This window comes from Panulirus ornatus, chromosome 28 (assembly GCF_036320965.1).
Source record: "Panulirus ornatus isolate Po-2019 chromosome 28, ASM3632096v1, whole genome shotgun sequence".
In the NCBI taxonomy this organism is placed as follows: Eukaryota; Metazoa; Arthropoda; class Malacostraca; order Decapoda; family Palinuridae; genus Panulirus; species Panulirus ornatus.
Window position 1 is genome coordinate 22,182,335 of NC_092251.1, and position 478,004 is coordinate 22,660,338.

The 478,004-nt window shown below is 43.2% G+C and overlaps 3 protein-coding genes across 12 annotated transcripts in view; 2 read left to right on the forward strand and 1 right to left on the reverse strand.

Annotated features, from left to right (window-relative positions):
* Positions 1–203,551, forward strand: part of LOC139757898 (uncharacterized) — a 294,010-nt gene extending 90,459 nt beyond the window's left edge. The window contains exons 1-5 of one of the 4 annotated variants that reach the window (XM_071678832.1): positions 122,265–122,811; positions 144,880–144,930; positions 182,826–184,111; positions 187,463–187,593; positions 197,996–203,551. In XM_071678832.1, the coding sequence (XP_071534933.1) occupies positions 182,827–184,111; positions 187,463–187,593; positions 197,996–199,132 (2,553 nt within the window). In that variant the 5' untranslated portion in view covers positions 122,265–122,811; positions 144,880–144,930; position 182,826 and the 3' untranslated portion in view covers positions 199,133–203,551. Of the gene's footprint in view, positions 1–122,262; positions 122,812–144,879; positions 144,931–182,825; positions 184,112–187,462; positions 187,594–197,995 lie in introns of those variants that run through there. The other 3 variants (XM_071678831.1, XM_071678834.1, XM_071678833.1) reach the window with 3 other exon arrangements.
* Positions 203,552–209,315: 5,764 nt separating this feature from the next.
* On the forward strand, positions 209,316–460,584 carry LOC139757901 (electron transfer flavoprotein beta subunit lysine methyltransferase-like). 7 transcript variants are annotated; one of them, XM_071678839.1, is made up of 8 exons: positions 209,316–209,472; positions 210,929–211,027; positions 262,305–262,385; positions 373,105–373,264; positions 390,256–390,431; positions 396,663–396,793; positions 416,063–416,240; positions 460,245–460,584. In XM_071678839.1, exons 4-8 carry the CDS (start codon positions 373,109–373,111, stop codon positions 460,399–460,401), a joined length of 798 nt encoding a protein of 265 aa, XP_071534940.1. In that variant the 5' UTR covers positions 209,316–209,472; positions 210,929–211,027; positions 262,305–262,385; positions 373,105–373,108; the 3' UTR covers positions 460,402–460,584. The 7 variants fall into 7 exon arrangements, with proteins under 7 accessions (XP_071534940.1, XP_071534939.1, XP_071534942.1 ...); XM_071678838.1 differs by lacking the exon at positions 209,316–209,472 and adding an exon at positions 210,213–210,373; XM_071678841.1 differs by lacking the exons at positions 209,316–209,472; positions 210,929–211,027; positions 262,305–262,385 and adding an exon at positions 366,937–367,062.
* Positions 273,172–359,268, reverse strand: LOC139757900 (uncharacterized). Its single transcript, XM_071678835.1, has 6 exons — positions 359,009–359,268; positions 353,469–353,685; positions 347,399–347,572; positions 318,829–319,016; positions 300,255–300,426; positions 273,172–287,055 (listed from the first exon to the last, which is right to left on the reverse strand). The coding sequence occupies exons 1-6, from the start codon at positions 359,251–359,253 to the stop codon at positions 286,966–286,968; spliced, it is 1,086 nt and encodes a 361-aa protein (XP_071534936.1). The 5' UTR covers positions 359,254–359,268; the 3' UTR covers positions 273,172–286,965.
* Positions 460,585–478,004: the final 17,420 nt, after the last annotated feature.

A 478,004-nucleotide genomic window follows, 5' to 3' on the forward strand; every position in this document is an offset into this window, starting at 1 on the left:
AGAGAGAGAGAGAGAGAGAGAGAGAGAGAGAGAGAGAGAGAGAGAGAGAGAGAGAGAGAGAGAGAGAGATAAAAGGAGAAGAAAAATAAACGTCCGAGTTTAAGATCATATCTTTGTTGTCATCTCAGGAAAGACTTGATGTCGCAAAGACTTCCCAGACTTAGTGTTGTATGAGTAACCGAAGTATCGGAGGGACTCAGTCTCGACACAAGAATGACCACATAGTAATTATCTGACGTGGTGGTTTACCCCAGTAATCTGCGGTCGAGTGAATGGTGACGCAAGGCAGTCAGCCAGTTCCCAGTACCAGACACGGAGTAATAGCTGTAGGAAAGGTAAAAAAGAACCAACAACGCGACGGAGAGTGAACTGTGTTTTAATAAAAGGTCTGGGTAGGAAAGTTCATCGCTGGAAGGCTTTAGACTTGCGCACTGAGTGTAAAGCGGGACGAAATGTGAGGAGTACTTTGTACAAGGACGGATCAGACCTTTTTTCTTTAGAAAAAAAAACTACTCTGTAAAAGAAAGATCTTTGGCATCCAAAGAGTTTGCCGTGAGTTAGAAATAGACTTAGTTATTTGTGTAGTGTGGGATTTATACGATAGATCAGATTTGATTATGTTATCAGCTATGGGTTACACAGAGAGTGGTTTTAAAGATTTTTAGGCTGAGAAATAAGAGAAAATATAGATGTTGAAGACGTTAGACTTAATTAGTTTACATTTGCCGGTTTGGATCCGAATCTGGACTGCTCTTGTGTTCCATATGGCCTGTTCCAGTGTTCCGTTGGCTGTTCTTGTGTTTTTCGATATGTTCCAGTGTTTCTTTCTGCTCCTGAGTGTCTCCTGTCGTGCCCCTAAGTGTCTCAAGTCTCCACTGCCACGGGTCTCCTCTGAGTGTTTTTCGGTCTCCACCCGAGCCTCTGTCCTTCATGTCTACAGCCTACACCTTACTGCCTCCCCCCCCCCCCCCCACTTCTCCTGTAGTAAGTGCTTCCTGAAGAAGGCTGTGTTGGCCCACGCGCTTATCTCCTGGTTTTGCCGATGAGAGTCCTTGTGGGCCCATAAGTGTCTCCTGTGTCCTTGAATGCCTCTTGCTTCCTCTCAAAACATCCCTCGGCTTGACCCTGAGAGATGTCTCGCCCTTCCTTAAATATCTGCTGGTTCGTCTCAGAGAATCTCCTGATGTGCCTCTTTAGTACCATTCTTTGTCCCTAAACTCTTACCTGCCCTGAGGCATTGGTGCTGCGTGCCTTGTGTTCTCACAGGTGATAATGAAGATAATACTGAGTCAGCTGCCTAGACAATACACGTGAAGGAAAATATTTGGTTAACAAAAATCAACGCCATGGTTTGGCCAGTTGAGGTGGTGGATCATAAATGGAATTTTGGGTTTGTTTGTTTGTGTGATCAGCTGAGAGTAACGTTGTATAACTATCAGTGATCGTTAGTTGTAGTTATATGGGTAGTATTTAGGGTAACACACCAGTGAGTAGAGTTACGTTACCTCAGTCATGTAGTCGAATCTGCATGAGTCAAGGTGTCAGAGGCAACACATGTATGGTTGTAGTTGTATGTAGGATAAGCTTAGTGGATAGTTAATGATTTAAGGTTGTCTGAGGAAAATGACTTGTTAAGTTAGATTAAAAGTTAGAATTGAGGGAGTGACAAGGACAGGATACCCAAGTCATGTCCACGGTCAGGTTGTATAGTTAGGTTATAGGGTCAAGGGTGTGTACGTAACTTTCAGATTTTATACGAATATGTAACATTCTGAAAGGGGCTGGATACGAAGTAGTTTCTCAGATCAAAGGAATGAATCAGAGGATAGAATGTTCGTATATGTGTTTCAGATTAAGACAAATCCGTTCTGTGTGACACGTTGCAGTAGGGGTGACATGCCCAGGCGGTAACACATGGGTCGACTCGCTTGCTCTGTTACGTTACAAATGTCACACAGTAGTTGAGTGCTGGGTTGTGACTCACATGTCCTGGTGACACGTTCCAGTCTGTGTACAGTCAACGACATGATCAAGCAAACAAATTTAGCTTTCCTGGAAAACCATTCATCTAGAATGTTAAGACTTGGCTGGAGCGAGATGATCCAGTCATACCTCTAACTGACGTATGTGAGTAACGAGGCTGTTAACACCAGCTTAACTTGTTAACCCAAATGACAAAAGTCTATTTACATGTATTAGGGAAGGGATGGGGCCAAGTTACGTGTATTAGGGAAGGGATGGGGCCAAGTTACGTGTATTAGGGAAGGGATGGGGCCAAGTTACGTGTATTAAGGAAGGGATGGGGCCAAGTTACGTGTATTAGGGAAGGGATGGGGCCAAGTTACGTGTATTAGGGAAGGGATGGGGCCAAGTTACGTGTATTAGGGAAGGGATGGAGCCAAGGTACCTGTATTAGGGAAGGGATGGGGCCAAGTTACGTGTATTAGGGAAGGGATGGGGCTAAGTTACGTGTATTAGGGAAGGGATGGGGCCAAGTTACCTGTATTAGGGAAGGGATGGGGCCAAGTTACCTGTATTAGGGAAGGGATGGTGCCAAGTTAAGGTGCTTCTTAGGTAATCTTGTTGACGTCTAGAGGAACTTTACTGAAGAGAACATTGTACTTAGTGTACATGTTAACTACGTAAGAGTTGAAGTTGTGTTGTACATGTTGTACTTGGCTGGATGAGTGTTAGAGTTGTGTTGTATATGGTGAAGTTGTGTTGGTGAGTGGTGGGGTTGTGTTGTATATAGTGAAGTTGTGTAGGTGAGTGGTGGGGTTGTGTTGTATATGTTACTTTAATCATTTACTGTAGACAGGTTGTACATGGAGATGAATAGATGTAGTGGCAGGTGTGGTGGGAAAGGCGACAACACATGGGCAACTACAACACCGAGGTGACCACAACATCCAGGTGGCCACAACACTTGAGTGGTCAGAACGGTCACATCACCTAGGAGATCACAACCCCTAGGAGGTCAGAGCATCTAGGTCACATCCCTAGGAGGTCAGAACACCTAGGAGGTCACATCACCTAGGTCACATCCCCTAGGAGGTCAGAACACCTAGGAGGTCAGAACACCTAGGAGGTCACAACACTGAGGTGACCACATAATCATCTCCCCCTCTGTCTCCCAGCACGCACCCCGGGTGTGACCATGTTTACCTCTCCCCCCCCCCCCGTGTGACCCCTCCTCTGACCCCACTTCCCCCAGCTCCTTGTCAGCGTGACTGGTGTGTTGTCGTTCGTATCGCTGTCCTCCTTGGGCGCTACTGGGAACTGGCAATTAGAAATCCCAGGTATTTATAGAATACCCACCAGGTCTGCCGTGGTGTATCTGAGGGACGCCCCGTATTAAGCAGGCAGCTGCGTCTGCCTCAGAGAAACTGTGAGTTCTGATCACCTACCGAACACTCTACTGCTTTCAACAGTTGGTTGTCTTTTGGGCTGATTCGTCCTTGTACAGAACACTGCTCTCACATGCAGGGAGGTTCTATATCTACATATTGTGTTGAGCGAGTCGACCCTAAAGCACTCCGACATATCAACTCCCAGTCTGACCTCAATTTCTGACCTACTCTCCTCACACCGGATTGATGCTTCTCTTCTCACTTTGATAGATATTGCTATGGTTTGTGTTGTCAACAGCTAACTGCTTGTGTGCTCCTGTCATTAGCTAGACCACGCAGGACTGGGCTTGGAAGCTGCTGCGTCACATGATTATTGTGTGGCCACTCGCAGCTCAAGGATGGGCCGTTGTGATGGTCTGTTTCTTTCCCTACGCCTCTGAACTTAAGAGCTTTATTTCTTCACGGCTTCGCTAACAGAGACGACCTTTCCATTTTTAAGTGGTATGTTTTTCGCCTCTTCTAACAATCATTTGTTTATCCTTTTCTCATTTCTTTTCTATCATGTCATCCCTTTTTCACATTCAAGGTTCGTCCTAAAAAAAAAAAAAAAGACTTCTATCCAGAACTCGAGTCAACGATAAGAGAGGAAAGGTTGTTTTTCGCTGACGTGGCCAGTCTGTATTGGTCGTGCAGAGCCAATTGCAAGTTGCAGTGCAATGCGAAGATTGTGGATTTTTGTGCTGCGTTGTTGGTAAGTTGATGTATGATATAGAGGCGTCTTAGATGTTGATGAGGTGTTCAGGGGGTTGTGGAGTGGGCGGAGGTGTTGTTTGTGATGTTGAGGGTGTTGTGGAGTGGGCGGAGGTGTTGTTTGTGGTGTTCAGGGTGTTGTGGAGTGGGCGGAGGTGTTGTTTGTGGTGTTCAGGGTGTTGTGGAGTGGGCAGAGGTGTTGTTTGTGGTGTTCAGGGAGTTGTGGAGTGGGCGGAGGTGTTGTTTATGGTGTTCAGGGGGTTGTGGAGTGGGCGGAGGTGTTGTATGTGGTGTTCAGGGTGTTGTGGAGTGAGCGGGTGTGTAGGAGTGTTTTGAAGGTGTCTGGGGTCAGCTGAAGGTTGAGTGACGACAGATGAGGCAAGTGTGATGGGAGGCAGGTGGCTTGTATCGTGTGCAGGTGAGGGAGTATCCCTGAGGGTATGGGTAGTTCTAAGTGAAGTAATGGCGAGTCCGGAGATGAGAGGGACTTAGCTGGGACCAAGTGGGATTAACGCCAGCCCTCATCCCCGCCCCATGTTACCTGGGTGTCACCAGCGTACATCTGGAGTGTCACCTGGTTGTCAGGTTATCGCTTATGACCAAGATATTCATCTTCGGGCCTGGTCTAGGGAGTGGAGCGCACAGGTCATTCCCAGGACCAGCGGTAATAGACTTAGGTACGTCCAGCAGACGACCGCAAGAATAATGTTTCCAGGAATCCATGCAGACCTCCCGCGCCTCTGGATCCATACTGTAGCTACACGTGCGGGTCGACACATCACATTGCTGCTCCAGCGGTAGATATATCATTGACGCTTCTATCTTCTCCCTTGACCTCTGTGACCCGTCATGTCCACAAGACCTTTTTAAATCTGAAGGACCCCGGACGTCAGCCTAGTCTGACTGGATATATGTGGCAAACAGAGAGACAGATCTGTGGACGCTTCCCCGACTCCATCCATCACACACAAGTTGTGAAGACATACACGTCTCTCATATCAACAGCTGACACATCATCAGTCATATCAACAGCTGACATATCATCTGTCGTATTAGCAGTGACACATCATCAGTCATATCAGCTGCTGACATCATGTCATATCAGTAGCTGACATATCATCAGTCATATCAGCTGCTGACATATCATGTCATATCAGTAGCTGACATATCATCAGTCATATCAGCTGCTGACATATCATGTCATATCAGTAGCTGACATATCATCAGTCATATCAGTGGCTGACATATCATCAGTCATATCAGCAGCTGACATATCATCAGTCATATCAGTAGCTGACATATCGCCAGTCATATCAGCAGTGACACATCATCAGTCATATCAGTAGCTGACATATCGGTTGTTGATCATGTCATCAGTGGTTGGCGGTCACATCAGGTGGGGGTAACATGAGTCATCATGTTCTCAGCTGTGTTGTGTCACGCGTCAACACTGTCATAACTTGTTGCCAGAGGAGCTGTTATATACAGTCATACCAGCAGTTGTGGGTCACGCCAGCTGTTGTAGGTTATACCAGCAGTTGTAGGTTATACCAACAGTTGTAGGTTATACTCGCAGTTGTAGGTTATACTCGCAGTTGTAGGTTATTCCAATAACTGTAAGTCAAATAAAAAATGCAGGGCTTATGACCAGAAGCAAATGAAATGATTCCTTGTTCTGTGTTCTGGCTGATGAACATTTCTGTTCATTTGTGTTCTGTATGGTATTTTGTACCTTCCTTCACGGAACATCTACAAATGTTCAACGGCTTTATGAACTTAAGGACAAGCCTAGATGGGAAATACATGTTGTCTAATCCTCTTGCAACACGTTTAACAAAGGCTTATTAGTACATAACAGAGCATGATACTCCCCTGTTGTTCAGCAGACAACAGTGTACTGCATATAAAACAGTCTGTTATTCTCTGTTGCAAAGTTTAGTATTCTGAGTCAAGTCTTTGCGCGGAGTTACGTGTAGTGTTGCCATACGATGATCACTTCCCCAAGGTTCGCTTTCTATACTGTTGTGTGGTAAGGTCACTCTACGTTATCATTGTTCATAAAAAAATGATTCACATTTTAACCCAAATTTAGTAGTGTTGTTAGCGAACTCAGCCTCAGTTACTGAGATCACGTTTATCAGATGAGGATACAAGGAGTTTCTGAGGAAGGAATGTAATTTGTGGTGATCTAGCTATGTTCACTCAGTGTACTGTCATTAAATGTGACAGATATCCATACAAGATAAGCCTTCCAAGTGCCGATAACCAGGCGTTATACGTGGGTGGATGTATATAGCACAGCTCGTGACATTATAACAAGGCTTACGCCCCTCTTGTCTGCCCACCCGCCATGAACAAGTGTTCGAACTAGTGGTCGCGCTATTATGCTTATCAGTATTAAACTAATTGGGAGACATCCCGACCACTCTTGATGCGGTGTTATTATATAGTATGAATACAGTAACTATAATAGATAAAGAAAACCAGTTTTGGATGAAGGTTTATGAGGTTATCGAACAAATCAATTTTGTTTCAGTCTCATTATGAATATCGACTCAGGCTTCGGGATGCAGAGGTGCCGGCTAGGCTGACCCGCAGTTAGCCAGTGAGGAAGGCAGCCAAGGAGACATGGATCGAAGATGTACTTTTGACTCGAATCTCATCATTTCTGCTTTGAGGTTCAGCGACGCCAAGTTACAGAAGCAGTGAATGATACCTATCCATTACGTACAACTGAAAAATAGCGGGAATATAGTCGTTATTTGGTTGTAGCCTCGCCCCTCAGGTCCTCTGAGAGAATTTCTCTCTAAATGGATTGCTTGGTTCGTGTGTGTTAGATTTACCTCTTCTTTTTCGAGTCAGTGTTCTCGGGATCTTGGCCTACTGTTGGCTCAGTTTTGCGAACAGTATAAAGGAGAATTATATATATATATATATATATATATATATATATATATATATATATATATATATATATATATATATATATAAATCTGTAGTGATGACCCCAGTTGTGGGAGATACACCCACTGTGGTCCGACGCCCTCCCTGTTCATCCACACACTGGCGCGTGGGGGGTCAATCAGGCCCACTGAATGACCTCTACTCACACACCGTCTGCTCTCACACACACCTACTCTCGCACACACCTACTCTCACACACCCCTACTCTCGCACACACCTACTCTCGCACACACCTACTCTCACACACACCTACTCTACTCTCACACACCCCTACTCTCACACACACCTACTCTCACACACACCTAGACGGTGCACATAATTCATGTCCGACGCTTCAGTAAGAGTGCGCGAGGTAGGTAGATGTGTTCCGTGATGACGAGGTGAGGATATATAAGACAACTAATATGGTCGCTTGTCCGGCAGACGTGCACCACGACGACACCTGTCGCGCCCACCTGAATCAACTCAGAATTTCATCTCTCTCAACCGCTTTTCTGGTCTTTGCTCACAAACTTTACACTTTGCGTATATATGTGAGTTTGTGAGTACAGCAGCAGCAGCAGCAGGAGGAGGAGGACGGGCTGAGTGGCGACAGCTGTTCCAGTCTCCTGAGGTCTGGTTTTTGCTCACAGTTAAGGTTCCGCACTCGATTATCCACCGAATATTTTGCTTTTCCAGTTCCTGCTGCTCAGGCGAGGTTACGCACTACATCCCAACTGTGAGAAATTGCGTAACAATGAACTAGATTAACTCAACTCATTGTAATGTGATGTTGTTGATCCTGCACGGGTTGTATAGTTTGATGTACTGTGGACACAACACCATTGGCATCGATACAGTGAAACTCCACATCTTCATGACAGACCTGTTTAAGTGTAGACGCGTCGACGGCTGCACTTTCCAACATCAACTCGACTCCAAGATTCATCAGAATACAACTAAATGCAAACAGCTACAGACCGTTGGGTCCTAACGAGGCTGTTCATAATAGTGGAAAAAAAGTTTAGTAGCAGGAAAATGTGCATATTTTTCATGAGGAAGATCTCTGTGTACGTTTATCTTGTAGGTTAATAGGTGCTAATAATGTCAGTCGTGGATCTGAAGCAAAATATTGATCAAGTTTATAGTTAAACGTATGTATGTGTGTATGGTACTGCTGTTAACTACTCTACTGGTAAATCATTCCGTAGTTAAGATTCTTGTTCAGGAAAATGTACGTCGCCTCATTCGAGGTAAAACGGTTGCTCGTATGTTTCCAAGCATTACTGCGAGTGATATCAGACGAATATGTCTTTAAGTAGGTCGTTAGTTCGAGATTATCGAAGCCTTTAATGATTACGGTAACTGTATTAAATCACATCTTAACCTCTTTCCTGAGTTAGATAGATTCAACTATTATGGTGCCTGCTAATATTAGATCACATTTTAACCTTCACTTTTCTAAGCTAGATTTATTTAATTCGCTCAGTGGCCTCTCGTAGGATTAGTTCCTCATTCCGGGAATGATCTTGGTAGCTCGCCTCTGTACTCATGCATTGTATATCTCTCCTTATGTAGGATGATCAAGACTGAACACAGTTCAAGATGGAGACGCACTAGCGAGTTGAAAAGAGAGGACAATTCCCCGAGACATGTTCGAAAATCATACCAATGGATCCAAGAGTTTTGTTCGCTCTTATTATTGCAGTCGTGCACTGTTTACTTAACTTTCGGTCACCGGAGACGGTTAAACCAACATTTTTTTCCTCGTCGACCAATTTTAGCTCAGCAGAAGCCATGTTGTGGCTTCGCTTTTCATTTTTATTCCCGATATGTAAAACGTTGCATTTATCAGTATTAAAATTCATTTGGCATTTAGCAGCCCAGTCTATCAGTTTGAAGCTGCAGACAGTTTCTGTTGTAGATTTATTTCCCGACTTAGTATCATCCGCGAATTTAGAGTTCTTGCAGTGACGCCCATTATCTGTATCATTGATATATGGGAGAATTACAACCGGTCGCACCAAGACTGATCCCTGTAGCACGCCACTTGTTACGTCTAACCATTTTGAGGCTTGACCATTTCTCACTCCTCTTAGTTTCCGGCCAGTCAGCCAATTTTCCAAACATCGAAGTAAAACTCCATCTTTAACATTATGACAACTTTTGTTAGTAACCTTTCAGGTAGAACTTTATCCAAATGTTTTTTGAAAGTCTAAATAGTTGACATCAACTGCTTTGCTTTCGTTGATTAACTTAAAAATGAAATCAAGCAAATTTGTCAAACGAGTGATTTCGTCGAAAACATAAGAATCGTTTATTAAGTGGTGGTCCTCTAAATGGTTTAGTCTTATCCTGACCTGAATGATGGTTTACATTAGTTAACAACTACAAACGTAAAGGTAATTGGACGATAATTCCCGGGTAATAATTCACTACCCTTTTTTTCGAATACGGTGTTACATCGGGAAGTTTCTCTTCCTGTGGAATATTTCCTTTAGCAAGTAACGTATTGAAAAGATCAGCTAATGTTTGATTATCTCATTTCCTCCTATCTCAGTGTCCTCGAATAAAACTTAAATGGGCTGACTGTTTTATTTATCCCACACCACCTCGTGCTCATGCCATATCTTTATCCGTTTTGTCAATATGTTGCAAACATTTTCCCTCATAGTGATTAGACTGAATTTGGAACATGAGTCGTCAATTAATATTTAATGTGAAAAAGAAAATGTTTTAGAATCTTTGCCGTGGCTTCGTTATCTTGAATCAAGTCACCATTTTCTATAATCAGTGGTTTAATTGATTACGTAATGACATCCTTATTACTAGCATACGCAATAGACTTTTTGGGGTTTCTTTTGTTACTTTCAGCAATATACGCTTCATACTGACCGTTGTTTTGACGTACACGTTTCATAGTCTTCCTACGCAAATTTACGTAATTTACTCCATCATTTTGGTTATCTGTGTCGTTGAGTTTCTTATGTGATGCTTTCTTAGATAACAAACACTTCTTCATACCGTTACTTCACCACTTCGGCTTCATTTTGGAACTTATACGCAGTGACGCATATTTTTCCTCTGCTATGTAGAAAGTATTACTGAAGCGCATTTGTGATATTTCACATCCTCAGGAATACAGAGATAATGAACCAATATATTTAAGAACATCAATACAGAGTGAAAGTTGCTGTAAAAAACGCGTCTGAAAATTCTAGTGGTTGTGTTTACCAGGTCCCTTGTAAGGATTGCAATATAGTTCACATTGGACAAAGTGCAAAAGAAATTGATTTGAGACTAAAGCAACATCGGTATTCAATTGTATACACAAGTACCATAGGATCTGGTATTAGTAAACACGGTTTAGTAGCATCTCAACATCAGTTTAGGTATGTACAAATTAGATCCTTTCATAATCAAAAGAATTGTCAACATCTACAAGTTTGTGAGCTAATTTACCACCTGACCTTCACCTTGGGTAACCTGACATAGCTTGGGTCACCCTACCCATTGATGACCCCGACCTCTGTCAGTGGTCATCACATTTCTTACCTGACCTTCCCGCCTGACCTTGACCTGACGTGGTCATGCGCCTTACAGTTCAGATATAAGTTTTCTAACTTCATTTGTTAGTTATCTTTGTATTCCTGAAGATGTGAATTATCATGAAAGTGCGTATATTATACTTGAAACCTTGGTTCATTCCCTGTGAAACCGTTGTTGCTGTGGTAGGATTGTGGCAAACATGATCAGCAGTTGACCCAACACAGTGACTAAACTTATGCAGGATCAGATATGCAACTATGTTATCCACCTCTTCATATTCACCAGGGGAAAAAAATTGACTTGCCAGACATCGCAAACATATCATTTCAAACAGTAAATCTCGATTATGCTATAAGCAGCAGCAGCAGGACGCTTAATGCCCCAGCTATGAAAACATGCGTTACAGAGATCCATCAGATAACAGGGACCTCCTGCTTGAACCTAACTACCCACAGTCATTAGAGATATCTTGCATCTCGTATATATCAAACCTGACTTTATGAAATATATCCTCCAGTGTGAGTGTGGCTCATTCATAAACACTCTTGTGTCTGTATGGAAGTGATTAGCGTTATTTCCAGCCCACGAATATAAGTAATAATGCCTTGAGGTTTTTCAACATTAGATCTTAAGTAGATAACAATTACCTACAATTGTATTACTGTAATTTGTTCAAAATATTCGAGTAGCATGAACAATGATACTCTTTATTCTTTGTATGTTCACTTTTAAGGAAAATTCAGATTTTAAGATTAGTTGTAAGTTGTTGATAAAAGTCATACATACGAGTGTAGATAATTTTGTACATCTCCCAGTTGTATAAGAAGGAATACACTGGTCATTATGGCCAGTCATACTTAACGTTGAGAAACGATGTTATCCGCCATCATAATTTTCATTTTGATAACAACAATACACTGGAACGTATGTGTTCCTCACCACACTTCTCGTGTAGGATGTAGGAGGAGTGCAAGACACACGCATGATGCACTCACATACTCCCTGTACACCCACCCTGGCCAGGGGCGTCACCCGAGCGAGTCAGGGGCGTCGACATGATGCGGGCACACATCAGAGTCCCAGAGTCAGTGTATAAACTGCCGCAGACGTGTCCCGACTCCCGATCATCATGTTGGTTTGGTCACACGAGCAGGGAATTATAGATTTAATGTTACACTGACAACAACACTGAGTGCTTACAGGTGATCCAGAGTGACTCTGAGTGGTATAAACCCTGGAGTACGATAACTTCAACATGTGGGTAACATGCTCTTAGGACTAAGTACGAGAACTTTGCCGCATGAGTATAATGACTTTGCTACTAAAGTACGAAGTGTACCACGAGTACTTTGTCTCTACCGTATAGGTACGACAGCTTTACTAAACCAGGACAGTCTCTCTACTACCAGAGTACGATGATTTTAATACGCGAATTCAATATTGCTACTCGCGAAGCACGATAACCTTATCTAATCAGTACCATGTCTTTACTCAGAGTACGATAACGTAACAACTGGAGTACCGTATCTGTACTACCTAGAGTACGTTAATGTAACAGCAGGAGTACCATGTCTGTACTACCCAGAGTACTATAACTTTACCTCTTAAGTACTATGTTTGTACTGCTTAGAGCACGATAGCGTTACAACATGAGTACGATGGCTCTATTACCAAAGTACAACTGAACCGCATGATAATGATTGTCACGCGAGTACGTAAACTAAAGGACATTAGAATTGTGACTTTATCCACTTGAGTACATCTTTGTGTGTAACATCATTACCGTATATGTACACAAATAAGTCATTACAGGGGAGTAGTATTTGAATTGATTTGACCAAGTCTTGCTTACAGCCATTTCGAATGCCGGGTCGTTTGTTTAGGTCTGTAATAACACCATGGTGAAGGATAAGATAAACACGGTGTAGCTCATTAAAGTTAGGACGTGTTAGGACGTCACCCATACCTGGATGAGAGAGGCAGGCAGCAGGCGCTGCTGGAGGCATGATGGAGCCTAACCCGTGAGAAAGTGTGTCAAGCAGAAGGAATGGCAGTGTTAGTACAGGCCTCGATCGGTAACGTTAAATCTCGTTGGCATTCAAGCCGTTAAGTATTTGATTTGAATCTAAGTGTATAGGGACAGGTGACACCTCTAGCTGAAAGTGGGACGAAGGAGAATTGAGTGATATATGGAAGACTGGCCAAGGTGGGCGATATGCTGCCCCGCCCCGCCCCGCGCCGCCCCGTCCCCCAGCACGCGTCCCCGTTATCTCCAGTATTCCCCTCGAGGAAATACTTCACATGATTGTGTTAGGGAGAAAAAACACGTCGAAAATAAGCGAAGTTATGAAATGATGCCATACTGTCTCGAATCTCTCCAACACGTCTAGCCAAAGGTTAAACATGTAAAACATAGGGAACGTTGCTGTTCAGGTGGTTCGACTTGTTCTTTGGCTTACTTGAAATGAACATCCTTCTTCCTTAGATATAATGTTTGTTGGAGCTAAGAATACTCATAATATATGACATATTAACGAGTAATCTTATTATCATTCAAAGTAAAATTGATCGTCATTATGTGTTATTTCTTCTAAAATCAAGGTCAATGGCTAGGGCTCCGGACACGGGTCTCATATCTTACCTCACATTTTGTAGGTGTTTAACTTCGCTGCCAGACGCTTCACTCACTCCACTGTGTTTCGTCAATTTCTCGAAATCCTTGGCGTAAATTGTTGCGCCCCATATATATATATATATATATATATATATATATATATATATATATATATATATATATATATATATATATATATATACGCACACATATACCACTGTTACTTACATAAGTATTATTTTTTTTGGGGGTAAGTTTCATGTTGAGACGTTAATTTAGCTTTAAATATCGGGAAAACAGTTTTGAGAAAGGATAATATTGTGTGTGTGTGTGTGTGTGTGTGAGAGAGAGAGAGAGAGAGAGAGAGAGAGAGAGAGAGAGAGAGAGAGAGAGAGAGAGAGAGAGAGAGAGAAATTTTCCCCTGCCTGACATTGTCCAGACGTCATCATTTTGAGGAATGTTGCTGATGACGTCATATCAGGGGGGCTGGGGAGGTGGGTTGTCGGACACACTCACCTTATGCCCTCCCTGGGGGCGAGAAGGATATCATGTCCTTACGGTAAATGCGTTTTTTGTTAAACTAGTTGGACGGACGACCATATCTCTAGGGGAAGAGAGTGCGTCACGCACCCGTGCTGCCTTCGTCCACGGATATTGGGGGCTGAAGTGCGTGAGGAAATAATCGGATATCCGGTGAGGCTGTGTGTGTGTGTGTGTGTGTGTGTGTGTGTGCGTTGTGGGAAATATTTCCGTCGTTATTTCTGCAGTTGTGGTCAGACGGTCGACCACTGTTCATGTTGTGAGGTGGACAGTGACCATTACTGAGTAATGTATTGTGACATCATCTTACTTACGGATTTTTCTTATAATAATTTGCCTACAAAGTATTTCCGTTGTCATACTTTGCCTACAAAGTATTTCCGTTGTCATACTTTGCCTACAAAGTATTTTCCATATACTTGGCTTACAAATTATTTTTGATATGCTGTGCCTTCATAGTTTCTCTCACATAGTTTGGTGATACTCTCTAAAAATACAGTGTTTAGCTTGACCTCAGCTGTGGTGTACAGACTGTTTAGCTTGACCTCAGCTGTGGTGTAATGTGAGGTCATACTGCCTGTAGGATGTCACGCAAAACGATCACATGGTCGGTATGTTAGTGTACACCAATGCTAATTGCGGCTTTAATGGGGGAAACACAAGTCCTTTCAGGTACCCCTCATGTACAACCCCCCCTCCCCCCGCCTGGTACCCCCCTCCCTACCTGGTACCCCACTCCTCCATGCCTGACCCCCCCTCCACCATATCCGCCAGTGAGGGTGGCTTTCTCCCGCCTTACTGTGCTGGCAACCTCTGCCCGGGTGCTGCCTGGTATGGTTGTGGTACCTGGTACCATACGTGTGGGATGGTTGTAATAGGGTTGTAGGTATGATTCATGGTGCTGGTTCTCCCGGGTCAGGATTGGTTTATGTCTGGTGGAGGAGGGAGAGCCGGGGATGCGGGTACACAACTGTGCTGTTGTGTCATGTACACAGAGGCTGTGTGGCACAGAGCGAGGTGCCGCGGAAGGTGTTGTCTTGTGGTAGTGTGGTGGCAAGACGGGCGTTACGTGGTGGTCTGCTACTGTGGTGTACAGACCACACGGGGGGGAGGGGGGAGGGGGTGGCCTGTGAGCCATTGTTATGGTAGAGACGTGAAGGCGATAGTTAGCCAGTTCGGGTGTGTCTGAACCCCAGCACGACTTGGCTGATCAGCTAAACTAAGCGAGGATGAAGACGAGAGAGGGAGTAGCCTCGATAGATGAAGTATAGAAGGTATATAGAGATGACTTAAAGTTATAATAGATACTGGAAGAAGTTGTAGTTGCTTGATAGACAGGTCATCATGAAAGCAGGCACCTCCCAAGTCTCGCCTGACACACACACACTTTAACATCAATTATAATTTCAATTGTGATTGTTCTGCATTTAGATTATATACATTTTTACTCCAGTTAAATTAATATATATATATATATATATATATATATATATATTTTTTTTTTTTTTTTTTTCATACTATTCGCTATTTCCCGCGATAGCGAGGTAGCGTTAAGAACAGAGGACTGGGCCTTTGAGGGAATATCCTCACCTGGACCTCTTCTCTGTTCCTTCTTTTGGAGAAAAAAAAAACAAAAAAAAACGAGAGGGGAGGATTTCCAGCCCCCCGCTCCCCTCCCTTTTAGTCGCCTTCTACGACACGCAGGGAATACGTGGGAAGTATTCTTTCTCCCCTATCCCCAGGGAATATATATATATATATATATATATATATATATATATATATATATATATATATATACATATATATATATATATATATATATATATATATATATATATATATATATATATATATATATTTTTCTTCTTTCAAACTATTCGCCATTTCCCGCATTAGCGAGGTAGCGTTAAGAACAGAGGACTGGGCCTTTGAGGGAATACCCTCACCTGGCCCAATTCTCTGTTCCTTCTTTTGGAAAAAAAAAAAAAAAAAAAAAAAAAACGAGAGGGGAGGATTTCCAGCCCCCCGCTCCCTCCCCTTTTAGTCGCCTTCTACGACACGCAGGGAATATATATATATATATATATATATATATATATATATATATATATATATATATATATTTTTTTTTTTTTTTTCATACTATTCGCTATTTCCCGCGATAGCGAGGTAGCGTTAAGAACAGAGGACTGGGCCTTTGAGGGAATATCCTCACCTGGCCCTCTTCTCTGTTCCTTCTTTTGGAAAATTAAAAAAAAAAAAAAAAAAACGAGAGGGGAGGATTTCCAGCCCCCCGCTCCCTTCCCTTTTAGTCGCCTTCTACGACACGCAGGGAATACGTGGGAAGTATTCTTTCTCCCCTATCCCCAGGGAATATATATATATATATATATATATATATATATATATATATATATATATATATATAGTGTCCAAAAGAATTTTGATAGTACAGGAAAGAGTCTGATAATTGTGAACTGATTCCCACAGACATTTTGTTGGGTCAACAACAAACGTTTCCTCCGTACAGACACACACACACACACACACACACAAGCAACAGGTAACGTCTGGTAATGACCCAGACGACGCATCACTGTGGCATCAGAGGGTTTACAAGACAGGTAGGTAGTCTGCCTCATGGAAAGTTGGTCCTCTGTTCCACATACAATTTTCTCAGTCAGGTAGCGTCTCCTCAGCTCCAGGTAGAGTCGTAAGGAGGTGTCTGTTGCACCAGGAGGTTTCTGCTGCACCAGAAGGTTTCTGTTGTACCAGGAGGTTTCTGTTGCACCAGGAGGTTTCTGTTGTGCCAGGAGGTTTCTGTTATATCAGGAGGTTTCTGTTGCACCAGGAGGTTTCTGTTGTACCAGGAGGTTTCTGTTGTACCAGGAGGTTTCTGTTGTGCCAGGAGGTTTCTGTTATATCAGGAGGTTCTGTTGCACCAGGAGGTTTCTGTTGCACCAGGAGGTTTCTGTTGTACCAGGAGGTTTCTGCTGCACCAGAAGGTTTCTGTTGTACCAGGAGGTTTCTGTTGCACCAGGAGGTTTCTGTTGTGCCAGGAGGTTTCTGTTATATCAGGAGGTTTCTGTTGCACCAGGAGGTTTCTGTTGTACCAGGAGGTTTCTGTTGCACCAGGAGGTTTCTGTTGTGCCAGGAGGTTTCTGTTATATCAGGAGGTTCTGTTGCACCAGGAGGTTTCTGTTGCACCAGGAGGTTTCTGTTGCACCAGGAGGTTTCTGTTGTGCCAGGAGGTTTCTGTTATATCAGGAGGTTTCTGTTGCACCAGGAGGTTTCTGTTGCACCGGGAGGTTTCTGTTGTACCAGGAGGTTTCTGGAGAGAGAGCATTGTGTGTTATGTGTGCGGTTGTGTATGCAAATATGTGTGTAGACATGTGTTAAATGTGCAAGTTGATGGTTTATGCAAATATCTCAGATCCCAGTCGTAGAGAGTTCCTACTGTTTACTACATGGGTTGTGCATCCCACGTAGCAATGTTATTCACATGTTAACCCCGAGCCCCTGTAGGTGATTGCACAAGTGATGGTTGTTAACAAGAAATTCTTTTCGCAGGTGAGCGACAGACCTGTACCCACCAGCGAGACCAGCGCCCCTTCACCTGGGTAATGTAAACAACAGATGATATTTTCTCAGACATTCATGTTGTATGTTGTTATTGATTCCGGAGGTGAGTGTGTGGTAGGCAGGTGATCACGAATTAATCTCGAACGCAAAGCACCTCAAAGACAGTTTGTGGATAAAACTTATAGTAAACAAGTCTACAGCCGTATATATATATATATATATATATATATATATATATATATATATATATATATATATATATATATATATAAATATATATATATATATATATATATATATATATATATATATATATATATATATATATATATATATATATATATATATTCTGTCATGACCTGGTTTACCTGGGCTATGTACCTACAACATGACATTTACCTTGTACTTAGTGGTACCTAGTATTTCCTTCCACTGCCGTGTGCACCTGGTACCTGGTGTGTTCACACACCTGACTCAGGCTACCTGATACCTGGAGTGTCCTCTCAGACGTGGTGTACAAGGTACCTGGCATGTAGTACCTGGTTTTTGAAAAGTCTTTTTGTCATAGAGTTCCTCAGTATCGGGTCATAAGGTATTACCGTAATGATGGTGACCTTCTGTGACACTTTACATGACCCACCCCATACAGATGACCTAACCTCAGTCCAACAGCTTAGCCTGGGGTCAGAGCTTGTGACCTGTGGCTGCACCAACCAACGACGTGTCCTCACAAACCACCATCATGACCCAACTTCCCTGCCTCCTGTATACCCAGTCATCACCTGTTGGGCTGAGGTTAGCGGGTCTGTAGACACCAGTCTCATTCCTCAGGTAATTACTATCAAGTGACCTGTCGATGATTAAGGTGGTCGTCGGTAATTAAGGTGGTCGTCGGTAATTAAGGTGGTCGTAGGTAATTAAGGTGGTCGTCGGTAATTAAGGTGGTCGTCGGTAATTAAGGTGGTCGTCGGTAATTAAGGTGGTCGTCGGTAATTAAGGTGGTCGTCGGTAATTAAGGTGGTCGTCGGTAATTAAGGTGGTCGTCGGTAATTAAGGTGGTCGTCGGTAATTAAGGTGGTCGTCGGTAATTAAGGTGGTCGTCGGTAATTAAGGTGGTTGTCGGTAATTAAGGTGGTCGTCGGTAATTAAGGTGGTCGTCGGTAATTAAGGTGGTCGTCGGTAATTAAGGTGGTCGTCGGTAATTAAGGTGGTCGTCGGTAATTAAGGTGGTCGTCGGTAATTAAGGTGGTCGTCGGTAATTAAGGTGGTCGTAGGTAATTAAGGTGGTCGTCGGTAATTAAGGTGGTCGTCGGTAATTAAGGTGGTCGTCGATAATTAAGGTGGTCGTCGGTAATTAAGGTGGTCGTAGGTAATTAAGGTGGTCGTCGGTAATTAAGGTGGTCGTCGGTAATTAAGGTGGTCGTCGGTAATTAAGGTGGTCGTCGGTAATTAAGGTGGTCGTAGGTAATTAAGGTGGTCGTCGGTAATTAAGGTGGTCGTAGGTAATTAAGGTGGTCGTCGGTAATTAAGGTGGTCGTAGGTAATTAAGGTGGTCGTCGGTAATTAAGGTGGTCGTAGGTAATTAAGGTGGTCGTCGGTAATTAAGGTGGTCGTAGGTAATTAAGGTGGTCGTCGGTAATTAAGGTGGTCGTAGGTAATTAAGGTGGTCGTCGGTAATTAAGGTGGTCGTAGGTAATTAAGGTGGTCGTCGGTAATTAAGGTGGTCGTAGGTAATTAAGGTGGTCGTCGGTAATTAAGGTGGTCGTAGGTAATTAAGGTGGTCGTCGGTAATTAAGGTGGTCGTAGGTAATTAAGGTGGTCGTCGGTAATTAAGGTGGTCGTAGGTAATTAAGGTGGTCGTAGGTAATTAAGGTGGTCGTCGGTAATTAAGGTGGTCGTAGGTAATTAAGGTGGTCGTCGGTAATTAAGGTGGTCGTCGGTAATTAAGGTGGTCGTAGGTAATTAAGGTGGTCGTCGGTAATTAAGGTGGTCGTCGGTAATTAAGTTCATTCTGCAGCTTGGGAATGGTGGGGTAGACACCCCCCCCCCCCGGCACCCATCCCAGCAGGGTTAAAGACTGACAGAATAATCACCACAAAGTAATCAATACAGAGTAATCAGAAGAGCAATCAGAATAGTAATCAATACAGAGTAATCAGAAGTAATCAATAGAGTAATCAATACAGAGTAATCGGTATCGAGTAATCAGAAGAGTAATCAGTACAGAGTAATCAGAAGAGTAACCAATACAGAGTAATCAATACAGAGTAATCAGTACAGAGTAATCAGTAATCAGTACAGAGTAATCAATACAGAGTAATCGGTATAGAGTAATCACAACTGGGAGACCTGTACAGGGATGTGACACACTACCGTCCAGCAAACAGGTCTTTCTGTCCCTCTGATGACGACCTGGTTTGACCACGCCCTTCGCTGCTGGACGAGACAGGCCAATTTAGGGGGTTCGTCACACACTCTTGACCTCCTTTGTCCTCAGCTCCAGACACAGACGCACACACCCAGGTCGCCTTCCAGTGTGTTAGCACGTGACAAGCCCTTGTGACTGTCATCTGTCACGCCTCTGAATCATTTCCCTCCGTCAGGCATCGTCAGCATGTTGGAGACGCTTCGAAATTTCATCGTTATAGACTTTGTTGATCGTGATTTTGGCTGTGTAAAAGACGGTGAGTTGATCATGCACTTAACCCATCCCGTGGGTAGTGGCGCAACATGGACAGACTGTACAGAAGGTGCGAGTTCAGTACACGTCATTCGTGTGTGTGTGTGTGTGTGTGTGTGTGTGTGTGGTGGGAATTATCTCTGGACTCACCGAGTTTCCAGCAGTCCAGGACATGGTGTGGCTGTGTGTACATCTGGTGGTGGTGATGTTTACATCTTGTGTGTTCAGTATCAGCGTGAGGAACAGTCATATGGGCATTTATAGCCTAGTGTGAGGCATCTGTAGCCTAGTGTGAGGCATCTGTAGCCTAGTGTGAGCATCTGTAACCTAGCCAGAGGCATCTGTAACCTAGCCTGAGGCATCTGTAGCCTAGTGTGAGGCATCTGTAGCCTAGTGTGAGGCATCTGTAGCCTAGTGTGAGGCATCTGTAGCCTAGTGTGAGGCATCTGTAGCCTAGTGTGAGGCATCTGTAGCCTAGCGTGAGCATCTGTAACCTAGCCAGAGGCATCTGTAACCTAGCCTGAGGCATCTGTAGCCTAGTGTGAGGCATCTGTAGCCTAGTGTGAGGCATCTGAAGCCTAGCGTGAGCATCTGTAACCTAGCCTGAGGCATCTGTAACCTAGCCTGAGGCATCTGTAACCTAGCCTGAGGCATCTGTAACCTAGCCTGAGCATCTGTAACCTAGCCTGAGGCATCTGTAACCTAGCCTGAGGCATCTGTAGCCTAGCCTGAGCATCTGTAACCTAGCCTGAGGCATCTGTAGCCTAGCACATCTGTACTTTAGTCATTATTAGACCACAGTACCGCCCAGGATGCACTGGTCTCCCTCTATGGAATCATATATATGACATTATTCTTGTTTGAAGTTATGACGGTATAGCGATCAACAAAGATGCTTGACGTACCATCAAATAATCTCCCTGAGTGACCTTAACGAACTATCAAATACTCTCTCTCTGAGTGACCTTAACGAACCATCAAGTACCCTCCCTGAGTGACCCTAACGAACCATCATGTCTTGATTGTGCAGAATACATATCACTGGCCAATGACGCCAGTTAAATGATCGAAATTGAAGAAGAGGAATAGTAGACGTAGCCATAACAGAACGACCTCACACACACTCATGTTCAGTGGATATCTGAGTCACTCAGGCTTGGTCCGGGGTCCTCAGGTGGCAGGTGTGTTGTTTCTGGTCTGAGATGATGTATAGTGGCAGACTCACTACCGTCATGGCAGACATGACCTATGGACAGCTTGCAGTAGAGAGGAAAGAAAGTATCCCTTATGTAGTTTAAGTCTTGTAAGAATCCTTCCAAGTCTTAGACACAATTATATATCATGTAATTGTAAGAAGAGATACGTGTATTCATACACTCCAGACGGGAAGACTAGGTTCCTTCCATTCCCTGTCAGGGGGCAAACAATTTGCGGGTTTTTAACCTCCACAAGACAAAGAGAGAAGAGTCAGGAGCCGCATATGTAAAGCAGGAGGTTTGTGTCAGCCTTGTGATGTCTCCACCTTTGTCCTGAGGAGGATGACCCTGTGTGTGTGTGGGTGACGTCATGACTTCCTGTATTCCTGTCATGAACCTTTGCCAGGCCCCAGCCTGTCATGAATCCTTGCCAGGTCTCAGCCTGTCATGAACCCTTGCCAGGTCTCAGCCTGTCATGAACCCTTGCCAGGTCTCAGCCTGTCATGAATCCTTGCCAGGTCTCAGCCTGTCATGAACCCTTGCCAGGTCTCAGCCTGTCATGAACCCTTGCCAGGTCTCAGCCTGTCATGAACCCTTGCCAGGTCCCAGCCTGTCATGAACCCTTGCCAGGTCTCAGCCTGTCATGAACCCTTGCCAGGTCTCAGCCTGTCATGAACCCTTGCCAGGTCTCAGCCTGTCATGAATCCTTGCCAGGTCTCAGCCTGTCATGAACCCTTGCCAGGTCCCAGCCTGTCATGGACCCTTGCCAGGTCTCAGCCTGTCATGAACCCTTGCCAGGTCTCAGCCTGTCATGAACCCTTGCCAGGTCTCAGCCTGTCATGAACCCTTGCCAGGTCTCAGCCTGTCATGAACCCTTGCCAGGTCTCAGCCTGTCATGAACCCTTGCCAGGTCTCAGCCTGTCATGAACCTTCATCTTAAGACAAACCTTCTGATCTTTGTCCCCAAGTCATCCTTCGACAGGAGAGCAGCTACAGACGGACTCTCCTAGGGGCAGCAGCAGCAGCTTCCTCTGTCGTACAGTTGACGTGAGGTGTGAGTGGGTTGACGTGAGGTGTGAGTGGGTTGACGTGAGGTGTGAGTGGGTTGACGTGAGGTGTGAGGGATTTGACGTGAGGTGTGAGTGGGTTGACGTGAGGTGTGAGTGGGTTGACGTGAGGTGTGAGTGGGTTGACGTCAAGTAGAGGGTTTGGTTCTGTGCAGTGATGTCGGGCGGAGTCCACTGAACTGAGGAAGTGCAGTACAGGAGAGTCAGAGTTCATGTAACCCTGTGTGTAAGAAGGTGACCGAATACAAAATGCTTCAGTCTTCCTGTAATATATCAGCAGCGGGACGTCCTCATCTCCTGCTGTTGGTCAGCCTGGTCATCGTTGGCGTCGGGTGGGACCCCGTACGTCACACTTCTGACTGGGCAGGTCGTCGAGTGGGCAGGTCGTTGACTGAGCAGGTCGTCGACTGGATAGAGCGCTGATTGGGCAGGTCGTGAACTGGACAGTTCATGATACTGATTACAGGCTATGTACACCTTACCCTGCAGGACAGAAGGGGCGTGACGGGACGGCAACCCCAGGTCGTGTCAGAGGTCAGTCTGCAGGCCATGAGGGAGGTGGTGAGGGAGGTGTTGCGCACACGACCCTGCTGGGGAGGCGAGTGGCCAGCCGTGAAAGCAAAATCTATGGAACTCCAGCTGTTGGCCAGGATCGTGTTGATGGTGTTCAGCAGGTCATCAGAACCTTATGTTCCTGATTACGTGAGTCTTGGTGGAAAGACAAGTGAGTGTAGAGGTGTCCAGGTGAGCGTAGGGGCATCCAGGTGAGTGTAGGAGGCGTCCAGGGGAGTGTAGGGGGCGTCCAGGTGAGTGTAGGGGCGTCCAGGTGAGTGTAGGGGCGTCCAGGTGAGTGTAGGGGCGTCCAGGAGAGTGTAGGGGGCGTCCAGGTGAGTGTAGGGGCGTCCAGGGGAGTGAAGGGGGCGTCTAGGTGAGTGTAGGGGCGTCCAGGTGAGTGTAGGGGCGTCCAGGGGAGTGTAGGGGGCGTCCAGGTGAGTGTAGGGGCGTCCAGGGGAGTGAAGGGGACGTCTAGGTGAGTGTAAGGGCGTCCAGGTGAGTGTAGGGGCGTCCAGGGGAGTGAAGGGGGCGTCTAGGTGAGTGTAGGGGCATCCAGATGAGTGTAGGGGGCGTCCAGGTGAGTGTAGGGGCGTCCAGGGGAGTGAAGGGGGCGTCTAGGTGAGTGTAGGGGCGTCCAGGTGAGTGTAGGGGGCGTCCAGGTGAGTGTAGGGCGTGGTCAGCTAAGGTAGGGTTGGATGGTAGGTGGTATACACATCCCAAGTCGTCTCCTGGCATACAGACTGAGTGGTTTGTCTTGCTGCTGTCCCTTACATCTCAGTGTGTGTCGTGTGACCGACGCACGTACACCCAGGCTATAGTGACGTACGTACACCCAGGCTATAGTGACGTACGTACACCCAGGCTATAGTGACGTACGTACACCCAGGCTATAGTGACGTACGTACACCCAGGCTATAGTGACGTACTTACACCCAGGCTATAGTGACGTACGTACACCCAGGCTATAGTGACGTACGTACACCCAGGCTATAGTGACGTACTTACACCCAGGCTATAGTGACGTACGTACACCCAGGCTATAGTGATTATAATGACTCGAGTCCGTACAGAAGTGTTTTGACCTGAGTTGATGGGTTGTGAACACTAGAAGCAGAGTTACTGTAGGTCGGGGAAAGTCGTCACTTAATAACAACAAGCCTCATACTGGTGAACCTGTTCTGTATAGTGACTAAACAGGTTTGGTTAAGCATGTCACCAGACACGTTAATATATACCTCCACACCTGAAGTCAAGAAGTGAACAATTAAAAGTTTAATTAACACCATCTGAGATAATCGACACCATCTGAGATAATTAACACCATCTGAGATAATTAACACCATCTGAGATAATCGACACCATCTGAGATAATTAACACCATCTGAGATAATCGACACCATCTGAGATAATCGACACCATCTGAGATAATTAACACCATCTGAGATAATCGACACCATCTGAGATAATCGACACCATCTGAGATAATTAACACCATCTGAGATAATGTTGGAGTCCATCCTGAACCCATGACGTCACACACGGAGTCCATCTTGGTTCCGTGACGTCAGGGCACCTCCCACTGTGGGTTCGTATTGAACTTGTGACGCCTCTCTAAGCAAATCCAGAATCCCTGACGCAAGAACACCTCATAGTGAGCTAGTCCAGAACCTGTGACGCTAATATACGTCACTCTAAGATCAGTCCAGAACCTGTGACGTGAGGAGACCCCGCCTGTTATCAACTGGTTCTTCAGAATGTCAAGGATGGCGTCGAGATGCGCTGGAAGGAGGCGGGAACAGCTTGTCAGAGCGTTGTCCAACAGCGATCATGTGCTGCCAACCTGCGGCCCTGTTGTATCCTGTTGTGTGGCTCGCGTTCACACAGCCACTGCGGGGTCAGAACCACCCGTGAATATTCACGGAACGGCAGCGAATATCCCCGTGTGTTGTGAATAATGAGGACGACCATCTCTCCTGGCGATCATTTCGCCTGGTGATGATTTCACTTGGTGATCATTTCTCTCGGCGACTGTTTCTCATAGTGACCGTCGTTCCTGACGACCATTTCTCCTAGCGCCCCTCTCTCCTGGCGACCATCTTTCCTGTTTACTCGTACATGGAATGAGTTCATTTGTTTTTCCGGAAACAGTGGTCATCCTCCATTTGAAATCGTCCTCAGAGAAGCGTCCTACGTAATACAAGTGAACGATAGCATTTGAGTCGACATAGCACCAGATTTCATGTGAGTCACTCCAAGTTTTTGTGTTGTGCTCAGGAATGTAGTCATGGCTTGAGCGATTTCATCACAACGAGAGAGCGTCAAGCATCGTCAGGAGAAGCCAGGGCATCGTCACCTTTACGGCCAGATGACATAAACACCTTCAGCGGAGGAGCAAAACTGGCTAATTAGATATGTATCTCTTGATCCTGACCAAGATAGGAGACATTATTACATGGCAGCGAGCCGTGGTCGTACGCCTGGCAGGCAGGCAGAAAAGGGCTCCTCCTCGCCCGCTGCCACAACCGCTACAAGAACATCAGCGTACTTCCCTCTTGCCTCCTCCCCCGCTGCCTGCAAATTAATGACGTGGAAACAATGGTGGGTGTCAGTGTGGTGGGTCGAGATCAACATGTGTTGGTGAGCTGCCGCCGGAATGTGTGTGGTCCGGCCTGCTCTGGCTGGGGCACCAGCCTCGCCTCTGCTCCAAGCCTCACACCCAAGGCAACGTGTTTAAACGCCCCACCGCTGGGGAGGGGCGGTGCTGGGGGGAGGGGACGTCTCTCTTACCTAGCAACTCTGCTACAAGTAAATCCTCATTACCAACATACGTTTATGAGTATGGATGGCGACTCTGTTGTCCCTCACTGCTGCACTTGTGGGTCAGATGTGTGAGGGTAAACACTACAGGAGTTCCCTCTCTCATCACACGGCTGTTGGGCAGTTCTTACACCTTCCGGCCACCACACTTGCTCGAGATGTCTTCCTTTCCTCTGTTCAGTCTGCGAGGCAAGGGTTCGATGGCCACCTGAATGTGGGATAAGTTTAGATTTTCTTTCGTCTCAGGTGAAGGTTTACAGTTGACCGCGGCGAGGATGGTCTGTTCCATCTGCGACAGCGGCAGTGCATCACGGGAGGCGGTGGTCGACGTGGGATCAGCCCAGCTCGATCAGGGCACACACACACACACACACACACACACACACACACACACACACACACACGTTCCTTCCTATGGTAGGGAGCGTCATGGCTCTCCTTGTGGTCACTCACCCTCCACCACCACACAGCAGGCCAGCAGCACCACACAGGTGCCTCCCTGACCCACCACGTCCCGACGGCTTCGCTGGGCACGTTAAGATCCAGGTAACGTCTTCACAAGTAAATGGCGAGACTGACCACAACTGAACAAGAAACATCTTCCTTCTCAGGAGCTGAAGTGCCAGGACATGTTCTGAAGTGGCTGAAGATCTGTAAGCCAGCGAGAATATGTGCCGACTGAACAACCTCAAAGTTGACGTCGCAGGTTAGCAAGGAATATATATATATATATATATATATATATATATATATATATATATATATATATATATATATATATATATATATATATACGACGCCATTTGGTAAACATGTTTACCAAATGGCGTCGTAGCTTCGTCTCTTCGATGTATATCAACTGACTGTTATATTTCTCTCTTGTGTCTCCCATGATGATGTGATTATTACACGAAAGTGCACTTGGGAACTTTTCGTGTTTCATTTTCCCCGTGGACTCATAGGAATATATATATATATATATATATATATATATATATATATATATATATATATATATATATATATATATAGCCCAAGCCAGGTATCCATTTAATCGACTTACCCTTAAGGGAGGATGAACAGGTAGGTAGACTGTGGACCGAGTGCCATAACCAGGATTGGGACCAATGCGTTCGACCGTGGGCGGCCAGTGAATGCGTGACGGTCAGCGACGCTGGGGCTGAGCTTCACTGGACGTGTCATGCGCTGTAGAGTCTGTCATAATCTTGACATCTGGTGTTGGGACACTATATACACCAACAAACACATGACACTGCTTGACATGAGAGGGGAGAGAGTTCCAAAGCTGCGAGGTGTAGGGAAAGATACAGTTATCAAAACGGCCCACCTTTGAGTTGCTGATTGCCACACAATAATCATGAGATGCAGCAGTCATCTGAGCTGGTGACTGGCCGTCATCACAGGTGTATCTTTGATGGGTAAATCGCCACAGGTGTTATCAAAGAGGAATGGCCAGTCAGCAGTGTTGTCTCGTATCACCAAGATAACCTCACTCACAAGGAATGTCGACTTGGGTCGCCCTCCAGGGACCTTCTATAAGGTCGTCCTCCAGCTCCCCCCTCCCCCTCACTAGATGTCGTCCTCCAGGCCTCAGCCATACTCCCATCTCAGCAGGTAATCACCGGGTCCTCGCTTGCTCTCTGCCCGCCTGCCACAACCAGTAATTACTGCGGTAATTACTGTACGTCGTTCCGCTCGCTCACTCACCGTAAGACCTCCACATGAATGACCGGTTACCACACTTAGTGACCCCAGCTTGTTACCCGAACTACCAGTGCTCACTCACTTAAGACTGCACTCCCAGTGCCTCACTTAAGACTGCACTACCAATTCCTCACTTACTTAAGACTGTACTACCATTGTGTCGGTTACTTAAGATTGCACTACCAATGCGTCAGTTACTTGAGACTGCACCGCCAACGCGTCAGTTAAAGACCACTACAAATGCGTCAGTTACTTGAGACTGCACTAACAGTGCGTCAGTTACTTAAGACTGCACTACCAATGTCTTACTTACTTTAGGCTGCACAGAAGTAGTCAGCGATAATTTTGGCAAGTCTGGTGGCATTTTCTCGAGAACCATTGGTCCAGGTTCAGCCATGGGTCCTTGATGTGCTGCCATACGTGTCCTTGATGTTTGTGCAGGTGTGCTGCCGTACGTGTCCTTGATGTTTGTGCTGGTGCGCATTAATTCGACGGCCTTGATTGGGACGTTTACCTGCTTGTGGCGTCCCAACAAAAGATATTTTGAGTCATTATTGTGTTCTTTTCCCAGTTGCTTGTAGGATCCCAGGGTTGTGACCTGCCTCCACCTCCCAGTGTTTACCTGGAGCAAATGTTCGTCCTGGAAACTGTGAAGGTTACTCCTGCTGAGCGGTTTTTTCCCCCAGTGTTTCCACCTCGTCTCTCCCTCCGTTGTCCACATCTCACTTGGAAAAATAACTATGTAGCGGTGACCTCTGTGTCATGACCTTCCTTGGATACCCATGGTGACCTCTGTGTCATGACCTTCCTTGGATAGTGGTGGAATGACGTGACCTCAGAGATGATGACCTAGGTATGTCTCGCAGTGTCAGGGTATGTCTGTGGTGGTGGTGGTGTTGGTCACCCAAGTGTCTCCACCACCGCAGTCCTCCTGATGTGAGGGACGCGGTGGTGTGTGTGTGCTTCATCATGTTTACCTTCAAGACGGAGGGAGGTTTTCTGTAGGGATACTTGCCTCCTGGAGTGAAGGATTCTCTTCTGAAGTCGACGAATTCCTTCGGGTGCGTGGAGTCCTTCAGTGGTGTCAACCTTCTCGTCCACAGGAAGACATCTTTCAAGGATTCGCATGTGTACAGGTTTTGAGCGGATGTTTACCGACGTGCCTAACAAACCCCCAGCCCACGGGTGGGTCCTAACCTGCCTACGGTGAGGCCAGTGTGTGTCTTAAGCTGTCAGTAGACCCAGGCCCTCAGTCGTTCCCAACACGAAAACCTTGACGATTGGTGTAGCGCCACCCACTGTGAACCATGATGCATTCTCGTGGTACAGAGGTAACTCCCCAACCTAGAATCAACATTTAGCTATGACTCCAAGTCATCTCTCGCACCTTCTTTAAGTAGGGATGCCCTGAACCAAGCTGTTCTCTCCTTAATTTAGTGAAGTTCTGTGATATTGATCATGATTCCTGAGGTCTATGACGACCCCCTCGTGCTGGAGAGATGCGTCAGGACTGTGTCGATGACCTTGCTGGAGCTGTGTGTTTCCTCCCAGGTTTCCCCACCAGACGTGACCTGACCAGAGGCGCAGTCCTCGCCATGCTTAGCGTAACAGACAACACGTACTGAACCTCCAAGACATTACCGGCTGTACAGGAATGACCTGGCCTTTGTGAACTGTAAAGGACATGACGACAGTAGACCCAAGACACTAGGTATGGAACAAGACACTGTGGAATGGAACAAGACACTATGGTATGGAACAAGACACTGTGGAATGGAACAAGACACTATGGTATGGAACAAGACACTATGGTATGGAACAAGAAACTGTGGTATGGAACAAGACACTATGGTATGGAACAAGACACTATGGTATGGAACAAGACACTATGGTATGGAACAAGAAACTGTGGTATGGAACAAGACACTATGGTATAGAACAAGACACTATGGTATGGAACAAGAAACTGTGGTATGGAACAAGACACTAGGTATGGAACAAGAAACTGTGGTATGGAACAAGAAACTATGGTATGGAACAAGACACTATGGTATGAAACAAGACACTATGGTATGGAACAAGACACTGTGGTATGGAACAAGACACTGTGGTATGGAACAAGACACTGTGGTATGGAACAAGACACTAGGTATGGAACAAGACACTGTGGTATGGAACAAGACACTAGGTATAGAACAAGACACTATGGTATGGAACAAGACACTATGGTATGGAACAAGACACTAGGTATGGAACAAGACACTGTGGTATGGAACAAGACACCATGGTATGGAACAAGACACCTTGGTATGGAACAAGACACCATGGTATGGAACAAGACACTATGGTATGAAACAAGACACTATGGTATGGAACAAGACACTATGGTATGGAACAAGACACTATGGTATGGAACAAGGTACTGTGGTATGCAACAAGACACTATGGTATGGAACAAGACACTATGGTATGGAACAAGACACTAGGTATGGAACAAGACACTAGGTATAGAGCAAGACCCTATGGTATGGAACAAGACACTGTGGTATGGAACAAGACACTAGGTATGGAACAAGACACTGTGGTATGGAACAAGACACTATGGTATGGAACAAGACACCATGGTATGGAACAAGACACTATGGTATGGAACAAGACACCATGGTATGGAACAAGACACTATGGTATGGAACAAGACACCATGGTATGGAACAAGACACTATGGTATGGAACAAGACACCATGGTATGGAACAAGACACTATGGTATGGAACAAGACACTATGGTATGGAACAAGACACTATGGTATGGAACAAGGTACTGTGGTATGCAACAAGACACTATGGTATGGAACAAGACACTATGGTATGGAACAAGACACTAGGTATGGAACAAGACACTAGGTATAGAGCAAGACCCTATGGTATGGAACAAGACACTGTGGTATGGAACAAGACACTAGGTATGGAACAAGACACTGTGGTATGGAACAAGACACTATGGTATGGAACAAGACACCATGGTATGGAACAAGACACTATGGTATGGAACAAGACACCATGGTATGGAACAAGACACTATGGTATGGAACAAGACACCATGGTATGGAACAAGACACTATGGTATGGAACAAGACACCATGGTATGGAACAAGACACTATGGTATGGAACAAGACACTATGGTATGAAACAAGACACTATGGTATGGAACAAGACACTATGGTATGGAACAAGACACTATGGTATGGAACAAGGCACTGTGGTATGCAACAAGACACTATGGTATGGAACAAGACACTATGGTATGGAACAAGACACTAGGTATGGAACAAGACACTAGGTATAGAGCAAGACCCTATGGTATGGAACAAGACACTATGGTATGGAACAAGACACTATGGTATGGAACAAGACACTGTGGTGTGGAACAAGACACTATGGTATGGAACAAGACACTAGGTATGGAACAAGACACTATGGTATGGAACAAGACACTAGGTATGGAACAAGACACTGTGGTATGGAACAAGACAGTAGGTATGGAACAAGACACTATGGTATGGAACAAGACACTATGGTATGGAACAAGACACTAGGTATGGGACAAGACACTGTGGTATGGAACAAGACACTAGGTACGGAACAAGACACTAGGTATGGAACAAGACACTATGGTATGGAAGAAGACACTATGGTATGGAAGAAGACACTATGGTATGGAAGAAGACACTCTGGTATGGAAGAAGACACTCTGGTATGGAACAAGACACTGTGGTATGGAACAAGACACTATGGTATGGAACAAGACACTATGGTAGGAACAAGACACTGTGGTATGGAACAAGACACTATGGTATGGAACAAGACACTGTGGTATGGAACAAGACACTATGGTATGGAACAAGACACTATGGTATGGAACAAGACACTGTGGTATGTAACAAGACACTATGGTACGGAACAAGACACTATGATATGGAACAAGACACTATGGTATGGAACAAGACACTATGGTATGAAACAAGACACTATAGTATGGAACAAGACACTATGGTATGGAACAAGACACTATGGCATGAAACAAGACACTATGGTATGGAACAAGACACTATGGTATGGAACAAGACACTATGGTATGGAACAAGACACTATGGCATGGAACAAGACACTAGGTATGGAACAAGACACTAGGTATAGAACAAGACACTATGGTATGGAACAAGACACTATGGTATGGAACAAGACACTATGGCATGGAACAAGACACTATGGTATGGAACAAGACACTAGGTATGGAACAAGACACTAGGTATAGAACAAGACACTATGGTATGGAACAAGACACTAGGTATGGAACAAGACACTAGGTATGGAACAAGACATTATGATATGGAACAAGACACTAGGTATGGAACAAGACACTAGGTATGGAACAAGACACTAGGTATGGAACAAGACACTATGGTACGGAACAAGACACTATGGTATGGAACAAGACACTATGGTATGTAACAAGACACTATGGTGTGGAACAAGACACTATGGTGTGGAACAAGACACTATGGTGTGGAACAAGGCTCTTTGGTGTGGAACAAGACACTGTGGTGTGGAACAAGACACTATGGTATGGAACAAGACTCTGTGGTGTGGAACAAGACACTATGGTATGGAACAAGACACTGTGGTGTGGAACAAGACACTTTGGTATGGAACAAGACACTATGGTATGGAACAAGACTCTGTGGTGTGGAACAAGACACTGTGGTATGGAACAAGACACTATGGTATGGAACAAGACACTATGTTATGGAACAAGACACTATGGTGTGGAACAAGACACTATGGTATGGAACAAGACACTATGGTATGGAACAAGACTCTGTGGTGTGGAACAAGACACTATGGTATGGAACAAGACTCTGTGGTGTGGAACAAGACACTATGGTATGGAAAACTCCGGAACTAAGTTGGCTAATCATATTTCAATCTTGAGTTATATCAGAGAAGTTAAAGAAAACTTTGAGCATTCTAAAGTCATACACCTGCTGGTCACACACACACACACACACACACGTATGAGCATTGTATTGTTCAAAGTCATGATATTACTAGTACCATTCCACAAGATGTGAGACATTGTGATATCTGAGATCACTTGTATGTTACTGCTGATCTGAAGGATAATTCACTTAATACATCAAAAGTTCTGCATTATACATCTGTCTATTGAAACTGCTATTATTTCAGTGTATCCTGTATGATACGCTCCTTGTGTGTGATATACATTGACCTTCTCGTATCATCACAAATGCCATTATATTCTATATCGTATAAAGCTTCTATAGGAATATACTTTGATGTTTGGTATATGTATGTCTGAGTTGGGCTGTACTGTGGCCCTCCGTCGTGCTGTATACTGACGTGTCTCACGACTGTGGCACAGGGAGGGCAGGCAGTGCTGGCTGCTGTTATGATCCAGTCCAGGGGTGGTAGATTAGAGAAAAATGTTAGAGTAAACACCTGAGCATCGACTTTACAAACTGAACTGCTCGCCATACTGATCGCTCCTGAGTAGGTAGAGATTACTGCCCCACACACAGTGTAGTTATCAGTTATTCTTTACCATAACTGTGCCAGCAACGCCGTTCCTCACTTTTTCCGAAGGGAGGGGAATCCCTTTATATCCCCAAGTCCACTTGGGTCCACCTGACACCCACTACTGACGACGATGTGTTGTGACCACCCCATACACTGCTCCTCCCCCTCCCCCCCTGCTACCACACTACCACGGGTAAACTTTGCCAATATATTCTCGACCAGTGAAGCCTTGTAGATAATTGATTGTGATGGTGTGAGGCAAGCGGTGGAGGACCTGCACTGGTCGCCACTCGGCCCGTAGCGGCCCCCACACACCTACCTGAGACTCACCTTTAAATCATTGAATTGTAAATATATTTGACCAACCCTGGACCAGACCAGAGCGACCAGACCTCCGTCGCCAGGACCCGCTCACGCTGGACGCTCACCCAGGTAAAGGACCTGACCAAACATGGCGGCTGACAACAACAGCATGATAGTGTCTGCACTCCACACACACTCCCACCTGTTGCACTCCACACACACACACTCCCACCTGTTGCACTCCACACACACACACTCCCACCTGTTGCACTCCACACACACACACACTCCCACCTGTTGCACTCCACACACACACTCCCACCTGTTGCACTCCACACACACTCCCACCTGTTGCACTCCACACACACACTCCCACCTGTTGCACTCCACACACACACTCCCACCTGTTGCACTCCACACACACACTCCCACCTGTTGCACTCCACACACACACACTCCCACCTGTTGCACTCCACACACACACTCCCACCTGTTGCACTCCACACACACACACTCCCACCTGTTGCACTCCACACACACTCCCACCTGTTGCACTCCACACACACTCCCACCTGTTGCACTCCACACACACACTCCCACCTGTTGCACTCCACACACACACTCCCACCTGTTGCACTCCACACACACACTCCCACCTGTTGCACTCCACACACACACACTCCCACCTGTTGCACTCCACACACACTCCCACCTGTTGCACTCCACACACACTCCCACCTGTTGCACTCCACACACACACTCCCACCTGTTGCACTCCACACACACTCCCACCTGTTGCACTCCACACACACACTCCCACCTGTTGCACTCCACACACACACTCCCACCTGTTGCACTCCACACACACTCCCACCTGTTGCACTCCACACACACACTCCCACCTGTTGCACTCCACACACACTCCCACCTGTTGCACTCCACACACACACTCCCACCTGTTGCACTCCACACACACTCCCACCTGTTGCACTCCACACACACACTCCCACCTGTTGCACTCCACACACACTCCCACCTGTTGCACTCCACACACACACTCCCACCTGTTGCACTCCACACACACTCCCACCTGTTGCACTCCACACACACACTCCCACCTGTTGCACTCCACACACACACTCCCACCTGTTGCACTCCACACACACTTCCACCTGTTGCACTCCACACACACACTCCCACCTGTTGCACTCCACACACACACACTCCCACCTGTTGCACTCCACACACACTCCCACCTGTTGCACTCCACACACACACTCCCACCTGTTGCACTCCACACACACTCCCACCTGTTGCACTCCACACACATACTCCCACCTGTTGCACTCCACACACACTCCCACCTGTTGCACTCCACACACACACTCCCACCTGTTGCACTCCACACACACACTCCCACCTGTTGCACTCCACACACACACTCCCACCTGTTGCACTCCACACACATACTCCCACCTGTTGCACTCCACACACACTCCCACCTGTTGCACTCCACACACACTCCCACCTGTTGCACTCCACACACACACTCCCACCTGTTGCACTCCACACACACACTCCCACCTGTTGCACTCCACACACACACTCCCACCTGTTGCATTCCACACACACACTCCCACCTGTTGCACTCTACACACACACTCCCACCTGTTGCACTCCACACACACACTCCCACCTGTTGCTCCACACACACTCCCACCTGTTGCACTCCACACACACACTCCCACCTGTTGCACTCCACACACACTCCCACCTGTTGCACTCCACACACACTCCCACCTGTTGCACTCCACACACACACTCCCACCTGTTGCACTCCACACACACTCCCACCTGTTGCACTCCACACACACTCCCACCTGTTGCACTCCTCACACACACTCCCACCTGTTGCACTCCACACACACTCCCACCTGTTGCACTCCACACACACTCCCACCTGTTGCACTCCACACACACTCCCACCTGTTGCACTCCACACACACTCCCACCTGTTGCACTCCACACACACACTCCCACCTGTTGCACTCCACACACACACTCCCACCTGTTGCACTCCACACACACTCCCACCTGTTGCACTCCACACACACTCCCACCTGTTGCACTCCACACACACTCCCACCTGTTGCACTCCACACACACACCCACCTGTTGCACTCCACACACACACTCCCACCTGTTGCACTCCACACACACTTCAACCTGTTGCACTCCATAGACAGACATAGACCCCGGCGTGGAGTGGGTTTGAGTGTAGGGTTGGCAAGTGTAGTGTAGTGTAGTGTAGTGTAAGGTAGTGTAGTGTAGTGTAGGGTAGTGCAGTGTAGTGTAGTGTAGGGTTGGCAAGTGTAGGGTAGTGCAGTGTAGTGTAGTGTAGGGTTGGCAAGTGTAGGCTAATGCAGTGTAGTGTAATGTAGGGTTGGGAAGTGTAGTGTAGTGTAGTGTAGGGAAGTGTAGTGTAGTGTAGTGTAATATAGGGTCGTGTAGTGTAGTGTGGTGTGGTGTAGTGTAGTGTAGGGTTGGCAAGCGTAGTGTAGTGTAGTGTAGGGTTGGCAAGTGTAGTGTAGGGTAGTGTAGTGTAGTGTAGGGTTGGCAAGTGTAGTGTAGTGTAGTGTAATATAGGGAAGTGTAGTGTAGTGTGGTGTAGTGTAGTGTAGTGTAGGGTTGGCAAGTGTAGTGTAGTGTAGTGTAGGGCAGAGTGGCCGGGCACAGGTGGCCAGCCAGCCTCACTACCACGATTTAATCATCAGGTTATCAGGGTCGAGGAAGACCGCAGGAATGTACAGGCTGAACTTACATCAGGCGAGGATGATGTGTAGGGGGTGTAGGCTGGGTAGTGTATGGGTGAGGCAGGGATAGTGTGTACTGTGTACTGTGCGGGAGGAGTTCTACACTCGTGGGGGCCCCATCTCTTGACTATTCTTTATCATAAATTATCTTAAACTACAGTATGCTGTCCACATTTATCATATCTTTATTCACTTTCTTTAGTTCACCCATCACTCGTACTAAGAATGTATCTATTTATTTCTTTATTTAAGTATTTTTAGCTGAGACGCCACGGGCAGTTGAGGCCCTAATCAAGGCCATTTCTTTCATGTTATTTATATATATATATATATATATATATATATATATATATATATATATATATATATATATATATATATATATATATATATTATCCATGGGGATAGGGGAGAAAGAATACTTCCCACGTGTTCGCTGCGTGTCGTAGAAGGCGACTAAAAGGGGAGGGAGCGGGGGCTGGAAATCCTCCCCTCTCATTTTTTTTTTCTAATTTTCCAATAGAAGGAACAGAGAAGGGGGCCAGGTGAGGATATTCCCTCAGAGGCCCAGTCCTCTGTTCTTGACGCTACCTCGCTAACGCGGGAAATGGCGAACAGTTTGAAAGAAGAAAGAAAAAAAAAAAAAAGGATGTGGAAAGGGAGCTGTGGTTTCGGTGCATTATTACATGACAGCTAGAGACTGAGCGTGAACGAATGTGGCCTTTGTTGTCTTTTCCTAGCGCTACCTCGCGCACATGCGGGGGGAGAGGGTTGTTATTTCATGTGTGGCGAGGTGTACACATGCTTGATGAATACACTACCAGAGGCTGTATACATGCTTGATGAATACACTACCAGAGGCCGTATACATGCTTGATGAATACACTACCAGAGGCTGTATACATGCTTGATGAATACATAACCAGAGGCTGTATACATGCTTGATGAATACATAACCAGAGGCTGTATACATGCTTGATGAATACACTACCAGAGGCTGTATACATGCTTGATGAATACACTACCAGAGGCTGTATACATGCTTGATGAATACATAACCAGAGGCTGTATACATGCTTGATGAATACACTACCAGAGGCTGTATACATGCTTGATGAATACATAACCAGAGGCCGTATACATGCTTGATGAATACATAACCAGAGGCCGTATACAAGCTTGATGAATACACTACCAGAGGCTGTATACATGCTTGATGAATACATAACCAGAGGCTGTATACATGCTTGATGAATACACTACCAGAGGCTGTATACATGCTTGATGAATACATAACCAGAGGCTGTATACATGCTTGATGAATACACTACCAGAGGCCGTATACATGCTTGATGAATACATAACCAGAGGCTGTATACATGCTTGATGAATACATAACCAGAGGCTGTATACATGCTTGATGAATACACTACCAGAGGCTGTATACATGCTTGATGAATACATAACCAGAGGCTGTATACATGCTTGATGAATACACTACCAGAGGCCGTATACATGCTTGATGAATACATAACCAGAGGCTGTATACATGCTTGATGAATACATAACCAGAGGCTGTATACATGCTTGATGAATACACTACCAGAGGCTGTATACATGCTTGATGAATACACTACCAGAGGCTGTATACATGCTTGATGAATACATAACCAGAGGCCGTATACATGCTTGATGAATACATAACCAGAGGCTGTATACATGCTTGATGAATACACTACCAGAGGCTGTATACATGCTTGATGAATACACTACCAGAGGCTGTATACATGCTTGATGAATACATAACCAGAGGCTGTATACATGCTTGATGAATACATAACCAGAGGCTGTATACATGCTTGATGAATACACTACCAGAGGCTGTATACATGCTTGATGAATACACTACCAGAGGCTGTATACATGCTTGATGAATACATAACCAGAGACCGTATACATGCTTGATGAATACATAACCAGAGGCTGTATACATGCTTGATGAATACACTACCAGAGGCTGTATACATGCTTGATGAATACACTACCAGAGGCTGTATACATGCTTGATGAATACACTACCAGAGGCCGTATACATGCTTGATGAATACACTACCAGAGGCTGTATACATGCTTGATGAATACACTACCAGAGGCCGTATACATGCTTGATGAATACACTACCAGAGGCTGTATACATGCTTGATGAATACATAACCAGAGGCGTATACATGCTTGATGAATACATAACCAGAGGCTGTATACATGCTTGATGAATACACTACCAGAGGCTGTATACATGCTTGATGAATACACTACCAGAGGCCGTATACATGCTTGATGAATACACTACCAGAGGCTGTATACATGCTTGATGAATACACTACCAGAGGCCTGTATACATGCTTGATGAATACACTACCAGAGGCTGTATACATGCTTGATGAATACATAACCAGAGGCTGTATACATGCTTGATGAATACATAACCAGAGGCTGTATACATGCTTGATGAATACACTACCAGAGGCTGTATACATGCTTGATGAATACACTACCAGAGGCTGTATACATGCTTGATGAATACATAACCAGAGGCCGTATACATGCTTGATGAATACACTACCAGAGGCTGTATACATGCTTGATGAATACATACCAGAGGCTGTATACATGCTTGATGAATACACTACCAGAGGCCGTATACATGCTTGATGAATACATAACCAGAGGCTGTATACATGCTTGATGAATACATAACCAGAGGCTGTGTACATGCTTGATGAATACACTACCAGAGGCTGTATACATGCTTGATGAATACACTACCAGAGGCTGTATACATGCTTGATGAATACATAACCAGAGGCCGTATACATGCTTGATGAATACATAACCAGAGGCTGTATACATGCTTGATGAATACACTACCAGAGGCTGTATACATGCTTGATGAATACACTACCAGAGGCTGTATACATGCTTGATGAATACATAACCAGAGGCTGTATACATGCTTGATGAATACATAACCAGAGGCTGTATACATGCTTGATGAATACACTACCTGAGGCTGTATACATGCTTGATGAATACACTACCAGAGGCTGTATACATGCTTGATGAATACATAACCAGAGGCCGTATACATGCTTGATGAATACATAACCAGAGGCTGTATACATGCTTGATGAATACACTACCAGAGGCTGTATACATGCTTGATGAATACACTACCAGAGGCTGTATACATGCTTGATGAATACACTACCAGAGGCCGTATACATGCTTGATGAATACACTACCAGAGGCTGTATACATGCTTGATGAATACACTACCAGCGGCTATATACATGCTTGATGAACACACTACCAGAGGCAGTATACATGCTTGATGAATACACTACCAGCGGCTATATACATGCTTGATGAATACACTACCAGAGGCTGTATACATGCTTGATGAATACACTACCAGCGGCTATATACATGCTTGATGAACACACTACCAGAGGCTGTATACATGCTTGATGAACACACTACCAGAGGCTGTATACATGCTTGATCAATAGACAACCAGAGGCTGTATACATGCTTGATGAACACACTACCAGAGGCTGTATACATGCTTGATGAATACATAACCAGAGGCTGTATACATGCTTGATGAACACACTACCAGAGGCTGTATACATGCTTGATGAATACATAACCAGAGGCTGTATACATGATGTAGCTCTGAAACAAAAGAAGGAGACTTGATAGATACAGTGAAGCACACGTGGACAACTGGTGTTGAATACCATCATTACCAGGTGACTGAGCCAGCAGGAACTGACGCTGGCTGGGCAACTTCCACGTCAGGAGTTCAGCGGCGTGTTCAGATCGACGGAAGAAGGAACCATCAAGGAGTACACTTGGACGACAGAAGATTTAGTTATCAGAAGAGGCTGAGGAGCTGACTAGCCCCCTCAACACTTGAGAGTGGTCAGGAATGTAAGGTGATGGGAACGTCAGGTTGGTGATAATGTACACAAGTGATGGTGGGTCACAGTAGGTAATGCTACAAAGTTGGACTTCAACGACTGACTCTGGAAAACCAAACCTGATGTTGTCGGAGCAATGGAGACAAAAGTTGATAAAGACGTGAGATTTGTCTTAATCTGTCTAGAAAAGATACATAACAGCAAGATGGCGATGAATACACAAAGGAGGTGGGGTAATGTCAGCTTAATAAGCTGCAACCTTAGGAAATTTCAGAAGATGATCCACTGAAACAAAACGTAATGAGAGAGATTCCATAGTGGTGTTCATGATTCCATAGTGATGTTCATGATTCCATAGTGATGTTCATGATTCCATAGTGATGTTCATGATTCCATAGTGATGTTCATGATTCCATAGTGATGTTCATGATTCCATAGTGGTGTTCATGATTCCATAGTGGTGTTCATGATTCCATAGTGGTGTTCATGATTCCATAGTGATGTTCATGATTCCATAGTGATGTTCATGATTCCATAGTGATGTTCATGATTCCATAGTGATGTTCATGATTCCATAGTGGTGTTCATGATTCCATAGTGGTGTTCATGATTCCATAGTGATGTTCATGATTCCATAGTGATGTTCATGGTTCCATAGTGATGTTCATGATTCCATAGTGGTGTTCATGATTCCATAGTGGTGTTCATGATTCCATAGTGGTGTTCATGATTCCATAGTGATGTTCATGATTCCATAGTGATGTTCATGATTCCATAGTGGTGTTCATGATTCCATAGTGGTGTTCATGGTTCCATAGTGATGTTCATGATTCCATAGTGATGTTCATGATTCCATAGTGATGTTCATGATTCCATAGTGATGTTCATGATTCCATAGTGGTGTTCATGATTCCATAGTGGTGTTCATGGTTCCATAGTGATGTTCATGATTCCATAGTGATGTTCATGATTCCATAGTGATGTTCATGATTCCATAGTGATGTTCATGATTCCATAGTGATGTTCATGATTCCATAGTGGTGTTCATGATTCCATAGTGGTGTTCATGATTCCATAGTGATGTTCATGATTCCATAGTGATGTTCATGATTCCATAGTGATGTTCATGATTCCATAGTGGTGTTCATGATTCCATAGTGGTGTTCATGATTCCATAGTGGTGTTCATGATTCCATAGTGGTGTTCATGATTCCATAGTGATGTTCATGATTCCATAGTGGTATTCATGATTCCATAGTGGTGTTCATGATTCCATAGTGGTGTTCATGATTCCATAGTGGTGTTCATGATTCCATAGTGATGTTCATGATTCCATAGTGATGTTCATGATTCCATAGTGGTGTTCATGATTCCATAGTGGTGTTCATGATTCCATAGTGGTGTTCATGATTCCATAGTGATGTTCATGATTCCATAGTGGTGTTCATGATTCCATAGTGGTGTTCATGATTCCATAGTGGTGTTCATGATTCCATAGTGGTGTTCATGATTCCATAGTGGTGTTCATGGTTCCATAGTGGTGTTCATGATTCCATAGTGATGTTCATGATTCCATAGTGGTGTTCATGGTTCCATAGTGGTGTTCATGATTCCATAGTGGTGTTCATGACTCCATAGTGGTGTTCATGATTCCATAGTGGTGTTCATGATTCCATAGTGGTGTTCATGATTCCATAGTGATGTTCATGGTTCCATAGTGGTGTTCATGATTCCATAGTGGTGTTCATGATTCCATAGTGGTGTTCATGATTCCATAGTGGTGTTCATGATTCCATAGTGGTGTTCATGATTCCATAGTGGTGTTCATGATTCCATAGTGGTGTTCATGATTCCATAGTGGTGTTCATGATTCCATAGTGGTGTTCATGATTCCATAGTGGTGTTCATGATTCCATAGTGGTGTTCATGATTCCATAGTGGTGTTCATGATTCCATAGTGGTGTTCATGATTCCATAGTGGTGTTCATGATTCCATAGTGGTGTTCATGATTCCATAGTGGTGTTCATGATTCCATAGTGATGTTCATGATTCCATAGTGGTGTTCATGATTCCATAGTGGTGTTCATGATTCCATAGTGATGTTCATGATTCCATAGTGGTGTTCATGATTCCATAGTGGTGTTCATGATTCCATAGTGGTGTTCATGATTCCATAGTGGTGTTCATGATTCCATAGTGGTGTTCATGATTCCATAGTGGTGTTCATGATTCCATAGTGGTGTTCATGATTCCATAGTGGTGTTCATGATTCCATAGTGGTGTTCATGATTCCATAGTGGTGTTCATGATTCCATAGTGGTGTTCATGATTCCATAGTGGTGTTCATGATTCCATAGTGGTGTTCATGATTCCATAGTGGTGTTCATGATTCCATAGTGGTGTTCATGATTCCATAGTGGTGTTCATGATTCCATAGTGGTGTTCATGATTCCATAGTGGTGTTCATGATTCCATAGTGGTGTTCATGATTCCATAGTGGTGTTCATGGTTCCATAGTGGTGTTCATGATTCCATAGTGGTGTTCATGATTCCATAGTGGTGTTCATGATTCCATAGTGGTGTTCATGATTCCATAGTGGTGTTCATGATTCCATAGTGGTGTTCATGACTCCATAGTGGTGTTCATGGTTCCATAGTGGTGTTCATGATTCCATAGTGGTGTTCATGATTCCATAGTGGTGTTCATGATCCATAGTGTGTTCATGGTTCCATAGTGGTGTTCATGATTCCATAGTGGTGTTCATGACTCCATAGTGGTGTTCATGACTCCATAGTGGTGTTCATGATTCCATAGTGGTGTTCATGGTTCCATAGTGGTGTTCATGGTTCCATAGTGGTGTTCATGGTTCCATAGTGATGTTCATGATTCCATAGTGGTGTTCATGATTCCATAGTGGTGTTCATGATTCCATAGTGGTGTTCATGACTCCATAGTGGTGTTCATGATTCCATAGTGGTGTTCATGATTCCATAGTGGTGTTCATGATTCCATAGTGGTGTTCATGATTCCATAGTGGTGTTCATGATTCCATAGTGGTGTTCATGATTCCATAGTGGTGTTCATGATTCCATAGTGGTGTTCATGATTCCATAGTGGTGTTCATGATTCCATAGTGGTGTTCATGATTCCATAGTGGTGTTCATGATTCCATAGTGTGTTCATGATTCCATAGTGGTGTTCATGATTCCATAGTGGTGTTCATGATTCCATAGTGGTGTTCATGATTCCATAGTGGTGTTCATGATTCCATAGTGGTGTTCATGATTCCATAGTGGTGTTCATGATTCCATAGTGGTGTTCATGATTCCATAGTGGTGTTCATGATTCCATAGTGGTGTTCATGATTCCATAGTGGTGTTCATGATTCCATAGTGGTGTTCATGATTCCATAGTGGTGTTCATGATTCCATAGTGGTGTTCATGATTCCATAGTGGTGTTCATGATTCCATAGTGGTGTTCATGATTCCATAGTGGTGTTCATGATTCCATAGTGGTGTTCATGATTCCATAGTGGTGTTCATGATTCCATAGTGGTGTTCATGATTCCATAGTGGTGTCATGATTCCATAGTGGTGTTCATGATTCCATAGTGGTGTTCATGATTCCATAGTGGTGTTCATGATTCCATAGTGGTGTTCATGATTCCATAGTGGTGTTCATGATTCCATAGTGGTGTTCATGATTCCATAGTGGTGTTCATGATTCCATAGTGGTGTTCATGATTCCATAGTGGTGTTCATGATTCCATAGTGGTGTTCATGATTCCATAGTGGTGTTCATGATTCCATAGTGGTGTTCATGATTCCATAGTGGTGTTCATGATTCCATAGTGGTGTTCATGATTCCATAGTGGTGTTCATGATTCCATAGTGGTGTTCATGATTCATAGTGATGTTCATGATTCCATAGTGGTGTTCATGATTCCATAGTGGTGTTCATGATTCCATAGTGGTGTTCATGATTCCATAGTGGTGTTCATGATTCCATAGTGGTGTTCATGATTCCATAGTGGTGTTCATGATTCCATAGTGGTGTTCATGATTCCATAGTGGTGTTCATGATTCCATAGTGGTGTTCATGATTCCATAGTGATGTTCATGATTCCATAGTGGTGTTCATGATTCCATAGTGGTGTTCATGACTCCATAGTGGTGTTCATGATTCCATAGTGGTGTTCATGATTCCATAGTGGTGTTCATGACTCACAATCCTATAAGGAATTCAAATGACTGGGAAGCAATATTCAAAGATAATAATAATAAATTTATGATCAGGATGATATCATGAAGTAGTGACCAAAACAGTTATTGTAACATGTCCATGATGTAGAGTGGGAGAATTGTGATTGGTATAGCGACATTGTCATGTTATTGATCACATTACTGTGGGAGGAGCTGATACTTTATCATCACTGGAATTTATCTTCACACACTTGTATGGAAAGTGAAGATATCATATCCACTATCAGGAAGATGAGATTTCGTCAAGATTTTGAGGAAACAAGTCATTGAGCAGATATAACGTGGGATCTAGATATTACTAAACAATTTCTGCAATAATAGAAATTAGTGAATGGAATGCAGTACAGGTTACTGATGTGGGAAGTTCTGTGAAGTAGAATGTGAAGAAGTTAGAAACATGAGCAAGTTTACCATCCAATACAAGACGAAAATTAAGAAAGAAATGTTTTGATAAAAGATGTTTAGAAGTGAGTGAAGCTGTACATGTCCAGTAAGGAAGATGTGAGTGGTAAATCAGCCAGCCAGGTTTTTAATAATGTAAGAGAGGAAGGATTGAGAATAGCTGGGTGGAACTTGAGAATTACTGAACATTTTCAAGAATATTGCGCACATGGCGAGAGATAACCCAGAGATTAATTACACATTTATTAGGAAGAATTCGTCAGACAGGTAACATGGAATCATGCTGTGACCTCAGTGGGAAGATTTGTATCGGATGATGTCAAGATGTGATGAGATGAATGACAAGTTCAAAAGTGTTTCCTCAGTGGGAGACTCGATAGCTCTGACACCAGTGGGATGAGGTGAGGATGGGGGGAGGGGGGGGTCTTGAAAAGCATTGGAATATCGACAAAAAAACATGAATAGACGCCTAAAGACATTTTCAATATCTCCGTGTGTGCTGAAGAAGTGTGCACGTACGTGTGAGAAGTGTGCACGTACGTGTGAGAAGTGTGCACGTACGTGTGAGAAGTGTGCACGTACGTGTGAGAAGTGTGCACGTACGTGTGAGAAGTGTGCACGTACGTGTGAGAAGTGTGCACGTACGTGTGAGAAGTGTGCAAGTACGTGTGAGAAGTGTGCACGTACGTGTGAGAAGTGTGCACGTACGTGTGAGAAGTGTGCACGTACGTGTGAGAAGTGTGCACGTATGTGTGAGAAGTGTGCACGTACGTGTGAGAAGTGTGCACGTACGTGTGAGAAGTGTGAACGTATGTGTGAGAAGTGTGCACGTACGTGTGAGAAGTGTGCACGTATGTGTGAGAAGTGTGCACGTATGTGTGAGAAGTGTGCACGTACGTGTGAGAAGTGTGCACGTACGTGTGAGAAGTGTGCACGTATGTGTGAGAAGTGTGCACGTACGTGTGAGAAGTGTGCACGTACGTGTGAGAAGTGTGCACGTATGTGTGAGAAGTGTGCACGTATGTGTGAGAAGTCAAATGAAATGTTGAACTTGTCGCTGGAGAAAGGTGTAACGTCAGGAGAGTGGAAAGCGGGAAAAATCGTACCAGTTTTATTTTAAGAAAGGAGACCGGGAAGCTGCACTCAGCTACATGCCAGCCTGTGTAAAATGCTGGAAAGATAATCATAAAGTAAATGGAAGATTATTTGTACACGAGGAACTGCCTTAGAGAGAGACAACATGGATTTGGGAAAATAAGATCAAACGATACAAACCTCTCAGAATGACAGCATTATGTATCGACTATCAGAAAACATTTGACACTGCGCCAATGAAGAGGTTGATAAATACGCTAGGTCTTCAGGCAGGATTAAGAGAAAGTCTCCTTGAGTAGACAGAAAATTACCTCAGTGGAAAGGAACGTCAGAGAAACCTCCTGGAAGTGTGCTTCGATCACCAGAGACGAGCTGTTGTTCATTCCTGGGGAGGCTGCACCACACTGGGGTGCTGAAGGGTTCATTCCTGGGGACATTGCACCACACTGGGGTGCTGAAGGGTTCGTTCCTGGGGAGGCTGCACCACACTGGGGTGCTGAAGGGTTCGTTCCTGGGGAAGCTGCACCACACTGGGGTGCTGAAGGGTTCGTTCCTGGGGAGGCTGCACATTGCTCTTCTTGAACTGTGAAAATAACTTCCCGGGGAATCTGGCTCACACCTGAATATAATTGTGGATGATGCCAAGGTCTTGAGAAATGTAAAGAGTGAAAAGGATTATATCGCCTTACAAGGGGACCTAGACAAACTCCAAATGCGGTCTGATACATGGTTGATGGTACATGGTTGATGAAATTGAACTTAAGTGACACAAACTTTGAATTCGGTATTGTACATAAAGGCCTGTCTACACGAGCGGGCCTGATCGGCGGGCTTGCCCGTTAACGGGCATATTTAACGGGCAAACGATCAAATTGCCCGAAAGCCCGCCGAGCGAAATCACTGAGCTGGTGCCCGGTAGCTGGAGTTTCTACCCTGCCAGACGCAAGATAATATCGTGAACCCACAGCGGGCCTTCATCCCACGGCATAGTAGCACAGTGAACATTTAACGATGGCAGCCCAGGATAACTCATGTGTCTTTCCACCATATCCTTTTCTTCTTTTTCTTCTTGAGACACAAAGCTATTATCATAGAGCACAAAATCTTTTTCTTGACAATGCTAGGCACCATGGTTCTCGTACCGCACTCCACCCGCTACTGGCAACATCGTCGGGCAGGCCCGGCTGTTCATCACTTCGGTCGTGTGGACAACATTAACGGGCAAACCCGCCGATCAGGCCCGCTCGTGTAGACTGGCCTTAACACGTCAACAGAACAGCAGAACTCGACGTCAGAAAAACAATAAAGTAGATTAGTTGTATTTTGGAAAATATTAGAATCGTTCTTCAAGTACATGTATAAAGAAATATTCAGCAAATTGTTAACATGATGTATTATACCAAAAGTATGAAATATTTTCAAGTTCGGTCACCTCGCCTAAAGAAGCAATAAGAACTAGTAAAGAAGGTTCAGAGGAGGTCATCAAAGATGATAAAAACGAGAGATGGCTTTAAGTAAGAGGTTAGAGGCTGTAAATTTCTCCACCATGGAAGAGAGTAGAATAAGGGGTAACTTGATCACAACATCTAAGTTACTAAACCAGTTTTATAATGTCAGTTTCACAAAAATGTTCGAAAGCTGCGGGGTGTAACAGAACCACAGGTCATCATGGGAGGTGAAGCAAGAAACTGGTGAGAAATGAAGTCATTATTATATTTTAGAGTTATGGTTGATGGTATGAACTAGGTCATCAAACTGTGAACGTGAGCACAATACACAAGCTTATTGTACGATGGAAGAGAAAGTGTGTGAGATGCGGCCCCAGAATGTAGAAGTCCCTCCTGGTACAGTACAGTGAGGTAATTATACATGACACCCACACAGATGACACTCACTCACAGATGACACCACACCCACCCAGGTGACACCCACACCCACACAGATGACACCCACACCCACACAGGTGACACCCACACCCACACAGGTGACAGCCACACAGTAATCATAATTCAGAGTAACTTGGATAAGATAAAACGCATCTTGCATCAGGAGTTGTGTTCCTGGTGTGTGGTGGTCACCTGTACCTGAGGTGTTGTGACCTTCTACCTGTGTCATGACCTGATCCCCTCCTGCCCTCTACTGCTGATGGTGGTGTCAGGGGTCACACAGGTGATGATGGTGTCAGGGGTCACACAGGTGATGATTGTGTCAGGGGTCACACAGGTGATGATGGTGTCAGGGGTCACACAGGTGATGGTGGTGTCAGGGGTCACACAGGTGATGATAGTGTCAGGGGTCACACAGGTGATGATGGTGTCAGGGGTCACACAGGTGATGATGGTGTCAGAGGTCACACAGGTGATGGTGGTGTCAGGGGTCACACAGGTGATGATGGTGTCAGGGGTCACACAGGTGATGGTGGTGTCAGGGGTCACACAGGTGAGGGTGGTGTAAGGGGTCACACAGGTGAGGGTGGTGTCAGGGGTCACACAGGTGATGGTGGTGTCAGGGGTCACACAGGTGATGGTGGTGTCAGGGGTCACACAGGTGAGGGTGGTGTCAGGGGTCACACAGGTGATGGTGGTGTCAGGGGTCACACAGGTGATGGTGGTGTCAGGGGTCACACAGGTGAGGATGGTGTCAGGGGTCACACAGGTGATGATGGTGTCAGGGGTCACACAGGTGATGGTGGTGTCAGGGGTCACACAGGTGAGGGTGGTGTCAGGGGTCACACAGGTGAGGGTGGTGTCAGGGGTCACACAGGTGATGATGGTGTCAGGGGTCACACAGGTGATGATGGTGTCAGGGGTCACACAGATGATGATGGTGTCAGGGGTCACACAGGTGATGATGGTGTCAGAGGTCACACAGGTGAGGGTGGTGTCAGAGGTCACACATTTTCCCGCGGTCGCCGTGTGACCCAGTTCCTGGCTGGTGGGTCTGACCTGCACGGGAGACGGAGCGGGAGGCCAGGGATTCCATGATGGAGCCGCGTCAGTATATATCAAACAGGTTCTCTCTGGCCGGACCTTAATTAACCATCTTAACACTACATACCTCGGCCTGGCACTGGGCGGCGCACACAGACACTCGACCACACAGCGAGGCTCCAGTCCCCTCCATCATAAACTATGTTGCTTTATCAGCGAGACGGATTTGAACGGTGGGCCTGACCACGGGTACGGGAGGATGAGCATTTCAGATGCTCTGAAATGCTCAGAAACCTGAAGGCTTCAGGTGTCGGACGATGAAGAAGACGCCACCATCTGGATCTGTCCAGGTGTTGATCGTTTGAGTGGGAAGAGGTTTACTGTGCTGGGTCAGGGGTCACCTGTGACCTCCTCCCTGTGCTCATGACCCACTTTGGTCACCCGTCGCATCCACAACACCCCAGTGCACCCACAACTCCCCAGTGCACCCACAACTCCCCAGTGCACCCACAACTCCCCAGTGCACCCACAACTCCCCAGTGCTTCATATCTCCTGGGTCATCCCACTGTGGGTTCCCGGGTCATCGTCCGTGGGTTAACAGGTTCTTGACCTGTAATGTCACTGTTGCTCTGGCTCTTGACCTGTAGTTTGACAGGTCTCCTGTCCCTTAACCTGTCGTCTAACAGGCCATCTAGCTACGCCTATTATTTTGACAGGTCTCTTGCCCCTTGGCCCGTTGCTCGACAGGTCCCCCAGGTATTGACGCATCACCCGTCAAGCCCCCAACACGGACCAGGCTCCTCGCGGTAACTGTGTTGCTGTTCGCTCGTCTTACTGGTTCCTGGACCTTCCAGCAGTGGAGCCGACATCCTCGTGTGGAAGTCTTACACTGTGTAACCTTTAGCGAGGCTTGGGAGGAATTTGTTCACTTCGCTATATAGCAAGAGACGTAGATGGTCCGCTATATAGCGAGACGTAGATGGTCCGCTATATAGCAAGACGTAGATGGTCCGCTATATAGCAAGACGTAGATGGTCCACTATATAGCAAGACGTAGATGGTCCGCTATATAGCAAGACGTAGATGGTCCGCTATATAGCAAGACGTAGATGGTCCACTATATAGCAAGACGTAGATGGTCCGCTATATAGCAAGACGTAGATGGTCCGCTATACAGCAAGACGTAGATGGTCCGCTATATAGCAAGACGTAGATGGTCCGCTATATAGCAAGACGTAGATGGTCCACTATATAGCAAGACGTAGATGGTCCACTATATAGCAAGACGTAGATGGTCCGCTATATAGCAAGACGTAGATGGTCCGCTATATAGGAAGATGGTAGATGGTCCGCTATATAGCAAGACGTAGATGGTCCGCTATATAGCAAGACGTAGATGGTCCGCTATATAGCAAGACGTAGATGGTCCGCTATATAGCAAGACGTAGATGGTCCGCTATATAGGAAGACGTAGATGGTCCGCTATATAGCAAGACGTAGATGGTCCGCTATATAGCAAGACGTAGATGGTCCGCTATATAGCAAGACGTAGATGGTCACGATGAATTTGTTAAAGTTTCCAGTAGGGACTTTTGAACTGATTATTTACAAACATTTATGTCAGTTTGTCTATTTTACAATCAATTATTATAAAGATCATACATCACACTGTAGAGAGATTATAGTGTACATTTTTGTCGTATTGTTGGCAAAATAAGTGAAATCGATACTGGATTGTGTTCGATCTGAGCAGTTTATAGAAGGAACGAAGAAGAAAGTTACTGATGACCATATTGATGTGATGTGGGAGGGAAGCTGGTTATGGTGTCTCCTGTCTCAGGTGTTCAGTGAGCGTCTCAGGTGTTCAGTGAGCGTCTCAAGTGTTCAGTGAGCATCTCAGGTGTTCAGTGAGCGTCCCAGGTGTTCAGTGTGCGTCTCAGGTGTTCAGTGAGCGTCTCAGGTGTTCAGTGAGCGTCTCAGGTGTTCAGTGAGCATCTCAGGTGTTCAGTGAGCGTCCCAGGTGTTCAGTGTGCGTCTCAGGTGTTCAGTGAGCATCTCAGGTGTTCAGTGAGCGTCTCAGGTGTTCAGTGAGCGTCTCAGGTATGATGAAGTTTGTAAAGACTTTATCATGTACCCAGGTTCGCCAGCCCCTGAACCTCACTGCTGTAACTTGCGGTAATCATGTAATGTGTTGAAATCTGTTCTTTCCCTACACCCTGAATATTGCCACTCCTGATGTCTCTGTATTGTATACAGTGGGCCTTCAGCCCACCCCTGTAACTGTCTGATATACTTCCTCATTGCCCATTTTATGGCCGCTGTTCAAGCCTGTAACATGTGTCTTGGGTGCTGATGACGCTCACACCAGGTCAGTAACATGCCTCTTCGTCATCTGTGATCTGTATTTGCTCAAGTTCTGCGACTGCTTGTGGATGCCTTGCTCACGCCTCCGCTTGTGGGTTGGTCGAGTGAAGAAGTTGAATTAGCAGTTTAGTGGCCCACACGAACAGACGAACACCCCTGATCAAGCCACCCCAGTACAATACCCCTACACAAGACACCCCAGTACAACACCCCTGACTCAAGCCACCCCAGTACAGCACCCCTACTCAAGACACCCCAGTACAGCACCCCTATACAAGACACCCCAGTACAACACCCCTACACAAGACATCCCAGGACAACACCTCTACACAAGACACCCCAGTACAACACCCCTACACAAGACACCCCAGGACAACACCCTCTACACAAGACACCCCAGTACAACACCCCTATACAAGACACCCCAGGACAACACCTCTACACAAGACACCCCAGTACAACACCCCTACCTAAGACAAACCCATACCAGAGGTAGACAGACGAACACCCTTGCACTAGGACTTTCTACGCCAGCCAACACTCGTGTTCAGAGACGAGATGTCAGTACACAGGGTTCCTGATTGACTCATTTGTCAGCCATTTGATTTCATCGTCTCATACACCAGGTCACGTGCTATGACAGTCTGTACAGTGCCGGCGTTCGACAAACCTATGTACAGTTTTACTAAACATAGCTGAGCACGGGGCAAGTTACAGAGGTGAGCTGAAGGCCCTGTGTATTTCAGTACATAGATATATTGACAAATTTCTATTTGGGTCATTACCCTTCTATATGGCCAGTAAGAACGATATGTGAGTTAGGACATAGAGGTAGGTCAAGGACCCATGCATACAGTATATTGATACACGTATATTACTTGTTGGGTTGAGTAACATGTGCATCAGGTTACAGGGGTGAGTTAGAGCACTTGCATTTCATTACACAGTTACAGACGGGTTGATATAACCCATTTATATGGTCGATTGTGATGTCCTAGTTACAGCTTGGTCTAAGCGTCTTAACTTCAGCACCGTTTGCACTGGTCGCGTAGAATCGAATACTGTGTGAGTGAGCAACGTCTTTATGTAAGCTTTCTAGTTGAAGGTGGATGTTTGGGTCAACCCAGGGAGTGAGAGCGGTACTCTCTGTGAGGAATGAACGGGACGGAGAACAAATTGCAGGAATGGATGAGAGAAAACAGGATGGGAGAAGATGGGACGGCTGAGTGAGAAGACATTATATAAAGCTTCGGGGATGAGAAAGGAACAGTATTAGTGAATACAGACATTACGACACATTCCCTACCTTCAGAGCAATACGTGGACGAATTCAGCAACCCAAGACTGAATGGGGAAAAATAACGATAGAGTATATACACTTCACTTGAGATGTATGTTGAGACAAACACACCTGACTAATAAAAGAATTCAGAAGCGATTCATTGAACACTGATCTCAAACCTGTGAAAGGAATCAGATGGTCTTCATGGAGACAAAGTGGCGAACATGCTTAAGCACATGTGTACAACTCCCCTCCTGAGGGATTCGAACGGGAAAGAAACACTAACTTGACAAGTAATGAAAGGTTGAAGTGACGCTCAAAGGGTTCAGATGCATCGGAAATACTAGTATTAATGTGTGTGTGTGTGTGTGTGTGTGTGTGTGTGTGTGTGTGTGTGTGTGTAATCATAATCTTGAACCACTTAGGGTATTGGCCCATTACAAACAGCCAACACATGCAATAAAGACAGTTAAGAGACGAGCAAACTGCAACGAAAACAGTTTGAGTCAATGTTTGTTGAGGTTATAAACTCCGTTGAGATCGATGACCCTAATGCCTTCTACGTGTGTAGTGTAACCCCGCGACCCACACACCGTCTACACAACATCAGGCTTCCAGTGGGTTACTGGCAGCACGTCTGGCCAGCCTGTCTCGTTCTCACTGAGGAACCTGATTTGCCACATGCACAGGCCTCACCGGAGAGCAAGCTTGCACTCAGAATTCTTTCCAGAGTCAGTCTGAAAAAGGAAAATGTTCTCTCATCTAAGCAAAGCAGACACCCCTAATCATAAATGAAACGAGGACGTAAAGGTATTTAGGGAAATAGTGTTTAGACGTGTAAGAGAAGTAAGTAATGTGATGAAAGTGTGATATGGGCTTGTGAGAAAGGGTAGTGTATGGTGGGATGACGAAGTTAAGTTATTGATGAAAGGGGAGGTTTATGGATGTTACCTTCAAGGAAGGAGTGCGACTGATTGGGGATGTATAAGAGGAAGCAGCAAAGTTACAGAGAAAGGTATTAGCATACAAAGAGCTTTAGACCTGGGAAGGACAATGTGATTTCAAATGTGATAGAGGATGTGTGAATTAGGTGTTTGATTTGGAGAATTGTATGAGAAGTACTTAAGGAAAGAAAAGTGATCTATATGTGGCATTTATGGATCTAGCGAAAGTATATGATAGTGTTGATAGAAATGCCTAGTGCAAGGTGTTACAAATGGTGTGTGCGGGGGAAACTACCAGACGCAGTGAAGAGTATCTATCACAAGAGTAAGGCGTGTATGCGAGTAGACAAAGAGGACGTGAATGTTTCCAGATGAAGATGGACCTGCGACAATGTTATGTGATGTTACCATGGCTCTTGGGTCTGTTTATGGACGGGTAGTAAGGGTCTTGAAGTGGGGGGCGGGTCTGCATTGTGTTGGGAGTGGGGGGCTGGGAGGTAAATCGGTTGCTATTTGATGATGACTCAGCTTTGGTAGGAGATTCGAGTGAGCAGCTCCAGAAGCTGGTTATTGCGTGTGGGAGAGTGTGTGAACGGAGAAACTTTGAAGTGAGGAAAAGTCAGATTATCGAGTTTAACAGTAAGAGAGAGAGAGAGAGAGAGAGAGAGAGAGAGAGAGAGAGAGAGAGAGAGAGAGAGAGAGAGAGAGAGATCGGCTGGGGTGTCAGTTTGAATGAAGAAAACCTGGAGGAAGCGGAGTGGTTTAGAGACCCAGAGTAGGTCTGGTAGCGGAGGGAACCATGGGAGTTGAAGTGAGCCATAGGGTGGGTGAGGTGGCGAAGGTTCTGGGCGAACTGAGGAATGTATGAAAAGAGAGATCAATGTCTTAAAAGTTAAAGATGGATATTTTTTTTTTTTTTTTTTTTTTTTTATACTTTGTCGCTGTCTCCCGCGTTTGCGAGGTAGCGCAAGGAAACAGACGAAAGAAATGGCCCAACCCCCCCCCCCCCCCCCCCCCATACACATGTACATACACACGTCCACACACGCAAATATACATACCTACACAGCTTTCCATGGTTTACCCCAGACGCTTCACATGCCTTGCTTCAATCCACTGACAGCACGTCAACCCCTGTATACCACATGACTCCAATTCACTCTATTTCTTGCCCTCCTTTCACCCTCCTGCATGTTCAGGCCCCGATCACACAAAATCTTTTTCACTCCATCTTTCCACCTCCAATTTGGTCTCCCTCTTCTCCTCGTTCCCTCCACCTCCGACACATATATCCTCTTGGTCAATCTCTCCTCACTCATTCTCTCCATGTGCCCAAACCATTTCAAAACACCCTCTTCTGCTCTCTCAACCACGCTCTTTTTATTTCCACACATCTCTCTTACCCTTACGTTACTTACTCGATCAAACCACCTCACACCACACATTGTCCTCAAACATCTCATTTCCAGCACATCCATCCTCCTGCGCACATCTCTATCCATAGCCCACGCCTCGCAACCATACAACATTGTTGGAACCACTATTCCCTCAAACATACCCATTTTTGCTTTCCGAGATAATGTTCTCGACTTCCACACATTTTTCAAGGCTCCCAAAATTTTCGCCCCCTCCCCCACCCTATGATCCACTTCCGCTTCCATGGTTCCATCCGCTGACAGATCCACTCCCAGATATCTAAAACACTTCACTTCCTCCAGTTTTTCTCCATTCAAACTCACCTCCCAATTGACTTGACCCTCACCCCTACTGTACCTAATAACCTTGCTCTTATTCACATTTACTCTCAACTTTCTTCTTCCACACACTTTACCAAACTCAGTCACCAGCTTCTGCAGTTTCTCACATGAATCAGCCACCAGCGCTGTATCATCAGCGAACAACAACTGACTCACTTCCCAAGCTCTCTCATCCCCAACAGACTTCATACTTGCCCCTCTTTCCAGGACTCTTGCATTTACCTCCCTTACAACCCCATCCATAAACAAATTAAACAACCATGGAGACATCACACACCCCTGCCGCAAACCTACATTCACTGAGAACCAATCACTTTCCTCTCTTCCTACACGTACACATGCCTTACATCCTCGATAAAAACTTTTCACTGCTTCTAACAACTTGCCTCCCACACCATATATTCTTAATATGGATATGTTTGATAATATAGTAGTCTTGATGGTGTAGTATGGGTGAGAGTCTTGGTCTTAAATCAAAAAGTACTGAAGAGGGTGGGTGTGTTGGACTTAAGTTGTCTGTGGACAATATGTGGTTTGAGAGGGATTGATCAAACAAGAAATTACAGGATAAGAGAGAAGTGTGGAGAAAAAGAGTCTGTATGATGTAGCTGGAGAGGGTGTGCTGAAATAGTATGGACATAAGGAGTGGATGAGTGTCGAGAGGTTGACTAAGAGGCTATGCATATTGGAAGTGAAGGGAAGTGGAAACCGAAGAGGAGATGAAAGGAAGGAATGGAAAATGCTTTGAGTGATCGGGGCCTGGATATGCAGGAGAGTGAGAGGCATGCATGGGCCACAGCAAACTGGAGCGATGACGCTTACAGGGGTTGACTTGCTGCTACCAATGAGCTAAACCATGGAATGTAAAGCCGTCAGTGGAAACCACGGGAAGGTGTGTGGGGCTTGGCTGTGGGTGATGAGGTAGAGGGCTGTGGTTGTGGTGCATGACACACGAGAGCTAAACAATGGATGTAACCAACGAGGTAGTTTTTTCGTCTGTTCCTGGAGCTACTTCGCTACTTGGGAAACGGCGAAGAATTGTAGAATTGTTGCTCTAACTAGTCATTAAATAATTATCAACGTTGATATCCCTTTCATAAATACTTGGCCACAAAAGACCAAATGAGAAAGCCACTTGAGAGAAATATGATAATGGGGATATCACGCTGATAATGAGGTTATCACACTGATAGTGGGGTTATCACGCTGATGATGGGGTTATCACGCTGATAGTGGGGTTATCACGCTGATGATGGGGTTATCACGCTGATAATGAGGTTATCACGCTGATAATGGGGTTATCACGCTGATAATGAGGTTATCACGCTGATGATGGGGTTATCACGCTGATAGTGGGGTTATCACGCTGATAATGGGGTCATCACGCTGATGATGGGGTCATCACGCTGATGATGGGGTCATCACGCTGATGATGGGGTCATCACGCTGATAATGAGGTTATCACGCTGATAATGGGGTTATCACGCTGATAGTGGGGTTATCACGCTGATGATGGGGTTATCACGCTGATAATGAGGTTATCACGCTGATAATGGTGTTATCACGCTGATAATGAGGTTATCACGCTGATAATGGGGTTATCACGCTGATAATGAGGTTATCACGCTGATAATGGGGTTATCACGCTGATAATGAGGTTATCACGCTGATAATGGGGTTATCACGCTGATAGTGGGGTTATCACGCTGATAATGGGGTTATCACGCTGATAATGGGGTTATCACGCTGATAATGAGGTTATCACGCTGATAGTGGGGTTATCACGCTGATGATGGGGTTATCACGCTGATAATGAGGTTATCACGCTGATAGTGGGGTTTTCACGCTGATGATGGGGTCATCACGCTGATGATGGGGTTATCACGCTGATAATGGGGTTATCACGCTGATGATGGGGTTATCACGCTGATGATGGGGTTATCACGCTGATAATGAGGTTATCACGCTGATGATGGGGTCATCACGCTGATGATGGGGTTATCACGCTGATGATGGGGTCATCACGCTGATGATGGGGTCATCACGCTGATGATGGGGTTATCACGCTGATGATGGGGTTATCACGCTGATAATGAGGTTATCACGCTGATGATGGGGTTATCACGCTGATGATGGGGTTATCACACTGATAGTGGGGTTATCACGCTGATGATGGGGTTATCACGCTGATAGTGGGGTTATCACGCTGATGATGGGGTCATCACGCTGATGATGGGGTTATCACGCTGATGATGGGGTTATCACGCTGATAATGAGGTTATCACGCTGATGATGGGGTTATCACGCTGATGATGGGGTTATCACACTGATTGTGGGGTTATCACGCTGATGATGGGGTTATCACGCTGATAGTGGGGTTATCACGCTGATGATGGGGTTATCACGCTGATAATGAGGTTATCACGCTGATAATGGGGTTATCACGCTGATAATGGGGTTATCACGCTGATGATGGGGTTATCACGCTGATAGTGGGGTTATCACGCTGATAATGGGGTCATCACGCTGATGATGGGGTCATCACGCTGATGATGGGGTCATCACGCTGATGATGGGGTCATCACGCTGATGATGGGGTCATCACGCTGATGATGGGGTCATCACGCTGATGATGGGGTCATCACGCTGATAATGAGGTTATCACGCTGATGATGGGGTTATCACGCTGATGATGGGGTTATCACGCTGATGATGGGGTCATCACGCTGATAATGAGGTTATCACGCTGATGATGGGGTTATCACGCTGATAATGGGGTTATCACGCTGATAATGGGGTTATCACGCTGATAATGGGGTCATCACGCTGATGATGGGGTTATCACGCTGATGATGGGGTCATCACGCTGATGATGGGGTCATCACGCTGATGATGGGGTTATCACGCTGATGATGGGGTCATCACGCTGATAATGGGGTTATCACGCTGATAATGGGGTCATCACGCTGATGATGGGGTCATCACGCTGATGATGGGGTCATCACGCTGATGATGGGGTTATCACGCTGATGATGGGGTTAGCACGCTGATAATGGGGTTATCACGCTGATGATGGGGTTATCACGCTGATGATGGGGTTATCACGCTGATAATGGTGTCATCACGCGGCTGAGGTTGGGATAATCGGCTCACGAGTGCCGTGGATATGCCAATTTGGAGTCAGTTAATCCTGGTGTTAAAAGCTGTGTGAAACACCTGGGAAATGTTGATAGAGATGGACGAAGGATAAGGGTTGTTATCACCGATCTTTCATCTGTACGTCGTTAAGAAATTCTAAACTCTCGTCATCATTGACACGTAACAACTGCTGATGTATCAAATCATCCAGTCGATGGTTGAGTGTAACAAGGTGATCAGTAGAGGGAGATGGTCTCTGGTAATATAGGGAATAAAGCAGTTGAAAACACAAGAAACTTTACATTGATGATCAGTTTTATGACAATATATAAGAAATGACGTAACAAATTACGTCTCCAAAGTAAAGAAAATATGAGTGACAGCGTTAAATGACTTCATCTATGGAGAACACACACAGAAACACACACACACACACACACACACACACACACACACACACACACACACACACACACACACACCTCAGGAGAAAAATGATAAGGTCGAGGTGCATTTCATCGTACTTGTATGCGACCAATACTACAGTTTTTCCAGGTTTCTTAATGACGTCGTCTTGAACTTGAGTACTGCCTGGTTCTCCCACATTGTTTGCGTCAGCCACATGCAGGTCACAGTGTGACCCGAGTCTTGGAAAATCATTTACACAGATCACGAACAGCAGTGGCCCCAGGACTGGGCCCTACCTGACCCCACGCGTTATCTTCACCCGGTTCGTAAAGGTGCGAGTCTGGCGTTGAGTTACGTGGTTTTCAAGTTCACCGAAGGAAAAAAATTATGGTTTTGTTTGTCAGAAAATCCAAAAAGTTCTTCACCATTCTATGGTGCAGCGTCAGTCAGGCCAGCTGAAACTGGAGGCCACAACTTCTGTATTCCTCTGAGCTGTCAGTCACCATAGTGGAGGTGTAGACCACCCGACGCATTACCATATTCTTCTCAATACTTGCCTGTGTTCCTCCTACGCAAGTAAACATCTATATTGCCGTTATCATTCCCTGCGTATAGTGAGCGGTGTACGCCTTGGCCACTAACCTGTTGCGTAGTGCAATGTCTTCACAGCTTACTGTCCAGACGAACACATTCTCTCTCTCATTCTCTCTCTCTCTCTCTCTCTCTCTCTCTCTCTCTCTCTCTCTCTCTCTCTCTCTCTCTCTCTCTCCAGTCCCCAGGCGCCGATCTCTCTTCTGGTGGATTCCAACCCAACATCTCACATGCCCCGTCTAGTGTTTATACACACTCTTTAAGTACAAAGACCCAGATTACTATCGGGTCGATCCTCCTTATACGGGTCTGGATCCTTTATGAGCGAGCTCATATCTCGCCCAAGGATCGCGGAGGTTTTCAATGCTCTCCCCGATCCTGCGTAGGAGGTGCTCGACCAGTGTGTTTTCAGCTGTGAATCAACGTAGAACATTGGCATTCAGCTCCCTCTCACACGCGTCCTTGGCTGCTTTTACAAGCCTGTCCTGTAAATCCTTCCTTATTATTATTTGTTCCGTGAGTGAGGAGGTCCTCAGGAAAGTTGAGGGATCCGATCCTGTATTCATTTGTTCAGTCTCTCCCATACCTCAGTACAATTCCTTTTTTTTTCGATTATATTAATCTCATTATTAGATCTTATAATTCATAGATGCTGCATAGCTTCTGTGTTGTCTATATTTCCCTGCAGTATGGAATTCACGATTTCTTACACGTGCGGGAAAGATGTTCACTTATGAGGTCCCATCTCTAGAACTTGATCTGCTTATCAACAAAACTTTCTTAAAAATCTTAAACTTTTGTTTGTTGTCCACATGTACAGCTTCCTCACTCACTGTGACCCAACCATCCTTCTACACTGACGTCACCACACTGGTTTAGGCATTCAAAGTTTGTGAACAAGTCTCCCTTAACTCTTTTCTTTCTTTCGTGGTGGACAAATTAATGACCTGTTATCTCTCTCTCTCTCTCTCTCTCTCTCTCTCTCTCTCTCTCTCTCTCTCTCTCTCTCTCTCTCTCTCTCTCTCTCTCTCTCTCTCTCTCTCTCATCTTTCTTAACTGGGGAATTATCTTTGTTGCTCTTCTTTGTACATCTCCAAGTATGGTGCCCCAGATCACGATGATATCATATGTAAAGCTGAGAGTTACAATGAGACTGTCAGAAAGATAACATGTAGAAACCCACATATATATGATAACCAAGCGGTGATGACAGATAACAAGTGGGGGTAGTTAGGGCACTTGTGACACGAGTGAGTGAATGATCTACAGCCTGTTGAACGACGGTAGTTAGGGCAAACTAGCCTTCACTGACGTCACCAGGCATAAATACTGGGGGGGGGGGGGGGTTACAGACGACCTTGAACCCCGGCTTAGTGACATTGTTGTTTGAGGTCGAGGCTGAACCAGTGACTAACCCAGGCTGACCTCTCGTGTGTGTGTGTGTGTGTTACGCGCTCATGTTTCTCTCTCCAACACCACCACCACCGCACACTACTATCTCCACCCCCAACATTGCATATTCCTGTCACCACCATCACCACCACACACTCCTGCCTTCACCATCACCACCACACACTCCTGCCTTCACCATCACCACCACACACTCCTGCCTTCACCATCACCACCACACACTCCTGCCTTCACCATCACCACCACACAGTCCTGCCTTCACCATCACCACCACACACTCCTGCCTTCACCATCTCCACCACACACTCCTGTCTTCACCATCACCACCACACACTCCTGTCTTCACCATCACCACCACACACTCCTATCTCCACCATCACCACCACACACTCCTGCCTTCACCATCACCACCACACACTTCTGCCTTCACCATCACCACCACACACTCCTGCCTTCACCATCACCACCACACACTCCTGCCTTCACCATCTCCACCACACACTCCTGTCTTCACCATCACCACCACACACTCCTGTCTTCACCATCACCACCACACACTCCTATCTCCACCATCACCACCACACACTCCTGCCTTCACCATCACCACCACACACTTCTGCCTTCACCATCACCACCACACACTCCTGCCTTCACCATCACCACCACACACTCCTGCCTTCACCATCACCACCACACACTTCTGCCTTCACCATCCAGCTAGCCACACACCTCTACCATCACCCATCCAGCTGGCCACACACCCCTACCATCACCCACCCAGCTGGCCACACACCTCTACCATCACCCACCTAGCTGGCCACACACCTCTACCATCACCCATCCAGCTGGCCACACACCTCTTCCATCACCCATCCAGCTAGCCACACACCTCTTCCATCACCCATCCAGCTGGCCACACACCTCTTCCATCACCCATCCAGCTGGCCACACACCTCTACCATCACCCACCCAGCTGGCCACACACCTCTACCATCACACATCCAGCTGGCCACACACCTCTACCATCACCCACCCAGCTGGCCACACACCTCTACCATCACCCACCCAGCTGGCCACACACCTCTACCGCCACCCACCCAGCTGGCCACACACCTCTTCCATCACCCATCCAGCTGGCCACACACCTCTACCATCACCCACCCAGCTGGCCACACACCTCTACCATCACCCACCCAGCTGGCCACACACCTCTACCATCACCCACCCAGCTGGCCACACGCCTCTACCGCCACCCACCCAGCTGGCCACACACCTCTACCATCACCCATCCAGCTGGCCACACACCTCTACCATCACCCACCCGGCTGGCCATACACCTCTACCATCACCCATCCAGCTGGCCACACACCTCTACCATCACCCACCCAGCTGGCCACACGCCTCTACCATCACCCATCCAGCTGGCCACACACCTCTACCATCACCCACCCGGCTGGCCATACACCTCTACCATCACCCATCCAGCTGGCCACACACCTCTACCATCACCCACCCGGCTGGCCATACACCTCTACCATCACCCATCCAGCTGGCCACACACCTCTACCACCACCCCAGCTGGCCATACACCTCTACCATCACCCACCCAGCTGGCCACACATCTCTACCATCACCCACCCAGCTGGCCACACAACTCTACCATCACCCACCCAGCTGGCCACACATCTCACCTGTAAAATCTCAGTAATTACCAATGATGCGATATTACGATACAAACCACAGGTGAAGAAGGATTACTTAATGATTTATAAGTGTAGGAGGATTACTTAATGATTCATAAGTGAAGGAAGATTACTTAATGAATCATTGAGATTTACAGAGATTGATAAAGTTGTTAGAAACGTGACGGGTGGGACTTTGATGAAGTGAAACATAGTCCATTATAATGTTGAGAATATACCTGAGACCAACGTAAGATGTTTGATAAGTCATTATTACAAGACGATATAAGACCTTGATATGAGAATGGGTCATGACCAAGACTACGCAAAGTAATGCGTATCTACTTATACTAAAACAAAATGTTCGTTGCTATTGATGATGTATAAATGATGAAGGGTATATACAGTTCCTAGTTCTCTGGTATACATCATGGTACTCATTTGTGGACAGCAAACTTTTTCACTGACTAAAATAAGCCACAATCAATATAACGAAGAAGAACAAAGATATTTCATCATTCAGAAATACACCAGACGAAGACAGACTCCGAGATTGTAGAATTATTTCCTCGTATATGATTGAAACTCTGAAGAAATGATGTAATAATTTCCGTAGTTACAACTCACGATAATTTCCTCAGTTACTGAGAGATTGTGACCAGATGTAAGTCGGTAAACTTCAGTGGGAAATACAGTTAGCAAACAGACACAAATGTCTTCAAAGACAGGTTTTAGGAGCACTAACATACCCTACATTCAGATGTTAAGATGACAACCATCATTATTGTGTAATGACAGCCAGATAGTTACTCTGATGATGTTGACTGTAAGTGAGTACGCTTGTTGGAGAATAACATTATGCCACAATGTTTCACTGACCAGAGCAGAGAGACACGAGAGATACTGACCCTTGCAGAATGTATCTTGCTGCTGAGGTAAGACCTAGTGTCCATTCCTGGTGTCATAAGAGATGTATGGATGATGGTGTCGTGTGTCTGTGTTACATGGTCATCATTCATATGGATCGTCGTGGACGATGGTACGTGAGCTGATGGTGGAAAGAAGGCTTGCTTGTTGTGTCTCCATCCATCATTATTAGCATGTGACTACACTACACTACACAACAATACACAACCCTGCACTATACTACATTACACCACCCTACACTGCACTACACTACTCCTGCAGATAACCTTATTATTTTTTGTTTGTATTATCTGAGACAGCACGGGTAACTGAGGCCCTAATCATGGCCACCCCATTAACGATATATGATTAGATATGTATACATGCATATATATATATATATATATATATATATATATATATATATATATATATATATATATATATATATATATATATGATACAGCGCTGGTAGCTGATTCATGTGAGAAACTGCAGAAGCTGGTGACTGAGTTTGGTAAAGTGTGTGAAAGAAGAAAGTTAAGAGTAAATGTGAATAAGAGCAAGGTAATTAGGTACAGTAGGGTTGAGTCAATTGGGAGGTAAGTTTGAATGGAGAAAAACTAGAGGAAGTAAAGTGTTTTAGATATCTGGGAGTGGATCTGGCAGCGGATGGAACCATGGAAGCGGAAGTGGATCATAGGGTGGGGGAGGAAGCGAAAATCCTGGGAGCCTTGAAGAATGTGTGGAAGTCGAGAACATTGTCTCGGAAAGCAAAAATGGGTATGTTTGAAGGAATAGTGGTTCCAACAATGTTGTATGGTTGCGAGGCGTGGGCTATGGATAGAGTTGTGCGCAGGAGGATGGATGTGCTGGAAATGAGATGTTTGAGGACAATGTGTGGTGTGAGGTGGTTTGATCGAGTAAGTAACGTAAGGGTAAGAGAGATGTGTGGAAATAAAAAGAGCGTGGTTGAGAGAGCAGAAGAGGGTGTTTTGAAATGGTTTGGGCACATGGAGAGAATGAGTGAGGAAAGATTGACCAAGAGGATATATGTGTCGGAGGTGGAGGGAACGAGGAGAATGGGAGACCAAATTGGAGGTGGAAAGATGGAGTGAAAAAGATTTTGTGTGATCGGGGCCTGAACATGCAGGAGGGTGAAAGGAGGGCAAGGAATAGAGTGAATTGGATCGATGTGGTATAGCGGGGTTGACGTGCTGTCAGTGGATTGAATCGGGGCATGTGAAGCGTCTGGGGTAAACCATGGAAATCTGTGTAGGTATGTATATTTGCGTGTGTGAACGTTTGTATATACATGTGTATGGGAGTGGTTTGGGCCATTTCTTTCGTCTGTTTCCTTGCGCTACCTCGCAAACGTGGGAGACAGCGGCAAAAAAAAAAATAAAAAAAAAAAAAAAAAAAATATATATATATATATATATATATATATATATATATATATATATATATATATATATATATATATATATATATATATATATATATATTTACCTTAGCCTGAGCCAGGTACCTAGTATGTCGACCAACACCTTAGGGTGGATGAACAGCTGGGTTGATTGTGGACCGACCTCCGCAACTAGGAATCGAACCAGTGCGGTCGACTCATAACCCATCAGATCTTCTGGTAGCTCGCTGTCTCATATATATGTACACACTCCTGTCTCCACCACCACACCCCCGCCTCCACCACCATCACAACCCCGCCTCCACCACCATCACAACCCCGCCTCCACCACCACGCACCCACGCCTCCACCACTACCACACTCCCGCCTCCACCACCAACACTGCAGCAGTTTTCAGTGCCACAGTAAGTACATTTAGTATCCCAGTAGGTACCCTCAGCGTCACAGTAGGTACCCTCAGCGTCACAGTAGGTACCCTGAGTGTCACAGTAGGTACCCTCAGCGTCACAGTAGGTACCCTCAGCGTCACAGTAGGTACCCTCAGCGTCACAGTAGGTAACCTCAGCGTCACAGTAGGTACCCTGAGTGTCACAGTAGGTACCCTCAGCGTCACAGTAGGTAACCTCAGCGTCACAGTAGGTACCCTCAGCGTCACAGTAGGTACCCTCAGTGTCACAGTAGGTACCCTCAGTGTCACAGTAGGTAACCTCAGCGTCACAGTAGGTACCCTCAGCCTCACAGTAGGTACCCTCAGCGTCACAGTAGGTACCCTCAGTGTCACAGTAGGTAACCTCAGCGTCACAGTAGGTAACCTCAGCGTCACAGTAGGTACCCTCAGCGTCACAGTAGGTACCCTCAGCGTCACAGTAGGTACCCTCAGTGTCACAGTAGGTAACCTCAGCGTCACAGTAGGTACCCTCAGCGTCACAGTTGGTACCCTTAGCGTCACAGTAGGTAACCTCAGCGTCACAGTAGGTACCCTTAGCGTCACAGTAGGTACCCTCAGTGTCACAGTAGGTACCCTCAGCGTCACAGTAGGTAACCTCAGCGTCACAGTAGGTACCCTCAGCGTCACAGTAGGTACCCTCAGCGTCACAGTAGGTACCCTGAGTGTCACAGTAGGTACCCTCAGCGTCACAGTAGGTAACCTCAGCGTCACAGTAGGTACCCTCAGCGTCACAGTAGGTACCCTCAGCGTCACAGTAGGTACCCTCAGTGTCACAGTAGGTAACCTCAGCGTCACAGTAGGTACCCTCAGCGTCACAGTAGGTAACCTCAGCGTCACAGTAGGTACCCTCAGTGTCACAGTAGGTACCCTCAGCGTCACAGTAGGTACCCTCAGCGTCACAGTAGGTAACCTCAGCGTCACAGTAGGTACCCTCAGCGTCACAGTAGGTACCCTCAGCGTCACAGTAGGTAACCTCAGCGTCACAGTAGGTACCCTCAGCGTCACAGTAGGTACCCTCAGCGTCACAGTAGGTAACCTCAGCGTCACAGTAGGTACCCTCAGCGTCACAGTAGGTAACCTCAGCGTCACAGTAGGTACCCTCAGCGTCACAGTAGGTACCCTCAGCGTCACAGTAGGTACCCTCAGCGTCACAGTAGGTAACCTCAGCGTCACAGTAGGTAACCTCAGCGTCACAGTAGGTACCCTCAGCGTCACAGTAGGTACCCTCAGCGTCACAGTTGGTACCCTCAGCGTCACAGTAGGTACCCTCAGCGTCACAGTAGGTAACCTCAGCGTCACAGTAGGTAACCTCAGCGTCACAGTAGGTAACATGTGAACGCGAGCAGTTTGAGCCGATGTGTTGGTAGTGTTGAGGTCAGGTGGGTGGGTGGGTGGGTGGGTGGTGTGGTCGTGCGTCAGGCAGGAAGGACCCGGTGACCCAGTTCCTGCAGGAAGCCAAGTAAACAAGGGCGTATCCCAGCCTGCCTGACGACGTCCCGGAGCCTCCTTCAGGAAGCCTCACAGAGATCGTAAGCTCTGACGATGTCTCCTGCACCATCTGTGTCGATCATGACGATACGGGAACGTCCGTCGCTGCCCAGGACACGCCAGCGGGCGGGCAGTGGTGGCAGGCAGAGATGTGGTACGTTATTGACATGCGGATGTGGTGGAGGTCAGAGCTGTGGTGGTGGTGGTGGTCAGCCAGGACGCGTAGCGCTCCGTCTTTGTTGACGTTTCTGGCGAGGGCGTCAGTGCGTCATGACGGGATCATGACGGGGGTCCGCTGGGCGTCGGGGAGGAGCGTGTTCGTTGGTCGCTTCCTCCTCACATTACACTCGCGTCTCTTTCCTCGACTGTGTGAGTTATCGCTCACTTGACTCTCTTTCCGTGGCGCCTTATCAGAGGTCGTGAAGTAAACACCTTTCTCCGCCTGCCTGCCTGAGGTAGAACTGCTCAATGTAAACTGAACATTTGGTTTACAAATGACAGAAGTTAATTGTAATGTTGACATGCTTGGTGTTGGCTGCTGGTCAGCACATGTCTCCTCTCGTCCTTGTTACGTACTTGGTAATGCTCTTATGTACTTGCTAGTGTGCTTATGTATCTGGTAGCGTCCTCGTTATGTACTTGGTTGTGTACTTAAGTACCTGGTAGTCTCCTTGTTATGTGCTTAGTATTGTACTTATGTACCAGGTTGTGTCCTTGTTATGCACTTGGTAGAGTCCTTGTTATGTACTTGGCAGTGTATGTGCCATGTCCGTGGGTCCTCCTGGGTCACGGCCGCCGCCACGGACATCTGACAACGACAGCTAAAAAAATATCTAGAAATTAATGAATGAAGAAACCTGAAGCTGTAGAGGGCGGGCCCAAGCGTCAAAAAATTTGATAATAATGTGTTTGTATCTTTGCTGGGTGGAGGCAGGGCAATTATGAAGTAATTGCTCAGTTTCTTTCTTGTGGATGTTGTATGTTGGGCATGAGAGGTCCTATGATATGTTGAAACGATGTTTGTAATGTTAGGGAGAAGGATAGTGTCCAGAAAGCACACGAGAAAATATAACTGGTTCATGTCTGGGGGAGTGTGATTACAGATGGGTGTCTCTATGATGGAGTGGAGTTTACCACTGGGTTGTAAGGAGGGTTATAATGTGTTGTGTCGGGTCGTCTCAATGTGTATATGTTTCATGTACGTCCAGTGTGACAGGGGAGGCAAGATCTGTAGTGTAGGTTGTTATGGGGTAAAGACGAGGGAGCTTTATTTTTTTTTTTTTCTGGAGTTGATGGCTGCTTGTAGGATGGTTCAGACAGCAAAGGTAAAACAGTCTTATGAAGACTTGAGACCCAAGTCAAACTGAATGAGATTATATTTGATGTATTTTGGCTTTGTTGTACAAATATACATGTGTGTGTGTGTGTGTGTGTGTGTGTGTGTGTGTGTGTGTGTGTGTGTGTGTAATTATGTGTATTGCACGAGAAGTTCTACACTTATGAGGCCCCATCTCTTGAAATTTCATTTCTTTCACACAACTTTTTAGATTTCTGTATGTTGTTCACGTTCACTATTTCATCACTTAGTTTATTGCAGTGTCCAGTACTTTACTTATACTTAACTATTTCATCACTTAGTTTATTCTAGTGTCCAGTACTTTACTTATACTTAACTATTTCATCACTTAGTTTATTCTAGTGTCCAGTACTTTACTTATACTTAACTATTTCATCACTTAGTTTATTTCAGTGTCCAGTACTTTACTTATACTTAACTATTTCATCACTTAGTTTATTTCAGTGTCCAGTACTTATACTTAACTATTTCATCACTTAGTTTATTCCAGTGTCCAGTACTTATACTTAACTATTTCATCACTTAGTTTATTTCAGTGTCCAGTACTTATACTTAACAGTGTTTACGCTTACTGTCAAATAGTGGCCCCTGGGTGATCTGTCTCCTGCCTTTCGAAGATGTATTTCCTGATAACATTATCAAACTGCTGTAAGATATTAAAAGTTGTGATCGTCACCCCTTTTTCTTCCTTCTTCCTTAGTGGAAACATTTGTGGCATTTAATGCCTCACTGTGACCCAGCTGCCTCTAATTCTGGTGTCATCTTTGTTGCCCTTCTCTGTGTTTCTGTGTCTTCGCTACATTTAGAGCTGATACTAAACTTAAGAATTATATTCTAGTTTTGGAATCATACGATGTAGACTCTTTGCTAAATATTTCCTTAATGTTTCACATGAATCTGGCGCCATCTCTGCTGCATTCCTCTGGATCTTCTCCAGCAGCTCATTGTCTGTCCTCAAGCGAGGACGTAAACTTGCAAGGCAAATTCTAGTTTGGGTCAAAGATGTGTCGTATGTTTCTTCCTAATCGTCTCGGTGACCCCGGCCTGGAGACGAAGATTTGACATTGACCAAATTTTAAATTTCCTTCTTACACGATCCTTCTCGTGTGATTTTCTGGTGATAAGTTCCGTGTAGTGTCAGTTCCAAGGTCTCTGCCGCGGATTGATTCGTTTGTGTCAGTCAGTAAGTTAGACATGATCTGGTCTGGCCGTAACCTATCTTGAAAACATATGGTCTGGCCGTTTCCTGTCTTTAAAACATAAGGTCTAGTTTGATTTTATCAATCGTTTGTTTGACAATTGCTGCAATTTATTTAAGTTTGTGTGCACCATATTACATTATCTGTCACTCCGTACGTCATCGGTAATTTTAGTTCCATTAGAGTATGGTTGATTTCTTCAAGCAGGTCATTTACACAGTTCGTGAATAGTAGTGGTGCCAACACTGAGCCTTGAGGTATCTCATACTTTACTTTCGTCCAGTTCGAAAATGTTCTTATGACATTCGTTTTCTCTCTTAGTGTAGCTTCCAGATTATGGAAGATATCACCACTGGAAAGTGGCCTGTAAGTCTATCATTCTGAGTTGTGATGACGATATAAAAGGCCAAATGGCATTTCGTAAATACCCGCCCATCTCTTGTGTTGTGTGTGCTGTTTTCTTGTTGACGTCCAAAGAAATGATCGTTCATGAGAAGGGAATTACACTGAGTCTCCCTCGTCCCTATAGAACATTGTCCTCTTGGAGTTGGTTACATGTGAGAGAATCCACAGGAAATGTCTTTGTACTGAATACAATTAGGACCTCAGCCTCGTACTGTTTCTTGATCGTATAATGATAATAATAATAATAATAATAATAATAATAATAATAATAATGATAATGATAACTATGATTGTTATTTTTATTATCATTATCATTATTATCATTAATTATTATTATTATTATTATTATTATTATTATTATTATTATTATTATTATTATTATTAATGATTCATGGAATAAATGAATGTAGCTAAAGGCTGAAAACCTACTGAATACATACAATGAAAACATTGGTGTCATAAGGAGTGAAGATGTCATAAATAGTTTCCTATTAGTGTTTGAGTTTATTTATAATATTGTTAGTGGTTGGGATGGGGTTGTTATTGATATAGACAGCACGAACTAGGTTGTGTTTGATGTGGTTGTTGTGCGGAACTACACCATGGGGGACGAGGGATCTCATGGTGGTAGGAGGTGACAGTGGCGGGAGTGGTGTCGGCTGGAGAGATGTGTGATGTACGATTGACCACCAGTAATCTTCCATGTCTTTTCCCACACATTTTCTTTCCCTTTCTTGAGAGGAGAGGGAGGAAGACCCGGTGACGGAGGCGCACGTGAGTGTGAGAACAATCAGAGGTGAGTAAGTAGACCATCCGGCTGTCTTACGTGTACGGACGATGATACCTGGAGGATTTGATGATGGTAGTGACGTGTTCCGTGCTGCTCAGAGCATCATCCAGTGTGTCAGCGAGGAGCATGATGGAATCAACAACAACGACCTGGAGGCAGATGGGTCACAGTGAGACAACACGGGGTGGGCAGCGACTGCAGGCGAAAATGATGTGCATGTAATTATGGTCTTGGTTTGGTTGATGGAGCCTTAGATGGCTGTGGTCCAGATCTAAAGGTTCATAAGGTTTTGTGGAAGGCTATGTAGTCGGGGGAGATGTTGTCAGTCCTGCCACCAGAGTTGTCAGTGTACTTCCAACGAGCTGGTACATCTATCATGGCATCATGTATAATGCTGAAGAAATACATGGCTCCCATCTCTGTAGACAACACTGACTCAGGTCATATGTGGATATGTCTGTACGAAATATATGGGCCCTTAACCTGCCTATGTGACATGACGTATAACTCGCTCTACGCTTCATATATACTTACGTATATAGATACAGACCTGCCCTGTATTTTGCTTGTATCTGTGTTGAATACATGAACCTCTCAGCCTATAACTTGCCTTATGTTCACCTTTAGTGTATTTATATAACCATATACACTCACGTTTGTTAAGTGTGTGTAATGTGTTGGCCAGGCCATACCATGCGGCCTGCTGCTTAAAGCAGTGAGGCTAATTAACTAAAGTCTTGGAGAGAGATGTTAAACTGCTCCCCCAGCCAGGCTGCTAGAGAGGTTCTCTCCACACTGCTTGAGGACAAATGGTACGATGCCATCTGGTGTGTGACGCTTGTGTCTGGCACATGTCCCTTGTGTGCCTTAATGCCACCTAAAGTTTCAGGTTCATTCAGTCCAGTAACTTCAGAACTTCAGGATCATCGAAGTTCACGACGCTGAGGTTTTGTGATGAACTGATCACATGTCCACCCGTCTGGGGGAAGAATGTCTGCTCTCAAGTTTCTCATATGTTTCAGTTTTAGGCGATAACCTATTATATATATATATATATATATATATATATATATATATATATATATATATATATATATATATATATATATATATGATTAATAATTCTTTGGTTCCTTCATTCTTGCCCTGTCCTCACGTTTTTGTTATGTCTGCTTCTGCTTTTCGTATGTCGAACATTTCTTGTAAGTTGTGTCTGTGTTCTGTTGTCTCTCAGCTCATCCTCTCATCATCGTTCTCTGTGATGTCCACCTCGCTACATCTTCTCTGCAAGTTAAGTAATATCTGGTAACATGATGGTCTACCCTACGGTCCTCGAATTTAGTCATCAGTCTATCGTCTTTAAGTAGATCTTCAGTTGTCTGTGGATTCCCTGCCTGCTCTCTATCATGATTTATGTTCGTTCTGAGACTACTGGATTCATTATGTACTTCATCTGAAGTGATGTCCCCTCGAGGAGCATCAGTTATATGTTTCAGGTATACGACTGTCGTGGCCCAGCGTCACTTCTTACCTCAGTGGCTTCTGTCATCTTTTGGGACAAATTGGTTGTGTGTACCAAGTCGCCAAGTTTGAGATTTTTTCCACGTCTGAATATGGCTAACTTTGGTCTTTCATCTCCATCTTCCTTGTTCCTTCATTGCCTCCGTGAGAAGCCTCGGGTCTGCCTGGAACATTACCAGAGGAGACGCACAAGACATTATCAGTCAGTGTTTGCCTCAGATGTGCTGTGTGGAAGGGCAGATGAGTAGCGGTACTTCTTGTTACGACCACGATTCTCCTGCATGTCCTCCGCCACTACTGACCCCTGACCTTCCCTGTGTTGTGCTTGTGTTTGTGTACTGCTCACGTAAGGTCGTCAGTCCATCGCTTCAACTTGCATGTTACTCATTCATGTTTGTGTACCTCCCTGCGCTCAGGCTTGTTCAGCGAGTGTAACGCGTTGCCCGTGACAACACTGACATTATGTCTTTTTTTCTGTTACTGTGTAACGCTTGGCTATATCCACGTGCAGGTTGGCTTCCTCCAGTAGTGTGTTCTCAGATCATTGTAGCTCGTCTGCATTACTATCACCACAAAGATATTTGAATTCAAGATCATTTTTGTTTATTTATCTTCCGTGTAGAATTTATATCGTTTTTTGTTGTATTGCTTTCGTGCTAAGGTTTTTTTTATATTCTTCGTCTTTCTTCCTCAATTCTTTTCTGGACTTTATTCTTAATTTTCTTTTGATATATTTTTTTGTAAGAAGTATTGTGTTGAAGTAGTGCCTGTTAGTTAGTGTGGAGGAGGAGTTACCTGCAGCTGTATGTCAGAAATGATGAAATATACGAGATGGATTATATGTGTCCAGTTACCGTCAGCCTCAGGGGGAGGACAATGGGATATTGTGTTTGTATAAAGAAAATTGTATAATATCTTACAACTGCCGAAATGTTCACGTCTTATGTAACTTGGTGTTTCCTCCCACACACTGTCCCACAGTCCTGCCTGATGTGGTCTAGTAACGCAGACCACATCAGGCCACACCTGCTGCTCGGCAGATCGTCCCATCATGCTGGAGTCAGTCTCTGGCTTCATGCTGACCAAGTCTCGTGTGTGATAGAGATCGATCCAGCTGATGTCTCGTGATCTGGACGATGCCTAGTGAGATCTCGTCTCTTGGTGTCTCGCTCAGCCAACTATACTTCATCCTTATTCCCAGCTTTCTGTTTCCCGTCTCTTTCCCGAAGACTTCCTTCAGTATAGTACCAAACTTGTGGTCGTTCTCACGGCTGCCCTGCCCTGCGTGCGACACTCGATGCGTCACCGAACAACTAAAAGGATTTAATGACCTGCCTTGCCACCAGGTGACTCCAGTGCCCCCCTGGCGGATCCTGTCCTCTCCCAGTGCGCCTGACTGTCGTCTGGTCTGCATTGTTACCGTCGTTTCGTCATTGTCCCCAACGTACGTCCTACGTCACTCACTGTCAGGTCCTCGTGTGTTGTCCTGGACGTTTTTCTTAACGCTAGTTTACGCCCTTTATCACACACACACACACACACACACACACACACACACACACACACACACACAGTGCGTAGTGTACATGACTGAACCTCACTATGGCCCATACACTCATCATCTTATATAGGCACTTGAGTAGTATAGTGGGCCTCATTATTGGGGGTCGTCTCAGCGCATTCGATCATTACGTTGTGTGTTCGTAATGAAGATGATTGTCTGCTGGACCAGCTGGACTGCCTGTATGTCATGACTAGCTGCTTTGGACCAGCTGGACTGCAGATGTGTCATGACCAGCTTGGGAATTCTTCGTGCAAGATGGACATATGTGTGTGTAATCTTCCGCTACAGTTCGCTGACACTTCCTACCACTAGAATGAAAATTATTATCATTAAAGATTTTTTTAGTCTCTGATTAATGTATTTTTTTACGTTTCTCTCTCTCTCTCTCTCTCTCTCTCTCTCTCTCTCTCTCTCTCTCTCTCTCTCTCTCTCTCTCTCTCTCTCTCTCTCTCTCTCTCTCACGGCCGTCGTCTGGGGCAGCGGCCTGGTGGGGAAGCCTGACTGGAGAAACAGACGAGGTCAACATGTGAAATACCCCAACACATACACTCATCCCCCAACCCCATTCCACCCCACCCCACCTCTCTCTCTCTCTCTCTCTCTCTCTCTCTCTCTCTCTCTCTCTCTCTCTCTCTCTCTCTCTCTCTCTCTTATGGTCTTTTACACTTTGTGTTTACGTAAGTTCGTAAACACGCGTCACAGGACCGTAACTGTGACGGGTAAACACGTGATAAGCGGGCATACCCCGCCCTGGGATCAGATCCAGTGGGATTAAACAAACCAAGAAAAATGGGAGCAGGGAGGGAGGGAGATGGTATCTGCGCTGGGATCAGGAGGAGGGTCAGGCTGGGACATGTCCTGCTTCCCGGGCCGCCCACTTTCATTCTCTAGGACGTGAAGTCTGCAGGCAACCAGCACTACGCAGCGGCAGGCCAGGGGAGGTCGGTGGTAGGCCAAGGGCGCTGCCTGACCCAGGTCAAGGCTGCTCTGGCAGGCAGGAAGTGGCTGCTCTTACTCGGCCAAGAGGTCAAGGACTTTCTCAAGGCCGGAGGAAATCAAGGGCACGGTGGCAGACCACTGTGTTGGCAGGTCAAGGGCGTTACTGTATAACAGGAAGTGTAGCACGTCTGTGGTGCTGTGGCAGGTCTGTAGTAATGTAGCAGGTCTGTGGTACTGTAGCAGGTCTGTGGTACTGTAGCAGGTCTGTGGTCCTGTAGCAGGTCTGTGGTCCTGTAGCAGGTCTGTGATACTGTAGCACGTCTGTGGTGCTGTGGTACTGTAGCAGGTCTGTGGTACTGTAGCAGGTCTGTTGTACTGTAGCAGGTCTGTGGTACTGTAGCAGGTCTGTGGTCCTGTAGCAGGTCTGTGGTACTGTAGCACGTCTGTGGTGGTGTGGTAGGCCTGTGGTACTGTAGCAGGTCTGTGGTACTGTAGCAGGTCTGTGGTACTGTAGCACGTCTGTGATACTGTAGCACGTCTGTGGTGCTGTGGTAGGCCTGTGGTACTGTAGCAGGTCTGTGGTACTGTAGCAGGTCTGTGATACTGTAGCACGTCTCTGGTGCTGTGGTAGGCCTGTGGCACTGTAGCAGGTCTGTGATACTGTAGCAGGTCTGTGGTACTGTAGCAGGTCTGTGATACTGTAGCAGGTCTGTGATACTGTAGCACGTCTCTGGTGCTGTGGTAGGCCTGTGGCACTGTAGCAGGTCTGTGATACTGTAGCAGGTCTGTGGTACTGTAGCAGGTCTGTGATACTGTAGCAGGTCTGTGGTACTTAGCGGGTCTGTGGTACTGTAGCAGGTCTGTGATACTGTAGCAGGTCTGTGGTACTTAGCGGGTCTGTGGTGCTGTGGTAGGCCTGTAGTAATGTAGCAGGTCTGTGGTGCTGTAGCAGGTCTGCGGTACTGTAGCACGTCTGTGGTGCTGTGGTAGGCCTGTGGTACTGTAGCAGGTCTGTTGTACTGTAGCAGGTCTGTGGTCCTGTAGCAGGTCTGTGGTACTGTAGCACGTCTGTGGTGCTGTGGTAGGCCTGTGGTACTGTAGCAGGTCTGTTGTACTGTAGCAGGTCTGTGGTCCTGTAGCAGGTCTGCGGTACTGTAGCAGGTCTGTGGTGCTGTGGTAGGCCTGTGGTGCTGTAGCAGGTCTGTTGTACTGTAGCAGGTCTGTTGTACTGTAGCAGGTCTGTGGTACTGTAGCAGGTCTGTGGTACTGTAGCAGGTCTGTGGTACTGTGGTAGGCCTGTGTGTCTGTCTGGTCAGACCCAGTACTGCTCGTGTAACAGACGCTCTGTTGCACAGACCATCCACAGAAATAAACAGACTCGATCAGATAGAGTAAATATATTTCTTCGAAAGACACGTCTAATTCTTTTTTTCTTTGACCACACACTGCAACGTCATTCATTATACGTACGTGTTACGTCATACTTCGTTGTACGGAAGATGGGTGGGGGTGGGGGATGGTGTGGCCCCAGCGAGTCTGTGTCACACTAGTGACACAGATTCTCACGTCCTACAGTGCTCGTGTATTACTCATGTTCGCTGGAGGTCAAGGCAGTGGGGTGGACGGAGCCAGGACAGGGTCCCGGGACAGTCGCACGCACGGGGAAGAAGACGAGGTCCCGGGACGCTCACAGAAACCGGGAAGAAGATGGGTTCCCGGGATGGTCACACACACGGGGAAGAAAACGAGGTCTCGGTACGGTTACGGTCAGGAAAGAAGACGGTGTCCTTGGATGGTCACAGACGCAGGGAAGAAGACGGGGTCCCGGGACGGTCACATTCACGGGGAAGAAGACGGAAGACGGGGTCCCGGGACGGTCACAATCACGGGGAAGAAGACGGGGTCCCGGGACGGTCACAATCATGGGGAAGAAGACGGGGTCCCGGGACGGTCACAATCACGGGAAGAATTATGGAGAGGACGCGAGACAGACTAGTGGACAGTGAGGCTGGGTCTAGACAAACATGTTTACCACAATTCCTGACATTTCTCATCATATCCTGACTGAGATGCAGCAGGGGACCTGAATGCGAGCGATGAACGCTAGATAGTGGGATGCTGAAGCGCTCATCGATTCTCATCCTCAGGATTCCCGTTTGTGTGTCACGGGGAGGGAAGGAAAATTGGTAAACAGTTCCTTTCCTGTCCACATCATACAAATCTTACGACAGTCATAATGCCAGACCTGAACACCATCATCCCGTAACGCTTGTTTACCAATGACGTCTTAGCTACGTCTCTTCCCTTGTGTATCAACTGACTGTTCTACGTCTTCTATCTTATTCTTGTATCTCCTCTGACGATGTGATCATTACATCGTGTTTAATTTTCCTCTTGGTTTTATGCATATATATATATATATATATATATATATATATATATATATATATACATCATATACATTATCTCGGAAAGCAAAAATGGGTATGTTTGAAGGAATAGTGGTTCCAACAATGTTGTATGGTTGCGAGGCGTGGGCTATGGATAGAGCTGTGCGCAGGAGGATGGATGTGCTGGAAATGAGATGTTTGAGGACAATGTGTGGTGTGAGGTGGTTTGATCGAGTAAGTAACGTAAGGGTAAGAAAGATGTGTGGAAATAAAAAGAGCGTGGTTGAGAGAGCAGAAGAGGGTGTTTTGAAATGGTTTGGGCACATGGAGAGAATGAGTGAGGAAAGATTGACCAAGAGGATATATGTGTCGGAGGTGGAGGGAACGAGAAGTGGGAGACCAAATTGGAGGTGGAAAGATGGAGTGAAAAAGATTTTGAGTGATCGGGGCCTGAACATGCAATAGGGTGAAAGGCGGGCAAGGAATAGAGTGAATTGGATCGATGTGGTATACCGGGGTTGACGTGCTGTCAGTGGATTGAATCAGGGCATGTGAAGCGTCTGGGGTAAACCATGGAAAGTTGTGTGGGGCCTGGATGTGGAAAGAGAGCTGTGGTTTCAGGCATTATTGCATGACAGCTAGAGACTGAGTGTGAACGAATGGGGCCTTTGTTGTCTTTTCCTAGCGCTACCTCGCACACATGAGGGGGGAGGGGGATGGTATTCCATGTGTGGCGAGGTGGCGATGGGAATGAATAAAGGCAGACAGTGTGAATTGTGTGCATGGGTATATATGTATGTGTCTGTGTGTGTATATATATGTGTACATTGAGATGTATAGGTATGTATATATGCGTGTGTGGACGTGTATGTATATACATGTGTATGGGGGTGGGTTGGGCCATTTCTTTCGTCTGTTTCCTTGCGCTACCTCGCAAACGCGGGAGACAGCGACAAAGCAAAAAAAAAAATGTATATATATATATATATAGAGAGAGAGAGAGAGAGATGCTCTGTGGAAGGTATTAAGAATATATGGTGTGGGAGGAAAGTTGTTAGAAGCAGTGAAAAGTTTTTATCGAGGATGTAAGGCACGTGTACGTGTAGGAAGAGAGGAAAGTGATTGGTTCTCAGTGAATGTAGGTTTGCGGCAGGGGTGTGTGATGTCTCCATGGTTGTTTAATTTGTTTATGGATGGGGTTGTTAGGGAGGTAAATGCAAGAGTTTTGGAAAGAGGGGCAAGTATGAAGTCTGTTGGGGATGAGAGAGCTTGGGAAGTGAGTCAGTTGTTGTTCGCTGATGATACAGCGCTGGTGGCTGATTCATGTGAGAAACTGCAGAAGCTGGTGACTGAGTTTGGTAAAGTGTGTGTAAGAAGAAAGTTAAGAGTAAATGTGAATAAGAGCAAGGTTATTAGGTACAGTAGGGTTGAGGGTCAAGTCAATTGGGAGGTGAGTTTGAATGGAGAAAAACTGGAGGAAGTGAAGTGTTTTAGATATCTGGGAGTGGATCTGGCAGCGGATGGAACCATGGAAGCGGAAGTGGATCATAGGGTGGGGGAGGGGGCGAAAATTCTGGGGGCCTTGAAGAATGTGTGGAAGTCGAGAACATTATCTCGGAAAGCAAAAATGGGTATGTTTGAAGGAATAGTGGTTCCAACAATGTTGTATGGTTGCGAGGCGTGGGCTATGGATAGAGTTGTGCGCAGGAGGATGGATGTGCTGGAAATGAGATGTTTGAGGACAATGTGTGGTGTGAGGTGGTTTGATCGAGTGAGTAACGTAAGGGTAAGAGAGATGTGTGGAAATAAAAAGAGCGTGGTTGAGAGAGCAGAAGAGGGTGTTTTGAAGTGGTTTGGGCACATGGAGAGGATGAGTGAGGAAAGATTGACCAAGAGGATATATGTGTCGGAGGTGGAGGGAGCAAGGAGAAGAGGGAGACCAAATTGGAGGTGGAAAGATGGAGTGAAAAAGATTTTGTGTGATCGGGGCCTGAACATGCAGGAGGGTGAAAGGAGGGCAAGGAATAGAGTGAATTGGAGCGATGTGGTATACCGGGGTTGACGTGCTGTCAGTGGATTGAATCAAGGCATGTGAAGCGTCTGGGGTAAACCATGGAAAGCTGTGTAGGTATGTATATTTGCGTGTGTGGACGTATGTATATACATGTGTATGGGGGGGGGTTGGGCCATTTCTTTCGTGTTTCGTTGCGCTACCTCGCAAACGCGGGAGACAGCGACAAATTATAAAAAAAAAAAATATATATATATATATATATATATATATATATATATATATATATATATATATATATATATATTTTTTTTTTTTTTTTTCCAAAAGAAGGAACAGAGAATTGGGCCAGGTGAGGGTATTCCCTCAAAGGCCCAGTCCTCTGTTCTTAACGCTACCTCGCTAATGCGGGAAATGGCGAATAGTTTGAAAGAAAAGAAAAATATATATATATATATATATATATATATATATATATATATATATATATATATATATATATATATATTCCTATGAGTCCACGGGGAAAATGAAAATGAGTCCCCGTGGACTCATAGGAATATCTTGATCACGCGCAAAATTGTGATCCTTTCCAATATATATATATATATATATATATATATATATATATATATATATATATATATTCTGCCCACGTATTCTCTGCGTGTCGTAGAAGGCGACTAGGAGGGGTGGGTGTGGGTGTCTGGAAATCTTCCCTTCCTGTATTACTTTCCAAGAGAAGGAACAGAGCAAAGAGCCAAGTGAGGAATTTTCTTTCTAAACCTCAGTCATCTTTTCTTGTCGCTGCCTCGCTCAAGCGGGAAATGGCGAGCATATATGAAAAAAGATAGATAAATAGATAGATTAGATATTAAGTGTTACCGGACTCCATCTGACAGGGATCACAGAGGTCACCTCAGGCGAGGCCTTTTTTCGCTGCAAAGGAGTCCATCATTATCCTGCTCCTGCTTGGAGCGCAGCCTCGATCGAAATCCCTACAGCTTTTGGTCCCCAGGTCGGGAGAGACAATGCTTCAACTTCACTGTAGAATTTGTGTAGTTTTGTAGAGAGGCTGTGAGGTGTTACCAGCGGCCATCTCAGATTTCATAAAGTATTGCGGACGATAGTTGGAACAAAGTACACTTGATGATTTTGAAATGTTTTTGTCTTTCGTTTTATATCATGTCAATATTATGGCCTCACTATATCACTATTGTTATATTCGTATTTGATTCAGGTTTTTTTAGCTTAGCCTATATATATATATATATATATATATATATATATATATATATATATATATATATATATATATATACATATATATAGAAGGCATGTGAAGCGTCTGGGGTAAACCATGGAAAGCTGTGTAGGTATGTATATTTGCGTGTGTGGACGTATGTATATACATGTGTATGGGGGGGGGGGGGTTGGGCCATTTCTTTCGTCTGTTTCCTTGCGCTACCTCGCAAACGCGGGAGACAGCGACAAAGTATATATAAAAAAAAAAAAAAATAGAAGGGGTTTCTACGACAGGAAAATAGATTGTGTTGTCAGAGGAAGTTATCTGCCAGGGAAGCAGGATATGCTGCTGCTTCATAATTAATAATGATAATACTAATGTACTCCAAACATGGTCATGTGGTTGGCTTTTATTTGGCTCCACTGTGATTCATTGTGTCATGGCATTATGGTCTGTCAATTCTTTAAGAGACAATACTATCTGAATTACAAGGTAGAAGTTTCAGTCCCGCCATAAGATTTCAAGTGTTCTGTCTCATTGCTCGGAACACCCTAGTTCTTTCCTCATCTTAACTATTTACCTCAGCAAACTAAGTTTGGTTCTTCACGTTATATTTGCCGACGTTACCAACACAGATCACATCACTCATGTCTCGTTCCCACAGTTCTCATGTTGGACTCGAACCCCACCAGTAGACCTTCCATAGAAATGTCATCTCAGCTGGATAAACACACTGGTGATGCATACTTTATAACGGGTCTGGTATACGCTGTGAGTGATGCGTTATAACGGGTCTGGTATACGCTGTGAGTGATGCGTTATAACGGGCCTGGTATACGCCGTGAGTGATGTGTGAATATCTCACCCATTCACTTGAAGACAATTCAGACGCGGATCAATGTACAGTTTTCAATGTTCACAATTCTAAAATCTTGTTGTGATAGATAGTTGGAGGCACCGTGTCCAGCTCCCAAGTCTTTCCCACACAAACGTCTGTACTGTAGTTATCTCCGTCATGAAGCGAATAATGACCTTGTTACTCTTTTGTCCTCGCCATCACCACTCTGCATTAGTCCTGGTTGAATAACATGACCCATCTATCATAAAGGCAATGGCAGCTTGCCTGGCTCGTCTTCTATGGGCATCATTGTTCAGTGTTCTCCATATTACCCTGGTGAGGCCGCCAGCAGCAACCACATTCATACATAACCAGGGACCATCCAGGACCCTCCTCCGTGGCAAGTTATCGACATAGATCCAGAACATGAGCGGTCCCAAGAATAGTTCCTGCGGGACACCAAGATGTGGGTTTATGATATATAGCGTTCAGCGCGACCCCTGGGTCACTGGCCAGACTTTAAGATACTGTTTACGCAGGTGGGAAGATGGCTGCCGGCTCAGGCACTGACCTTTTAAGCTTTATTTGTATATTGGTGGCAGGAAGGTCACGTGCATTCCGATACAATCGTGGTGGCAAGGGATCGAGGCACTGCCACCCAGCGTGGTCTGTGGGTAGGTTACCAGCTGACGTGGTCTATGGGTAGGTTACCACCTGACGTGGTCTGTGGGTAGGTTACCACTTGACGTGGTCTGTGGGTAGGTTACCAGCTGACGTGGTCTGTGGGTAGGTTACCACCTGTAGGATGGTTGCCACCTGACGTGGTCTGTGGGTAGGTTACCACCTGACGTGGTCTGTGGGTAGGTTACCACTTGACGTGGTCTATGGGTAGGTTACCACCTGACGTGGTCTGTGGGTAGGTTACCACTTGACGTGGTCTGTGGGTAGGTTACCAGCTGACGTGGTCTGTGGGTAGCTTACCACCTGACTTGGTCTATGGGTAGGTTACCACCTGACGTGGTCTGTGGGTAGGTTACCACCTGACGTGGTCTGTGGGTAGGTTACCACCTGACGTGGTCTATGGGTAGGTTACCACCTGACGTGGTCTGTGGGTAGGTTACCACCTGTAGGATGGTTGCCACCTGACATGGTCTGTGGGTAGGTTACCAGCTGACGTGGTCTGTGGGTAGGTTACCACCTGTAGGATGGTTGCCACCTGACATGGTCTGTGGGTAGGTTACCAGCTGACGTGGTCTGTGGGTAGGTTACCACCTGTAGGATGGTTACCACCTGACGTGGTCTGTGGGTAGGTTACCAGCTGACGTGGTCTGTGGGTAGGTTACCACCTGTAGGATGGTTACCACCTGACGTGGTCTGTGTACAGGTTGCCCAAGATTCGGTTATGAAGTGTTGACATCATTTCATGATGTCGTTCATTCGTTGCCTTTATTATGCTTGTGTGTAAACCATAAGATAACGGTGATTATGTAGGTAAGATAACGGTGATTATGTAGGTAAGATAACAGTGATTATGTAGGTAAGATAACAGTGATTATGTAGGTAAGATAACGGTGATTATGTAGGTAAGATAACGGTGATTATGTAGGTAAGATAACGGTGATTATGTAGGTAAGATAACGGTGATTATGTAGGTAAGATAATGGGTGATTGTGTAAGTAATGACGCGCTACAGAGCTACCGCCACTGGACCTTCGTTATGATTATGTAGGTAAGATAATGGGTGATTGTGTAAGTAATGACGCGCTACAGAGCTACCGCCACTGGACCTTCGTTATCAGTATATGCAGTGGGAGGAGTACAGCGTGGACACCACTGTATCACATGCAGTGGGAGGAGTACAGCGTGACCACCACTGTATCACATGCAGTGGGAGGAGTACAGCGTGACCACCACTGTATCACATGCAGTGGGAGGAGTACAGCGTGGACACCACTGTATCACAGTTCGAACCAAGTTTTGTACTGCAGCAGGACTTTGCATGTACTCTGCTCCGTTGTGTCTTGGTAAGAATGTTGTGGGTTGTTGAGTTGGTGAGTCCAGCCACAGCAGGTGGGTGAGGGTGTGGTATGTATGATGTAAATATGATCAAGAGATGATACAGAATGAAGCTCCCGGGGAATGATACTGGTGGATGATGATGGACGACGCAAGTTGAAGATGTGTGGAGAGTGGTCGTGTCTCCTCACGTCGTGGGAAGGCGTCAGGTGATTCCAGGAAGAAGCTGGATTATTCCCGTCGATGAAACGCGACCGAGATGACTGGACGGCCAGCCTCCAGGTCAGCCTCCAGGTCAGCCTCCAGGTCAGCCTCCAGGTCAGCCACAGTTGGTCAAGGTGGGTTACCTTAATCATTCGAGGTCAATTGTGAAATCCAAGAACTTGGCGACTAATCCTGGAGGAAGTCAAGAACATAGGACAGTAACGATGCTGTGACCTTCTTATCTGTTGGATGAAGCCAAGGGCTTGAGAACTGTGTATGTGTGGAAGCCAAGAAGGTCGTGGAGGTGATCCTGGAGGAAGCCAGGAGCCACATCGCTTCATGTATGATGTAGGAACATGAAACTGTGGGTCAGATCAGAGGGCAGAGCTCAGCACACACGATGGCTTGGCGGTTGAAGGCAATCGAGTCCAGCTGGTGGTTCCGGAGGTGGCTGGGCGGACCCGAGCCTGCAGGAGGCACATCAGTGTTATGAGGTTAGTGTTAAGGCTGTGACATTGATGAGCGTTGTCCCGGGATGCTGACGTTGCGTCCCAGGGTCGTGGGACTCGGTCCCATGGTCCTGGGTGGGGTTCTTCACGGCAGCACCTACGTCATCAGGGAGGTCGGTCCGCGCAGGTGAGGGGCGTCGTCCTGGCCAGGTGTGCGGGCGGCGGAGCGCACCTGCGCCTCTGTGTCACGAGAGGTCAAGCTGTGAGGGAGCAAGCTGGAGGAATGCTCAAGCTGTGAGGGAGCAAGCTGGAGGAATGCTCAAGCTGTGAGGGAGCAAGCTGGAGGACTTCTCAGACTGTCGTCAGAGATTTTGATACACGTTTATATCACCCCACACTTCCTCAACCTTAGCTCTACACCAGCCCACTCATCCCTCTCAGTACGCCTTAACTTTGGCTCTTCACCAGCCCACTCATCACTCTCAGTACGCCTTAAACCTTGGCTCTACACCAGCCCACTCATCCCTCTCAGTACGCCTTAAACCTTGACTCTACACCAGCCCACTCATCCCTCTCAGTCACCTTGAACTTTGGCTCTACATCAACCCACTCATCCCTCTCAGTCTGCCGTAAAACCTAAACTGTTCTATACAAAGCTCGACCACCATACTTGTGTTTTTACTCTATGAAAAATGTAAAAAAATAAATGTAAATGTGTTTGTCTTGACCGGAGAGAGGATTGATGGAAGCCTGGTGTGGGCGATGGTGCAGGGCACGGGAAGGGATCATGATCATCCTGGGTTTAAATGACGTTACTGGTGACGTCATCATCTTTCATGTCAACTGTTTACCGTACACGTTTTCAGAATATATTCAAGAATTCAGGAGATGAAATGTAACAGTGTAAATGTATGTTGTCTTGAGATGTAACAATGTGAATCTATGTTATCCTGAAATGTAACGCTGTTAATGTGTGTTGTACTGAAAGGTAACACTAAATGTGTGTTGTATTGAAATGACACAATGTAAATGTATGTTGTCTTACATGGAACTTATCGAGGAGTTGCAATGACATGTAGACGACGAGGGATCTGTAATTCAGTTACCTATAAATGATAAGGGAATTACTATTCACTAATGGTGTTTGTGTGGTACATAGTTTAATTTGCACGTAAATTGGGCATCCAGAGAGATGTAATACACTTATGCCATGGAGGTGGGAGGTGGTCGGGCCAGTGTTGGACCAGGAGAGGTACATGTCTGTTAGTGTTGGGCCAGTAGATGCCTAGTGTCCCAGTGGTGGACCAGTAGAGGCCTAGTGTCCCAATGTTGTACCAGAGGCCTAGTGTCCCAGTGTTGGACCAGTAGAGGCCTAGTGTCCCAATGTTGTACCAGAGGCGTAGTACCCCCAGAGTGGACCAGTAGAGGTTACCATGTCTGTCACTGGTGGACCAGTAAGTCTCCCATACCACCAAGTATGCCAGCTGTGCGACACAGTGTTGGCGGCCAGTGTGTGGTTAGGTGCTGGGGAATATGATAGCTGGCTGGATGTTGGCCACGACTGACACTGGGGTTCGAGTATGAGCCGCGCGTCTAAGAGGAGCGTCAGGTTGGCTGACGCCTAGGTATGATGACTGCCAGACACTGACATGTGGTGATGGATCATGATGAGTGGTAATGCTGGCACGAAACACTCCCTGCGTCGTCCCTGTACTATAAATAGAAGTGTGTTCATTCAGTGGGGCTGACGGGCCCCATACAACCATCCATCTCATGGTCATCATCATTCGTCCGTCGCTCTTCATTCATTCCCTTCCACTCTACATCTGTCCACAGTACTCCACCTTTTTCAAGCTCTCTCTCTTCTTTCATATGTCGTCTGTACTTGTTACTCTCCCTCCTTCTCTATATACCTCACACACACACAAGTATTCCTGCAGTACCACGAGCCAATGTCTGGTGTTAAATGTCCTCTAGATGATGATCCAGCAGCAACCATGGTAAGCTTTCTGATGATGGTTCTGTGTTCACAAACCTCTCGTTCGTCGTCCTTGAACACGACAACTCTGATGGTGGTGAACACGACAACTCTGGTGGTGGTCAACACGACAACTCTGGTGGTGGTCAACACGACAACTCTGGTGGTGGTGAACACGACAACTCTGGTGGTGGTCAACACGACAACTCTGGTGGTGGTCAACACGACAACTCTGGTGGTGGTCAACACGACAACTCTGGTGGTGGTCACGACAACTCTGGTGGTGGTGAACACGACAACTCTGGTGGTGGTCAACACGACAACTCTGGTGGTGGTCAACACGACAACTCTGGTGGTGGTGAACACGACAACTCTGGTGGTGGTGAACACGACAACTCTGGTGGTGGTCAACACGACAACTCTGGTGGTGGTCAACACGACAACTCTGGTGGTGGTCAACACGACAACTCTGGTGGTGGTCAACACGACAACTCTGGTGGTGGTCAACACGACAACTCTGGTGGTGGTGAACACGACAACTCTGGTGGTGGTCAACACGACAACTCTGGTGGTGGTCAACACGACAACTCTGGTGGTGGTGAACACGACAACTCTGGTGGTGGTCAACACGACAACTCTGGTGGTGGTGAACACGACAACTCTGGTGGTGGTCAACACGACAACTCTGGTGGTGGTCAACACGACAACTCTGGTGGTGGTCAACACGACAACTCTGGTGGTGGTCAACACGACAACTCTGGTGGTGGTCAACACGACAACTCTGGTGGTGGTCAACACGACAACTCTGGTGGTGGTGAACACGACAACTCTGGTGGTGGTCAACACGACAACTCTGGTGGTGGTCAACACGACAACTCTGGTGGTGGTGAACACGACAACTCTGGTGGTGGTCAACACGACAACTCTGGTGGTGGTCAACACGACAACTCTGGTGGTGGTCAACACGACAACTCTGGTGGTGGTGAACACGACAACTCTGGTGGTGGTCAACACGACAACTCTGGTGGTGGTCAACACGACAACTCTGGTGGTGGTCAACACATTCATCACTTCATAAAGACTTACAAATGATCGTCATCATTCTTCGCCCGTCCGCCGTTTTCTGCAAATTTGTCGTCCTGACACGAAGACTGGATGTATTAGTGGGCGCCAGGGTGTTGTGATGATGAGGTTGTAATGAAGATGAGGGTGTTGTGATGATGAGGTTGTAATGAAGATGAGGGTGTTGTGATGATGAGGTTGTAATGAAGATGAGGGTGTTGTGATGATGAGGTTGTAATGAAGATGAGGGTGTTGTGATGATGAGGTTGTAATGAAGATGAGGGTGTTGTGATGATGAGGTTGTAATGAAGATGAGGGTGTTGTGATGATGAGGTTGTAATGAAGATGAGGATGTTGTGAAGATGAGGTGTAGTGAAAATGAGGTGGGTTGAGGTGAAGATGAGGGTGTGGTGAAGTTGAGATTGCAATGCGAATGGCCCGAGACTTAAGCCATAAGGGTCAACTGAGAAGCTCTTAAAGTTTATTTAGGTTTAGTGAAGATGAGTCTCGTGATGTCTTCCTCGTGAATGAAAATGACTGAGTGATAATGCAAAGGGACACATTCACTTACAATTGTTGGTTATTATAATCTAATTTCCAATAAGTGATCATTATTTTCAGTACATAAATATATATAATCGACATAAGGATAAATTAAAGACATGTTGCTTAATTGTATTACAAAGGAACTTAAGAATCAATAAAGATGATTGAAATATCTTATTGTGAATAATAGAAAACATAAACATGAAAGTTTGTGAAGCGTTCGTCTGTCCCCCGACACCCGGATTAGCGACCTTTACGTCATCAGATATGACAACGGTGAACGTCAGCAGAGCAAGACCAAACACCAGCTGCTGACATTGACGGATTTCGATGTTCCCGTGTTTTCTTTTGTGACGTCACGTCGGCGACGAACGTTGGCAGTTGTCTGCGAGTGTTGATTGGCTGGCAGCTTGGCAGTGGGTGCTGATTGGCAGTCTATTATAAGCAGTTCTGATGTAAGTGGAGTTATTTTTTGTATCTGATGCGAAGAATCAAACTATCATTGAACTATCAATTAAGATGAAGCAGTTAACGAATCACATACTGTATGTTAAGGACTGATACAGTCCTGCAGTGTTCAGAAAATGAAGCTCTGAGCGGGAGAACGATATAGGAGACACTGTTAACTGAGACTAGCCAGTATAAGTGTACGTGAGAACGCTAAGGATATGTGGAAAAGAGGAAAGACTGGTTATATTTCTTAAAGATATAAATGCTGTGTACATTAAGTGTACTAACGTTGTCAGTTATGATCTAACTAGCAACGTGAAGGTTAGCCGGAGCAGCGTGACACAGTGTAGTATACGCTTTAAAAGTGGTTTCAGCATATGTGGTAAGATTATGGCTTGGCTGCGCTAATCTCAAAACAACAGTGGCCAAGTTACGGCCTTAAGAACTTACCAGACCTTCCCTTACCTCCACTTCAAAACGAGTGTCCAAATTATCTACAAAGTAATTCGTGCAATCTGGAAAAATGAAGGCGAAAACCGGATATGCCCCGACTGTGTTTACATTCTCGTCGTGACGTCATAGGAAAGCCATCGGTAAAAACAAAGGAGCAACGAACTGCGCAACTCACACACGCCGCCATTTCTTGGCTTATTATTGAAATTATGTAAACAACATTTATTCTTCAAGAGCGAGTCTTCTTACTGTGATTGTTCGTCAAACCAGCATCAGTCGTTGATAATCCAATCGTTGATAATGATAATCCAGTCGTTAATGATGGTAATCCAATCGTTGATAATGATTGTTTAATTGTTGATACTGATAATAAAGTCGTTGATAATGATCATCCAGTTGTTGATACTAGTAATCCAGTTGCTGATGCTGACAATCCAGTTGTGGATAGTGATGATCCAGCTGTTGATGCTGACAATCCAATCGAGTCAGTTTGGAATTTGAAAAATGATCAATGGACATTGGTAATCACTATACGTAGTGGCATATGATCATTATTTTCGGATGTTATATTTAAAGTATTTTTTTTTCTTTACAATTACTACTGACTCTTGCGGCGGGAAATGCTTAGTGTTCGTTTTCGTTGTTGAAGTTCTGGACCCTAGACTTGGATGTGGGATATTTTCCTAAATATTTGGAATACTCCACAGAGAACCTGGAGTAGTATGCAGGAAAGCTGAAGGACAGTGCTGAAAGTGTTGGTGTTTCCTGCTGTTAAGAGTAACCTGCACAGGTAATAGGAGACCCCAAAGCTGCCGGACCAGTGAATATATATGAGTCAAGTCAAAAATGAAGTAAACAGTTCTGTCAACTTGAATTGAAAACAGATAAAACAAAGTCTTCAGTGATAATTATATGTTCTAAACTTACAAAAGAAATCCACATTTCAATGTTTTACAAATTAAAACCACATTTTACAGACATTATTAACTGTAAACTTGTCTCCTTGTTCTCGAGCAGAATTTTTTACTTTCTTGGTAAGGCAGATAGAACAGCCGGGCAACTGAAGCCCCAAATCATGGCCATCTCATACCAGCCATATGCATTTTCTTTTCCATTTTCTTTCCGTTGGAAGCTTCAGCCACGGACACAAGTCCACATCAAGGCCGGGCCTTAAATGAAATATAGAGAAGGTTATGAAAGGGAAAAAGAAAAGACTGGGAAAACTATTTACAATTTTGGAAAAAGTGAAGAACTTATATTTTGAAATGAAACAGGTCTAAGTTATCGAGAAATACATGAGAGGGTAGAAAGTTTCAAAGCTTCGAAGTGTAGGGAAAGAAGCAGTTATCAAAACGGCCTACCTTGTGAGTTGCCAACGGCCACACAGTGATCATTTGACGCAGCAGCTTGCCGAGTATTGTTTGATTTAGCTGTGTGGACACACAAGCAGTCAGCTCGCAGCAAAAACCAGAGCAATACCTATAGAAGAGGGAAAGTGAACCAACATTGCGGTGTACGGCAAACGGATCAAATTTTTAAGTAAGCATGGGACAGTTATAAGCCAAACCAGTTTTGATTCAACTCCGTCAAGTAAGGATACAGAACTAGAACCACCCCAGGTGTGAGAGCTGTACTCCATACAAAGACGGATCAATCCTTTCTATAAACGGAGCAACTGTTCGAAAGAAGAGAAATTTCGACATCTAAATAGGACACCCATCAGAGGCAGACTTAACTATTAATGTACTGCAGGTTTGGTCGACTTGGTACGTATAGACTTAGCGAAAAGCATCCTCGGGCTGTTCCCCTCAGCAACCAGGATTCACACCCGGTAACATTTGCATGGTAGCTGGGAACGCTAACCACTCGGGTATGATCATAGCCGGCTGGTTAGCGTTCCCAGCTACCACGCAAATGGTGCGGGGTTCGAAGCCTTGCGTTGGAGGGAATTATGTGTTCTATCGAACAGCTAAAAAAAAAAAAAAGGGACATAGCAAATATTTTAAATGCAAAATACTTATTTCACTTGAATACCAGAATATTCTTGTTTTCCCTCTTATCTCGCCGATCTTGCTCGGTACGAGAATATGTTGTCTGGCAGCAGACCTGGGAATACAGAAATATTGACCCCAGTGCTTTTCACCGCTGCCACATCTCAACTCACTTGTATACACGCGTGTATGGTGCTACCTGGCAGCCCTTGAGGAATTTGAAATATCTCGGGCGGTTGCCAACGTTGCTGCCGGAACGTGTCAGTACTTTTAAGGCTGGTTCAAGATTTGATTTCTGTCTGATCGGTTTGTTTCTGAAATGATCTCAAAAAATGCCTATCATTTGTAAGGTAAACTTATCATGTAAGACGCCATAAGACTATATATAATACTCTGATTCAGAGATTATAACATCCGGTATAATATTATTTGTTCCCTTTTTGGTCACCCTGCTTGAAAATAAAGAAGATACTGGGGAAAAAAATCATATGAGAGCCGACTTGACTGAAAACTTTCCAGCTCAGGAAAGCTGAGGTTATGAGGCGGCTGGAGGCAGAGGATCGAAGTCCTCGCAGGCCTCCTTCCGTACCTTGAGTTTCAGCAGTGATCTGAGGGTATATTTGTCTGATGTCACTTGTGGTGTTGGATACCAGTTTTGGGGCAAACGTTTTACTTCGTACAACTCGACGGATTTTTCTTCACAAATATTATTGATTTACGGAATGATCTACCAGGAGGAACTGAGACCAGTACCGTAGATAAGTTTGAGAATAAACTTGATGGAAGTTTCGCTTCAGATCCCTGATTGACGTTATTTACAACCTCTTAGTTACATGTCGAGTTTATAGGTATTTCTCGAGTCATTTCTTTGCTCATGTATTCTTCCCATGATGATATCAATGTTTGCTCATGTATTCTTCCCATGATGATATCAATGTTTGCTCATGTATTCTTCCCATGATGATATCAATGTTTGCTCATGTATTCTTCCCATCATGATATCAATGTTTGCTCATGTATTCTTCCCATGATGATATCAATGTTTGCTCATGTATTCTTCCCATGATGATATCAATGTTTGCTCATGTATTCTTCCCATCATGATATCAATGTTTGCTCATGTATTCTTCCCATCATGATATCAATGTTTGCTCATGTATTCTTCCCATGATGATATCAATGTTTGCTCATGTATTCTTCCCATCATGATATCAATGTTTGCTCATGTATTCTTCCCATGATGATATCAATGTTTGCTCATGTATTCTTCCCATCATGATATCAATGTTTGCTCATGTATTCTTCCCATGATGATATCAATGTTTGCTCATGTATTCTTCCCATGATGATATCAATGTTTGCTCATGTATTCTTCCCATCATGATATCAATGTTTGCTCATGTATTCTTCCCATCATGATATCAATGTTTGCTCATGTATTCTTCCCATGATGATATCAATGTTTGCTCATGTATTCTTCCCATCATGATATCAATGTTTCTCTTTACTTCCACCATAACAAACATCCGGAAAATGGGCTAGCGCGAGGCTGTGGCACATCACCCTGCAACAGTGGGTTGTCCCTGGCACATCCACGTCCAGCAGAAGAATGTAGATGGAATGTGGCACAACCACATCCTGATGTGGAACATAATGTGGTTACACAGCGGACAGGAGGACCTCAGTGACACACGCTTCGTTTAGCCAATCAGAATTTGTTATTTTACAAATCAGAAAAATTCTGTTTGTAATCATATTCAGCTGGGGTTCTCACTGCACGTTTTCTTCTAGGCTTGTGTACAGATATTTGTACAGTCTGTGACGCTCTTTGTTGTAAACACAAAGACAAAAATCTAACAGCCTGGCTTCCCTAGCCTAGGAGAAATGATAATTGAGCAGCTGATGAAAAGTTGCAGGTACTGCTATGTTTTGAGTGATGTGAAGGAACCAGTATGTGTTCTGTATTAACATACAGACTACTGTATTCATCATTCCTAAAATCTAAAGATGATATAGATCTGGCTGCATTAGTCATAAAAATCTTTCAAGTATTTGACGTTTACTGAAATTCTGAATGAAAAAAGATTTTTCCATTTCTCCAGCCGGTCGCACCTGAGCATGAATATTATGGAAACTGGCCAATTGGTTTGTCATTGTCGAAGATAACCTAATATAATGATAACTAAGATATCCTAACCTGAGATTAGATAAGTTAATCTACCTCAGATTACATTAGAAAGTACCAAGTAACTGTAAATAATCATTAAACCACAGAATTAGTCAATAGTTTTTAGCGTAACGAGTTAAGCTGTTGATGACGTATCGTCCACCATCTCATACGTAAACATAAATAAAAAAAAGATCAGTTAAGATCTCTGTTGCTGCCGCCATATTGTATCTTGTAGAATCCTCGACTGTATGATGAGCACATTGTATGATGAGCACATTGTATGATGAGCACATTGTATGATGAGCACATTGTATGATGAGCACATTTGCTAAACCTTGATGTAGGAAGGCTAATGAGCGACTGGGGGACGTGGGTGGATCCAATGTTTTTTTTTTTTATTATTATAAAGTAAATCATTTCGTTGGCTGGAGTATTGAAATACTTCTCAAAACAAATCATTTTTTCCTCCAAGGTCTCCAGCTTCATGACCCCCCATGGTACAGGTGACGCATCTCTCTATAAAGGGGAGAGAGAGAGAGAGAGAGAGAGAGAGAGAGAGAGAGAGAGAGAGAGAGAGGAGGGAGGGAAAGAGAGCAGAAAATCACAACAAAAACGACGTAAATGCAAAAAACAACGATAGGAAATCGAAACAGAAGAATCCTTAGCGCTTTCGTGTATTACCACATCTTCAGAGGACTAATTACACAGAGAAAAATTAGATACAATTGAGTAAACCTGGAAAGTCGCTTGACTCATTCCATATTTCCTCCAGTTCTGTATACATGCACTCATGTTTCCTCAAGTTCTGTATACATACACTAATGTTTCCTCCAGTTCTGTATACATACACTCATGTTTCCTCAAGTTCTGTATACATACACTCATGTTTCCTCCAGTTCTGTATACATCCACTCATGTTTCCTCAAGTTCTGTATACATACACTCATGTTTCCTCAAGTTCTTTATACATACACTCATGTCTCCTCCAGTTCTGTACACATACACTCGTGTTCCTCCAGTTCTGTATACATACACTCATGTTTCCTCAAGTTCTGTATACATACACTCATGTTTCCTCAAGTTCTGTACACATACACTCATGTTTCCTCCAGTTCTGTACGCATGCACTCGTGTTTCCTCCAGTTCTGTATACATACACTCATGTTTCCTCCAGTTCTGTATACATACACTCATTTGTATCTATTTTCTCTCTGTAACTAGTCCTTTGAAGATGTCGTAATACACGAAAACGCTCAGGATTCTTGTGTTTCCATTTGTTGGTTATGTTACTGCACACACACACACACACACACACGCATATATATATATATATATATATATATATATATATATATATATATATATATATATATATATATATATATATATATATATTATTTTTTTAGTTTATCCCTGGGGATAGGGGAGAAAGAATACTTCCCTAGTACACGTATTCCTTGTGTCGTAAAAGGCGACTAAAAGGGGAGGGAGCGGGGGGGCTGGAAATCTTCCCCTCTCGTTCTTAATTTTCCAAAAGTAACAGAGAAGGGAGCCAAGTGAGGATATTTCCTCAAAGGCTCAGTCCTCTGTTCTTAACGCTACCTCGCTGGCGCGGGAAATGGCGAATAGTACGAAAAAATATATATATTCGCATATTTCGCGTTAGCGAGATGGCGCCACAAACAGACGAGGAAAGACCGGATTCGCTCACATCCATACCCTAGCTGCCATGTGCAGTGCACGCCGCAGCCACCTTGCGAACTTGTGATAATTTACGTCTACAGTGACTCACAGAAAATGAACCAATGAAAGTTTCCCAGATATTCCTTCTTCTCGAAAGAAGTGTTAACATACACAAGTGTATGAGCTAATTCATGACCTGACCCTTACCTTTGATCACCCGACTCTTGCCCTTAGCCACCCTACCCTTGCCTATGGTGACCCGATCCATGCCTTTGTTGACCTAACCCCTGCTTTTGGTGACGTAACCCCTAACCATTACCCACTGGTCAGGATCACAGGTCATAGAGTGTAGTATTGTTGTGCTTGCGTCTATACGCGGAGAGTGCAGGGCAATTAAGTGTCCGGTTTGTTAAATGCATTATGAGCGTGAAGGGTCTTGGGATCTGCTGAAACGGTGTTTGTAGTGTTGTATGGATGGATGACGTTTAGAATGTTGACGGAAGAGTGTGACTCGTGTTTGTCTAGGGAGTGTGGCCTCTGATGGTTGTATGTCTGGTGGATTGGAGTTTAGACGGAGATGGGAAGTTGGACGTTTAGTGGCGGGTTATTTCAGTGTTGTGTCAGTGTTGTGTATTTTGTTGAGGGTTGTGGAATCCTGTAAGTAGAGGTTACTGAAGTGTGAGGAAAGGGATAAGCTTTTGATGAAGTGGTTTGGGCTGGAGAGATCTGGTACTGTTGCGAGGAATTGAGTGCCCAACATGGTGTGGTGGGAGTGTATTGTGAGGATCATTATTTCATTGTGAAGAAGTTGGGTGTTTATGGTTGCCAGGGACTAGTGTGAGTACAATATTTTGTGTTGTTCGCAGTTTTGTTATATTTGCTTGTGAGATGTTGGTAGACGAGGCAGGTGAGGCGTAGTTTAAGGTGGAGCGGATGAGTTGTTTGTGTATAATGTTAAGGGATTCTTTATTCTTGTCCAGATTTGATGCCAGTTAGTGTTGTCAGGATGTTTAGTTTGTGTGCTACTTTTATGTTGATGTTTACTGCTGTGCAGAGCGAATGTGATGTATGTGTGTGTGTGTGTGTGTGTGTGTGTGTGTGTATGTGGTGATGAGAATGGTTGGTTCAGTGGGATTCGTTGTCCGGTCATGGTGACTTGTCACGTGTGAAAATAGAAAAAATAAATACGTTTGTTGAGAAATGAAAATGATTGCAGCAGACTCTCTCCCTCTCTACTCGCGCCTGACTTTTCTTGCCATGAGAAATGGTTGAGCGTTATGTTGACTTGTGGTTGTGTAAGGTGTTGGTTCTCCGTCTGTGGACCGCCGACTCCATTAGCAAAGTTTAGGGGAGGTCAGGGGGTGTCCCGCAGTGCCTGCTGCTGGCTGGGCACCCAGACGTTTTTATGTGAGGTATGGTGAGGGGCGCGGAGTGCCAGGATGGTGGTGGTGGGGGTCGTCACGGGTGGTGGTGGTGGTGGTGGTCGTCACGGGTGGTGGTGGTGGTGGTCGTCACGGGTGGTGGTGGTCGTCACGGGTGGTGGTGGTGGTGGTCACGGATGGTGGTGGTCGTCGTCACGGATGGTGGTGGTGGTCGTCGTCGTCACGGGTGGTGGTGGTGGTCGTCGTCGTCACGGGTGGTGGTGGTGGTCGTCGTCACGGGTGGTGGTGGTCGTCACGGGTGGTGGTGGTGGTCGTCGTCACGGGTGGTGGTGGTGGTCGTCGTCACGGATGGTGGTGGTGGTGGTCGTCACGGGTGGTGGTGGTGGTCGTCGTCACGGGTGGTGGTGGTGGTGGTCGTCGTCACGGATGGTGGTGGTGGTGGTGGTCGTCACGGATGGTGGTGGTGGTCGTCGTCACGGGTGGTGGTGGTGGTGGTGGTCGTCGTCACGGGTGGTGGTGGTCGTCGTCACGGATGGTGGTGGTCGTCGTCACGGGTGGTGGTGGTGGTGGTCGTCACGGATGGTGGTGGTGGTCGTCGTCACGGGTGGTGGTGGTGGTCGTCGTCGTCACGGGTGGTGGTGGTGGTGGTGGTCGTCACGGATGGTGGTGGTGGTCGTCGTCACGGATGGTGGTGGTGGTCGTCGTCACGGGTGGTGGTGGTGGTGTTGGTCGTCACGGATGGTGGTGGTGGTGGTCGTCACGGGTGGTGGTGGTGGTCGTCGTCACGGGTGGTGGTGGTGGTGGTCGTCACGGATGGTGGTGGTGGTGGTCGTCACGGATGGTGGTGGTGGTGGTCGTCACGGGTGGTGGTGGTGGTCGTCGTCACGGGTGGTGGTGGTGGTGGTCGTCACGGATGGTGGTGGTGGTGGTCGTCACGGGTGGTGGTGGTGGTCGTCGTCACGGGTGGTGGTGGTGGTCGTCGTCACGGGTGGTGGTGGTGGTCGTCGTCACGGGTGGTGGTGGTGGTCGTCACGGATGGTGGTGGTGGTGGTCGTCACGGGTGGTGGTGGTGGTGGTCGTCACGGGTGGTGGTGGTGGTGGTCGTCACGGGTGGTGGTGGTGGTGGTGGTCGTCACGGGTGGTGGTGGTGGTGGTCGTCACGGGTGGTGGTGGTGGTCGTCGTCACGGGTGGTGGTGGTGGTGGTCGTCGTCACGGGTGATGGTGGTGGTGGTCGTCACGGATGGTGGTGGTGGTCGTCACGGATGGTGGTGGTGGTGGTCGTCACGGGTGGTGGTGGTGGTGGTGGTCGTCACGGATGGTGGTGGTGGTCGTCGTCACGGATGGTGGTGGTGGTGGTCGTCACGGGTGGTGGTGGTGGTGGTGGTCGTCACGGATGGTGATGGTGGTCGTCACGGATGGTGGTGGTGGTGGTCGTCACGGGTGGTGGTGGTGGTGGTGGTCGTCACGGATGGTGGTGGTGGTGGTCGTCACGGATGGTGGTGGTGGTGGTCGTCGTCACGGGCGGTGGTGGTCGTCATGGATGGTGGTGGTGGTCGTCACGGATGGTGGTGGTGGTGGTCGTCACGGATGATGGTGGTGGTGGTCGTCGTCACGGGTGGTGGTGGTGGTGGTCGTCACGGATGGTGGTGGTCGTCGTCGTCACGGATGGTGGTGGTGGTCGTCGTCACGGGTGGTGGTGGTGGTGGTCGTCACGGATGGTGGTGGTGGTCGTCGTCACGGATGGTGGTGGTGGTCGTCGTCACGGATGGTGGTGGTGGTGGTCGTCACGGGTGGTGGTGGTGGTCGTCGTCACGGATGGTGGTGGTGGTCGTCGTCACGGGTGGTGGTGGTGGTGGTCGTCACGGGTGGTGGTGGTGGTGGTCGTCACGGGTGGTGGTGGTGGTGGTGGTCGTCACGGATGGTGGTGGTGGTGGTCGTCACGGATGGTGGTGGTGGTGGTCGTCACGGATGGTGGTGGTGGTGGTCGTCACGGGTGGTGGTGGTGGTCGTCGTCGTCACGGATGGTGGTGGTGGTGGTCGTCACGGGTGGTGGTGGTGGTGGTGGTCGTCACGGATGGTGGTGGTGGTGGTCGTCACGGATGGTGGTGGTGGTGGTCGTCACGGATGGTGGTGGTGGTGGTCGTCACGGGTGGTGGTGGTGGTCGTCGTCGTCACGGATGGTGGTGGTGGTGGTGGTCGTCACGGGTGGTGGTGGTGGTGGTCGTCACGGGTGGTGGTGGTGGTCGTCGTCGTCACGGGTGGTGGTGGTCGTCGTCACGGGTGGTGGTGGTGGTGGTCGTCACGGGTGGTGGTGGTCGTCACGGATGGTGGTGGTGGTGGTCGTCGTCACGGATGGTGGTGGTGGTCGTCGTCACGGGTGGTGGTGGTGGTGGTCGTCACGGGTGGTGGTGGTGGTGGTCGTCACGGGTGGTGGTGGTGGTGGTGGTCGTCACGGATGGTGGTGGTGGTGGTCGTCACGGATGGTGGTGGTGGTGGTCGTCACGGATGGTGGTGGTGGTGGTCGTCACGGGTGGTGGTGGTGGTCGTCGTCGTCACGGATGGTGGTGGTGGTGGTGGTCGTCACGGGTGGTGGTGGTGGTGGTCGTCACGGGTGGTGGTGGTGGTCGTCGTCGTCACGGGTGGTGGTGGTGGTGGTGGTCGTCACGGATGGTGGTGGTGGTGGTCGTCACGGATGGTGGTGGTGGTGGTCGTCACGGGTGGTGGTGGTGGTGGTCGTCACGGGTGGTGGTGGTGGTCGTCGTCGTCACGGATGGTGGTGGTGGTGGTGGTCGTCACGGGTGGTGGTGGTGGTGGTCGTCACGGGTGGTGGTGGTGGTCGTCGTCGTCACGGGTGGTGGTGGTGGTCGTCACGGGTGGTGGTGGTGGTGGTCGTCACGGGTGGTGGTAGGTGGGTGTTCGTGGTGTCGGTGGTGGTCGGTCGTGTGGTAGTGGTGATCGTGACGTCACTCTTACTCTTGATGGTTATTGATGACGATGCCAACTTGGCTTTCTGTGGTTATTGATGGTGTCATTGATGATGAAGTCAGCTTGATGAAGCTTATGATAATGACTGCTGCTTGTGTGGCTGACACTAGTGGCTCTCATGGTGATAGGGATGGTGATGATGCTGTAGTAATGGTGAGGCCAAGGTAAGGGATAGTGAGAGCTCCAGGCTGGACGTGTGACACCATCGTCACCATCACACGTCACTCCACTGGTGACAAGCCTTGTCAAGGACTCTCGTCACGTCAGAGGCTGTTATTCACCATCACTTGAAGGTTAACTGACCTTGATGTTATCAGTCCAGTAACTCGACGAAGCAGAATATATAGAGTTATTTAGACGCACATGAGGATAGGGCAAGTGACGGGGTTGGCCTTCATCTTGTATTTAGGACGTAGATACAAGCGCAGCACAGGCTGGCTCACTACCATGGCAGACATATGAACTGTGGATGTGATGTGTGAGTCAGGTGTGCCAGCGTTACATGTATTCAGTATAGACTCGACTCCCTATCGCACATCCAGCACATCTCCTGCCCTACATCTGTCATAGATCGCTTGCTCTTGTGGTTTCTTTTCTATATCCACTCCTATGTACGCAATGTACACAGAAGCAGATATGGTACATGTGAACCTGATGTACTTACAACATAACTGAACTGATAGTTAGAAATATATTTCTGGTGAGCGCAAGTCTCTGGATCTGCCTACAGAAGCAAGATAGTATTTACATGAAGGTTGCCTCTTGCTCGATGATAAACTAACCTCTGGTAACATGTGTTGAGCCTCGAGTTACTGAGATACACCAAGATGTTGACTGTAGTTACCCAAATTATTATGTTGACACCAACGATGTCTCTGTTGACGTTTCTCTGGTCGACATATTTCGCTCAAGTCTGTTTCAGATTTGCTAGAAACTAAGACAGAGTCTCCTGCACCTTCAAGACAATATTATTTATTATATATTCTGCCGTAACTTATGTTCTCGGGGTCTTGTAAAGTACATTTGCCCTGGGAATACTCGGTACAGTGACGTGAGCAGTGATGAAGAGGGTAAAGTACTTGGCAGCCAAGCAGTCTACTGCTGGGGTGGACGACCCCTCCCTACCCTGCTATTCTAAACACTGGTAACACTGAAATGCCCTTCATCCTTATTATGGCTTCGCTTGGCAACAGTGAGCCATTTGTGTACTTTTGTGTGTGTGTGTATATATATATATATATATATATATATATATATATATATATATATATATATATATATATATATATATTGTGATATTCGCCTTATCCCGCGTTAACGAGGTAGCGTTAAGAACAGAGGAGTGAGCCTAGAAGATTTATCCTCACTTGGCCCACCTCTCTGTTCCCTCTTTTGGAAAAGTATAAACAGGAGGGGAGGATTTCCAGATAAAACCTCAAGGAAACGGAAAATACGGAGTCAAGCGCTTTCGTATAATTACATGGTCAGGACTGAGGACAGATAGAGAGATCCACAATACAACAGTGTACCAGCCGACACCGGACGGGGCCAGCAGGTGAGAGAATCAAGAAACAGGTGAAGCGATTAGGTCACAGGTCACCCTCGACGACCTGACCTCTCTCAGGTTGATGTATGTATGTATGTCCAAGGAAACATACTTAAAAATTTTCACTTATAAAGTTATCGAAATTATATTAACCAACATTTTGATTCATATTAATATCTCTGCTATGATTGATAACAGATGATGCAATATTATTTCTCTTCATTCCTAAGTTATTGTATGTGATGACCTTAACACTGCTCCAGTCAATTGGTTGATCAAAGTCTTTGAGATGTACAAATATTGCGTTAGATTCTTGACCAAAAATAACATTATTTTTGTATTGATCAGCTCTGATTTAAAGAGCTGTACCAGTTTGACCAATGTAAAACTGATCACACTCTTTACAGGGGATATTGTGCACACAACCTTGGGACCAGTTGTGGAATTTCTGATAAGACTTTCCGTAATGGTATGATTATTGCTGAAGACTGCATTGATGTTAAACATTTCTTAACAAACCAGGAACATTAAGCACGTTCTCACAGTCGGGTGATACTAACCAATTTTTGTTTGCAAATGATTCATAAAGTTGAACATAACACAGCTATTCCCTCCTGCTACCCCCCCCCCCCCTCCCACGTCAGTTCTGGTTCAATATGTGGATCGGGTGTGTGTGTGTGTGTGTGTGTGTGTGTGTTGGCAACACAGTGAGAGGCCGGGGAAACAAGAGGGTCAGCTAGTGGAGTTGCACTGACAACCTGCCACTACCACCACGCGTGCCAACACCATCACGTCCTACCACCACCACGTCCTGCCACCACCACCACCACCACCACACCCTGCCACCTCATAAAGTATGTCAGAATGACAATAAAAGTGACGGTATGAACGTCTGAAACCATCCCGAGCTGTCTGAAGACCCATTGCCTGGGTACTGTGACCCGGGTGTGACCCTCGGCTGGGTACTGTGACCTTTGAAATGTGACCCAGCTCCGGGGACTGGTCCTGTGGCCTCTTTACATGGCCTGTTGCCGAGAGCCAGTGGCTCTGACCTTGTGATTCGGCTGGGTATTGTGACGTACAGGTCACGTGGTGTGACTTGATGATGTGAGGTGTTATAACCATGATGTGACCTGATGATCTGACCCTTTATTGTGACCTAGTAATGTGACCTGATGATCTGACCCTTTATTGTGACCTAGTAATGTGACCTGATGATCTGACCCTTTATTGTGACCTAGTAATGTGACCTGATGATCTGACCCTTTATTGTGACCTAGTAATGTGACCTGATGATCTGACCCTTTATTGTGACCTAGTAATGTGACCTGGTGTTGTGGTGCGACCTGCCATGATAGCTGGCCCAGGTCGTGTGGTATAGCCGTGGTCACAGTGATACACTTCCTGGCTCACGTGTGTGTCTGGCCAGGTGACCCCGCCTGTACCTGGTGGCCTCGTGCACCATCAACATGGGTTTGTCTCCTTCAGATTTGTGAGTATTAGTAATGTTTACGCCTGGAGTACCCACTTGACCCCTGCTGGTAACGAGCATGGGACCATTCCAGTCCATCCAGACTACTGCATCATGAGTGGTGTGGAATCACTGGGCAGAGTTGACAGTTGGTAAGATGACTAGATGAATTTCCACGTCATTTCGGTCCAGCCATTGTGGTTATGAGCGTGTTGTCATCTCTGTATGGAGCTTCCAGGGTAGTTCCTCTGGAAATGGGGTCAGTCGTTTAATCCTGGAAGATGGGGGGGGGGGGGGGCGTCCGGTCTTGGATAGCCATCTCTCTATTCTTACCACTTGGGTCCTTGCGGGTTTATAGGAATGTGTGTAGTATATACAACGACCAGACCTGATGTAACGTGATATGACCTGGTACTGTGTCCTGTTACCCTTAGTGACGTGACCTGGTTGGTGTTTTGTGTTGATAGAATGATGATAAAGTCTGGCGCACTCACTTGCTGGTGTGACCTGGCGATAACTTGATGATGTGACCTGGTGATAACTTGGTGATGTGACCTAGTGATAACTTGGTAATGTGACCTGGTGATAACTTGGTAATGTGACCTGGTGATAACTTGGTAATGTGACCTGGTGATAACTTGGTAATGTGACCTGGTGATAACTTGGTCATGTGACCTGGTGAGGACTTGGTGCTCTGACTTTGTCGTAATTTGTTGCTTTGACCTGGAGTAATTATGTCTCATTATCAAAGTCTATGACTTGGTGCTGTTATGTGAAACGTCGGTCGTAACTATGTGTGTGGCACAGTCTTGTGTTATGACGCTATCATGTCTCCGTGACCTGGGACTGTAATTTACTGCTATGACCTGTCGACAAGACCTTCTATCGTGACCTGGTTGTTAGACCTGCTACATGACACCGAGGTGTAGCGTTCTGACCTCAATTTGCACTTTGACTTGGCAGCATGACCCTCCAGCGTGACCCCTTGTTTTAAACCAGTTATGCGTTCGGTTACTATGAGACCTGGGGATTGACCTGGTGTAATGATGTGACCTGGTACAGAGACGTGGGATGACCTGGTAATGCAAGTCGGTGCTGAGGCACAGAGTTACAATAAGACTGTAACAATCAGCACAAAGTTACTGTAACATTCTCCTGTACCTACGAGTGTTACAGTGATACTACAGTACAGTTTGATAATAACAATAATGATAATGATGATAAGAGTAATAATACAGTAATAATAATGATGATAATAACAATAATAATGATAAGAATAATAGTAATGATAATAATAATAATAATAATAATAATAATAATAATAATAATAATGATAATAATAATAATAATTATAATAATAATGATAATGATAATAATACAATGATATTAATTATTATGATAATGATAACAATAATAATAATTTTCCAAATATCATTTCTTGGTTTACTCATTAGGGCGTTGTTCACAGGTACGTGTGCCAGGTGGGTGAGTCAGGAATCATGAGGACTGTATCACCTTACAAAGGGACCTAGACAGGCTCCGAAGTTAGTCAGATACGTAGTGGATGAAATTCAACGCAGGTAAGTACAAGTCATGCAGCTGGGACAGATGTAGTGCAGGGAAGCCTCGGTGTAGACATGATGTGGCAGGAAACCAACTACAGGAAACTACTTGTGAACGTGACTCATGTAGTCGACCGTACTCCCTCCCACCCTCAGCCAGCTCTACATCCCACCCTCAGCCAGCTCTACGTCCCAACCTCAGCCAGCTCTACATCCCACCCTCAGCCAGCTCTACATCCCACCCTCAGCCAGCTCTACATCCCACCCTCAGACAGCTCTACATCCCAACCTCAGCCAGCTCTACATCCCACCCTCAGACAGCTCTACATCCCACCCTCAGCCAGCTCTACATCTCACCCTCAGCCAGCTCTACATCGCACCCTCAGACAGCTCTACATCCCACCCTCAGACAGCTCTACATCCCACCCTCAGACAGCTCTACATCCCACCCTCGGACAGCTCTAAATCCCACCCTCAGACAGCTCTATATCAAGTGAGAACTATCATGAAGGCAAGCAGACTGCTTTTCGTTTTTGTTTTTACGTTAGAGCTTCAGTCACGGGCGAAAAGAGAAATTAATGAAAGGGGGAAAAAAAAGAGATAAGGGGAGGTATTTACGAATTTTAGAGGTGAAAATCCTGTCTTTTGTAAAATGTGCGGCAGGTCATAGTTATTAGGAAAGATAAGAGAGGGTAGAGAGTTCCAAAGCTTCGACGTGTATGGGAAGAAACAGTTATCAAAACGGCCCACCCTTGAGTTGCCAACTGCCTCACAGTAATCATGTGACGCAGCAACTTGCCGAGTATTGCGTGGTCTAGCTAGTGGTGGGGGGTGCACAAGCAGCCAGCTCTCGGGAGCAATAATGAAAGAAGTTTCTAGAGAAGAAGGAAAATGAACTAACATTGTGGCGTAGGGCACGTGGGTTGAGTTTAGAAGTTATCCTGGGACAGTTTATAGTTTGGTTGAGAGAGCTGAAGAAGATGTATTGAAATGCTTTGGACATATGGAGAGAATGAATGAGGAAAGATTTACAAAGACGATATATGTGTCAGAGGTGGAGGGAACGAGAAGAAGGGCGACACAGAATTGGGAATGGAAGAATGGGGTGAAAAAGATGCTGGGTGATCGGGACCTGAAGATACAGGAGGGTGAAAGGCGTGCACGGGATAGTATGAAATGAAACGTTGCGGTATGCAGGGAGCTACGTGCTGTCAGTGGACTGAACCAGAGTGTGTGAAGCGACCGGCGTAAACCTTGTAAAGGTCTGTGGGGCCTGGACGTGGATAGGGAGCTGTGGTTTCCGATGCATTACGCATGACAGCTCCTTCATAAAGTTAGAGCAGTTCCAAAAAAAGATGTCAACGTCCCCAGGAAGGTCCATCATCGCTCTCTTAAACCTTGACAGACGCGACTACAAGTTGTACCCTCCTGTACTGCAAGTTGTACCCTCCTGTACTACAAGTTGTACCCTCCTGTACTACAAGTTGTACCCTCCTGTACTACAAGTTGTACCCTCCTGTACCCCATGATGGTCAACCACTCCCACTCAACAAACTAAGGCACCACATACGACTCACGCATGACGTTCACATCCCACAAACGTCAAAATGAAAACCGTAAACATGAGTGCACTCAGACCACTCACCGGTGCCAGATCTGAACGAGAGAAAAAGAAATCCTTACCTACAATATTTCATCTACTCTTAAAACTATGCTTCGCCTTCCTGGTCCTCCACCCTTTCAAAAGCAAATATGACTAAGGTGCAAACTACGCCAAACAGAGCACTGTCGTCGTCTAACAACCACAAACATTTAACATCTAGACAGTGAAAAAGGTGACTTTCAATCACGGAAGCGCGCCCTAACTCCGATCATCAGGAAGGCTGACCATTCTCGACTTTGGCTGTAAGATTAGGCAACCAAGACGAGGGCTGGGCTCCACATATGCTTGCAGTGCTGGGCTCCACATATGCTTGCAGTGCTGGGCTCCACATATGCTTGCAGTGCTGGGCTCCACATATGCTCGCAGGGCTGGGCTCCATAACTGCTTGCAGTGCTGGGCTCCACATATGCTTGCAGTGTTTGCGCAACAGATCCGCGCAGCTGATTGAGTCGCACAGGGCGATCGATGCCTTTTGTCGTGGCCATTGTGTAGAGGGAGTCGACAGATCACATCAGTGATTGTTGCTTCTGCATGGCGCCTCCAGTCCAGCTCGTTATTTGCAAGGGGAAAAGGTGGATCTTAAGCTCTCTGAATATGCCATCTGCTGTGCGTCTGGTACCCCACAGTGAAGGACTTTCCTTTCTGGAACCCGAGGACTCATTTTTCCAGGAGTCGAAGGATGAAAAGGATGATCACATTTGTGAAACATGTGAGCCATCAACATGAAGAGATTCTGTTTTGGCAATGAATATAACGTCTGCTAAACCACACCTGATCATGCAGGAGGAATCCAGCAACCTCGTCAGAGAACTGACGAAAACTAAGAACAGTTGGGCTCGAGACCACAACAGTGGAATCTCCGTGATGAATATGTGACAGTGTCTTGTGTTTCGTGCCCGCCAGAAAGATATCGCACCATTCTTAAAGTTGGAGGATAACCTCGTCGCTTGCAACGATGTATGAGATAGTCTGATGGCAGCCCTCAATATCAGTCATGACCGTGAGGAGTGGAGACTGTTCACAGACTCGTGAAAGTTGAGTCTAAGCGCTGTTCTGCTGCATGATGGCAACGTGTCGTTCTCAGTTCCAGTTGGTAATGCAGTCCAAATGAAGGAATAGTATGACAACATGAAGCATCATTTGAACTGCATAAACAACAATAAATCCCAATAGCAACATTGTGGCCACATGAAGGATGTTGCTGTCTTGCTTGTCACCTGCAGCAGAGCTACTCGAAGTGTTGCTGTTTCCTGTGTGAATGCAACAGTCGAGTGCAGACTTCTCATTATAACAGGAGGGACTGGGCTTCCCGACACCTGCAGCCAGGAACAAAGAACGTACCGAACCTACGATGATGGGATCCAGCAAGACCTTACTACCGCCTCAGCACATCACACTCCGCCACCTCATGGACAACTTCGTGAAGGTTATGAACTGAAATTCGCCAACGTTTAGGTACCTCGGTGGACTATCATAAAGGTTCAGTGAGGAGATGATCAAGTACCATGTTTTCGTCGGTCCACAGATGAGCGAGCTCTTCAGAGACGAGCAGTTGGAGCACATCATCAGCGGCGACGAGATCAGTGTGGAATTTTCACCGTCTGGGAATAACTAACTTTCTAGTAAATATCAAAGTGGACAACTGCAATGACCTTGTGTAAAAACCTGCCGTCATCCTAACAGAAAATGGGCTGCAGTATGTCTTTAAAGATACATTTTCTCAACTGTATCTTGAAGTTTTTAAGGTTAACTGCAGCGGAATGAGCAAGGCGGACGTGTTCATCAAGATATCTCGTCGATAAGACATGGTAACAAGAGATGCTGCAGGAACTTGTGTGCAAGCTGCAGGGGAAGAGGCATCGCGTTTGGTCATCCAGGCAAGTGACTGTAGCCTGTGTCACCACTATAGTGTGTCACACACGTAAAGCAAGATAGGAATTTGTTCTTGGCAACTGTAGGTAATGGAGCGTTTTCATGGTTATTTTTGTCTTCAATGTCCCAAAATGCGACAAGGGAAACGCATTTTATCAACATAAGAAGTTAGAATGTGTTGAATCAGTGTGTATGTGTGTGTGTGTGTGTGTGTGTGTGTGTGTGTGTGTACATACATAGGAGTAAAGATATGGTACATACATGGAAGGTTAAGAGACGGGGCAACGCCTTGTAAGACTCTATCCTCGTAACACACAAATTGTAATCACACTATTAGCACGTGTAGGGGGTTGGGTGGGGTCGTCATCAGTGCCCCACAGCTGACCCAGTTGATCGTTCATCATCGTTACAAGTGCCACTAGAACAGTGCTTGGGGTGGGTTCCCTGACCCCTCCCACCATGTACTAACTGCTTGTCATGTAACACCCTCGTGGCCTTAATGACCTGAGCAGGTGGTTAGGGACACGTGACGTGTGTCATCGTAACACATTGTCAGAGGTGACTGTGTCCAGGAGAAGAACTGTAGACTGTGAACATTATGGACTGGAGACCAGGTTTATGATACTTGGCTTGTGAGTCAGCTTGTGAGAGCACTGAGGTTCTGCCTCATGTCTTGTGAGGAAGTGTCGTGAGGAAGTGTTGCGTCAACCACACCAGGAACAGAGCTCCTCTCACACGCCAGGCTCACGCGGTCACCACCTCTGTGTCAGTGAAGTCATGCCTTCTACATGTATGACCCACTCACAGTGTCAGCCACTCAGCAACAGCTGCGTCTTGCTCAGTACGCTGTTGCTCAGTACCTCCAATGGCTCAGTACCTCTCATTCCCTAGTACCTTCTGTTACTCAGCATCTGACCAGCGCGCGTGACATGAGATACTCAGCACCTGCCTAGCGTGACACGAGATGCTCAGCACCTGCCTAGCGTGACATAAGATGCTCAGCACCTGCCTAGCGTGACATAAGATGCTCAGCACCTGCCTAGCGTGACATGAGATGCTCAGCACCTGCCTAGCGTGACATAAGATGCTTAGCACCTGCCTAGCGTGACATGAGATACTCAGCACCTGCCTAGCGTGACATAAGATGCTCAGCACCTGCCTAGCGTGACATAAGATGCTCAGCACCTGCCTAGCGTGACATAAGATGCTCAGCACCTGCCTAGCGTGACACGAGATGCTCAGCACCTGCCTAGCGTGACATAAGATGCTCAGCACCTGCCTAGCGTGACATGAGATGCTTAGCACCTGCCTAGCGTGACACGAGATGCTCAGCACCTGCCTAGCGTGACATGAGATGCTCAGCACCTGCCTAGCGTGATATAAGATGCTCAGCACCTGCCTAGCGTGACATAAGATGCTCAGCACCTGCCTAGCGTGACATAAGATGCTCAGCACCTGCCTAGCGTGTCATGAGATGCTCAGCACCTGCCTAGCGTGACTTAAGATGCTCAGCACCTGCCTAGCGTGACATGAGATGCTCAGCACCTGCCTAGCGTGACATGAGATGCTCAGCACATCCTCAGGGTGGCACAAGTTGCTCAGCACCTGAGCACTTGTAGTGTTTACAAGTAACAATTTCTGGCATCATTCTTGCTGGTAAGTTGAGATAACATTTTATATTTAGTAAAGGTTAGTGAGAAGACGTGGTGGTGTGGCGAGCCGATGTTGACGGAGGCGTCAGCGAGGCTGGCGAGGGTGGCTGGACCTGCGTCCTTATAGCTGCGGATGTGATCACAAGTGGCTGACTTAAAAGTCTTACCGTCTCGGGTGTCAGAAGTGAGGCCGCCATGTGGACGACGAGAGGGCGTGGGTGAGGGCGCGGCATGTGGAGGGCGTGGGTGAGTGGCGCGGGGGTGGCGGAGGAAAGTTGGGCGAGACTCGTCACGCAGTAGGTATTACACCGAGCGGGCCGCAGATCCGTAACAGGACCCGTGTTACTAACGCTCACCAGGATGTTTGGACATGTCTCTCTGGCTCCCAGTGTCGTCCACATACCACACATAGCTTCACCTTAAATGGACTCGTGGTAGCGTGCGGTAGTCCCCAGATATAAGGAAGGCAAGAAGCTTGCATGATTATTGTTTCCAGTCATATACGGAACATCTAGTCTCTCATGTCGGTAATAATCGAAGTCTAGTCATACCATTGTCTCATGGGCAACCTGATTCCCTGTGGTATGTTTCTTCATTGTGTGGTAACAGCAGAAATAAGAAGTATTTTCTGTGGTAGTTTTTGGCTTAAGCAAGCTGTCAGTACGTCCTGGTGTTCTACTTTCGCCAGTGTCACTGGTCTGGCCCGGGTGGGTGCTGCTGTGTTCACGTTTTTTTGAACTGGTTCTGAAGCCTAGTTGTGGTAATCAAATCAGTGCTTGTGCGATTTGTATATCAACATCTCATGGTTGTAGGTTACTGTTGCCTGTGTCTGCGCTTGCGCGGGCACTGAAACACACACACACACACACCTGGCATTAGCTAAGGGTGCGCGCGCGCGCGCGTGTGTGTGTGTGTGTGTGTGTGTGTGTGTACATAGGAGTAAAGTCAAGAAATCACAAATAGTATCACACACAAACCTCTCTCTCTCTCTCTCTCTCTCTCTCTCTCTCTCTCTCTCTCTCTCTCTCTCTCTCTCTCTATATATATATATATATATATATATATATATATATATATATATATATATATATATATCTGGCAAAGATCACGTCGGAGGTAATGTGTATAAAGAGGTAATGTGTATGGACAGCCAAATGTTATGTGTATTTGTGGATTGGCAAGGTTTGCTGGACTGAATCAGGTGATACATAAACTCGGGGAGGACTGGCTGGTGAGAAAGAAGAAAGAAAGAAAGAGAGAAAAAGACAGGAACTTCCTAACCATGACGAAAATTTGCCAACGTTGTTCTGCCACCCTGCCACAGTTCGCGTTCCCTGTTCCTCGGCTTCGTATAATGTCTTCCCACGAAGCCTCCACATAGCTGGTCCTATTTAGCCATCTTGGTGAGGCAGGGGGAGACATCCTCACCTGGCCATACCCAGTGTTTTACTGGGTTGGGTCGGGTTGAGTGCGAGCGGGTGGCGAATGTTTCCCTGTGAGAAATTCTTGGCCATGTGGCCAGAGCGGACGGACCTCCTGCTGGCCAGACCTGAGAAAACCATCTATCTGAATGAATGGGCGCAACCAGGAAGATGTCGGCCAGAAAATATGTGCAGAACTGTAGAGAACCAAAGTTTAATGTCACGCAAAGCAGTAAACTCTTGTTCTGTTTCTGGTTAAGGTCAAATTACCACCAGTTACCCTCCAGTGGTCGAAAGAAAAATGTAAGTTAATACGGGACTCTCACCTGGGATTCCATGTTGGGTCCCACACATAGTATGTTGCAGCGGCTTCCACACACACACACACACACGTAGTATGTTGCAGCGGCTCCCACACACACACACACACACAGTATGTTGCAGCGGCTCCCACACACACACACACACACACACGTAGTATGTTGCAGCGGCTCCCACACACACACACACACACACACACGTAGTATGTTGCAGCGGCTCCCACACACACACACACACAGTATGTTGCAGCGGCTCCCACACACACACACACACACACACACACACACGTAGTATGTTGCAGCGGCTTCCACACACACACACACACACGTAGTATGTTGCAGTGGCTCCCACACACACACACACACAGTATGTTGCAGCGGCTCCCACACACACACACACACACGTAGTGTGTTGCAGCGGCTCCCACACACACACACACACACACACACACACACACACAGTATGTTGTAGCGGCTCCCACACACACACAGTATGTTGCAACGGCTCCCACACACACACACACACACACACACACACACACACACACACACACACACACACACACACCGAGTATGTTGCAGCGGCTCCCACACACACACACACACACACAGTATGTTGCAGCGGCTCCCACACACACACACACACACACACGTAGTATGTTGCAGCGGCTCCCACACACACACACACACAGTATGTTGCAGCGGCTCCCACACACACACACACACACACACACAGTATGTTGCAGCGGCTCCCACACACACACACACACACACACACGTAGTATGTTGCAGCGGCTCCCACACACACACACACACAGTATGTTGCAGCGGCTCCCACACACACACACACACACAGTATGTTGCAGCGGCTCCCACACACACACACACACACACACACACACACACACACACACACAGTATGTTGCAGCGGCTCCCACACACACACACACACACAGTATGTTGCAGCGGCTCCCACACACACACACACACACAGTATGTTGCAGCGGCTCCCACACACACACACACACACACAGTATGTTGCAGCGGCTCCCACACACACACACACACAGTATGTTGCAGCGGCTCCCACACACACACACACACACAGTATGTTGCAGCGGCTCCCACACACACACACACAGTATGTTGCAGCGGGTGCAACTTTTTATCCTAGTTCAGATGCCGCTTATGATGATTATCTTTTCATTTTCCAGCACTGTATCATATAGAAAAAATCTAATGTTATTTAGTATACTTTTATGGAGTAAGAGATCAGTGTAATTCTACGTCTTAATGGCAAAAGTATATGTACCTCAGAAGTATAGCATTGTCTTGTATGGTTGTTGGGAAGTGAGGAAGGGGATAAAGATGACACCACACTCAGTTATTTACAGTTTACGCCCCACAGAACTTAAGAAATTTCTGTAATATGCAGTCAATAGATAGATTATAGAAGCTGTTAGCTAGGAACACTTATTTCCTAGGTTAGGTTAGGCTAGGTAAGGTTCACATCTCCCACAATAATATCTCTGTGACGTGGAAACTGTAGAATTATCTTGTACTTAAAGGGACTTGCTTTGTTTTACATCTACCACAGTGTAACTCACCTGGCAAAAACTTTCTACACGAGTGTGCCTGCAAACCCGTGTCTGCTGTGGTAGGCTAGGTTAGGTATGCGATGCTATGTGCTTCTTATGGTAAATTTTTCCATTCTGTGTTTGAGAATAACACACTCACACCCATCCACACACCCACACTCCACGCAATACAGAAATAGTAATGGGACACTCCTGGCGGACCATTGTGGTAGATTTCTCACCTCTGTGCTTGACACACACACACATGTACATACATACTCCCCGCAACAAACAAATAGTAATCACTCACTCTTGATGGACCAAGGACCATCCTGGGCGAGTGTCAAATGTTTAACACCTTTGTCAAGGAAGAAAAGAAAAGTTTGCCTCGATACGGGTAAATTGAGTCACATGATCTGGTATTTCTGAAGGCGTGGCTCCAGCCTACCTCTGGGACATCATAAGACTCGTAGCAAAACTTCCTAGGTGTCCTACTGAATCTAACCAATATTGTCGTATGATTCACTTGGTGTATTGATGGTTTCTATTTGCCATTTTCTTATGTGGAGAAACTTTCCAGAACATATTCAGTAACTAGATCCTGTTTTCAAACTGTCTTGCAGGTAAATACAGAACGATGAAATTCAGATGCGGTGTGCTAGGTTATCGTAATTTTCCTCCATTGAGATTTTTAACCTTTGAACTGCTGATCCTGATGCAAAGACCGCACGAGACTCACTGAAAAGTCACAGCTGGAAGCATAAAATGTCTTTATACTGGTATAGAATAACATACTAGTGTCCGAAAATAAATATGAATGATCCTGAAGTGGTTGGACGAAGACGAAAGCTTGGCCTGAAAATCTATTGATAGATGTCTGCACTTGAGTCTTCAAACCGAGAAAAATCCATTTGCGTCTGACTGGTTAAGGTTTTTGTTGCTCTAGATAAACAGTCTCTTTCTAAGACCAAATGTTATATTTGACTGTTAAATAAAACAGTTTTCAACCGTTTTCGTCTGTTTGATCTACAGAAAGGAATGTGATGAACTATTTTGTGTACATTCAGCACAGTTGTATCCCAAGCCGGGCCAAACATAGACCAGTTGTAGGCATTCCTGAAGACTGTAGTGTGTGTAGTGTACCAAAGGGAAACACTTTTGCTGGTAATGGTCATGGCAAGCTGAATCTACACGTTTTACAGGAGTCACAGTTTGAAATATTTACCTCTCAGATACATACCTGGACGTTTGTGATGGTTAGGGGAAGCAAGTTACACGGTAAGAATTCCTCAACTTTAGTGAAGCACTGAGCAAGTCCAGTTTTGTCATATACCTTCCCATAGTTTTTTTGTGTATATCAGCCACACAAGGATTTATGATACCTTCCTTCATTTGTCTTTTCCACTACGTATAACCATTCCACCAAGGTCTACAAGCATCTAAGTTCAAATTAACATAAATCAATTTTTTTCTCATCCGAGATGGCCACTGTTGAGATATATTTAATTTATCTCTTCCACATCAGTTGCTATAAATATAATTTCTGTATTAGTTGCAAGTATTTCCTAGTATCCACGTCACCCCAGAAGCCAAGGTTTGCGTGCAGTGTTCATATTTAGCTTGAACGACCCACATCACAGATGTTGGGTCGTATTATAGCCTTTGTATGACGACTCTCTGTACAGGCAGACAGACTGTGGGTCGTATCATATCTTCTGTATAACGACCACTGGGACAGTTACATTGGTGGTCCTGTTGTAACCACTGTATGTTTATTAGAACAGTTAGTAACGAGTGGATAGCGTCAACAAAAAGAAATGTTTGGTATATGAACCTGTCATGGTGTTGTGTAAGGCGGCGTGATCCGAATCCGAGGGAGGTTTTTGGTACCTCACACACACACACACTTGGCATAGGCTAGGGTGTGTGTGTGTGTACGTGTGCATACATACCTAGGAGTAAGACACACACACACACACACACACACACACACACAAGGTTAAGAGACAGGGCAACACGAATGTGAAAACTTGCTGTAACACACAAATTGTATTCATACTCCACATCGTTCCATTTCACACCATCCTTCCATCTCCTGTTTGGTCTTCTTGTTCCCTCCACATCTGACACATATATCCTCTTTGTCAACCTTTCTTCGCTCATTCTCTCCATGTGTCCAAACCATTTCAACACACTCTCTTCTGCTCTCTCAGCCACACTCTTCTTATTACCATACGTCTCTCTTACCCGTATATTACATACTGTATTGAACCACCTCACACCACATATTTTTCCTCAAATATTTCAGTGAATTTACAACATATCCACCCTCCACCGCACATCCTTATCTATAGCTCATGCCTCGCATCGTTGGGACGACTATACCTTCAAACAATCCATTTCCGTCTTGCTGTATAAATGACCTCTTTCCACAGATTCTTCAGTGCCCCCAGAACCTTCGCCTCCTCACCCACCCTATGACTCACTTCCGCTTCCATGGTTCCATTTGTTGCCATGTCCAATCCCCAGGTATCTAAAACGCTTTAATTCCTCCAATTTTTCTCTATTCAAACTCACTGCCCAACCAGCCTGTTCCTCTGTCCTGCTAAACTTATTAACTTTAATTTACATCTATTCTCAACTGTCTCCTTTCACACACTTTCCCAGACTCAGTCATCAACTTCTGCAGTTTCTCACTCGAATCTACCATCAGTGCTGGATCACCGGCAAACAACAACTGACTACTCATTTCCTAGGCTACCTCATTCCCTCAGACTGCATATTCGCCCCTTTCTCCAACATCCTCGCATTTACCTCCTTCCTCACCCCATCCATATATATATATATATATATATATATATATATATATATATATATATATATATATATATATATATATATATATATATATATATCTGTTTCCCATTTTAGAAAGTTAATATATATATGGTTGGGTTACCTGTTTGTACTATACGGGGAGTGAGTTCCACACTCGTAAGGTCCCATCTCTTGAACCAGCTATCATACAACTTTTAGAATGTTGTAGTCTCATTGTTCCTAGTCCCATCACCCAGTTTATTCCAATCTTTACATCTTTCCTACCAGGTTGCTTGTATGATTTCATGTCATGGTCTCTGGATGTTTTATCCTTGAACCTTTTTGAAGAACTGTTTACTCTTCACGTCATGAAACACTGAGAACAAAGACTGTGAACAAGTGACCCCTTACTTTTTTCATAATGGACAAATATATGGCTCCTAACCTCCTCTGGATCTCCTTTATTAGTTCTTTGTACTTCTCTTACAGCGGTTATCAAACCTGAGAAGCCTATTATAGTCTGAGCCTAATATACGATTAGCGTTCCTGACCGTGACGCATTCACGGGCCGCCCATGTGTGACCGAATAGGTTCGAATCCTGGTTACGGCAGTCGATCCACAGTCAACCCAGTTGTTCAACTACCTCTTGGGGTTGGTCGATAAGATGGTTACCTAGCGCAGGGTATCTCACTTTCGTATCTCCCCTGACGAAGTGATCATTACAAGGAATTGCACTAGGGAACATATCGGGTTTCATTTTCCTCGAGGTTGTATGTATATATATATATATATATATATATATATATATATATATATATATATATATATATATATATATGTAAGGCATGTGTACGTGTAGGAAGAGAGGAAAGTGATTGGTTCTCAGTGAATGTAGGTTTGCGGCAGGGGTGTGTGATGTCTCCATGGTTGTTTAATTTGTTTATGGATGGGGTTGTTAGGGAGGTGAATAAGAGTTTTGGAAAGAGGGGCAAGTATGAAGTCTGTTGTGGATGAGAGAGCTTGGGAAGTGAGTCAGTTGTTGTTCGCTGATGATACAGCGCTGGTGGCTGATTCATGTGAGAAACTGCAGAAGCTGGTGACTGAGTTTGGTAAAGTGTGTGAAAGAAGAAAGTTAAGAGTAAATGTGAATAAGAGCAAGGTTATTAGGTACAGTAGGGTTGAGGGTCAAGTCAATTGGGAGGTAAGTTTGAATGGAGAAAAACTGGAGGAAGTAAAGTGTTTTAGATATCTGGGAGTGGATCTGGCAGCGGATGGAACCATGGAAGCGGAAGTGGATCATTGGGTGGGGGAGGGGGCGAAAATTCTGGGAGCCTTGAACAATGTGTGGAAGTCGAGAACATTATCTCGGGAAGCAAAAATGGGTATGTTTGAAGGAATAGTGGTTCCAACAATGTTGTATGGTTGCGAGGCGTGGGCTATGGATAGAGTTGTGCGCAGGAGGATGGATGTGCTGGAAATGAGATGTTTGAGGACAATGTGTGGTGTGAGGTGGTTTGATCGAGTAAGTAACGTAAGGGTAAGAGAGATGTGTGGAAATAAAAAGAGCGTGGTTGAGAGAGCAGAAGAGGGTGTTTTGAAATGGTTTGGGCACATGGAGAGAATGAATGAGGAAAGATTGACCAAGAGGATATATGTGTCGGAGGTGGAGGGAACGAGAAGTGGGAGACCAAATTGGAGGTGGAAAGATGGAGTGAAAAAGATTTTGTGTGATCGGGGCCTGAACATACAGGAGGGTGAAAGGCGGGCAAGGAATAGAGTGAATTGGATCGATGTGGTATACCGGGGTTGACGTGCTGTCAGTGGATTGAATCAGGGCATGTGAAGCGTCTGGGGTAAACCATGGAAATCTGTGTACGTATGTATATTTGCGTGTGTGGACGTATGTATATACATGTGTATGGGGGTGGGTTGGGCCATTTCTTTCGTCTGTTTCCTTGCGCTACCTCGCAAACGCGGGAGACAGCGACAAAGCAAAAAAAAAAAAAAAAATAAATATATATTGTAAATCGGATGGCCTTGAATATGTACTTGAATCTGATTTTGATATTTGACACTTTGTCTCATATACTATTCTCCTAATGTGGGACACAAGCAAGAGGTTGGGGGCGATGTGTGTATATACGGCGAGTGATCAGTTAGTTGGACTGCGTTTACTTAACGTTTCTACCGTTCTGTTACCAGTGCAGTGAGCAGCGATGTGAAGTGTGTCAATGGCGCATCTCAGAACTCAAAACACTTATAAAAGAAAGATACAAATACAGATTTATCTTTATAACTTGACCCAGAGGCACCAACAACTGAGCTAGGCTTCACCGCTCTGTCCACATGCGTTCCTCTCTCTGTGTACATTAGGTTCCCATAGAGATTCTTGGCTCTGCATCCGGTTGCTGATAAAGTGGTTGGCGCCAGTAGCGACGGGTGTGATCTCCACCAGTCTGTACCTGAGACAGACGCTCCACGAGCGGCGATATAATGAGGAGGATGAATCAGACGGTCAAGTGGACTGAGTTTCCGTGGTCTATCCTCAGCAGAAAATGAAAGATCATAAAAGAGTTCTCACAGAGAGGACTGCTTATACCTGTCATGCTAATCGTAATGGCATTATTCCTTTGAATTATCGGCTAAAGATGACAATGTGTCCCAAAATTAGATATATTGTGTTGACGAAGTTAATGATGTGTACATCTTAAAGGATGAAAATAATGATTTGTGGAGATGATGTCAGTATTTGTGAGGCGATTATAGGACCCATAGCTCAGTGTGATACACCTAGCTGTTCCCAGACGCAAACTCATCCCAGATGTTCCTGTTACTTCTCTCCAGACAGTCTTAAAAAAACGTTTCAAAACTTCAAAGAAAGTTCGTGAGTTACGCTTGACCAAAATTGATAAGGAAATGGTTTTGTTCTTTTGAACTAAAACGAATGTTGTAACAAGATGCAAGAAATTCCGTGGTGTATCGTTCCTGACCATGACGCATTCATGGGCCTCCCAGGGTCGAGCTCATAGATTCCAATCCTGGTTGCGGCAGTCAGTCCACAGTCAACCCAGCTGTTCATCCACCCTCAGGGGTTGGTCGATAAAATGGGTACCTGGCTCAGGGTGGGTACATATATATTTTTTTATTGTTATCATACATAATGGCTATTTCCCGCGTCAGCGAGGTAGCTCCAGGAAACAGACGAAGGACACACACACACACACACACACACACACACATATATATATATATATATATATATATATATATATATATATATATATATATATATATATATATATTAAACTATTCGCCATTTCCCGCGTTAGCGAGGTAGCGTTAAGAACAGAGGACTGGGCCTTTTTTGGAATATCCTCACCTGGCCCCACTCTGTTCCTTCTTTTGGAAAATTAGAAAAAAAAAAAAAAAACGAGAGGGGAGGATTTCCAGCCCCCCCGCTCCCTCCCCTTTTAGTCGCCTTCTACTACACGCAGGGAATACGTGGGAAGTATTCTTAATCCCCTATCCCCAGGGATAATATATATATATATATATATATATATATATATATATATATATATATATATATATATATATATATATATATATATATGTACGCTTGTACATATTCATATTTGCTCACCTTCACCCATTACCGGCGCCGCCCTGTCTCACAGGAAACAGCATCGCCACCCCCTGTGTCAGCGAGGTAGCGCCAAAAAACAGACGAAGATAGGCTAGATCCGCGCACATCCATACACAAGCTGTCATGTGTAATGCACCGAAACCACAGCTACCTTTCCACATCCAGGCCCCACAGAACTTTCCATGGTTTACCCCAGACGCTTCACATGCCCTGGTTCAATCCATTGACAGCACGTCGACCCCGGTATACCACATCGTTCCAATTCACTCTATTTCTTGCACGCCTTTCACCCTCCTGCATGTTCAAGCCCCGATCACTCAAAATCTTTTTCACTCCATCTTTCCACCTCCAATTTGGTCTCCCACTTCTCCTCGTTCCCTCCACCTCTGACACATATATCCTCTTGGTCAATCTTCCCTCACTCATTCTCTCCATGTGAGCAAACCATTTCAAAACACCATCTTCTGCTCTCTCAACCACACTCTTTTTGTTGCCACACATCTCTCTTACCCTATTATTACTTACTCGATCAAATCACCTCACACCACATATTGTCCTCAAACATCTCATTTCCAGTACATCCACCCTCCTCCGCACAACTCTCTCCATAGCCCACGCCTCGCAACCATACAGCATTGTTGGAACCACTATTCCTTCAAACATACCCATTTTTGCTTTCCGAGATAACGTTCTCGACTTCCACACATTCTTCAAGGCTCCCAGAATTTTCGCCCCCTCCCCCACCCTATGATTCACTTCCGCTTCCATGGTTCCATCCGCTGCCAAATCCACTCCCAGATATGTAAAACACTTCACTTCCTCCAGTTTTTCTCCATTCAAACTTACCTCCCAATTGACTTGACCCTCAACCCTACTGTACCTAATAACCTTGCTCTTATTCACATTTACTCTTAACTTTCTTCTTTCACACACTTTACCAAACTGAGCCAGGTACCCATTTTATCGACTAACACGTAGAGATGAATGAACAGCTGGGTTGTCTGTGGACTGACTGCCACAACTAGGATTCGAACCTCTGCGCTCGACGCTGGGTGGCCTGTAAATGCGTCCTGGTCAGGAAGGCCGGGATGGCCCGTGCCGTCTCTGCTAACATAAGGAATGTAACAAGAAAAGAAATCACTGTGATGCATTGGCTAGCTGTTTTAACAGAATTCTTTAAAGGTAACGATCATTTTTTTTTTTTTTTCCAAAAGAAGGAACAGAGGGGGCCAGGTGAGGATATTCCAAAAAAGGCCCAGTCCTCTGTTCTTAACGCTACCTCGCTAACGCGGAAAATGGCGAATAGTTTAGAAGAAAGAAAATATATATGTGTGTGTGTGTGTGTGTGTGATGCAATGGTTCGTGTTGCTGATCGCGAGGCATACATGGGTTGCGCAGGGTGGAGTCTGCTGAGATTGAATCCAATGCTCGGCAGCCGGCCCACAGTCAACCCAGCTGTTCACCAACCGTGAGGGGCTGGTTGAGAAAATGGCCACCTAGTTTAGGCTAGTGTATGTGTCTATATAATGTTAATGACATGGCTTTGATTAGGGCGTCTAGTTGCCCGTGCCGTCTCTGATAACATAAAGAATAGAAAGACACGTATCCATTTATGAAGCCCGAGGGGAGGATGAATACCTGAGTTGCCTATAGGCTGATTTTTGCGCCCAGGATTCGGACCGAGGCTGGCCAGTACCCATGCGTGAATCTATAGTCAGCAATGCTGACTACTCCAGTGTGGAAATCTGTAAACAGTCAACTGTAGGAGCATCTTGAGACTAATTTTCCTAAGTTATAACCGTCAGTTTCCTCTACTGGCCAAACTATTTTCAAGATTAAAATGATGAATCCACTTGACCTTGCCGCGTGCCGTTTGGACTCAGTTATCAGCAATGTTCTGTCGCATGTGTACAGCAAATTGTACTTTTGTTTGACCTAAATCTTGAATGATTCCTTGGCTGTTGATGCATTGTAGTTTCACGCGTGACAGACGCTCAAGGCTAAAAAAAAAAAAAGATGTGTGTTCCTATGTCCGTTACGTATGGCCGTCACCATCGCGTCACAGCATCATGTGTTACGTATGGCCGTCACCATCGCGTCACAGCATCAGGTGTTACGTATGGCCGTCACCATCGCGTCACAGCATCAGGTGTTACGTATGGCCGTCACCATCGCGTCACACCATCAGGTGTTACGTATGGCCGTCACCATCGCATCACACCATCAGGTGTTACGTATGGCCGTCACCATCGCGTCACAGCATCAGGTGTTACGTATGGCCGTCACCATCGCGTCACACCATCAGGTGTTACGTATGGCCGTCACCATCGCGTCACACCATCAGGTGTTACGTATGGCCGTCACCATCGCGTCACACCATCAGGTGTTACGTATGGCCGTCACCATCGCGTCACACCATCAGGTGTTACGTATGGCCGTCACCATCGCGTCACACCATCAGGTGTTACGTATGGCCGTCACCATCGCGTCACAACATCAGGTGTTACGTATGGCCATCACCATCGCATCACAGCATCAGGTGTTACGTATGGCCGTCACCATCGCATCACACCATCAGGTGTTACGTATGGCCGTCACCATCGCGTCACAGCATCAGGTGTTACGTATGGCCGTCACCATCGCATCACACCATCAGGTGTTACGTATGGCCGTCACCATCGCGTCACACCATCAGGTGTTACGTATGGCCGTCACCATCGCGTCACAACATGAGGTGTTACGTATGGCCGTCACCATCGCATCACAGCATCAGGTGTTACGTATGGCCGTCACCATCGCATCACACCATCAGGTGTTACGTATGGCCGTCACCATCGCGTCACACCATCAGGTGTTACGTATGGCCGTCACCATCGCGTCACACCATCAGGTGTTACGTATGGCCGTCACCATCGCGTCACAACATGAGGTGTTACGTATGGCCGTCACCATCGCGTCACAACATGAGGTGTTACGTATGGCCGTCACCATCGCGTCACAACATGAGGTGTTACGTTGTGTACGTCCATCATACCTTCGTGTGTCCTGCTGGGAATGTGTGGATGATGATGAGATTAGGTGTTAGAAATATACTTTATTTTGATATACTACATCAAGACATTCCTTGATAAATCCTTGAACATGTAGAGAGTCAGGATGGCAGAACGAAACAGTCTTATGCTTTTGTCGTTTTTCTTCTTAAACAATAAACTCACAACTGCCTGAGACATCTGATTTCACAGTTATTTCAAGAAACTTCACACAAAACCTTCGTATTACGAATTCTCTCGCTTTTGTGGACGTGTTTGACAAATTCCACGTAACAATGTAAGAAGTTGTTTGTTGGCCAAACAGCCAAGGAGCTGGAAACTAGACGCCAGTATTCCTGGTTAAGAGGGAAACCTGATGATGGATCTGTGCTTGTAAGCGAGCACAATCATCCCATTGACCACGACGGGATTTTGAAATAGTTTCATATGTTCGTCTGTTGTTGGTAAAGGAATGTGAGTTGATCTTGCGTCGCCAGGCATGTTGTCATTGCTAATTCGAACATTATTTACGGTGGGTTTAGATCATGAAGGTGATTATGAGTTGTAAATGTGTCGCCTTTGATGACCTGTCGTACACGCGGTGACCTGACCTTGGGTGTAGAGTTCCCTGCCTAAATTTCTCTCTATGACATAGCAATTCGCTCTGTGGGTTTGTCTATACCTTATACCTATATACAGTATTATATAGTCCTCCGTGAAGTATATATTACAAATGCGCCTCCCTCACCACACATCTTACTTGAAAAGTAAAAAGGACACTTGTATAGGGTGAATGTTGTGTGTGTGTGTAGGTGGGGGGTTGTCAGTGTGAGGGTCCCAGTGTCGGAGTAAGGGTGAGGATGAGTGTGTGTGCATACGTGCGGCAGGGTGATTGTGTGTGTGTGTATGTGTGGGCATGAAGGTGTGTGTGTGTGTGTGTGTGTGTGCGTGTGTGTGTGTGTGTGTGTGATTACCTCATTGTGTACGGAGAGAGTTTTTACCCTCGTGGGGCCTCCATCTGAACATTCTCCGCTGGAACACAACCTTTTAACGTGTGTAAACTGTCCACATTAACCAAGACCACAGGCAGTTTATTCCGTTCATCTTCCACTCATACTTTTCAGTTTTTTCTTTTTTTAAGTTTCTAGTTTAACTTCATATTATGTCCTCTGTTTGCTCTATCTGCACATCTTTCGAAGAACTGTCTGTCTTCTGTCTGCCTCATTAATCTAGTTTAAAAAACTTTACGGTCTGATAAGGTCACCCCTCACTCTTCTCTCTTCCACGGTCGGTAAATTTAAGGTTTGTAGCCTTTCCTTGTATCTCAGACCCTCGTAATTGTGGTGGGCGGACATGAGGGTGAGGGTGTGTGGGCGTCAAGGTGAGGCTGTGTGGGCGTCAAGGTGAGGCTGTGTGGGCGTCAAGTGTGGGCGGTAGCGTAGTCTGGCAGTCCAAACAAGTCCCATGCCAATACATGACTAATGGTCACTGAGACGCCGCCGCTCATTGGCTTATCGGTCAGGAATGTTGCCCACTAACGACTGTCATCATCATACGACCTCCGATGCTCCCACATGTTCCTTTCATTAGAAACGTGAACTAGTTTAGAGTGGCGTAAGGCAATTAGAGCTGTAGCCGTGACATAGGATGAAGCAATTCGCTTACCAGGAAAAGGACGTGAGTTATCCACGGTCGAGCGTAGGATGGAAGCCGAGTGTGACGTGCGAACAGCTGCATCAGAGGCTTGGGTATATAGCCATGTGTCGCGCCGTGCGAGACTCAGTACCGCGTCAAGAGGCAAGGGTGGAGTGTGCTCGTGTTCAAGGTGTGTTTTCGTCACTGTAATTTCATTTTAATAGTGAACACAAGACTCGTAGCATCATGATGAAATGCCAAGAGTAAGACTCCGTCTATAGAAAAAATTATATTTGAAGTCGTGATACATCTTCATGTTGATCCGATGCAAAGCATTTCTCGTGACTAAATAGAATATTTCACAGGTAAGTTAAGACCATACATTTCAGTCAGATGGAAATTAGTGAACAAGTGTTAAATTTGATGATAGTGTCGCCTGTTGACGGGATGGTTAACAGAACAACAGTTAGGGTGCTCGTAACGGGCATTAACCAAGGGCTTGTTTACACTCGTACCTTAACCTATAGCATGGTGATTGGGTCCTCAACCAGTAGTGGCTCCTCTGTCTGATCCTTAACAGTGTGTTCAGTAGCATGATCCTTTACCTGTGTTGTGCTTGGGCGCCAGCCAGTAATTAATTGATCGTATGTTTGCAAGCTGTTCCTTCCTTCGTTGGTGGTATGAATGTTATGTAGGATTAGCCGTAACTGGTGGAGTGTTCTGTGGACTGATAACTGATGGCGTGTTCCGTAGGCTGACCCTTAACTGATGGCGTGTTCCGTAGGCTGATCCTTAACTGATGGTGTGTTCCGTAGCCTGATCCTTAACTGATGGTGTGTTCCGTAGGCTTATCCTTAACTGATGGTGTGTTCCGTAGGCTGATCCTTAACTGATGGTGTGTTCTGCATGTTCTGGTCTGCCGTTAGTGTGTCCTGTACATCTGTCAGTCACAGACTGGTAGCCTCACACGAGGGTGAACAACCTGCCCATCTGACCAGCCGATCTGGCAGTGTTGTAAAGCTTTTTGCCTGGGCTACAGGGGATGTGATCTCCCTTCTGTTGTTGCTGCTGCTGCTGGTTTTTATCTCCCTAGCCACAATTTGTTTAGACGCCGTGCGCCGGGGTCTTTATCTCTGCATTTGTTTGTAGTTGGGTTAGCGAGCTGGCTCTCTCTCTCTCTCTCTCTCTCTCTCTCTCTCTCTCTCTCTCTCTCTCTCTCTCTCTCTCTCTCTCTCTCTCTGCGTAGAGTTGGTGGAGCTTGCATAACTACAGTATTGCCATTAGGGTGTTATGGTTGGATTGTGGCTCAGGTCACAGCCCTCATTAGGGCGTTGCACGTAAGGGCTCCGGTGGATGACTAGCTCCCCGCCCCCACCCCTCGTTTGATATAATGAACAATATATTGACGTCTCAGCGGCTGGGGTGACCTTGCTGAGGGCACACAGGAAGTCCGGATGCGTACGCTCGGCAAGCTAACAAGCGAAAATCCTCATTATTAATACAGATACTGCCATTAGTTCAGTTAAGAGGACTGGGAAAATGAGGTTGAAATGTAATTAGTTTCGTTTGTCAGGAACCTCACAATGTATGAGCGGTGCGAAGTGGTATTTGAGTGAGTGAGCATCACATTGACGAACTTGGAGGTTAGTGAGCAAGACTGAACGACTTTTTGACAAGCAGTTTGGGTCGTTTACTTGAGCGTGTTTGGTCGAAGACCATACGAAAGGGAGATACACGAAGACTTCCCAACCGTGCAAGATAAGCAGTAGACTCTTATTATCATTATTATTATTATTATTATTATTATTATTATTATTATTATTATTAATGTAGTTTATCATGTAACTATATTATCTACAAAGTTATTTTCTGTTGCACATGATTTGGTCTTGTTGGTTTAGGTCAACCCAAGTGCATGTATTTACTGAAGTCTCTACCATAGATGCCTGTAGTGAGTTTCTGATGAAAATTGATATAGAGTTAGACGTGTTTATGTATCAATACTGTATTAACGTTTATTTCACATATTGCTTATATATGTGTTTATATTTCATAAGCCTCAGTCGTTTTATATCTCCATGTGGAGAGAGAGAGAGAGAGAGAGAGAGAGAGAGAGAGAGAGAGAGAGAGAGAGAGAGAGAGAGAGACCTACCCAATGAACTACAAGATTTTATTTACCATTACTTAGCTAAGGTTATCACATACCCATCACCGAACATCTTGCTTGATCACCAGTATTGTTTTTCGCTGCTGTCACAGCAGTAATAATTTACTTTTTTATATGATTTCAGCCATTTCCCAAAGCTTTTATTTAATGTTTGCCCATCCTAAGCAGCCTCCTACCTCACCTATCTCACTGTTCTCTCGTATTTTCAATTATTTACTTATCTATTCTTATCTCTGTATGTTCCAAGGTAAAATGTCAGTCGTAATCATTGTGTCTTCTCTGTTGGAATGTTTTGAGCTTGGATTTTCTTATTCTATGTGACAGAAAAAGATTGGTAGACTGGACAGAGGGGTAGGAATTTGTTTGTTTACAAATGAATACCAGACAATATACAGCAGTTACTGAATTTACGTGTTTCTGTTGTCTATCTGTCTGTATCATTTCTGGAATTTTGCTATATAAATCCAAAGTTTATTTTTCATGTTTTCTAGAAATGCCGGATGATTGTAGGATACTGTTGTAGGATTCCTTAAATGCTGATATATTATTTCTGACTTCATTTAAAACTTTTGACGAGCATACAAGACTGTATGACCGTTGTAACCAAGGAATGTGCACAGTGCTGTATCCAAGATTCATAAGATACAGCGTAGTGACCCGGATGTAGCGCCTCTGCTGTTACGTACTCAAATATGTTGACCTGCGCACATTCCACCTCCACCTCAAGTGGCACATCACCAAGAATACAGTGGTCTTTGTGATCAGGTGTTCTGGGGAATGGTGAAGGGTGGTGTGTCCGTAGTTGCAAGGGAGGATGTGTAGTTAGTGTAGGCAGGTATGTGTAGCCGGTAAATATACGGATATGTGTCTGGTGTAAGTTGAGATGTGTAGCTAGTTAAGACGGGGATGTGTAGGTAGGGATCTGTGACAGGTAGAGGTCGGGATGTGCAGTGTGTGTCGGGTAGGATGAGGGAACTGGTGGGTTACATGGGGAGGTGGACAGGTGCAGAGATGTACGACGGATGTGTGGTGGGTGCAGAAGAGGCGTAATGTTGGACTGCGAAAAGTATAGATTTATTTTTCTGGGATGTAGAGATGTGTCAGGTGGTCATGATGTGAATCACTAAAGATGTGTGTGTGTGTGTGTGTGTGTGTGTGTGTGTGTGTGTGAAGGTGTTCAGTAGTGGCATTACCCTGCATGGTGGGGTAGACCTCGGTCGAGGGACCTAAGGTCTTTTAAGCCGAAATCTGCGACAGACTTGGGTACCACACAAGAGGCTGTGGGGCAGTGCCAGGGACGCTAAAGTGCCCTGGGAAGGAAACTAAACAGCTATGATAGAGACAGGAACATAGATAGATAGATAGATAGAGGCTTATTCAAGTTTACAGTTGCGACGCTGGAGAATGAAGGGGGGGGGGGGTGATTGATACAGGAAAACTGATTACAGCAGCAGCAGTGGGGGCAGGAAAGTACTAGGCCACAGACCACACAATAACATGACGAGGCAATAGTAGTCCATATTAACATGAGTTATCGAGGCTAAAGCCAGTGTGACGAGCCTGCACACATTCTCACACGGGGCAGACAGTACGTGTAGTGCAGGCTGTTGTGATCCTTACGGTATTGGGCGGCCCATAATCATCATCCACTTATCTTGCCTCCAAGTAACGTATGCTGAAGGCACGGGAGGTTCAGTCTTTGCCACAACCATTCGTTATAAGTGAAAAGTAGACTTACATCGAAAATAAACGTAACAAACCTCAAGAAAAGTAGTTTACGTATTTTGGAGGAAGTGATACTTGCTTAAGAGATGCGTCACACACAATGTGGCAGAAACTACGACATAACGGAGATAAAACCGATGTTGTCTGGACCGGATCAGCAACACAAACATGGAACACATCTAGTTTTCCAGGAAGCCTCACACCTAAGGTAAAAGGACCAGTTATCCTTTGATGTGCGCAATAATGAACAGCTTTAACTCTGGCTTGTCTCAAGTAATCCTCCACACACACACACACACACGAGCGTCCCTCCTCCCCTGGTTGCTCCACAGGGGCCTCCCTCCATCCCTGGTTGCTCCACAGGGGCCTCCCTCCACCCCTGGTTGCTCCACAGGGGCCTCCCTCCACCCCTGGTTGCTCCACACGGGCCTCCCTCCATCCCTGGTTGCTCCACAGGGGCCTCCCTCCACCCCTGGTTGCTCCACACGGGCCTCCCTCCACCCACAAACAATCAGGATATTGGGTGCCATCCATGGCTGGCACTGTGATGATGCCAGCCACGGGTACCTCATGATTCCTCATGCGTCAGCCTATGAGTACCTCATGACTCCTCATGCCTCAGCCTGGCCACATCACTGGTACAATGCGTCCCGTAATCCTATTACCGCCCCTAGTTTTCCTGACCACGTTCATGGTCGGTATGGGGAATGTTGGCATGCTGGAAAGATTGAATATAACACACTGGAATATATATATATATATATATATATATATATATATATATATATATATATATATATATATATATATATGAACATACGAAGAAAGGCCACATCTGCTCAAATCCATTCTCTAGCTGTCTTGTGGAGGCGAAGGTGAAGATTTGTAGAGGTTTTTAAAAGAGAAGAATGTTGGGGAGAAAGAGAGTGGTGAGAGTAAGTGAGATTGGAAAGGAGACTTATGTGAAGAAATGCTATGAGAGGTTGAGTGTAGGATGACAAAAGGTGAGAACAAATGACATGACGTGAGTGGGGGAGGAATGGGATGTATTTAGGGAAGCAGTGATGGCTTGTGCAAGAGGTAGTGAATGCCTTGTGGAAGATGAAAGCCGGCGGGTTTGGATGGTACTGCTGTATTTTTTATCAAAAAAGGGGATGACTGTGTTGTTGACTGGTTGGTAAGGATATTCATTGTATGTATGGTTCATGGTGAAGTGTCTGAGGATTGGCGGATTGTATGCATAGTGCCATTGTGCAAAGGCAAAGGAGATAAAGGTGAGTGTTCAAACTACAGAGGCATAAGTCTGTTGAGTAGTCATGGTAAATTATATGGGAGGGTATTGATTGAGAGGGTGAAGACATGAACAGAGCATCAGATTGAGGAAGAGCAGTGTGGTTTCAGAAGTGGTAGAGGATGTATGGATCAGGTGTTTGCTTTGAAGAAAGTGTTTGAGAAGTACTTAGAAAAACAGACGGATTTGTATGTAGCATTTATGGATCTGAAGTTTTTATCAAGTCGGTAAGACATGTGTACGAGGAGGAAGAAAGGAAAATGATTGGTTCCATGTGAAGGTTTTTTAATTTGTTTATGGATGGGATGGTTAGGGGGGTAAATACAAGAGATTTGGAGAGAGGGCAAGTATGCAGCCTGTTGCGGATGAGAGGGCCAGGGAAATACGTCAGTTGTTGTTCGCCGATGATATACCACTGGTGGCTGATTCGAGTGAGAATCTGCAGAAGTTGGAGACTGAGATTAGAAAAGTGTGTGAAAGGAAAAAGTTGCGAGAAAATTTGAATAAAAGCAAGGTTATTAGGTTCAGCAGGATCGAGGGACAAGTTAGTTGGGATTTGAGTTTGAATGGAGAGAAGTTGGAGGAAGTGAAGTGTTTTAGATATCTGGGAGTGGACTTAGCAGCGAATGGGGCTATAGAAATGGAAGTGAGTCATAGAATGGGGGAGGGGGCGAAGTTTCTGGGAACGATAAAGAATATGTGGAAAGAGAGAACGTTATCTCGGAGAGCGAAAGTGGGTATGTTTGAAGGAATAGTGGTTCCAACAATGGTATATGGTTGCGAGGCATGGGCTATATATAGGGTTGTGCGGAGGAGGGTGAATGTGTTGGAAATGAAATGTTTGAGGACGACATGTGGTGTGGGGTGGTGTGATCGAGTAAGTGATGAAAGGGTAAGAGAGATGTGTGGTAGTAAAATGAGTGTGGTTGAGAGAGCAGAAGGGGGTGTTTTGAAATGGTTAGGACACATCGAGAGAATGAGTGAGGAAATATTGACAAAGAGGTTGTATGTTTCAGAGGTGGAGGGAACAAGGAGAAATGGGAGACCAAATTGGAGGTGGAAGGATGGAGTGAAAAACATCTTGAGCGATCGGGGCCTGAAAACATGCAGGAGAGTAAGAGGCGCACAAGGAATAGAGCGAATTGGAGCGAAGTGGTATACCGGGCTCGACGTGCTGTCAATGGACTGAATCAGGGCATGTGAAACGTCTGGGGTAAACCATGGAAAGGTCTGTGGGGCCTGGATGTGGATAGGGAGTTGTGGTTTCAGTGCATTACACACACACACACACACACACACACACACACACACACACACACACACAAATGTCACATCTTATTGTTAATAACAAGATACCTGAAATTTGAAATTTGCATCCACTTTTTGCATCTAGTTGGTAAAACTTACCATATGAGACTATATGATGTACTGAAATACGAATTGTAACATCTTATGTGATATCAACCCACTGGCGGGGTCTGACTTAGACCATTTGTGGTCCCTGAAATCATTTTACGCTACAGCTCACAGGATGAGCGCGGGTGCACAATAATTTGCCGGGGACACCGGCACAAATCTCTCAATCTCATAAAGACAGCTGGAGACTGGGTGTGTTTCTGTTTCCCTGGTGCTACCTCGTTGACGCGGGAAACGACGATCAAATATAGTAGTAGTAATGATATATATAAAACCCAAGGACGCTATTCCCTGAAGAACCTTCTTTAATTTGAATGTTGCGCCACTTTAGATGGCAGGGAAATGATAGACCCCTTTGCAGTAAGTTTTTCGAAGAGTGGCGCACTTCTGGGCTCGACCGACCCTGGGCGGCCCGTGATACTCTATTGTCTCCGGAAATCTGTCAACTTGTGTGGGAAGTGTGAGCTGGAGGAGGCCATGCCAGGTGACGGACGCACTACATTAACTGTATGATCGTCAGGAAAGGCCACACTCGCAAGACAAACACTGGTAAAACGATCCAGCTAGACTAGACACTTGTTTAGCACTGTCATGGGCGCGCTGCCCTTGATTTGTCAAGCCCCTTTAAGCAGACACTTCATCTGCCTGACAGGGACAGTGAGATTCCAACCATGGAGCGATGCAAGGAGCGAAGACAACCCCGGGGGCATCAAAGCAACACACAGTGAAGAGGCAGCTGTTGACATGGATAAATGTATACAATTTGCGATGACGTAGGCCGAGTGTATGTGTCACGTGAAGGCGGACATCTTCAAACCTGGTGTGAAAGTTTTATGAATGTCCTTGGCCGACGAAACAATCGTGTAGGTTTTTATTTAAAGAAAATGTAAGTACGGCTTGAGAGTGTGAGGTAAACATGTTACTTGCATCGTACACCTTGTGTTGGTACCAGACAGATCACCCGATGACAGCAAACACTTCCCTTACTGTATTTAACGAGTCCAGAATGACAGGCAGTGATCGACCTGTCTTCCTCAAATGTCGTATATGAAGGCAACTTATAGTACTTGGAAAATCCGCACCCTATAGGAATGGGAATTTCTGGGCGTAGATATGCCATGTGGACATTTCACACTTTCTTGAGACATGTCTGATGAATACAGAAAGAACTTATCTCCATCATTGAGCTTCTGAGTTTTCTCACATTGTCTTCCAGGAACACTACAGAATGTAGATCTTTGTGTTTCTAATGTTGTTTCTGTGGTGTATAGGTTCATTGATCACCAGAGATGCAAATGACATTCAGTCCTGATCCTGTAGTGTATGTTTTCAAAGAAGTAGTCGACCAGGGTTGAGTTAGCTGATGTAGATCCCATTAGGCAGACGCTTAAAAAAAACGAGAGTAATGGTTGATGTTATATCCAGATGAATCCCATCGACCTTCTGGTTCTTGGACGTTGTTGGTGTGGAGTTACTCTCGTTGTTTACCTGGGTAGTGACGAGTCGCCCTGCACCTCTGTATATCCTCGCTAAGCCCTATCCCTTCATCAGCAGGCAGCTATCCCTTGTTTACCCGTTGAGAACCACCGTTCCAGACGTGCCGCACAGTCAACGACTCCAGTGCCTCCGGTTCGTAAGCAGCGTCGCCGGTATTTCTCGTCCAGTCTTCGTTAGGTCTCCGATTCTCATCCGTCAATCCTCGTCACCCGTCCGATGTGGGTCGCATCTCTGTCTGTCGCTGTCTGTCCAAGATGACAGGTCCTGTCGGGGGGGGGGATGCCTCCTTACCCTTGTCTGTCTTCTCCCAAGAGGCACCTTCCTCCCCGCGCGTCACATGGTGACCTCCGTCCACATTTTTGCTGCCTGGTCAGTGATTCTCAGGTCACCTGTCAGTCCATGTTTGACCCGTGTGGATAAAGTTGGGATCCCGTATTAACAGTTGACAGTACTGGTCCTATTTTCTGAGGACAGTAAAATATAGAACCCGTGTCTTCCGTGATCTTTCACTTGTATTAGGAAATGAATATACCAAAAGGATTTATCTTGGACATTAAACGCCTACAAATCTGCTGGCATATTAGTTACAATGTTGGTTCATGTATCAAGACATATTTGAGGTCAACGAATTCACGTGTGTTTCTCAGCCGATGCAAAACAAATTTTCCTTCAAAATCTTAGATAACGATCAAAATGAGCCATCCAAACAGCAGGTTTTTTTCTATAAGGAGTCCATTGGCTGTAGAATGCATTCAGATATGTCAGGAATATAGATATTTATGACCTTTATAATAGACACAACACAGTGTTTGTTATGACTCAACCTCTTATGATTCTTCTTACTTGTTGCTTCACTAAACTTGGTTTGGACAGTAGGATTGCTCAAGACAAGGCAGAATATGTCATGTATCCCCTCTCTTACTGCTACCAAATTTCACGAAGCATTTCTCTTAGGAAGAAATATTTTGTTCACAGAATTACAGAATATTATTGTTTTTCATCATTGCGGTACACTGCATCATATGTTCATCACTGCAGTACACTGCATCATATGTTCATCACTGCAGTACACTGCATCATATGTTCATCACTGCAGTACACTGCATCATATGTTCATCACTGCGGTACACTGCATCATATGTTCATCACTGCGGTACACTGCATCATATGTTCATCACTGCGGTACACTGCATCATATGTTCATCACTGCAGTACACTGCATCATATGTTCATCACTGCGGTACACTGCATCATATGTTCATCACTGCAGTACACTACATTATATGTTCATCACTGCGGTACACTGCATCATATGTTCATCACTGCAGTACACTGCATTATATGTTCATCACTGCGGTACACTGCATCATATGTTCATCACTGCAGTACACTACATTATATGTTCATCACTGCAGTACACTACATTATATGTTCATCACTGCGGTACACTGCATCATATGTTCATCACTGCGGTACACTGCATCATATGTTCATCACTGCGGTACACTGCATCATATGTTCATCACTGCAGTACACTACATTATATGTTCATCACTGCGGTACACTGCATCATATGTTCACTGCAGTACACTACATTATATGTTCATCACTGCGGTACACTGCATCATATGTTCATCACTGCAGTACACTACATTATATGTTCATCACTGCGGTACACTGCATCATATGTTCATCACTGCAGTACACTGCATTATATGTTCATCACTGCGGTACACTGCATCATATGTTCATCACTGCAGTACACTACATTTTATGTTCATCACTGCAGTACACTACATTATATGTTCATCACTGCAGTACACTATATTATATGTTCATCACTGCGGTACACTGCATCATATGTTCATCACTGCAGTACACTGCATTATATGTTCATCACTGCGGTACACTGCATCATATGTTCATCACTGCAGTACACTACATTATATGTTCATCACTGCAGTACACTACATTATATGTTCATCACTGCAGTACACTACATTATATGTTCATCACTGCAGTACACTACATTATATGTTCATCACTGCGGTACACTGCATCATATGTTCATCACTGCGGTACACTGCGTCATATGTTCATCACTGCGGTACACTGCATCATATGTTCATCACTGCAGTACACTACATTATATGTTCATCACTGCGGTACACTGCATCATATGTTCATCACTGCAGTACACTACATTATATGTTCATCACTGCGGTACACTGCATCATATGTTCATCACTGCAGTACACTACATTATATGTTCATCACTGCGGTACACTGCATCATATGTTCATCACTGCAGTACACTACATTATATGTTCATCACTGCGGTACACTGCATCATATGTTCATCACTGCAGTACACTACATTATATGTTCATCACTGCGGTACACTGCATCATATGTTCATCACTGCAGTACACTACATTATATGTTCATCACTGCGGTACACTGCATCATATGTTCATCACTGCAGTACACTGCATTATATGTTCATCACTGCGGTACACTGCATCATATGTTCATCACTGCAGTACACTACATTATATGTTCATCACTGCAGTACACTACATTATATGTTCATCACTGCGGTACACTGCATCATATGTTCATCACTGCAGTACACTACATTACATGTTCTGTGTTACTGTCTTGGTGTGATCACAAGTTCTTTGTCAAAGTTCTTCTTGAACAATCTTAACGTTAACTTTTCATATATTTAACCGAAATATAAAGTATTGTGATGTAAGCATCTAGCTGACACTAGTAAGATACTGTTATAACACAAATTAATCTTCGACTGCACAAGACAAATGTACAGACTATAAAAAGGTTAAGTGCTGTGTGTACATCTGCAAGCTGCATTGGCTGGTGCAGGCAAGTGGAATAGTCCTCATTGTCATCATTAGATGTGATGTCTGATAGTCCACCTAGTAGGAGTGACTGGCGCTGCTTGCACAGTGAATATAATGTGGGATGACTGACGGGCACAAGGCGGCCCCTCGAAGCCACTCTTACACAAGTTAAATCATTTTATCAAACGTTTATGTTAGTGTAGCAAGTAAGTTGTGGCGCACAGACGATCGTCTTTGTCCAGGCAGAACCTTAGAGAAACTGAGGAGGAGTTTGAACCTGCGGCTGCGGCAGAGTCTGGAGTTCTGCTGTGCTGGACGCCGCCATGGAAGTCTGCTGGTGTGGTAGGAACCAACAACTTTATTGCCTGTTCCAGCATGATGTCCTCGCCAGATGACATCATCATCTGGTCTGCTTCACGCATGTGAATATCGTAGTCGATGCTATGGCTGTCATGCTGTACGTGCACATTCCCAGGCCAGTCGACACCTGCAGTGTGTGGAACCGCCACAAACAACCAGCTCTTTCATCACCTTTGTGGTCTGTCAGATATACTTGTACTTCAGCCTCACTATTTGTCGTGAAGCTAATGGCAGTGATGGTCCTCTTTGTCTGACTCTTAGAAGCGCCTCAAGATGGCTGACATGTCTCGTAATTGAGGAAAACATTTCGACATCTCAACTCGTACGTATAGCACTGTCTTAGCATGGTGACTGACTGAGCTACATGTTCAGAGGGATGATTTTACCATGAAGGGTTTCAGACCCTGAGAACGCCAGTAGCGGCTTCAGGTCCCCCACCCGTCATTCTAACGTGGACGTTTCAGACTGGGAGAGACCTTTACTGACCCTCATGTACGTGCGTGTGGTGAAATGGACGCATGAGACGCGTCCGCCTTGCAGGAACTGCTCGTGGAAGTATTAAGGAATCTCTGGCAAAGAAGTTTGACTGAATGTGAATAACAATATTTCCTCGACGTCAGTAAAAGTTCGTGGGCTCAGAAAGTTAACCATGTAAAACGTATTCATTTATGCACATGGCGTTCCGCTCAGACCGAGGAGAGAAACTCATGTCATGATATATACATTTTTTCTTTATTCGTCTGTGAATCATTCTCCATTATTCCGGAAGTGAAACATAAACATTACCGTTTACAAAGCGGCCATATATCCGTGGTTCCTTGATTAGCCCAGGCAGCGAACGACGCTTAGTCAGGGCTAACCGCTACACTACCACTATGCCTCACTTTACTCCCGCTACACTACCACTATGCCACACTGTACTCCCGCTACACTACCACTATGCCCCACTGTACTCCCGCTACACTACCAGTATGCCACACTATACCTCCACCACTGTACTACAACCCTCTGCTTGACAGCTACAACCCGCCACACTACCGCTCCACTAGCGCTATATTACCTCTACACTATCACCATCACCCAGGACACACTACCGCCCAGGACACACCACCACCCAGGACACACCACCGCCCAGGACACACCCACTCAGGCCACACCACCACTCAGGCCACACCACCGCCCAGGACACACCACCACCCAGGACACACTACCACCCAGGGCACATCACCACCCAGGGCACATCACCGCCCAGGGCACATCACCGCCCAGGGCACATCACCACCCAGGACACACCACCACCCAGGACACACCACCGCCCAGGACACACCCACTCAGGCCACACCACCACTCAGGCCACACCACCACCCAGGGCACATCACCACCCAGGGCACATCACCACCCAGGGCACATCACCACCCAGGACACACCACCACCCAGGACACATCACCACCCAGGACACACCACCACCCAGGGCACATCACCACCCAGGACACACCACCACCCAGGGCACATCACCACCCAGGGCACATCACCACCCAGGACACACCACCACTCAGATCACACCACCACCCAATCCACACCACCATCCAGGCCACACCACCACCCAGGACACAGCACCACCCAAGGCACATCACCTCCCAGGACACACCACCACACCACCACCACACCACACCACCTCCCAGGACACCACCCAGGACACACCACCACACCACACCACCACCACACCACACCACCTCCCAGGACACACCACCCAGGACACACCACCACACCACACCACCACCCAGGACACACCACCACCCAGGACACACTAGACAACCAGTCCTCTTGAGAACGGAACGTAAGAACAGACATAAAGAAAAACAGCTGAGGTGATGGGTGGCGCGTCGCTGAGACAGACACTGCTGGCCTGAGAGGAGGGATCCGTCTGCCTCAACCGCTCGCCTTCTTCCGTTAACAGAAACAAAGGAACAGTGGAATGAATAGAGGAAGGGTTGAACAGTGAAAGAATAATATAAAAGCGATGAATGAATCAATGAAAGATAAAACTCACATAAAAAAGAGGTAGCAAGATAAGGATATATGAAAAATGAATACAGATAAGATCAAGACGGAATTATGAACACTTATGACAGCATGGGTGAAGTATTGTGGTAGGCAAACCATCTCTGACAAGTCTACAGATTATTATGTCTGGTAAATGAATACATCAATTAATTACATAACCGCTGTGAAAATCTCTTTATGACCTATGAAAAGAGCTGGGCGATCCGCACAATACGACCTTATCAGAGACTCAAGTGTTGCACAGCTGTTGCAAGGATGTTGCTGGGGGACTAGATGTCTCTTTATGTGAGAATATAATAGCCACTTCTCCGTCGACGACCCTTCATCTGTCATATCTCGACGGTATAGAGCTCCATCCCTGTACGAACCTGAATGGGTAAGTGAGAAACGGGACCGAGAAACATAACTGTATACATTTCATTGCTTTCACCCCCCGACCCTCGTCTCCTGCATGGTGTTTTATCGTTCATTTTCTTCCAGCTCTTTTTCTTGCTCTTTCTGGAGCTTTCCGACAGTCTCTCTCCACCTCTCGCATGCATTCTTTTTCAAATTTCGTAACTACTTCTTGAATCTTTCTTTTGAACTCAAGATTTCCAGCATTCCTTCCTTTCACATACCGTCCAAATACAACCTTCCACCTCTTTCTTTTGTTGTCCTCCCATTCTCTTGCACTCCTTCCCTTCAGATACGGACCGTAAAGGTTCCTTTATGAAATTTTATTGTAACCACACATGACATAAACATAAGCTTTCGAGGAGATTGCATTATATATAACAAATTGGCACTCCTATAGCTCTTTCCTTTCCAAACTTCTGACTACCTCTAATCTCTTCATGTATCCTCTCCTCAGAATTCCCGTTTTCCTTAGACTCCATCTTCTCCCTTCCCTCCCTGAACCTCTCATCCTTCCTAGCCTCTAAATTTTTCCCTTTACCAGCATCTAGATTTCCCATATTCCATCCCCTTCAAACATACCGATCCACACATTCAGACCTCCTTACATTTCATCATTCCTTTCCATGCACAACTTTGTGAATATACAACAACAGAACACAACTGATGAACACAACGGCATAACACTTGTGAATGTGACAGCTGAACGCAAGTGGTGAACTCACAATAGCACGTTACTGGTGAACACACAGCAGCGGAACACGAATGGTGAACACACAACGGTAGAACACGAATGGTGAACACACAGCAGCGGAACACGAATGGTAAACACACAGCAGCGGAACACGAATGGTGAACACACAATGGTAGAACACAAATGATGAACACATAACAGCAAAACACGAATGGTGAACACACAACGGCAGAACACATGTGAACATAACAGCAGAACACGTGACTACACAACAGCAGAACGCAAGTGAGCATACAACAGTAAAACATGTGAACACACGACAACAGAGCACTACTGGTAAGCACAACAGGTCTCTTGGGAGAATACTAGTGATGCACTGAATAACAAAGCTCCTATGAATGCTGGCAACTCCTGCATAACTCACCACCACTGGGGAATAATCACTGAACAACCCATAGCCACTGGCGAGCAGTGAACTTCCGCTGAAAATTATACAGCTGGCTCAAGACTTGTAGAATATGACGGTTTGTGAGGATTCAAGTAATCACATTGTTTACCCCAGGGGAACATAAATACCATTTGGAGAACACCTAACTACTACTGGTAAACACTGAAGAGTATACAGTGAATATCATTGCAGACCATACAACCACCCCTGAAGAATATGAACACCACTGGAAAATATATAGCAGCTATAGACCAGACCAGTACCTCATATAAGGACCATTAGAGAGCACATAACGAGAGGGCTTCCGTCCCCAATAGCTTACCACCACTCGAGCTGTCCAGCCGCTGCCAGGGTATAAGAAGCTTACAACCACATTTTTTTTTTTTTTTTCCCAGGAGCGCCTCCACTTTCTCGCCGTGCGTGATCCCGCCCTTCGCGCCACGCCAACTATCTTCCTCCTGGCGGGGACTCTTCCCTCTCACGGTACATCGTGTTTACATCCTCTCCGCTGATGGTGATACGTATCTGCGTTTGTTATTAGTTGAAGGTTTGGTGGTTCTTTACGCGGTCCAGTTCTTCAACAGTTCCATTCTCTCTGTATTTCTTTTTTTTTTCTATTTCATGGGTTCCTTTTCAATTACAGTTTCTTAAGTTGTGAATCCTTTTCTTCTGTCGTTCGTGCATGTGTTGGCTCATGTCTTTATTTTCTTCATGGTATAATTTCTTTCTTTGGTTTCTTCAAGTTTAGACTCGCATGTTCGTTTTCACTATGAGGTTCATAATTATCTTCTGTCGTGGTTAGTTCCTATCATTGCCTCTCTTTCCTGTCTTTGTTCTCTCCAGGTGAGTTGCGTATATTTGCTTCTTCATGGTGCAATTTTTCTTCTTTTTATATCCTGTGTTTTGGTGCGTTTCATCAGTCATTTTGTCCTCGATGTTTGTTGCCTCTTAACACGTTCGTTGCCCTGCCTTAATATCTCTGCGTCGCTTCATCTGACAGCTTGTCTCTAATTATGGTTTCCTCCTCCTCCTCCTCTTCTTCTCTCTGCTTTCCCTGTACTTTTATCTTCATATATGACTACGTCACATCCTGTTTATCTTCATATATGACTACGTCACATCCTGTTTATCTTCATTTATGACTACGTCATATCCTGTTTATCTTCATATATGACTACGTCACATCCTGTTTATCTTCATATATGACTACGTCACATCCTGTTTATCTTCAAATATGACTGCGTCACATCCTGTTTATTTTCATTCCTTATCTCCCTGGTCTTTTTACTTTTCTTATGTCATTCTTCCTAATCCATATATTTCCCCCAGATTTGTCCTTCTTTTCCTTACTTACTCTTTATAACTTCCGCCAGCCCACACCACCGATCAACTTGGAAACTTACTTTAATAGTACTTGTGTTGATCATCCCTTGTTAGTGTGCGATACATTCCTGTTTTCATTATGCACCTTGTTTTCATCACTTACATTCCTGTTTTCATCATACATTCCTGTTTCATCACTTGTATTCCTGTTATCATCATACATTCCTGTTTTCATCACTTTCATTCCTGTTTTCATCATACATTCCTGTTTTCATCACTTACATTCCTATTTTCATCATACATTCCTGTTTTCGTCACTTACATTCCTGTTTTCATCATACATTCCTGTTTTCGTCACTTACATTCCTGTTTTCATCATATATTCCTGTTATCACTTATATTCCTGTTATCATCATACATTCCTGTTTTCATCACTTATATTCCTGTTATCATCATACATTCCTGTTTGCATCACTTATATTCCTGTTATCATCATACATTCCTGTTTTCATCACTTATATTCCTGTTATCATCATACATTCTTGTTTTCATCACTTATATTCCTGTTATCATCATACATTCCTGTTTTCATCACTTATATTCCTGTTATCATCATACATTCCTGTTTTCATCACTTATATTCCTGTTATCATCATACATTCCTGTTTGCATCACTTATATTCCTGTTATCATCATACATTCCTGTTTTCATCACTTATATTCCTGTTATCATCATACATTCTTGTTTTCATCACTTATATTCCTGTTATCATCACTTACATCCGAAGGTCAGAGACTCTGCGGACTCTGAGCCACACTTGCCGTGTTGTGACCACTCTGGATGGCTCATGTTTCCCTCTCCGAGCAACAGTGTAAGACCGGGCCAGTGTTGGTCCACGACCGTCCTGAGCATGAAGGTCTGACGCGTCACACTCACGTACACGAACACCACATAATTTTGTCGTCAGCGTCCGTGGTGTTGTCGGAGTGTGCATTCCCGCGTCAGTGGGTCGGGTAAGGCGCGTGTCGGAATGCGCGGCTCGTGGGGCGCGCGTGCCAGGCAGGGGCCAGAGGATCGTCAGGGGCGCCGTCATGGGCCATCCGACTCCCGCTCCCACACAACCACCACAGCAGCGCTGCCACAAACACAACCACCACAGCAGCGCTGCCACAAACACAACCACCACAGCAGCGCTGCCACAAACACAACCACCACAGCAGCGCTGCCACAAACACAACCACCACAGCAGCGCTGCCACAAACACAACCACCACAGCAGCGCTGCCACAAACACAACCACCACAAACCATCTTGCTGACTTACGGCTCTGGCATCTCGCGTCCCCTCCTGTGAACAGCCCTCCTCTCCCTGTACCCTCCCTTGCCTCCTCACACACACCCTCCTGACTTCTCCCTGTCCATACCGTCTGTTATCCCTGCGTCCTCCACCCCGTCTGTGTATACAGCCTCATTGATTATGATAATATTGATAATGATAATGATGATAATAGTAATGATAATGATAATAATATTATTATTATTATTATTATTATTATTATTATTATTATTATTATTATTATTTTTATCATTATTATTATTATCCAGTTTCGTGGACACATTTTTGAGGCAAATGAGACATGATGTCGCCAGCGAGTTGAGGTCGAGTTTGAAAGTTGCCCTTGGGAGGTCCACCTCAGGGTGGAAGGGTCAATATTGTCTTATCAGGTGATGGTGACGTCCTGGTCCCTACCATACCTTCCTGAGGCTTCCTGACTGCTGTACCACACCGCTGCCACCCCCCCCCCCCCCCCCAAAAGAAGGAACAGAGAATTGGGCCAGGTGAGGGTATTCCCTCAAAGGCCCAGTCCTCTGTTCTTAACGCTACCTCGCTAATGCGGGAAATGGGGAATAGTTTGAAAGAAAAAGAATATATATATATATATATATATATATATATATATATATATATATATATATATATATATATATATATACATATGAAAGGGGGGGGGGATTATGGCGGGAGGCTTGGGGGACCGTTAGTGGGGAGGGAAGTTGACCGTTTGACTAATAGTCTTTAGCAAAGTCTGGGTGTTTACGAAACAAGATGGGTCGACCACGCCGTCAGAGTTATTTGTGTGGGTGTGGGTCCCTCGGAAATAACAGAGAACTGTTGACCGACGGTAGCCTAACGCGGATAGGCCTCCCGTTGTGAAGGTCATTGTCGTTTACCTTCGCCACTGACACGTAACATGAAACAAGGTTACACGAGGTTACTGTCATTTGTGACTGTGGCCAAGGGGTCCACATGATAGTGTGATTTGTAGCGTCTTTAAGAGGACGCATCGACCAACGATACAAGCGATTGTTGACGTGATGACATAAACAGATTGAGGAAGTATGTAAGTCCTCCATGCAAAAGATTAGGAATATCAGACATGGAAGAACACTCCTTCAAGGTGAGGATGACCGCCTTTGCCTAGCTTCTGACCAAGACAAAGAATTGTATGTGTGGATACCATGATAGATAAACTAGGTGTGGATACCATGATAGATAAACTAGGTGTGGATACCATGATAGATAAACTAGGTGTGGATACCATGATAGATAAACTAGGTGTGGATACCATGATAGATAAACTAGGTGTGGATACTATGATAGATAAACAAATACTGACTTTCACATAGTTAGTTGCTTCCGTGCGCAATTAATTCTTGGCTCTTTTTCGGGTCATTATGCTACGATTTCCTAACCTGACCCATACTTCTGGAGACCATGATACTGACCTGACGCCATACAACTGAAGGTCACACCACTGAAATGACCCCTACGTAACCAAGAAGTCATAATACTGGCAGAAGTGTCATCAGCTGTCTTCTGTACTCATAGCTGTCTTCATTGTCGTGACTCTAGTATCAGCAGTGGCTGTTATGTTTTCTTTGATCTATCTTTTCCTTATCTCGACCACGGCTGGCAACCGTCTCATCATCATCTGGGCTTCAAGACATCTCGTCCTTCAGCAGCTTCTGCGGGTCCGTCTTCTTGGCTATATTTGATTTCAGTGAACACATTGACTTCAGATCTGGCTGGGTCATCTTGACACACTCCACATACCGTGATGAGGAGAACATGTTGTGTGGTGAGGGTGTTGAGGGGATGCTTCACGACAGGAAATGAAGCACAAAGGCATGAGAAGGTGGTCACTACACAGCTCACCAGGTCGCTTCGTCGTCCTCTGTCTGATAATCGTCGAAGAGATAACTGTGTCACGAACCAGGGACTGGTAGTTACATCCACCTTAGTTAGGAGTGTTACCATGACCTGTAACGTAACAGCACTTACCACCGTCAGCCACGCCTTTTGCCTGAGAGTTCAACAATTTCTAGCTTGACACATTCTCTCGTCAACTCTCTCATCCATACATCTAGTACCAGCCACGTCAGATGATGGTATTATGGGTAATGTATCAGTTGATTCCAGGGCTTCTCTCACGTCTTGGAGAACCACAGATTACATCCTGAAGCTCTTAAGTTAATATACGTTCATGATATCTTGATTATCGTGAAGATGTTGTTCATTATCGTGTTATCAACCTCCGTTCACTCAGAGTACACACAGGCATATATCACCCCTCCCTCCCCCATACAATGTGGGGGTGGAGGAGGTTATGAACCCCCAGTGACGTGTCCCTCGCTCTCATGTATCATTTGACAAAATTTGGTTAAGATTAACCGTGTGACTTTAGGCGGAAGTAGTCAGAAAAAGAAGACATATTTTTATGCTTTTATATATATATATATATATATATATATATATATATATATATATATATATATATATATATATATATATGTCTAAAACACTTCACTTCCTCCAGTTTTTCTCCATTCAAACTCACCTCCCAATTGACTTGACCCTCAACCCTGCTGTACCTAATAACCTTGCTCTTATTCACATTTACTCTTAACTTTCTTCTTTCACACACTTTACCAAACTCAGTCACCAGCGTCTGCAGTTTCTCACAAGAATCAGCCACCAGCGCTGTATCATCAGCGAACAACAACTGACTCACTTCCCAAGCTCTCTCATCCCCAACAGACTTCATACTTGCCCCTCTTTCCAAAACTCTTGCATTCACCTCCCTAACAACCCCATCCATAAACAAATTAAACAACCATGGAGACATCACACACCCCTGCCGCAAACCTACATTCACTGAGAACCAATCACTTTCCTCTCTTCCTACACGTACACATGCCTTACATCCTCGATAAAAACTTTTCACTGCTTCTAACAACTTGCCTCCCACACCATATATTCTTAATACCTTCCACAGAGCATCTCTATCAACTCTATCATATGCCTTCTCCAGATCCATAAATGCTACATACAAAGCCATTTGCTTTTCTAAGTATTTCTCACATACATTCTTCAAAGCAAACACCTGATCCACACATCCTCTACCACTTCTGAAACCACACTGCTCTTCCCCAATCTGATACTCTGTACATGCCTTCACCCTCTCAATCAATATCCTCCCATATAATTTACCAGGAATACTCAACAAGTGTTTTAGATATCTGGGAGTGGATCTGGCAGCGGATGGAACCATGGAAGCGGAAGTGGATCATAGGGTGGGGGAGGGGGCGAAAATTCTGGGAGCCTTGAAGAATGTGTGGAAGTCGAGAACATTATCTCGGAAAGCAAAAATGGCTATGTTTGAAGGAATAGTGGTTCCAACAATGTTGTATGGTTGCGAGGCGTGGGCTATGGATAGAGTTGTGCGCAGGAGGATGGATGTGCGGGAAATGAGATGTTTGAGGACAATGTGTGGTGTGAGGTGGTTTGATCGAGTAAGTAACGTAAGGGTAAGAGAGATGTGTGGAAATAAAAAGAGCGTGGTTGAGAGAGCAGAAGAGGGTGTTTTGAAATGGTTTGGGCACATGGAGAGAATGAGTGAGGAAAGATTGACCAAGAGGATATATGTGTCGGAGGTGGAGGGAACGAGGAGAAGTGGGAGACCAAATTGGAGGTGGAAAGATGGAGTGAAAAAGATTTTGTGTGATCGGGGCCTGAACATGCAGGAGGGTGAAAGGAGGGCAAGGAATAGAGTGAATTGGAGCGATGTGGTATACCGGGGTTGACGTGCTGTCAGTGGATTGAATCAAGGCATGTGAAGCGTCTGGGGTAAACCATGGAAAGCTGTGTAGGTATGTATATTTGCGTGTGTGGACGTATGTATATACATGTGTATGGGGGTGGGTTGGGCCATTTCTTTCGTCTGTTTCCTTGCGCTACCTCGCAAACGCGGGAGACAGCGACAAAGCAAAAAAAAAAAAAATATATATGTATATATATTCCTATGAGTCCACGGGGAAATGAAACACGTAATGTTCCCAAGTGCACTTTCGTGTAATAATCACATCATCAGGGGAGATACAACAAAAGAAATATAAGTCAGATGATATACAACGAAGAGACGTATCTAGGCGTCCTAGCTGTCTCTTCGTTGTATATCATCAGACTGTTATATTTCTCTTCTGTGTCTCCCCTGATGATGAGATTATTACACGAAAGTGCACTTGGGAACTTATCGTGTTTCATTTTCCCCGTGGACTCATAGGAATATACTTGATCACGCGCAAAATTGTGATCCTTTCCAATATATATATATATATATATATATATATATATATATATATATATATATAGAGAGAGAGAGAGAGAGAGAGAGAGAGAGAGAGAGAGCTGAGGTTGGACAAGAAAGAAATATAAATTGTTTGTAAATGATTGTATGAAATTCTAGTCTTCCTTTATCTTTAAACACTGAGACAATATATGTGAACACTGAGGCAATATATGTAAACACTGAGACAATATATGTGAACACTGAGGTAATATATGTGAACACTGAGGTAATATATGTGAACACTGAGGTAATATATGTGAACACTGGGGCAATATATGTAAACACTGAGGCAATATATGTGAACACTGAGGTAATACATGTGAACACTGAGATAATATATGTAAACACTGAGGTAATACATGTGAACACTGAGGTAATATATGTAAACACTGAGGTACATGTGAACACTGAGGTAATACATGTGAACACTGAGGTAATATATGTAAACACTGAGGTAATATATGTGAACACTGAGGTAGTATATGTGTTTCTCTCCTGCCAGGTGACTCCTGGGGACGGAGCAAGAGCCAGCCAGAGAGCGTTGGGCGTCAAGGTGAGTGTGTGTGTGTGTGTGTGTATGTGTGTGTGTGTGTGTGTGTGTGTGTGTATGTGTGTGTGTGTGTGTGTGTGTGTGTGTGTGTGTGTGTGTGTGTGTGTGTGTGTGTGGGTTGCTTACCTGGACAGACCTATGTGACCTGTAATGGCTAGTGACGAGACCTGAGTGTCTGTCCCTCCTGAGCCTGACCTGGGCTACGTGTCCCACCAGCCTGGTACTGGCCCTCACCCGTAGTGGTGCCCCCCACCTGTAGTGGTGCCCCCCACCTGTAGTGGTGCCCCCCACCTGTAGTGGTGCCCAACACCTGTAGTGGTGCCCCCCACCTGTAGTGGTGCCCCCCACCTGTAGTGGTGCCCCCACCTGTAGTGGTGCCCCCACCTGTAGTGGTGCCCCCCCCATCTGTAGTGGTGCCCCCACCTGTAGTGGTGCCCCCCATCTGTAGTGGTGCCCCCCACCTGTAGTGGTGCCCCCCACCTGTAGTGGTGCCCCCCACCTGTAGTGGTGCCCCCCCCATCTGTAGTGGTGCCCCCACCTGTAGTGGTGCCCCCCATCTGTAGTGGTGCCCCCCATCTGTAGTGGTGCCCCCCACCTGTAGTGGTGCCCCCCACCTGTAGTGGTGCCCCCCATCTGTAGTGGTGCCCCCCACCTGTAGTGGTGCCCCCCACCTGTAGTGGTGCCCCCCACCTGTAGTGGTGCCCCCCACCTGTAGTGGTGCCCCCCACCTGTAGTGGTGCCCCCACCTGTAGTAGTGCCCCCCACCTGTAGTGGTGCCCCCCACCTGTAGTGGTGCCCCCCACCTGTAGTGGTGCCCCCCACCTGTAGTGGTGCCCCCCACCTGTAGTGGTGCCCCCCACCTGTAGTGGTGCCCCCCACCTGTAGTGGTGCCCCCCATCTGTAGTGGTGCCCCCCATCTGTAGTGGTGCCCCCACCTGTAGTGGTGCCCCCCACCTTTAGTGGTGCCCCCACCTGTAGTGGTGCCCCCCATCTGTAGTGGTGCCCCCCATCTGTAGTGGTGCCCCCACCTGTAGTGGTGCCCCCCACCTATAGTGGTGCCCCCACCTGTAGTGGTGCCCCCCACCTGTAGTAGTGCCCCCCATCTGTAGTGGTGCCCCCCATCTGTAGTGGTGCCCCCCACCTGTAGTAGTGCCCCCCACCTGTAGTGGTGCCCCCCACCTGTAGTGGTGCCCCCCATCCATAGTGGTGCCCCCACCTGCAGTGGTGCCCCCCACCTGAGTGGTGCCCCCACCTGTAGTGGTGCCCCCCATCTGTAGTGGTGCCCCCCACCTGTAGTGGTGCCCCCCACCTGCAGTGGTGCCCCCCACCTGAGTGGTGCCCCCACCTGTAGTGGTGCCCCCCATCTGTAGTGGTACCCCCCATCTGTAGTGGTGCCCCCCACCTGTAGTGGGTGAGGTGGAGTCTGTAGGACGTGGGCCCCCGGGGTGAGGTGGAGTCTGTAGGACGTGGGCCCCCGGGGTTAGGTGGAGTCTGTAGGACGTGGGCCCCCGGGGTGAGGTGGTGTCTGTAGGACGTGGGCCCCTGGGGTGAGGTGGTGTCTGTAGGACATGGGCACCCGGGGTGAGGTGGTGTCTGTAGGACGTGAGCCCGTCCCGGGGTGAGGTGGTGTCTGTAGGATGTGGGCCCCCCCGGGGTGAGGTGGTGTCTGTAGGACGTGGGCCCGCCCCCGAGATGAGGTGGTGTCTGTAGGACGTGGGCCCCCCCGGGGTGAGGTGGTGTCTGTAGGACGTGGGCCCCCCCGGGGTGAGGTGGTGTCTGTAGGACGTGGCCCCCCCCCCCCCCCCCAGGGTGAGGTGTGAGTAATGAGTGATATATGAGCCACCAGACCTGACCCGACACCAGCAGGAATGTTAATGAGGAAACCTGCCTGAAGGACTGTGTGTGTGTGTGTGTGTGTGTGTGTGTGTGTGTGTGTGTTGCCCTTGCAGGATGCAGCCTCCTCATAGTTGCATGATCCACGAATCACGAAGCAATCGCAATGTTCATCTTCCTCTCCTGTGTTGCACCACTGAGGCTGACACAGGCTGCATCTCGCGGCTAACACAGGCTGGATCTAGTAGCTGAAACAGGCTGGATCTAGTGGCTGAAACAGGCTGGATCTAGTGGCTGAAACAGGCTGGATCTAGTGGCTGAAACAGGCTGGATCTAGTGGCTGAAACAGACTGGATCTAGTGGCTGAAACAGGCTTGATCTAGTGGCTGAAACAGACTGGATCTAGTGGCTGAAACAGGCTGGATCTAGTGGCTGAAACAGGCTGGATCTAGTGGCTGAAACAGGCTGGATCTAGTGGCTGAAACAGGCTGGATCTAGTGGCTGAAACAGACTGGATCTAGTGGCTGAAACAGGCTGGATCTAGTGGCTGAAACAGACTGGATCTAGTGGCTGAAACAGGCTTGATCTAGTGGCTGAAACAGACTGGATCTAGTGGCTGAAACAGGCTGGATCTAGTGGCTGAAACAGGCTGGATCTAGTGGCTGAAACAGGCTGGATCTAGTGGCTGAAACAGACTGGATCTAGTGGCTGAAACAGACTGGATCTAGTGGCTGAAACTGGCTGGATCTAGTGGCTGAAACAGGCTGGATCTAGTGGCTGAAACAGGCTGGATCTAGTGGCTGAAACAGGCTGGATCTAGTGGCTGAAACAGACTGGATCTAGTGGCTGAAACAGGCTGGATCTAGTGGCTGAAACAGACTGGATATAGTGGCTGAAACAGGCTGGATCTAGTGGCTGAAACAGACTGGATCTAGTGGCTGAAACAGGCTGGATCTAGTGGCTGAAACAGACTGGATCTAGTGGCTGAAACAGGCTGGATCTAGTGGCTGAAACAGACTGGATCTAGTGGCTGAAACAGGCTGGATCTAGTGGCTGAAACATACTGGATCTAGTGGCTGAAACAGACTGGATCTAGTGGCTGAAACAGACTGGATCTAGTGGCTGAAACAGACTGGATCTAGTGGCTGAAACAGACTGGATCTAGTGGCTGAAACAGGCTGGATCTAGTGGCTGAAACAGACTGGATCTAGTGGCTGAAACAGGCTGGATCTAGTGGCTGAAACAGGCTGGATCTAGTGGCTGAAACAGGCTGGATCTAGTGGCTGAAACAGGCTGGATCTAGTGGCTGAAACAGGCTGGATCTAGTGGCTGAAACAGGCTGGATCTAGTGGCTGAAACAGACTGGATCTAGTGGCTGAAACAGGCTGGATCTAGTGGCTGAAACAGACTGGATCTAGTGGCTGAAACAGGCTGGATCTAGTGGCTGAAACACTGGATCTAGTGGCTGAAACAGGCTGGATCTAGTGGCTGAAACAGGCTGGATCTAGTGGCTGAAACAGGCTGGATCTAGTGGCTGAAACACTGGATCTAGTGGCTGAAACAGGCTGGATCTAGTGGCTGAAACAGACTGGATCTAGTGCTGAAACAGGCTGGATCTAGTGGCTGAAACAGGCTGGATCTAGTGGCTGAACGATCGAGTGGCTGAAACAGACTGGATCTAGTGCTGAAACAGGCTGGATCTAGTGGCCTGAAACAGACTGGATCTAGTGGCTGAAACAGAGCTGATCTAGTGGCTGAAACAGACTGGATCTAGTGCTGAAACAGACTGGATCTAGTGGCTGAAACAGGCTGGATCTAGTGGCTGAAACAGGCTGAATCTAGTGGCTGAAACATACTGGATCTAGTGGCCGAAACAGACTGGATCTAGTGGCCGAAACAGGCTGGATCTAGTGGCTGAAACAGACTGGATCTAGTGGCTGAAACAGGCTGGATCTAGTGGCTGAAACAGACTGGATCTAGTGGCCGAAACAGGCTGGATCTAGTGGCTGAAACAGGCTGGATCTAGTGGCTGAAACAGGCTGGATCTAGTGGCTGAAACAGACTGGATCTAGTGGCTGAAACAGACTGGATCTAGTGGCTGAAATAGGCTGGATCTAGTGGCTGAAACAGGCTGGATTCTAGTGGCTGAAACTGGCTGGATCTAGTGGCCGAAACAGGCTGGATCTAGTGGCTGAAACTGGCTGGATCTAGTGGCTTGAAACAGACTGGATTTAGTGGCTGAAATAGGCTGGATCTAGTGGCTGAAACAGCTGATCTAGTGGCTGAAACACTGGATCTAGTGGCTGAAACAGGCTTGATCTAGTGGCTGAAACAGCTGATCTAGTGGCTGAACAGACTGGATCTAGTGGCTTGAAACAGACTGGATTTAGTGGCTGAAACAGGCTTGATCTAGTGGCTGAAACAAGCTGGATCTAGTGGCTGAAAAGGCTGGATCTAGTGCTGAAACAGGCTGGATTCTAGTGGCTGAAACTGGCTGGATCTAGTGGCTGAAACAGACTGGATTTAGTGGCTGAAACAGGCTGGATCTAGTGCTGAAACAGGCTGGATTAGTGGCTGAAACAGACTGGATTTAGTGGCTGAAATAGGCTGGATCTAGTGCTGAAACAGGCTGGATTCTAGTGGCTGAAACTGGCTGGATCTAGTGGCCGAAACAGACTGGATCTAGTGGCTGAAACAGACTGGATCTAGTGCTGAAACAGGCTGGATCTATGTGGCTGAAACAGGCTGGATCTATGTGGCTGAAACAGGCTGGATTCTAGTGGCTGAAACAGGCTGGATTCTAGTGGCTGAAACAGGCAGGATCTAGTGGCTGAAACAGGCTGGATTAGTGGCTGAAACAGGCTGGATCTATGTGGCTGAAACAGGCTTGATCTAGTGGCTGAAAAGGCTGGATCTAGTGGCTTGAAACAGACTGGATCTAGTGCTGAAACAGGCTGGATTAGTGGCTGAAACAGGCTGGATTCTAGTGGCTGAAACAGGCTGATCTAGTGGCTGAAACAGGCTTGATCTAGTGGCTGAAACAGACTGGATCTAGTGGCCGAAACAGGCTGGATCTAGTGGCTGAAACAGGCTGGATCTATGTGGCTGAAACAGGCTGGATCTATGTGGCTGAAACAGGCTTGATCTAGTGGCTGAAACAGACTGGATTAGTGGCTGAAACAGACTGGATCTAGTGGCTTGAAACAGACTGGATCTAGTGCTGAAACAGACTGGATTTAGTGGCTGAAACAGGCAGGATCTAGTGGCTGAAACACTGGATCTAGTGGCTGAAACAGACTGGATTCTAGTGGCTGAAACAGACTGGATTCTAGTGGCTGAAACAGACTGGATCTAGTGGCTGAAACAGGCTTGATCTAGTGGCTGAAACAGGCTTGATCTAGTGGCTGAAACAGACTGGATTCTAGTGGCTGAAACACTGGATCTAGTGGCTGAAACAGACTGGATCTAGTGGCTTGAAACAGACTGGATCTAGTGCTGAAACAGGCTGGATCTATGTGGCTGAAACAGGCAGGATCTAGTGGCTGAAACACTGGATCTAGTGGCCGAAACAGGCTGGATCTATGTGGCTGAAACAGGCAGGATCTAGTGGCTGAAACTGGCTGGATCTAGTGGCTTGAAACAGACTGGATTCTAGTGGCTGAAACTGGCTGGATCTAGTGGCCGAAACAGGCTGGATTCTAGTGGCTGAAACACTGGATCTAGTGGCTGAAACAGGCTGATCTAGTGGCTGAAACAGACTGGATTCTAGTGGCTGAAACAGGCTGGATTAGTGGCTGAAACAGGCTTGATCTAGTGGCTGAAACAGCTGATCTAGTGGCTGAAATGTTCCAGGCTTGTCATGTCATGCATCACCTCATGTTCCAGGTTGTCATGTCATGCATCACCTCATGTTCCAGGCTTGTCATGTCATGCATCACCTCATGTTCCAGGCTTGTCATGTCATGCATCACCTCATGTTCCAGGCTTGTCATGTCATGCATCACCTCATGTTCCAGGTTTGTCATGTCATGCATCACCTCATGTTCCAGGTTTGCTTCTGCCTGATAAATGTTTCCCTACAGTAGTCTTGTGTTGTGTCGGGCCTCACACCCCGGGCTAGAGTCCAGACTGCTTAGTTGGGTCATTGATCGAGGAGGCGGCTTGCATGCCTGCCTGACCACCATAACATGGCTGGTCTGGTACACATTGTAAATACATTTACAAAGTGGTAATGAATTTCTCCACCGTCCCTCTCATGATTGTTTTCCTCATGCAGTGTTGCCCCGATTTTCCTCATGCAGTGTTGCCCCGGTTCTCCTCATGCCGTGTTGCTCCGAGGGTTCAAAGATATATTCCTCATCATGTGATTATCGCTCCTTTTGGTTTTATTGATGATATTTTACCCAGTCTTCCTTGCATTTCTTGCCAATATAAAGTTATTTTTTCGTGGGGGTTGGTGACCAATTCCTTAAGATTTCCCAAGAGTGGATGATGATATACCTCTCTCATCTTCGCCCCACAGGAAGTAGCTTCAGTGATTTCAGCCGTCCGCTGTAATTTGTTTACCTTTACCACATCAGTATGGACAGTAAATAAAGGAATCTTTACACATATTATAACTCTTCAAAGTCGTCCACCTTGAAAGCTGATTTTAGTGCATATTGGATTTTTTTTTTTCGTGAAGACCTTGGTTGTTGATGCTTTCTCACTTGTCTTGAAAGTCTGCAGGATCCATCCTACTGTCGTTTTGAAGAAGCATTTGTTGCATTGTTTTGCTCGCTGAGGTTTAGGTCGTGAGACGTCATCAGTTCCAGGTCGTGATATGATTATGCTTGTGACCGTCCGCTTCTCTGCTGCTCGATGTGTCTTGATACCGAAGTTGTCTTCGATGACCTAGATAAAGCCTTTGTTTTTAGTTTACATTTTGTCATTGTTCGCTGCTGATTAACGTGTCACTACTTGTTGTAGCATCATCTTGAACTGATGTTATGAACCTGTGGCTTGTATTCATGCCTGTTAGATATTAGAACTTGTTGTGAAGCATCAGTTTAAAAGTTGTATGCCCATTTCTCCTTTTTTTCTCTCTCAGTTAGTAAACCCTTACGTATTTTGTGAGCTGGTACAGAATGCTGACGTGTATTATAGACTGTTCCAAAATGATAGCCTGAGACATCAGCATTTCGTATGTTCTGCCGTGGCCAAGCAACTGAGAGAGAGGCAAGGTCTTCCTACGTTGAGGTCATGTTGTCCTGGGTCATGTAGAATACTTCATTCCATAAAGCTGGTCGCTTTACGTTTGCAGACTCTCTCATAAAGTATTAGACGTGTGTGATGTCTGTGATATTTGTGAGTATATTTGAGGGAAATGAGTTGCTTCCTCTCGTGTGAGGTTGGAAGATGTGAGTCAGTTTCCAGTGTCGGGGCTGATGCTGTGGTCCACATGTTTGTTCTTCGGTATAAAGACAGAGTTCCAAGGGCTTGGTCGTGGCATAGAAGGCATGGTCATGTTCTCATTAACCCCTTGGAGGTACTGTGGTGGGATTCGAACTGTGTGACATTACAGATTACTGTTAGGAAGAAGACTATTGTGAGTCTGTTATCTTTTTCTCTTTTAGCTCACGCAGCACGATTCATACCACTTGTTTCGTACATCACTGTTCTGTGCTGCATTTGACGACTATTTTCCTTAATTAGGAACAGTAATAGTATAGTGTAGGCCTCATCTGTGGAATTCATCCTGTTTTGTCTTTCTCTTAAAGATAAACAAAATATGACTGCCTTGCTTGTACAACAAAACCATCAACATATATACGTATATTGGACAGTCTGATCTGTCAGTCCAGTGTGACTCTTAAGCTGCCGTCGGTCCAGTGTGACTTAATCTGCCGTCAGTCCAGTGTGACTGTTAATCTGCCGTCAGTTCAGTGTGACTGTTAATCTGCCGTCAGTTCAGTGTGACTTTTAAGCTACTGTCAGTGACTGAGTGTTTATCTCCATCAGAAACCTGTTACTTTCCATGTGTCTTTATATTTGATGATATTTACAGTTGATGTGATAAGTTGATCTGTGCTACATGAGAGAGGAGTGTGTGTTGATGTGGTCACCCTTGAGGTTGGCGCATGTAGAGTAGTTCGTAGTTACTGTCGTCTCCCAGTGACGTTTAACTCGCTTAAACCGGACGTTGTAATGTTTGGCGCCCTCCTTTATACCTCCTCCATCAGATCTGTATGTCTTAATGAAGTGAGTGACGAAACCGGTGTTCAAACCATATCTGGAATGTCATATATATATATATATATATATATATATATATATATATATATATATATATATATATATATATATATATATATATATATATGGGAGGGTATTGATTGAGAGGGTGAAGGCATGTACAGAGCATCAGATTGGGGAAGAGCAGTGTGGTTTCAGAAGTGGTAGAGGATGTGTGGATCAGGTGTTTGCTTTGAAGAATGTATGTGAGAAATACTTAGAAAAACAAATGGATTTGTATGTAGCATTTATGGATCTGGAGAAGGCATATGATAGAGTTGATAGAGATGCTCTGTGGAAGGTATTAAGAATATATGGTGTGGGAGGCAAGTTGTTAGAAGCAGTGAAAAGTTTTTATCGAGGATGTAAGGCATGTGTACGTGTAGGAAGAAAGGAAAGTGATTGGTTCTCAGTGAATGTAGGTTTGCGGCAGGGGTGTGTGATGTCTCCATGGTTGTTTAATTTGTTTATGGATGGGGTTGTTAGGGAGGTAAATGCAAGAGTTTTGGAAAGAGGGGCAAGTATGAAGTCTGTTGGGGATGAGAGAGCTTGGGAAGTGAGTCAGTTGTTGTTCGCTGATGATACAGCGATGGTGGCTGATTCATGTGAGAAACTGCAGAAGCTGGTGACTGAGTTTGGTAAAGTGTGTGAAAGAAGAAAGTTAAGAGTAAATGTGAATAAGAGCAAGGTTATTAGGTACAGTAGGGTTGAGGGTCAAGTCAATTGGGAGGTGAGTTTGAATGGAGAAAAACTGGAGGAAGTAAAGTGTTTTAGATATCTGGGAGTGGATCTGGCAGCGGATGGAACCATGGAAGCGGAAGTGGATCATAGGGTGGGGGAGGGGGACGAAAATTCTGGGAGCCTTGAAGAATGTGTGGAAGTCGAGAACATTATCTCGGAAAGCAAAAATGGGTATGTTTGAGGGAATAGTGGTTCCAACAATGTTGTATGGTTGCGAGGCGTGGGCTATGGATAGAGTTGTGCGCAGGAGGATGGATGTGCTGGAAATGAGATGTTTGAGGACAATGTGTGGTGTGAGGTGGTTTGATCGAGTAAGTAACGTAAGGGTAAGAGAGATGTGTGGAAATAAAAAGAGCGTGGTTGAGAGTGCAGAAGAGGGTGTTTTGAAATGGTTTGGGCACATGGAGAGAATGAGTGAGGAAAGGTTGACCAAGAGGATATATGTGTCGGAGGTGGAGGGAACGAGGAGAAGAGGGAGACCAAATTGGAGGTGGAAAGATGGAGTGAAAAAGATTTTGTGTGATCGGGGCCTGAACATGCAGGAGGGTGAAAGGAGGGCAAGGAATAGAGTGAATTGGAGCGATGTGGTATACCGGGGTTGACGTGCTGTCAGTGGATTGAATCAGGGCATGTGAAGCGTCTGGGGTAAACCATGGAAAGCTGTGTAGGTATGTATATTTGCGTGTGTGGACGTATGTATATACATGTGTATGGGGGTGGGTTGGGCCATTTCTTTCGTCTGTTTCCTTGCGCTACCTCGCAAACGCGGGAGACAGCGACAAAAAAAAAAATATATATATATATATATATATATATATATATATATATATATATATATATATATATATATATATATATATATATATATATATATATATATATATTGTAGTTGAAGGCAATTAGGATAGCGGTTGTGTAGATGATACATTATAACTCCCCAAGTGTGATGGTGCAAGATCTGGTACCGAGTCACCCCTCCACGTACACCACTTCCCCTCACCAGCTCCCACTGACGAACTTCATTCCTCACTGTCTCCAGCTCGTGTCGTTGAACCTCTCGCAAACTGCTTTACGTCTTTTACTTAATTACGTGGCCTCGTATCACAGGATAGCAGCAAGTCTTCCCCTGGCACATGGGCGTCCTGAATCATTATGGCAGCCACGGAGGGAGGGAGGTAGGGGCGGAGGACCCCCGTTATGTTGAACTGTCACATATGTTCCCGCTTCAGACCACATGAACAACCCCTGTGTACAGGGGAACTTCACGATAACACCTACGATACAGAGGATGGGCTGTAGGAGGTGTAGAGAGGACACCACGACACCCAGGGAAGGACTTCGGGGGTATTTCCCGTGGGAGGGTATCGCGCGGGCAGATATGTAGAGACGCAAAAATATTTCCGTCTGTTTCCCAAGTCTTTCAGAAGAGCGGAAGTGTTTCGAAACTGTGCGGGACGACGCGGCTCATCCCGCACAGTTTCACAAGCATGCTGTTAGTGTGAGTAAGAGCCATGGTGGTATGGGGGATGATTGATGAATCCTGTAGTGAGCAAGTCTTCTTTATTCTGAATGTTTACCACATGAACACCTCATTCATCGTGCACTCCTACCCATCTTGTAGGCGGTGGGGTAAAAAAGGACACACATATGTGCTTATAAGGTCCCAGGACTGGACGATCCTCGGTAATTGAAATACATAATGAGTTACATAATGATCACAGAGGAATCAGGCAACATTGGATAGATTATTCAGCAATATATGTACATGATGACTAAAGTTTACAACACTTGTTGAACAACAGTGATCGGATGACGTATCGAGATATATAACAAATGAAGCATTATTAGAGTTGTACTTTTTAGAGATATCAGTGGGAAGACAGTGCTATGAATGATGATATCAGGATAATTTATAATAGTTACAAACTCGTGCGCAAACGTTTCACCTCGAATGAGGCGAAATACATTTTCTTCATCAAGATTGTGAACATATGGAACAATTTGCCAGTGAGATTGAAAACAATACTAGAAATGCGTTCAAGAAGAGACGATATAAATATTTCACTTCGTCAGTTTGTACCTTCATAGTCACTGTGACAATTTGTAGGTTATCTTCTCTCAGTGATCTGTGTTCCATCTAACTTTCACCACAGTAATGTGTGAGTTGGTGACACCTTCTGCTATCACAAACAACCTGGGAAGCACCCAGGGGGTCTGTTGCTGTGAGAATTCCTCATTATCCTTTGTATGCAACACTGATATATATCACGTCATGTTTGGTCTGGGTCATCTGTTGCACTAACTGGTCTGCAACAGTACATTTGTTCTGTTCATTATCAACAGGAGTCTGTTCATTATCAACAGGAGTCTGTTCATTATCAACAGGAGTCTGTTCATTATCAACAGGAGTCTGTTCATTATCAACAGGAGTCCGTTCATTATCAACAGGAGTCTGTTCATTATCAACAGGAGTCCGTTCTCTAACAGGAGTCTGTTCATTATCAACAGGAGTCTGTTCATTATCAACAGGAGTCTGTTCATTATCAACAGGAGTCTGTTCATTATCAACAGGAGTCTGTTCTCTAACAGGAGTCTGTTCATTATCAACAGGAGTCTGTTCATTATCAACAGGAGTCCGTTCATTATCAACAGAAGTCCGTTCATTATCAACAGGAGTCCGTTCGTTATCAACAGGAGTCCGTTCATTATCAACAGGAGTCTGTTCATGGAGGTCTACTGACCCGTTGATGGAGGTGTTCATATATACGGTGTTCTTACATGTCATTATGATGGTGGCCACATTTGCTGGTGTGAACTGTGACACGAGACGCGACGCAAACTGGACGAGTGGAGGACACCAGCCAGGTCGGGAAGATGAAGGACAGATATGACCTGTGCCTCTGTGACCTGGAGTAGTTTACTGAGATAAAATTGTTCATGAAAACGTGATTGAAGGATTAAGACGTGAGAGGAACCCCGAGAAACATCCCCTGCTCCTAGGAGAAGAAGGAAAGTTGATCAGTCAACAAGTGAGGAAACATATGAGTCTACGATGAATGAAAATTGTTTACATGTTCCTGAGGTAAGGTGTCGGCAGACGAAGTGTCTTGACTGGACAAAAAAAAAGAAAAAAAAAGATAGTACAAAATGAGACAACAGTTGGAAAGAGGAAAGTCGAAACTGGACAGTTTAATGAAGAGAACCTTCACCCAAATCACATGAAGACTTGGGAACATTAATGGCTACCACAAAGCATTCTCCCGCATGCGTCTCTGAGAAAGCAGGATCAGACATGGATGGGTCTTGCCTGAGGAAGCAGTTCTGAGGATCATAGAGAAAACGTTGCTATCAAGATGTGTAAACGTACAGGATTCGAGGACCAAGTAGAGACAGATCGCTGATGGTCGCGATTTATCAAGATGACTGACGCACATGATCACTCACACTCGCTGACTTATGACTGAACTAACTCGTGGGGGTTGTGTCAGTCAACCTGTTCCCTTATAGCCTTCATTTTCCTGAACTTTGTGCGTCAAACGTTTGCTACAGACATATCATGGGTCAAGAGGGAGCCGCACGCATGTAGACCTCCCTGCAGGTAAGACAGGTCACTACAGTCAGTCGTCACACGCACAAGACAGCCCCGGGGATTGCTTCCCACATAACCCCAAGACGTACACGCTAACCCCCCCTGATAATAGTCATCATGCCGCCACATGGAACAAACATTCCCCTGATAATACTTCCCCAGAGAACCCACTTCTGTGGGGGACTTCCCCTCAGTACGGACGCTTAGTCTTGTAAGAGAACGAAGATTATAAGCTTGAGAAAAGAGCTTGGTCTTCTTCGTATAAGCTTGGTCTTCCTGGTATCAGCTTGGTCTTCCTGGTATCAGCTTGGTCTTCGTATCAGCTTGGTCTTCCTCGTATCAGCTTGGTCTTCCTGGTATCAGCTTGGTCTTCGTATCAGCTTGGTCTTCCTCGTATCAGCTTTGCTGGTCAGGAAGGTAGGGAGACTGGTGCTCGTGTCAGCAGTCAGGACGTCAGCCGGACACACACACCAGCTCCTCCTCCTGACAGCATCAAGCCGTCTGACGCTGCCTCCGTCCTAAACAAACTTTGGCTATTTTTCTTTTTCCACTCACGTTTGTCTGACGCGGTTGTGCGTCGTATGTTTGACCCGGTTGTGCGTCGTCTGTCTGCCTTACGCGGTCGTGCGTCGTCTGTCTGACGCGGTCGTACGTCGTCCTCCTGACAGTCGTAGTTCGTCTACCTGTCGTAGTTGTACGTCGTGTGCCTGACGTAATCGTGTCGTGTGACTGATGCGTTCATGCATCTAGCTTAGGACAGTTGTCCTAACTTTGTTTGCGTCAACCGTGCGTCAACCTTCCGTCAACCGTGCGTCAACCGTTGCTTTTTGCGCGTGCTTGTGGTTGGCTCGCGTCACCTGCAAGGCCGGTACGTGTGTACGTGATATGATTGTGTCTACTTAACGTCTGTAGTGTCTGTTTAAGGTTTATATGTGCTTATATAAGGTATTTACTTTGTCTTCTTAAGGTCTGTATTGTCTGCTGTGTACTTAAGGTCTATACGTGTCTGTATGTATGTACGTGATTCTGTAGTTGTCCTATTATCTGTATGTGCGCACTTGAGGTATGTACTTGTGTACTTAAGGTCTGTACTTATCAACTTAAGGCCTGTACCTGTCTACCAAGGTCTGTACTTGTCTACTTGAGGTCTGTATTTGTGTACATAAAGTCTTTACATGGATGCATAAGGTCTGTACTTCTCTGTCAAAGGTCTGTGGGGCTTGGCTGTGGGCATGGGGCTATGTCTTCGTACACTCATTACACATGACAGCTAGAGAATACATGTGAGCAAATGAGACCTTTTCTTCGTTTGATCCTGGCGGTGCCTCGCCTACACGGGAAAGGCGAACAAGCATGATTATATATATATATATATATATATATATATATATATATATATATATATATATATATATATATATATATATATATATATATTTTCCTATGAGTCCACGGGGAAAATGAAACACGATAAGTTCCTAAGTGCACTTTCGTGTAATAATCACATCATCAGGGGAGACACAACAAAGAAATATAAGTTAGTTGGTATACAACGAAGAGACGTAGCTAGGACGCCATTTGGTAAACTTGTTTACTAAATGGGGCACTGGGAAACCGCCCGGTGGGGCATGTTGACCCCTGGGGCACCGGGAAGGACGCCCGGTGGGGCATGTTGACCCCTGGGGCACTGGGGAGGACGCCCGGTGGGGCATGTTGACCCCTGGGGCACTGGGGAGGCCGCCCGGTGGGGTATGTTGACCTATGGGATGCTGAGGATGCTCCCCTTTCAACTGATGTGCACTCCTGCCAACGTCCATTCACCCCTACCAACCTCCCTACACCTCTGCCAACGTTCAGTAACCTCTACCAACCTCCCTGCACCCCTGCCAACCTCCGTCCAATCCTACCAACCTTTCTGCAACCCTTCCAACATATAGAACATATGGACATATCTCTCCCTCCACTTAGTCATTCTCTCTTCGCTCATCGTCTCCATATGTCGCTGACATTTCAGCACATCCAGGTCAGCTCTCTGAATCAGATTGTACTTACTACCACACACCTCTCTGTCGTTCTTTATGTAATCAACTTTCCATACACCACATTTTGTTCTCATGCATTTAAGTGCCAACTTTTCCAATTCAGGGTTCAAGACAAATCCGTCCAACACAGTCGGGATACTATACCCCCAAACAAAGCCATTTGTGCCTGGACACAAAACTCTCCTTCCACATACTCGTCTGTGTAACGTCGACCTTAGTTCCCTCCCTTGCTCTATGACTCACTGAAGCGTTCGTGATTCAGTCTGCTACCACGCCCACTCCCACGTGCCTAAAGCGCACCACTTCCTGCAGGTCCCTCGTATTCAAACTTAAGGTTAACCATTGTGTTTCATCCATCTTACGTTTAGTCATAGTTACTTCCAGCTTTCTACATTCACGCACTCCAATCTGTCACTAGGATTTGAAGTCTGCCACTAAAGCAGTGCCATCTGCTAACAGCAACTGATTCAGCTCCCATCCTCCTCCCTTCCCTTTCTCCCTCCTAAATGAGGCGTATTATATACCTGCCGCTTGTTCTAAAACTCACATTGGCCTCCCTCACCACCCTGTCTATAATCATATTGGACAATGGTGACACCATAGAAGTAGATCCACCTCCATCAGGCCCCACTCACCCTCCTCGCTTTTTAATTTCACATATTCCTTACTCTCATAAGTAAAAACGTACCGAGGAAAACATATGCCGTAACATTCCTATTATCCTTATAGTTTGTGGCATCGTCCGCAATGCCTTTTTATCTACTATATCATATGCATTCTCTTGATCATTAAATGCTACCTACAGTTCACTCTCTCCAAGTAATTTTTACACAATTTCTTTACAGCAAATATTTGGTTCACACATCCTACACCTCTTCTGAAGCTCCTTCCCAGGAAGTTGTTTTTATTCCACCGTTCTCTCAATCACCAATTTTCTATGCACATTATCAGGTCCCTCTTGCCTTGACAAATTATGAAGCACTGAACATTAATTGTGTAAGTCCCCAGGGACCACATCTTGGGCCGTACAGAAGATGAATAGCCATGCTACCCAGTCACCAGCACTGTCACTCCTCTATACAGAAACAGCTTCAGCCTCATCCAATCCTGCCTCTTAGACACACCATATCATACTGTATCACTAACTCCTTTTCATCCAACAGTTCTCAAGGAGTCTCTCGCTTTGCTCGCCTGGTCGTCCTAAAGACACTACATATTCCAACTTATCATTTGACACATTCATCGGTCCTTAACAATGTTAACTTCACTTTTACATTTTTGCTTATATATCCCCCCCCCTCCCTCTCCTTTCCCCATTTGCTCCCCTAACTTTCGCTTCTATTTGTTCACCTCTTCCCAGAACATTTCCGTATTCTCTTTGAAGTTCATTGGTATTTTTCTTCCCCATCTCTCATTTACTCTTGTATACCTTTCTCTTCACATCTTGCCACTTTCTCATGTACACGTCCCAATCATTTGCTCTCCTTCCCCGCAGACACTTTCCATGTTCCTCTCTTTTCTCCGCCAACAATTTAGCATCGTTATCCTACCATTCACTACCCTTCCTCGTCCTCCACCCTTCCACCATCTGTATAACACCTTTCATTGGCACATGTAAGCACTACATCCCTAAATACTATCTACCACCCTTTCCACTCTCCTTCTTTCATCTATCACCCTCTGCCACTCGTCACCCAATCTCTCACCCAAGCACCTGTTTCATATTTGATTTAATTTGTACCGGTATCACAGGTTAGTTTATTGCGCACCCCGTTCTCACACACGTCATTTTTCCTTTACCAATACAAACTTTCTCACTCGCCTCTACCAAGAAATGATCGTATGAAGATATTGAGCGACTAGCAAACCTGTGTGGAGGGGTTAGTTAGGTGGAAAAGGGTGGAGAGCCATGTAGAGAGCGCAATGTTGGGTGGCAGAGAGAGATTTGACTGACACACAGCAGGCCTGTGGCTACAGCTCTTGTATGTCATATCACCATCGACTCCGTTAGTTGGTGTGGCCAGCACTCAACCGTGGATAACCTCACGCCTGTCACCTGGACTGCTGTAACTGGTAGTAAAATGCTCACAATGTAGTTATCAGCGTTGGTAACGAAGAAGAATTTTCTTCTTGATCTTCTCCCTCAAGGGAGACCGAAAAATCTGAAACATCTGGGCAACATCTTGGATAGGATTACAGTCTTGTACTTTAGATTTAAGAGGGGCTGTTTACACTGACGTTTTGTACATCCACACAGTTACCACTTGTTACCATCCAGTGAAGACAACAGCATCACTCACTCACCAGCATAATTACACCTTTCATAGGTGTCTGCGTAAGGAATGTCGGCCGGGCTCAGGAACACAAGTGGGCGGCCACTTTAGAAACGGTGGGAAGATTTCCTTGTGTCAGTCACTATTTCTTGGGCCCTGGACGACTTTGGACACTGACCTCGGGATATCTGAGGTGGCTACCGTCACACTTTTATATTTCAGGGACACTCGGGTCGTTGGTGGTGGCGGCTGGTTGTGTCTGTGTTGAACTTACTTTGATTTGCGGGATGGGAAGATGGACTGGATTGTGTGTACGTTTGACAGGCTGTGTGGTTGTGTTAGTGTACACGTGTGTGTGTGTGTGTGTGTGTGTGTATTTATGTAAGAAAATGAATATAACAACTCACGTTTCCATCGTCGTGCGATCCAAAATGTTAGGGCGACAACACTGCCCGTGGTGGGATGGTGTGTGAGTGTGTTACCTCCTGCCTCACCCGAAGTGATCGTCTTCTGGTTATCCTGCCTGTATGTGTTGTTGTTTACTGAGGTTATCCTGCATGTGTTGTTGTTTACTGAGGTTATCCTGCATATGTTGTTGTTTACTGAGGTTATCCTGCATGTGTTGTTGTTTACTGAGGTTATCCTGCATGTGTTGTTGTTTACTGAGGTTATCCTGCATGTGTTGTTGTTTACTGAGGTTATCCTCCATGTGTTGTTGTTTACTGAGGTTATCCTGCATATGTTGTTGTTTACTGAGGTTATCCTGCATGTGTTGTTGTTTACTGAGGTTATCCTGCATATGTTGTTGTTTACTGAGGTTATCCTGCATATGTTGTTGTTTACTGAGGTTATCCTGCATATGTTGTTGTTTACTGAGGTTATCCTGCATGTGTTGTTGTTTACTGAGGTTATCCTGCATATGTTGTTGTTTACTGAGGTTATCCTCCATGTGTTGTTGTTTACTGAGGTTATCCTGCATATGTTGTTGTTTACTGAGGTTATCCTGCATGTGTTGTTGTTTACTGAGGTTATCCTGCATGTGTTGTTGTTTACTGAGGTTATCCTGCATATGTTGTTGTTTACTGAGGTTATCCTGCATGTGTTGTTGTTTACTGAGGTTATCCTGCATGTGTTGTTGTTTACTGAGGTTATCCTGCATATGTTGTTGTTTACTGAGGTTATCCTGCATGTGTTGTTGTTTACTGAGGTTATCCTGCATGTGTTGTTGTTTACTGAGGTTATCCTGCATGTGTTGTTGTTTACTGAGGTTATCCTGCATATGTTGTTGTTTACTGAGGTTATCCTGCATGTGTTGTTGTTTACTGAGGTTATCCTGCATATGTTGTTGTTTACTGAGGTTATCCTGCATGTGTTGTTGTTTACTGAGGTTATCCTGCATGTGTTGTTGTTTACTGAGGTTATCCTGCATATGTTGTTGTTTACTGAGGTTATCCTGCATGTGTTGTTGTTTACTGAGGTTATCCTGCATGTGTTGTTGTTTACTGAGGTTATCCTGCATATGTTGTTGTTTACTGAGGTTATCCTGCATGTGTTGTTGTTTACTGAGGTTATCCTGCATGTGTTGTTGTTTACTGAGGTTATCCTGCATATGTTGTTGTTTACTGAGGTTATCCTGCATGTGTTGTTGTTTACTGAGGTTATCCTGCATGTGTTGTTGTTTACTGAGGTTATCCTGCATGTGTTGTTGTTTACTGAGGTTATCCTGCATGTGTTGTTGTTTACTGAGGTTATCCTGCATGTGTTGTTGTTTACTGAGGTTATCCTGCATGTGTTGTTGTTTACTGAGGTTATCCTGCATATGTTGTTGTTTACTGAGGTTATCCTGCATATGTTGTTGTTTACTGAGGTTATCCTGCATATGTTGTTGTTTACTGAGGTTATCCTGCATGTGTTGTTGTTTACTGAGGTTATCCTGCATATGTTGTTGTTTACTGAGGTTATCCTCCATGTGTTGTTGTTTACTGAGGTTATCCTGCATATGTTGTTGTTTACTGAGGTTATCCTGCATGTGTTGTTGTTTACTGAGGTTATCCTGCATGTGTTGTTGTTTACTGAGGTTATCCTGCATATGTTGTTGTTTACTGAGGTTATCCTGCATGTGTTGTTGTTTACTGAGGTTATCCTGCATGTGTTGTTGTTTACTGAGGTTATCCTGCATATGTTGTTGTTTACTGAGGTTATCCTGCATGTGTTGTTGTTTACTGAGGTTATCCTGCATATGTTGTTGTTTACTGAGGTTATCCTGCATGTGTTGTTGTTTACTGAGGTTATCCTGCATATGTTGTTGTTTACTGAGGTTATCCTCCATGTGTTGTTGTTTACTGAGGTTATCCTGCATATGTTGTTGTTTACTGAGGTTATCCTCCATGTGTTGTTGTTTACTGAGGTTATCCTGCATATGTTGTTGTTTACTGAGGTTATCCTGCATGTGTTGTTGTTTACTGAGGTTATCCTGCATGTGTTGTTGTTTACTGAGGTTATCCTGCATATGTTGTTGTTTACTGAGGTTATCCTGCATATGTTGTTGTTTACTGAGGTTATCCTGCATATGTTGTTGTTTACTGAGGTTATCCTGCATATGTTGTTGTTTACTGAGGTTATCCTGCATATGTTGTTGTTTACTGAGGTTATCCTGCATGTGTTGTTGTTTACTGAGGTTATCCTGCATGTGTTGTTGTTTACTGATCAAGGACGCCCCCGCCATAAAATTTTAGGTAGGTCAAATGCTGGAGGTTTTGTGTACATCATGGATGGTGTCTGTGTGTGCCATGTTATGGATGTATTTCTGATGTGTTGTCTGTCTCGCATGTTGACCCCCCGCCATGAGACCTTATTGTGACCCCCCTCATCAGACCTTGTTGTGACCTCATCAGACCTCGTTGCAACCTCAGCAGACCTCGTTGTGACCTCAGCAGACCTCGTTGTGACCCTTTTCATGTAAATCGACTTCCCCGGATGTGAAGATGTATCGTGTAGTGAAGGTAGTGGGGAAGGCTTAATGTGGTTCAGTATACATACACACAAGACACGTTCCTCTGATAACACAAGTCAAGGCCGCGTCTCAGGTTGACATATTTTTCAGCTTGTAATGATCAGTTCAGTTTCCCTGGTGACCTGTAGACGCGTCGCTCCCTCGTAGCTACAGTGTCGTACTCACGGTGGCTCCTCTGTAGTGAGGCTGATGTTTGCCGGGCATGGGGGGGGGGGGGGGGGGGGGGTCGCTTGCTGCCCCTCGACAGCACCAGCGTCCGTGACCCCAGCCGGCCCCACGCCCCGCCTTCATCCGATATCCTTCAGGTTATCGAGATCTCGGATTCCTTGACAGATAAGCTGACAAGAGTTGACATTTACCTCCCCCTTGCCCAGGCCTCACACTGGCCTGGTTGTAACGTCACGTCTCCAACACATTCCTCATTTCCTCCCTTACAACGTTCTCTCCCTCAGATCTGATCACACAGGGAGGCCCGACCACAGTATTGCCGCGTCTGTCGTTCTTGTCACCCAGGGAGGTGAAACAGTGTGTGGGGAGGGAGAGGAGTATTACCAGTGTGTGGGGAGGGAGAGGAGTATTACCAGTGTGTGGGGAGGGAGAGGAGTATTACCAGTGTGTGGGGAGGGAGAGGAGTATCACCAGTGTGTGGGGAGGGAGAAGTTTATTGCAAGAGTGTGGGGAGGGAGAGGAGTATTACCAGTGTGTGGGGAGGGAGAGAAGTATTACCAGAGTGTGGGGAGGGAGAGGAGTATTTCCAGTGTGTGGGGAGGGAGAGGAGGATTACCAGTGTGTGGGGAGGGAGAGGAGTATCACCAGTGTGTGGGGAGGGAGAGGAGGATTACCAGTGTGTGGGGAGGGAGAGGAGTATTACCAGTGTGTGGGGAGGGAGAGGAGGATTACCAGTGTGTGGGGAGGGAGAGGAGTATCACCAGTGTGTGGGGAGGGAGAGGAGGATTACCAGTGTGTGGGGAGGGAGAGGAGGATTACCAGTGTGTGGGGAGGGAGAGGAGTATCACCAGTGTGTGGGGAGGGAGAGGAGGATTACCAGTGTGTGGGGAGGGAGAGGAGTATCACCAGTGTGTGGGGAGGGAGAGGAGTATTACCAGTGTGTGGGGAGGGAGAGAAGTATTACCAGAGTGTGGGGAGGGAGAGGAGGATTACCAGTGTGTGGGGAGGGAGAGGTTTATTGCTAGAGTGTGGGGGAAGGTGGGGAGTATTCAAGTTAGGGAAGTGTTATGTGACGGGGTGGCTGCGTTCCAGCCTGTAACGCGTGTGACGGTCGGGTGCTCCCCAGGCCGTAACGCGTGTGACGGGTCGGGTGCTCCCCAGGCCGTGACGCGCGTGACGGATCGGGTGCTCCCCAGGCCGTGACGCGTAACTTCACCAAAGGGAGGTATATGAGTGTGGCTGTAGGATGTGTTGTATGACCATACAGGAAGACATCATTGTAAGCGCCTCTGACTCCATTATAGATTTTGTCATCTGTTTATAAAACATAGAATTACCCTCGTCTCTGCCTCCTGCACGTGAGGTTGTTAAGTTACCTCTGGGCACTCAAAGGTTTCAAAAAATGAACAAAGTCTGTTTTTTCAAAAGGATCTGTGAGATAAGATGTGAATTACCGATGAATTGATTTTAGATGCAGGTAGACCATGCAATACTCGGTAAGCTGCTGCTCTGTGGCCATTGGCAACTCAAGTGTGGGTTGTTTTGATAACTGTGTCTTTCCCTACACCTCTAAGATTTGGAATTCTGAACCCTCGTATGTCTTTTCTTGTAACTATGACCTGCCGCACATTTTAAAAGACAGGTTTACCTCTTCCTCCAAAATTCGTAAATACTTTCCTTAGTCTCGTCTTTTTCCATTTCATAATCCTCTCTATATTTTGTCCATAACTTTATCGTGAAAGAAAAAAATCTGCTGTGTCAGTTGTGCTCTGGGATTGTGTGACTGCAGCTGCACCCAGCACTGGGTCGGTGTGGGTGACTCAAACCTTCGTTCATCATACAGAAAAGATGTGGCCAGCCCAGCGAGCGGTTACCAGGTCATCGGTACTTGTTATGAAAATCCGTAAAGGGTCGTGTATGACGTTAGAGAGAGAGAGAGAGAGAGAGAGAGAGAGAGAGAGAGAGAGAGAGAGAGCACGTATTGTGAATACTTCAAGAATCCTTTCAAGATTCTTCGGGAAGTGTTTATGGCTGACGTTTATGAGGTAGGTAGACCAAATCATCCGTCGTTATGGTGTAGTCAGTCAGTCAGTCCCCGCCATCCCACACCTAAAGAGACGTCGTCAGTCCTCCACGGTACCGGAGGCCGGGGGTGGAATCCTTATATTTCAGTGGGACGAGAGGTAGGTCGCATGTAGCAAGGGCATTTTCCGACGTCTCAGTGAACCACGACAGTTCAGATCTAATTTCAAGTTATCCTGACTCATACAATGCAGTATATTAAGTTCTGATTCCTAGCATTAATGGATGAAGTTTCGACACATCACAAACGCAGTCGTCGAATCTTTGCTTCCCTAGATTGATTATGATGACTTGCCCTTAGGATTTTCGTGGGATAGATCCTCCCATGTTCTCGTGATCCCTTAGGTCAAGTGTGGAGCTAGGCTTTGTTGTTGCCATGACCATGGTTACTGCAGGACCATGACACCATGAGGTCCTCCTGGTACACATTGTAGTCATGTGATCATTGAATGTGTCATGCCTTACACCAGTCAGCGATCCTGCGATACGCTACATCTGTAGCTCCAACACTCCATGGCACACGTCATTCCCAGAGCAACGGGTGTTGCTGGGATCGCCTTGTGTCAAGAGCCATGAGTCTTGCTGGGGTCGCCTTGTGTCACGAGCCGCGGGTGTTGCTGGGTCGCCTTGTGTCAGAAGCCTTGGGTGTTGCTGGGTCGCCTTGTGTCAGAAGCCTTGGGTGTTGTTGGGGACGCCTTGTGTCACGAGCCGCGGGTGTTGCTGGGTCGCCTTGTGTCACGAGCCGCGGGTGTTGCTGGGTCGCCTTGTGTCAGAAGCCTTGGGTGTTGTTGGGGACGCCTTGTGTCACGAGCCGCGGGTGTTGCTGGGGTCGCCTTGTGTCACGAGCCGCGGGTGTTGCTGGGGTCGCCTTGTGTCACGAGCCAAGGGTGTTGCTGGGGTCGCCTTGTGTCACGAGCCACGGGTGTTGCTGGGGTCGCCTTGTGTCACGAGCCACGGGTGTTGCTGGGGTCGTCATATGTCACGAGCCAAGGGTGTTACTTGACATGTGTTTATCGCCAATGTTTCTGTTTTTGGTTATGCTTGAGGCTGCAGCGACGGGAAGGAGCCTACATCGAAACCAGGCATGACCTGAGGAAGGGGAGTAAGGAGAGAAGGCGAAAATCTGTTGAGTTTCGGGGGAAGTGGAAAATCAGGCCACCTTTAAGTTGCCAACGGCCATATGGTGATCATGTGATGCAGTAGTTTGCCGAGTGTTACGTGGTCTGACTAATGGTTGGGGGCACACAGGCAGCCAACTCTCGGGAGCAGAAACCAAAGCGATATGTATAGATGAGGGCAAGTGTGCCATCACTGCTGCGTACTGTATGTAGATCATGTTTTGAGGACAGACTGGGAGAGTTGATAAGACAGATTGCTTTGGACTCGTTTCTTATCTCGTGAGTATGTAGAGCTACAACCTTCCCAGATTTATGAGCAGTACTCCTCACAAAGGCAGATCATTCCTTGTTATGTTCGGAGCAACGGTGTAGGATAGAAAAATTTACGGCTGTTCAGGACTCCCAATTTCATAGAGACAGACTTACAGCTCTTTGTGTTTTATATTATTTACTAGATGGACTAAACGTTACAGGGACGTATATATTGTTAACTGGAGGAATTACAGGGCCGTTACAGGGGATGGGACAGTTATGAGGTAGTCTCAGAAAGAGAGAGGAATATATAAAGTGGATTTTGAAGGCCGTAAATTTAACCAGGTTGTGTCTGCCTAGCTGGGAAATTCTGGCCAAGTGTGTGTTTATAAGGAAAGTTTTGACGAGACGAATTGCAGATAGAGGAAGAGAAGATGGAAAGGATCTGAAAAAAAGGGAAGAGCATCTGGTCATTTGTTGAAGAGAGAAAATCATCAGTAAAAAGGATGAATAATGCACCGCTGTTTACAAGGAAAGATGGATAGACAGGATTATCCATTGACAGATACAGAGACAGATCGACCAGATGGGAGATAAAACGGAACAAAGTGAAGGAGGGAATCCAAAAGAGAGATGCTTAGAGATAAGATCACAGTGCCCTAACCTGTCAGGTTTTAGATGTAGGCAACAACGTATTGTCCCAAGTCTCGGAGTTGATGACCAGATTTTATTGAAATAGGAGGGAACGTCACCGGTAGATCTCACCGTGCTGCACTGATGACCTGAGAGAAGACTGTGAGATTCAAGAGGTTTATGGGAACGGGAGATGAGGTTCGAAAACTTTATAGACAGTAGAAGTCATAGCAACAAGAAGACGCCTGGAGGAGTTAGAACGGTCGACCTCTCTTTAGGAGAAGCACTGTTAATGCTTGCTTCCAAGAAGAATGAAAAACAAAAACAAAAGCGAAATGGACAAGCATTTAGAGGCGCCAGTTGAGAAACAGATTCCTTCAGAAATTTCAATGGTTGGCTTTGCATGTGACCAGAGAGAGAAATGCTTTCAAACAGTACTAAGTGAGACTGCAGTGAGGGGTATGGGATTAGTAAGAGGAGCAATGAGGGGATGAGGGACGGTAAGAGACATGCAAAGGGAAAGTTATAGGAGAAAGGGAACCAAAATGGTTCTTTTCTCAGTGGAAGAGACAGCCGTAGTATCGTCAGGACTGAGTAGTTAATGTTAACCTTAATGTTAATGTTAACAAGATCCCGAAATCCTGAAATTGTATGCAGTCTTTGCATCGAGCCGGTAAATCCTACCATAGGAAGACTAATGAACCAATTTTATAGCTATTATTGTAATGAGAATCAGGCCACTAGCTCCTAACCATGACTTCACGACCTCTGTAATCCTTTTGCGCTACCACTCAGGGTGAGCTTGGGGTGCGCCATAAACTTGCAGGGGTAACCCCACCCAAATCCTTTAGCCGGAGACGAGAAGGACGTATCAGTGCATGACGAGGAAAGGTTGTCGCTCTTCCTCTGGCTGAGGTAACTCCCCGCCTCACCGATAACACACTTGGCACATCTGGCGTCCAGAACGGCTAATGTAGCCAAGACACCATGCTCTCTCCAGCTACTGGTGGGTACTGGTGTACCTTCTTGACTGGTGGGTACTGGTGTACCTTCCTGACTGGTGGGTACTGGTGTACCTTCCTGACTGGTGGGTACTGGTGTACCTTCGTTATGTAGAACGTGTCCTGGTATGATGGCTGGCATGTCCTCAGCAGCGGAAGGAGTGACGAGTGCGGCATTCAGCGACGTGACATTGGCTGAATGGTGGTCTTTGTCTGTCTACCACTGGTGTTACAAGTGAGGTAGGAATGGCCCCCAGCAGTGGTGATCACACTTGTTATGTTGACATTATGAAGAGGCTGCACATGAGAACGATTATCGCTACTCTCGACACTGACAGGTCTGGATATTCATGGAGACGGAGTATGGGGAGGAGGACCTGTGGTGGAGGTGGAGACGGGGTGTGGGGAGGAGGACCTGTGGTGGAGGTGGAGACGGGGTGTGGGGAGGAGGACCTGTGGTGGAGGTGGAGACGGGGTGTGGGAAGGAGGACCTGTGGTGGGGGTGGAGAGAGGGTAAATATGTCTCTGGAGTCGAGGGGGAGCCACGACGGCGCCCACCGCCCGACACCTTGCGTAATCTACACCCCAACATCCTACCCCCACACACCCTTTACATTGCTGCCCTACCCCGACACACCCTCTACATTGCTGCCCTACCCCCACACACCCTCTACATTGCTGCCCTACCCCTACACACCCTCTACATTGTTGCCCTACCCCCACACACCCTCTACATTGTTGCCCTACCCCCACACACCCTCTACATTGTTGCCCAACCCCCCCACACACCCTCTACATTGTTGCCCAACCCCCACACACCCTCTACATTGCTGCCCTACCCCCACACACCCTCTACATTGTTGGCCCACCCCCACACACCCTCTACATTGCTGCCCTACCCCCACACGCCCTCTACATTGCTGTCCTACCCCTACACCCTCTACACTGCTCTCTTACCCCCGCACACCCTCTACACTGCTGTCCTACCCCCACACACCAACATTGCCCTTCTACCCTCTGCATTGCTGCTCTACCTCCCACACACCCAGACTTTCCGAGCGAGATATTAACATTTTGAACACCAGGATCACAAGTATTAACCGAAAGCGATGTGACTTAACATGAGATGGTCTATCAGGAAAGCCTCATAACATCATACACTCGCGTAAATTCCGGAAGGAGAAATATGTTAAGTTTGTGGTTCTAAGGATTACTAGTCTCTTTAAAGACACAGATCCAGTTTAAGCGTTGTATTATACGTCTGTGATGGACTCCTGCTGAAGATGGTTCACAGACACACACGATACATCGTACACTGAAGAGGTTAGTTGTTGTACTCCCAGAATTATTTCAGTAGTAGTGTATGGGTCCCCTTAACCCCAGACAGCAGAATTAGTTTAGGGTAGTGGATAGACCCCCCCTCCCCTCCCCTCCCCTCGACAATCTACAGTAAACTTTAGAGATGTGAATGACGAAAATAATTCTTAGTAGAGAAAATAGACGTAGTAATTGTTGTAGACTTTACCAACCTTGCCATGAACTGGACCCTCACTATTAGTAACCTTAACGAAGGGAAACGGAGTAATTTGATGTGATTAAAAGACTGCTTTCTATATCAAAATGATCCGATACCCATTTAAGGGCAATGATTTCGTAGAATCCGTGATAGCTGCTGCCAGAGACCTGATAAGCCCTTGTGAGGTGGGTGGAAAGCTTGTTCTAATGATCACAATACAGTCCGAGTTACTCTGAACCACCAGCTCGGTTACAAACATAACAACACACTCAGCCAACTGCCACACATTGCGTGTGTATATATATATATATATATATATATATATATATATATATATATATATATATATAGCATCAGATCCTTAAACATAAACACAGGTGAAAAGACCTGGTTAGATTTAAAGAATACACTACACATCGTATCCTTGAAAGAATCAGAGTCCTTTGAAAGATGATAAGGAGTAATGAAAATGGAAGGAGGTGGGTTGTATTACTAAAGAAACTAATGTTTTGTGATAAACCGTAAAACAAAGGTTTACGGTCTAGTAGCAACAAATGATATGTATATGAGATTACAAGCCTAGTGGAGGAAGATATCAAAAAGCCTAGTGGAGGAAGATATCAAACTGGGAAGAAAAAAAACAAAAGCTGAAAAACTAGAAAAGCATCAAGAAATGATATTAGCTCTTGCGAAAATGGAGCAATGTCTTCCCTTCTAAACAAGTCTCTCGACTCAGTGTTCACCATCAAATATTCGTCCAATATAGCACTTAAGCAAAGGCACAAAACTTGTTTCTGGTCACCGTAAACGAATTCTTAGACGTGATTATATATATATATATATATATATATATATATATATATATATATATATATATATATATATATATATATATATATATATAAGGATGTAAGGCATGTGTACGAGTAAAAAGAGAGGAAGGTGTTTGGTTCCATGTGAAGGTCGGTCTGCGGCAGGGGTGCGTGATGTCTCCATGGTTGTTTAATTTGTGTATGGATGGGGTGGTTAGGGAGGAAAATGCAAGAGTTTTGGAGAGAGGGGCGAGTATGCAGCCTGTTGGGGATGAGAGAGCATAGGAAGAGAGTCATTTGTTTGCCGATGATAGAGCACTGGTGGCTGATGAGTGATGAACTGTAGAAGTTGGTGACTGATTTTGGAAAAGTGTGTGGAAGGAGAAAGTTGAGATTAAATGTGAATAAGAGCAAGGTTGTTAGGTTCAGTATGGTTGAGGGACAAGTTAATTGGGATGTAAGTTTGAAGGGAGAAAAATTGTTGGAAGTGAAGTGCTTTAGATATCTGGGAGTGGACTTAGAACTGAGTGGAATCATAGAAGCAGAAGTGAGTCACACAGAGTGGGGGAGGGGGCGAAGGTTCTGGGAGCGATGAAGAATGTGTGGAAGGAGAGAACGTTATATCGGAGAGCAAAAATGGGTCTATTTGAAGGAATAGTGAATCCAACAATTATATGGTTGCGAGGCATGGGCTATAGATAGGGTTGTGCGGAGGAGGGTGGATGTGTTGGAAATAAAATGTTTGAGGACAATATGTGGTGCGAGGTGCTTTGATCGAGTAAATAATGAAAGGGTAAGAGAGATGTGTAGAAATAAAATGAGTGTGGTTGAGAGAGCAGAAGAGGGTGCGTTGAAATGGTTTGGACATATGGAGAGAATGAGTGAAGAAAGGTTGACAAAGAGGATATGTGTCAGAGGTGGAGGGAACGAGGAGAAGCGGGAGACCAAATTGGAGGTGGAAGGATGGAGTGAAAAAGATTTGAGGTGATCGGGACCTGAACATGAAAGAGGGTGATAGGTGTGCGAGGAATAGAGTTAATTGAAACGATGTGGTATACCGGGGTCGACGTGCTGTCAGTGGACTGAACCAGGGCATGTAAAACGTCTGTGGTAAACCATGCTAAGGTCTGTGGGGCCTGGATGTGGATAGGGAGCTGTGGTTTCACTGCATTACACATGACAACTAGAGATTGAGTGTGAACGAATGTGGCCATTTTTGTCTGTTTTCCTGGCGCTACCTTGCTGAAGCAGGGGATAGCGATGCTGTCTCTTGTGGGGCGGGGTGGCGCCAGTAATGGATGAAGGCAACCAGGTACGAATATGTACATGTGTATGTCTTTGTATGTGTATGTATATGTGTTATGTTGATATGTATATGTATGTATATGTAAGTGTATGGGCGTTTTTGAGTATATATGGGTGTATGGGCCTTTCTTCGTTTGTTTCCTAACGCTACCTCGCTGACGCGGGAACGGCGATGAAGTACAATAGATTAATAGATAAATAGATTAATAGATATATTATTATTATTATTATTATTATTATTATTATTATTATTATTGTTGTTGTTGTTGTTGTCGTTGTTGTTATAATACATAATCGCTGTTTCCCCCCTCAGCGAGGTAGCGCCAGGAAACACGAAGAATGGCCCATACACTCATATACACATATATACACATAGACGCCCATACACGCACATATACATACATATACATACCAACATATACACATATATATACACATACACGGACATACACATATATACACATGTACATATTCATACTTGGTTGCCTTCATCCATTCGTCAAGTCATAAAGGGAGAGTACCAAATGACTAGTCATTTCACGAAAGGAGAGTACCAAGTGGCGTATGATGTCACAGTGGGAAAGTACCAAGTGACTAGACGTCATGAAGGGAGATAATACCAAATGACTAGAAGCTAGCTCACATAACCGATTTTCAAAAAAAGAAAACGTTCGTGGAACTAACGTGTCACCTCCTTGATTTGGTTCAAGGAACGTGTTAGAAACAATGATTAGAGACAAAATCGTGAAAATCTTAGAAAATAATGGATAACCAACTGTGAACATGGTTTCCGGAATAATATATGATGTTTAACGCTCCTAACTGAATGCTTAAGTCATATATGTAATGACTGGGACTTTAAAATGCCCTTTGAGAATAATTAGATTTTCGCAAAGCCTTCGACAAAGTAAGGAAAGATTTCCAAGATTTAAGTATACGCCATAGGAAGGTGGTGACCCCTGCGCGTGGATAGTGGACTGGCTCTCAAAAAGGTGAGAAAGATTGGTGTTAATTAGGGAAGCATTCGAGTGGTTTCATGTGAGAAGGCTCAGTCCTAAGACTCCCTCCTTATCTACATCAGTGACCAAGAGACAGGAGTTCCTAGTAGAATTTCGAATTTGCCGAAGATACGAAATTAGGAAATGTAGCCTATAGCCTAATAATCACCCCAGTCAAAAAGACGATTGTCTAGATTCAAAGGGATTCAGACAAGCAAAGGGAGAAGTGTGGCGGAAGGAGTCCAAGTAGGGAGTGTGACAGCTAAAGATCGAGATATCAAGTTATGCTGTGTGAAGGTGACTTTAGCTTCGGCTGCCTATATGTCATCAGGCCATCACTAGTCCTTCTCTCACAAGACCGTAAGTTGTATATGGCAGGGTAGTTGGTTGAGAAGCAGGAGTGCACTACCAACACAAGTATCAGTCGCAAGAGGTTGTAGCAAATATGTCGTTCCCCACTGCAGCATGTCAGACGTCATTGGTAATCGCTGGCATACACTACTCACTCATACAATAACATTCGTCCTGGAGCCTTCTTCATCCCCTACAGAAAGAAACACTGCGTCTTCAGGAGACCAGAAGGCATATCGCACTGTGTAGTTCATCAGTTCTGTGAACTTGTGGTCCATGAAAAGCCTCATCACGTTCCCGTACGACCTTACCAGGTCCTTATCGCCAAGCGACCGCCAGGGTATGTCGCCAGCCATTTGTTTATACTGACGGGAGAGGAGGAATCCGACTTGGTCGCGGTTTCGTGTTACGCGATCGACATACTGCATGGCGAATGGCGTTGCCATCTGCAGTAATTGTTGGCTTAGCTTAGCAGCTACAACTCTCTGACCCACAGTGCAAGTGCCACTGTTTATATTAACATTCTCTCCGGGGCACCTCCTTGCTGGAACTTGACCTTTGACCAGGACGGTACGATCTTTAAGCACGGAGATACAACGGCTAGAAGACGACGGTACGATCTTTTTAAGCACGGAGGTACAGCGCTTGAGCACGACGTTACAATCTTTAAGCACGAGGGTACAACCCATGAGGAAGACGGTACAACCCTTGTGCGCGACGGTACAACCCATCAGGAACAGACGGTACTACCCTTGTGTGCGACAGTACACCGTCATGCTCAAAGGCTGTACCGTCACGATGCCAAGTAAGGCGCCAGGGTGATGCATAGAGCATTGAGGGCGTGATGCACAGCAGCTGCCGGTGCGTCCATCCCCACCCGCGCTTGGCTTCCTCCCTGACCAGAGGCCAAAGGTCATCTACCGCATGTTAGCTACGCTGAAGTACCTAGGAGTTAGCTGTGGTGCCTTGCAGGTGGCTGAGGCTCCTCTAACTTAGCTGCGGATCATGGGAGTTGGCTGAGGTGCTTGGGACTTCGATGAGGTGTCTGGGATTCAGAGTTTAACACAGTAATGTCATTTGTAGCGTTGTTGGCCGCAGTATAGAGGTCAGTGTTAGCGTAGTGTACAGGTCAGTGTTGGCCGCAGTGTGCAGTCAGCAGTGTTAGTGTACAGGTCAGTGTTGGCCGCAGTATACAGGTCGGTATCGGCCGTAGTTTATAGGTCAGTGTTGTTGGCCTCAGTACATATGTCAGTATTGTTGGCCAGTGTTGGTGTCAGTAGGCCAGTGTTGCTAGTGTCAGTATACACCAGACAGTTGGCGCCAGTTTGGGAGGGGGGATGTCTGTAAGGTGTGTGGCCGGCCCATCACTCAGCTGTGACAGCCTGCTGCTGGACCCCACACATCTGCTGATGATGATGGTGGTGGTGACCCTGATAGTGGTGGTGACCCTGATAGTGGTGGTGGTGGTGGTGGCCCTGATAGTGGTGGTGGTGGCCCTGATAGACAGTAGTGGTGGTGGCCCTGATAGTGGTGGTGGTGGCCCTGATAGACAGTAGTGGTGGTGGCCCTGATAGACAGTAGTGGTGGTGGCCCTGATAGACAGTAGTGGTGGTGGCCCTGATAGACAGTAGTGGTGGTGGCCTTGATAGACAGTAGTGGTGGTGGCCCTGATAGACAGTAGTGGTGGTGGCCCTGATAGACAGTAGTGGTGGTGGCCCTGATAGACAGTAGTGGTGGTGGCCCTGATAGACAGTAGTGGTGGTGGCCTTGATAGACAGTAGTGGTGGTGGCCCTGATAGACAGTAGTGGTGGTGGCCCTGATAGACAGTAGTGGTGGTGGCCCTGATAGACAGTAGTGGTGGTGGCCTTGATAGACAGTAGTGGTGGTGGCCCTGATAGACAGTAGTGGTGGTGGCCCTGATAGACAGTAGTGGTGGTGGCCCTGATAAACAGTAGTGGTGGTGGCCCTGATAGATGTTGGTTGGAGAGAATTTTGCCGGAAAAAAGGTAATTAGTTGAGCTGTGTCACCCGTATTGTAGGCCATGTTGAAAGGAGGATAAAAAAAAAAAAAGGCCAGGGACTGAGCCACAGGGATTGAATCATATAACTAGTTACATGATGATGATTTTGATTTTTGTTGCAATTGCAGCTAATCTGTTGTGCACACTTCCCCGTCGTGTAGGCGGTGGCGTGAAAGAGGTTACAGAGAATACAGAAGGTGCAGGGACTGGTGGGTCATAGTGATTGAAATATAGGTTTTGTGGTGAGAAAAGTGTTGACGATTTGGGTAACGCAGTGAATGATTAGACAAATTACATAGTAACTGAAGTTTATTTACATAATGAGTAACCCATTTCCAGTATGTAAATTTAGTATATCTAGATTCACTGATTTTCCAGCAGTCCAGGATTTTGTGTTGCTGTGTTTATATCTTGTGGTAATGTTTACACCTTGTGTGTTCAGTAACTACAGGAAGATCACAGTCACATAGGCATCTGTAGCCTAAGGGCTGAGGCTTATGTAGCCTAGCTGGAGTCGGGCAACACTAACAACCAGGAGTCTACTAGTTCTCTCTCTCTCTTGCGTTATTCTTGTATGTTACTGTAACGGTAAATGAATCGATTGGTGCAAATCCCATCGTAAGTGGAAAAGATTTTGTTCAAGTTCTTCCCGGTTTGATCTTTATTTTTAAGCTACTGGCGAGTAGATCCAAGTTATGATCAGTTTCATCTGCTAGACATGAATTTTTGTTAGTTCAGCAGTTTTATCATTCATTCTGGACCCACTATCTACGGGAATACAGAAAAAATACATTATCCTCAACTTCACCGTGAGTACTGTGTTATACCTGTGTCGTGCTTGAGACACAAGCCTGTTGCACCCATCTTAAAGGGAGTTTAGTGGTGTCAGTGATTCAGATGGTGATAGTGAAGATGCTGATAGATGATATTGTACATGACGGTGGTGTAGCTAGATGGTTGAAGTGATGGTTATTGATGGTGTAGATGGTAGGTAGTGGTAGTGCTGGTAATCGCCGCTCTGTCCAGGAAAGTCCTCAGGGTTCCAGTAGACTTTTAACTATTTGCATCATTTGCTTCAACCACATTTTGCTTTCAGATATGCACACGATTTTTTTTTTTTTTTTTTACATTCATAAGAGGCTGTAAGGACGAAAAGCTTCGATTGTCGTGCTGGTAAATAAATGAGTTAGTGTGGGTCGTGATATGTTGGTCTGATAACACCGAGGGAAGTGTGAGTTATCTGAGAGTCTAGTGACACCTGAGTTAGTGTGATTCGTTATCTAAGGGTTTGGTAATACTTGCGTTAGTGTGAGTGGTTATCTGAGGTTTTCGTAACACTTGAGTTAATGCGAGTCGTTATCTGAAGGTTTGGTAACACTTGAATTAATGTGAGTTGTTATCTGAAGTTATGGTAACAACTGAGTTAGTGTGAGTCTTTATCTGAAAGTCTAGTAACAGCTGAGTTAGTGTGAGTCTTTATCTGAAAGTCTAGTAACAGCTGAGTTAGTGTGAGTCTTTATCTGAAAGTCTAGTAACACCTGAGTTAGTATGAGTCGCTATCTTAAGGTTTGGCAAGACTCGAGTTAGTGTGAGTCGTTATCTGAAGGTTTGGTAACACCTAAGTTTATGTGTGTCGTTATCTTAGGGTTTAGTAACACTTAAGAAGTTAGTATGAGTTGTTATCTAAGGTTCTGGTAACACCTGAGTTAGTATGAGATGTTATCTGTGGTTCTGGTAACACCTCCGTCCCTCACTTCGAAACCCAAAGTCCTCATATTTGATAATTTAGAATGTTAACGACTAAATGACTTCGAGTTTATTACAATCTGTGGCCAGATATGATCTATCTACTACAGTTGTCGGTAAAGCCATTATTGTTTGGTAGATAGGAAAACATTCCCCTTGGCAGCGTGTTGTGTTGTACGATATCGACAGATGGAAAAATCGTACCATCACTGATGTGGACAGTGGACAGTTTTTTAAAGAAACTGTATTGAAGAGAACCATAGCTCTGTTATATATCGGGAAATATAACTGAAAAAGTATAGTTCTATAATCAATCGAGAGTCATGATTTCATGGAAAGAATAGTTCTCATTAATGGTGGAGTATAGTTGTAAAGTATAACTGTGAAGGAAAGTATGATCATGTCATTAATCGTGAAGTATAGCTGGGAAAGAAAGTATGATTGTCATTAATCGTGAAGTATAGCTGTGAAGGAAAGTATAGTTATATCATCAAACTTGAAGTTTCATCAATAATTTTGAATGGTTAGGTCGAACGACGTGTATTATTTCTTGAGATCCACCATGAATACGTGTATTTACTGTCTGATTTTCAAAATTACTGTACAGAACAAGATAAACAGAACTGGCTGCTTGCGAACCCTGCCATTTGAGCTTGGGAACATATAATAGCGAGTCGGCAAACTACTGCTTCACATGATTACTGTCTGACCGTCTGCAAGTCAAGGGTGAGCCGTTGTGTTGGATGTTTGTTTCTTTACTCACACCGCTAAGCTTTGGGACGCTAAACATTTTCATGCCTTCCCTAATAGCTACGACCTGGCCCCTTTTGAAGGTAAAGGTTTTCCTCTTCGTTTCTCCTTACTTCTCTACTTCTTTCACCTGTCATTTTTCATACAAGAAGGAATTTATTTCGAAACTGGAGCCCTCAACGTAAACCACATCGATAGATATGTAACATTTGATAACATTATCTTAGTATGGAGTTTTGTAGGTCATGAGGCCCACACTGGAGGTCATCTCTCACGGTGACACCTACTGTCTGCTGGGCCACAGATCGGAGCGCTCTCTCATTCCTTCCTTAATCATCTTGGCTTCTGATATGAAAATATAAAGCTTTGTAGCCACCATTCTCGCTATGCATAATTCACTTTTCGAAGAAGATACCAATACTGGAGCATCTGAAGCTTGAAGGGGGAATTACTCTATATTTACTTTACGTAAAGTTAATTCATGAACACGAGTGGCGTCCGTAACATTAAATGCCTCTGAAGTCGGTAGCAGAGAATTTATAGAGGTGAAGTTGCTTGTTGTAAGACTCCATTCTTCACACCTGTGCATGTGAACCAGCTCAGTCTGAACTGGGACCTCACTGGCCCTACCGAGGGGAATTCTCTTGAGAACCAATTGATAGCTTTTTGAGAACCAGGAAATAACCTCTTGGAAAGCAGAAATTGATCCATGGAGTATGGGAAGGAATCTTTTGAACGGAATGAGTTGGCTTGAAATAATGAGTTCATATGAGTTCATTTCCAGTAATCAAGGTGAACACGGCGAGTAATACCTCAGCTCCAACTCGGTAAGAATGGGATTAAGAGATGATTAATCTGTTGAATACAAGAAATCAGTTTTAGGAAACGAGTATATGTTTAGGTGTATAGTGACGCAAATAATGTTGACTTAATTGGTGATCTGTTAGTATTCCATGATGTTGTGGTGTTACAGGGGTTACGTCATTGTACTTAAAGGCTACAGTACTACAGAGCTTGTCGAACTCCGGAGAGCTTCTAACTTCAGTGGAAGTTAAAGTCATTATAATCGAGGGTAAAGATGATCTTAGTGCCTTCCAGTGGAAATGACATGTTGGGGTGGTGGTTGGTGATGGTTGTCACGGGGAGTGGTTGCTGTGGATGATGGTTGATGGTGGTGGTTGTCTAGGGTCGTGGTTGGTGTGGGTGATGGTTGATGGTAGTGGTTGTATTGAGCAGTGGTTGGTGTGGGTGCTGGTTGTCTTGGGTAGTGGTTGGTGTGGGTAATGGTTGATGATAATGGTAGTTAAGAGCGGTAGGGGATGTATTGTAGTCTGGTGCCCACACTGGTCCAGGAGACGTGTCATTCAAGCGAATGTCCGTTTTGTTGTTGGGATCAAAGTCGCTTTGCCACCATTGGCTTGGCCCAGTGTGTGTTGCGGATGTGTGTATGCGGGAGTGTTGCGTGTGTACGTGTCGTGTTTATGGTCTTTGTGTTATATATGTTCATTATCTGTCTTGCATATCCATACGTGATTTGTATGATTACCTATATGTACAGATTCTAACACATTTCTCCATCATTTATCTTTCTACATTTCCGAATGTTGTCTACATTTACAGCTTCACTTAGCTTTTTCCATTCATCGACAACTTTGGTACTGTAAAATTACGTCTTTATATCTGGTTTCTCAACTTTGCTTCTTTCAGAGAAGTTTGTTGTCCACAAAAAGGTTCAGAAACTTTAAAGTTGTAGTAAAGAGACACCATTTTCTGTCCACAGTGACCTAACTTTATAGCTTTAAACTAGTCCTGGTCTCTCGATTTTCTTAATTATCTGGTGACATATTTGTTGCTCTCCTCTGGACCATCTCCACTAATATCTTTCTCTTTCTTGAAAGTAAAATATCCAAACATGAGAGAGACATTCTTATTTAGTTCTGAGTTATATATAGTTTATTAAACGTTACTGAAACACAATGCTGTTGGCCGCCTTTATCACCCTTTAATATTTATTAAACGCCTATCACCCTTCCATATTCTTGAACACCTCTGTCACCCTTCAGTATAACTTTGTCACCTTTCCAGAATTGATTGTTTTATTCCCGACTTATCCATGATGAATGGTTCCATGTGTCCTTTCTGAAGTGTCTGGTTATCCCTTAATCTTCTCTTCCGACGGCCATGGGAAACCCTTCGTTAATTTCAACTTGTTTTCCTGTCGATAATTATAACTGACGTTCTGTTTTCGTTGGTCTTTTTACTCATTTACTGATGATTTTTAATTGCTATCCATGATTTGTATCACAATTGATTATTCGAAAAAGAGAAGAGGAAATGTCAGCATTTTAGTCTGATATCAGTACTGTGGTGAAATTTAACTTGCTAGCTAGACTTTTAAAGATCACTGTGTTATTCTAAGTTGTAATGCAACGAAGTCATGAGTGAAGGAACTGAAAGAGTTAGTATAATTGTAAAAACAGTACATATATCATTTGTTAAGTGTATTTGTATAATGTGTTGTTCAAAGGGGTGGAGAGATCGCCTCCGTCACCCATGCCTTCGATGCTGGGACGACAGGCCTTGGTGTATGTTGGTAGGTATAGGGTATAATACTTCCCTCTGTAATGCATGGCACAGTATGAATCAGAATCTTTACCTGCGTACACATGGAAATTACCATCAGCTGAGTGTCTAGCAATAGGCAGTTCGGTAATGCGTAATAAAGTAGGATGGCGAAGGTAGTTAGTTTCAAGGGTAACCGTGAAGGGTAACTTAATACTCAACTGTTGAACATCTCTCGATGGTGACTGTCTCAGGGAGTTTGACTTGAACATTTTAAAGCCTTTGGATGGGGGAAAATTTTAAGCAATCGGTTTTCAGTTTTGGTTGTTGAGGATTGAACCAACGAGAGATATTTTTCTAAGAGATGAGCAGTATCAGTTTAAGTGACTAACCATGATGAGCAAGGATTAGAGTATGGTTTACAAGCAGGGCAGGCCCTTCTTATATGCTCTGAATGGTGCGCCCTAACAGCTTAAGAGGCATCCCTCTTCTGACCGTTGTATGGTAGCCTTTTCAGCCTTTTTCATTAAATTGAAAAGTAATCATATGTAATGAAATACACACCACAAATTAAAAACTCAAAATAGGGAAATTCTTGATCAACCGCTTTACTGTCATTAGTGCAAAAACTTTAGTGACAATCCATTTTGATATGCATGATATAAATATCATATACCCATTACTGGTGCTTATTAATAGGCCAGTTTGCTTCTCATATCTGCTTTCAGTTTTCCAATTTATATATTGATTGATATAGGAAAAATGTGAATAAGTAATCTATTCCTTGTTATATTAAATTGCTGTATGTTTGTCCACAGGATGGCCGTCACGTCCGAGGTGATGTTCTTGTTAGCGGGAGTCGTGTCCGTCCTTTGGGATGCGAGCTTTGCAGCCTCGCCCCCGACAGCCTTCAATACAACACCCACTGCTACCTCCCCCTCCACACCATCAGCAAGCCTCCACACCTCCACGCCTTCACTGATCAGTTCTGCCACAGCTGCCCGTACCACCATCACTTTGTCACCCATCTTTTTGGCCGACATAATGGATGAAGAAAATAGCACTGGTAGTTGGCTATGCCCCTATGTAAGCGGAATCTCCGATATATCCTGCACTTGTGATGTGCCGCACACTGTTAGGTGCAGGGGTCGAGCTAGTCACCCACAGGATCTCATATTGCTTGTAAAGACACTTAATGCCAAGGGCAGTGTTTCTCTTCTTGACCTGGCAATACATGGTCTGGGGGAACTACCTAGCGGAGGCTTTGCAGACATGAAGTTGCTAGGTCTTGTGATAACAACAGCAGGGTTGAAGACTTTACCCTTCAATGCATTTGCTGGTTTAGAGTCGACACTTGCCGCGCTGGGACTCCCGAACAATAAATTTACCTCAGTTCCTGTCGACGCCCTCCGACCATTAGGGGAGTTACAGCGTATCGACCTAAGTGATAATCAGTTACATGAACTTCCACCCCGGGCCTTTCCAGCCCTCTTGCAACTGCAAAACCTAGACCTTGCCGGTAATGGACTTCGACATCTTAGCCCTGAAGTTTTCGTGCGTCTGCCTCACTTAGTGTCTCTCAACCTGGCTGGCAATCAGTTGGATGCAGCTCAGTTGAATGAAAAAACGCTGCGTGGCTTACATGCCCTTCAGCGCCTCTCCCTGAAGTCCAACTTGTTAAAGGGTGCTGTGACCTCCTCACTTATTACGGGAGCCAAGGGCCTCATTTCATTGGATTTATCGGACAATGCATTGACAATGTTAAAAAGAGGCTCCCTAGCGGCATGCCCCAACCTTCGTCGTCTGGACTTATCACACAACAAAATCGATGTAATTGAAGACCATGCCTTTGTAAACCTCAGTAAACTGCTACATCTCATACTGTCCCACAACCGAGTTGTAGCTGTGTCTGGATGGTCGTTAGCCCACATACCCCAGCTGACGCACCTCTTCATGGCTGACAACGCCCTCCGAGCTGTGACTGCTGACTTACTGCACCAACTGCCGGCGCTCATATCGCTGGACTTGGCGGACAATGATATTTCCCTGGTTCAGCCTCATGCATTCAATTCTACCCCTGCGCTGCAGCATATCCTGCTAACAGGTTTGTGAATACAAAGTTCTTGCTAAAGTTTTACCTATTCGATGAGTTTTGATAACTAAAGAATAAGGAATTTTAATTTTATTTGAATCCATAGTTTGAGAATTATGTGCTATCAGGACAACACATGGCACTGATGTATATTAACATTGGATTCATATTGTTTGTATACGTACTTGATGGTAATTACTGTTTTTGTTCTGTGGAAGTCGTTTCTTACAGTAAACTACTTAACATGATCCTTAAAGAGGAATGTGCCTGTTCATCCAGTCCTAAGATGAGTAAAAGCTTTGGCACTTTGAAAGAACTCATTGGTTATACCTGCACAGCTTCTTTGCTGCTGACTTTTCCTGGGATGGGTATTGCTCCTTTGATCAGGATGCCTTGAGTTGTGATTTATACATAGCAGGTTATCTTGGATAGCATGGAGTCCTGCATCCCATCTTTTAAATCGTTTTCACCTTAATCATGACTTGATTGCTCCTGGTCTGGTAAGTGTTGCATCTGGGATAATATGTACTGGACCATGAAAGTCTTCCCTTCCCCAGAAATCTACTCTGTTTCCATCTCTGCATGGAATCATTCCAAAGCTTTTCATCAAAAAGCAAAGGACACTTCCATAGAGAGAAAGGATGCTAACTTGACTTCTTCCACTGACAAATAAGCAAATGTAGTTCTAAAATCTTTTTATATAATTCTTCAACTTATCCTTTTTTCCAGCCTGACCAGTCTGTTGTTAACTCTCCATCTAATAAACTACTCTTTTTGTCGCCTTGTTTTCCTCTATCTCAACTTTGGGTGATTCAGATTTTCATCCTCTGCTCCCATCTCTTCCCTCTGATCCTGTACCATCTCCCAGATTCTCCTCGCGCAGGGTCTTCTAGGCACTTTCCCAGGTCCAGGTGAACAAAGCGTATGGCTCAGATGACATACCTCCCCATGTTCTAAAGCAGTTTCTCTTTAGCAGCACCAGTCCTTACTTACACACCTCTGAGTCAATAATGGTCCTTACTTACATACCCCTGAGCTAGCACCAGTCCTTACATATTTTGCTTCTGTTTAAAAACCCAGGCTTTCCTTTGTACTTGGAAGCATTCTTTGGTGCAGCCCCTCCCTAAGAAAGGAGACTGCTCTAAGCCCTCCAGCTATTGTCCCATTGCTCTGACTTCTGCTGTCTCCAGAGTCTTTGAAATGCTCCAAAACTCACACACAAACACTTGGAATATCATAACCTACAAGAAACTGTACATGAAAAATCCATCCCTTATGAGAGAGTAAGCTCTCTTTAGGACATCTGAGATGGAGTATTAGGTGTTGCATTTTGTACCATGTATGATCATGGTGAAGGAACTGGATTTTCAGAATAGTGTAAGAGGGTGACTCCTTTATTGCAAAGAAAATTATTGTAATGAAAAGGTATAAAGGACATGTTAGAAGAACCTTCTCAGGATGACATAGTCACTAGTGTGCTATTGCCCTTAGTCTTAGGATCATTACTTTTTGTAATCTGTGGCAATGACTTGCCAGAAGAACTGGTCTGATACCTCAGTATTTTTGCAGATAATGCCAATCATAAGAGCAATTAAGAATGATGCATGTTGAATACTGGTGAAGTTTTTTTGGATCTTCTAACCTCACATCCCAGTCTAGGCCAAGGCTGAACCCAGGCTGCTGGGTTGGGCTGTCAGTCAACCAAACCATTGGAAGTTGCATCCCACAGGCCCATGTAGCCTCCACAATCAGGCTAATCAGGACTTTTTTAAATATTTATTCAGGGTACTCTTTAACTTCTCCAGTGTGCATTTCACGATGATTCTGATAATTGCAGGCAAGGCTTGAATAGTTTTGGGACTTGAATGTTTAAGGTGTTCTCCCCTCTTTGTGCATGTCTTACCTTTGGATTTCAGAAGTAAAATTCAGCAGAGTCTTCCATGCCTGTTATGCCAGTAGAGAGTTATTTCTAAGTGTAGGTTGGGGACCATGCTTTCTAGGATTTGCCAGGTATTGATGATATCTTTCCTATCTCCACTCTTTAGAGTAGAACCTTAGCAAATTCAGCTATTCTCAGTAATCTATTTCCTGTACCAAGTTAAAATGAGCCATGAAAGATTGGGGACCATGCTTTCTAGGATTTGCCAGGCATTGATGATATCTTTCCTATCTGCACTCTTCAGAGTAGAGCCTTAGCAAATTCAGCCATTCTCAGTAATCTATTTCCTTTACCATGTTAAAATGAGCCATGAAAGATCCTTACATAAACTTACAGAGGGACTTAGACAAGCTCTGAAGTTGATATGATATGTGGATGATGAAATTTAGCATGAGTGAATGCAAAGTAATGAGGATAGGAAAAAAAAATGATTCATTATAGATATCTAGCAGGAAACAAGCTATAGGTGAGGCACTTTGGGGCTGACTTTATATCTAACCTGTTGTTCTGAGTAGAACATCAACTTAGAAAAACTGTATAGAGTATAAACTGTATGCTGGCAAATATTAGAATTATGTACAAGTGCATGGATAGGGAAGTCTTCAGCAAATTATTTACGTTATATGTTAGACCCTAATTAGAATATGCTTCTTAAGTTTCATCACTGTACCTAAAAACAAAATACTGATTGAAGGTCCATTGGAGAGCATCAGTCACAAAAGGGATCTGAGTTGCAAGAAGACATTAGATAATGACTGTAGATTTATCCACCGTGGAAAAAAGAGTAAAGGAATACTTATCACAGTTTGACAATATTGATAATGAACTATTCTTTATTTGATTTAAAGATAGAGCAACCTGAGGATAAAACATGAAGCTAAGCAAGAAACATGTAAAAAACAAGTGTAACAATGTATTTTTATGGTATGAGTCATAAATGAATGGAATAAACTAGTTTATGAAACTGGATTTTGACTACACTAATGTTGAAAAGCTGCTTGAGAATAGATAGATTTTGAGAGATGGAGCTAAAGTTCATAACTTCCTCCCTGCACTGGACCAAAATGAGAACTTCTATCAGAATGCCGAGATATGACTGAATTCTGGCTCTCTGCAATGCTTTTGTTGAGGAAATACATAGTTGCACATATCTCTCCAAGCAATGGTTGCATATAGTGAAAATCAATTGAAAGAAATGTCTGATTTATTTAAATTAAAACAGATTCCCACAGTTTACAAAATGCTTTGTGGTATTAAAGATGTTTTAGTCTCATCCTGCATATTGGACAGTACAGATTTTTTGTCACTATCTCCTTTTCTCATATTAAGATACTAAGGCATTTATTTCTTATCAGATTGCAACAGAGTATATTTCTACTTGATTATGATGGGAGACCTTGCCCTAACGGTTTTACTCTCTGCAGATAACCCACTTCACTGTGACTGTTCACTTAAGTGGCTAGCCAAGTGGTTGACTCACCATCCAACTCTGACTCATGAAGAGCAAGGTAGTAGTGTCTGCGCCACACCACCTGCACTCGAAAATGCACCTCTGGTAAGTATGGGAATTACTAATCATGAGTAAGGTAACAGCTTTGGATAAGCTTGTTTGAGTAAATGTACTGAGAATCAGGTAGAACATTCTTTTCAGCAAGTAGATTAGCCATAGTTAAGGGATTATATTGTCTGTGTTTAATGAAATTAACTTTATAACCATAAGTAAAAATTGTGTAATGCTATCACTTGAAAAAAAATTTATTACCTTTATATTTATAGCATATAGCATGGCAGACACTTAGGAACCGATTTCTCCATGGTCATCTGTTTGCTGTCCATTTTTGGGAGTCAGATCCTGATTTAGAGAAAACGCCTTGACCTGACATATACAGGTCACATGAAATGCATTAAATTGCATACTCGTATCACAACCTATCTATATCTCTGATGACCGTTGCCTCCCGGAACTTCTTTGAGAGCTTCTTTGAGGGGATAACTACAGTAAAACTCTCCATAACTGGTGAACTCCATTGCTACATCTTAGTCTTTAATGCCTCACCCTTAAAAGGCCACTGGCAGAGGACAACTCTACTGCAGTGTTTCCAAAGGCTCCTACCTAATGTTTATACCAACTACATCTACCTAATGTTAATAATTCTACCCAGTGCACCTGCCTAATGCTCCCTCCTTCTTCCATCTAATGTTTCTACCTAATGCTCCTGTTTAATGTTCCTACCTACTATTTCTGTCAATTGTTCCTCCCATTTTGCCAAAAGGCAGGGCTAGCAGATAGTACTCCGCAGGAAAATCTAGAGTAACGAAGAATAAGGCAAGTGTTTTAAGTGTTGTCAAGTTTCATGTGTGATAAGGAGAGATTGTTTGTTTGTGGACAGAAGTTCCAGCAGTCCACATGTGGATGAGGCATAAAAAAAAAGCAGTTATTTGGGTCAGAGGAGTGCAGCTTGACAACCATTGAAGTACTGGCTCATTTGTATTCTCTCTACAGTTATTTCCTAGCATCTAAAGAGCTGAATGGCACAAGATTATAACTAGCTTGGATTTTGTCAGAGTAATGCCCCTTAAGAAATAGTTTAATCTGGAACTTAACCTTGCTCATAACCTAAAGAAAATACCACCTTTGACCACAAAACTAAGCCCTTCAGCTTAGGGCTAATGGGGAGGTGATAATAAGTAGTGGTGATGTGAGGAGATGGAGTGAGTATTTTGAAGGTTTGTTGAATGTGTTTGATGATAGAGTGGCAGATATAGGGTGTTTTGGTCGAGGTAGTGTGCAAAGTGAGAGGGTTAGGGAGAATGATTTGGTAAACAGAGAAGAAGCAGAAAAAGCTTTGCAGAAGATGAAAGCCGGCAAGGCAGCAGGTTTGGATGGTATTGCAGAGGAATTTATTAAAAAAGGGGGTGACTGTATTGTTGGCTGGTTGGTGAGGTTATATAATGTATGTATGACTTATGGTGAGGTGCCTGAGGATTGGCATAATGCTTGCATAGTGCCATTGTACAAAGGCAAAGGGGATAAATGTGAATGCTCAAATTTCAGAGGTATAAGTTTGTTGAGTATTCCTGGTAAATTATATGGGAGGGTATTGATTGGGAGGGTGAAGGCATGTACAGAGCATCAGATTGGGGAAGAGCAGTGCGGTTTCAGAAGTGGTAGAGGATGTGTGGATCAGGTGTTTGCTTTGAAGAATGTATGTGAGAAATACTTAGAAAAGCAAATGGATTTGTATGTTGCATTTATGGATCTGGAGAAGGCATATGATAGAGTTGATAGAGATGCTCTGTGGAAGGTATTAAGAATATATGGTGTGGGAGGCAAGTTGTTAGAAGCAGTGAAAAGTTTTTATCGAGGATGTAAGGCATGTGTACGTGTAGGAAGAGAGGAAAGTGATTGGTTCTCAGTGAATGTAGGTTTGCGGCAGGGGTGTGTGATGTCTCCATGGTTGTTTAATTTGTTTATGGATGGGGTTGTAAGGGAGGTAAATGCAAGAGTCCTGGAAAGAGGGGCAAGTATGAAGTCTGTTGGGGATGAGAGAGCGTGGGAAGTGAGTCAGTTGTTGTTCGCTGATGATACATCGCTGGTGGCTGATTCATGTGAGAAACTGCAGAAGCTGGTGACTGAGTTTGGTAAAGTGTGTGGAAGAAGAAAGTTGAGAGTAAATGTGAATAAGAGCAAGGTTATTAGGTACAGTAGGGGTGAGGGTCAAGTCAATTGGGAGGTGAGTTTGAATGGAGAAAAACTGGAGGAAGTGAAGTGTTTTAGATATCTGGGAGTGGATCTGTCAGCGGATGGAACCATGGAAGCGGAAGTGGATCATAGGGTGGGGGAGGGGGCGAAAATTTTGGGAGCCTTGAAAAATGTGTGGAAGTCGAGAACATTATCTCGGAAAGCAAAAATGGGTATGTTTGAGGGAATAGTGGTTCCAACAATGTTGTATGGTTGCGAGGCGTGGGCTATGGATAGAGATGTGCGCAGGAGGATGGATGTGCTGGAAATGAGATGTTTGAGGACAATGTGTGGTGTGAGGTGGTTTGATCGAGTAAGTAACGTAAGGGTAAGAGAGATGTGTGGAAATAAAAAGAGCGTGGTTGAGAGAGCAGAAGAGGGTGTTTTGAAATGGTTTGGGCACATGGAGAGAATGAGTGAGGAGAGATTGACCAAGAGGATATATGTGTCGGAGGTGGAGGGAACGAGGAGAAGAGGGAGACCAAATTGGAGGTGGAAAGATGGAGTGAAAAAGATTTTGTGTGATCGGGGCCTGAACATGCAGGAGGGTGAAAGGAGGGCAAGAAATAGAGTGAATTGGAGTCATGTGGTATACAGGGGTTGACGTGCTGTCAGTGGATTGAAGCAAGGCATGTGAAGCGTCTGGGGTAAACCATGGAAAGCTGTGTAGGTATGTATATTTGCGTGTGTGGACGTGTGTATGTACATGTGTATGGGGGGGGGGGTTGGCCCATTTCTTTCGTCTGTTTCCTTGCGCTACCTCGCAGACGCGGGAGACAGCGACAAAGTATAAAAAAAAAAAAAAAAAAAAAATATATATATATATATATTTTTTTTTTTTTTTGCTTTGTCGCTGTCTCCCGCGTTTGCAAGGTAGCGCAAGGAAACAGACGAAAGAAATGGCCCAACCCACCCCCATACACATGTATATAAATACGTCTACACACGCAAATATACATACCTACACAGCTTTCCATGGTTTACCCCAGACACTTCACATGCCCTGATTCAATCCACTGACAGCACGTCAACCCCGGTATACCACATCGATCCAATTCACTCTATTCCTTGACCTCCTTTCACCCTCCTGCATGTTCAGGGCCCGATCACACAAAATCTTTTTCACTCCATCTTTCCACCTCCAATTTGGTCTCCCACTTCTCCTCGTTCCCTCCACCTCCGACACATATATCCTCTTGGTCAATCTTTCCTTACTCATTCTCTCCATGTGCCCAAACCATTTCAAAACACACTCTTCTGCTCTCTCAACCACGCTCTTTTTATTTCCACACATCTCTCTTACCCTTACGTTACTTACTCGATCAAACCACCTCACACCACACATTGTCCTCAAACATCTCATTTCCAGCACATCCATCCTCCTGTGCACAACTCTATCCATAGCCCACGCCTCGCAACCATACAACATTGTTGGAACCACTATTCCTTCAAACATACCCATTTTTGCTTTCCGAGATAATGTTCTCGACTTCCACACATTCTTCAAGGCTCCCAGGATTTTCACCCCCTCCCCCACACTATGATCCACTTCCGCTTCCATGGTTCTATCCGCTGCCAGATCCACTCCCAGATATCTAAAACACTTTACTTCCTCCAGTTTTTCTCCATTCAAACTTACCTCCCAATTGACTTGACCCTCAACCCTACTGTACCTAATAACCTTGCTCTTATTCACATTTACTCTTAACTTTCTTCTTTCACACACTTTACCAAACTCAGTCACCAGCTTCTGCAGTTTCTCACATGAATCAGCCACCAGCGCTGTATCATCAGCAAACAACAACTGACTCACTTCCCAAGCTCACTCATCCCCAACAGACTTCATTCTTGCCCCTCTTTCCAAAACTCTTGCATTTACCTCCCTAACAACCCCATCCATAAACAAATTAAACAACCATGGAGACATCACACACCCCTGCCGCAAACCTACATTCACTGAGAACCAATCACTTTCCTCTCTTCCTACACGTACACATGCCTTACATCCTCGATAAAAACTTTTCACTGCTTCTAACAACTTGCCTCCCACACCATATATTCTTAATACCTTCCACAGAGCATCTCTATCAACTCTATTATATGCCTTCTCTAGATCCATAAATGCTACATACAAATCCAGTTGCTTTTCTAAGTATTTCTCACATACATTCTTCAAAGCAAACACCTGATCCACACATCCTCTACCACTTCTGAAACCACACTGCTCTTCCCCAATCTGATGCTCTGTACATGCCTTCACCCTCTCAATCAATACCCTCCCATATAATTTACCAGGAATACTCAACAAACTTATACCTCTGTAATTTGAGCACTCACTCTTATCCCCTTTGCCTTTGTACAATGGCACTATGCACGCATTCCGCCAATCCTCAGGCACCTCACCATGAGTCATACATACATTAAATAACCTTACCAACCGGTCAATTATACAGTCACCCCCTTTTTTAATAAATTCCACTGCAATACCATCCAAACCTGCTGCCTTGCCAGCTTTCATCTTCTGCAAAGCTTTTACTACCTCTTCTCTGTTTACCAAATCATTTTCCCTAACCCTCTCACTTTGCATATATATATATATATATATATATATATATATATATATATATATATATATATATATATATATTTATATTTTTTTTGCCGCTGTCTCCCACATTTGCGAGGTAGCGCAAGGAAACAGACGAAAGAAATGGCCCAACCCACCCCCATACACATGTATATAAATACGTCCACACACGCAAATATACATACCTACACAGCTTTCCATGGTTTACCCCAGACACCTTCACATGCCCTGATTCAATCCACTGACAGCACGTCAACCCCGGTATACCACATCAATCCAATTCACTCTATTCCTTGCCCTCCTTTCACCCTCCTGCATGTTCAGGCCCCGATCACACAAAATCTTTTTCACTCCATATTTCCACCTCCAATTTGGTCTCCCACTTCTCGTTCCTTCCACCTCCAACACATATATCCTCTTGGTCAATCTTTCCTCACTCATTCTCTCCATGTGCCCAAACCATATCAAAACACCCTCTTCTGCTCTCTCAACCATGCTCTTTTTATTTCCACACATCTCTCTTACCCTTACGTTACTTACTTGATGAAACCACCTCACACCACACATTGTCCTCAAACATCTCATTTCCAGCACATCCATCCTCCTGCGCACAACTCTATCCATAGCCCACACCTCACAACCATACAACATTGTTGGAACCACTATTCCTTCAAACATACCCATTTTTGCTTTCTGAGATAATGTTCTCGACTTCCACACATTCTTCAAGGCTCCCAGGATTTTCGCCCCTTCCCCCACCCTATGATCCACTTCTGCTTCCATGGTTCCATCCGCTGCCAGATCCACTCCCAGATATCTAAAACACTTTACTTCCTCCAGTTTTTCTCCATTCAAACTTACCTCCCAATTAACTTGACCCTCACCCCTACTGTACCTAATTACCTTGCTCTTATTCACATTTACTCTTAACTTTCTTCTTTCACACACTTTACCAAACTCAGTCACCAGCTTCTGCGGTTTCTCACATGAATCAGCCACCAGCGCTGTATCATCAGCGAACAACAACTGACTCACTTCCCAAGCTCTCTCATCCCCAACAGACTTCATACTTGCCCCTCTTTCCAAAACTCTTGCATTCACCTCCCTAACAACCCCATCCATAAACAAATTAAACAACCATAGAGACATCACACACCCCTGCCGCAAACATACATTCACTGAGAACCAATCACTTTCCTCTCTTCCTACACGTACACATGCCTTACATCCTCAATAAAAACTTTTCACTGCTTCTAACAACTTGCCTCCCACACCATATATTCTTGATACCTTCCACAGAGCATCTCTATCAGCTCTATCGTATGCCTTCTCCAGATCCATAAATGCTACATACAAATCCATTTGTTTTTCTAAGTATTTCTCACATACATTCTTCAAAGCAAACACCTGATCCACACATCCTCTACCACTTCTGAAACCACACTGCTCTTCCCCAATCTGATGCTCTGTACATACCTTCACCCTCTCAATCAATACCCTCCCATATAATTTACCAGGAATACTCAACAAACTTTTTTTTTTTTTTTTTTTTTTTGCTGTCTCCCGCATTTGTGAGGTAGCGCAAGGAAACATACGAAAGAAATGGCCCAACCCACCCCCATACACATGTATATACATACGTCCACACAGGCAAATATACATACCTACACAGCTTTCCATGGTTTACCCCAGACGCTTCACATGCCTTGAATCAATCCACTGACAGCAGGTCAACCCCGGTATACCACATCGCTCCAATTCACTCTATTCCTTGCCCTCCTTTCACCCTCCTGCATGTTCAGGCCCCGATCACACAAAATCTTTTTCACTCCATCTTTCCACCTCCAATTTGGTCTCCCTCTTCTCCTCATTCCTTCCACCTCCGACACATATATCCTCTTGGTCAATCTTTCCTCACTCATTCTCTCCATGTGCCCAAACCACTTCAAAACACCCTCTTCTGCTCTCTCAACCACGCTCTTTTTATTTCCACACATCTCTCTTACCCTTACGTTACTCACTCGATCAAACCACCTCACACCACACATTGTCCTCAAACATGTCATTTCCAGCACATCCATCCTCCTGCGCACAACTCTATCCATAGCCCACGCCTCGCAACCATACAACATTGTTGGAACCACTATTCCTTCAAACATACCCATTTTTGCTTTCCGAGATAATGTTCTCGACTTCCACACATTCTTCAAGGCCCCCAGAATTTTCGCCCCCTCCCCCACCCTATGATCCACTTCCGCTTCCATGGTTCCATCCGCTGCCAGATCCACTCCCAGATATCTAAAACACTTCACTTCCTCCAGTTTTTCTCCATTCAAACTCACCTCCCAATTGACTTGACCCTCAACCCTACTGTACCTAATAACCTTGCTCTTATTCACATTTACTCTTAACTTTCTTCTTACACACACTTTACCAAACTCAGTCACCAGCTTCTGCAGTTTCTCACATGAATCAGCCACCAGCGCTGTATCATCAGCGAACAACAACTGACTCACTTCCCAAGCTCTCTCATCCCCAACAGACTTCATACTTGCCCCTCTTTCCAAAACTCTTGCATTTACCTCCCTAACAACCCTATCCATAAACAAATTAAACAACCATGGAGACATCACACACCCCTGCCGCAAACCTACATTCACTGAGAACCAATTACTTTCCTCTCTTCCTACACGTACACATGCCTTACATCCTCGATAAAAACTTTTCACTGCTGATATATATATATATATATATATATATATATATATATATATATATATATATATATATATATATACACACAGACATATACATATATACACATGTACATAATTCATAATGTCTGCCTTTATTCATTCCCATCGCCTCCCCGCCACACATGAAATAACAACCCCCTCCCACCTCATATGTGTGAGGTAGCGTTAGGATAAGACAACAAACGCCACATTCGTTCACACTCAGTTTCTAGCTGTCATGTAATAATGCACCAAAACCACAGCTCCCTTTCCACATCCAGGCCCCACAGAACCTTCCATAGTTTACTCCAGACTCTTCACATGCACTGGTTCAATCCATTAACAGCACATCGACCCTGGTATACCACATTGTTCCAATTCACTCTATTCCTTGCACGCCTTTCACCCTCCTGCATGTTCATGTCCCGATCACTCAAAATCTTTTTCACTCCATCTTTCCACCTCCAATTTGATCTCCCGCTTCTCCCCGTTCCCTCCACCTCTGACACATATATCCTCTTGGTCAATCTTTCCTCATTCATTCTCTCCATGTGACCAAACCATTTTAAAACACCCTCTTTTGCTCTCTCAACCACACTCTTTTTATTACCACACATCTCATCTACCCTATTACGACTCACTTGATCAAACCACCACACACCACATATTGTCCTCAGACATCTCATTTCCAGCACATTCACCCCCTCTGCACAACTCTATCCATAGCCCACGCCTCGCAACCATATAACATTGTTGGAACTACTATTCCTTCAAACATACCCATTTTTGCTTTCCGAGATAATGTTCTTGACTTTCACACATTCTTCAATGCTCCCAGAATTTTCGCCCCCTCCCCCACCCTATGATTCACTTCCGCTTCCATGGTTCCATCTGCTGCCAAATTCACTCTATTCCTTGCACACCTTTCACCCTCCTGCATGTTCAAGCCCCGATTGCTCAAAATCTTTTTCACTCCATCTTTCCACCTCCAATTTGGTCTCCCACTTCTCGTTCCCTCCACCTCTGACACATATATCCTCTTTGTCAATCTTTCCTCTCTAATTCTCTCCATGTGACCAAACCATTTCAATACACCCTCTTCTGCTCTCTCAACCACACTCTTTTTATTACCACGCATCTCTCTTACCCTTTCATTACTTACTCGATCAAACCACCTCACACCACATGTTGTCCTCAAACATCTCATTTCCAATACATCCACCCTCCTCCACACAACTCTATCTATAGCCCACGCCTCACAACCATATAACATAGTTGGAACCACTATTCCTTCAAACATACCCATTTTTGCTTTCCTAGATAATGTTCTCACCTTCCACACTTTCTTCGCTGCTCCCAGAACTTTCGCTCCCTCCCCCACCCTGTGACTCACTTCTGCTACCATGGTTCCATCTGCTGCCAAATCCACTCCCAGATACCTAAAACACTTCACTTCCTCCAGTTTTTCTCCATTCAAACTTACCTCCCAATGACTTGTCCCTAAATCCTGCTGTACTTAATAATCTTGCTGTTATTCACATTTACTCTCAGCTTTCTTCTTTGTTACACTTTACCAAATTCTGTCACCAGCTTCTGCAGTATCTCACCCGGATCAGCCATCAGCACTGTATCATCAGCGAACAACAACTGACTCACATTCCAAGCTCTCTCATCCACAACAGACTGCATACTTGCTCCTCTCTCCAAAACTCTTGCATTTATCTCCCTAACAACCCATCCATAAACAAATTAAACAATCATGGAGACATCATGCACCCCTGCCACAAACCAACATTCACTGAGAACCAGTCACTTTCCTCTCTTCTTACTCATACACAAGCCTTGCATCTTCAATAAGAACTTTTCACTGCTTCTAACAACTTGCCTACCACACCATATATTCTTAATACCTTCCACAGAGCATCTCTAACAACTCTATCATGTGCCTTCTCCAGATCCATAAAAGCTACATACAAATCCATTTGCTTTTCTAAGTATTTCTCACATACATTCTTCAAAGCAAACACCTGATCCACACATCCTCTACCACTTCTGAAACCACACTGCTCTTCCCAATCTGATGCTCTGTACATGCCTTCACCCTCTCAATCAATACCCTCCCATATAATTTCCCAGGAATACTCAATAAACTTATACCTCTGTAATTTGAGCACTCACCTTTATCCCCTTTGCCTTCCTACAATGGCACTATGCATGCATTCCGCCAATCCTCAGGCACCTCACCATAAGTCATACATACATTAAATATCCTTACCAACCAGTCAACAACACAATCACTCCCTTTTTTAATAAATTCCACTGCAATACCATCCAAACCCGCTGCCTTGCCAGCTTTCATCTTCCGCAAAGCTTTTACTACCTCTTCTTTGTTTACCAAATCATTCTCCCTAACCCTCTCACTTTGCACACCACCTCATCCAAAACAGAGATCTGTGAGTTACACGTTTTTGTCTGTGCTCTGCATATCACCCATTTCTACAACATTAAAAACACCAGGGCAACATCACAAGACCCCACCTTCGCCCATGATGTGACTTTCATACTGAAGACACAAAACATTTAATCCTAAATTGTCCTGCATTCACCTCACATAGATATGTACACATCACCAAACTCCATGACCCATGGTTCCATTAGATGGATGTGGCAGGCTTCATGAGTTCTGTTGGAGTTCTAAGTGGGGATTCTGGGGCAGCAAGCTAAGGTAAGGTATGTCATGTGAAAATGTGTGGGCCAGACCATCTAGAATGCTTTGCTGTTGATGTGGCTGCCACTTACCAACAATAGTTGCACCACTATGTACTGCAAAGATTGCATTAGAATTGTGTGGTGATTTGTATAACCTACAACTAATATATCTGTTTTCCCACAGGTTGAACTGAAGGAGTCTCAACTTGTCTGTTCTGAGGAGACATCATATCATGACTATTACCATGACTATTATCATGATTACTACCATGATGATGCCTCACCTGAGGACACTCCAGAAATAAGACTTTCTGATGCAGAGATCAGCTTACAAGTAGCACACTGGGTACAAAAAGGTGATCCCCACTGGAATGATGGGGACTTGGACAAGAAATCACAACTGGGAGTAGAGCTCATATGGCAAGTAGATGAAAGAGCAATCCCTTACTCATGTGAGGCTGTCCTTGTTTATGAGGTGCTAAAGGGTACACCTGATTCCTATCATGTGCTAGCAGAGAAAGTGGCTGCTAATTGTACCTCAGAGGGTGTACATGATCCTCATCAAGTGAGAGTGACAGTGCCTGGGGAAGCCCTAATGCCTGGTGCTACTTATCGGTATTGTCTTGTGTTGTTAGAAAAAGGTACAGGTGATCAAGAAGCATTTTTGCCAGGTTGCTCTGAACCTCTCTTACTAACTGCCGCTCCCTATGGATTACCCAATCACAAGGGAGCTACCCATTTGCCGCATGTGACTAGCCTCACTGCTGGAGGAGTTGGTGGAGTATTGGTTGTACATACACGAGTGGATGAAGGAGATGGGCCATGTACTTACACACTCGCTATTGTAGCAGGGCGTAGAGTTGCAGCAACAAGGCAACTCAATTGCTCTGATGCTAGGCATGAGTTCCCAGCATTGGCTGCTGGACAGTATGTGGCATGTGCTGATCCTGATGTTCCTGACATTACTCATGACTTAAGCCATCTAGAACATCATCTGAAGAGTGCTGAGAACGTTACTGTGGCACTCCATCATGACTTTTCTATCTGCACACCTATCATTACCTTTACACCTTACAAAGATCAAGGTATAGGAATGGGACCTCTGCTAACCCTCTTGTTCACATTACCAGGACTTGCTTTAGTTGTCACTCTTTATGTCATTGCAAGGAGAGTGTGGAGGGGTGGCGGTGTTCCTTGGCGATGGGACCCACGAACTCAGAAATCTGGGAAGTATTTTCTTTATACTGGAGATGTACCAACCCCATCTCTCAGTCTTGATCCCTTACCTGCAGATACTCCAGAAACCACTACTCCTGTTTAGTTTTATTTAAAGACACTTCTGTCTTTCTTGAATATACTAAGGTAGGAATACCCAAACCTACATATTCATTTCTAGTCCGCTAATAGTCAGGCATGTACTGCAGAGTACCTGGTTGCATGCAAGTGACCAAGGGATGAATTATCTTGGTCTTAATGAGGCAGCAACCATAGTGCCATACATCTGTTGAGGGGAAATGTGGTTTTTAAATTAGAGATATATATTGAAAATATCATGTGTTAATTTTTTTTGTGTGTCTGTATGTGTGTGTGAATTGAATTGTGAAAATATTATGCCCAATTTGCTGTTGTGTATGTGGGATTAGTTGGTTATATAAAGGTGATGAAACTCCAGAGCCATATATTAATAGCTTTATGTGTTGAACTGGCAGAGTCACAGAATATATGGAACCAAGTTAAGGTTGAAAATCCAAGACTAGGAAAAAAAGGTATTCCAGACAGTTCTCACATGTTTATCAGAAGTAAGTACTGCTCCTACATTTAATGAGAGAATGTATTAATCATTTGAAGAATTTGCCTTGCAGTGTATTAAAGGAATTTTTCTGTGTTTATGCACCATTATACAGCTTTAAAAAAAATTTATGTTCTCTAACTAATTATGGAACATCATCGTAGTGTAATTATCACACATGTCCTTTAGTATCTACTATAGTAATGGTTAATGTTCTTACCAAAAAGATTTTATGCTACGGATTATAACAAGAGTAAAAGATAGCTGGCTAAGATTAACAGAAAGATATAGAAAATACTGTTTTTAGATACTTATTTTCATAATTAAATGTGTAATAAATGCAAAACATTTAAGTGCAGGTTACTTAACGGTTATAGTTCTTAATTCATACACTCCTGGTTTTGTATTGGTTTTGTTTCAGATTATGATGCACATGCTAATTAATTAGATAAACTCATATTGAAGATTCAGTTAAAATTACAGTAATCCTTAGCAGATGAGTGAAATTTCAATATGTCATTGGTACCCATTTAACCACTCATTAAGTATTCCAGAAAATATACATGTGGTTTCAGTGATTGGCGGTTTCAGGTCGCTTGATGGAAGGTTTAGGGTCAGTTGCGGTCAACAAGATCAACTTTGATTAAAAGGTGAAACTTTACTGCTCAAGCTTGTATGATGAAACTAGGTCCAGCTCAGCTGGGCAAGCAGTATACTAAAAATTTGTATAAGGTTATTTGCAATACATGTTCCTATAATTATGTTTCCATGATCATTAGAGAATGTCTGTCATCTAACGACAACATTCAGTGAATTAGATGTCAATGAAAACATTCAGTTTATGCCTTAACTAGTAGAGTTCTATCATACCTCAGGTGAATCACTCGTAAATTATTCTGGCATTTTGTAGATAACAGTCTGTTACATTCCAAAGAAAATGGTGCATGTATTTGATGTGATTGATTGTGCTCTCCATGTACACATTATTTTCATGGTATAAACTTTAAATTTTGAAGTTGAAAGGAGCAACTCCACCATTATAACAGTTATAGTCTTCTATACCCAGTTGCCTTTTTTGCCTTAGTGAAACAATGTTAGGAACAAATGAACAGTAGCCTCAGTTGCAACATCCAACCTCTGCTGTCATTCATAGTGTACCATCCATAGCCTAACTCAACAGGCTACTCCATTCTTTACCTTTTCATTTATGTATTGTAAAGATAATGAAATGTAAAAAAAAAGGCAAGAATCTTTAAGATTTTTTCAGCACTGCATATTAAAGTGGACATGTATGTATATACATGTGTATGTGGGCGGGTTAGGCCATTCTTTCATCTGTTTCCTTGCCCTACCTCGCTAACGCGGGAGACAGCGACAAAGCAAAATAGAATAAACATAAATATATTTTTATTATACTTGATTGCTGTTTCCCGCATCAGCGAGGTAGCGCCAGGAAACAGATGAAGAATGGCCCATCCACTCATATACCTATACATATATACATAAACACCCATACATGCATATATACATACATATGCATATCAACTTATACACATATACATACATACACATGTACATATTCATACTTGCTTACCTTCAATCATTCCTGGCGCCATCCTGCCCCACAGGAAACGGCTTTGCATCGCAAACACCTTTATTGAAGCTATATGATGCAAGCAGAATTTTTTTTTTTTTTTTTTTTTTACACATCACTCATAATAAACTTTTACCTTTCTATCAGGGAAATGGTTTTAAGATAGATACGCCCTGAATGTAAATGACAGACAAGTGATTTGAACTGTACAGTAGATGTAATGAAAAAAATTGAATCGCTATGTGAAAAAGAATGGAGTAAAATCTTGCTAATGGTAGAAAAAATTTTCATGTTCATAATATACATGAAGTTAACTTGTCCCGTAAGAATTACTTCCTTTTTTTGTACTTCATAAGCTGTTCCATGATATATAGCAGGATAGCTCAAGCAAACCACACATCCCAACCATTCAAAACAAATCTCTGATCACTCCATCATACTTGAATCCCCATACACATTCTTGTACTCATCCTTGTAGCTTACTTTCATTCCTTCTTAATCTTACTCTAATGAGTTTCAGACATGTGAATGAGTAGGAATGGGGAATAAGATATATTTAAAGAAGGCTCCAACATGAGTGGGGAAAAAGAATATGTTACAGAAAAATTCAAGAGCAGTATCTATATATACAGTTTGTTCTCAAGTTTAAATCAATATTTTTCTCTTAGTGACCAACATGGCATGGATAGAAACATGCCTCAGTCATAGGCCATCTCAGGGAAAAGGAAAAAGGCAAGAGAAAGAGAATATAGAATTTTATCAGGGCTCTGCAGGTGTGTGTAGACCTGACTCTTACAGGTAGAAAGGTTATACAAAAAGAGAAATAAAAGGAGGAAGAGAATGCCACAGCTTAGCTCTTTGAGGAATGAGGGAGGTATGATAAGTCAGTCCTCAAATGGCTGGTCTTCGTACAGAAATTATATATGAAATTTCAATTTCATACCAATAACAGAATAATTTTGATAAAATGAATATCAATGAAATGCAGTGTGCTGAAAAAAAAAATCCTGAGTAGTTTCAAATTTGCTATTGTGAATCATATCCGCATGTGGTGTACTGCACTCCATCTGCAAGTGGTTATACCGCAAGCAAGAGGACATCTTTAGTGAGGCTGAGTCATTATGAAATGTCAGTGAATGTTAATTTGCTGTAAGAATCTGCTTTGTGCTACAGTACTGGCATAAAGTCTTACATACTGATCTGGAAACAGCTAAGGTTTTGCTGCTTAGGATTTAAGGAAATGTTTGTTGTAATTATTTTACCAGATCTTCATTCCAATCCAGTTCAGCGAATGTGACTATTGGATTGTTATGATGTTATTTGAATGTATGAATTGTTAAAAGAGGTTTACTCTGTAGGTGATATAAACTTCATGGGTATCCAGTGGAAGTGCATGTCTTCTGGACAATGAGAGTGATGGTTGTTAATAGTAAAATGTTCAGAAAGACCTGTTTAAATGTGCACATAAGGATTTATAGTGTACTTGTTGAAATCATAAGGAACTAATGTATACTCTGGTACTTCAACAGAAGTGATTATCTGTTAAATAGGTGTCAGCCACCTAATTATTGCTGATGAAAGCTCATTAGGAGCATGCTGTGCTTTATGGTAATTGTCCATTTTTACAAAGCTTTAACAAATGTTATATTCCTCCAATATTTAATTGTAAAATACTGTTCCTTATATTTGCATTTTCATGTCTTATTTATAAGCATTGTGTTATTGGTAACAGATAGCTTTACTTTTCTTTGAAAAGTGATGTAAATAGAAATCCTGCATAGGTACCATTTACTTTTTGACTCATTGCTTTCACCATTTTCATCCCACTTCAGAAAAGTGTATTAGGTCCATATGTTCACTTGTGTTCAGGATACTTATAAACATGATTAGTTTAAGTTTTGAGGATTAGGACATTTTTTGTTACTAGAAATATTAGTAAAAGTATTCCTGCTCAGATAATAGGATTCTAGTTTTACAAGACCTTCCTCTCAATTTGAGAGTCATGAGATACTAAAGAGGCCTTAAACTGATTGTTTTACTGTTAATCATCACCAGTAGGCATGAGGTGCACCTCACTATGTGCATAAATGGAAAACAGTATTCTAACATTATTAGAAAATTAAAGAGAATGTGAATTATTTAAACCTCAGTATCATATCACCTTGTGTTGCAATAGACTTGTCTTCCAAAAGCTATGTGTGTGTCCTGCAACATTTCATCTGTAAAGTCATATTTTCAGCATTCTATTAGTCATTGAGTGTGCCATATAATGTATATATATGTATATTATGACTTTAAAACTGTAAATAAGTGTGTTATAGTTTTTTAACAAGAATAAAGCCTATTATTAATGAAAATGTTTAAATCCCACATAAGATCCACAAATTAGTACAATAATGAGAAAACTCCTGGTTGCCAAGATATCATAGCAGTGTAGAATATTTATCTACCTGTCTATATATCATGTCTTGTTATGCAATAGTAGTTCACAACATAATCCTTACATCATGGATTCTGCATATTTCAGCAAATTCTTCGCTCAACATATGATCATTCCTTCATTCTGCCTCATCTGTGTCAATTACCATATGGTCTCTTGCAGCTTTCAAGTTGCTAAAACATCCAGGTCTTTTTTCACAGACCTACTTTGCATCTTATGTCATTGATTCATTTGTACTATTACACCACTCATAATTCCTCATTCCTTGAAACATACTCTTTCCTAACTGATGTCCACTTCTTTAGGAAAACTATTAGAAAAGCTTCCACCCTACTGATCATTTTGTTTTGTTACTTGTTCATAGTTCCCAGTATACACTAGCATGAATTGCTTCATTTTGACAAAGAAAATATCAAATCTAATGCTGATTTCTAATTCTCATATTCACTGATATCCTAACAATCTTTCAGCTTTTCAATACTCCAGTACCTTGGTTTGAATCTCCTTCATATACCACCATCCAACATGAACGCACCCCAAAAATATACATATATATATATTCTTTTGTTACACTTAACCTCTTCAACTTCTGATGATTCATTTGATATACCAGAATCTATCTGAGCTTTCACACATGCACCAATCTTAGGTTTGATTAGCATTCCAATTAATATTTTTTCTTCGTACAAACCCACAACAACTATTTTTCTTTCTAAATTCAACACACCCCCTTCCACTCCAGTGTAAAGGTAAATGTATGCTCTTCCCTTTGCAACAACAGTCATGCATATACCAAACATTCCACCACCAGTTACACCCATCTCAGCAACATACTCCTTAACTGTCCTTTCACCCCCCTCTTTGTTGCTCCCTTCCTTTTACCTAACTCATGCAATGGAATTTCTCATATTTACCAATGCTGGGACCAGGCAGTTACCACATTTTTAAGTTATCCAGATTCTTGTTACATAGTTTATACTAAGGAAGCCTCACAGTAGGGTAAATGAATTTAAACTTAATCTACAGACTTTTCCTCTTTATGAATTTATAGAATAACTTAATAATTAGTGTTTTCACTCTTGTTTGCCATCGCATGCCTTATTTCAGCACACTGCCACCTATATACCAAAATACTCCAATCCATTCTGGCCCAAGAACACTTCTTTTTTTCTTAGATGATTAGGCCCCAGGAGCTCAGAGCCTTTTACACTCCATCCTTCCATTTCTCTCCCCTTTTCCTCCACTTGTGACTGTTTTCTCATATTCAGTCTCTTCATTCATCCTCTCCATATATCCAAACTATTCCAATACACCCTACTCCCTCAAGAGGGTAGCCATGGCAACAGTCTTCATAACAGGTGAACTCCACTGCTGCTTCTTACCCTTTAACGCCTCACCCTTAACAGGCCACTGGCAGAGGGCAAGTCTAGCGCAGTGTTTCCAGAGGTTCCTACCTAATATTCCTACCGACTGCTTCTCTCTAATGCTCCTGCCCAATACTCTTACCAACTACTTCTAGAAAATTTTTCTACTTATAGCTCTGACAAATGCTCCTACCTACTACTACTACCTATTGCTCCTACCATTTTGCCAAAAGGCAGGGTTAGCACATAGCACTCGCCGCAAGACATCTACAGTGATGAAGAATGAGCTGTGTGAGTTAAGTGCTGTCAAGTGTTATGTATGACAAGAAGAGATTGTGTTTGTAAATAGAATGCCAGTAATCCACATGTGAGTGAGGCAGAAAGAAAAAACAGCTACCTGGGTCAGAAGAGTGCAGTTTGACAACACTGATGTTATGGCTCACTATGCAGCTGTCACTTGTCCTCCTGATACCCAGACGAGTAGTACTGGTAATGTACCTCACTGATCGTTGGCTGCATACCTACTGATCATGTCATACCATATATTGTCTTCAGGCATTTCATTTTTAACCTGTCTCAACACTTTTCTTTTGTATTCAGTGCCTAAGCCCTACATCCATACACAACTGTTGGAACAACTATGATATTAATGTACCCAACTTTTCCTTAAATGACTTCTCCTTTCACACATTCCTGAATGTATTCACTACTTAAGCCCCTTCTTCCCCTCCCTAGAATTCCCTTCAACCTACACAGTTACATTTGCAGTCAAATCCACTTCCAGGTATCAAATGCACTCCTTTCCTACAGGTATACCCCATTTTGACTTCCTTTCAAACCATTTTGTCTCATCTCCCTGCTGCATCTCATGACATTTTTTATTTTTATTTTTTATTCTCAACTCTCTCCCTTCTCACTAACAACCTGATTCTGGAGCTTCTCTCTTCAGTCTGTCACCATAGCCATATCATCTGCAAACAGCAACCAATCACCTTCTAGATACCAGTATGTCAGAAATCCACCCCCTTAAAAAAAAAAAAAAGTATTCACCTCCCTCACCACCCCAAACATTGATAGATTAGATAATCATGTGATATCAAGTGTCCTAGATGCAGACTCTCTTTCACTGAGAACCACTCACCCTGCACCCTTCCCAGTGGCACACGTGCTATGCTGTCCTGCACAAACTTGCACTGTATCTATGCATGGAACTTAAAATGTACATATTGTCTTGATAAACCTGAACCTATGGCTCACCCTCCATCCCCCTTTGGAACACCAACTATGGCACTTTGGGAGAAAATAGTCATTTGTGCACAACAGCTTTATGGATTTTCCCCTCAGACAGGTAATGCTTTGCTAGCTAGAATACTTCACATTCTGCTGAATGCATAGTGAAGGTTATCTTGGCTAGAATGAAATCTTATGTCTCGTCTGCAAAATATTTCTCCCCCCAGTCATGGTTTCATCAAAACTGCTTTGATGCCTATCAAACAGAACAGAGAGTAACAGGCCATGAAACTATTACCTTCCCTTGAATCTCACTCCACTTTCATGTGTCTCTGGAACCACTACAAAGCACACCATCCTATGAAGAAAAAAAAAGTGCTGGTTTGACTTCCATTAATAAATATCTCTGGTTCTTAACTAAGACCTCTCCAACTAATGTAGTTCAACCTTCCCTCCACTGTTCTAATAAAGTGTGAGGCATGCATGGTATTGAGCGAACTGGAGCAATATTGTACAAAGAGGGGCGATGTGTTGAGAACAGGCTGACCCAGGGCATATGAAGCAGTGTGAGAAAAAACAAAAAACTAATACATTAGGTCCACAGGAGGGCAACAAGGTGTGAGAATTGAGATTTCAGTAACGGAAAGGCTATACGCCTAAAGTTTCCCCACCCTGGAAGAAAGTAATAGTGACCTGATCACAACCATTAAGTTTTTTGAAATGAGCATGATGTGGACAGTGATAAATTCTTGGAGATATATAGGAAAAAAGAGGACATAACACAAAATTGAACAAGAATTTTAAGAAATATGTGGAGTACTTTTACAGTATAAGATTCTTCATTAAATGGATAAAAACAACTGAGAATGTGGTTAATGCAGACAGCATACAGATATCTAACAAGTTATATGATAGTAGAGAATGTTCAAAAGTAAGGGCCTCACGAGCATAAAGTTACCTCCCTAGACAGTACAAATAGGTAATTATAGAGATCTGTGGGGTTTATGTGATCCTAGGATCCTTTTTTTCAGTAATCTAGCAGCTCCTGCAGCTTCAAGTCTGCACCACAGACACATGATGCACTCATTTGAGGCGTGAGATTTTTCTTGCTGAAATGCTATGTTCCCTCAGTTGACAATGATACAGCCTAGCTAAAAACACCAACATCAGTATAGCGTCGGTGCCGGGCAAGAATCCAGTGCCTTCCTCTTGCACACACGAGACTTTGGCTGCCCTATTGACTAAAACAATGATCAGATAATTTTGTCATTCAGTTGTAGATAGAGATATTGTAGTATCATGATGTTTGAGGTAAGTCTGAATGGACAAAAACTGGAGGAAGTGAAGTGTTTTAGATCTCTGGGAGTGGATTTGGCAGTGGATGGAACCTTGGAAGCTGAAGTGAGTCACAGGGTTGGGGGGGGGGGGGGGGGGGCGAAGGTTCTGGAGCATTGAAAAATGTGTGGAAGGCAAGAACATTATCTCGGAAAGCAAAAATGGGTATGTTTGAAGAAATAGTGGTTCCAACAATGTCATGTGGTTGCAAGGTGTGGGCTATAGATAGAGTTGTGTGGAGAGGGTGGATGTATTGGAAATGAGATGTTTGAGGACAATATGTGGTGTGAGGTGGTTTGACCGAGTAAATAATGAAAGGGTAAGAGAGATGTGTGAAATAAAAAGAGTGTGGTTGAGAGAGCAGTAGAGGGTGTATTGAAATGGTTTGGTCACATGGAGAGAATGAGTGAGGAAAGATTGACAAAGAGGATATGTATGTCATAGGTGGAGGGAACGAGGAAAAGTGGGAGACCAAATTGGAGGTGGAAGGATGGAGTGAAAAAGATTTTGAGCGATCGGGGCCTGAACATGCAGGAGAGTGAATTGGAACGATGTGGTATACCGGGGTCGACGTGCTGTCAATGGATTGAACCAGGGTATGTGAAGCGTCTGGGGTAAACCATGGAAAGTTTTGTGAGGCCTGGATGTGGAAAGGGAGCTGTGGTTTCGGCGCATTACACATGACAGCTAGAGACTAAGTGTGAACGAATGTGGCCTGTTTTGTCTTTTCCTGGCGCTACCTCGCTTGGTGGGGAGGATGCTATTTCATGTGTGGCGGGGTGGCGACGAGAATGGATGAAAGCAGCAAATATGAATATGTGCGTGTGTATATATGTATATGTCTATATGTATATATATGTGTACGTTGAAATGTATATGTATGTATATGCTCGTGTATGGGCGTTCATGTATATACACGTGTATGGGCGTTCATGTATATACACGTATATGTGGGTGGGTTGGACCATTCCTTGTCTGTTTCCTTGCGCTTCCTCGCTGACGCGGGAGACGGCGATTAAGTATAATGGATAGTAAATAAACAGATATTCTTTCTCATGCATATTCGCCATTTCCTGCGTTAGCGAGGTAACGTTAAGAACAGAAGACTGTATCTTAGAGGGAATCTCTTCACTTGGCCCCTTTCCTTGTTCCTTTCTTTGAGAATAGTGAAAAACGGGAGGGGAGGGTTTCCAGACCCCCCCCCCCCCACATGTCTTTTCCCTCCCCTTTTAGTCGCCTTTTACAACAGGCAGGAAATACGTGGGAAGTAATTTCTCTCTCTCTCTCCTATTCCCATATATATATATATATATATATATATATATATATATATATATATATATATATATATATATATATATATATATATATATATATATATATGTGTGTGTGTGTGTGTGTGTGTGTGTGTGTTAAGTGTTCTAAGAAACACTATCGTCAATACCTTCGCTTGTTTAGATCCTGTATATCAACTAATTACGTATGAATGCACGGTTTTTATACCTTATGTAAACCTTTCGTAATCTGTATTTTACGTTGATATGGTCTTGTGTAATCTATATGTGCAATTGTAGTTATATTTATCATGGTGTCTAAGAATTTAATGACATGGTAACTGTAGTGGGCAAATTGCCGGTGAAGAAGAGGGTATGTGTTTAGTCGGCTTAGGGAACGCTACTGATAGTATATCAGAGACGGTCCTGGCGAGCTGAAATATTTCACCAGTTGTCCTTGCTGGTCGTGACGATTATCTTAGCTCGGAAGCTGTAACCCCACCCATTTTCTTTTTTTTTTTTTTTTTTTTTTGGTGTTGGTACATCTGATCATTCCAGACAGTTCACACAGGATTGTTGGTCTTGCTGAAGGGTGACCGACCGCAGGAGAATCCAATTCGGTCTGTGAGGCACTTGTAAGTTGTTTGTCTGTACCTTTTAAGAAAGTCACATTTTTTTGTCAAAATTCACTGTCTGGGGTAGTACGCCATCCCAGATCATGGGGTGTAACCCCACTAGGATGGTTACTGGGAAGCCATCCACTGAGTCCCCTGCAGGGGTTAACGGTGGTGATGACCGTAACATAAATTAAGAACAGCGCGCGTATAAATTTATGCAACTGGATCGACTACTTTGGCCTCTCTCGATCCCTTTCTGATAAGGAAAATTATTAATGGTCAGGCGGGAGCCGTTGAGATTTCCTAGGAAACTGGCAGATGGTAACCTCGTAAAGGTCAGATCGACGAATCGGTTGGCGGACCTTCTAAAGCTGAGGAAGTTCCATACTTATGATGTTACCTCGATTTCATTATCTATGAACTCGTTCAAGGGAGTTATCTTCTGTCCTGACTTCATGACTATGACGGGGGAGGACATCATAAAGGAATTATCGGACGCCGCCCCTTTCATAACCAAATTTGTCAATGGCGAACGACTCTGTACCCCTTTAATCTGTTTGGAAAATTGAAATTGCCTGAAATATTACAGTTGGATATATGAGATGTCAGGTTCGACCCTACATCTCGAACCCCTTGAGATATTACTAGTGCCAGCAATATGGTCACCCCGAGAAACCTTACCCTCGGCAATTTGTGGAAAAATGTGCCGGCCGTGATCACACTTGCGGACAGTTGCCCAGCAGAACAGTCGTTGTGCGTCAACTGCCCAGGCAGCCATCCAAGGTGGGACCGGGAGTGTCCCAGGTTCAGGTTTGAGGTCTGTTCGGTCGAGGCACTGAACTGCATCTCGTACAGTGAAGCCAGGAAGAGAGTTGTATCTCACCAGACTCCAAAGCCCAGTGAATCCCACGCTTCAGCGGTGAGGTGCAAACCTGTTATGTGCACAGCTTAAGACAACTATCTTCCCTGTTTTGTCCGATGATTAGTTACTAAACCTATCGAAACATTGACTCGACTAATGACATGTTGTTGGTTGGTATACCTGAATAGTTGGAAGTTTAAAGTTTCATTCGGTTAAATGTTTTGAAACGTTCGAGCAGGGTCACTTCATGATTTGGAAACTTAACTGCTGTCCATAGAGAAGTTTTTAGTAGAATATGTAGTTTATTGATTAAGGGAATACCATAATTCCTTATTTTAATCCAAAGGAAAGTACTTCATTTGCAGTTGTTACTTAAATTATGAACAATTCGTCTACATGAACTTCAAACCCCAACAATAGAAAAATGATAGTATTCATTATTTTAGGACTTAATTCACTGGTTCAGTTTTAAATTTACTGTCAGTATGATTGAAAGTAAATTTATTATGGGTAAGACTAAAAGTTACACAATTCAATATCAGAATTATTAGTTACATATTAGGTCTGGTAGACTTTATATAAACGGTCATTAGTTATATGAAACTATTTCAGAAAACTGTAATGATTACTAAGAAGCCATTGAAGCTTGCAACCAGCAGCTCCAGTACGTGGTACAGCATGTCAGCATTGCCCTGTTACTGATCTCAAAATGTGAGTATACTTTTTGTCAGTTTTCGTATTTAAACTAAGTAAATACAGTTTTAGAGTGTCAAATGCATTATCATTTCAAACCAGTAGTTGGATACAAAGTTGTGAGATACAGGAATAAAAAGGGCAATCCCTGGTAGACAGATTAGAAACGCTGTGGAAGAAAAGGTTATATGGTAGATTGCTCAAAAGGAATGTACTAATGGAAGTTCAGCAAAAGAGAAGGGAAGAATACAAAATATGTAAGCGGAGTGTTAAGAAGCTGATACATGAAAGCAAAGAAAGAGAAGATGAACATTTTGGAAGAAAGTTAAGTGAAAAGTTTTGGTGTTATAAGAAACTATACTGGAAAAGGGTGAAAAGGGAAAGAGGTGGATGTAAGGGTGGAAATGTTATGTGAGAAGTAAGGAATGGGAATGGCTGAATCAAAAGAAGTGAAAGGAAGATGGAAAGAGTATTTTGAAGTGAAGAGTTTGGGAGAAGGAGAGGCAGCGGTTGTTACATCATGGGTATGGAGGATGGAAGAGTTTATAAGCACAAGGGTCTATAGCAAAAAGGGAGGTAAGAAAGGCATTAATGAGGCTGAAGGTAGGAAAGGTATCTGGAGTGGATGGGTTTATGGCTGAAATGGAGAAGTATGGAATAAGTGATAGGTGCATCTTGTATGTAACTTATCATTGAAACAGAAGGTTGTTCCTGAGGATTGGGTGAAAGTTGTTTTGTTCTTTTATTCAAAGGAAAATGTGTTAAGGATGTATGTAGCATTTACAGGGGAATAAGTCTGTTAAGTATATCAGGAAAAGTGTATGCAAGAATATTAATTGATAGAGTGATGACAGTGACTGAATGCAGAATAAGTGAAGATCAAGGGGGTTTTAGGAAAGGTTGGGCATGTGTGAATCAGACTTTTGTGGTAAAGATGATCGTGGAAATGTATTTTGCGAAAGGTAAAAAGTTGTATGCAGCTTTTGTTGATCTGGAGAAAACATATGATGGAGTCAAGTGGAATGCTTTGTGGGATGTGTTAAGGATACTTGGTATAGGAGGACAACTATTGGATGGTCTGAAAGCCTTCTACAGAGGAGCAAATGCTGATGTGAGAGTGGATGGAGAGCTGAAAGTTTTGGGATACATGTAGATGTGAGGCAGGGCTGTGTGATGTCACTTTAGCTTTTTTATTTATATATTTCCATACATATTCTCCATTTCCCACATTAGTGAAGTAGCATTAAGAACAGAACTGAGCCTTTGAGGGAATATTTTCAATTGGCCCCCTTCTCTGTTCCTTCTTTTGGAAAAAAAATGGGAGGGGAGGATTTTCAGCCCCCCACTCCCTCCCCTTTTAGTCACCTTTTACAAAATGCAGGGAATGCGTGAGAAGGATTCTTTCTCACCTATCCTTAGGGATAATATATGTACAGAGCAGATTGGGAAGAGCAGTGTGGTTTCAGAAGTGGTAGAGGATGTGTGGATCAGGAGTTTGTTTTGAAGAAAGTGTGTGAGAAATACTCAGAAAATCAGATGGATTTGTATGTAGCTTTTATGGATCTGGAGAAGGCATATGATAGGGTGGATAGACATGCTTTGTGGAAGGTTTTAAGAGTATATGATGTGGGAGGTAAGTTGCAAGAAGTAGTGAAAAGTTACTACCAAGGTTGTAAGGTACGTGTGCGAGTAGAAAGAAAGGAAAGTGATTGGGTCCCAGTAAATGTCGATTTGTTGCAGGGGTGTGTGATGTCTCCATGGTGTTTGTTTATGGATGTGGTGGTTAGGGAGGTGAATGCCAGAGTTTTGGAGAAAGGGGCAAGTATGCAGTCTGTTATGGATGAGAGGGCTTAGGAAGTGTCAATTGTTGTTTGCTGATGGTACAGCACTGGTGGCTGATTTGGGTGAGAAATTGCAGATGTTGGTGACTAAGTTTGGTAAAGTGTGTGAAAGAAGAAAGTTGAGAGTAAATGTGAATAAGAGCAAGGTTATTAGGTTCAGTAGGATTGAGTGACAAGTTAATTGGGAGGTAAGTTTGAATGGATAAAAACTGGAGGAAGTAAAGTGTTTTAGATATCTTGGAGTGGACTTAGCAGTGGATGGAACCATGGAAGCAAAGGTTCTGGGAGCATTGAAGAAGGTGTGGAAGGCAAGAACATTCTCTCGAAAAGCAAAGATAGGTATGTTTGAAGGAGTAGTGGTTCCAACAATATTATATGGTTGTGAGGCATGGGCTGTAGATAGGGTTGTGTGGAGGGGGGTGGATGTGTTGGAAATGAAATGTTTGAGGACAATATGTGATGTGAGGTGGTTTGATTAAATAATGAAAGGGTAAGAGAGTTGTGTGGTAATAAAGAGTGTAGTTGAGAGAGCAGAAGAGGGTGTGTTGTAATGGTTTGGACACATGGAGGGAATGAATGAGGAAAGATTATGACAAAGAGGATATATGTGTCAGAGGTGGAGGGAAGAAGGAGAAGCAGGAGACCAAATTGGAGGTGGAAGGATGGAGTGAAAAAGATTTTTAGCGATCGGGGCCTGAACATACAGGAGGGTGAAAGGCGTGCAAGGAATAGAGTGAATTGGAACGATGTGGTATACCAGGGTTAACATGCTGTCAATGGATTGAACCAGGGGATGTGAAGTGTCTAGGGTAAACCATGGAAAAGTCTGTGGGGCATGGATGTGGAAAGGGAGCTGTGGTTTTGGTGCTTTACACATGACAGCTTGAGACTGAGTGTGAATGAATGACCTTTTTTTGTTTGTTCCTGGTGCTGCCTTGTGGGAGGGGGGCGAATACTATTTCGTGTGTGGTGGGGCTGGCAATGGAAATGGATGAAGGCAGCAAGTATGGATATGTACATGTCTATATATGTATATATTGAAATGTATATGTATATGTGGGTGTGGGCGTTTATGTATGTACATGTCTGTGTGGGGTTGTTGGGCCATTCTTTCGTCTGTTTCCTTGCGCTACCTTGCAAATGCAGGAGACCGGTTCAGTATAATGATAATGATGTGTTAATGATGACACTGAGTGAGGAAAGATTGACAAAGGGGATATATGTGTCAGAGGTGGAGGGAAGAATGAGAAGCTGGAGACCAAATTGGAGGTGGAACGGTGGAGTGAAACAGATTTTGAGTGATTGGGGGCTATACATAAAGGATGGTGAAAAGTGTGCAAGGAATAGAGTAGATTGGAACGATGTGGTATACCGGGATCGATGTGCTGTCAGTAGATTGAACCAGGGCATGTGAAGCCATCTTGGGTAAACAATGGAAAGGTCTGTAGGGCCTGGATGTGGAAAGGGAGCTATGGTTTAATTGCATTACACATGGCATGTAGAGACTGAGTGTGAATGAATGTGGCCTTTTTTGTCTTTTCCTGGAAGGGGGGGGTGGAGGGGGGGATGCTATTTTCTGTTTGGTGGGGTGGCGACAGGAAAGGAAGATGGCAGGAAGTATGGATATGTATATGTGTATATGTTTGTGTATATACATTGAAATTATGTATATATGCATATGCGCGTGTTTGGGCGTTTATGTATATACGTGTGTATATGAGCGGGTCAGGCCATTCCTCATCAGTTTCCTTGCCCTACCTTGCTAATGAGGGAGATGACGGTTAATTATAATATGGTATAGATTGTTTTTTTTCATACTATACACCATTTCCTGTGTTAGCGAGGTAGCATTAAGAACAGAGGCCTGAGCCATTGAGGGAATATCCTCACTTGGCCCCCTGCTCTGTTCCTTCTTTTGGAAAATTAAAAACGAGAGGGGAGGATTTCCAGCCCCCCACTCCCTTCCCTTTTAGTTGCCTTCTCCAACACGCAGGGAATACGATTCTTTCTCCCCTATCCCCAGGGATAATAATTATAGATAATTTTATTCTACATTTATTTATTTTACTTTGTCGCTATCTCCCGCGTTAGCGAGGTAGCGCAAGGAAACAAACGAAAGAATGGCTCAACCCACCCACATACACATGTGTATACATACATGTCCATACATGCAAATATACATACCTATACATCTCAATGTATACATATATATACACACACAGACTTTTTTCTTTTAAACTATTCGCCATTTCCTGCGTTAGTGAGGTAGCGTTAAGAACAGAGGACTGGGCCTTTGTGGAATATCCTCACCTGGCCCCCCTCTGTTCCTCCACATACACACACAGACATATACATATATACACATGTGCATAATTCATACTGTCTGCCTTTATTCATTTCCATCGCCACCCTGCCACACATGAAATAAAAACCCCTTCCCCCCGCATGTGCGCGAGGTAGCGATAGGAAAAGACAACAAAGGCCACATTCATTCACACTCAGTCTCTAGCTGTCATGTATAATGCACCGAAACCACAGCTCCCTTTCCACATCCAGGCCCCACAAAACTTTCCATGGTTTACCCCAGACGCCTCATACGCTCTGGTTCAATCCATTGACAGCACGTCAACCCCGGTATACCACATCGTTCCAATTCACTCTATTCCTTGCACACCTTTCACCCTCCTACATGTTCAGGCCCCAATCACTCAAAATCTTTTTCACTCCATCTTTCCACCTCCAATCTGGTCTCCCACGTCTCCTCGTTCCCTCCACCTCTGACGCATATGTCCTCTTTGTCAATCTTTCCTCACTCATTCTCTCCATGTGACCAAACCATTTCAAAACACCCTCTTCTGCTCTCTCAACCACACTCTTTTTATTACCACACATCTCTCTTACCCTATTATTACTTACTCGATCAAACCATCTCACACCACATATTGTCCTCAAACATCTCATTTCCAGTACATCCACCCTCCTCCACACAACTCTATCTATAGTTCACACCTCGCAACCATATAACATTGTTGGAACCACTATTCCTTCAAACATACCCATTTTTGCTTTGCGAGATAATGTTCTCGACTTCCACACATTCTTCAATGCTCCCAGAACCTTCACCTACTCCCCCACCGTATGATTCACTTCCGCTTTCATGGTTCCATCGGCTGCCAAATCAACTCCCAGATATCTAAAACACTTCACTTCCTCCAGTTTTTCTCCATTCAAACTTACCTCCCAATTGACTTGTCCCTCTACCCTACTGTACCTAATAATCTTCACATTTACTCTCAGCTTTCTTCTTTCACATACTTTACCAAACTCAGTCACCAGCTTCTGCAGTTTCTCACCCGAATCAGCCACCAGCGCTGTATCATCAGCGAACAACAACTGACTCACTTCCCAAGCTCTCTCATCCACAACAGACTGCATACTTGCCCCTCTTTCCAAAACTCTTGGATTCACCTCCCTAACAACCCTATCCATAAACAAATTAAACAACCATGGAGACATCACACACCCCTGCTGCAAACCACCATTCATAGAGAACCAATCACTTTCCTCTCTTCTTATACGTACACATGCCTTACATCCTCGATAAAAACTTTTCACTGCTTCTAACAATTTGGCCCCACACCTTATATTCTTAATACCTTCCACAGAGCATCTCTATCAACTCTATCATATGCCTTCTCCAGATCCATAAATGCTACATACAAATCCATTTGCTTTTCTAAGTATTTCTCACACATTCTTCAAAGCAAACACCTGATCCACACATCCTCTACCACTTCTGAAACCACACTGCTCTTCCCCAATCTGATGCTCTGTACATGCCTTCACCCTCTCAATCAATACCCTCCCATATAATTTACCAGGAATACTCAACAAACATCCTCCGTAATTTGAGCACTCACTTTTGTCCCCTTTGCCTTTGTACAGTGGCACTATGCAAGCATTCCACCAATCCTCAGGCACCTCACCATGAGTCATTTATTTTATTTTTATTTTGCTTTGTCGCTGTCTCCCGCGTTTGCGAGGTAGCGCAAGGAAACAGACGAAAGAAATGGCCAAACCCACCCCCATACACACGTATATACATACACGTCCACACACGCAAATATACATACCTATACATTTCAATGTACACATATATATATACACACAGACACATACATATATACCCATGCACACAATTCACACTGCCTTTATTCATTCCCATCGCCACCTCGCCACACATGGAATACCATCCCCCTCCCCCCTCATGTGCGAGGTAGCGCTAGGAAAAGACAACAAAGGCCCCATTCGTTCACGCTCAGTCTCTAGCTGTCATGCAATAATGCCCGAAACCACAGCTCCCTTTCCACATCCAGGCCCCACACAACTTTCCATGGTTTACCCCAGACGCTTCACATGCCCTGATTCAATCCACTGACAGCACGTCAACCCCGGTATACCACATTGATCCAATTCACTCTATTCCTTGCCCGCCTTTCTCCCTCCTGCATGTTCAGGCCCCGATCACTCAAAATCTTTTTCACTCCATCTTTCCACCTCCAATTTGGTCTCCCACTTCTCGTTCCCTCCACCTCCGACACATATATCCTCTTTGTCAATCTTTCCTCACTCATTCTCTCCATGTGCCCAAACCATTTCAAAACACCCTCTTCTGCTCTCTCAACCACGCTCTTTTTATTTCCACACATCTCTCTTACCCTTACATTACTTACTCGATCAAACCACCTCACACCACACATTGTCCTCAAACATCTCATTTCCAGCACATCCACCCTCCTGCGCACAACTCTATCCATAGTCCACGCCTCGGAACCATACAACATTGTTGGAACCACTATTCCTTCAAACATACCCATTTTTGCTTTCCGAGATAATGTTCTCGACTTCCACACATTCTTCAAGGCTCCCAGGATTTTCGCCCCCTTCCCTACCCTATGATTCACTTCCGCTTCCATGGTTCCATCTGCTGCCAGATCCACTCCCAGATATCTAAAACACTTTACTTCCTCCAGTTTTTCTCCATTCAAACTTACCTCCCAATTGACTTGACCCTCAACCCTACTGTACCTAATAACCTTGCTCTTATTCACATTTACTCTTAAACTTTCTTCTTTCACACACTTTACCAAACTCAGTCACCAGCTTCTGCAGTTTCTCACATGAATCAGCCACCAGCGCTGTATCATCAGCGAACAACAACTGACTCACTTCCCAAGCTCTCTCATCCACAACAGACTTCATACTTGCCCCTCTTTCCAAAACTCTTGCATTCACCTCCCTAACAACCCCATCCATAAACAAATTAAACAACCATGGAGACATCACACACCCCTGCTGCAAACCTACGTTCACTGAGAACCAGTCACTTTCCTCTCTTCCTACATGTACACATGCCTTACATCCTCAATAAAAACTTTTCACTGCTTCTAACAACTTGCCTCCCACACTATATATTCTTAGTACCTTCCACAGAGCATCTCTATCATAAGCCTTCTCCAGATCCATAAATGCTACATACAAATCCATTTGCTTTTCTAAGTATTTCTCACATACACATACACTAAATAACCTTACCAACCAGTCAACAATACAGTCACCCCCTTTTTTAATAAATTCCTCTGCAATACCATCCAAACCCGCTGCTTTGCTGGCATTCATTTTCCGCGTAGCTTTTACTACCTCTTCTCTGTTTACCAAATCATTCTTCCTAACCCTCTCACTTTGCACACCACCTTGACCAAAACACCTTATATCTGCAACTCTATCATCAAACACACTCAACAAACCTTCAAAATACTCACTCCATCTCCTTCTCACACCACCACTACTTATCACCTCCCCATTAGCCCCCTTCACTGAAGGTCCCATTAGTTCACTTGTCTTACGCACTTTATTTACCTCCTTCCAAAACATATTTATATATATTATGTTTATTTTTTTTATTATACTTTGTCGCTGTCTTCTGTGATAGTGAGGTAGCATAATGAAGCAGACGAAAGAATGGCCCACCCCACCCACATACACATGTATATACATACATGTCCACACACGCAAATATACATGCCTATACATTTCAACATATACATATATGTACACAGACATATACATATATACACATGTACATAATTCATACTTGCTGCCTTTATTCATTTCTGTTGCCACCCCGCCACACATGAAATGACACCCCTCTGCCCTCGCACGCTTGCGGGTAGTGCTAGGAAAAGACAACAAAGGCCACATTCGTTGACACTCAGTCTCTAGCTGTCATGTATAATACAACGAAACCACAGCTCCCTTTCCACATCCAGGCCCCACAAAACTTTCCATGGTTTATCCCAGATGCTTCATATGCCCTGATTCAATCCATTGATAGTATGTTGACCCCGTTATACCATATCATTCTAATTCAATCTATTCCTTGCATGCCTTTCACCACTATTCCTTCAAACACACCCATTTTTGCTTGAAGAGATGATGTTCTCGCCTTCCACACATTCTTCAACGCTTCCAGAACCTTCACCTCCTCCCCCACACTGTGACTCACTTACCCTTCCATGGTTCCATCCGCTGCCAAATCCACTCTCAGATATCTAAAAACTTCACTTCATGTTTTTCTCCTTTCAAACTTATCTCCCAATTGACTTGTCCCTCAACCCTACTGTACCTAATAACCTTGCTCTTATTCACATTTACTCTCAGCTTTCTTCTTTCACATACTTTACCAAACTCAGTCACCAGCTTCTGCAGTTTCTCACTTGAATCAGCCACCAGCACTGCATCATCAGCAAACAGCAGCTGACTCACTTCCCAAGCTCTGTCATCCACAACAGACTGCATACTTGCCCCTCTCTCCAAAACTCTTGCATTCACCTCCCTAACAACCCCATCCATGAACATATTAAACAAACGTAGAGACATCATGCACCCCTGCCGCAAACTAATATTCGCTGGGTCCAATCACTTTCCTCTCTTCCTACTCGTACATATACCTTACATCCTCAATAAAGACTTCACCGCTTCTAGCAATTTGCCTCACACACCACATACTCTTAATACCTTCTGGAGAGTATCTCTATCAACTCTATCTTATGCCTTCTCCAAATCCATAAATGCTACATACAAATCCATTTGTTTTCTAAGTATTTCTCATATACATTCCTCAAAGCAAACACCTGATCCACACATCCTCTACCACTTCTGAAACCACAGTGCTCTCTCCCAATCTGATGCTCTGTACGTGCCTTCACCCTCTCAATCAATACCCTCCCATATAATTTCCAAGGAATACTCAACAAACTTATACCTTTGTAGTTTGGACAGTCACCTTTATCCCCTTTGCCTTTGCACAATGGCATTATGCATGCATTCCACCAGTCCTCAGGCACTTCACGATGAGCCATACATACATTGAATATCCTCACCAACCAGGCAACAACACAATCATCCCCCTTTTTAATAAATTCCACTGCAATACCATCCAAACCCGCCCCCTTGCCGGCTTTCATCTTCCGCAAAGCTTTCACTGCCTCTTGTCTCTTTCAGGGTTCCCATGCCACCGGGAAAAATGGGAAAAACCCAGGAATTTTATTTGAGGTGCTCCCGGCTAGGAAAAGGCCTGGAAAACGCGTAAAATTGAAAATGTCCAGGAAAACCCCTTGAAACAGAAGTTAGGAAAAGGTTACTTCCCTTGGGCCTCATTCGTCCCACACTTTCGTACCCTGAATATACTTTATTGCTACATTGCGGCGTTTTTGTGGGGCGAGTTGTATGGTACGAATTGAACTGAAATCGCGGTCTTGATAGCACTTGCTCACATCTGTTATGGAGTAATGAAAGCAATGGTTAATAACGATCGTGATGGCCAATTTTTTGAAAAAACGTGCTTCGCATATGCCAAGTCAACTCTTATTGACTCAGATTGGGTTAAAGTCTTTTTTTTATAAATGTTATAAATGTGTTCAATAGAACAAATACAAACCAATGATCAGTGTTATCCAGATGGTTTGTCCATTGAAGTCCATTTAAGATTAAGTGGGCTGCAAACCCTGTAGAAAATATCCTGGAAAACATTTACAGATCCTGGAAATATCCTGGCAAAAGCCTTGAATCTTATGTCAGTAAAAGAGTGGGAACCCTGCTCTTTACCAGACCATTCTCACTTCGCACACCAACTCAACCAAATCAGCCTATATCAACTGCTCTTATCATCTAACACATTCAACATATCTTCAAAATACTCACTTCATCTCTTCTCACATCACCACTACTTGTTATTACCTCCCAATTAGCCCCTATAACCGATGTTCCCATTTGTTCTCATGTCTTAGCCACTTTATTTACCACCTTCCAGAATATCTTTTTATTCTCCCTAAAATTTAATGATACTCTCTCACCCCAACTCTCATTTGCCCCCTGTTTCACCTCTTGCATCTTTCTCTTGACCTCCTCCCTCTTTCTTTTATACATCTAGTCATTTGCACTATTTCCCTGCAAAAATCGTCCAAATGCCTCTCTCTTTCACTAGTAATCTTACTTCTTCATCCCACCACTCACTACCTTTTCTAATCTGCCCACTGCTTCCCTAAATACATCCCATTCCTCCCTCACTCCCCTTACGTCCTTTGCACTCAGTCTTTCCTGGTATTTCCTCGCACAAGTCTTCTTACCAAGCTCACATACTCTTACCACTCTCTTCACCCCAACATTCTTCTTTTCTGAAAACCTCTACAAATCTTCACCGTCGCCTCCACAAGATAATGATCAGACTTCCCTCCAGTTTCACCTCTCAGCACATTAACATCCAAAAGTCTCTCTTTCACGTGCCTATCAATTAACAGGTAATCCAATAATGCTCTCTTGCCATCTCTCCTACTTACATACATATTCTTATGTATATCTCTTTTTTTAAACCAGGTATTCCCAATCACCAGTCCTTTTCCAGCACACAAATCTACAACTTCACCATTTCCATTTACAACACTGAGCACCCCAAGGTCACCAATTATTCCCTCAACTGCCACATTACTCACCTTGGCATTCAAATCACCCATCACTATAACCCGGTCTCGTTCATCAAAACTCCTAACACACTCACTCAGCTGCTCCCAAAACACTTGCCTCTCATGATCTTTCTTCTCCTGTTTCAGGAGTAGTGCTGCTCCTTCCTTTGTTCTTGCCCTCTCACCGACCCCTGACTATACTTCTAAAACATTCCCAAACCACTCTTCCCCTTTACCCTTGAGTTTCGTTTCACTCGGAGCCAAAACATCCACGTTCCTTTCCTCAAACATACTACTTGTCTCTCCTTTTTTCTCATCTTGGTTACGTCCACTTACATTTAGACACCCCAATCTGAGCCATCGAGGAGGATGAGCACTCTCCGCGTGACTCCTTCTTCTGTTTCCCCTTTTAGAAAGTTAAACTTCAAGGAGGGGAGGGTTTCTAGCCCCCCACTCCCATCCCCTTTAGTCGCCTTCTACGACACGCTGGGAATGCGTGGAAAGTATTCTTTCTCCCCTATAGGCGCGAGAAAGAGAGACTTTTGGATGTTAATGTGCTGAGAGGTGCAACTGGAGGGATGTCTGATCATTATCTTGTGGAGGCAAAGGTGAAGATTTGTAGAGGTTTTCAGAAAAGAAGAGAGAAAGTTGGGGTGAAGAGAGTGGTGAGAGTAAGTGAGCTTAGGAAGGAGACTTGTGTGAGGAAGTACCAGGAGAGACTGTGTACAGAATAGAAAAAGGTGAGAACAAAGGAGGTAAGGGGAGTGGGGGAGGAATGGGATGTATTTAGGGAAGCAGTAATGGCTTGTGCAAAAGATGCCTGTGGCATGAGAAGCAAGGGAGGTGGGCAGATTAGAAAGGGTAGTGAATGGTGGGATGAAGAAGTAAGATTATTAGTGAAAGAGAAGAGAGAGGCATTTGGATGATTTTTGCAGTGAAATGATGCAAATGAGTGGGAGATGTATAAAAGAAAGAGGCAGGAGGTCAAGAGAAAGGTGCAAGAGGTGAAAAAGAGGGCAAATGAGAGTTGGAATGAGAGAGTATCATTAAGTTTTAGGGAGAACAAAAAGATGTTTTGGAAGGAGGTAAATAAAGTGCATAAGACAAACGAACAAATGGGAACTTCAGTGAAGGGGGCTAATGGGGAGGTGATAACAAGTAGTGGTGATGTGAGAAGGCCATGGAGTTAGTATTTTGAAGGTTTGTTCAATGTATTTGATGATAATGTGGCAGATATAGGGTGTTTTGGTCGAGGTGGTGTGCAAAGTGAGAGGGTTAGGGAGAATGATTTGGTAAACAGAGAAGAGGTAGTAAAAGCTTTGTGGAAAATGAAAGCCGGCAAGGCATTGGGTTTGGATGGTATTGCAGTAGAATTTATTAAAAAAGGGGATGACTGTATTGTTGACTGGTTGTTAAGGTTAATGGGAACTTCAGTGAAGGGGGCTAATGGGGAGGTGATAACAAGTAGTGGTGATGTGAGAAGGCCATGGAGTTAGTATTTTGAAGGTTTGTTCAATGTATTTGATGATAATGTGGCAGATATAGGGTGTTTTGGTCGAGGTGGTGTGCAAAGTGAGAGGGTTAGGGAGAATGATTTGGTAAACAGAGAAGAGGTAGTAAAAGCTTTGTGGAAAATGAAAGCCGGCAAGGCATTGGGTTTGGATGGTATTGCAGTAGAATTTATTAAAAAAGGGGATGACTGTATTGTTGACTGGTTGTTAAGGTTATTTAATGTATGTATGACTCATGATGAGGTGCCTGAGGATTGGCGGAGTGCTTGCATAGTGTCATTGTACAAAGGCAAAGGGGATGAAAGTGAGTGCTCAAATTACAGAGGTATAAGTTTGTTGAATATTCCTGGGAAATTATATGGGAGGGTATTGATTGAGAGGGTGAAGGCATGTACAGGGCATCAGATTGGGGAAGAGCAGTGTGGTTTCAGAAGTGGTAGAGTATGTGTGGATCGGGTGTTTGCTTTGAAGAATGTATGCGAGAAATACTTAGAAAAGCAAATGGATTTGTACGTAGCATTTATGGATCTGGAGAAGGCATATGATAGAGTTGATAGAGATGTTCTGTGGAAGGTATTAAGAATATATGGTGTGGGGAGCAAGTTGTTAGAAGCAGTGAAAAGTTTTTATCGAGGATGTAAGGCATGTGTATGTGTAGAAAGAGAGGAAAGTGATTGGTTCTCAGTGAATTTAGGTTTGTGGCAGGGGTGTGTGATGTCTCCATGGTTGTTTAATTTGTTTATGGATGGGGTTGTTAAGGAGGTGAATGCAAGAGTTTTGGAAAGAGGGGCAAGTATGCAGTCTGTTGTGGATGAGAGAGCTTGGGAAGTGAGTCAGTTGTTCACTGATGATACAGCGCTTGTGGCTGATTCGTGAAAAACTGCTGAAGCTGGTGACTGAGTTTGGTAAAGTGTGTGAAAGAAGAAAGCTGAGAGTAAATGTGAATAAGAGCAAGGTTATTAGATACAGTAGGGTTGAGGGACAAGTCAGTTGGGAGGTAAGTTTGAATGGAGAAAAACTGGAGGAAGTGAAGTGTTTTAGATATCTGGGAGTGGATTTGGCAGCGGATGGAACCATGGAAGCGGAAGTGAATCATAGAGTGGGGGAGTGGGCGAAAATTCTGGGAGCGTTGAAGAATGTGTGGAAGTCGAGAACATTATCTCGGAAAGCAAAAATGGGTATGTTTGAAGGAATAGTGGTTCCAACAATGCTATATGGTTGCGAGGCATGGGCTATAGACAGAGTTGTGTGGAGGAGGGTGGATGTGCTGGAAATGAGATGTTTGAGGACAATATGTGGTGTGAGGTGGTTTGATCGAGTAAGTAATAATAGGGTAAGAGAGATGTGTGGTAATAAAAAGTGTGGTTGAGAGAGCAGAAGAGGGTGTTTTGAAATAGTTTGGTCACATGGAGAGAATGAGTGAGGAAAGATTGACCAAGAGGATATATGTGTCAGAGGTGGAGGGAACGAGGAGAAGTGGGAGACCAAATTGAAGGTGGAAAGATGGAGTGAAAAAGATTTTGAGTGATTGAGGCCTGAACATGCAGCAGGGTGAAAGGCGTGCAAGGAATAGAGTGAATTGGATTGATGTGGTATACCGGGGTCGACATGCTGTCAATGGATTGAATCAGGGCTTGTGAAGCGTCTGGGGTAAGCCATGGTTTCAGTGCATTATACGTGACAGCTAGAGACTGAGTGTGAATGAATGTGGCCTGTGTTGTGTTTTCCTAGCGCTACCTCGCGCACATGCGGGGGGAGGGTGTTGTTATTTCTTGTGTGGGCGGGGTGGCGATGGGAATGAATAAAGGCAGACTATGAATTATGTACATGTGTATATATGTATATGTCTGTGTGTGTATATATATGTATACGTTGAGATGTATAAGTATGTATATTCGCATGTGTGGACGTGTATGTATATACATGTATATATGGGTGGGTTGGGCCATTCTTTCATCTGTTTCCTTGCACTACCTCACTAACGCGGGAGACAGTGACAAAGCAAAGCATATATATATATGTATATGGGAGACCAAATTGGAGGTGGAAAGATGGAGTGAAAAAGATTTTGAGTGATCGGGGCCTGAACATGCAGGAGGGTGAAAGGCGTGCCAGGAATAGAGTGAAGTGGAACGATGTGGTATACCGGGGTCGACGTGCTGTCAATGGATTGAATCAGGGCATGTGAAGCGTCTGGGGTAAACCATGGAAAGTTCTGTGGGGCCTGGATGTGGAAAGGGAGCTGTGGTTTCGGTGCATTATAACATGACAGCTAGAGACTGAGTGTGAACGAATGGGGCCTTTGTTGCTGTTTCCTAGCGCTACCTTGCACACATGAGGGGGGAGGGGGATGTTATTCCATGTGTGGCGAGGTGGCGATGGGAATAACTAAAGGCAGACAGTATGAATTATGTACATGTGTATATATGTATATGTCTGTGTGTGTATATATATGTGTACATTGAGATGTATAGGTATGTATATCTGCATGTGTGTACGTGTATGTATATACGTGTGTATGTGGGTGGGTTGGGCCATTCTTTTGTCTGTTTCCTTGCGCTACCTCTCTATAATGCGGGAGACAGCAACAAAGCAAAATAAATAAATATGAATAAATATATATATGTGGTTTCAGAAGTGGTAGAGGATGTGTGGATCAGGTGTTTGCTTTGAAGAATGTATGTGAGAAATACTTAGAAAAGCAAATGGATTTGTATGTAGCATTTATGGATCTGGAGAAGGCATATGATAGAGTTGATAGAGATGCTCTGTGGAAGGTATTAAGAATATATGGTGTGGGAGGCAAGTTGTTAGAAGCAGTGAAAAGTTTTTATCGAGGATGTAAGGCATGTGTACGTGTAGGAAGAGAGGAAAGTGATTGGTTCTCAGTGAATGTAGGTTTGCGGCAGGGGTGTGTGATGTCTCCATGGTTGTTTAATTTGTTTATGGATGGGGTTGTTAGGGAGGTGAATGCAAGAGTTTTGGAAAGAGGGGCAAGTATGAAGTCTGTTGGGGATGAGAGAGCTTGGGAAGTGAGTCAGTTGTTGTTTGCTGATGATACAGTGCTGGTGGCTGATTCATGTGAGAAACTGCAGAAGCTGGTGACTGAGTTTGGTAAAGTGTGTGAAAGAAGAAAGTTAAGAGTAAATGTGAATAAGAGCAAGGTTATTAGGTACAGTAGGGTTGAGGGTCAAGTCAGTTGGGAGGTGAGTTTGAATAGAGAAAAACTGGAGGAAGTAAAGTGTTTTAGATATCTGGGAGTGGATCTGGCAGCGGATGGAACCATGGAAGCGGAAGTGGATCATAGGATGGGGGAGGGGGCGAAAATTCTGGGAGCCTTGAAGAATGTGTGGAAGTCGAGAACATTATCTCGGAAAGCAAAAATGGGTATGTTTGAAGGAATAGTGGTTCCAACAATGTTGTATGGTTGCGAGGCGTGGGCTATGGATGGAGTGGTGCGCAGGAGGATGGATGTGCTGGAAATGAGATGTTTGAGGACAATGTGTGGTGTGAGGTGGTTTGATCGAGTAAGTAACGTAAGGGTAAGAGAGATGTGTGGAAATAAAAAGAGCGTGGTTGAGAGAGCAGAAGAGGGTGTTTTGAAATGGTTTGGGCACATGGAGAGAATGAGTGAGGAAAGATTGACCAAGAGGATATATGTGTCGGAGGTGGAGGGAATGAGGAGAAGAGGGAGACCAAATTGGAGGTGGAAAGATGGAGTGAAAAAGATTTTGTGTGATCGGGGCCTGAACATGCAGGAGGGTGAAAGGAGGGCAAGGAATAGAGTGAATTGGAGCGATGTGGTATACCGGGGTTGACGTGCTGTCAGTGGATTGAATCAGGGCATGTGAAGCGTCTGGGATAAACCATGGAAAACTGTGTAGGTATGTATATTTGCGTGTGTGGACGTATGTATATACATGTGTATGGGGGTGGGTTGGGCCATTTCTTTCGTCTGTTTCCTTGCGCTACCTCGCGAGCGCGGGAGACAGCGACAAAAAAAAATATATATATATATATATATATATATATATATATATATATATATATATATATATGGAGAAAAATGTAGCTTAGACATTGAAGCTTACTGATTCAGTGGTGATATTGATGAGAACTGCTATTGACGTTTGTGTGAATAAATTGTACATTTTCCTTTTCCATAGCCAGAGGTTGAACCATTATGTGACGCTCATTTTTTCATTCATTTCAAGCTAAAAGTTTGTTTTCTAAATTGTTTCTTACATTTTTCATATGTATATATATGTGTGTGTGTGTGTGTGTGCGTGTGTGTGTGTGTGTGTGTGTACATATATGTATATTATCCCTGGGGATAGGGGTGAAAGAATACTTCCCACGTATTCCTCGCGTGTCGTAGAAAGCGACTAGAGGGGACGGGAGCGGGGGGCCGGAAATCCTCCCCTCCTTGTATTAACTTTCTAAAATGGGAAACAGAAGAAGGAGTCATGCGGGGAGTGCTCATCCTCCTCGAAGGCTCAGAGTGGGGTGCCTAAATGTGTGTGGATGTAACCAAGATGTGAAAAAAGGAGAGATAGGTAGTATGTTTGAGGAAAGGAACCTGGATGTTTTGGCTCTGAGTGAAACGAAGCTCAAGGGTAAAGGGGAAGAGTGGTTTGGAAATGTCTGGGGAGTAAAGTCAGGGGTTAGTGAGAGGACAAGAGCAAGGGAAGGAGTAGCAATACTCCTGAAACAGGAGTTGTGGGAGTATGTGATAGAATGTAAGAAAGTAAATTCTCGATTAATATGGGTAAAATTGAAAGTTGATGGAGAGAGGTGGGTGATTATTGGTGCATATGCACCTGGGCATGAGAAGAAAGATCATGAGAGGCAAGTGTTTTGGGAGCAGCTAAATGAGTGTGTTAGCGGTTTTGATGCACGAGACCGGGTTATAGTGATGGGTGATTTGAATGCAAAGGTGAGTAATGTGGCAGTCGAGGGAATAATTGGTATGCATGGGGTGTTCAGTGTTGTAAATGGAAATGGTGAAGAGCTTGTAGATTTATGTGCTGAAAAAGGACTGATGATTGGGAATACCTGGTTTAAAAAGCGAGATATACATAAGTATACTTATGTAAGTAGGAGAGATGGCCAGAGAGCGTTATTGGATTACGTGTTAATTGACAGGCGTGCGAAAGAGAGACTTTTGGATGTCAATGTGCTGAGAGGTGCAACTGGAGGGATGTCTGATCATTATCTTGTGGAGGCTAAGGTGAAGATTAGTATGGGTTTTCAGAAAAGAAGAGTGAATGTTGGGGTGAAGAAGGTGGTGAGAGTAAGTGAGCTTGGGAAGGAGACCTGTGTGAAGAAGTATCTGGAGAGACTGTGTACAGAATGGAAAAAGGTGAGAACAATGGAAGTAAGGGGAGTAGGGGAGGAATGGGATGTATTTAGGGAATCAGTGATGGATTGCGCAAAAGATGCTTGTGGCATGAGAAGAGTGGGAGGTGGGCTGTTTAGAAAGGGTAGTGAGTGGTGGGATGAAGAAGTAAGAGTATTAGTGAAAGAGAAGAGAGAGGCATTTGGACGATTTTTGCAGGGAAAAAATGCAATTGAGTGGGAGAAGTATAAAAGAAAGAGACAGGAGGTCAAGAGAAAGGTGCAAGAGGTGAAAAAAAGGGCAAATGAGAGTTGGGGTGAGAGACTATCAGTAAATTTTAGGGAGAATAAAAAGATGTTCTGGAAGGAGGTAAATAGGGTGCGTAAGACAAGGGAGCAAATGGGAACTTCAGTGAAGGGCGTAAGTGGGGAGGTGATAACAAGTAGTGGTGATGTGAGAAGGAGATGGAATGAGTATTTTGAAGGTTTGTTGAATGTGTCTGATGACAGAGTGGCAGATATAGGGTGTTTGGGTCGAGGTGGTGTGCAAAGTGAGAGGGTTAGGGAAAATGATTTGGTAAACAGAGAAGAGGTAGTAGAAGCTTTGCGGAAGATGAAAGCCGGCAAGGCAGCGGGTTTGGATGGTATTGCAGTGGAATTTATTAAAAAAGGGGGTGACTGTATTGTTGACTGGTTGGTAAGGTTATTTAATGTGTGTGTGACTCATGGTGAGGTGCCTGAGGATTGGCGGAATGCATGCATGGTGCCATTGTACAGAGGCAAAGGGGATAAGAGTGAGTGCTCAAATTACAGAGGTATGAGTTTGTTGAGTATTCCTGGTAAATTATATGGGAGGGTACTGATTGAGAGGGTGAAGGCATGTACAGAGCATCAGATTGGGGAAGAGCAGTGTGGTTTCAGAAGTGGTAGAGGATGTGTGGATCAGGTGTTTGCTTTGAAGAATGTATGTGAGAAATACTTAGAAAAGCAAATGGATTTGTATGTAGCATTTATGGATCTGGAGAAGGCATATGATAGAGTTGATAGAGATGCTCTGTGGAAGGTATTAAGAATATATGGTGTGGGAGGCAAGTTGTTAGAAGCAGTGAAAAGTTTTTATCGAGGATGTAAGGCATGTGTACGTGTAGGAAGAGAGGAAAGTGATTGGTTCTCAGTGAATGTAGGTTTGCGGCAGGGGTGTGTGATGTCTCCATGGTTGTTTAATTTGTTTATGGATGGGGTTGTTAGGGAGGTGAATGCAAGAGTTTTGGAGAGAGGGGCAAGTATGAAGTCTGTTGGGGATGAGAGAGCTTGGGAAGTGAGTCAGTTGTTGTTCGCTGATGATACAGCGCTGGTGGCGGGTTCATGTGAGAAACTGCAGAAGCTGGTGACGGAGTTTGGTAAAGTGTGTGGAAGAAGAAAGTTAAGAGTGGATGTGAATAAGAGCAGGGTTATTAGGTACAGTAGGGTTGAGGGTCAAGTCAATTGGGAGGTGAGTTTGAATGGAGAAAAACTGGAGGAAGTGAAGTGTTTTAGATATCTGGGAGTGGATCTGGCAGCGGATGGTACCATGGAAGCGGAAGTGGATCATAGGGTGGGGGAGGGGGCAAAAATTTTGGGAGCCTTGAAAAATGTGTGGAAGTCGAGAACATTATCCCGGAAAGCAAAAATGGGTATGTTTGAAGGAATAGTGGTTCCAACAATGTTGTATGGTTGCGAGGCGTGGGCTATGGATGGAGTTGTGCGCAGGAGGATGGATGTGCTGGAAATGAGATGTTTGAGGACAATGTGTGGTGTGAGGTGGTTTGATCGAGTAAGTAACGTAAGGGTAAGAGAGATGTGTGGAAGTAAGAAGAGCGTGGTTGAGAGAGCAGAAGAGGGTGTTTTGAAGTGGTTTGGGCACATGGAGAGAATGAGTGAGGAAAGATTGACCAAGGGGATATATGTGTCGGAGGTGGAGGGAACGAGGAGAAGAGGGAGACCAAATTGGAGGTGGAAGGATGGAGTGAAAAGGATTTTGTGTGATCGGGGCCTGAACATGCAGGAGGGTGAAAGGAGGGCAAGAAATAGAGCGAATTGGAGTGATGTGGTATACAGGGGTTGACGTGCTGTCAGTGGATTGAACCAAGGCATGTGAAGCGTCCGGGGTAAACCATGGAAAGCTGTGTAGGTATGTTTATTTGCGTGTGTGGACGTGTGTATGTACATGTGTATGGGGGGGGTTGGGCCATTTCTTTCGTCTGTTTCCTTGCGCTACCTCGCAGACGCGGGAGACAGCGACAAAGTATAAAAAAAAAAAAAAAAATATATATATATATATATCCCAGGGGATAGGGGAGAGAGAATACTTCCCACGTATTCCCTGCTTGTTGTAGAAGGTGACTAAAAGGGAAGGGAGCGGGGGCTGGAGATCCTCCCCTCATTTTTTTTTTTTTTCCCCCAAAAGAAGGAACAGAGAAGGGGGCCAGGTGAGGATATTCCTTCGAAGGTCCAGTCCTCTGTTTTTAACGCTATCTTGCTAACGCAGGAGATAGCGAATAGTATGAAAGAAATATATTTCTATTATTATTATTATTTGCTTTGTCGCTGTCTCCTGTGGTAGCGAGGTAGCGCAAGGAAAGAGACGAAAGAATGGCCCAACCCACCCACATACACATGTATATACATACACGTCCACACACGCAAATATACATACCTATACATCTCAACGTATACATATATATACACATACAGACATATACATGTTGGAAAGGATCACAATTTTGCGCGTGATCAAGATATTCCTATGAGTCCACGGGGAAAATGAAACACGAAAAGTTCCCAAGTGCACTTTCATGTAATAATCACATCATCAGGGGAGACACAAGTGAGCAATATAACAGTCAGTTGATATACATCGAAGAGACAAAGCTAGGACGCCATTTGGTAAACATGTGATTGTCGATGTATATCAACTGACTGTTATATTCCTCACTTGTGTCTCCCCTGATGATGTGATTATTACACGAAAGTGCACTTGGGAACTTTTCGTGTTTCATTTCCCCCGTGGACTCATAGGAACATATACATGTATACACATGTACATAATTCATACTGTTTGCCTTTATTCATTCCCATTGCCACCGTGCCACACATGAAATAACAACCCCCTCCCCCTTCATGTGCGCGAGGTAGCGCTAGGAAGACTACAAAGGCCCCATTCATTCACACTCAGTCTCTCGCTGCCATGTAATAATGCACCGAAACCACAGCTCCCTTTCCACACCCAGGCCCCACAGAACTTTCCATGGTTTACCCCAGATGCTTCACATGCCCTGGTTCAATCCACTGACAGCATGTCGACCCCGGTATACCACATCGTTCCAATGTACTATATTCCTTGCACGCCTTTCACCCTCCTGTATGCTCAGGCCCCGATCACTCAAAATCTTTTTCACTCCCATCTTTCCACCTCCAATTAGGTCTCCCACTTCTCCTCGTTCCCTCCACCTCTGACACATATATCCTTTTTGTCAATCTTTCCTCACTCATTCTCTCCATGCGACCAAACCATTTCAAAACACCCTCTTCTGCTCTCTCAACCACACTCTTTTTATTACCACACACCTCTCTTACCCTATTATTACTTACTCGATCAAACCACCTCACACCACATATTGTCCTCAAACATCTCATTTCCAGCACATCCACCCTCCTCCGCACAACTCTGTCCAAAGCCCACGCCTCGCAACCATACAACATTGTTGGAACCACTATTCCTTCAAACATACCCATTTTTGCTTTCCGAGATAATGTTCTTGACTTCCACACATTCTTCAAGGCTCCCAGAATTTTCGCCCCCTCCCCCACCCTATGATTCACTTTCGCTTCCATGGTACCATCCGCTGCCAAATCCACTCCCAGATATCTAAAACACTTCAGTTCCTCCAGTTTTTCTCCATTCAAATTTATCTCCCAATTGACTTGACCGTCAACCCTACTGTACCTAATAACCTTGCTCTTATTCACATTCACTCTCAACTTTCTTCTTTCACACACTTTATCAAACTCAGTCACCAGCTTCTGCAGTTTCTCACATGAGTCAGTCACCAGCGCTGTATCATCAGCAAACAACAACTGACTCACTTCCCAAGCTCTCATCCACAACAGACTGCATACTTGCCCCTCTTTCCAGAACTCTTGCATTCTCCTCCCTAACAACCCCATCCATAAACAAATTAAACAACCATGGAGACATCACACACCCCTGCCACAAACCTACATTCACTGAGAACCAATCACTTTCCTCTCTTCCTTCACGTACACATGCCCTACATCCTCGATAAAAACTTTTCACTGCTTCTAACAACTTGCCTCCCACACCATATATTCTTAATACCCTCCACAGAGCATCTCTATCAACTCTATTATATACTTTCTCCAGATCCATAAATGCTACATACAAATCCATTTGCTTTTCTAAGTATTTCTCACATACATTCTTCAAAGCAAACACTTGATCCACACATCCTCTACCACTTCTGAAACCACACTGCTCTTCCCCAATCTTATGCTCTGTACATGCTTTCACCGTCTCAATCAATACCCTCCCATATAATTTACCAGGAATACTCAAGAAACTTATACTTCTGTAATTTGAGCACTCACCTTTGTCCTCTTTGCCTTTGTACAATGGCACTATGCAAGCATTCTGCCAATCCTCAGGCGCCTCACCATGAATCATACATACATTAAATAACCTTACCAACCAGACAGCAACACAGTCACCCCCTTTTTTAATAGATTCCTCTGCAATGCCATCCATACCCGCTGCCTTGCCGGCTTTCATCTTCCGCAAAGCTTTTACTACCTCTTCTCTGTTTACCAAATCATCCTCCTTTACCCTCTCACTTTGCACACCACCTTGACCAAAACACCCTATATCTGCCACTCTATCATCAAACACATTCAACAAACCTTCAAAATACTCACTCCATCTCCTTCTCACATCACCACTACTTGTTATCACCTCCCCATTAGCACCCTTCACTGAAGTTCCCATTTGTTCCCTTGTCTTATGCACTTTATTTACCTCCTTCCAAAACATCTTTTTATTCTCCCTAAAATTTAATGATACTCTCTCACCCCAACTCTCATTGGCCTTCTTTTTCACCTCTTGCACCTTTCTCTTGACCTGCTGCCTCTTTCTTTTACACATCTCCTGCTCATTTGCATTATTTCCCTGCAAAAATCGTCCAAATGCCTCTCTCTTTCACTAATAATCTTACTTCTTCATCCCACCACTCACTACCCTTTCTAATCTGCCCACCTCCCATGCTTCTCACGCCACAAGCATCTTTTGCGCAAGCCATCACAGCTTCCCTAAATACATCCCATTCCTCCCCCACTCCCCTTACCTCCTTTGTTCTCATCTTTTTCCATTCTGTACTCAGTCTCCTGATACTCCCTCACACAAGTCTCCTTCCCAAGCTCACTTACACTCACCACTCTCTCCACCCCAACATTCTCTCTTATTTTCTGGAAACCTCTACAAATCCTCACCTTCACCTCCTCAAGATAATGATCAGACATCCCTCCAGTTGCACCTCTCAGCACATTAACATCCAAAAGTCTCTCTTTTTCGCGCCTATCGATTAACACGTAATCCAGTAACGCTCTCTGGCCATCTCTCCTACTTACATATGTATACTTATGTATATCTCGCTTTTTAAACCAGGTATTCCCAATCACCAGTCCTTTTTCAGCACATAAATCTACAAGTTCTTCACCATTTCCATTTACAACACTGAACACCCCATGTATACCAATTATTCCCTCAACTGCCACATGACTCACCTTTGCATTCAAATCACCCATCACTATAACCTGGTCTCTTGCATCAAAACCACTAACACACTCATTTAGTTGCTCCCAAAACACTTGCCTCTCATGATCTTTCTTCTCATGCCCAGGTGCATATGCACCAATAATCACCACTCTCTCTCCATCAACTTTTAGTTTTACCCATATCAATCTAGAGTTTACTTTCTTACACTCTATCACATACTCCCACAACTCCAGTTTCAGGAGTAGTGCTATTCCTTCCCTTGCTCTTGTCCTCTCACTAACCCCTGACTTTACTCCCAAGACATTCCCAAACCACTCTTCCCCTTTACCCTTGAGCATAATTTCACTCAGAGCCAAAACATCCAGGTTCCTTTCCTCAAACATACTACCTATCTCTCCTTTTTTTCTCATCTTGGTTACATCCACACACATTTAGACACCCCAATCTGAGCCTTCGAGGAGGATGAGCACTCCCTGCGTGGCTCCTTCTTCTGTTTCCCCTTTCAGAAAGTTAAAATACAAGGAGGGGAGGGTTTCTAGGCCCCTGCTCCCGTCCCCTTTAGTCGCCTTCTACGACACGTGAGGAATGAGTGGGAAGTAATTTTTCTTCCAATCCCCAGGGCAAATGAGAGTTGGGGTGAGATAGTATCATTAAATTTTAGGGAGAATAAAAAGATGTTCTGGAAGGAGGTAAATAAAGTGCGTAAGACAAGGGAGCAAATGGGAACTTCAGTGAAGGGCGCAAATGGGGAGGTGATAACAAGTAGTGGTGATGTGAGAAGGAGATGGAGTGAGTATTTTGAAGGTTTGTTGAATGTGTTTGATGATAGAGTGGCAGATATAGGGTGTTTTGGTCGAGGTGGTGTGCAAAGTGAGAGGGTTAGGGAAAATGATTTGGTAAACAGAGAAGAGGTAGTAAAAGCTTTGCGGAAGATGAAAGCCGGCAAGGCAGCAGGTTTGGATGGTATTGCAATGGAATTTATTAAAAAAGGGGGTGACTGTATTGTTGACTGGTTGGTAAGGTTATTTAATGTATGTATGACTCATGGTGAGGTGCCTGAGGATTGGCGGAATGCGTGCATAGTGCCACTGTACAAAGGCAAAGGGAATAAGAGTGAGTGCTCAAATTACAGAGGTATAAGTTTGTTGAGTATTCCTGGTAAATTATATGGGAGGGTATTGATTGAGAGGGTGAAAGCATGTACAGAGCATCAGATTGGGGAAGAGCAGTGTGGTTTCAGAAGTGGTAGAGGATGTGTGGATCAGGTGTTTGCTTTGAAGAATGTATGTGAGAAATACTTAGAAAAGCAAATGGATTTGTATGTAGCATTTATGGATCTGGAGAAGGCATATGATAGAGTTGATAGAGATGCTCTGTGGAAGGTATTAAGAATATATGGTGTGGGAGGCAAGTTGTTAGAAGCAGTGAAAAGTTTTTATCGAGGATGTAAGGCATGTGTACGTGTAGGAAGAGAGGAAAGTGATTGGTTCTCAGTGAATGTAGGTTTGCGGCAGGGGTGTGTGATGTCTCCATGGTTGTTTAATTTGTTTATGGATGGGGTTGTTAAGGAGGTGAATGCAAGAGTTTTGGAAAGAGGGGCAAGTATGAAGTCTGTTGGGGATGAGAGAACTTGGGAAGTGAGTCAGTTGTTGTTCGCTGATGATACAGCGCTGGTGGCTGATTCATGTGAGAAACTGCAGAAGCTGGTGACTGAGTTTGGTAAAGTGTGTGAAAGAAGAAAGTTAAGAGTAAATGTGAATAAGAGCAAGGTTATTAGGTACAGTAGGGTTGAGGGTCAAGCCAATTGGGAGGTGAGTTTGAATGGAGAAAAACTGGAGGAAGTGAAGTGTTTTAGATATCTGGGAGTGGATCTGGCAGCGGATGGAACCATGGAAGCGGAAGTGGATCATAGGGTGGGGGAGGGGGCGAAAATTCTGGGAGCCTTGAAGAATGTGTGGAAGTCGAGAACATTATCTCGGAAAGCAAAAATGAGTATGTTTGAAGGAATAGTGGTTCCAACAATGTTGTATGGTTGCGAGGCGTGGGCTATGGATAGAGTTGTGCGCAGGAGGATAGATGTGCTGGAAATGAGATGTTTGAGGACAATGTGTGGTGTGAGGTGGTTTGATTGAGTAAGTAACGTATGGGTAAGAGAGATGTGTGGAAATAAAAAGAGTGTGGTTGAGAGAGCAGAAGAGGGTGTTTTGAAATGGTTTGGGCACATGGAGAGAATGAGTGAGGAAAGATTGACCAAGAGGATATATGTGTCGGAGGTGGAGGGAACAAGGAGAAGAGGGAGACCAAATTGGAGGTGGAAAGATGGAGTGAAAAAGATTTTGTGTTATCAGGGCCTGAACATGCAGGAGGGTGAAAGGAGGGCAAGGAATAGAGTGAATTGGAGCGATGTGGTATACCGGGGTTGACGTGCTGTCAGTGGATTAAATCGGGGCATGTGAAGCGTCTGGGGTAAACCATGGAAAGCTGTGTAGGTATGTATATTTGGCGTGTGTGGACGTATGTATATACATGTGTATGGGGGTGGGTTGGGCCATTTCTTTCGTCTGTTTCCTTGTGCTACCTCGCAAACGCGGGAGACAGCGACAAAGCAAAAAAAAAAAAAAAAAAATTATTATACATTATTATATTTTTTTTTTTCTTTCAAACTATCCGCCATTTCCCGCATTAGCAAGGTAGCGTTAAGAACAGAGGACTGGGCCTCTGAGGGAATATCATCACCTGGCCCCCTTCTCTGTTCCTTCTCTTGGAAAGTTAAAAAAAAAAAAAAAAAAAAAAGAGGGGAGGATTTCCAGCCCCCCGCTCCCTCCCCTTTTAGTCGCCTTCTACGACACGCAGGGAATACGTGGGAAGTATTCTTTCTCCCCTATCCCCAGGGATATATTATTATTATTATTATTATTTTTATATATTATTATTATTATTATATATTATTATTATTATTATTATCCCTGGGGATAGGGGAGAAAGAATACTTCCCACGCATTCCTCACGTGTCGTAGAAGGCGACTAAAGGGGACGGGAGCGGGGGTCAGAAACCCTCCCCTCCTTGTATTTTAACCTTCTAAAAGGGGCAACAGAAGAAGGAGTCACACGAGGATTGCTCATCCTCCTCGAAGGCTCAGATTGGGGTGTCTAAATGTGTGTGGATGTAACCAAGATGAGAAAAAAGGAGAGATAGGTAGTATGTTTGAGGAAAGGAACCTGGATGTTTTGGCTCTGAGGGAAACGAAGCTAAAGTGTAAAGGGGAAGAGTGGTTTGGGAATGCCTTGGGAGTAAAGTCAGGGGTTAGTGAGAGGACAAGAGCAAGGGAAGGAGTAGCACTACTCCTGAATCAGGAGTTGTGGGAGTATGTGATAGAGTGTAAGAAAGTAAATTCTAGATTGATATGGGTAAAACTGAAAGTTGACAGAGAGAGATGGGTGATTATTGGTGCATATGCACCTGGGTATGAGAAGAAAGATCATGAGAGGCAAGTGTTTTGGGAGCAGCTGAATGAGTGTGTTAGTGGTTTTGATGCACAAGACCGGGTTATAGTGATGGGTGATTTGAATGCAAAGGTGAGTAATGTGGCAGTTGAGGGAATAATTGGCATACATGGAGTGTTCAGTGTTGTAAATGGAAATGGTGAAGAGCTTGTAGATTTATTTGCTGAAAAAGGACTGGTGATTGGGAATACCTGGTTTAAAAAGCGAGATATACATAAGTATACGTATGTAAGTAGGAGAGATGGCCAGAGAGCGTTATTGGATTACGTGTTAATTGATAGACGCACGAAAGAGAGACTTTTGGATGTTAATGTGCTGAGAGGTGCAACTGGAGGGATGTCTGATCATTATCTTGTGGAGGCGAAGGTGAAAATTTGTGGGGGTTTCCAGAAAAGAAGAGAGAATGTTGGGGTGAAGAGAGTGGGGAGAGTAAGTGAGCTTGGGAAGGAGACTTGTGTGAGGAAGTACCAGGAGAGACTGACTACAGAATGGAAAAAGGTGAGAACAAAGGAGGTAAGGGGAGTCGGGGAGGAATGGGATGTATTTAGGGAAGCAGTGATGGCTTGCGCAAAAGATGCTTGTGGCATGAGAAGCGTGGGAGGTGGGTTGATTAGAAAAGGTAGTGAGTGGTGGGATGAAGAAGTAAGATTATTAGTGAAAGAGAAGAGAGAGGCATTTGGACGATTTTTGCAGGGAAAAAATGCAAATGAGTGGGAGAGGATGTAAGGCATGTGTACGTGTAGGAAGAGAGGAAAGTGATTGGTTCTCAGTGAATGTAGGTTTGTGGCAGGGGTGTGTGATGTCTCCATGGTTGTTTAATTTGTTTATGGATGGGGTTATTAGGGAGGTGAATGCAAGAGTTTTGGGAAGAGGGGCAAGTATGCAGTCTGTTGTGGATGAGAGAGCTTGGGAAGTGAGTCAGTTGTTGTTCGCTGATGATACAGCGCTGGTGGCTGATTCATGTAAGAAACTGCAGAAGCTGGTGACTGAGTTTGGTAAAGTGTGTGAAAGAAGAAAGTTAAGAGTAAATGTGAATAAGAGCAAGGTTGTTAGGTTCAGTTGGGTTGAGGGTCAAGTCAATTGGGAGGTAAGTTTGAATGGAGAAAAACTGGAGGAAGTAAAGTATTTTAGATATCTGGGAGTGGATCTGGCAGCGGATGGAATCATAGAAGCGGAAGTGAATCATAGGGTGGGGGAGGGGGCGAAAATTCTGGGAGCCTTGAAGAATGTTTGGAAGTCGAGAACATTATAACGGAAAGCAAAAATGGGTATGTTTGAAGGAATAGTGGTTCCAATAATGTTGTATGGTTGCGAGGCGTGGGCTATGGATAGAGTTGTGCACAGGAGGATGGATGTGCTGGAAATGAGATGTTTGAGGACAATATGTGGTGTGAGGTGGTTTGATCGAGTAAGTAATGTAAGGGTAAGAGAGATGTGTGGAAATAAAAAGAGTGTGGTTGCGAGAGCAGAAGAGGGTGTTTTGAAATGGTTTGGGCACATGGAGAGAATGAGTGTGGAAAGATTGACCAAGAGGATATATGTGTCAGAGGTGGAGGGAACGAGGAGAAGTGGGAGACCAAATTGGAGGTGGAAAGATGGAGTGAAAAAGATTTTGAGTAATCGGGGCCTGAACATGCAGGAGGGTGAAAGGTGTGCAAGGGATAGAGTGAAATGGAGCGATGTGGTATACCGGGGTTGATGTGCTGTCAGTGGATTGAATCAGGGCATGTGAAGCGTCTGGGATAAACCATGGAAAACTGTGTAGGTATGTATATTTGCGTGTGTGGACGTATGTATATACATGTGTATGGGGGTGGGTTGGGCCATTTCTTTCGTCTGTTTCCTTGCGCTACCTCGCGAGCGCGGGAGACAGCGACAAAAAAAAATATATATATATATATATATATATATATATATATATATATATATATATATATATATGGAGAAAAATGTAGCTTAGACATTGAAGCTTACTGATTCAGTGGTGATATTGATGAGAACTGCTATTGACGTTTGTGTGAATAAATTGTACATTTTCCTTTTCCATAGCCAGAGGTTGAACCATTATGTGACGCTCATTTTTTCATTCATTTCAAGCTAAAAGTTTGTTTTCTAAATTGTTTCTTACATTTTTCATATGTATATATATGTGTGTGTGTGCGTGTGTGTGTGTGTGTGTGTGTACATATATGTATATTATCCCTGGGGATAGGGGTGAAAGAATACTTCCCACGTATTCCTCGCGTGTCGTAGAAAGCGACTAGAGGGGACGGGAGCGGGGGGGCCGGAAATCCTCCCCTCCTTGTATTAACTTTCTAAAATGGGAAACAGAAGAAGGAGTCATGCGGGGAGTGCTCATCCTCCTCGAAGGCTCAGAGTGGGGTGCCTAAATGTGTGTGGATGTAACCAAGATGTGAAAAAAGGAGAGATAGGTAGTATGTTTGAGGAAAGGAACCTGGATGTTTTGGCTCTGAGTGAAACGAAGCTCAAGGGTAAAGGGGAAGAGTGGTTTGGAAATGTCTGGGGAGTAAAGTCAGGGGTTAGTGAGAGGACAAGAGCAAGGGAAGGAGTAGCAATACTCCTGAAACAGGAGTTGTGGGAGTATGTGATAGAATGTAAGAAAGTAAATTCTCGATTAATATGGGTAAAATTGAAAGTTGATGGAGAGAGGTGGGTGATTATTGGTGCATATGCACCTGGGCATGAGAAGAAAGATCATGAGAGGCAAGTGTTTTGGGAGCAGCTAAATGAGTGTGTTAGCGGTTTTGATGCACGAGACCGGGTTATAGTGATGGGTGATTTGAATGCAAAGGTGAGTAATGTGGCAGTCGAGGGAATAATTGGTATGCATGGGGTGTTCAGTGTTGTAAATGGAAATGGTGAAGAGCTTGTAGATTTATGTGCTGAAAAAGGACTGATGATTGGGAATACCTGGTTTAAAAAGCGAGATATACATAAGTATACTTATGTAAGTAGGAGAGATGGCCAGAGAGCGTTATTGGATTACGTGTTAATTGACAGGCGTGCGAAAGAGAGACTTTTGGATGTCAATGTGCTGAGAGGTGCAACTGGAGGGATGTCTGATCATTATCTTGTGGAGGCTAAGGTGAAGATTAGTATGGGTTTTCAGAAAAGAAGAGTGAATGTTGGGGTGAAGAAGGTGGTGAGAGTAAGTGAGCTTGGGAAGGAGACCTGTGTGAAGAAGTATCTGGAGAGACTGTGTACAGAATGGGAAAAAGGTGAGAACAATGGAAGTAAGGGGAGTGGGGGAGGAATGGGATGTATTTAGGGAATCAGTGATGGATTGCGCAAAAGATGCTTGTGGCATGAGAAGAGTGGGAGGTGGGCTGTTTAGAAAGGGTAGTGAGTGGTGGGATGAAGAAGTAAGAGTATTAGTGAAAGAGAAGAGAGAGGCATTTGGACGATTTTTGCAGGGAAAAAATGCAATTGAGTGGGAGAAGTATAAAAGAAAGAGACAGGAGGTCAAGAGAAAGGTGCAAGAGGTGAAAAAAAGGGCAAATGAGAGTTGGGGTGAGAGACTATCAGTAAATTTTAGGGAGAATAAAAAGATGTTCTGGAAGGAGGTAAATAGGGTGCGTAAGACAAGGGAGCAAATGGGAACTTCAGTGAAGGGCGTAAGTGGGGAGGTGATAACAAGTAGTGGTGATGTGAGAAGGAGATGGAATGAGTATTTTGAAGGTTTGTTGAATGTGTCTGATGACAGAGTGGCAGATATAGGGTGTTTGGGTCGAGGTGGTGTGCAAAGTGAGAGGGTTAGGGAAAATGATTTGGTAAACAGAGAAGAGGTAGTAGAAGCTTTGCGGAAGATGAAAGCCGGCAAGGCAGCGGGTTTGGATGGTATTGCAGTGGAATTTATTAAAAAAGGGGGTGACTGTATTGTTGACTGGTTGGTAAGGTTATTTAATGTGTGTGTGACTCATGGTGAGGTGCCTGAGGATTGGCGGAATGCATGCATGGTGCCATTGTACAGAGGCAAAGGGGATAAGAGTGAGTGCTCAAATTACAGAGGTATGAGTTTGTTGAGTATTCCTGGTAAATTATATGGGAGGGTACTGATTGAGAGGGTGAAGGCATGTACAGAGCATCAGATTGGGGAAGAGCAGTGTGGTTTCAGAAGTGGTAGAGGATGTGTGGATCAGGTGTTTGCTTTGAAGAATGTATGTGAGAAATACTTAGAAAAGCAAATGGATTTGTATGTAGCATTTATGGATCTGGAGAAGGCATATGATAGAGTTGATAGAGATGCTCTGTGGAAGGTATTAAGAATATATGGTGTGGGAGGCAAGTTGTTAGAAGCAGTGAAAAGTTTTTATCGAGGATGTAAGGCATGTGTACGTGTAGGAAGAGAGGAAAGTGATTGGTTCTCAGTGAATGTAGGTTTGCGGCAGGGGTGTGTGATGTCTCCATGGTTGTTTAATTTGTTTATGGATGGGGTTGTTAGGGAGGTGAATGCAAGAGTTTTGGAGAGAGGGGCAAGTATGAAGTCTGTTGGGGATGAGAGAGCTTGGGAAGTGAGTCAGTTGTTGTTCGCTGATGATACAGCGCTGGTGGCGGGTTCATGTGAGAAACTGCAGAAGCTGGTGACGGAGTTTGGTAAAGTGTGTGGAAGAAGAAAGTTAAGAGTGGATGTGAATAAGAGCAGGGTTATTAGGTTACAGTAGGGTTGAGGGTCAAGTCAATTGGGAGGTGAGTTTGAATGGAGAAAAACTGGAGGAAGTGAAGTGTTTTAGATATCTGGGAGTGGATCTGGCAGCGGATGGTACCATGGAAGCGGAAGTGGATCATAGGGTGGGGGAGGGGGCAAAAATTTTGGGAGCCTTGAAAAATGTGTGGAAGTCGAGAACATTATCCCGGAAAGCAAAAATGGGTATGTTTGAAGGAATAGTGGTTCCAACAATGTTGTATGGTTGCGAGGCGTGGGCTATGGATGGAGTTGTGCGCAGGAGGATGGATGTGCTGGAAATGAGATGTTTGAGGACAATGTGTGGTGTGAGGTGGTTTGATCGAGTAAGTAACGTAAGGGTAAGAGAGATGTGTGGAAGTAAGAAGAGCGTGGTTGAGAGAGCAGAAGAGGGTGTTTTGAAGTGGTTTGGGCACATGGAGAGAATGAGTGAGGAAAGATTGACCAAGGGGATATATGTGTCGGAGGTGGAGGGAACGAGGAGAAGAGGGAGACCAAATTGGAGGTGGAAGGATGGAGTGAAAAGGATTTTGTGTGATCGGGGCCTGAACATGCAGGAGGGTGAAAGGAGGGCAAGAAATAGAGCGAATTGGAGTGATGTGGTATACAGGGGTTGACGTGCTGTCAGTGGATTGAACCAAGGCATGTGAAGCGTCCGGGGTAAACCATGGAAAGCTGTGTAGGTATGTTTATTTGCGTGTGTGGACGTGTGTATGTACATGTGTATGGGGGGGGTTGGGCCATTTCTTTCGTCTGTTTCCTTGCGCTACCTCGCAGACGCGGGAGACAGCGACAAAGTATAAAAAAAAAAAAAAAAATATATATATATATATATCCCAGGGGATAGGGGAGAGAGAATACTTCCCATGTATTCCCTGCTTGTTGTAGAAGGTGACTAAAAGGGAAGGGAGCGGGGGCTGGAGATCCTCCCCTCATTTTTTTTTTTTTTTCCCCCAAAAGAAGGAACAGAGAAGGGGGCCAGGTGAGGATATTCCTTCGAAGGTCCAGTCCTCTGTTTTTAACGCTATCTTGCTAACGCAGGAGATAGCGAATAGTATGAAAGAAATATATTTCTATTATTATTATTATTTGCTTTGTCGCTGTCTCCTGTGGTAGCGAGGTAGCGCAAGGAAAGAGACGAAAGAATGGCCCAACCCACCCACATACACATGTATATACATACACGTCCACACACGCAAATATACATACCTATACATCTCAACGTATACATATATATACACATACAGACATATACATGTTGGAAAGGATCACAATTTTGCGCGTGATCAAGATATTCCTATGAGTCCACGGGGAAAATGAAACACGAAAAGTTCCCAAGTGCACTTTCATGTAATAATCACATCATCAGGGGAGACACAAGTGAGCAATATAACAGTCAGTTGATATACATCGAAGAGACAAAGCTAGGACGCCATTTGGTAAACATGTGATTGTCGATGTATATCAACTGACTGTTATATTCCTCACTTGTGTCTCCCCTGATGATGTGATTATTACACGAAAGTGCACTTGGGAACTTTTCGTGTTTCATTTCCCCCGTGGACTCATAGGAACATATACATGTATACACATGTACATAATTCATACTGTTTGCCTTTATTCATTCCCATTGCCACCGTGCCACACATGAAATAACAACCCCCTCCCCCTTCATGTGCGCGAGGTAGCGCTAGGAAGACTACAAAGGCCCCATTCATTCACACTCAGTCTCTCGCTGCCATGTAATAATGCACCGAAACCACAGCTCCCTTTCCACACCCAGGCCCCACAGAACTTTCCATGGTTTACCCCAGATGCTTCACATGCCCTGGTTCAATCCACTGACAGCATGTCGACCCCGGTATACCACATCGTTCCAATGTACTATATTCCTTGCACGCCTTTCACCCTCCTGTATGCTCAGGCCCCGATCACTCAAAATCTTTTTCACTCCCATCTTTCCACCTCCAATTAGGTCTCCCACTTCTCCTCGTTCCCTCCACCTCTGACACATATATCCTTTTTGTCAATCTTTCCTCACTCATTCTCTCCATGCGACCAAACCATTTCAAAACACCCTCTTCTGCTCTCTCAACCACACTCTTTTTATTACCACACACCTCTCTTACCCTATTATTACTTACTCGATCAAACCACCTCACACCACATATTGTCCTCAAACATCTCATTTCCAGCACATCCACCCTCCTCCGCACAACTCTGTCCAAAGCCCACGCCTCGCAACCATACAACATTGTTGGAACCACTATTCCTTCAAACATACCCATTTTTGCTTTCCGAGATAATGTTCTTGACTTCCACACATTCTTCAAGGCTCCCAGAATTTTCGCCCCCTCCCCCACCCTATGATTCACTTTCGCTTCCATGGTACCATCCGCTGCCAAATCCACTCCCAGATATCTAAAACACTTCAGTTCCTCCAGTTTTTCTCCATTCAAATTTATCTCCCAATTGACTTGACCGTCAACCCTACTGTACCTAATAACCTTGCTCTTATTCACATTCACTCTCAACTTTCTTCTTTCACACACTTTATCAAACTCAGTCACCAGCTTCTGCAGTTTCTCACATGAGTCAGTCACCAGCGCTGTATCATCAGCAAACAACAACTGACTCACTTCCCAAGCTCTCATCCACAACAGACTGCATACTTGCCCCTCTTTCCAGAACTCTTGCATTCTCCTCCCTAACAACCCCATCCATAAACAAATTAAACAACCATGGAGACATCACACACCCCTGCCACAAACCTACATTCACTGAGAACCAATCACTTTCCTCTCTTCCTTCACGTACACATGCCCTACATCCTCGATAAAAACTTTTCACTGCTTCTAACAACTTGCCTCCCACACCATATATTCTTAATACCCTCCACAGAGCATCTCTATCAACTCTATTATATACTTTCTCCAGATCCATAAATGCTACATACAAATCCATTTGCTTTTCTAAGTATTTCTCACATACATTCTTCAAAGCAAACACTTGATCCACACATCCTCTACCACTTCTGAAACCACACTGCTCTTCCCCAATCTTATGCTCTGTACATGCTTTCACTGTCTCAATCAATACCCTCCCATATAATTTACCAGGAATACTCAAGAAACTTATACTTCTGTAATTTGAGCACTCACCTTTGTCCTCTTTGCCTTTGTACAATGGCACTATGCAAGCATTCTGCCAATCCTCAGGCGCCTCACCATGAATCATACATACATTAAATAACCTTACCAACCAGACAGCAACACAGTCACCCCCTTTTTTAATAGATTCCTCTGCAATGCCATCCATACCCGCTGCCTTGCCGGCTTTCATCTTCCGCAAAGCTTTTACTACCTCTTCTCTGTTTACCAAATCATCCTCCTTTACCCTCTCACTTTGCACACCACCTTGACCAAAACACCCTATATCTGCCACTCTATCATCAAACACATTCAACAAACCTTCAAAATACTTCCTCCATCTCCTTCTCACATCACCACTACTTGTTATCACCTCCCCATTAGCACCCTTCACTGAAGTTCCCATTTGTTCCCTTGTCTTATGCACTTTATTTACCTCCTTCCAAAACATCTTTTTATTCTCCCTAAAATTTAATGATACTCTCTCACCCCAACTCTCATTGGCCTTCTTTTTCACCTCTTGCACCTTTCTCTTGACCTGCTGCCTCTTTCTTTTACACATCTCCTGCTCATTTGCATTATTTCCCTGCAAAAATCGTCCAAATGCCTCTCTCTTTCACTAATAATCTTACTTCTTCATCCCACCACTCACTACCCTTTCTAATCTGCCCACCTCCCATGCTTCTCACGCCACAAGCATCTTTTGCGCAAGCCATCACAGCTTCCCTAAATACATCCCATTCCTCCCCCACTCCCCTTACCTCCTTTGTTCTCATCTTTTTCCATTCTGTACTCAGTCTCCTGATACTCCCTCACACAAGTCTCCTTCCCAAGCTCACTTACACTCACCACTCTCTCCACCCCAACATTCTCTCTTATTTTCTGGAAACCTCTACAAATCCTCACCTTCACCTCCTCAAGATAATGATCAGACATCCCTCCAGTTGCACCTCTCAGCACATTAACATCCAAAAGTCTCTCTTTTTCGCGCCTATCGATTAACACGTAATCCAGTAACGCTCTCTGGCCATCTCTCCTACTTACATATGTATACTTATGTATATCTCGCTTTTTAAACCAGGTATTCCCAATCACCAGTCCTTTTTCAGCACATAAATCTACAAGTTCTTCACCATTTCCATTTACAACACTGAACACCCCATGTATACCAATTATTCCCTCAACTGCCACATGACTCACCTTTGCATTCAAATCACCCATCACTATAACCTGGTCTCTTGCATCAAAACCACTAACACACTCATTTAGTTGCTCCCAAAACACTTGCCTCTCATGATCTTTCTTCTCATGCCCAGGTGCATATGCACCAATAATCACCACTCTCTCTCCATCAACTTTTAGTTTTACCCATATCAATCTAGAGTTTACTTTCTTACACTCTATCACATACTCCCACAACTCCAGTTTCAGGAGTAGTGCTATTCCTTCCCTTGCTCTTGTCCTCTCACTAACCCCTGACTTTACTCCCAAGACATTCCCAAACCACTCTTCCCCTTTACCCTTGAGCATAATTTCACTCAGAGCCAAAACATCCAGGTTCCTTTCCTCAAACATACTACCTATCTCTCCTTTTTTTCTCATCTTGGTTACATCCACACACATTTAGACACCCCAATCTGAGCCTTCGAGGAGGATGAGCACTCCCTGCGTGGCTCCTTCTTCTGTTTCCCCTTTCAGAAAGTTAAAATACAAGGAGGGGAGGGTTTCTAGGCCCCTGCTCCCGTCCCCTTTAGTCGCCTTCTACGACACGTGAGGAATGAGTGGGAAGTAATTTTTCTTCCAATCCCCAGGGCAAATGAGAGTTGGGGTGAGATAGTATCATTAAATTTTAGGGAGAATAAAAAGATGTTCTGGAAGGAGGTAAATAAAGTGCGTAAGACAAGGGAGCAAATGGGAACTTCAGTGAAGGGCGCAAATGGGGAGGTGATAACAAGTAGTGGTGATGTGAGAAGGAGATGGAGTGAGTATTTTGAAGGTTTGTTGAATGTGTTTGATGATAGAGTGGCAGATATAGGGTGTTTTGGTCGAGGTGGTGTGCAAAGTGAGAGGGTTAGGGAAAATGATTTGGTAAACAGAGAAGAGGTAGTAAAAGCTTTGCGGAAGATGAAAGCCGGCAAGGCAGCAGGTTTGGATGGTATTGCAATGGAATTTATTAAAAAAGGGGGTGACTGTATTGTTGACTGGTTGGTAAGGTTATTTAATGTATGTATGACTCATGGTGAGGTGCCTGAGGATTGGCGGAATGCGTGCATAGTGCCACTGTACAAAGGCAAAGGGAATAAGAGTGAGTGCTCAAATTACAGAGGTATAAGTTTGTTGAGTATTCCTGGTAAATTATATGGGAGGGTATTGATTGAGAGGGTGAAAGCATGTACAGAGCATCAGATTGGGGAAGAGCAGTGTGGTTTCAGAAGTGGTAGAGGATGTGTGGATCAGGTGTTTGCTTTGAAGAATGTATGTGAGAAATACTTAGAAAAGCAAATGGATTTGTATGTAGCATTTATGGATCTGGAGAAGGCATATGATAGAGTTGATAGAGATGCTCTGTGGAAGGTATTAAGAATATATGGTGTGGGAGGCAAGTTGTTAGAAGCAGTGAAAAGTTTTTATCGAGGATGTAAGGCATGTGTACGTGTAGGAAGAGAGGAAAGTGATTGGTTCTCAGTGAATGTAGGTTTGCGGCAGGGGTGTGTGATGTCTCCATGGTTGTTTAATTTGTTTATGGATGGGGTTGTTAAGGAGGTGAATGCAAGAGTTTTGGAAAGAGGGGCAAGTATGAAGTCTGTTGGGGATGAGAGAACTTGGGAAGTGAGTCAGTTGTTGTTCGCTGATGATACAGCGCTGGTGGCTGATTCATGTGAGAAACTGCAGAAGCTGGTGACTGAGTTTGGTAAAGTGTGTGAAAGAAGAAAGTTAAGAGTAAATGTGAATAAGAGCAAGGTTATTAGGTACAGTAGGGTTGAGGGTCAAGCCAATTGGGAGGTGAGTTTGAATGGAGAAAAACTGGAGGAAGTGAAGTGTTTTAGATATCTGGGAGTGGATCTGGCAGCGGATGGAACCATGGAAGCGGAAGTGGATCATAGGGTGGGGGAGGGGGCGAAAATTCTGGGAGCCTTGAAGAATGTGTGGAAGTCGAGAACATTATCTCGGAAAGCAAAAATGAGTATGTTTGAAGGAATAGTGGTTCCAACAATGTTGTATGGTTGCGAGGCGTGGGCTATGGATAGAGTTGTGCGCAGGAGGATAGATGTGCTGGAAATGAGATGTTTGAGGACAATGTGTGGTGTGAGGTGGTTTGATTGAGTAAGTAACGTATGGGTAAGAGAGATGTGTGGAAATAAAAAGAGTGTGGTTGAGAGAGCAGAAGAGGGTGTTTTGAAATGGTTTGGGCACATGGAGAGAATGAGTGAGGAAAGATTGACCAAGAGGATATATGTGTCGGAGGTGGAGGGAACAAGGAGAAGAGGGAGACCAAATTGGAGGTGGAAAGATGGAGTGAAAAAGATTTTGTGTTATCAGGGCCTGAACATGCAGGAGGGTGAAAGGAGGGCAAGGAATAGAGTGAATTGGAGCGATGTGGTATACCGGGGTTGACGTGCTGTCAGTGGATTAAATCGGGGCATGTGAAGCGTCTGGGGTAAACCATGGAAAGCTGTGTAGGTATGTATATTTGGCGTGTGTGGACGTATGTATATACATGTGTATGGGGGTGGGTTGGGCCATTTCTTTCGTCTGTTTCCTTGTGCTACCTCGCAAACGCGGGAGACAGCGACAAAGCAAAAAAAAAAAAAAAAAAATTATTATACATTATTATATTTTTTTTTTTCTTTCAAACTATCCGCCATTTCCCGCATTAGCAAGGTAGCGTTAAGAACAGAGGACTGGGCCTCTGAGGGAATATCATCACCTGGCCCCCTTCTCTGTTCCTTCTCTTGGAAAGTTAAAAAAAAAAAAAAAAAAAAAAGAGGGGAGGATTTCCAGCCCCCCGCTCCCTCCCCTTTTAGTCGCCTTCTACGACACGCAGGGAATACGTGGGAAGTATTCTTTCTCCCCTATCCCCAGGGATATATTATTATTATTATTATTATTTTTATATATTATTATTATTATTATATATTATTATTATTATTATTATCCCTGGGGATAGGGGAGAAAGAATACTTCCCACGCATTCCTCACGTGTCGTAGAAGGCGACTAAAGGGGACGGGAGCGGGGGTCAGAAACCCTCCCCTCCTTGTATTTTAACCTTCTAAAAGGGGCAACAGAAGAAGGAGTCACACGAGGATTGCTCATCCTCCTCGAAGGCTCAGATTGGGGTGTCTAAATGTGTGTGGATGTAACCAAGATGAGAAAAAAGGAGAGATAGGTAGTATGTTTGAGGAAAGGAACCTGGATGTTTTGGCTCTGAGGGAAACGAAGCTAAAGTGTAAAGGGGAAGAGTGGTTTGGGAATGCCTTGGGAGTAAAGTCAGGGGTTAGTGAGAGGACAAGAGCAAGGGAAGGAGTAGCACTACTCCTGAATCAGGAGTTGTGGGAGTATGTGATAGAGTGTAAGAAAGTAAATTCTAGATTGATATGGGTAAAACTGAAAGTTGACAGAGAGAGATGGGTGATTATTGGTGCATATGCACCTGGGTATGAGAAGAAAGATCATGAGAGGCAAGTGTTTTGGGAGCAGCTGAATGAGTGTGTTAGTGGTTTTGATGCACAAGACCGGGTTATAGTGATGGGTGATTTGAATGCAAAGGTGAGTAATGTGGCAGTTGAGGGAATAATTGGCATACATGGAGTGTTCAGTGTTGTAAATGGAAATGGTGAAGAGCTTGTAGATTTATTTGCTGAAAAAGGACTGGTGATTGGGAATACCTGGTTTAAAAAGCGAGATATACATAAGTATACGTATGTAAGTAGGAGAGATGGCCAGAGAGCGTTATTGGATTACGTGTTAATTGATAGACGCACGAAAGAGAGACTTTTGGATGTTAATGTGCTGAGAGGTGCAACTGGAGGGATGTCTGATCATTATCTTGTGGAGGCGAAGGTGAAAATTTGTGGGGGTTTCCAGAAAAGAAGAGAGAATGTTGGGGTGAAGAGAGTGGGGAGAGTAAGTGAGCTTGGGAAGGAGACTTGTGTGAGGAAGTACCAGGAGAGACTGACTACAGAATGGAAAAAGGTGAGAACAAAGGAGGTAAGGGGAGTCGGGGAGGAATGGGATGTATTTAGGGAAGCAGTGATGGCTTGCGCAAAAGATGCTTGTGGCATGAGAAGCGTGGGAGGTGGGTTGATTAGAAAAGGTAGTGAGTGGTGGGATGAAGAAGTAAGATTATTAGTGAAAGAGAAGAGAGAGGCATTTGGACGATTTTTGCAGGGAAAAAATGCAAATGAGTGGGAGAGGATGTAAGGCATGTGTACGTGTAGGAAGAGAGGAAAGTGATTGGTTCTCAGTGAATGTAGGTTTGTGGCAGGGGTGTGTGATGTCTCCATGGTTGTTTAATTTGTTTATGGATGGGGTTATTAGGGAGGTGAATGCAAGAGTTTTGGGAAGAGGGGCAAGTATGCAGTCTGTTGTGGATGAGAGAGCTTGGGAAGTGAGTCAGTTGTTGTTCGCTGATGATACAGCGCTGGTGGCTGATTCATGTAAGAAACTGCAGAAGCTGGTGACTGAGTTTGGTAAAGTGTGTGAAAGAAGAAAGTTAAGAGTAAATGTGAATAAGAGCAAGGTTGTTAGGTTCAGTTGGGTTGAGGGTCAAGTCAATTGGGAGGTAAGTTTGAATGGAGAAAAACTGGAGGAAGTAAAGTATTTTAGATATCTGGGAGTGGATCTGGCAGCGGATGGAATCATAGAAGCGGAAGTGAATCATAGGGTGGGGGAGGGGGCGAAAATTCTGGGAGCCTTGAAGAATGTTTGGAAGTCGAGAACATTATAACGGAAAGCAAAAATGGGTATGTTTGAAGGAATAGTGGTTCCAATAATGTTGTATGGTTGCGAGGCGTGGGCTATGGATAGAGTTGTGCACAGGAGGATGGATGTGCTGGAAATGAGATGTTTGAGGACAATATGTGGTGTGAGGTGGTTTGATCGAGTAAGTAATGTAAGGGTAAGAGAGATGTGTGGAAATAAAAAGAGTGTGGTTGCGAGAGCAGAAGAGGGTGTTTTGAAATGGTTTGGTCACATGGAGAGAATGAGTGTGGAAAGATTGACCAAGAGGATATATGTGTCAGAGGTGGAGGGAACGAGGAGAAGTGGGAGACCAAATTGGAGGTGGAAAGATGGAGTGAAAAAGATTTTGAGTAATCGGGGCCTGAACATGCAGGAGGGTGAAAGGTGTGCAAGGGATAGAGTGAAATGGAACGATGTGGTATACCGGGGTTGATGTGCTATCAATGGATTGAACCAGGGCATGTGAAGTGTCTGGGGTAAACCATGGAAAGTTGTGTGGGGCCTGGATGTGGAAAGGGAACTGTGGTTTCGGTGCATTATTACATGACAGCTAGAGACTGAGTGTGAACGAATGGGGCCTTTGGTGTCTTTTCCTAGTGCTACCTCGCACTCATGAGGGGGGAGGGGGTTGTTATTCCATGTGTGGCGAGGTGGCGATGGGAACAAATAAAGGCAGACAGTATGAATTATGTATATGTCTGTGTGTGTATATATATGTGTACATTGAGATGTATTTGTGTGTGTGGACGTGTATGTACATACATGTGTATGTGGGTGGGTTGGGCCATTCTTTCGTCTGTTTCCTTGCGCTACCTCACTAACGCGGGAGACAGCGACAAAGCAAAATAAATATAAATAATTATTATTGCGAGGTAGTGCAAGGAAACAAATGAAAGTAATGGCCCAACCCACCCACTTACACATGTATATACATAAACGCCCACACATGCACCTATACATACCTATACATTTCAATGTATACATACATATACATAGACATATACATATATACATGTGCATATCCATTCTTGCTGCCTTCATCTATTCCCAGTCACCACCCTGCCTTACATGAAATGGCACCCCCTCCCCCCGTGCACACGGGAGTTAGTGCTAGGAAAAGACAACAAAGGCCACATTTGTTCACACTTGATTGCTAGCTGTTATGTGTGATGCACCGAAAGCACAGCTCCCTTTCCGCATCCAGGCCCCACAAAACTTTCCATGGTTTACCCCAGACGCTTCACATGCTCTGGTTCAATCCATTGGCAGGACGTTGACCCTGGTATACCACATCGTTCCCATTCACTCTATTCCTTGCACGCCTTTCTCCCTCCTGTATGTTCAGGCCTTGATCGCTCAAAATCTTTTTCACTCCATCCTTCCACCTCCAATTAGGTCTCCCACTTCTAGTTCCTTTCACCTCTGACACATATATCCTCTTTGTCAATCTTTCCTCACTCGTTTTTTCCATGTGACCAAACCATTTCAACACACCCTCTTCTGCTCTCTCAACCATGCTCTTTTTATTACCACACATCTCTCTTACCCTGTCATTACTTAATCAAACCACCTTAAACCACATATTATCCTCAGACTTTTCATTTCCAACACATCCACTGTCCTCCACACAACCCTATCTATAGCCCATGCCTCGCAACCATATAACATTGTTATAACCTCTATTCCTTCAAACATAACCATTTTTGCTCTCCAAGATAATGTCCTCGCCTTCCACACGTTCTTCAATGCTCCCAGAGCCTTCACTTCCTCCCCAACCGTGTGACTCTCTTCCACTTCCATGGTTCCATCCGGTGCCAAATCTGCTCCCAGATATGAAAAACACTTCACTTCTTCCAGGTTTTCTCTATTCAAACTTACCTTTGAGTTAACTTGTCCCTCAACCCTACTGAACCTAACAACCTTGCTCTTATTTACATTTACTCTCAACTTTCTTCTTTCTCACACTTTACTGAACTCAGTCACCACCATCTGCAATTTCTCACCCGAATCAGCCACCAGCACTATCATCAGTGAACATCAGCCAACTCGCTTCCTAAGCCCTCTCATCCACAACAGACTGCATACTTGCCCCTCTCTCCAAAACTCTTGCATTCACCTCCCTAACAACCCCATCCATAAACAAATTAAACAGCCATGGAGATATCACGCACCTTTGCTGTAAACCGACATTCACAGAGAACCAATCACTTTATATGGGTGGATTGATAAGAGAGATGGAAGCAAAACTAGAGAAGGAAGGTGCAGAGATGGAGTGTGGCAATGAGATGTGGTGGCTAGTGACAAGCTGTTTGCAGATGATACTGTGTTGTTTGCTGAGAGTGAAGAGGAGTTGCAGAAAGTGTAGAGTTTGTAAAACCATATAGAGTGAAAGAAGAAAGTGTACTAAATTGGGCTGTGAGTATGGAAGGAAAAAGACTGGAAGTGAGGGAATTCAAGTATATGAGAGATGTCTTTGGTAAGTGTGGTGATATAGGAGAGATAAGGTAGAGAACAGTACAGGGTAGAAGTCATTGGGGCCCTTAATAGAATAATGAAGGGTAAAGGTGTAAATATGCAAGGATTAAGGGACAGCATGGTCCTCCCAACCCAGACCTATGCAGCCGAAACATAGACATGGAATGAGTCGCAGAGGTCAAGAATCCAGGCTGTGGAAATGAGTTATTTGAAAAGAGCATGTGATGTGACGATGGAATGAAGAAATAAATAAAAGGGTATATGAGAGATGTGGTATGTTAGAAGTGGTAGAATGGGTGAAAATAGTTTTAGGTGGTTTGGGCATGTGGAAAGAATGCAAGACTGGTAGATTACAGGGAATGTTTATGATAATACAATTAAAGGGGATGGTGTGAGAGGAAGACCACCTGTGACATGGGCAAATAGGGTGGACGAATACTGGAAGGAGAGAAGTAGTGGAAGAATGCGTAGAATTGTGTATGCAAGGGAGGGATGTAATGAAAGGGACAAGTGGAGACACTTTTGCTGTGGCCACTTCTTGATGGGAGTTCCCAGAGGAAAAGGGCATCAGATCTATAGATAGGTAGATTGCCCACTTCCTTTTTGGAGTCATTACCAGGTTTTTTTTTATAGAATAAAAAGGTATGGTTTAAGTTGCTAATTTTTTTACTTATGTAGGCTTACATGTTGATATTTATGCCATTCAAGTGCTGATCCCTTATTCATAGAAAAAATTGCCATTAATGCATATCCCCAGTGCATTAAGCATAATGTAAATCGTGTACATTTTCTGGTGTTCCTTAGACTTAGACATGATGGAAGTCTGGATTTTATGGTAATGCGTCAACATATTTGAATGAACATGGGATGGGTGATTTGAATGAAAGGTGAGTAATGTGGCAGTTGATGGTATAATTGGTGTACATGGGGTATTCAGTGTTGTAAATGGAAATGGTGAAGAGCTTCTGAATTTCTGTCCTAAAAAAGGACAGGCGAATGGGAATACCTGGTTTAAAAAGAGAGATTAAAATAAGTATACGTATATGAGTAGGAGAGATGGCCAGAGGGCGTTATTGGATTACATGTTGATTGATAGGCATGTAAAGAGAGACTTTTGGATGTTAATGTGCTGAGAGGGGCAGCTGGAGGGATGTCTGATCACTATCTTGTGGAGGTGAAGGTGAAGAGTTGTAGAGGTTTTCTGAAAAGAGAGAATGTTCGGGAGAAGAGAGTGGTGCGAGTAAGTGAGCTTGGAAAGGAGACTTGTGTGAGGAAGTACCAGGAGAGATTGAGTGCAGAATGGCAAAAGGTGAGAGCAAATGACATAAGGGGAGTGGGGGAGGGATGGGATGTATGTAGGGAAGCAGTGATGGCTTGCACAAAAGATGCTTATGCCATGAGAAAGGTTGGATTTGGGCTGATTAGAAAGGGTAGTGAATAGTGGGATGAAGAAGTAAGATTATTAATGAAAGAGAAGAGAGGGAGGCATTTGGATTATTTTTGCAAGGAAGTAGTGCAAATGACTGAGAAATGTATAAAAGAAAGAGGCAGGAGGTCAAGAGAAAGGTGCAAGAGGTGAAAAAGAGGGCAAATGAGAGTTGGGGTGAGAGAGTATCATTAAACTTTAGGGAGAATAAAAAGATGTTTTGGAAGGAGGTAAATAAAGTGTGAGAGAGTATCATTGAATTTTAGGGAGAATAAAAAGATGTTTTGGAAGGAGGTAAATGAAGTGTGTAAGACAAGAGAACAAATGGGAACATCGGTAAAAGGGGCTAATGGGGAGGTAATAACAAGTAGTGATGAAGTGAGAAGGAGATGGAGTGAATATTTTCAAGGTTTGTTGAATGTGTTTGTTGATAGAGTGGTAGACATAGGGTGTTTTAGTCAAGGTGGTGTGCAAAGCGAAAGGGTCAAGGAGAATGGTTTGGTGAAGAGAAAAAGTAGTGAACGCTTTGCGGAAGATGAAAGCTGGCAAGGCAGTGGGTTTGGATGGTATTGCAGTGGAATGTATAAAAAAGGGGTAACTATGGTGTTCATTGGTTGGTAAGGATATTAATGTATGTATGGATCATGGTGAAGTGGCTGAGGATGGCAGAATGCATGCATAGTGCCATTGTGCAAAGGTAAGGGGATAAAGGTGAGTGTTCAAATTACAGAGGCATAAGTTTGTTGAGTATTCCTGGGAAATTATATGGGAGGGTATTGACTGAGAGGGTGAAGGCATGTACAGAGCATCAGACTGGGGAAGAGCAGTGTGGTTTCAAAAGTGGTAGAGGATGTTTGGATCAGGAGTTTGCTTTGAAGAATGTATGTGAGAAATACTTAGAAAAACGGATGGATTTGTATTTTGCATTTATGGATCTGGAGAAGGCATATGATAGGGTGGATAGAGATGCTTTGTGGAAGGGTTTAAGAGTATATAGTGTGGGAGGTAAGTTGCCAGAAGCAGTAAAAGTTTTTACCAAGGATGTAAGGCATGTGTACGAGTAGGAAGCGAGGAAAGTGATTGGTTCCTAGTGAATGTCGGTTTGTGGCAGGGGTGCGTGATGACTCCGTGATTGTTTAATTTTTTATGGATGGGGTTGTTAGGGAGGTGAATGCAAGAGTTTTGGAGTGTGGGGCAAGTGTGCAGTCTGTTGTGGATGAGAGGGCTTGGGAAGTGAGTTGTTGTTCACTGATGATATAGCACTGGTGGAAGTTTTGGGTGAGAAACTGTAGAAGTTGATGACAGTTTTCTAAAGTATGCGAAAGAAGTTGAGAGTAAATGTGAATAAGAGCAAGGTTATTAGGTTCATTAGGGTTGATGGACAAGTTAATTGGAAGGTAAGTTTGAATGGAGAAAAACTGGAGAAAGTGTTTTAGATATCTGGGAGTGGACTTAGCAGTGGATGGAACCGTTGAAGCAGAAGTGAGTCACAGGGTTGGGAGGGTCTTTGGTTTTGGGAACATTGAAGAATGTGTGGAAGGCGAGAACATTATCTCAGAGAGCAAAAATGGGTATGTTTGAAGGAATAGTGGTTCCAACAATGGTTGCAAGGCATGGGCTGTAGATAAGGTTGTATGGAGGAGGGTGGATGTATTGGAAATGAAATGTTTGAGGACAATATGTGGTGTGAGGTGCTTTGATAGAGTAAGTAGTGAGAGATTTACGGCAGTAAAAAGAGTATGATTGAGAGAGCAGAAGAGGGTGTGTTGAAATGGTTTGGACATATGGAGAGAATGAGTGAGGAAAGATTGACTAAGAGGATATATGTGTCAGAGGTGGATGGAATGAAGAGAAGCGAGCAACGAAATTGGAGGTGGAAGGATGAAGTGAAAAAGATTTTTGAGTGATCTGGGCCTGAACAAACAGGAGAGGTGATAGGTGTGCAAGGAATAAAGTGAATTAGAACAGTGTGGTATACTGGGGTTGACATGCTGTCAATGGATTGAACCGGAGCATGTGAAGCGTATTGGGTAAACCATGGAAAGTTTTGTGGGGCCTGGATGTGGAAAGGGAGCTGTGATTTCGGTGCATTACACATGACAGATAGTCTGAGTGTGAACGATTGTGGCTTTTTTTTTTGTCTGTTCCTGGCGCTGCCTTACTGGGGCGGAGGGATACTGTTTTGTGTGTGGTGGGGTGGCCACAGGAATGGATGAAGGCAGCAAGTATGGATATGTACATGTGTATATATATGTATATGTTTGCTTGTGTATATGTATGTATAAGTTGGAATGTATATGTATGTATATGTGCATGTGTGCGTGTTTATGTAATACATGTGTATGTTGGTGGGTTGGTCCATTCCTTGTCTGTTTCCTTGCACTACCTCGCTAATGCCGGAGATGGCAGTTAAGTATAATAACAGTGATAATAGTATTGGTGTGAATGATTGAGAGATGTATAAAAAAAAGGCAGGAGGTCAAGAGAAAGGTGAAAGATGTGAAAAAGAGGGCAGATGAGATTTGGGGTGAGAGAGTATCATTAGATTGTAGGGAAAATAAAAAGATGTTTTGAAAGGAAGTATATAAAGTGTGTAAGACGAGAGAACAAATGGGAACAATGGTGAAGGGGGCTAATGGGGAGGTAATAACAAGTAGTGGTGAAGTGAGGAGATGGAGTGATTATTTTGAAGGGTTGTTAAATGTGTTTGATGATAGAGTGGCAGATTTAGGGTGCTTTGGTGTAGGTGGTGTGCAAAGTGAGAGGGTAAGGGAGAATGGTTTGGTAAACAGAGAAGAGGTAGTGAAAGCTTTGCGGAAGATGAAAGCCAGCAAGGTGGCAGGATTGGATGGTACTGCAGTGGAATTTATTAAAAAAAAGGTGGTGACTGTGTTGTTGACTGGTTGGTAAGGATATTCAGTGTATGTATGGTTCATGGTGAAGTACCGGAGGATTGGTAGAATGCATGCATAGTGCCATTGTACAAAGGCAAAGGGCATAAAGGTGAGTGTTCAACTTGCAGAGGTATGTTTGTTGAGTATTCCTGGGAAATTATGTGGGAGGTTATTGATTGAGAGGGTAAAGGTATATACAGAGCATCAGATTGGGGAAGAGCAGTGAGGTTTCAGAAGTGGTAGAGGATGTGTGGATCAGGTGTTTGCTTTGAAGAATTTATGTGAGAAATACTTAGAAAAACAGATGGATTTGTATGTAGCATTTATGGATTTGGAGAAGGCATATGATAAGATTGATAGAGATGCTATGTGGAAGGTATTAAGAGTATATGGTGTGGGAGGCAAGTTGTTAGAAGCAGTGAAAAGTTTTTATCGAGGATGTAAGGCATGTGTACGAGTAGGAAGAGAGGAAAGTGATTGGTTCCTAGTGAATTTTGGTTTGCGGTAGGGGTGCATGATGTTCCCCATGGTTGTTTGATTTGTTTATGGATGGGGTTGTTAGGGAGTTGAATGCAAGAGTGTTAGACAGAGGGGCAAGTATGCAGTCTGTTGTGGATGAGAGGGCTTGGGAAGTGAGTCAGTTGTTCACTAATGATACAGCACTGGTGGCTGATTCTGGTGAGAAACTGCAGAAGTTGGTGACTGAGTTTGGTAAAGAGTGTGAAAGAAGAAAGCTGAGATAAATGTGAATAAGAGCAAGGTTATTAGGTACAGTAGGGTTGAGGGACAAGTTAATTGGGAGGTAAGTTTGAATGGAGAAAAACTGGAGGAAGTGAAGTGTTTTAGATATCTAGGAGTGGATTTAGCAGGCATGGAAGTGGAAGTGAGTCACAGGGAGGGGGCAAAAGTACTGAGAGCATTGAAGAATGTGTGGAACGTCATCTCCGAGAGTAAAAATGGGTACGTTTGAAGGAATAGCGGTTCCAACAATGATATATGGTTGCGAGGCGTGGGCTATAGGTAGGGTTGTGCAGAGGAGGGTGGATGTGTTGCAAATGATTTTTTTTTTTTTTTTTTTTTTTTTTTTTTTTTTTTTTATACTTTTTCGCTGTCTCCCGCGTTTGCGAGGTAGCGCAAGGAAACAGACGAAAGAAATGGCCCAACCCCCCCATACACATGTATATACACACGTCCACACACGCAAATATACATACCTACACAGCTTTCCATGGTTTACCCCAGACGCTTCACATGCCTTGATTCAATCCACTGACAGCACGTCAACCCCGGTATACCACATCGCTCCAATTCACTCTATTCCTTGCCCTCCTTTCACCCTCCTGCATGTTCAGGCCCCGATCACACAAAATCTTTTTCACTCCATCTTTCCACCTCCAATTTGGCCTCCCTCTTCTTCTTGCTCCCTCCACCTCCGACACATATATCCTCTTGGTCAATCTTTCCTCACTCATCCTCTCCATGTGCCCAAACCACTTCAAAACACCCTCTTCTGCTCTCTCAACCACGCTCTTTTTATTTCCACACATCTCTCTTACCCTTACGTTACTCACTCGATCAAACCACCTCACACCACACATTGTCCTCAAACATCTCATTTCCAGCACATCCATCCTGCGCACAACTCTATCCATAGCCCACGCCTCACAACCATACAACATTGTTGGAACCACTATTCCTTCAAACATACCCATTTTTGCTTTCCGAGATAATGTTCTCGACTTCCACACATTCTTCAAGGCCCCCAGAATTTTCGCCCCCTCCCCCACCCTATGATCCACTTCCGCTTCCATGGTTCCATCCGCTGCCAGATCCACTCCCAGATATCTAAAACACTTCACTTCCTCCAGTTTTTCTCCATTCAAACTCACCTCCCAATTGACTTGACCCTCAACCCTACTGTACCTAATAACCTTGCTCTTATTCACATTTACTCTTAACTTTCTTCTTCCACACACTTTACCAAACTCAGTCACCAGCTTCTGCAGTTTCTCACATGAATCAGCCACCAGCGCTGTATCATCAGCGAACAACAACTGACTCACTTCCCAAGCTCTCTCATCCCCAACAGACTTCATACTTGCCCCTCTTTCCAAAACTCTTGCATTTACCTCCCTAACAACCCCATCCATAAACAAATTAAACAACCATGGAGTCATCACACACCCCTGCCGCAAACCTACATTCACTGAGAACCAATCACTTTCCTCTCTTCCTACACGTACACATGCCTTACATCCTCGATAAAAACTTTTCACTGCTTCTAACAACCCACACCATATATTCTTAATACCTTCCACAGAGCATCTCTATCAACTCTATCATATGCCTTCTCCAGATCCATAAATGCTACATACAAATCCATTTGCTTTTCTAAGTATTTCTCACATACATTCTTCAAAGCAAACACCTGATCCACACATCCTCTACCACTTCTGAAACCACACTGCTCTTCCCCAATCTGATGCTCTGTACATGCCTTCACCCTCTCAATCAATACCCTCCCATATAATTTACCAGGAATACTCAACAAACTTATACCTCTGTAATTTGAGCACTCACTCTTATCCCCTTTGCCTTTGTACAATGGCACTATGCACGCATTCCGCCAATCCTCAGGCACCTCACCATCAGTCATACATACATTAAATAACCTTACCAACCAGTCAACAATACAGTCACCCCCTTTTTTAATAAATTCCACTGCAATACCATCCAAACCTGCTGCCTTGCCGGCTTTCATCTTCCGCAAAGCTTTCACTACCTCTTCTCTGTTTACCAAATCATTTTCCCTAACCCTCTCACTTTGCACACCACCTCGACCAAAACACCCTATATCTGCCACTCTATCATCAAACACATTCAACATTTGAGGAAAATATGTGGTGTGAGGTGGTTTGATAGAGTAAGTAATGAAAGGGTAAGAGAGATGTAATAAATAGGGTGTGGTTGAGAGAGCAGAAGAGGGTGTATTGAAATGGTTTGACCACTTGGAGAGAATGAGTGAGGGAAGATTGACAAAGAGGATAGGTGTCGTAGGTGGAGGGAATGACAAGTAGGAGACCAAATTGGAGGTGGAAGGATGGAGTGAAAAAGATTTTGAGCGATCGGGGCCTGAACATACAGGAGAGTGAAAGGCATGCAAGGAATAGAGTGAAGTGGAATGATGTGATATACTGGGGTCGATGTGCTGTCAGTGGATTGAACCAGAGCATGTGAAGCATCTGGAGTAAGCCATGGAAAGTTTTGTGGGGCCTGGATGTGGAAAGGGAGCTGTGGTTTCAGTGCATTACACATGACAGCTCGAGACTGAGTGTGAACGAATTTGGTGTTGTCTTTTCCTGGCACTACCTCGTGCGCGTGGGCGGAGGGAGGTGTCGTTGAAATATATAGGTATGTATATGTTCGTGTGTGGGCGTTTATGTATATACATGTGCATGTGGGTGGGTTGGGCCATTTTTTGTCTGTTCCTTGCTTTACCTCACAAACGCTGGAGACAGGGAATAGGTATAATAAGATGTAAAATAAGAAATGATAAAATATAATGAGAACATCAGTGACATTAGACTAAACCTGTTATTCGTTGTTTATGATTTATCACAGTTACATGAGTAGTCTTGATTTCACAGATATCAAGGAGGATACCGACCAGATATCCCACCAACTAGGGGAACCGAAGGAGCCACTTGGAATAAACACAGACATGCCAGGTTCGTTAACAGTTTTTTACATTTTATCAAAGTAAGCTTGAATCAAACTATTTATTTATTTATTTTGCTTTGTCACTGTCTCCTGTGTTAGCGAGGTAGCGCAAGGAAACAGACGAAAGAATGGCCCAACCCACCCTCATACACATATACATACACGTCCACACACGCAAATATACATACCTATACATCTCAACATATACATATATATACTCACAGACATATATACACATGTACATAATTCATACTGTCTGCCTTTATTCATTCCCATCGCCACCTCGCCACACATGAAATAACAACCCCCTCCCCCTGCATGTGCGCGAGGTAGCGCTAGGAAAAGACAACAAAGGCCACTTTCATTCGTACTCAGTCTCTAGCTGTCATGTATAATGCACGGAAACCACAGCTCCCTTTACACATCCAGGCCCCACAGAGACTTTCCATGGTTTACCCCAGACGCTTCATATGCCCTGGTTCAATCCATTGACAGCACTTCGACCCAGGTATACCACATCATTCCATTTCCTTGCACGCCTTTCACCCTCTTGCATGTTCAGGCCCCGATCACTCAAAATCTTTTTCACTCCGTCTTTCCACCTCCAGTTTGGTCTCCCACTTCTCCTCGTTCCCTCCACCTCTGACACACATATCCTCTTTGTCAATCTTTCCTCACTCATTCTCTCCATGTGACCAAACCATTTCAAAACACCCTCTTCTGCTCTCTCAACCATACTTTTTATTACCACACATCTCTCTTACCTATTAATCTCTCTTACCTTATTATTACTTACTCGATCAAACCACCTTACACCACATATTGTCCTCAAACATCTCATTTCCAGCACATCCACCCTCCTCCGCATAACTCTATCTAAAGCCCATGCCTCGCAACCATATAACATTGTTGGAACCCCCTATTCCTTCAAACATACCCATTTTTGCTTTCCGAGATAATGTTCTCGACTTCCACACATTCTTCAAAGCTCCCAGAACTTTCGCCCCTTCCCCCACCCTATGACTCACTTCCACTTCCATGGTTCCATCCGCTGCCAAATCCACTCCCAGATATCTAAAATACCACTTCCTCCAGTTTTTCTCCATTCAAACTTACCTCCCGATTGACTTGTCCCTCAACCCTACTGTACCTAATAACCTTGCTCTAATTCACATTTACTCTCAGCTTTCTTCTTTCACACACTTTACCAAACTCAGTCACCAGCTTCTGCAGTTTCTTACGCGAATCAGCCACCAGTGCTGTATCATCAGCGAACAACAACTGACTCATTTCCAAAGCTCTCTCATCCACAACAGACTGCATACTTGCCCCTCTTTCCAGACTATAATGTTGAATTCTGTTTGGTCAGCATATTAGCACTGGCAGTTGTTGTTACTCTAAAGCATGAGCACTTGAGGTATTTTGGTGAGTGTGATTGTGAGAAGTTTCAACTAGTTTTTAAATTGATAGTATTTACATAACTTGAAACAAAAAGTTAGTTGCAAATCCTTTACATGAAAACCATATCAGTTCAGAGTCCTAAATTGAGAAAAGCTGTTTCTACATCATTGATTTCATTTGTTGACATGAATGACAAGTTAGTTTATTAAGTAAACAGTAATATACAAATGGGAGAATATATCAGATACAAAATCAAATAGGAAGTGGTGTGTTACAGACTGTGGTATAGCTTTTTCATCATAAGGGGCACCACAATACCCACAAATGATTTACTCGAATAAAATTGTACTTGTTTCTGCAAATAAGATAATGGCAAAAACGTAGTGGAAATTGATTAATTTATCTTTGGATTTTGTATGTTTTATTCTACAAAGAAAATGCTTTTAAGAACAATAGTTCACACGTGTTCGTGTTACTCAAAGATATTAGCATCACTATTGTAAACTTTTTTGTGTATGTAAACGTTGAAGGTGACTGCTCCTGCAACTGATCTCCAAGCCACAGTTCCCTTAAATATAACTGTCCTAGTTCTTTGTGCAGGTATTAATAATAGAATATGTAGTCTTGCAATGGATTTTTTTTATCATATTCTCACAAGGATCTTGTCATGTATTTTTATACCAATATTTTTCTGTTATAATAGAAATTTGATAAATAGAATGGATCTTGGTTTCTAATAATTTTTCATCAATGTTTAGTGTACTGCACATTATAGAAATATGTCACTACTAATTAAGAATGTTTTTATGGCTGGACTATAAAAGGATTTCAACTGTGGCCTGCAAAAGGATTTGTTTTCATTTACTGTTTTGAATTGATGCATTACCTATGAAAATTATTAGATTTATTGTCACCATATTGGTACTTTTGAAATTTCATAGTCTTTGTTCATATAGTCTTTCCATAATTTAATTCGCCTGTTCTTATTTCTGTTGCAGAGTGAGGGTAATGTATTATACATTAATTTGCCAAATCTAAAATTCAAGACTGAATATGGTTTATCCAGAGTCAGTTGTAGTTTTCATGCTGTTTCCAAAATATCTAATACAATTATTTCAGAAGCAGAGCAAAAAATGTAATGAACAACAAAGCTGTAAAAGAAATGCTGAAGAATATAGAGAATGAAAAAACATGCAGATTAATTCATCTGAATATTGCAACACCTCTGAAAAGCTGAAAGAAAATGCTTTAAGGTACCTTAACCATGACGTTTTGCTTTTTTAGGGTTTGGGTAAAGAGTTAAAAAACTATATAACAACAAAGAAAAAAGGTTTGGATTGACTACATACCTCTGAGTCCTAAAACCTAGATTTTTTTAATTTTTGCTTTGGGTTTTGTAAGTACATCACACAGATGGTTTATGCAAAATTAGTATGAATGTAGGTTTGAATACTCACACACTAAAATGTTGAAAAAGCTGGGAAAATGAAGATCGGAAAATTTTGTAGCATTATTTTTGATGGCAGGCATCTCATGCAAGGTGAATTTTTTAAGAGGCAACAGATTGTCATTGGGAGAGAGGATTTTGGAGAATTTGGAAGATCAGACAAGGGGACAAACGATGCATTGGTATTCATGGTTAGACTAATTAGTGTGTAGAAACAAGTATTGGTATTCTTTTATGAGGTAGCTGCGAATAATGAACTTTTAAAGACTATGTTTGAAACTATAGTCTTGGTAAATTACAAGAAACTGGATTTTGTCAAATTTACTGTACATGATCTGGATTCAGTTCATAGATTAGCTTTTAATAAGATAGGTATGAGCATGTTAACGAGCAGGACCATTTTGATTCCTCATATTCAAAAGTCTTCATAACAGTTTAGAAGATATGGCATCAAAACATAATAAATAAAATGTTTTTTCATGGAAATATTATACTATTTCATTATACTTAATCTCTGTTTTCTGCTTCAGTGAGGTTGCGCTAGGAAACTGACAAAGAATGGCCCATCTATTCCTATGAATAAACACCTATACATGCACATACACTTGTACATATTCATACTTGCTTGCCTTCATTCATTCCTTGCACTACCCTGACACTCAGGAAATAGCATCACTGTCCCCTGCTTCAGTGAAGTAGCACTAGGAAAACAGACATAAAGGCTACATTCGTTCACACTCAGTCTCTATCTGTCATGAGTAATACACCAAAACCACAGCTCCCTATCCACATCCAGGCCCCATAAACCTTTCCATGGTTTACCCCACACACTTCACATGCCCTGGTTCAGTCCATTGACAGCACGTCGATCCCAGTATACCACATCATTCCAATTCACTCTATTCCTTGCACGCCTTTCACCCTCCTGCATGTTCAGGCCCCGATCACTCAAAATCTTTTTCACTCCATCTTTCCACCTCCAATTTGGTCTCCCACTTCTCGTTCCCTCCACCTCTGACACATATATCTTCTTTGTCAGTCTTGCTTCTCTCATTCTCTCCATGTGACCAAACCATTTTAAAACACCCTCTTCTGCTCTCTCAACCACACTCTTTTTATTACTGCGCATCTCTCTTACCCTTTCATTACTTACTCAATCAAACCACCTCACTCCACATATTGTCCTCAAACATCTCATTTCCAACACATCCACCCTTCTCCAAACATGCCTCGCAACCATATAACATTGTTGGAACCACTATTCCTTCAAACATACCCATTTTTGCTTTCCAAGATAATGTTTTCGCCTTCCACACATTTTTCAGTGCTCCTAGAACTTTCGTTCCTCCCACACCCTGTGACTCACTTCTGCTCCCGTGGTTCCATCCACTGCCAAATCCACTCCCAGATATCTAAAACACTTCAGTATCTCCAGTTTTTCTCCATTCATACTTACCTCCCAATTGACTTGTCCTCAACCTTACTGTACCTAATAACCTTGCTGTTATTCACATTTACTCTCAGCTTTCTTCTTTCACACATTTTACCAAACTCTGTCACCAGCTTCTACAGTTTCTCACCCGAATCAGCCACCAGCGCTGTATCATCAGCGAACAACAACTGACTCACTTTCCAAGCCCTCTCATCCACAACAGACAGCATACTTGCCTCTCTCTCCAAAAGTCTTGCATTCACCTCCCTAACAACCCCATCCATAAACACATTAAACAACCATGGAGACATCACACACCCCTGCCGCAAACCCACATTTACTGAGAACCAATCACTTTCCTCTCTTCCTACTTGTACACATGCCTTACATCCTCGATAAAAATTTTCACTGCTTCTAGCAACTTGCCTCCCATGCCAATGCACAGTGCCATTGCACAAAGGCAGACGGGATAAAGGTGAGTGCTCAGATTACTGAGGTATAAGTTTGTTAAGTATTCCTGGGAAACTATATGGGAGGGTATCGATTGAGTGGGTGAAAGCATGTACAGAGCATCAGATTGGGGAAGAGCAGTGTGGTTTTTAAAAGTGGTGGAGGATGTGTGGATCAGGTGTTTGCTTTGAAGAATGTATGTGGGAAATACTTCGAAAACCAAATGGATTTGTATGTAGCATTTATGAATGTGGAGAAGGCATATGATAGAGTTGATAGAGATGCTCTGTGGAAGGTATCAAGAATATATGGTGTGGGAGGCAAGTTGTTAGAAGCTGTGAAAAGTTTTTATCGAGGATGTAAGGCATGTGTACGTGTAGGAAGAGAGGAAAGTGATTGGTTCTCAGTGAATGTAGGTTTGCGGCAGGGGTGTGTGATGTCTCCATGGTTGTTTGATTTGTTTATGGATGGGGTTGTTAGGGATGTGAATGCAAGAGTTTTGGAAAGAGGGGCAAGTATGCAGTCTGTTGTGGATGAGAGAGCTTGGGAAGTGAGTCAGTTGTTGTTCGCTGATGATACAGCGCTGGTGGCTGATTCATGTGAGAAACTGCAGAAGCTGGTGACTGAGTTTGGTAAAGTGTGTGAAAGAAGAAAGTTAAGAGTAAATGTGAATAAGAGCAAGGTTATTAGGTACAGTAGGGTTGAGGGTCAAGTCAATTGGGAGGTAAGTTTGAATGGAGAAAACTGGAGGAAGTAAAGTGTTTTAGATATCTGGGAGTGGATCTGGCAGCGGATGGAACCATGGAAGCGGAAGTGAATCATAGGGTGGGGGAGGGGGCGAAAATTCTGGGAGCCTTGAAGAATGTTTGGAAGTCGAGAACATTATCTCGGAAAGCAAAAATGGGTATGTTTGAAGGAATTGTGTGCAGGAGGGTGGATGTTCTGGAAATGAGATGTTTGAGGACAATATGTGGTGTGAGGTGCTTTGATCGAGTAAGTAATGTAAGGGTAAGAGAGATGTGTGGAAATAAAAAGAGTGTGGTTGAGAGAGCAGAAGAGGGTGTTTTGAAATGGTTTGGTCACATGGAGAGAATGAGTGAGGAATGATTAACAAAGAGGATATATGAGTCAGAGGTGGAGGGAACGAGGAGAAGTGGGAGACCAAATTGGAGGTGGAAAGATGGAGTGAAAAAGATTTTGAGTGATCGGGGCCTGAACATGCAGGAGGGTGAAAGGATTGCAAGGAATAGAGTGAATTGGAACAATGTGGTATACCGGGGTCGACGTGCTGTCAATAGATTGAACCAGAGCATGTGAAGCATCTGGGGTAAACCATGGAAAGTTGTGTGGGGCCTGGATGTGGAAAGGAAGCTGTGGTTTCGGTGCATTATTACATGACAGCTGGAGACTGAGTGTGAACGAATGGGGCCTTTGTTGTCTTTTCCTAGCGCTACCTCGCACACATGAGGGGGGAGGGGGTTGTTATTCCATGCGTGGCGAGGTGGCGATGGGAATAAATAAAGGCAGACAGTATGAATTATGTACGTGTATAAATGTATATGTCTGTGTGTTTATATATATGTGTACATTGAGATGTATAGGTATGTATATTTGCATGTGTGGACGTGTATGTATATACATGTGTATGTGTGTGGGTTGGGCCATTCTTTCGTCTGTTTCCTTGCGCTACCTCGTTAACGCCGGAGACAGCGACAAAGCAAAATAAACATACACAGTCATATACATATATACACATGTAGATATTTCATACTTGCTGCATTTATTCATTCCTGTCGCCACCCCTCCACACATGAAATGACAACCCCTCCCCCCCACATGCACGCGAGGTAGCGCTTGGAAAAGCCAACAAAGGCCACATTCGTTTACACTCAGTCTCTAGCTGTCATGTATAATGCACCGAGACCATGAGTCATACATACATTAATTATCCTTACCAACCAGTCAACAACACAGTCACCCCTTTTTTAAAAATTCCACTGCAATACCATCCAAACCTGCTGCCTTGCCAGTTTTCATCTTCCGCAAGGCTTTTACTACCTCTTCTCTGTCTACCAAATCATTCTCCCTAACCCTCTCACTTCGTACACCACCTCGACCAAAACGCCCGATATCTGCCACTCTTATCATCTAACACATTTAACAAATTCAAAATATTCACTCCATATCCTTCTCACATCACCACTACTTGTTATTTCCTGCCCATTAGTCCCCTTCACCAATGTTCCTACTTGTTCTCTTACGCACTTTATATACCTCCTTCCAAAACATCTTTTTATTCTCCCTAAAATTTTAATGATACTCTCATTTGCCCTCTTTTTCACCTCCTGCACCTTTCTCTTGACCTCCTGCCTTTTTCTTTTATAAATCTCCCACTCATTTGCATTTTTTCCCTGCAAAAATCGTCCAAATGCCTCGCTCTTCTCTTTCACTCATAATCTTACATTTTCATCGCACCACTCGCTACCCTTTCTAATCTGCCCACCTCTCACTTTTCTCATGCCACAAGCATCTTTTGCACAAGCCATCACTGCTTCCCCAAATACATCCCATTCCTCCCCCACTCCCCTATGTCCTTTGCTTTCATCTTTTTCGATTCTGCACTCAGTCTCTCCGGGTACTTCCTCACACAAGTCTCCTTCCCAAGCTCACTTACTCTCACCACTCTCTTCACCTCAACATTCTCTCTTCTTTTCTGAAAACCTCTGCAAATCTTCACCTTTGCCTCCACATTTCTATAACATTTGTTTTTGCATGTTATTTGCTTGTATTTTGGATATTTATTTATTATACTTTGTCGCTGTCTCCCGCGATAGTGAGTTAGCGCAAGGAAACAGACGAAAGAATGGCCCAACCCACCAACATACACATGTTTATACATACACATCCACACATACATACCTATACATCTCAACGTATACATATATATACACACTCAGACATATACATATATACACGTGTACATAATTTATACTGTCTGCCCTTATTCATTCCCATCACCACCCCACCACACATGAAATGACAGCTCCCTCCCCCTGCATGTGCGCGAAGTAGTGCTAGGAAAAGACTACAAAGGCCACATTCGTTCACACTCAGTCTCTAGCTGTCATGTATAATGCACCGAAAGCAAGGCTCCCTTTCCACATCCAGGCCCCACAAAACTTTCCATGGTTTACCCCAGACGCTTCACATGCCCTGGTTCAATCCATTGACAGCATGTCGACTCCGGTATACCACATCGTTCCAATTCACTCTATTCCTTGCACGCCTTTCACCCTCCTGCTTGTTCAGGCCCTGATCACTCTAAATCTTTTTCACTCCATCTTTCCACCTCCAGTTTGGTCTCCCACTTCTCCTCGTTCCCTCCACCTCTGACACATATATCCTCTTTGTCAATCTTTCCTCACTCATCCTCTCCATGTGACCAAACCATTTCAAAACACCCTCTTCTGCTCTCTCAACCACACTCTTTTTATTACCACAAATCTCTTACCCTTTCATTACTTACTTGATCAAACCACCTGACACCACATATTGTCCTCAAACATCTCATTTCCAGCACATCCACCCTCCTCCGCACAACTCTATCTATAGCCCACGCCTCGCAACCATATAACATTGTTGGAATGACTGTTCCTTCAAACATACCCATTTTTGCTTTCCAAGATAACGTTCTCGACTTCCACACGTTTCAACACTCCCAGAACTTTTGCCCCCTCTCCCACCCAATAATTCACTTCCACTTCCATCTGCTGCCAAATCCACCTACAGATATCTAAAACACTTTACTTCCTCCATTTTTTCTCCATTCAGACATACCTCCCAATTGACTTGTCCCTCAACCCTACCGTACCTAATAACCTTGCTCTTATTCACATTTACTCTCAGCTTTCTTCTTTCACACACTTTACCAAACTCAGTCACCAGCTTCTGCAGTTTCTCACATGAATCAGCTACAAGCGCTGTATCATCAGCGAACAACAACTGATTCACTTCCCAAGCTCTCTCATCCACAACAAACTGCGTACTTGCCCCTCTTTCCAAGACTCTTTCATTCACCTCCCTAACAACCCCATCCATAGACAAATTAAACAACCATGGAGACATCACACACCCCTGCCGCAAACCAACATTCACTGAGAACCAATCACTTTCCTCTCTTGCTATGCGTACACATGCCTTACATCCTCGATAAAAACTTTTCACTGCTTCTAACAACTTGCCTCCCAAAACGTGTATTCTTAATACCTTCCACAGAGCATCTCTATCAACTCTATCATATGCCTTCTCCAGATCCATAAATGCTACAAACAAATCCATTTGCTTTTCTAAGTATTTCTCACAAACATTCTTCAAAGCAAACACCTGATCCACACATCCTCTACCACTTCTGAAACCACACCACTCTTCCCCAGTCTGATGCTCTGTACATGCCTTCACCCTCTCAATCAATACCCTCCCGTATAATTTCCCAGGAATCCTCAACAAACTTATACCTCTAATTTGAGCACTCACTTTTATCCCCTTTGCCTTTGTACAATGGCACTATGCAAGCATTCCGCCAATCCTCAGGCACCTCACCATGAGTCATACATACATTAAATAACCTTGCCAACCAGTCAACAATACAGTCACCCCCTTTTTAATAAATTCCACTGCAGTACCATCCAAACCCGCCGCCTTGCCAGCTTTCATCTTCCGCAAAACTTTTACTACCTCTTCTCTGTTTACCAAATCATTTTCCCTAACCCTCTCACTTTGCACACCACCTCGACCAAAACACCCTATATCTGCCACTCTTATCATCAAACACATTCAACAAACCTTTAAAATACTCTCTCCTTCTCACATCACCACTACTTGTTTCACCTCCCCAGTAGCCCCCTTCACTGGTGTTCCCAAGTTAGATATGCTGTCATTAATTTATTTAGATGTGAGTCATTCTCATGTATGTTTTTGTTTACATATTCGGATATTTATTTTTCCCAGTTGGGTGCTATTTCATTTTTCCACATCTTTTATCCTTGAAGTTTTACATAATTTTTTGAATTCTGTTTTACTTTGCATTAATGTATATTAGGATTGCTTGTGTAAATATGTGGATTATGTGTATGTTGACATCTTGCATGGATGATTTTTGTTTTGCTTGGTGCTTTTGCTTATGAATTTGTGAATGTGCTTTGTATGCAGATTTTTCTTTTTAAATGGAATTTTTTTTCTGTTATATAGTAGGTAGTAGTTGGTCGGCAGTCAGTGACCAAGGATTTATATTACCAGTACTATCTGCCTGGGTATGTGGGAGGTTTAGTGTTGGCTGCTTACTGAGCCAGCACATCAGTGGTTGTCAAGTTGCACTCTTCTGACCCAGGTAGCTGTCTTTTCTTTTTGCCTCACCCAGATGTGGAATACATGCATTTTGTCAATAAACATACAATCTCTCCTTGTCATAAATAATATGGCAATACTAACTTGCACAACTCATTCTTTGTTACTCTCATTTTCCTGCGGTAAGCACTGCCTTTTGGTAAAGTGGTAGGAGCAATATATAGTGATTTGTAGGAACATTTAGGCAGGAGCATTAGGTAGTAATATAGCTATATGTAGGAACATTAGGTAGGAGCCTAATACTGCAAATACTGCACTAGAGTTGCCCTCTGCTAGTAGCCAGTTTAGGGTAAAGCACTAAATGCTTAGAAGCAGCACTGGAGTTTATTAGTTACTGAGACTCTGTTGCCATGGCCAGTTGGGAACAGGTATCAGAGATATAGAAGATAGATCCTGTATTTGCCTTATTTATTTAAAGGTATATGTGCAGCATATATTGAATTAAAAAATTATACTAAGAACTGGAGTTTATCCCACTTTATCCTGTCCAATTTTATTTACCCTTCTAATGCAATCACTCTTAGAAATGAAAGAGTGCAAATGATGTTTCCTTGCTTTTGAAGGAAAAATATGGCTTTGCCAGTATTTCATTCAATAGTTTGATTATATTTCTTTATGATAAAATTCCATAGTAAACACTTGGCTAAATGTGAAACATCAGTGTATACATGCATAATTTATATTTGCTTATAAATGAATACTCATATATAATCATGCACATCTGTGTTTGAATGTGTAATACATGTAATTTTGAAAGAAATCTTTATGAAAATACCAATAGGTAAAATAAGTTTTAGCTAAAAATTAATCCTTTTCCTGTGATTTCTTGGTTTTTGTTCTTTTTGTGAGTTGAAGGTTTATGAAAAATAAAGGGGAGTGTAATCCCCTTTATTCTCCTTGCCTCTACCCAGGGATATAAATATGTATTTTTCTTACTTGCTCACCGTTTTCCTTGTTTGCGAGGTAGTGCCAGGAACAGACAAAGAAAGGTTGCATCTGCTCATGTCTAGTCTTTAGTTGTCTTGAGTAATGCACCGAAACCACAGCTACAGATCCACAATGAGGCCCCAAAGACTTTCCATGGGTTACCCAATGCTTCACATGCCCTGGTTCTGTCTACTGACAGCACGTTGACCCAAGTACACCACATTGTTTTAATTCACTCAATCCCATGCTCACCTTTGTCTCCATGTTCCGGCCCAAATTGCTGAAAATCTTTACAATTCCATCCTTCTAACTCCAATTTGTTTTCCCCATTCTCCTTGTTCCCTTGACTTTTGTTACATACATCCTCTGTTTTGTCAACCTTTCCTCACTCTTTCCTACCAAATGTCAGAACCATTTTAGCACCCCTTCTTCGGCTCACTTGACATTACATTACCAGACCTTTGTCTCACCCTTTCATTATATATTTGATCAAACCATCTACCACCACACATTATCCTTAAACACAGCCTAACCATTGCCCATGCCTCGCATCCTTATAAAGTTGTTGGGACCACTGTACTTTCAAACATACCCATTTTTGCTCTCCCAGGTAACATTGTCTTCCTACACATTCATCAGCACTCCTAGAACTTTCGCTTCCTCACCCACCCCATGATTCACTTCCACTTCCATATTTGCATTCACTGCCAAGTATCTAAAACACTTCCTTTCACTTCAGTTTTTTTCTATTCTAACTCGCACCCTTACTAACCTGTCCCTCACCTCTGCCAAACCTAATAACCTTTGCTGTTATTCATATTCTCCCCGTTTCCTCCTTTCACGCATTCTTCCAAATTCATTCGCCAACTAATGCAGTTTCGTACTCAAATCTGCCATTAGTGATGTATCATCAGGAAACGACTCTCTTCCCAGGCTCTATTATCCCAGACAGACCGCATACATGCCCTCTCTCCAATACTTGTTTATATCCTTATCCACTTGATCCACAAACAAATTAAACAACCATGGTGATATCACACACCTGTGTTGCAGACTGACCTTCAATTGGAAAGACACTCTCCTCTCTTCCTACTCGTACACATACCCTCTGTCTATCTATTTCTCTGATGCCCGTTCACTCTGGGAACTCCCACAGTCTCTTATCTCTGTCTCTTACATGCCCTTCTTGCACACACCATTCCATGCATTCTTCCATCATTTCTGTCCCTTCAATATTCTACCACCCTATTTGCCCATGGCACAGATGGTCTTCCTCTCCCATTCTTCCATCATTTCTGTCCCTTCAATATTCTACCACCCTATTTGCCCATGGCACAGATGGTCTTCCTCTCCCATTCTTCCATCATTTCTGTCCCTTCAATATTCTACCACCCTATTTGCCCATGGCATAGATGGTCTTCCTCTCCCACCAACCCCTGTAATTGTACTATCATACACTCCTTGTAAACTCCCATTCTTGCATTCTTTCCACATGCCCAAAGCACCTCAAAGTATTATGTTTCACCCACTCTCACTCCAAAGTTCACTCTCTATGCATTCCCTGCCATACCACTTCTCTCATACACACCTTCATTTCTACAGCCTTGATGCTTGACCTCTGCGACTCATTCCATGTCCAAGTTTCAGCTGCAAAGGTCAGGTTAAGAGGACTATGCTGTCCCTTAATCCTCTCTTCACTTCCATACTTACACCTCTACCCTTCATTATTCTATTTACGGACCCAATGACTCAGCTACCCTGAACTGCTCTCTCACTTCTCTCTTTTCATATCACCAAACTTACCAAAGACAGCTCCTAAACACTTCAATTCTCATACATCTTTGTGTCTGTCCCCATACCCAAAGCACAATTTAGTACGCTTTCTTCTTTCACTCCATGTGGTTCTACAAATTCTCTACTTTCACAGTTTCCTTTCAAACACCAGTACTTTAATTTTACTTGCATTTATCTTCAATCACCAATGCTTACACACATCATAAAATATGCACACTTACAACCTTCTGCAAATCTTCACCCTCAGCAAACAGGGCTTGCCACTAGCCACCACACTCCATCTCTGCATCTCTTTTCCTCATCATGCCATCCATACAAGTATCAAAAAGCCACGGTGACATCACAAAGCCCTGCTTCATACCTATATTTGCCAAAACTTTTGCTTAACTCTCCATTCACTCCTGCACATGCATTTGTTTCTCTATGGAATGCTTTCACGCCAACAGTTGTACTCCTTACCCTATATATCCTTGATAAATTCCATAAAGCATTCCACTTAACTCATCATATGCTCTCTCCAGGTCTATAAAAGCTGCATACAACTTCTTACCTTTTGCTAAATACTTCTCCATGGTCATACTTACCACAAAAATCTGATCTGCATATCCCCTACCTTTCCTAAAACCCTCTTGCTCTTCACTTATTCTGCATTCACTCACTTCCATCTCTATTGATCAACATTCTTGCATACACCTTTCCTGGTATACTTGAACTTATTCCTCTATAATTGCTATATATGTCCTTAGCACCTTTTCCTTTGAATAAAGGGACAATAATAACTTTCACTCAATCCTCAGGCACAAACTTTTGTTTCCATGCTAAATTATGTCAGATGCATCCACTCTATTGCACTTTCTCCTCCATACTTCAATATTTTAATCATAATCCCATGCAGTCCAAGTGCATTTCCTACTTTCAACCTCTTTATTGCCCTTCTTATCTCCCTTTTTTCTATAGGCCCTTGCATTTGTATCCTCTTCCATCCTCCATACCCATGCATGTAACAACTGCTGCCTCCCCTTCTTCCACATTTATTAGTTTCTCAAAATACTCTTTCCATCACCCTTTCACTTCCTCCTTTTGATTCAGCAACTCCCCTTCCCTACTTTTCGCATCAACATTTCCAGTCTTACATCCACCTCTTTTCATTTTCACCTTCAAGTATAGTTTCTTATCATACCAAACCTTTTCACTTTCTTCCAAAATCTTCTCTCCTCTATCAGTTTCTTAACATTCTGCTTACATATTTTATATTCTTCCCTCTTCCTTCACTGAAGTTCAACTGGTACATTCCTACTGAGCAATCTGCCGTATGCCTTTTTCTTTTGTTCCACAGCATTTCTGATCTTTTCCATCCACTATGCATTGTCCATTTTTATTCCTATATCTCACTACCTTTTATTAAACTGCTAATTCTACACCTTTAATAGTATTATTATTTATTTATTTATTTATTTATTTATCATACTTTGTCGCTGTCTCCCGCATTAGCGAGGTAGCGCAAGGAACAGATGAAAGAATGGCCTAACCCACCCACATACACGTCCACACACACAAATACATACCTATACATTTCAACGTATACATGTATATACATACACAGACATATACATATATACACATGTACGTAATTCATACTTGCTGCCTTTATTCATTCCTCTCGCCACCCCACCACACGTGCAATGACAACCCCCTCCCCCACACGCACGTGAGGTAGCACTAGGAAAAGACAAAAGGCCACATTCATTCACACTCAGTCTTTAGCTGTCATGTATAATGCACCGAAACCACAGCTCCCTTTACACATCCAGGCCCTACAAAACTTTCCATGGTTTACCCCAGACGCCTCACATGCCCTGGTTCAATCCATCGACCCTGGTATACCACATCGTTCCAGTTCACTCTATTCCATGCATGCCTTTCACCCTCCTGCATGTTCAGGCCCCGATCGCTCAAAATTTTTTTCACTCCTTCCTTCCACCTCCAATAATGGTCTCCTACTTCTCATTCCCTCCACCTCTGACACATATATCCTCTTTGCCAATCTTTTCTCTCTCATTCTCTCCATGTGACCAAACCATTTCAATACACCCTCTTCTGCTCTCTCAACCACACTCTTTTTATTACCACACATCTCTCTTACCCTTTCATTACTTACTCGATCAAACCACCTCAAACAATATACAGTCCTCAAACACCTCATTTCCAACACATCCATCCTTCTCTGCACAACCTTATCTATAGCCCATGCCACGCAACCATATAACATTGTTGGAACCACTATTCCTTCAAACATACCCATTTTTGCATTTCAATATAATGTTCTCGCCTTCCACAAATTTTTCAACGCTCCCAGAATTTTCGCCCCCTCCCCCACCGTGTGACTCACTTCCTCTTTCATGGTTCCATCCACTGCCAAATCCACTCCCAGATGTCTAAAACACTTCACTTCCTCCAGTATTTCTCCATTCAAAGTTACCTCCCAATTCACTTGTCCCTCAACCCTAGTGTACCTAATTACCTTGCTCTTATTCACACATACTCTCAGCTTTCTTCTTTCACACACTTTATCAAACTCAGTCACCAGCTTCTGCAGCTTCTCACCCGAATCAGCCACCAGCGCTGCATCATCAGCAAACAACAACTGACTCACTTCCCAAGCCATTTCATCCACAACAGACCGCATACTTGCCCCTCTCTCAAAAATTCTTGCATTCACCTCCCTAACAACTCCATCCATAAGCAAATTAAACAACCATGGAGACATCACGCACCCCTGCTGCAACCTGACATTCACTGAGAACCAGTCACTTTCCTCTCTTCCTACTCGTACACATGCCTAACATCCTTGATAAAAAAATTTCATTGCTTCTGGCAACTTACCTCCCACACCATACACTCTTAATACCTTCTACAGAGCATCTCTATCATATGCCTTCTCCAGATCCATAAATGCTACATACAAATCCATTTGTTTTTCTAAGTATTTCTCACATACATTCTTCAAAACAAACACCTGATCCACATATCCTCTACCACTTCTGAAACCACACTGCTCTTCTGCAATCTGATGCTCTGTACATGCCTTCACCCTCTCAATCAATACCCTCCCATATAATTTCCCAGGAATACTCAACAAACTTATACCTCTGTAATTTGAATACTCACCTTTCACCCCTTTGCCTTTGTACAATAGCACTATGCATGCATTTCACCAATACTCAGGCACTTCACCATGAGCCATATATACTTTAAATATCCTCAGCAACCAGTCAACAATACAGTCATCCCCTTTTTTAATAAATTCCACTGCAATACCATCCAAGCCTGCCGCCTTGCCAGCTTTCATCTTCCACAAAGCTTTCACTACCTCCTCTCTGTTTACCAAATCATTCTCCCTAACCCTCTCAATTCACACACCACCTCGACCAAAACACCCTATATCTGCCACTCTATCATCTAACACATTCAACATTTCAAAATACTCATGCCATCTCCTTCTCACATCACCACTACTTGTTATTACCTCTCCATTAGCCACCTTCACTGATGTTCCCATTTGTTGTCTTGTCTTACGCACTTTATTTACCTCCTTCCAAAACATCTTTTTATTCTCCCTAAAATTTAATGATACTCTCACTCCTTCTCTCATTTGCCCACTTTTTCACCTCTTGCACCTTTCTCTTGGCCTCCTGCCTCTTTCTTTTATATATCTTCCAGTCATTTGCACTATTCCCTGCAAAAATCGTCCAAATGCCTCTCTCTTCTCTTTCACTAATAATCTTACTTCTTCATCCTACCACTCACTACCCATTCTAATCTGCCCACCTCTCATGCTTCTCATATCATCAGTGCTTCCCTAAATACATCCCATTTCCTCCCCACTCCCCTTATGTCCTTTGCTCTCACCTTTTTCCATTATTATACTTAACTGCTGTTTCACATGTCAGTGAGGTAGTGTCAGGAAACAGACGAAGAACGGCCCATCCACTCTATACACAAAAATGCCCATACACACATACATACATATCAACATGTACATATTCATACTTGCTTGCCTTCATCCATTCCTGTTGCTACCGTGCCACACAGGAAAAAGTATTGCTATCCCCTGCTTCATCGAGGTAGCACAAGGAAAACAGACAAGATAAGGCCACATTCATTCTCTAGCTGTCATGTGTAATGCAATGAAACCACAGCTCCCTATCCACATCCAGGCTCCACAGACCTCTCCATGGTTTACCTCAGACACTTCACATGCCCTTTTTCATTCCATTGACAGCAAGTCGACCCCGGTATACCACATTGGTCCAATTAACCCTTAGTCACCCCCTCCCCACCCTGTGCCTCACTTCTGCGGTTCCATCCTCTGCAAAGTCCACTCCTAGGTATCTTAAACACTTCACTTTCTCCAATTTTCCTTCATTCAAACTTACATCCCAATTAACTTGTCCCTCAACCCTACTACTTAATAACCTTGCTCTTATTCACATTTATTCTCTCCTTTCACACACTTTTCTAAACTCTGCCATCAACCTCTGCAGCTTCTCATCTGAATCAGCCACTAGAGCTGTACCATCGGTGAACAACAACTGACTCGCTTCCCAGTCCCTCTCATCCAAAACAGACTGTATACTTGCTCCTCTCCAAAACTCTTGCATTTACTTCCCGAACCACCCCATCCATAAACAAATTAAACAACAATGGGGACATCACACACCCTACTTGTACACATGCCTTACATCCTTGGTAAAAACTTTTCGCTGCTTCTAGCAACTTACCATATACTCTTAAAGCCTTCCACAAAGCATCTCTATCAATCCTATCATATGCCTTCCTCAGATCCATAAATACTACATACAAATCCTTCTGTTTTTCTATGTATTTCTCGCATACATTCTTCAAAGCGAACACCTGATCCACACATCCTCTACCACTTCTGAAACCACACTTGTCTTACCTAAGCTGATGCTCTCTGTACATACCTTCACCCTCTCAATCAACACCTTTAATAGTATTTCTCAAAATATTTTTAACACCTCATTCACACACACCTGCATCATTACATTTACTGCACCTCCATCTAAGCTTTTAGTTACCTATGCTTCAAACTCTAGCATACATTTTTTCAGACACATCTTGCTTGTCAACACTTTTATCCATCTATTCTTCCTTACACTATAGCTCCACTTCTGCCTGATCCTCATCCCCACAAGAATTGCGAAATGGTCCAAGTCTCTAAAGAATCATTTCACAACTCTAGCATCTAGCACAACCTTTCCAAATCTTTCATCAACTGCCTTGTAGTCAATCAAAGCCTTTTGCTCTTCTCTTCCATCACTCCATGTATATCTGAGGATGATCTAATGCTGCAAAAAGGTGTTTGCAAAGAATATACCCCTCGTGGCACAAATATCCACAAGATGACTTCCATTGTCATTACTCCAGGGAATCCTCATTTCCCAACTCTTATTAATTTTATCACGTCCCACTTTCACATTCATATCGACCACATTTCTCTCTCAAAATTGTTGTACAGGCATTCAACTTTCTTCAGAAAAACTTCATTTCATCCTTACCTCTTAGTCTTAATAATCACTGGATCACATACATGTATACTTCACAATCCTAATCTTTCCTTTCACCCACACTATTCTTGATCCATTCCATTCATGCTCTCTAACACTCTGCCACACTCTTGGTGATATCAGGATTGTACATCCTTCTTTCCTTCTTCCCTTATACTTTTCACTGGTTTCCATCCATACCACTTCTCCTTTCACACCCTCCCATAACTTCCATTTTCACTCCACAAACCCTATCCAAGAATATGGGTTTCCCCAATCCCCAGCACATACAAGCTACAACTTTTAAACTTCTCCACAAGCTTCCTCCTTTACTCTCATGAGCTATCCCACACATATTAGCACCATCACCCTTGATCACTCATCTTTCTTTTACTCTGCTGATTCTTAGCCTTTTGTGCCTCACCCTTGACAGGTACTTAACAGGTACCAGGCACAGAACAACTCCAGCACAGTGTTTCCAGAGGTCACCATGAGAAGGGGGCAAGACTCGGATACTCTAGGGATTCTATAGTATTCCCCAGAGGTACTGGAACATGACAACTTTCCCCAAATTTGAGATTTTTCTCTCTTCATTGTGGCAGCACCACCTAACATCACTGGATAGAACAATGCCACTGTGTAAAGCCTTACACATGCCTTAAACCCTTGATAAAAACTTCTTGCTGCTTCTTGCAGCTTTCCTCCCACACCATATACTCTCTTAAGACCTTCCACAAAGCATCTCTATCAACCCGACAATAGGCTTTCTCCATAGCCTTGAAATGGCACATGCAAATCCATTTGTTCTTTTAATTATTTCTCACACATTCTTCAAATCAAATGCCTCATATACACATCTCTTACCACACTCCTCCCACATCTGATGCTCTGTACATGCCTTCACTACCTTCCCATACAGCTTAACAGGAAACACACTAATCTTATACTTCTGAGCACTCATTTTTATCCTTGCCTTTACACAGTGTCACTATATATGCATTCCACAATCCTTAGGCAACTTGACATGGTCCATAAATAACTCACTCCATCTCCTCCTCGCTTCCTTTTACCACTTCCCCTCTTGACCTCATCACCGCACCGATGTTCCTATTTGTTATCTTGTTTTTGGTACATGATCATCCTCCTTCCAAATCATCTTTTTCTCCTTTTACCCACCAGCTGCAACTCTCATTTGCCCTTTTCTTTTTTTCTTTTAACTCCTGCACCTTCCTCTCGACCTGACATTTTCTCTTATACATACCCCAATATGAGCTCCTTCCCTGTAAAAATATTGCCCAGAGGCCTCCCTTTTCTCTATTACTAGCAACTTCTTCACTCTCTATCCTTTCTAATCTGTACACCCCTACCGTTCCCATGCTAAATGCACCTCTCTCTCTCTCGCATGCCAACACTGCTTCCCTAAATACCTTCCATTCCTAACCCATCATGCAAAATGTATGGCTTAGTCATCATGTTCTTTTTTTTGAACTTGGATCAAGATAATAAAAAGTCTAGTGTAGCCAAGATTCCTGGAAATTACCTATAAATGTCTACCCAGAAAAACAATGCTGCGAAGTAAAGAAATTCAAAGAGGCCATCCTTTAATAACAAAAGCTGCATGAACTGGAAATAAGTAACAATATTATTTTTACCAAGGATGTAAGGCATGTGTACAAGTAGGAAGAGAGGAAAGTGATTGGTTCCCAGTGAAAGTCGATTGCGGCAGGGGTGCTGACATCTTCATGGTTGTTTAATTTGTTTATGGATGGGGTGGTTAGGGAGGTGAATGCCAGAGATTTGGAGAGAGGAGCAAGTATGCAGTCTGTTGTGGACAAGAGGGCTTGGAAAGTGATGGTAGTGCTGGTGGCTTATTCAGGTGAGAAACTTCAGAAGTTGGTGACTGAGTTTGGTAAAGTGTGTGAAAGAAGAAAGTTGAAAGTAAATGTGGATAAGAGCAAGATTATCAGGTTCAGTAGGGTTGAGGGACAAGTTAATTGGGAGGTAAGTTTCAATGGAGAAAAACTGGAGGAAGTGAAGTGTTTTAGATATCTGGGAGTGGACTTAGCAGTGGATGGAACCATGGAAGCGGAAGCAAGTCACTGGGTGGGTGAGGGAGCAAAGGCTCTGGGAGCGTTGAAGAATGTATGGAAGGCAAGAACGTTATCTTGGAGAGCACAAATGGGTATGTTTGAAAGAATAGTGGTTCCAACAATGTTATATGGTTGCAAGGCATGGGCTATGGGTAGGGTTGTGTGGAGGAGGGTGAATGTGTTGGAAATTAAATGTTTGAGGCCTATATGTGGTGTGAGGTGGTTTGATCAAGTAAGTAATGAAAGGATAAGAGAGATGTGTGGTTGAGAGAGCAGAATAGGGTGTGTTGAACTGGTTTGGACACATGGAGAGAATGAGCGAGGAAAGATTGACAAAGAGGATATATGTGTCAGAGGTGGAGGGAAGAAGGATGGAGTGAAAAAGATTTTGAGTGATTGGGGCCTGAACATACAGGAGGGTGAAGGGCATGCAAGGAATAGAGTGAATTAGAACAATGTGGTATACCAGGGTCGACGTGCTGTCAGTGGACTGAACCAGGGTATGTGAAGCATCTGGGGTAAACTGTGGAAAGATCTGTGGGGCCTGGATGTGGAAAGGGAGCTGTGGTTTCAGTGAATTACACATGACAGCTAGAGACTGTGTGTGAACAAACCTAGCCCTTTTTTTCTCTTTTTTTTATTCCATGGCGCTACCTCGCTGGAGGGGAGGTTGCTGTTTCATGTGTGGCGGGATGGCAACAGGAATGGATGAAGGCAACAAGTATGAATATATACATATGTATATATATATATATATATATATATATATATATATATATATATATATATATATATATATATGATGAATTGTATATGTATGTATATGTGCGTGTGTGGGCATCTATGTATATATGTGTATGTGGGTGGGTTGGGCCATTCCTCGTCTGTTTCCTTGCGCTACCTCGCTAATGCGGGAGAGAGCAATTAAGTATGATAAATAAAATATATATTATTCACATATACATACATTATACTTGATCGCTGTTTCCCACGTCAGTGAGGTAGCACCAGGAAACTGACAAAGAATGGCACATAAACGCTCATACACGCACACATACATATAAATATGGATATATAAACAAACATAAACATATATACACATGTACATATTCATGCTTGCTTGCCTTCATCCATTCCTGGCACCACCTCACCCCACAAGGAACAGCATTGCTACCCCTGTTTCAGCAAGGTAGAGCCAGGAAAATGGACAAAAAAGGCCACATTTGTTCACACTCAGTCTCTAGCTGTCATGTGTAATGCACCAAAACTTCAGCTCTCTATCTGCATCCAGGCCCCAGAGACCTTTCAATGGTTTACCCCAGACATTTCGCATGCCCTGGTTCTGTCCACTGACAGCACGTCGACTCTGGTATACCACATCGTTCCAATTCACTCTATTCCTTACAGGCCTCTCACCCTCCTGTATGTTTAGGCCCTGATTGCTCAAAATCTTTTTCACTTCTTCCTTCCATCCCCAGTTTAGTTTCATGCTTATCCTTGTTCCCTCCACCTCTGACACATATATCCTCTTTGTCAATCTTTCCTCACTCATTCTCTCCATATGCTCAAACAATTTCAACACACCCTCTTCTGCTCTCTCAACTGCACTCTTTTTATTTCCACACATCTCTCTTACCCTTTCATTACTTACTTTGATCAAACCACCTCACACCACATACTGTCCTTAAACATTTCATTTTAACACATCCACCCTCCTCTGTACAACCCTATCTATAGCCCATGCCTTGCAACCAGATAATATTATTGGAACTACTATTCCTTCAAACATCCCCATTTTTGCTCTCCGAAATAATGTTCTCTTCTTCCACACATTCTTCATTGCTCCCAGATCCTTTCCCCCCTCCCCACCCAGTGACTCACTTCCATGGTTCCATTTGCTGCTAAGTCCACTCACAGATATCTAAAACATTTCACTTCCTCCAATTTTTCTCCATTCAAACTTGCATACAAATTTTCTTCTCCCTCAACCCTACCGAACCTAATAACCTTGCTATTATTCACATTTACTCTCAACTTTCTCCTTTCACAGACATCCCCAGCAACTTTGCAGTTTCTCACTCAAATCAGCTACCAGGGCTGTATCATCAGTGAACAACAACTGACTCGCTTCCCAGGCCCTCTCATCCCTAACAGACTGCATACTCGCCCCTTTCTCCAAAACTCTTGCATTTACTTCCCTAACCACCCTATCCATAGACAAATTAAACAACCATGGGGACATCACACACCCCTGCTGTAGACAGGAAAATGCAAAATAATTCTCCAACACCATTTGCTGTGCTAGCAAGGTATGCTGGGAACAAAAAAAAAAGGCCTCATTGGCTTGCATCCATTCTGTCATTTGTAAAGCACTCAAACTGAACCCCCTATCCACAACAAGGCCCCTCAGATATTTCCATGGTTTCTTGCAGCTGCTTCACATACCCTGGTTCAGTCCACTAACAGCACTCACCCCTTATATACAGAACCTCACCACTCCAGGTCTATATCCCCCACACACCTGTCATCCTCCTGCATGTTCTGACTCCAAGCACTCAAAATCTTTTTCTTTCTATCAACAATTTAGTGTTCCCTTCTCAATGACCCCTACACTCCTGACACACACACACCCTCTTAGCAAACCTCCTCACTCAAACTCTCCATATGTCTTAAACCATTTCAGTACACCCTCTTCAGCTCTTAACCATGCTCTTCTTATAACCATATGTCTTTCTTATCCTGTTTGTACTTACTTGATCAATCCTTCTCACACCACTTATTGTCCTCGAATGTTCATTTCCAACACATTCACCCTCTTACATAAAATCTCATCTATAGCCCATGCTTCATGTCCATACATCCATACATCATTAGGATTATAATACCATCAAACATACCCATTTTCATATTTTCAAATAGTGACCTCACTTTCCAGACATTCCTCTATGCTTCCACATCTCATCCACCCTATGACTCGCTTCTGCTTTCATAGTTCCATACACTGCAATGTCCTCTTCCAGGTATCTAAAAATTCACTTCCTCCAAGTTTTCTCCATCTAAACTCACACCCTAATTAGCTTCTCTTTTTATTTACTCTGAACTTTCTCCTTTCACACCTTTCCCCATACTCAGACACAAACTTCTCAGTTTCACACTCAAATCTACCACCAGCACCAAGTCATTACCAAACAATGTGACTCACTTCCCAGGCCTCTTCCACCACTACAGGCTGCATACCTGTCCTTCTCTCTGAGACCTGTCTCTTCATCCATAAACAAATTAAACAATCATGGTGACATCATACACCCCTGTCATATATGCCCCTGTATTTTTTTCAGTTCACTGCAGCTGGGTGTGTATATGGTCAAAATTCTTAAATCACCTGCTTCTACCTCTAGGCAAAAACATAAAAGCAATAATGTTCAAAATGGCATCACATACATTATTACTGGACACTCCATCCAAATTTTCCATACAATGGTCAGTTTATGTGGAGATGGCAAGGTCTGTAAAGATCTCCACACTCACATTATGTAATAATGTGTGAAGCTTTGACATCTTTAAAAGACATTAGATGTCAGTGATGAAAACATTAAGTACTAAATCATATTTTTAACAAAAATTACACCCATTACTATTACACATCTCTGCATGACAGTACTACTGAAGTACCTGATATACTTGACAGTGGTGCACCCCAAATTAAAGGACACATGGCACAAGCAACCAATGTGTCACCATATTGTTTACATCAAGATTTAGAAAATTATGTTCTCGTTAATCATTGTAAGAAACTTTCAAAATATTTCTTTAAAATATCTGAGAATATCCCCAACACAGTTCAGAAATTATGACAGCTGCAGTAAAAGGTTAAAGGTACAGCCGTTAATATTGCAAGCAAAACTCATGATTCCTTTATATCAGCTATAATATGAATCTTTGCAAGTATATGTAGGTTTTTACAGAGGATAAAGACTTTGGCATGCATTTTAATCTAACTTTCCTTTCCAGTTCATCATAATCCTTAACTTTTTGATGTTCAAAATATAATAATAGGCACAACACATTTTCAATCCTTCACACAGGAGAATTAAAAACGATAACACTCCTATCTTCTGAGACGCTTACAATCTTACTACTGTCTTGACTGTACTTGGCACACCACACCTGAAAAGAGAGAAAAAGTTGTTCATAAGAGAATCATAGATAGAAGTACACTCATTATTTAATATTTCAAACACAAAAAACTCAATTTGCAGAACCAACCAGGCAAGCACACTATATAAAAGCTAAGGCCAGATAAATCTCAGTTATTTCAACTAAACTTTTGAATACATTATGCATGTGGTTATTATTTTATGTATTAGATAAGAACTTACTAAAGAAAAATGTTTAAAACTATATCTGAAAAGTATAATTTACCGTATAATTTTATCAATTATATGTTAAATGTTTTGAACTAATGATGCTAGTGCTTGGTAAGACTTTCTTTTATCTTATCTATTATTATTCTACATTTTTCTGAATATTTAGAAGAACCAACAGAAATGTGTAGAAAATATATATATGAACAGTACAATTTACTGTATAATTTTGTCTTGTGTTGGAAAACTTCAACAAAGATAGCTAATGCTCAGTAAGACTTCCATTTATTTCTCCTATTATTCTGAATATGCATACGAGTATTTGAGCTACAGATGTATATATTTCTTGAGGGTATCTGGTACATTGTATGGAAGAGCGGTGATCGAGAGGATTAAGACATGTACAGAGGTTCAGCTTAGAAAGGAACAGTTTGATTTCAGGAGTGGTAAAGGATGAGTGGATAAGGTGTTTGCTTTAAAGAATGTGTGAGAGAAGTACAAATAGAAACATAAAGCTTTGTACATGGCACTTAAGGGTTTGAAAGTCTTAAAAATATATGGTGTGGGAAGAAGGCTAACAGAGGCAATGAGAAGTTTTTATCAAGTAGGGTGTGTGTGTGCAAGTACTGATATAGGAGGGTGAGTGATTCCATGTGAAGGTGGGTCAGCAGCAGGGGTGTGGGATTTATGGATGGGGTGGTGAGGGAGGTTAGAGTGGGGTAAGTATGCAGTCTGTACGAGAGGGCATGGCAAGTGAGTCAGTTGTTGTTTACTGATGACACAACACTGGTGGTTGATTCGAATGAGAAACCAGAAGCTGGAGTCTGAGTTTGGGAGAGTGAGTGAAAGGAGGAAATTGAGAATAAATGTGAACTAAAGCAAGGTTATTAGGTTTCACAGGCCAGAGGGTCAGGTTAGTTGGGGTGTGAGTTTGAATGGAGAAAATATGAAGAAAGTGCAGTATTTTAGATATCTGGAAGAGGAAATAGCAGGGAATAGAACCAGGGAAGTGGAAGTAAGTTATGAGGGTCTGGGAGCACTGAGGAATGTGTGGAAAGCAAGGTCATTATCCAAGAGGGCAAAAGAGGTATTTGAAGGCAGTCCCAGCGCTGTATGGATACAAGACATGAGCTATATATTAGAATGTGCAAGGATGGGTGGTTTTGGAAATTAAATGTTTGAGGGCAATATGTGGTGTGAGGTAGTTTAACAAATGAAAAGGTAAGAGAGGTGTGGTAATGAGAAGATATTGATTGGGAGAGCTGAAGAGGGTGTGCTAAATGCTTTGGACATATGGAGAGAACGAGTGAGGAGAGATTGACAAAAAGGTTACATGTGTCAGAAGCAAAGGGGCCAAGAAGGGGTAGACCAAATTGGAGATAGAAGGATGGAGAGTGCAGGAGGATGAAAGGCATGCATGGGATAGTATAATGGAAGGTTGTGGTATATAGGGGCGATGTGATGTCTATGAATTGAACCAGGGGATATAGAGCAGCCAGGGAACCATAGAAAGGTCTTTGGGACCTGGATATGGATGGGGGCTAAAGTTTCAGTGCATTACTCATAACAGATAAGAATGGATGTGATTGAATGAACACTTTTCTTCATCTGTTTCTACCCCTACTTTCCTAATATAGAAAACATCAAACAAGTATGATACGTGAGAGTGGACATGGCATAGGGAGTCATATAGTGGTTGGGGCAGTAAAGGTTCTGGGAGCATTGAGGAATGTATGAAACATGAGATCGTTTTCTGGGAGAGCAAATATGGGTATGTTTGAAGGTATAGTAATCCCATTGTTGTATGGATTTGAGGCATGAGCTAAAGATGAGAATGTGCAGAGGATAGATTGTGTTGGAAATGAAATGTATGAAAGTAATATGTGGTGTGAGGTGTTAATCTTATCCCCTCTTTCCCAATAATTATCCAAGGTACATTATATTCTTTTAAAAAATCTGAGTCATATGTTAAAATGTGATTTTTTTTTATTTGACTGAAGAAATTGACAGTAGGTATCTTTACTATAAGCATAATTTCTTGGAGACCAAGAAACATGTAAGAGATAACAGAAATTAATAGAAAGTACTTGTATACAAATATAAAACAAGTATTGGAATGTTTTGTTTTTGCTCTCTTTCTGAATAGGTTTTGGTAAGAAAATGTACAACGTTCATCTGGTAAATGTATCATGATATCTTTACACATCATGGTGATTTCAAAGAATTACATTTTAAATTGAGGCCAGTATATTTCCCTAATACTTGCCAAGTAAAATATATAGAGGAGGTCATTTCTATCAAAGCAAAGCAAAAGCAAAATGTTATATTTATGTTGACAGCACGTTTACCTTTTATTATATTTGATCGCCATTTCCTGCGTCAGACGAAGGATGGCACATCCACACACATACAAACATATATATTTTTTTTTTTTTTTTTTTGCTTTGTCGCTGTCTCCCGCGTTTGCGAGGTAGTGCAAGGAAACAGACGAAAGAAATGGCCCAACCCACCCCCATACACATGTATATACATACGTCCACACACGCAAATATACATACCTACACAGCTTTCCATGATTTACCCCAGACGCTTCACATGCCCTGATTCAATCCACTGACAGCACGTCAACCCCGGTATACCACATCGCTCCAATTCACTCTATTCCTTGCCCTCCTTTCACCCTCCTGCATGTTCAGACCCCGATCACACAAAATCTTTTTCACTCCATTTTTCTACCTCCAATTTGGTCTCCCACTTCTCCTCGTTCCCTCCACCTCCGACACATATATCCTCTTGGTCAATCTTTCCTCACTCATTCTCTCCATGTGCCCAAACCATTTCAAAACACCCTCTTCTGCTCTCTCAACCACGCTCTTTTTATTTCCACACATCTCTCTTACCCTTACGTTACTTACTCGATCAAACCACCTCACACCACACATTGTCCTCAAACATCTCATTTCCAGCACATCCATCCTCCTGCGCACAACTCTATCCATAGCCCACGCCTCGCAACCATACAACATTGTTGGAACCACTATTCCTTCAAACATACCCATTTTTGCTTTCCGAGATAATGTTCTCGACTTCCACACATTCTTCAAGGCTCCCAGAATTTTCGCCCCCTCCCCCACCCTATGATCCACTTCCGCTTCCATCCGCTGCCAGATCCACTCCTAGATACCTAAAACACTTCACTTCCTCCAGTTTTTCTCCATTCAAACTCACCTCCCAAATGACTTGACCCTCAACCCTACTGTACCTAATAACCTTGCTCTTATTCACATTAACTCTTAACTTTCTTCTTTCACACACTTTACCAAACTCAGTCACTAGCTTCTGCAGTTTCTCACATGAATCAGCCACCAGCGCTGTATATATATATATATATATATATATTTTGTCGCTGTCTCCCGTGTTAGCGAGGTAGCACAAGGAAACAGACAAAAGAATGGCCCAACCCACCCACATACACATGTATATACATACACGTCCACACACGCAAATATACATACCTATACATCTCTATGTACACATATATATACACACACAGACATATACATATATACACATGTACATAATTCATACTGTCTGCCTTTATTCATTCCCATCGCCACCCCACCACACATGAAATAACAACCCCCTCCCCCCTCATGTGTCCGAGGTAGCGCTAGGAAAAGACAACAAAGGCCCCATTCGTTCACACTCAGTCTCTAGCTGTCATGTAATAATGCACCGAAACCACAGCTCCCTTTCCACATCCAGGCCCCACACAACTTTCCATGGTTTACCCTAGATGCTTCACATGCCCTGGTTCAATCCATTGACAGCACGTCGACTGCAGTATACCACATCGTTCCAATTCACTCTATTCCTTGCACGCCTTTCACCCTCCTGCATGTTCAGGCCCCGATCACTCAAAATCTTTTTCACTCCATCTTTCCACCTGCAATTTGATCTCCCACTTCTCTCGTTCCCTCCACCTCTGACACATATATCCTCTTGGTCAATCTTTCCTCACTCATTCTCTCCATGTGACAAAACCATTTCAAAACACCCTCTTATGCTCTCTCAACCACACTCTTTTTATTACCACACATCTCTCTAAGCCTATTATTACTTACTCGATCAAACCACCTCACACCACATATTGTGTTCAAACATCTCATTTCCAGCACATCCACCCTCCTCTGCACAACTCTATATATAGCCCACGCCTCGCAACCATATAACATTCCTTCAAACATACCCCATTCTGCTTTCCGAGATATTGTTCTCGACTTCCACACATTCTATAATGCTCCCAGAACTTTTGCCCCCTCCCCCACCCTATGATTCACTTCCGCTTCCATGGTTCCATTCGCTGCCAAATCCACTCCCAGATATCTAAAACACTTTACTTCCTCCAGTTTTTCTCCATTCAAACTTTCTTCCCAACTGACTTGTCCCTCAACTCTGCTGTACCTAATAACGTTGCTCTTATTCACATTTACTCTCAGCTTTCTTCTTTCACACACTTTACCAAACTCAGTCACCAGCTTCTGCAGTTTCTCACATGAATCAGCCACCAGCGCTGTATCATCAGCGAACAACAACTGACTCACTTCCCAAGCTCTCTCATCCACAACAGACTGGATACTTGTCCCTCTTTCCAAAACTCTTGCATTTACCTCCCTAACTACCCCATCCATAAACAAATTAAACAACCATGGAGACATCACGCACCCATGCCGCAAACCTACATTCACTGAGAACCAATCACTTTCCTCTCTTCCTGCACGTACGCATTCCTTACATCCTTGATAAAAACTTTTCACTGCTTCTAACAACTTACCTCCCACACCATATATTCTTAATACCTTCCACAGAGCATCTCTATCAACTGTATCATATGCCTTCTCCAGATCCATAAATGCTACATACAAATCCATTTGTTTTTCTAAGTATTTCTCACATACATTTTTCAAAGCAGACACCTGATCCACACATCCTCTACCACTTCTGAAACCACACTGCTCTTCCCCAATCTGATGCTCTGTACATGCCTTCACCCTCTCAATCAATACCCTCCCATATAATTTACCAGGAATACTCAACAAACTTATACCTCTGTAATTTGAGCACTCACTTTTATCCCCTTTGCCTTTGTAAAATGGCACTATGCAAGCATTCCGCCAGTCCTCAGGCACCTTACCATGAGTCATACATATATTAAATAACCTTACCAACCAGTCAACAATACAGCAACCCCCTTTTTTAATAAATTCCACTGCATTACCATCCAGACCCGCTGCCTTGCCGGCTTTCATCTTCTGTAAAGCTTTTACTACCTCTTCTCTGTTTACCAAATCATTCTGCCTAACCCTCTCACTTTGCACACCACCTTGACCAAAACACCCTATATCTGCCACTCTATATCATCAAACACTTTCAACAAACCTTCAAAATACTCACTCCATCTCCTCACATCACTACTTGTTATCACCTCCCCATTAGCCCCTTCACTGATGTCCCCATAAAAAGATGCGAGAAATACTTAGAAAAGCAAATGGATTTGTATGTAGCATTTGTGGATCTGGAGAAGGCATATGATAGAGATGCTCTGTGGAAGGTATTAAGAATATATGGTGTGGGAGGCAAGTTGTTAGAAGCAGTGAAATGTTTTTATCAAGGATGTAAGGCATGTGTACATGTAGGAAGATAGGAAAGTGATTGGTTCTCAGTGAATGTAGGTTTGCAGCAGGGGTGTAAGATGTTTCCATGATTGTTTAATTTGTTTATGGATGGGGTTGTTAGGGAGGTGAATGCAAGAGTTTTGGAAAGAGGGGCAAGTATGCAGTCTGTTGTGGATGAGAGAGCTTGGGAAGAGAGTCAGTAGTTGTTCACTGATGATACAGCGCTGGTGGCTGATTCATGTGAGAAACTGCAGAAGCTGGTGACTGAGTTTGGTAAAGCGTGTGAAAGAAGAAAGCTGAGAGTAAATGTGAATAAGAGCAAGGTTATTAGGTATGGTAGGGTTGAGGGACAAGTCAATTTGGAGGTAAGTTTGAATGGGAAAAAACTGGAGGAAGTGATGTGTTTTAGATATCTGGGAGTGGATTTGACAGCGGATGGAAGTGGAAGTGAATCATAGGGTGGGGGAGTAGGAGAAAGTTCTGGGAGCATTGAAAAATGTGTGGAAGTCGAGAACATTATTTTGGAAAGCAAAAATGAGTATGTTTGAAGGAATAGTGGTTCCAAAAATGTTAAATAGTTGCGAGGCGTGGGCGATAGATAGAGTGTGGAGGAGGGTGCATGTGCTGGAAATGAGATGTTTGAGGACGATATAGGGCGTGAGGTGGTTTGATCGAGTAAGTAATGAAAGGGTAAGAGAGATGTGTGGTAATAAAAAGAGTGTGGTTGAGAGAGCAGAAGAGGGTGTTTTGAAATGGTTTGGTCACATGGAGAGAATGAGTGAGGAAAGATTGACCAAGAGGATATATGTGTCAGAGGTGGAGGGAATGAGGAGAAGTGGGAGACCAAATTGAAGGTGGAAAGATGGAGTGAAAAAGATTTTGAGTGATCAGGGCTGAACATGGAGGAGGGTGAAAGGCGTGCAAGAAATAAGAGTGAATTGGAACGATGTGGTATACTGGGGTCGACGTGTTGTCAATGGATTGAACCAGGGCATGTGAAGCGTCTGGGGTAAACCATGGAAAGTTTTGTGGGGCCTGGATGTGGAAAGACAGTTGTTGTTCACTGATGATACAGCGCTGGTGGCTGATTTGGGTGAGAAACTGCAGAAGCTGGTGACTGAGTTTGGTAAAGTGTGTGAAAGAAGAAAGCTGAGAGTAAATGTGAATAAGAGCAAGGTTAATAGGTTCAGTAGGGTTGAGGGACAAGTCAGTTGGGAGGTAAGTTTGAATGGAGAAAAACTGGAGGAAGTGTAGTGTTTTAGATATCTGGGAGTGGTTTTAACAGTGGATGGAACCATGGAAGTGAGCGACAGGGTTGGGGAGGGAGGCAAAGGTTCTGGGATCTTTAAAGAATGTGTGGAAGGCGAGAACATTATCCCAGAAAGCAAAAATCGGTATGTTTGAAGGAACAATGGTTCCAACAATGTTATATGGTTGCGATGCATGGGCTATAGATAGGGTTGTGCACAGGAGGGTGGATGTATTGGAAATGAGATGTTTAAGGACAATATGTGGTGTGAGGTGGTTTGATCAAATAAGTAATGAAAGGATAAGAGAGATGTGTGGTAATAAAAAGAGTGTGGTTGAGAGAGCAGAAGAGGGTGTTTTGAAATGGTTCAGTCACATGGAAAGAATGAGTGGGGAAAGATTGACAAAGAGGATATACGTGTCAGAGGTGGAGGGAACGAGAAGTGGAAGACTGGAAGACCAAATTGGAGGTGGAAAGATGGAGTGAAAAAGATTTTGAGTGATTGGGGCCTGAATATACAGGAGGGTGAAATGCGTGCAAGGAATAGAGGGAATTGGAATGATGTGGTATACTGGGGTCGACATGCTGTCAGTGGATTGAACCAAGGCATGTGAAGTGTCTGGGGTAAACCATGGAAAGTTTTGTGGGGCCTGGATGTGGAAAGGGAGCTGTGGTTTCGGTGCATTACACATGACAGCTAGCGACTGAGTGTGAACGAACATGGCCTTTGTTCTTTTTCTATTGCTGGCTCGCACATGTGCAGGGGGAGGGGGATGCCATTTAATGTGTGGCGGGGTGGTAATGGAAATGGTTGAGGGCAGTGAGTATGAATATGTACATGTGTATATATGTATTTGTTTGTGTATGTACATGTATGTATACATTGAAATGTTATTTTTATAAATATTTTCTATTATACTTTGTCATTGTCACCCGCGTAAGCAAGGTAGCGTAAGGAAACAGAAGAAAGAATGGCCCAAACCACCCACATACATGTCCACACACGCACATATACATAGCTATACATTTCAATGTATACATATATATACATACACAGACATATTCATATATACACATGTATATAATTCATACTTACTGCCTTTTTTCATTCCCATCGCCACCCCGCCACACATAAAATGACAACCCCCTGCCCCCGCACATGCACAAGGTAGCACCAGGAAAAGACAACAAAGGCCACATTCGTTCACACTCAGTCTCTAGCTGTCATGTATAATGCACCGAAACCACAGCTCCCTTTCCACATCCAGGCCCCACAAAAATTTCCATGGTTGACCCCAGATGCTTCACATGCCCTGGTTCAATCCAGTGACAGCACATCAACCCTAGAATACCACATCGTTCCAATTCACTCTATTCCTTGCAAGCCTTTCACCCTCTTGCATGTTCAGGCCCCAATTGCTCAAAATCTTTTTCACTCCATCCTTCCCCCTCCATTTTGGTTTCCCACTTCTCGTTCCCTCCTCCTCTGACACATATATCCCCTCTGTCAATCTTTCCTCATTCATTCTCTCCATGTGACCAAACCATTTCAATACACCCTCTTCTGCTCTCTCAACCACACTCTTTTAATTACCACACATCTCTCTATTACCCTTTCATTACTTATTCGATCAAACCACCTCACACCACATATTGTCCTCAAACATCTCATTTCCAACACATCCACCCTCCACACAACCCTGTCTATAGCCCACACCTCACAACCATATAACATTGTTGGAACCACTGTTCCTTCAAACATACCCATATTTGCTTTCCGAGATAATGTTTTCGCCTTCCACACATTTTTCAACGCTTCCAGAAATTTGCCCCGTGACTCACTTCCATGGTTCCTTCTGCTGCCAAATCTACTCCCAGATATCTAAAACACTTCACTTCCAGCTGTTTTTCTCCATTCAAACTTACCTCCCAATTCACTTGTCCCTCAACTGTACTGTACCTAATAACCTTGCTCTTATTCACATTTACTCTCAGCTTTCTTCTTTCACACACTTTACCAAACTCAGTCACCAGCTTCTGCAGTTTCTCACCTGAATCATCCATCAGTGCTGTATCATCAGTGAACAACAACTGACTCACTTCCCAAGCCCTCTCAAACTGCATACTTGCCCCTCTCTCCAAAACTCTTACATTCACATCCCTAACAACCCCATTCATAAACAAATTAAATTAAACTACCATGGAGACATCACGCACCCGTGCCGCAAACTGACATTCACTAAGAACCAATCACTTTCCTCTCTTCCTACTCGTACACATGCCTTACATCCTTGATGAAAAATTTTCACTGCTTCTAGCAATTTGCCTCCTACACCATATACTCTTAACACCTTCTGCAGAGCATCTCTATCAACTCTTTATCATATGCCTTCTCCAGATCCATAAATGCTACATACAAATCCAATTGTTTTTCTAAGTATTTCTCATACATTCTTCAAAGCATACACCTGATCCACACATCTACCACTTCTGAAACCACACTGCTCTTTTCCAATCTGATGCTCTGTACATACCTTCACCCTCTCAATTAATACCCTCCTGTATAATTTCCCAGGAATACTCAACAAACCTATACCTCTGTAATTTGAACACTCACCCCTATCCCCTTTGCCTTTGTACAATGGCACTATGCATGCATTCCGCCAATCCTCAGACACTTCACCACGAGCCATACATACATTGAATATCCTTACCAACCAGTCAACAACACAGTCACCCCCTTATTTTAATAAATTCCACTGCAATACCATCCAAACCTGCCGTCTTGAAATGTATAGGTATGTTTCTGTGCGTGTGTGGGCGTGTATGTATATACATGTGTATGTGGGTGGGTTGGGCCATTCTTTTGTCTGTTTCCTTGCACTACCTCGCTGACGTGGGAGACAGCAACGAAGTATAATAATAATGAATTCAATATACAAGAGGATGGGCTATTCTTCAACTGTTTCCTGGCACTACCTCGCTGATATGGGAAACAGCAATTAAGTATAATGGATAAATAAATATATAGTTTTTTGAGATTTACAACTGTAATGTAAATCACTTTAATGAGTCAGATCCCAAATATAATCTTCCATCATGTTCTCATTATCTGTTCCTTGGTAGTGGCATTCAAAGTCCAGTATATCCTGATGGAAGTGATGGCCTTGCTACTCTGAATAAGCTCCGATGTTCTCCTTGAATTTATCAAGATGAGTGTCAAGGATATGGACTTTGAGGGACATCCTGGAGCCCATTTTTACATAGTTCTTAACTGTAGTCTCAACAAGTTCCTCATAGTTTTCGGCCTTGTGATTACCCAGGAAGCCCCGAACCACTGCGACAAAGCTGTATCAAGCTGCTTTCTCCTTCCTAGTGAGCTTCTAGGAGTATTCCTTGCACTCCAGGATCTTCTCTATCTGTGGTCTGACGAAAACACCGGCTTTGACCTTTGCTTCAGACAGCTTCGGGAAGAAGTCTTGAAGGTACTTGAAGGCTGCATATTCCTTATCTAGAGCTGTGACAAATTGTTTCATAAGGCCTAATTTTATGTACAGTGGGCATCAACACCTTCTGGGGGTCCACCAGTGGCTCCCATTGATGTTGTTCATCCCCATAGAGAATTTGGTCTGCTGTGGCCAGTCCTGCCTGAGGTAGTATGCTGTGGTGTCCCTGCTGTCCCAAAGGCAGGGACACTTGGTAAAACCAACTTTGTGACCCATCAGGAATGCCACCTTTTTGAAGTCTCTGATGACCTCCCAGCTGTACTGATCATACTTCAAGGTGTCTGGCAAGGTCTTGACACTAATGTATTCTTCTTTGAGGTGCACCAAGTGAGCCAGGGGAAGAGACGGGTACTTGTTTCCATTATGGAGCAGAACGTCTTTGAGGCTCCTGTAGGAGCTGTCAATAAAAAGGCACCTCTCATTCGGGTTACAGGCACTTCCAATTACCTCAAACAGACTGGTTACATTGTGGTAGAAGCAGAGCCCATCTTGTCAGGTGAAGAAGCTGGAAAATCTAAGTGACACTCCCTTTAATCTGTAATTTGTACACTTTCATCCAACAAGTTCCACTGCTTTAGCCTAAGTGTCAAAAGCTCGGCACTGGACTTTGTGAGACCAAGATCTCTGATCAAGCCTTTGAGGTCTTTTTGATTAGGATGGTGTGGATTTCTCTCCTCAGCTGCAACTCTGAAACTGTAATCTGGATCTACAATATCCTCCCCCTCTGACTTGCTAGTCTGTTCTGACAATGGCTGCTCTCTCTCCAGAAGAGTGGGTACAGGGAGCTCAAGGCCACATGGCACCGGGGCAATGAATGATGGAAAGTCTGAATACGTAATAGCAGGTGCAGTCTTGCCAGTACGACGTTTGGAAGGGCCCATCATAACAGAAGCAGCAATTGCTTAAGTGGTCAGGAAACTTCATGTCTCTCTTTTTCCCTTTGTACCATCCTGCAAAAGAACATTATAAAATTGTGGGTATGAAAATTTATAAATTTGTTTATAAATTTATTTCACCCATGACTAATGTGTAGGAGATTCTCTCAACATATTCCATATTTTTTTTTTCTCAGTAACACTGAAAATTAAAAAAAAAAAAATAAAAATCTAATTCTATAATTTTCTTTAAGTTTATAAAATTTTGCCATCCAAACAAGCAACAATTATCTATCTTACCTTCCACAGTTTTTTGCAGTGCTCACAAGTAAAATGAAGAGCCCAGAATTTGTCTTGATCCCTGAGAAGCATGCTGAAATATCCCTTGTAGTCCTCGCACAGCTGATGCTGCCATGGAATACTTTTTTCACTCTTGTTTTGAAAAATTGGCATCTGCCAGATGCTTGCAGCCTCTAGGTACCATCTCGGAAAAACGTATGTATATGTATCCACTTAGGCAGCTAGATCTAAACTGAACTGATTGGCTTAAGGCCCCTATATTGATCCTACTATTTATATTACTGGGAACTTCTAGAAAGTTCTATATCAGCTACTTAGCAATGAATCTTTATATTTTACTGCTATCTATATTACTGGAAACTTCTATAAAGTTCTATAGTAGCTACTCAGCATTGCATCTATTTGGAATGTTCTGAAAAAAAAAACAGGTAAATTTCAAAATATGACTGTCCTGGTCAAAAAAAGCAAAGTTTCATGGGAATAATAGCTATTTTCTATACTTTTTAGACATAATTAGAAAACAACACTTATTACCCAGAAAAAAGGAAAAATATATTACGCAGTGATAGTCGAGAGATGTGAACAGATACACTCAATATCCTCCCTTCTACACTTAATTTCCAAACAAACCCATCATAAATGACACCTGCAACTAGATGCTGAGTTTAGGAGGAGGAAGCATAAGGTGCCAAAACCAAGAATACCTCTATATATGCAACAAGTAAGCAAAAAAACTACTTACCAAAGACTCAAATCAATTAGTTTAAACAATATTTTGTTAAACTTACTAGAAAATGTTATGGGGGCTTAAAGTGGTAGTGGACTTGGCAACAGCCATGTGTTTCTGGCTAGTATTGAACCTAGGTACTTATACTTTCACATCTAAAGTGATAGCATTTCATGTTTTAATCCCCTAAGTAACCCAATTTTTTTTTGTAGACATAGTGATATGGCTCTACTTACCTGGAGGGAAAGGTTACTGGTAAAAGCACAGACAAACTTTGGTGAGCTTGAATATTGGAAGAAGTTCAGAAGTGACTACAAGCTGGCCCAAAATTACTTTATATTTTTCACATCTCTCACAATTATAAGCTCTTAAATATCATTGTCTGAGCTTATGCCTGAATTCTCAACTGTTGCAGGTGCAAGACATCACAATAAGAGCCATTACTAATCACAGGCTTGTAGTATAGAGAAATAGTTTTCATATCAATGTTCTTCATAACTAATATATATGACTGAGGATATGTATGGGTAAACTGAGAGGATACAGGCTGTATGTACCTGACTGACCAAATGATGTTGGCAAATTAGTTAATGATGAAGGACAGACAGATAAACTTTGAAGTTATAATTATTACTGATGGTAACATGAAACTAGACATGTAAAGACTAACCTGATCATGGTGATCTTTAAAGGTATGTACACAGCTGCGTTGAGCAAAGTCCCAAACCTTGACAGTATGGTCGGAAGATGAGGATACAAAGTGCAGCTGATCAGGAGCAAAATCTACACTCAACACCCAAGATCCATGACCTGAGAGTGTACAAGCCAAGTTGCTGCTCTTCCTGGTATCACAAAATTAGAGTATCAATATTATGCTAAAGTGACAATAATAGTCAAAACATGTTTGACTATTTTAACTTTCTAAAAGGGGAAACAGAAGAAGGAGTCACGCAGGAAGTGCTCATCCTCCTTGAAGGCTCAGATTGGGGTGTCTAAATGTGTGTGGGTTTGACCAAGATGAGAAAAAAGGAGAGACAGGTAGTATGTTTGAGGAAAGGAATGTGGATGTTTTGGCTCTGAGTGAAACGAAGCTCAAGGGTAAAGGGGAAGAGTGGTGTGGGAATGTCTTGGGAGTTAAGTCAGGGGTTAGTGAGAGGACAAGAGCAAGGGAAGAAGTAGCACTACTCCTGAAACAAGAGTGATGGGAGTATGTGATAGAGTGTAAGAAAGTAAACTCTAGACTGATATGGGTAAAACAGAAAGTGGATGGAGAGAGATGGGTGATTACTGGTGCATATGCACCTGGACATGAGAAGAAAGATCATGAGAGGCAAGGGTTTTGGGAGCAGCTGAGCAAGTGTGTTAGTAGTTTTGATGCACGAGACCGGGATATATTGATGGGTGATTTGAATGTAAAGGTGAGTAATGTGGCAGTTGAGGGAATAATTGGTGTACATGGGGTGTTCAGTGTTGTAAATGGAAATTTATGTGCTGAAAAAGGACTAGTGATTGGGAATACCTGGTTTGAAAAGAGAGATATACCTAAGTATACGTATGTAAGTAGGAGAGATGGCCAGAGAGCGCTATTGGATTACGTGTTAATTGATAGGCACGCAAGAGAGACTTTTCGATGTTAATGTGCTGAGAGGTGCAACTGGAGGGATGTCTGATCATTATCTTGTGGAGGCAAAAGTGAAGATTTGTAGAGGTTTTCAGAAATCAAGAGAGAATGTTGGGGTGAAGAGAGTGGTGAGAGTGAGCTTGGGAAGGAGACTTGTGTGAGGAAGTACCAGGAGAGACTGAGTAAAGAATGGAGGAAGGTGAGAACAAAGGATGTAAGGGGAGTAGGGGAGGAATGGGATGTATTTAGGGAAGCAGTGATGGCTTGTGCAAAAGATGCTTGTGGCATGAGAAGCGTGGGAGGTGGGCAGATTAGAAAGCATAGTAAGAGGTGGGATGAAGAAGTAAGAGAAGAGAGAGGCATTTAGACAATTTTTTGCAGGGAAATAATGCAAATGACTGGGAGATGTATAAAAGAAAAAGGGAGGAGGTCAAGAGAAAGTTGCAAGAAGTGAAAAAGAGGGCAAACGAGAGTTGGGGTGAAAGAGTATCATTAAATTTTAGGGAAAATAAAAAGATGTTTTGGAAGATGGTAAATAAAGTGCGTAAGACAAGGGAACAAATGGGAACATAAGTGAAGGGGGGTAATGGGGAGGTGATAAGTAGTGGTGATGTGAGGAGATGGAGTGAGTATTTTGAAGGTTTGTTGAATGTGTTTGATGATAGAGTGGCAGACATAGGGTGTCTTGGTCGAGGTGGTTTGCAAAGTGAGAGGGTTAGGGAGAATGATTTGGTAAACAGAGAAGAGGTAGTAAAAGCTTTGCGTTTCAGATATATGGGAGTGGATTTGGCAGCGGATGGAACCATGGAAGCGGAAGTGAATCATAGGGTGGGGGAGGGGGCAAAAGTTGTGGGAGTGTTGATGAATGTGTGGAAGTCGAGAACATTATCTCGGAAAGCAAAAATGGGTATGTTTGAAGGAATAGTGGTTCCAACAATGTTATATGGGTGCAAGGCGTGGGCTATAGATAAAGTTGTGCGGAGGAGGATGGATGTGCTGGAAATGAGATGTTTGAGAACAATATGTGGTGTGAGGTGGTTTGATCGAGTAAGTAATGAAAGGGTAAGAGAGATGTGTGGTAATAAAAAGAGTGTGGTTGAGAAAGCAGAAGAGGGTGTTTTGAAATGGTTTGGTCACATAGAGAGAATGAGTGAGGAAAGATTGACAAAGAGGATATATGTGTCAGAGGTGGAGGGAACGAGAAGCGGGAGACCAAATTTGAGGTGGAAAGATGGAGTGAAAAAGATTTTGAGTGATCAGGGCCTGGACATGCAGGAGGGTGAAAGGCATGCAAGGAACAGAGTGAATTGGAATGATGTGGTATACCGGGGTCGACGTGCTGTCATTGGATTGAACCAGGGCATGTGAAGCGTCTTGGGTAAACCATGGAAAGTTCTGTGGGACCTGGACAAGGAAAGGGAGCTGTGGTTTCAGTGCATTATACATGACAGCCAGAGACTGAGTGTGAACAAATGTGGCCTTTGTTGTCTTTTCCTAGTGCTACCTTGCGCACATGCGGGGGGAAGGAGTTGTTATTTCATGTGTTGGGGGGTGGCGACGGGTCAATAAGGGCAGACAGTATGAATTATGTACATGTGTATGTATGTATATGTCTGTGTGTATATATATATATATATCTTTTCTTTTTCTTTCAAACTATTCGCCATTTCCCGCGTTAGCGAGGTAGTGTTAAGAACAGAGGACTGGGCCTTTGAGGGAATATCCTCACCTAGCCCTCTTCTCTGTTCCTTCTTTTGGGGGGAAAAAAAAAAAAAAAGAGAGAGAGGGGAGGATTTCCAGCCCCCCGCTCCCTCCCCTTTTAGTCGCCTTCTACAACACACAGGGAATACGTGGGAAGTATTCTTTCTCCCCTATCCCCAGGGATATATATATATATATATATATATATATATATATATATATATATATATATATATATATATTTTTGAGAGTAAGTGAGCTTGAGAAGGAGACCTGTGTGAGGAAGTACCAGGAGAGACTGAGTACAGAATGGAAAAAGGTGAGAACAATGGAAGCAAGGGGAGTGGGGGAGGAATGGGATGTATTTAGGGAATCAGTGATGGATTGTGCAAAAGATGCTTGTGGCATGAGAAGAGTGGGAGGTGGGTTGATTAAAAAGGGTAGTGAGTGGTGGGATGAAGAAGTAAGAGTATTAGTGAAAGAGAAGAGAGAGGCATTTGGACGATTTTTGCAGGGAAAAAATGCAATTGAGTGGGAGATGTATAAAAGAAAGAGACAGGAGGTCAAGAGAAAGGTGCAAGAGGTGAAAAAAAGGGCAAATGAGAGTTGGGGTGAGAGAGTATCATTAAATTTTAGGGAGAATAAAAAGATGTTCTGGAAGGAGGTAAATAAAGTGCGTAAGACAAGGGAGCAAATGGGAACTTCAGTGAAGGGCGCAAATGGGGAGGTGATAACAAGTAGTGGTGATGTGAGAAGGAGATGGAGTGAGTATTTTGAAGGTTTGTTGAATGTGTTTGATGATAGAGTGGCAGATATAGGGTGTTTTGGTCGAGGTGGTGTGCAAAGTGAGAGGGTTAGGGAAAATGATTTGGTAAACAGAGAAGAGGTAGTGAAAGCTTTGCGGAAGATGAAAGCCGGCAAGGCAGCAGGTTTGGATGGTATTGCAGTGGAATTTATTAAAAAAGGGGGTGACTGTATTGTTGACTGGTTGGTAAGGTTATTTAATGTATGTATGACTCATGGTGAGGTGCCTGAGGATTGGCGGAATGCGTGCATAGTGCCATTGTACAAAGGCAAAGGGGATAACAGTGAATGCTCAAATTACAGAGGTATAAGTTTGTTGAGTATTCCTGGTAAATTATATGGGAGGGTATTGATTGAGAGGGTGAAGGCATGTACAGAGCATCAGATTGGGGAAGAGCAGTGTGGTTTCAGAAGTGGTAGAGGATGTGTGGATCAGGTGTTTGCTTTGAAGAATGTATGTGAGAAATACTTAGAAAAGCAAATGGATTTGTATGTAGCATTTATGGATCTGGAGAAGGCATATGATAGAGTTGATAGAGATGCTCTGTGGAAGGTATTAAGAATATATGGTGTGGGAGGAAAGTTGTTAGAAGCAGTGAAAAGTTTTTATCGAGGATGTAAGGCATGTGTACGTGTAGGAAGAGAGGAAAGTGATTGGTTCTCAGTGAATGTAGGTTTGCGGCAGGGGTGTGTGATGTCTCCATGGTTGTTTAATTTGTTTATGGATGGGGTTGTTAGGGAGGTAAATGCAAGAGTTTTGGAAAGAGGGGCAAGTATGAAGTCTGTTGGGGATGAGAGAGCTTGGGAAGTGAGTCAGTTGTTGTTCGCTGATGATACAGCGCTGGTGGCTGATTCGTGTGAGAAACTGCAGAAGCTGGTGACTGAGTTTGGTAAAGTGTGTGGAAGAAGAAAGTTAAGAGTAAATGTGAATAAGAGCAAGGTTATTAGGTATAGTAGGGTTGAGGGTCAAGTCAATTGGGAGGTGAGTTTGAATGGAGAAAAACTGGAGGAAGTGAAGTGTTTTAGATATCTGGGAGTGGATCTGGCAGCGGATGGAACCATGGAAGCGGAAGTGGATCATAGGGTGGGGGAGGGGGCGAAAATTCTGGGGGCCTTGAAGAATGTGTGGAAGTTGAGAACATTATCTCGGAAAGCAAAAATGGGTATGTTTGAAGGAATAGTGGTTCCAACAATGTTGTATGGTTGCGAGGCGTGGGCTATGGATAGAGTTGTGCGCAGGAGGATGGATGTGCTGGAAATGAGATGTTTGAGGACAATGTGTGGTGTGAGTTGGTTTGATCGAGTGAGTAACGTAAGGGTAAGAGAGATGTGTGGAAATAAAAAGAGTGTGGTTGAGAGAGCAGAAGAGGGTGTTTTGAAGTGGTTTGGGCACATGGAGAGAATGAGTGAGGAAAGATTGACCAAGAGGATATATGTGTCGGAGGTGGAGGGAACGAGGAGAAGAGGGAGACCAAATTGGAGGTGGAAAGATGGAGTGAAAAAGATTTTGTGTGATCGGGGCCTGAACATGCAGGAGGGTGAAAGGAGGGCAAGGAATAGAGTGAATTGGAGCGATGTGGTATACAGGGGTTGACGTGCTGTCAGTGGATTGAATCAAAGCATGTGAAGCGTCTGGGGTAAACCATGGAAAGCTGTGTAGGTATGTATATTTGCGTGTGTGGACGTATGTATATACATGTGTATGGGGGGGGTTGGGCCATTTCTTTCGTCTGTTTCCTTGCGCTACCTCGCAAACGCGGGAGACAGCGACAAAGTATAAAAAAAAAAAAAAAAATTTTCTGTCTCCCGCGTTTGCGAGGTAGCGCAAGGAAACAGACGAAAGAAATGGCCCAACCCACCCCCATACACATGTATATACATACATCCACACACGCAAATATACATACCTACACAGCTTTCCATGGTTTACCCCAGACGCTTCACATGCCCTGATTCAATCCACTGACAGCACGTCAACCCCGGTATACCACATCGCTCCAATTCACTCTATTCCTTGCCATCCTTTCACCCTCCTGCATGTTCAGGCCCCGATCACACAAAATCTTTTTCACTCCATCTTTCCACCTCCAATTTGGTCTCCCTCTTCTCCTCGATCCCTCCACCTCCGACACATATATCCTCTTGGTCAATCTTTCCTCACTCATTCTCTCCATGTGCCCAAACCATTTCAAAACACCCTCTTCTGCTCTCTCAACCACGCTCTTTTTATTTCCACACATCTCTCTTACCCTTACGTTACTTACTCGATCAAACCACCTCACACCACACATTGTCCTCAAACATCTCATTTCCAGCACGTCCATCCTCCTGCGCACAACTCTATCCATAGCCCACGCCTCGCAACCATACAACATTGTTGGAACCACTATTCCTTCAAACATAGCCATTTTTGCTTTCCGAGATAATGTTCTCGACTTCCACACATTCTTCAAGGCTCCCAGAATTTTCGCCCCCTCCCCCACCCTATGATCCACTTCCGCTTCCATGGTTCCATCCGCTGCCAGATCCACTCCCAGATATCTAAAACACTTCACTTCCTCCAGTTTTTCTCCATTCAAACTCACCTCCCAATTGACTTGACCCTCAACCCTACTGTACCTAATAACCTTGCTCTTATTCGCATTTACTCTTAACTTTCTTCTTTCACACACTTTACCAAACTCAGTCACCAGCTTCTGCAGTTTCTCACATGAATCAGCCACCAGCGCTGTATCATCAGCGAACAACAACTGACTCACTTCCCAAGCTCTCTCATCCCCAACAGACTTCATACTTGCCCCTCTTTCCAAAACTCTTGCATTCACCTCCCTAACAACCCCATCCATAAACAAATTAAACAACCATGGAGACATCACACACCCCTGCCGCAAACCTACATTCACTAAGAACCAATCACTTTCCTCTCTTCCTACATGTACACATGCCTTACATCCTCGATAAAAACTTTTCACTGCTTCTAACAACTTGCCTCCCACACCATATATTCTTAATACCTTCCACAGAGCATCTCTATCAACTCTATCATATGCCTTCTCCAGATCCATAAATGCTACATACAAATCCATTTGCTTTTCTAAGTATTTCTCACATACATTCTTCAAAGCAAACACCTGATCCACACATCCTCTACCACTTCTGAAACCACACTGCTCTTCCCCAATCTGATGCTCTGTACATGCCTTCACCCTCTCAATCAATACCCTCCCATATAATTTACCAGGAATACTCAACAAACTTATACCTCTGTAATTTGAGCACTCACTCTTATCCCCTTTGCCTTTGTACAATGGCACTATGCACGCATTTCGCCAATCCTCAGGCACCTCACCATGAGTCATACATACATTAAATAACCTTACCAACAGTCAACAATACAGTCACCCCCTTTTTTAATAAATTCCACTGCAATACCATCCAAACCTGCTGCCTTGCCGGCTTTCATCTTCCGCAAAGCTTTTACTACCTCTTCTCTGTTTACCAAATCATTTTCCCTAACCCTCTCACTTTGCACACCACCTCGACCAAAACACCCTATATCTGCCACTCTATCATCAAACACATTCAACAAACCTTCAAAATACTCACTCCATCTCCTTCTCACATCACCACTACTTGTTATCACCTCCCCATTTTGCTTTGTCGCTGTCTCCCGCGTTTGCGAGGTAGCGCAAGGAAAAGACGAAAGAAATAGCCCAACCCACCCCCATACACATGTATATACATACGTCCACACACGCAAATATACATACCTACACAGCTTTCCATGGTTTACCCCAGACGCTTCACATGCCCTGATTCAATCCACTGACAGCACATCAACCCCGGTATACCACATCGATCCAATTCACTCTATTCCTTGCCCTCCTTTCACCCTCCTGCATGTTCAGGCCCCGATCACACAAAATCTTTTTCACTCCATCTTTCCACCTCCAATTTGGTTGCCCACTTCTCCTCGTTCCCTCCACCTCCGACACATATATCCTCTTGATCAATCTTTCCTCACTCATTCTCTCCATGTGCCCAAACCATTTCAAAACACCCTCTTCTGCTCTCTCAACCACGCTCTTTTTATTTCCACACATCTCTCTTACCCTTACGTTACTTACTCGATCATACCACCTCACACCACACATTGTCCTCAAACATCTCATTTCCAGCACATCCATCCTCCTGCGCACAACTCTATCCATAGCCCACGCCTCGCAACCATACAACATTGTTGGAACTACTATTCCTTCAAACATACCCATTTTTGCTTTCCGAGATAATGTTCTCGACTTCCACATATTCAAGGCTCCCAGAATTTTTGCCCCCTCCCCCACCCTATGATCCACTTCCGCTTCCATGGTTCCATTCGCTGCCAGATCCACTCCCAGATATCTAAAACACTTTACTTCCTCCAGTTTTTCTCCATTCAAACTTACCTCCCAATTGACTTGACCCTCAACCCTACTGTACCTAATAAACTTGCTCTTATTCACATTTACTCTTAACTTTCTTCTTTCACACACTTTACCAAACTCAGTCACCAGCTTCTGCAGTTTCTCACATGAATCAGCCACCAGCGCTGTATCATCAGCGAACAACAACTGACTCACTTCCCAAGCTCTCTCATCCACAACAGACTTCATACTTGCCCCTTTCCAAAACTCTTGCATTCACCTCCCTAACAACCCCATCCATAAACAAATTAAACAACCATGGAGACATCACACACCCCTGCCGCGAACCTACATTCACTGAGAACCAATCACTTTCCTCTCTTCCTACACGTACACATGCCTTACATCCTCGATAAAAACTTTTCACTGCTTCTAACAACTTGCCTCCCACACCATATATTCTTAATACCTTCCACAGAGCATCTCTATCAACTCTATCATATGCCTTCTCCAGATCCATAAATGCTACATACAAATCCATTTGCTTTTCTAAGTATTTCTCACATACATTCTTCAAAGCAAACACCTGATCCACACATCCTCTACCACTTCTGAAACCACACTGCTCTTCCCCAATCTGATGCTCTGTACATGTCTTCACCCTCTCAATCAATACCCTCCCATATAATTTACCAGGAATACTCAACAAACTTATACCTCTGTAATTTGAGCACTCACTCTTATCCCCTTTGCTTTTGTACAATGGCACTATGCACGCATTCCGCCAATCCTCAGGCACCTCACCATGAGTCATACATACATTAAATAACCTTACCAACCAGTCAATAATACAGTCACCCCCTTTTTTAATAAATTCCACTGCAATACCATCCAAACCTGCTGCCTTGCCGGCTTTCATCTTCCGCAAAGCTTTTACTACCTCTTCTCTGTTTACCAAATCATTTTCCCTAACCCTCTCACTTTGCACACCACCTCGACCAAAACACCCTATAGCTGCCACTCTATCATCAAACACATTCAACAAACCTTCAAAATACTCACTCCATCTCCTTCTCACATCACCACTACTTGTTATCACCTCCCCATTTGCACCCTTCACTGAAGTTCCCATTTGCTCCCTTGTCTTACGCACTTTATTTACCTCCTTCCAGAACATCTTTTTATTCTCCCTAAAATTTAATGATACTCTCTCACCCCAACTCTCATTTGCCCTCTTTTTCACCTCTTGCACCTTTCTCTTGACCTCCTGTCTCTTTCTTTTATACATCTCCCACTCAGTTGCATTTTTTCCCTGCAAAAATCGTCCATCGAACAATGGAAGTAAGGGGAGTGGGGGAGGAGTGGGATGTATTTAGGGAATCAGTGATGGATTGTGCAAAAGATGCTTGTGGCATGAGAAGAGTGGGAGGTGGGTTGATTAGAAAGGGTAGTGAGTGGTGGGATGAAGAAGTAAGATTATTAGTGAAAGAGAAGAGAGAGGCATTTGGACGATATATATATATATATATATATATATATATATATATATATATATATCCCTGGGGATAGGGGAGAAAGAATACCTCCCACATATTCCCTGCGTGTTGTAGAAGGCGACTAAAAGGGGAGATAGCGGGGGGCTGGAAATCCTCCCCTCTTGTTTTTTTCTTAATTTTCCAAAAGAAGGAACAGAGAAAGGGGCCAGGTGAGGATATTCTCTCAGAGGCCCAGTCCTCTGTCCTTAACGCTACCTTGCTAATGCGGGAAATGGCGAATAGGGGAGAAAGAATACTTCCCACGTATTCCCTGCGTGTCGTAGAAGGTGACTAAAAGGGAAGGGAGCGGGGGGCTGGAAATCCTCCCCTCTCGTTTTTTTTTTTTTTTTTTTAATTTTCCAAAAGAAGGAACAGAGAGGAGGGCCAAGTGAGGATATTCCCTTAAAGGCCCAGTCCTCTGTTCTAAACGCTACCTCGCTATCGCGGGAAATGGCGAATAGTATGAAAAAAAAAAATTATATATATATATATATATATATATATATATATATATATATATATATATATATATATATATATATATATATATATATATTTTTTTTTGCTTTGTTGTTGTCTCCCGCGTTTGGTCAATCTTTCCTCACTCATTCTCTCCATGTGCCCAAACCATTTCAAAACACCCTCATCTCCTCTCTCAACCATGCTCTTTTTATTTCCACACATCTCTCTTACCCTTACGTTACTTACTCTATCATACCACCTCACACCACACATTGTCCTCAAACATCTCATTTCCAGCACATCCATCCTCCTGCGCACAACTCTATCCATAGCCCATGCCTCGCAACTATACAACATTGTTGGAACCACTATTCCTTCAAACATAGCCATTTTTGCTTTCCGAGATAATGTTCTCGACTTCCACACATTCTTCAAGGCTCCCTGAATTTTCGCCCCCTCCCCCACCCTATGATCCACTTCCGCTTCCATGGTTCCATCCACTGCCAGATCCACTCCCAGATATCTAAAACACTTCACTTCCTCCAGTTTTTCTCCATTCAAACTCACCTCCCATATATATATATACGTTGAGATGTATAGGTATGTATATGTGCGTGTGTGGACGTGTATGTATATACATGTGTATGTGGGCGGGTTGGGCCATTCTTTCATCTGTTTCCTTGCGCTACCTCACTAACGTGAGAGACAGCGACAAAGTATAATAAATAGAATAAATAAATAATGTATATGTATGTATGTGTGTATATGGGGTTTATGTAATATGTATATGTATGTGTGTGTGTGTACATATATGTCGATATGTATATGTATGTTTATGTGTGTATATGGGTGTTTATGTACATATATGTGTATATGAGTGGATGGGCCATTCTTCGTATGTGTCCAGGCACTACTTCGTTGATGCAGGAAACAGTGATTATGTGTAATAATAATAATTTAATATTATATTTGATTGCTGTTTCCCACAAACTGAAACAAAAGAATGGCCCATCCACTCATAAAATACATAAAATCCCATACATGCATATATACATACATATACATGCAACAATCACCAATGGAAAAATGTAAATGGTTAGTACTTTCGTTAATTACATTGTCAAATAGAGTAATAAACGAAAGTACTCACCACTTTTATTTTCTCTTTCCAATGGTGATTATCACATATCTCTCTTCATGGTGAAATGAAGGTTCTGCATACATATCAACATATATACATATACACAGACATATACATGTATGCACATGTGCATATTCATCCTTGCCTTCATCCATTCCTGGCAATACCCCACCCCACAGGAAACAGCATTGCTACTCCCTGCTTCAGCAAGGAAGTGCCACAAAAACAACCAAAAAAGGCCACATTCATTCACACTCAGTCTCTAGCTGTCATGAGTAATGCACCGAATCACAGCTCCCTATCCACATCTAGGCTCTACAGACCTTTCCATGGGTTACCGCAGACATTTCACATGCCCTGGTTCAATCCATTGACAGCACATTGACCCCAGTATACCACATTGTTCCAATTCACTCCTTACACACCTCTCATCCTCCTGTCCGTTCAGGCTCCAATCGCTCAAAATCTTTTTCACACCATCCTTCTACCTCCAATCTGGTCTCCCACTTCTTGTTCCCTCCACCTCTAACACATATATCCACTTTGGCAACCTTTCCTCACTCATTCTAACCATATGTCCAAACCATTTCAACACACTCTCTTTTTATTTCCACACATCTCTCTTACCCTTTCACTGCTTATTTGATCAAACCACCTCACACCACATATTGTCCTCAAACATTTCATCTCCAACACATCCACCCTCCTCCATACAACCCAATCTATAGCCCATGCCTTGCAACCATACAATATTGTTGGAACTGCTATTTCTTCAAACATACCCATTTTAGCTCTCCGAGATAATGTTCCCTCCTTCCACACATTCTTCACTCCCAGAACCTTCACCCCATCCCCTACCAATGACTCACCTCCGCTTCCATGGTTCCATTCGCTGCCAAATCCACTCCCAGATATCTAAAACACTTCACCTCCTCCAAGTTTTCTCCATTCAAAATTACATCTCAACTAACTTGTCCCTCAACCCTAGTGAACCTAAAAACATGGCTCTTATTCACATTTACTCTCAACTTTCTCCTTTCACACACTTTTACAAACAGTCACCAACTTCTGCAGTTTCTCACTCGTATCAGCCACCAGTGCTGTATCATTGGCGAACGACTACTGACTCAGTTCCCAGGCCTATTCATTCCCAACAGACTGCATACTCATCTCTCTCTCCAAAACTCTTGCATTTACCTCCCTAACATCCCATCCATAAACAAAGTAAACAACCATGGGGACATCACACACCCCTACCATAGACCGACCTTCACTGTGAACCAATCACTCTCCCCTCTTCCTAATACACATGCCTTACATTCTTGATAAAAACTTTTCATTGCTTCTAGCAGCTTACCTCCTACACCATAAACTCTTAACACCTTCCACAAAGCATCTCTATCAACTCTATCCATAAATGCTACAAACAAATCCATCTGTTTTTCCAAGTACTTCTCTCACACATTCTTCAAAGCAAACACCTGATCCACACATCCTCTACCACTTCTGAAACCACAATGCTCCTCCCCAATGTGATGCTCTGTACATGCCTTCATCCTATCAATCAATACCCTCCCATACAATTTCCCAGGAATACTCAACAAACTTATGCCTCTATAGTTTGAACACTCGACTTTATCCCAATGGCACTATGTACAATGGCACTATGCATGCATTCCACCAATCCTCAGGCACTCCACAATGATCCATACATATAATGAATATCCTTACCAACCAGTCAACAACACAGTCACCCCCTTTCTTAATAAATTCCACTGCAATACCATCCCAACCTGCTGCCTTGCTGGACTTCATCTTCCACAAAGCTTTCACGAATTCTTCTCTCTAAAGCAAAACATTCTCACTAACCCTCTCACTTTGCACACCACCTCGACCAAAACACCCTATAGCTGCCACTCTATCATCAAACACATTCAACAAACCTTCAAAATACTCACTCCATCTCCTTCTCACATCACCACTACTTGTTATCACCTCCCCATTTGCACCTTCACTGAAGTTCCCATTTTGCTCCCTTGTCTTACGCACTTTATTTACCTCCTTCCAGAACATCTTTTTATTCTCCCTAAAATTTAATGATACTCTCTCCACCCCAACTCTCATTTGCCCTCTTTTTCACCTCTTGCACCTTTCTCTTGACCTCCTGTCTCTTTCTTTTATACATCTCCCACTCAGTTGCATTTTTTCCCTGCAAAAATCGTCCATCGAACAATGGAAGTAAGGGGAGTGGGGGAGGAGTGGGATGTATTTAGGGAATCAGTGATGGATTGTGCAAAAGATGCTTGTGGCATGAGAAGAGTGGGAGGTGGGTTGATTAGAAAGGGTAGTGAGTGGTGGGATGAAGAAGTAAGATTATTAGTGAAAGAGAAGAGAGAGGCATTTGGACGATATATATATATATATATATATATATATATATATATATATATATCCCTGGGATAGGGGAGAAAGAATACCTCCCACATATTCCCTGCGTGTTGTAGAAGGCGACTAAAAGGGGAGATAGCGGGGGGCTGGAAATCCTCCCCTCTTGTTTTTTTTCTTAATTTTCCAAAAGAAGGAACAGAGAAAGGGCCAGGTGAGGATATTCTCTCAGAGGCCCAGTCCTCTGTCCTTAACGCTACCTTGCTAATGCGGGAAATGGCGAATAGGGGAGAAAGAATACTTCCCACGTATTCCCTGCGTGTCGTAGAAGGTGACTAAAAGGGAAGGGAGCGGGGGGCTGGAAATCCTCCCCTCTCGTTTTTTTTTTTTTTTTTTTAATTTTCCAAAAGAAGGAACAGAGAGGAGGGCCAAGTGAGGATATTCCCTTAAAGGCCCAGTCCTCTGTTCTAAACGCTACCATCGCTATCGCGGGAAATGGCGAATAGTATGAAAAAAAAAAATTATATATATATATATATATATATATATATATATATATATATATATATATATATATATATATATATATATATATATTTTTTTTTTGCTTTGTTGTTGTCTCCCGCGTTTGGTCAATCTTTCCTCACTCATTCTCTCCATGTGCCCAAACCATTTCAAAACACCCTCATCTCCTCTCTCAACCATGCTCTTTTTATTTCCACACATCTCTCTTACCCTTACGTTACTTACTCTATCATACCACCTCACACCACACATTGTCCTCAAACATCTCATTTCCAGCACATCCATCCTCCTGCGCACAACTCTATCCATAGCCCATGCCTCGCAACTATACAACATTGTTGGAACCACTATTCCTTCAAACATAGCCATTTTTGCTTTCCGAGATAATGTTCTCGACTTCCACACATTCTTCAAGGCTCCCTGAATTTTCGCCCCCTCCCCCACCCTATGATCCACTTCCGCTTCCATGGTTCCATCCACTGCCAGATCCACTCCCAGATATCTAAAACACTTCACTTCCTCCAGTTTTTCTCCATTCAAACTCACCTCCCATATATATATATACGTTGAGATGTATAGGTATGTATATGTGCGTGTGTGGACGTGTATGTATATACATGTGTATGTGGGCGGGTTGGGCCATTCTTTCATCTGTTTCCTTGCGCTACCTCACTAACGTGAGAGACAGCGACAAAGTATAATAAATAGAATAAATAAATAATGTATATGTATGTATGTGTGTATATGGGGTTTATGTAATATGTATATGTATGTGTGTGTGTGTACATATATGTCGATATGTATATGTATGTTTATGTGTGTATATGGGTGTTTATGTACATATATGTGTATATGAGTGGATGGGCCATTCTTCGTATGTGTCCAGGCACTACTTCGTTGATGCAGGAAACAGTGATTATGTGTAATAATAATAATTTAATATTATATTTGATTGCTGTTTCCCACAAACTGAAACAAAAGAATGGCCCATCCACTCATAAAATACATAAAATCCCATACATGCATATATACATACATATACATGCAACAATCACCAATGGAAAAATGTAAATGGTTAGTACTTTCGTTAATTACATTGTCAAATAGAGTAATAAACGAAAGTACTCACCACTTTTATTTTCTCTTTCCAATGGTGATTATCACATATCTCTCTTCATGGTGAAATGAAGGTTCTGCATACATATCAACATATATACATATACACAGACATATACATGTATGCACATGTGCATATTCATCCTTGCCTTCATCCATTCCTGGCAATACCCCACCCCACAGGAAACAGCATTGCTACTCCCTGCTTCAGCAAGGAAGTGCCACAAAAACAACCAAAAAAGGCCACATTCATTCACACTCAGTCTCTAGCTGTCATGAGTAATGCACCGAATCACAGCTCCCTATCCACATCTAGGCTCTACAGACCTTTCCATGGGTTACCGCAGACATTTCACATGCCCTGGTTCAATCCATTGACAGCACATTGACCCCAGTATACCACATTGTTCCAATTCACTCCTTACACACCTCTCATCCTCCTGTCCGTTCAGGCTCCAATCGCTCAAAATCTTTTTCACACCATCCTTCTACCTCCAATCTGGTCTCCCACTTCTTGTTCCCTCCACCTCTAACACATATATCCACTTTGGCAACCTTTCCTCACTCATTCTAACCATATGTCCAAACCATTTCAACACACTCTCTTTTTATTTCCACACATCTCTCTTACCCTTTCACTGCTTATTTGATCAAACCACCTCACACCACATATTGTCCTCAAACATTTCATCTCCAACACATCCACCCTCCTCCATACAACCCAATCTATAGCCCATGCCTTGCAACCATACAATATTGTTGGAACTGCTATTTCTTCAAACATACCCATTTTAGCTCTCCGAGATAATGTTCCCTCCTTCCACACATTCTTCACTCCCAGAACCTTCACCCCATCCCCTACCAATGACTCACCTCCGCTTCCATGGTTCCATTCGCTGCCAAATCCACTCCCAGATATCTAAAACACTTCACCTCCTCCAAGTTTTCTCCATTCAAAATTACATCTCAACTAACTTGTCCCTCAACCCTAGTGAACCTAAAAACATGGCTCTTATTCACATTTACTCTCAACTTTCTCCTTTCACACACTTTTACAAACAGTCACCAACTTCTGCAGTTTCTCACTCGTATCAGCCACCAGTGCTGTATCATTGGCGAACGACTACTGACTCAGTTCCCAGGCCTATTCATTCCCAACAGACTGCATACTCATCTCTCTCTCCAAAACTCTTGCATTTACCTCCCTAACATCCCATCCATAAACAAAGTAAACAACCATGGGGACATCACACACCCCTACCATAGACCGACCTTCACTGTGAACCAATCACTCTCCCCTCTTCCTAATACACATGCCTTACATTCTTGATAAAAACTTTTCATTGCTTCTAGCAGCTTACCTCCTACACCATAAACTCTTAACACCTTCCACAAAGCATCTCTATCAACTCTATCCATAAATGCTACAAACAAATCCATCTGTTTTTCCAAGTACTTCTCTCACACATTCTTCAAAGCAAACACCTGATCCACACATCCTCTACCACTTCTGAAACCACAATGCTCCTCCCCAATGTGATGCTCTGTACATGCCTTCATCCTATCAATCAATACCCTCCCATACAATTTCCCAGGAATACTCAACAAACTTATGCCTCTATAGTTTGAACACTCGACTTTATCCCAATGGCACTATGTACAATGGCACTATGCATGCATTCCACCAATCCTCAGGCACTCCACAATGATCCATACATATAATGAATATCCTTACCAACCAGTCAACAACACAGTCACCCCCTTTCTTAATAAATTCCACTGCAATACCATCCCAACCTGCTGCCTTGCTGGACTTCATCTTCCACAAAGCTTTCACGAATTCTTCTCTCTAAAGCAAAACATTCTCACTAACCCTCTCACTCTGCAAACCATCCAGACCAAAACACCCTACATCTGCCATCTATCAACAAACACATTCAACAAACCTTCAAAATTCTCACTCCATCTCCTTCTCACTTCATCACTACCTGTTATCACTTCCCCCCCTTGCCCCCTTCACCGATGCTCCCATTTGCTCCCTTGTCATATGCACATTATTTACCTCCTTCAAAAACATCTTTTCACTCTCCCTAAAGTTTAATGATACTCTCTCACCCTAACTCTCATTTGCCCTCTTTATCAACCCTTGCACCTTCCTCTTGACCCCCTGCTGCTTTCTTTTATACATCTCCCAGTCATTTGCACTCCTTCCTTATATATCATCCAAAAACCCGTTTTCTCTTTCACTAACAACTTTACTTCTTCATCCCACCACTCACTACCCTTTCTCATCTGCCCACCTCCCACCTTTCTCATGCCACATGCATCTTTTGCCATCACTGCTTCCCTAAATACCTCCCATTCCTCACCCACCCCCCCTCACATCATTTGCTCTTACCTTTTGCCACCATACGCTCAATCTCTCCTGGTACTTCCTCACACAAGTATCTTTTCCAAGCTCACTTACTCTCACCACTCTCTTCTATCCAACAATCTCTTTTCGTTTTTGAAAACCTCTACAAGTCTTCACCTTCGCTTCCACAAGACAGTAATCAGACATCCCACCAGCTGTCCCTCTCAGAACATTAACATCCAAAAGTCTCTCTTTTACACATCTATCAATTAACATGTAATCTAATAATGCCCTTTGACCATCTCTCCTACTCATATCCATATAATTATGTATATCTCTCTTTTTAAACCAGGTATTCCCAATCACTAGTCTTTTTTCCACACAAAAATCCACAAGCTCTTCATCATTTCCATTCACAACACTGAATACCTCATGTACACCAATTATACCCTCAACTGCCACATTACTCACCTTTGCATTTAAATCACCCATCACTGTAACCTAGTCTTGTGCATCAAAGCTGCTAATACACTCACTTAACTTCTCCCACAACACTAGCCTCTCATGATCTTTCTTCTCTTGACCAGATGCACAGGCATCAATAATCACCCCTCTCTCTCTATCCACTTTCATTTACCCACATCAATCTAGAATTTACTTTCTTACATTCTATCACATACTCCCACAACTCCTGCTTCAGTAGTGCGACTCCTTCCTTAGCTCCTGTCCTCTCAGTCAACCCCTGACTTTACTCCCAAGACTTTCCCAAACCACTCTTCCCCTTTACCCTTGAGCTTCGTTTCACTCAGAGCCAGGTTTCTTTCCTCAAACATACTACCTATCCCTCCTTTCTTCTAATCTTGGTTACATCCACACACATTCAGACATCCCATGTGAGCCTTCGAGGAGGATATACACTCTCCACTTGACTCCTTCTTCTGTTTCCCCTTATAGAAAATGAATTACAAAAACAGGCTCCTCTAACAGAAATCTGCATAGGCAGACAACAGGACAGACACATAGATGAAAACTTCAATCATAATAAATCAGTGCATAAACAATTTGATCACTCACACAATGAAACACAATCACCCATCTAGTCATAAAATATGTATTTTTCTTAAACTTTCTGCACAATTGAAATAATAATTTTGGACTTTAAAATGCTTATCAAAATCATGCATTTTCCTATACTTACACATCATACATCTTCATGTGTCCATCATCTGCTGCTGTGAGCAGAAGCTGAGAGTCAGGTGAGAAGGTGATAGAACGGATTGTCATTGCATGACCTTCCAAAGTGTGCACCAGTTTACCACTCTCAACATCAAAAACATTGATGAAACCATCAATTGCACCACTTGCTACATACTTGCCATCTTGACTCTAAAAGTGAAAAAAGGGCATTGGTAGAATATTCAGTATCAATACTTTTTCCAAGAGACTTATTTAATGCCATATATGATAAAATCTAATCCTTTCATTCTAAGAGATTTTCTCTTATACATTTCAAGGAAAGAACTTTCACATCTAGAACCCCAAAATTACTTTGTTTTTAATAATGAACAATGATTTAAATGTTCTACCTATGTCTTTTATCATACAAATATCTTCTGGCAGTAACAGATAAACATGATCAAAAGTTACTTATGGATCAAAAATTAAAATCTAAAGCATTAAAGTTTAAGAATATGATCAACAGTTGAAAGTGCCTAAAGAAAAAGAACACAAATAGAAGACATCAAAAATAGGGCTAATAATGGTCAGAGAAAACAGTGATGGGATCCTCTTCAGAAGACCATGCAACAGATATATATATATATATATATATATATATATATATATATATATATATATATATATATATATATATAGGCGACTAGAGGGGACGGGAGCGGGGGGCCAGAAATCCTCCCTTCCTTGTATTTTTTTTAACTTTCTAAAATGGGAAACAGAAGGAGTCACGCGGGGAGTGCTCATCCTCCTCGAAGGCTCAGACTGGGGTGTCTAAATGTGTGTAGATGTAACCAAGATGTGAAAAAAGGAGAGATAGGTAGTATGTTTGAGGAAAGGAACCTGGATGTTTTGGCTCTGAGTGAAACGAAGCTCAAGGGTAAAGGGGAAGGGTGGTTTGGGAATGTCTTGGGAGTAAAGTCAAGGGTTAGAGAGAGGACAAGAGCAAGGAAAGGAGTAGCAGTACTCCTGAAACAGGAGTTGTGGGAGCATGTGATAGAATGTAAGAAAGTAAATTCTCGATTAATATGGGTAAAACTGAAAGTTGATGGAGAGAGAGGGGTGATTATTGGTGCATATGCACCTGGGCATGAGAAGAAAGATCATGAGAGGCAAGTGTTTTGGGAGTAGCTGAATGAGTGTGTTAGTGGTTTTGATGCACGAGACCGGGTTATAGTGATGGGTGATTTGAATGCAAAGGTGAGTAATGTGGCAGTTGAGGGAATAATTTATATACATGGGGTGTTCAGTGTTGTAAATGGAAATGGTGAAGAGCTTGTAGATTTATGTGCTGAAAAAGGACTGGTGATTGGGAATACCTGGTTTAAAAAGCGAGATATACATAAGTATACGTATGTAAGTAGGAGAGATGGCCAGAGAGCGTTATTGGATTACGTGTTAATTGACAGCCGCGCGAAAGAGAGACTTTTGGATGTTAATGTGCTGAGAGGTGCAACTGGAGGGATGTCTGATCATTATCTTGTGGAGGCTAAGGTGAAGATTTGTTTGGGTTTTCAGAAGAGTGAATGTTGGGGTGAAGAGGGTGGTGAGAGTAAGTGAGCTTGGGAAGGAGACTTGTGTGAGGGAGTACCAGGAGAGACTGAGTACAGAATGGAAAAAGGTGAGAACAATGGAAGTAAGGGGAGTGAAGGAGGAATGGGATGTATTTAAGGAATCAGTGATGGATTGCGCAAAAGATGCTTGTGGCATGAGAAGAGTGGGAGGTGGGTTGATTAGAAAGGGTAGTGAGTGGTGGGATGAAGAAGTAAGATTATTAGTGAAAGAGAAGAGAGAGGCATTTGCACGATTTTTAAAGGGAAAAAATGCAATTGAGTGGGAGATGTATAAAAGAAAGAGACAGGAGGTCAAGAGAAAGGTGCAAGAGGTGAAAAAGAGGGCAAATGAGAGTTGGGGTGAGAGAGTATCATTAAATTTTAGGGGGAATAAAAAGATGTTCTGGAAGGAGGTAAATAAAGTGCGTAAGACAAGGGAGCAAATGGGAACTTCAGTGAAGGGCGCAAATGGGGAGATGATAACAAGTAGTGATGATGTGAGTGGAGAAGGAGTGAGTATTTTGAAGGTTTGTTGAATGTGTTTGATGATAGAGTGGCAGATATAGGGTGTTCTGGTCGAGGTGGTGTGCAAAGTGAGAGGGTTAGGGAAAATGATTTGGTAAACAGAGAAGAGGTAGTAAAAGCTTTGCGGAAGATGAAAGCCGGCAAGGCAGCAGGTTTGGATGGTATTGCAGTGGAATTTATTAAAAAAGGGGGTGACTGTATTATTGACTGGTTGGTAAGGTTATTTAATGTATGTATGACTCACGGTGAGGTGCCTGAGGATTGGCGAAATGCGTGCATAGTGCCATTGTACAAAGGCAAAGGGGATAAGAGTGAATACTCAAATTTCAGAGGTATAAGTTTGTTGAGTATTCCTGGTAAATTATATGGGAGGGTATTGATTGAGAGGGTGAAGGCATGTACAGAGCATCAGATTGGGGAAGAGCAGTGTGGTTTCAGAAGTGGTAGAGGATGTGTAGATCAGGTGTTTGCTTTGAAGAATGTATGTGAGAAATACTTAGAAAAGCAAATGGATTTGTATGTAGCATTTATGGATCTGGAGAAGGCATATGATAAGAGTTGATAGAGATGCTCTGTGGAAGGTATTAAGAATATATGGTGTGGGAGGCAAGTTGTTAGAAGCAGTGAAAATTTTTATCGAGGATGTAAGGCATGTGTACGTGTAGGAAGAGAGGAAAGTGATTGGCTCTCAATGAATGTAGGTTTGCGGCAGGGGTGTGTGATGTCTCCATGGTTGTTTAATTTGTTTATGGATGGGGTTCTTAAGGAGGTGAATGCAAGAGTTTTGGAAAGAGGGGCAAGTATGAAGTCTGGTGTGGATGAGAGAGCTTGGGAAGTGAGTCAGTTGTTGTTCGCTGATGATACAGCGCTGGTGGCTGATTCATGTGAGAAACTGCAGAAGCTGGTGACTGAGTTTGGTAAAGTGTGGGAAAGAAGAAAGTTAAGAGTAAATGTGAATAAGAGCAAGGTATTTAGGTACAGTGGGGTTGAGGGTCAAGTCAATTGGGAAGTAAGTTTGAATGGAGAAAAACTGGAGGAAGTAAAGTGTTTTAGATATCTGGGAGTGGATCCGGCAGCGGATGGAAACGGAAGTGGATCATAGGGTGGGGGAGGGGGCGAAAATCCTGGGAGCCTCGAAGAATGTGTGGAAGTCGAGAACATTATCTCGGAAAGCAAAAATGGCTATGTTTGAAGGAATAGTGGTTCCAACAATGTTGTATGGTTGCGAGGCGTGGGCTATGGATAGAGTTGTGCGCAGGAGGATGGATGTGCTGCAAATGAGATGTTTGAGGACAATGTGTGGTGTGAGGTGGTTTGATCGAGTAAGTAACGTAAGGTAAGAGAAATGTGTGGAAATAAAAAGAGCGTGGTTGAGAGAGTAGAAGAGGGTGTTTTGAAACGGTTTGGGCACATTGAGAGAATGAGTGAGGAAAGATTGACCAAGAGGATATATGTGTCGGAGGTGGAGGGAACGAGAAGTGGGAGACCAAATTGGAGGTAGAAAGATGGAGTGAAAAAGATTTGTGTGATTGGGGCCTGAACATGCAGGAGGGTGAAAGGAGGGCAAGGAATAGAGTGAATTGGAGCGATGTGGTATACGGGGGTTGACGTGCTGTCAGTGGATTGAATCAGGGCATGTGAAGCGTCTGGGGTAAACCATGGAAAGCTGTGTAGGTATGTATATTTGCGTGTGTGGACGTATGTATATACATGTGTATGGGGGTGGATTGGGCCATTTCTTTCGTCTGTTTCCTTGCGCTACCTCGCAAACGCGGGAGACAGCGACAAAGCAAAAATATATATATATATATATATATATATATATATATATATATATATATATATATATATTTTTGTCGCAAAAAAAAGCAAAAAAATATATATATATATATATATATATATATATATATATATATATATATATATATATATATATATTTTTGTCGCTGTCTCCCGCGTTTGCAAGGTAGCGCAAGGAAACAGACGAAAGAAATGGCCCAACCCACCCCCATACACATGTATATACATACGTCCACACACGCAAATATAAATACCTACACAGCTTTCCATGGTTTACCCCAGACGCTTCACATGCCTTGATTCAATCCACTGACAGCACGTCAACCCCGGTATACCACATCGCTCCAATTCACTCTATTCCTTGCCCTCCTTTCACCCTCCTGCATGTTCAGGCCCCGATCACACAAAATCTTTTTCACTCCGTCTTTCCACCTCCAATTTGGTCTCCCTCTTCTCCTCGTTCCCTTCACCTCCGACACATATATCCTCTTGGTCAATCTTTCCTCACTCATTCTCTCCATGTGCCCAAACCATTTCAAAATACCCTCTTCTGCTCTCTCAACCACGCTCTTTTTATTTCCACACATCTCTCTTACCCTTACGTTACTTACTCGATCAAACCACCTCACACCACACATTGTCCTCAAACATCTCATTTCCAGCACATCTATCCTCCTGCACACAACTCTATCCATAGCCCATGCCTCGCAACCATACAACATTGTTGGAACCACTATTCCTTCAAACATAGCCATTTTTGCTTTCCGAGATAATGATCTCGACTTCCACACATTCTTCAAGGCTCGCAGAATTTTCGCCCCCTCCCCCACCCTATGATCCACTTCCGCTCCCATGGTTCCATCCGCTGCCAGATCCACTCCCAGATATCTAAAACACTTCACTTCCTCCAGTTTTTCTCCATTCAAACTCACCTCCCAATTGACTTGACCCTCAACCCTACTGTACCTAATAACCTTGCTCTTATTCACATTTACTCTTAACTTTCTTCTTTCACACACTTTACCAAACTCAGTCACCAGCTTCTGCAGTTTCTCACATGAATCAGCCACCAGCGCTGTATCATCAGCGAACAACAACTGACTCACTTCCCAAGCTCTCTCATCCACAACAGACTTCATACTTGCCCCTCTTTCCAAAACTCTTGCATTCACCTCCGTAACAACCCCATCCATAAACAAATTAAACAACCATGGGGACATCACACACCCCTGCCACAAACCTACATTCACTGAGAACCAATCACTTTCCTCTCTTCCTACACGTACACATGCCTTACATCCTCGATAAAAACTTTTCACTGCTTCTAACAACTTGCCTCCCACACCATATATTCTTAATACCTTCCACAGAGCATCTCTATCAACTCTATCATATGCCTTCTCCAGATCCATAAATGCTACATACAAATCCATTTGCTTTTCTAAGTATTTCTCACATACATTCTTCAAAGCAAACACCTGATCCACACACCCTCTACCACTTCTGAAACCACACTGGGTATGTTTGAAGGAATAGTGGTTCCAACAATGTTGTATGGTTGTGAGGCGTGGGCTATGGATAGTGTTGTGCGCAGGAGGATGGATGTGCTGGAAATGAGATGTTTGAGGACAATGTGTGGTGTGAGGTGGTTTGATCGAGTAAGTAACGTATGGGTAAGAGAGATGTGTGGAAATAAAAAGAGTGTGGTTGAGAGAGCAGAAGAGGGTGTTTTGAAATGGTTTGGGCACATGGAGAGAATGAGTGAGGAAAGATTGACCAAGAGGATATGTGTCGGAGGTGGAGGGAACGAGAAGTGGGAGACCAAATTGGAGGTGGAAAGATGGAGTGAAAAAGATTTTGTGTGATCGGGGCCTGAACATACGGGAGGGTGAAAGGAGGGCAAGGAATAGAGTGAATTGGATCGATGTGGTATACCGGGGTTGACGTGCTGTCAGTGGATTGAATCAGGGCATGTGAAGTGTCTGGGGTAAACCATGGAAAGCTGTGTAGGTATGTATATTTGCGTGTGTGGACGTATGTATATACATGTGTATGAGGGTGGGTTGGGCCATTTCTTTTGTCTGTTTCCTTGCGTTACCTCGCAAACGCGGGAGACAGCAACAAAGCAAAAAAAAAAAATATATATATATATATATATATATATGTATATATATATATATATATGTATATATATGTATATATATATTTTTTTTTTTGCTTTGTCGCTGTCTCCCGCGTTTGCGAGGTAGCGCAAGGAAACAGACGAAAGAAATGGCCCAACCCACCCCCATACACATGTATATACATACGTCCACACACGCAAATATACATACCTACACAGCTTTCCATGGTTTACCCCAGACGCTTCACATGCCTTGATTCAATCCACTGACAGCACGTCAACCCCGGTATACCACATCGCTCCAATTCACTCTATTCCTTGCCCTCCTTTCACCCTCCTGCATGTTCAGGCCCCGATCACACAAAATCTTTTTCACTCCATCTTTCCACCTCCAATTTGATCTCCCTCTTCTCCTCGTTCCCTCCGCCTCCGACACATATATCCTCTTGGTCAATTTTTCCTCACTCATTCTCTCCATGTGACCAAACCATTTCAAAACACCCTCTTATGCTCTCTCAACCACGCTCTTTTTATTTCCAACCATCTCTCTTACCCTTACGTTACTTACTCGATCAAACCACCTCACACCACACATTGTCCTCAAACATCTCATTTCCAGCACATCCATCCTCCTGCGCACAACTCTATCCATAGTCCACGCCTCGCAACCATACAACATTGTTGGAACCACTATTCCTTCAAACATACCCATTTTTGCTTTCCGAGATAATGTTCTCGACTTCCACACATTCTTCAAGGCTCCCAGAATTTTCGCCCCCTCCCCCACCCTATGATCCACTTCCGCTTCCATGTTTCCATCCGCTGCCAGATCCACTCCCAGATATCTAAAACACTTCACTTCCTCCAGTTTTTCTCCATTCAAACTCACCTCCCAGTTGACTTGACCCTCAACCCTACTGTACCTAATAACCTTGCTCTTATTCACATTTACTCTTAACTTTCTTCTTTCACACACTTTACCAAACTCAGTCACCAGCTTCTGCAGTTTCTCACATGAATCAGCCACCAGCGCTGTATCATCAGCGAACAACAACTGACTCACTTCCCAAGCTCTCTCATCCCCAACAGACTTCATCCTTGCCCCTCTTTCCAAAACTCTTGCATTCACCTCCCTAACAACCCCATCCATAAACAAATTAAACAACCATGGAGACATCACACACCCCTGCCGCAAACCTACATTCACTGAGAACCAATCACTTTCCTCTCTTCCTACACGTACACATGCCTTACATCCCCGATGAAAACTTTTCACTGCTTCTAACAACTTGCCTCCCACACCATATATTCTTAATACCTTCCACAGAGCATCTCTATCAAATCTATCATATGCCTTCTCCAGATCCATAAATGCTACATACAAATCCATTTGCTTTTCTAAGTATTTCTCACATACATTCTTCAAAGCAAACACCTGATCCACACATCCTCTACCACTTCTGAAACCACACTGCTCTTCCCCAATCTGATGCTCTGTACATGCCTTCACCCTCTCAATCAATACCCTCCCATACAATTTGCCAGGAATACTCAACAAACTTATACCTCTGTAATTTGAGCACTCACTCTTATCCCCTTTGCCTTTGTACAATGGCACTATGCACGCATTCCGCCAATCCTCAGGCACCTCTCCATGAGTCATACATACATTAAATAACCTTACCAACCAGTCAACAATACAGTCACCCCCTTTTTTAATAAATTCCACTGCAATACCATCCAAACCTGCTGCCTTGCCGGCTTTCATCTTCCGCAAAGCTTTTACTACCTCTTCTCTGTTTACCAAATCATTTTCCCTAACCCTCTCACTTTGCACACCACCTCGACCAAAACACCCTATATCTGCCACTCTATCATCAAACACATTCGACAAACCTTCAAAATACTCACTCCATCTCCTTCTTATCCTTGTTATCACCTCCCCATTTGCGCCCTTCACTGAAGTTCCCATTTGCTTCCTTCTCTTACGCACTTTATTTACCTCCTTCCAGAACATCTTTTTATTCTCCCTAAAATTTAATGATACTCTCTCACCCCAACTCTCATTTGCCCTTTTTTTTTCACCTCTTGCACCTTTCTCTTGACCTCGTGTCTCTTTCTTTTATACGTCTCCCACTCAATTTCATTTTTTCCCTGCAAAAATCGTCCAAATGCCTCTCTCTTCTCTTTCACTAATACTCTTACTTCTTCATCCCACCACTCACTACCCTTTCTAATCAACCCACCTCCCACTCTTCTCAAGCCACAAGCATCTTTTGCGCAATCCATCACTGATTCCTTAAATACATCCCATTCCTCCCCCACTCCCCTTACTTCCATTGTTCTCACCTTTTTCCATTCTGTACTCAGTCTCTCCTGGTACTTCCTCACACAAGTCTCCTTCCCAAGCTCACTTACTCTCACCACCCTCTTCACCCCAACATTCACTCTTCTTTTCTGGAAACTCATACAAATCTTCACCTTAGCCTCCACAAGATAATGATCAGACATCCCTCCAGTCGCACCTCTCAGCACATTAACATCCAAAAGTCTCTCTTTCGCGCGCCTGTCAATTAACACGTAATCCAATAACGCTCTCTGGCCATCTCTCCTACTTACATAAGTATACTTATGTATATCTCGCTTTTTAAACCAGGTATTCCCAATCATCAGTCCTTTTTCAGCACATAAATCTACAAGCTCTTCACCATTTCCATTTACAACACTGAACACCCCATGTATACCAATTATTCCCTCAACTGCCACATTACTCACCTTTGCATTCAAATCACCCAACACTATAACCCGGTTTCGTGCATCAAAACCACTAACACACTCATTCAGCTGCTCCCAAAACACTTGCCTCTCATGATCTTTCTTCTCATGCCCAGGTGCATATGCACCAATAATCACCCATCTCTCTCCATCAACTTTCAGTTTTACCCATATTAATCGAGAATTTACTTTCTTACATTCTATCACATACTCCCACAACTCCTGTTTCAGGAGTACTGCTACTCCTTCCCTTGCTCTTGTCCTCTCACTAACCCCTGACTTTACTCCCAAGACATTCCCAAACCACTCTTCCCCTTTACCCTTGAGCTTCGTTTCACTCAGAGCCAAAACATCCAGGTTCCTTTCCTCAAACATACTACCTATCTCTCCTTTTTTCACATCTTGGTTACATCCACACACATTTAGGCACCCCAATCTGAGCCTTCGAGGAGGATGAGCACTCCCCGCGTGACTCCTTCTTCTGTTTCCCATTTTAGAAAGTTAAAAAAAATACAAGGAGGGGAGGATTTCTGGCCCCCCGCTCCCGTCCCCTCTAGTCGCTTTCTACGACACGCGAGGAATGCGTGGGAAGTATTCTTTCACCCCTATCCCCAGGGATAATATACATATATATATACACATACACACACATATATATCCATTTCCCATACTATTCGCCATTTCCCGCATTAGCGAGGTAGCGTTAAGAACAGAGGACTGGGCCTTTGAGGAAATATCCTCACCTGGCCCCCATCTCTGTTCCTTCTTTTGGAAAATTAAAAAAAAATGAGAGGGGAGGATTTCCAGCCCCCCGCTCCCACACATATATATATATATGCAGTCAGTTGTTGTTCGCTGATGATACAGCACTGGCGGCTGATTCATGTGAGAAACTGCAAAAGCTGGTGACTTAGTTTGGTAAAGTGTGTGAAAGAAGAAAGCTGACAGTAAATGTGAATAAGAGTAAGGTTATTAGGTACAGTAGGGTTGAGGGACAAGTCAACTGGGAGGTAAGTTTGAATGGAGAAAAACTGGAGAAAGTGTAGTGTTTTAGATATATGGGAGTGGATTTGGCAGCGGATGGAACCATGGAAGCGGAAGTGAATCATAGGGTGGGGGAGGGGGTAAAAGTTCTGGGAGCGATGAAGAATGTGTGGAAGTCGAGAACATTATCTCGGAAAGCAAAATGGGTATGTTTGAAGGAATAGTGGTTCCAACAATGTTATATGGTTGCGAGGCATGGGCTATGGATAGAGTTGTGCACAGGAGGGTGGATGTGCTGGAAATGAGATGTTTGAGGACAATATGTGGTGTGAGGTGGTTTGATCAAGTAAGTGATAATAGGGTAAGGGAGATGTATGGTAATAAAAAGTGTGGTTGAGAGAGCAGAAGAGGGTGTTTTGAAATGGTTTGGTCACATGGAGAGAATGAGTAAGGAAAGATTGACCAAGAGGATATATGTGTCAGAGGTGGAGGGAACGAGGAGACGTGGGAGACCAAATTGGAGGTGGAGGGATGGAGTGAAAAAGATTTTGAGTGATCGGGGCCTGAACGTGCAGGAGGGTGAAAGGCGTGCAAGGAATAGAGAGAACTGGAATGATGTGGTATACCGGGGTCGACTTGCTGTCAATGGACTGAACCAGGGTATGTGAAGTGTCTGGGGTAAACCATGGAAAGTTCTGTGGGGCCCGGATGTGAAAAGGGAGCTGTGGTTTCGGTGCATCATTACATGACAGCTAGAGACTGAGTGTGAATGAATATGGCCTTTGTTGTCTTTTCCTAGTGCTACCTCGGTCACATAAGGGGGGAGGGGGTTGTTATTTCATGTGTGGCAGGGTGGCGATGGGAATGAATAAAAGTAGACAGTATGAACTATGTACATGTGTATATATGTATATGTCTGTGTGTGTATATATATGTATATGTTGAGATGTATAGGTATGTATATTTGCATGTGTGGACGTGTATGTATATACATGTGTATGTGGGTGGGTTGTGCCACTCTTTTGTCTGTTTCCTTACACTATCTTGTAAATGCAACAAAGCAAAATATATAAAAAAAATATATATTTATACTATTCGCCATTTCCCATGTTAGTGAGGTAGCACTGACAACAGAGGACTGAGCCTTTGAATGAAATCCTCACTTGGCCCAATCCTCTGTTCCTCTTTTGGAAAATTAAAAATGAGGGGGGAAGATTTCCACCCCCCTGCTCCCTCCCCCTTTAGTTGCCTTCTATGACATGCAAGGAATACATGGGAAGTATTCTTTCTCCCCTATCCCCAGGGATAATATATATATTATTTTATTTATTTTTTATACTTTGTTACTGTCTCCTGCATTGGTGAGGGAGTGCAAGGAAACAGACAGAAGAATGGCCCAATCCCCCACATACACATGCATATACATAAATGCCCAAACATGCACATATACATACCTGTACATTTCAACATATACATACATAAACATACACAGACATATTCATATATACACATGTGTGTTGAGGTGAAGAGAGTGGTGAGAGTAAGTGAGCTTGGAAAGGAGGCTTGTGTGAGGAGGAAGTACCAGGAGAGATTAAGTGCAGAATGGAAAAAGGCAATAGCAAATGACATAAGGACAGTGGGGGAGGAATGGGACGTATTTGGGGAAGCAGTGATGGCTTGCGCAAAAGATGCCTGTGACATGAGAAAGGTGAGAGGTGGGCAGATTAGGAAGGGTAATGAGTGGTGGGATGAAAAGTAAGATTGTTAATGAAAGAGAAGAGAGAGGCATTTGGACGATTTTTGCAGGGAAATAGTGCAAATGACTGGGAGATGTATAAAAGAAAAGGTAAGGGGTCAAGAGAGAGGTGCAAGAGGTGAAAAAGAGGGCAAATGCCAGTTGGGGTGAGAGAATATCACTAAATTTTAGGGAGATTAAAAAAATGTTTTGGAAGGAGGTAAATAAAGTGCGTAAGACAAGAGAACACATGAAAACATCGGTGAAGGGGGCTAATGCAGAGGTAATAACAAGTAGTGGTGAAGTGAGAAGGAGATGGAGTGAGCATTTCGAAGGTTTGCTGAATGTGTTTGATGATAGAGTGGCAGATATAGGGTGTTTTGGTCGAGGTGGTGTGCGAAGTTAGAGGGTCAGGGAGAATGGTTTGGTAAACAGAGAAGAGGTAGTGAAAGCTTTGTGGAAGATGAAAGCCCACAAGGCGGTGGGTTTGGATGGTATTGCGGCTGAGTTTACTAAAAAAGGGGGGACTGTGTTGTTGACTGGTTGATGAAGATATTCAATGTATGTATGGGTCTTGGTGAAGTGCCTGAGGATTGGTGGAATGCATGCATAGTGCCACTGTACAAAGGCAAAGGGGATAAAGGTGAGTATTTAAATTATGGAGGTATAAGTGTTGAGTATTCCTGGTAAATTATACAGGAAGGTATTGATTGAGAGGGTGAAGGCATGTACAGAGCATCAGATTGGGGAAGAGCAGTGTGGTTTCAGAAGTGATAGAGGATGTGTGGATCAAGCGTTTGCTTTGAAGAATTTTTTTTTTTTTTTTTTTTTTATACTTTGTTGCTGTCTCCCGCGTTTGCGAGGTAGCGCAAGGAAACAGACGAAAGAAATGGCCCAACCCCCCCCCCATACACATGTACATACACACGTCCACACACGCAAATATACATACCTACACAGCTTTCCATGGTTTACCCCAGACGCTTCACATGCCTTGATTCAATCCACTGACAGCACGTCAACCCCTGTATACCACATGGCTCCAATTCACTCTATTCCTTGCCCTCCTTTCACCCTCCTGCATGTTCAGGCCCCGATCACACAAAATCTTTTTCACTCCATCTTTCCACCTCCAATTTGGTCTCCCTCTTCTCCTCGTTCCCTCCACCTCCGACACATATATCCTCTTGGTCAATCTTTCCTCACTCATTCTCTCCATGTGCCCAAACCATTTCAAAACACCCTCTTCTGCTCTCTCAACCACGCTCTTTTTATTTCCACACATTTCTCTTACCCTTACGTTACTTACTCGATCAAACCACCTCACACCACACATTGTCCTCAAACATCTCATTTCCAGCACATCCATCCTCCTGCGCACATCTCTATCCATAGCCCACGCCTCGCAACCATACAACATTGTTGGAACCACTATTCCTTCAAACATACCCATTTTTGCTTTCCGAGATAATGTTCTCGACTTCCACACATTTTTCAAGGCTCCCAAAATTTTCGCCCCCTCCCCCACCCTATGATCCACTTCCGCTTCCATGGTTCCATCCGCTGACAGATCCACTCCCAGATATCTAAAACACTTCACTTCCTCCAGTATCCCCTTTGCCTTTGTACAATGGAAAACTATGAAACGCATTCCGCCAATCCCGGGGCACCTCCCATGAGTCATACATACATTAAAAAACCTTAACCAACCATCAACAATACAGTCCCCCCCCCCTTTTTTAATAAATTCCACGGCAATACCACCAAACCTCCCCGGCCTGCGGCTTTCATTTTTCCGCAAAGTTTTTACTACCCTTTCTCTTTTTCCAAATCATTTTCCCTAACCCCCTTTGCACACCACCTCACCAAAACCCCTTTTCGCCACTCATCATAAAACACATTCGAAAAACCTTTCAAATACTCACTCCACTCCTTCTTACCTTGTTATCCCCTCCCCAAATTTGCGCCCTTCACTAATTTTCCCCAAATTTCCCCCCCCTTCTTTTACGCACTTTTTTACCCCCTTTCAGAACATCTTTTTTCTCCCTAAAATTTAATGTACTCTCCACCCCAAACTCTCATTTCCCCTTTTTTTTTTCACCTCTTGCCCTTTTCTCTTGACCTCGTTTTCCTTTTTTTTATACCCTCCCCCCAATTTCTTTTTTTTCCCCTGCAAAATCGCCAAAATGCCTCTCTCTTCTCTTTCAAAAAAAATACTCTTACTTCTTCACCCCACCACTAAAATAACCCTTTCTAATAAACCCCACCTCCCCACTCTTCTAACCACAAGCATTTTTTGCGCAACCCATCACTGATTCCTTAAATACATCCCATTCCCCCCCCCACCCCCTTACTTCCATTGTTCTCAAAATTTTTTTCCTTCTGAAACCGTCTCTCCGGGTATTTTCCCAACAATCTCCTTCCCCAAAGCCATTTACTCTCACCCCCCCTTTTCCCCCCAACATTCACCTCTTTTTTCTAAAAACTCATACAAATCTTTCACCTTAGCCTCCACAAGATAATGATCAACATCCCCCCAGTCGCACCTCTCAGCACTTTAAAACACCAAAAGTTCTCTTTCGCCCCTGCATTAACACGTAATCCAATAACCCTCTGGCCATCTCCCATTTACATAAGTATACTTAGTATATCCCCCCTTTTTTAAACCAGTTTTCCCAATCATCAGTCCTTTTTCACCATAAATCTACAAGCTCTTCACCTTTTCCCCTTTACAACACGAACCCCCCCATGTAAACCAATTTTTCCCCTAAAACTGCCACTTTTACCACCTTTGCATTCAAAAACCCCCCAACAAAAACCCTTTTTTCGTGAAATAAAAACCCACTAACACCTCATTCAGCTGCCCCCAAAAACACTTGCCTCTCAACTTTCTTCTCACCCCAGGGCATACCCCAAATAATCCCCCATCTCTCCCTAAACTTTCATTTTTACCCAATTAACGGAAAATTATTTTCTTACATTCATCACTACCCCCACAACTCCTGTTTCGGGAGTACGCTACTCCTTCCCTTCCCTTTTGTCCCTCACAACCCCCTGACAAACCCCAAGACTTTCCCAAAACCCACTCCCCCCCTTTTACCCTTGAGCTTTCTTTTTCACCAAGCCAAAACTCCATTTTCCTTTTCCCTCAAACAAACTACCACTCCCTTTTTTCACATTTTTTGTTAATCCACACACATTTTAGGCACCCCCAACTGACCTTTCGGGAGGAGAGCCTCCCCGCGGACCCCTTCTTTCTTTTTTCCCTTTTTAGAAATTTAAAAAAAAATACAAGGAGGGGGGATTTCTGGCCCCCCGCTCCCGCCCCTCTATCCCTTTCTAACACTCGAGAATCGTGGGAATATTCTTTAAAACCCCATCCCCGGGTAATAACATATATATATACACAAACCACCAATATATCCATTTCCCTACTATTCGCCAATTTCCCCCCCATTAGCGAGTAGGTTAAGAAAGAGGACGGGCCTTTTAGGAAATTATCCCACCGCCCCCCCTCCGTTCCTTCTTTTTGGGAAAAAAAAAAAAAATGAGAGGGGAGGATTTCCAGCCCCCCCCCCCCACAATAAATTATGCAGTCATTGTTGTTCGCTGATGATCAGCACTGGCGCTGTTTTTATTGAGAAACTGCAAAAGCTGGGGACTTTGTTTGGTAAAGTGGTGAAAAAGAAAGCTGACAGTAAATGTGAATAAGAGTAAGGTTTAGTACAGTAGGGTTTAGGGACAAGTCCCCCGGGAGGGAAGTTGAATGGAGAAAAACGGAGAAAGTGTAGTGTTTTTGATAAGGGAGTTGATTGGGAGCGGGTGGAACCTGGAAGCGGAAGTGAATCATAGGGGGGGGGGGGGTAAAATTTTTGGGAGCGATAAGAATGGTGGAAGTCGAGAAAATTTTCTCGGGAAAACAAAAAGGGTATGTTTTAAGGAATAGTTTCCCAAAAAGTATTTGGGGGCGACATGGGGTATGGATAGAGTTTTTCACAGGAGGTGGTGTGCTGGAAATGAATGTTTGAGGACAAATGTGGGGGTGAGGGGGTTTGATCAAAAATGATAATAGGGTAAGGGAGATGTATGGGAAAAAAAGTGTGGTTAAGAGCAGAAGAGGGTTTTTAAATGGTTTTTCACATGGAAGAATGAGTAAGAAAGATTGACCAAAAGGATATAGTGCAGAGGGGAGGGGAAAGGGAGATGGGAACCCAAATTTGGGGTGGAGGGGTGGAGTAAAAAAATTTTGAGTGATCGGGGCCTGAAAAGTGCAGGAGGGGGAAAGGCGTGCAAGGAAAAGAGAACGGGGAAAGATTGGGGAAACCCGGGGGCACTTGCTTCAAGGCTGAACCCGGTATTGAAGGTCGGGGTAAACCCGGAAATTCTGTGGGGCCCGGTGTGAAAAGGGAGCGTGGGTTTCGGGGCTCATTACATGACAGCTAGAGACTGAGGTGAATGAAAATTGGCCTTTTTGTCTTTTTCCCAGTGCTACCTCGGCACATAAGGGGGAGGGGTTGTTTTTTCATGTTGGGGGAGGGGGGCATGGAATGAATAAAATAACAGATGAACTATGTACATGTTAATATGTATATGCTTGGGTAAAATAAAGGGATATGTTGAGATTATGGTTTATATTTGCATGTGTGGACGTTAGTATATACTGTGTATGTGGGTGGGTTGTGCCCCTTTTGGGCTTTTCCTAAACACTACTTGTAAAGCAACAAAGCAAAATATAAAAAAAAAATAATATTTTACATCCCATTTCCCATTTTAGGAGGTACCTGACAACAGAGGACTGGCCTTTAATGAAATCCTCATTTGGGGCCCAATCCTTTTTCCCTCTTTTGGAAAATTAAAAATGAGGGGGAAATTCCACCCCCCTGCTCCCCCCCCTTTAGTTCCCTTTCTATGACATGAAAGGGAAAATACTGGGAAAGTTTCTTTCTCCCCTATCCCAGGGATAATATATATTATTTTATTTTTTTTTATACTTTTTTTACTGTCTCCTCTTGGGTGAGGGAGTGAAAGGAAAACAGACAGAAGAATGGCCCAATCCCCCACAAAAACAAGCATATACAAAAATGCCCAAACATGCACTATACATACCGTACTTTTCAACATATACAAATAAACAACACAGACATATTCAATATCCTTTGGGGGTTTTGAGGTGAAAAGGGGTGAGAGAAGTGACTTGGAAAGGAGGCTTGTGTGAGGAGGAAGTACCGGAGAGATTAAGTGCAAAAAAGGGGAAAAAGGGAAATACAAATGACAAAAGGGACAGGGGGGGAGGAATGGGACTATTTGGGGGAAGCATGATGGTTTTCGCAAAAGATGCCGTGAATGAGAAAGGTGAAGGGGGGAAATTTAGGAAAGGGAAATGAGTGGGGAGAAAAGAAAGTTGTTAATGAAAGAAAAGAGAGGGGCCCTTTGGACATTTTTGCGGGGAAATAGTGCAAATGAGGGGGAGATGTATAAAAGAAAAGGTAAGGGGTCAAGAGAGGGGTGCAAAGGTGAAAAAGAGGGCAAATGCCGTTGGGGGAGAAAACAAAAAATTTTTGGGGAGATTAAAAAAAATTTTTTTGGAAGGAGGTAAAAAAGTGCGTAAGAAAAGAGAAACAAAAAACATGGGTAAAAGGGCTAATCAAGGTAAAAAACAATGGGTAAGTGAGAAGGAGATGGAGTACATTTCGAAGGGTTTTTGCTGAATGTTTTGATGAAAGAGTGGCAGAAAGGGTGTTTTGGTCGGGGGGGTGGCGAATTTTGAGGGTCGGGGAGAATGGTTTGGTAAACAGAGAAGGGGTTAGGAAAGTTTTGGGAAGATAAAGCCCACAAGGCGGTGGGTTGGGGATGGTATTGCGGCTGAGTTTTACTAAAAAAGGGGAGGGACGTGTTGTTGAGGTTTTGAATGAAATTAAATGTATGAGGGTTTTGGGTAAGTGCCTGAGGATTGTGGAATGCTCATATGCCCCCTTTACAAAGGCAAAGGGGGTAAAGGTGAGTATTTAAAATTTTGGGGATAAAATTGTTGAGTATTCCTGGAAATTATAAAAGGGAAAAATTTATTGAGGGGTGAAGGAGTACAGAGCATCCCGATTGGGGAAGAGCAGTGGGGGTTTCAGAAGTGATAGAGGATGTGTGGATCAACTTTTTTTTGAAGAATTTTTTTTTTTTTTTTTTTTTTTTATACTTTGTTGCTGTCCCCCCGCGTTTTTGCGAGGTAGCCAAAAAAAAAAAAAAACAGAGAAAGAAATGGCCCAAACCCCCCCCCCTCACAGTACATACACACGTCCACAACGCAAATATACATACCTACACAGCTTTTCCATGGTTTACCCCAACGCTTCACACCTGTTCAAACCCCCTGAAAGCACGTCAACCCCTGTAAACCCCATGGGGTCCCAAATTTACTCATTTCCTTCCCTCCTTTCACCCTCCTGCATGTTCAAAGGGGCCCCCCACACAAAATCTTTTTTACTCCATCTTTCCACCTCCAATTTGGTCTCCCTCTTCTCCTCGTTCCCTCCACCCCGACACATATATCCCTTGGGCAACTTTTCCCCACCATTTTCTCCAGTGCCCCAAAACCCTTTAAAACACCCTCTTCTGCTCCTCAAACCCCGCTCTTTTTATTTTCCAACATTTCTCTTACCCTTACGTACTTACCATCAAACCCCTCACACCACACATGTCCCCCAAACATCTCATTTCCGACATTTCCATCCCCCGCGCACATCTCTATCCATAGCCCACCCCGCAACCTTCAACATTGTTGGAACCCCTATTCCTTCAAACAACCCCTTTTTGCTTTCCGAATAATTTCTCGACTTCCCCCAATTTTTTTAAGGCTCCCCAAAATTTTTCCCCCCCCTCCCCCACCCTATACCACTTCCGCTTCCATGGTTCCATCCGCTGACAGATCCACTCCCAGATATCAAAACCTTCACTTCCTCCAGGAAGAATTTTGCAAGAAATACTTTAAAAAAACAGATGGATTTGTATGTAGCATTTAGGGGATCTTGAGAAAACATATGATCAGTTGATAAGACCTGTGAAGTTATAAGAGTATAAGGTGTGGGAGGATTTGCTAGAAGCATGAAAAGTTTTTACGGGATGTAAGGCATTGTAAAGTAGGAAGAGAGGAAAGTGATTGGTTCCCAGTGAATGTCTATTTGCGGCAGGGGTGTGTGATTTCTCCATGGTTGTTTAATTTGTTTATATATGGGCTTATTAGGGAGGTGATTGTTTGCTGATGATACACAGCTGGTGGCTGATTTGGGTGAGAAACTGCAGAAGTTGGTGACTGAGTTTGATAAAGTGTGAGAAAGAAGAAAGTTGAGAGTAAATGTGAATATAAGCATGGTTATTAGGTTTAGTAGGGTTGAAGGACAAGTAAATTGGGAGGTAAGTTTGAATGTAGAAAAACTGGAGGAAAAGAAGTGTATTAGATATCAGGGAGTGGATTTGGCAGTGGATGGAACCATGGAAGTGGAAGTGAGTCACAGGTTGGGGAAGGGGCGAAGGTTCTGGGAGCGTTGAAGAATGTGTGGAAGGCAAGAACATTATCTCAGAGAGCAAAAGTGGGTATGTTTGAAGGAATAGTGGTTCCAACAATGTTATACGGTTGCGAGGCATGGGCCATAGACAGGGGTGTGCGGAGGGAGGATGTGTTGGAAATGAGATGTTTGAGGACAATATGTGGTGTGAAGTCGTTTGATCGAGTACATAATGAAAGGGTAAGAGCGATGTGTGGTAATAAAAACAGTGTGGTTGAGAGAGCGGAGAAGGTTGTATTTAAATGATTTGGTCACATGGAGAGAATGAGTGAGGAAAGATTGACAAAGAGGATATATGTGTCAGAGGTGGAGGGAACAAGGAAAAAAGGAGACAAAAATTGGGGGGAAGGAGGGGTGAAAAAGATTTGTAGTGATTGGGGGCCTGAACATAAAGGGGTGCAAGGCGTACAAGGGGAATAAATAAAATTGGGAAAACGATGTGGTATAGGGGGACATGCTTCAATGATTGGGAACCCAGGGCATGTGAAGTGTCTGGGGAAAACCCATGGAAAGTTTTTTGGGGCCAAAGAAAAGGAAGCTGTGGTTTTGGTGCATTATGCATGACAGCTAGAGTTGAGTGCGAACGAATGGGGCCTTCGTTGTTTTTCCTTGTGCTACCTGCTTGTGCAGACAGGGGCGGAATATAATTTTAACGTCAGTTGGCGATAATAATGGATATTTTCCAGTCTATGTCCTTAACTACATTTTTGCGTCCAGAGTTTATTGATGAGAGTTTGAGAAGATATACTCTGTTGGATGGGGGTCCTTTTCATGGGGCTGGAAATAAAATTTAACTGCATGTTAGCGAGTAATAAGGATATTTTCCAGTCTATTTTCCCTTTAAAGGCATTACATATTTGCGGAAGATAAAAATTAATTGTCATGTTGAGCTAAGTAATAAGGGATAATTCCAGTCTTGTTTCCTTAGGGCTTACATATTTCATCCAGATTTATTAGATGATTTGAGAAGATTATTCTTTTGGAGGGGGGGTGCCATTTCATAGGCGGAAATGATAAAAATTTAACTGTCTGTCGAGTGAGAAATAATGGAATTTTCCCCGTCTATGTTCCTTGGGGCATTAAAATTGCAGCCCAGTTTATTGATGATGAGTTTAGAAAATATATTTTTTGGGAGGGGGGTGCCATTCATGGGGCTGGAATGAAAAATTTAGCTGTCATGTTGACTGAGAAAAAAGGGAAATATTTTCCCCGTCTATTCCCTTTGGGCATTACATATTTGCATCTAAGTTTTTGATGATGATTTGGAAGATAATTCTATTGGATAGGGGGGCCATTTCATGGGGGGAATGAGGAAAATTTAACTGTCATTTTAAGGGTGGGGGAAAAATGGATAATTCCAGCTATTTTCCTTGGGGGCATTACATTTTTGCTGGAATGATGAAAATTTAACTGTCATTTTGAGCTGGTATTAATGGATAATTCCAGTCTTTTTTTTCCTTGGGGCTTACATATTTGCAATCCAAGTTTATTGAGAGAGTTTGAGAAATATATTCTAGGGATCCAAATTTAATCCTAATATTTCATTGTCAAATCCACAAGTTGGCAAAGAAAAAATTTTTTATAGGTTAACCCAAAGCCCCCTTGACCCCAAAGAACTTTTTTAGCCTCCCTTTTGATAATGTTTTTTCTTTTTCTTCCCCTGTTGTTAAAACCCTTTTAAAGAAAGTTGCCTTCAGCAACAATAAACCCCATAAAGAATATCTTTAAACGGGGTTAACCAAACCTCTGCTGGGTTCTCTAAAAGTCCTGGAAACTGTGATAAGTTTTATGTTGGGGAAGTGGTAAAGGATCTTCCCGTTTGACTGAGCAAAATAAATATAGTATAAGAACAGGGCAAGAATCAAATGCCTTGTTTTATACCGTTAAAAAAATATGATCATTTTATTTACTGGAGTAATGCCTTTTTATTACCTTAGATCTAACTCCAAGACCACAAGAAAAATCACGAATCTTCTATTTTCAAATACACAAAAAATTTTAACCTTAATATTTTGAAGGTCTATACAAATTGGATTGCTTTATTGTTATAAAATTTGTAAACAGTTCCCCTTCTTGTCCACATAATAAGTGTAGATATGCTTGTTTTCAGTCTTGGACACACCGACCCCTTTGGGGAGTCACTTGTTTACCAAATGGATCCTAGCTTCGTCTCTTTGTTGTGTATCAATTTACGTCATATTTCTTTCTTGCATCTCCCCCGATGAGTCATTATTACACAAGTGCACTTGGGAACTTATCGTTTTCATTTCCCCAGGACTCATATGAACATATACACATGTAGTATTCACACTTGCATGCCTTGTATCCATTCCGGGCACCACCCCCCCCAAAAGGAAACAGCATCATTTCCCCCTGGTTCAGTGGGGTAGCACCAGGAAAACAAAAAAAAAAAAGGGGCCACATTTTTCACACTCAGTCTTAGCGTCAGGTAATCACCAACACCACAGCTCCCATCCACATCCAAGCCTCACAGATTTTCCAGGGTTTACCCCAATATTTCCATGCCCTGGTTTATTCCAATGACAGCACATCCACTGGTATACCACATCTTTAAAATTTCACTCTATTACCTCCAGCATTTCAGGCTTGGATTGCTCAAATCGTTTCACCCATTTTTCCTCTCCAATTTGACTCTTTCTTCTCCTTTTTCCCTCCACTTCTGAAACATTATCCTTTTTGTCAACATTTCCTCACTCATTCTCTCCATTTGGGCAAATCATTTCAATGCAACCTCTCCTGCCCTCAACCACACTCATTTTTTTTCAACACAGAACCATGGCCCCTTCCCAACTTATCCTCCTTTCCCATCCATGGGTCCTTCTCTGCCATGTCCACGACAGATATCAAACCCACTTACTTCCTCCTTTTTTCTCAATTCAAACTTAGATCCCAACTAACTTGTCCCTCAAAAATGGGGAATGGGGGAAACATGTATAGTGCCACTTACAAAGGAAAAGGGGGAAAAAGGGGAAATTGTAGGGGAGGGTATTGATTGAAAGGGGAAGGCATGTACAAGCGTCAGTTTGGGGGGAGATCAGTGGGGTTTTTCAGAATGGCAGAGGTTGTAGGGATCGGGTATTTACTTTGAAGAAGTACGGGAGAAAAGCCTAAAAAACAGGGATATGTATGTGGCATTAATGGATCGGGAAAAGGGCATTGATAATTTGACAGAGTGGTTAGTGGAAGATCATAAGAATATATGGTGTGGGGGGTAACGCAAAAAGCAAAGCTTTTATCAAGGTTAAGGCATGTGTACGGTAGGAAGAAAGGAGAGTGACTATTCCCATTAAAGGGTTGGTCTCAGTTGGGTGTGTGAGTCACATGGTTGTTAAATTTTTTTTGGGAGGGGGTGGTTAGGAGGTAAATCCAAGGTTTTGCAGAGATAGGCAAGAGCAGTCTGTTGGGGAGAAGGGCCGGGATTGAGTCAATTTTTGTTCGCCAATGATACAGCACTGGGGGCTTTTTGGATGAGAAATTGCAAAGTTGGTGACTGATTTGGAAATAAGGTAAAAGGAGAATGTTGAAGTAAATGAAAATAAGAGCAAGGTTATTAGGTTGAGGGAAATTTAATTGGGATGTAATTTTAAAGGGAGAAAAATTGGGGGAAGTGAAGTTTTTTCCCAATCTGGAGTGGACTCAAAACGAAGGGAAACCGGGAAGCAGAAGTGAGTCATAGGAGGGGGAGGGGGGGAAGGCTGGGAGCACAAAGAAATTGGGGGAAAGAGAGAACATTATCTCAGAAGTATGTTTGAAGGGTTATGTTCCAAAAAAATTTAAGGGTTCAATGGGAAATTAAAGGTTTTCGGGGGGGAGATTTGGAAATGAATGTTTGAGGAAATATGTGGGGTGAGGGGTTTTTATCAGAATAATGAAAGGGAAACGATTGTGGTAATAAAAAGTGTGGTGAGAGGCGAAAAAGGTGGGTTTTAAATGGTTTGGCCCTTAAGAGAATGATGAGGGGAAAGGGGTTAACAAAGAGGAATATGTGTCAATTTAAAAGGGGAAAAAGGAAATGGGAACAAATGGGGGTGAAGGATGGGGTGAAAAAGATTTGGGGGGGGGCCCGAAATAGGGGGTGAAAGGCTCAGGAATGAATGATTGGAAAAATGTGTATACCGGGGTTCCATGCGTCAAAGATTGAACCCATGTCGGGGGAAACCATGGAAGTTTTTTGGGGAAATTTAATTGTCATGTTGAGCTAAGTAATAATGGATATATTCCAGTCTATGTTCCTTAAGGCATTACATATTTGCAGTCCAGAGTTTATTGATGATGAGTTTGAGAAGATATATTCTATTGGATAGGGGTGCCATTTCATGTGGCTGGAATGATGAAAATTTAATTGTCATGTTGAGCTAAGTAATAATGGATATATTCCAGTCTATGTTCCTTAAGGCATTACATATTTGCTGGAATGATGAAAATTTAATTGTCATGTTGAGCTAAGTAATAATGGATATATTCCAGTCTATGTTCCTTAAGGCATTACATATTTGCTGGAATGATGAAAATTTAATTGTCATGTTGAGCTAAGTAATAATGGATATATTCCAGTCTATGTTCCTTAAGGCATTACATATTTGCTGGAATGATGAAAATTTAACTGTCATGTTAAGGTGAGTAATAATGGATATATTCCAGTCTATGTTCCTTAGGACATTACATATTTGCAGTCCAGAGTTTATTGATGATGAGTTTGAGAAGATATATTCTATTGGATAGGGGTGCCATTTCATGTGGCTGGAATGATGAATATTTAACTGTCATGTTGAGCTGAGTAATAATGGATATATTCCAGTCTATGTTCCTTAGGACATTACATATTTGCAGTCCAGAGTTTATTGATGATGAGTTTGAGAAGATATACTCTGTTGGATGGGGGTGCCATTTCATGTGGCTGGAATGATGAAAATTTAACTGTCATGTTGAGCTGAGTAATAATGGATATATTCCAGTCTATGTTCCTTAAGGCATTACATATTTGCTGGAATGATGAAAATTTAATTGTCATGTTGAGCTAAGTAATAATGGATATATTCCAGTCTATGTTCCTTAGGGCATTACATATTTGCAGTCCAGAGTTTATTGATGATGAGTTTGAGAAGATATATTCTGTTGGATGGGGGTGCCATTTCATGAGGCTGGAATGATGAAAATTTAACTGTCATGTCGAGCTGAGTAATAATGGATATATTCCAGTCTATGTTCCTTAGGGCATTACATATTTGCAGTCCAGAGTTTATTGATGATGAGTTTGAGAAGATATATTCTATTGGATGGGGATGCCATTTCATGTGGCTGGAATGATGAAAATTTAGCTGTCATGTTGAGCTGAGAAATAATGGATATATTCCAGTCTATGTCCCTTAGGGCATTACATATTTGCAGTCTAGAGTTTATTGATGATGAGTTTGAGAAGATATATTCTATTGGATAGGGGTGCCATTTCATGTGGCTGGAATGATGAAAATTTAACTGTCATGTTAAGGTGAGTAATAATGGATATATTCCAGTCTATGTTCCTTAGGGCATTACATATTTGCTGGAATGATGAAAATTTAACTGTCATGTTGAGCTGAGTATTAATGGATATATTCCAGTCTATGTTCCTTAGGGCATTACATATTTGCAATCCAGAGTTTATTGATGATGAGTTTGAGAAGATATATTCTATGGGATCCAAGTATCCTAGATATTTCATTGTCAAATCCACAAGTTGGCAAAGAAATAATTTTATAGAGTTGAACCCAAAGCTCCCCTTGACACCAAGAACTTTTTAGCTCTCCCTTTTGATAATGATTTTACTTTACTTCCCATGTTGCTTAAACCCTTTAATGTAAATGTTGCCTTCAGCAACAATAGCACTATAAAGAATATCTTAATCGGGAATTAACCAGAACGCTCTGCTGGATGCATCTATAAAGTGCCATGTAGAAACTGTGATAAGTTTTATGTTGGGCAGAGTGGTAAGGATCTTCCTGTTAGACTTGAGCAACATAAATATAGTATAAGAACAGGACAAGAATCAAATGCCTTGTTTCATACCGTTAAAAACTATGATCATTGTATTGACTGGAGTAATGCCATTTGTTATTACCTTAGATCTAACTCCAAGACCACAAGAAATATCACTGAATCTTCTATTATCAAATACACAAAAAATTGTAACCTTAATATTAGTGAAGGTCTATACAAATTGGATTGCTTTATTGTTGATAAAATTTGTAAACAGTTCCCCTTCTTGTCCACATAATAAGTGTATGATATGCTTGTTGTCAGTCTTGGACACACCTGACCTCCATTTGGGTAGTCACTTGTTTACCAAATGGCATCCTAGCTTCGTCTCTTTGTTGTGTATCAATTGACTGTCATATTTCTTTCTTGCATCTCCCCTGATGATGTCATTATTACACAAGTGCACTTGGAACTTATCGTGTTTCATTTCCCCATGGACTCATATGAACATATACACATGTAGATATTCACACTTGCATGCCTTGTATCCATTCCTGGCACCACCCCAACCCAAAGGAAACAGCATCACTTCCCCCTGGTTCAGTGAGGTAGCACCAGGAAAACAGAAAAAAAAAAGGCCACATTTGTTCACACTCAGTCTCTAGCTGTCATGTGTAATGCACCAACACCACAGCTCCCTATCCACATCCAAGCCTCACAGATTTTTCCATGGTTTACCCCAGATATTTCACATGCCCTGGTTTATTCCAATGACAGCACATCGACACTGGTATACCACATCATTCAAATTCACTCTATTACCTCCAGCATATTCAGGCTTGGATTGCTCAATATCTGTTTCACTCCATTCTTCCATCTCCAATTTGATCTCTTTCTTCTCCTTGTTCCCTCCACTTCTGAAACATATATCCTCTTTGTCAACATTTCCTCACTCATTCTCTCCATTTGTGCAAATCATTTCAATGCAACCTCTCCTGCTCTCTCAACCACACTCATTTTATTTCAACACAGAACCATGGCCCCTTCCCAACTTATCGCTCACTTTCCCATCCATGGGTCCATTCTCTGCCATGTCCACAGACAGATATCTAAAGCACTTCACTTCCTCCAATTTTTCTCAATTCAAACTTAGATCCCAACTAACTTGTCCCTCAACAATGAGGAATGGTGGAAAGCATGTATAGTGCCACTGTACAAAGGCAAAGGGGATAAAGGGAAATTGTATGGGAGGGTATTGATTGAGAAGGTGAAGGCATGTACAGAGCGTCAGATTGGGGAGATGCAGTGTGGTTTCAGAAGTGGCAGAGGTTGTAGTGGATCAGGTATTTACTTTGAAGAATGTACAGGAGAAAAGCCTAGAAAAACAGATGGATATGTATGTGGCATTAATGGATCTGGAGAAGGCATATGATAAGGTTGACAGAGATGGTTAGTGGAAGATCATAAGAATATATGGTGTGGGAGGTAAGCTGCAAGAAGCAAAGCTTTTATCAAGGATGTAAGGCATGTGTACGAGTAGGAAGAAAGGAGAGTGACTAGTTCCCATTGAAGGTTGGTCTACAGTTGGGGTGTGTGATGTCACAGTGGTTGTTCAATTTGTTTATGGATGGGGTGGTTAGGGAGGTAAATCCAAGAGTTTTGCAGAGATAGGCAAGTATGCAGTCTGTTGGGGATGAGAGGGCCTGGGATATGAGTCAATTGTTGTTCGCCAATGATACAGCACTGGTGGCTGATTGGAGTGAGAAATTGCAGAAGTTGGTGACTGAGTTTGGAAATAAGTGTAAAAGGAGAATGTTGAGAGTAAATGTAAATAAGAGCAAGGTTATTAGGTTGAGGGACAAGTTAATTGGGATGTAATTTTAAATGGAGAAAAATTGGAGGAAGTGAAGTGTTTTCCATATCTGGTAGTGGACTCAGAAGCGAATGGAACCATGGAAGCAGAAGTGAGTCATAGGATGGAGGAGGGGGCGAAGGTTCTGGGAGCGACAAAGAATGTGTGGAAAGAGAGAACATTATCTCAGAGAGTATGTTTGAAGGATTAGTAGTTCTAACAATATTACATGGTTACAAGGCATGAACTGTAGATAGGATTGTACAGAGGAGGGTAGATGTAATGGAAATGAAATGTTTGAGGACAATATGTGGTGTGAGGTGGTTCGATCATGTAAGTAATGAAAGGGAAACAGATATCTGTGGTAATAAAAAGTGTGACTGAGAGAGCAGAAGAGGGTGCGTTGAAATGGTTTGGACATATAGAGAATGAGTGAGGGAAGGTTAACAAAGAGGATATATGTGTCACAGTTGAAGGGAACAAGGAGAATGGGATACCAAACTGGAGGTAGAAGGATGGAGTGAAAAAGATTTTGAGTGAATGGGGTCTGAATATGAAGGAGGATGAAAGGCATGCATGGAATAGAGTGATTTGGAACAATGTGATATACCGGGGTCGATATGCTGTCAACAGATTGAACCAGTGTCTGGGGTAAACCATGGGAAGGTTGTGGGGCCTGGCTATGGATAGGGAGCTGTGGTTATGGTGCATTACACATGACAGCTTGAGAATGAGTGTGAGCATATGCAACCTTCTTTTGCCTTTTCCTGGCACTTATCTGCTGATGTGAAAGGTGGCAGTGCTGTTTCCTATGGGGCAGTGTGGCGCTGGAAATGGCTGGAGGCAAGTATGTATTTATGGCAAATATGTATGAAAAGGAAAATGTATATGTATGTGTTTGTATATGTATGTATATGGTGATATGCATATGTACTTGTATGTGCGTGTATGTATACATGCATATACAAGAGAATGGTTTTTTTATTCATCTGTTTCCTGGAGCTACCTCACAAAAGCAGGAAACAATGATCAAGTACAACAAATATAATAAATAGTCCCAAGTGATACTATGCTGTATATTTCATGCTTGTAAGACAGACTGCAGAGAAGAGAAAAATAGAGTATATCAACTTTTCACAAAAGAGCTTTAAAGTTTACATGATATCAGCTTGTTTCAAATAATATTCATAGGCTGTACATGTCACCCTTGGGATACCTAGACAACTTCCAATATGTTTGTTTCTGAGGGCCATGACTGGATGGTTCATGAATGATGTCTGTTTGGGGAGACAGATGCTCTTAAATGATGGTTACTTGAAGGAGTGGATGCTCACAAATAACGGCTATTTGAAGAAGCATACACTTTGCTATAGATGAGCTTTTCATAATCACGTCCTGTGATATAACCTAAGGTGTGGCAACAGGATTTGTGAGTCGTGGCAACACTGTGGTTGTCATTGTGTGGTATGTGGGTGGAATACTGCTGCCCACTGTATTATCTATCAGATCCTGCAGATATATGACATGACAGGTCCAACTACTTGCTTGTTCAAGCTCTTTTATCAGTCAATCATCCTACTTTTATGTTACATACATTTCAAGTATTACATAGGTTGCTGTATTAAATGTCATAGGATAATTTACTGTGTTAACTTACATATGCAATTGAGTAAGTAAATCGTCCTCTTGTGTCCAGTGTTGTAACATGACGCCCACCATCCACTGCATAGACGTTTATCTTACCAGCATGATTTCCTGAGGCTACATGATTACCTTCAGGAGAGAACACAACAGACCAAGCTTCAACTGGGCCACAGTCAATTGTCTGCAACTGAAGTAAAAAGTCATTTATCATGTATGAGTCTGAATGGAACAAAATGGGTGGAAATGAATGTTTTGAATACCTAGGAGTGGACATGGCAGCAAATGGAACCAAGGGGGCAGAAGTGAGTTATAAGGTGAGTGAGGGAATAAAGGTTCTGGAAGCACTGTAGAATGTATGGCAAGACAGATCATAATATGGGAAGGCAAATATGGGTATGTTTGAAGATATAGTAGTCCTAGCATTACTACATAGATGTGAGGCATGGGCATATAGATAAAACTGTGCAAAGGAGGTTGGGTGTGTTGAGATGAAGTGTTTGAGGACAATATGTGGTGTGAGGTGATTTGATCATGCAAGTAATGTAAGGGAAGCGAGAGACATGTGGTAATAAAAAGTGTGGTTGAAAATTTTGAAGAGGGTGTCTTGAAATGGTCTGGACATATAGAATGAATGATGAAGGGTTGGCAAAGATGTATTTGTTAGAAGTGGAGGGAACATGGAGAACAGGAAGACCAAATTGAAGATGGAAGGATGAAGTGAAAAATATTTTGAGCAACTGGGGTGTAAACATGTAGGATAGTGAAAAGTATGCACAGGATAGAATGAAATGAAATGATGTGGTATACTAGGGTTGACGTTATATCACTGGGCTTAACCAAGGCATTTGAAGTGTCTGGGGTAAACACTGGAAAGGTCTGTGGGTCCTGGTTGTGGATAGGGAGCTCTGGTTTTGGTGCAGTACACATGACAGCTAGAGAATGGATGTTAGCAGTTGTGACCTTTCTTCATCTCATCGGGGCACTACATCGCTAACATGGGAAACAGCAATGAAAAATGAAAGGAAAAAGTAAAGTGTCGGTTTTGATCTATAAACACTTATCTCTCCAGAATCTGTTTTCTTATGTTTTCCCTTTCCTTTCTGATGATCTACTATAGGGATTTCTGTTAAGGAATTCAGATCAAGTTATGGAATCTCAATTAAGATTCCAATCATTCTTGTTCGCCTATATCCTACACCAATTATTATTTTTCTTTTTTCATAATAGGTGACATGGCATAGACAAAAACATGCCCAATTTTGCCATCCACAATACAAGGATAAGGGAAACGATTTCTACCAAGGATTCCCTGTGAATCATAGAAGACAACTAAGTGGGCAGGAGAAGGGAGCTGGAGACCCTCCATCTTGCATTTCAGTTGCTAACTGGTGGAACACAAGAAGGAGCAAAGCAAGGTCTGCTCATATTCCTCAGAGGGTCAGGCTGTGGTGTATGAATGTGTGTTGATGTAACCAAGATGAGAAGAATGGAGGGATATGTATGTATGAAGAAAGGAACTAGGATGTTCTAGGTCTGAGTGAAACAGCTCAGGGGTATGGGGAAAGAATGATTTGGGAATGTCTTATGGGTAAAGTCAGGGGTTCATGAGAGGGTGAACTAGGGAAGGGGTAGCACTTCTGATGAAGCAGGAATGTTTGAGAGTGTAAGAGAGTTCTAGACTGATTTGGGTTAAATAAAAATGGATTACAAGCAATGGGCAATTATTAGTGTTTCTGCATCTGGCCTGAGAATAAAGATGACAAGAGGTGAGTGTATTTTGGGAGCAGTTGAGTGTGAGTGTTAGCAGTTTTGATGCATGAGGCCGGGTAGTAGTGATGGGTGACATAAACATGAAAGTGACTAACATGGCAGGTGAGGGTATAATTGGGGAGCAAGGAGTATTTAATAAGGAGAATGGAAATGATGAACAGTTTGTGGAGTTGTATGTTGAAAAAGGACCGATGACTGGGGTTATCTGGAAAAAAAAAAAAAAGGGACATCACTAGTATATACTCTACTGACAATGAAAGGGAGGGCTCAAACAGTAGTAGCGTCAACCCCTCCCATGACCTTTCCCTCTCTAAGTTACCTGCCTCTTTTTCTATTCACTATACCAACATTTCATAATCTAATAATCTCTCTTCTGATAAACACCATCTGTCTTGTACCTTTCCTAAAATTATATCTCGGACCAAATTGGAAGAGAGCATGGGAGGAATGCTGTGCCAATGTTATTTATATGTTTTACTAAACCTGGATGCATGGATGGGCAAACAATATGGAAATGTCTCACCTTTTGCAGTCATAGGTTATTCAAGAAGCTGAGCATTGTAATGGATGTTTAATATAGGAAGTACCTGTTTCTTAATCTCTTAACTCTTTGATGTATAGAAAAGTGTGTGCTGCACATCAATATCAATATAATAATATACTGCACAACGGTATGAAAGTCATGTGGAATAGATTTGTGACAATTTCGTATTTTCTTTATGATAATTTAAAAAAAAAATTAGCAGCAGTGCCAAGGGCATTTTGTGCATCGTAAATCAAAACATACTGTCGGTGTAATTACCTATTTGTACTATATGGGGAGGGTATTTTTAAGTGATTGATTTATGCACATTAAATTTGTCATGCTTCTATTAGTGAGAAAAATGGGCTGTGGGAGAGTATAAAACATATCCAAATTGGCATTGTATTAACATTTCTGGAGAGAGAGGTAAATAATATCATCACATTGCTTTGCAGCAAAGGAATTTCGTAGGAAGTATTAATTATTAATTTCATCAATTTATTAACATTAAAATTAAATGAAGAGGTTGTGAGATCCTGTATGCAATGTGATATCACTTGAATTTCAGGCTAACACCAGTGCTATCATCACTGTAGACCTGACCTCCAAAGTATTAGATCCAAGGGACTTTGGAAGCCATATTACGGAAATACAATGCATCATATGCTTCAAAATACTGTGATCAAAAAATCTCAGAAAATAATTATATCAAATAATATTGAACAGAGCATGTACAGAGCATCAGATTGGGGAAGAGCAGTGTGGTTTCAGAAGTGGTAGAGGATGTGTGGATCAGGTGTTTGATTTGAAGAATGTATGAGAGAAATACTTAGGAAAGCATATGGATTTGTATGTAGCATTTATGGATCTGGAGAAGGCATATGATAGAGTTGATAGAGATGCTCTGTGGAAGGTACTAAGAATATATGGTGTGGGAGGCAAGTTGTTAGAAGCAGTGAAAAGTTTTTATCGAGGATGTAAGGCATGTGTACGTGTAGGAAGAGAGGAAAGTGATTGGTTCTCTGAATGTTGGTTTGCGGCAGGGGTGCATGATGTCTCCATGGTTGTTTAATTTGTTTATGGATGGGATTGTTAGGGAGGTGAATGCAAGAGTTTTGGAGAGAGGGGCATATATGCAGTCTGTTGTGGATGAGAGAGCTTGGGAAGTGAGTCAGTTGTTTGCTGGTGATATAGCGCTGGTGGCTGATTCAGGTGAGAAATTGCAGAAGCTGGTGACTGAGTTTGGTAAAGTGTGTGAAAAAAGAAAGCTGAGAGTCAATGTGAATAAAAGCAAGGTTATTAGGTACAATAGGGTTGAGGGACAAGTCAATTGGGAGGTAAGTTTAAATGGAGAAAAACTGGAGGAAGTGTCAAATTGGGAGGTAAGTTTAAATGGAGAAAAACTGGAGGAAGTGAAGTGTTTTAGATATCTGGGAGTGAACTTCGCAGCAGATGGAACCATAGAAGCGGAAGTGACTCATAGGGTGGGGGAGGGGGCGAAAGTTCTGGGAGCATTGAAGAATGTGTGGAAGTCGAGAACATTGTCTTGGGGGGCGGAAATGGGTATGTTTGAAGGAATGGTGGTTCCAACAATGTATAGTTGCGGGGCATGGGCTATAGATGGAGTCGTGCGGAGGAAGATGGATGTGCTGGAAATGAGATGTTTGAGGACAGTGTGTGGTGTTAGGTGGTTTGATCGAGTAAGTAATGAAAGGGTAAGAGAGATGTGCGGTAATAAAAAAGAGTGTAGTTGAGAGAGCAGAGGAAGGTGTTTTGAAGTGGTTTGGTTACATGGAGAGAATGAGTGAGGAAGGGTTGACAAAGAGGATGTATGTGTTGGAAGTGGAGGGAATGAGGAGAGGTGGGAGACTGAATTGGAGGTGGAAGGATGGAGTGAGGAGGATTTTGGGGATCGGGGCCGGAACATGCAGGAGGGCGAGGGGCGTGCAGGGAGTGGAGTGAGTTGGAGCGATGTGGTGTACCAGGGTCGACGTGCTGTCAATGGATTGAACCAGGGCATGTGAAGCATCTGGGGTAAACTAAGGAAAGTTCTGTGGAGCCTGGATGTGGAAAGGGAGCTGTGATTTCGGTGCATTATACGTGACAGCTAGACACTGAGTGTGAACGAATGTGGCCTTTGTTGTCTTTTCCTAGCGCTACCTTGCACACATGCGGGGGGAGAGGGTTGTTATTTCATGTGTGGCGGGGTGGCAGTGGGAATGAATAAGGGCAGACAGTATGAATTATGTACATGTGTATATATGTATATGTCTGTGTGTGTATATATATGGCTATGTTGGGATGTATAGGTATGTATAGGTGCGTGTGTGGACGTGTATGTATATACATGTGTATGTGGGTGGGTTAGGCCATTCTTTCATCTGTTTCCCTGCGCTACCTCGCTAACGCGGGAGACAGCGACAAAGTATAATATAAATCATAATATTTAACATTTACACAGACAAGACTTTCCCCATAAAAGATACAAGAGGGAAAGGAATAAGAGTGCACAGAAAGGAGGATGGAGGTTGGGGATTTTGAAAAAGCACTGTGGAAAATGCAAATGATGATCCAAAACATTTACATATGTTCATCAGGAACAAAATCATGGTGAAACAACTAATTAGGCTAAGGGACTTACATGGAAGAATTTTTGAGGATGATCAGGAACTATGTAAGAAGTTGAATGATAAAATCAAAATTGTTGTCACTGTGGAGGACAATTATTCACCAGGGAATGGAATATAATCAATAGAAATGACATAATCAGGCTATCAAAACAACTTGACCCACATAAATCCCTGATGAAGTCTCCTTATACATGCTGAAAGAATGTTCAGAGATACTTGATAGACCACTAGAAATGTTTAGGAAGTCACCAGTGGAACATGAAGTTCCAAAGATGTGGAAGAAAGCAAATGTGCATATATTTAAGAAAGGGGATGAGGAAACAGCAATGAACAACAGGCCAGTCTCATTAATGTGTTTTTTTTTTTCATGTCAACAGAAATGACATAATCTGGCTATCAAAACATATTAATCCATATAAAGCCCTGAGGAAATCTCCTTACACATGCTGAATGTTCAGAGTTTGTAAAACATTGAAAAGGGTAACCTGAAATAAAATGAATGGCTAATTGCACAGGAGAAAGTTTCTAACCAGGAGACAATATACAAAACCAATCTTCTCGATTTCTATGACAGGGTGAGCTCCATCTCGGATCAAAGAAAGGGTTGGGTAGACTGCGTGATCTTTGGATGCTAAAATGCCTTTGATAAGGATCCTCATGAAGATTACTCAAGTAATGCAAAGTTTGCAATATTTATCTGTATTTGTGAAAGCATTAATATTTTGTATTTCCTTATTCAACTTGGCAATTTTGTGCAATATCTTTTCAATATGACTGGGCAGTTTTCTCCCAGTTTTTCTCTGATGTTTCAATGATGGTCATCAAGTTCTGTCAATGTGCATATGCTGGCTTCCTATGATTCATAATAGTCAAAAGGGGGTAAACACTCAGGGAAATTCCCCTACCCTCTCAGCAAGTCCACTCACATTCTCATGCTTATATGTGAAAAAAGTTACAACCCAGTCATGATTGCATTAAACAAAGAAGTATGAAAAATTGTACTAAAACAATGCCTTCCTTTGTTGGAGTGACTAAATAAATTGTAATAAGTTTTTGAAATATCATCATGAGATGAAAGTTCCCAGAAATTCTGATTTTTGTGATAAATGATAACATAGTATTTAACATTGTTTGCAATAAAATTCTAAAGTTATTCTTACCTGTTCACCTGAATGGAGATTCCATAATCTAATAGTAGAGTCCAAAGAGGAAGACGCAGCTGTGGTTCCAGCAGCATTAACATCAACAGATATAACCCCAAGTGAATGACCTTCAAGTGTATGCAGTGGAGACAGCTCTCCTTCAACCCCATCACCAGACCAGCGCCATATTCTTACTAAATCATCTAGTCCTCCACTTACGACATACTTCTGTTCCCTAAAAATTTATGGCACATCTTAATGCAAATATCAGAGGACAAAATTTTAGAATATTCATCTGAAAAGGCAGGATCATGTATTACAGAAGGTATATATTATTAAAACATGGATATACAGCATTTGAGATGTAAAGTTTGCTATAACACAAAAAAGCAGGCTATTTTCATTATGTTTTATGGTTAAGCCCTCATACATACCCAGAGGAGTCCATATTGTTGTTGCCTGAAGCACTTTCTTAATGAAAGGGTTAAAGATAAAGTTGCCCGGACCATTTTCTTAGGGAGCAAATGAAAAACAATGCTGCTTGGACCACTTTCTTACAGAAAGAAAGAAAGATAATGGTGCATGGACCACTTTTTTGAGGAAAGAATGAAATATGATTTTACTTGGACCACTTTCCTTAAGAAAGAATTAGAGAGAATGGTGCCAAAAAAACCAAGTTGTGTAGAATTCTAAACATCTTACTTTCCTCTGAACATAAACCACATATTCATCTATATACAACTACCAATTGAAAGTTCATTCCAAAATTTACCAATACATGGATAAAGGCAACTAAAGGGGATGGGAGCAGGGGCTGGGAACCCCCCTCCTTGTATTTTAACTTTCTAGAAGGGGAAACAGGAGAAGGAGTCACGTGGGGAGTGCTCATCCTCCTCGAAGGCTCAGATTGGGGTGTCTAAATGTGTGTGGATGTAACCAAGATGAGAAAAAAGGAGAGATAGGTAGTATGTTTGAGGAAAGGAACCTGGATGTTTTGGCTCTGAGCGAAACAAAGCTCAAGGGTAAAGGGGAAGAGTGGTTTGGGAATGTCTTGGGAGTAAAGTCAGGGGTTAGTGAGAGGACAAGAGCAAGGGAAGGAGTAGCACTACTCCTAAAACAGGAGTGGTGGGAGTATGTGATAGAGTGTAAGAAAGTCAACTCTAGATTGATATGGGTAAAACTGAAAGTTGATGAAGAGAGATGGGTGATTATTGGTGCATATGCACCTGGGCATGAGAAGAAAGATCATGAGAGGCAAGTGTTTTGGGAGCAGCTGAATGAGTGTGTTAGTGGTTTTGATGCATGAGACCGGGTTATAGTGATGGGTGATTTGAATGCAAAGGTGAGTAATGTGGCATTTGAGGGAACAATTGGTGTACATGGGGTGTTCAGTGTTGTAAATGGAAATGATGAAGGGCTTGTAGATTTATGTGCTGAATAAGGACTGGTGATTGGGAATACCTGGTTTAAAAAGAGAGATATACATAAGTATACATATGTAAGTACGAGAGGTGGCCAGAGAGTATTATTGGATTACATGTTAATTGATAGGTGCGCGAAAGAGACTTTTGGATGTTAATGTGCAGAAAGGTGCAACTGGAGGGATGTCTAATCATTATCTTGTGGAGGCGAAGGAGAAGATTTGTAGAGGTTTTCAGAAAAGAAGAGAGAATGTTTTGGCGAAGATAGTGGTAAGATAAGTGAGCTTGAGAAGGAGACGTGTGTGAGGAAGTACCAGGCGAGACTGAGTAAAGAATGGAAAAAGGTGAGAACAAAGGAGGTAAGGGGAGTGGGGGAGGAATGGGATGTATTTAGGGAAGCAGTGATGGCTTGTGCAAAAGATGCTTTTGGCATGAAAAGCATGGGAGGTGGGCAGATTAGAAAGGGTAGTGAATGGTGGGATGAAGAAGTAAGATTATTAGTGGAAGAGAAGAGAGAGGCATTTGGACGATTTTTGCAGTGAAATTATGCAAATGAGTGGGAGATGTATAAAAGAAAGAGGCAGGAGGTCAAGAGAAAGGTACAAGAGGTGAAAAAGAGGGCAAATGAGAGTTGGGGTGAGAGAGTATCATTAAATTTTAGGGTGAATAAAAAGATGTTTTGGAAGGAGGTAAATAAAGTGCGTTAGACAAGGGAACAAATGGGACCTTCAGTGAAGGGGGCTAATGGGGAGGTGATAACATGTAGTGGTGATGTGAGAAGGAGATGGAGTGAGTATTTTGAAGGTTTGTTGAATGTGTTTGATGATAGAGTGGCAGATATAGGGTGTTTTGGTCGAGGTGGTGTGCAGAGTAAGAGGGTTAGGGAGAATGATTTGGTAAACAGAGAAGAGGTAGTTAAAGCTTTGCAGAAGCCGGCAAGGCGGTGGGTTTGGATGGTATTGCAGTGGAATTTATTAAAAAAGGGGGTGACTGTATTGTTGACTGGTTGGTAAGGTTATTTAATGTATGTATGACTCATGATGAGGTGCCTGAGGATTGGCAGAATGCTTGCATAGTGCCATTGTACAAAGGCAAAGGGGATAAAAGTGAGTGCTCAAATTACAGATGTATAAGTTTGTTGAGTATTCCTGGGAAATTATATGGGAGGGTATTGATTGAGAGGGTGAAGGCATGTACAGAGCATCAGATTGGGGAAGAGCAGTGTGGTTTCAGAAGTGGTAGAGGATGTGTGGATCAGGTGTTTGCTTTGATGAATGTACATACAGTGAGAAATACTTAAAAAAGCAAATGGATTTGTATGTAGCATTTATGGATTTGGAGAAGGCTTATGATAAGAGTTGACAGAGATGCTCTGTGAAAGGTATTAAGAATATATGGTGTGGGAGGAAAGTTGTTAGAAGCTGTGAAAAGTTTTTATCAAGGATGTAAGGCATGTGTACATGTAGGAAGAGAGGAAAGTGATTGGTTCTCAGTAAATGTGGGTTTGCGGCAGGGGTGTGTGATGTCTCCATGGTTGTCTAATTTGTTTATGGATGGGGTTGTTAGGGAGGTGAATGCAAGAGTTTTGGAAAGAGGGGCAAGTATGCAGTCTTGGAAAGAGGGGCAAGTATGAAGTCTGTTGTGGATGAGAGAGCTTGGGAAGTGAGTCAGTTGTTGTTCGCTGATGATACAGCGCTAGTGGCTGATTCATGTGAGAAACTGCAGAAGCTGGTGACTGAGTTTGGTAAAGTGTGTGAAAGAAGAAAGTTGAGAGTAAATGTGAATAAGAGCAAGGTTATTAGGTACAGTAGGGATGAGGGTCAAGTCAACTGGGAGGTAAATTTGAATGGAGAAAAACTGGAGGAAGTGAAGTGTTTTAGATATCTGGGAGAGGATTTGGCAGCGGATGGAACCATGGAAGCGGAAGTGAATCATAGGGTGGGGGAGGGGGCAAAAATCCTGGGAGCCTTGAAGAATGTGTGGAAGTCGAGAACATTATCTCCGAAAGCAAAAATGGCATGTTTGAAGGAATAGTGTTTCCAACAATGTTGTATGGTTGCGAGGCGTGGGCTATGGATAGAGTTGTGCGCAGGAGGGTGGGTGTGCTGGAAATGAGATGTTTGAGGACAATGTGTGGTGTGAGGTGGTTTGATCTAGTAAGTAATGCAAGGGTAAGAGAGATGTGTGGTAATAAAAAGAGTGTGGTTGATAGAGCAGAAGAGGGTGTTTTGAAATGGTTTGGTCACATGTAGAGAATGAGTGAGGAAAGATTGACCAAGAGGGTATATGTGTCAGAGGTGGAGGGAACTAGGAGAAGTGGGAGACCAAACTGGAGGTGGAAAGATGGAGTGAAAAAGATTTTGAGTGATCGGGGCCTGAACATGCAGGAGGGTGAAAGGCGTGCAAGGAATAGAGTGAATTGGAACGATGTGGTATACCGGGGTATATATATTAAGAATATATGGTGTGGGAGGCAAGTTATTAGAAGCAGTGAAAATCTTTATCTAGGATGTAAGGCATGTGTTTATGTGTAGGAAGAGAGGAAAGTGATTGGTTCTCTGTGAATGTAGGTTTGCGGCAGGGGTGTGTGATGTCTCCATGGTTGTTTAATTTGTTTATGGATGGGGTTGTTAGGGAGGTGAATGCAAGAGTTTTGGAAAGAGGGGCAAGTATGAAGTCTGTTGTGGATTAGAGAGCTTGGGAAGTGAGCCAGTTGTTGTTCGCTGATGATACAGCGCTGGTGGCTGATTCATGTGAGAAACTGCAGAAGCTGGTGACTGAGTTTGGTAAAGTGTGTGAAAGAAGAAAGTTAAGAGTAAATGTGAATAAGAGCAAGGTTATTAGGTACAGTAGGGTTGAGGGTCAAGTCAATTGGGAGGTAAGTTTGAATGGAGAAAAACTGGAGGAAGTAAAGTGTTTTAGATATCTGGGAGTGGATCTGGCAGCGGATGGAACCATGGAAGCGGAAGTGGATCATAGGGTGGGGGAGGGGGCGAAAATCCTGGGAGCCTTGACGAATGTGTGGAAGTCGAGAACATTATCTCGGAAAGCAAAAATGGGTATGTTTGAAGGAATAGTGGTTCCAACAATGTTTTATGGTTGCAAGGCGTGGGCTATGGATAAAGTTGTGCGCAGGAGGGTGGATGTGCTGGAAATGAGGTGTTTGAGGACAATGTGTGGTGTGAGGTGGTTTGATCGAGTAAGTAACGTAGGGGTAAGAGAGATGTGTGGAAATAAAAAGAGCGTGGTTGAGAGAGCAGAAGAGGGTGTTTTGAAATGGTTTGGGCACATGGAGAGAATGAGTGAGGAAGGATTGACCAAGAGGATAGATATGTCGGAGGTGGAGGGAACGAGGAGAAGTGGGAGACCAAATTGGAGGTGGAAAGATGGAGTGAAAAAGATTTTGTGTGATCGGGGCCTGAACATGCAGGAGGGTGAAAGGAGGGCAAGGAATAGAGTGAATTGGATCGATGTGGTATACCGGGGTTGACGTGCTGTCAGTGGACTGAATCAGGGCATGTGAAGCATCTGGGGTAAACCATGGAAAGCTGTGTAGGTATGTATATTTGCATGTGTGGACGTGTATGTATATACATGTGTATGGGGGTGGGTTGGGCCATTTCTTTCGTCTGTTTCCTTGCGCTACCTCGCAAACGCGGGAGACCGACAAAGCAAAAAAAAAAAAAAATATATATATGTGTGTATATGAGTGGATGGGCCATTCTTCATCTGTTTCCTGGCGCTACCTCACAGACGTGGGAAACAGCGATCAAGTATAATAAAATCTATAAATAAAGAATATAAATCTATAATTACTACTGCAGGATTATAATTTTTTTTCATTCCCATTTACCATGCTAGCAAGATAGTAACAGGAAAATTAGGTAGAATTAGTAGGTAGAGACATTAGATAGATGATGTCAGTAGGAACATTCGGTAGGAACCTACGCTAACACTGCGCTACAGTTACCCTCTACCAGTGGCCGGTTAAGGGGGAGGCATTAAAGGTTAAGAAGCATCTCTGGAGTTCACTAGATACAAAGACTCTCTTGTCATGGCCACCCCCTTGAGGGAGTTCTAGCTGGGAACAGGCATCAAAGATATAGACAGATGGCAAGAACTAGTGGTACTACTCACGTGTCAGGCAAGTTGCACTCATTATTTCGGTTTTCTTGATTTTCTTTATTCTCCTCACCATTCTCTTTCTCTTTATCTCCATTTGAGGTATCTTTACTCTTTTCTTCTGGGATGAAATGTCCCCAGGCACATGCCCAGATGCCTTCCGAATGGGCATTTTCGCGCTTGGTTAACAGGGAAAACTGAAATGTGAAAAAATTTGTGTAATACGCAAGTATCCAAGTAAAAAAATCAAGACTGACCATAAAATCACTTGACAATTTTGCTGGTATGTCTAACCCAATGGAAAAAATTCTATATACATATGACATAATTATCATGGCAAGCCTATTTGTCTAAACAAATGAAAAAAATATTTTTATTTTCTTTATTATACTTTGTCGCTGTCTCCCGCGTTTGCGAGGTAGCGCAAGGAAACAGACGAAAGAAATGGCCCAACCCCCCCCATACACATGTATATACATACGTCCACACACGCAAATATACATACCTACACAGCTTTCCACGGTTTACCCCAGACGCTTCACATGCCTTGATTCAATCCACTGACAGCATGTCAACCCCGGTATACCACATCGCTCCAATTCACTCTATTCCTTGCCCTCCTTTCACCCTCCTGCATGTTCAGGCCCCGATCACACAAAATCTTTTTCACTCCATCTTTCCACCTCCAACTTGGTCTCCCTCTTCTCCTCGTTCCCTCCACCTCCGACACATATATCCTCTTGGTCAATCTTTCCTCACTCATTCTCTCCATGCGCCCAAACCACTTCAAAACACCCTCTTCGGCTCTCTCAACCATGCTCTTTTTATTTCCACACATCTCTCTTACCCTTACATTACTCACTCGATCAAACCACCTCACACCACACATTGTCCTCAAACATCTCATTTCCAGCACATCCATCCTCCTGCGCACAACTCTATCCATAGCCCACGCCTCACAACCATACAACATTGTTGGAACCACTATTCCTTCAAACATACCCATTTTTGCTTTCCGAGATAATGTTCTCGACTTCCACACATTCTTCAAGGCCCCCAGAATTTTCGCCCCCTCCCCCACCCTATGATCCACTTCCGCTTCCATGGTTCCATCCGCTGCCAGATCCACTCCCAGATATCTAAAACACTTCACTTCCTCCAGTTTTTCTCCATTCAAACTCACCTCCCAATTTACTTGACCCTCAACCCTACTGTACCTAATAACCTTGCTCTTATTCACATTTACTCTTAACTTTCTTCTTCCACACACTTTACCAAACTCAGTCACCAGCTTCTGCAGTTTCTCACATGAATCCGCCACCAGCGCTGTATCATCAGCGAACAACAACTGACTCACTTCCCAAGCTCTCTCATCCCCAACAGACTTCATACTTGCCCCTCTTTCCAAAACTCTTGCATTTACCTCCCTAACAACCCCATCCATAAACAAATTAAACAACCATGGAGACATCACACACCCCTGCCGCAAACCTACATTCACTGAGAACCAATCACTTTCCTCTCTTCCTACACGTACACATGCCTTACATCCTCGATAAAAACTTTTCACTGCTTCTAACAACTTTCCTCCCACACCATATATTCTTAATACCTTCCACAGAGCATCTCTATCAACTCTATCATATGCCTTCTCCAGATCCATAAATGCTACATACAAATCCATTTGCTTTTCTAAGTATTTCTCACATACATTCTTCAAAGCAAACACCTGATCCACACATCCTCTACCACTTCTGAAACCACACTGCTCTTCCCCAATCTGATGCTCTGTACATGCCTTCACCCTCTCAATCAATACCCTCCCATATAATTTACCAGGAATATATATACATAAAACTTCAATTTGTTTATGGATGGGGTTGTTAGGGAGGTGAATGCAAGAGTTTTGGAAAGAGGGGCAAGTATGCAGTCTGTTGTGGATGAGAGAGCTTGGGAAATTAGTCAGTTGTTGTTCGCTGATGATACAGTGCTGGTGGCTGATTCGTGTGAGAAACTGCAGAAGCTGGTGACTGAGTTTGGTAAAGTGTGTCTGAAAGAAGAAAGCTGAGAGTAAATGTGAATAAGAGCAAGGTTATTAGGTACAGTAGGGTTGAGGGACAAGTCAATTAGGAGGTAAGTTTGAATGGAGAAAAACTGGAGGAAGTGAAGTGTTTTAGATATCTGGGATTAGATTTGGCAGCGGATGGAACCATGGAAGCGGAAGTGAATCATAGGGTGGGGAAGGGAAGCGAAAGTTCTGGGAGCATTGAAAAAATGTATGGAAGTCAAGAACGTTATCTTGGAAAGCAAAAATGGGTATCTTTGAAGGAATATTGGTTCCAACAATGTAATATGGTTGCAAGGCATAGGCTATAGATAGAGTTGTGCAGAGAAGGGTGGATGTGCTGGAAATGAGATATTTGAGGACAATATGTGGTGTGAGGTGGTTTGATCGAGTAAGTAATGAAAGGGTAAGAGAGATGTGTGGTAATAAAAAGAGTGTGGTTGAGAGAGCAGAAGAGGGTGTTTTGAAATGGTTTGGTCACATGGAGAGAATGAGTGAGGAAAGATTGACAAAGAGGATATATGTGTCAGAGGTGAAGGGAACGAGAAGTGGGAGACTAAATTGGTGGTGGAAAGATGGAGTAAAAAAAGATTTTGAGTGATCGGGACCTGAACATGCAGGAGGGATGGAAAGGTGGCAAGGAATGATAGTGTGAATGGTGAACAATTGTGGTATACGGGGTTGACTGCTGTCAATGAGTAACCAGGGCAGTAAGCATCTGGGTAAACATGAAAGTGTGTGGTGGGCGAGATGTTTGAAAGTGGTGTCTTTCGGGCAATTAATGTACTAGGAAGCTGAGACCAGAGTGGATACGAATGTGGCCTTGTGCTGATTACTAGCATAATCGCGGACCAATGGAGGGGGAGGGGGTGTTATTATCATTGTATTGGTCGGGGTGGCGTGGAACAGAATAAAGGCAGGCAAGTATGAATGAGTACATTGGATATTGTATATATCGGTAGGTTACTATTCATGAACTGAATCAGCATATATATATATATGGTGTAAATGCATTGAGAAGTGATTAAGTGTGTATATGTGCTGTGTGGACTGTATGTATATACATGTGTATGGGGGTGGGTTGGGCCATTCTTTCGTCTGTTTCCTTGCGCTACCTCATTAACGCGGGAGACCAGTGACAAAGCAAAATAAATAAAAAATATATTGTATGTATATGCATGTTGTATACAGAGTGGATGGCCATATATCTTCTTGTATACGTGTAGGATCTTTCTTCGCTGTTCAGCATACCTCACAGATGTGGGAAATGCGATCAAGTATAATAAAATCTATAAATAAAGAATATAAATCTATAATTACTACTGCAGGATTATAATTTTTTTTCATTCCCATTTACCATGCTAGCAAGATAGTAACAGGAAAATTAGGTAGAATTAGTAGGTAGAGACATTAGATAGATGATGTCAGTAGGAACATTCGGTAGGAACCTACGCTAACACTGCGCTACAGTTACCCTCTACCAGTGGCCGGTTAAGGGGGAGGCATTAAAGGTTAAGAAGCATCTCTGGAGTTCACTAGATACAAAGACTCTCTTGTCATGGCCACCCCCTTGAGGGAGTTCTAGCTGGGAACAGGCATCAAAGATATAGACAGATGGCAAGAACTAGTGGTACTACTCACGTGTCAGGCAAGTTGCACTCATTATTTCGGTTTTCTTGATTTTCTTTATTCTCCTCACCATTCTCTTTCTCTTTATCTCCATTTGAGGTATCTTTACTCTTTTCTTCTGGGATGAAATGTCCCCAGGCACATGCCCAGATGCCTTCCGAATGGGCATTTTCGCGCTTGGTTAACAGGGAAAACTGAAATGTGAAAAAATTTGTGTAATACGCAAGTATCCAAGTAAAAAAATCAAGACTGACCATAAAATCACTTGACAATTTTGCTGGTATGTCTAACCCAATGGAAAAAATTCTATATACATATGACATAATTATCATGGCAAGCCTATTTGTCTAAACAAATGAAAAAAATATTTTTATTTTCTTTATTATACTTTGTCGCTGTCTCCCGCGTTTGCGAGGTAGCGCAAGGAAACAGACGAAAGAAATGGCCCAACCCCCCCCATACACATGTATATACATACGTCCACACACGCAAATATACATACCTACACAGCTTTCCACGGTTTACCCCAGACGCTTCACATGCCTTGATTCAATCCACTGACAGCATGTCAACCCCGGTATACCACATCGCTCCAATTCACTCTATTCCTTGCCCTCCTTTCACCCTCCTGCATGTTCAGGCCCCGATCACACAAAATCTTTTTCACTCCATCTTTCCACCTCCAACTTGGTCTCCCTCTTCTCCTCGTTCCCTCCACCTCCGACACATATATCCTCTTGGTCAATCTTTCCTCACTCATTCTCTCCATGCGCCCAAACCACTTCAAAACACCCTCTTCGGCTCTCTCAACCATGCTCTTTTTATTTCCACACATCTCTCTTACCCTTACATTACTCACTCGATCAAACCACCTCACACCACACATTGTCCTCAAACATCTCATTTCCAGCACATCCATCCTCCTGCGCACAACTCTATCCATAGCCCACGCCTCACAACCATACAACATTGTTGGAACCACTATTCCTTCAAACATACCCATTTTTGCTTTCCGAGATAATGTTCTCGACTTCCACACATTCTTCAAGGCCCCCAGAATTTTCGCCCCCTCCCCCACCCTATGATCCACTTCCGCTTCCATGGTTCCATCCGCTGCCAGATCCACTCCCAGATATCTAAAACACTTCACTTCCTCCAGTTTTTCTCCATTCAAACTCACCTCCCAATTTACTTGACCCTCAACCCTACTGTACCTAATAACCTTGCTCTTATTCACATTTACTCTTAACTTTCTTCTTCCACACACTTTACCAAACTCAGTCACCAGCTTCTGCAGTTTCTCACATGAATCCGCCACCAGCGCTGTATCATCAGCGAACAACAACTGACTCACTTCCCAAGCTCTCTCATCCCCAACAGACTTCATACTTGCCCCTCTTTCCAAAACTCTTGCATTTACCTCCCTAACAACCCCATCCATAAACAAATTAAACAACCATGGAGACATCACACACCCCTGCCGCAAACCTACATTCACTGAGAACCAATCACTTTCCTCTCTTCCTACACGTACACATGCCTTACATCCTCGATAAAAACTTTTCACTGCTTCTAACAACTTTCCTCCCACACCATATATTCTTAATACCTTCCACAGAGCATCTCTATCAACTCTATCATATGCCTTCTCCAGATCCATAAATGCTACATACAAATCCATTTGCTTTTCTAAGTATTTCTCACATACATTCTTCAAAGCAAACACCTGATCCACACATCCTCTACCACTTCTGAAACCACACTGCTCTTCCCCAATCTGATGCTCTGTACATGCCTTCACCCTCTCAATCAATACCCTCCCATATAATTTACCAGGAATATATATACATAAAACTTCAATTTGTTTATGGATGGGGTTGTTAGGGAGGTGAATGCAAGAGTTTTGGAAAGAGGGGCAAGTATGCAGTCTGTTGTGGATGAGAGAGCTTGGGAAATTAGTCAGTTGTTGTTCGCTGATGATACAGTGCTGGTGGCTGATTCGTGTGAGAAACTGCAGAAGCTGGTGACTGAGTTTGGTAAAGTGTGTCTGAAAGAAGAAAGCTGAGAGTAAATGTGAATAAGAGCAAGGTTATTAGGTACAGTAGGGTTGAGGGACAAGTCAATTAGGAGGTAAGTTTGAATGGAGAAAAACTGGAGGAAGTGAAGTGTTTTAGATATCTGGGATTAGATTTGGCAGCGGATGGAACCATGGAAGCGGAAGTGAATCATAGGGTGGGGAAGGGAAGCGAAAGTTCTGGGAGCATTGAAAAAATGTATGGAAGTCAAGAACGTTATCTTGGAAAGCAAAAATGGGTATCTTTGAAGGAATATTGGTTCCAACAATGTAATATGGTTGCAAGGCATAGGCTATAGATAGAGTTGTGCAGAGAAGGGTGGATGTGCTGGAAATGAGATATTTGAGGACAATATGTGGTGTGAGGTGGTTTGATCGAGTAAGTAATGAAAGGGTAAGAGAGATGTGTGGTAATAAAAAGAGTGTGGTTGAGAGAGCAGAAGAGGGTGTTTTGAAATGGTTTGGTCACATGGAGAGAATGAGTGAGGAAAGATTGACAAAGAGGATATATGTGTCAGAGGTGAAGGGAACGAGAAGTGGGAGACTAAATTGGTGGTGGAAAGATGGAGTAAAAAAAGATTTTGAGTGATCGGGACCTGAACATGCAGGAGGGTGAAAGGCGTGCAAGGAATAATAGAGTGAATTGGAACAATGTGGTATACCGGGATCGACGTGCTGTCAATGAGTTGAACCAGGGCATGTGAAGCATCTGGGGTAAACCATGGAAAGTTGTGTGGGGCCTGGATGTGGAAAGGGAGCTGTGCTTTCGGTGCATTATTACATGACAGCTAGAGACCGAGTGTGAACGAATGTGGCCTTTGTTGCCTTTTCCTAGCACTAACTCGCGTACATGAGGGGGGAGGGGGTTGTTATTTCATGTATGGCGGGGTGGCGATGGGAACGAATAAAGGCAGACAGTATGAATTATGTACATGTGTATATATGTATATGTCTATGTTTGTATATATATATATATATATATATATATATATATATATATATATATATATATATATATATATATGTGTGTATGCATTGAGATGTATAAGTGTGTATATGTGCGTGTGTGGACATGTATGTATATACATGTGTATGTGGGTGGGTTGGGCCATTCTTTCGTCTGTTTCCTTGCGCTACCTCATTAACGCGGGAGACAGTGACAAAGCAAAATAAATAAAAAATATATGTGTATGTATATCAGCATGTATGTATACAAGTGTGTATGAGCATGTATGTATATATGTGTGTATAAGTGTAGGATCTTTCTTCGTCTGTTTCCTAGCACTACCTCACTGATGTGGGAAATGGCGATCAAGTATAATGAAATAAAAAAAAATGTGTATTAAATAACTATGATTAAAGAATTCAGTTATCTGTGCCATCTCATTTAACATAAGAACAAAAAAGTTACAAGTGTATTCAGGGGTATTTTCAGTTAGTCAAAGGGTATTCAGGGGTATTTTTGGTTAATTAAAGCAAAAGTAAGTAAAGCACTAGTAGAAAGTCAACAGAATGAAAGTAAAACTCACCTAACCTCCTAGCAATCACGTTTTAACAATTGAACATTCTAATCAAACTATATTATTCACAGTCAAGTAAATTTGACACTAAAATAGCACAGGATGTTAAGAGTCAGGCAACCCAATACGATATCCCACAAGAGAAAAATATAATGTTTGTAAGTTTCTTTTACCATTTTGGCTAACAGGTGACATTTCCACAGGTTCTTATTATTTTGACATCCATAATATCTACATATACATATTATCATTCTATAAATATATTAATCCAGATACTGCTCAAATATTCAGATAATGCTACACAAGCATATTTAATCAAAACAAACAAACGGTATAATTTACCTGAACCAAGCATATCTATTTCCTAAAGTCAGTTTTGATGCAGGGCTGAATTAGATGTTTCCAAATTTTTCTTTAAATTAAATGGAACGTAAGGCATATGCTAAAGGAAAGTTTAAAAATTATCACAGATTTATTAATTTTTAGAAGTGTGTCAAAATTTTACCTCCACATATCGTAACCCTCCCCTCTTGTATAATTAATACCACTGGATAAGAAATGATGCAGCAAATCAGGCTCCTCTAATTCACTACTACGTAATGAATCAATTAATATGTGTTTACTACTCAATGATTTATTTTTGTGCTTCCTAGAAAAAGAATATTCATCTCTTCCCTTTCCGTAAGCACATGAAATATGCTTTCTAGAAAGGCAGAAAAACCGAGAACCTCCAGGGAGATACGGTCTGCTTGAAACATAAGCGTTGGCTCTGAATCTACCGGTAAACCTACACTTTAAAATGCCATTATTTGATGTGACTTAATTCATGACAATACATATTTTGACTTGCGTTATAATTAAAGGAAAGTCAGTTCCAAATTGTAATGCAGAAAAACTAAGGTGCGGTGAAGAAAACCTCAATGTGTCGGCCAACCTACCATGTCGTATTGTTTACGTTGTGTTGCCTGCCTCCCTCAACAGATGTCGCCACTCTCACAACCACACTCGCACCACCAATTTTGCGAGGTATTATTTATCCTCTGAAATCGATTAGACTCCGCGTTGTTAGAAAATATACAGTCGTAGTACTTGCTTGAATCTCCATAACAATGTCAATTAGTATCATTTTGTTTTCATTATCATACTACTTTTAACCTCAACATGCATAAGGCTAGCCTAATGCCTCTGCCTATATAACGTATGGGAGTGACGGGGCACAATCTTCATGTGATCGGTCATTACTCTTTATTATCAAACCTAGCTATTTCTTCTGCCCTATAAGGTAGTGTCAGGAACGAACGATCAAATGGCTTCATTTGTACACATTTACGCTCTAGCGGTTATTCTTATCCTACTGACCGCACCCAAGCTCAGTAAGGTACACCATCGTTTTCCTTGACGGCTTCACATGCTCTACTTCTGCCTTGAAATAGCATAACACCCTTTGTAATCCAGTGATAATCATCATATCCTCTTCACTAATCTCACCCTGTTGAATGTTTAGACCCTGGTACCCCAAAGCCTCCTTTACTTACTCATATTATTTGAAGTATCTTTAGGCCATTGGTGTACTGAGACCGTATTTTTTTTTTCTTTTGAGGAAATGACATTTTGGAAAACAAAATTGCTATTTTACGCCTCTCCTCTTAGCGATGGGCAAAAACCCAGAAAGTTCTTGAAATTGCCTGATACACCAAATAATACCTTATACTATGCGACTTTGGTAAAAAAAAAAAAAAAAAAGCTATGATACATTGAGTTTATTCACCTCTAGTTTACAGCCGTATGTGATGATGGTATTACTCCAGCCAGTACAATGATCATAGTTTTTAACATGATTAAACAAGGCATTTGATGCTTGTCATCTTCTTATCCTACATTTATGTTGCTTGAGTCTAATAGAAAGATCCTTACCAGTCTGCGCAACATAAAACTTATCAATTTCTACATGGCACTTTATAGATGCATCCAGGAGAATTTTCTGGTGAGCTCCTGATTAAGATATTCTTTATAGTATTATTGCTGCTGAAGGCAACATTTACATTTACATAAAAGGAGTTATTAACTCTAACTCCAGTACCATGAGAAATATCATTGAATCTTCTATTATTAAATACACAAAGAAATATAACCTTAAAACTTGTAAAGTTCTATACAAGTTGGATAACTTTATCATTGATGAAATTTGTAAACGATTCACCTTGTCCACATAAGTTTATGATACGCTCATTGTCTGTCTTGGACAATCACAGGTTTACCAAATGATGTCCTAGCTACGTCTTCATTGTATATCAACTGATGGTTATATTTCTCTCTTGCATCTACCCTGATGATGTGATTATTACATGAAAGTGCACTTGGGAACTCATCATGTTTCATTTTCCCCACGGACTCATATGATTATACTTGATCACGTGCAAAATTGTAATCCTTTTCAATATTTTTTTTTTTTTTTTTTATACTTTGTCGCTGTCTCCCGCGTTTGCGAGGTAGCGCAAGGAAACAGACGAAAGAAATGGCCCAACCCCCCCCATACACATGTATATACATACGTCCACACACGCAAATATACATACCTACACAATTTCCATGGTTTACCCCAGACGCTTCACATGCCTTGATTCAATCCACTGACAGCACGTCAACCCCGGTATACCACATCGCTCCAATTCACTCTATTCCTTGCCCTCCTTTCACCCTCCTGCATGTTCAGGCCCCGATCACACAAAATCTTTTTCACTCCATCTTTCCACCTGCAATTTGGTCTCCCTCTTCTCCTCGTTCCCTCCACCTCCGACACATATATCCTCTTGGTCAATCTTTCCTCACTCATTCTCTCCATGTGCCCAAACCACTTTAAAACACCCTCTTCTGCTCTCTCAACCACGCTCTTTTTATTTCTACACATCTCTCTTACCCTTACGTTACTCACTCGATCAAACCACCTCACACCACAAATTGTCCTCAAACATCAATATATATGAATATATAATATGTAAATAGGAGAGATGGCCAGAGAGCGTTATTGGATTATGTGTTAATTGATAGGCGCGTGAAAGAGAGACTTTTGGATGTTAATGTGCTGAGAGGTGCAACTGGAGGGGTGTCTGATCATTATCTTGTGGAGGCAAAGGTGAAGATTTGTAGGGGTTTTCAGGAAAGAAGAGATAATGTTGGGGTGAAGAGAGTGGTGAGAGTAAGTGAGCTTGGGAAGGAGACTTGTTTGAGAAAGTACCAGGAGAGACTGAGTACAGAATGGAAAAAGGTGAAAACAAAGGAGGTACGGGGAGTGGGGGAGGAATGGGATGTATTTAGGGAAGCAGTGATGGCTTGTGCAAAAGATGCTTGTGGCATGAGAAGCATGGGAGGTGAGTTGATTAGAAAGGGTAGTGAGTGGTGGGATGAAGAAGTAAGATTATTAGAGATTATTAGAGAGAGGCATTTGGACGATTTTTGCAGGGAAAAAATGCAAATGAGTGGGAGATTTATAAAAGAAAGAGGCAGGAGGTCAAGAGAAAGGTGCAAGAGGTGAAAAAGAGGGCAAATGAGAGTTGGGGTGAGAGAGTATCATTAAATTTTAGGGAGAATAAAAAGATGTTCTGGAAGGAGGTAAATAAAGTGCGTAAGACAAGGGAGCAAATGGGAACTTCAGTGAAGGGCACTAATGGGGAGGTGATAACAAGTAGTGGTGATGTGAGAAGGAGATGGAGTGAGTATTTTGAAGGTTTGTTGAATGTGTTTGATGATAGAGTGGCAGATATAGGGTGTTTTGGTCAAGGTGGTGTGCAAAGTGAGAGGGTTAGGGAAAATGATGTGGTAAACAGAGAAGAGGTAGTAAAATTTGTTCACACTCAGTCTCTGGCTGTCATGCAATAATGCCTGAAACCACAGCTCCCCCTCCACATCCAGGCCCCACAGAACTTTCCATGGTTTACCCCAGATGCTTCACATGCCCTGATTCAATCCATTGGCAGCATGTCGACCCCGATATACCACATTGATCCAATTCACTCTATTCCTTGCACGCCTTTCACCCTCCTGCATGTTCAGGCCCCGATCACTCAAAATCTTTTTCACTCCATCTTTCCACCTCCAATTTGGTCTCCCACTTCTCGCTCCCTCCACCTCCGACACATATATCTTCTTGGTCAATCTTTCCTCACTCATTCTCTCCATGTGCCCAAACCATTTCAAAACACTCTCTTCTGCTCTCTCAACCACGCTCTTCTTATTTCCACACATCTCTCTTACCCTTATATTACTTACTCGATCAAACCACCTCACACCACATATTGTCCTCATACATCTCATTTCCAGCACATCCATCCTCCTGCGCACTACTCTATCCATAGCCCACGCCTCGCAACCATACAACATTGTTGGAACCACTATTCCTTCAAACATACCCATTTTTGCTTTCTGAGGTAATATTCTCGACTTCCACACATTCTTCAAGGCTCCCAGGATTTTCGCCCCCTCCCCCACCCTATGATTCACTTCCGCTTCCATGGTTCCATCTGCTGCCAGATCCACTCCCAGATATCTAAAACACTTTACTTCCTCCAGTTTTTCTCCATTCAAACTTACCTCCCAATTGACTTGACCCTCAACCCTACTGTACCTAATAACCTTGCTCTTATTCACATTTAGTCTTAACTTTCTTCTTTTACACACTTTACCAAACTCAGTCACCAGCTTCTGCAGTTTCTCACATGAATCAGCCACCAGCGCTGTATCATCAGCAAACAACAACTGACTCACTTCCCAAGCTCTCTCCTCCACAACAGACTGCATACTTGCCCCTCTTTCCAAAACTCTTGCATTCACCTCCCTAACAACCCTATCCATAAACAAATTAAACAACCATGGAGACATCACACACCCCTGCCGCAAACCTACATTCACTGAGAACCAATCACTTTCCTCTCTTCCTACACGTACACATGCCTTACATCCTTGATAAAGACTCTTCACTGCTTCTAACAACTTGCCTCCCACACCATATATTCTTAATACCTCCCACAGACCATCTCTGTCAACTCTATCTTATGCCTTCTCCAGATCCATAAATGCTACATACAAATCCATTTGCTTTTCTAAGTATTTCTCACATACATTCTTCAAAGCAAACACCTGATCCACACATCCTCTGCCACTTCTGAGACCACACTGCTCTTCCCCAATCTGATGCTCTGTACATGCCTTCACCCTCTCAATCAATACCCTCCCATATAATTTACCAGGAATACTCAACAAACTTATACCTCTGTAATTTGAGCACTCACTCTTATCCCCTTTGCCTTTGTACAATGGCACTGTGCAAGCATTCTGCCAATCCTTGGGCACCTCACCATGAATCATACATACATTAAATAACCTTACCAACCAGTCAACAATACAGTCATCCTCTTTTTTAATAAATTCCGCTGCAATACCATTCAAACCCACTGCCTTGCCGGCTTTCATCTTCTGCAAAGCTTTTACTACCTCTTCTCTGTTTACCAAATCATTTTCCCTAACCCTCTCACTTTGTACACCACCTCGACCAAAACACCCTATATCTGCCACTCTATCATCAAACACATTCGACAAACCTTCAAAATTCTCACTCCATCTTCTCACAACACCACCACTCGTTATCACCTACCCATTAGCCCCCTTCACTGAAGTTCCCATTTGTTCCCTTGTCTTACGCACTTTATTTACCTCCTTCTAAGACATCTTTTTTTTCTCCCTAAAATTTAAAGATACTCTCTCACACCAACTCTCATTTGCCCTCTTTTTCACCTCTTGCACCTTTATCATGACCTCTTGCCTCTTTCTTTTATACATCTCCCACTCATTTGCATTATTTGGTAATGAATTCCATTCTTTAATAGTTGTATGATAGAAGGTATTAGCTGCAGTTGCCTTGGCTCTTGTTACACAGAAGTTAAATTCACTATGTCTAGTCCTGATTGATTGGATATTTACTACCCTATGAAAGTTTTATGTAAGGTATGTGGGCCCTCTGTTGTTGTATATATTAAAAACACGATTCAGTTTTATTGCTTAACCCAATTCTCAACGCTCAACATGTTTACTTTCTCCCACTCTGCTTGGCCAACGTGAGCTCTGGAGTCTACCTGTAGAATAGATTAAATAATTCTGTTTTGACAAATTTGTAGCTGCTTTCTGGATTTACTTTGTACTCCAGAGTACCAAGAACATGCATAATCAAAATGAGGTTGAATTAAAGTAGAACATCAGGTTTTCTTAATTTTCTGATTAAAGCCATTTGCTTGTCTGTATAAAAATTTATGAACTGACAGTTTAACTCCCCAGAGGCACATTGGTCCATATAAACTCCTAAGTACTTCCCTGACTTTATTCCTTTTGTTACCTGACCATTACATTTTATTGCAAAATTATTTACCCTCTCTAGTTTTCTCTCAGATCTTACTATTATAACTTAAGTTTTTCCAAGGTGAAGGGACAGTTTGTTATTAATCATCCAGTTATTACATGATTCAAGTCCTGTTCCTAATCTATTTAAGATAATTTTAGCATCCTCGTGCGATACAATTAGAATACTGTCATCAGCATAAAGAAGTTGGCATTATACACTAATTTTCATGTCATTTACATGAAATACTTCCCTGTGGAACTCCACTACAAGGCTCGGAATAATATTCATCAATTTTAACTACCTGATTCCTTCCAGTCATATATGAGTAAAACCATGCCACAGACTTTATCCCCATTGCTTTTGATTTTTCACACAAAACGTGATGATCAAAAGAATTATATAGAAGAAATCAAATTGTAAATTTTCCTTTTTCAGGAAGATGCATTTTCAGAGGATGAATTTTATTCTTTCCAAGATTAAAATGCAAAGTGGAAGAATATATCCTTTTCCTGCATTGCCAAAGTCACCTCTGGGTTTTCTGATACCTGACACACCAGATATTTACAAAATGGCACATTATAGCAATTCACAAAAGGTGAGACTTTTTTGAAAAATGTTTATAGTCCAGTTGAATTAACTTAATAGAGAATGATATATTACATATGACAGCAAGTGAGTGGATGTGAGTGAAAGAGGCCTATACTTCATCTGTTCTTAGCAATGCCATGTTATTGTGGGAAATGGCAAATATGCACGAAAAATTTATTTTTGTTACAGAATATATTTGGTTTTGTTTATGAAAGATGTAACTGTTTCTTTCCCTCCATAGTCAGCTATAAAGTTGGTAGTGAGTGGTATCTTTGAAATGAATAGAGTGAAGAGATTTCCAGTGGAACTAAAACTGTTGAATTCTTAAGGACAGGTGGACAGTGCAATAATAGAGGAATTGAAATAGCTTAAAGTAATGTATAAAAGCATAGCATTATACTTGAAGAAGATCATCAAGTTGCAGTATGACTCCAGAGTCAGAAGGACATCACACGGTGCACATTAGATATTGGTTTACTTATGGTTACAGAAAAAATACTGCATTTTAAATGCTATAAGTATCATACATGTGATGATAGCTTAAGTAATAGAATGATATGAAGAATTTTTGTGTACATTTAAAATGCTGTTTAGTATTACAGGTTGAGCATCCCTAATCTGAAATCTAAAATGCTCCCAAATCCAAAACTTTTTGAGTTTCAACATGACTTGAAAATTCCACACCTAAACAAATTATTTTTTCATTGTATTAAAAGTGTAAAACAGTACTGCTTATCAGCAGCATATAAATTCAAAGTCAGGAAAGAAGATGATGCCAAACAACCACAGATTGCCCACATGAGTGGCTGAGGTTGTGACACCTTAGCTTTCTGATGGTTCATTGTACACAAACTTTGTTTCATGCACAAAATTATCAAAGATATTGTATAGATTACCTTCAGGCTGTGTGCATAAGGTGTGCATGAAACATCAACGGATTTTGTGTCTAAACTTGGGTCCCATCCCCAAGATATCTCATTATTTATATACAAATATTCCAGATTCCAAAATAATCCAAAATCCAAAACACTTCTGGTCCCAGGCATTTTGGGTAAGGGACACTCAACCTATAGTAGACCACATGTTTAACTAATAATTTTACACAAGAAATAAGTTTGGTATCTCTCATCTGTCTCCATGGTTGTTTAATTTGTTTATGGATGGGGTTGTTAGGGAGGTGAATGCAAGAGTTTTGGAAAGAGGGGCAAGTATGAAGTCTGTTGGGGATGAGAGAGCTTGGGAAGTGAGTCAGTTGTTGTTCGCTGATGATACAGCGCTGGTGGCTCATTCATGTGAGAAACTGCAGAAGCTGGTGACTGAGTTTGGTAAAGTGTGTGAAAGAAGAAAGTTAAGAGTAAATGTGAATAAGAGCAAGGTTATTAGGTACAGTAGGGTTGAGGGTCAAGTCAATTGGGAGGTGAGTTTGAATGGAGAAAAAACTGGAGGAAGTGAAGTGTTTTAGATATCTGGGAGTGGATCTGGCAGCGGATGTAACCATGGAAGCGGAAGTGGATCATAGGGTGGGGGAGGGGGCGAAAATTCTGGGAGCCTTGAAGAATGTGTGGAAGTCGAGAACATTATCTCGGAAAGCAAAAATGGGTATGTTTGAAGGAATAGTGGTTCCAACAATGTTGTATGGTTGCGAGGCGTGGGCTATGGATAGAGTTGTGCGCAGGAGGATGGATGTGCTGGAAATGAGATGTTTGAGGACAATGTGTGGTGTGAGGTGGTTTGATCGAGTGAGTAACGTAAGGGTAAGAGAGATGTGTGGAAATAAAAAGAGCGTGGTTGAGAGAGCAGAAGAGGGTGTTTTGAAATGGTTTGGGCACATGGAGAGAATGAGTGAGGAAAGATTGACCAAGAGGATATATGTGTCGGAGGTGGAGGGAACGAGGAGAAGAGGGAGACCAAATTGGAGGTGGAAAGATGGAGTGAAAAAGATTTTGTGTGATCGGGGCCTGAACATGCAGGAGGGTGAAAGGAGGGCAAGGAATAGAGTGAATTGGAGCGATGTGGTATACCGGGGTTGACGTGCTGTCAGTGGATTGAATCGCGGCATGTGAAGCGTCTGGGGTAAACCATGGAAAGCTGTGTAGGTATGTATATTTGCGTGTGTGGACGTATGTATATACATGTGTATGGGGGTGGGTTGGGCCATTTCTTTCGTCTGTTTCCTTGCGCTACCTCGCAAACGCGGGAGACAGCGACAAAGCAAAAAAAAAAGGAAAGAAAAAAAAAAAGAAAATTCTCTCATCTGGAGGCTACTTTGTGTTTTTTGCCTGTAGACAGAGCCCTATGAGCTTTGGAGAGAACACTTGCTTGTTGGGGGTTGAATAATGCTCTCTGTCTTTTTTTCTCTCTGATGCATATTCCCTCCAGGAACTCCCATCAAAAGGGTGTTCACTGCAAAAGAGTCTCCTCTTATCCATGTCCTTACATGACTCCCTCACATCCATTTCTCTCCCTCCAGTATTCTGCCACTCTGTTTCCCCATGTCCAAGTGGTCTTCCTCTCACACCAACCCCTTTAATTGTATTATTGTACACTCTCCTTGTAAACTCCCTGTCCTGCATTCTTTCCACATGCCCAAACCACTGCAAAGGATTACGTTTCACTCACTCTCCACTTCACAATTCATTTCCTTTGTATTCCCTGCCATACCACATCTCTCATACACCCCTTCATTCCTTTCTTCATTCCATATAGTCATACTGCATGCTCTCAAATAGCTCATTTCCACAGCCTGGATTTTTGACCTCTGTGACTCATTCCATTTCCATGTTTCAACTGCATAGGTCAGGTTTGGGAAGACTATGCTGTTCCTTCTCCTCTCTTCACTTCCATATTTACACCTATACCCTTCAGTATTCTATTAAAGAACTCCTTATCTCTTGTACCCTATACTGCTGTCTCCCTTATATCTCCTTCCATATCACTAAACTTGCCTAAGACAGCTCCTAAATAGATAAAATATCTTGCCTCTTTCAGTCTTTCTCCCCTATAACCTAAGGTTTAGTACACTTTCTTCTTTCACTCTGTATGGTGTTTTACTCAATATAATGTTTTACCTAAAAGAAATATGGTATGTTCATAAGGATCTCCTCATTTGACCTGTATATATGAGGCTGGCAAATATTCATTTACACTTAACAACCATACATGTACAATACTATAGTAACCTGTCCTGACCTGATATTGCAGGATGGAGGTAAGTGGCTTGAACTATTTAGTATTTAGCCATTCCCATCATTCTTATGCTTGGGTCTAGTGAATTGCAGTCTGGTTTCCTGTGCCTTGCAGTTTCTTTGCTCTAATTCCTGCTCTTCTGAATGACAGAATGGTATCTTTCTTCATCCTTTTATGGTTTACAAGACACTTATTGCACGTACTTTGCTTTTTCTTGAGGATAGTATCCCTGGAGACACTGCTGGCATCAGCTGATGCAGGATGGCAGTGACCTTAGAATTTATTGAAACTAGGCTGTCCTATCACTGCCTTTTATATGCTTTATGTGAATTTACTTTATGTATTTTCTACTTTGTTAATAGTTTTAGAATTCTGTAAGCTTCTCATTGTGGAGGCACTTTACATGGGTTAAGGTTTTGTTGGTCATTGATGAGGCAAAGGATAATAACAAAATATGCTGTATGAATCTGGAACACATTCAGATGGTTTACTGCACACCAGATTGATCCTTGGCTTCCTCTGAGACTTTGTTTTGATTGTCAATTCTAGTGTGATCACTTGACAGTCATTAATATGGAGATTAGCATATAATTGTGTCCTTAGTGGGGGAGGAAAAGACCTAAAGTCTTCATTCTAGGGGTCAAAATGGTGTTTTATTCTCCTGCTAAGCAAGTGGCTTGCCTGTGGTAGAGAAATGGTTTTTCATTCTTCAGAACATGCATTTTTGCCAGGGGTGCACTTTACTCATCAAAGTTTGATATGTCCATGATTCATCTGAGTTGCATCCTTGAGATGCTCTCTAGGTAATGGATCGTCTGTGATTACTGTTTGCGTGTTATGGGAAGAGATTTTTACATTTATGTAAATGTTCCACTGCAGCCTTAACCACACAGAGGTCTGGTTTGGAATGGGCTGAATATTGATAACTAAACTCAGGCCCTCAAACATCTCCTGTGTCTAGTCTTTGTAAAGCAGGTATTCTTTTGCCAATGCTCCTTTAATCTGTAGTGGATGTGAACTGCCAACCTTAGTGATCAGCTTGAGAAAAGAAAAATTCCTGTATTGTGGTGCTACTGAAATGTACTAGCATGTACCCGAAAAGATGACCCTGACTTTCCTGTTTCCTTTATAGTTTTCATTTGGCATGGGAAAAATAACTTTTCCATACACCATGCCCTGAACCAGTTCTCACTGTGTCTGTGGACATACCCTGAATATACTTTGTGACAGTGGATGATGGAGGCTGGTATGTCTGATGTTGAGAGATGGAAGGTTGACAGATCCATGACCAAATGAAGCTTTTTATCAGATTTTTTTTTTATACCCATGCTTCTCCTGGCTAGGAACAGGGATTGGGAATATTAATTAAACAGGTACTAAGGGGGATGAGGAAGATGTTATGGAAAACTTTGACATCTTAGACAAAAGTTGGTTTCCGAAGAATCATGATCCTTATTAGGCATGTGGCCCTGATGAAGCTTTTCCATGTGTATTCAAAGAATGTGCAGAATCATGTGCTGTTTTACTTGTAATATTGTTAAGAGATATGATTGGAAGAGGTATTAATGCCAGGGGAATGGAAGAGAACAAATACTGTGTCTTTTCAAGAAAAAAATTTGGGTATTGTACTTTGCTATAGAGTGGTTGTCTACAAAAAAAGGATAGTCAAAAAGTAGAGGTACCTCTCACTTTAAGCAATAATTATGTTCTTACTTTAAGCAATAATTATGTTCTTAAGGTCAGGTGAGTCAGAAACACAAATCAAGCGATGTAAGTAGTAGAAATCGGGGTTCCTTTCCAAGCATATCTTCTCTAACTGAAGAAGAACTTCATTCTCGAGCTCTTTCTTATGTATTTCTAGCAGCTCCTCTGCATCACCCTCCTTAACCTCATCAAAGCTGACACTTTTTGCCATTTCCACAGTGTTAGCATGCATTCTTGATACTTCACTGTCAACATTTAAACCTTGGAATTCATGAACAAACTGAGGGCAAAGCTTCAGCCACACTTCATTCATACAAACACTGGTGATTTCCTCACCAGTGATCATAATGGCATCCATGATGATAAAGGACTTTAGAATTCCTTCACAGTCATGTGGTCATTCTCTGTAGCTTTCATAAGCTCTGCATATGTTCTTCACAAATAGTAAACCTTAAGAGTAGATATCACCCTCTGGTCCATTGGCTGGATTAGAGATATTGTGTTAGGTTGAAGGAAGACTAGTTTGATGCTCTCACTGAGGTTGTGTATTGACGATGGCTGGCTGGAAATATTATTGATAACAACTCTTCTTTGCATAGTACTCTTTCAGTTCCAAATGAAGCTTTGCAGCAAAATACTCACAGAAAAATTTTTTGTTATCCATCCCTTCAGATTAGAATAGTAAAAGACAGGTAAAAAATTGTTTTACATATCCCTTCAGAGATGTGAGATTTTCTGAATGGTAGATCATTAATGATTTAAGCTTGCAATCACCTTTGACATTGTGCCCTACAAGCAGCATCAAGCAATCCTGGGCAGTTTTTAATATAGGTGTAGGCTTCTCTTCATGGGAAATGTTCTAACAGGCATTCTCTTCCAAAATGATAGTCTTTTCCACTTGAAAAATCTGCTTAGGAGAATACTTGCCTTCCTTAATAATGGTCATTATCAACTTTAGCAGAAGCAGGCTCACTAGTTATGTAATTATAGTAAATATTTATTTATTTATTTATTTTGCCTTGTCGCTGTATCCCACATTATCGAGGTAGCGCAAGGAAACAGACGAAAGAATGGCCCACCCCACCCACATACACATGTATATACATACACGTCCACACATGCAAATATACATACCTATACACCTCAATGTACACATATATATATACACACACAGACATATACATATATACACATGTAAATAATTCATACTATCTGCCTTTATTTATTCCCGTCGCCAGCTCGCCACACATGGAATAACAACCCCCTCCCCCTCATGTGTGCGAGGTAGCACAAGAAAAGACACCAAAGGCCCCATTTGTTCACACTCAGTATCTAGCTGTCATGTAATAATGCCCGAAACCACAGCTCCCTTTCCACATCCAGGCCCTACAGAACTTTCCGTGGCTTGCCCCAGACGCTTCACATGCCCTGGTTCAATCCATTGACAGCACATCGACCCCGGTATACCACATCGTTCCAATTCACTCTATTCCTTGCACACCTTTCACCCTCCTGCATGTTCAGGCCCCGATCACTCAAAATCTTTTTCACTCCATCTTTCCACCTCCAATTAGGTCTCCCACTTCTCGTTCCCTCCACCTCTGACATATATCCTCTTGGTCAATCTTTCCTCACTCATTCTCTCCATGTGACCAAACCATTTCAAAACACCCTCTTCTGCTCTCTCAACCACACTTTTTATTTCCACACATCTCTCTTACCCTTACATTACTTACTTGATCAAACCACCTCACACCACATATTGTCCTCAAACATCTCATTTCCAGCACATCCACCCTCTTGCGCACAACTCTATCCATAGCCCACGCCTCACAACCATACAACATTGTTGGAACCACTATTCCTTCAAACATACCCATTTTTGCTTTCCGAGATAATGTTCTCGACTTCCAAACATTCTTTAAGGCTCCCAGAATTTTCGCCCCTCCCCCACCCTATGATTCACTTCCGCTTCCATGGTTCCATCTGCTACCAGATCGACTCCCAGATATCTAAAACACTTTACTTCCTTCAGTTTTTCTCCATTCAAACTTACCTCCCAATTGCCTTGACCCTCAACCCTACTGTACCTAATAACCTTGCTCTTATTCACATTTACTCTTAACTTTCTTCTTTCACACACTTTACCAAACTCAGTCACCAGCTTCTGCAGTTTCTCACATGAATCAGCCACCAGCGCTGTATCATCAGCAAACAGCAACTGACTCACTTCCCAAGCTCTCTCATCCACAACAGGCTGCATACTTGCCTCTGTTTCCAAAACTCTTGCATTCACCTCCCTAACAACCCCATCCATAAACAAATTAAACAACCATGGAGACATCACACACCCCTACGGCAAACCTACATTCACTGAGAACCAATCACTTTCCTCTCTTCCTACATGTACACATGCCTTACATCCTCGATAAAAACTTTTCACGGCTTCCAACAACTTGCCTCCCACACCCTATATTCTTAATACCTTCCACAGAGCATCTCTATCAACTCTATCATATGCCTTCTCCAGATCCATAAATGCTACATACAAATCCATTTGCTTTTCTAAGTATTTCTCACATACATTCTTCAAAGCAAACACCTGATCCACACATCCTCTATCACTTCTGAAACCTCACTGCTCTTCCCCAATCTGATGCTCTGTACATGCCTTTACCCTCTCAATCAATACCCTCCCATATAATTTACCAGGAATACTCAACAAATTTATACCTCTGTAATTTGAGCACTCACTCTTATCCCCTTTGCCTTTATACAATGGTACTATGCAAGCATTCCGCCAATCCTCAGGCACCTCACTATGAATCATATTATTTTTTATTATACTTTGTCGCTGTCTCCCGCGTTTGCGAGGTAGCGCAAGGAAACAGACGAAAGAAATGGCCCAACCCCCCCCCATACACATGTATATACATACGTCCACACACGCAAATATACATACCTACACAGCTTTCCATGGTTTACCCCAGACGCTTCACATGCCTTGATTCAATCCACTGACAGCACGTCAACCCCGGTATACCACATCGCTCCAATTCACTCTATTCCTTGCCCTCCTTTCACCCTCCTGCATGTTCAGGCCCCGATCACACAAAATCTTTTTCACTCCATCTTTCCACCTCCAATTTGGACTCCCTCTTCTCCTTGTTCCCTCCACCTCCGACACGTATATCCTCTTGGTCAATCTTTCCTCACTCATCCTCTCCATGTGCCCAAACCACTTCAAAACACCCTCTTCTGCTCTCTCAACCACGCTCTTTTTATTTCCACACATCTCTCTTACCCTTACGTTACTCACTCGATCAAACCACCTCACACCACACATTGTTCTCAAACATCTCATTTCCAGCACATCCATCCTCCTGCGCACAACTCTATCCATAGCCCACGCCTCGCAACCATACAACATTGTTGGAACCACTATTCCTTCAAACATACCCATTTTTGCTTTCTGAGATAATGTTCTCGACTTCCACACATTCTTCAAGGCCCCCAGAATTTTCGCCCCCTCCCCCACCCTATGATCCACTTCCGCTTCCATGGTTCCATCCGCTGCCAGATCCACTCCCAGATATCTAAAACACTTCACTTCCTCCAGTTTTTCTCCATTCAAACTCACCTCCCAATTGACTTGACCCTCAACCCTACTGTACCTAATAACCTTGCTCTTATTCACATTTACTCTTAACTTTCTTCTTCCACACACTTTACCAAACTCAGTCACCAGTTTCTGCAGTTTCTCACATGAATCAGCCACCAGCGCTGTATCATCAGCGAACAACAACTGACTCACTTCCCAAGCTCTCTCATCCCCAACAGACTTCATACTTGCCCCTCTTTCCAAAACTCTTGCATTTACCTCCCTAACAACCCCATCCATAAACAAATTAAACAACCATGGAGACATCACACACCCCTGCCGCAAACCTACATTCACTGAGAACCAATCACTTTCCTCTCTTCCTACACGTACACATGCCTTACATCCTCGATAAAAACTTTTCACTGCTTCTAACAACTTGCCTCCCACACCATATATTCTTAATACCTTCCACAGAGCATCTCTATCAACTCTATCATATGCCTTCTCCAGATCCATAAATGCTACATACAAATCCATTTGCTTTTCTAAGTATTTCTCACATACATTCTTCAAAGCAAACACCTGATCCACACATCCTCTACCACTTCTGAAACCACACTGCTCTTCCCCAATCTGATGCTCTGTACATGCCTTCACCCTCTCAATCAATACCCTCCCATATAATTTACCAGGAATACTCAACAAACTTATACCTCTGTAATTTGAGCACTCACTCTTATCCCCTTTGCCTTTGTACAATGGCACTATGCACGCATTCCGCCAATCCTCAGGCACCTCACCATGAATCATACATACATTAAATAACCTTACCAACCAGTCAACAATACAGTCACCCCCTTTTTTTATAAATTCCACTGCAATACCATCCAAACCTGCTGCCTTGCCGGCTTTCATCTTCCGCAAAGCTTTCACTACCTCTTCTCTGTTTACCAAATCATTTTCCCTAACCCTCTCACTTTGCACACCACCTCGACCAAAACACCCTATATCTGCCACTCTATCATCAAACACATTCAACAAACCTTCAAAATACTAACTCCATCTCCTTCTCACATCACCACTACTTGTTATCACCTCCCCATTAGCCCCCTTCACTGAAGTTCCCATTTGCTCCCTTGTCTTACGCACTCTATTTACCTATTTCCAAAACATCTTTTTATTCTCCCTAAAATTTAATGATACTCTCTCACCCCAACTCTCATTTGCCCTCTTTTTCACCTCTTGCACCTTTCTTTTGACCTCCTGCCTCTTTCCTTTATACATCTCCCACTCATTTGCATTATTTCCCTGCAAAAATCGTCCAAATGCCTGTCTCTTCTCTTTCACTAATAATCTTACTTCTTCATCCTACCACTCACTACCCTTTCTAATCAACCCACCTCCCACGCTTCTCATGCCACAAGCATCTTTTGCGCAAGCCATCACTGCTTCCCTAAATACATCCCATTCCTCCCCCACTCCCCGTACCTCCTTTGTTCTCACCTTTTTCCATTCTGTACTCAGTCTCTCTTGGTACTTCCTCACACAACTCTCCTTCCCAAGCTCACTTACTCTCACCACTCTCTTCACCCCAACATTCTCCCCAGCATCATTATATTATACTTTGCCGCTGTCTCCTGTGTTAGCAAGGTAGTGCAAGGAAAAAGATGAAAGAATGGCCCAACCCACCCACATACACATGTATATACATAAATGCCACACACACACACATATACATAACTTTACATTTCAATGTATGCATACATATACATACAGAGACATATACATATATACACATGTACATATTCATACATGCTGCCTTCATCCATTCATGCTGCCACCCCACCAGCACATGAAATGGCACCCCCTCTCCCCCCGTGTGCATGTGAGGTAGTGCTAGGAAAAGACAACAAAGGCCACTGACAGCATGTTGACCCTGGTATACCTCATCATTTCAGTTCACTCTATTCCTTGCACGCCTTTCACCCTCCTGTATGTTCAGGCCCCAATCGCTCAAAATCTTTTTCACTCCATTCTTCCACCTCCAGTTTGGTCTCCCACTTCTAGTTCCCTCCACCTTTGACACATATATCCTCTTTGTCAATCTTTCCTCACTCATTCTCTCCATGTGACCAAACCATTTCAATACACCCTCTTCTGCTCTCTCAACCACACTCTTTTTATTACCACACATCTCTCTTACCCTTTCATTACTTACTCGATCAAAGCACCTCACACCACATATTGTCCTCAAACATCTAATATCCAACGCATCCACCCTCCTCCGCACAAACCTATCTGTAGCCCATGCCTCACAACCATATAACATTATTGGAACCACTATTCCTGTGACTCACTTCTACTTCCATGCTTCCATCCGCTGCTAAACTACTCCCAGATATCTAAAACACTTCACTTTCTCCAGTTTTTCTCCATTCAGACTTACCTCCTAATTGACTTGTCCATCAACCCCCACTGAACCCTAAACCTTGCTGTTATTCACATTTACTCTCAACTTTCTTCTGTCACACACTTTACCAAACTCAGTCACAAGCTTCTGCAGTTTCTTACCCGAATCACCCACCAGTGCTGTATCATCAGCGAACAACAACTGACTTCCCAAGCCCTCTCATCCACAACAGATGGCATACTTGCCCCTCTCTCCAAAACTCTTGCATTCACCTTCCTAACCACCCCATCCCTAAACAAATTAAACAACCATAAAGACATCATGCACCCCTGCCACCAAACCAACACTTGCTGGGAACCAATCACTTTCCTCTCTTCTTACTCGTACACATGCCTTACATCCTTGATGAAAACATCTCACTGCTTCTAGCAAATTACCTCCCACACCATATGCTCTTAACACCTTCCACAGAGCATCTCTATCAACTCTATCATGTGCCTTCTCCAGATCTATAAGTGCTACATACAAATCCATCTGTTTTTCTAAGTATTTCTCATACATTCTTCAAAGCAAACACCTAATCCACACATCCTCTACCACTTCTGAAACCACACTGATCTTCCCCCACCTGATGCTCTGTACATGCCTTGACCTTCTCAATCAAAACCATCCCATATAATTTCCTTGGACTACTCAACAAACTTTTACCTCTGTAGTTTGAACACTCACTTTTATCCCCTTTGCTTTTGTACAGTGGCACTATGCATGCATTCCACCAATCCTCAGGCACTTCACCATGAGCCATACATACAATGAATATCCTCACCAACCAGTCAACAACACAGTCACCCCCTTTTTTTTAATAGATTCCACTGCAGTACCATCCAAACCTGCCACCTTGCCGGCTTTGATCTTCTGCAAAGCTTTCACTACCTCTTCTCTGTTTACCAAATCATTCTCCCTGACCCTCTCACTTCACACATCACCTCGACCAAAACACCCTATATCTGCCACTCTATCATCAAACACATTCAACAAACCTTCAAAATACTCACTCCATCTCCTTCTCACTTCACCACTCTTTGTTATTACCCCCCCATTTGCCCCCCTTCACCGATGTTCCATTTGTTTTCTTGTCTTATGCACTTTATTTACCTCCTTCCAAAACATCTTTTTATTCTCCCAAAAATTTAATGATACTCTCTCACCCCAATTCTCTTTTGCCCTCTTTTTCACCTCTTGTACCTTTCTCTTGACCTCTTGCCTCTTTCTTTTATACATCTCCCAGTCATTTGCACTACCTCCCTGCAAAAATTGTCCAAATGCCTCCCTCTTCTCTTTCACTAACAATCTTACCTCTTCATCCCACTACTCACTACCCTTTCTATTCTGCCCACCTCCCACCTTTCTCATGCCACTGGCAACTTTTGTGCAAGCCATCACTGCTCCCCTAAATACATCCCATTCCACCCTCACTCCCCTCACATCATTTGCTCTCCCCTTTTTCCATTCTGCACTCAATCTCTCCTGGTACTTCGTCACACAGGTCTCCTTTCCAAGCTCACTTACTCTCACCTCTCTCTTCACCCCAGCATTCTCTTTTCTTTTCTGAAAACCTCTACATATCTTCACCTTCGCTCTACAAGATAATGATCAGGCACCCCTCCAGTTGCCCCTCTCAGCACATTAACGTCCAAAGTCTATCTTTCACGTGCCTATCAATTAACACATAATCCAATAACGCTGTCTTACCATCTCTCCTACTTACATACGTATACTCATGTATATCTTTCTTTTTAAACCAGGTATTCCCAATCACCTGTCCTTTTTCAGCACACAAATCCACAAGCTCTTCACCATTTCCATTTACAAAACTAAACACCCCATGTACACCAATTATTCCCTCAAATGTCACATAACTCACCTTTGCATTCAAATCACCCATCACCATAACCTGGTCTCATGCATCAAAGCTGCTAACACACTCACTCAGCTGCTCCCAAAACACTTGCCTGTCATGATCTTTCTCCTCATGCCCAGGTGCATAGGCAGCAATAATCAACCATCTCTCTCCATCCACTTTCAGTTTTACCCACGTCAATCTAGAGTTTACTTTCTTACACTCTATCACATACTCCCACCACTCCTGCTTCAGGAGTATTGCTACTCCTTCCTTTGCTCTTGTCCTCCCACCAATCCCTGACTTTACTCCCAAGACATTCCCAAACCACTCTTCCCCTTCATCCATGAACTTTGTTTCACTCAGAGTCAAAACATCCAGGTTCCTTTCCTCAAACATACTACCTAACTCTCCTTTTTCTCATCTTTGTTACATCCACACACATTTAGACACCCCAATCTGAGCCTTCAAGGAGGATGAGCACTCCCCGGACCCCAATTTGAGCCTTCGAGGAGGATGAGCACTCCCCGCATGACTCCTTCTTCTGTTTCCCCTTATAGAAAGTTAGGATACAAGGAGGGGAGAGTTTCTAGCCCCCTGCTCCCGTCCCTTTTTGTTGCCTTCTTCAACATGCGGGGAATGCGTGGGAAGTATTCTTTCTCCCCTGTCCCCAGGGATAGTGTTTTTCCTAAGATTCATGAAGCAACCACCATTTCCTTGAAATGTCTTTGCTGCTCTCTCTTCTGCTGTCATCATATATATCTGGGCCTTTGTTTGCATCACAAGCATGCTGATGGGAATATTTTTATGAGTTTGTTATTCAGTCCATGTGCTCAACATTTGTTCCATTCACTTCATATTCAAACTTCAGGAATATGAGGTCTTAAATGCACTGCTTAATGTTCCATTCTTGGCACTATCCTTGATCTTCTCTGCTCTATCATCTGTAAAGCTGGTTCACTAAGTCAAGAGCACACTTGATATCAGATGTTTGTTCACTTCTCCTAACATTTGACCATATCCATTTAACCTCAGTGGTGATAGCTTTTCACTTTTTAGCACAACTTATACCAGGAGAACATAAAGGATACTTTGATAGCATGATACAAGGGGCAAAAGTGTGCAGTACACAGTGTACTGCAATGCAAAATTTTGTAGTACGCCATGACAATTGACTATATCTACGCCACACTATGCTTCTTTTACAGTACTGGCAGTACTGCACCACCATGCTGCCGGTTCAATGATGATTGTGTTATTCCAAACAAAAAAAATGTAAATGGACTGTATGTGTTATTCTAGAGATGATGTAAATCAAACATGCTTGAATCACGAGGTCCCTGTACTTGAAAATTAATGTGTATAATGCTAAAAACAGGAGAGAAGTAAGGAATGGCCAGAGTTAGTCAGAAACATGGTATATGTAATTCAGTCTGACAAAATATAAAGTAATGAAGTTGGGACACAGTGAAAGGAACCTGAGACATGACTGTCATCTTACAAGAAAAAAATTGCACAAATCTTTGTGTGAAATGGAACATGAGTTTAACAGAATACCAAGAACACCACATTTTGAGACTTGTTCAGAAAGCATATTATGCCTGTTCAGTGATTTTAGAACTGCAGTTAACACACTAAGTCCTACTCACATATGATGTACATTTGGTTAGTAGAGTCCAAACCACCTACGCTGTACAGTCTGACTTTTCTTGCCCACATTTTAAGGAGCCAGAAGTTCCTTTACTGACTTCAGGCATGTATAGGTGCCACATGCTACCTGCAACTTCAGCTAGCAAGGAGAATTATCTACAGGGTTCAGTTACTGAGAGAAAACTACGGTGGGAGGACATTCCACATGTGCCCTACCTAGGCAGCTGCCCTGCTACACGTTGTAGTCGAGTGAAATTTTATAGGATTTGGATGATGATAACAGCGGTCTGTCAAGTTTGAACTTACCAGAAGATTATAAGAGTTGATTCTTGTTTTGATATTAGAGGAAGACTCAATCTTTAAGAGTGAAAATATAAAACTCAAAGATGATGCAGTGGGTCACAAAGTACACTGGATTTAAATGGTCACAGCACTGGGATTTAGATTCCTGAGCATTGCATTAGAATTTGAATGTATATGTCCCACTTATTGTAAATGGCTCAGGTTATCCTTTTATATTACAGATAATATTGATATTCATCAAGCCACAGAAGACAATGTTTTCAACTCAAGACTTAAAGGCTTAAGCATATGGATAAGAAAATGTTGTTGTAATATGTACAAAACAGTTACGTTTACTTACCTCCAACCCACCCATAAACAGATTAAACAGCTATGGTGACATGACACACCCTTGATGTAGATGCACCTTCACCGCTCCTACTCACACAAATGCCTTACTCTCTTATTGAAAGCTCGTCACTTCTTCTAGTAGTTTTTCTCTCTCACCATACATTCGTAGCATCTTCCACAAGGCATCTATCATCCCTCTCATATGTTTTCTCCAAATACATAGATGTCACATATGATTTACTTTCTTTTTCCTGTACTTCTCAGATTCTTCACTGTAAGCACCTGGTCCACATATCCTCTACTTCCTCTGAAGCCATATTACTCTTTCCCAGTCAGATGTTCTTTATATGCCACTAGCCTCTCAATTGCCACTTTCCCACACACCTTTCCAAGTATGCTCAGCAGATATGTATCTCTAGTATGAGCATTCATTTTTGTCCCCCTTGCCTTTATATGATGGGACTATATATGTATTCTGCCAATCCTCAGGTGCATTACCTTGGGTCATAAATACATGAAATAGCCTAACTGACCAATCACAACTATCACCCCCCCCCTTATTTTCATTTTTTAGAAACTCAGTTTCAGTCCCATCCTCCCCAGCTGCTTTGCTGCATTTCATCTTAAGTAAAACTTTCACTACCTCTCTCTTTTCACCATACCATTTTCAGGACTTTTCACTCTAAATACCAACTTTTCCTAAACATGCTACATCTGACATCACATTATCTCTTTTTCACATCGTATTTGCCTTTTACAACTTCTCCACCTTCTCTTCTCACTGTTATTCCTGTTTATTCTCTTGTTTTCTTCCAATCACTTGCACTCCTTCCCTGCAAATCCAGGCTTACACATCTTTTTCCTGTTTCACTAACATTTCAATTTCCTCATCCCATACATCCAAACTTGCCTTCTGCATGTCATGTATATCACGTTACATGTACGTACTACTTTTGTAAATACCTACGTCTCTCTTTACACCCCTTGTATTTATTCTCATCATTTATCATTCTCCTCTGAATCTTACTTCATACCTTTATATAGAGGCTTCTTTTCCAAGAGGCTTTATCTCGACCATATGACTTTACAGCTGATATCAGGGCTGCCAGAACCTTCCCTGCATGTTGTAGAAGGCGACTAAAAGGGAAGGGAGCGGGAGGCTGGAAATCCTCCCCTCTGGTTTTTTTTTTTTTTTTTTTTTTCCAAAAGAATGAACAGAGAAGAGGGCCAGGTGAGGATATTCCCTCAAAGACCCAGTCCTCTGTTCTTAACGCTACCTCGCTATCGTGGGAAATGGCAAATAGTATGAAAGAAAAGAAAGAAAAAATATGTAAATTTGAAAAGATCTGGTTAGTACTTTCAGGTTTGCAGCATTGGAGCCCAGATATGATGTAGACTTGTGTGATAACATAAAATGTTTGTCTAACCCAAATTAAGATGAGATACAGTTAGACTAGCAATTTCATCACTGAAATGAAGAAGAAATTATGGAAAAAAGAAAGTTGTGTAGATGTAAGTTTGGTCCAGAGTAGAGTTGAGCAATGAAATAAGATACATCTAGAGATGGTGTGATAACTGAGCATATGAAGAAGAAAATGGGTAAAGGAAGGAGTAATGTCTGAGGAAGATGTTATTGTGTAAGATGTAGTTGATAAGTAAAAGTTTGTTCAGTGAAATGGTGTGGAACTGAGGAAAGAATTATGGAAGAAAGAAATTAAGCCTGAAGGTTTCAGAGCTACTTGGGAGTGAGGGGATTTATATGTACAAGAGGAAGAACTATGAAGTGTGACGTGTACTCTGATGACAGTGTCTACCTAAACTTCTGTGCTGTAAGTGTGTGGAATATGTATGTGTGCTATATACCATAGTTTCATATGGAATTTGAAAGAATGTAAGATATATTATTTTCAGATACTCATAGAGCAGATTATTGCTGAGACTAACTTGAGTAGTGAACACCTCACTCCTGAGTTACGACTTCACCTAATCACTCAATCTTGTCGGCTATGGACGTCCTACCCACAAGACTCCCCATTCCTTGAACCTTTTTGGGCCTTCTATTGGCCTGGTGGGCAGGCTGTGTCAAGGTGAGCACTAAAGTGTCTTAGTGTTTTGATTATGATGTGAAGCTGGATTCTAGTCCAGATATTTACAACGGTATCCCAGGTTCATCAAAAGTGAAGAGGTTTGCATTTTTATAAATATTCTGCATGATTAAGGTTAGCATTGTTAATGATGATCACAAAGTGATTCATGCTAGAGTGAGGGAGTTATGGAGTAGCCAGCTTCACTTTGGTAATTTCTGTAGCCAGTCTCTTTCTGATAGTTTCATAAGCCAGTCTCACATGATATTTTCATGCTAGCAATGACAGGGTTTTAAACTTTTATAAGTTTTGAAAGCATGATTTTTAGGAATAATTCTTCACTAAGGTCATAATGGGTCTTCTTTACAATTCAAACTCTCGAAGAATCTTCGTGCATAGTGAGGTATCACAAAACTATTTTGAAGATGAATTTCCGGCTTCCACAAAGAGAGAGACACTATTCCCTGTGACAGGTCATATCTCTACACTTGTAACTACCCTCTTGATCTTCCAGCACTGGTGGGAGTGTTTCGGTATATATCTTAAGTACCAAAACGATATACTAGATCAGGAAAATCTTGACTTGCCATTGAATGAGTCTCCACATAGTACTACTGTCAGCAAAAAAAATAATTCAGATTTTCGAATACCATTAGCCTTTACAGTTCCATCCGGTGCTTGAGAAGATGATGTGGGCAGGAACAGAAGAGTGTTAGGATGTGTCTTGGGGGGAGTGAAAACGCGTTGATGAACTCGTCAACAATGGGACAGGGTCATAGTGGCTCCGGACTGCCGACTCAAGCCTAGCCTCTTTAAAGCAGCGAGGCTTCGAACACGTTCGAGGTGTGCAGCATCGTGAACAGCAGCAGCAACAGTAGCAGCAGCAGCACCGGCGGTCGTCAGAGCGCCACCACCACCACTGTCCAGTCTGGGTCCTCGGCCCTCCCTACCCCTACAGCCACCTCCCTAACGACATGCAGAGTTCCAGTTCGTGACTGTGCCCAACGTCCTAGTCCGGATCAACCCTTCCCGTCACCATTGGTCGAAGGAAAGACGAACGCTGAACAGTTGTGTTACTGGAGTGATAGTTTTCATGCATGGTGTTTTGACAAGAAAATAGTGAAGTTGGAGAAGAATGTAGCTTAGACATTGAAGCTTATTGATTCATTGGTGAAATTGATGAGAACTGCTATTGACGTTTGTGTGAATAAATTGTACATTTCCTTTTCCATAGCCAGAGGTTGATCCATTATGTGACGTTCATTTTTTTTTCATTCTTTTCAAGCTAAAAGTTTGTTTTCTAAATTGTTTCTTACATTTTTCATATGTATATATATGTATGTGTGTGTGTGTGTGTATGTGCGTATGTGTGTGTGTGTGTGTGTGTGTGTATATATATATATGTATATTATCCCTGGGGATAGGGGTGAAAGAATACTTCCCACGTATTCCTCGCGTGTCGTAGAAAGCGACTAGAGGGGACGGGAGCGGGGGGCCAGAAATCCTCCCCTCCTTGTATTAACTTTCTAAAATGGGAAACAGAAGAAGGAGTCACGCGGGGAGTGCTCATCCTCCTCGAAGGCTCAGAGTGGGGTGCCTAAATGTGTGTGGATGTAACCAAGATGTGAAAAAAGGAGAGATAGGTAGTATGTTTGAGGAAAGGAACCTGGATGTTTTGGCTCTGAGTGAAACGAAGCTAAAGGGTAAAGGGGAAGAGTGGTTTGGAAATGTCTGGGGAGTGAAGTCAGGGGTTAGTGAGAGGACAAGAGCAAGGGAAGGAGTAGCAATACTCCTGAAACAGGAGTTGTGGGAGTATGTGATAGAATGTAAGAAAGTAAATTCTCGATTAATATGGGTAAAATTGAAAGTTGATGGAGAGAGGTGGGTGATTATTGGTGCATATGCACCTGGGCATGAGAAGAAAGATCATGAGAGGCAAGTGTTTTGGGAGCAGCTAAATGAGTGTGTTAGCGGTTTTGATGCACGAGACCGGGTTATAGTGATGGGTGATTTGAATGCAAAGGTGAGTAATGTGGCAGTTGAGGGAATAATTGGTATGCATGGGGTGTTCAGTGTTGTAAATGGAAATGGTGAAGAGCTTGTAGATTTATGTGCTGAAAAAGGACTGATGATTGGGAATACCTGGTTTAAAAAGCGAGATATACATAAGTATACTTATGTAAGTAGGAGAGATGGCCAGAGAGCGTTATTGGATTACGTGTTAATTGACAGGCGTGCGAAAGAGAGACTTTTGGATGTCAATGTGCTGAGAGGTGCAACTGGAGGGATGTCTGATCATTATCTTGTGGAGGCTAAGGTGAAGATTAGTATGGGTTTTCAGAAAAGAAGAGTGAATGTTGGGGTGAAGAAGGTGGTGAGAGTAAGTGAGCTTGGGAAGGAGACCTGTGTGAGGAAGTATCAGGAGAGACTGTGTACAGAATGGAAAAAGGTGAGAACAATGGAAGTAAGGGGAGTGGGGGAGGAATGGGATGTATTTAGGGAATCAGTGATGGATTGCGCAAAAGATGCTTGTGGCATGAGAAGAGTGGGAGGTGGGCTGTTTAGAAAGGGTAGTGAGTGGTGGGATGAAGAAGTAAGAGTATTAGTGAAAGAGAAGAGGGAGGCATTTGGACGATTTTTGCAGGGAAAAAATGCAATTGAGTGGGAGAAGTATAAAAGAAAGAGACAAGAGGTCAAGAGAAAGGTGCAAGAGGTGAAAAAAAGGGCAAATGAGAGTTGGGGAGAGAGACTATCAGTAAATTTTAGGGAGAATAAAAAGATGTTCTGGAAGGAGGTAAATAGGGTGCGTAAGACAAGGGAGCAAATGGGAACTTCAGTGAAGGGCGTAAATGGGGAGGTGATAACAAGTAGTGGTGATGTGAGAAGGAGATGGAATGAGTATTTGAAGGTTTGTTGAATGTGTCTGATGACAGAGTGGCAGATATAGGGTGTTTTGGTCGAGGTGGTGTGCAAAGTGAGAGGGTTAGGGAAAATGATTTGGTAAACAGAGAAGAGGTAGTAAAAGCTTTGCGGAAGATGAAAGCCGGCAAGGCAGCAGGTTTGGATGGTATTGCAGTGGAATTTATAAAAAAAGGGGGTGACTGTATTGTTGACTGGTTGGTAAGGTTATTTAATGTATGTATGACTCATGGTGAGGTGCCTGAGGATTGGCGGAATGCGTGCATAGTGCCATTGTACAAAGGCAAAGGGGATAAGAGTGAGTGCTCAAATTACAGAGGTATAAGTTTGTTGAGTATTCCTGGTAAATTATATGGGAGGGTATTGATTGAGAGGGTGAAGGCATGTACAGAGCATCAGATTGGGGAAGAGCAGTGTGGTTTCAGAAGTGGTAGAGGATGTGTGGATCAGGTGTTTGCTTTGAAGAATGTATGTGAGAAATACTTAGAAAAGCAAATGGATTTGTATGTAGCATTTATGGATCTGGAGAAGGCATATGATAGAGTTGATAGAGATGCTCTGTGGAAGGTATTAAGAATATATGGTGTGGGAGGCAAGTTGTTAGAAGCAGTGAAAAGTTTTTATCGAGGATGTAAGGCATGTGTACGTGTAGGAAGAGAGGAAAGTGATTGGTTCTCAGTGAATGTAGGTTTGCGGCAGGGGTGTGTGATGTCTCCATGGTTGTTTAATTTGTTTATGGATGGGGTTGTTAGGGAGGTAAATGCAAGAGTCTTGGAAAGAGGGGCAAGTATGAAGTCTGTTGGGGATGAGAGAGCTTGGGAAGTGAGTCAGTTGTTGTTCGCTGATGATACAGCGCTGGTGGCGGATTCATGTGAGAAACTGCAGAAGCTGGTGACGGAGTTTGGTAAAGTGTGTGGAAGAAGAAAGTTAAGAGTAAATGTGAATAAGAGCAAGGTTATTAGGTACAGTAAGGTTGAGGGTCAAGTCAATTGGGAGGTGAGTTTGAATGGAGAAAAACTGGAGGAAGTGAAGTGTTTTAGATATCTGGGAGTGGATCTGTCAGCGGATGGAACCATGGAAGCGGAAGTGGATCATAGGGTGGGGGAGGGGGCAAAAATTTTGGGAGCCTTGAAAAATGTGTGGAAGTCGAGAACATTATCCCGGAAAGCAAAAATGGGTATGTTTGAAGGAATAGTGGTTCCAACAATGTTGTATGGTTGCGAGGCGTGGGCTATGGATAGAGTTGTGCGCAGGAGGATGGATGTGCTGGAAATGAGATGTTTGAGGACAATGTGTGGTGTGAGGTGGTTTGATCGAGTAAGTAACGTAAGGGTAAGAGAGATGTGTGGAAATAAAAAGAGCGTGGTTGAGAGAGCAGAAGAGGGTGTTTTGAAGTGGTTTGGGCACATGGAGAGAATGAGTGAGGAAAGATTGACCAAGAGGATATATGTGTCGGAGGTGGAGGGAACGAGGAGAAGAGGGAGACCAAATTGGAGGTGGAAAGATGGAGTGAAAAGCATTTTGTGTGATCGGGGCCTGAACATGCAGGAGGGTGAAAGGAGGGCAAGGAATAGAGTGAATTGGAGCGATGTGGTATACAGGGGTTGACGTGCTGTCAGTGGATTGAATCAAGGCATGTGAAGCGTCCGGGGTAAACCATGGAAAGCTGTGTAGGTATGTATATTTGCGTGTGTGGACGTATGTATGTACATGTGTATGGGGGGGGGTTGGGCCATTTCTTTCGTCTGTTTCCTTGCGCTACCTCGCAAACGCGGGAGACAGCGACGAGGTATAAAAAAAAAAAAAAAAAAAAAAAAAAAAATGTTAGTGGTAAATATGCTAATTTTCTTGTTGATTACTGAAGTCTCCTCCCCTTTGACATCTTTTTCTTTAACCTTGACAGAAAGAGTATTACGCAATAGTTCTAATTCCTGGAGAATCTTTGTGCATAGTGAGGCATCACAAAATTGGTTGAATAGTAGTGGTAGATATTATGCTAATTTTCTTGTTGATTACTAAAGTCTCCTATTTGACGTCTTTTTCTTTAACCTTCATAGAGAGAGGACACAATAGTTTGAAACCCCCTTCCCAGAATTTGTTTCAGATCACATGGTTTTGAAAAAATGTACAAAACTAATTATAGTGGCTTCATAGTTACCACACATTACTGAACATTTGTAGTTAACAATTGAAGTACATTGTCGAAAATGGTCAGCTCACTTGTCAAGCCCTGCCAGTAGATGGCAGCACTCCACTTTTTGCCCTCTGCAACTGGCAACAGATTAGTCTAATTCATGCAATTGGAAGTAGCAGTTTCCCCTTTATATGATGAAAAAATTGCTGGATGGATAGCATGAATTTCTCTAAATGGTCAGACCATCTCTAGATTTTAGAGAGAAACTAGGATCCCCAGGGGTTAGACACTTCTAACCCTCTGTCCTCAGATGAGGTGAAGGCTAACCTACTGTTTGGTGCTAGTGACCTGCTGACTTGGCTCACCAGTCAGCATCTTTCACTCATTAGTGATATCATTGGCCTACTGTCTGTCATAGTGTTGCATGCTATGGAGAATCTTGGATGTATGCAGACATTCTGCTGAGAAAGTTGAGTGACTGAATGGAACAGGAAGCTAGGAAATGAGATGGGTTAAGGGTCTTATATGCAAACTGAAAATCCTTTTTTGAGTACAGCAACCTCTTTCAATGAATCACCTGCTCTGTGGAAACAGAAGGGGATTAAAATCCCGCATGGGGTTCAGTCTGTTGTTATGGTGTTACGGTAATTCATATTTAAGTATGCTGACTCACTCTTACCCACACATCTTTCCTTTTGTAAGAAAAGGTTTCATTCATGTTTCTCAATGTATTTTCATTATCATTTGTCTCATTAAGATAAATGCCTTCTACCATGTCAGATGTTACCTGATTTTTACCACTATTTTTTTCAGCTGTCCACTTAGGTAAGTATACATTTGCATGATTAAGAATGATTTACTGAAAGGAAGTAGCCTTATCATAGGCAAAGAGGTCTTCAGTTACCTATTTACTCTCTGTACTCATGTATCTTTGAAAGTCTGTGATCTATGGATGGGTCATGGAGATCATTCCTGGTCAGAATGATTAATTTTAGACTATCATGTTTTTATAAAACAAAGTCTATTGATATGAAGAGATTAGAAGCCTAAATAAAAAAAATTCTCATTCATGTTAGGCTCTTGAATATTAGTAATTTGAATTTTATTTGAAATTACAAAAAGTGCTGTAAATATCACTCTCTTTCTGTCAGCTTTACGATTAAAGTTTGTTTCTTTTGCAGGTTTGTGCTGGATAATTCTCATCTTGTTAAAGGGAAATGTGTTCTTGACTTTGGATGTGGCTGTGGAGCAAGTGGATTGGCAGCAAAAGTATCTAAAGCAAAACAAGTCACTTTTAATGATGTGGATGAAGGTAAATACCCATGAAATTCAAATTTCATACCCTCATTAGATGTATTAAAAAATAAAGAAGACTTAATGTAGGAACTACTTATTAAGGTTCAGGAAAATGAATCTATCTGGGAATTTAGAGAAACTGAAACTGACATTTCTATATGTGTGTAATGTAGCAATAAATGATTAAGCAAGAGAAATATTTGATATGGCAGAGTAATTTGGTTCTGGCTGGAAGAAGTTAAAGGAAATGCTCAGAAGACATGTGATACTTAGAAAATAGAGGTTAAGAATGTGCATTATACTGTGTTTAACCCATAAAACATTGTTCTTCCCACTAAATGAACCACATATGTGAAAAAATTTACAAATTCTTTTTTCTTTACATAATATGTCTATCATACTTTATCAAAGAAAACTCCCCAAAATAAGTATATTTTCTTCTGTGTTGGTGTGGGAGGGTTTTTTAGAGAATGGGGGAGGTCCTATGCTAGTGACATGGATGTTTCTTATCCTTGTTAATCATACAGTGATCATGGCTTTTTCCTATGATGAATTTGTTCTGTGAACACCAAATTGCACTACATAAGTTCAGATTTTTTCAAGGTAAATTTTCACATTTCACATTTGTATTGTTTATAAATCATGTTTTACGAACTTGGTTTGCTACCAGTGACATACATGGATAATTATTTGAAACAGACATCAGATTGAAGCTTTAAATCTTTATATGCTGAAGGAAACAGTCCAGTAAGCATTATTAGAAGATGATAGGAACAAGTTAAGGATTAAAGGTACATGTTATTGAATATTGGTGCCTTAAAGTTATTTTTTCTTCCTTATGGGAGGCAGCCAGTGAGTTAAAGAAATTAAAGAGCCCTACTTTCTCTTTGGGGAGAATTCCAGTAATGAGTTATTATTAGTGCTTATGTACCTGGCCATGATAAGAAAGATCACATGAGGCAAGTGTTTTTAGAGCAGCTGTGTGAGTGTGTTAGCAGTTTTGATGCAAGAGACCAGGTATTAGTGATGGGTGATTTGAATATGAAGGTGAGTAATTTGGCAGTTAAGGGTATAATTAGGGGTCTTGGGGTATTCAGTATAGTGGATGGTAAAAGTGAACAGCTTTTGGAGTTGTATGCTGAAAAAGGGACACTGGTGATTGGGAATATCTGGTTTAAAAAGAGGGACATTCATAAGTATATGTATGTGAGCAGGCATTATCAGATTATATACTAAGTGATAGGCATATAAAAGAGACTTAGATGTAAATATGCTGAAAAGGATAGCTGGCGGGATGTCTGATCACTGTCTCGTGGAGGTGAGGATTAAGATTTGTAGAGGTTTACGGGAAAGAAATAACTCCTGTGGTGTAGCGGTTAGCGTTCCTGACCATGACATATTCACTGGCCGCCCAGAGTCAAGTGCATTGGTTTGAATCCTGGTTATGGCAGTCAGTCCACCGTCAACCCAGCTGTTCATCCAACCCTTGGGGTTGTTTGATAAAATAGGTACCTGGCTTAGGCTAGGGACAATTGTCCTCGATTGTTTACATCAGTGTTTTGATATCATTAGTGTACGATGCAGTGAAACTATGGTTGTGCACAATGCACAAAGTCTGCAGAAAGCTAGTGAGTATAAAATGGAGCCATGGGGATAGCCGCAAAATGTCCCACAGCTGTTATGATGGTAATGAAGAGAACTGACCCAACCGCACATCACTCAAGATACTGCTGGAAGCAACGAGCTGAGGCCTGAGACGGTCAGCCTGGTGACCTTTGCTGAGATGAGGTCATGCTGTCAACAACTTATCGGAAGCAGTATGAGGACCAGCCACCACCTTAGGCCTCTCACTTGCTCTCCAAGACACAGGTCTTCCCACCATCTGCTGCCATACACACCTGCCCGATGGAAGGCACGCAAGAAAGCTGAGACAGGATGATGATGAGATATATCCAGCTTGGAAGGATCAAGGTGCACGGAACCGCTTCGGGTGAACATACTGGACGTGGTGGTACAAGTAGTTGCACGGACTGTGATCCTCGCTTTGGTTACAAGAATGTTCTTCCGCCCACCAGTAATGCTACTACTTTTGTGAATTAAGAACCATTGCAACACAAACCTCGCCAGGTGGTAGAGTGACCCGCAGTGTATCGAGACAGACTTCCCCAAAACTTTTTTAAAGGGGAAGTAAATGTTTATAGTTGTGTTACTGGAGTGATAGTTTTCATACATGATGCTCTGACAAGAAAATAGTGAAATTGGAAAAAAATGTAGCTTAGACATTGAAGCTTATTCTTTCATTGAAATGTGAGCAAAAGGAGTTTTTTTTCAAAGTGATAGAGATGGAAAGCAAAAAGGTGTTTTTCATAAATGTACTGGAAAAGTCGAGGTCCAGATAAATTTTTGGTCTGTCAAGGCTTTATTATGGCGGATGACCAACTACCTACCCTCATGTATCCAAGATATGGTTGTACTTTGTGTAATGAAGACAATTGAGAAACATCATAAGCCAATATTCCAGTTTCATGATAAGAGAAGTGGACCAAACAGTATGATACAGTGGTTAAATTGATGAAAACTACTATTGACGTTTGTGTAAATAAATTATACATTTCCCTTTTCCATAGCCAGAGGTTGAACCATTATGTGACATTCATTTTTTCATTTCATTTCAAGCTAGAAGTTTCAGTTTTCTAAATTATTTCTTACATTTTTCATTTTGCTTCTTTTAAACTATTCGCCATTTCCCGCGTTAGCGAGGTAGCGTTAAGAACAGAGGACTGGTCCTTTTTTGGAATATCCTCACCTGGCCCCCCTCTGTTCCTTCTTTTGGAAAAAAAAAAAAAAAAAGGAGAGGGGAGGACTTCCTGCCCCCCTGCTCCCTCCCCTTTTAGTCGCCTTCTACGACACGCAGGGAATACGTGGGAAGTATTCTTAATCCCCTATCCCCATATGTATATATATATATATATATATATATATATATATATATATTATTCTTAATCCCCTATCCCCATATGTATATATATATATATATATATATATATATATATATATATTATCCCTGGGGATAGGGGATTAAGAATACTTCCCACGTATTCCCTGCGTGTCGTAGAAGGCGACTAAAATGGGAGGGAGCGGGGGGCTGGAACTCCTCCCCTCTCGTTTTTTTTTTCATTTTCCAAAAGAAGGAGCAGAGGGGGCCAGATGAGGATATTCCAAAAAAGGCCCAGTCCTCTGTTCTTAACGCTACCTCGCTAACGCGGGAAATGGCAAATAGTTTAAAAGAAGAAAAAAAGATATATATATATATATATATATATATATATATATAATGAGTAATGTGGCAGTTGAGGGAATAATTGGTATACATGGGGTGTTCAGTGTTGTAAATGGAAATGGTGAAGAGCTTGTAGATTTATGTGCTGAAAAAGGACTGATGATTGGGAATACCTGGTTTAAAAAGCGAGATATACATAAGTATACTTATGTAAGTAGGAGAGATGGCCAGAGAGCGTTATTGGATTACGTGTTAATTGGCAGGCGCGGGAAAGAGAGACTTTTGGATGTTAATGTGCTGAGAGGTGCAACTGGAGGGATGTCTGATCATTATCTTGTGGAGGCTAAGGTGAAGATTTGTATGGGTTTTCAGAAAAGAAGAGTGAATGTTGGGGTGAAGAGGGTGGTGAGAGTAAGTGAGCTTGGGAAGGAGACTTGTGTGAGGAAGTACCAGGAGAGACTGAGTACAGAATGGAAAAAGGTGAGAACAATGGAAGTAAGGGGAGTGGGGGAGGAATGGGATGTATTTATTTAATCAGTGATGGATTGCGCAAAAGATGCTTGTGGCATGAGAAGAGTGGGAGGTGGGTTGATTAGAAAGGGTAGTGAGTGGTGGGATGAAGAAGTAAGAGTATTAGTGAAAGAGAAGAGAGAGGCATTTGGACGATTTTTGCAGGGAAAAAATGCAATTGAGTGGGAGATGTATAAAAGAAAGAGACAGGAGGTCAAGAGAAAGGTGCAAGAGGTGAAAAAAAGGGCAAATGAGAGTTGGGGTGAGAGAGTATCATTAAATTTTAGGGAGAATAAAAAGATGTTCTGGAAGGAGGTAAATAAAGTGCGTAAGACAAGGGAGCAAATGGGAACTTCAGTGAAGGGCGCAAATGGGGAGGTGATAACAAGTAGTGGTGATGTGAGAAGGAGATGGAGTGAGTATTTTGAAGGTTTGTTGAATGTGTTTGATGATAGAGTGGCAGATATAGGGTGTTTTGGTCGAGGTGGTGTGCAATGTGAGAGGGTTAGGGAAAATGATTTGGTAAACAGAGAAGAGGTAGTAAAAGCTTTGCGGAAGATGAAAGCCGGCAAGGCAGCAGGTTTGGATGGTATTGCAGTGGAATTTATTAAAAAAGGGGGTGACTGTATTGTTGACTGGTTGGTAAGGTTATTTAATGTATGTATGACTCATGGTGAGGTGCCTGAGGATTGGCGGAATGCGTGCATAGTGCCATTGTACAAAGGCAAAGGGGATAAGAGTGAGCGCTCAAATTACAGAGGTATAAGTTTGTTGAGTATTCCTGGTAAATTATATGGGAGGATATTGATTGAGAAGGTGAAGGCATGTACAGAGCATCAGATTGGGGAAGAGCAGTGTGGTTTCAGAAGTGGTAGAGGATGTGTGGATCAGGTGTTTGCTTTGAAGAATGTATGTGAGAAATACTTAGAAAAGCAAATGGATTTGTATGTAGCATTTATGGATCTGGAGAAGGCATATGATAGAGTTGATAGAGATGCTCTGTGGAAGGTATTAAGAATATATGGTGTGGGAGGCAAGTTGTTAGAAGCAGTGAAAAGTTTTTATCGAGGATGTAAGGCATGTGTACGTGTAGGAAGAGAGGAAAGTGATTGGTTCTCAGTGAATGTAGGTTTGCGGCAAGGGTGTGTGATGTCTCCATGGTTGTTTAATTTGTTTATGGATGGGGTGGTTAGGGAGGTGAATGCAAGAGTTTTGGAAAGAGGGGCAAGTATGAAGTCTGTTGGGGATGAGAGAGCTTGGGAAGTGAGTCAGTTGTTGTTCGCTGATGATACAGCGCTGGTGGCTCATTCATGTGAGAAACTGCAGAAGCTGGTGACTGAGTTTGGTAAAGTGTGTGGAAGAAGAAAGTTAAGAGTAAATGTGAATAAGAGCAAGGTTATTAGGTACAGTAGGGTTGAGGGTCAAGTCAATTGGGAGGTGAGTTTGAATGGAGAAAAACTGGAGGAAGTGAAGTGTTTTAGATATCTGGGAGTGGATCTGTCAGCGGATGGAACCATGGAAACGGAAGTGGATCATAGGGTGGGGGAGGGGGTGAAAATTCTGGGGGCCTTGAAGAATGTGTGGAAGTCGAGAACATTATCTCGGAAAGCAAAAATGGGTATGTTTGAAGGAATAGTGGTTCCAACAATGTTGTATGGTTGCGAGGCGTGGGCTATGGATAGAGTTGTGCACAGGAGGATGGATGTGCTGGAAATGAGATGTTTGAGGACAATGTGTGGTGTGAGGTGGTTTGATCGAGTGAGTAACGTAAGGGTAAGAGAGATGTGTGGAAATAAAAAGAGCGTGGTTGAGAGAGCAGAAGAGGGTGTTTTGAAGTGGTTTGGGCACATGGAGAGAATGAGTGAGGAAAGATTGACCAAGAGGATATATGTGTCGGAGGTGGAGGGAACGAGGAGAAGAGGGAGACCAAATTGGAGGTGGAAAGATGGAGTGAAAAAGATTTTGTGTGATAGGGGCCTGAACATGCAGGAGGGTGAAAGGAGGGCAAGGAATAGAGTGAATTGGAGCGATGTGGTATACCGGGGTTGACGTGCTGTCAGTGGATTGAATCAAGGCATGTGAAGCGTCTGGGGTAAACCATGGAAAGCTGTGTAGGTATGTATATTTGCGTGTGTGGACGTATGTATATACATGTGTATGGGGGTGGGTTGGGCCATTTCTTTCGTCTGTTTCCTTGCGCTACCTCGCAAACGCGGGAGACAGCGACAAAGTATAATAAATAAATAAATATAAAATATATATGTGTATATATATATTATCCCGGGGAATAGGGGTGAAAGAATACTTCCCACGCATTCCTCACGTGTCGTAGAAGGCGACTAGAGGGGACAGGAGCGGGGGGCCAGAAATCCTCCCCTCCTTGTAATTTTAACTTTCTAAAAAATGGGAAACAGAAGGAGTCACACGGGGAGTGCTCATCCTACTCGTAGTAAAGTCAGGGGTTAGTGAGAGGACAAGAGCAAGGGAAGGAGTAGCAGTACTACTGAAATAGGAGTTGTGGGAGTATGTGATAGAATGTAAGAAAGTAAATTCTCAATTAATATGGGTAAAACTGAAAGTTGATGGAGAGAGATGGGTGATTATTGGTGCATATGCACCTGGGCATGAGAAGAAAGATCATGAGGCAAGTGTTTTGGGAGCAGCTGAATGAGTGTGTTAGTGGTTTTGATGCACGAGACCGGGTTATAGTGATGGGTGATTTGAATGCAAAAGTGAGTATTGTGGCAGTTAGGGAATAATTGGTATACATGGGGTGATCAGTGTTGTAAATGGAAATGGTGAAGAGCTTGTAGATTCATGTGCTGAAAAAGGACTGGTGATTGGGAATACCTGGTTTAAAAAGCGAGATATACATAAGTATACGTATGTAAGTAGGAGAGATGGCCAGAGAGCGTTATTGGATTACGTGTTAATTGACAGACGTGCGAAAGAGAGACTTTTGGATGTAAATGTGCTGAGAGGTGCAACTGGAGGGATGTCTGATCATTATCTTGTGGAGGCTAAGGTGAAGATTTGTATGGGTTTTCAGAAAAGAAGAGTGAATGTTGGGGTGAAGAGGGTGGTGAGAGTAAGTGAGCTTGGGAAGGAGACTTGTGTGAGGAAGTACCAGGAGAGACTGAGTACAGAATGGAAAAAGGTGAGAACAATGGAAGTAAGGGGAGTGGGGGAGGAATGGGATGTATTTATGTAATCAGTGATGGATTGCGCAAAAGATGCTTGTGGCATGAGAAGAGTGGGAGGTGGGTTGATTAGAAAGGGTAGTGAGTGGTGGGATGAAGAAGTAAGAGTATTAGTGAAAGAGAAGAGAGAGGCATTTGGACGATTTTTGCAGGGAAAAAATGCAATTGAGTGGGAGATGTATAAAAGAAAGAGACAGGAGGTCAAGAGAAAGGTGCAAGAGGTGAAAAAGAGGGCAAATGAGAGTTGGGGTGAGAGAGTATCATTAAATTTTAGGGAGAATAAAAAGATGTTCTGGAAGGAGGTAAATAAAGTGCGTAAGACAAGGGAGCAAATGGGAACTTCAGTGAAGGGCACAAATGGGGAGGTGATAACAAGTAGTGGTGATGTGAGAAGGAGATGGAGTGAGTATTTTGAAGGTTTGTTGAATGTGTTTGATGATAGAGTGGCAGATATAGGGTGTTTTGGTCGAGGTGGTGTGCAAAGTGAGAGGGTTAGGGAAAATGATTTGGTAAACAGAGAAGAGGTAGTAAAAGCTTTGCGGAAGATGAAAGCCGGCAAGGCAGCAGGTTTGGATGGTATTGCAGTGGAATTTATTAAAAAAGGGGGTGACTGTATTGTTGACTGGTTGGTAAGGTTATTTAATGTATGTATGACTCATGGTGAGGTGCCTGAGGATTGGCGGAATGCGTGCATAGTGCCATTGTACAAAGGCAAAGGGGATAAGAGTGAGCGCTCAAATTACAGAGGTATAAGTTTGTTGAGTATTCCTGGTAAATTATATGGGAGGATATTGATTGAGAAGGGTGAAGGCATGTACAGAGCATCAGATTGGGGAAGAGCAGTGTGGTTTCAGAAGTGGTAGAGGATGTGTGGATCAGGTGTTTGCTTTGAAGAATGTATGTGAGAAATACTTAGAAAAGCAAATGGATTTGTATGTAGCATTTATGGATCTGGAGAAGGCATATGATAGAGTTGATAGAGATGCTCTGTGGAAGGTATTAAGAATATATGGTGTGGGAGGCAAGTTGTTAGAAGCAGTGAAAAGTTTTTATCGAGGATGTAAGGCATGTGTACGTGTAGGAAGAGAGGAAAGTGATTGGTTCTCAGTGAATGTAGGTTTGCGGCAAGGGTGTGTGATGTCTCCATGGTTGTTTAATTTGTTTATGGATGGGGTTGTTAGGGAGGTGAATGCAAGAGTTTTGGAAAGAGGGGCAAGTATGAAGTCTGTTGGGGATGAGAGAGCTTGGGAAGTGAGTCAGTTGTTGTTCGCTGATGATACAGCGCTGGTGGCTCATTCATGTGAGAAACTGCAGAAGCTGGTGACTGAGTTTGGTAAAGTGTGTGGAAGAAGAAAGTTAAGAGTAAATGTGAATAAGAGCAAGGTTATTAGGTACAGTAGGGTTGAGGGTCAAGTCAATTGGGAGGTGAGTTTGAATGGAGAAAAACTGGAGGAAGTGAAGTGTTTTAGATATCTGGGAGTGGATCTGGCAGCGGATGGAACCATGGAAACGGAAGTGGATCATAGGGTGGGGGAGGGGGTGAAAATTCTGGGGGCCTTGAAGAATGTGTGGAAGTCGAGAACATTATCTCGGAAAGCAAAAATGGGTATGTTTGAAGGAATAGTGGTTCCAACAATGTTGTATGGTTGCGAGGCGTGGGCTATGGATAGAGTTGTGCACAGGAGGATGGATGTGCTGGAAATGAGATGTTTGAGGACAATGTGTGGTGTGAGGTGGTTTGATCGAGTGAGTAACGTAAGGGTAAGAGAGATGTGTGGAAATAAAAAGAGCGTGGTTGAGAGAGCAGAAGAGGGTGTTTTGAAGTGGTTTGGGCACATGGAGAGAATGAGTGAGGAAAGATTGACCAAGAGGATATATGTGTCGGAGGTGGAGGGAACGAGGAGAAGAGGGAGACCAAATTGGAGGTGGAAAGATGGAGTGAAAAAGATTTTGTGTGATAGGGGCCTGAACATGCAGGAGGGTGAAAGGAGGGCAAGGAATAGAGTGAATTGGAGCGATGTGGTATACCGGGGTTGACGTGCTGTCAGTGGATTGAATCAAGGCATGTGAAGCGTGTGGGGTAAACCATGGAAAGCTGTGTAGGTATGTATATTTGCGTGTGTGGACGTATGTATATACATGTGTATGGGGGTGGGTTGGGCCATTTCTTTCGTCTGTTTCGTTGCGCTACCTCGCAAACGCGGGAGACAGCGACAAAGTATAATAAATAAATAAATATAAAATATATATGTGTATATATATATTATCCTGGGGAATAGGGGTGAAAGAATACTTCCCACGCATTCCTCACGTGTCGTAGAAGGCGACTAGAGGGGACAGGAGCGGGGGGCCAGAAATCCTCCCCTCCTTGTAATTTTAACTTTCTAAAAAATGGGAAACAGAAGGAGTCACACGGGGAGTGCTCATCCTACTCGTAGTAAAGTCAGGGGTTAGTGAGAGGACAAGAGCAAGGGAAGGAGTAGCAGTACTCCTGAAATAGGAGTTGTGGGAGTATGTGATAGAATGTAAGAAAGTAAATTCTCGATTAATATGGGTAAAACTGAAAGTTGATGGAGAGAGATGGGTGATTATTGGTGCATATGCACCTGGGCATGAGAAGAAAGATCATGAGGCAAGTGTTTTGGGAGCAGCTGAATGAGTGTGTTAGTGGTTTTGATGCACGAGACCGGGTTATAGTGATGGGTGATTTGAATGCAAAAGTGAGTATTGTGGCAGTTAGGGAATAATTGGTATACATGGGGTGATCAGTGTTGTAAATGGAAATGGTGAAGAGCTTGTAGATTCATGTGCTGAAAAAGGACTGGTGATTGGGAATACCTGGTTTAAAAAGCGAGATATACATAAGTATACGTATGTAAGTAGGAGAGATGGCCAGAGAGCATTATTGGATTACGTGTTAATTGACAGACGTGCGAAAGAGAGACTTTTGGATGTAAATGTGCTGAGAGGTGCAACTGGAGGGATGTCTGATCATTATCTTGTGGAGGCTAAGGTGAAGATTTGTATGGGTTTTCAGAAAAGAAGAGTGAATGTTGGGGTGAAGAGGGTGGTGAGAGTAAGTGAGCTTGGGAAGGAGACTTGTGTGAGGAAGTACCAGGAGAGACTGAGTACAGAATGGAAAAAGGTGAGAACAATGGAAGTAAGGGGAGTGGGGGAGGAATGGGATGTATTTATTTAATCAGTGATGGATTGCGCAAAAGATGCTTGTGGCATGAGAAGCGTGGGAGGTGGGTTGATTAGAAAGGGTAGTGAGTGGTGGGATGAAGAAGTAAGATTATTAGTGAAAGAGAAGAGAGAGGCATTTAGACGATTTTTGCAGGGAAAAAATGCAATTGAGTGGGAGATGTATAAAAGAAAGATACAGGAGGTCAAGAGAAAGGTGCAAGAGGTGAAAAAGAGGGCAAATGAGAGTTGGGGTGAGAGGGTATCATTAAATTTTAGGGAGAATAAAAAGATGTTCTGGAAGGAGGTAAATAAAGTGCGTAAGACAAGGGAGCAAATGGGAACTTCAGTGAAGGGCACAAATGGGAAGGTGATAACAAGTAGTGGTTATGTGAGAAGGAGATGGAGTGAGTATTTTGAAGGTTTGTTGAATGTGTTTGATGATAGAGTGGCAGATATAGGGTGTTTTGGTCGAGGTGGTGTGCAAAGTGAGAGGGTTAGGGAAAATGATTTGGTAAACAGAGAAGAGGTAGTAAAAGCTTTGCGGAAGATGAAAGCCGGCAAGGCAGCAGGTTTGGATGGTATTGCAGTGGAATTTATTAAAAAAGGGGGTGACTGTATTGTTGACTGGTTGGTAAGGTTATTTAATGTATGTATGACTCATGGTGAGGTGCCTGAGGATTGGCGGAATGCGTGCATAGTGCCATTGTACAAAGGCAAAGGGGATAAGAGTTAGTGCTCAAATTACAGAGGTATAAGTTTGTTGAGTATTCCTGGTAAATTATATGGGAGGGTATTGATTGAGAGGGTGAAGGCATGTACAGAGCATCAGATTGGGGAAGAGCAGTGTGGTTTCAGAAGTGGTAGAGGATGTGTGGATCAGGTGTTTGCTTTGAAGAATGTATGTGAGAAATACTTAGAAAAGCAAATGGATTTGTATGTAGCATTTATGGATCTGGAGAAGGCATATGATAGAGTTGATAGAGATGCTCTGTGGGAGGTATTAAGAATATATGGTGTGGGAGGAAAGTTGTTAGAAGCAGTGAAAAGTTTTTATCGAGGATGTAAGGCATGTGTACGTGTAGGAAGAGAGGAGAGTGATTGGTTCTCAGTGAATGTAGGTTTGCGGCAGGGGTGTGTGATGTCTCCATGGTTGTTTAATTTGTTTATGGATGGGGTTGTTAGGGAGGTGAATGCAAGAGTTGATAGAGATGCTCTGTGGAAGGTATTGAGAATATATGGTGTGGGAGGCAAGTTGTTAGAAGCAGTGAAAAGTTTTTATCGAGGATGTAAGGCATGTGTATGTGTAGGAAGAGAGGAAAGTGATTGGTCCTCAGTGAAAGTAGGTTTGCGGCAGGGGTGTGTGATGTCTCCATGGTTGTTTAATTTGTTTATGGATGGGGTTGTTAGGGAGGTGAATGCAAGAGTTTTGGAAAGAGGGGCAAGTATGAAGTCTGTTGTGGATGAGAGAGCTTGGGAAGTGAGTCAGTTGTTGTTTGCTGATGACACAGCACTGGTGGCTGATTCATGTAAGAAACTGCAGAAGCTGGTGACTGAGTTTAGTAAAGTGTGTGAAAGAAGAAAGTTAAGAGTAAATGTGAATAAGAGCAAGGTTATTAGGTACAGTAGGGTTGAGGGTCAAGTCAATTGGGAGGTAAGTTTGAATGGAGAAAAACTAGATGAAGTAAAGTGTTTTAGATATCTGGGAGTGGATCTGGCAGCAGATGGAACCATGGAAGCGGAAGTGAATCATAGGGTGGGGGAGGGGGCGAAAATCCTGGGAGCCTTTAAGAATGTTTGGAAGTCGAGAACATTATGTCGGAAAGCAAAAATGGGTATGTTTGAAGGAATAGTGGTTCCAACAATGTCGTATGGTTGCGAGGTGTGGTCTATGGATAGAGTTGTGCGCAGGAGGGTAGATGTGCTAGGAATGAGATGTTTGAGGACAATGTGTGGTGTGAGGTGGTTTGATCGAGTAAGTAATGTAAGGGTATGAGAGATGTGTGGAAATAAAAAGAGCGTGGTTGAGAGAGCAGAAGAGGGTGTTTTGAAATGGTTTGGGCACATGGAGAGAATGAGTGAGGAAAAATTGACCAAGAGGATATATGTGTCGAAGGTGGAGGGAATGAGGAGAAGTGGGAGACCAAATTGGAAGTGGAAAGATGGAGTGAAAAAGATTTTGTGTGATCGGGGCCTGAACATGCAGGAGGGTGAAAGGCGGGCAAGGAATAGAGTGAATTGGATCGATGTGGTATACCGGGGTTGACGTGCTGTCAGTGGATTGAATCAGGGCATGTGAAGCGTCTGGGGTAAACCATGGAAAGTTGTGTGGGGCCTGGATGTGGAAAGGGAGCTGTGGTTTTGGGCATTATTGCATGTCTGCTAGAGACTGAGTGTGAATGAATGGGGCCTTTGTTGTCTTTTCGTAGTGCTACCTCGCACACATGAGGGGGGAGGGGGATGGTATTCCATGTGTGGCGAGGTGGCGATGGGAATGAATAAAGGCAGACAGTGTGAATTGTGTGCATGGGTATATGTGTCTGTGTGTGTATATATATGTGTACATTGAGATGTATAGGTATGTATATTTGCGTGTGTGGATGTGTATGTATATACATTGTGTATGGGGGTGGGTTGGGCCATTTCTTTCGTCTGTTTCCTTGCTTGTGTATGGGGGTGGGTTGGGCCATTTCTTTCGTCTGTTTCCTTGCGCTACCTCGCAAACGCGGGAGACAGCAACAAAGCAAAATAAATAAATAAAATAAATATATATATATATATATATATATATATACATACCTATACATCTCAACGTATACATATATGTACGCACACAGACATATACATATATACACATGCACATAATTCATGCTGTCTGCCTTTATTCATTCCAGTCGAAACCCCGCCACACATGAAAAATAAACACCCCCTCCCCCCAAATGTGCGCGAGTTAGCGCTAGGAAAAGACAACAAAGGCCACTTTCGTTCACATTCAGTCTCTAGCTGTCATGTAATAATGCACTGAAACCACAGCTCCCTTTCCACATCCAGGCCCCACAGAACTTCCCATGGTTTACCCCAGATGCTTCACATGCCCTGGTTCAATCCATTGACAGCACGTCGACCCCGGTATACCACATCGTTCCAGTTCACTCGATTCCTTGCACGCCTTTCACCCTCCTGCATGTTCAGGCCCCGATCACTCAAAATCTTTTTCACTCTATCTTTCCACCTCCAATTTGGTCTCCCACTTCTCCTCGCTCCCTCCACCTCTGACACATATATCCTCTTGGTCAATCTTCCCTCACTCATTCTCTCCATGTGACCAAACCATTTCAACACACCCTCTTATGCTCTCTCAACCACACTCTTTCTATTACCACACATCTCTCTTACTCTTTCATTACTTACTCGATCAAACCACCTCACTCCACATGTTGTCCTCAAATTTCATTTCCAACACATCCACCTTCCTCTGCACAACCTTATCTATAGCCCATGCCTCACAACCATATAACAATGTTGGAACCACTATTCCTTCAAACATATCCATTTTTGCTCCGAGATAACATTCTCACCTTCCACGTATTCCTCAACACTCCCAGAACCTTTGCCCCCTCCCCCACCATTTGACTCACTTCTGCTTCCATGGTTCCATCTGCTGCCAAATCCACTCCCAAATATCTAATACACTTCACTTTCTCTCAGTTAACTTGCCCCTTAACCCTACTGAACCTAATAACCTTGCTCTTATTCACATTTGCTCTCAACTTTCTTCTTTCACACACTTTACTAGACTCAGTTACCAGCTTCTACAGTTTCTCACCTGAATCAGCCACTAACGCTGTATCATCAGCGAACAACAACTGACTCACTTCCCAAGCCCTCTCATCCACAAAAGACTGCATACTTACCTCTCTCTCCAAAACTCTTGCATTCACCTCCCTAACTATCCCATCCATAAACAAATTGAACAACCATGGAGACATCATGCTCCCCTGCCGTAAATCAACATTCATGGGGAACCAATCACTTTCCTCTCTTCCTACTCATACACATGCCTTACATCATTATTAAAAACTTACCACTGCTTCTAGCAGCTTACCTCCCACACCATATACTCTTAATACCTTCCACAAAGCATCTCTGTCAACCCTGTTGTATGCCTTCTCCAGATCCATAAATGCTACATACAAATCCATCTGTTTTTCTCACATATTTCTCATATATTCTTCAAAGCAAGCACCTAATCCACACCTCCTCTACCACTTCTGAAACCCCACTGCTCTTCCCCAATCTAATGCTCTGTACATGCCTTTACCCTCTCAATCAATACCCTCCCATATAATTTCCCAGGAATACTCAAACTAATACCTCAGTAATTTGAACACTCACCTTTATCCCCTTTGCCTTTGTATGATGGCACTATACATGCATTCCGCCAATCCTCAGGCACTTCAACATTAGCCATATATTCTTTGAATATCTTTACCAACAAATCAATGACATAGTGACCCAATGACATAATCACTCCCTTTTTTAATAGATTCCACAGCAAAACCATCCAAACCTGCCGCCTAGCTGGCTTTCATCTTCCTCAAAGCTTTCACTCCCTCTTCTCTGTTTAGCAAACCATTTTCCTTGACCCTCTAACTTTGCACACCACCTCAACCAAAACACCCTATATCTGCCACTCTATCAACAAAACCCTCCCCTCCTTGTATTTTAACTTTCTAAAAGGGGAAACAGAAGAAGGAGTCACGCGGGGAGTGCTCATCCTCCTCGAAGGCTCAAATTGGGGTGTCTAAATGTGTGTGGATGTAACCAAGATAAGAAAAAAGGAGAGATAGGTAGTATGTTTGAGGAAAGGAACCTGGATGTTTTGGCTCTGAGTGAAATTAAGCTCAAGGGTAAAGGGGAAGAGTGGTTTGGGAATGTTTTGGGAGTAAAGTCAGGGGTTGGTGAGGGGACAAGAGCAAAGGAATGAGTAGCACTACTCCTGAAACAGGAGGTGTGGGAATATGTGATAGAGTGTAAGAAAGTAAACTCTAGATTTTTATGGGTAAAACTGAAAGTGGATGGAGAGAGATGCGTGATTATTGATGCCTGTGCACCTGGGTATGAGAAGAAAGATCATGAGAGGCAAGTGTTTTGGGAGCAGTTGAGTGAGTGTGTTAGCAGTTTTTATGCACGAGACTGGGTAATAATGATGGGTGATCTGAATGCAAAGGTGAGTAATGTGGCAATTGAGGGAATGATTGGTGTACATGGGGTGTTTAGTGTTGTAAATGGAAATGATGAAGAACTTGTAGATTTGTGTGCTGAAAAAGGACTGGTGTTTGGGAATACTTGGTTTAAAAAGTGAGATATACATAAGTATATGTGTCTAAATAGGAAAGATGGTCAGAGAGCCTTATTGGATTACGTGTTAATTGATAGGTGCATGAAAGAGAGACTTTTGGATGTTAATGTGCTGAGAGGTGCAACTGGAGGGATGTCTGATCATTATCTTGTGGAGGCAAAGATGAAGATTTGTAGAGGTTTTCAGAAAAGAAGAGAGAATGTTAGGGTGAAGAGAGTGTTGAGAGTAAGTGAGCTTGGGAAGGTAACTTGTGTGAGAAAGTACCAGGAGAGACTGAGTGCAGAATGGAAAAAGGTGAGAGCAATGGACGTAAAGGGAGTAGGGGAGGAATGGGGTGGGGTGTATTTAGGAAAGCACTGATGGCTTGTGCAAAAGATGCTTGTGGCATGAGAAAGGTAGGAGGTGGGCAGATTAGAAAGGGTAGTGAGTGGTAGTGAAAGAGAAGAGAGGCATTTGGTTGATTTTTGCAGGGAAATAGTGCAAATGATTGGGAGATGCATAAAAGAGAAGCAGGAAGTCAAGAAAAGGTGCAAGGGTGAAAAAGAGGGCAAATGAGAGTTGGGGTGAGAGAGTATCATTAGATTTTAGGGAGAATAAAAAGATGTTTTGAAAGGAGGTAAATAAAGTGCGTAAGAGAAGAGAACAAATGGGAACATCAGTGAATGGGGCTAATGGGGAGGTAATAACAAGTAGGGGTGATGTGAGGAGATGGAGTGAGTATTTTGAAGGTTTGTTGAATGTGTTTGAGGATAGAGTGGTAGATATGGGGTGTTTTGGTCAAGGTGGTGTGCGAAGTGAGAGGGTCAGGGAGAATGATTTGGTAAACAGAGAAGAGGTAGTAAAAGCTTTGCAGAAGATTAAAGCTGGCAAGGCAGCGGGTTTGGATGGTATTGTAGTGGAATTTATTAAAAAAGGGGGTGACTGTGTTGTTGACTGGTTGGTAAAGATATTCAGTGTATGTATGGCTCATGGTGAAGAGCCTGAGGATTGGTGGAATGTATGCATAGTGCCATTGTACAAAAGCAAAGGGGATAAAGGTGAGTGTTCAAATTACGAGGTATAAGTTTGTTGAGTATTATTCCTTGGAAACTATATGGGAGGGTATTGATTGAGAGGGTGAAGGCATGTACAGAGCATCAAATTGGGGAAAAGCAGTATGGTTTCAGAAGTGGTAGAGGATGTGTGGATCAGGTGTTTGCTTTGAAGAATGTATGTGAGAAATACTTTGAAAAACAAATGGATTTGTATGTAGCATTTATGGGTCTGGAGAAGGCATATGAGTTAATAGAGATGCTTTGTGGAAGATACTAAGATTATTTGTTGTGGGAGGCAAGTTTCTAGAAGCAGTGAAAAGTTTTTGTTGAGGATGTAAGGCATGTGTATGAGTAGAAAGAGAGGAAAGTGATTGGTTCCCAGTGAATGTTGGTTTGCGGCAGGGGTGTGTGATGTCTCCATGGTTGTTTAATTTGTTTATGGATGGGGTTGTTAGAGAGGTGAATGCAAGAGTTTTGGAGAGAGGGGTAAGTATGCTGTCTGTTCTGGATGAGAGGGCTTGGGAAGTGAGTCAGTTTTTGTTCGCTGATGATATAGTGCTGGTGGCTGATTCCGGTGGGAAACTGCAGAAGTTGGTGACTGAGTTTGGTAATTTGGTGAAAAAATAAAATTGAGAGTAAATGTGAATAAGAGCAAGGTTTTTAGGTTCAGTAGGGTTGTGGGACAAGTAAATTAGGAGGTAAATTTGAATGGAGAAAAACTGGAGGAAGTGAAGTGTTTTAGATATCTGGGAGTGGATTTGGCAGTGGGTGGAACCATGGAAGCAGAAGTGAGTCACAGGGTGGGGGAGAGAGCGAAGGTTCTGGGAGCGTTGAAGAATGTGTGGAAGGTAAGAACATTATCTCTGAGAGCATAAATGGGTATGTTTGAAGGAATAGTAGTTCCAACAATGTTATATGGTTGCGAGGCATGGGCTATTGATAGGGTTGTGAGTACGAAGGTGGGTGTGTTGGAAATGAGATGTTTGAGGACAATATGTGGTGTGAGGTGGTTTGATTGTGTAAGTAATGAAAGGGTAGGAGAGATGTGTGGTAATAAGAAAGAGTGTGGTTGAGAGATGAAAAGAGGGTGTGTGGAAATTATTTGGACATATAGAGAGAATAAGTGAAGATAGGTTGACAAAGAGGGTATATGTGTCAGAGGTGGAGGGAAGAATGAGAAGCAGGAGACGAAATAGGAGGTGAGAGGATGGAGTGAAAAAGATTTTGAGCAGTTGTGGCCTGAATATGCAGGAGCTTGAGAGGTGTGCAAGGAATAGAAAGAATTGGAACAGTGTAGTATACTGGGGTCGATGTGCTGTCACTGGGCTGAGTCAGTGCATGTTCATCAGTTCTTCAAAATACCCTTTCCATCTTCCTTTTATTTCCTCCTTTCGAATTCAGTCATTCCCCTTCCTTACTTCTCACATGAATATTTCCACTCTTACATCCAACTCTTTTGTTTTTCACTTTCCATTTTAGTTTCTTATTATTTTGAAACTTTTCTCTTAATATACTTTCAAAATCTTCGTCTACTCTTTTTTTGCTTTCTTCACTCAACTTCTTAAAATTCCACTTACATATTTCGTATTCTTCCCTCTTCCTTTGCTGAACTCCAACGGTACATTCCTACTGAGCAGTCTACCGTGTGCTTCTTTCTTCTCTTCCGCAGCATTTCTAATCTCTTCTGTCCACCATGCAATGGCCTTTTTATTGCTGTATCTCACTACCTTGTATCCTCCGACTGATTTTACAAGCTTTAATAATATTTCTCTAAACATTTTAAACACTTTTTTTTACACATGACTGCATTCCTACATTCACTGCTCTTCCATCTAAGCTTTCAATTACCTCCCTTTCTCACTCTTCCATGCATTTTTTCTGATTGATCTTCTTGCTTGCCAACACTTGCATTTTTCAGCATATTGGTAGGAGCAATATATGTAAGTAGTAGAAAGGAACATTATGTGGGAGCATTAAGTAGGTTGGAACATTAGGCAGGAACAGTAAGTAGACACAATAAGTAGAGTTAGTAGGAACATTAGTTAGGAGGCCCTGGAAACACTATACTAAAGTTGCCCACTGCCAATGGCCTGTTAAGGAAGAGGCGCTAAAGGCTAAGAAGTGGTATTGGAGTTCACTAGTTATGGAGGCTTTTCCTGCGGCCACCCCTTTTGAGGGAGTTTTTTGGAGGGGACGGGCATCAGAGATATTGTTTGATAGAAATGGGAGATTAGAGAAACAGACATTTAAAGGTAGAGAAAAAAGAAACAAAGACCTTCTGAATGACTGTGGAGTCTGAGAATATATGGTAGACTACCAATATGGACTGAGTTTTGAGTGAAATATATATGATATATTTTGATTATTATCCCTGGGGATAGGGGAGAAAGAATACTTCCCAAGTATTCCATGCATGTCATAGAAGGTGACTAAAAGGGGAGGGAGCAGGGGGCTGGAAATCCTCCCCTCTCGTTTTTTTTTTAATTTTTCAAAAGAAGAAACAGAGAAGGGGGCCAAGTGAGGATATTCCCTCAAAGGCCCAGTCCTCTGTTCTTAGCGCTACCTTGCTAATGTGGGAAATGGCGAATAGTTTGAAAGAAAAAAAAAAGATTGTGATTATATATTTCCTTTAATATAAATTGGTTTCTGTTTGAACAAACATTACTGTGTTCATGGCTATGCATGAAATGAATAAAAGCTTTCTTTCATTTTACAGTTGCTATTGAAGCAGTGATGCTGAATGGTTTAAAGAACAAGATTACTGTAGATAATGTCTCAACTGAAAACCTCACTGGTATGCCATGCCAGCATGATGTTGTTCTTGTTGGAGATATGCTGTATGACTCTCAGTTTGCTGATGAAGTCCTTACTTGGCTTCGTGGGATCCATGAGAGGTAATAACTTTATACATACCAGCCAGTTGCATTCTTCTGATGCTGATTTAAGTTTTTGATGTTCAGTACATATACTGTGCATAGTGTTTTTTCTGTATTGTTGTTCTTATACTGTGCATTTATATTTCATTCTCTGATGTGTTTGTATTATACAATGTCATGAATGAGTGTAGGGTTCAGGTGTGGTTGCTACTTTATTATAGGTAACATAACTAGGTCATATTTCCAAAGCCCATGGAAAGGCCTGTGGAGCCTAGATGTGGATAAGGAGCTGTGGTTTCGGTGCATTACACATGACAGCAAGAAACTGAGTGTGAGTGGGAACGAATGTGGCCTTTTTTTTTTGTCTGTTTTCCTGGCACTGCCTAACTGATGCACGGGGTGGCAATGCTGTTTCCCGTGGGGCAGGGTGGTGCTGGGAATGAATGAAGGAAAGCAGGTATGAATATATACATGTGTGTAAATGTATATGGCTGTGTATATATATGTTGATATGTATATATATATATCTTTCATACTATTCGCCATTTCCCGCGAGCGAGGTAGCGTTAAGAACAGAGGACTGGGCCTTTGAGGGAATATCCTCACCTGGCCCTTTTCTCTGTTCCTTCTTTCGGAAAATTAAAAAAAAAAAAAACGAGAGGGGAGGATTTCCAGCCCCCGCTCCCTTCCCTTTTAGTCGCCTTCTACGACACTCAGGGAATACGTGGGAAGTATTCTTTCTCCCCTATCCCCAGGGATATAATATATATATATATATATATATCCCTGGGGATAGGGGAGTAAGAATACTTCCCACGTATTCCCTGCGTGTCGTAGAAGGCGACTAAAAGGGGAGGGAGCGGGGGGCTGGAAACCCTCCCCTCTCAATTTTTTTTAATTTTCCAAAAGAAGGAACAGAGAAGGGGGCCAGGTGAGGATATTCCCTCAATGGCCCAGTCCTCTGTTCTTAACGCTACCTCGCTAATGCGGGAAATGGCGAATAGTTTGAAAAAAAAAATATATATATATATATATATATATATATATATATATATATATATATATATATATATATATATATATATATATATATATTTTTTTTTTTTTTTTTTTTTTTTTTTTTTTTTGCTGTCTCCCGCGTTTGCGAGGTAGCGCAAGGAAACAGACGAAAGAAATGGCCCAACCCACCCCCATACACATGCCTTGATTCAATCCACTGACAGCACGTCAACCCTGGTATACCACATCGCTCCAATTCACTCTATTCTTTGCCCTCCTTTCACCCTCCTGCATGTTCAGGCCCCGATCACACAAAATCTTTTTCACTCCATCTTTCCACCTCCAATTTGGTCTCCCTCTTCTCCTCGTTCCCTCCACCTCCGACACATATATCCTCTTGGTCAATCTTTCCTCACTCATTCTCTCCATGTGACCAAACCATTTCAAAACACCCTCTTCTGCTCTCTCAACCACGCTCTTTTTATTTCCACACATCTCTCTTACCCTTACGTTACTTACTCGATCAAACCACCTCACACCACACATTGTCCTCAAACATCTCATTTCCAGCACATCCATCCTCCTGCGCACAACTCTATCCATAGTCCACGCCTCGCAACCATACAACATTGTTGGAACCACTATTCCTTCAAACATACCCATTTTTGCTTTCCGAGATAATGTTCTCGACTTCCACACATTCTTCAAGGCTCCCAGAATTTTCGCCCCCTCCCCCACCCTATGATCCACTTCCGCTTCCATGGTTCCATCCGCTGCCAGGTCCACTCCCAGATATCTAAAACACTTCACTTCCTCCAGTTTTTCTCCATTCAAACTCACCTCCCAATTGAATTGACCCTCAACCCTACTGTACCTGATAACCTTGCTCTTATTCACATTTACTCTTAACTTTCTTCTTTCACACACTTTACCAAACTCAGTCACCAGCTTCTGCAGTTTCTCACATGAATCAGCCACCAGTGCTGTATCATCAGCGAACAACAACTGACTCACTTCCCAAGCTCTCTCATCCCCAACAGACTTCATACGTGCCCCTTTCCAAAACTCTTGCATTCACCTCCCTAACAACCCCATCCATAAACAAATTAAACAACCATGGAGACATCACACACCCCTGCCGCAAACCTACATTCACTGAGAACCAATCACTTTCCTCTCTTCCTACACGTACACATGCCTTACATCCTCGATAAAAACTTTTCACTGCTTCTAACAACTTGCCTCCCACACCATATATTCTTAATACCTTCCACAGAGCATCTCTATCAACTCTATCATATGCCTTCTCCAGATCCATAAATGCTACATACAAATCCATTTGCTTTTCTAAGTATTTCTCACATACATTCTTCAAAGCAAACACCTGATCCACACATCCTCTACCACTTCTGAAACCACACTGCTCTTCCCCAATCTGATGCTCTGTACATGCCTTCACCCTCTCAATCAATACCCTCCCATATAATTTGCCAGGAATACTCAACAAACTTATACCTCTGTAATTTGAGCATTCACTCTTATCCCCTTTGCCTTTGTACAATGGCACTATGCACGCATTCCGCCAATCCTCAGGCACCTCACCATGAGTCATACATACATTAAATAACCTTACCAACCAGTCAACAATACAGTCACCCCCTTTTTTAATAGATTCCACTGCAATACCATCCAATCCTGCTGCCTTGCCGGCTTTCATCTTCCGCAAAGCTTTTACTACCTCTTCTCTGTTTACCAACTCATTTTCCCTATATATATATATTGTATTTATTCCATGTATTTAACTTTCTGAAAGGGGAAACAGAAGAAGGAGTCACGTGGGGAGTGCTCATCCTCCTCGAAGGCTCAGATTGGGGTGTCTAAATGTGTGTGGATGTAACCAAGATGAGAAAGAAGGAGAGATAAGTAGTATGTTTGAGGAAAGGAACCTGGATGTTTTGGCTCTGAGTGAAATGAAGTTCAAGGGTAAAGGGGAAGAGTGGTTTAGGAATGTCTTGGGAGTAAAGTCATGGGTTAGTGAGAGGATAAGAGCAAGGGAAGGAGTAGCAGTACTCCTGAAACAGGAGTTGTGGGAGTATGTGATAGAGTGTAAGAAAGTAAATTCTAGATTGATATGGGTAAAACTGAAAGTTGATGGAGAGAGATGGGTGATTATTGGTGCATATGCACCTGGGCATGAGAAGAAAGATCATGAGAGGCAAGTGTTTTGGGAGCAGCTGAATTAGTGTATTAGTGGTTTTGATGCACAAGACCAGGTTATAATGATGGGTGATTTGAATGCAAAGGTGAGTAATGTGGCAGTTGAGGGAATAATTGGTATACATGGGGTGTTCAGTGTTGTAAATGGAAATGTTGAAGAGCTTGTAGATTTATGTGCTGAAAAAGGACTGGTGATTGGGAATACCTGGTTTAAAAAGCGAGATATACATAAGTATACGTATGTAAGTAGGAGAGATGGCCAAAGAGCGTTATTGGGTTGTGTGTTAATTGATAGGCGCGTGAAAGAGACTTCTGGATGTTAATGTGCTGAGAGGTACAACTGGAGGGATGTCTGATCATTATCTTGTGGAGGCAAAGGTGAAGATTTGTAGGGGTTTTCAGAAAAGAAGAGAGAATGCTGGGTTGAAGAGAGTGGTGAGAGTAAGTGAGCTTGGGAAGGAGACTTGTGTGAGGAAGTACCAGGAGGGACTGTGTATAGAATGGAAAAAGTTTAGAACAAAGGAGGTAAGGGGAGTGGGGGAGGAATGGGATGTATTTAGGGAAGCAGTGATGGCTTGCGCAAAAGATGCTTGTGGCATGAGAAGCGTGGGGTTAGGTTGATTAGAAAGGGTAGTGAGTGGTGGGATGAAGAAGTAAGATTATTAGTGAAAGAGAAGAGAGAGGCATTTGGACGATTTTTGCAGGGAAAAAATGCAATTGAGTGGGAGATGTATAAAGGAAAGAGGCAGGAGGTCAAGAGAAAGGTGCAAGAGGTGAAAAAGAGGGCAAATGAGAGTTGGGGTGAGAGAGTATCATTAAATTTTTGGGAGAATAAAAAGATGTTTTGGAAGGAGGTAAATAAGGTGTGTAAGACAAGGGAGCAAATGGGAACTTCAGTAAAGGGGGCTAATGGGGAGGTGATAACAAGTAGTGGTGATGTGAGAAGGAGATGGAGTGAGTATTTTGAAGGTTTGTTGAATGTGTTTGATGATAGAGTGGCAGATATAGGGTGTTTTGGTCAAGGTGGTGTGCAAAGTGAGAGGGCTAGGAAAAATGATTTGGTAAACAGAAAAGAGATAGTTAAAGCTTTGCGGAAGATGAAAGCCGTCAAGGCAGTAGGTTTGGACGGTATTGCAGTGGAATTTATTAAGAAAGGGGGTGACTGTATTGTTGACTGGTTGGTAAGGTTATTTAATGTATGTATAATTCATGGTGAGGTGCCTGAGGATTGGCGGAATGCTTGCATAGTGCCATTGTACAAAGGCAAAGGGGATAAGAGTGAATGCTCAAATTACAGAGGTAAAGTTTGTTGAGTATTCCTGGTAAATTATATTAGAGGGTATTGAATGAGAGGATGAAGGCATGTACAGAGCATCAGATTGGAGAGGAGCAGTGTGGCTTCAGAAGTGGTAGAGGATGTGTGGATCAGATGTTTGCTTTCAAGAATGTATGTGAGAAATACTTAGAAAAGCAAATGGATTAATATGTAGCATTTATGGATCTGGAGAAGGCATATGATAGAGTTGATAGAGATGCTCTGTGGAAGGTTTTAAGAATATATGGTGTGGGAGGCAAGTTGTTGAAAGCAGTGAAAAGTTTTTATCGAGGATGTAAGGCATGTGTACGTGTAGGAAGAGAGGAAAGTGATTGGTTCTCAGTGAATGTAGGTTTGCAGCAGGGGTGTGTGATGTCTCCATGGTTGTTTAATTTGTTTATGGATGGGGTGGTTAGGGAGGTGAATGCAAGAGTTTTGGAAAGAGGGGCAAGTATGCAGTCTGTTGTGGATGAGAGAGCTTGGGAAGTGAGTCAGTTGTTGTTCGCTGATGATACAGCGCTGGTGGCTCATTCATGTGAGAAACTGCAGAAGCTGGTGACTGAGTTTGGTAAAGTGTGTGAAAGAAGAAAGTTAAGAGTTAATGTGAATAAGAGCAAGGTTATTAGGTACAGTAGGGTTGAGGGTCAAGTCAATTGGGAGGGTAGTTTGAATGGAGAAAAACTGGAGGAATTAAAGTGTTTTACATATCTGGGAGTGGATTTGGCTGCGGATGGAACCATGGAAGTGGAATTGAATCATAGGGTGGGGGAGGAGGCAAAAATTCTGGGAGCCTTGAAGAATGTTTGGAAGTCGAGAACATTATCTCGGAAAGCAAAAATGGGTATGTTTGAAGGAATAGTGGTTCCAACAATGTTGTATGGCTGCGAGGTGTGGGCTGTGGATAAAGTTGTGCGCAGGAGGGTGGATGTGCTGGAAATGAGATGTTTGAGGACAATATGTAGTGTGAGGTGGTTTGATCGAGTAAGTAATGTAAGGGTAAGAGAGATGTGTGGAAATAAAAAGAGCGTGGTTGAGAGAGCAGAAGAGGGTGTTTTGAAATGGTTTGGTCACATGGAGAGAATGAGTGAGGAAATATTGACCAAGAGGATATATGTGTCAAAGGTGGAGGGAACGAGAAGTGGGAGACCAAATTGGAGGTGGAAAGATGGAGTGAAAAAGATTTTGATTGATTGGGGCCGGAACATGCAGGAGGGTGAAAGGTGTGCAAGGAATAGAGTGAATTGGAACAATGTGGTATACCGGGGTCGACGTGCTGTCAATGGATTGAACCAGGGCATGTGAAGCGTCTGGGGTAAATCATGGAAAGTTGTGTGGGGCCTGGATGTGGAAAGGGAGCTGTGGTTTCGGTGCATTATTACATGACAGCTAGAGACTGAGTGTGAACGAATGGGGCCTTTGTTGTCTTTTTCCTAGCGCTACCTCGCACACATGAGGGAGGAGGGGGTTGTTAGTCTATGTGTGGCGAGGTGGCGATGGGAATGAATAAAGGCAGACAGTATGAATTGGTTTTTTTTTTATTATTATTTTGCTTTGTCGCTGTCTCCCGCGTTAGCGAGGCAGCACAAGGAAACAGACGAAAGAATGGCCCAACCCGCCCACATACACATGCATATTCATACACGTCCACACACGCAAATATACATACCTATACATCTCAATGTACACAAATATACACACACAGACGTATACATATATACACATGTACATAATTCATACTGTCTGCCTTTATTTGTTCCCATCGCCACCCCGCCACACATGGAATAACAACCCCCTCCCCTCTCATGTGTGCGAGGTAGCGCTAGGAAAAGACACCAAAGGCCCCATTCGTTCACACTCAGTCTCTAGCTGTCATGTAATAATGCACCGAAACCACAGCTCCCTTTCCACATCCAGGCCCCACACAACTTTCCATGGTTTACCCCAGACGCTTCACATGCCCTGGTTCAATCCATTGACAGCACGTTGACCACGGTATACCACATCATTCCAATTCACTCTATTCCTTGCATGCCTTTCACCCTCCTGCATGTTCAGGCCCCAATCAATCAAAATCTTTTTCACTCCATCTTTCCACCTCCAGTTTGGTCTCCCACCTCTCCTCGTTCCCTCCACCTCTGACACATATATCCTCTTTGTCAATCTTTCCTCACTCATTCTCTTCATGTGACCAAACCATTTCAAAACACCCTCTTCTGCTCTCTCAACCACACTCTTTTTATTTCCAAACACTCTCTTACCCTTACATTACTTACTCGATCAAACCACCTCATACCACATATTGTCCTCAAACATCTCATTTCCAGCACATCCACCCTCCTGCGCACAACTCTATCCATAGCCCACGCCTCGCAACCATACAACATTGTTGGAACCACTATTCCTTCAAACATACCCATTTTTGCTTTCCGAGATAATGTTCTCGACTTCCACACATTCTTCAATGTTCCCAGAATTTTCGCCCCCTCCCCCACCGTATGATTCACTTCCGCTTCCATGGTTCCATCCGCTGCCAGATCCACTCCCAGATATCTAAAACACTTTACTTCCTCCAGTTTTTCTCCATTCAAACTTACCTCCCAATTGACTTGACCCTCAACCCTACTGTACCTAATACCCTTGCTCTTATTCGCATTTACTCTTAACTTTCTTCTTTCACACACTTTACCAAACTCAGTCACCAGCTTCTGCAGTTTCTTACATGAATCAGCCACCAGCTGTATCATCAGCGAACAACAACTGACCCACTTCCCAAGCTCTCTCATCCACAACAGACTGCATGCTTGCCCCTCTTTCCAAAACTCTTGCATTCACCTCCCTAACAACCCCATCCATAAACAAATTAAACAACCATGGAGACATCACACTCCCCTGCTGCAAACCTACTTTCACTGAGAGCCAATCACTTTCCTCTCTTCTTACACTTACACATGCCTTACATCCTTGATAAAAACTTTTCACTGCTTTCAACAACTTGCCTCCCACACCATATATTCTTAAAACCTTCCACAGAGCATCTCTATCAACTCTATCATATGCCTTCTCCAGATCCATAAATGCCACATACAAATCCATTTGTTTTTCTAAGTATTTCTCACATACATTCTTCAAAGCAAACACCTGATCCACACATCCTCCACCACTTCTGAAACCACACTGCTCTTCCCCAATCTGATGCTCTGTACATGCCTTCACCCTCTCAATCAATACCCTCTCATATAATTTACCAGGAATACTCAACAAACTTATACCTCTGTAATTTGAGCACTCACTCTTATCCCCTTTGCCTTTGTACAATGGCACTATGCAAGCATTCCGCCAATCCTCAGGCACCTCACCATGAATCATACATACATTAAATAACCTTACCAACCAGTCAACAATACAGTCACCCCCTTTTTTAATAAATTCCACTGCAATACCATCCAAACCTACTGCCTTGCTGGCTTTCATCTTCCATAAAGCTTTTACTACTTCTCTCTCTTTTTTTTTTTTTCTTTTTTGCTTTGTCGCTGTCTCCCGCGTTTACGAGGTAGCGCAAGGAAACAGACGAAAGAAATGGCCCAACCCACCCCCATACACATGTATATACATACGTCCACACACGCAAATATACATACCTACACAGCTTTCCATGGTTTACCCCAGACGCTTCACATGCCCTGGTTCAATCCATTGACAGCACGTTGACCCCGGTATACCACATCATTCCAATTCACTCTATTCCTTGCACGCCTTTCACCCTCCTGCATGTTCAGGCCCCAATCAATCAAAATCTTTTTCACTCCATCTTTCCACCTCCAGTTTGGTCTCCCACCTTTCCTCGTTCCCTCCACCTCTGACACATATATCCTCTTGGTCAATCTTTCCTCACTCATTCTCTTCATGTGACCAAACCATTTCAAAACACCCTCTTCTGCTCTCTCAACCACACTCTTTTTATTTCCACACACTCTCTTACCCTTACATTACTTACTCGATCAAACCACCTCATACCACATATTGTCCTCAAACATCTCATTTCCAGCACATCCACCCTCCTGCGCACAACTCTATCCATAGCCCACGCCTCGCAACCATACAACATTGTTGGAACCACTATTCCTTCAAACATACCCATTTTTGCTTTCCGAGATAATGTTCTCGACTTCCACACATTCTTCAATGTTCCCAGAATTTTCGCCCCCTCCCCCACCGTATGATTCACTTCCGCTTCCATGGTTCCATCCGCTGCCAGATCCACTCCCAGATATCTAAAACACTTTACTTCCTCCAGTTTTTCTCCATTCAAACTTACCTCCCAATTGACTTGACCCTCAACCCTACTGTACCTAATACCCTTGCTCTTATTCGCATTTACTCTTAACTTTCTTCTTTCACACACTTTACCAAACTCAGTCACCAGCTTCTGCAGTTTCTTACATGAATCAGCCACCAGCTGTATCATCAGCGAACAACAACTGACACACTTCCCAAGCTCTCTCATCCACAACAGACTGCATGCTTGCCCCTCTTTCCAAAACTCTTGCATTCACCTCCCTAACAACCCCATCCATAAACAAATTAAACAGCCATGGAGACATCACACTCCCCTGCCGCAAACCTACATTCACTGAGAGCCAATCACTTTCCTCTCTTCTTACACTTACACATGCCTTACATCCTCGATAAAAACTTTTCACTGCTTCCAACAACTTGCCTCCCTTACCATATATTCTTAAAACCTTCCACAGAGCATCTCTATCAACTCTATCATATGCCTTCTCCAGATCCATAAATGCCACATACAAATCCATTTGTTTTTCTAAGTATTTCTCACATACATTCTTCAAAGCAAACACCTGATCCACACATCCTCCACCACTTCTGAAACCACACTGCTCTTCCCCAATCTGATGCTCTGCACATGCCTTCACCCTCTCAATCAATACCCTCTCATATAATTTACCAGGAATACTCAACAAACTTATACCTCTGTAATTTGAGTACTCACTCTTATCCCCTTTGCCTTTGTACAATGGCATTATGCAAGCATTCCGCCAATCCTCAGGCACCTCACCATGAATCATACATACATTAAATAACCTTACCAACCAGTCAACAATACAGTCACCCCCTTTTTTAATAAATTCCACTGCAATACCATCCAAACCTACTGCCTTGCCGGCTTTCATCTTCCGTAAAGCTTTTACTACTTCTTCTCTATTTTTTTTTTTTTATTTGCTTTGTCGCTGTCTCCAGGCGTTTGCGAGGTAGCGCAAGGAAACAGACGAAAGAAATGGCCCAACCCACCCCCATACACATGTATATACATACGTCCACACACGCAAATATACATACCTACACAGCTTTCCATGGTTTACCCCAGACGCTTCACATGCCCTGGTTCAATCCATTGACAGCACATTGACCCCGGTATACCACATTGCTCCAATTCACTCTATTCCTTGCACGCCTTTCACCCTCCTCCATGTTCAGGCCCCAATCAATCAAAATCTTTTTCACTCCATCTTTCCATCTCCAGTTTGGTCTCCCACCTCTCCTCGTTCCCTCCACCTCTGACACATATATCCTCTTTGTCAATCTTTCCTCACTCATTCTCTTCATGTGACCAAACCATTTCAAAACACCCTCTTCTGCTCTCTCAACCACACTCTTTTTATTTCCACATACTCTCTTACCCTTACATTACTTACTCGATCAAACTACCTCATACCACATATTGTCCTCAAACATATCATTTCCAGCACATCCACTCTCCTGCGCACAACTCTATCCATAGCCCACGCCTCGCAACCATACAACATTGTTGGAACCACTATTCCTTCAAACATACCCATTTTTGCTTTCCGAGATAATGTTCTCGACTTCCACACATTCTTCAATGTTCCCAGAATTTTCGCCCCCTCCCCCACCGTATGATTCACTTCCGCTTCCATGGTTCCATCCGCTGCCAGATCCACTCCCAGATATCTAAAACACTTTACTTCCTCCAGTTTTTCTTCATTCAAACTTACCTCCCAATTGACTTGACCCTCAACCCTACTGTACCTAATACCCTTGCTCTTATTCGCATTTACTCTTAACTTTCTTCTTTCACACACTTTACCAAACTCAGTCACCAGCTTCTGCAGTTTCTTACATGAATCAACCACCAGCTGTATCATCAGCGAACAACAACTGACACACTTCCCAAGCTCTCTCATCCACAACAGACTGCATACTTGCCCCTCTTTCCAAAACTCTTGCATTCACCTCCCTAACAACCCCATCCATAAACAAATTAAACAACCATGGAGCCATCACACTCCCCTGCCGCAAACCTACATTCACTGAGAGCCAATCACTTTCCTCTCTTCTTACACTTACACATGCCTTACATCCTCGATAAAAACTTTTCACTGCTTCCAACAACTTGCCTCCCACACCATATATTCTTAAAACCTTCCACAGAGCATCTCTATCAACTCTATCATATGCCTTCTCCAGATCCATAAATGCCACATACAAATCCATTTGTTTTTCTAAGTATTTCTCACGTACATTCTTCAAAGCAAACACCTGATCCACACATCCTCCACCACTTCTGAAACCACACTGCTCTTCCCCAATCTGATGCTCTGTACATGCCTTCACCCTCTCAATCAATACCCTCTCATATAATTTACCAGGAATACTCAACAAACTTATACCTCTGTAATTTGAGTACTCACTCTTATCCCCTTTGCCTTTGTACAATGGCACTATGCAAGCATTCCGCCAATCCTCAGGCACCTCACCATGAATCATACATACATTAAATAACCTTACCAACCAGTCAACAATACAGTCACCCCCTTTTTTAATAAATTCCACTGCAATACCATCCAAACCTACTGCCTTGCCGGCTTTCATCTTCCGTAAAGCTTTTACTACTTCTTCTCTATTTTTTTTTTTTTTTTTGCTTTGTCGCTGTCTCCCGCATTTGCGAGGTAGCGCAAGGAAACAGACGAAAGAAATGGCCCAACCCACCCCCATACACATGTATATACATACGTCCACACACGCAAATATACATACCTACATCTGCTTTCCTTGGTTTTACCCTGACGCTTCACATGCCCAGGTTCAATGCCATTGTCAGCACATGGACTCCCGGTATACCACATTGAGCCTATTCACTCTTATTCCTTGCCACGCCTTTCTCCCTCCTCCACAGGTGCTGGCCACAATCAATCAATATCTTTTTCTCTCTCCGTCTTTACCTCCTCCAGTATGGGTCTCCCACACCTCTACCGCGTTCCCTACCTCACCTCTGTCACTAATATCCCTATTTGTCAATTCTTTTCCTCACTCATGACTCTTCTGGGACCATAACCATTTGGTTTTTTCAAAACTCCCTCCTTCTGCTCTCTCAACCACTCTCTTTTTATTCCACATACTCTCTTACCATTATCAGTAACTTACTCGATCTAACACCTCATACCAAATATTGTCCTCAAACTGATCATTTCCAGCTATCCTTTTCCTTGCGCACATCTCTATCCATAGCCACGCTCGCAAAACATTACAACATTGGTGGAACCACTATATTCCTTCAATACATACCCGTTTTTTGCTTTCCGAGATTAATGTTCTCCGGACTTTCCACAATTCTTCATTGTTCCAGGAATTTTCGCCCCCTCCCCCACCGTATGATTCACTTCCGCTTCCTTGGTTCCATCCGCTGCAGATCCACTCCTGATATCTAAAACTCGGTTTCTTCCTCAGTTTTTCTTCATTTAAATAACTTACCTCCCAATTGACTTGTCCATCTCAACCTACTTACCTATATAACCCTTGCTCTTTTTCGCATCTATCTTATCTTTCGTCTTTTCACACTATTTACAAACGCCACTCACCAGACTTCTGACGCAGTTTCCTTACATGATTCAACCACAGCTGTTTCATCAGCGAACACATCTGACACACGTTCACAAGCGCTCTCTTCCACATACTAGACTGCTTTTACTTGCTCCCCTCTTTCCAAAGAACTCTGTGCATGCACCTCCCTATCTTCCCCTATCCATAATCAAATTTAAACATACCTTGGAGCCTTCTCAATCCCTGCCGCAAACTAACATGCACTGTGTGCCAAGCACTTTCCTCTCTTTACCCGCTACAAATGCCTTTTCATCCGCGAGAAAATACTTTGTCACTGCTTCCAAAACAACTTGCCTCCCACACCATATATTCGTATAACCTTCCACAAGAGCATCCTATCATCTCTTTCATATGCCTTCTCCTGATTCCATATTATGCCGACATTCAAATCCAGTTGTTTTGCTAAGTATTTCTAGTAAGTTCTTCAAAGGCTAACATCCTGTGCCACACATCCTCCTCCACTTCTGGAACCACTCTGCTCTTCCCCAATCTGTGCTCTGTAATTGCCTTCACCCTCTCAATTCATTACCCTCTCATATAATTTACCAGGAATACTCAACTATCTTATACCTCTGTAATTTGAGTACACACTCTTATCCCCTTTGCCTTTGTTACAATGGCAATATGCAAGCATTCCGCCATTCTCAGGCACCTCACCATGATCATACATACATTAAATAACTTACCAACCAGTTCAACAATTCAGTCACCCCCTTTTTTAATTAATATTCCACTGCAATTACAATCCTAACCTACGCCTTGCCGGCTTTAATCTTCCGTAAAGCTTTTACTACTTCTTCTCTATTTTTTTTTTTTTTTTTTGCATTTGTCGCTGGTCTCCCACATTGGAGAGGTTGGTTAGCGACAAGGTAAAAAAACAGACGGAAGAATATGGCCACCCAACCCACCCCCCCATCTACATGTATATACCATACGTCCACACACGCAAATTTACCTACCTACACAGATTTCATTGTTTACCCCTGACGCTTCACATGCCTGTGGATTCAATCATGACAGCACTGTCAACCCCGGTAATACCACATTGCTCCAATTCACTCTATTCCTTGCCTCTTCACCTCCTGCATGTTCAGGGCCCGATCACACAAAATCTTTTTCACATCCATCTTTCCACCTCCATTTTGGTCTCCCTCTTCTCCTCGTTCCCTCCACCTCCGACACATAAATCCTCTTGGTCATTTCGTTCCTACTCATTCTCTCCTGTGACCCTTACCATTCAAAAACACCATCTTCTGCTCTCTCACCACGCTCTTTTTTATTACCACACTTCTCTATTACCATTACGTTACTTACGCGATCAAATACCACCTCCACACCACACATTGTCCTAAAACATCTTCATTTCCTGCTCATCCATCCTCTGCGCACAACTTATCCATTTGCCCAGCCATCGCAAACCATTACAACCATTGTTGGAACCACTATTCCATTCAAACATACCCATTTTTGCTTTCCGAGATATGTTCTAGACTTCCACACATTCTTCAAGGCTCCCAGAATTTTCGCCCCCTCCCCCCTATGATCCTCTTCCGAAATATTGTCCCTAACCCTCTCACTTTGCACACCACCTCGACCAAATCTGCATACTACTATATCTAACCCACATTCACAAACCTTCATGTACTCACTTATCGCCTTCTCACATACCACTACTTGTTATCACCTCCTCCATTAGCCCCCCTTCCCCTTTACTGAAGTCCAATTTCTTCCTTGTCTGTCGCACTTTATTTTTACATCCACTTCTAAAAACTTCTTTTTATTCTCCCTGAAATTTAATGATACTTCTTCACCCCAACTCTCATTTGCCCTCGTTTCACCTCTTTGCACCTTTTTCTCTTGACTCGTGCCTCTTTCTTTTATACCTTCACCACTCTTTGCATTTTTTCCCTGCACAAATCGTCCAAAATACATCTCTTCTCTTCACTAATAATCTTACTTCTTCATCCCACCACTCACTACCTTTTCTAATCAACCCACCTCCACGTCTTCTCAAGCCACAAGCATCTTTTGTGCAAGCCATCACCTGCTTCCCTAAATCCATCCCATTCTCCCCCTCCCCTTACTCCTTTGTTCTCACCTTTTTCATTTGTGTACTCAGTCTCTCCAGGTACTTCTAAACAAACCTCCTTCCAAGCTCTCTTACTCTCACACTCTCTTCACCCAACTTTTTCTCTTCTTTTCTGAAAACCCCCACAAATCTTCACTTCGCTCACAAGATAATGATCAGACATTCCTCCAGTTGCACCTATCAGCACATTAACATCAAAAAGTCTCTCTTTCGTTGCCATCTATCAATTAAGACGTAATCCAATAATGCTCTCTGGGCCATCTCTCTTACTTACATAACGTATACTTATGTATATTCTCGCTTTTTAAACCAGGTATTCCCAATCACCACTCCTTTTACTGCACATAAATCTACAAGCTCTTCACATTCCATTTACAAACATGAGCACTCCATGTATACCAATAATTCCCTTAACTGCACATTTTCTCACCTTTGCATTCAAAATCACCATCCACTATAACCGGTCTTGTGCATCAAAACTCTAACACACTCATTCAGCTGCTCCCAAAACACTTGGCCTCTCCATGGTCTTTCTTCTATGCCCAGTGTATATGCACCAATAATCACCCATCTCTCTCCATCAACTTTCAGTTTTACCCATATCAATCTAGAATTTACTTTCTTACACTCTATCACATACTCCCACCACTCCTGTTTCAGGAGTAGTGCTACTCCTTCCCTTGCTCTTATCCTCTCACTAACCCCTGACTTTACTCCCAAGACATTCCCAAACCACTCTTCCCCTTTACCCTTGTGCTTCGTTTCACTCAGAGCCAAAACATCCAGGTTCCTTTCCTCAAACATACTACCTATCTCTCCTTTTTTCTCATCTTGGTTACATCCACACGCATGTAGACCGGGGTCGATGAATTATGTACATGTGTATATATGTATATGTGTATATATGTGTATATATGTATATGTCTGTGTGGGTATAGATATGTGTACATTGAGATGTATAGGTATGTATATTTGCGTGTGTGGACATGTATGTATGTACATGTGTATGTGGGTGGGTTGGGCCATTCTTTTGTTTGTTTCCTTGCGCTACCTCGCTAACGCGGGAGACAGCGACAAAGCAAAATAAATAAAATAATAAATGAAATATATATATTCCAAGTGATTGGGGCCTGAACATGCAGGAGGGTGAAAGGTATGCAAAAAAATGAATAGAGTGAATTGGAACGATGTGGTATACTGAGGTTGACGTGCTGTCAATGGATTGAAGCAGGGCATGTAAAGTGTCTGGGGTAAGCCATGGAAAGTTTTGTGGGGCCTGGATGTGGAAAGGGAGCTTTGGTTTCGGTGCATTATACCTGACAGGTAGAGACAGAGTGTGAACAAATGTGGCCTTTGTTGTCTTTTCCTAGCGCTACCTCGCGCACATGTGGGGGGAGGGGGTTGTCATTTCATGTTTGGCATGAATTATGTACATGTGTATATATGTATATGTCTTTGTGTGTTTATATATGTATACATTAAGATGTATAGATATGTATATGTGCGTGTTAGCACGGGAGACAGCGACAAAGTATAATGAATAAATATAAATATGTACATGTATCCAGGTGAGGATATTCCCTCAGGGGCCCAGTCCTCTGTTTTTGACGCTACCTCGCTAATGCGGGAAATGGCGAATAGTTTGAAAAAAGAAAGAATGAATGTGCATGTATATGAGTGGATGGATCTTTCTTTGTCTGTTTCCTTGCTCTGCCTCGCTGATGTGGGAAATGGCGATCAAGTATGTTTTAGATATCTGGGATTGGATTCAGCTATGGATGGAACCATGGAAGCGGAAGTGAGTCACGGTGGGGAGGGGGCGAAGGTTCTGGGAGCGTTGAAGTATGTGTGGAAGGCGAGAACATTATCTCAGAGAGCAAAAATGGGCATGTTTAAAGGAATGGTGGTTCCAACAATGTTATATGGTTGTGAGGCATGGGCTATAGATAGGGTTGTGCGGAGGAGGGTGGATGTTTTGGAAATGAAATGTTTGAGGACAATATGTGATGTGAGGTGGTTTGATCGAGTAAGTAAAGAAAGGGTAAGAGAGATGTGTGGTAATAAAAAGAGTGTGGTTGAGAGAGCGGAAGAGGGTGTGTTGAAATGGTTTGGTCACATGGAGAGAATAACTGAAGAAAGATTGACAAAGAGGATATGTGTGTCAGAGGTAGAGGGAAAGAGGAGAAGCAGGAGACTAAGTTGGAGGTGTAAGGATGGAGTGAAAAAGATTTTGAGCAATAGTGGCCTGAACATACAGGAGAGTGAAAGGCGTGCAACGAATAGAGTGAATTGGAACAATGTGGTATACCGGGATGGACGTGCTGTCAGTGGATTGAATCAGGGCATGTGAAGCGTCTGGGGTAACTCATGGAAAGTTTTGTGGGGCTTGGATGTGGAAAGAGAGCTATGGTTTTGATGCATTACTCATAACCGTTAGAGGCTGAGTGTGAACGAATGTGGCCTTTGTTGTCCTATCCTAGTGCTGCCTCGCATGCTCACACGCACGGGGGGATGCTATTTCATGTGTAGTGTGGTGGCGACGGGAATGGATGAAGAGGTAGTAAAAGCTTTGCGGAAGATGAAAGCCGGCAAGGCAGCAGGTTTGGATGGTATTGCAGTGGAATTTATTTAAAAAGGGGTGACTGTATTGCTGACTGGTTGGTAAGGTTATTTAATGTATGTATGACTCATGGTGAGGTGCCTGAGGATTGGCGGAATGCGTGCATAGTGCCATTGTACAAAGGCAAAGGGGATAAGAGTGAGTGCTCAAATTACAGAGGTATAAGTTTGTTGAGTATTCCTGGTAAATTATATGGGAGGGTATTGATTGAGAGGGTGAAGGTATGTACAGAGCATCAGATTGGGGAAGAGCAGTGTGGTTTCAGAAGTGGTAGAGCATGTGTGGATCAGGTGTTTGCTTTGAAGAATGTAAGTGTGAAATTACTTAGAAAAGCAAATGGATTTTGTATGTAGCATTTTGGATCGGATGAAGGCAATGTAGAGTTGTTGATAGAGTTGCTTCTTGTGGAGGTATTAGAATATATGGTGTGGGAGGGCAAGTGTTAGAGCAGTGAAAAGTTTTTATCGAGGATGTTAAGGCATTGTGTACGTGTAGGAAGAGAGGAAAGTGATTGGTTCTCAGTGATAGTAGGTTTGTGGAGGTTGTGTGATGTCTCCATGGTTGTTTAATTTGTTTATGGATGGGGTATGTTAGGGAAGGTGAATGCAAGAGTTTTGGAAGAGGGGCAAGTATGAAGTCTGTTGGGGAATGAGAGAGCTTGGGATGTAAGTGGACGTCCAGTTGTTGTTCGCTGATGTGATACAGGGTCTGGTGGCTGATTATGTGAGAAAACGGCAGAGCTGGTGACTGAGTTTGGTAAAAGTTTCTAAAGTGTGTGATAGAAGAAAGTTAGAGTAAATGTGAATTAGAGCAGTTTTAGGTACAGTAGGGTTGAGGGTCAATTCATTTGGGAGGTGAGTTTGATGGAGAAAACTGGAGGAATGGAAGTGTTATAGATATCTGGGAGTGGATTCTGGCAGCGGATGGAACATGGAGAGTGGAAGTGGATCATAGGGTAGGGAGGGGGCGGAAATCCTGGGTGCCTTGAAGAATGTGTGGGAGAAGTCCTGAGAACATTATTCGGAAAGCCAAAAATGGATATGTTTGAAGGATAGTGGTTCCAACAAGTTGTATGGCTGCGAGGCGTTATATTTATATATATATATATATTTAATATATATATATATATTTATATATATAATTTTTTTTTTTTTTTTTTTTTTTTTGCTGTCTCCCGCGTTTGCGAGTAGCGAAAGGGAAAAACAGACGAAAGAAATGCCCAACCCACCCCCATACACTTGCCTTGATTCAATCACGGACAGCACGTCTACCCGGTATTCCTCATGCATCCATTCACTAATCTTTGCCCTCCTTTCACCCTCCTGCATGTTCAGGCCCCGATCACACAAAATCTTTTTCACTCCATCTTTCCACCTCCAATTTGGTCTCCCTCTTCTCCTCGTTCCCTCCACCTCCGACACATATATCCTCTTGGTCAATCTTTCCTCACTCATTCTCTCCATGTGCCCAAACCATTTCAAAACACCCTCTTCTGCTCTCTCAACCTCGCTCTTTTTATTTCCACACATCTCTCTTACCCTTACGTTACTTACTCGATCAAACCACCTCACACCACACATTGTCCTCAAACATCTCATTTCCAGCACATCCATCCTCCTGCGCACAACTCTATCCATAGCCCACGCCTCGCAACCATACAACATTGTTGGAACCACTATTCCTTCAAACATACCCATTTTTGCTTTCCGAGATAATGTTCTCGACTTCCACACATTCTTCAAGGCTCCCAGAATTTTCGCCCCCTCCCCCACCCTATGATCCACTTCCGCTTCCATGGTTCCATCCGCTGCCAGATCCACTCCCAGATATCTAAAACACTTCACTTCCTCCAGTTTTTCTCCATTCAAACTCACCTCCCAATTGACTTGACCCTCAACCCTACTGTACCTAATAACCTTGCTCTTATTCACATTTACTCTTAACTTTCTTCTTTCACACACTTTACCAAACTCAGTCACCAGCTTCTGCAGTTTCTCACATGAATCAGCCACCAGCGCTGTATCATCAGCGAACAACAACTGACTCACTTCCCAAGCTCTCTCATCCCCAACAGACTTCATACTTGCCCCTCTTTCCAAAACTCTTGCATTTCACCTCCCTAACAACCCCATCCATAAACAAATTAAACAACCATGGAGACATCACACACCCCTGCCGCAAACCTACATTCACTGAGAACCAATCACTTTCCTCTCTTCCTACACGTACACATGCCTTACATCCTCGATAAAAACTTTTCACTGCTTCTAACAACTTGCCTCCCACACCATATATTCTTAATACCTTCCACAGAGCATCTCTATCAAACTCCTATCATATGCCTTCTCCGATCACATAAATTGATACATACAAATCCATTTGCTTTTCTAAGTATTTCTCACATAACATTCTTCAAGCAAACACCTGATCCACACATCCTCTACCACTTCTGAAACACACTGCTCTTCCCCAATCTGATGCTCTGTACATGCCTTCCACCCCTCTCAATCCAATACCCTCCATATAATGTGCCTGGAATACCAACAAAACTTATACTCTGTAATTTGAGCATTCACTCTTATCCCCCTTTTCCTTTGTACAATTGCACTATGCAGCATTACGCAATCCTCAGGCACCTCACCATGAGTCATACTTACAATAAATAACCTTACCAACCAGTCAACAATACAGTCACCCCCCTTTTTTTTAGATTCCACTGCAATAAATCATTCCTGTTTACTTGCCTTGCGGCTTTCATCTTCCGCAAAAGTGTTTATACCTCTTCTCTGTTTACCAAACTCATTTTCCCTATATATATATATATTATTTATTATTGTATTTTTTCCATGTATTTAACTTTCTGAAAGGGGGGAAAAAGAAGAAGGAGTCACGTTTGGGGATGTGCTAATCCTCTGAAGGCTCAGTTTGGGGTGTGTCTATATGTGTTTGGATGTAACAAAGATGAGAAAAAAGGAGAGTATAAGGTAGTAATGTTTGAGGAAAGGAAACCTGGATGTTTGGCATCTGAGTGAAATAGTTCTAGGGTAAAGTGGACAAGAGTGGTTTAGGAACTGTATTGGGAAGTAAAGTCATGGTTAGTGAGAGGTTAAGAGCAAGGGATGGGTAGCAGTACTATGACAACAGGAGTTGTGGGGAGTATGTGATAGAGTGTAAAGAAGTAAATTCTAGATTGATATGGGTAAAACTGATAGTTGATGGAGAGAGATGGGTGTGTTATTTGGTGCATATGCACCTGGGCTTGAGAAGAAGATCTTGAGAGGCAAGGGGGGGGGGGTTTTTGGGAAGCAGAGCTGAATTAGTGTTTATGGTTTTGATGCACAAGCCTGCGTTATAATGATGGGTGTTTTTGAATGCATAGGTGAGTAATGTGGCCAGTGAGGAATAATTGGTATACATGGGGTTGTTCAGTGTTGTAAATGGAAATTGGTGAAGAGGCTTGTAGATTTTGTGCTGAAAAGGACTGGTGCTTGGGAATACATGTTTAAAAGGAGATGAGATATACATAAGTATACGTATGTATGTAGGAGAGATGGCCAAAGAGCGTTATTGTGTTGTGTGGTTAAATGATAGTAGCGGTGTGAAAGAGACTTCTGGTTGTTAATGTGCTGAGAGGTACAACTGGAGGATTGTCTGATCATGTTCTTGATGTGGAGGCAAAGGTGAAGTTTGTAGGGGTTTTCCAGAAAAGAAAGAGAGAATGCTGGGTTGAAGAGAGTGGTGAGGAGTAAGTGAGCTTGGAAGGAGATGGTGTGAGGGATGTACCTGGAGGGACTGTGTATAGATGAAAAAGTTTAGAACAAAGGAGGTAAGGGGAGGGTAATTTTAGTGGGGGAGGAATGGGGATGTATTTAGGGAAAGCAGTGATGGCTTGCGCACAAAGATGCTTGTGGCATGAGAAAGCGTTGGGTTAGGTTGAATTAGATAAGGGTTGAGTGGTGGGATGAAGAAGTAAGATTATTATGAAAGAGAAGAGAGAGGCATTTGGACGATTTTTGCAGGGGGAAAAAATGCAATTGGTGAGGAGATGTATAAAAGGAAAGAGCAGGAGGTCAAGAAAAAGGGGTGCAAGAGGTGAAAAAGAGGGCAAATGAGAGTTGGGGTGAGAGAGTTTCATTAAATTTTAGGAGAATAAAAAGATGTTTTGGAAAGGAGGTTTAAAAGGTGTGTGAGAAAGGGGAGCTAATGGGTACTTCAGATAAAGGGGCTTAATGGGGAGGTGATAACAAGTAGTGCTAGTGGTGATGTGAGAAGGAGATGGAGTGTGTATTTTGAAGGTTTGTTGAATGTGTTTGTATGATAGAGTGGCAGAATATATAGGGTGTTTTGGTCAAGGTGGTGTGCAAAGTGACGAGGGCTAGGAAAATGATTTGGTAAACAGAAAAAGAGATAGTTAAAGCTTTGCGGAAGATGAAAGCCGTCAAAGGCAGTAGGTTGATCCCCTGGGGGAGGGGGGGAGGGCTTTGGACGGTATTGCGTGAGAATTTATTAAGAAAGGGGGTGACTGTATGGTTGACTGGTTGGTAAGGTTATTTAATGTATGTAGAATTCATGGTGAGGTGCCTGAGGATTGGCGGAATTGTTGCATAGTGCATTGTACAAAGGCAAAGGGATAGAGTGGGGGTAAAATGCTCAAAAATTTCAGAGGTAATGTTTGTTGAGTATTCCTGGTAAATTATATTAGAGGGTCATTGAATGAGAGGTTGATGGCATGTACAGTGCATCAGATGGGAGAGAGTGCAGTGTGGTCTTCAGAAGTGGTGTAGAGGATTGTGTGGTTCAGATGTTTGCTTTCAAGAATGTATGTGAGAAATACTTGAAAAGCAAATGTATTATATGTAGCATTTATGGTCTGGAGAAGGCATATGATCGAGTTGATAGAGATGCTCTGTGGATGGTTTTAATGAATTATATGGTGTGGAGGCAAGTTGTGAAAGCAGTGAAAAGTTTTAATCGAGGATGTAAGATGGGTACGTGTAGGAAGAGAGGGAAGTGATTGGTTTCAGTGAATGTAGGTTTGCAGCAGGGGTGTGTGACTGTCTATGGTTGTTAATTTGTTTATGGATGGGGTTGTAGGGAGGTGAATGCAAGAGTTTTTGGGAAAAAGGGCAGTATGCGTCTGTTGTGGATGAGTGAGTTGGGAAGTGAGTCGTTGTTGTTCGTGATGATTACAGCGCTGGTGGCCAATCATGTGAGAAACTGCAGAAGCTGGTGACTGAGTTGGTAAAGTGTGTGAAAGTAAGAATGTTAAGTGTTAAAGTGATTACGAGCAAGGTTATTAGGCTACAGTAGGGTTGAGGGGTCATGTCAATTGGGGGGTAGTTGAATGAGTGAAATAACTGGAGGATTAAAGTGTTTGACATATCTGGGAGTGGATTTGGCTGCGGATGGAACCATGGAAGTGGAAGTGAATCATAGGGTAGGGGGAGGAGGCAAAAATTCTGGAGCCTTGAAGAATGTTTGGAAGTCGAGAACATTATCTTGGAAAGATAAAAATGGGTATGTTTGAAGGAATAGTGGTTCCAACAATGTTGTATGGCTGCGAGGCGTGGGACTGTGGATAAGTTGTGCGCAGGAGGGTGGATGTGCTGGAAAGGAGTGTTGAGGACAATATGTTGTGTGAGGTGGTTTGATCGACTAAGTAATGTAAGGGTAAGAGAGATGTGTGGAATAAAAACGAGCGTGGTTGAGAGTGCAGAAGGGGGGTGTTTTGAATGGTTTGGTCACATGGGAGAATGAGTGAGGAAATATTGACCAAGAGGATATATGTGTCAAAGGATGGAGGGAACGAGAAGTGGGAGACCAATTGGAGGTGGAAAGGTTGGAGTGAAAAAGATTTTGATAGATTGGGGCGGAACATGCAGGAGGGTGAAAGGTGTGCAAGGGAATAGAGTAAAATTGGAACAATTGTGGTTTACCGGGGTCGACGTGTGTCAATGGGATTGAAACCAGGGCATGTGAAAGCGTTATGGGGTAAATCATGGAAAGTTGTGTGGGATCTTGGATGTGGAAAGGGAGCTGTGGTTTCGGGCGCTTTATTACATGACAGCTAGAGACTGAGTTTTGAACGAATGGGGCCTTTGTTGTTTTTTCCTAGCGCTACCTAGCACACATGAGGGAGAGGGGGTTGTTAGTCTATGTGTGGCGACCGGTGGCGATGGGAATGAATAAAGGCAGACAGTAGAATTGGTTTTTTTTTTATTATTATTTTGGCTTTGTTGCTGTCTCCCACGTTGCGAGGCAGCACAGGAAACAGACGAAAGATTGGCCAAACCCGCCCACATACACATGCATATTCATACACGTCCACACACGCACATATACTTACCTATACATCTCAATGTACACAATTATACCACACAGACGTATAACATATATTACACATGTACATATTCATACTGTTGCTTTATTTAGTTTCCATCGCACCCGCAACACATGGAATAACAACCCCCTCCCCTCTCTTGTGTGCGAGGTATGTGCTAGGAAATGAACCAAAAGGCCCCATGTCCGTTCACACTCAGTCTCTTAGCTGTCATGTAATAATGCACCGAACCACAGCTCCCTTTCCACATCCAGGCCCAAACAACTTTCCAGGTTTACCCAGACGCTTCACATGCCCTCGTTCAATCTTTGACAGCCTGTTGACCACGGTATACCAATCATTCCAATCACTCTATTCCTGCATGACCTTCACCATCCTGCATGTATCAGGACCAATCAATAAAAAATTTTTTTCACTCCATCTTCCACCTCCGTTTGGTCTCCCACCTTCTCGTTCACTCCACCTCGACACATATATCCTCTGTGTCAATCTTTCCTAACTCATTCTCTTCATGTGGACCAAACATTTAAAAAACACCCTCTTCTGCTCTCTCATCCACACTCTTTTTATTCCAAAATCTGCTTACCTTAACAGGATTAATCGATCAACCACCTCATACCACATATTGTCCATCAACATCTCCATTTCCAGCACGTTCCACCCACCTGCGCACAATCTATCCATAGCCACGTCCTGCAAACATTACACATGGTTGGAACATATTCCTTAAACATACCCTTTTTTGCTTTCCGAGATAATGTTCTCGATTACACACATTCTTCAATGTTCCCAGGATTTTCGCCCCCTCCCCCGTATGATTTCACTTCGCTTCCATGGTTCCATCCGCTGCCAGATCCACTCAGATATCTAACAACACTTTACTTCCTCCAGTTTTTCTCCATCAAACTTTCCTCCAATTGACTTGACCCTCAACCCTTACTGTACCTAATACCCTATGCTCTTATTTCGCTTTTACTCTTAACTTTCTTTTTCACACACTTTACAAACTCAGTCACAGCTTTGCAGTTTCTTACATGAATCTGACCATCCAGATGTATCATGCCAGGGACATAACTGACCACTTCCAAGCTCTCTCATCACAACAGACTGCATGCTTGCCCCTTTTCTCAAAACTCTTGCATTCACTCCATAACAACCCCATCCTAAACAAATTAAAAAACCATGGTGACATCACACTCCCCTGCTGCTGCAATACAATCTACTTTTCACTGAGAGCCAATCACTTTCCTCTCTTCTTACACTTACACATGCCTTACATCCTTGATAAAAACTTTTCACTGCTTTTCAACAACTTTTCCTCCCCACCCTTATATTCTTAATACATTCCACAGAGCATCTCTATCAACTCTATCATATGCCTTCTCCAGTCCATAAAGCCTCATTCAAATCCATTTGTTTTTCTAAGTATTTCTCCACATACATTTTTTCAAAGCAAAAAACCTGATCCACACATCCTCACCATTCTGAAACACACTGCTTCTTCCCCAATCTATGCTCGTACATGCCTTCACCTTCAATCAATACCCTCTCATTAATTTAACCAGGAATACTCAAATGCTGTATAACTCTGTAACTTGAGCACTCTAATCTTATCCCCCTTTTCCTTTGTACTGTGGCACTATGCAAGCATACGCCCCAATCCTCAGGGCCACCTCACCATGATATCATACATACATTAAATTACCTTACCAACCAGTCAAAAACAATACTGTCACCCCCTTTTTTAATAAATTCCACTGCATTGACCATCCAAACCTACTGCCTTGCTGGCTTTCATCTTCCATAAAGCTTTTACTATTCTCTTCTTTTTTTTTTTTTTCTTTTTTGCTTTGTCGCTGTCTCCGCGTTTATCGAGGATAGCGCAAGGAAACAGACGAAGGAAATGGCCAATCCACCCCCATAAACATGTTTATACATACGTTCCACCACGCAAATATACATACCTACACTGCTTTCCATGTTTCCCCCAGACGCTTCACATGCCTGGTTCAATACCTATTGACAGCAGTTGGACCCCGGTATACCACCATCATTCCAATTCACTCTTTCCTTACACGCCTTTCACCCTTCTGCATGTTCGGGCCCCCCAATCAATCAAAAATTTTTTCACTCCATCTTTCCAACTCCGTTTTTGGTCTCCCACCTTTCCTCGTTCCCTTCCACTCTGACACATATATCCTTTTTGGTCAATCTTTCCTCATCATTCTCTTCATGTGACCAATCCACTCAAAACACCCTCTTCTGCTCTTCTCAACACACTCTTTTTATTTCCACACACTCTCTTACCCTTACATTACTTACTCGATAAAAACCACCTCATACACAATATTGTCCTCAAACATACATTTCCAGCACATCCACCATCCTGCGCTCAACACTCTATCCATAGGGCCCACGGCATCTGCAAACAGACAACATTGTTGGAAACACTATTCTTCTAAACATACCCTTTTTTGCTTTCCGAGATAATGATTCTCGGGACTTCCACACATTCGTCAATGTTTCCCAGAATTTGCGCCCCTCCCATGTTTATGATTCACTTCCGCTTCCTGGTTCATACCGCTGCCAGATCACTCCCAGATATCAAAAAACACTTTACTTCCTCAGTTTTTCTCCATTCAAACTTACTCCCAATTGACTTGGTCCCTCATCACTACTTTACATAATACCCTTGCTATTATTCGCAATATACTCTTAACTTTCTTCTTTCACACACTTTACCTACCAATACTCAGGTCACCAGCTTCTGCAGTTTCTTAAATGAATCAGCCACAGCTGTTATCATCAGCGAACAACAATCTGACACACGTCCCAAGCTCTCTCATCCACAACAGATGCATGCTTGACCCTTCTTTCCAAAACTCTGCATTCTAAAAACCTCCCTAACAACCATCCATTAAACTAATTAAACAGCCATGGTGACATCACACTCCTGCCGGCGAAACTACATTCACTGAGAGCCAATCACCTTTCCTCTCTTCTTACACTTAACCTTGCCTCCTAACATCCTCGATTAAAACTTTTCACTGCTTCCAACAACTTCGCCTCCACAACATATATTCTTAAAACCTTCCACAGAGATCTCTATCAACTCTATCTATGCCGTCTCAGATCATAATGCCATATACTAAATCCATTTTTTTTTCTAAGTATTTTTCACATACATTCTTCAAAGCAAACACTGATCCTCACATCCTCCACCATTCTGAAACACACTGCTCTTCCCCAATCTGATGCTCTGCATGCCTTCACCCTCTCAATCAACTTCCCTCTCTTTTAATTTACCAGGATACTCACAATCTTTATACCTCGGTAATTTGAGTACTACTTTATCCCCTTTGCCTTTGTACAATGGCTTATGCAAGCATTTTCCGCCTTACTCAGGCAACCTCACATGATCAATACATTACATTATTTTAACCTTACAACCAGTAAACATTTCAGTCCCCCCCTTTTTTTAATAAATTCCATGCACATACCATCCAATACCTACTGCCTGCCGGCCTTTCATTTCCGTAAAGCTTTTATACTTACTTCTCTATTTTTTTTTTTATTGGCTTTGTCGCTGTCTCCGCGATTTGCGAAAGGTTGCGCAGGGAAAACAGACGAAAAAAAATGGCCCAATCCCACCCCCATACACATGTATATAATACGTCCACACACGCAAATATACATACTACAAGCTTTTCCATGGTTTACCCAGACGCTTCACATGCCCTGTTGCCATCATTGACAGCACATTGACCCGGTTTTTATACACATTGCTCCAATTCCCTATTTCCTTTCTCGCTTTCTCCCTTCTACATGTTCAGGCCCATTCAATCATAAATTCTTTTTCACTCCATCTTTCCACCTCAGTTTGGTCTCCCACTCTCTCTGTTCCCTCCACCTCTGAACATATATCCTCTTTGTCAATCTTTCCTCACTCATTCTCTTCATGTGACCAAACCATTTCAAACACCTCTTCTGACTCTCTCATCCACTCTCTTTTTTTTTTCCACATACTCTCTTCCCTTACATTAATTACTCGATCAAACCACCTTCATACCACTTTATTGTCCTCAAACATATCATTGGCCGCACATCCACTTCCTCTTGCGCACAATCTATCCATAGCCCACGCCTCCGCAAACCCCTACAACATTGTTGGAACACTTTCTACAAACATACCCATTTTTGCTTTCGAGATAATGTTCTCGACTTCCCCCACATTCTTCCAATGTTCCCAGTATTTTCGCCCCCTCCCCCACCGTATGATTCACTTCCGCTTCCATGGTTCCATCCGCTGCCAGATCCACTCCCATGATATCTAAAACACTTTACTCTCCTCCAGTTTTTCTTCATTCACAACTTACCTCCCAATTGACTTGACCCTCAACCCTACTGTACTAATACCCTTGCTCTTATTCGCCATCTACTCTTAACTTTCTTCTTTCACAACTTTACATATCAGTACCAGCTTCTGCAGTTTTCTTCCATGAATCAACCACCTGCTGTATCATCAGCGAACCACAAATGACACGACTTCCAAGCTCTTCATCCACAACAGCCACTGGCAACTTGACCCTATTTTCCAAAACTCTTGCATTTCACATCCCTAAAAACCCCAAATACCATATAAAAATTAAACAACCATGAGCCATCACACTCCCCTGCATCAAACTCTTCATTCACAATGAGAGCCAATCTCTTTCCTCTCTTTTTCCTTACACAGCTTACTCCTCGATAAAAACTGTGTCACTGCTTCCAACAACTTGTCCCACACCATATATTCTTAAAAACCATCCACAGAGCATCTCTATCAACTCTATCATATGCTTCTCAGATCCATAAATGCCACATTCAAATCCATTTGTGTTTCTAAGTATTTCTCACGTACATTCTTCAAGCAAACTACCTGAAATCCACACATTCCTCCACCACTTCTGAAACCACTCTGATCTTCCCCAATCTGTTGCTCTGTAACATGCCTTCACCTCTCAATCAATACCCTCTCATATAATTTACCAGGAATACTCAATCAAAACTTTACCTCTGTATTTTGAGTACTCATCTTATCCCCTTTGCCTTTGTACAATGGCACTATGCAGCATTCCCAATCCTCAGGCACTCACCATGAATCATACATTCATTTAAATAACCTTACCAACCAGTCAACATTACAGGTCACCACCTTTTTTAATAAATTCCACTGCAATACCATCCAAACATTCTGCCTTGCCGGCTTTCATCTTCCGTAAAGCTTTTACTACTTCTTCTCTATTTTTTTTGTTTTTTTGCTTTGTCGCTGTCTCCCACATTTGAGATGGTAGGCCAGGGAAACAGACGAAAGAAATGGCCCAACCACCCCATACCACATGGATATACATCTTCCACACACGCAAAATTCATACCTACACAGCTTTCCATTGTTGACCACAGACGTCTTCTCAGCCGTGATTCAATCACTGACAGCACGTCAACCCCGGTATACCACATTGCTCCAATTCACTCTATTCCTTGCCCTCCTTTCACCCTCCTGCATGTTCAGGCCCCGATCACACAAAATCTTTTTCACTCCATCTTTCCACCTCCAATTTGGTCTCCCTCTTCTCCTCGTTCCCTCCACCTCCGACACATAAATCCTTTTGGTCAATCGTTCCTCACTCATTCTCTCCATGTGACCAAACCATTTCAAAACACCATCTTCTGCTCTCTCAACCACGCTCTTTTTATTTCCACACATCTCTCTTACCCTTACGTTACTTACTCGATCAAACCACCTCACACCACACATTGTCCTCAAACATCTCATTTCCAGCACATCCATCCTCCTGCGCACAACTCTATCCATAGCCCACGCCTCGCAACCATACAACATTGTTGGAACCACTATTCCTTCAAACATACCCATTTTTGCTTTCCGAGATAATGTTCTCGACTTCCACACATTCTTCAAGGCTCCCAGAATTTTCGCCCCCTCCCCCACCCTATGATCCACTTCCAAAATCATTTTCCCTAACCCTCTCACTTTGCACACCACCTCGACCAAAACTCCCTATATCTGCCACTCTATCATCAAACACATTCAACAAACCTTCAAGATACTCACTTCATCTCCCTCTCACATCACCACTACTTGTTATCACCTCTCCATTAGCCCCCTTTACTGAAGTTCCCATTTGCTTCCTTGTCTTACGCACTTTATTTACCTCCTTCTAAAACATCTTTTTATTCTCCCTGAAATTTAATGATACTCTCTCACCCCAACTCTCATTTGCCCTCTTTTTCACCTCTTGCACCTTTCTCTTGACCTCGTGCCTCTTTCTTTTATACCTCTCCCACTCATTTGCATTTTTTCCCTGCACAAATCGTCCAAAATACCTCTCTCTTCTCTTTCACTAATAATCTTACTTCTTCATCCCACCACTCACTACCTTTTCTAATCAACCCACCTCCCACGCTTCTCATGCCACAAGCATCTTTTGTGCAAGCCATCACTGCTTCCCTAAATACATCCCATTCCTCCCCCCCTCCCCTTACCTCCTTTGTTCTCACCTTTTTCCATTCTGTACTCAGTCTCTCCTGGTACTTCCTCAAACAAACCTCCTTCCCAAGCTCACTTACTCTCACCACTCTCTTCACCCCAACATTCTCTCTTCTTTTCTGAAAACCCCCACAAATCTTCACCTTCGCCTCCACAAGATAATGATCAGACATCCCTCCAGTTGCACCTATCAGCACATTAACATCCAAAAGTCTCTCTTTCGTGCATCTATCAATTAAGACGTAATCCAATAATGCTCTCTGGCCATCTCTCTTACTTACATACGTATACTTATGTATATCTCGCTTTTTAAACCAGGTATTCCCAATCACCACTCCTTTTACAGCACATAAATCTACAAGCTCTTCACCATTTCCATTTACAACACTGAGCACTCCATGTATACCAATTATTCCCTTAACTGCCACATTACTCACCTTTGCATTCAAAATCACCCATCACTATAACCCGGTCTTGTGCATCAAAACCACTAACACACTCATTCAGCTGCTCCCAAAACACTTGCCTCTCATGGTCTTTCTTCTCATGCCCAGGTGTATATGCACCAATAATCACCCATCTCTCTCCATCAACTTTCAGTTTTACCCATATCAATCTAGAATTTACTTTCTTACACTCTATCACATACTCCCACCACTCCTGTTTCAGGAGTAGTGCTACTCCTTCCCTTGCTCTTATCCTCTCACTAACCCCTGACTTTACTCCCAAGACATTCCCAAACCACTCTTCCCCTTTACCCTTGTGCTTCGTTTCACTCAGAGCCAAAACATCCAGGTTCCTTTCCTCAAACATACTACCTATCTCTCCTTTTTTCTCATCTTGGTTACATCCACACGCATGTAGACCGGGGTCGATGAATTATGTACATGTGTATATATGTATATGTGTATATATGTGTATATATGTATATGTCTGTGTGGGTATAGATATGTGTACATTGAGATGTATAGGTATGTATATTTGCGTGTGTGGACATGTATGTATGTACATGTGTATGTGGGTGGGTTGGGCCATTCTTTTGTTTGTTTCCTTGCGCTACCTCGCTAACGCGGGAGACAGCGACAAAGCAAAATAAATAAAATAATAAATGAAATATATATATTCCAAGTGATTGGGGCCTGAACATGCAGGAGGGTGAAAGGTATGCAAAAAAATGAATAGAGTGAATTGGAACGATGTGGTATACTGAGGTTGACGTGCTGTCAATGGATTGAAGCAGGGCATGTAAAGTGTCTGGGGTAAGCCATGGAAAGTTTTGTGGGGCCTGGATGTGGAAAGGGAGCTTTGGTTTCGGTGCATTATACCTGACAGGTAGAGACAGAGTGTGAACAAATGTGGCCTTTGTTGTCTTTTCCTAGCGCTACCTCGCGCACATGTGGGGGGAGGGGGTTGTCATTTCATGTTTGGCATGAATTATGTACATGTGTATATATGTATATGTCTTTGTGTGTTTATATATGTATACATTAAGATGTATAGATATGTATATGTGCGTGTGTGGACGTGTATGTATATACATGTGTATGTGGGTGGGTTGGGCCATTCATTCATCTGTTTCCTTGCGCTATCTCGCTAGCACGGGAGACAGCGACAAAGTATAATGAATAAATATAAATATGTACATGTATCCAGGTGAGGATATTCCCTCAGGGGCCCAGTCCTCTGTTTTTGACGCTACCTCGCTAATGCGGGAAATGGCGAATAGTTTGAAAAAAGAAAGAATGAATGTGCATGTATATGAGTGGATGGATCTTTCTTTGTCTGTTTCCTTGCTCTGCCTCGCTGATGTGGGAAATGGCGATCAAGTATGTTTTAGATATCTGGGATTGGATTCAGCTATGGATGGAACCATGGAAGCGGAAGTGAGTCACGGTGGGGAGGGGGCGAAGGTTCTGGGAGCGTTGAAGTATGTGTGGAAGGCGAGAACATTATCTCAGAGAGCAAAAATGGGCATGTTTAAAGGAATGGTGGTTCCAACAATGTTATATGGTTGTGAGGCATGGGCTATAGATAGGGTTGTGCGGAGGAGGGTGGATGTTTTGGAAATGAAATGTTTGAGGACAATATGTGATGTGAGGTGGTTTGATCGAGTAAGTAAAGAAAGGGTAAGAGAGATGTGTGGTAATAAAAAGAGTGTGGTTGAGAGAGCGGAAGAGGGTGTGTTGAAATGGTTTGGTCACATGGAGAGAATAACTGAAGAAAGATTGACAAAGAGGATATGTGTGTCAGAGGTAGAGGGAAAGAGGAGAAGCAGGAGACTAAGTTGGAGGTGTAAGGATGGAGTGAAAAAGATTTTGAGCAATAGTGGCCTGAACATACAGGAGAGTGAAAGGCGTGCAACGAATAGAGTGAATTGGAACAATGTGGTATACCGGGATGGACGTGCTGTCAGTGGATTGAATCAGGGCATGTGAAGCGTCTGGGGTAACTCATGGAAAGTTTTGTGGGGCTTGGATGTGGAAAGAGAGCTATGGTTTTGATGCATTACTCATAACCGTTAGAGGCTGAGTGTGAACGAATGTGGCCTTTGTTGTCCTATCCTAGTGCTGCCTCGCATGCTCACACGCACGGGGGGATGCTATTTCATGTGTAGTGTGGTGGCGACGGGAATGGATGAAGAGGTAGTAAAAGCTTTGCGGAAGATGAAAGCCGGCAAGGCAGCAGGTTTGGATGGTATTGCAGTGGAATTTATTTAAAAAGGGGTGACTGTATTGCTGACTGGTTGGTAAGGTTATTTAATGTATGTATGACTCATGGTGAGGTGCCTGAGGATTGGCGGAATGCGTGCATAGTGCCATTGTACAAAGGCAAAGGGGATAAGAGTGAGTGCTCAAATTACAGAGGTATAAGTTTGTTGAGTATTCCTGGTAAATTATATGGGAGGGTATTGATTGAGAGGGTGAAGGTATGTACAGAGCATCAGATTGGGGAAGAGCAGTGTGGTTTCAGAAGTGGTAGAGGATGTGTGGATCAGGTGTTTGCTTTGAAGAATGTAAGTGAGAAATACTTAGAAAAGCAAATGGATTTGTATGTAGCATTTATGGATCTGGAGAAGGCATATGATAGAGTTGATAGAGATGCTCTGTGGAAGGTATTAAGAATATATGGTGTGGGAGGCAAGTTGTTAGAAGCAGTGAAAAGTTTTTATCGAGGATGTAAGGCATGTGTACGTGTAGGAAGAGAGGAAAGTGATTGGTTCTCAGTGAATGTAGGTTTGTGGCAGGGTTGTGTGATGTCTCCATGGTTGTTTAATTTGTTTATGGATGGGGTTGTTAGGGAGGTGAATGCAAGAGTTTTGGAAAGAGGGGCAAGTATGAAGTCTGTTGGGGATGAGAGAGCTTGGGAAGTGAGTCAGTTGTTGTTCGCTGATGATACAGGACTGGTGGCTGATTCATGTGAGAAACTGCAGAAGCTGGTGACTGAGTTTGGTAAAGTGTGTGAAAGAAGAAAGTTAAGAGTAAATGTGAATAAGAGCAAGGTTATTAGGTACAGTAGGGTTGAGGGTCAATTCAATTGGGAGGTGAGTTTGAATGGAGAAAAACTGGAGGAAGTGAAGCGTTTTAGATATCTGGGAGTGGATCTGGCAGCGGATGGAACCATGGAAGTGGAAGTGGATCATAGGGTGGGGGAGGGGGCGAAAATCCTGGGAGCCTTGAAGAATGTGTGGAAGTCGAGAACATTATCTCGGAAAGCAAAAATGGATATGTTTGAAGGAATAGTGGTTCCAACAATGTTGTATGGCTGCGAGGCGTGGACTATGGATAGAGTTGTGCGCAGGAGGATGGATGTGCTGGAAATGAGATGTTTGAGGACAATGTGTGGTGTGAGGTGGTTTGATCGAGTAAGTAACGTAAGGGTAAGAGAGATGTGTGGAAATAAAAAGAGCGTGGTTGAGAGAGCAGAAGAGGGTGTTTTGAAATGGTTTGGGCACATGGTGAGAATGAGTGAGGAAAGATTGACCAAGAGGATATATGTGTTGGAGGTGGAGGGAACGAGGAGAAGAGGGAGACCAAATTGGAGGTGGAAAGATGGAGTGAAAAAGATTTTGTGTGATCGGGGCCTGAACATGCAGGAGGGTGAAAGGAGGGCAAGGAATAGAGTGAATTGGAGCGATGTGGTATACCGGGGCTGACGTGCTGTCAGTGGATTGAATCAAGGCATGTGAAGCGTCTGGGGTAAACCATGGAAAGCTGTGTAGGTATGTATATTTGTGTGTGTGGACATATGTATATACATGTGTATGGGGGTGGGTTGGGCCATTTCTTTCGTCTGTTTCCTTGCGCTACCTCGCAAACGCGGGAGACAGCGACAAGGTATAAAAAAAAAAAATATATATTTATATATATATATATATATATATATATATATATATATATATATATATATATATATATATATATATATATATGTGGTTTCTGTGCATTATACATGGCAGCTGGAGACTGAATGTGAATGAATGTGGCTTTTGCTGCCATTTCCTGGTGCTACCTCGTGCACATGCAGGGGGAGGGGGTTGTCATTTCATGTGAGGTGGGGTGGCAATGGGAATGAATAAGGGCAGACAGTGTGAATTATGTACAGGTGTATATATGTATATGTCAGTGTTTGTATATATATGTTTATGTTGAAATGTATAGGTATGTATTTGTGCATGTGTGGGTATTTATGTATATACATGTGTATGTGGGTGGGTTGGGCCATCCCTCGACTGTTTCCTTGTGTTACCTCACTAACACGGGAGATGGTGATTAAGTATGATAAATAAATATTTTAAAATATGTGTTTTGGAAAGAGGTAAATGAAGTGTGCAAGACAAGAGAACAAATGAGAACATCGGTGAACAGGGCTAATGGGGAGGTAATAACAAGTAGTGGTGAAATGAGGAGATTGAGTGAGTATTTTGAAGGATTGTTCAATGTGTCTGAGGTATTTTGGTCAAGGTAGTGTGTGAAGTGAGAGGGTTAGGGAGAATGGTTTGGTAAACAGAAAAGAGGCAGTGAAAGCTTTGCGGAAGATGAAAGCTGGCATGGTGGCGGTTGTGGATGGTATTACAGTGAAATTTATTAAAAAAGAGGGTGACTGTGTTGTTGACTGGTTGATGAGGATATTCATTGTATGTTTGGTTCATGGTGAAGTGCCTGAGGATTGGAGGAATGCATGCATAGTGCCATTGTACAAAGGCAAAGGGGATAAAGGTGAGTGCTCAGATTACAGAGGTGTAAGTATGTTGAGTATTCCTGGGAAATTTATGGGAGGGTATAGATTGAGAGGGTAAGGCATGTATGGAGCATTATATTGGGGAGGAGGATTGTGGTTTCAGAAGTGGTAGAGGATGGTTGGATCAGGTGTTTGCTTTGAAGAATGTATGTGAGAAATACTTAGAAAAACAGATGGATTTGCATGTAGCATTTATGGAGCTGGAAAATATATATGATAGAGTTGATAGAGATGCTTTTTGGAAGGTATTAAGTGTATATGGTGTAGGAGGTAAGTTGCTAGAAGCAGTGAAAAGTTTTTATCTTGGATGTAAGGTATATGTACGAGTAGGAAGAGAGGAAAATGATTGGTTCTCAGTGAATGTCGGTTTGTGGCAGGGGTGTATATCTCCATGGTTGTTTAATTTGTTTATGGATGGGGTTGTTAGGGAGGTGAATGCAAGAGTTTGGAGAGAGGGTCAAGTATGCCATCTGTTGTGGATGAGAGGGCTTGGGAAGTGAGTCAGTTGTTGTTTGCTGATGATACAGCGCTGGTGGCTGATTCTAGTGAGAAACTGCAGAAGTTGGTAACTGAGTTTGGTAAAGTGTCTGAAAGAAGAAAGGTGAGAGTAAATGTGAATAAGAGCAAGGTAATTAGGTTCAGTAGGGTCGAGGGACAAGAAAATTGGGAGGTAAGTTTGAATGGAGAAACACTGGAGGAAGTGAAGTGTTTTAGATATTTGGGGGTGGATTTAGCAACGGGTGGAACCATAGAAGCAGAAGTGAGTGACTGGGTAGGGGAGGGGGCGAGGTTCTGGGAGCGTTGAAGAATGTGTGGAAGGCGAGAACGTTATCTCGGAGAGCAAAAATGGGTATATTTGAAGGAATGTTGGTTCTAACAATGTTATATGGTTACGAGGCATGGGCTATAGATAGAGTCGTGCGGAGGAGAGTGGATGTGTTGGAAATGAAGTGTTTGAGGACAGTATGTGATGTGAGGTGGTTTGATCGAGTAAGTAATGAAAGGGAGAGAATGAGTGAGGAATGATTGACAAAGAGGATATACGTGTCAGAGGTGAAGGGAATGAGGAGAAGTGGGAGACTAAATTGGAGGTGGAAGGATATAGTGAAAAACATTTTGAACGATCAGGGCCTGAACATAAAGGAGGGTGAAAGGCGTGCTAGGAATAGAGTGAATTGGGACAATGTGGTATACTGGGGTGGACGTGCTGTCAGTGGATTGGACTAGGGCATGTGAAGCATCTGGGGTAAACCATGGAAAGTTTTGTGGGGCCTGGATGTGGAAAGGGTCCTGTGGTTTCGGAGCATTGCACATGAGAGCTAGAGACTGAGTGTAAATGAATGTAGCCTTTGTTGTCTTTTCCTAGCACTACCTCGCTCGGGTGTGTGTGTGTGTGTGTGTTTGTTTGTGTGTGTGTGTGTGCTGTCTTTTTTTCATGTGTGGCAGGGTGGCGACAGGAATGGATGAATGCAGCAAGTATGAATATTTACATGTGTATATATGTTTATGTCTGTGTATGTACGTGTATGTATACGTTGAAATGTATAGGTATGTATATGTGCTTGTGCGGGCATTTATGTATATACATGTGTATGTGGGTGGGTTGGGCCATTCTTTCATCTGTTTCCTCATGCTACCTTGCTAATGCGGGAGACAGCGACAAAGCATAATAAATTGATAAAAAAAAAAATCATATTTGATTATACTTAGTCACCGTCTCCTACGTTAGCGAGGTACCTTAAGGAAACAGACAAAAGAATGGCCCAACCCACCCAAACACACATGTATATACATAAATGCCCACACATGCACCTAAACATACCTATACATTTCAACGTATACATATACATATATAAACATGTACATATTCATACTAGCGGCCTTCATCCATTCCCGTCACCATCCCACCACACATGCTTGCATGCGAGGTAGTGCAAGGAAACAGGCGAAAGAATGACCCAACCCATCCATATACATGTGTACATAAATAAATGCCCACACACACACATAAACATACCTATACATTTAAACATATACATACACATACATACACAGACATATACATATATACACATGTACATATTCATACATGCTGCCTTCATCCATTCCTGCTGTCACCCTGCCACACATGAAATGGCACCCCACTTTGCCCGCGTGCGCACGAGGTAGCACTAGGAAAAGACAACAAAGGCCACATTCGTTCACACTCAGTCTCTAGCTGTCATGTGTAATGCACCGAAACCACAGCTCCCTTTCCACATCCAGGCCCCACAAAACTTTCCATGGTTTACCACCAACAGTTCACAAGCCCGGGTTCAATCCATTGACAGCACATCCACCCCGGTATATCACATCGTTCCAATTCCCTCTATTCCTTGCACGCCTTTCACCCTCCTGTATGTTCAGGCTCCGATCGCTCAAAATCTTTTTCACTCCACCTTTCCACCTCCAATTTGGTCTCCCACTTCTCCTCTTTCCCTCCAACTCAAACACATATATCCTCTTTGTCAATCTTTCCTCACTCATTCTCTCCATGTGACCAAACCATTTCAATACACCCTCTTCTGCTCTCTCAAACCACACTCTTTTTATTACCATACATCTCTCTTACCTTTTCATCACTTACTTGATCAAACCACCTCACATCTCATATTGTCCTCAAACATTTTATTTCCAACACATCCACCCTCCTCTGCTCAACCCTATCTATAGCCCATGCCTCGCAACCGTATAACATTGTTGGAACTACTATTCCTTCAAACATGCCTATTTTTGCTCTCCGAGATAATGTTCTTGCCTTCCACACATTCTTCAATGCTCTCAGAACCTTCGCCCCCTCTCCAACCCTGTGACTCACTTCCGCTTCCATGGTTCCATCCGCTGCCAAATCCACTTCCAGATATCTAAAACACTTCACTTCCTCCTATTTTTCTCCATTCAAACTTACTTCCCAGTTTATTCGTCTCTCAACCCTACTGAACATAATAACCTTGCTCTTATTCACGTTTACTCTCGGCTTTCTTCTTTCACACACTTTACCAAACTCAGTCACCAACTTCTGCAGTTTCTCATTGGAATCAGCCACCAGCACTGTATCATCAGCGAACAACAACTGACTCACTTCCCAAGCCCTCTCATCCACAACAGACTGCATACTTGCCCCTCTCTCCAAAACTCTTGCATTCACCTCCCTAACAACCCCATCCATAAATAAAGTAAACAAAACCATGGAGACATTATGCACTCCTCCTGCAAACCAACATTCACTGGGAACCAATCACTTTCCATTCTTCTTACTCATACACATGCCTTACATCCTCGATAAAAACTTTTCACTGCTTCTAGCAACTTACCTTCCACACCATTCTCTTAATACCTTCCACAAAGCATCTTTATCAACTCTATCATATGCCTTCTCCAGATCCATAAATGCCACATACATATCCTTCTGTTTTTCTAAGGATTTTTCACATACATTCTTCAAAGCAAACACCTGATCCACACATCCTCTACCACTTCTGAAACCACACTGCTCTTCCCCAATATGATGCTCTGTACATGCCTTCACCCTCTCGATCAATACCCTCCCATATAATTTCCCAGGTATGCTCAATAAACTTATACCTCTGTAATTTGAACACTCACCTTTATCCCCTTTGTCTTTGTACAATGGCTCTATGCAAGTACTCCGCCAATCCTCAGGCGCTTCACCATGAACTATACATACATTGAATATCCTCACCAACCAGTCAAGAACACAGTCACCCCCTTTCTTAATAAATTCTACTGCAATACCATCCAAAGCCTTGCTGGCTTTCGTTTTCTGCAAAGCTTTCACTACCTCTTCTCTGTTCACCAAAGACCCTCTCACTTCATACACCACCTCAACCAAAGCACCCTATATCTGCCACTCTTATCATCAAACATTCAACAAACCTTCAAAATACTCACTCAATCTCCCTCTCACTTCACTACTTGGTATTACCTCCCCATTAGCCCCCTTCACCGACGTTCCCATTTGTTCTCTTGTCTTATACACTTTATTTACCTCCTTCCAAAACATCTTTCTATTCTCCCAGAAATTTGATGATACTCTCTCTCTCCAACTCTCATTTGCCCTCTTTTTCACTTCTTGCACCTTTCTCTTGACCTCTTGCCTCTTTCTCTTATACATCTCCCAGTCATTTGCACTGTTTCCCTGCAAAAATCATCCAAGTGCCTCTCTCTTTTCTTTCACTAACAATCTTACTTCTTCATCCCACCACTCACTACCCTTTCTAATCTGCCCACCTCCCACCTTTCTCATGCCACAGGCATCTTTTGCGCAAGCCATCACTGCTTCTCTAAATACATCCCATTCCTCCCCCACTCCCCTTACGTCATTTGCTCTCACCTTTTTCCACTTCTGCACTCAATCAATCTCTCCTGGTGCTTCCTCACACAAGTCTCCTTTCCAAGCTCACTTACTGTCATCACTCTCTTCACCCCATCATTCTCTCTTCTTTTCTGAAAACCTCTACATATCTTCACCTTCACCCCTTCAAGATAATGATCAGACATCCCTCCAGTTGCTCTTCTCAGCACATTAACCTCCAGAAGTCTCTTTCAAGTGCCAATCAATTAACATGTAATCCATCTCTCCTTCTTACATATGTATACTTATGTATATCTCTCTTTTTAAACCAGGTATTCCCAATCACCAGTCCTTTTCAGCACACAAATCTACAAGCTCTTCACCATTTCCATTTACAAAACTGAACACCTCATGTACACCAATTATACCCTCAACTGCCACATTACTCACTTTTGCATTCAAATCTCCCATCACTTTAACTCGGTCTCATGCATCAAAGCTGCTAACACACTCACCCAGCTGCTCCCAAAATACTTGCCTCTCATGATCTTTCTTCTCATGACCAGGTGCATAGGCAGCAATAATCACGTATCTCTCTCTCCATCCACTTTCCGTTTTACCCATATCAATCTAGAGTTGACTTTCTTACACTCTGTTGCCTTCTTCCACTACTCCTGCTTCAGGAGTAGTGCTATTCCTTCCTTTGCTCCTGTCCTCCCACCAACCCCAGACTTTACTCCCAGGACATCCCCAAATCACTCTTCCCCTTTACCCTTGAGCTTCGTTGAGCCAAAACATCCAGGTTCCTTTCCTCAAACATTCTACCTATCTCTCCTTTTTTCTCATCCTGGCTACATCCACACACATTTAGACACCCCAGTCTGGGCCTTTGAGGAGGATGAGCACTCCCTGCATGACTCCTTCTGTTTCCCCCTTTTAGAAAGTTAAAATACAAGGAGGGGAGGGTTTCTAGTTTCCCGCTTCCGTCCCTTTTAGTCGCCTTCTGCGACATGTGGGGAATGCGTGGGAGGTATTTTGTCTTCCCTATCCCCTATGTATATAATAATACATATATGTCATCCCTAGGGATAGGGGAGAAAGAATGCTGCTTATGAATTCCCTACATGTTGTAGAAGATATCTGAAAGGGGTGGGAGTTAGGGGCTGGAAATTTTCTCCTCCTTTTTTACTTTCCTAAAGAAGAAACAGAGAAAGGGGACAAGTGAGGATTTTTCCTTTAAAGGCTCAGTCATCTGTTCTTGACACTACCTCGCTAATGCAGGAAATGGGGAATATTTATGAAAAGGGGGTGGGGTGCTGGAAACCCTCCCCTGCTTGTATTTCAATTTCTAAAAGAGAAAGAAGTCAAGTGGGGAGTGCTCATCCTTCTCGAAGGTTCAGATTGAGATGGCTGAAAGTGTATTCATGTAACCAAGATGAGAAGAGAGGAGAGATAGTTAGCATGTTTGAGAAAAGAAACCTAGATGATCTTGCTTTAATTGAAACAAAGCTCAAAGGTAAAGGGGAAGAATGGTTTGGAAATGTCTTGGGAGTAAAGTTTGGTTGGTGAGAGGACGAGGCCTAATGAAGGATTAACACAACTCTTGAAGCAGTTGTGGGAGTCTGTGATAGAGTATAAGAAAGTAAATTCTAGATTGTTGTGGGTAAAACTGAAAGTGCATGGCAAGAGAAGGGCAATTGGTGCTTTTGCACCTTGTCATGGGAAAAAGGTCATGAGAGGCAAGTGTTTGGGAAACAATTGAGTAAGTGCATAAGCAGTTTTAGTGCATGAGACTGGACATTATTGAAGAATTATTTAAATGTGAAGATAAGTAATATGGTAGTTGAGGGTATAATTGGTGTGCATGGGGTATTCAGTATTATGAATAGAAATGGTGAAGAGCTTGTAGAGTTGTTCTGAAAAAAGACTGGTGATTAGGAATACCTGGTTTTAAAAGGGAGATATACACAAGTAGATGTATGTGAGTAGGAAAGATGGTCAGTGGGCATTATGAGATTACATATTAATTGTTAAGCGTATAAAAGAGAGACTTTTGGATGTAAATGTGCTGAGAGGGGCAGCTAGTGGGATGTCTGATCACTTGAGGAGGCAAGAGTGAAGATTTTTAAAGATTTTTGAAAAAAAGGAGACATTGTCTGGGAGAGGAGAGTGGTGAGAGTAAGAGAGCTTGGAAAGGAGACTTGTATGAGGAAATACCAGCAGAGATTGAGTGTAGAGTGGCAGAAGGTGAGAGCAAATGACATGAGGGGAGTAGGTGAGGAGTGGGAGGTATTTAGGTAAGCAGTGATGGCATGTGCAAGAGATGTATGTGCCATTCGAAAGCTGGGAGGTGGGCAGATTAAAAGGGATAGTTAGTGGTGGGATGAAGAAGTAAAGTTGATAGTGAAAGAAAAGATAGGCGTTTAGCCGGTGCTTACAAGGAAGGAAAGCAAATGATTGGGAGAGGTATAAGAGAAAGCAGCAGGAGGTCAAGAGGAAGGTGCAGGGGTTGAAAAAGAGGGTAAATGAGAGTTGGGGTGAGAGTATCATTAAACTTTAGGGAGAATAAAAAGATGTTTTAGAAGGAGGAAAATAATGTGTGGAAGACAAGAGAACGCATAGGGACATCAGTGAAGGGAGCAAAAGAGGAAGTGATAACAGATAGTGATGGAATGTGGAGATGAATTGAGTAATTTGATAAAATCCGGTAAGGTGGCAGGATTGGATCATATTGCAGTTGAATTTATTGAGAAAGGGGGTGACTGTGTTGTTGATTGGTTGATAAGGATATTCATTGTATGTATGGATTAAGGGGAAGTGCATGAGGATTGGAGGAATGCATGTATAGTGTCACTGTATAAAGGCAAAGGGGATAGAGGTTAGTGTTCAAACTATAGAGGCATAAGTTTGTTGAGTATACCTGGAAAATTGTGTGGGAGATAATTGATTGAGAGGGTGAAGACATGTACAGAACATTAGATGAGGGAGGAGCAGTGTGGTTTCAGAAGTGGTAGAGTATGTGTGGATCAGGAGTTTCTGTTTCCTTTGAAGAATGTTTGTGAGAAATAGAAACAAATGGATTTGTATGTGGCATTTATGGATCTGGAGAAGGTATATGATAGGGTTGATAGAGTTGCTTTGTGGAAGGTTTCAAGAATATATGTTGTGGGAGGTAAACTTCTAGAAGCAGTGAGAAATTTTCATCAAGGATGTAAGGTGTGCATACGAGTAGGAAGAGAGGAGAGTGATTGGTTCCCAGTGAAAGTTGGTATTTGGTAAGTTGTATGATGTCACCATGGTTGTTTAGTTTGCTTATGGTTAGGGTGGTGAGGGAGGTAAATGCAAGAGTCTTAGAGAGAGGGGCAAGTATGCAGCTTGTTGGGAATGAGAGGGCCTAGAAAGTGAGTCAGTTGTTGTTTGCTGACAATACAGCACTGGTGTCTGATTTGAGTGAGAAACTGCAGGAGTTGGTGACTGAGTTGGGAAGAACATGTGAAAAGAGAAAGAATTTTTAATACATAAGGTCTTAGGTCACACTGTCTAGCTTCAGAAGTCTTGTTGCAAGAGAAAGATCTTTTAATTCTTTTTTGAATTGTGTGACTGAACATCTACTGACTGGTACATTTATGATAGACCATGAAGAATACCAGAGAGTAGGATGTTTATCTTATCTCTGGGATAGGTTAGAAACAGGTCTACCACTGTATTCCCCATGTGGGATTGATTAGAAACAGGTCTACCACTGTATTCCCAACATGTCGTAGAAGAAATCATGTGTGTGTGTTTGTGAGGGGGGGTCGTCTTTTGGTATTTCAATTTCTAAAAGATGGAACAGAAGAAGAAGCCAAGCAGGAATTGCTGATTCTTCTTGAAGGCTCAGGCTGGGGTGTCTGAATGTGTATGGATGTACTCAAGATATTTTACTATGTCAGTAACGAGAAAAGGGTGATCAAGCATGAAAATATAAAAGAATGTTTATCTATTTACTTCTATGTAAGTAATGGACCATGAAGAATGTAAGAGAATAGGAATGTTTATCTACTGACCTTTATGTATTTAATGAAGCATGGAAATTGCTAGATAATATGATGTTCATCAACTGACTTATAAACATTTAATGGATCTTGAAGAATACCAGAGAATTAGATACTTATATAATTACTTTTACGTTTATAAGGAATCATGACGAATACCAGTGAATATGATTTTAATCTTGTCATATTTATATAGTAGATCATAAAGGATGCCAGAGATTATGAAAAGATTAATTTTGCATACATCTTGGTTTTTTAGTTGGAGAGAAAGCAGGTTATTTTCCTATAAATGACTTCACTGACTTTCTTTTCAAATGAATAGTTTTAAGATAATTTGATATTTTTTCAGTGGCTCTTTGGTCCTGATTGGAGACCCTGGAAGATTTGCTCTGGAGAGTCACCCATTGAGAGCCTCATTAAGGTGTGTTGGGAAATATGAACTTTCTCCTTCAACAGTTTTAGAAAATAATGGTCATACCCAAGCATTTGTGTGGACTTTTAGATAACTTCTGTAACTGTTTTTAGGCTTTTTTTTTATTTTGTTATATGAAGCTATACTATGTATCAATCCCTTAAGTCCATAATTAAGATGAAAAGGGAATTGATTTACTTAGATTACTATGATGTGTTTAAGGTTATTATCCAAAAATACCTATTACCTATGAATTCAAACATGAAATATAAATCAAGCTTAACTTTTTTTATCCCAAATTTAGTATCTACCCATATCTCTGATACTGATTCCCTTTGGGGACTCCCTCAAGGGGGTGGTCTTGGCAAAAGAATCTATATAACTGGTGAACTTCATTGCTGCTTCTCAGCCTTTTAGTGTCTCACCCTTAACAGACCACAGTCAGAGGACAACTCTAGCACAGTGTTTCCAAAGGTTTCTAAGTAATGTTCCTGCCTTCTACTTTTACCTAATGTTCCTACCTACTACCTCTATATGTTGCTTCTAACATTTTGCCAAAAGGCAGGGCTAGCACATAGAGCCCACAGCAGGAAAACTTAGTTACAAAAAAATAAGTTGTGCGAGTTAAGTGTTGTCAAGTGTTATGCATGACAAGGAGAGATTGTATGGTTGTGAACAGAATGCCAGCAGTCCATGTGTGGGTGAGGCAGAAAGAAGAAACAGCTACCTGGGTCAGAAGAGTTTAACTTGACAACCATTGGAGTGCTGGGTCACTATGCAGCCATCACTAACCCTCCAAATACCCAGGTGGAAGACACTAGTAAAATACCTCCCTGGTCATTGGCTGCCAACCAGCTAGTACCCTACTAACCCCTGTGTTACTATAAGAACTGATTTTAGAGGAAAAGTATAGTTTTGTTTCAAGAGTTTTCAAATCAGGTAAGGTTGTAGGTAATTGATCCCATTGTTCTAGTATTTGGTAATACAACAGATGAGGAAATATATGACTGCCAAAAGGGAATAATTTATGTCATTCTGTATTGAATTTGACTCTTTTTGCCATTAGCTATCTGAGTGCTTCAACCTCACAGATATGTCTACAACAGTCATATTCACCATAGTACAGCATTGAAATGCCATAGTACAGCATTGAAATGTCTGTGTGTCCCATTTTTTATCTTACCAACTCTGATACTAGTATCTCTGGCTCACTCTTTCTTCTTTCTTTCATACTTGTTTATTGTTTCTCACTTTAGCAAGGGAGCACCAGGAAAAGACTGTATTTGCTGAAATTCATTCTCTGGCTGTCATGTGTAATACAATGAAACCATTGCTCACCTATCCACAACTAGTCCCCATAGACTTTCCATGGCTTCCTCCAGCTGCTTCATATTCCTGGGTTCAGTCCGTCAGTAGCATGTCACCCCCTGCATACCACATTGTTCCAGTACGCTCTTCCTGTACATGCCTTTCACTCTCATACCTGTTCAGGCCCTTAGAACTCAAAATTGTATTCACTCCAACTCTCCATCTCTGATGTGGTCTCCCATTTCTTCCTGACTACTCAAATTCTGACACATATCCTCTTTGTCAACCTCCCTTCACTTATCTTCATATGTCCAAACCATTTTAGATCATCCTCTTCTGCTCTCTCATACATACTCTTCATATTACCACACCTTTCTCTTACCCTGTCAAAACTTACTTGATCAAGCCTCCTCACACTGCATATTGCCCTCAAACATTTGATATCCAACACTCCCACCCTCATATGTGTATTCTCATCTGTAGATTATGCCTTGCATCCATACTGTACCATCAAACATACCCATTTTCACCCTGCCATATAATGACCTCCCTTTCCACTCATTCCTCAATGCTCCCAGAACCTATGCCCCCTCACCCACCCTGTGACTCACCACTTACATTATTCCATTCGCTGCCTTGTCCACTCTCAGATATCTAAAACATTTCATTTTTTCCTTGCTCTCCCTATTCAAACTTTCTAAACCTAATAACCTTTCTTTTATTCACAATTTTACTTAACTTTCTTCTTTCACACACTCTTTTAAACTCAAACACCAACCTCTGCAATTTCTCACTCAAATCTGCCACCAGTGCTTTGTCATCAGCAGAGAGCAACTGACTCACTTTGCAGGCTCCCTCATACCCCACAGACAGCGTACTCTTTCCTTTCTCCAAGATCCTTGTATTATATTCCATCACTACCCCATCCAGAAGCAAATCAAATAACTAAAGTAACATCACACACCCCTGCTGCTGACCCACTTTCACCTGGAACCTCTCACCCTTTGGTCTGCCTACTGGCATGCATGTCTGACTCGCTTGATAAAAACTTAAATGCTTCTACTATCTTTCCGCTCACACCATTTAATCATAAAACCTTCTACAAGTATCTCTATCGTCCTTATCATATGCTCTCTCTAGATCCATAAATGCTACATACAAAATTTCTCATGCACATTCTTCAAAGGAAACACCTGATCCACTCATTCTATATGCCACCACCTTCTGAATCACCACTCTAGCATAAAACTTACCAGGTACACTCAACAAACTTATACCTCTGAAATTTGAACACTCAGCTTTGTTCCCCTTGCACTATACATGCACTCCACCAGTTCTCAGGCACGTCACATACATACGCTGAAAATCCTAACTAACCAAACAACAACACAGTCACTCTCTTTCTTAAGAAATTCAACTGCAATACCATTTACTCCACCCACCTTGCCATTTTTCATCTACCACAAGGCATTTAACCCCTCTTCTCTCTTCACCAAAGTACTTTCCATACCTTTCTCTCTTCACATACCTCCCAAACCAAATACCCTTTATCTGCTGCCCTATTATCAAACACATTCAACAATCCATCATAGTACTCACTCCATATCCTCCATACCTCATCACTACCTGTTCCTACTTTCCTGTTTGCTCCTTTTACCAATGTTCCCATTTTTATCTTGTTTCTATTACACTGTTAATCTCCTTCCAAAACATCTTATTCTTCCTGAAGTGTATTGATACTTGCTCACTCCAGCTCTCATTTGCTCGCTTTTTCAACTCCTGCACCTTCATCTTGACTTGCCTCTTTCTCTTGTACATCTCCCACCCGATAGCACTCCTCCCCTGTAAGTATCAACTATACATACCTCTTTTCTCTTTCACCGCAACTTTACTTTGTCATCCCCTTCACTACTTCGTCTCACCTGGCCCCCCTCCCACTTTCTGTATGCCAATCACTTCTCTTGATCGTGCAAGCACTCTGAAAAATTTCTGGTATTTCTTCACAAACATCTCTTTTCTCACCTCACATACTTTCATCACTCTCCTCTCACTCATACCATTTCATCTTTTTCTGAAAATGCCAACAGGTCTTCACCCTTGCCTCCACCTGTTAACAATCAGACACCCCAACAGCTGTCCCTCTCAACATATTCGCATCCAAGAGTTTCTGTTTTGCATTTGTATCATTTAGTACGTAATCCAGAAATGCCATCTTACCATCCAGATATACCTATGTATGTCCATCTTTTTAAACCAGGTATTCCCAATCACCTGCCATTATTCATCACATAGCTCCCCAACTATTCATCATCCCTATTCATGTCACTAAATACCTCATGTGTTCTAGTTACACCCTCAACTAACACATAACTCACTTATTTAAATCACCCATCACTAATACCTGATCTCTTGTATCAAACCAGCTGACACACTGAATAACTTGCTTCCAAAACATTTGCCTGTCATTATCTTCCTTCTCATAGGCAGGTGCATAAGCACTAATAGTCTCCCATCTCTCATATCCCTCCTTCACCCACATCAGTCCTGGAGCTCACTTCCCTTCACTCTCACACATATCTACAACTCCTGCTTAAGCATTAGTGCTAACCCCTTCCTTAGCTCTTGGCATCACACCAACCCCTGACTTTACCCCTAAGACATTCCCAAACCATTCTTCCTCCTTACCTATGAGTTGTGTTTTATTCAGAGCCAGAACCTCGAGGTTTCTTTCCTCAAATAAACCACATATCTCCTCTTTTCTCACCTTGGTTACATCCACACACATTTAGTAGACACCCCAGCCTAAGCCTTCAAGGAGTTTCATCTTTTAGGAATTGAAATATAAAAAGGGGAATTCCAAGCTTCTCCACTACCAAGAACAGACAAAGAAAGGCCACATCTGCTCACATCCATTCTCTACCTGTCATGTGTAATGCACTGAAACCACAGCTTGCCATCCACAATCAGGCCCCACAGACCTTGCCATGGTTTATCCAAGATGCTTCGCATGCCTTGGTCCAGTTCACTGACAGTATGTCGACCCAGTTATACCACATTGTTCTGATTATTCACTTTATCCCTTGCATGTCTTTCACATTCCTGCATATTCAAAACCCAAACAATCAAAATATTTTTCATTCCATCCTTCCATCTCTAATTCTGTCTCATTGTTCTTCCCTCCACTTCTGACACACGTATCCTCTTAACCTTTCCTCTTTTTTCTCACCATATTTCCAAAATCTTTTTAACTCCATCTTTCTATCTCCAGTTTGGTCTCCCAGTTTACTGTGTTCCCTCCATTTCTGATACGTATATCCCCTTTGTCAATCTTCCCTCACTCATTCTCTCTATATGTCCAAACCATTTCAACACACCTTCTGCTCTCTCTGCCTTACTCTCATTATTTCCACACATCTTTCTTACCCTTTCATTACCTACTCGATCAAAGCACCTCACAACACATATTGTCCTCAAACATTTAATTTTCAACACATCCACCCTCCTCAGTACAACCCTGTCTATAGTCCATGCCTCGTAACCATATAATATTGTTGGAACTACTAATCCTTCAAACATACCCATTTTTGCTTTTCAAGATAACGTTCTCTCTTTCCACACATTCTTCATCGCTCCCAGAACCTCCTCCCCCTCCTCCATCCTATGACTCACTTTCACTTCCATGGTTCCATTCACTCTCAAGTCCTTGTCCCAGATATCAAAATGACTTCACTTTCTCCAGTTTTTCTCTGTTCAGACTTACATCCCAACTAACTTGTCCTTCAACCCTGCTGAACCTAATAACCTTGCTCTTATTCATATTTACTTTCATTTTCCTTTCACACCATTTTTCAGACTCAAGTCACCATCTTCTGCAGTGCCTCACTTGAGTCAGCCACCAGTGCTGTATCATCAGCAAACAGCAATTGACTCACTTCTCAGGCCCTGTCATCCCCAATAGACTGCATACTAACCCCTCTCTCCATCCCATAAACAAATTAAACAACCATGGTGACATCACACCCCTGCTGCAGATCGACCTTCACTGGACACCAGTCACTATTCCCTCTTCCTACTCATACACATGCCTTACACCCTTGATAAAAACTTCTCTGCTTATAGCAGCTTACCTCCCTCACCATTTATTCATATGACCTTCCGCACCGTATATTCTTAAGACCTTCCACAAAGCATTTCTGTCAGCCGTATCATATGCCTTCCCCAGATCCATAAATACACACATACAAATCCATTTGTTTTTCTAAGTATTTTTCACATACTTTCTTCAAAGTAAACCAACTGATGTACACATCCTCTTCCACTTCTGAAACCACACTGCTCCTCCCCAATCTGATGCTCTGTCCATGTCTTTACTCTTTCAGTCAATACCCTCCCATATAATTCTCCAGGTATACTCCACAAATTTATGCCTCTGTAGTTTGAACACTCACCTTTATCCCCTTTGCCTTTGTACAATAGCACTATACATGCATTCCACCAATTCTCAAGCACTTCACTATGATCCATACATACTCTGAATATCCTTACTAACCAATCAAGAACACAGTCCCCCCCTTTCTTATTACACTTAATTGCAGTACCATCCGCTCTCCGCCTTGTTGGATTTAATTTTCTGCAAGGCTTTCACCATCTCTCTTCACCAAACTACTCTCCCTGACTCTCTCACTTCGCGCACCACCCTGACCGAAACACCCTACAACTGCCACTCTTATCATCATACATATTCAACAATCCTTCAAGATATTCACTCCTCCTCACTCCATCACTACCTGTTATCACTTCCCTCCTTACCCCTTCACCAATGTTCCCATTTGTTCTCTTGTCTTTTGCACATTATTTACCTCCTTCCAAAGCATCTCTTGATTCTCCCTAAAATTTAATGATACTCTCACTTGCCCTCTTTTTCAACCCTTGCACCTTCCTCTTGACCTCCTGCTGCTTTCTCTTATACATCTCCCAGTCATTTGCACTCCTTTGTCAGAACTGTCCAAACAACTCTCTTTTCTCTAACAAATTTCCTTCATCCCACCACTCACTACCCTTTCTAATCTGCCCACCTCCCACCTTTCTCATACCACATGCATCTCGTGCGCATGATGTCACTGCTTCCCTAAACCCATCCCATTCCTCACCCATTCCCCTCACTTTATTTGCTCTCACCTTTTGCCATTTTGCACTCAGTCTTTCCTGGTACTTCTTCACACTCTCTTCTCCCCTACATTCTCTCCTCTTTTTTGAAAACCTCTACAAATCTTCACTTCACCTCCACAAGATAGTGATCAGACATCACACCAGCTGCCCTTCTCAGCACATTTACATCGAAAAGTCTCTCTTTTACTTGCCTGTCAATTGATAAGTAATCTAATAATGCCCTTTGACCATCTTTCCAATTCACATACATATATTTGTGTATATTTCTCTTTTTAAGCCAGGTATTCCCAATTACCAGTCTTTTTATAGCACACAAATCCACAAGCTCTTCTCAATTTCCATTCGCAACACTGAATACCCCATGCGCACCAGTTATACCCTCAACTGCCACATTACTCACCTTTGCATTTAAATCACCCATAACTAATACCCAGTCATGTGCACCAAAACTACTGACATATTCACTCCGCTGCTCCCAAAACACTTGCCTCTCATGACCTTTCTTCTCATGACCAGGTGCATAAGCACCAATAATCACCTAACTCTCACCACCCACTTTCAGTTTTACCCACATGAATCTAGAATTTACTTCTTTGCACTCTATTATCATAGACTTCATACTTGCCAAATCTTTCATTGCTTCTCATATTTTTTCTTTGTCTCATAAAATTGTGGAGACTGTTGAATGGGACAGCTGTAGATCACGTGCTCTGCCCCACAGGAAACAGCATTGCTACCCCCTGCTTCAGCAAGGTAGCACCAGGAAAACAAACAAAAAGGCCACATTCATTCACACTCAGTCTTTAGCTGTTTTGTAATGCACCAAAATCACAGCTCCCTTCCCACATTCAGGCCCCACAGACCTTTCCATGGTTTACCCCAGATGTTTCATATGCCCTGATTCAGTTCAATGACAGCACATCGTCCCCATTATACCATACTGTTCCAATTCACTCTGTTCCTCGCACTCCTCTCACCCTCTTATATGATCAGACCCCAATTGCTCAAAATCTTTCTCACTTCATCCTTCCTCCTCCAATTTGGTGTCCTGCTTCACCTTGTTCCCTCCACCTCTGACATATAAATCCTCTGTCAACCTTTCCTTTCTCTTTCTCTCCATATGTCCAGACCATTTCAACACTCCCTGTTCTGCTCTCTCAACCACACTCTTTTTATTTCCACACATATCTTACTCTTTCATTACTTACTTGATCAAACCACCTCACACCACATATTGTCCTCAAACATTTCATTTTCAACACATCCACCCTCCTCTGTGCACCCTTATCTATAGACCATGCCTCACATCCATATGATATTGTTGGGACTACTATTCCTTCAAACATACCCATTTTTGCTTTCCGAGATAACGTTTTCACCTTCCACACATTCCTCGTTACTTCCAGAAGTAGGGAACTTTTAGCTATAGCATCTGCATCTACAGAAACAGTTAAATACCTTTCTTTCTCATGCCTGAAGTGCAGCTAAACTTGGCACATTCTGTGATGGAAATCATGATCCATATACCCTCCTCCCATACTCGAAACCAGAATGTAGTCTTGGAATTTTGGCATGAAGTTTCAATTTGTGAATGAATTTATGCATGCTCTGTGGGTGTATGGATGGAATGGTTAAAGGGTTAATATATATTTTTCCCTGGGGATAGGGGAGAAAGAATACTTCCCACGCATTCCTCACGTGTCGTAGAAGGCGACTAAAGGGGACGGGAGCGGGGGTCCAGAAACCCTCCCCTCCTTGTATTTTAACTTTCTAAAAGGGGAAACAGAAGAAGGAGTCACGCGGGGAGTGCTCATCCTCCTCGAAGGCTCAGATTGGGGTGTCTAAATGTGTGTGAATGTAACCAAGATGAGAAAAAAGGAGAGATAGGTAGTATCTTTGAGGAAAGGAACCTGGATGTTTTGGTTCTGAGTGAAATGAAGCTCAAGGGTAAAGGGGAAGAGTGGTTTGGGAATGTCTTTGGAGTAAAGTCAGGGGTTAGTGAGAGGACAAGAGCAAGGGAAGGAGTAGCACTACTCCTGAAACAGGAGTTGTGGGAGTATGTGATAGAGTGTAAGAAAGTAAACTCTAGATTGATATGAGTAAAACTGAAAGTTGATGGAGAGAGATGGGTGATTATTGGTGCATATGCATCTGGGCATGAGAAGAAAGATCATGAGAGGCAAGTGTTTTAGGAGCAGCTGAATGAGTGTGTTAGTGGTTTTGATGCACAAGACCAAGTTATAATGATGGGTGATTTGAATGCAAAGGTGAGTAATGTGGCAGTTGAGGGAATAATTGGTATACATGGGGTGTTTAGTGTTGTAAATGGAAATGGTGAAGAGCTTGTAGATTTATGTGCTGAAAAAGGACTGGTGATTGGGAATACCTGGTTTAAAAAGAGAGATATACATAAGTATACATATGTATAAAGTGCGTAAGACAAGGGAGCAAATGGGAACTTCAGTGAAGGGCGCAAATGGGGAGGTGATAACAAGTAGTGGTGATGTGAGAAGGAGATGGAGTGAGTATTTTGAAGGTTTGTTGAATGTGTTTGATGATAGAGTGGCAGATATAGGGTGTTTTGGTCGAGGTGGTATGCAAAGTGCGAGGGTTAGGGAAAATGATTTGCTAAACAGAGAAGAGGTAGTAAAAGCTTTGCAGAAGATGAAAGCCGGCAAGGCAGCAGGTTTGGATGGTATTGCAGTGGAATTTATTAAAAAAGGGGGTGACTGTATTGTTGACTGGTTGGTAAGGTTATTTAATGTATGTATGACTCATGGTGAGGTGCCTGAGGATTGGCGGAATGCGTGCATAGTGCCATTGTACAAAGGCAAAGGGGATAAGAGTGAGTGCTCAAATTACAGAGGTATAAGTTTGTTGAGTATTCCTGGCAAATTATATGGGAGGGTATTGATTGAGAGGGTGAAGGCATGTACAGAGCATCAGATTGGGGAAGAGCAGTGTGGTTTCAGAAGTGGTAGAGGATGTGTGGATCAGGTGTTTGCTTTCAAGAATGTATGTGAGAAATACTTAGAAAAGCAAATGGATTTGTATGTAGCATTTATGGATCTGGAGAAGGCATATGATAGAGTTGATAGAGATGCTTTGTGGAAGGTATTAAGAATATATGGTGTGGGAGGCAAGTTGTTAGAAGCAGTGAAAAGTTTTTATCGAGGATGTAAGGCATGTGTACGTGTAGGAAGAGAGGAAAGTGATTGGTTCTCAGTGAATGTAGGTTTGCGGCAGGGGTGTGTGATGTCTCCATGGTTGTTTAATTTATTTATGGATGGGGTTGTTAGGGAGGTGAATGCAAGAGTTTTGGAAAGAGGGGCAAGTATGAAGTCTGTTGGGGATGAGAGAGCTTGGGAAGTGAGTCAGTTGTTGTTCGCTGATGATGCAGCGCTGGTGGCTGATTCATGTGAGAAACTGCAGAAGCTGGTGACTGAGTTTGGTAAAGTATGTGAAAGAAGAAAGTTAAGAGTAAATGTGAATAAGAGCAAGGTTATTAGGTACAGTAGGGTTGAGGGTCAATTCAATTGGGAGGTGAGTTTGAATGGAGAAAAACTGGAGGAAGTGAAGTGTTTTAGATATCTGGGAGTGGATCTGGCAGCGGATGGAACCATGGAAGCGGAAGTGAATCATAGGGTCGGGGAGGGGGCGAAAATTCTGGGAGCCTTGAAGAATGTGTGGAAGTCGAGAACATTATCTCGGAAAGCAAAAATGGGTATGTTTGAAGGAATAGTGGTTCCAACAATGTTGTATGGTTGCGAGGCGTGGACTATGGATAGAGTTGTGCGCAGGAGGATGGATGTGCTGGAAATGAGATGTTTGAGGACAATGTGTGGTGTGAGGTGGTTTGATCGAGTAAGTAACGTAAGGGTAAGAGAGATGTGTGGAAATAAAAAGAGCGTGGTTGAGAGAGCAGAAGATGGTGTTTTGAAATGGTTTGGTCACATGGAGAGAATGAGTGAGGAACGATTGACCAAGAGGATTTATGTGTCGGAGGTGGAGGGAACGAGGAGAAGAGGGAGACCAAATTGGAGGTGGAAAGATGGAGTGAAAAAGATTTTGTGTGATCGGGGCCTGAACATGCAGGAGGGTGAAAGGAGGGCAAGGAATAGAGTGAATTGGAGCGATGTGGTATACCGGGGTTGACGTGCTGTCAGTGGATTGAATCAAGGCATGTGAAGCGTCTGGGGTAAACCATGGAAAGCTGTGTAGGTATGTATATTTTGCGTGTGTGGACGTATGTATATACATGTGTCTGGGGGTGGATTGGGCCATTTCTTTCATCTGTTTCCTTGCGCTACCTCGCAAACGCGGGAGACAGCAAAAAAAAAGAAATATGTAATTAGGAGAGATGGCCAGAAAGCGTTATTGGATTACGTGTTAATTGATAGGCGCGCGAAAGAGAGACTTTTGGATGTTAATGTGCTGAGAGGTGCAACTGGAGGGTTGTCTGATCATTATCTTGTGGAGGCGAAGGTGAAGATTTGTAGGGGTTTTCAGAAAAGAAGAGAGAATGTTGGGTTGAAGAGAGTGGTGAGAGTAAGTGAGCTTGGGAAGGAGACTTGTGTGAGGAAGTACCAGGAGAGACTGAGTACAGAATGGAAAAAGGTGAGAACAAAGGAGGTAAGGGGACTGGAGGAGGAATGGGATGTATTTAGGGAAGCAGTGATGGATTGCGCAAAGGATGCTTGTGGCATGAGAAGCATGGGAGGTGGGCAGATTAGAAAGGGTAGTGAGTGGTGGGATGAAGAAGTAAGATTATTAGTGAAAGAGAAGAGAGAGGCATTTGGACGATTTTTTCAGGGAAAAAATGCAAATGAGTGGGAGATGTATAAAAGAAAGAGGCAGGAGGTCAAGAGAAAGGTGCAAGAGGTGAAAAAGAGGGCAAATGAGAGTTAGGGTGAGAGAGTATCATTAAATTTTAGGGAGAATAAAAAGATGTTTTGGAAGGAGGTAAATAAAGTGCGTAAGACAAGGGAGCAAATGGGAACTTCAGTGAAGGGCACAAATGGGGAGGTGATAACAAGTAGTGGTGATGTGAGAAGGAGATGGAGTGAATATTTTGAAGGTTTGTTGAATGTGTTTGATGATAGAGTGGCAGATATAGGGTGTTTTGGTCGAGGTGGTGTGCAAAGTTAGAGGGTTAGGGAAAATTATTTAGTAAACAGAGAAGAGGTAGTAAAAGCTTTACGGAAGATGAAAGCCACCAAGGCAGCAGGTTTGGATGGAATTGCAGTGGAATTTATTAAAAAAGGGGTGACTGTATTGTTGATTGGTTGGTAAGGTTATTTAATGTATGTATGATTCATGGTGAGGTGCCTGAGGATTGGCGGAATGCTTGCATAGTGCCATTGTACAAAGGCAAAGGGGATAAGGGTGAGTGCCCAAATTACAGAGGTATAAGTTTGTTGAGTATTCATGGTAAATTATATGGGAGGGTATTGATTGAGAGGGTGAAGGCATGTACAGAGCATCAGATTGGGGAAGAGCAGTGTGGTTTCAGAAGTGGTAGAGGATGTGTGGATCAGGTGTTTGCTTTGAAGAATGTATGTGAGAAATACTTAGAAAAGCAAATGGATTTGTATGTAGCATTTATGGATCTGGAGAAGGCATATGATGGAGTTGATAGAGATGCTCTGTGAAAGGTATTAAGAATATATGGTGTGGGAGGCAAGTTGTTAGAAGCAGTGAAAAGTTTTTATCAAGGATGTAAGGCATTTGTACGTGTAGGAAGGGAGGAAAGTGATTGGTTCTCAGTGAATGTAGGTTTGCGGCAGGGGAGTGTGATGTCTCCATGGTTGTTTAATTTGTTTATGGATGGGGTTGTTAGGGAGGTGAATGCGAGAGTTTTGGAAAGAGGGGCAAGTATGCAGTCTGTTGTGGATGAGAGAGCTTAGGAAGTGAGAGTCAGTTGTTGTTCGCTGATGATACAGCGCTGGTGGCTGATTCATGTGAGAAACTGCAGAAGCTGGTGACTGAGTTTGGTAAAGTGTGTGAAAGAAGAAAGTTGAGAGTAAATGTGAATAAGAGCAAGGTTATTAGGTACAGTAGGGTTGAGGGTCACGGCAATTGGGAGGTAAGTTTGAATGGAGAATAACTGAAGGAAGAAAAGTGTTTTAGATATCTGGGAGTGGATCTGGCAGCGGATGGAACCATGGAAGCGGAAGCGAATCATAGGGTGGGGGAGAGGGCGAATATTCTGGGAGCCTTGAAGAATGTTTGGAAGTCGAGAACTTTTTCTTGGAAAGCAAAAATTGGTATGTTTGAAGGAATAGTGGTTCCAACAATGTTGCATGGTTGCGAGACATGGGCTATGGATAGAGTTGTGTGCAGGAGGGTGGATGTGCTGGAAATGAGATGTTTGAGGACAATAAGTGGTGTGAGGTAGTTTGATCGAGTAAGTAATGTAAGGGTAAGAGAGATGTGTGGAAATAAAAAGAGTGTGGATGAGAGAGCAGAAGAGGGTGTTTTGAAATGGTTTGGTCACAGGGAGAGAATGAGTGAGGAAAGATTGACCATGAGGATGTATGTGTCAGAGATGGAGGGAATGAGGAGAAGTGGGAGACCAAATTGGAGGTGGAAAGATGGAGTGAAAAAGATTTGAGTGAATTGGAACATGCTGTAAATGGATTGAACCAGGGCATGTGAAGCGTCTGGGGTAAACAATGGAAAGTTCTGTGGGGCCTGGATGTGGAAAGGGAGCTGTGGTTTCGATCATTATTACATGACAGCTAGAGACTGAGTGTGAACAAATGGGGCCTTTGTTGTCTTTTCCTAGCGCTACCTCGCACACATGAGGGGGGAGGGGGTTGTTATTCCATGTGTGGCGAGGTGGCGATGGGAATAAATAAAAGCAGACAGTATGAATTATGTACATGTGTATATATGTATATGTCTGTGTGTGTATATATATGTGTACATTGAGATGTATAGGTATGTATATTTGCTTGTGTGGACATGTATGTATATACATGTGTATGTGGGTGGGTTGGGCCATTCTTTCGTCTGTTTCCTTGCGCGACCTCGCTAACGCGGGAGACAGCGACAAAGCAAAATAAGAAATTTATTTATTTATTTTGCTTTGTCGCTGTCTCCCGCGTTTGCGAGGTAGGGCAAGGTAACAGACGAAAGAAATGGCCCAACCCACCCCCATACACATGTATATACATACACGTCCACACACGCAAATATACATATCTATACATCTCAATGTACACATATATATACACACACAGACATATACATCTATACACATGTACATTTCATACTGTCTGCCTTTATTTATTCCCATCGCCACCTCGCCATACATGGAATAACATCCCCCTCCCCCCTCATGTGTGCGAGGTAGCGCTAGGAAAAGACAACAAAGGCCCCATTCGTTCACACTCAGTCTCTAGCTGTCATGTAATAATGACCGAAACCACAGCTCCCTTTCCACATCCAGGCCCCACACAACTTTCCATGGTTTACCCCAGATGCTTCACATGCCCTGATTCAATCCATTGACAGCACGTCGACCCCGGTATACCACATCGATCCAATTCACTCTATTTCTTGCCCGCCTTTCACCCTCCTTCATGTTCAGGCCCCAATCACTCAAAATCTTTTCCACTCCATCTTTCCACCTCCAATTTGGTCTCCCACTTCTCCTCGTTCCCTCCACTTCCGACACATATATCCTCTTGGTCAATCTTTCCTCACTCATTCTCTCCATGTGACCAAACCATTTCAAAATACCCTCTTCTGCTCTCTCAACCACGCTCTTTTTATTTCCACACATCTCTCTTACCCTTACATTACTTACTCGATCAAACCACCTCACACCACGTATTGTCCTCAAACATCTCATTTCCAGCTCATCCACCCTCCTGCGCACAACTCTATCCATAGCCCACGCCTCGCAACCATACAACATTGTTGGAACCACTATTCCTTCAAACTTACCCATTTTTGCTTTCCAAGATAATGTTCACGACTTCCAAACATTCTTCAAGGCTCCCAGAATTTTCGCCCCCTCCCCCACCCTATGATTCACTTCTGCTCCCATGGTTCCATCCGCTGCCAGATCCACTCCCAGATATCTAAAACACTTTACTTCCTCCAGTTTTTCTCCATTCAAACTTAACTCCCAATTGACTTGACCCTCAACCCTACTGTACCTAATAACCTTGCTCTTATTCACATTTACTCTCAACTTTCTTCTTTCACACACTTTACCAAACTCAGTCACCAGCTTCTGCAGTTTCTCACATGAATCAGCCACCAGCGCTGTATCATCAGCGAACAACAACTGACTCACTTCCCAAGCTCTCTCATCCACAACAGACTGCATACTTGCCCCTCTTTCCAAAACTCATGCATTCACCTCCCTAACAACCCCATCCATAAACAAATTAAACAACCATGGAGACATCACACACCCCTGCTGCAAACCTACATTCACTGAGAACCAATCACTTTCCTCTCTTCCTACACGTACACATGCCTTCCATCCTCGATAAAAACTTTTCACTGCTTCTAACAACTTGCCTCCCACACCATATATTCTTAGTACCTTCCAAAGAGCATCTCTATCAACTCTATCATATGCCTTCTCCAGATCCATAAATGCTATATACAAATCCATTTGCTTTTCTAAGTATTTCTCACATACATTCTTCAAAGCAAACACCTGATCCACACATCCTCTACCACTTCTGAAACCACACTGCTCTTCCCCAATCTGATGCTCTGTACATGCCTTCACCCTCTCAATCAATACCCTCCCATATAATTTACCAGGAATACTCAACAAACTTATACCTCTGTAATTTGAGCACTCACTCTTATCCCCTTTGCCTTTGTACAATGGCACTATGCAAGCATTCCGCCAATCCTCAGGCACCTCACCATGAATCATACATACATTAAATAACCTTACCAACCAGTCAACAATACAGTCACCCCCTTTTTTAATAAATTCCACTGCAATACCATCCAAACCCGCTGCCTTGGTGGCTTTCATTTTCCGCAAAGCTTTTACTACCTCTTCTCGGTTTACCAAATTATTTTCCCTAACCCTCTCACTTTGCACACTACCTCAACCAAAACACCCTATATCTGCCACTCTATCATCAAACACATTCAACAAACCTTCAAAATACTCACTCCTTCTCCTTCTCACATCACCACTACTTGTTATCACCTCCCCATTAGCCCCCTTCACTGAAGTTCCCATTTGCTCCCTTGTCTTATGCACTTTATTTACCTCCTTCCAGAACATCTTTTTATTCTCCCTAAAATTTAATGATACTCTCTCACCCCAACTCTCATTTGCCCTCTTTTTCACCTCTTGCACCTTTCTCTTGACCTCTTGCACCTTTCTATTGACCTCCTGCCTCTTTCGTTTATACATCTCCCACTTATTTGCATTATTTCCCTGCAAAAATCGTCCAAATGCCTGTCTCTTCTCTTTCACTAATAATCTTACTTCTTCATCCCACCACTCACAACCCTTTCTAATCAACCCACCTCCCACGCTTCTCATGCCACAAGCATCTTTTGCGCAAGCTATCACTGCTTCCCGAAATACATCCCATTCCTCCCCCACTCTCCTTATCTCCTTTGTTCTCACCTTTTTCCATTCTGTACTCAGTCTCTCCTGGTACTTCTTCACACAAGTCTCCTTCCCAAGCTCACTTACTCTCACCAACCTCTTCACCCCAACATTCTCTCTTCTTTTCTGAAAACCCCCACAAATCTTCACCTTCGCCTCCACAAGATAATGATCAGACATCCCTCCAGTTGCACCTCTCAGCACATTAACATCCAAAAGTCTCTCTTTCATGCGCCTGTCAATTAACATGTAATCCAATAATGCTCTCTGGCCATCTCTCCTACTTACATACGTATACTTATGTATATCTCACTTTTTAAACCAGGTATTCCCAACCACCAGTCCTTTTTCAGCACATAAATCTACAAGCTCTTCACCATTTCCATTTACAAGACTGAACACCCCATGTATACCAATTAATATATATTTTTCCATGTTTATGTAAGTTCTATTAATTATACTTCTGTAATCTATGTGTCTATCTTTTCTTGTTCTTTTTATTTCTCTAATTTATAAAACTACATTTTTCTCTATAGCCTCTTATAATTTTATTTGAATTTCTTCTCTTACTCCTTTTCTTTTGGAAAATGGTTTTTCATTTCAAAAGCCAACAATTTACATTTTTAAACTTTTTTTTCTTTTTACCCAATTCTTTGCTAAGTCGATTTGTTTAACTCCATGTCATTGTCTTTCTTGAACAGGTTTTTAAACTCTCCTGAATTTATACTGAATGTTTACACCTTGCTCAAGCTGCATTCATATTTAGGGTCCCTTAAAATGGACCTTTTTGGCCTTCCGATCTGAACTTTACCAGCACTTCTTTTGATCTCTCGTGTGTGGCTGTTTTTTCTCTCATTATCCTCAAATAATTTGAATTTGTGATATTTTAACATTTCAATCTTCTGTTTTTAATTTCTTCACTTCTATGTGTAAGTTTTGATTATGTTTCTGTATTATTGCCATAATAGCATTTCTACAATTGACCCCAAGTGCCTCTACACATATACATGAGCTAAGTGATGCCTCTTGGTAGATATTAATGGATTGAGTTTTGTGCCTGTATTTCAGGATTAGGTACCAAGCATAGTTTGTCTTTGAGTTTTCTTGGAAGGATATTGGGAAGCTTTTTGCTAGATTTAGATGATCAGGCAAGAGGTGATCCTGATTTGCTTGATGATAATTATGTCTTCAGATTATATGGAAGGTGATTTTGTGGACACTGACACTTTCAGCATTGAAAGTTGACTAGGATGTGGCAGGAGGTTTTTCTAGCAAAAGTAGAGGCAGTGTTGCCAGCATCCACCAGACCTTGACAGCACTGCATCTGACTGGTGCAGCTGGTAATATAGACTTTTATAGTTTCAGTAGTATGAAAAGAATTATCAATGAATCATATTGATTATAACAGAAACATTTTTAATATTCAGCAATCAGTTTTTTCAGTGCAGGTAGAATATACAAAAAAACATTTGCTCAGCAATAACTCATTTGACACTCAGGCTTTACTCTTGCACCTTTTAGCAAAATGTGCTGAAAGATATACAGAACCTTGACACATTATAGGGACAAAGGTGTAAGACAAATTTTACTTAAGTGATTTTTTATTGTTAGATGAA

Excerpts from the sequence above, each read along its gene's own strand:
- LOC139757901 (XM_071678837.1), top strand. The coding sequence starts at position 367,108 with ATGACAATACATATTTTGACTTGCGTTATAATTAAAGGAAAGTCAGTT. Across the intron at positions 373,265-390,255 it reads ATTATAGCAATTCACAAAAG|ATACTCATAGAGCAGATTAT; the intron begins GTGAGACTTTTT and ends TATTATTTTCAG. Across the intron at positions 416,241-460,244 it reads CTTCGTGGGATCCATGAGAG|TGGCTCTTTGGTCCTGATTG; the intron begins GTAATAACTTTA and ends ATATTTTTTCAG.
- LOC139757900 (XM_071678835.1), bottom strand. The coding sequence starts at position 359,253 with ATGGTCAGTCTTGATTTTTTTACTTGGATACTTGCGTATTACACAAAT. Across the intron at positions 347,573-353,468 it reads ATCTCCATTCAGGTGAACAG|TTGCAGACAATTGACTGTGG; the intron begins GTAAGAATAACT and ends TTTTTACTTCAG. Across the intron at positions 319,017-347,398 it reads TTACTTACTCAATTGCATAT|AGTCAAGATGGCAAGTATGT; the intron begins GTAAGTTAACAC and ends TTTCACTTTTAG.